This window comes from Ceratotherium simum, chromosome 5 (genome assembly GCF_057802395.1).
Source record: "Ceratotherium simum simum isolate JZ-2026a chromosome 5, ASM5780239v1, whole genome shotgun sequence".
Lineage (NCBI taxonomy): Eukaryota > Metazoa > Chordata > Mammalia > Perissodactyla > Rhinocerotidae > Ceratotherium > Ceratotherium simum.
Genome location: NC_141904.1, coordinates 42,675,458 through 43,168,190, shown reverse-complemented (window position 1 = coordinate 43,168,190; position 492,733 = coordinate 42,675,458). Strand labels below are relative to the sequence as shown.

The 492,733-nt window shown below is 41.5% G+C and overlaps 2 protein-coding genes and 1 pseudogene across 5 annotated transcripts; 1 reads left to right on the top strand and 2 right to left on the bottom strand.

Annotated features, from left to right (window-relative positions):
• Positions 1-63,536: 63,536 nt before the first annotated feature.
• EIF1B (eukaryotic translation initiation factor 1B) lies at positions 63,537-66,196 on the bottom strand. The gene is made up of 4 exons (XM_004419543.3): positions 65,930-66,196; positions 64,852-65,015; positions 64,321-64,422; positions 63,537-63,941 (listed from the first exon to the last, which is right to left on the bottom strand). The coding sequence occupies exons 1-4, from the start codon at positions 65,958-65,960 to the stop codon at positions 63,897-63,899; spliced, it is 342 nt and encodes a 113-aa protein (XP_004419600.1). The 5' UTR covers positions 65,961-66,196; the 3' UTR covers positions 63,537-63,896.
• A 24-nt stretch (positions 66,197-66,220) lies between these two features.
• LOC147917017 (uncharacterized) lies at positions 66,221-67,375 on the top strand (annotated as a pseudogene).
• A 33,701-nt stretch (positions 67,376-101,076) lies between these two features.
• Positions 101,077-454,474, bottom strand: MYRIP (myosin VIIA and Rab interacting protein). Of its 4 annotated transcripts, none has more exons than XM_004419542.3 (17): positions 454,161-454,474; positions 396,174-396,317; positions 298,635-298,856; positions 189,078-189,214; positions 183,007-183,087; positions 179,153-179,250; positions 178,853-178,933; positions 176,054-176,197; positions 165,125-165,278; positions 156,705-157,342; positions 139,529-139,768; positions 117,682-117,876; positions 110,904-111,065; positions 106,696-106,800; positions 106,523-106,583; positions 105,043-105,161; positions 101,077-103,213 (listed from the first exon to the last, which is right to left on the bottom strand). In XM_004419542.3, exons 2-17 carry the CDS (start codon positions 396,281-396,283, stop codon positions 103,181-103,183), a joined length of 2,580 nt encoding a protein of 859 aa, XP_004419599.2. In that variant the 5' UTR covers positions 396,284-396,317; positions 454,161-454,474; the 3' UTR covers positions 101,077-103,180. The 4 variants fall into 4 exon arrangements, with proteins under 4 accessions (XP_004419599.2, XP_087286889.1, XP_087286888.1 ...); XM_087430763.1 differs by lacking the exon at positions 454,161-454,474 and adding an exon at positions 453,797-453,855; XM_087430762.1 differs by lacking the exon at positions 454,161-454,474 and adding an exon at positions 437,229-437,272.
• Positions 454,475-492,733: the final 38,259 nt, after the last annotated feature.

Genomic DNA, 492,733 nt, shown 5'->3' with positions numbered 1-492,733 from the left:
AATGCAGCGATTCAAATGCCCCAGGAATCTGTTTTTAATGCAGCAGCAGGCAGCTTCCTGGCTCCTCTGAGTGACCCCAAGGGCTCTTGGAATAATCCCAGCAAGAGGCCTAAACAGGCTTCTGTTGGACCGCCCCTCCTTGTGGCTCCTGAATATCTGGAAAGAAGAGCTGAGTCTCCACCTATGTCCTGGGCCTGCCTGTCATCTCCTGGAGAGCTAGGCCTCGTGTGCCACTGGTTTCCTGTCCTGTGCAGGTGGGGCCAAAGAGGGCCTTTAGAGAAGCTTTGAGACCTCTGAGCCCAGAGAGGAGAGTCCCAAGCTAAGGGTGGGTGTGTGTGTGTGTGTGTGTATAAGCACAAGAACACCAGTCACTCACCCGAAGTTGGATGGAAATTGGCCCTGGATGGCGGATTTGTACAGGGTCTGCATTGGGGGTGCCAGACATTCAGTGAATGCTTGATGAATTACAAGACTTATTTTCTTTGAAAACTGTGAGCCGGTGAAAGGTAAAGCATATGACTGAAAGCTGAGGGACTCCCTGCACCCAGGCGGCCATAAACCTTCAAACAGCTGCTGATGCTGCACCCAGACCTGAGGTCAGTAACATCGGCTCCAGGGGATGAATGGCTGACCTTAATATCCCCAGTGATTTCCAGGGAGCTGAGAAAAGGTTGGGCCTTGAAATGGAGTTGGTGCTAGTGTCTAAAAAAAACGCAGATCAGTTCATGTCACCAGCTTTCCTCTCTGCTTTCTTCAATCTACAGGCCTCGTATGTGTGAGTAGCAACCCCCCTTTGAGAGCCCTATAGTCTCCAATTCTCCTTTTATTTTTCCAAACTTCCCTGGAAACTCTGTGCTCCAGCCACTGTCTCAAACTTCTTTGTGGCTCCCAAACCAGTCCTAGTCAAAAGTACTTCTCCATCAACCTTCTATGTGTAAGAACACATGCACATGCACACATCAACCCTCTACATGTAGGAATAAACACATATATGTACACATACATATCTACACAAACCTTTATGGTTTTTCCTGATTATAAAATAATACATATTTGCCTTACTAGATATCAAACTATACCATAAAGCTGTAGTAATTAAAACAGCCTGGTTTGGGCACATGGATATACCAAGAGATCTAAAGAATAAAGAGATAGCCCAATATCAGACTAATGGATATGGGATTTAGTATAACATAAAAGGAGATTGAAAGAATGTATTTTTCAATAACTGGTGTTGAAAGTACTGGCTCACCATTTGGAAAAAAATCCCAATCACTCATCATACACAAAAATAGATTTTAGCTAGATTAAAGGTTTAAATATAAAAAATGATTTAATATCCTAAGAAAATATAGGAGAATATTTTTATGATCCTTGGGAAGGAACAGGTTCTTCTAGCATGAGATCAAAGCAGGAAGAGAAAGTCAACAATCTTGAGTTCATAAAAATGTTAAACAACGGCATGGAAAAAGACATTCAAAAAAAAAACAAGGATAAACTGTGGGGAAATATTTAAGAATGTGATAGCAAAGAGTGAAAAATCATAATATATACTAAGGTCATACAAATCTATAAAAATATGAATATTTAATATAGAAAAATGAACAAATGACATGCATTGGCCAATTTACAAAAGAAATTTAAATGGCCAATAAACATGGCAAAGATACTTAATCTCATTACTTACCCCAAAATTGTCAATTAAAATTTTGATATCTTTAAACAAGATTTTTTTTTAACTGATCAGTTTAGCAAAGCTTAAAAAGATCTGTGGTGGGCCGGCCCTGTGGCTTGGTGGTTAAGTGCACGCGCTGCAATGCTGGTGGCCCGGGTTCGGATCCCGGGTGCGCATCGAGGCACCACTTCTCCGTCCATCCTGAGGCCGAGTCCCACATACAGCAACTAGAAGGATGTGCAGCTATGACATACAACTATCTACTGGGGCTTTGGGGGGAAAAACTTAAATAAATAAAATCTTTAAAAAAAAAAAAAAAAAAAAAAGATCTGTGGTGCTCCATGTTGGCGAAGGTGTGGGGGAAATAGACCCACTCGAAGCTGCTGGGATGTGACATGCCCCAGTTTTCTTTCCACCTCTCTACCTGGTTTTTGCTGGCTTGTGCTCCTCTCCCAGGAGTTTCTCAAGACTCAGTCCTGGGCCCTCTTTTCTCCTCACTCTTTGCTCTTTTCCTAGATTAACTCATTCAAGCCCATGGCTCCCGTTCTATTGACAGAAGCATCTCAAAGGCGCATCTCCTGCTCAGGCTTCCCCTCTTGAGTTGTAGACCTAAGAGAATTGCCTCTTTGACTTCTTTTAGATGTCTTAAAGACATCTCAGTTTACCAGGTTTAAAGATGAGCTCCTTATCCTCCTCCACCAAACCCTCATCTCCTCCAGCGTGTTTCATCGCAGTGGGTGGCCCACCCACTCATCCAGGATAGCAAGCCAGAAACCTGAGGGTTATCTTTGATAATCTTCCCCTCATTCCTCGTAATCAATCAGTCATTAATTACTGCTGATTTTAACCTCTTATTTATCTCTCAAACATGTACTCTATTGTGACCATCATCATAGTGTGAGCCAGGGTTTCTCAATCTAGGCATTATTTATATTTCAGTCTAGATAATTCTTTGTTGTGGGAGCAGTCCTGTGCATTGTGGGATATTTATTTAGTTGCATCCCTGACCTTTACCCACTAAATGCCAGTAGCATCCCCCACGCACAATGTGACAACCAAAAATGTCTCGAGACATTGCAGGTGTCTTCTGAGGGGTAAAATTTCCCTGGTTGAGAACCACTGGTCTAAGCTACCATTCTCTCTCTCCAGGATGTTGGCAATGGTCTCATTTATCTCTGTGTCCACTTCCTCCCTTTCGATTCATTTTTGCCCACCGCCACTTGCCTCATCTCTTTAAAACAAATCTCGCTCACTGTGTCAACACTCTCCTTAACAAACTCTTCTGTGCTGTCCATTTCTCAATGGATACAGACTCAAATCCTCAATGACCTAGAAGGCCCTGCCCTGTCTGGTCCCTGCCTCCCTTTCCAGTATCTTTTAGCCACATCTTTCTTCTCACTTTATGCTCTGAGGGCATACCAGCCTTCTTTCTGTTTTTCAAATATATTGTGTTTCCTCCTGCCACAGGGCCTTTGCACATAATTTCCTTTGCCTGTAGTGCCTGCCCCTTCTTCTATCCTCCATAGTCAGCTCTTGTTTATACTTTCTCAGCTCAATCAGTTCACTGATACCACCCTACACTCCCCCATCTGGGTCACAATTCCAACATGGTCAGGTCCCTCAGTTACATCCTTTCTCAGTGGGCATTCCTTTCCTTCAGCTAGTGTTTCATTATGGTAATTGTCGAGCAAATGACACCTGTTGCCTACTACCGGGAGCAGTAGTCCCAGGATGTCAACCCACTGCATGGTTTGCAGGTGTCAGGGATGCCAAGAAAGACATGACTCACATGGGCACTAGATGGAACAACACTTTACTCACACAGAGAAGAGACAGAACAAGGTCAGCTCCAATAGCCAGCGTCCGTCCCCTGTGGTCAGCTCTTACTCCATAGTCAACAAAGGGAGATGATCTGATATATCCCTTTTGTGCTGCAGAAGGACCCCATGCCCTCCCTCATAGGCTCTGAAATATAGAAAGCTGAGGGCATGCCTAAGGTCCATTGACCTATGTGCTGAAGCAGAATAAGGAAGTACACGGCAAACCCAAACAGGGGAGGATAAGCCAGAGCAAAGAGATATGGCCAATATAGGCTATGAGGGCTCTTTATCTCTTTTCAAGGAAATGTTTCAGGCCCAGGGCCACTCTTACACAACCAGGCAGTGGATGAGAAGCTGCCCATGATTGTCTTTCCCAACAGTCCAGCCCCAGATCCTTGCTTGGCTGCTGAAACAGCATATGAAATCTGATAGGACCATCATCCACCCCTGAATGTGGGGGAAGAGCTGGGTCTGGCAGGCCCCTGAACAACCCATATGGATGCGGTTTGTTTGCAGAGCCTCCCTGTCATTTTGAGGCAGCACCTTACCAGGGTCACCAGGAGAACCAGACCCAGGAAGATGATCAGACCTCCCAGGTGGATGGTCCTCAACCAGGAACCCCAAGTGCCTGGATTAAGCCAATTGATGAGGTCAAAAAATGAGTCTAGGGGGCCTGCAGGTATACTGTTCATGACCATCCTGCCTGAGCATAAATCTTCTTCAGCTCAGTTTCTACTTTCCCTGAATCATTGATATATACACAGGAAGAGGTGCTGGCAACAATACAAACACCACTCTGTTCCACCAGCAGGTAATCAATGCCTGTTCTGGTGTCCATCATCACCTTGGCTAGAGAGGTTAGTGAGTCTTGTTGGTTTTGGAAGGCTTGGGGAAGGTCCAAGTTGTTGTGTGCCCACCAGGCCATTACACTGGGAGTATGGGATAAGAGGGAGTTCAGTTTGGGGTTGCAATCCAGCATCGTTAGAGCTTGCCACCTCTAGCTGCTGCCATGGTGATTCTTATCAGGTATTGTGTCAGGCATAGAAGAGGCATCTGTAGGAATGAGAAAAGGAAAGATTAATGTTCCTGTCCCCCTCCCCCTCCAGGAACTTCCTGAGGCCAGAGATTCTCTTGTCCAGTGATGAAGGTGAAGATTGCTCAAGTACAGCTACCCAGACTGTCTGTCCCAGGACCGAGGCTACAACTTCTGCAGAGATTTGTTGCCCCTGTTGTTGAGCCGAAACTTTCAGCCTCTGACATCCAACTCAGGAAGAGAGGGCACATTCTGAACAAATTTGTCATATCCTGTAATATTACCCACCTGTATCGAGGGATCAGAGTCCCAGGTGCAAACAGAGGGGAGGTACTTGAAGATAGCATTGCCTCCAGGTTTGAATCTGGAGTCACTACTGGTGACACCACTGTGGTCTAGACCACAAACCACTCCCAGGGAGTGCATTCCAGTGGGAAGTAAGAAGAAAACAAATGGTTGGGTGCACTTAGATTGGGATTTCTCAGGCATAGTCTAATCAGGCAACTGCCTGGTCCTCACCCACCCCAAGCTCAGTATTTCCCAACAGGGTTGCAGTGCCATGTTTCCCTTCCACTGGATTGCAGCATTTAATGTTCAAATGGCTTTTGATGGGTGGGGGTGCCACGCGGTAAGTTGTCCATCTTGATGGCCTATGTGTTTTGTTGCTCAAGCCACCCACTCCATCATTCTATCACCCCATTCATCTGGGGGTGACAGGGAGCAGGAGAAGTCCATCCTATGCCATGGGAGTGTGCCCATTGCCGGGCAGCTTGTGCAGTAAGATCAGTGCCTTGATTGGGTTGAAATCCTGCTGGATATCCAAACACATGGCAAAGGAGTTTTTCTAAAGCCATGGTGGTGGTTCTCATATCTACATGACATGTTGGAATGGTGGTCCCATATGTGGAATATGGATCCATGGTGGTGAGGCACCACAGGAACCCATGACTGGGGACTAGTGGTCCAAAGTGATCAATTTGCCACACTCACGTGGGGCCGATACCCCTGTTGATGTGGCCGTTTGCCATGTTGCAAGGCCTGGGCTTGCTGGCAGGAGTCAGGTGATTGTGTTGTCTCTTTGGCTGTCATTTTTTCTTTCCTTGGCCTCTTTCCTTGGCCCAGTCTTGCATGTGAGTTGGATTTCCATGTCCCATTCTGTGGTGGACCCAACAGACAGCCATGGTGATTTGTTGAGCCCATGCTAAGTCAGATTGCAAGTTCCATTCTTGTTTCTTTTGAATGGTCCTTTGCTATGGGTGTCAGCAAGAGTGACAAATAGGTCTCTTGTCTAATCCACAAGCTGCTGCCACAGTCCCTGATCCCACACAGGGGAGCCCTTAATAATCTAATCCTTAATCTGCCAGTCACGGGACCATATGGCTAGCCGATTTGCATCAGCCCATGAATCTATAAATATGTAGCAGGGAGGTGCTGTTGGAGTGGCCTGCACAGCCATCGCTATTGCATGGAGTTCAGCTCATTAGGCAGAGCATCCTCACCTGGTCTTCGTCAAAAAATGGCCATCTTTAGAGCAGACGGCCACAGAGGTCTATTGGGCTCCGTCAGCTTTGAGTTTCACAAACCTGTCTGTGAACCAAGCCATACCATCAGCTGGAAAATCTTTGAACCAAGGCCTGCACTTAGCTAAGGGAGGGACAGGAGTCTTCCCTACAGGCTGTTCAGCCCCCTCCAGTGAAGCAGCTATTTCGTGGAGTCACCTGACCCCCTGGAATCCCACTATGGCTCGATCTTGGATGTAACATTTCCATTTAATGGTGGAGTTTTGCTAAGCCTATCCTCTTTTTTTTTTTTTTGTGAGGAACATCAGCCCTGAGCTAACATCCGCGCTAATCCTCCTCTTTTTGCTGAGGAAGACCAGCTCTGAGCTAACATCTATTGCCAATCCTCCTCCTTTTTTTTTTCCCCCAAAGCCCCAGTAGATAGTTGTATGTCGTAGTTGCACATCCTTCTAGTTGCTGTATGTGGGACGCGGCCTCAGCATGACCGGAGAAGCGGTGTGTCGGTGTGCGCCCGGGATCCGAACCCCGGCCGCTAGTAGCGGAGTGCGCGCACTTAACCGCTAAGCCACGGGGCCGGCCCGCCTATCCTCTTTTATTAGCAGGATTAGTAAGTACCCATATGAGGATAGGCAGCCCAGGTTTTAAAATCACATATGGCACTTCAGTGGTCAGACATTCTGTTTCCATTAGGGCCCAATAGCAGGCTAGGAGTTGCCATTTGAATGGGGTGTATTTCACAGTCATCTCTGGTAACATATGTTTCCAAAACCCAAGGGGTCTATGCACCCCCATAGCAGTCTCTTGTAGCCACAGGCTCCAATCCTTATGGATAAGTTGTCAAAACGTGTAGCTCCATAGGGATAGCAAGCTCCATTGGTCCCAATGACAGGGCCCATGCCAATGCATGTTGCATGGCTTCTAGAGTCTGCTCTTGTTGGGGGCCCTATCCAAAGATGGCGGCCTTGTGGGTAACCTTGACTAAAAGGGACAAAAGAATATCCAGGTGTGGTACATGTTGTTTTCAATAGCCAAGCAGGCCTACCAGCTGTGGAGCTTCTTTCTTGTTGGTGGGGACTGCCCAGAACAGCAGTTTCTGTTTAGCTTCATCTGGAATACTCCTCTGATTACCAGGCCAGGTGGCTCCCAGGAACTGCACTTTTGAGCAGGTCCCTGGATCTCATCAGAGTTGACAGCCAATCCTGTGTGTCATAATATCTACAACCTTATATAGGGGCTGGTTAATTTGTTTCTTAGCCATGCTGGCAATGAGGATGTCTTCAATATAGAGGATGATACGTACTTCTGGGGGTAATTGGGCTTGTTGCAGATCTAGACCTATCACTGGTGGCATATTGTAAGGGAATTGAAGTTTCCCTGTAGAAGTACAGTGAAAGTATACTGCAGGTCGTTCCATGTGAACACAAATTGGTCCTCATCTTCAAACCACAAAGGGACTGAGGAGAAGACATTAGCCATATCCATAACAGAGTATCAGTCTCCTGTGTGGGTGCCACTCCCTTGGTGATGGCAATGATGTTGGGTACCACAGGGGCCAAGGGTGGCACCTTGGCATTCAATCTGCAGTAGTCCACTGTTAGCCTCCAAGCTCCTGAGGCCTTTTTTATGGTCCAGACTGGGCTGTTTAACTGGGACAGGGTGATGCCTAATGCTCCTGCCTGCAGCAAGTCCTGTATCAACAGGTAATGTCTTTTCCTCTGCCCAGTATGCAGTACTGCTTTTGTTGAATAACCTGTCCAGGCTGGGTAACTTAAGTGGTGGGCAGGAGTGAATGCACCCCACTGTATGGCTCGAATCCTTTGTTGTGAAAAGCATACCCCCTGAGGTGTGGATGATGTTCTGTGTTACAAGCAGCCACAATGTCAATACTTACAATACACTCAGCAGTGGGAACCATGATCATCAGCACCTGAAATGGCCCAAGGGACTCCACCCGTAAATACACGAGCACCTGCCTGCCATGGGTCACAGTGTCATTCCTGAAGCCCCCTAAGGTCGCCAACTTAGGGGGACTGGGATCATTATCATTTGGGCACCAGTATCCAAGAGCCATATAAAAATCCGAACCCCCACTTTTTCCCCTTTTCCTCTCCTAGGAGCACAGGGCTGCTGGTCCAAACCAGAGGCTGGCCCCATCCCTGATAGTTTATCTTGAAGGGCGTAAGGTCAGGATACACCAAGCAGGGTCATTCTCCCTATCTGACTCATCAGGCTCACAGTCAGGACTGTCTTCTCCACTGCCCTGGTCAGGGTGCAGGGAGCCTTGGCCCCTCTTGTGTGCCTCCTTCCCCAAACTGTTTCAGGGACTCAGAGGGCTGCTCTGTGGGACAGGAGATCTTTCTAGTCCTGTGGGTTCTCCTCCTCTTGCTCTTCTATGGCTCTAACCAGAGCCTCAACTTTTAACTTAGAGGGACCCCATTCCCCCTTACAGCGTTGGTGGAGATCTTCTGGGGACTCATCGGTTTCTGTTTTCTCTATTCCCCATTTCAATAGCCAGAGCCATCTTGCTCTGCAGTTCAGCCCTGCCCCCTCCTTCCTATTCCCTCCAGCATCTTCGAGTTCCCTTTTTGGCCTTTTGGGCGTAGCTTCCTGTTACTGGGCTTCAGTCATCTGGGCCTGCTCGGTGGCTGAAATCATCTGGCTGTTTCCACAGCAAAATGGGACGTTGTAGTGGAGTTTCTGCACTGCCTCTTCTACCATCATTCTTGAAGGTAGTAGGAGGGATGAGGGGCCTTCCACTAAGGAAGCCCTGGTCTTATGAAAACCTCTAAAGCTGTTGAGGACAGGACTGTGTTGTCCACATCCTGTCCAGGAGCAGGACCATATAACCAAGTGTCTATTGCCTGCACATGCAGGGCACTTATGGCCTCGTGGACAGGTTTCCAGGGGGTCTTACTTTTAGGGAAGTCTCCACAGTAGGAAACCCTGCCTTCATGTTTCCTGCCACCCAGATCGAGATCAGCATGGGTTTTTCTTGGTCTCTGTCTTGTTGGTTGTGCTGTTCAATGTGGCAAAAATGCACTGCAGCAGAGGTCAGTGGTTAGCTTCTTCAGACTGTGCCATTCAGACCAAGATATTTGGGTTTGCAATGCTCCCTCGCCAAACAGGTACACTAACCAACAGCATGGGATTCCCTGGCTTCTGCCCATGTCTTTCAGTTTTTGTATTTCACTCTCAGAGAAAGACCAACAGTTTCATTTTCAGCAACGCCTTCAATGGTTTTACAGAGTGAAAACAGGTCTTACTTGAGGACTGTAAGGGACCCAGATCGGGCGGAGCTCCCTGACCAGGGTCCCCGACCTCCCTTGGATGTCATCTGTGACACCTGGTGTATTAGGGTTCTCCAGAGAAACAGAACCAATACGATGTGCTCATTCATTCATTCAAAGGAGTTGACCAACGCAATTATGGAGGCTGAGAAGTTCCATAACCTGCAATCTACAAGCTGGAGACTCAGGAAAGCCAGTGATGTAGTTCAAGTCTGAGTTCAAAGGCCTGAGAACCAAGAGAACCAATAGTGTAAGTTCTAGTCCCAGTCTGAAGGCCTGAGAACCAGAGAGCTGGTGGTCGTAATTCCAGTCTGAGTCTGAAGGCCTGAGAACAAGGAGCACTGATGGTGTATGTCCCTGTCCAAGAACAGCAGAAGATCAATGTCCCAGCTCAAGTAGTCAGGCAGAGAGAGCGAGTCCTCCCTTCCTCCACTTTTTACTCTAGTCAGGCCCTCAATGAATTGGGTGATACCCACTCACATTGGGGAGGGTAATCTGCTTTACTCACTTTACTGATTCAAATGCTAATCTCTTCCAGAAACACCCTCACAGGCACATCCAGAAATAATGTTTAACCAAGTATCTGGGCATCTCATGATCCAGTCAAAATTGACACATAAAATTAACCATCACTCCTGGGATACCGTGGAGCTGGCAGTTGGTGTGGGAAAGTGAGAGTGGCAAGGAGCCAGGGTATAGTTTCCTTACTCTTTCTAGGGCCCTCCTCTCACATCTCCATCCTCATGCATTGCTCCAGCTCATGCCTATTGACAGGGAGATTGTCTACATCCCACTTATCCCCATGTGGCCAGAGGAAGGGCAGCACCTCAGTTAGCCTGTCACCCCTGGGGGAGCCATGCTATCCTAAGATGACTGAACTGATGAATGCTTGCATCGCCACCATGCCGTTGTGTGCTTTGTTGGCGATTCTTCTTGCTGAGCCAAACTATCGAGTGACACCTGTCGCCTACTACGAGGAGGAGCAGTCCCAGGATGTCAACCCACTGCATGGTTTTCAGGTGTCAGGGTCGCCAAGAAAGAGATGACTCGCATAGGCACTAGAAGGAACAGCACTTTCCTCACATAGAGAAGAGACAGAGCAAGATCAGCTTCAATAGTGAGTATCCGTCTCCCATGGCCACGGGGTCTTGCCCCACAGCAGATGTACCCCTCATGTGAAGAAGGACCCCGACTCCTCCCCATGGGGTCTGAAATACAGAAAGCTGAGGGCATGGCTGAGGGCCATTGACTCATGTGCTTAAGCAGAATATGGCCAATACAGGCCGTGAGGGCTTTTTATCGTTTTGTAAGGAAATGTTCCAGGTCCAGGGCTGCCCTTCTATGTAGAAGGCAAGAAGCTGCTCATGATTGCCTTTCCTAACAGTAATTTCTGATTAGTCTGATTACTGCCCAATAGACAGTAAACTCCATGCAAGTAGATACCATGCTATTGTTACTCACCATTGTATTCTGAATGTTGAGCTCTGTCAAGTACCTAGTAAACACTCAATGAATATGTGTTGAATGAGCAGGATGCTCTTTTACAGATTAAGGATATTAATCCTTTGACTATCTCATATAATAAATAGTTTCTCTCAGTTTTCCATTTAAGGCTCAACATTTTTACAAATGACTTCTGTCTCTGACTGGATGTTGAGGCTAATAGCATCTGAATTGAATAGAGGATATCTAATTGGAGAGGGTTCATAGCTAACTAGAATATAGACCAGAGGGACAACCAGGTTATCCAAGAGAATGCTAGACTGGTATTTAGGAAACCTGGCTTCTAGTCTCAACTCCACTAATTACCAGGAAATACATGACCCTGGACACATCTCTAGACTTCTAGGATCCTCAGTTTTTTCATCTGTGAAATAAAGGCATTGGGTGGAATCAGATTGTCTATGATTCCATTATTTTTGAAAACTCAAGGCTACAGATGTTAGAGTTTTGGGAGACACTAGAAGTGACTAAGAGTAAAGGTCTAAGGGTACAGCCTTGGGGTGGAAGTCAAATTGCCAGAGGTCATGAAGAGTGGATGAGGAGGAAGGGGAGCAGGTGTGTGTGTATGCAAGCACGTGCCCCAGACAACCCCAATTCCTGCTCCCCAGCAAAGCAGTCCTCACCTCTACCATTTCAGCCCAACTTAAGTTCTACTAAAGTTCATTACCTCATTTTTCTTGATGTTCTTTAGTTGATTAACAAGTTTAATAAAGCACAAGGAACAAATAATTTTTCTCTGAATTTACGGTTTCGTAACATTTTTGTAGGTGGAGAGTTGCAGACAAAGACCATTTTCATCTGATATTTCTAAAAATCTGTATTAGTTTGGGTTCTTCAGAGAAACAGAACCAATATGATATATATATATAAAGAGATTTATTATAAGGAATTGGCTCATCTCAGGATCTGCAGTTCACAAGCTGGAAACTCAGGAGAGCTAATGGTGTAATTCCAGTCTGAGTCTGAAGGCATGAGAACCGGGAGAGCTGATGGTATAAGTTTCAATCTGAGTCCAAGTCTGAAGATAGGAGAAGATCAGTGTCCCAACTTGAAGACAGTCAGGCAGAGAGTGAATTCTCCTTACTCTGCCAGTATCTGTTTGACCAGATAGCTGGGCATTTGATGATCCAGTCAAATTGACACATAAAATTAACCATTACAAAACACTATTGCCTTTCCTTTAATTCTACAGTTCTGGCTCCAAATCCAGGTCTTGCCTGGGTACTGTCACATAGAGCTAGCTGTCACTTGCAATGCAAGTTCTGGGCTAGGAAAAGCCTCACTCCAATCTGCTTTTGTTGGGCTTCAGGAAGACTCACAAATGTGCTTTGTCACAGTGGCTCAAGAGTCCTATGCATAAAGGAGAAAAGGTAAATATGAAACAAGATAAGCGAAATTAAAAGCTAAGAGCAATGTGTGATTCCAGACTGTCTGGAGCCTCAGAAGAGGAACGAGCCCTTCGCCTTCGGTAGGTTCCCTGCTAGTCTCTATCCTCCTACGCCTGCTCTAGTGCCAGACCTCCCTGGAGTGCAGCCGGGTTTGATGCAACAGCTTCTACTCCCTTTGACACTTCCTTCTTTCTAGCCTCAAAAGCCCACTTCCTGGACAGACCCAGCATATTCCACTTCACAATTGCCTCCCACCCCAGTTCCGTTTTCCATTCATTTGACAATTTGACTTGGTGGCCTCTATGTTCCGGGCATTGTGCTAAGTTCTAGGTGCTGGGTTGGGCAGGAAATGAGTCAGACACTCGTGGGACTGAGCTTCACCCCTGTCCTTCACACCGTCCACCGGGCCCTGCTGTCCCTGGATCAGACCGCTGCAGCAGCCTGCGGAGATCTGCCCCCACCTCCCCACTAGTAGCCATCTTACATAGTTTTCGCGTTTTTTGTGCCATGGACCCCTTTGGCAGTCTGGTGAGACTGATAGACATTCTCAGAATCATTTTTTTACATGTATAAGATGAAACACATAGAATTACAAAGGAAACATTTACATTGAAATGCATTTTCAAAATGTTTTAAAAATCAGATCTGTGATGCAACATATATGGGCTTCTTTATTAACTCATTAAGTAATGAGATCCAGCAGCAGATCTGAAGCCTAATTTCAAAGTGTGGTGAGTGTAAGGGATATTTAAAGTCATCTACCACAATGCGATATGGAAATATCTGTGATTTCTATTGGTGACAAAGTCACAGGTCCTGCCAATACCATTATGCTTTGTTGACTACGCTCAAAATTGGAGGAAACATTCCGTTTCCTGAAAATAAAGATGTATTTTTCCTCCATGCAAGGACACAAGCCCCCTGATTTCGGTCTGTGGACCCCAGGTTAAGAACCTGCTAGACTGATCTTATAGCAGAGGTGTGGGTTTTCTGCTCAGAGTCTTTTGATGACTCATTCATTCAAGCCTGAATGCCCACTGAAATAAGTTCAAATTCAGGCTGGCATCGAAAGATCATTTCTACCAATTCATTTTTACCTGCCTTTTAAAAAATTTACATAAATGGTATTGTATATTCTGTTCTTTTGCCACTTGCGTTTTTCATTCAAGTGTGTTTTTTTCCCTGACATTTACCCATGTTATTATCTATAGATTTAGTTAAAAACAAGCTGTATAGTATTCTATCGTAGAAATAGACTATGGTTCACTTATGCATTTCTTTATTTGTGGATATTTGGATTGTTCTCATTTTTGCATTGTTTGCAAACAATGGTGTATTGGATTTATTATTGTTATCTTTAAATGAATAAAGTTTTCTTTAATTCTCAGTTTTAAATTCAAATGCATTAAGTATTGGTAGCTACAACCCATGAAAATAAAAGCTCTTTGGGGTCCTGAGAACTTCCCATCTAGGCCAATTCTACCTGAGTCACAGATTGGTGCACACTAAGCCCTTTCTTAGAAATGGGCCTTGTCCATGCCAGGGACCCGGCGGGCATGGGTGGGCCCAGCCGAAGCCTTTCAGGGGGGTCAAGATTTATAAACAAGTTCTTCACATGTTCCCTGGGCACCAATTTTAGTTATAATCTCCATTTTTTATCACCTGATTTGGGGGAACGAAATTCTACGTCCTAGTTGGAATATGTCTAATTTCCTTCTTCACTTGACTGGCTTCAATTTATCTGTTTTCCGCCTGATTGGACTTTGCATTTTTTTCATAGTTTTGTTGTCTGACTCAGCCACAATTCTATTGTCATTTTATTAATAGTCCTCTCTGCAATGCGCCTTTGTTTGCAATTATATTTCCTTATTTCTACTTTGGTTTTCTTTGTCCTTTTTCTAACTTCTTGAGCAAAATGGTTAGCTTATTATTTTAGCAAATTACTGTCTTCTATATATGTATCTAAAACTATACTCTTTACTCCAAATGCCTCTTTAGCTATGTTCCACAATTTTTCATATTTAAAAATTTTGTTATTTAGCTCTAAATATTTTGTGATTTCTATTATAATATTCTTTGACCCACTTATTTTTATTTATTTCTATTATGATATTCTTTGACCCACTTATTTTCTTGGTTTCCAAAAGTATGAATTTGGGAGCTAAATTTTTATAACTAATTTAGGTTTTTATTGCACTGTAGTTAGAAAATTTGGTGTGTATGATATTGATCTCTGCTAAGTCAAGATTTCCTTTGTGGCCATGTACTTGGTCAAATTTGTAGATATTTTATTGAGCTTGAATAGTCTATGCTTTTAAAATTTAATTAAAAAATTTGTTTGCATGCAGTACAATTCCTGGTTTTGATGTACAGTTCTATGAGTTTTAGCAGATGCATAGAGTCAAGTAACCACCACCACAATAGAACCAGATCAGTTCTATCATCCTCTGTTGCTCAGACCCTGGCAATCACTAGTCTGTTTCTGTAGTTTTGCCTCCTCCAGAATATCATATAAGTGGAGTAATATAATATGTGACCTTTTGAGTCTGGGTTCTTTATTCAGCAATAATGTGTTTGAAATTCATCTGTGTTGTGGGCATGTATCAATAATTCATTCCTTTTTATTGCTGAATAGTGTTTCCTTGCATGGATATACTACAGTTTGTTTGTCCATTAACCACCTGAAGGACATTTGTATGGTTTTCAGTAACACTATATGTTTTAAATTATTGGGAGTAGAATTCTATATATGTCCATTACATAAAGCATATTGTGTTGTTCAGTTTTCCTATAGACTTAGAAAGTTCTTGTCCGTTGGATACATCACTTTCTGGGAGAGATATGTTAAAACCTCCCACTACGATAGTATATTTGTTGTTGTCTGCTCAGAACCCCTGTGATGTTTTCTTTATATACTGAGAAGGCTATGTTGTTAGATTCATATAGGTCCAGGATTGTTATAGCTTTCAAATGAATTGTTCCTTTTATCATTGAGCAAAACTCCTCTTTATTCCTAACAATGCTTTTCATCTTGTAGTCCTCTTTATCAGGCATGAATACTGCCATGCCCTTTGCCCACCAGAAATTCTCCACCCTTCTCTTCCCTGCTCTGACCCACAAACTGCTTCACCCAAGCTCCCTTGCCAGCTGCCTTGCAGTTAGGTTGTGAAGGGAGGCAAGAGATGTAATAGTGGGGAAGAGAGAAGTCAAGTATTTCTCTTCCCCTCCTCTCACTCTAAGCTGCATTATCTGGCAGACACCATGTCCTTCTATGACTGTAGGGCCTGGAGAGATCCCTCCTCCATGGCTCCAGCATCCTCTGAGTCCTGGAAAAATTGTTCTTCCCCTTGTCACTTCCAGCTGAGAGTGGCAGCAGCTTCTCTCTGTTTCTCATCTCTGTTTTATTTCCTGAATCCTATTTCCCTCTGTGGGTTGTCCCTAAAGTCTTTTGAACTCTTTGGTCTGGATTCTGCTGGGAAACAGACTGATCCACTTGACAGATATTTTTCCATCCTTTTATTTCAACCTTGTTGTATCACTAGATTTTGTGTTCCTTTTAAAACCTTTCCATTTTTAAGGTGCATTTGTGATTACTGATATATTCTCAATGCTTTTTCTGCCATCTTATTTAGAGATTTTTATTTACTATGCTTTATCTCTTTGTCTTTGCTTCTTTTTCCCTTTTTTCCTGCCTTCCGTTAGAATTTATTGAGTTTTCTTTATTCCCTTGTTTTCCATTCACCAGTTTTGAAGGTATACATTATATTTTTATTCTTTTATTGCTTACTGTGACATAATAAGAAATATATATTTGGTATCTGTTCTGGTTCCTTACTCAGAGCTCCTAAAAACTGTTGTAATTTCTTGAGTGATGGGGATAACAGGAGCCTCCTACACAGAGCTCCTAAGTCCCTTGGAATTTCCTGGGTGATAGGAGCATCTTTTGTTCTAATGAGGTAACTCTTGGTGGGCTCCTGGATAGTGCTGGTCACCAGAAAGACCAAGTATGATTAGAAACTTGGAACTTTTATCCCCACCCCCCCATCCTGCTGGGACGTGAGAGGGGCTGGAGATAGAGTTAATAATCAATCATGCCTATGTGAGGAAACCTCCATAAAAATCCCTAGACTATGAGGTTCAGAGAGTTTCTGGGTTGCTAAACACATCCACGTGCTGGGAAGGTGGCTTACCCAAACTCCACTGCACTTGGAGCTCTTCTGGACCTCACCCTAGGTACCCTTTCAACTGGCTATCCATCTGTATCCTTTATTGTATCCTATATAATAAATTGATAAACGTGTTTCCCTGAGTTCTGTGAGCAGTTATAGCAAATTATTGAACCTGAGGAGGGGGTTGTGGGAACCCCCAATTTGTAGCCACGTAGGTTAGAAGTACAGTGACAACTTGAGACCTGTGATTGGCATCTGAAGTGGGGGCAGTGTTGTGGGAATGAGCCCTTAACCTGTGGGGTCTGCACTAACTCCAGGTATTTAGTGTTATAACTGAATTCTAGGACACCCACTTGGCGTCTGGAGAGTTGGAGAATTAGTGTGGGGAAAACCTCTCACACGTTTGGTGTCAGAAGTGTTGAGAGTAGAGGAAAACAGGTTTTTTTTTTCTTTTAGTTACTCTTTTCTCTTTGACATGTATGCTTGATATAACAAAGATATAAAATGTGTGCTTGATGAAGATAATGAATATCTTTATTTTACTCCCAAACAATGCACAATCTGTAGAATGCAATCACTCTGATCCCCTCTCCTGCGTGCCATGTATCTACTGTATTAGTCTGCTTGGGCTGCCATGACAAAATACCACAGATTGGCTTAAACAACAGGAATTCATTTTCTCACAGTTCCAGAGGCCAGAAGTCCCAGATCAAGGTGCTGTCAGGGTTGGTTTCTGGTGAGATCTCTCTTCCTGGCTTGCAGACAGTCACCTTCGTGCTGTGTCCTCTCATGGCCTTTCCTCTGTGTGCATGCAGAGAAAGAGAGAGAGTGAAAGAGAGAGATGTGAGAGCTCCAACATATAAATTTTGGGGGGACACAATTCAGTCCATAACGTCTATATATGTATCTCTCTCTCTGTGTGTCCTTGTGTCTCTCTCTCTGTCTCTTGTCTCTCTCTTTCTCAGGCAGTTTAAAAAAATAACTATGCCTGACATCCACCCCCAGTGATTTTGATGTAAATGACCTGGAGTCATTATTGCTGTTACTTTAACTTTACTTTTGTATTTTTTTACTTCCTCAGAAATAGTCATTTATTTTTTCAATAAAATTTTCATTTTAGAATAGTTTTAGTTTTACAAAAAAGTTGCTAGAATATCTCAGAGGGTTTCTGAGTATACCCTGTGCCCCGTTTTCCTAACATTATTATGATACAGTTATCACAATTAATAAATTAATATTGATACATTATTATGAATTCAATATTTATTTAGATTTACTTAGTTTTTACCCGATGTCCTTTTTATGTCCCAGGATCCCATCCAGAATCCACGTTACACTTGGTCATCATGTCTCTTTAGGCTCCTCTAGACTGTGAGTTTCTCGGATTTTCCTTATTTTTGATGATCTTAACAAGTTTGAGAAATACTGGTCAAGTATTTTGTAAACTGTCCTTCAATTTGGGCTTGTCAGATGTTTTTCTCATGGTGGGGCAGGGGTTATGCATTTTAGGGATGAAGACCGCAGAGGTGAAGTGCCCTTTTCATCACATCGTATCAAGAGTACACACTATCAACATGATTTGATACACTGATGATGTTGACCTTGATCAACTGGCTGAAGTAGCGTTCATTTGGTTTATCCACTGCAACGTTATTCTCCTTTTCTCCTTTCCATTCTGTACTCTTCAGAAAGGAGTCATTATGAGCATCCCATACTTAAAAGGGTGGGGAGTTATATTCCACCTCTTTGAGGGCAGGTTATCTACATAAATTATTTGAAATTCTTCCGTACAAGATATTTAGTGATTTATCTTTACATTTAGTTATTACATTTACCAATTTCTTTGCTCTCCATTGCTTCTTTTTAAAATTTTTTTATTATGGAAATTTTAACAATATACAAAAATAAAGAAAATAGTGTAGTGAACTCCTATAATCTAGCTTCAATAATTGACACTTTGCCAGTCTTGTTTCTTCTGTACTCCCTCAGTCAACATTTTTTCTGCAGTATTTTAAAGCAAGTATCAGACATGTCATTTCAGTGGTAAACTGATAGGGACATTAAAAAACTCCCATTTCCTTCCACATAGCAGAATTAATAGTCATAGTATCATATACTTGGTGCCTTTCTATGGTTTGTTTATTTGAATCAGGATCTAAACCACGTCCATATATTGCATTTAATTGTTATATCTCTTAAGTCTTTTTTATTCTATTATAGTCCACTCTTGTTCTTTTTTTTTTTCCTCCCACCTCTTTGATTTGCTGGGCAAACTGGGCCATTGGTCAAGACTTTCCCACATTCTGGTTGGCTGATTATTTTCTTGTAGTGTCATTACCCTGTAAAATGATAGTTTGTTGTAGAAGCTTGGTTGGATTCAGGGTCAATTGTTTTTGGCAAGAATGCCTCATAGGTGGTTATGTGCACCAGCTACTTACTATACCACATCATGAGGTGTACAATGTCTGGTTGCCCTATTTTTAGAGATGTTAAGATTGGGCATGGTCTCAGAAATAAGTTTCTTGGCTGCTTTCCAGGCTAGTGGATGTAATTTTTCAAGAGCCTTTATTAAGTATGTGGCAATTCTTAGAGGATCTGGGCTTTGTGCAGGGGGCTCATCCAGTTAGCTTGCCATCATGTCTCTTGTAATGCCATCCTCCAGCCTCAGAAGTCTGTATTTGGGTCTGACATTTTCTTGGGCTAGAGTGGTTTTTAGCTTATACTGATCCCTCTGGCCTCAAGTTCTCTCTTTGTTCATGGCACCTTCCCCTTTGGTTTATGGCACTATTCCCTTACTTATTTTGATTTCATCTGTGTATTAAGAATTTGTTTGTATCATTATGTAGCATTTCTATGAGCTTGTCTGGAAAAGAGAACTGCCTACATCTGCTCAGTCTGCCATGTTGACAGAGATCTAACTCTGTTTTTTGTTCTCTTCTATTACTTAACTGATGCTACCAAATGTTATAGTGATCAATGTATTCTTTCCTCTCCGTTAGACTCCTTGAGAGCCCCTTAGCTCCAGTCCATAGTTCAGAGCATAGTGGACACCGTGTTTATTGATTTGAACTCAGCTGAATCCCTGCCTAAATGTTCAGTCACCTGTTGTGAGAGCCTCAGATAAAAACTGCCGTTATGATTGACTTCGTGATGGAGCAGGTGAAGCAGTCTAGCTAATGTAGGGGGTCAGAGCCGTGCTCTGAGGATGGGCTGCCTGTCTGTGAAACACTGCATTCCTTACCTACGGGGTGACCTTGAGTACATTATTTACCCCCTTTTGCTTTGGTTTCGTTATAAGTTCCTTATAAACTACCCTTTTTACAAAAAGATTTTCTGAGGATTATATAACTCATAGTGTTTATAAAAAATAATGTTTTTGAGGATTATGTACAACTAATAGAATTTTTTGAGGATGAAATAACCAAATAACGTAAAGTGCTTAACTCAAGGCTTGACACATAAGAAGGGCCCAGTGAACATTGGCTTCAGTGTTATTACATTTGGAATGTCATTTATTATCTGGTAAGTGAATTTTTCCAGGGAACTGAAAGGTGCTTTAACGATTGCGGTGATAACAGTTCCATTCAGAGTTGTAGACTCACCCGGTTTCATGAAATATTCCCCCAATAACAGTAACCACACAATACATACACGAATATACTCTAACACACACAATTTGGGAAATACAAAGGCAGAACTTGTCAAGTAAGAATTCTCACCATGAGCAGACTTCCCTCACATCCACATAGTTCTGAGAAGCTATAAGTCTAGTTTTCCTGGGGTGTATCCAGAATCCGTGTGGATGTTTATGAAAATTTAAGCAATCTCTTTTGGGCAATTTTTAAGAATTGCCTAAACAATCAAATTCAATAGCAATTTCACTAAGACTTTTATAAAACAATAAAAAAGAAAAGGAAAAATAAGAGAGTGAGAGAAATAGATGAACTGTCCCATTGAATTCATTTCTTATAGTGAGGCAATCATTATTTTCTCTCTTTCTAAAATTAACGTGTTTCTATAAGGAAGAAAAAGATTTTAATGAAAAAAGCAAGCATCCCTGCTCCTAGCCCCTCAAGGCCTGGCTCTCCCACCCCGCCTTGGACTCCCCGAAGATCAGAGTGTCCTCCCGGGAGGGCTGTAAGCCATTGGACGTGCCCTCTTTGCTGTAACTTTGAGGTGAGACAACACAACTCAGTACTGCCCTTTTAGAGAAAATAGTTTTGTTTTGTTTTGTTTTTTAATTTTGGTTCACCATTTTTAAACATCTCTTTCAGCTTATACTTCCTTGGGTAGTGAGGGGATAAGTACATTTTATAAAAGTTTGCATAAACGATTTAGTTTTCTTGAGGCTTTACAAATTTTAAGAATGCAGATATTGATGCGTTCTGGTGTGACAAGTCCTTGTCCTGTGTCCCTGCCGTATCTGGGCATCCTCATAGTATTTTGCTGTATCAAAGTGCCAAATAAGCCATGGTTAGGGGTTTTATCAGAATTAATAGTGCTACTACTATCAGCAGATACAATGGATGTGTGTATCACTAACACAACTCAGCTCAGGGGTCCCCACTCCCCAAGTACAATTGCAGGGTTTCACACCTCCACCACTCTGAGTGTCCAGGGGCACCACTGGGTGTAAGTTTTCCTGGCACATTACTGGGTCGAGTTAAACGGAACGGGGCACTCAGATAGGGATGGAACAAAATCCCACGGCGGTGATGGGTTTTGCTTCTTTGAGAACTCACCAGGTGAAGGGCTGATGCAGCTAAGGTGAAATCCTGACCCGAGAGGTTCTCCTTCTGGAGAAGGTGGGACGTTCAGCAGGTGAGACCTCAGCCTTCCGATGGTGCCTCTCACAGTGATCCTGCACAATTCAACTGCAAGGGGTGCCGTTCACGTGGACTACAGCTCTGGAGTTGTGCAGTGTGCAACCTACACAGCCAAACACAGTGGCTTGGGCCTGGCTAGGCACACAGGCTTCCAGAGCAGCGGGGTCCCCCTCACTCCTCACTTCTTGCCTTTTTGTTGCCATAATTTCTACAGGATCAACTTCCAAGCTTGAGGTTCCAGGTGTGCCCCTCCTTGAGCCCCTCCCCACTCATTGCTGGGACTGTTTGAACACTGAGTTCTTCCTGCCTTAGGAACTGTGAACCAGTTGTTGCATGCTAATGATTCTATCTCTAGTACTGATGGGCTACCGGGTTATTGCATAAAATATATATGTATGAATTCATGAATATAGCATAGAATTTTTTGTGTCTAGGGATAAGGGGGTGCAGGTAGGAACAGCTGAAGGCAGGCACAGTGACTAGCCCATTTTATTATGGATGTGGGAGTTGGGGCTTAGAGAGATTAAGTGACTTGGACAAGCTCACCCAGCTAATGTGTGGTAAAGGTAACTCTTGGTTTGTTTGACCCCATTATGGTAGAATCATATACTACCTGATTAGTGATTTCTAGTGAGGAAGGGGAGTAAAGTAAATTTATGAAGTGTACTTTGCATATAGTAAAATGTACAAATCTTAAGTGCTTAGTTTGATGAATTTTTAATGTATAAATATCACCTAGTTCAAGATATAGAACATTTCCATCACTCCAGAATGTTTCCTCGTATCTCTTCCCAGATGTAATCACTATTCTGGTGTCTGTCACCATGAATAAGTTTTGCCTGTTCTTGAACTTGGCATAAATGTAATGGCACAGTATGTGCTCTCCAGTGTGGCTTCTTACTCCAGGTAATGGGCGTGTGCGTGCTAGTGCATGCTGTGTGCTGCTGAGTCTTGTTGGCCCTTCTTGATGACACTTTGAATACAAAGCCAGAAAGAAACAACGTGCACTGTGAATGGGTGTGCTGAGTCACAGATGTTCTATAGATCTCTAATTGCTAGCCATGGGGTAAGGCAACATCTCGAGTGAATTGGCTACATTTACATTTGTTTGGGGCACAATAATGAAAATCATTGCCTTGGTGAACATTATCTGTTTGCTTAATAACTTCTGTTCCTCAATCACATTAGATGTTCATTTGGAACAAAATTAACTCCATTGGGACAGCACTGGTTGAGAAAGTGCTTTATCCCATTTGATCAGAAGGTAGACTGTAGTGGATATTGAAATCTCAAGCTTTTAAAGGACGAGATTTTTTTCTTTTTTCTTTTTTCCTATCTCTTTATAGCACTGTGCTGGGTAGAAACACACCCGAAAGAAAATGAGAACCACTTGCTACTGGTCTTGAATTGGGCAGGAGGAGTCTTGCTTTTCCCCTTTCTTTTCTCTCCTCTTTCATTAGCGTTACCATAAGTGTTGGTGCAGGCAGAAAAGATAAACACTGCGTGTCCCACAGGCTGGCTTATCCTTCATGTCTTCAAGGCAGTGTGATGAGGTGGTACAAATTCAGGTATTGCCATTTACTAGTTGTGTGACTTCTGGCAGGTGACTCACCTGTTCTGTGCCTCCACTTCCTCAGCTGTAGAATGGGGACAGGCAGAGTACCTAAGTCATAGGGTTGTGGTGAATGAGCCAGACAGTTATGTACACATATGAAGTTCCTAAAGCAGTGCCTGGCACATAGCGAGCTTCCAGTAAACACAAACTATTACAATTATAGAGCTGTGCTCAGCGTCTGTGGCTCTTCATGCAAATGCCTGAAGCTTGAGGAAACGTTTATTGGCTCTAAAATATAAAAGGAAAACTGCAAAATCAAATCAGTAAATATTAAATAAGTTTTGGGGCAGGGGTATTTACTGTTCGTAAATAGCCCTGGGCTCCACTGCATTTCCTAATTCCCTTACAGTTAGGCAGAGTCTTGTGGCTGGTTTTGGCCACTGGGTATGATTGGAACTGTCTTTTGTCCCTTCTGGTGTGAAGCATTTATGAGCCAGTGCATGACTCTCCAGCTTATTCCTTCCCAGTTATGGAGACTGAGGAAGTCATATGTTCTCACTGGTGCAGCTACAAGCTGGTGACGCCTACTGAAGTCTTGGTTCCCAAGTGACTATAAGGAGCAGAACATCTCCAATCTACAATGGACATGTAGTAAGTCAGAAATAAACTGTGTTATGTTAAGCCACTGAGATTTTGGGGATTATTTGTTACCCCGGCGTAGTCTAGCCTAACCCAACTAATACAAGTATCTACTTGATGGTACAGGCCAACCATTCAATTATACTCAACTCAATTCAACCCAGCTCTTCCTTAGTTGTATATAAATTAAATAGGATAAAGGGTCCACAAAGGTAGGGATCTTGGTTTTGTTCACTAATATATGCCAAGTTCCTAAAACAACGCCTAGGACAATGTAGGTATTCAATAAATATTTATGATATGGGTGCATTTTAAAGGATTTGATAAGAATATAGGTGGTGCTTTCAAAAGTAAGAATGTTCAAGACCTATCAAGGTCTTAAAATAGCTCGGATGGGTTTGGATACAATCAGGGATGCTGGTTATGTTACATGTTGATGAGATAGAACTCCTAGATTCTTTGGGGTCCCACCCTGAAGACCAGCTGATGACACTAAGGAGACAAAATTCAGAGGTGGATGAACTACATTTCATCTTCAAGGTCTTTCTCATGTTCATCCATTTTTAAATTCCTGTCTCCTATTGTTCTTTTTAGAGAAGAGGAGAGAGCTAAATGCAGCCTTTCAATAATGTAATTTAAAAATTATTCCAGAGCAAAATCAAAAGATATAATGTGTAGTCTGCTAGCCTATACTTCTAACTTTTAAAAATTTTAGTTTTAATTGTGAGGTATTACGTTGTTTTTAAATATAGAAATGTCAAGATCTAATACCATCACAGTTAAGATGACATTGGTAATTATACTGACAGCTGCAGATATTAGCATGAACTCCGTACCAAAATCAATCAGAACACGGATAATGAGAATCAAAGAAGACAGGCAGTAGGACTAAAGAAGTGAATATATTTTAGCTCTTCTTTTTTTGTTAGGTTTTTTTTTTTTGAGGAAGATTGGCCCTGCGCTAACATCTGTTGCCAATCTTCCTTTTTTTTTCTTCTTTTTTTTCTCCCCAAAGCCCCAGTACATAGTTGTGCATCATAGTTGTAGAGCTGTAGCTCTTCTATATGGGACACCTCCTCAGCATGGCTTGAGTAGGCCAGCGCCCAGGATCTGAACCACGAACCCCAGGCCGCCGAAGTGGAATGTGCAAACTTAACCGCTGCGCCACCAGCTGGCCCCCTTGAGTTAGTTTTTATTTTGAAGTTGTGAGCTTACCTTGCTCTTCTGATATTAGAAAAAAAATATGATGGGCCAAGGGAGTGGAGTTTAGTTCTGTTTGAGCCTGAGTGCAAAATCTTTTTTTTTTTTTTTTGAGCTAACATCTATTGCCAATCCTCCTCCTTTTTTTTTGCCCCAAAGCCCCAGTAGACAGTTGTATGTCATAGATGCACATCCTTCTAGTTGCTGTATGTAGGACACGGCCTCAGCATGGCTGGAGAAGCAGTGCGTCGGTGCGCGCCTGGGAACCGAACCCAGGCCGCCAGTAGCGGAGCGTGCGCACCTAACCGCTAAGCCACGGGGCGGCCCCAAAATCTTTGACATTAGGGAACATGTCTGATACTTTGCACACACGGTGATACTGGGCACATAAACAAATATTTGCTACTGAAGAAGTCAGCTTGTTACCTTAAACGTGTTCTGAGTGAATAAAGGGTATTTACAACTTGAGCCCCATCTACTTTGTGAAGCAGGAGAGGGAGTTCCAGGGGAGAATATTCAGAGTGTTTTGGCAGCCCCTGGAGAGGCGGGCATGTCCCTTGAGGAAACAGAATTTAATTTACCTTTTTCCAAGTGGGACTTGGTAACTGAGTCCTGGTGAAAGTTAATGTGAACAAAGGAGGGTCTTAGGAAGGGAGTGAATCACCTTGGACGCTGCCGCCGATGACGAGCATTGATAATCTCAGGACAGGCGGAATAAAAAAATTCTGGGGGAAATTTGATGTGTTTGGACATTTGGAAAAATTATTACTAGACGTGTAACAGATGTATTGGATCATTTGAAAAAATATCACAGAAAATTTAGCAAATAAAAACTGGGGAAAATAGAAAACTGTAAGAAAAAGGAAGCAAATGATAGAACTACTTGGCTCCCCAGTGAACAATACTTACGTTGGCTGTTTGTCAAATCAAAAAACTATTATATAACTGTTCTGTGAAGATGAAGAAGGGAAAGCAAGTGGTCATGGTATGTAAGAGAATTAAACTCTCAAAGACCATAATTGGAAATTAACAGACACTCTCTAAAATTGATAAATCTAGAAGTAGCAATAAGAACATTCTACTTAGAAATGTGAGGCTAAGTATGAGAAGTAGCTGAAAGAGTTGAAAGTAGATGCTTCTGAAGAAGGATGGGTGGGGGTGGGAGGAGGCAAGAGGTAAGGCAGAGAACTGCTTTTTAATACTATTGATTTTTAAATTATGTGCCTGTGTTATTTTATTATTAATTTTTTATAATAGAAAGTATTTTCACATGTTTCAAAATTCAAATGGTACAGTAAAAAGTCTACTTTCTTCCTTGCCCCTTCCCATCTAGCTCCCCTCTGCAAAGGCAACCAATATTTTTGTGTGTGTGTATTGCTCCAAAGATAATTTGCTTATATTCTTTTTATTAAAACGAATACTAGTTTAAAATGAGTTAAGCCAAAAAGAAAATCGGCTGAGGTAGGTAATTCTCATGGTCCAATAAAATAAATTTAATCTCAATGCAGTGAAGTGACTTTTGCAGAAAATTAATAGAATATCATAATTCCTTGACACCATCAGTAGTAATTCACACTTTTGGTCTAACAGCAGTTTTTCTGGGAAAAATAATCATGTCATTAAATTGAACATTAACACATTTACAATAACTACAACTTCACTTTCTTTCTCAGAGGCATGAAACTCAGATTTTAATTTTCTTGTATTTGTTGCCACTTTTAGAATGAGAGGATGCTGACTTCAACCAAATGTTCTGTCCTTACACTTGGCAATAGATCTCTCTTCCGGAGCTAATGGTGAGTTTGGCTGCTGGTTTACTTAAGAGTCAATTACAGATATTAGTAAAGACAAGACGCAATTTTGGGGCAGCCTAAGTTGTTATTTATTAAACAGGATGTGTTTCATCCAGTTCTTGTTAAACACGTTTCCCCAGGGCTCTAAGGAGTCATTCCCAAGCATGATATCCAGCAGGTGGACGAGTCTGGGGTGGGGATGGGATGAGGCAGAGGAACAATATCTCAAAAGCTCCCCTCTTTAATTGTAGAGGAGGTGAGAGAAGCCCAGTCCTTATAACTCCATGATCATCATGTCATTTGCCACATTCATGACAAAGCAGGCTCCAGATAGTCTGTTAAAATCTGCCTTGTATTCATTTATTCATTCATTCAAACATCGAATTTCATTGACTGTCTACCATGTGTCAATGCTGGGCTATGTTCAGGAACTATAGAAAGGAGGAGTCAGGCTGACAGGGGCTCACTGGCAAGATGCTCTTTATTTTTTGCGATGCCAGCTAACCAAGGGACTTGATGAAATCATAAATTTTGGAGCTAGAAGCTCCCTTAGAAGTTATCTTTCAAGCTGGGACCTAGTGAAATTAAGCAACTGGCCCAGAATCTCACAGGTATTTGCAGAGCTGAGATGAAAACCAGCTTCCAACCTGGTTAGGTCCACGCAAAAGGTTATTCAAGGTGTAAAAGAACTGACAATGACAGAAATGACATAGAAAATGACATTCTGCAACTCTTCATAGTATGGTTCTGGAAACGTGACTGAATGGGTTCCTTGACTTTTCACAGAATGAACAACTCATTGAACAGCTCTGCCAAGGAGAAGAGAGCTGCCCCCGGGGTCAGGAACCTCCTTGGCCCTCTAGGCCAACCACATGGTCTGTGCGAGTAGGCATGTTTGGGGGAGACCATGGCAGTAAGAGCCTCAGGAAGCGATGAACGGACCACAGAAACTGTGAGGGAAGAAATCAGAAAGTGCTACAACCAGAAATAAAATAAAAAGTCCCTAGTGACTTCCACAGCCCAGATGGAGAAAAAAAGGGAAGGTATGTGGAAAGAAGGATGGGAGGCCTGAAGCTTGCTGTGCACTTAGGAGGAACTCCCCAGGAACCGCTGTGTTCATGGATTTCTAAGAGAATGGAAAGCATTGCCCTTGAGGGAAAAGTGTACAGTTTGATATGCTTAAGACAGGTACTGGAAGCTCTCTTCTGTCTTGTCAATAGCTTCTGACCCGCAGGGAATAAAGCAAGCAGACATCTTTCAGAAGTAAATGGTAGCTGAATCACACTTCTTGAAAGAGAGAGACATAAAATACATCTCACACAGTTTTTAGGCGTAAGATTAGGAACTTGAAACGTTAAAACATGAATTAATAGTAGAACAAATTCATTCATTCATTATTGATGCTAATTCAGTTGCAGGGATGAAGATGAGAACACCCAAAGTGGGAGGACAGGGTTCTGAGAGAAATAAACAGAGAAGGAAAAGGTTGGTGGGTAGAGACACAAAGAGAAAGAAAAGGAAAGATAGAAAAAAGACATGCTCGAGAGGCAAGTGAGATTTCAAAAAAATAACATGAAGATTCCTCATGTCTGCCATTAACCCTCCCTCCTTCCATCCCCAATAGCTGTGGAGTCCAAGGTTTCTGGTTCCACCATCTCCCATGCAGATGAATCAAGCCCTCCAGCCCAGCGTCCACCTCCCTCCCCCAAGAGATCATTAAAATCTCTATTTTTCTTTAACGGTACCCACCTCCCCAGACTTCTACTGCAGTTTTCTTCAAGCTTGTGTGTTTAAAGAATATTGTAAAACTATGTACCCTTCACACATTTTTAAGTTAACATCTACTTTTTTTTCATCTTAAGATTAAGTAACTGCAAAGGATAGAATCTCCAATGTACACATATTATATATGAGCCTTATATATGTATTTTTTGTCAAGATATTGTAGTTGCAGATTTAGTTTATTCAATTTGTGGAAATTGCCATAGAATCTAATCAGCAATGCCAGTCCTCATGGTCAAACCCATCCACCAAATCAGGCTTAGTTTTTCTCAGAAGAAGCCTGGCTGTGTTTTTAAATTCAAATAAATGTGCTATACTTGCTCCTTTACAACCACATCACTGTACAGCAAAGGTGGGCCAAAGTCTCCTTCAGGAGCAATGCATTCTTTACTTGTCCAGTTTTGGGGTGCCACAGAGGTGTTTGTGTCTTAGGACAACTTCCTTTGAAAGATTCGGGATGTGGGAGAGGTGAGGCTTTTCTTGATACAACGGGAGGAGGAGAAATGGAAGAATGCAAGTTTCTTCTCAAATTCATTTTAGAAAGGAGTACATAAGGAAGTTGAGGATCTGGAATCCTATCTGCTCTCAGAAGTCCCTTGGTACCACCCAGAAGCATGAATACCCCGTTCTGAAGATGGCCACTCTACTGCCCCTTTGCTTTGTCAGGTTCTGTCCTTCTTTGTCCTTGATGCAGCCACCACTCTTCAAGTCCTGTGTATGTCTCCTGCCTCAATCACTTCTGGGAACATTTTGCCCAGAATCCTTGCCTTTAAACCCCCTGGTGTCTACCAAGGGTGGCTCCCACAAATAGATTTTTATTCTCTCACAATTTAGGGTGGGGAAGTGGTTATTATTTTTTACCCCACTCTCTGGTAAAAGTCTATGCTCTGTTCTTGGTGGGAACATAATTTGGGGCAAGCTCTATGGAGGGCATTTTGTTAATCTTTACCATATATGTAAAAGCACATATCTGACCCAGAAATTCTACTTCCAGGGTTTTATCCTTGTGAGGAGTTTAGGGCCAACTACAAGGTTAGAGGATACAGTCTCCACACAAGACGACTTCTGACACCAACTGCAAGTTCAGGGGTTCCTCAACCCACCCGTGGGCTTGATAATTCACTAGAAGGACTCACAGAACTCACTGAAAGCAGTTATACTCACAGTTACAGTTAATTACAGGGAAAGGATACAGATTAATATGAGCCAAAAAAAAAAGAAGCATAAGGCAGAGCCCTGCAGGGTTACAAACATGAGCTTCCATTGTCCTCTCCCCATGGAGTCAGGACACACTACTCTCCCAGCATTGCTGCGTGACAATAAGCATTGAGTAGCATCAACTAGGGAAAATTACCCAAGCCTCAGTGTCCCAAGTTTTTATTGGGGCTCTGTTACATAGGCATGATTGAATGATCGATTATGTGGTTGAACTCAGTCTCCAGGTTGACTGATACTGTGTGACCCAAAACCTCAATCTTAAGTCACATAGTTGGTCTTTCTAGAATGGCCAGCTCCTACCCTAAGACTTTTGGGTGTGGCCAGCCTCCACCTTGAACAAAGACACTCCTATCAAGTATGACATAGATTATTTTCTAGAAGCTGAAGGCAAAAGCCAGACCATCACTTTGGGCAAAGCCAAATTCTTTACTATACAGTCCTACATATACATTGACACATGTACAAAATGGCGTACATGTAAAGCTTGCTAACTGCAGCATTGTTTGTCATAGCAAAAGTTTGGTAGAACCTAACTATCTCTCAGCAGAGTGCTGGTTGAACAAATTCATGATAAATTTATCCAATATGATTTTTTTAGCCAGGAAAAAGAAAGAAGAAGCTCTGTACATACTGATATAGAACAGTATATTGCTAAGAAGAAGAACCAGTGTTTACTACCATTCTGTAAAAAATATTTATGGATTTGCTTACAAATGCACAGACTAGCTCTGGAAGGATAACCAAGAAGGTAATAACACTGTGTCTGGAGAGGGCAGGTGGGTGGCTGGAGGATGGGCTGGGAGAGAGGCTTTAGCTCTGTACTCTTTTACGTAGTTTGAATTTTGAAGCATGAAACATTATCTACTAATAAATGAATTAACTTAAAATTTAAAAACAAAAAACAAAAGCCCTGCTTCTTTGAGGTCTATACCATGGCTAATTCCTCCTCCTCTTCTTGCAGCTCTGGAAGATACCCATCATCAAGTTAAGAGAGTTTCCTTTAATTTCTGTTTTGCTGGGAGATGTTTTTTTAAAAAATTAATGTAGAAATGGGTGTTGAATTTTGTCAAATGAGTTTCTGGCATCTAGTGAGATAATGATACCTTTTTTTCCCTTTAATCCCTTGCTGTACTAAATTATAGTAATAGATATCTTCATGTTGAATCATCTTTCCATTTCTGGAATAAATCCACAATATATTATTCTTTTAATCCACTGCTGGACTCAATTTGCTAGTATTTTATTCGGATAGTTTTTCATCCATATTCCTAAGAAGAATTGACCAATTACTTTCTTCTACTTCACTAATTTTGGTATAAGAATTATGCCAGGATAATAAGTGAGTTGGAGAGATGTCCATCTTTTTCTATGCTGTAGAACAATTTATGTAACATGGAAATTCTCTTTTCCTATTTAATCATTTAGCCCCAGGTGCCTTGTTTAGAGTAGATCTTTTACTTTTCTTTTCTGGTTGTTTTCTTTTAATTAAAGAAATTTTTATCATCTATATTGCTCTAGAAAATTATTCATTTTATCTAGTTTTCCAAATTTATTCGTATAAAGTTTCACATAATTGATCTATCCTTTGAAAAACTCTTCCTTATTTTCAATTATTTCTCTTTTACTGATCCTAATGTGTTTGTGTGTGTGCTTTCTCTTTTTTCTTGATGAAGCTTGCCAAAATACTTTAAAATTTTAATTATTTTTTAATTTTTGGGGTGTTGCTACAGTCAGGAAACAGTTGGCACACTCAAATTGGATAATTTGAGAGGAGTTTAACAAAAGACGCTTTACAAATGTGTGGTCAGTGGATAGTGAAATGCAAAGGGCTAGTAATGGGGGCATTGTCCCTCCTAGACATAAATGAATGAAGGGAGGGAGCAGTGACAAAAACATGGAAGGAGAGAGTCATGGATGGTCTGCCTTGAGAGAAGCTCTGATTTGACAATGAGAGACACAGGCAGACACAGCCTGCAGAGAGAGAGAGAGAGGAAAAAATGTTCTAACTTGACTCTCTTTTCTCCCTCCCAACTCCAGCCTCTGGCCAAACCCAGGTCTATGGTATTAGAAGTTAATATATTGGCTAACTTTGGGAAGGAGAGGATCGGGAGGGGAAATGATGAGGGCTTCTGGGATGCTGATAATTTTCTATCTCGACCCTAACGGTGGTTACATGGGTGTGTTCACTTTGTGAAAATCCATTGAGCTTCTATTAGTCAGCTTAGGTTGCCATAATAAAATAACACAGACTGGGTGGCTTAAACAACAAAATTTCTTTTCTCACAGTTCTAGAGTCTAGGAAGTCCAAGACCAAGGTGCCAGCCAATTTAAGGGCCCTCTTCTTGGCTTGTAGATGGCTACATTCTCCCTGTGTCCTCACATGGCAGAAAGAAAGAAAGAGAGAGCACTCTGGTGCCTCTTCCCCTTCTTATGAGAGCACCATCCCTATAGGATTAGGGCCCCACCCTTATGACTTCGTTTAACCTTTATCATCTCCTCAGAGGCCATATGTCCAAATACAGTGACTTCAACATATGAAAATGTTTACATGTTAGAGCTTCAATGTATAAACATTTTTTTTGGAGGGGAGACATAATTCAGTCCATAATAGAGCTATTCAATTATGATTTGTACATCTTCCTGAATGTATGTTACACTTCAGTTTAAAAAGTATATTCAGTCAAGAATACAATCCCATTTATAATTGCAACAAAAGGAATAAAATACCTAGGAATAAATTGAACCAAGGAGGTGAAAGACCTATACACTGAAAATTATAAGGCATTGTTGAAAGAAATAGAAAGAAGACATAAGGAAGTGGAAAGATATTCCATGCTCACAGATCAGAAGAACAAACATAGTTAAAATGTCCATATTACCCAAAGCAATCTACAGATTCAATGCAATCCAAATCATAATCCCAATTACATTCTTCACAGAAATAGAATAAAGAATCCTAAAATTTATATGAAACAACAAAAGATCTGAATACCCAAAGCAATCCTGAGAAAAAAGAACAAAGTTGGGGGTATCATACTTTCTGAATTCAAAATATACTATGAAGCTATAGTAATAAAAACAGCATGGTACTGGCAGAAAAACAGACACACAGATCAATGGAACAGAAATGAGTGCCCAGAAATAAAACCACACATCTATGAACAGCTAAAATTTGACAAAGGAGACAAGAACATACAGTGGAAAAAGGAGTCTCTTCCATAAAGGGTGTTGGGAAAACTGGACGGCCATGTGGAAAAGAATGAAAGTAGACCATTATCTTATACCATACACAAAAGTTAACTCAAAATGCATTAAAGACTTGAATGTGAGACCTGAAACCATAAAACTCCTAGAAGAAAACAGGCAATATGCTCTTTGACATTGGTCTTAGCAATATCTTTTTGAATACCATGTCTACCCAGGCAAGAGAAACAAAAGAAAAAATAAACAATGGGACTACGTGAGACTAGAAAGCTTCTGCACAGCAAAGGAAACCATCAACAAAATGAAAAGACAACCCATCAACTGGAAGAAAATATTTGCAAATCATATATCCAACAAGGGGTTAATTTTCAAAATGTATAAATAACCCATACAACTCAACAACAACAAAATAAACAACCCAATCAAAAAATGGGCAGAGGATATGAACAGACATTTTTCCAAAGAAGATATACAGATGGCCAACAAGCACATGAAAAGATGTTCAACATCATTAATTATTAGGGAAATGCAAATCAAAACTACAATGAGATATCACCTTACGCCAGTGAGAATGACTATAATTAACAAGATAAGAAATAACAAGTGTTGGGGAGGATGTGGAGAAAAGGGTGCCCTCATACACTGCTGGTTGGAATGCAAACTTGTGCAATCACTATGGAAAACAGTGTGCAGAGTTATCAAAAAATTAAAAATAGAAATACCGTATGATCCAGCTATTCCACCACTGAGTATTTATCCAAATAACATGAAGTCAATAATTCAAAAAGATATCTCCACCCTTATGTTCATTGCAGCATTATTCACAATAGCCAAGACATGGAAGCAACCCAAGTGCCCACCAATGGATGAATGGATAAAGAAGATGTGGTATATATGTATGTACAATGAAACACTACTCAGCCATAAAAAAACACAAAACTGTGCCATTTGTGACAAGATGGTTGGACCTTGAGGGTATTATGCTAAGTGAAATAAGTCAGACAGAGAAAGACAAATACCATATGATTTGACTCATATGTGAAAGATAAACAAACAAATACACAGATAAGGAGAACAGATTGGTGGTTACCAGAGGGGAAGGAAGGGAGGGCGAAAGGGGTAAAGGAGCACATAGTTATGGTGATAGATAAAAACTAGACTATTGGTGGTGAACACAATGCAGACTATACAGAATTGAAATATAATAATGTACACCTGAAATTTACACAATGTTATAAGCCAATATGATCTCAATAAAATAATTTTAAAAATAAGTAAATAAAATAAAAATTATATTCAGTAAAGTAAAATGAAAGAGAACATGCTGAGCATCAGATATTCAAGTCCCACTCAAGAGCAAGTCCTGCTCTTGGAGACACATGGACCACATAACGAAGGTACACAGAGATGGACCAGTGCTCATAGCCAGTGTGGTCTCCAGTTAGGTCTCCAGGCTTGGGCTCTTTGCCTAATTGTTTACTGTGGGGCACACTGTATCTCAGATCAGTAACAAAGTGCTCACTGTCCATGAACCAGATAGAAAATCAATAAGGAAACATTGGCCTTAAATGACACATTAGACCAGATGGAGTTAATAGATATATACAGAACATTCCAACCAAAACCAGCAGAATACACATTCTTTCAAGTGCACATGGAACATTCTCCAGGATAATGAGGAATGTCATGACTTCACTTAGGTTTTAAGGGCTCACACTGATGCCTTTGTGAAGAATTGACTGTAGGGGGACAAGAGGAGAGGCAAGGAGATGGCTAGGAGTTTATTGCCATTGTTCAGGTGAGAGATGATGGTGGCTTGGATCAGGGTGGCAGCAGTAGAGGTGGAGATGAGTGATAGGATTTGGGATATATTTTGAAGGTAGAGCCAACTAGATTTCCTGACAGGTTAGCGATGGAGAATCAAAGAGAGGAGTCCAGGATCATGCCAAGGTTTTGGCTTCTGTAACTTTCTAGAGTTGCCATACACTGAAATGGGGAAGGTTGTAGATGGATCAAGTTGGGTGGTGAAGATCTGGAATTCAATTTCAAAATGGTAAATTTGAGATGTGTTGAGTAGACAATTGGTTCCATGAAATTGGGCTGACAAGAGAGGTTTGGAATGGAGATATAAATTTAGGAGCTGTCAGTAGGTAGTTGGTATTTATAGCCAAGAGACTAGATGAAGTCACCAACGGAGTGAGTGTAGATAGAAGGGAGAAGAGCTCAAGGACTAAACTATGAGACACACACATGTCAAGTCTGGAAGAATGAGAGGAACAAGCAAAGGATTGAGAAAGAGGCACCACTGAAGTGGAAGGAAAACTGAGAGAATGGGGTCATGGAGGCTAAGTGTAGAAACTGAATCAACGAGAGGAAATACATTATTTGTTTTGAGGGTATAACATTTAATGTATACTGTTAATTGTTATTCAAATATTCTGTATTCTTATCAATTTGTAGCTACTCTGTGAATTTCTGATATTTTTAATTTTGTCATAAAGATTGTGGATTTGTCCATTTGTCTTTGCATTTCTATCATTTTTGTTTTACATATTTCAAAGCTTTAATGTTAGGTGCATAAAGAGTTCACTTATGTAATTTTTCTACCTATTCTTAAAATTTATTCATATCCCTGTTGTTTTCTTTGAGGGAGCTTAGAGTTAGATGGAAAAACAACATGATGTTAAAGACAGGGACTTAAGAAATGGCCCTGGAGTAAGCGATTGAGGATGAAAGAAGCAAGCACTAAAATTTATACCAGAGAAAAGCTGCAGCTATTAAACACTGTCAAATACAAGCGCCCTAAATATTACTAACACAACCTATTGATAAGACAATGCTAAGTTGATTGCCCACTGTGGTAAGGGAGAACACCACCACAACAGAGCTGTGGTTGTGTCTTCAAGGGGCAAAAGCAAAGCTGGATTTTATTGAGAATTGGAAGTTTTATTTAAAGGGGGCCTTTCAGTGAGATGCTTGATTAGGATTGGGTGAAGATCATGACATATTGGTTTAGAATAGGTGGAAAGAGCAAGGCAATGATTTTGAGGTGAGGAATTCAAAGAATCTTAGGGAGTAAGCTGTCTCTTGATGCTTCTTATAATAAGCATTGGTGTATCTTTCAGGAGGTTCATGTAATGAACTTTCAAGTTACTTTCCTGGGCAGGAGTCTCCTGGCATGACGAAGTTACACTAATGAATACAATGGAATGGTAAAGTCACGTTAATATAGACAGTAAGCTCTGTGTGTGTAGGGGGAGTGGGGTGTGTGTTCATTTCAGTTACTCAAGACAAAAAACCTAGCTGGGCCATTTCTCACAGTGGGTTCAGGCCTCCAATCCCCAGCCCTGACCACAGCATGACTGCTGACTCTGGGCTCCCAGGGCTTCGAGTTCTCTTTCTAAGCAAGTAATCGATGGTTCTACATCTCCTCAATGCCTGTAAAGATTTTGCAGTCAATGAAGCTGCAATTCCTAATGAGCAAAGTCATTTTAAATTGAAGAAAGCATAAGATTTTGACCAATACTGTTCCTTGTTTATCTGCAGTAGATGTCCCAACAGACATCACCTTTTGTCCATTACCAACAAATTAGATTTGGAGTTTTCAACTCCCATTTTGTTCTGTTACAAGTTTTCAGTTACAAATGATTAATGGCTGTAATTGTCCTGACTTTATGAGACAGTGTTTCCATTTTTAGGAAGCAAAGATTTCCTGGTAGGTTTGGCACTCTCCAGCTGCCAAGAACAATTTACATTATTCAACTTCATTCCCTTAAATTCCCTCAATACCCTGGGCATTTTTGAGAAAAACTCAGCTTACAGTACTGTCTTAATTTTATTGTTATTATTATTTTCCCTAAAAGAAACATCAAGGTCCTAAGAAAAGTTCAAAGGGAGTTTTAATTCATCTCCCCTATTATTATTACTATCATTTTGCTCTTTGGTCATATCACTTAACTAATTGAATAACTGAGTAACTAATTGAATAAAAGCTACTGTCCAATACATAGATAGGCATTACACATTACACAATGGAAAATATAATCAACAGTCCTCTCTGTATGGACACTGCCACTGTCCCACCCAGATGCCTTCACCTGGCCAGTGGACCCAACCCCAGCAGCTGGGAGTGTTGGTGGCTATTGACTCACAGCTGCCCCCTTCAGAGTGTTGCTCTGTAAGGACAGGAGCCATCTGGCCTGGAATATTACACCCCCAGCCCACCCAGGACAACCAACAGCCAAGGAGTGACTGACAGGGGGGTACAAAAGACTGTTCCCCTTGCCTCAAGCTGTGGCCAACTCTATAGTTCACTTCAAGCTCCAGAGCTTCCCATGGGATCAGGCTGAAGCTGACTCCAGCTGAGACCCCTTTCTTTCTTATCTCCTCCCCCTGCTCCATCCTGTTTCCTTCCCTCACCTTTCTCCTAAGAACACTCCCTCCATAAATCATATGTACTCAATCCTTGTCTCAGGCTCTGGCCTATGACACTTCTCCCATCAGCTATTGTGTGGCGATTCATGAAGAAGACAGGGACTAATCTGGCTGGAGCTGTAAAAAAGCATATTGACTTTAAAATGCAAACTGTATAAAGGCAAAGAGAATGTCTTTTTTGCTCATCAGTGTATTCCTAGCACTTAGTACAATGCTTGGCCCATTGTAGATGCTCAAGGGACATCACGGAATCAGGCAATGTGATACCTCAAAGGCAAGATTCATGAAGGTCACCTTTATGACCTCTTGTGTAGTCTTTTATTCTTGTCTACCTTGAAATTGGCGCTTTTATTCTGGGGAATTACTCCAGTCCATCTTTGGTTCAGATGGAGCTGACTTCACCCCAGCCACTGCCTAACAGTGAAGACAATACTGAGGAAGCCAGAATGGATGACACAGTTTGAGCTCCTAGATTCAGCTGTGACTGAAGAATGCTATAACCATGAATCTTTAGTTTAATGAACCAATAAATTGTCTTCTTATGCTTAAGTTAATTTGTGCTGTGTTTCTGGCACATATGACCAAAACAGTCTGGACTACTAATATATGCTTCTACTTATATGGCAAAATATCTTCGTTTTCAACCTGGCCTCACTCCTATAATAGCCTATATCCCAAACAGCAGGGGATGAGAGAAGATAGCTTACCTATGAAACCTTCTGATTTTTATTGCCAATTGAGAGATGCTCATCCAGGGGTGGTATATGTCCTCAGGCATCTTATCTGCTGATCTCTGTATCTTTGATCAGTACCTGAAAACCCTCATCTGGATCAGAATACTCTACTTGACCCCTGGGACCAGGAAATATTGAACAGAATCTTACAGCAACTTTCCTAGTATTTAATGTGGAGAAGGAGTAGGAGCCATATTGTTTAGATAGATTTAGGTTTAAATTCTTCAATAGATGAAGATGTTGACAGTTGATATTCAACCATTAACAACAAAACCTAGAACTAGTCAGTAATATTTGGCCATAAAAATGTTTTTATGAACTTTTTCTGAGTAAGATAGCCCAGTGGAGCCCAGTATATCTATCCCTCCGTTAGAGTAGATCTTCAGAGGGAATAAATGAATTAGCCAAAAGCTCTTAATTCTGATGTGTCAGTCATGGCCTCCTTGAGTTCCCACATGGATCCAACAACTGAACATGAAGAATGGGGCAGCAGCAGGTTAGCTCTATACAAGAAGGGTAATCAAAGTCACATCCACTGTGCACCATGTCCATCTCACATCACAACAAGAGTCCAGCATTGTGGCTGCGGTGGGAAAACAGACTGGGTAGAGACAGTGCCACTGATTCTTTCTTTGGCATCTTTGCTCTAACACTCAAATGACTGGTTTCTTTTCCCTTTTTAGTTGAGTGCTTAATTTGTCAAATCATGTGGAAGGACAAAGGAGAGTCCAGTAAACATTTATTTGGCCCAACTTCTCCAGCTAAATCAGAAATACCTGCTAGAACCCTATGGCTTGCTTCAACTCTATTTGAATACCTTCTTTTAAAGCCTATTCTATCAAAAAAAATATTTGAGTTGCCTGATAGACTCTGTGGAAAGATTTTTGTTTTGATTTGAAAGTAAATGGGAGAAATTGATTCTAAGTCAGGTTAAAGGAGGGCTTCAATAAGGAATCAAGTGGTTTTTAGAGGTGAGTTATAGAGTGATGAACACTCCTCTATAATTGAGTCAAAGAACCTGTGAAGAATTCAGCCAGAGAAGTGATAAGGAATGACTATATTCATGGGGCAAGTTCCAACACACATATCTTGGTAAAAAAGAACAAGAAAGAAACAACCCAAATATCTGTGAAAAGATAAACAAATTGTGGTATAGCCATGAAATGGAATATTATTCAGCTATAAAAAGGAATGAAGTACTGATACATGCTACAATGTGGATGGACCTCAAAAACATTATGCTAAGTGAAAGAAGTCAGACACAAAAGGTCACACACTGCATGATTCTATTTACATGGAATACTCAGAAAGAAAAATCTATAGAGACAGAAAACAAATTGGTGGTTGCCAGGGACTGGGGGGAGGGGCATGAGGAAAATTGCTTAGTGGGAATGGGGTTTCCTTTTGGGACAATGAAAATGTTTTGGAACTAGATAGAGGTGGTCATTGCACAACGTTGTGAATTTTACTAAGTGCTACTGAATTTATCACTTTAAAATGGTTAATTTTATGTTATGTAAATTTCATCTCAACAACAACAAAGTAACAGGAAAGGATATTCCTGCCTCTATTATGAACTCCATTGAGGAGCAGGGCAGGGGCAGACATATTGCCTGCTGTCCCAGGCTCCACCCAATCAGGGCAGGAGGATCCTCTGGTCTGTGGTGTGGTCAACCTAGGGATCCTGCCCAGGACCCCCCATTTTGAGCAAAATAGCTGGGTCCCATGGCCCCACTATCAGCAGTTCCCATCCACTCCTTGCCTTGAGCAAGTCCCAACATGGCATTCTCTAATCTGTTGCTGAACTCCAGAATTATATACCTCAAAAAGTGACCAACAGAGGTGGGGATGACAGTTTGAGGAAAAGAAATGTGAAGTTGCTGGAGGGTGGTGACTAAGAATAACTCACTGATGCTTTCACATACTCTCATACACTATTGTCAGGAAAGTAAATTGACTCAATCATTCCAGAAAGCAACTTAGCGGTGTGTTTCCAAAGCTGTTAAAATGATCATAGCCTTTGACCTAGTTACTGCACTTCTATAAATTCATTCTTAGGAAATAGATGATTAATTAGGCAAAGAATTAGCTATATGGAGGCTCATTTAAGCGTTACCTATAATAAAGAAGAATTGGAGATGACCTAAGGCCCAAGAAAGAGGATTTATATATTCATGCAATGCAATACTGTTTTAGTCATCTAACAGTATCATTTATTATCTCCCATGGTTTCTGTGGTCAGGAATTCAGACAGGACAGAGTAGAGATGGCTTATCTCTGCTCCATGATGTCTGGAGCCTCAGCTGGAGAACTTAAAGGCTGGAATCATCTAAAGGCTTCTTTGCTCACATATTGATGACACATAATGAGCTAGAGGCCCAACTGGGTATGGCAGCTGGAACATTCACATGCGGCCTTTCCATGTAGCTTGGACTTCCTCATGATATGGTGGCTTGATTCCAAGGCTGAAAAGAAAGAAAGAGAGCCAGGCAGAAGCCATACTGCCTTTTATGACTTAGACATGAAAGTCACACAGCATCACCTATGCCACATCCTATTTATTGTGGCAGTTACGAAAGTCTGGCCAAGTTCAAAGGGAGGAAATAAAGACCCCGCCTCTTGATGGAGGCACGTCAATGTCACACTGCAGGAAAAGCGTGTGGGATGCGATATATGCTGGTGCCAGCATCCATGGAAAATACAACTTGACTATAACTAGCCGTATCTCAAAAGAATATCTAATGGTATGGGAAAATGTTCATGATATGTTATGAAGTAAAAAAAAAATCAGATTGCAAAACAAGATATACAGTATAATTCCAGTTTGAAGGAAAAAGGTATAGATGCAAAATATTAGCAATAATTATCTCTAGGTTGTGGGATAGTGGGAAATTTTTATTGTCTTCTTTATGCTTTTCTGCATTTCCAACATTTCCACAATAAGTATGTTATCAGTTTCGTATTTAGATCATAAAAATATCTAATAAATGTTATTTGTAAAGGAATGAGTCACTGTGCCTTGGGTACTTCAGAATGTCTTTACTCTAGGGTGTATCGTATCACAGTCCCCCCACTCCTGCCACCCCTATCTCAGAGAATGCTGGGCTTTTTCGTGTTGAAGTCCAACCCCACAGCTGGCACTCTTGCATCCATTCTCACCTTCATTTGAGGGATTTTGCCCAATTGTTCACCCTACCTTGCTCTTCTTTGTTACTAAATCTTTACTCTCTGTGTGCAAACATTCTCAAGTGCCCAAACTGTAAAAACTAAAACACTTCTTTGACCTCAAGAACTACTGCTCTCTCTCTGTTCTGGAAAGAACCATCAACACTGCCTTTTTCTGTTTTCTCACCTCCAATTCTTTTCTCAACTCTTCAAAATATGCCTTCTGGCCTCACCACTCAATTTAAACTGCCTTGGAAAAGGTCACCAGTGCCTGACTGACAAATCCAGAGGTACCAGAGGTCACAAACTGGGGGACTGTGGGTGGGCTCTAGTCCACAAATAGGTTTCTCTTGGCTTCATACTGTTTTAAATTTTTGAATTGACTCTAACATATAAAAATGCAGAATTTCAGCTTCTCTTTAAAAATTGGAAGATCAAGCAATACTGGGCTCACCTTATTGCGTGGCAACAGTCTTTTGAGTAGGTAGAGCTACCTCCGAGAGAGGACACAGGCTCTCCAGGACCCCTCGGGCTCCTCTTGGCTTCTCCACTCATTGGCTTTGGCCTGTAGATACCTGAGTTTGAGCTGGTCACTTTTAGCAAATCTAGCTTGGAAATGTCATCATTACTGAAGTTAAGAGTAAAATTAAGGCTTAGTTTGAGTTCCTCCACAGGCAGAGTTGAGACTAGGATTTGGTGTAAGTAGTGTATTTGAAAAGTGATTCCAAAAAGCCTGGTGAGGGAGGGGAGCAGTTAGTCAGAAAAGAAAGAATCCCACTACAGGGTGAATTAATGAGCAGGAGGCCAGGGCAGGGAGCTGGGGCTCCTTCTTGCTGGGGATCCTCTGAGAGACTAAGTAGAACAAGAGGTGAGGAAACTGGGGTATTTATCCACCAGCTTCTGTACCTCATTGGATCCCCTCCTGGGAGCATTACTCAGTAGCAATTCGAGACTGTCCTGTTCACATGCCCCTTGCTCCACAGCCAGAGGAGACCCTCAGTCAGAGAGAGGCAGGGGTCTAGGGTAGGAAGCCTAGTGTAGGAAATGTAGGTGATCTCCAGTTGCACAGTGGATGGGGCACTGGCAGTGTCTGCTGACAGCTGATCTCATCTCATTTCCCCACAGTGCCTGGCATCAAGTTAGCACTTCGTACGTGTGAGTGGTTGGAAGCTCTTGCTTTCCTCATCCTCATCCTGATGACTTCCATTGGAAACAAGAAGAATTTAAATGGGTAATTGCATAATCCCAATTTGTTCAAGTGTGTGTGTGTGTTGGGGTGGGCGCATTTACTGAAAGTATCTCTTCCCTACCCTAGGAAGCTCCAAGCATCCTTTGGGAGTCCTCTCATTGGCTTCCTGAGTGGAGCATTGGATTTAATGGCCAGAAAAATCTATTTTTTCTCAGTGATGCCTCTGGGTGTTCTGAGAGGCCCTGGCCTGAGTCCAGGTCACCGTGATGCTGATTCCCAGCAGCATGGGACCACAGGGACAAGGCGTGAGTGAATTCAAGTTTACTTAAAGGTGAGACTCCACCGAAGATGGAGAGGCCTGCTTCCTCTTGGGTATTTAGTGTAGGCGAGGGTCCAAAAGGGCAGTACAAGCACTCCCAGTGACGTGGGACCTCCCTCCCAGTCTCGTGTGTCCTCGGGCAGTTCTGTGGGACACCTTTCTTTCTCTCTTGCAAAGGGGATAAAAAGAACTTGAGGAATATGGTGGTAAAAACACAGACAGCCAGTGTGGGGAGTCTGGGGTAGCAAATGCAGAGTGGTTTCTCAGGCTTATAATTAGATTGGGTGCGCTGACTTCCAGACTCCCCATCCTGGGCCCTCAAGCAGCCATCTTTGAAAGATCAGATGGAAAAGGTTTCCTGGGGCTAGACCTGACTCTCATGGGTGTCAATGAGCATTTTTGCCAGATGGCCTTCCAGCTGTGGGTGTGGGCATGGGGGTGGGGGGCAATTCCTTCAGCTTCCACCCACAACCTCGGGGGTACACTCAGTTCTGCAGCTTCGGACTCTCCCAGAGCAGATCCAGGCCCAGGGGAACTGGTTTGTGCTGCCCACACTCTCACAAACTGCCGAAAGCCAACTGAATTATTTGCAGTGAGAGACAGAATTACCAAAAGGACCAACAGGAACTTACTTAGTAAACAAACTTAAGAAAACAGGGAAGTTACCTCCACCAGTACGTGGAAGCCAAGCAAAAAGATGCCACAGGGATGACTGTCCAAACCGCTGGGCTAAAGGGCAGCAGAACTCAGTGTCCCCTCTCCACCTCCTCTTTCCCTCTACCCCCATCCTCCCCAACAAGACTCCAAACATGAGCTCCATGGAAAGCCTCTGCGTCAGAGAGACATCCTCTTCCAGATCACCTTGATTCCATCATCAGTGAACATGCACCTCTCCCTTCACCTACCTCAACCCTCATTTCCTGGAAAATTAATTAGAGAACAGAGAAAACTATTCCATAGTTTTAACTGGAACTGATAAGCCAGCTTTTCCATCCAGTGCCAAGCTTCCAGTGATCAGAGAAATCACTGGAAGATCAGAAAATCCACGCTCTAGGTTCAGGTTCCAGCCTCATCACACACTGGCCCTGGACCTTTGGGCTGTAGAGTGACTGAAACTGGACTCACAGCAGCCCCAGGGACCTCAGCAAATGGAGTCTGCAGATCTTCATGGTAACATCAACAATGATAATCATAATAATAATAAAGTTTAGCAAGTACTCACTGTGCTGAGCACATGCTCAGACCTTTATACACATCATCTCATTTACTCGTTTGCTCCTTGGCACAGCCCCAGGAGGCATCTTCACCCTCATTTTCACCCTCCCTGCCTACTGATGTCTCATAATTCCAGCTTAGACAAATCTCCGGCTTGCCCACTGCTCCTGCTCTCCTCAGAGCCTCTCACCTCCCTCCTTTCAGAAAGCTGCAGTGTCTGCCACTAACCGTTTGATTATTTCCCCATTTCCCAGCTCAAATTTCCAAAAGCAGGAACATCCCCAGTCTGCAGGGAGGGACATGATGCTTATGCAATTTTAGAGACACTCTTTAAGAAAAGAAAAATAAAACGTATGAACACAAATCTAGGCTCAGGGACCTGGAGGAGGCCTGGATGGGTGAGCGCCCTGAAGCTTCAAGTGTGTTTGAAGCAGGATGAGTCAGCCTCTGCTATAGTCTAATAATAAGCGTTTCTTGGTGGTTGGGGTGGAGGGTGACATTCCATGGTACCAAACCTGTTGAAAATTGGTACCTTCGAGCATGGCCCCTCTCTCTGATATTCTCTCAACCATGCAGGGAAAGCTTGTCTTCTCAGGGTGGACTTGGCCATCTCTCCATCTCACAGGTCCCTCCAGAAGCTGGAGTTGAGAGAAGGAAACTTCCCTGGGGCCATGGACTAAGAGCCAGGCTCCCTGGAGATCTACAGTGGGAGGTGCAGGCACAGTGCAGAGTGATCAAGCGGTAATTTAGGGCCCTGCGTGTTCCTCGTTCCTTGTCTACACAGCTCGCTCAGTGGGCTTATGGGGATAAGGGACGGCTAGACCCAGCCAAATTTGGGGCATTTATGGGACTCATGGGCTCATGGCCAAATCATCATCTTAAAATCATCAAAACGTTTCCATGGTTCCTACCACCCACCTCTGATGATTTCTGTAAGAAAAGTACCTGCAAGTGGAAAGATCTGAATATTTTAAGGCCCTTGACATGTAATTTCATTCAAATGAAATTTATTCAAGTTTCATTCCAGAAAGTTGTACCAATTTACACTTTCTCCAAAGAGGACACATATGCCCGCTTCACAGCATCCTCACCAATAATGGGCACTATCACTTAAAACAACTCTATTTATTATTTTTCTCTCAGTACAAAAGTTATAAAAATGCTCTTTATAAAAATTCAAATGCAACAGAAACATATAATGGAGAAAGTGAAAGGCCCCCCAACCAACCATCCAGAGATAATCACTATGAACAATTTGGTCAATATTCATGCAGATTTTTTCTGTGTATATACTAAGATATAATTTTAATTTTTTAAATTTTAAACAAAATGATGTCACACCACATAAACTTCTTTGAAACTAGCATTTTTGATGTCCCCTCTGGATTCTTCTGGGCTTTCTTTTCTATACATTCTCTCTCTAAAAATCTCATTCATTCCATGGCTTTAAACATATTCAGAGGCTAATGCCCCTGAATTTATGTCTTCTCTGAGCTCCAGACTTATAAATCCAACTACCTGCTTACATCTCCAATTGGATGTCTTTAAGCCTTCTAAAACATAACATATTCAAACTGAATTCTCGTTTCCATTCCTCAATCCTGTGCCTATACCCCGGCCTTCCTCATTTCAGTAATGTCACTTCCAGACACTGAGTTTCTCAAGATTTCTCATCAGTTTCTAAAGATTGGATCCCGGGAGTCATCTTTTCCTTGCCACTTACATCCAAGACAACAGCAAGTCCTGTTAGTTACATCCCCCAAACAAGTCTCTAATGCACCCACTTCCCTGCCTCTTTGCCACCATCTCCTACCTGGACCATTGTAGTAGCCTCAAATGGACCTCCTCACCTCCACTCCTGCTTCCCCTACGTTCCTCTCTACAGAGCAGCCACGGTCAGCTTCTTACAATAAATGGATCAGGCTGCTCCCCTGCTTAAAACACAGCAGTGCCTCAGAATAACATTCATGCTTCTCGCTGTGGTCTGCGAGGCCCTGTCTGATCTGCCCACCTCTCTAACCTCACTCCTCTCGCGCCCTGTGCTCTCATCACGCTGGTCAGCCACTCACTCACGGGAGCGCTTGGTGTCTGCTGAGCCCTCTTTCTGAAGCTTGCCGCCTCCCACTCTTGGCCTGCCTAAATTCTCCTTGGTTCGAATGTATTTAACAATTCAGACTCCTGTTGGTTGTTTCAAACTTTTCAGTTTTACAAACAATGGTGCATTGAACATCTGAATGCATTCAGCTTTGTCCCATTGTCTGGTTCTCTCCGTGGCATAAATTCCAAGAAGTGGAATTGCTACGGGGGAAAGGAATTCTTATGTTAAATTTTGATATGATAATGATAAAATGTCCTGCACAAAATTGTAATATCTCCGTATTCTTGATTTGCCTTCCTCTGCTCATCCTCCTGGAAGAAGCAGCAGCCCCCAGACAAGGAATGGGGTGCAGTGGTCTCCCTGCAGCCAAGCAGGAAGCCCTGCCTTCTGGGAGAGCACGGGAGTGCACCGGTCCTTGGATGGAAGCCTGGAGGCCTGTCCCAGGCCTGCTCCCGTCCCTCCGAGTTAAGGCGTTTGTGGGCTGTCTGGTGACTGGTCTCCTCAACTCCCTTCCTCATCTGTCTTTCACTAGAGGGTAGGGGCTGTCTTTCTTAGCTTCTTTTGACCCCATCTTTCTGAAAGCCCATAGAAAAATGCTGCCATTTCAGGCAGATGGAGGGTATATTTCCCTAGTTCCTAGAGTAGAGGCAGGTTTTTTCATATTTTTATATTCTGTATGCTAATGTTTCAAATTTGCCTCATCTCAAGAATCCTGCTGAGCACTTGTTAAAATGTAAGTCCCTCTCCTCCTCAGAGATTCTGACTCAGGATCTGGGAGATGATGGGTCTCAAGAGTTTGCATTTTTCACTGTGTCCCAGGTCATTCAAATGATCAGGTGGGTTTGGAAAATGATTCCATAGGTCATTTCCATGACAAACTATAAGTGGCCCAGGGTGTTCTACATCAGTATTCACATTACAGTCTTATGCATAAGTCTTACATTTCCTAAAAGCATGACCTCTTCTATGGCCAGGCATTGAGTTTGGTGCCATACTCACATCACTTCATTTCTCCCCGATAGCAGCCGTTATGTCACTAACAGTAATTACCACTAAGTTACTGCTGAGGAAACTGAGGCTGTCAGAGGTTAGCTGGCTTGACCAGTTCACACAGCTGGAAGGTGGTGGAGCCTGGATTTGAATGCAGAGCTTCTGATGCTAAATCCTGGAGCTTCCCTGAAGCCGCCACACTGACTCCTGTCATTATACCACTGCCATGAACCCTTGCCACTCAAAGGGTGGCTGGCAGACCCGCATCACTTGGGAGCTTGTTAGAAATGCAGAACCTCCTGAGTCAACATCTGCATTTTAATGAAATCACTTGGTGATTCTTTTCCCCCCAGCTTTTCTGAGATGTAATTGACATATAACATTGTGTCCGTTTAAAGTGTACAACTTAATGATTTGATACACATATGTGTTATGAAATGTTTACCACAGTCAGGTTGGTTAGCACATCTTTCACCTCACATAATTACCATTTTGTTGTCGTGGAGGTGAAAATGTTAAAGCTCTGCTCTCACAGCAACCTTCAAGTATACAGCACAGCATTGTTAACTACAGTCACCATGCTGTACCTTAGATCCCCAGAACGTATTCATCTTATAACTGGAAGTTTGTACCCTTTGACCAGCATCTCCCCATTTCCCTTACCCCTCAGCCCCGGCAACCACCATTCTTCCTGGTTCTATAAATTCAGTTTTTTCAGATTCTACATATAAGTGGGATCGTACTGTATTTGTCTTTCTCTATCTGACTTATTCCATTTAACATAATGTCTTCAAAGTCCATCCATGTTGTCACAAATGGCAGGATTTCCTTCTTATAGCTGAATAATATTCCATTGTATATATATATCACATTTTCTTTATCCATTCATCCATTGATGGACACTTAGGTTTTTTCCATATCTTGGCTATTGTGCATAATGCTCCAGTGAATATGGGGGTGCAGATATCTCTTTAAGAGAGTGATTTCATTTCCTTTGCATACATATCCAGAAGTGGGACACCAGGTGATTCTTAATTGCATTAAACTCAAGCAGCACTCAGGAGGCTGTGGTTCCAGCAGAGGTCATGTGACAAAGAGAGAGAGAGAGAGAACGCAAACATGGGGGTATTCATACCTTGGAAAGGTCTAATCATTCAAAGGCAGATGCCCTCCCTCAGATACCATCACTTGCACATCCAATTTCACTCTGGTGGAAAATTGTCCCCAACTAAAGACAATCTAACCTTTTTAACCCTCGAAAGTGTATTTTGGATTTTAGATTTTATTTATTTATTTTTCCCCCTAAGCCCCAGTAGATAGTTGTATGTCGTAGTTGCACATCCATTCTAGTTGCTGTATGTGGGACGCGGCCTCAGCATGGCGGGAGAAGCGGTGTGTCGGTGCTCGCCCGGGATCCGAACCCGGGCCGCCAACAGCGGAGCACGGGCACTTAACCGCTAAGCCACGGGGCCGGCCCCGAAAGTGTATTTTGGGAGGACTGCTCATTTGCAATCCAAAACAAGTCAGCCAGGTGACTGCACCAAGGGAACCATCTCCAGGGACTGGCTGAGCAGCTCACTTGGACATCAGGACACCAGGAAGCAAATGTTCTTCCTCTCCTGGACTTCTGGAATAAGAAGTCACCAGAGGAACATTTCTCTGCACATTTTAAACCAAAGTTTTTATTTGTTACATTTTTTTCTTGAGTGCCTGGAGCATATGAGAGTTTAGCCAGTATCATATAACCTCTCTATCTCTTCTGACTTTTGGGTCTTTTCTCTAAAAGAAACTCAAATGCAAGCAACAGAAATTAGATTAAGTACTATAAGCAATCGTCAAGGGCCGGCCTTAATTGGGTAAATACCACCATCTATTGCCCATATGTGGGTACTGCATCTATGATTTTTTTTTTTTTTTTTTCAACTAGTCAAATTACAAAATACGCCGGGGGATTTGTGGTTAAATAAGGCAGAGTAAAGACATCCTGGCCACGTTGTAACAAAGAGAATGAGAAAGTGAAAAAGTGCTATCTTCAAGGAAATAAGTTAACACCTGATATTTCCAAATACAATATTTGAAGAGAGTTTGACCCAAGCAGGGAAGATGAACCAGGTTGAGGAGGATGCTGTGAGCAGGTGCCTATGTCTGCAGATTTGGGCAGAGCGGGTAGACCACAGAGCTCCCCAAGGAGTGGAGATCACCACATTTCACGGAAACTAGAAAACATTTCAGCACATTTAACGGAAACTAGAAAACATTTCTCAGTGAATGATAATGAAAATTCTGAACATCAAAACCTCTGGGCTGCACAAGGGAAATTTACATCCTTAAATGCTTATAGTCAAAAAGAAGAGAAGATAAAAGTTAATGAGCTAAGCATCTAACTTTAGAAGTTAAAAAAAAAGATAGAACCAAAAAAAGAACAAAGAAAGTAGAAGGAAGAAAATAATAAAGATAAAGGCAGATATTAATGAAACAGAAAATAAACTTGTAATAGGGAGGGTCAAGAAAGCCAAAGAAGTTGATTTTTTAAAAATAATGAAAAAATGATAAGCCTCTGGCAATACTGATCAAGAAAAAAAGAGAAAAGGTGCAAATAAGAATAAAAGAGGAGCCATAACTACAATGCTACAGAGATTAGCCAGGTCATGGTCAAAGCTCACTTTGTTCTCTAAGGTGACCATAAACCAGGCTTCTGAGCCCTGCCCCAGACCTAATGCATTTATTCAGTCCCCAGGACTCTGCAGGCCTTGCTTGTAAAGAGACCACTGAAATTCTGCTTTAGACCTCACTCCCTCACTCTTCTACATTTTCACATTATGTACCTTATTGGTTTCCATACAGTTACGATGACCAACATTGTCTCATTTGATAGATAACAATGAAAGCTGACATTTTTTAAATGCTTACCATGTGCCAAGTACTGTGCAAGTCATACCCACAATGAGTCCCTGAGGTTATCATCATCATCTCCATTTTATGGATTAGGAAATGGAGATTTGGGACATAGAGTAACAACCGAACATCGCATAGCCAGAAGGAGGTAGTGCCAGGATTTTGGCTGGGCACTCGGGCTGTCGAGCCTCTCCTGGTCGCAGAGCAAGTTGACAGCAGGGCCAGGACAGAATCTAGGCCTTTGACAAAAAGTCTTAGTGACATCAACACTGCCTGTGCCAAAAAGGCAGCTCTACACGCTGTTTATTTTTTCCTTTCCCTCTCCAAATTGAGCGGGGATGTGCTCTGTGACTCTGGGTGAATCCATGGATGCAAATTTAGTCTTAGACGTAGGCACTAACACGGCCCTGACTACGTGTGGGGAAATCCCCAAGGCTTTGGGAGCCAAGTGGCTTCTTACCCAGGTCTCCCTCTCCTGCCTGTTTTGGAAACACTTCTTTAAATAGGCTTTCATCCATTGTTACTGGGCTACGACTTTTTACTTTTAGGGGCTTCAGGTAAAAGCCTGCTGCACCTTAGGGAGAACTGTGGTTCTGCAAATGCCGTTTTAGTCGGAATGAACTGCTAACCAAAGTTTCTTGGTTCAGTGTGATTTCCTTAAGCATCAGGATTCCTCTTGTGGATAGATTTTTGGGACCGCTCTCCCTGGTCTAACAGGCAAATCTAGTAAGCAAACTGCATAGGCTTTTAAATCGGTACAATAAAAATCCATGCTGTACCGTGAAGCGGCCTCGCAGGCCATCTTCAGCCTGTGTCAAAATGACCTTGCAACCCCACACCTCATGACTGAAGATGCCAGCTGGACAAGATAAAGGAGTAACTTGCTCCCACATTTCCCAGCTGCATTTGTTGGAGATTGAGGGAATAATTAACATCCCTGGTCCTTGCCTTCCTCCACACACGGATAACGTCAGCATCTCTGAACTTCTTTGATGTATAAACAAGACATTCTTGCTTATGTTACCTCCAATGTATAATCTAGAGAAAAGCCCAGATGGACTCTATCCCCCTTTTTTTTTTAACATATAGGAACTCTAGTTGTAAGTTTTTTTTTTCCTTTTCCTCTTCCCTGCACATGCACTGTTTGTGAAAGAGATGTAAGCTGCGCTTACACTCACAGTCTCGGAGCAGTGGCATCAGAGTGCTCTGCCGAACTGTTTTCCTGGGGTTCAAACTCCTCATGCTGATTATTGAATAAATTCCTTCACTAATAGCACCTGGACTTTTCATTTCAGTCAACACGGTGTCACATTAGATTAGGATCCACAAACTACGGACCTCGGGCCAAACCCAGCCTGTCGGTTGTTTTTCCATGACCAGTAAGTTAAGAAAGAATGATTTTTCCATTTCTAAATGGTTGATGATAAAGCCAAAAGAAGAGTAGTATTTTGTGACATGTGAAAAGTATGAAAAATATGAAATTGAAATTTTAACGTCCATAAGAAAGTTTTATGGAAACACAGCCACAGCCATTCTTTGACCATAATCTGGGGCAGCTTTCCTGCTTCGATAGCGGAGTTGAGTAGTCGATATAGCCTGCGAGCCTAAAATATTTACTGTCAATATTTACAGAAAAATTTGCCAACCCCCACACTAAATTATCATCAAGGAACTTAGATTTGGAGACTGCTGGCAAGGAAAACAAGCAAAAGAAAACAACCTTTTCAAAATAAATTCTCTCTTTTTCCTAGCAGAGGGAAAACTAATCACTGTGAGAATCTCTGTGACACACAGCTTACTGGGGTTTATCCTGGAGCTGCTCTGCCCTCAGGCATTTGGGGATGAGGCTTCTGGCTCCGCTCAGGCTGGGCTTTCAGAAGCCCAGTGAGTGGCAGTGCCGGGTTATATAGTTGAAGGTATTGATGTTGCAGGGAAGGAAAAAGTTAAGGTTTTCTTCTACTCTCCTAGGTTCTCCACTGGGGGTGCGTAAATTAGACTGATGAAAGACAGATTAATGAGAGAACCAAAGTTTATTAACATGTGCATCTCGCATACACTTGGGAGTGCTCAGTGATGAGTAACTCAAAGGGATGGTTGAACTTGGGCCCATGTAGCAACTTAGCAAAGAACAATAATTTTGTAGAAAAGTGACAAGGAAAAGGAAGAGGACCTTGAGCTTCTAGGGGCAGCAAATTGTGGGAAGACAAATATATGTGGAAACCAATAAGCAAAGGGCTAGTTGGTAAGGTTATGTAGACTCCTCTGGTCCAGTCTCCAGGCTAAGGGTCTAGAGTTGCCTCTTGTGATTAACTTAACTTATGTCCTTCCTGGTAGAGAGGGGATGGGGGGCACCGTTACAAATTTATGCCTGCTTTTAGGCAAATAGGAGGAGGGCAGAGATCTTTCCTTGTATCTGCTTCTTCTCAATTGCCTTTAGCTCGAAATAATCCTTATGCCAAAGTAGCATATTTTAGGGGCCGGCCCCGTGGCTTAGCAGTTAAGTGCTCGCGCTCTGCTACTGGCGGCCCAGGTTCGGATCCCGGATGCGCACCGATGCACCGCTTCTCCGGCCATGCTGAGGCCGTGGCCCACATACAGCAACTAGAAGGATGTGCAACTATGACATACAACTATCTACTGGGGCTTTGGGGGAAAAAAAAGGAGGAGGATTGGAATAGATGTTAGCTCAGAGCCGGTCTTCCTCAGCGAAAAAAAGAGGAGGATTAGCATGGATGTTGGCTCAGGGCTGATCTTCCTCACAAAAAAAAACAAAAAAAAAACAAAAAAAAAAAACAAAGTAGCATATTTTAGGATGGCATATTCTGCTACCCTTCATTATAAAGATGAGATTGGGAGGCTATGAGCCAGGAAGATGGTTAGGGCATTCAGTTACCCTGGAATCAAGCTCTCCCTACAATGTCCCTGAGAGAGACCTGGGCATAGGACAGAGCATCCCATATGGGAGGCACAGTGACACTTCATAACTAGTTGAAATTTAAGGGACCTTGAATAGCCAAACAATCTTGAAAAAGAAGAACAAAGTTGGAGGACTCACACTTCCTGATTTTGAAACTTACCGTAAAGCTACAGTAATTAAGACAGTGGTTTTGGCATAAGGATAGATATATAGGTCAATGGAATAGGATTGAGAGTCCAGAAACAAACTCTCATTTATGGCAATTGATTTTCAACAAGGGTGCAAAGACTATTCAGTGGGGGAAAGAAAAATCCCTTCAACAAATGATGCTGAAACAACTGGATATTCATATGTAGAAGAATGAGTTTAGATCCCTACCTTACACCAGTACACAAAAATTAACTAAAAATGGACCAAAAAACTAAAAACACTCCAAAGGAAAACATACAAATGGGGAATGACTGCTAATGGATAGAAAGTTTCTTTTGGGCATAATGAAAATGTTCTAAAATTGATTGTGGTGATGGTTGCAGAAATTTGTGAATGTACCAAAACCCCACTGGTTTCGACACTTTATATGGTTGAATTTTATGGTATGTAAATTATATCTCAGTAAAACTGTTAAAAATAGACAATGTGGCAAGGGCCTGGATGAATGTGGGTCTGAAGGACCATGATCAGCCCGGCGCTTTTCTGTGAGGCTCGGTGGCTTGGGGAGTGAAAGAAGCTTCTGTAGGGTAGGAATCAGTGGGCTGGGGAGGAACTCTATACCTTGCCACGATGTTTCTTTGGGACCCAATGTGTTTCTCCCTCTTTTCTGAGCCTGTTTTTCACTGATTCCATTCCTGAGCAATTCTCCATGCCACTCAAATTGAATACCTTCCTGTTCAAGGATAAGCCTGTTCAAGGATTTACACAGATGGGTTCCTGGAGCCTAAACTTCCGGGCCCTGCCTAAGGCTACAAAACATGGACACACTCATACTCTTTAGTGTGATAGTTAAAAACCTTTTAAAGAAACTTGCCTCTTCCACTGGTCTTCCAGCCCAGCCAGACTGTGTGTTTCGGATGCGGAGGCAAGGACACGGTCACATTCACCGCATGATCTTCTAGCTCACTGCCTGGCCCAGAGAATGTGGCCAACTCCTGTTTGCTGCTGCTAAAGGGGCTGGGAAAATCCTGGCAGGCTCCAGGCTGCCCCCACCCTCTCTCCTGGTGGGACCCCTCCTTCTCCCTACTCCTGCCAGTTCCAACGGGCTCACCCTTTTACAACAGCTTTTCTGCCTTCTTTTGAGCTCTTTCTGTTCTGCATTCCCTGATGCTCCTCCCGACCCTTGAAAGAGTGAGGGCTCCTGTCATGCGGGTCTTGGCCAAAACAATGCCACTTTGGCCCTTCCTGACCACTGTTTGCTAACCTGCTCTCCCAGCCGCAACCAATGACACTCAGAAGGAAGGCAGGGGAGATGGGAGGGTGGTTGACTTTGTACCCTACGTGAATGAGATCCCTTAGCTTCTCACCCCACCCTGGGAAAGAGGGACTAGTATGCCCAGTTGAACCTCTGAGAGGCTCAGTGACTTGTACTAGGTCCCACAGTTCTGAGGAACACCTGGGATTCAAACCCAAGTCTGCCTGGCTCCGAAGTTTGGCTTCCACACCCTGAATTTCCACACCTCAGTCTGGAAGCAAGGTCCGAGGGAACAAGGGCTATCAACCACTGGAGGAAGAATAATTAATGATGTGGGAAATAGTTACTGAGAGAGAAAAACCCACAAAATGGCTTATGAAAGATAATGGACAAACTAATCCTACCTTCATTATAAAAATCATTATATCAAGAAAAAAAGCGATCAGGTTATACACTAAAATGATAACAGTGGTTTCCCTGCATAGTGGAATAACAGGCAACTTTTATTTTTTCTTTGAGCTTTTCTGGATTTTCTGAGTTTCCCAAAAGATCTGCAAAAACCAAACATTACAGAGATAATAATAAAATAGTTTAATCTTTCACTTAATGATCTACAGTTCTAATAGCCCAAAATGTGAAACTGTCTTCCCTCAAAGTATAGCTAAAGGCTAATTTCTTTTTTGAAAGATATGATATGTACATATTTTTCAAAAATTGATTTGCAAAAAAGGGTAATAACTCTTTGATACACGTTGATAATAACGTGTATCAGCTTGTTTTTGTATCTAAACTTTGTTTATTGTTTTAGATTTTATTTTATTTGGCTTTTGCAAAACAGAAATTTAAAAATTTTGCCAAATCAATTAATTTTTAAAGGTGGAGGCTATTGAACATTTAGGAAAATGTGGAGAAAACCTTTTTGGAGGGTTTTCTCCAATAAGTCTTGTGGGGAAAAAAGTCATTCTCAAGTAGCAATGGCTTTTCTTGCCGATTTGCAAGAGTTCCTTTTATAGTCTAGAAACTAGCTCTAAATCTTTTGTAGGCTTTAGGCATTGTAATATCTTTTCTCATTGTCTGTTAACTTTCGTAGTGTGTTTTCAATAGAACAGAAGTCTTTAAAAAATTTTTTTTAGATATAATTGACATATAACATTACATTAGTTTCAGGTGTACAACATAATGATTCAATATTTGTATATATTGTAAAATGATCACCCCAATAAGTCTAGTTAACATCCATCACCAAGAAGTCTTTAATTTTAATGGAGTCCAAATCATTAATTTGTCGCCTCATAGTTTGTGTTTTGGGGTCCTGTTAAAAAATTCCTTTTCCCCATATTCAGAGCAGCATTGTTCACAATAGCCAGAAGGTGGAAGCAACCCAAGTGTCCATCAATGGATGAATGGATAAACAAAATGTAGACTGTACATACAATGGAATATTTGTTATTCAGGCTTAAAAAGGAAAGAAATTCTGACACATGCTACAACATGAATGAACCCTAAGGACATTATGCCAGGTAAAATAAGTCAATCACAAAAGGAAAAATACTATCTGATTCCTCTTATACAGGGTACTTAGAATAGTCAAATTCATGGAGATAGAAAGTAAAATGGTGATTACCAGGGGTGAGGGGAGGGAGGAATTGGGAGTTATCATTTAATGGGTACAGAGTTTCAGTTTTGCAAGATGAAAAGCATTCTGTGGATGGGTGGTGGTGACGGTAGCACAATAATGTGAAGTGTTAATGCCACTGAACTGTACACTTAAAAATTGTTAGGATGGTAAATTTTATCTTAGGTATATTTTACTACAATTAAAAAAACTCCTTTTCCATCTCAAAGTCACAATATATCCTACTAGATTTCTTTGATTACCTTTATATTTTTGCCTTTCACATTTAGGTCTTTAATTCATTTGCAATTCACCATTGTTTATGGTATGAAGTAGGGACCAAATTTTTTCTTCATTTAGCCAAATTTCCTAACATCTTCAACTAAATAATCCAATCTTTTCCCCAATAGATGTCCATTGCAACATAGAAGGATTGTGATAGGAAGATAACTAAGTCTTACCCAGCATCTGGGCAGGCTAGGGCACTAGGATAATGTCAGCAAATGGCAAAGGGGCCTAGAACCCAGGTCTTTCCAAGGCCGTGGTAGGATATGCCTCTGCCGGGCATTCTGCCAGCTTTCTTTCTCCTGGAACTGAATTTCTTTCCTCTTTCCACATTCTGGGGGAGATAGCATGGAAGAGAGAAGGGGTAAGGAGATGGTTTGCCAGAAATAATAGTGTTCAAACAATCCTATGACAAAAATCTTAGCCATTTTTCATTTCAGGGATGCACAGGTACCAAATGCCTTCAAAATTGAGAATGATCCACAGCTACATTATATGATAATTATATTAGAATTTCCCAAAGGTTGAGTGGAAGTCAGAGGAAGGGAAATTTAGTCATCTGTTCAACAGATCTTTATTGAGCATCCACTGTGTTCCAGACCCTGTTCTAAGCACTGGGGGTGAGAGATACAGAGGTGTCCTTGGTTGGGTTCCTCAGAAGTCTGTGGTAAGGATATAAGTGCAAGTGGTTTATTTGAGAGGTGATCTCAGAAAGCACTGGTAGAGGTATGGGGAAATGAGACAGGAAATGGAAGGAAGCCAATAAAGGGCACTTTATTGACAGATTATCATTATGGGCAACTAATGTCTAAGCTTGCTGGGGAATTCTGGAAGCCAGTATAGAACATGCTCCCAAGTTTTCCCACCTGAGAGTAAGGGATCTGGGATACTTATATGCCAACTTCCATCAGTCATTGGTTGAGGGCTGCTCTGGAAGAGAGTGGGGGGCAGGTGTTAACTCCCCTGGTACTTCCATCCTGCCCTGTGTAGGCCCAGTATGCTCCTGTGGCCAGAGAAAGCCCTCAAGCAAAGGTCACAGATGCTCGCAGTTGGAGCATCCAGTGAACATGCAGGGGAATGGTGAGTGCCGAGGGGATATGGGGGAGGCGCTGACAGCCTCTTCTACAAGTGTCTCTCGCGTACCTTACATATCAGTGGTGGGGAGATGGAAAGTAAACCAGCAAAAATGAATAATGAACAAGATATTTGTGGATAAAGATAAGTATTATGAAGAAAATAAAATACAAGGTGCTTTGTTAGCAATGGATGGTGGGGGCCTATTTAGACTTGGTGGTCAGGGATGGCCTCCTTGAGCTTTGAGCTGAAACTGAGTGACAAGAAGGGAGATGGAGAGTGGGCAGGGCATCCCGGGCAAAGTGAACACAGAGTGCAGATGCACTAAGGTAGGAGACCAGTGTGTCTGGAATCATAGTGAGGAGTCAGGGGGTAGACAGCAAGAGCAGAAGGCAGGCAGGGAACAGGCCTGGGATCCTGTAAGCCACTGTAATACGTCTGGAATTAATATTAAGCGCAGCGGGAAGCCTTTAGAAGATTTTGTGCAGAGAACTGACATAATCTCATTTGAATTTTATAAAGAATCCTCAGGCTTCTGTGTGGTCAATGGATACAAGAAGACCAGTTTGGGGGCTACCGCAATAGTCCAGGGAAAGACAATGATGGCTTGAACTGGGATGGACTAGTCAGGAGATGCGGGGGTGGGGAGGGAAGGATGGATATAGACATATTTTGCAAATAGAAACAATAAGACCTGAATACATTGGATGGGAGTATACACAATAAAGGCAAGATTCAAAGATGATAAAATTTTGGGCTTGAGCTATTTGTGGATGGCGGTGTGATCTACTTAGATGAGGCAGACTGGGAAAAGAGGCTAGATGGAGGTAGAGGTGGGGTGGAGGATGGAGTCAATGTTTCTACTTCAGTCACGTTAATTTTGAGATGCTTGTTATACATCCAAATGGATGTTAAGCAGGCTGTTTAGTTAGCTTAAGGGGATACGAGATCAAGAGAAGTTTTCTTTTCTTCTGTCTGAAAGATGGGAGATATTAGAGGATATTTCTATGTGATGAAAAGAATCCAATAGAGAGGAAGAAATTGAAGATTCAGAAAAAAGAGGGTAATTACAGTGGTAATTCATGGAGAAGAGGGTACAGTACCCAGGACACAAAGGGAGGGGATGGTTTTGATGGGAGCAAGTACCCTTCATCCATTACAAACAGGAGAGAAGACGGAGAGCATGCATGCATTGCCTTAGATGGGAAGATCTGGAGGTGGAAAAGTGAGGGAGCTTGAAATATCTCAGTGATGGATGAGGCAAAGGCTTCAGCTGTGCAAGATGGATGATGGGGGTGAAGGGAAAGGGAGAAAAACCATTATTTTCCTCTAGCCACCGTCAGCTGTTCTGTGCAGGTATGGAGTCAGCGGTTGAGTTTAACAAGGGTTAGGTCTTGACAAATGAGGACAAGGGAAGGAGAGAGGATCAAAGGAGACGAGAGTATTTGCAAGGAGGTAATGATGATGATGGGCCTGGGTGTCTATGCTGTGTCATGGAGTCTGTGTGAATTACATGCTGGTACATGAACAGCACTCAGAGCTCTAGGTTACAAATGTTGAAAAGAGGTTAGTCATTTTTACTTTTATTGCCAGGGAAGCTAGAAAATGAAGGACAATGCTTGGTTAAAATGTGGAAAGGATCAAAGGACCTGTTGTTCGAGATAGTAAATTTTCTGAAGTAATAGCTCCCAATACCTCTCTGGGGGGATTCCCCGGTCAGGCGCTCACTCGTGATGCTGACGTCGGCTCATGTAGAATCAAATTTCTGAACTGCGATTCCCAGGTTACCACTGGGCTCTCATGAGGCCGCCCCTTCTTGTGAGGGTGAGAGCTTCCAGAGGCTCTCCAAGTGAGTATATTGCTAACGACTGGTCTTCTAAGTGAGTCCTGTTCTGGGTTCTTCAGGCCTAATGGCATCATGTATTGTGGGCTTTTAAGGAATCCAGTCACGACTTTTCCCAGACAAGTGACCCTCTACGTGGGTGTGCCTCCAGTAGACAAAAAGGCACACTAACCTGTGTATTGTCTAAGACAAAGATTTAAATTAAGAACACAATATATTTAGGTTGCGTGTACGTGTATGTGTAAAACCCCAGATTGTGTTCAACAGGTGACAATTTAGGAGGAGCCTCAATTGTTCTCTAGCTTAATCACCCATTTTCTGGAGGCCATAAACAGATGTCTCTGTTTACTTTTTTTTTTTTTTTTTATTGCAGTAACATTGGTTTATAACATTGCAAAAATTTCAGGTGTACATCATTGTACTTCTATTTCTGCATGGACTACATCATGTTCACCACCAAAATACTAATTACAACCCATCACCACACACATGCACCGAATTATCCCTTTCACCCTCCTCCCTCCCTCTGTTTACTTTTGAATTAAATTCCTTCTAATAACATTGTGGGAGATAGTAGGTGAGGTGGCTACATGCATCCCCAGGGCAAGACCGTAAAAGCGTTTTCTTGTCTCTCCCAGGTAAAAGCAAATTGCAGTAGATTTTTATGGATTGCAATACTAAAGGACTGGCTAGATCAATTTCTGCATAACATTTGAGGGATGACAAAAGGAAACCCGTCAGCTGGTGCTTTAATGATGCCTGCAACAACTGAAACCTCCCATAATTTACTGTGAACTGCCAACTATCAAGTGTTTTAAGTGGCCACAAGGGGGGGTGAAAGGACTACATACTTGCCCCATTCATTCCCTCCAACCTCCCCCTTCCCATCCTTCCTTCTTTAATAGGCAATCACTCCTTGGGTACCCTATGCTGTTTCAGTTCAACAACCTTGGTCTACCAAGATTGCTAATGGTTCCTGTAGTCTAATCTGAATATCAGGCTAATGTTTCCTGAGTTTTTAACAAGTCAATGGCAATGAAGCACTCAGAGTGAACATTTGTGACCAGGGAGTGGATGGGCCTTTCTCCTACTTCAAGGGATTATACCTCTTCCCCAATCCTTGACATCTTCCCCACAGAATTTGTCATGCTTGACACAGATTGAGGTAGTTTCTGATTCCATCTCCACTCTCCAGACTGTATGTTATTCCTTGCCCAATGGACTCAGGAGGTGGGGCCTGGGCACATGGGTAAAAGACACAGGGAGACAAACCTGGGGGTTACAGCCAGCCTCCTTTTGGGCAGGCCCTTCATAACTCCTAGGCTAGAGCAGAGGGCTGTAGCTGAAATCCAGCTTGGGGACCAGATCACTTAGATGCCCTGTAGGGGATTTTGGCTTTGAACTTTAGTCCCCTCTTGTGCCTTGAATGAATGGCGCCTATCTCTATGTAACTGCTTTCTGCATGGAAAAATGTCTGTAGGTTGTTCACTACTTTGAGATGAAGGGGCCACCAAGATTCAGACCGTGCCCTCAGTTCACTGGGAGCACAGCCACAGACCATGGCAGATCTACTGTTGCTCCTGCTGGTTCAAAATCCAACTGATGAACTACCTGGGGAGCCACCTGACCCACACTGGCATCCTCACAGCCAATGCTGAGTTTAAATTGCCGTTTCAGTTCTCCGTATAGGTCAGAGACTCCCCACAGGCCTATCATCTAACACGATAATGCCTGGATTAGGAACATCTGAGGACAGTTTGGCATTCCCTCCTCTACTGGCACGAATTCTACTCTGAATGGTTTTCCAGGAGTGAAGATATACAGCCATTCCTCCCATGACTCTTCTTTTTCCAAGCTTCCATTATCCAGATAAAAAAGGAGTTAAATGCCTGCACAGCCACATGAAAGAGGCTGTCAATACTGAAGGCCCTTTACATGGCTTTGCTCCTGCTTAATTGTAGCTGATTCACCTGGCCCCTTGATCCTAGACCAGCGCAACGTCACCTGGCTGTCAAGTGGGGGTAGCTGGTTGCAGTCTGCCACAAATGAGGATTCCCTTGGGTTTAGTTACAGCAGGGCGATGCCTCCCTTGTTCCCTCCCCACATGGAATTCTGGCTTGGTACAGAGAATCCGCACAGGCCCAAAGGAACACGTCTGCGTGGGCAATCTAATGAGGTTGATGTTTCCTGAGCTGTAACTACCCATTTCTTTAGCTGGAGCCCGGCTGGTGACAGGTAGCACACAGGTCTGTTACCATTCTGTACTTCTCAAGTTACTTTGGTTAACCGCCACCCCGACTGGGACTAGAACTGTTCCTTCCATATGATCAGAGCTGCCTCCTTTCTAGGATGGTTCAGAAGACAGTTACTATTACTTAAGTTCCTAAGCAGGTACAGCAGGCTGCTTCCTCAGGCTTTCCTCAGCCTCACATGGGCCAAGACCGAAGGGCAGAGGACATCATTACGAGTAGCACTTGACTCCAGGTTGTGCCTCAACCAAAGGTCAATCAATGTCCTAACAGCTTCACCAAGTCCTTTGCCAAGTCTAGAGGTTCAGGGCCAAATCTACTTCTCTACTTGACATTTTTCATTTTGCACCCTGGAAGTACAGACCACTAAAGAAACGATACATCAAAACCTTCCCACATGGGAGGCACAGTTCAGCTAGTTTTTGTTGCATTTGTAAGACATAATTTATTTTCCTGCCTCAAGTACACAACACCGCATAGTCCCTTTTTGACATGGAAGCAGACAAGAGCAGTTAGCCCTGCTCCCACGCTCTCAGGCACCTCTGAAGCTCCCAGTCAGATAGCTTTCCCGCATGCGGGTGATGTTCCAACTCGATCCTTTGACCAATTTCAGTAAAATTGAAGAAATTATGTCATTTCCACTGCATTGCTCAAAGACAAGAAAGAAGGAAAGGGTACACGCTCTCTTCTTACTCTAAGGACGGAGCCTGCCCTACAGTTGACAAGTCCAATCCGATGGCTGGGGCTCACAGGCTGAAGGGAGGATCAGAAAAGGAGCTCCTCACAAAATCGAGTTTTGCTCAAGGCTTTTGGTCCCATCCAGTGGGAGCAGCCTGACATGATGCAGTGACTGAGAGCTTATCTGTGGGTGCCAAGATGAAGGGCCTTTTTTTCCCCATCTATGAAGCTTCCCTTGCCCCTCTACCTTCTTTGCTCAATCTCTCTTAATAGACAATTCTTTTCTGGGCATTGGCTTGGTTCTCAGTAGATGAGGAGGCAACACTTGAATGCGCATGTTAATGTCAGTGTCTTCTTTATCACTTTCATAAACTATTTGCACAGTCTCTCTCAACAAGAGGCAGAATCATGACAAAACATTAGAGAGAAAAGTGAGGATTTCCCAATAAGTTGGAAAATTCTCCCAAACCTCTTGATTTTCTTGGTCAAATTATATTGATGTTTTTCAGAAATGACCTTACCAAATTTGGCACTATATTCTGGTGTACTCACTTAACAGTCCCAATCTTTTTTTTTTTTTCTTTTATGAGGAAGATCAGCCCTGAGCTAACATCCATGCCAATCCTCCTCTTTTTGCTGAGGAAGACTGGCTCTGAGCTAACCTCTATCACCAATCCTCCTCTTTTTCCCCAAAGCCCCGGCAGATAGTTGTACGTCATAGTTGCACATCCTTCTAGTTGCTGTACGTGGGACGCAGCCTCAGCATGGCCGGAGCAGTACGTTGGTGCGCACTCGGGATCCGAACCGGGGCCACCAGTAGCGGAGCACACCACTTAACCGCCAAGCCATGGGGCCGGTCCCAGTCCCAGTCTTTCTTGATTGGAGTTAGGATGGGGTGAGAAAATAACAAAACTTGTTACTTAAGTGTCTTTCAGAGGTAAACTTGGTGGGGGCTGATTTTGTTTTTCCAAAAGCACTATCGTCAAGATAGGGGCAAGGGTTTACCTGGTACAGAACGTAGTGACTCAAGTGAGACATGTCTCCCCTCATCATTACCTCACTGCATTAACTTAAAGTGTGCACCTGTAGGTCCATTTGTCTTGGCTAAATGGTTTTAATGACATGGCTGGTATAAGTGAATAATTACTCAATAAAAAGCAGAAGTCTGGAACTCAAAATTAATTGCAGAAATCTCATAAGAACTGCAAATCATATTATTTCTCATACCACCCCCAACCCCCATGAATTATCACTTGTGGCTTTCAATTCCTTTAGTGGAACACACACCAAAACCATGATGTGACAGAACATGGCTTTTCTGGCTGGAAGCCCTGGGCTGGCACCCTAACTCTGTCACTTTCTGGCACTCTAGTGAAGTTAACCTGAACCCAATATCTTTTATCTATAAGACAGTGCTACCACCCACCCACACTTGCAGGGCAGTGTCTGTGACTAAATTTATTTTGTGTCAGGAGCCTACTGTATTATCTGGCACTTAGGGACAGACTTATGCTGGCAGCCCAGTAACATAACCAATAAAAACATATAAAAGAATTCTATGTGCTAATACTTAACACTACATTCTGACAAATTCTTGGCTCTGGTTGAGTTTATACTCTTGTTTCTATTCTTATTTTTAAGTCAGTAAATGAAGAACACAAGCTACATATTAACAAAGGTTCTCCTCTAGCTTTGGGTTTAACAGCAGCTGAAGGTAATTAGAAAGAATACTTGCAGAATGAGAACTCCAATTATGAAAAACAAAATACATGTGTATCTTACTTGCTTAGATTTGGGAACCTAATGGCTCACAAAAGGATTCACAGATTTTTTTTTATTGTTAAGCTGCAACATACATGGTTTAATACAACAAAATACATTTAATCAAGTGAAAAGTAATAAACTGAACTATAAACAAATTAACACTCAAAACAAAATATTTTCCATTGGAAACATGTTAAGATGAATACGGGGTTGTGTTACCATCTTACTGCAATTTTCTTATGTGTTACTAGCCTACATACCCCATGTCTTCTGGAATCATGCAGATGTGAATGGAAGTTTGAATGATTAAATAAATGAAAAGTCCATTTACTGCAGAGAATCATTTCACAAGGCAGCCAAACTGCGTTTAGAGAACAAAAATATTCAAGAAATTCTCCACGTATTTAGGTTCATTTTAGAATCCATGAACCTTAAGTTGTTCCTCCTTCACAATGCCAACCTGCAAAATAAAATTTAATTTAGCAGAATCACTCTAAGGAGTATATAGTCATCCCTAAGAAAACATGGAGTAGTTACTAAAAAGAATCATTGTTAATAGCTTGTTGCAACACTATTATTTGTGGCATTAATTGTTAATAACAAAAAATTTAACACACATTTGAACACCTTGACATCTCAGAAAACACTCTTTGTAGATACAGGATGATCAGGTCATTCTAACGACAAAACAAACCGGATAAAGGTCCTACTCCCTTCAAAATAAGTACCAACTCGGTATTTCACTCAACTAATTTACTTCATTCAGATGATTTTTTACTAAGTAGGAAATAATTCACAGTGCTGGCAAATACAATTTTAGGAGCAACTCAATCACTCACCTCCAAGAGAAACTGGCAAATGTTTTTTCTTTGGTCACCTTGAAGCTGAATAACCTCTCCGTATTCGGGATGTTCAATCACAGTACCATTACAGGCAAATTTCTAGAGAAGTATATAAATGTTCAACATAACTGAGTCAAATGCAATGAGGCTCTACTTTCACCATAAGACTAAAATTAACTATTTCAGTAGCCCTGATTACATTTAAGAAGCAGGTTTTGTCTCCTGTAACCCCCAACACTCTCAAGTTAATTTAAAAATGAATCAGCAGGTCATATAAAGGAAATGATTTTATTTGGAACATCAGGTACTAAATATTTCACATTTTGTTTGAAAGCCATGTAAATCTTATTTTCAGATGGGAGACCAGCCATAAATATCTGGGTGTTAATTAAGAGAATGGACACAGCCTTCTTGGGTCCAATCATTTTCACCCACACTGATACAGTCAAGCAAAGGTGTAAACCACAATCCTATTCAGAGATGTGCATCAATAACTATATTTTAATCTCTTCTTCCTAACACCTTTACCTTTTTGAAAGCCTTCACAAGTTTCTTTTTGTCATAATCATCAGCAATGCCCTGAACAGTAGTCAGCGTCTTTCTGCCGTTCCGTTGCTGGATTCTTATATGAATGTAATCCTCAGTCCCTGCCGGGAGTAAGTCGTCACCCTTAGTTGCATCAGCAAAGGGGTCTGCAAAGGGATACAAAAAATTTCAAAGCAGGAAAATATCTTTTAGTAAATAATTTCCAGATAGACGATAAACTACAATCTAGACAGTCAGCTAAGAAGGTTCTAGTGCCTCTGCTTCTTTTGAGGATGGGGTGGGGGTAGGGTACCGATAAAACCTCCAAGGTACTCTCACAAAAAGAGAAAAATTTAAGCAAGTATGTCCATTGATATCTGAACAGAAAAACGTTGTTATAGGTAGATATTATTACCGTCGAACATACCTCTCTAATAAAAGATTTTAGAACCTTAATTTTATAGCCACCTATAAAAATGTGCGTCATCTCGATTACATTCTGATGACAACAACATTCAAATGTGCCCACCTCAATCACTTAACCGCAACCGGGCCTTGCAAAAAGTAAAAACAAATCTATCCATCCGTATCTATCAAGAGGCGTAATTTCACAAATTACCACGCAAGCAGAGAACACCGGCCGGTTGCCCTGTGACAGATCAGAGGCCTGTATCCGCTTCTTTCACTAAATGCCCCCACGAGCTGCTTAAAAACAGCTCCGACTACTAATGGATGCCGATCCCCGACCCCCCCGGCCCGACGGCCCCTCGGAGCAGCAGGGCAGGTCCGGCAACGGGGGCGCAGGGGTGTCAAGGGGCAGAAGCGAGGCGGGGGCCGGGTCAAGGTCCGGGCAGGGGCGGCCTGGGCTCCGAGAGGAGGGGCCGGGGTCTGCGGCCGTCTTCGGGGAGGGGGTCGCCAGGGGGCCAGTCGCCATTTTCTGGGCAACGAGACAAAGCCCCACTCGGGTGCGGGGAGGGCAGAAGGGGGCCCGTCGGGGCGGTGGTAGGGGCGGGCGGCCGGCGAGGGCGAGCAGCCGGTCGATGCGCGGGGGAAGGGAGGGGCAGCGGCGATCGGATCTTACCGAAAGATTGGAGGTTCTGGATAGTGGACATGCGATACTAGTGTGAGGCCGGAGAGGGGATAAAATTCCTGCGGGGCCCGCCCGGATCACAGTGTCAGGAGGCTGTAGTGGCGAGAAAACGGAAATAAATAAGGCAACGCTTCGCCCGGGGGTTGGGATTCGGCTGGAGCGGCGGCGGCGGCGGAAGCCGGGAGGAGGCAGGAAGAGGCGAAGGAGGAGGCGGAGGAAGAGGCGGCGGCGACGGATGCTAGGACGCGAAAGAAGAGGCGGCGCTGCAGCTTCTCCCACAAAATGGCCGACGGAGACTATTTAGCCGCGCCCGCCGCCCCTCCCACGTGACCCTCCCGCGCCAGGCAACCTGGGACTTGTAGTTTTCCCGAGGCGACATTGCCCGGAAAGCCGGGGGCTGGCGGGCTTCCGCGACCTCAATTCCCAGCAGGGAGTGCGCCCGCCAGCGCCGGACAGCCGGGCTGGGAAGGGTCCAGGGAGCTGAGGTCCGTCCGGCCAGAGGCCACGGGTCTAGGGCTGTCTGCTCCGTGCGCTCGCCGGCTCTCCCTTGACTCCCCTTCACTCACCTACGGTGGCGGCGCCGAGGAGTCGGTGCTGGGGGGATAATCTCCATCAGTCGGGGCTCGGGGTAATGTAAGTGAAATCGGGGTGCAGGAGCAAAACAAGCCCCCTAGCCCTGGCTTTCGACTCGTCGGCCGTCCCGCAGCACTTTCTGCATGGAAATTCCAGTCCCCCCTGAACCCCGCTCCGTTGCAGGAGCCATGTTAGTTCCCACCAATGTTCGAGGTGGGCGCCTCTCGCCAAGGGTTGGGTCCCCCTTCGATTCCCAAGCGCGGTGGTTGTCAAATTCCGGCGTGCATCTCCCGGAGGACTGCATAAAACACAGCTTGATAGACCCCAGAGTTTGTTTCAGGAGGTCTGGGTTATGACCGGAGAATTTGCAAATCCCACAAGCTGCCAGGAGATGCAGATGCTGCTGGTCTGGAACCACGCTTCAGAACCACTGCCCAGCTTCCCCAGCGGCCTGGCGTCCAGTGGGGCCAGGTGTGTGTCAACGGAACATACCAGAAAACCAGCCTGTCAACTTGAACACAGAACTTTGAACAGAATAGGCGTCAGTTATAAGTGGAAGGTGAGCTTAGCGAATAGGTTAATTGATATACAGTCAGGTACCAGAACTGTAATTTTTCTGTCAAGCTACACACAGAAAAACAAACCTGAGACTTCGGGAATGGGCTCACCCAAACAGGTGCTCACTTGTCAAACTTGGTTGGCTGTCTGGAAGCAGAGATAGAGTAAAATTTAGGGATTCTTAACCTTTTTATTGGTGCCAAGGCAGTTTTGTGAAGCCTATGGACCCCTTCTCAGAATAATACTTTAAGTGCATAAAATAAAACATGTAAGATTACAAAAGAAACCAATCATATTAAAATTAAAAACAATACATTGATAACATAGTATTGCTTCTTTACTAATGCATTAATTAACAAGATCTAGCAGTAGATCTAATAACTACCAGAATTTCAAAAAGGTGATAAAAGATATTTTGAGATGTCTGTAACACCAGAAATGTAATATGAAAATATCCATGGCTTCTATCCATGGTGCAAAGTGACAGATCCTAATACTACTGTGATAATGCCAGCGTTTATAATGGAGGAGACGCTAAATTTTGCTTAGAGTTTAGAGGAAATGGGGATGTAATCTTTTTTCCCCATCCAATTTTAGGAATTCCCCCAATCCTGCAGTTTTATCCATGAACCAAGGATCTGCAGACCCCAGGTTAAGAATACCTGGATTTAATAATTTGTGATTAACAATGATGATAGGTACCATTTATTGAGTGCTTACTACTTGCCTGTTATAAGGCTTACACACAATATTATAAATCTTTGTAACCATTCTATGATGTAGTTATTACTCTATTTAACAGATGTAGAAATGGAGGCTTTCATAGGTCAAATAATTTGTCTAAAAAAATCAAGTTCTTAACTTTCAGGAATCTAACTACAGTTTTGATCTTCTAGTCCTGATTTAAATGAATAACACCTTTCTTATCCAAACTAAGGTGTAAAGTTTTAGAGCTGATTCCTAAACAAGGAGAATCAAAAATTTTTTTGTCGTTCATTTGTTGATTACAGCCACAATGGTTGCTGTTCTTTGGTCTTATACCTTTATAAGCATGCTTTAAAGTAATTTTTGATACTACTCTAGATGAAGTGCAGAATAAACAAAATGCATCTCTATTTCTGTTTTCTTTCTTTCTTACTAGATGTCCATAGCCATTTTATATTACGTTGTTTCTCAGAAGGAGCTAAGGGTGGGCCAGTGAAGAAAAAAATAACAAACATAGAGAAGTTAAAAAAAAAAATCCAGACATCTTAGGGTTTTCATGGTCATTACCCTTGTCAGGAGAACTCATCCTTTCTTAGACCTAGTGTTTGCATCAGAAACACCCAGGGGCTCAGAAATCTTCAATCAAAGCCAACTATGTTAGATACAATTGTAATTATTATCTTTAAAATTCTTCTGACTTTCTAGTCATTCATAGCCTTTGTGTTTAGACCTGCACTGTCCAATATAGGAACCACTAGCCACATGTGGCTATTGAGCATTTTCAGTGTAGCTGGTCCAAAGTGAGATGTGCAAAAGTACAAAGTATACACTGGCCTTTCAAAGACTAAAATTGTCTCAATTTCTTTTTACTTTTTTACATGTGGCTACTAAAAAATTTAAAATTGCATGTGACTTGCATACTATTTCTATTATATAGCCCTGGTTTAGAGTGAAAGAATTTGACCTATATGTAAAGTTATCATAAAATAACCTAAAGCATTTAAAATCTAGTATTATTAGTTCTAAATGGTACCAGCCTCATTTAAGGTGATTATTTCCTGCCTTATTTCACAAAGGAGTTTAGGTCACTTGCAGAGAACAGTAGTAGTGGCTAAAGGAATTGGAGAAGGTAAATTTCAAGTACAACAGTTGAAAAATAAAAGCCCCCAAAGCTAGAGGTAGACCCAAACCCGGTTCTTAACTTCCTAATGGTTAAGGCAAAGAGAAAACTGGCTAGAAAATCCATATGTCTACAGGGTGAAAACATACCAGTTGTGCAGGAGGAATGACTTTGCCTGGCCCTGAGCCACAGCAGATGTTTTTCCTGCGCCCTCACAAAGGGGACACTGTGATGTAGTGGACAGCATCCCTAGCAGCGTGCCCACCATGAAGACAATGGTGAGTTTTATGCAGGCATTTCTTATATCTGCTAGTCATGGAGACATGCTCTCTGGTTAGAACCTTGGGTCCTCATCCATCCATAGGTTGCCCACTGTGGGGCATATGACAATGCGCCACTCAGATTTCCTGCTTCAGTGAGCATAATTGACCAAGAGCCCTGGCTGCCGCACACTGAATTCAACATTGCATCCCGCTGAGGCCGCGCTTTCCACTGGCTGCTCTCAGCCAATGACTGAGTGTGACAAGGATCCTAATGCAGGCCTGTTCTGGAGAGATCTGGGACTCCTCTGATGGGTGACTTTCCTCAAGACTCTGCATTGGCCTGGCTGAACTTTCTTAGGCTTGTGCTGAAGTCTAAGACTCTTCCTCTTCAATTCTTCTCTCTTCTCTCTGTCACAGCGTCACCTCCTCTGGCTTCATCCTCTTCCCCTCACATGTGTTAACCCCAGTAAACCTCTTGCTCATCTAATCCCGTCTTGATGTCTGCTTCTCAAAGGACTCAGATTGATACACCTAACTCCATACTGGGTGGGACCCAAGGGCTATTCTTGTGAGATTTGGGAGGTGGAAGGAAAGAAGCACTTTCGTAGCTGACTCACCTTGATGGAATAAAGCAGCATCTGGGCCTGCAATTACTCTACCTTCCCTGGATTCTCCTTCAGTTTTTCTTACTCATGAGCCAGGTCTGTGTTTTTAGCTCCGTGAAAAAGAACCTCAGCTTCTGCAAGATACCCTTGCACCAAATTTCAAGAAAGGACATAGGTTTCAGTCCATTCTCATGGGTTTCCATCTCACGCTTGTAGGGTTCCAGCTTGCTTGGATCTCCTCTTCCTGACTTTCCCTTTCTGACATCCTTCCCTGTGGACTCTGCATCAGAGATACCGCCTTACAGAAGCTGCTTAACCAGCCCTCGTGACTGCATAAGCCAATTCCCTGTGACAAATCCGTTTCTATATATTTGTGCTTATTCAACCAGAGAAGCAGGCCGACAATGCGCTTAGCATTCTTCCAGGTGTTGTGACAAGATACATATGTTTGAATCAATTAGGGAATAATTCAATATGTGCTGCAGGTCAAAGGTTGAAAATATAGACCCACCCATTATTTTTAAAAAGGTAAATTAGCTGTCATATTTTATATGAAAATTTAGATTTATTTATTTTCTTAAGAAAAGAAGGTGAGTTTCTAGCTTATCTTTAAAAAAAAATTCAGAAAAGCCACTAGCATTTGCTCTACTTTGGAAGAGGGATGGGTTCTTGAATATGTCACCAATACCTACTATTTCCTATTGTCTCTTTAACGTGGAGGCTGAGTGTCCATTGCCGTTGCCATCATCAGTTACCTGCAATACCACCTGAGTGAGTAACTGCTAGTGGCACTTGGTTTGTAGCCTCTTGCTGTAGATTTAGAGAAGGCATAATAGATGCTTTCATGCGTTTTCTTGAGCTCAGAGCTTCCTGAGAGTCGGGGAGCCGGGGAAAGAAATGGGATGGATTTAAAATGTAGGACTGATTTTGAAAGAGAATCTATAGTTGGATATTAAAACTAGATGTTGAGAGAGAAGTACTGATCAGAGGAGGATTTCAAAAAAGGAATCTGTAGGAGGAGGAAAGGGTATCAAGATCTGAAGGGAAATTAGTTACTTTAGTAAAGATAGGCAGATGGATAGATACATGAAAGGAAGGAAGGAAGGGGAAAGAAAATAAGCAAAGGGAGAACAAGGCAGGCAGGATGTTCTGTGGAAAGAATTGCATCCTTATGACAACAAAAGTGAGGAAATCCAAGACACAGTGGACACTGACCCAAGTAGAGTTTAGGTCTTGGTCAAATAGAGGACCACCATTGTTTTTAAAAAGGTAAATTAGCTGTCATATTTCATATGAAAATTCAGATTTCTGTCTTCACTTAAGAAAAAAAATCTACATCAACAGCTTATCTTTAGAAAAAAATTAGTCAAGGCTGATCTGTAGATACTTCACTTCTGATTGCCCAGGCAGTGGGACTCGCTCCTTATGTTAATGGAATTATGATGAGAAAAACAATCAACGAATTAAAAAAATATTAAAAAGAGGTGGAGTCAAATGTCACCTAGATTGTTCCACCTTAGGGGACATTTTGGGAAGAGTTAGTGTCAAGTCAACGGGTAAAGTTGTGAAGGAAAAAATTTGCTTTGTATTAAAAAGTTAAATTGTATTAAAAAGTTAAAACTTTTGGCTAAGAGAGCAGCTGGTGCTGCAGAATTTTGGGTTCATCTTCTGACTTGGGTTAGTCTGGTGTACATAATAAATCATGTAGTTGCCATTCTTGTTGTTTTGCTGTTTTGTTCACTGGAATTTGTGGCAGAGATTGCTGGTTGCTACCTAATGTCCATTCTCCCCTTCTTTCTTAGTAAAATAGCATCCCAATTTTATTCTGGGTTGCAATGTGCCCAACTAGAAGACTATACTACATTTCACAGCTTTCCTTGCTAGACGTGGCCAATGAGATGTAGGCAGAAGTATTGAGTGGGTTTTCCAAAAAATCGCTTAAAGGAAGCTGACTCAGTTTGGAAAAGTGCCTGTTTTGCTCTTCTTTCTTCTTCCGTGCTGCTGCCGGGAATGCAGACATAATGCTGGAAGTCCAACAGCCATCTTGGACGATGAGGTGACCTTGCCATGTGGATGTGCTGCAGCTGGTGAGGCACAATGATAGAGGGAGCCTGGGGCCATGGACTGCCTGTCTCTGGACTAGTTATGTGACAGTAGAAACCCCACGTGTTTAAGCCTCTGCTATTTTGGCTTTTCAATTAAATGAAGCTAAACCTACCCCTAGCCTGAGAACACTGTTGCCTGAATGGAAACCCCAGGACTCTGAGAAGCTGGCCGTGTACTTTCCTAGTGCCCCATGTTGCCGTTGTCTGTGGCTTGGCTTATGCTTTCTATCCTAACCATGGTCCGGAGAGTTGGGCCAGCTCAATGTGGGTTGTAGGAGGACACGCTGGAAACAAACTGACAGTACATTGTGTCTCCTCAAACTTCAGAGGCCATGTGGCAGGGCAGATGTCCATTAACTGTCTTGGGCTCATCACATCTTTGCAATAAACAACGATGACAGACAGTGTCCTACGGGAGTTTTAAAGGGGAGAGTTGATCAAGTTTAGCATTGTTTATTGTCTGCCTTGTAAACAATGCACCTGGACTGTCACCATGAAACTAGAAATAGAGTTTCCTGAATCTCAAGTTTAAAAAGTCTTAAATCGCATAAACATTCTTTGGCTTTTTGTAATTTGGTTGTAAATGTTGGAGGGTTGACATCCAGCTGGTATACATCACTGTATCCATACAAGTTGTTAAATTATTGAAGTACTTTCATGCTGGTTGGCAAATAGCTGCTGCCCAGCCTGCCCAACCCCTGGCTCCTTCTTTTGGACATCTCAGACCACTGCATGAACCAGCAACTAAAAGATGAATGCCCGACAGCAGGGGCCTTCCTGGATTTAGTCACTATGCACTTTTAGGGTGGGCATTTGAACCCACAGTGTTCATTTTTCCAGCAATGTGTTCATTTTTCCAGCAATGTGTTCATTGCTGCCCAATATTTGTCCATAGTTTGATTGAAACGGTATCGAGGGTATTGCTCTAGATATTCCAGAGTCCAATCTTGCATCAAATCAGGTCAGCAGAGAAACTGAGAATGTGTATTTCATTTTAATTAGCTCCTGCCAGCTCCCACCATCTTGAGAACTGGTCTTGCTGAACTGTGTTGTGGAGTAATGTCATCATCCTGTGCTGAGAGACAGGGAAGGAAACAGCACAAAGGGCACTCACTGTTGTCTGTCGTGTAGAATGTTGTCAAGGATGTGTTTTTTATATCACAGTGTCTATTTATAAGAATCCTCAGAGAAATGCCTAACTGGTTTTAGAAGCAAGAACAGTTGTGTTACTCCAGGGAAACTGTTCTCTTTTTAATCTTATAAACCTGTTTGTAAGTGTCCAGTTTTCCCTTCTCCCTGTCTTTGTAAGTGTACTTACAACCATTCTGGAATGAGGCAGAGAAGGAAGGAAGGAAGGGAGGAAGAAAAGATTTAAATAAAGTTATGAAAAATCAAAGCACATAACCAAAGGAACCTAAATACAAAAGCATTTTGCATCTTTTTCCTCAGTGGAATTTCAATATTAACTTATCACAGATTTATACTGAGTAACAATTATGAAACTCAATTTTCAGAGCTCTCGAATAAAAACAATACCTAACTGGAGAGGATATAATCTTTAAATTCACATGTCCACAGACTTCTAAGCTCTTCCTTTTACCACTGTATTTTTACAAATAAACACTTCCAGCACAGTTAAGGCCTTGTAGAATGAAATTTGGAAACTTTGCTTTAATTCTAAGGTAGACACAATGCAAATGTTTTTTTGTACACTCTGTCCCAATTTGCCTTTTGCCAAACAGGGAAAGTCTGTTCTTCATAATTTCCATAAACGTGTAGACATATCCAAGTACTGTGTCTTCTGGGATTACCTTTTCTTTTTGTTAATAAACTGATTCAAGTCTCATCTCACGTAACTCTGGGCTGTCCTGTGCCCTACCTGTGATTTCCAAGGATTCCCAAGAGGCCTGCATTCTTCTGGTCATCTCCTACTTTAAATTCTTACACTGGTTGAATTCTTTGACCCAAAAATAATCATCCCTCCTCCTCCCTTATTCCCCCAAACACTACTAACACGGGGTTATAGTGTGTAGCACATTTATGGAAAAAATGGAGATAACTGAAAAGGCTACAGCACAAACTAGGGATCAACTTCAAGTTCAGCGTTAGGCATCATTGCCTCTTTCTCCTGAGACCCTCCTGCTGCCCTGTTGCTGGCCCCTCCTCCTCTCCCTGTTTTTTGGGAAACAAAACCATTCACTAGGGGGAGATGAAAATTTTCTGGTACTTTACCCTGCAGAGCGATTTAACTGCCTCCGTCATCCCACTGCCCATCACAGAATAGAGACCTTTCTGTGCTGGAGTCTCCAAAACCAAATAGTAGCACCAATACCAAATAGCAACAATGTTTTACATTCTATTTTGCTTTAAGCTGTGGCAAAGCAGATTCTTGAACAAGGTTCTCTCTCCACCAACCAGAACCCATGGATTCTGGGGACTTTATGATTTGTGGGGAGGAATCTGGAACCTGTAGTTCAATAGACACCCTTTTATCATGTATTATTGAACTGTTAGTAGGGTAACTAATCCAAAAAGTCAGTTAATACAAACATTCATAACAACGATAGATAATTATGTTTTGTATTTTATTAAAATATATAATATGACAATCTTTTGATGTTGGGCTAAGGCCTTTTTTTGATTATTGGCTTACTAATTGGACTTCTCTGGTGTCATAAATTGTACCTATAATACATTTGTTTGTGTCTTGTTTTTGTTTATTTAAAGTAAAATAAGAACATAGATTTTTTTCAAGCAATCAGTGTAAAAATCCATCTAGATTTTTATGACTATTCCCCGCCAATATTTGTCTCATTTGCACCTTACTTGACTATAATTCTCCTTAGCAATTCACTTTTATCTAGTTTTTCCAAAGTAGTCAATTTATTTATCCTAGAAATGACAACTGTCTTTCTTTTTGGACTCATTTAATCAGTTTCATTATATTTGAATTAGATAATTAGAATAACGTAAAACCAGCATAAACAGATTTGGGAGCAAACACACCTGACTCCTGGTAAGCGTGTGTTTCACGTCGTGGAGACAGTAGTGGTGCAAGGGGCAAACCAGGCAGCAGCATTCCGTGTGGGTGATGTTCTACGGAAGGAAGATATCGGTTAGTTTGGAGAGTTGGTAATGGAGGTCCATTATGAGAGCTTCTATCAGAGCAGATCTGTGTTAATAACCAAAGGCCCAAGGACTGGCACTGGCTACCAGGTGTATGACTTCACGGATGTAACATCATCTCTCTGAACCTCAGTTTCATCTGTAAATTATGAAAAAAAGAATATTTGCCAGAACTACCTACTAGGAAAATTAAATCAAATAATTTATGTAAAGCCCTTTTGAAATAGTAAAATGCTGTAAAAAACGAAAATCTTTTTGCTACTTTGGTTTTATTGTATTCACAGTATTTGATACCTCTGGGGAAGTGTTTCCTTGGAGTCTCTCCTACCTTTTCCTTTGTTTATGATGACTGATATTCCAGACTTTCAGCTTAATAAGAGCCATATGTGAAGTGGAGAGGCTAAGTGACCTGCAGATTGTTGTCCTAAAAATGAGTTGCCTTTTTCCAAATATAAATAACAGCCTCTCCAGATTTAAGATTAAGAAATAAATTTGGCTCCAGTTAGAAATTAAGACGTGATGGTTGACTTGGCAATGTGACGGCTCCCAAACAGAAACAAGCCTTGTTCCCTGTGGTAGACATATATTTCAACTTCTGATACTTACAACTCTGGTGGTGTTATCTACACATACAACCATTCTGGCTAAAAACAGTCAAACCAGAGTGTTTATATATATAAAAGGTAAATAAAGTAGGTGTTGTTATTATCTTAATTTTATGTAGAAGGAAGGTAAGGCTAAGAGGAGTTAAGACTCTTGTTCAGGCTCACACAACTTATAGTTAGTGCTTCGGCTGAGACTTGGATCCAGGGCGTCTGATTCCAAATCTCATAATGTCTCCTACTCAAACACTCTCACACTCTCTGAGCGACAGAAAGTGGATAAATATACCTAAGTGATTCACAGAGGTGGAGCAAACAGTAGACATAATTTACAGGGTGTCTGACAAGCCAAGAAGCATAAGGATAAACTCATTTTTAGAAGTATATTAATTACATTTTCAAATAATATATTCTTATGATTTTCTTCAACTTCCAGAAAACTTTTCAGGTGAACTACCTCTAGACTTAAAGCAATAAGTCCAATCTATTTTTTATTCTGAAAAAGTGTAATAGGGGGCCGGCCTTGTGGCTCAGTGGTTAAAGTTCCACACGATCCTCTTTGGTGGCCCGGGTTTGGGGGTTCAGATCCTGGGTGCGGACCTACTCCACTCTTCAGCCATGCTGTGGAGGCATCCCATATACAAAGTAGAGGCAGATTGGCACAGATGTTAGCTCAGAGCTAGTCTTCCTCAAGCAAAAAAAAAAAAAAAAAAAGAGGACAATTGCCAGTGGATGTTAGTTCAGGGTAAATCTTCCTCACCAAAAAAAACAAGAAAAAGTGCAATAAATACACTATGTTTCTAGACCTTTTGGACACTCTGTAGTGTCTAGGTCAGTTAGAAAAAGTCAGTAAAAATCTCGACTTATTATCATGAGCACTTAATTCTTATATTAGCAATGTGTAATACAAATGAAATGCTTGAAACGTAAGGTAAGAAGGATTTAATTCTTTTATTTATCGTTGAAAATAATAGAATTCTGTTAGAGCAAAATTCATTATTATGAGTGTTTGCATAGGCTAAAAGGAGTTAAGAAACCTACATACCTAGAGTGGGAACTTGAATGACAGGTCATTCAAAGTAACAATGATAATCAAGGTTTACACTATCCTTAAAGAGAAGAGAATAGTAGTTGTCTCAAGATGGCTAACTCAGCATCTTCGCCATCAAAAAGTTCCTAAAAATGTCAGAAAAGATATATTTTTGGGAAGAATAAATCCAGCACTGGACAATAAGGACGTAACATCAATGGATCAGACATTTCCTTCCTCCTAAAGGAAAAAACAGATGGAAATCAACTGACAGAGGAAACTGCATGCTTAAACACTGGCACCACTGGGTTCTTGAAGACCATGGGATATCTTTAAAATTCTGAGATTTTGAATCTGAAATTCTATATTTAGGCAAAATATATGCAAGAAGGAAGGGAAAATAAAGACATTTTCAAAACATTCAAGAGCTCAGAAAGTTTACTCTCACAGACAATATCGATGACACACTCCATAAAAATTAAAAACCCAAGGAAGAGAAAGACATAAGATAAAAGAAATACAGGTGTATAAAGAAATCAATAAAAATTGTATTTATATCTAAATCATATTGGTATGTAATGAGGTTGAAATGTTTTATGGGTAATTTCTAGAAGAATAGAAATTTCACGCATTTTTCAATCCAACAAAAGGCAGGAAAAGGGATAAAAGAGCAGCAAGAAATCATACAGTAAATTAAAAACATTAAATCGTAATAAAGAAGTAAAAAGAACATAATTATCAGTAATCACAAAAAGTGTGAATATTTTTCTGTTAAAAGGCAACCTCTTTGGTTTCAATTAAAAGTTGTTGCAAAACCTCATCTAGCTGCTATTTATGACACATTTAAGGTCAAATGACAATGAGAGATTGAAGAAGTTATCACAAGCAACTGCTAGTTGAAAAGTAGGGGGTAACAATATTATTATCAGGAAAAATGAATTCAAGAAGAATCACATGAAACAGGACAAAGAAGAATAGTTCATATAGATCAAAGTTATATTAAGCCAAGAATATGAGTCATGATCTTTTATATTCCTAAAAACTTGGCAAAATGCACATAAAGCAAAAAGGAAAAGAAAAATATGGAAAAATTGACAATTTGCTGTCATAATGGGATACGGTAACATCTGTTTTAGAAATAGATGTGTAAAGTAAACAAAAGTTAAGCAAAGAATAGGTATTTTTAATAATGCAATTAACATGTTTGGCCCAATAGACATATGTAAAACTTTGTACCCAATGCAAAGCATACCAATTGTTTTCAAACACCCATGACATGTATGTATTTCATAAAGAGAATCTCCACAAAATTTAAAATGTAGAAATTATATAGGACAAATTCTCTGATCAAAATTCAATAAATTAGTTATTAACGAAAGAAGGTAGCCAAAACAAACTATTTACTTGGAAATTTAAAAAAGTATGTGCTTGTAATTAATTCTTGGATTAGGTAGGAAATCAAAATTGAAATTATAAATTATTAAGAAATTAATTTTAAAAAGAAAGAAATATACATCTAAACTTAGGGAATGTAGCCAAAGCAGTCTTAGGGGAAAATTTGTAGCATTACTTGTGCTTATGAGAAAATACAGAAAATAAATGGACTATATTTTCAACTCAAAAGTTAGAAAAGGAACAACAAAATAAATCCAAAAATATGGGAAAAAAATAATAAAGAGAAAAGCAAAAGTTAGTAAGTTAGGAAAAATGAGTAGTGATCAATATAATTTACTGATAAGTAAGAAACCAAATTTTGTTCTTTTAAAAGAGTGTTAAAATAGACAAAACTTTGGCACTTGTGATCAAGAAAAAGGGAGAAGGCTTATAAAGATAACCTTGATAATAAGGAAGAGACATAGCTATAGAGACAGATGACTTCTTAAAAATTATGAGATTCTTTTTTGTGTGTGTGTGTGAGGAAGATCGGCCCTGAGCTAACATCTGCCAAGCCTCCTCTTTTTGCTGAGGAAGACTGGCCCTGGGCTAACATCTGTGCCCATCTTCTTCCACTTTATATGGGACGCCACCACAGCATGGCTTGCCAAGTGGTGTGTTGGTGCATGCCTGGGATCCGAACTGGCAAACCCCAGGCCGCCGCAGCAGTGCGCATGCACTTAACTGCTTGTGCCACTGGGCCAGCCCTGAGAATTCTTTACTTGTCCTTATAGGAATAAATTTGAAAATCTGGATGCAAAGGATGATTTTCCATAAATTCTTATAATTTATTTATAAGAAGATGGTAAAAAAATATCCTTTCTTGAAAAAGGAAACTGGCCCAAATAGATTTACAGTCAAGTTCATCAAACATCAAAAGTTCCATGTTACATAAAATGTTCCAAAGCATAGAAAAAGATGGAAAGCTTCCCAACTTATTTATTTATTTGTTTTTTGTGAGGAAGATCGGCCCTGAGCTAACATCCAATGCCAATCCTCCTCTTTTTTGCTAAGGAAGATTGGCCCTGGGCTAACATCCGTGCCCATCTTCCTCCACTTTATATGGGACGCCGCCACACCATGGCTTGACAAGAGGTGCTTCGGTGCGTGCCAGGGATCAGAAACTTCGAACCCCGGGCCACCGAAATGGAGCGTGCGCACTTAACTGCTGCACCACCAGACCGGCCCCCACTTCTCAACTTATTTTATAATTGTAAAAGCAAAGATGATGTAAAAGAAATAGTGTATAATAGCATCAAAAATAATCAACTACTTAGCAATAAATTTAACAAAGTGCAAAACGTATACTCTTAAAACTACATAACATTCTTGAAAGAAATTCAACTAAATAAATGGAAAGATATCTCATGTTCATGGATCAAAAGACTTAATATTGGAGCTGGCCCAGTGGTGTAGTGATTAAGTTCACGTGCTCTGCTTCAGCGGCCCAGGTTTGGCGGGTTCAGATCCCGGGCATGGACCTACACACCACTGACCAAGCCATGCTGTGGCGGTATCCCACAAACAAAAAAATAGAGGAAGATTGGCACAGATGTTAGCTCAGCGACAATCTTCCTCAAGCAAAAAGAAGAGGATTGGCAACAGATATTAGCTCAGGGCCAATCTTGCTCACCAAAAAAAAAAAAAAAAAAAAAAAAGACAATATTGTTAAGATAATAATGTTCCCCAAATTGAGCTACAATTCAACACAACATCCATCAAAATCCCAGCTGGCTTCTTTGCAGAGATTGAGAAGCTGATCCTAAAATTCATAAGGAAATGTAAGATACACAGAATAGCTAAAACAATCTTGAAAAAGAATAGCAAAGACTTGCACTCCAGATTTTAAAACTTACTACAAAGCTACAGAAGTCAACAGTTTGGGACTGGCATAAGGACAGACATCTAGATCAATGGAATAGAACTGAGAGGCCAGAAATAAACCCTTACATTTATGGTCAATTGATTTTTTGATGACAGTGACAAGACAATTCAATGGGGCAAAGAATAGTCTTTTCCACCCATAGTGTGGGACAATTGCATGGAATTCACATGCAAAAGAATAAAGTTGGATGCTAACTCACACCACACACAAAAATTAACTCGAGTGCACCATAGATCTAAATGTAAGAGCTAAAACTACAAAATGCTTATAAGAAAACATAGGTGTAATTCTTCATGGCCTTGGATTAGGTAATGATTTCTTAGGTATGATATCAAAAGCACAAATAACAAGAAAAAAAATGGATAAGTTGGACTTCATCAAAATTAAAAACTTTTGTGCTTGAAAGGACACCATCAAGAAAGTGAAACAATAACCCACAAAATGGGATAAAATATTTGTAAATTATATATCCGATAAGAGAGTTGGATCCAGAATACATAAAGAACTCTTGCAATTCAATAATAAAAAATAAATAACACTATTAAAAAGTGGGAAATGATTTGAATAGATATTTCTCCAAAGAAGATACACAAATAGCCAGTAAGTACATGAAAAGATGCTCAACATCATTAGTGATCGGGGAAATGCAAATCAAAATCACAATGAGATACCACTTTATACCCACTAAGATGGCTACAATAAAAAAGACAGACAGTAATAAGTGTTGATGAGGATGTGGAGAAATTGGAATTTTCATACACTGCTTGGAATGTAAAATGCTGCAATCCTTTTAGAAAACAGTCTGATAGCTCCTTGAGAAGTTAAACATAGATTACATGACCCACCTATTCCACTCCAAGGTATATACCCAAGAGAAATGAAAATCTATATGCTCACAAAAACTTGTATAGGAATGTTCATAACAGCATTATTCATAATAGGCAAAAAGAGGAAACCACCCAAATGTCCATCAACTGATGAATGAGTAAACAACCTTTGTTATATCCGTACAATGGAATAATATTCAGTCATAAAAGAAATGATATGTGCTATAACATGGATGAACTTTGAAAACATGCTAAGTGAAAGAAGCCAGTCACAAAAGACCATATGGTATGGTTCCATTTATGTGAACTGCCCAGAAGAGAGAGAAAGTAGATTAGTGGTTGGTGGTGCGTTTGAGGGGAAATAGGTCATTGCTTCTAATGAGTATGTGGTTTCTTTTTTTGGGTGATGAGAATGTTCTCAAATTGATTGTGGTGATGATTACACAACTCTATACACTAAAAATCATTGAATTCTATACTTTAAATGGCTGAATTGTGTAGTATGTGAATTATATCTCAATAAAACTGATATAAAAAGAAAGTATACCAAAAACGTAAAAACCAGTTTTTCTTATTCACTGTTGTTGTTTTTTTTTAAAATTTTTTGTTTATTGCAGTAACATTGGTTTATAACATTGTATAAGTTTCAGGTGTACATCATTATACTTCTATTTCTGCATAGATTACATCATGTTCACCACCCAAATACTAACTACAACCCATCACCACACACATGTGCCGAATTATCCCTTTCACCCTCCTCCCTCCCCCCTTCCCCTCTGGTAACCACCAATCCAATCTCTGTCTCTGTGTGTTTGTTTATTGTTGTTATTATCTACTACTTAATGAAGGAAATCATATGGTATTTGACCTTCTCCCTCTGACTTATTTCACTTTGCATAATACCCTCAATGTCCATCCATGTTGTCACAAATGGCTGGATTTCATTGTTTCTTATGGCTGAGTAGTATTCCATTGTGTATATATACCACAGCTTCTTTATCCATTTGTCCCTTGATGGGCACTTAGGTTGCTTCCAAGTCTTGGCTATTGTGAATAACGCTGCAATGAACACAGGGGTGCGTGTATCTTTACGCATTGGCGTTTTCAAGTTCTTTGGATAAATACCCAGCAGTGGAATAGCTGAACCATATGGTAGTTCTACCCTTGATTTTTTGAGGAATCTCCATACTGTTTTCCATAGTGGCTGCACCAGTTTGCACTCCCACCAGCAGTGTATGAGAGTTTCCTTCTCTCCACATCATCTCCAACACATGTTGTTTCCTGTCTTGTTAATTATAGCCATTCTGATGGGCGTGAGGTGATATCTCATTGTAGTTTTGATTTGCATTTCCCTGATAGTTAATGATTTTGAACATCTTTTCATGTGTCTGTTGACCATCTGTATATCTTCCTTGGAGAAATGTCTGTTCAGGTCTTTTGCCCATTTTTTAATTGGGTTGGTAGATTTTTTCTTGTTGAGATGCATGAGTTCTTTATATATTTTGGAGATTAAGCCCTTATCAGATGTATGGTTTGCAAATATCTTCTCCCAATTGTTAGGTTGTCTTTTCGTTTTGTTGATGGTTTCCTTTGCTGTGCAGAAGCTTTTTAGTTTGATGTAGTCCCATTTGTTTATTTTTTCTATTGTTTCTCTTGCCCGGTCAGACATGGTGCTTGAAAATATGTTGCTAAGACCGATGTCGAAGAGCGTACTGCCTATGTTTTCTTCTAGAAGTTTCATAGTTTCAGGTCTTACATTCAAGTCTTTAATCCATTCGGAGTTAATTTTTGTGTATGGTGTAAGGTAAGGGTCTACTTTCATTTTTTTGCATGTGGCTATCCAGTTTTCCCAACACCATTTGTTGAAGAGACTTTCTTTTCTCCATTGTATGTTCTTGGCTCCTTTGTCAAAGATTGGCTGTCCATAGATGTGTGGGTTTATTTCTGGGCTTTCAATTCTATTCCATTGATCTGTGTGTCTGTTTTTGTGCCAGTACCATGCTGTTTTGGTTACTATAGCTTTGTAGTATATTTTGAAATCAGGGAGTGTGATACCTCCAGCTTTGTTCTTTTTTCTCAGGATTCCTTTAGCTATTCGGGGTCTTCTGTTGTTCCATATAAATTTTAGGATTCTTTGTTCTATTTCTGTGAAAAATGTTGTTGGAACTTTGATAGGGATTGCACTGAATCTATAGATGGCTTTAGGAAGTATGGACATCTTAACTATGTTAATTCTTCCAATCCAAGAGCATGGAATATCTTTCCATTTCTTTGTGTCTTCTTCTATTTCTTTCAGCAATGTTTTATAGTTTTCCGTGTACAGCTCTTTCACCTCTTTGGTTAAGTTTATTCCTAGGTATTTTATTCTTTTTGTTGCAATTGTAAATGGGATGGTATTCTTAATTTCTCTTTCTGCTACTTCGTTGTTAGTGTATAGAAATGCAACTGATTTTTGTACGTTGATTTTGTATCCTGCAACTTTACCATATTCGTTTATTACTTCTAAAAGTTTTCTGGTGGATTCTTTAGGGTTTTCCATATATAAAATCATTTCATCTGCAAATAGTGACAGTTTCACTTCTTCCTTTCCAATTTGGATCCCTTTTATTTCTTTCCGCCTGATTGCTCTGGCTAGGACTTCCAGTACTATGTTAAATAGGAGTGGTGACAGTGGGCATCCTTGTCTGGTTCCTGTTCTTAGAGGGATAGTTTTCAGTTTTTCACCATTGAGGATGATATTAGCTATGGGTTTGTCATATAAGGCCTTTGTTATGTTGAGGTACTTTCCTTCTATACTCATTTTATTCAGAGTTTTTATCATAAATGGATGCTGTATCTTGTCAAATGCTTTCTCTGCATCTATTGAGATGATCATGTGATTTTTATTCTTCATTTTATTAATATGGTGTTTCACGTTGATTGATTTGCGAATGTTAAACCATCCCTGCATACCTGGAATAAATCCCACTTGATCATGGTGTATAATCTTTTTAATGTATTGTTGTATGCGATTTGCTAGTATTTTGTTGAGGATTTTTGCATCAATGTTCATCAGTGATATTGGCCTGTAATTTTCTTTTTTTGTGTTGTCCTTGTCTGGTTTTGGTATCAGGGTAATGTTGGCTTCGTAGAATGAGTTAGGGAGCTTCCCCCCTTCCTCAATTTTTTGGAAGAGTTTGAGAAGGATAGGTATTATGTCTTCTTTGAATGTTTGGTAGAATTCACCAGGGAAGCCGTGTGGTCCTGGACTTTTATTTTTGGGCAGGTTTTTGATTACTGTTTCGATCTCCTTACTGGTGATTGGTCTATTCAAATTCTCTACTTCTTCTTGATCCAGTTTTGGAAGGTTGTATGATTCTAAGAATTTATCCATTTCTTCCAGATGGTTGAATTGGTTGGCATATAGCTTTTCATAGTATTCTCTTATAATCTTTTGTATTTCTGAGGTGTCTGTTGTAACCTCTCCTCTTTCATTTCTGATTTTACTTATTTGTGCCTTCTCTCTTTTTTTCTTGGTGAGTCTAGCTAAAGGTTTGTCAATTTTGTTGATCTTTTCAAAGAACCAGCTCTTGGTTTTATTAATTTTTTCTGTTGTTTTTTGGTCTCTATTTCATTTATTTCTGCTCTGATTTTTATTATTTCCCTTCTTTACTGATTTTGGGCTTTGTTTGTTCTTCTTTTTCCAGTTCCTTTAGGTGCATTGTTAGATTGTTTATTTGAGGTTTTTCTTGTTTGTTGAGATAGGCCTGTATTGCTATAAACTTCCCTCTTAGAACCGCTTTTGCTGTATCCCATAAATTCTGGCATGTCGTATTTTCATTTTCATTTGTCTCCAGGTATTTTTTGATTTCTTATTTGATTTCTTCGTTAACCCAGTCGTTGTTCAGTAGCATTTTGTTTAATCTCCACATATTTGTGACTTTTCTGATTTTCTTCCTATAGTTGATTTCTAGTTTCATACAGTTGTGGTCAGAAATGATGCTTGGTATTATTTCAATCTTCTTAAATTTATGGAGAATTGTTTTGTGGCCTAATATGTGGTCAATCCTGGAGAATGTTCCATGTGCATTTGAAAAGAAAGTGTATTGTTTGGTTTTTGGATGGAATGCTCTGTATATATCTACTAGGTCCATCTGTTCTAGTGTATCATTTAAGGCCAATGTTTCCTTATTGATCTTCTGTTTGGATGATCTATCCTTTGGTGTAAATGGAGTGTTAAAGTCCCCTACTATTATTGTGTTACTGTCTATTTCTGTTTTTATGTCTGTTAATAATTGCTTTATATATTTAGGTGCACCTACATTGGGTGCGTAGATATTTACAAGTGTTATATCCTCTTGTTGGATTGTTCCCTTGATCATTATGTAATGCCCTTCTTTGTCTCTTTTTAGAGTTTTTGTTTTAAAGTCTATTTTGTCTGGTATGAGTACTGCTACCCCAGCTTTCTTTTCATTGCCATTTGCATGGAGTATGTTTTTCCATCCCTTCACTTTCAGTTTGTGAGTGTCTTTAGGTTGAAGTGTGTCTCTTGTATGCAGCATATATATGGGTCTTGTTTTTTTATCCAATCAGCCACCCTATGCCTTTTACTTGGAGATTTAGTCCATTGACGTTTAAAGTAGCTATTGATAAGTATGTACTTACTGCCATTTTGTAACTTTTTTTTTCTCAATGTTTTAGTAGTCCTTCTCTGTTCCTTTCTTCTTCTATACAGAATTGATGGTCTCTTTAGTTTGACCCCTGTCTGAAAGCTCTATTCTTTAACTCCCCTCCTCCCTCCTTTTATGTTTTTGATATCATATCTAACCTCTTTTTTGTGCATTTGTATCCATTGCCCTCTTATCATGGAAACAGATAATTTTTCCTATTTGTGGTCTTCTCTTTTCCCCTTAAATCAGTCCCTTTAACATTTCTTGTAGCACTGGTTTCTTGGTGACAAACTCCTTTAATTTTTGCTTGCCTGGGAAATTTTTGATCTCTCCTTCCGTTTTGAATGATAACCTTGCTGGGTAGAGTATTCTTGGCTGTAAGTTTTTTCCTTTTAGCACTTTAAATATATCATGCCATTCTCTTCTAGCCTGTAAGGTTTCTGCTGAGAAGTCAGCTGATAGCCGTATGGGGTTTCCTTTGTATGTAACTTGACATTCTCTTGCGGCTTTTGGGATTCTCTCTTTATCTTTAATTCTGGACATTTTGATTATGATGTGTCTTGGTGTGGGCCTCTTTGGGTTTATCTTGTTTGGGGCTCTCTGTGCTTCCTGTACCTGGATGTCTGTTTCCTTCTTTAGGTTAGGGAAGTTTTCATCTATTATTTCTTGAAGTAGATTCTCTGCCCCTTTGTCTCACTCTTCTCCTTCCGGGACACCTATAACACGGATGTTAGTGCACTTGATGTTGTCCCAGAGGTCCCTTAGACTGTCCTCACTCTTTTTAATTCTTTTCTCTTTTACCTGTTCAGCTTGGGTAATTTCTTCTAGCCTTTCATCCAGCTCACAGATCCGTTCTTCTGTATCCTCTACTCTGCTTTTGAGTCCCTCTAGTGAATTTTTCATTTCCAGTATTGTATTCTTCATTTCTGATTGGTTCTTTTTTATATCTTCCATTTCTTTGTTGACATTCTCACTGAGTTCATCTGTTCTTCTCCCCAGATCAGTGAGCATCCTTAACACTCTTTGTTTGAACTCTCTGTCGGGTAGGTTGCTCATTTCTGTTTCACTTAGTTCCTTTTCTGGGTTTTTGTCCTGTTCCCTTACTTGGCATGTATTCCTTTGCCTCCTCATTTTGCCTCTTTCCCTGTGCTTGTGTCTACGTATTAGGTAGGTCAGCTACGTCTCCTGCTCTTGGATAGGTGACCTTATGTAAGTGATGGCTTAGGAGGCCTGCAGTGTGCTTCCCTTAGTTCTCAATGTTCCAGGGGTGACCCCTATGTGGGCTACGTGTGTCCTTCTGTTGTGGCCTGTTTGCTCTCCCGGTAGGCGCCCAGGGAGGCCGAGTTATGCTCCTGGCCAGCTGTTGTAATTCTCAGCTGCTTGTAGTTGTTGTGGGCCCTTCAGTCTCTTTATCAGGTGTGGGGAGCCCCAGCACAGTTGGCTGCAAGTTCTAATACCACATTTGTGTTGCAGTATTTCTTTTAAGTGAGTAGGCCCCCAGCGTGGCAGGTTGTTAGGCTCAGGGGCTTACAATTGCTATGAGCCTCCATCTGTTAGGTCTCTTGTCAGCTCTCTGAGGATTGCAGCTGGGTGGGGCTGGCCTCAGGCACGGGGGCACCCAATTGTTTCAGGCTTTGGAAGGTGGGGCAAACCCCCTATGTGGGTCTTTGAGAAGAACAAGTCTTCTGCAGCTGACAAGCTCCACCACCCACAGGTCCACACACATAGTCAACACAGTCCTGCCCCATGTGCGCGCCCCGACCTCCTGAAGCTGACCCAGTCTCTCCACGGCGGGAGCCCCACACACTCCACCACCGCCCCACACTCTCCACCCGCTACTTGCGCATGCCCTGCCCCACTGAAGTCGGCTCAGTTGCCAGGCTGCAGAGAATCCAGTCACCAATCTATGCAGACCCACACGTTGCCTGAGGGCTTGTTGTTGGGTGGGGCCAGTCTCTAGGGTGGGCTGCCTGCCCTGGTTGAGCTGGATTAAATCGGTGCTCTAGCGGGTGGGGCAGACCCTGAGCTAGCAGGCCTCAGGGAGAACTCCAATGGCGTCTGTGTCAGCACGCCCACACCAGGCCACAACAATGGCTGCCGCCACTGTCCCAGTCCCTGGAGAGGTCTCACCTCTCACCGAGATGCACTCAGGGCCTATCAGGTGAGTCTCTTTTCACCAAAGCACTGTGCACCTTTCTTTCTGATGATTTTAGGTTGCTTTCTGAAATGGGTGAGTTTGTGCGTGTGCCCTTTAAGAGCCGGTTTTAATTTCTTTGTGAACCAGCTTTTCTGGGGGTATTCCCCAACGTTTTAGTAGCAGGCAAAGTCAGATCTCGATTGTGCTGGGTCCACAAAATGCCCACAGCAGGGGCGCTCCCCGGCTCAGGGCCCCACTCCTCCAGCGAGGGCTGCGTACCTTTGGGCTGCTCCCGGGTGGCCGTGAAGTTCGTGGCTTGTGAAGACAGCATTTTTCCTCTCCAGAAGGGAGTTTCTTCCTCTTCTACCTCAGTTAGGATTGTCTGTTGTTGCAGGAGTTTCTCTTATCCAGTTTTCAGTTCTGTCTCAGGTGTAATTTTTCCATGAGTAGTTGTAAATTGGCTGTGTCCGTGGGAGGAGGTGAGTTCAGAGTCTGCCTACGCCGCCATCTTGACTTCCTCCTCACTGTTGTTATATTAAATAAATTACTAGCAAATAAAGTCAGCATTGTATCAAAAAGAATATTATTAACCCAGAAATGCCAGGGTAATCAATCATAAATAAGTATATTATTATAATTGTAGTAAAAGATTCAGAATTTAATATATATGGATTTAAATATAGGATTTTGAAAGAACAGCCAGGGGCTGAGGAACCCTCCATACCCCAAGTCCTTAACCCATCAAAATGACAGGCTTTTATAAGACAAATACAACTAAGACCACTCCTGAGAGCTGCCTTTTGGTCAGTAAGGTTGGAGGGTCCTTGGGGTACTCAGAAGGGGAACGGAGGCTTGGTGACACTTGAGTAGAGGAGATGGAGACCTTACATCTCTCAGATGGAGGAGATGAGACCCCTTGACAACAGGAGAAGGAAAGATAGACATCATAGTCATAAGTACGCTAACTTTTAAGAAGCTCTTTGGAAAGGGGTACTGATAATATACATTTGGAAAGCCATGTAGTATCATTTCATTGCATGTGATGCACCATCACATTGTGAAGAGACTGATCCCTCTCTTCCCAACACATTGACATATTAAAGCACACAGCTCTTGGTCATCTCAGTAAGATGAAAAAGAATTGATTTTCATTGATCACCTAGTTCTGTTCTCCAAGGATACCGCCCTCTCCCCCACTCCTTTTTTTCTCCAATGAAGGAAAGGCCAAGGACCACAGGGTGGGAGTTAAGGCTGCATATTATATCTCATACAACTTCTGGAAGTGGGATGACGCAGAAGGTTGTTACTTGTTATTTCAAGGGCAGAGCAGTGACCTTTCCAAGTCTCAAAGTTTTATGCTGATATTTTCAAGGTAGTAACAGCTTCCTGAATTCTTTTCTTAGCTCACCTTAATATAAGAGCTGCTTAATTGATTCTATTACTCTTAACTGAGCCACCAGTTATTTTTTTTATATGCAATATACCCATATCACAGTCTGCCCACCATGACATGTAATCCCAGACCAACCATGCCCTACATTACAGGGCTGCACAAAGCTCTGGTATCAGCCACATTGAGATGCAAGCCTGTGGCACCATGTCCTCATAGAGTCTTATTTAATTGATATGCTCTTCATGTTTTGTCAGTTTCTTAGGTCGTTGGGCCTACAGCTTCAAGACTTTTAAATTTAATCATCTTACTTTATTGGAAACATTTTCTGTATTTAATGGATTTACAGTGCTGGTAAAACAACCTCACCCAAAACTCAGATTCTTTTTTTTTGACAAGATTGTATCTCATCTAAGCAAACAATAAAGAAATATTCATGTGGCAAAATAGTAATAGCTTGCATTCACTGAGTGTGCAGTTTGTACCAGGTGAGATCTAAGTGCTTTACACGCAATACTTCTATTTTCATTAACAAGCCTCATTTTAAGTTCTGGACCACAAATCTCAAATGGGCAGTCAGCACTACACTTCTCACTGCACTTTTTTAGATGTTCTTTTTCTCACTCTCCGCAATGATGATTTCATACATCTTCTCTCTTCTCAAAATCCAACTCCTTCCCCTATGTTCATTCTCAGCTGATGACCTTGCTCATACTTTACTGAGAAAATTGAAGTAATCAGGTGGGAACAGAAATCATCTGGACACCAAATTCCAAATCGCCTTGCATTTGTACCTCTGCTCTCTGCTTTGCCGCTTGTTAGAATGGATGAAGTATCCCTATTTTCTTCTTTTTTCCTCTGAAGGACGTTGTTCCTGAAAGTATCCCTGTCTCTCTCTTGCATTTATAATGTAATAGTATTAGTTCCACCAGGATGCAAATATTCTTTAGAATCTTCCATCTTAAAAAGTCAAAAACAAAACCCTCCCTTGACTTTCTATAGTTACTCTCTCCACTTGCTTAAGACACATCTCTCCTCAACCCTTCCAAACAGGCCTCCATGTTCATTGCTGCACTGAGACGATTTTGCCCCAGTTTGCTTGACCTCCATATTGCCATTCCAATGCCATTTCACTGTTTTTATTTTACTTCACCCTCTCCATGGTATTTGACGAAGTGAACTACTTCTTCCTTCTCTTGGCTTCTATGACATCACCCTCTATTGGTTTTCTTCCATATCATTGGTCACACTATTTCCAACTCCTTTGCTGGCTCCTTCTCTGCTCAAACTATGCCAGTGTGATTCTTAAGATAGGAGGAAAATCAGGAGATGGTGGTGTCTTGGATGCAGAGAACAGGAAGTGCCTCCTGGAAGCTGGATTAGGAGTGGTAGTCACCAGCAGAGGACAGTTGAGCCCAGTGGCCTGGAAACCTCACAGTTGCATTCAGTGGCATCATGGTGTCAGGATGAGGGGGATAGAGCTGAAGTAGAGGAGGTAGCTATTTCCAAATATTCATGTGACCAGTGAGGGTCTCAGATCATTTCCATTTGGGTAACACTGGTTGCAATAAGCTACCAGCAAAAAGGAAATGCATTAGAACCTTTCCTTGAGCTAAAGAAGAGTAAAGATAGAGAGGAAGTTATTCTGCCTCAAAAACATCTTTGAGAAGGGAAACAAAGGGGGACAATTATGTAAATAAAGCCATTTGGCCTTGAGAAACGGCAGGACATGGAAAGAAGGTGTGAAAACAGATGAAATAAAAGGAAATCTACTCTTCAGTTCAGATCACCTTAATTCCCTTTGAATATTGGTTCTCTTTAACAATACTAGTCCTTAACAGAAACATGAGAATTTGCGGAACTGTCAGTAAGAGCAATGAATTTGGAGGGCAATGTCATTCCTTCTTGGATTATAATTCCAAAATAGATAAAAGACCCCAGGCAATATAACAGACAATATCCTCCCTAGCACTTTTTTCAGTAACTGCAGAAAGGGATTCCATGTGGCTTTTTCTTACAGATGAAAAAGAGTGAAGATCTTCACTCTCTTAGAAACAGTTGTGCATCTGTCAAAACTACCCAAACACAAAAAGCAAATCTGGCTTTTCAAAGTAAATACATTATTTTCTATGTAATTGCTATAATTAGCTGTGGGGACATCACTGACCCATTAGCAGAAAAAAAAAAAACAGATGGAATGAGATTTATCTTCATGCATGACCTAGGATGTTGTGAAAATATTATAAATTGTTAGCCATAAACTCAGTCACCGTGTTGTATAGCCGAGGTGCTACTGTTACAAATTGTGGTGGAAATGGTATAACCAGTCCATGAATGACCTCTTTTAGTTACTCAGAATGATAATTTTAGGTGTTTTCCAGGGTAGCTAATTAAAAAGTGTGAAAATTGCAATATCATTTAAAGCAAAAATTTGAGCAAACTTCTGAGCAAAAGAAAGTACTACTGTTTCCCATATCTATTCCATTGTTTCAGCTAATGGAGCTGCCACTGACCCAGCAGCCCTGGCAGGAAACCTGGCGGCCTTTCCACCCCCTTATTCCTTTTTCTCCACTCTTTCTACTTGGTCTCTAAGTCTGCCTCCAACTCATGAATGCCTACTTTCAGCCTCACTATTGCCTTGAGCCTTGGTGGGGAGGTGATTAAGGAATAGGTTTGTGTGAAATATTCAGATTTTGGAAGGGGAAGGGGGGCTGTCATGTGTATTCTTTTTTTTTTTTTTTTTTGGTGGGGAAGTTTGGCCTTGAGCTAACATCTGTTGCCAATCTTCCTCTTTTTGCTTGAGGAAGATTGTCCCTGAGCTAACATCTGTGCCAATCTTCCTGTATTTTGGATATCGGATGCCGCCACAGCATTGCTTGATAAGCAGTGTATAGTCCATGCCCAGGATCCGAACCCGTGAACCCCAGGCCACCGAAGTGGAGTGCACGAACTTAACCCTTATGCCACTGGGCCAGCCATGTATTCTTAAAAAGCACCCCAGGGGATTCTGACTCTCCCTTCCCTCCACACAGTTAAGAACCTCAAGGTATAATATAGATTCTCAAAATCAAAGAGAATACAAGATCTTTCACAGCAGGAACAGATTTTCCAAACTCCAAATGCATCATTCAGGCAAAATAAAGGAACGAAAAGTCACTACAAAGGAGATGTGAGAGAACATGGAAGAAAGCAGGACAAGACAGAGACATGGATTTGAGATATTCAATACAGATTTTTTGACCCCCCGAACCTGTCTCTGGGCAATATAACTCTACCCAGTCCTGACTGTGTATCCTCCTTTAAATGACATGCCAACATTGTTAATTCTGCGTCTAATCTCCCTTCCTAGACTGCCAGCTTCCAGAGGATAGGATTATATCTTTTTCTTTCCATCTATCCAGTGCCAGGGACCATGCCTAAGCACATGGTACTGAATTCAGTGAGTAAATGTATGTTTACTGCACGTGGATGTCTCTATCAAGATGTTCCAGAAGCACCTTAAACTCAATGTGACCAAAAATTGATGTTTATATCTAGAATCTGCTCAATCTTGTTCTTCCATTTCTGTATTGGTTGATGGAATCCAGTCATGCAGTCAGAGCCCTGATGTCTGAAACAGCACATAAAACATAGACCAGCTTAAACTAGTTTTGCTTTCTTAAAAGAGGTTGTCAATTAATCAAACCTTGCTCAGTAACAGAGACAGCACTGCACACCTGCCAGGCAGGAATCCAGAGCCCCAGGATGACCCCAGCTTTTAATAAGGAAACTCTGGCTTCTAGCAGCCCAAGTAGCTTGATTACCATATATGGACTGATTTGAGTCTAGCCAGGCAGCTTACATGGGCCCAGCTGCAGCTTAGTAGCCCCCAACTCCTTAAATTTTGCCCTAAACCTTGGATCGGAGAAACAGATTTGAGAGTTTTGCCTCCTGTCTCCTTGTTGGTCAACCTTGCAATAAAGATCTTTACTTTCTCAAAAGCTGATGCCATAGTATTGGCTTCTGTGTGCTTTGGGCAGTGAGCTCTTGCTCGGTAACATGTCTTCCAGTCTTCGTACTACTTGACTGCTCAGTAGCCACTCACTCACTTTTTCCTTCTTAAACTTCCCTGTTTCCTGAGACATCATTCTCTTCTGATTTTCCTACTACCTTTCAGAATGCTCTTCCTCTGCTGATACAGTGCTTTCCACAGGTCCAGGGCCCTTGGTCCTTATCTTATTTTACAAGTTCCCTCAGTGATCTCATCCATGTCCCAACAACTCTCAGACCTCTAACTCCAGCCCTGATGTCTACAAATGTAGATCTTCCTACCTCCTAGACCTCTCCACTTGGCAGACATCTCAAGTTGAATGTATCCAAAAGCAAATTTGTCTTCCTTCACCATCCCCCAGCTCAGTGAATAGGACCAATGTTTCCCCTATTGTTCCAGCCAGAGGTCTGAGGGCATCCTTCACACCTCAATCTTTTTCACTATCTATATTCAACCACTTCCCAAATTGCATTTTGCCTCCAAAATGTCTTCTGGATCTATCAAAATTTTCCTTCCTCACTGCCTTAATCTAAGCTGTCTTGAATTCCTCCTGGACTCCATTGGAAGTCTCCTAATTAGTCTACTCACAATCTCTTTGCCTTGCTGCAATGTACTCCTTATACTACAAATGCCAAGTGATTAAAAAATAAACACACAAATCTCATCAGGTCACTTCCTTTCTAGAACTTTTCAGTGTCTTACCATTAATCGTGGATGAAAGACAAAATGCACCATATCAATCCAGACATGTACATAAATGATAAATGGAATAGCAATTGGGGAACACGCAAAATGCTCCTTATACAGATGAAGGAGTGAATCATGTAACTAGGTGGAAAATAATATCTTAAAAGTGAGTCCTAGCACTCTGCACAGGTGGAGAACTATCTCTAGGTAAGTACTTGGGGCAGGAAGTGGGACACCTATGCCCTGATTTGTCAGTGGGGCTAAGGCATCAGAGAGGCCCATGGAGTTGGCCAAACAATGCTGTAGGTCAGAGGGGAGGAGGGAGGGCACAGCAGAAGACTGGTGCTGTGTGGGGAGCCCACTATTGGTTAGAAAGAGGACTTTTGAGGAACAGGAATGTCTAAATTGGATTTTCAGCTATTAGATAATATGCTATGTACACCCCCCCCGCCCCGGCTCACCCTTCCCAAAGTGCAACTTCTGCCAGCTCCTGCCTGCCCATTAGCCCTTCACTGAGGTCAACTATCAGAGGTGGTTGATTGTTCTTTTGTTGTTGTTTCAAGTGAAAACGGTGAAAGGGTTGAGTTTTCTGTCTGGATTGATATAGTGCAAAACAGAGGCTGCAATAGGAAGCAAAGAACAGAAACCATTAATCTCCACAAGCACAAATTCATAGGCTTTTGGGAAAGGCTTTGAGCTCTACAGAACATAGAATTAGGGGTTTGAATCAGTGTGGATTTGAACCTGGATTTTGAGTGGCATGGAACCTACTTCCATCTCTAATTATCTGGGTTACACTAGAATTCTCCTGTGCTGGGGAGCGGTTGGGACCATCAGAGAGGAGGTGTCATTTGAGCTGAGCCTTCTTAAAGGATGGGTAGAGATTTTCAAAGTCAGAGGAAGGCATTCCAGGGGACTGAATATAATGTGGGAAGATGTAGAGTTGAGAAAAGTCCTAGCTTTCATGGTTTTTGACCCACAGACGGTAAATGGGGCCCTGCAAGGAGCTGTGGTCCAGAATTCCTACATGGTTACAGCCCAGCTCTGAAAATGCCTGGAGCAGGCTTTCCAACCACATTTAGATCTGTCCTTTTAGCGGTAGCCAAGACATCCATTTTCATCTGCAATCAAAGACAAAGTGGAGGGCAAGAGAGCAGAATCCAAACTTCTTCAAGTCCAGAAGAGGTGACTTACTCCTTTATCATTAGACAGTTCAACAATCAATGGGCACCAAGCTGACATCTGGACAAGTGACATCAGCAGAGCTGTTGAATCTCAGACAGTCAGCATTTCAACAGCCCAGGGTCATTAGGAAGAATTGCTACTGGACACAGAGAAGACAATAACAGTGTCATTTAAAGACAAAGAAGAATTTCAATTCTGCCAGACTGAGGACAGCAACCCATTCACTACCAGGGTGGTTCTACAGAGACCCAGATTACAAATGGGGTAGAAATGCTCATTCAGAGTCTGTCCTCAGTAGAGTATTCACGACACATGGTCTACGTCTATCAGGGCAAAGAATACTTGTCTGGCCTTTCCCTTTTAAAGACTGGCCTTCCTCAAAGATGAAAATCTTTTTCTGACTTTCCAGTAGGTTTGTCATGAAATGAATGGAATTGTAGAGAAGAATAAATCAGAAAGGACAGGTTCGAAAGTGCAAATTATTGTCGTTACCAGGAAAGAGGAAAGGGTATGTTGAAGATAGAAGTGCAATAGAAAACACTGTCACCGCTGCCTGCAAATAGCCCTTTCATCTTCAATTAAGTAATTACCGTATTGCTCAGGGAGTGAGGACAGCAATGACATGCCTTTTCCTCCTGTCACCTCACCACCTAACTCTTCATGGTTGTGGTACATCATGGCTCCAGGCCAGCATTGCTGCTTGTTATTTGATACACACAGCACATAGAGAAGAAGGTGGCTCTCACAGTCTTGAGGCCACCAGGCTCTCAGTCCTGTCTCTCCTCAAACCTCCCTGAGCAAGTACAAAGCTGAGAACTTGGCACACGTGGTGAGGCTGTCTGGGAGGTGCCAAAGGCATACTCCCCAAATGGCTCTGATTACAGCAGAGTACAGACTCTCCTGGACTCTTGGAAGAACTTAAGAGTTGACAGATGTGGGGCATGTGCTGTGCACTTTTTCTGCACAGTAGTCTTCCCAGAGGTTCTCAGGTTGCTGGGCTTGTAAACTGCTGCCCCTGGCTGGCTTGCTGGCTTTGAGTGCTATGAATACGAAAGGAGGCAGAGCTGGATAGAGGAGGAGATTGTTACCTGGTTCGCCCACCTCATAATGCTATATGGCTCTTACCTCTACCAGCAGAGAGATTTAACCCCGGTCCACTTCAAAGAGCCACAAGGAAACTTGATTGGAAATTCTCACTCACACCTCAAGGCAGCCCCTTGGGTTGTTTCTGGGCCATAATAACCTGAACTTCAGAACTTCAGGTAAGATGGTGGATAGTAAGTGGACATTCCCTCCCTGGGCTGGGGAGGAGAGCAAGGAATGCAGACAAGACCAACAGAAAACTTTTTCCTAAAGGGATGGAACCACACTCATCCCAGAACCTAACCCATAGATTGGGGCTCTCTGGATTACCTCCCCACCTCCTCTCTTTTTTCAGCTGCCCTTAAAGCTTTAAGTCAGGTCTTGAGAGTTAGCACTGTCCCTGACAGAGGTGGGGTGGGGACTAGTTGGAGGGGAAATTTGAGGCATCAGAAGCTTACTAGGTTTTTCTAACTAGTAAGTGGTCTCTGAACTTTATGGCCACACATCCCATCAGTAAAAACTGTTTGACAGTGCACCCTCAAAATATGTATATTCATTTATAAATTATTTACATGTACTCTCATTTATCCGTATATTTAATATTGGTAAAGTTTACTTCCAGATAAAAAATAAGTGTAAAAAGAAAGTCTAATATTTTCTTTCATCTGCCCCCAATTGACTATCTTCTATGCCCCACATGTAGTCTCTACCCCACTTTGGAAACTACTGCTCTAACTTTTGAGTTCCTCAAGTTCTGGCTTTTATGGGCAAAGGAAGAAGGAGAGGGATCCACTCAGAGAAAAATGGGCCATGGCTGGGCACATGCGCCATGTTTGAAGAAGTCAATGCACAGAGTAAGCATCTCAAAGTCTTCCCTGCCTTATCAATGATAGCAGGAAGGGGTGATGGCATCCAAGAACTCTGGATTAACTCTTCCTCAGCCTAGAGATAGTGTAGTAAGAGGCCTGGTTAAACTAAGCCTAAGTTGCTACTGTCTTGTTGGGGCCCACAGGTCGTGAGCATTTGTGGATACAGGGGCTTGTGCTTTGGGACCTTGGGCAGCAGGTACCTGGACCATTCATTGCCATGTGGGGTTGCCCCCATCTCTAGAAGAGGGTTGAGGGTGAAGTAGAGGTTTGGGGGAGCCTTCTGCTCCTCCATCTTGGTGTGGATATTCCTCCTATACACTTCAGTGTTGGGAGGATTCTCACCTGCAAGGCCAGGATGGGTATGAGAGGGATTGCTCCCTGTAGTACATGATCTTCAGTTTAGTCACATGGGCATGGGGTGACCACAGCCTAAAGCTAGGACCACCACGGCCACCCTAGGTGAACCAAATTTGTTTCAAGCACCTGCTCTGTGTTAAGTTCTGTGTGGAGTGAATGGAACCCAATTCCTCAAGAAACTTTCAGGTCAGTGCAGGAGAAAGAGATGCAAACATATATATGCAGTACAGAGAATGTCTTAGTTTAGGTTTTCCCCATATGAGACTCTGTGTTGAGTAGTTCATTTGAGAAGTGACCCCAGGATACATGCTGCAGGCGGGGGAACATGAGAGACTGAAGGGAGGAAAAGTCACAAAAGAGGCATCAATGAACAGGTTACCACTGTGGGTAACTGGGCCTCAACCCTGCAGGGGACCCTCTGAGGGACTCTTGCTACTCAAAGTATGGCCAGCAGCATTGGCATCACCTGGGAGCTTGTTAGAACTGCAGCATCGTGGGTCCCACCCCAGACCTGCTGAATCAGAATTTGTTTGCATATTAAAGTTTGAGAAGCACTGCCTTAGATCTTTCATCTTTATCAAACATGATCACTTTGATGTAAAACATGCTTTTCTATATTTTAGGATTTGATTCTACCAAACTGGATCCTTCTGAATAACTTCTTTGAGGTTTCCAATGTTTGAAGTGGATATTAAAGTTTTCCAGCCCCTTGAAAGGTCTTTAAAATGCAACTTCATTTACCTGCACTTTATCATAATTATAACGCAGTTGCAGAGACAGAAGGCTCACGCAACCAACTGTTCTGTAAAATGCAAATTTTGTATGGGAAATGCTTCCCCTGGGAGAAAATAGAGTGGCTGTTGTGTGAGAAGTTATTTTTAAAGGAACATGCCAAATGTCTCCTGTGCTTTAATGTTTTATAAAAAATTTCAACGAATAGAGGACCCTTTGTGAACGATCAATACACACACATTAAGAGAAAGAGACAGAGATGGGGCTGGCCAGGTGGTGTAGTGGTTAAGTTCGTGCTCCGCTTCAGTGGCCCAAGGTTTGCAGGCCCGGATCCCAGGTGCAGACCTACACACTGCTCACCAAGCCATGCTGTGGCGGCATCCCACATATAAAATAGAAGAAGATGGGCACAGATGTTAGCTCAGGGCTAATCTTCCTCAAGCAAAAAGGGGAAGATTGGCAACAGATGTTAGCTCAGGCCCAATCTTCCTCACACACACACACACAAATAGAGAGAGGTAGAGAGACCCTCCCAAAAATGTAACTGAAAATTCATATGTAAGTTGTGAAATGTCAAAACAAGTAGCTCAATAGTTTGCTTATACATCCTTTATATTGGCATGCAACTTTATATTGATATTCACTCATCTTTAGCCCTAACACAAGGATTAATCTAAGGTGACAAAACTAGTTTTTCAGGTAGTGTATCAGTTAGATATTGCTGCATAATAAACCACCCCAAAACTCAATGGTTTAAAGAGCAATGATTTATTCTTGCTCATGTCTACATGTTGGCTGGGCTGGCTCTGCTGATTTTGGCTGGGTTCAGCTGAGCTTGGCTATGAGCTGCAGCTTGGGTCTGGGTCATTTCCTCATACCAGTGGGCTGCCTGTGGCATGTTTTCATAGTCAATGGCAAAATGTAAGTGGACAAACCCAACTCCAAAAACATATTTCAATCCCCTTATGTAACTCTTCCGTTAACATCTCATTAACCTAAGCAAGTCATATGGCCAAGCCCAAACCAATGGTTGGAGAATGCTATGGTCTGATTGTTTATGACCCCCCAAAATTCTATGTTGAAACCTAACCCCTAATATGATGGTATGAGGAGGAGAGGTCTTTGGGAGGTGATTAGGTTGTGAGGGTCCTCGCTCATGTTTGCCGTTAGTGCCTTTTTAAAAGAGGCTCCAGAGAGATCCCTAGCCCCTTTCTACTATGTGGGGACACAGCAAGAAGTTGGGAGTCTGCAACAGCTTTCACTAGAACCCAACCGTGTTGGCACCCTGATCTTGGACTTCCAGCCTCCAGAACTGTGAGAAATAAACTTCTGTTGTTTATAAACTACCAGTCTCTGGTATGTTGTTACAGCAGCCGGAACGAACTAAGAGAAGTACCCTCTACCAACCACGAGGCAAGTCACCCGGCCAAGCCCAAAGTCAAGGAGTCAGGGTGGTGTGCTCCTCCCAAAGTTGGAGGGTAAAGGGAGTGAATAGTTGCAAAACAACGATCTTTTCTACTATGAATAGAAAAATGGAGGCACAGCATTTTGCAAAATAAGTCATAGTGCTGATATTTGAATGATTTTCTTATTCTAAGAGAAAAAGGAGGAAATAAGAATTGAGTACCTATAGCTACCAAGCATTCTGCTGAGAGTTTTCTCACATGTTATTTCATTTAATCTTTTAACAACATCACAAGGAAGCTATTTGTAACCCCACTTTACAGATGAAGTGACAGGCCACAGAGCTGGTAAAGGGAAAGTCTAAGAGTGGAGCCGATGTTTCTGGTAGCCTTCAAATGCTTTGAATATTGGGTCACATTTTCTTTTTTTTTGTCATGGCAAATCACTTATTTCTTAGGGGAAAATATCTTTACACTGTTCCAATTCACCCCAGAAGCAAGAGGAGCTGTAAATTTTCTGAGCATAGCTGCCTGTCACTCTTGATACTCAACTTGTTGACTCAAATTGATTTTCTTGACTACTCAGATTATTGATGCAGGTTGGTTGCTCAACACATGCTTTTGGGCTTCTGGGTTAGAGAGGCTGAATGCTCCTATAACTTGAGTGTGACCGGACCCTCTTCACTGCCTTACATGTCTTGCTATCCTATAGGGATGGGGGTGTGGGGTGGGAGGACGGAGCAATCAGGAATTCTGGCCAGGAAATGCTGCCTGGAGAGGATTTCCGATGGATCTACTGATGTTCTCCCCTCTACCCCACCTGAAATGCCCCGTCAACCTAAATGTTAGCTTGTTTGTTATTAATGTTTCATAAACATTATTGTGCCAGACACATTAATGGTAGTGTACAGAAAGGGAAATTGAGGACTGGGAATGATGGGATTTATCCCATGAATCTGTGTTTTAACAAGCCCCACAATCTGTGCATTAACAGGTGATTCTGACGCCCACTCAAATTTGAGTACTACTGTGATAGGCCATCAGGCAGAGAAAGCTCTTGGCGTCAATGAGTATTTTCATTCACTCATTCATTTCAAGTTAGTGGAGGGTTCCTATTCCTATTTGGGGACGGCAGGGGCCATCCCTGGCTTCAGTGTTCTGGGCAGGCCGGCCTCAAGGAGCAACAGTTGCACTGAGCCTGTGCAAGACTCAGGGAGAGTCACCATCCCGCTTCATACTCAGCTACACATTCCCCACCGAGACCGGCAGGGGCTCTCAACTGAAGTTCAGGCTTACCTCCAGGGTCTAACCTGGGTTCTCAACCTTGGCGCTATTGACATTTTCAGTTGGATAATTCTTTGTTGTGGGGGGCTGCCCTGTGTACTGTAGGATGTTTAGCAGCATCCCTGGCCGCTATCCACTCTATGCCAGTAGCATACATCCTGCTCCCAACACCCTACGTTGTGATAACCAAAAATGTTTCCTGAGGGACAAAAATCACACTGCCCGCTCCTGCCCCCTGCTTTGAGAACTGCTGGTCTTACCTGAGGGACCACTCAGTAGAGGTGGTCACTAGGAAATTCTGTTCTCAGGAGAACAAGCAATGGAGAGATGAGTGTGTAACTGCAAGGACCATGAGGCGTGGGGCAACAGTAGCTTTGAATCTTGGCCCCTCCCATGACTAGCCATTGACTTATTTCCCTATCCCCTCTTCACTCCCGGTCTCCCCTAACCAAAGAAAACCCACACACCCACAAACGTTATTTTCATAAATGACTTTTACTTCTTCATCATTTCTCTTGACAGTGATTCTTGGCAATGTGCATATAACATGAAGGCAAGCATAACTTTCAGAAGTCATCAAAGATATGGTCTCATTGTCCTCATTTTCTTAAACCATTAAAATATTTTCATTTATAAAAATTAATCTAAATATAAATATTGACACTGAAGATCAAAATCACTTGATGACAAAATAATTCTTCTGGAACTATAACATATGCTAATGATTTTTAATAGTAAATTAAATCTTTGCACTTATTTGGCACAAGGAAACCTTTATAAAAATTCAAATGCCATAGAGCAGGCTTCTTCTTCTTTTTTTGTTTTTTTGCAAGGCTTACACAGTACACATTTTTGTCAAACAAAACTGAATATTTTAACACTGTAACACAACAATAGTTGCTTTTCATGCCTCTTAGAAAAACGTTCTATTTGGAACTCAAACCTTTTTTTGTTGTGTTTTTAAAATTTGTATTTGTTTGCTTTGAATCACACCAACAGAACAAAAAGCCAAAGATTTACTTTATTTCAAAGGAGTCATTTCTGTTGGATAATACATACACAGCATCAGCAAAGAGTATTATTGGAAGGTGGGTAGACCCCCATCAGGAATGGGTCATTATACACATTTCAGCAGCAAATCAGGTCTGAAAATGTGCATAGCAGCAAAAGAACGTAGAAGCTGAAAACAACAGAGTGAGGCTTTTGTGAGGCATTCCAGTTACACTTAGCTTACAGATGTGACTTTGGCAAATTAATCTCTCTGGCCCTCAGTTTCCAAATCTGAAAAATGGGGATACCTACTGAATAGGGTTGCTATAAGGATTCAAATGAGAATACTGCCTCCTTCAGAGCGGTCACTTACTAAACATCAGTCACACTAGTCCCTTGCCTCCCATCTTTGCCTTGCTCCTCAGATTCAGAATAATCAGGAGCAAATTAAAAAAAGGTTGCTAATGTTCAATTAATTGAGTGAAATTCCAGTTCCACTTGCTTTTATAAACACAGTCTAAATAGTCTTGTTTTTGACAAATGTAGAGTTGGTGTCAACTCTTGTGTCCATTAAGTTCACAGTTTATCCTTGCTTTTTTCATACCTCTAAGTTTTCTAAGGCTATTCCTTAACCATTTTTATCTTTAAGGTCATTTTACTACTTTTTCTGAATATTTATTGGGAAATCAATTTTGGAGGACAATATTTTCTCATGTGGCTGTATTCTACAGTAATCCAGTTACCTAACCACATTCGGATGCAATCATTGCTAAACCGTGTCATGTTGATTGTGGACAGTGCCCTAAAGTTAAGCTGATGGTGGACTTTCTCAAGCCCCTCTCCCCTTCGGAGTGGGGGAGCTCTCATAAGTCCAAGGAAGAGCCCTAAGTTCTTAGTGAGACATTGTTTCAGACAGACCTGGGTGTGGCATGGGTGAGTCCAAGCTTTCCTTTCTTGGCTTTTGATTGCAAAGCAATGGGAATGACTAGTAGTGCAGTGAACTGGGAGCTTAGCAAGAAGAAGGCAGCTGAAGGGAGGCCTGCATCCTTGATGGATGAGCACTCCCCATATTTGACAGTCCCTAGTGCTCACTACAGGGGAATTTTCACTTTTTTCCTTAGCATTTGTAAGACAAAGATGCTTGTGGGAGATTGATAAGAATTGATGATCAATTGAATGATAATACCCATCTCCCTTCCCTCCACCATCCCCTCTTCCCACAATTTTCCTTTGGACAAATAATTGACATGTAATTCTGATTGAATCAAAGGGATAAAAAAAAAAGATCTTAAAGACAACACACAGTAGCAAAGCGAACAGGGAAAAGATGCATCTTTTGAACATGGAGCTCTGCTGTTGGAAGCCAGCGTCTTGGTTTTCTGTCTTGGATTCCCCGGGAGCCTAAGGCAGAGGGTGGACAAGACCACAATGCTGAAGTCTGGGACTGCTTTCTGGGTGAGGTATCAGGACAGCCCTGTGCAATGGTGCACTGTGGTCTCCCAGGCCCTCTCCTCAGGTGGAAATCCATACAGTGTTCGATGGCTGTTGGGTCAAGGCACTGTCGTGTACGGCCGGAGGCAGTGGGTCACTGGCAGTGGAGTTCCATGGTGCTAATACATCCCAGCAGACTCCAGGGTGGGCTCCTGAGGCAAGACAATGAGCACACTGTCATCAGCCACTTGGCAAAAGTGAGGAGAGAGGATTAAAAACAATGTTTAGGGCCGGCCCCGTGGCTTAGCGGTTAAGTGCGTGTGCTCCGATGCTGGCGGCCCTCATTCGGATCCCGGGCGCGCACCGACGCACTGCTTCTCCGGCCGTGCTGAGGCCGCGTCCCACGTACAGCAACTAGAAGAATGTGCAACTATGACATACAACTATCTACTGGGGCTTTGGGGGAAAAAAGAATAAATAAAAATTATAAAAAAATAAAATAAAATAAAAAAATAAAAACAATGTTTAGTGCTTTTTTACATCATAAAAGGTATTTGTGCTCATTGACCAGTTAGGCATTTCACAATATTTAAAAAGTGGTGCATTTTTTTACATGTACTTCTTAGTCTATCTGAAATTTATTTTGATATGTGGAATAAGGCGATTATTTAATTTGATTCTCTTCCCACTACCATCCCCATGGCCAATTTCTCAAGCACAGTTTTTTAAAATTATTTTTAAATTTTTTTAATAAGCTATACCTTCTCTACTAGTTCCTAATGCTGTCTTAAAAATCATATAACACTTTCTCATATATGGCTGTATCTATTTCTAAGCTTTCTCTTCTATTCCATTAATCATCAATTTCTTTAAAGCTTTTAATTGGTTTTAAAATCTCACAGGGAAATCACTTTAATTTTGCAACATGCTTTTGTCTTTTCTTTCTGATTTATTCTTATACAAACTTTAGTTCAAAAGAAAATCCCACTAAGATTTTTATGAGAATTGGATTAAACTATAAATTAATTTTATATTAATTTAAATTAATTTATATTAAATAATGCTGCCCACTGATGTATGTTCTATCTCTGTGAAAGGTAATTTATTTTTAACTATCTTATTTATAACAGATTTCTTCCCTGGCTCTAGTGGTCTGCCCTTTTAGTGATAATCATCTTTTTAGCTCTTTGAAGTAATGGCCAGAAGCAAGGTAACTGGACTTTGAAAGGTCAGAGGTAATGGCTGACCAATGAAGGAAAGGCAGTGGGCAGCATTATTGCCATATGGTGCCTAAGAGATGTAGCAATCTGTAATTCAAAAGGACATACCCACCATTATATCATTACCTGGTGCTTCTGTGCTCATGACACAGGGACAATGAGGAGGAGGAAGAGGAAGGGAGCAAAGGGCGATGCATAAAAGGCAACAGAATAAATTTGCCCTTGCTTCAATCTTGTCACCCCAGACATTGTCTGCCCTCAGCATAATGGTATCACAGAAGCAGTTTGGCTGGATCATCATCTCCCATATAAGCAGCATCAAGTATTTGCCAAAATTCTGAAGCATATGTTGGTGTTTAGACAAATCATCCATTAGCTCTCTCTATATGACCTCCAGGATTGTACAAATTATCTACTGTCTCTTCCTTTGCTACATTTACGGGCAGCTGCTGACTTTTTTCAGGAACACAACAAGTAACTAATGGCTAACAAGAAAATTAAGAAAGAGTGAATATGGATCAAAGCCAGAATAAAAACTCTTACACCTCAACCAGAACTTACATTCCTGTGTACATATTTTTATCTGTCTTATATCAAACCTGGTTCCTACAAGGAGCTGGAGATATAGTTGAGAGGATGTATCCACGTATCAAAGAGGTTAGCTATACAAAGACCCCCACTGCCCAACCAAAAGACCATGAGACCATGCAGGAATGATGCTTCTTGTGGCTCTGATCGGGGAGCTACAGAAAGAAGGGGTACAGAATGGAGGTACCATCAACAGTGAAAGTGATGGGCATTAAAACAGAGATGACATTTACCATCAAATCCTTGGTGGTGTTTTTCCTTTCTTTAGTCCTGTTTGTTGAGGAGCCTTGGAGAATGAAGTTGCGGTTAAATGTTTTAACAGCGTTCACTGAAGATGCCTCAATTTTTTCAGCTAAAGGGAAACAAATGGGAATAAGTGTTACCCAGAAGATGGAGCAATTGTTAAGAAAGACCAGGTGTCTGGATTACCCAGGTTTTTATTCTAGACTTGGCATCTCATTCTGGTCCAAAGGTCTGATTGTGGGATCTTATTTTGTGTTTATTTTTATGACGGACCAAATAAATCAAGGCATCATTAGTCGCTTTCTGGGAGAAGGTAGCTTGGAGATAATCCAATACACTCCATAAATTCTTATTAGCAATTCTGAAATATAAAAGGCTCTTAAAACTGCAAATCTTTATAACTTTGGAGCCAAAACTGTCAAACGGCAAAACCTGACTTGAATGAAATGCAGCCATTTAAAGTCCTTGTCCATCTCACTGAGTATGAACATTCTCATGCTCTGCTGCAAAGATATGAATGTGCTTATCAGATGCTGCCCCAGACAGCATGGGTAGGGAGCTGTTATGAACATACAGTACATGTACCATATTACCTTTCTAATGTCCAAGAAATTCTGAAACATATTGGCCCAAGGGTTTCAAATAAGGGATTGTGGATCTGTAATAAATTTTAATTGTATAGGGTTTTGTGGAATATAAAGTAGGCATTCAATAAATGTTTGTTGAACAATGAATGGTGGAACCAAGACTCAAACATATCTGACTTTCTACTCTTCTAATCTGTAGACCTAAATTTCTAGTTTGGCATCATCATTATGTGGCTCCTAAATCCAGGGAAATTGTTGAAAATGTCCAGTGGATTAGGGTAATGCCGGTGTCGCTGGAATACCTTCTAGGTTGGGCACTGTGTTAGATGCTTTTGGTGCCCTGCTCACATCTCCCTGACAGTCACCATTCCAGCACATTCTGACAGGATTCTACTGCAAGCACCATCACTCTCTCTTGGTCCATGCATGTGGCAGGTCAGAAGTGCCAGGGATTTAATGCTCCCCAGGAATAACCTTCAGGCAATGATTGATGAGAGTGGAAACACCTCATCCTCCTACTCTTTGAGCAGGAAACTCCGAGGTACAGTCAATACTGTCTCCCAGAAGTCCCCAAAAGGATTTAGCCTCATTTGCCCAAAGAGGTAAACTACTAATTAAAGTACACTGTATTGACTTGATTTCCTTCCCTGAATCACTTCTCTCTTCCACTCCCAGTGTTTCTTGGAATCACCTCCCAAATCACATCCTTGTCCCAGAGTCTGCTTCTTGGGTGCATCCAAGTCAAGACAGACTCTCCACAAGACCAATTCTGGGTGAGAACTCCCCCTTAGATCTGGCCCTCAAACTCAGATCTCTGAGTTACTCAAAGTAAATGAGTCAGGCTTCATTCTTTGACAGCTTTGTGGTTTTAATTTCAGCATACCTTTCAGTGGTGGAGCAGGCAGTTTCCTCCTCTGCTGCCTTGATGTGTCTATGGTTTGTACCTACAAACAGAACAGAGCAATCAATACACTTTTGCAAAGCCAAAGACATTTTATCTTCTAAATTTTCCAGGTCATGCAATATTCCAACAGAGGGAGTGAGAGACAAACACACCTGGTTCCTTTGCTTCTGATCTCGTTTTCTTGTGAGGCGCACACACGGCGCAATGTTTAATCCTGCAATGGTCAGGGCTGAAATCCGGCTCTCGATATCAGAAATCTTAATGTAACGGAAAGACAGAATCAGCAGGGAGAGAGCACAGGAGGGGAGAATCTTTGCTGAAAGTTTTATGAACCTATAAAGAACAAATCTGCTTTGATGTATGCCCATTCATTCGTTCATTCAACTTCTACCAAGCTCTTCTCTATTTAGTGCTATAGTGACAAAATAAAACACAGGCCTTTCTTCGTAAATGTAAACGTCTAGTTCTGTAGCTCTAGAGCATATCAACACCCCTGACAGAGTACTCCTAGGGATAAATGGGAACCCAGGGCATGATGGGAAGGAATCCTGGCCCAGGGATGCCTGGCTCAGCATGGGGCCGGGAGGCAGGTGGTCAGGGAAGGCTTCCATAAGAGGCAACACTTGATGTGAGCGTTGAAAGGCAAGCATGATTTATAGTCCTGCTTTCTTCTTCCATGATTCCATGAACCAAAACCACAGCACCAGATCTCAGGAGGGAGGCCTAGCAGCTCCTGGTTCAAGTCCATTTCTTCCATTAAGAGGCCAAATGGCCTTAAGAAATTCCCTCTTCTCCCTAGGCGTCAGTTTCCTTGACTATAACATCGGAAGGTCAGAGAGAGTTCAGATTTCCTTCCAACAGAGTCTTAAGGCAGATATAGAGAGCAAGAGCCCACTCAGTGCCCAGATAGAACACTGGTCCATCCATGTCCCCAGGGATGAAGAAGACACAGTCCCCGCTCTCAGAAAAGGACATTACTATGTGCCATCACCATGCTAAGTGCTTTAAATACATGAACTTATTCATGCCTCATTCATGAACTCATTCCTAATCCTATGACATAGGTACCATTCTCTGTGTTTTACAGATGAGGAAACTGGCTCAGAGGGATAAGTAATATACCCAACATTTCACAGCTGGTCTGGGGCAGAGCTCAGAATTAATGCCAATGCTCACGCTCTTGCCACACTGCCACATTCTAAGAGGACTTGGCAAGGCCTGGCATGGGGGACGCTGGAAGAGGCAGGAGAAGGCTAGCAGAGTTGACAGAGGAGGCAGGGATTGCAGCTGTCCTGCCGAGATGGCACAACCTGAATGTTGCTGGGGCATCAAACAAGAAACCTGAAAGTAGGCCCAGAAGCCAACATGTGTGCGCTCCACTCCAAGGTCTCCATTGCCTCCTCTATCCCTCAACTATTTTGTGCTACTCAAGACAAATTCTATTTCTACCGTCATTTACTGAGGGCTCCTTTGGACAAAGCTGATCGGGATACCTACTATTGGAACTGTAGAGAGAAGGGCTGAGAGGTCAGCACATATGGGAGACGCTTCCCCTGTCCCCAAGGAGTGGCAGTCTTGCTCAGAAAAGGAGGAGGAGGTAGGTGAAGGCCAAGACTGGCAGCTGGTGAAAGAAGGCAAGTTAAGCTGCCTAGCCACCAGTCCCCAGAACGGCCACTGTGCAGCCCCTGCCCCTCCCTGGCTCCCAGGTGCCTTTTTGTTCTCACTCCTCAAATTCACGCTGAGAGCTGCATTCCTTTGGTTTACAGATCAATAAATTGCACAAGGCTTTGTGAAAGGTTGATGGCTACACTTTTATCAGTCATTGTGGATTAGATCCTCACATTCTTTCCCAGAAGCAGTTTTGATGGAGGGCCTTGCTCAGAGTGCCCTGAAAGACAGGGCAATGGGAGAGCAAGCTATTGACCTCCTGATTTGCTGACTGCCAGACTCTGGAATAAGAAGGGGTTAATTTTTCAAGTTTTAGTCCATAGGGCAAAGGACAAAGAAAGAGGAAAGGAGACTACTGAGGGCTGATTTTGCCTCCATTTTGTTATCTATCTATTTAATTATGTTCCAATTAACTACTAAGACTGCAACCCAATGACTCTTACACTTGCTAGAAGGGAATGACCAATTCAGCTCTGAGTTTCCTGGAAGCCAAAGCAAAGAGATTAGTATAGGACTCTATGTCCACAAGATAAAGACCCAGTACTCAAAAGAACGACTTTTCCTGATACTAAGAGTTAAGAGAGACCTTCCCCAGGAAGGCCCACAGGGATGGCCTTGCATGACGCAGTGGACAGCACCCTTAGCTTCCATGTTCTCCATGGATCGTCCTGCAATCTCCTTCAGCACTAGGCAATCCTGTCCCAAAGGTAAACTCCAAGGTGATAGCGTCCCTAGAATGTGACCTAATCCAAGAACACAATTTAGCACATCTACCCTCCTCAGTGGAACCCCTCCTACCATCCTGCAGGGCACCCTCTGTGACATCTTCTCTGAGACTCAGCTTTGCATGAGAACAGACAACAGGCAGTCTGAGGCTTCATTCTCTGGCAGCAACGGGCAGTACGGGGAGAGTCTCTATGCTAATGAAGGTTCCCACGTTGAAAAGATCCATAAAGCTGAAGGCAGGGTTGACAATCTCCTTTGCAAATTAACAATTTTTATATAAGTGGATATATGCCTGATGGCAAAACCAACACGTTTCTCAGGAAACCACATAGCACACACTGGTGAAGAATGTGGACTATGAGGTCAGAAAAACTTGAATCAAAATCCTGGCCTCATCACTTTCTAGGCACTTGATCTTAGGCAAGTGGTTTAACCTTTCTGAGCCTGTTTCTCCAGACATAAAAGGAGAATAACACCAGTAGCCACCTCATGGGGTTGCTGAAAGGATTAAATACAACAGTGAGATCAAGCGTTGAGTACAATTCCTGTCACAAAGTAAGGCTCACTGAATATTAAGTGTTATTGATAACATTACTGTAATATTTAAAAATGAACAATAAGTTAATAGGCACATTCAAACACCTGGAAAATGGACATTATGGACTCCAGGATTTTATGCAATAAAACATGGCCCCAATAAATTAAGCCCAGAAAAATTTGGAAGCAGGAATAACTAATTATCCAATAAAACCCTCCCAAACACTTGTAAATAATATTACATCCTGCTAAACCATTCAAGAAGTATTTGCTGCAAAATGTACCCCCAGAAAATGAATGATTGATTCTACTTCACATCACTTTGAATATAAATTAATTAAATATTAGGTGGCATTTATGGAAAACGATTTTTATTTGAGGACAGTTGCTCTTCAGCTACTCTTGCTTATAATAGTCAACAGGGCCATCTGTGATGAGACCATTCCTAGTATGCAGCAATAACCCATCCACAGAGGGGAGACTCAGTGCTCTGGCATTCTCAAGAGCATTTAATGATGTCAGCGGTTGTTGTGAGTTTTGATGCTTCAAAATAAAATTTTTTATTTTTAAAATAATTACCACGCAAGATTGTCATCTTCTCTATCCAGAGGTGGTTTCTATTGACCCAGTTCTCCCAAGGATACAGTTTAAGATGCAGGGTCTATAGAAATATCAGTTAACCACGAGTCTATACTGAGAGTATGCTGCAGAGACCAGCGTTTCTCATGGGTCCCTATGTGTATGTCCATGGACCCCAGTTTGAAAATCAGTGGCTTAGTCCATGGTCACCTCTGATCCAGAGTGAAAGGCCATGAAAATTGCAAACAACAGGCATCTTCACAAAGTTATAGATAATATAGTGATCTGTTCTGAAACAGCATATCAAAATCATGCAAATTATTGGTCTGAGAAATCCACACTTCCAATTTCATTCATTTGTTCATCCTCTTTTTATTGAGTGCCAAATCTGTGTCAGGTATTGTGCTAGGCCCTGGAGTTGCTGTGTTAAGCTAGACAGCTATAGTCCTTTCCTCATGGAGCTTTTAGTCTCTAGTGGGGAAAAGTGGCATTAAGTAAGTAATCAGCAGTGTGATAAAGGTTAGGGAAGGGTGGTCTTGGGGTGGAATGGGAACCTGTATAGCAAGGAGACCTACCTATGGGTCAGAGATTTGTCCAAGAGGAAAGCGGCGTAGGTTTTAAAGAGAAGTCTGATATATTATCAAGACTATAATTTGGGGAGAAGATGGCTGCACTTTAAAAAGGGAAGATTCAGTGGAATTAAATCCTGAAAGGACTGTAATCATGCAAGTGCATGGGAGATGGCAGGAACTGATAGATACAAAGGCTTTGAAACAATTCTTTTGGAAGGTGGGGTGCCCTTTCCTTTTGCCCGGTAGTCCTCGATCTGGGCAGAGAGGAGAGTTCTTACCTGGAGCTCGGCATGGTGGACCTGGGCTGCAGCTGTGGCCACCTGGTCCTCCAGATCTGCCAGTTCGGTCTCATCAGTGCCACTGTGGATGCAGCGGGCGGCATCCTCCAGCTCATTCAGTTGGCCTTCAAGTCCATACACGGTGCCTGCCGCCAGGTACACCTGTAGCGAAGGCATAGCCTTTGAGCTCAGGTCTGAGGACACAAGACTGGTGGGACCCTCTCGGGGGACCCCGGTAATTCAGGAGAGTGAGAGGGAAGTAGGCTCAACACTAGGGGGAGAAAGATAGGGAATGCCCCCATTATAAACATTCTTCTCACTCAAATGGTAGCATGAGGTCTTACCACTCCCTCACTGTCAACCACATCTTCCCTCCCCCACAACTTTCCTGCAAATAAAAGCAATTTGTAAGTTTTGAAAATATGATAAGATAGTACAAAATACATGACATCAGCTACATACACTCCAAATTTGTCTAGTGACTATATCAACCATCATACCAAGGTAGAAGAAACAAAGAGAAAAACTCATGATGTCGTTTTTCCATAAAAGTTTTTGGTTGGCATTTAGTAATTGGGAAAATTCAGGAGACATGATAGAGGTGAAATTAACTTAAAACAATTACAAATTTTGAGTGAATTATCTTTAATTAATTACCTTCAGCTTGCTTCAAACAGGTTAAGGGAATTAAAATGAGCCTGAGATTTGTAGTAGGAAAATACTTTATTTCTTAGAAAAATGGTGTGATGTTAAGAGAAGCATGTCAAATCTATTTATCAGTTAATTAAGATGGTTTTTTGGGAGCTATTGAAAATTAAAGACAAAATCAGATAAAGAGAGCAATTTGAGGAAAAAATGGAAAAGACATTTTGAGTTTTGAGTTTATAAGGTGATTCCCATAAAAAATGAGCAAACAGAAAGTAAAATAGTTAGAATAATTCAGACTAAAGGATGCCAGTCAGGGTGAATGAAACAAATGCTTCTTCCGCCTAATTAATAGTGTGCTGAAACAACCAACAGCACAAGGAACGAGATGTATCTAAAGAAGGTAATTACTTACAGAGAGGTTCAGGAGGTTTAATCAATGTATATAAAGCTCTAAACACATAATCGCAGCAATTTAGGATATATTTGAATGAAATGCACCGTCAATCCTTTAACAGTTCCTTTAAGTTTAGTTAAAATATATAAGGGAGTTAGGACAAGCCAAGAGCTTGTGCACACAAGTCATGCACATCTTTTGCACTGAGCGATGCTGAATGTGGGTAAGGAGGGGAAAGAACCCTGAGACGCTCCTACTCTGTCAATTCCTTGGCATGGTTCATGCATCTGCATTAACACTGGCAATTTTACAAAACATTTCAAAGTGGAGCAAAGGCAGGTGCAGGTATGCTGAGAGCAAATTTGTGCATCACCCGGCCCGACTAGCTGGGCTGTACAAGCTTCCAGCAGTGACTGACACGGTGGATGTTCCGTTAGGTGATTCGTCAGTCATACAGGGGCCATGAATCCAATGTCTGCGGGAAACTGCCATAGTTCAGATAAGACCTTAGTTTTTTCTTTCTTTATCATATGCAAGTATTAGAGAACTTCTGTTTCTAAAAGATCCTCACAGTTCAATATAGCCATTTATTCTTTGTCGTCAAAACAAAAAACACTTCTTGTTTGTCATATGAAGGAAATGATGAATATTTCAAAGCAATCTGAGCGGAGAAATTTTTAAAAATTTGTCTTAAAAGTTTTAAGGTCGAAAAACTTCTCTTGAGAGAGGAAGAAAAATTGGGGAGAGAAAAAGAGTGAGAGAAAGAAAAGAAGGAGGAGGCGGAGGAGGAAGAGGAGGAGGGAGTGGGGAGAGGGAAAGGGGACAGAGATGGCCAGGGCAGTTTTGAGTTTGGATATTAGACTTTTGCTACTCACACCCAAAAGAGGCGAACTTATTTTGATAAGATAATTTAAAATATACACTTACAGTTTTGCACAATGAAACAAAATTTGGAATTATTACTTAAATGAAATGAATAATTTAAGTGTGGCAATGGTTAAACATAACTTGACTTAACTTTGGTTTCTGAACCTTGATTTTATCAGAAATACACAAAACTCGAGGGTCATCACATCACATCACATCGGCTTTGCTGTTTTACCTTCAACGTGGTCACCTGCTAATGTTCCTTGTTTTCTCTGCCAAGACAAAGCAATATGAAATAGCTGCAAGCCCTCAGTGAGGCCAGAATGTTCATCTTTTACTTCGTGTTCCCTAAAAGACTGCTTTCCTGGCGCCAGAAGGAAGGGGAAGTTCAGTGGTTTGGCACTGACACTGGCTGAACAGGAACTTACAGCCAAGGAGATGGCGCCTGAAGGACTGCAGGATGACGATGACAGGGATCATGGGGATGATGATGATGACACATATTTACTGAGCCAGGCACTGAGCCAAGGATTTTATGTGACTTATCTTATTTAATGCTCATGGCAACCCTTGAGGTAGGTACCATCTTTAACCACTATGTTAAAGATGAGAACATTATGTCCTGGAGGTTCAGTGATTTCTCCAGCTGGGAAGTGGTGGAGCCCGGATTTGAGCTCTGGAAGGCTGATGCCGGATCCCTGGCTTTATCCACCCTGCCCTATGATGTTGTGACACTTAATCTCGGTTGGAATGTTATGAGGACTTACATTTCCAGCTTTGACATAAAGGTACTAGAGTTATTGTGGTTATAGATGGACATGATATTGGTTCTCTTGCTTGGCTGAAATAACAAAAGTTAAAGTAATCTATGTCGTCTTCAAACTCTAGTCACTGATGCCAAGGATCCCATTGACGGGCTCCTGGTTTAACAAGCCTTTCTCAAAGTAGTTTTAAGGGAAGAGGATACATGTTTCATTAAGGAAGGACTTTGTGGTTAAAGCCCCTAGGATAAAGAACATTAAACAGATTTTTTTACTTCAGGATGTCTCAGAGTTTTTAATGTGCTGATATGTATCTCAATTTTCCTAGAAAGAGTATACAGGTTTCTCAAACTTATTTGATCTTAGAGCATCTTGCTGGACTTGGCTTCCATGAAATACACTTTAGAGGGCTAAGGTTAGACAGTAACTGATAGTATTTCTTTTCACCAGCTGAATAGCCATGACCACCTCCACAAGTTCTAGTGCCACATCCTCTCCTGTGCTGTGGCGGTTGTATGAGAAAGGGCTTTGAGAAGGAGGACAACATCCTCTGCCTGATCCTGGATTCTGTGACAAAGCTGGGTTCCCCGTGGGGCAGTCCCACTGTGTCTGTTGCCACTGGTTGTACATTACATGGGCAGTGTATTTCGTGTTGCTGAGAGTTATAGGGCCAAGATAAAAGGCAAGTTAGCACTGTCCTTCTACTCCCTCTGTGGCTGTGAATTACGGGGTACCCTAGGTTAGCCAAGATGAGAATGAGGAAGGTCCTCAGATGGGGGTGGGAGGGGGAGGGAGCTGACTCATACCTCCCACTCACAACCCTGCATAAATTCACAGGGTGGCCCCTGTAGGTCTCTAATAATCACACCACAGGTCTGAGAATGGTTATGCTAGTTGTTCTCTGTTGATCCCTAGATCCTTTTTCCACCGTCCTCTGCCCTGCTTTGTTTTCTGTGAGGCTGACCTGTATGAATTTCTTCACCAAGACTCCCTCGCTGGCCAGGATAGGTTTGGCCAATGGGAGACACCAGCAGGAGAAGAAAGAAGTTAGAGTCTTTCTTCCCCTGCAGTCTGCCTGCTTTGGCTCCATGGTGACAGCTCCCATTAGGGGGTGATTTTCTAGGCTCCAGTTCTCCCTGGACTACAGTGCCCAGGACTGGTGACCTCTTCCTCCTACTGCTACTCTCTGAGCACTACAGTATCCCTTAACCTTGCCCACACCTCAGTTAATAGTCCTTCCTGAAACTCTCCTCTCCCAGCCCAATTCCTACAGGTACAATAGAACCCTATGCTTCACAGCTCTCAGCAAGAGCTTCAAATGCAAGAGACCCAGGCTTTTAGTCTGAGGAACTGAGCCCCCACTACGTGCGCAGGGGAGGCTGGGATTGACCCAAGATTCCTCCTGCCTTTAGGAGAGACAAGAGCTGATTTCACAGTGCTGTGGCCAGGCAGCAAGTGAGAGACTAAGGGAATTCTAAAATCCCCATGCCCTACCCTAATTAAGTGGATTAACAAGGCAATTTATGAAAACAGGAGGTTTGACATACGAATGTGACATTTTTTGTTTTGTCTTATGTAGCTCTGAGGCCTTCAGAAATATTTTTAAAGGTGAAATAGTCTCAAGCAAATGTTCTCTTTCATCTTGGAGTCCTGGTCTGCAGTAGCCAACGTTCAGAAGGCGAGAATCAGTGTCGCCATTTCTATTTCTGACGGTCCCCGGGTTCCTCAGCACAAAAGAGAAAGATAGCAGAGGAACGAAGGGGCAGTCTTTAGAACACAGACAGACAAAAACCATGGTTTAATTAAATCAGCTGCACCCAGAGGCCAGTGTAAGAACCAGCCCTGCCCTTCTCCCGCTGCTCAACTGAATTCCATCCTGGAAACTGCAGAGCGTAGCAACCTGCCCGTGGCTCTGTGATCTGGTGAGCTAAAGAGATAAAGCCGAGTCATCCCCTCTCTGACTCAAACACCCATAGAAGTCAAAGGAACATAGATGGAATTTCTTCTGAGGCGAAATTTGAAAAGCTGGATGGGAGGAAAGGAAGGAGGAGGAAGAAGGCAGCTAACTCTCTGGGGACAGGAGAGGCATCTTAGAGGCGCTGGGCAGGGGAGAGCAAATGACAAAGCCCGGCCTCTCAGCACGTATCCTTGCTGGGGTTTCTGACACCTTAAATCAGCGGGTGAGTGGATGTGTTTCGAACTGAAAGTGTTAACGAACCCAAGAAAAGAAACAATGTATAATAAAAGGATCTTACAAAATGAAAACTGCAACAAAGCTATTGTATTTTTCAACATGCTCCTTGGAGGACAAAAAGGCATACTGTGTTTGCTTTAAGTCTGCCATGGGGACTGGCACTATCATTTAAATCTGGGTATTTCATGCATTGTAAGTGTTTTTGATACAATATTTTGTAAAAAACCACATCCCTTCCCCGGGTGAACTATGTCTTTTTTAACCTTTTCAGTTCTGTGTCCACAATTAGGGCCATTTTAGGACTATCAGCACTGAAAGAACTGTGTTATAGACATACTTAAACAACAAAGACTTGCACTTGAGAAGTAAGACATTTCTCCTTTTAAAAACGAACTTCATTCACGCGATGTAATCATACATCAGATAAACATTTGTTGGGCAATTCCTCTGTGTCAGGCTCTGGGTCAAGGCCCAGGGCTATACACATGAAAGACAGCAGGCCCTGTTCTGCAGGAATTTATATGCCTGGTTCCCAACCTGGGGGTGATTGTGCCCCTGCCTCCTTTCATTGCCCCCTCCCCCAACATCTGACAATGTCTGGAGACATTTTTGATTGTCATTTTTGATTGTCACAACTAGGAGGGTGCTGCTACTGGCATCTGGTGGGTAGAGACGAGGGATGCTGCTCAACATCCTAACATACAGGACAGCCCCCTGCAGTAGAGAATTATCTAATCCAAAACGTCAATGGTGCCAATCTAATGGGAGATAGACACGTTAACAGAAAGGGCAGCAAAGTGAGATGAGTGGCCAGATAGACATATGCTAAGGTTTTATGGGAATCCAAAGGGAGAGAGTCTTCAACTTTTAAGGTGAAACAAATATTGGCATTTTTTTTTTACCTCGAGTCATTTTGATTTGTTGTTGTTTCAACTTTTAGCAAAAATTACCTCTAATAACAATTCCTGATTTCTGAGAACAGCATTCATTAGAGCACCCCAAAATCAGGGTTGATTCTGCTGAATCTGGAAAGAGGGAATCACCTGACTTGATCTGATATCAGTATCGGACTGTGCCAGCTGGTGATGGTGACGATGGCCTCAGTGGCTAATGTCCAAATCTCTCTGTATCACCCTTGGTCTACAGCGCTAGAAAATTATCATCAGACATTTATTGAAATACTCATCAATGACTGTGGATATTTATATGTAAGAATCTATTACATTCTTTCTTTCCTCACAAGTCAGAAAGATAGAAAAATCCATTACCAGCAGACATATCTGTGAAGCAGGGCAGACCAGTCCGCAGTAACTAAGTTCTGTTGGCAACCACCCTCATTTCCTGTGGCGGCACTGGCAGTGCTCCACCCGGATCCCCACAGATCCCTTTTATAGTTTCTGTGTACTCCCCTCCCCACCCCTCGAGCTTCAGTGTGCTTTTATTCCCAACAACTCAAATCTACATGTAAGACTATCTTTGGGCTACTGTTGACAATCTGCCTACATGCAGAGACTGAAGAGCCTGCTGGCTAAGGGAAGGGCCAGTTCCTCCGCCTTAGGTCAGGACAACTCTGAGATGCAACTTATACCCCAGAGCTCCCTGCAGGATCAGGTCAAAGCTACTCTTTGTCTAAGATCATACTTTTGCTTGGCTTCTTCTCTCTCCCTTTCTTTCCCTACTTCTTTACCAGCCTCCCCTGGGAGCAGCTCCCTAACAGATCACTTGTATGCAAAGCCTCACCTCAGGGTCTGCTTCTGGGGAACCCAGCCTAAGACCCTTCCTGAGAATATATTTACTATGGTGGTGGTGGTGGTGATGTGTATGTGTCCTTGCACTCTTTGTGATGAGTTACAACTTCATCAGCTTCTTCTTCACACACGTTTGCCCTGACATGGCACAGCCACACTGTCTTACGTTTTCTTCCAGGGAAGTCAGCTGCTCATCCAGTCTCACTTGGTCTGTCCCAAGAGGAAATGTCCCCTTCTCTCTGTCAGGAGGGACAGGTGGGAACTCCCAGGGCCCTGCAGACTCTGCTATCAACTCCTCTGTGGCGTTGATAACTTTCAGGACTTCTGTGGAGATGTTGCAGAGAGAAACAGCAGAATACTTCTGTTTGATCCAATAACAGAAGGGGACAGAAGACAAGAACAGCACATTAACAATGACATGGAAATTCTACATTATCTTGGTGCTCATCATGAGACTGATTCTGCTATAACACACACAAACATCAATGTGCCAAAGGAATGTGAAGCTAAAAAGTCTACACAGCAGGAGGGAACCTAGAGGAGGCCTGATTTGACTTGGCCTGGCTTCTGTGACTCCCACTGAATTATTTCAGATTCTTAGGGAGGGAGAAAGGAGAGCTCAAGTGGAAGCTATTACATCCTCTGCTCACTGCTGACAGTGTTTTTCTTTTTTAGTGTGAGGAAGATCTGTCCTGAGCTAACAGCTAACATCTCTTGCCAATCCTCCTCTTTTTTGCTGAGGAAGATTGGCCCTGGGGTAACATCTGTGTCCATCTTCCTCTACTTTATACGGGACGCCACCACAGCGTGGCTTGATGAGCGGTGCATGGGTCTGCGCCTGGGATCCGAACCTGCGAACCCCGGGCGTGCGAACTCAACCACTATGCCACCGAGCTGGCCCCCACTGCTGACAGTTTTATATCCATTACCTCATTTTTTGGATGATATTCTACTTCCTCAACAGAGCTTCAGTCACAGACTCTGTCAAACCACACCCATGGTGTGGTCTAGTGGGTAGCCTTCTGGACTGGGAATTAGGAAACTGGGGCTATAGATAAGGCTCTAACTTCATCTAATTATGGGACCTTGACCGAGTTACTTCCCATTTCTAGAACTCCGTTGTGTCATCTGTACAATGAGAGTATTGCAAAAGAGTTTCTCTGCAGTGTCTTGGTTGCCACTGTGTGTTAGCTCATACACCTATTCTCAAGCCCATTCCTCCCTACTCTCCTCCATCAAGGAGGCTGAAACAAACAAACAAAATACTCCATTTCTCAGACTCCCTTGCAGCTAGTGGTGGTCATGTGACATAATTCTGACCAGTGAGCCTGAAGGGAAAGCCTGCAGAGGAGGTTTCTAGATGAGCTTTTGTTTTCCTTATCAGGTAAACAGATGCAGCTGATGCTCTCCTTCCTCACTTCTTTCTGCCTTGATCATAGATGTGCAGTTATAACAAGGGTGAGGAGGAATACCAAAATGCTGAGTGAGGTAGATCAGAAAGACTGAAAGAGCCTGGGCCCAGACAGCACTGGATCAGCTGGACCACTGTGAATCACTACCTGCCTGTGAACAACTTGTTACATGAGAAAAATAACCCCCTTCCATTGAAGCCACTGTTGGCCAGGTTTTCTGTTATTTGTGGCTGAATATATTACTAACTGACACAACTTGCTTCTACCTTTTACATTCATGGCTCAAAATTACAATCAGTCTAGATGTGGGCCAAGGTCATTAATGGAGTAGAGGTACTTCATCCACAAAGAATTATCTGCATCTTTGAGTTCATCTGAACATACAGCATAAAGCAGTAAGCTGGAGATCAATGTTGCTTGGCAGGAATGGTTTCCATCTATTATTGATTTTATTTATCCCATCACAGGGTTTGTAAACTGGAAGTCAAATATTGCCTGCAGGCCTGTGTGTGTGTGTGTTTACCAGTAAAATGTTTTGAGAAAATCTGGAATTTTAATGCCTTTGGTACCTTCTATGGTACCTATCTGACTCCTATTTCCTGGCCAACATACTAATGATAGCTATGGCTTGATTTTGCAAAGTTTGTTCCTCCAAGTAGATTCTACTGCAGGTTTTGTTTCATTAGAGGATGTTTTCGATGGCCCTCCTGCTTCATTAGGGAATCAAAGTGTCTAAGTGACAAGTCAGTGGCTGACTCCACAGTGTAGAAGCTGGCTCTGGGCTTCCATGCTGATGCACATGGTCTCATACCTGTCAATCCATCCTAGGGTTAGGGTACCTGTGCTCAGAGGGCTCCTCTCCAGCCTGTCTATTCCACAGCAGCTGTGGGACTGATCCAATAGTTACACTCCTTTTGGTTTAAGGGACTTTGCTACTAACCAAAAAAATTGGGTCTAGAGTGTCAGAATGGGATGGAGAGATGATGACACAGACCCACCAGAATAAGGGCAGCATCCAAGGGAGCAGCCAGGACCAACTCTTCACCGTAGGAAAAACTTGCAGAGGCTGTTCCCCACCATCAGGACCCTGTAACTTGATGTGGCAGATTTCGGAGATGAATTGGGCTCAAAATGATTTTGGCACGAAACAGCTGCCACTGTTTGCTTAAATCCATTTTAGAAAAGGCAACGCTACATGTAGGAAAGCCAATTTGTGACCCTTCTTTTAGTAAATAAAGCTTGTATTTAGAAAGTTTGCCCCTTATTTGGTAGAAGAGGTGCATCTGTACATCTTTTGAAAAGAAAGACATATGACTAAGGGATTCAGAAAAAAAGGATCACAGCATGATAGAAGGGAAAGTATGAAAATTTACACAAATCTCCAATTATTCCAGGGTCATTGAAGGGCCAAGGTTATTAATGACAAGGACTTAAGAGGTGTTAACCAGAAAGAGTTATCTGCATCCTGACTCCAATTAAACATGTAATATCAAAGTGATAAGTTGGACATCAATGTTGCTTGGCAGTCATCGTTCCATTCCATCCATAAATAGCCTTCTTTATTCAATCATAGGAGTTGCAAGCTGGATGCCAAATATGGCCGAGAGGCGTGCCTTTTTGACAAGAATGGCTTCTGTGAGATATGCACGTCCCAGTTCTCTGCAGTCCCCATCATTCATTCTACATATTTTATTGGGGGGCCTATGGTGTGCAGGCTCTACTCCAGGCACTGGGATAAATCAGCGGACAATGGATGAAGTCCCTGCCCTCATGGCAGGTCTTTAGTCCTACTCCAGTGACTTGACATGGTGACGTATATTCCTGGCCCCTAAAGGTATTTGCATTTGCCATTAAGTCAGAGTGAGGAGTCCCCAACAGCTAGTCTGATGAGAGTGCCACAGCTTCACTTGGAAGGTCTGTGGTCTGGTTAAAACCCTAGAACACTGCAGAGGAGAACTAGCCTCCAGCCGAGGGAAGTGACTGAAAAAACATTTGTGAAAACTGGACAAGATCTCTCTGTTTGTTTGGTGATCCAGTTTTGCTTTGGATGGGAAAACAGAAACTGGAATCCACAAGCACTTACTTGTAGGGAAGCAACACCACCTGCAGAGAATCAAGTGTTCCTTGTCTGTTACACAGGTGTGAGTGTTTGCTGTGGGGGTGGGAGTGGATGGAGCACCTAGTTGAAGTTCAGATAACTGGGATTTAATTAGCTGGGGCACCTCACCTCTCTGTTCCTGAGTTTACTCATGGGCCCAAAGAAGAGAGGAGATTAGTTACAGGGCTAACACTGACTTGTTATGTAAATGTCCTGTTCCCTGCCCAGTCTAGATTTAAAAGTAGAAAGCACCTTCTACAATTATGTTAAATAAAACTATATTTAGCACTGGACAGGGTTTTGTTCAGATGAAAAGCTGGTGGGGATTCAGGGGTGCTGGCAGGGAGCCCTGTGTGTGGGAGAAATGAAAAGCTAAAGGATCCTTTCTGCTTTATTGCTTACAGCCCAGAGAGACGAGCTGAATGGCACAAACAAAGCACAATTCGAGAGCCCAGAGAGAGCTCTCTATCACGGGAGCTGACGGTACTCCAGACATTAATGATAAGATGGATCAAATGTGACAGTTTCATGGTATCAAATAAGGGAGAGGTGAAAGTGTGGAGAAAATCAGCTGACAGACTAGGGGCTATTGCCGAACAAGGTTGGCCTCAAAGACATTTGTGGCCAAGGGCCCCAGAGATGATGGAATGAAAATGGCCCGTGAACCCACGCAGGAACCAAATTCAACCTTCTAGAGATCAAAGAAATACAAATTAAACAAAAAATTCTATTAAGTGCCAGATACATGCACGATTCCCTTTTAAAATGCCCGGCGTATGCCAATATCACTTCCCACAGGTGGAGCGCGTACTCTGAGTTGTTGATCCACCATGGCATCTGTTTGCTCTGACGCACTCACACTCCTCGGTCTCCCAACCACTGATGGTCACCGCTCAGAGCACGAGTGTCCACTTCCAGGGTTCAGTCTGGGTCACACCCCATGTCAACATCAAATCCATAATGTCAACTCCACAACCACGGGGGCTGAAACAAACAGTCCACCCCTCGGGGTACAGAAGGTGATGAGATACACTCCAGTGTTTTCTTGATCGCTTATCAGCGAGGCAGAGAAACAAGCAATCTTAACAAAGACTTATTCTTCCTGCCTGACTATAACCAACAATAGCACCCATGCAGACCTTTAAGAAGGTTATGAACCACTCTGAGGTTGGGGCCCTGCCACAGTGACCATTTCAATGGACCCAAAACTTTAGCCTTAGCAATCTCTCCATCCTGTCCCCATGCACTTTCTCTTCATATAAAACATGCTGCCAGAAACCAATTCTCCCTCTATTTACTCTTCCTTATAAATTGTTTTCCAAAGACATGCAGAATGCAAGGTGCTGCCAAAGGGAGATTCTGAGTCTACAGAATTCTAAAGAAGAAAATTTTTTCATCCTAAACACTAGATAGATCTGCTTATTAGCAATGCTTGCAATTTTTTCTGAGATTTTTCCAGTGCTATCATTCATTTCAAACCTTTGTGTTAGACAAAGAAATGTAAACTCATTTCAAACTGGAATAAACAGGAATGCTCCTTACCAGAATATCTCAAGCTTGTGAACATGTGAGCAGCAGGGGCTCATTAGATGCCTGGCTTAATAGAAAGAGAACACTGTGGAATGACAGAGGGCTGATTCCAGCCCCAGCTCTACCCCTGGGCATGTGCATGCTCGTGTGTCTGTCTGACTCAGCTGAGCCAAAACAGATTCAGTGTCTGGCTGTGTGTGATGAACTGGGGCTGTGACAGAGGCCTGGGGTATCTATTTATGCGACTTGATATGATATAACCTAACACAATGTGGGGGAAAAGCTTTGAGGATTAATGATGTGCACAGGTATCTGGAGCAGAAGAGAGATCTTCCTGGCTCCACCGCAGGGATTGTTCTGACACCTAAACAAGAGCAAAAAGGCTAAACAGCTCGAAGCCGAAGGGACACTGACACGGGGGTTTTTGTGAGATACAGAAGCAAGCAAGTGCTTTGAGGTCCATGGGTAAACCCAGGAAACAGGGAGGCGCAGTGGTGAGGGGACGCTCCGGCAGGGTCTTGCAAAGGGCCTCCTTGCCCTTGGGCACAGCAGGCACGGAGCCTAGGGCCCATTATTCTTTTAGGGGCCCATGAAAATGTTTTAAGTTCTTTTAAAATCAGAAGGAAAAAAAAGAACTCTTAGGTCCAGGAAGATGTTTTAATACGTAATATTAATATAGTAATCTTTATACCAACAGTTGTAAGATATGATTTTTAAATGTTTTTTTTATGGACGGAGGGTCCCATGAAGGCAAAAGTGCCTGGGCACAGGAGAGTCATGAATGGGCCCTGGTCTGGCTGATCCGGAGCCCCTCTGTGAGAGGGCACCTGGGCAGCAGCGGCCTGGTGAGGCCTGTCCTCCGGGGGACTGAGGTCCTCCCCAGACATCAGTGAGGGCCTGAGCAGCCCTATGAGAGGGTTCATGAACACCTGGGAGAACCCTCCCCTCGATTCCCCCAAATAATGGAGGGAGACAACACAGGTGGGTGCTGTGGTCTTATGGCTTTCTACTGAGGACTGATGCTAATGTGACCACCTCATTGCACACACCAGACCATGACGCTTGGGAAATTCAGGATGCACTGTCTGTGTGACTTTGGGTAAATAACTCAACCTCTCTGAGCCTCAGCTGTGAAATGGAGATAACACCACCTAGCTCAAGGGGTATTTGAGAAGATTAAATTAGACAGCATGTGTCAAGTGTCCACACAGTGTCTGGGCCCAGAGCTGTGGGCCCCTCCTCAAACCCCTCTCACTTGCTCTACTGGCTCTAGGCAGGCACATTATTGGTGGCAGCCTGGTGGCTTAGATGCCTTTCATTATGTACTGTGCTCTTAAAACATCTTTCCTTGCCTACTTGGTGTTTTGAATAATGCTTTTTACCAAAAAATGTTCAACTTTGCTGCTCTTTGTTTTCCAGTTTTTTCTTACTTGCCAAGTAAGAATATTAAAGAAAAAAAAAGCCACTATGATCTACTCTCGCCTACCACCACCATAATTTCATAAAGAAGGGATCACTTAACCCAAAAAGGAGGACATGATATCAGAATACAGAATGTTCTGTCCTAAGAAATGACAGTAAACAACTTGACACTGACACAGACACAAACACACACACACACACACTAACACACACAGGACCCTGTATTTCCCTTTCACTGGGAGCAGACTGAACCATATGTACAGATATGCAATAAAAACAAGGTATGTCACTGCCTAGCTGGGAAACTGAACAAACCAGGCCCTCAAACATCATCTACTCTTTCCCACCATCACTAATTTAATTCAAGCCTTCAGGAAGCATCTACGCTATGTCAGGCACAGCACTGGGCCCTGCAGAGGATGCAGAAGTGAGTAAGCCACGGTCCCTGTCCTCAGAGGGCAGAGAGGGGAGACGGGCAGGAGGACCAACAGCAGGTAGGAGAATATAGGTCCTACTCCGCACTGTGAGCAACAGGCTATGGTCCTGCAGAGGGGACTTTGGGGTGAGTCTGGAGGCACAGAAAGATGCTGAGAAATAGAGAAGATGAGACGGGTACTTCTGGCGGAAGGATGTAAGGACACTGGCCTTGAAGGTGTGATGGCACAGCATGCACAGGGAATGGCACTGCAGCCCAGGGCGTGCAGAGGATGACAAATGGGAAAAGGGACGCAGGTCTGGGTCTTATAGCGCCCTGAATGCCAAGCTCAAGAGTTTGAGGTTTGTACTGCTGGCAGTCAGGTGCCACTGCAGGTTCTTGCTGTGGTTATCAAGAGCTGTCATTTACCGAGCGCTTACGAGGTGCCAGGCTCTGGGATAAGCACTTTATTTGTCTTGCCTCATTTGACCCTCGTGAGCTCACTAAGATGCAGTACTGTGACCACTCTTGTCTTACAGACGAGGAACTGAGGCTTACAGAGGTGATGTGATTGGCCCTGAAGGAGCTGGGATTTGCACCCAGGTCTGCCTGATTCCAAAGCCCAGGTTCTTAACACGCTGGCATGAGAGGCTTATGCTCTAGAAAGGCGACTCTGACTGCTGTAGGAGGGACAGGTTTAGGGCTGGGGAGAATCAGAGGCAGAGAAAAGCATGGGAAACTATTACTGCAGCTTGAATCAAAGGTCACAAGGGCCTGAGGCGGGGCGGCTGCAGTGGGAATAAAAGGATGGAAGGCGCAATATTCTGGAAAGAGAACTGAGAGAATGCTGTGGCTGTGGGGTGAAGAAGAGGGAGATGGCAAGACACTGTTGTGCTTTCCAGCTGAGTGCTCTAGAAGAAAGCGAGACCGTTAGGGGAGATTTAAACACCAGGAGAGAAACAAGAGTTCATTAACTTTTGAAATAAGGAAAAATACAATATTTCAAAGCTCCTTTTCTCACAACCCAAGAGACTGAGTGATTACCAAGTGCCAAAATGGAATAACCTCCACGTCATTTGTTTAGTCTTTATTTTGAATCCATTATTTTTTATGTCAAGTTTCCTGAGTGGGTTTGGGGGGACACTACCTTCAGAGTTGGCTTTAGTAAAAATGAGAAAATGGTAAAAATGTGGGGCCCTCCAGTCCTCCTTTCAGCCTTTGATAAATGAATGTTCCTTAGGGGGCTAGTGGGGACAGTGGACATCCCAAGTAACAGAAAGAACTGTAACAGGAGTCTTCTGAAGACATGTTTGAACACAAAGTGGTGGCTCTCAAGGAGAAATTCCAGGCAGAGTGGAAAAGCCTTTCAGCTGTTCAAGTTGCATAAAATACATATGGGGCCACACCTTCTCCCCTGCCGAATGCTGCTCCTGAGAGACTCCTTTAGGAGAGAAGAGAAGAAAGAAGAAGGAAGCCAGCTCAGAGTTAATGTGGATCCATCCTGCACTGGGTATGACTCCAGGCTTCTCACTGTTTCATTTAACCATCGTAACAACCTGACATGGTTGATGTTTTAATTCCATCTTTAGAAATGCAGAAACCATGGCTCAGTGAGGAAGATACAGAACTGGGATTTGAGCCCAGAGACTTTGGTCTCCAAAGCCCATGCTCCTTCCCACCTGTCACACCACCTCCTCCATGCCCATAATTCCCAGACCCAATGGACTGTAGGAAGTGATGCTGGAACAGAATAGGAATGAATAATCAGATTGGTGAACAATAGATCAGCAAGAGAAGGGCCTAATACAGGGAGCCCCCAGGTCGTTTTGCAGCCTCTGCCAATTGACATCAATCAGAATGAGCGTATTGATTTGGTACACCAACTACTGAGCCACACGATAGAGCTTGAGATCTCCCGAGTAACAAGCTCCTGTTCTGAGCCTTACTGAGTCTACTAGAGATTGAGCCGCCAAAGACAATCAGAGTGCAAAAGAATGTGGTCCGTAAGAAAATCTGCTCTAAATGTGATCCAGACTTTACAGTCCACTCATTACTTTTCTGTCCCATATTACAGATGCTGTCTTGGCTTTATGAAATGCTTCTATTAAACCAGCAGAGCAAGCAAGGAAATTTGTCCAAATGCTCTGATTTCATGTATTTTTTCCCTTTGCAAAGGTAAGAAAAGAAACTCCATATGTCCTCCTAAATAGTTGACAGAAATCTGCTAGAAAAATTCAATGCAAATGTTTCAGTTCTCATGAAACAGAAGGCGCTCTGGCTATGCCTCTACAATCCGTCAAAATACATTCTCCATGAACAGACTCATGTCCCTGAAGAGTGACTTGATGAAAGAGGGTGGCACAGAACTGTGGAAAGAAACTGAGCATGAACCTAATAAATCAGCATACATAATAAACTGAAACAACGCAACATAACAGACGTTAGAGAACTGACCTCTAGGAATGTTTGGGTTCTTAAATCATCTAGTTTTTGATGGTCAAGGCCTTTTATGAAAGAAATAAGGGTTTCTTTTTTTGACGGTGATTATAAAAATGAATTTTTTAAAACGTGCTATTTGTAATTTAGTTCCAGAATTAAACCCACTGGTCTGTATGTTTTCCTGAGGTCATTTTCATTCCCTTCCTGGGTGGAGTCCCTGTTGTTCCATGTAGGCCATCTGAGCAAGGCCACTTCAGGACCTGGCCAGGGTGAGAAAGGAGGGGAATGCTGGGGCTATTACCTTTGACCAAACCTGCCCTGGCAGGTGTAGAGCAGGCAGGACTTCCTTCCCTGGTAGAGGAGGTGAGCATGGTCATCAATCTTTTCTGTTTTTTCATACTTGCATCCTTGCTCATCCTCAGAAAAATAGTTCCTGATACCCACTGGAAACATTTCCCCACCATTGGCGGTAACCAGGACGCCACCAGAGCATGTGTTCAGCCCTGAAGAAGCCTGATGAGACATGAAACCACCTTCCCCGTTCACTTGGAAAGGAGGTGGCACATGGCAGCCAGGGTGATCTTGATAAACATAAGGTCCTCCTTGTTACTTTTCTGCTGAAACCTTTCCAGGTGCTTGCCATCTCGCCCAGAATAAAAGCCCAAGTTCTCTGCATGGTCCACGTGGCCCTGCTTGCTCTGACTCCTGGCCTCTCACTTCTCCTATCACTCTCCCCTTGGCCATGTTGCTCCAGCCACCCTGGCTCTTTATTCTGTTCCTGAACTTGGCATGGTCATTTCCACCTTAAGGTCTCCATATGTTCCTCTGCCTGGTAAGCCCATTCTTTCAATCTTTGCCTGACTTCTTCCTTCTATCTTTCAGGTCTCAGTCCAAAAGACACTTGGTCAGAAAGGACTACACCACCCAGGACTCAACCTCCTCCCAACTCCCTCCCATCACTGCCCTGCTTAATCTTCTTCTTAGCACTTGTCTCTATTTGACATCTTCCCCTGTACGTGTTTGGTATTTATCAGCTGACTCCTCCAATACAAGGTAAATTCCATGAGGGCAGGGAACTTGCCCCTTTTGTCTCTACTGTACTGCAGCTCTTAGAATAGTTTAACAATTGTCTAGAAGTACAAAAATATTTGTTGAATAAATGGTGAGTGAGCAGACATTCAACCTCCAGAGCTCGTGCCACCACGTCTCACAAGGGAAGTTGGCATGTCTGTCTTGATTGTCTCCTGTGTGCATTGCTGGGCCTGCAAACCAGGAAGATCCATTCATTCCTCCACTGGAATGAAAATTAAGGACCTTCCCCTCTCACCACATTCCCCCTTCCCCAAAATACCTAGTGAACATTTGTCCCAACACCACTTATTAAGAAGTGATCTCTTCCCAACCAGGGGTGAGAGGTGGGAGGGAATCATGAGATAAATCGTGAGTTAAATTTTAATATATTCTAGGCTGTACTTCTGGACTATTTCATTGTAATCTTGTATCAATATCTCATAAATTTAATTACTGTGCCTTTAAAACAAAATGTACTATCTTAATAGATAGGTTCTCTTCATTCCTCTTTTATTTTTTCTAAACATTTCTAAACTATTCTTGACTTTTTTCTATCAGATGATTTTGTGAAGCCTTTTGAAAAGTTACAAAATGTCTGGTTCAAATTTTGATTTGAATTATATTAAACTTCTACTCTAATTTTGGAAGAATTCATCTTTACACTGTCTTTCCTACCAGCAAACTGCTAGGTTTTTTGGAGATGTGCAGTTTTCTTGTTAGGTTTTAACTTCACATTTTTTGCTCCTACTATGGATGGAATTAATTTCCATGTTATCCCCTCACCTTCAAATCTGGTTTGAGATTCATCTGCAAATTTTAGTCCATGGCAAATTAATGGCTAAATTAGAAACCCCTGAAATGGGGAGTTCTATTGTAAATCCCAGAACCCCTTGAGCTGTACTGTGTAATTATGCTGAACAATGTGGATTTATGAATAGACCTGCCACTAGTAGAATTTTTCTTTGAATAGAATGGACTTTTATTCTGCATTTATTTATGTTCAAGGTTGCTATATTCTTTTACAGGCTCTTTATATCTCAGGTAAATGTTCATGATCTCTGACCTAATCCAGGCCTTCACTGCTGCCTGGGGATCCTTTCTATTTCTTCACATTGTTTTCTCTCCTGTTCTACACAATAGCTATTTCCAACCCTCTCCACAATCCTGAAACTCCAATTTCACTCTCCCCTCGCTTTCAGAAGACAAATTTGCCTTCTAATTCAGAGAGCTGGTGGTGGGGGAACAGAAACATAGAACATAAAACAAAATCTTTTCAACCTCCTGACATCAAATTTACCCACTCTCTTGTATCTGGACCAATCTGTCTTTGCTATTCCAATGCTGATGCCCCATCTATTCTCTGGACCTCATCCCCTCCATTTCCCCGAATCCCTTACTGTCAGACATTTAGGTTGTTTCCAATGTTTCTCTACAACAAAAACACAACACTTGATGAACTGTATTGTGATATACCCTTGGCTGCTTGTCCAGTTTTTTCTCGTGTATACGACTGAAAGAACAATTGCTGGATCAAAGGGTATTCACACTTGGATTGCCCTGAGTTACCAAGTTACCAGTGTGCTCATATGTGCTCCCACTATTTTGTGTGCATTACACTCCCTGTTTCCCTGAATTCTTAGCAACAACATTATTATTGTTCTCCTTAATCATTCAATTTGTTAGGCAAAGTGGCATTTCATGATAGCAGTTGGCATTTTTTTTGCTTGTCTTAACAAACGATGAACTTTGCCCTGTTCATGGCTGTTTCTCCAGTGCTGCGATCTGCATTTATTGAACGGAAAAAGTGAATGTGCAAACCACATGCCAAGTTCTGGGCTAGGTGCTGTATTGAATACAGGTGAAATACAACTGAAATTGAATTTTTTTTTCACTTGCTTATTGGCCATTTATATTCTTTCTTTGTTTTTTTTTGTTTTTTTGTGGATTACTTGCTTATGTACATTGTCCTTTTATCTATTGGCATTATGAGGATATTAATTCTTTGTCCATTGTATATTTAAGCAATATGACCCAATTATTGTTTGCCTTTTAATTTTCAGGTTTTTTAAATCAACAAGTCTTTTTTCCCCCCTGCTTTATTAAGATATAACTGACATTGTGTAAGTTTAAGGTGTACGATGTGATGATTTGATATATTTATATATTGTGAAATGATCACCATAATAGGGCTAGTTAACACCTCTATCACCTCACATAATTACCTTTTTTTGTGATGAGAACATTTAAGATCTACTCTCTTAGCAACTTTCAAGTATATAATGCAGTATTATTAACTACAGACACCATGCTGTACACTAGATCCCCAGAACTTATTTATCTTTTAACTGAAAGCTTGTATCCTTTGACCAACATCTCCCCATTTCCCCCTCCAGCTCTGGCAACCACGATTCTACTCTCTGTTTCTATAAGTTTGGTTTTTTTAGATTCTACATGTAAGTGAGATCATATAGTATTTGTCTTTGTCTGACTTATTTCACTTAGCCTAATGCCCTTGCGGTCTATCTATGTTGTCACAAATGGCAGGATTTCCTCTTTCTCACGGCTGAAGAATATTCCACTGTATATATATATATATAGATATACACCACATTTTCTTTATCCATTCATCCATTGATGGACACTTAGGTTGTTTCCATACCTTGGCTACTGTGCATAATGCTGCAATGAACATGGGAGTGCAGATACCTTTTTGAGATCCTAGTTTGATTTCCTTTGGCTATATAGTCATGTACCATATAACGACGTTTCAGTCAACAACGGACCTCATATACGACGGTGGTCCCATAAGATTAGTACCATATAGCCTAGGTGTGTAATAGGCTATCCTATCTAAGTCGGTGTAAGCCACTCTACGATATTTGCACGACAACAAAATTGCCTAACGATATATTTCTCAGAACGCATCCTCATTGTTAAGCGACACATGACTGTATACTCAGAAGTGGAATTACTGGATCATAAGGTAGTTCTATTTTTAATTTTTTGAGGAACATTCACACTGTTTTCCATAGTGGCTGCACTAATTTACATCCCCACCAACTATGCACAAGGGTTCCCTTGTCTCCACACCCTCACCAATACTTGTTATCTCTTGTCTTTTTGATAACAGCCATTTTATCAAGTGTGAGGTGATATCTCATTGTGGTTTTGATTTGCATTTCCCTGATGATAAGTGATATTGGGTACCTTTTCATGTACTTGTTGGCTGTTTGTATGTCTTCTTTGGAAAAATGTCTATTCAGGTCCTCTGCCCATTTTTAAATTGGATTGTTTGCTTTTTTGCTATTGAGTTGTATGAATTCCTTACATATTTTGGATATTAACCTCTTATCACATATATAGTTTGCAAATATTTTCTCCTATTCTGTAGGCTGCCTTTTCATTTTATTGTTTGTTTCTTTTGCTGTGCAGAAGCTTTTAGTTTGATGTAGTCCCACTTGTTTTTCTATTTTTACTTTTGCTTTTGTTGCTTATGCTTTTGTTGTCACATCCAGAAAATTATTACTGAGACCAACGTCAAGGAGCTTTTCCCCTATGTTTTCTTCTAGGAGTTTTATGGTTTCAAGTCTTCAATCTACTACTGTCTTTGCATTTGAAGTAGCAGTCACCTCCTCCAGTCTTTACTGACTGACTTTGGGAGACAAATACCTTCTCTCAGCCCTGCTAGGGATTCTGAGGCTTTCTCAGACCTTCTGTGGATACTTGAGTCTGTCTTTTCTTCACTCAGCATAATGCTTTTGAGATTCATCTATGCTGCTACATGTAAAAGTGCTTTGTTCCTTTTTATTACTGAGTAGTATTCCATTGTATAGCTGTATCACAGATTTTCCGTTCACCAGCTGATGGACATGTGGGTTGTTTCCAGTTTTTGATGATTATGAACAGAGCTGTTATAAACATTCCCAATCCATTTTTTTTTTTTTTTTTTTGGTGAGGGAGATTAGCTCTGAGCTAACATCCGTTGCCAATCCTTCTCTTTTTTGCTAAGGAAGATTGGCCCTGGGCTAACATCCATGCCCATATTCCTCTACTTTATATGGGACGTCGCCACAGCATGGCTCAATAGCGGTGCATAGGTCTGTGCCCAGGATCCAAACCTGCGAACCCTGGGCTGCCAAAGACGAGTGTGCGAACTTAACCACTACACCACTGGGCTGGCCCCGAAGTCCACTTTTTAAATGTGGACTTAGGTCTTCATTTCTCTTGGGTAAATACCTTGGGATTGCTGGGTTGCATGCTAAGTGCATGTTCAGCATCGCATATACTTTATTGCTATTGTAATTAGGATTTCCCTTTACATTTTCTGAGAGGTTATTGCTGGTATACAGGAAATCTTTGCTTATGTATTATTCTTTTGTGATAGGCCTCCCTGCCAAACTCATTATTTCCAATAATCTTTTCCATTGATTTTATTATTTTAATTCAGAAGTCTGAAAACCAGTGATATATCATCATAATTTAGTTTTCTGATATCCAATACCAGTAACTTTTATTTCTAGTCTTACTGTATTGGTGAGAATTTCAGAACAATGTTGAATAATAAAGGTAATAGAAGCCATCTTTGACTTCTTCCTGTCATTAATGGGAATTTCTAAACTTAGAGTCTACGGATGGGCTTCAATGGGGTCTGTGAACTCTCCAATTCTGTCCAAATCATTTTCATTCTTTACACCTTTATGAGAGAGAGTTCACAGCTTTCCTCAAATTCCTAAAGAGGTCTGTAAATTTCAAAAGGCTAGCAGCCATTGCTACTGAGTTTTTATCTTCCTATTTTATTAGAAATGGTTGCTTAACTTTATCAGCTGTTGTTTTGGAATTCATTCTTCATTCAATATTTATGAACTTCCTACTACATGTCAAATATCAATCTAGGAACTTAATAAAATAATCATGTTTTCCCACTTTTAACCTGTAACTATAATGAAAAATGTTAATAGGCTTCCTAAAAATTGACATTATTACATTCCTAGACCAAATCCTACTTGACCATTGTAAATTATTATTTTAATATGTAGTAGTTGGAAACAGTTTGCTAACATATTGAGACTTTTTGAATGTTTACAGTATGTAAATTTTTGGTAGTGTGTGATTTTTGGGTCAGATTCAGGCCAAGGTTTTAAATAAATAAAATGAACTTGGATACTTTCAGTTTTTTAATGCTCACGAACAGTTTAAATAGTACGGGAGTAATTAGTACAACGAACATTTGATGGACTTTATTGGCAAAGATACTGGGACTAGCTTCTTTCTAAGGGAAAATTCTTTGACCACTTTGCCAATTTCTTCCCTGGTCTGTTCAGGTTTTAAAACTCTTCTGGAGCCAGTTTTGCTCATTTACTTCTTTGGAAATAATCAATATTTTAAAAATTATTACAAATAACACATTATTAGCCTATAATTTAAAATAAACCTTAAAGCCACACATATTTATTATTTTTAAAATGTATGTACATGCTATTTTAATTAAAAAAATACACATTTATGTAAAAGCATTTATATTCATAACTCCTTGTGATGTATTTACTTGATAAATAGTAAAATATTACAATGTTCAAGATGTTTTTGATATTTCCAATGAGTTACATCCAGGAAAAAACTCTCCAGGGTTTCACTGTGGTGCTTTGATATGGATATTCTTCATCAAAATTATCTTTCTATTCCATTGAGAGGTTTTTTTTTTTAATTCTAATATGTGTTGAACGTTTCCAAAGGCCATTTTGGCATCAGTTGAGATTATCATGTGCTTTTAAAAAGTAGTACTTACTAAATGATTTATTACAGCAAAGAGGTTCCCTGCTATTAACTTCATTTTTGCAATCTGAGAATAAATATATTAGTTGCAGCATGTGATTTTCTTAATATTGCAAAATTTAGTTTGTTGGCATTTTATTTAGGACTTTGGTATTTGGTTTGTAGGTGAGACTGGTATATATTTCTTTCTTTCTTCTGTTTTTATATTCCCTCTACTCAAAAATGTTTTCCAAGAGCACAATCCTGCTTATTCTGCAGAGCTGCAGACACAGTGTCTTCTATGCCTTCTCTCCCCTGTTACCTCCCGTGATCCCATCTCCTCAGGGCATCTTACTTTTGGGCTTTTGTGGGGCAAAAGCTCTGAACCAATGCCTTGTTTTCTAGACCTTTCAACTAACAACCTGCTAGAGCAACTCTGCCTTTCTCCCTTCAAACCACATCTGTCCTATGTCTCATTCTCCTGCTGTGGCTGAGGTAACATCTGTTTTCCCTAGCCTTTCAGATAACAGCTGCATTTCACAGAGGCTTTAAGGAATCTTCGCACTGGAGTTCTGGACAATCTTTCTTTAGTGCTCAGTTCATCTTCTGCCTAGAGAGGAGGATGTTCTGCTGAAGTCCCAGTGATCCAGGAGAGCACCTGGAACTCTGTCTTCCTAGCCTGGCATGTCCCTCCCCCAACCCCACACAGGACACAGTTGTGGGAATGAGTGATGCCAATGACAACATAAGTGACATGAAACCTCCTCACCTGTTCAAGCACTGTGGATAAGAGCTGTAGCTCTAAGTGGAAAGCTAATGCTTCTCTTTTTCCCTAGGGCAGCAGTTAAATAGAAAGTTAGAAAAGAGGTGTTAATTCCTCAACAGGCATAAGGCCTGACGAGATCAGTGCAGCTTGTAAGTCAGTATCTAACGCTATATTCACTTTAGCACCAACTGAAGATGAAGACACTCTTCTCAAATAAAATGCTACCTGGGATGAAAGACACTGAATCCTCATGTGAATGGTGAGTTATTTCACAGGGGTGAGACACATGTGGACAATAATACTTCATTTTATGTTTACACTGTGATATCACCAACAATTTTTCACAAGCACATTAAACTTCAGAAACCCAAGGCTCTGGGTTTTCTCAGACAACAGCCAGTGAATCTGTCTCCTTGACCATTGACCAGAATTGTGGTTCCATGTGGCTTGATGTTAGTAAATGGGGAGCAGCCATGAGAATATGCACAAATTAGTCTCTTGTTTGAGGAGAAAGACATTTATTAGTTTAGAGAAGTCTCAGTACTTTGATGAGAATGATTCCATGAAACTATAAACATGGAAGATATCTGTTGGTCTATAACTCCCTTGTGAAAATAAAGCACAATGATTCAGCTACTCGTGATAATAATTAATAAACAAAGACACTTTAAATAAAAATGCTTTTAGGACACTGGATGTACAAATTTGACTTAATGTAAGAATTCACTAAGATGTCACATAGGACATCTTTTGTCATATAAACAGTGTCACAAATGACACTTATGGGTCAGGAAACAAAAACCTATTTAATCCATTAACCATGGATTAAATCCATCTAGAACCATGGGATTTTGGAGCCAGAAGGGACCTTGGGGATCACACTCCAAGCCTGGAAAGATTAGGGGGTTTGTGGGAGAATCAGCTCTTGAATGTAGTCTCTAAACCCAGGCCAGGAGTTCGCGGCCTCTCTTTGCATCCCTCTTTCAGGAAAGCAGCACCTGCATAACCAGACGCAATGGTTCTAAGAACCATTTCAGTCAGGACATTCTTCCAGAACCATTGGCATGGCCACTGCCCAGTGGGAGAGGAGAAGCAAGTGCTCATTCCTGGCCTCTGAGGACTCCATGGTTTGGAAGGCTGACCACTGAGGATTGATGGAACCAAGCTGACTTAAAGAAAAACATGACCCTCTGGGAATCCAGTTCCCAGGAGGTTTCTGGGCTAGCCCCAAGCTCTACAAGCTCATTCTTCAGCTCGTTAAAATTCAGATGGGAGTGATCAACCTTGAATCATCATTGGGCCCCTAACACCTAGCCAAAGTGAGCCAACTGTAGGGCCAAATCTGTCTACAGCAAAGGGCAGACTCCTATCAAGAAAGCATGTTTCTAAAATGGCTCTTCTGCTGCTGGACAGGATTCTGAAGCCCCGATTCCCCATTTCCTCCTAGTTGTCATAATAAGGACACTGAACTGCCACTGATGTCACTATGTCTGTGGGAATATGCACATTCCTCTGCTTTGACTCTCAGAGAGCGGGGCCAGTAGTGGAAGCAGGATGGACAGTGAAGTATGCATAAAGCTCTCTGTCTGTGTAAGGGAAAGCTCCTCTTGGTACGGCAAAAGCACTTAGCACCAATTAGGCGTCTGGATTCCCTCACTGCTTAGTCACAACCCTGAGGTAAGTATTTGTGAACTGGGGACTCGACATTTTCTCCTGTTTGGCTGATGTCTTAGTCTGGTTTCCCCCAGAAGCAGACCCTGAGACAAGGATTTGAGTGCATGTAGTTTATTTGGGAGGCGATCCCAGGAAATAGCGGTAGAGAAGTGGGGGAAGTTAGCTAGGGAAGGGAAGAGAGTCAATGAAGACTACCTTAGCAAGCTGTCCATCACTGTGGGTGCCTAGAGCTCAATCTGCTGGGGAACTTGAAGAGTCAGTGTGTAGCTCATGCTCCAGAGTTACCACCCCAATGGGGCAAAGGAGCTGGAGTATTTACACTCTTCCCATCAGTCACCGGTTAGGGCTGCTGCGGGGCAGTGTTATTTCTCTCACTTCCAGCCTGCCTTCTGCATAGGAAGAAGAGCTCCTGCTGCCTCAGGAGCCCTCAGGCAGTTGGACTTTGGACCAGTGTGCATTACCATGGTAAAGAGATAAGAGTGAGCATTGACAGCTTCCAGAAGAGTTAATGAGCCCAAATCCACTCCCAACCATGGTGTGTGTGTGTGTGTGTGTGTGTGTGTGTGTGTGTGTGTGTGTGCTGTACAAACTAGTTGTGGTTGGATCACAGAGGAAGTCACAGTTATTCTGATCCTGAACACGGGAAGCTGGGAGGTTCCGATGCAGCATTTTTCCCATTACATTCTGCATAGCATGACGAAGCATCAAACATGGTTACAGACCTACGGCTTGACACTGCAAGTGTTAACTGGAAACAGGCACTAAGCTGTTCCTCCAGTACTAGCAGATGGATGTTATTTCATGACAGTGAACTTTATTTTCCTTGAGGTTGTTAAAGGTGATACAATAATTAATAGTTGTGGGGCTCCTGCTAACCCTATGCTGCATAATTCAATCCTCACAACTCTATAACGGGGTATGATTATCCCCATTTTACAGATGAGGCCAAGATGTGTTTATCCAATCAACAATGAAGACCTAGACTGGGTCCTAGGGATCAAATTAAAAACAAGACAGATGAGGGCTTGTTCACATGCTGGGAACAAGTTCAGGAACTGCAGGGCAGCTCCAGCTGCCCAAGTGGAGAAAGGACTGAGGGGCCAAGAAAGGCCTGGAAGGATGAGGAGAACAGTTAGGAGGCGGGGGATAGCAACTAGGCAAGAAATGACATTGGCTTGCTCTAAGTAGCAGCGGTGAGGTAAGACATTACTCAAAGTCCTAAGTTTGCAAATTGCATGACTGTGTTTCAAATTCAGTCTAATCCGAAAGCTGATCTCTATACTTTTCTGCTTCTAAATAATATTCAATACATAAACCTGTATTTCTGCTTTCCTTTAACTCCATATAGTAGCCCATGCCTGATACAGAAAAATATATTAATTACCTTTTTTGTTTGCTATATGGTTTTTTACATACAGCAAGTGATATCTGATTGATATTTAATTTGTTGATTCATAGTAGGCTAGGGGAAAGACTTAAACTTTGAGAAACGGACACATTTGGGAGTCGGAATAAAAGCAATTCTCCTAATTTCCCACTCAGCAAGGGCACGAGGCAGGATGGGGGCTTAGCCAAGTGCCCAGGAATTTCTCCCAGTGGATACTCCTTTCCCTGTTCACATTCTGCCCAGGAGAGCACAGCGCAGATTGGTGGCTGCGCCTCCAGAGGCGAGGCCTGCAGGCTGATGAGAGGTGGGAGTGCATGACTCATCGCAGTCTGGCATGCCACTGGTACAGCATGAGTTTTTGGAGCCTTCAGATCATCAGGCAGCAAAGCCAGTAGGATGCAGAGCCATTGTAAGAAATAATGTGATATTCTTCAGTTACCATTTGGCTCTCAGCTCTAGCAGACAAATGTGACTGTAATGGGGCATTGGTTCAAGTAACAGAGAGGATCAGAACCATCACCATTGAGGAAACAATGAGTTGGAGCCCACATCCCAGGGAGGGGCTGCCTGTGAAGGCCAAGCTCCACTCTCCAACCCACAGACATGCCAGGGGAAAGGTGTGTACACTGTCCACAGGCAGAGGACCTGGCAGATTGATGAATGAGAACTCGATGGTTATGGAGGGTAGGATGGGAATGGAATGAATGAAAGGTAGAATCTGAGGTGTTGAAGATTCAGGGCCTCAGCCATGGAGGACAGTCCCCACTTCCCCCGGGTCTGTTCTTGACCACCTGTGGTCATCCCCAGGTTGGCCTGGCTCCTCTATCGTACCCAGGCCGGCTGCTGAGCAGGTGAAGGGGGCTCTTTCACTCATACACATGGATTATCAGCAACTTGTTAGCTTATATAGCATACTCTCAGAATAGGGGAAGAACCGATCACAAGGGCAAAGAAATCTAGATGTTACCAGACAAGATCTTATCGGAGTTACAAAAGAGGCAGCTTGTTGTAAAGGAAGGAGCCTGCGATTTGAGGCCAAGTAGGTTTGTGAACTTGCTCTGAAACTTACTAGCTGTGGTCCTTGGGTAAGTTCCTTCACGACTCAGCCTCAGTTTCCTCATCTGCAAAAAGGGGCTGCATCTACCTCAAAGGGTTATTAAATGAACTAACACGCAGAGCACCAGGCACATAGGAGACACTCAACAAATGTTAGCTTTTTCCCCTTCCACTGGAGGCAGCAGGGATCTCCTGACTCTAAAGTGGCCAAGTCTAGCGTGAACGTGCTTGGAAAGCTGAAGACACACTGGAGGATGGTGGGCAGAGCACTGACTGGGAGGTGGGGAGTCTGGGATCCCTTTCTGCAGGGGTTGGGTCTGTCTTCTGTGGTTTTCAAACAATGTCCCTTGGAACTCAGGGGCTGGCTTAGGAGGAGGGGAGGGGGAGGGCAGGACTGAAGAGAAGTGGCTGGGGCTTTGGGGACCCTAAGGGCAGCTGTGCTTTTATCTGTTTAAAACACTGGGATTCCATGTAAGGCTTGTTTGAAAAAGGATTCTGAGGCTAAGATAAACAAACAAAAAATCTGAAAACTGCAGAGATAAATAGTCCAGAAGGCCACTTTTAACACAAAGACTTTATACTATGGAGTGAAGCTTCATCATTGACTAAAAGAGGGATGGCTACGTGATCTCAGTCCACAGGCAAATTCCTCAGGGAGGGGGGACGCGAAATAACACTACTCTTTACCAAGGAGAGAGATCATGGGCACTAAATTACAGACTCGAAACTGAAGGGCTGTCTTGATGAAGGACAGTTAGTAGAAGGAGACAAGAGGTCTTGGGAGACTTCACAGGACACGTGGTGCTGGGTTCCTGATTAAACTTCTCAGCACTAATCAAGAAGGGTTTTCTTGGGCTCTCCCAAGTGCACAGGGATGGGCATTTCACAGAGAGCCCTTTGGGGGCCCAGTACCTCTCTGGGCAAATGTAGAACCTTTCCCCACACCCCAGCTGCAGGAACCAAGCTGTCTGCTGGTGGTTCAGGGCCCTTACCTTCTTCAGCTCTTCCTGCACACTCTGGCTGTTGTCTTCAGAAGACAGACTTTCCTTCTGGTTCTCTGACTCTGTCTTGGGCTCGGACTCCTGATCCTCCCCTGAAGAAGTCTCCTTCTCACTCATTTTCACTGCTAACTCGTACAACCTGTTTCTCAGTTTCTCCTCCGTGGTGTCTGCGCCGGTCCGGGGGTGCTGAGCCTCACCGCTGACGTCAGTCTCTGATAAATCGCCTGACACCTACATGAAAGCCAGAACCATGAGCTGAGGACTCCTCTGCTCTAGTCGTGTTGCTTATTCTTCCCCATAACCACCCCCCCCCCCAGTAAAATATTGTCCAGGAAAATAAAGCTCTCTTACCTGATCTGCTTTCTCTACAAACGGGCTTTGACTTTTTACTTTTATTTTCTCAAACACATGCATCTTAACTCTTTGTTAAAGGTTCAGGGAGGTGAGCATCTGTACTTAGAAAAGTGTTTGAATTCCTTCAGTGTTTTTCATTCACAAAATACTGATGAGTGCCCACCACGTGCAGCACTGTGCTGGTGCTGATGATGCAAGGCTGGGCAAACCTGGTCGGCAGCCCTGGCTGGCCTCCTAGTGGAGGAGACATACTAAAACCTTACACACTAACTGTCACGGTGGTAAGCGCAGAGAAGCAGGGATAGAGGGAGGCTCTGACAGCTCATTAAGGGGCACTTGATGGGAGGGGCTGGGAGTTAGGGAAAGCTTCCTTGTGGAAGTGATGTTCGAGTTGAGATTCAGTGTTGCAGTTACCTGGCTAAAAGGGAGATACGGAAGAACAGTATTCTAGGCAAAGTGCAAAGATTTTGAGATGGTGCAAGATCCTTGCACATATGTAAGGAATACCATGTGACATTCCCTTGATAACTACAGTTCCAGCTTAATAATTACATCTCCGGCTCCTACTATCCATTTGGTGAATATCTCCTAAGCTCCTTCTATGAGTAGAGCCCTGACCAGGCCTGGGGAACTCCAGGAAGACATGGAGATTGGAATTCTCACTATTCTTGGCCTTAAGTTGGATGGATGTGTATGGAATCTTGGCATACCATCATGGTCCATTAGACCCAATTTTAGTTTTTGAGTTTCCTCTTTGAGTTGTTCTATTTATAAGGCTTGATATTTCATGGATTTTATTCTTTCTTGAAGGGCTTCCAAGGAACAAAGAGAAAATTCACTCATTTTTTAAATAAAATAAAACCCATTCTATTTTTCAATTATTATATGGGTTCATTGGACCCTTTTATAAATCTAAGATACATCATGGGATCTCTGTGATCTTATTTTTCCTTTCTTTTGAAATATTTTGCAATTTCATCATCTTGAGAATTATTTTTCATCATTACTCATCAATTATTCCCACTTATGCTAAAAGACACTTAAATAATAAAAGAGAAGGATGGAATTGCCTAGAAGGATGATTCAATAGTGAAATAAGTCATAATCATTTTGAATCTGCTTTTAGCTTTCATTGCACACAGCTGAGAATTCAAAATTTTTCATAATGGCAAAGAGAAGAAAACTGACAGAGAACAACAATTCACAATTATTAGATGACTCAGACAATGAACTCAAAGAGAAGGAGAGCAGCTTTCTAGACTAACAATGATGGTGAAATTGATTGTATAAGTAAAATCTCAGACTAAGGGTCTTCAGATGATAGTGTCCTAGATGAATTTTCTCAAACTCAAGAATTGGTGAGTAAACAATGTATTTATAAGGACAAAGGAAAATATGGTGTTTTCATTCAGTTAGTTATTTAACAGGAAGGGCTTCATCACACAACATTTTGCAACAAGAATCTGGACCATCTTGCTCTGCTAAAAAGATGTGCAACAGATTCTTTCATTCTTTATGATGTTTGTGCATCAAATTTGCTTGATACAGTTTTTAATTGGACAAATGCTAAAGACAGCTGTCTATATAAAGGTGATTAGAAGGAAACAGATGTTAGAAATGAAAAAAAAAATCACTGGATTAATAAAAGAAAAAGGGTCCATTGGGAATAACTATTTTTTCTGGTCCTGAGCAAGAATCAATGATGAGGGCCGCAGGAGATGTCACTAGTGCTCCCAATGTCCTTGAGATGGAAGAATTCCTTTGTCTAGGGATACAGGAAGAATGGCCTCTTAGCAGATTCTTCGAAGATGAGGAAAATTTTAATATGTAGACATGAGGTCAGGCATTCTTGATGAGGAAGCAGCAGGACCAATAAGACCTGGGGTGCATGAAACTACTTGGCATAGTTAGGCGAATGAGGCTTAGAAGTGGAAAGAGTGGGGAGCTTGAAAGGATGGAGAAAACAGGCCTGGGTCAGACTGCAGAGGGCTAAGCATCAGCCTAAGGAAGTGAGCTTTATCTATCAAGAAGTTTTGCTGCTATTGTTGTGGTATGCACTGCATTAGCCAGGAAGTCAGCTAGCTACAAACTCACACCTGGTAACCTTCTCTTAGCATCTCACTCAACAGATTTAACACACTGAATTATCAATTCATCTCAACTGCAGTTCCCTCTTCTTATTTATTTATTTATTTATTTATGTGAGGAAGATCAGCCCTGAGCTAACATCCATGCCAATCCTCCTCTTTTTGCTGAGGAAGACCGGCCCTGAGCTAACATCTATTGCCAATCTTCCTCCTTTATTTTCCCCCTTTTCTCCCCAAAGCCCTAGTAGATAGTTGTATGTCATAGTTGCACATCCCTCTAGTTGCTGTATGTTGGATGCCGCCTCAGCATGGCTGGACAAGCGGTGCATTGGTGCGCGCCCGGGATCCGAACCCGGGCCCCCAGTAGCGGAGCACGCGCACTTAACCGCTAAGCCACGGGGCTGGCCCCTGGAGTTCCCTTTTCTTTAGCTTTGGCTTGTCTATTTCTTTATCATGTGAGAGCTTATGAAGAATTAGTCAGTGGTGATTCAGTCTACATTCAGCAAACATGTATTGAATACCTACTATGGGCTGGGCCCTGTGCTGGCCACTGGAGCTCAGAGGTGAGAGTGACATCATACCTGCTCTGGCAGCATTCATGGTGTGGTGAAGAGAGGAACGTATAACCAGATAGCTGTACCACACTGAGGTACAACGTACACACATGTGAGGGTGTGATGAGACTCAGAGGAGGAGCCCTCACCTAGTTGGTTGAAGTGGAGGCTGTCAGGGAACGGAAATTGGAATAGGTGATACCTGAGCAGAATCTTAAGGAATGGAATCCTAAAGATTATCAGGATATGCCTCAAGTTATATTTGAGCATTGAGGATTGTATTAATGCTAAATGATGGCCCTAGAGTTCAACAAAGACTCTGTAATCATATGCACAGGGATCTGACACCTAGGAGACATGACACCATGAACATGGATGGAGGTATCATTATCAAAAGCCACCAGAGCTTCAAATATAACTTGGTAATATTTGGCCATGTAATATTTATCAAGTAGATTAACAAATATTTACATTGCCAAAGAAAAATAGGTACGTGTGTTCAGTCTGCAAAAGGTTAAGCAATCCCTGCCTGTACTATAAACTTATACATTTTCCCCATGTCCTGATTTTAATGTCAGTCTCCATGACAGCTGGAAAAATAAATGCTAAGTTGGGGTCTTAGCTAACACACAATCTGTGGATGGGCCTCTGTAGACCCATGATATTGTTTGCAAATTTTGGTTTACATGCACACTTTTCTAGGGAGAGGGTTACTGACTTTCATCAGATTTTCACAGGGGCTCCATGCCCCGAAAAGGCTAAGAAACATTGCTACTTCCTAGTAAGACAACAGTAGATAGGCACATGTTACTTGGATAGGGAATGGGAAACTTCCAGTTGAAATCAGAGGAAGGGGGAGAAGGGAGGTTGGTGTTCAGAGCCTGTCGGGAACCTGGACTCAGCATTTAGAGAAGATGAGGATGCTGCTGAATCTCCAGCCTGAAGAATATGCTCTCCTACTTCAACAGAACCTTGGATATTAAAACAACTTCACCCGAACACCAAACACACCCAGTGTGTTGGACAGTGACTCAAACAGACTACTGAGAAGATTATGAAGTCAGTGGAGAATTCTGAGAAACTTTTGTGACTTGAAAAAAAAAAAATCATAGAATGGAATTCCCTATGGGCAAGCTGGATAACTACTAGCAATATGTGTATCTGGGCATAAAACATTTTAAGTAATCTGTTGAAAATCGGAATTGCCTGCCCACTGGACACTGTCCACTGCCTTAAGGACAAGTATTTTGAAAAAAGGAAGTAATGTTTTTCAGTTCCCACTAAAATTGCATTCCCTTGCATCTTCATTTTCTCAAGCTAAGCATGAGCACTCTGCCCTAGGGAAGAAGAGTATAGATCAGAACCCAAAGAGCACTGATCAGCTCACTCTATGACCTCTTTAGCGTGGTAATAGTCTAGAAAGTCAGATTTTGTGGAGAGAAAGGATTTCTAGTGACTAAAGCTCCCCATTCAAAAGCTGGATTTAGCTTGTTCCTCCATTGAGATCCAGGGATACGGAGCCTCACAGGCTGCCTGTGGCCTCTGACCCTTTAGCCCCCAATAATACGGGGCAGCTCTATCAGAGTCCAATTGGGGCCCGATGAAAGGCTTCAGAGGGAGGCCTGAGGGGGCTCCAGATCTCCCCAGGGTCCTGTGTGACACAGGGGGCATCCAGAAGTGGGCCCATGGAAGAGCACTGAAGGTGCTGGAAGCTGAGCTTACCAGGGGCTCCCTTTGGGGGGAATGAAGTAGCTGTCCTGGGGCTGGACAGCTGGTGCCAGGGAGCTGATGAAAGTGACAGCCAACGTGGAGCCTGAGGGAGAGACACTGGGTTCTGACTGAGTACACAGGGAACAGACCACAGGTGCTCAGGCCCCAGACACTGGTAGGGGGTGCGTGTGGGGTGGGAAATGACTCCATGAACAGGGGCCCCGTCACTGAGGAGAGCTGCCAGGACCCAGAGGACACTGCTCAGCTCTAAGATGTCCTTGCAGCCATGTGGACACTAGAAGCTCCTCATCTACTCCCCAAGATGGCGAAGGTGGAGAGAGTGGAGGAGTTGGACGACTGATTATATATCTAGAAAAACAGTTCTAAATGGAAAGAAAATTGTTTAAATCACAAAAGGCTAAGTGTTTCTTGGATCAGCTAGTTTACATTCCTGGCTATTCAGAGTGGAGAGGCTGATACGGAAGTTTAAGGCAGTTACAGAAGAACAAGCATTTTCCTTGCACACTTAAATTTAGTGTGTGGAACTTGGAGACCCTGGCTAAATAAGAACGTGTATTTTTAAACACCTAGTGATGGAATACTCACTGAGATCAGCTAGCACACTTTCTTAAACAAAAGTCTGCAAATATATTCTTAGTGGTCTGCAAGTTTTTTATAATAATCTTTAAATTTTGGTTTTCATTTCATTGATCACCTGAAAAAAAACATATTCTGGCTTACCGGGGCAACCACCTTACAGCGGAGTGTTGCCATGTGATCTCCATTCTTATGTTTGCACTTATGTTTATGGTGATGCTAAGAAGTTTCTTAAATTGACAGTATTTAAATTTCAATGCAGCCTTTCTAAAACGAGAGGTCCTCTGAAAAATCCTTGAGGAATCTGTGAATTCTCAAGTTTGAGAAACACAGAGATAGAAATAAATGGAGGTGAGGGGGATGTGAGAGGTCAGGGAAGGAAGAGTTCTCATTGCTGGGCGCCTCCGAGTGGGCGAGTACTGCCCTGAGCACTGGACGCACAGAATCTCATTCAAGTGTCCCAGTAGTTCTCTCTGTATCCATGAGGACACTGAGGTTCAACAGGCTGTCCAAGGTCATGTGACTAGTGCGTGGCTGAGCTGAAGAGGGTCTTACCCTGAAGGCCAAGCTCTTTTCACTCTTCCAATACAAGACTAGATGATCCAAATTAAACCATGCTCATTAAAAGGAGAACAGATAGCAGAACCACTGAGTAGGGAGAGAAGCCGAGAGGCAAAGGATTTAATCTCGTTTCACAAAGTTTAAATGAGTGAAAAGATACTTTTTCTAGAAGCTTTCTAGAGATGGATACCCTCATATTTCCTCAGAGGACTGTTCTCACCTTCAGTTACCCAAGTGTGCTATCTTTATGCACCTTGAAATCCTGCCTGCTTTAATTTAAAGCAATTTTTCTCCTATCCCACCTCACCATCATCCTCATCAAAATTCTCCACGTTTGCAGGGAGCAATGTCAATGTATTCTAGAGTAAGCAACCTCAGTCCTAGAAACACTTTTTCACAGAGCCTGTCTTTCATCTGCCAGGTCCTTTGAGGGAGAGAAGGGAGGCTCTGCATTTTCTCCACCTTTTTAGAAAGAGCCCAGCTAAAGGATTACTTTCAAATGTTACATGTCAGCCTTCGTTGAACACATCCTAGTGTCCTGGTGGCTCTCCCCATACCTGTTGATAAAAGATACTGAACCTGACCTAAGAATAAGAGTTTCTCCAGCTGGCTTTTAGATATTCTAGTGAACTTCAGAGAAGAGCCCCGACTTACAGGTTAACTAATCCTAGGGGCACTGTATGTGGCAAATGTACGTGGTTTTACTTGCAAATCCCTTGGCATAGTTGTCCTGAAGCTGGAGAAAAGCAGGGTGAGCCTCGGGGCTGGCTGACTCTACTGCTGACCTGGTTCTTCTGAGGACTCGCTAAAGTCCTGTCTCTGGTGCCTTCAGGTAGAGGTTTCTCCTCTCCCAATGTATTGCCATTAACCTAAAACTAGTTTTATTCACATGCTGTACCCTGGTGAATAAAGCATTTATTTTTCTTCTAACTGGTGTGATAAGAACAGTCCACACACACAAAAATACACACCAAATCCTTGATCAACTTAACATGGTAGAAATGGGAAGACATCACCTGAAATATGACTGAATTTAATATTATAATATATTTCTTCCTGCCTCAAGAAGAACCCCTCCATGTGGAAGGTCCTAATTTGGCCAGTGGAACTGCACAGAAGACAGATATGGGGACCAGCTCCTGGGGATGAATTTGGTGAGGGAAGTTAAGGAAACTTAGCACCTGGATGTCATCTAGAAGGCTTATTTTTAGCATTTATAATTACAGGTCAGTTGTCCTAGTATGGATCCCAGGCTGTTTTCTGAGTTCTTCATATTATATAATTGATTTAAAAACAAACAAATAAAACCTTAATCTAATTTGGGGCACATCTCCCTCTCCTGGAACCAAAATTCCCTCTGACTGATGGGCTCTGCCCTTCCTTGTTTTTTTTTCTCTTTATAATCTCCTATCTGACAGAATTAGACCATGCCATTTGTTGAAAGGGGAGCCACTTGTTCCCCAGAATTATGCAATCTTATATAAAATATCTGCAAAATCACTAGTCTGGACTTCTCAGATCAATATTTACATGAGGAACAGGCATTTAAGACACAATTATTTTCATGCTGACTGCAATTGGTCTATCACTTTGTGGAGAATCTGTTAGGAATAAAATAGCATTAAGGGTGGATTCCATCTTTGTTTTTTTCTTTGACTCTGGATCGGAATTGAGTGTAGACTAAGTTACATGACCCTTGGATTTTGATGGTGATTCCGAACCTGGACCTCAATGCCAGCATGAGGGTCTGGATCAGCAGAGAATCTCCAGAACAAACAAGTGATGACATTCAAGGCAGGGGCTGGGGTAGAGGGACTGAGGTATTTCAGATCCCCTTCTTTTCATTGGTTCCTAACGACTTTCTATCTGTTTTGAGTGAGCTGGGTTCGGGTCCCTGCCATATGGAATAGAGAACTCAACATCTTCTTCATGGAGTTAACATGGTCTGATTGCCACAAATAGGTAAAGCCTTAACTGATAGGTAGCCTGCTATTTAATATCTGCCCCAAAGAAGGGCTACAAGTTAACTATTACAAAACTAAAGTCATCATTTTTGGTGGATGATCCTTAATATCCAACAGACTGCTGGTTAAAATTCCTACACAGCAGGGCTTCTAACCCAGCTCCCAAAACTCCCTGACACTGAATGCAAAACTTTGCGTGCTTGCGTTTATGCACATTTGTCCCCCCTCACTGGGGAGAAGACTTCGTATTCATCAGGTTCTCAAAAGGGCCTATGACACACAAAAGTTTGAGAAACACTGTTATTCAGCAAATACCTGATTGTTTTCTAGACCTGTTCTCTGCAACCAGTTTATCCTGGAGGGCACACCCTGCGATTATCATGCTCAAGAGGAATCACTTGACAGACACTTGACTAAAATTTTTCTTCTGTTGAGGGGGTATTGGTCACCCCTGCTCTAAACTGTTTCCAGATTATTATTTGTACTTGCTCAGGCTGCTGTGGAGGAGGCAGCAAGGGGCGTGGGGGGAGGACAGCCTTGTCTCAACTAGAGTAGTTCCACTTTCCACCATATAACTGTCTTCTCTTTAATTTTTTGTTTAAGGACAGGTTTCATTTGAAAACCAATGGTGAAGAACGGGGAGGTGGATGCGGGAATTATCACCCTTTGGTCTGTGTACTGGAGGAAGTTCAAATACAATTTGAGTAGATTTATGGGCTTGTTTGGGGATATTCTCTTGGCACACTTCAGAGGTAGGTGGACCTGTTGGGTGCCTCAATGTTCACAGGATGGGGGGTGTCATATTACCTTCAACATGCATGGTCTTGCAAGCAGTTGTCAGAGAGCACCCCCTTGAATTCAGAGCTGCACAACACTCATGAACCAGGGTTTGGGGAGGCAGCCACTCGCTCCTCTTCATATCCCCGAACTTAATCCTGTAGCAACTCAGACCCACAGAGCTCAGTGTATTTTGGCCCCTCAGACCCGACCTGATGTATTGTGTACTGCTGTGATGTATTGGTCCACACTGAGTGACACTGCGAGAAGCAGCCTCCAAAAAGTGCATGTTCACCTGGAGTAGTTTATTGTGGAGGGTGCCGTATTCTGCATTCTCTCCACAAGGACACACAGGATAAATTTCTCTTGGTTTCAGCTCCAGGAGCAGCATCCTTTAAGGAATGGGTTTATTGTTCTAATGTGGCTTCCATGACTCAGAAAACTGTTCACATCATTCTCTTCCTCTTATCTTCTAGAAAGCTCGGAGCCAAATTTTTGGTATCTCTAGCCCATGATTAGGACCTCATCACATCCATTGTGTGAACTACCATTACTTCTGGCTTCATTCTATCTTTCCTATCCTGGTTTTCCCTTATATTTTTATTTTATTTTCTCATGTTTATATTTATGTAAGCCACTTTAAATTCTTTCTGTGGCAAGGCATAAACACATCAAATAAAGGAATATTTACAGATTATTAGTTATAGAGAATTGGTAGCTTCTCAATGTGGCAAAATTCTAAACACATCTTTTAAGAATAATTAGGACCTAGCATGCTAGACAGAGGGCAAATTTACCCAAGGAAACACGTTTCACTAATGAGTACAACTAAAAATGAAACGTCAGAGGAAATTAAAATAGCAGCCTCCCGTAATCCTGAAGTTGCAATCAACAAAAAATTAATTAGTAGATTTCCATTTAAAAATGGTATTTGGCAAACATCTCTCTACAACCTCTCCACATTTTCCACCAAAATTGTGTGGGAAAATACAGAAAAAGGTGAAAACCTACATACCTAAAAAATAATGGAAGTCAGCTTGTTGCCAGTAAATGGCTGGGGAAAATTTTCACTAAGTACAAGGCCCATGGAAATGAACTGGAAAAAAATGCATTTGGAGACCCATCCATTCTCTCCTTCTTCTAAGTACACAGAATAATTGTTGACCCTCCTCCCAATAGTCTCCCAACATCAAACCCTGGTCTAGAATGTAAGATAAATGCTCACCATAAAACAAAACGAAACAAACGCCAAACAAAAACACAACATCTGAGCCTTCTAGTGCAGTGGTGGAGCTTTTTAAGCATCCAAAGACAAGCCTTACTCCCAACCCCCTTAATCCTGCCACGTTGTATGGCCACTTAGAGAATGGATCTCCCCCAAACATCCAGGTGGGTGGACAGAAGAACTAGCCATGGCGCCATGTTGCATCCTAGGAGTTGTGGTCATGAAATGTAAAGCCCTGGGGGCAGAGACTACAAAAACCATGTAGAAATCTACAGTGGTTTGTTGTTTTCCATTCATTCATTCATTCATTCATTCAACATATGCATATTCAGTACTGTGGCTTGGTTCTTAGACATCTGTTAAAGAAACATAGAGCAAGAAAATCAGAATAGGAAAAACCTCCTATCTTAAGCTCGCAGAGGGAAAATGATTGGAGGATGCTAGATATTGGCAAACAACAGGGTGTGGATAGCATTTCCTCATTCAAGAACGACTAACAGAAAAAGTTAGCAAGGAACCTATGGAAAAATACAGCAGAGCAAAGGAAACAAAAGTTAGCATGAAGATGTCATGTAAATTTTACTAACAGCCAGGACACAATGTCTGATAGCATTTTGTGTTTTCATTAGGGCGTAATAATGCAGAGTGTCAATGAAGAGGCATAGAAAGTCATAAGGGATGAGCACGCAGACTAAAAGACTATAGGATGAGATGAAATGTGGAGAGAACTATGAGACAAAAGGTTGCAGAAAGAGTGAAAATACAGCAGCACGATTAGAACCTGTATTTGAAGACAGTAACAGCAGAATTAATCTTGGGAAAGCATATGAGCGATGTGGAGGACAAATCTGGAAGGTTTCCCAGATGGCTGAGGAAAGATCAAAATGGGAAAGCAATAAGAGATCATAGACCTGGGAGACAGAGAATCAAGATTCAGCACATGAATTACGGGTGGCCTGGAAGAGGGAATAATCAAAAGACAAAAGAAAACACTCCTGAATTGAAAAATACCTGAGTGCGCACATACTACGTGCAACAGTGTGGATTGAGTACACACTTACCATTCTGGAAAAATGTGTGCTTTTTAAAGATACAACAGATCAAACAAATGCCTAAGAGAAGAGAAAAATGTTATACATAAAGGAAAAGTTAGGCTGTCTGCAGGCTGCTATTCAACACTAAATGCCAAGAGGGAGCGAAATATTGGCTGCAGAGTGTTGGAGGAAGAGATTCTGACCCACAGATTTCATCCCGTCTGTGGCATCAGGGGACTGGGGTTTTGGAGGACAGAAGAACGTGTCCAGCAGTCTATGATAACAGATCACAGAGAGATCCCATATGCAAAGTTACATGTGAGCGGAGATTTGAGGCTGAGGATGAAGTTAGAGAATATGGGAAAGGTCTTTTGCTCTCAGCTGGCTTAACCACTAATCATGGTTGTGAGGTGAAGGGTCCAGCAGGGAGTGAAGTGGTAGAGACACATTGCTGCATCTTCTGGGTAACTTGCCAGACTCTAAAGAAATAGAAAGTAAGAAAACCACGGAAGGATGAAGATAACAGTAAATAAGGGTGCGGAATTAGGGAAATGAAGAGTGGCAGACATGAAGGCAAATGAACATGAGCTTCAGGAGGCAGGACCTGGTCTGTCTTGTTAATGCCCAGAACAATGTACATATGTACATACAGTCTTGTCCTCAATGAACAGAGTATGTGTTCTTTTCAAAAACACATGAAACAGTCACAAAAATTGGCCACATATTAGGTCACAAAGGAAATCTCAACAAATTCCCAATATCAAAATCACATAAGCCATATTCATTGCTCATAATGCTGTAACACTAAAAATTAGTGACAAAAGCAAAACAAAACAAAACAACAAAGCAAAAAGTTACCTACCCTTTTAATTACTTCTTAATTTTGATTAAAATGAGAATCACATTGGAAATGATAATTTACTTAGAAAAGTTTGACAATAGGCGCACTATATATCAAGGCCTGTGGGATGCAAACAAAACTGCATTTTGGGGGAAAATTCATTAGATACACTATATATATATATGAACCAGCTTTTCATTTTATTAATTAATCTCAAGGGTTTTTTGTTTCTGCTTTTATATTAATTAATATCTTCCTTTTACTTTCTTGTTTGCTAATATATTTTTAATATATATGTATTCTACATATGTTAATATATAAAATATTTCATATATAAAATTTGTCTTTAAAGCTATCCAGGTCTGTCTCTTAGTAGGAGCAGACCTGAATAGCTTTATAGGTGAATTCTTCCAAACTTTCAGAAAATTATTATGTCATATAAAGTGTTCTAGAAAATAGTAAAAAATAGAGAATCTTTGCCAAGTCATTAGTATAACCTGATACCAAAACTGAACAAGATAGCATCAAAATGGAAACTTGCAAATAGAAACCAGTTTTTATAGAAAGGAATCACAATCCAATAAGATTTATGCCACAAATGAAAAGATGATTCAGACTTAAGAAATCTATTAAGGTGATTTACAACATTAACAGATTATAGAAGAAAAAGCATATGATCATCTCAATAGATACCAAGAAGTAGTTGATAAAACTCACATTCCTGACTTTAGTCATTTAGGAAGCTAGGAACAGACAGATGCTTCTTTATTTTGATAATGTCTACTAAACTTAGAGGAGGCATCACACTTAACAGTGAAACACTGGAATCAAGTGACTAAGGACAGCAGCAGGACAGACAGGATGCCAGATGTCACTACCATGTCACAGTGTAGCAGAGATTGTCGCCAGTGCAATAAGACAAGCAAAAGAAATAAGTATAAATACTGGAAAGGGAAAGATAAAAATGTCATTACTTGTAGACATTATGCCTATCTTCCTGGAATAGCTAAGAGAATCACCTGAAAGACTATAAGAATTAATAAGAGAATATATTAGGGTGCTAAGTTATAAAATATAAACATAAAATCAATAGTGTTCAATACACCAGCAGAATCCAATTAGAACATGTAGTAGATAAAAAAAGATCTCATTCATAATAGGAACAAAATATATAACAAACTTAAAAATTACTTCACAAGAAAAGTATAAGAGCTTTGAAAAAAATCTACAAGACTTTACTGGAAGTAAATAAATGGAGACAAGTATGACACCCTTGGATGGGAAGGCTCAATATTATAAAGATATAAATTATTCCCAAATAGATAAATACATTTGGAGCAATCCAATCAAAATTTTAAAAGATTTTTTTTTTTTGCCATTTGAAGAGCAGATTTTAAAAAATCATTTATATGAGTAAAGGATTGATAAAAGTCAAGATACTTTAAAAAATATCATTAACAAAAACAACAGTGAAAGGAAGACCATCTATCAGATATCAAAATATAAAGTTATTACAATTAAAGTTCTATTTGTACACAAATGGCACTTCTGGGTCAATGGAATAAAATAGAGTGAAAAAAAAAAAAACAGTTCTTGGAAATAAAAGAAGGTTAATATATATAAAGAGGGCAGCTGAAGCCAGCAGATACAGGATGAATTTAATAATGATTTGGTGACAAATATTTAATTTGAAAAAAATAAGGCTAGATCTTACCTCATATCATCCAGAAAAGTAAAGTACAGATGGACTAAACGGCTAAACTTAAAATATGAAAGTAAAAAATATTAGGAAAAAAATGGAAAAATATTCTTATAACCTTAGGGATTTAAAACCTTCTTAAACAAAGTACAAAATAAAAAGAAAGAAAATAATTGATAAATTATTATTAACAAAAATAATTGATAAATTATTAGTAACAAAACGTTTTGCATGTAAAATATACTTAAATAAAGTTAAGGCAAAAGTGATAGACAAAGGGAGAATATTTTCAACGTGTAACCATCAAAGAATTAAAATATACAATATAATTAGAAAATAAGACTAATTCCTAAAAATCAATAAGAAAAAGACAAATGGTCCAATAAAATAATAGAAGAAACATATAAATGTATCTTTCACAGAAGAAAAAATGCAAATAGCTTTAAATATAAGAAAAAATGCTCAACTTCAGTAGTAACTATGAAAATGTTAACGAAAAAGAAATATATATTTTTCCTCACATACAGTTGGCAATGATTTAACAGACTGACAATACTAAGTATTGTTGACAATATGAGAAAACATAGTGCTGTGGCCATGAGTAAATTGCTATGAGGTTTTGGGAGCTTAATTTGGCAAATATTCATTAAAATTAAAGATCTATATACATCTCAAGTCAGCAATTCTACTTCTTGTATAAAGAGGTTTGCACAATGATATCCTCTGCGGTATTGTTTATAACATCAAACATTGAAAAAGTCTTAAATATTCATCATCATGGGAACTATTGATTGTTAATTCCTGCCCACCATGGACCAATGGTGAACCAAGGGGGTTGGGCAGGACGTTGGGAATAGCCTGCCCCAGCAGGGAAAAGTCTTTTATCACTAACTTTGCTTAGAATTTTCCATGCATGGTGCAAGGTGATAACAAAAAGATGGATTTTTATTGGACTTATTGTTTTAAAATTCTCTACAGTCAATGCAGCCTTATTGCTTGCACCCTGGACAGATTGCTCCCACTCCCACGCTCCCCCTGGGGACCACAGCAATGCAATCTTTTGCAGGCACTATGTGTAGACGTGCGCTGACATCTCTATCACTTGCTGTTAAAAGAAAGAGGCAGAATAAGATGCAGAGTAAGATGCTGATTTTGCTAAAACACAGATACATTTATAGAACTATGTTTTTAAATGTACTATACGTATATGAATGCACAAATACAACTGTAGTCATTTTCGGGGAGATGACAGGGATTTAAGGTTGTGGTCAAGGGGGACTATATTTGTATGTTTTAATATTTTTTACATTATGTTCATTTACTTAAATAAAAAGTATGCAAACAGTTAAAAACATACATATATATGCGATGTGTAATTTTTTTTTTTTTTTTTTTTGAGAAGAGAACTGCCATAGTAAACTAAGTAGAAGGGAGGATGCAGAGGACCAAGGTTTTGAAGTCTCCGAAAATGCAACGCCATCGCCACCTAACGGGGAGGAGAGGACACTGCCAGGGAGGCAGAGGCAACACTGGTTCCAGTGCCTTTCTGCTGGTCCCTACCGTCTCGCTGTGGATGCCTTGCAAAGATTAACACCAGAATACAACTTTCAAGCCACCTCAGAATAATTAGGAAGCTTCGGGCACAAAGTTGTGGTGGAGACGTGGCATTTTATACTTGCGAGTGAATCACGTAGACAACCCTCAAGAATATCCCTTGAGGCAAGTCACCCAGAGACTCTGGAAAAGACTCTACTTGAGCTAGATAATAATGATTCACAGTTGAAAAGAACTTTATATTTCTACTCTGTGATCACAACAATCCACGAGGCAGATTTGTAATGATCTTGTTTTACAGAGGAGAAAATGAGAGCTTAGACCTAATAAGGGATATTTTCCAGGCAATACATTAGCAGGCCAGGCATGACTGATGCCAAATTCTGTGACCCGAGGACCTCTGAGTCCACAACTATCTTCAGGGGGCCCCAGGATCAGGGATCTGGCTGTTGCATTCATAGAAGGTCATTGTAGCAGATGCTGGTGATGCCCCAGCCTGTACTCCCTGGACCTATATGAGTTGTCTGCAGCTGTGGGGCACAGTTTCTGGCCCACTCAGAGCTTCCCACCTCAGACCTGGGTCTCCCTCTTCTTGTCCATCTGAGGGACTTCTCAGGCACCATCCATGCAAACCTGGCTGTGTATGGAGTTAATGCCCACGCTAGGTGGGACCACTCTCCACCACTGGGAGATGGAGACTGTGGATAATTGCTCCCTGTCTTCTGGAGGAGAATTCTGAGCTGTGATCCACATGGCTTCTCAGAGGGTCCCTGGTGGGATGGAGCCCCAGGTGCCTACACTGTACCTTAAGTGGCCTTTCTCACTTCCCTGTCTCACTCTTGGGCTTCCTGGGATCTTTTCCCACATAAAGCTACACCCAGATCCTTGACTCAGGACTTACTTTTGGTGGAACCCAAACTAAGAATGCAGTGCATGGTAGCTGGGTATTAGAGGAGATGCAATGGCATTCAGGAAGTGGGTGTGGTTTCTCCAGGAGCCGAAAAAGTCAAGTTGATAGTATTGCGAGCAAGTGATGATGATGTGCCTACAGAAGGCAGAGGCAACGCAACTAGATCTTCCATAAGACTCTCGTTTTCCAATATTGCAATCTACTGCTTATATAAGGTCATTTAATCTTTCCAGGCTACACCTGTCACTTTTGAGTTTAGAAAATATTGTTATGGGAAGGCCAGAGTGTGTTCCACAAAGTTCGGTATTCAGTCCACGGTGATCACAGCACTTCACCAGGAAGAGGCGAGAGAGGGCAAGGGCATAGCGTGATCACAGGCGTAGAGCTGGGAACAAGCAGGTGTAATTAGAGAATATAATATTAATCTGGTTTGAGGTCAAAGAACTACCTGAGATTGTAAGTAAAATGGTATGTGTGTGAGTGTGTATGAGTGTGTGTGTGTGTGTGTACAGGTGCATTGTTCTAGGGAGAGTCTGTAGCTTCAATCATATCCTCAAAGAAGTTCATGAATGAAACCGTGTGGGCAGAGCCACCGAAGATTCTGAGAAAGGGTGTGATGTGGACTAAAGAATCACAGAATGTTAGTAAAGCGTGCCCTGAATTGTCATACTGAAATAACATTTACTGAGCCCTGGGCTGTGTCTCAGGCAGACCTCAGCACTTTATGAACATCATCTTATCCACTCATCACAACCATTCTTTGAAGTGGGTTCTAATATTAGTTCCATTTTACAGATGAGGAAACTGAGACCTAGAGAGATGCCTTGTCCAAGGTCACACAGTAGGATTTGAACTCAGGCAGACTGACTCTAGACCCCATATTCTTAACCCTAAGCCAGTGGCCCTCAACCTTCAATGCACAGCAGAATCACCAAGAGAGCTTGTCACAACAGAGATGCCTGGGCCCCACCCCCAGAGATTCTGATTCAGCAGGTCTGGGGCAGGGCCTGAGAATCTGCATTTCTAATAAGTTCCCAGGTTGTGCTGATGCTGCTGGTCTGGGGGCCACACTTTGCAAACCCACTTTGAACTCTAAGCTCTCATCTCCAGAGAGGATGACATGGAGCCCCAGAGAGTTGATGTGACCTGACTAGGTCACTCAGCTACTTAGCAGCAAAACCAAGATGAGAATCTGGGTCTGTGCATGCTAAATCCAGGGTTCTCTATGCCACTCCTGCTTGGAGGAGGGCACATCCGACTGAAAAGTGTGTGTGTGCTTGCTCGCACCCAGCTTCATTACCTGATGGGTGTCCAGCTCCGGGGGATGGGCGTTGGGGGAAGATAACTCCTTGCTTGGCTCCTCTGAGCCCAGCCGGGCCCTTCTCCACCTCCTGGCCCGCCGGTCTGCAGTGTGGGGGGCCTCCTCAGGCTCGCTGCTGTCCGAGGTCTCCCTGCTGGCTGCCTGGGGGTTGAAGTTCACGTCTAGCTCTCCCTGTAGGTACATCTTCTCGGCTGCGGGGTTCCTGGGGGTCTTCCTCTGCAACCAGGACAGTCTGGCCCGCTGCCCAGCTTCCCGAGAAGAACTTGCCGAGGAGGTCTCTGAGTCAGAGCACATGGCCTCAAGGTTGGGGGAGAGCCCAGAGGAGGCGGAGGTGGCTGAGGGGCCTTGGTCTGAGCCTCGGGCCTGCGTGGGCTGGGGCTGGGGGTTCCTGGGCAGGCCCCGGGGCTGCGGGCACAGCGTGCTCAAGGCCTCACTCCAGTCAAAGTCCTCCTCACTGTCGGAGCCCATCTCATCATAGGCGGACGCCACGCTGGAGGCTGCCTCTAGGGCCTGAAACGTGCCACTCTTAGGTCTGGTCAACAGGTGGGTGGGGGGCAGAGCATCATCCTTCAGGGCCACCCAGTTCCCGTCAGGGCTCTGTAAAACCGGGGCCATGTCTGTGGGCGGGAGGGAGAGAGAAACCAGAGGGGGCTGTTACCACCTAGAGCAAGGTGGGGTTTGTCACCTTGTCACCATTTGTCACCTCCCATGACTGGCTTGTGGGGGTCCTGGGGAGCAGCTGACTCTAGGAAGTCCAGGAGGGCACACCTAATTGGGGGACAGAGTTTAAAGGTCCCCGGAAGTCCCCTGACACCACACAGGGCCACAGAGCTTCACAGATGGAGAGAGAGTCGGAGATCTGGCTCCTATTTAATGTCTACCTGGGTCTGCTGATCACTTCAGTCTCCTCAGAATTGCCCCCTCCTGCCCTAGGCTGGCTTGAGTGTAGAAGCAGAGAGGAGAGGGCTGCTGTTGGCAGCCCCAGGTTCTAGCTCTTTGATCTTGGGCCACGGTTTGTCTCTTAGATCCTCATTTCCCCTCATCGGATGGGAGATGACTCTGTCATCTGCCCTGGCCTACCTCACAGGATAACACGTCCTGCCCTTGGCCCTTTTACAGGTCTCACTCACCACAGCCTCGTGAGATGGCATGTGTGAAATAATAAGATACATATGTTTACACACACATACACATACTCATCTCTGCCTCAGTTTCTTCTAATATTTGGTCTTTGACTGGAGTTCCTGACACAGAGATCCTAAATCCCTTGGAATTTCCTGGGTGATGGGAGTGTCCTTTGCTGTAATGAGGCAACTCTTGGTGGTGGTGGGCTCCAGCAGGTGGGCTGGTCACTAGAAAGACCAAGCCATGATTACAAGATTGGAACTTTCAGCTCTACCTCTATTCTCCACAGAGGGGAGAGGGGCTGGGAAATGACTTAATAATGGATCACTCCTATGTGGTGAAGCCTCCATAAAAATCCCCAAAGTACAGGGTTCAGCGAGCTTCCGGGTTGGTGAACATGTCCACACACTGAGAGAGTGGCTCATTCCAACTCCACGGGGACAGAAGCTTCTGTGCTCTGAACCCTTCTGGATCTTGCCCTATGTACCTCTTCATCTGGCTGTTCATCTGTACCCTTTATCGTATCTTTTATTACATAATAAACCAGTAAAAATAATAAGAGTTTCCCTGAGTTCTGTGAGCTGTTCTAGTAAATTATTGAACCTAAGGTCATGGGAACCCCATTTACAGCTGGTCAAAAGTACAGGGGTCAACTGGGGACTTAGAGCTGGCATCTGGAGTCATGTGGGACTGAACCTTTAACTGTGGGCTCTGACATTAACTCCAGCGAGGGAGCGTCAGAACTGAACTGAATTGTAGGACACCAGCTAGTGTCAGAGAATCGGCTGGTATGGGGAAAAACCCACACCTCTGGTCACAGATGTGTTCTATGTGAGTAGTAGAGGAATAACAGAGTTTTTCCTGCTCTGCATGTAAGTTTATTTTCAACTCAAGGCACATGCCTCATTCTGGAAAAGATGTGAGGCAGAAAGAGGTTGGTATTTCCAATTTCATTTTACAGAGGAGGGAACAAAGACGAGCGAAGTTAAGTGACTTGTCAAAGCCACAGAGCCTGGCCGAGTCAGGATGGGTGCATCTCCACCCGACCCCAGGCAGCCCTTTGTTGTCAACTGTGCCATGGAAGCCCTGGGCCGGTGGTAAGGCACTGTGCAAAGGCAGGCTGGAGCAGGTCTCAGTTTGGGGTCATGGTCTTGACTGGCCTAAACGGGGCTCAGAGCATCTGTGATAACTGGTGGCGGGGTCCCCAAGCATTGATCTGCATGCCAGGGCGGGGGGTGGGGGTAGGCAGTAAAAGCTGCTTTGTCTTGTTTTTGCTGAAGGCAAACAGGAAGATGTTTTCTGCCCCTGTCCCTGGGGAGTGGGAGTAAAATGACACGACATCCTTTAGCTATGGGTACCAGGCCCAGCCCTGCGGCCCCAGGCACAGCAGTTGCCAAAAGAAGCTGTTTTCCTTTATTAGGAACCTTGCAGGGCTTCCTGGGGATGGGTGAAGGGCCCCAGGGCTTTGGAGGGGACCATTCCTCAACTTGTGTGTAGACACCAGCAGTGGTAGGACATTGAGGCAGTGTCCTACTAGATGCTACTGCAAACACACAATTTTCTACCAATTAAACGATTACTACTTCATATAATAAAATTAAATTTATCAGTATTTCACGGTGTCCACAGAGCACTGTACTTGCCAGGACTGTTTCAGAACCACAGCCTTAGGGGATTCAGATGCTGGTTGAACGTGTTTTCCACTCAGCGACCCAGCCCACTTCTACTGCCTGGCTGCAGCTCAGGCTGGCAGGACATCGAGTTCCCTTTCTTCCGAGTCAGGAGGTGGGGATTTAAGCACAGTCCTCCTGGGAGCCTGAGGGGCTGTGTCCTGTCTTCCTCCCGCTGCTCCCTCCACCTTCAGTGTCCATCCTCACTACCTCCACCATCTCCATGTAGTGGAGCCCCAGTGGCCCTCAATGACCTCTGCCCCCCTTGTCCTAGAGTACTTTCTCGTCTTTCTGCCCAGATGTGGCCTCCTCCTTCCCTGAGTCCTCCTAGTGTGACAGTTTGGCTCATTCCACGATCCAACTGTGTTCCGGCTGATCACGCCACAGCTGAGCCTTCCTCCCTGATGACAGGCCCCTGTGGCAGGGTCTGGATCTCAGTCATCTCTCTAGCTCACTCTGTCCCAGAGCCACTTGAGCAACAGAAAGAGCAGAGACTGTGAAGTCAGAGGGCCTGGGTGGAAAGCCTGCTCACCCATTTAGCAGCTATGTGAGTCTCACAGCCTCCGTCCTCTCATTGGTGCGAAGGGCATGGCTAATACCTCCCTGGGTCGCTGTCAGGATTAAATGAGGTGATGCTCATGAAGTGTGTTTCATGTGCCTGCTCAGAGCAGAAGATAAATTCCTAATAGCTCTTTTCCCCGTGCCCAGAACTGAGGCTGCTTTAGTGCGGGCAAAGAACAAGAACTTTGGACTCAGGCAGGTCCGGGGCTGAGCTCCAGTTACATACTGCAATTCCTAGCAGCTGACCTTGGTCAGAGAGCACCTCGCAGCCTGGTTCCTGACCCGCCAATGGGGACAGTGTGACCCTCCCCGGCTGTCGGAGGATTATTATGAGACAACATATGGACAGCATTGGTCATAGTGCCAGCTGCACTGAGGACCCTCGGCTATTGTTATCTGATGTCTGTTGAATTGGATTATACTACTACTATTTAACACCTGACTATGGATCAGCACCTATGTACTCCATATATATGTATGTAGAAAGCAGATACATTTATATCCTATAGTTATTATTCATTACTACAGCAACACTATTTTCATTGACTGTGTAAACATTCAGAGGAGAGGCTAACTAGGGTGTTATCACCATTTACATGTTATGGGCTGTACTCGGCATGGTGGTAACAGTAGGTCTTCCGGGAAAAAAGGGTTCTATTTTGCTGGCATTCTCCCAATGCCATATCCCAAGATCATTAGTCAGAAGGTGTGGAAGGCAGGGACTAGAGAGCCCCTCTGCGTTTCTCCAGAAATGCTCAGGCTCTCGCTCAGTGAAGCTATTAATGGCCGCTAAATGACAATATGGATTTCCCCTGTGGCTGACCCTGTGGGTGCCCCTCCCATAACCCTGGCCCTTGCTACTTCATTGCACACCCTCTGGGCTCCCAACTGCCAGCACTTGCAGTTCTTTGCCTGAGGCTTGCTCCGGTTACCAGAGCTGCACTGGCTGTCCCAGGGCAGGCTGGAATCACCGCCTCTTGGGAGCAGACTGGGCGAGCTGTGGATAAGTACCCCTGCTCCCCTGTCTGCTGGGCAGATGCGTATAGTATTCCATGCGGGCTCTCAGAGTTCCCCAGTGGGGACAAGCTCCAGTCACCCACGGTGGTACCCTGCTTGATAATGAGTCGTTTATTGCCTGCCTTCCCTTCCCTGTCTCATGTCCCCACTCCCCTCTCTGTGCTTCCTGGGCTCACCTCCAAATAAAATACAGTCCTCAGAGCTTCCTATTAGAGTCTGCAAACAGAGACACCCACACGATGCAAAGCAGACTCAGCCCCAGCTGTGGAGTGTGTTCACTCTGAGGGGAGAGGTGTGTCCTATGGGTATTACAATTAGTTGCTAGGTCTGCCCTCTGGACCATCTTCAGAGACCCAACTCACACGCTGCTCCTCAGTGGAGATCCCTGGCCTTCTTTCCTTGAGGAGCTGGCTACTCTGTTCTCTGAGCTTTGCCAAAAGGCTTTCATTTTTTAACACAAACTACAGTAGTTTATTTTCTTGGTTGTCTACCCACCCCCCGCCTGACTGTGAGCTCCTTGAGGGCAGAGCAGCGTCTTCTTTGCTGCTGTACCCCCAGACCCTGGTTCTGCATCCCATCCTGGGTTTGGAAAGACTACTTGTTAATGAACACAGTACCCCTAGGCTGTAGGATCAAGATAGGCTGTTGATGGGGGGCTCTCTGTGAGCCCTACTTTGTGCACCCTCTCCTGGGGCCATGGGAGCAAGCCAGAGAGGGAAGGCCCCTGGTAACGCCACTCTGTGCCTGGCTGCAGGTTGACTGAGTTGTAAATGTGGTCCTGGACCTGCCTCCCAAACTGCTATATGGTGGGCTGGGATTCAGCCCATTGCTGGCTCCTCTCTTTTCCTGCCTTTTATAATCCCACACTGCCATGTTCCTCTGGGTAAGCTAGAAGTTGGCCAACTTTTATCTCAGCAAAAGCACAGATGGCTCCCTAAATACCCAACCCTATGAAAACCCTGGTTGTCAAGCTGCATTGTCGGAACTGCTCAAAGCTGTGCCTGGGCTCTAACAGCACATTCTCTTAGTCCACTGGGAATATCCCTCTGGGACCCTGCTCCCCTCCAACTTCTCCTTTCTCCGAATTCTCACTCTTTCATGATTGAGCAGGCAACAGTCAGTGAGCAACTCAAGAGCGGGGACTGTCCCCTGATCTCTACTCCCCAACACTGAGCACACACTGTGCATACAGCAGATGCTCAATCAAAGTCTATAAAGAGAAAATGTGTTCTGGGGGACATCTGTTAACTGCTGTTAGCCCTGTCAAGACTGAAAGGGGAGTTGCTGTGGTTTACTCAGCCCACAGTGTCCCTAAGACTGACCCCAACTGTGGGCTATCAGGCGCTGGAACCAACCCTTCATCTGAGGCATAAACAGAACTGCTGAAAATAGCTCAGTGGACATTAACCTTCTGAGATGACTTCCACCTCTGGGCCTCCTCTGTTCTACATTTCTGCTCTGCCGAGACTGAGCAATGCCCTGGGAATAATCTGCTTCCTGCTAAGCACATCAGACATCCTTCACGACCTCTGGGGTTGGCCTGGACATTTTAGCACATTGAAGCTGAGCGTTCCTCAGAAAACCCACCAGTTTTCTACACAAGTGTTTTATATATATTTTTAAAAATCTCTATCCTGACAAATGCATGGATTTTAGAGCAGAGTTTGAAGTCTTTTTGTGCGCGTGATGCTGTTGAACTAAGTTTTACGTTTATATGTATACAACTGATAAATTATACATGGGTGCCTTTTTTTTTTTTTTTACAGAAAATTAGGTAAAAAATCATGTCTTGAAAGTGAAAATCCTTTGCAGATTTATCTAGAATGCTCATAATTCAGTGGAGAACTATTTTGTGAAATGGAATGTCTTTTAGAAGAGCTTATAATATCCTCTAAATTTGTGTTTGTAAGTCTGAATTTTGAAATGCTATTTTGTTGTTGTTGTTTGTTTTTATGGTGGGGAGACACTTGCCATCATGCACGAGCTGAAGAAGCCTGCTACCTGGAGCCATGGTGTTTGGGTTTGAGGACCACATTAGCTGTGGGATGCTGGACAAGTCTCTCACCTTCCCTGTCCCTCAAGGTTCTTATCTGCCACACAAGGCAATGACAGAGCTTAGCAATATTGTTGGAGGAATAAATAAAGCACTCCCCTCAGATAGACTCTGTACATTGTACAGTGATTTTAAAAGGTCATTATTATTGTTTATTGAAGATCTATTATATGATATTCTTATATGCCTTGTGGAATCTGAAAGTCCCTTCTTTGTGGGAATTTTCAATTCATGGTGAGAGATAGAGAGAAAAAGAAAGAATAAGAATAAATGAACAAATATGGATATGCTGGGCAGCATGGGGAAAGAAAAGCATATCTAGAAAGGAAAACGAACTTAAAAACCAAAACAAAAAGCATACACATAAATAAAGAAAACTTCATGTGCTCACAGAATCTCTGCAGTTTCTACTGATAGGTACTAAGAGGTCAACATAGAAATGATCTCTTTTTGAAAATCTTAAAATCACTGTTAAAAAATATTTAATGATTTTTGATTCTCTGCATTGTGATAGCAATAGAATTTGTTTATATAGCTGTTAGTTAACTCTTCTCCCCTATAGAATAGAAATGATAGCACAATCTTTAAAAATGATTTTTCTAAAATGAATATTTTGCTGTAAATTTGTTGTTGTTCAGGAAAGGAGTCTATATCTGACATATAACATGAGTTTATATAACAATGGTTTCTTCTTGCGAGGACAAATGTGCCTGGCTTCCAGTATACAGCATGTGTATTTAGGTGAAGAGAGAACAGAGCTGTGCTGGGGTGGCCTGAGCATCTTTACTCCCACAGTTATGGGGCCCAAGAGACCACCTGGCCTGAGCACCGGGGGTTCACGGCTCTTAGCCGTTACCCATGTGGTTCTAAGCATCTCACAGTCTTCTGATGTGTGGCTTTGGGAAAGTGACTCAGCTAATTTGAGCCTCTTCGTTGTGAGGGATTATATGACTTGACAGCTTTATAAAGGACTGTGTGTCATAGATGTTGAGGAATCTTCCAGGGAGGCGAGCTCAATTGCCCCATGTAGAGGTAGGAGATTCCAGGAGCATGAGCATGAAGAGGGGACAGCAATGCCACCCTCAGGGGTGACCGGGATGGCCAGCTGCCCATCAAAGACTCGTGCGCTTTGGCTCTTTCATGGCGCAGCCGTGTTGCTGGTTTGCATCTGCCCAGCCAGGACTACGTTTCCCAGGCCCCCTCCAATGAAATGGGGCCACATGACTTGTTCTTGCCCATGGACGGGAGAGTGGTGTGTGTGCCATTTCCCTGCTGAGGTGGTTAGGAAGCAAGTGTGCTGCCTTCTCCGTTCCCTCTTCCTCCATCTGCTGGCAGAATACGAATGACCCAGCGGAAGACTCAGTGGCCCTAGAGGCCCGCCTGCCCTCTAGGCAGGTGGAAGGAGCCTCTGGCTGCTGAAGGCCTCCACAGCCAGGACACTACAGTGCACTACACTGTTGGGTGATGAGAAAGAGAATTATTGCGTTAAGACACCTAAATGTTTGGTTTGCTTGTTATAGCAGCGAGTGTTACCTTAACTAATGTGTCAGGTTTTAGAAAGGACACTCTTAAAACCAGACCAGTGCTGGGACTCACATCCCTTTGAACATGAAAATGCCCCGCTGGGTTAGAGTAGCACTGCTGGCTGACATGGGACACTTGCTCCTAGTCCACATAGAACCCGCAGCTGAAGTAGGGCTGTGCAGCTGAGTGACTATAACACACTTGCCCAGGAGCCCGCCACCGTCCCACAGGTCTCAGCAGGAAAACAGCCCAAGCGGAAAACACGACCACATTGTATATTGTGTGCTGTGCCAGAGGCCTCGTGACTTGGTGGCTCAGTTGCCCCACAGGGGCACACACCCACTCACACTGACGGGAGGAAGAGCTGAGGGGCCATGCAATGGCCGAGAGGCCTCCGAACAGCACTTTTGAAACCCACAGACCCACCAGACGCTGCTTAAAACAGTTACTTGTCTCGTCCAGCCTGTCCACGCTCTTCCAGCTGGGCAAAGCCCACTCCTCCCTTGGCTGCTGGCTCTGGTCCCTCGGCTGCCTCGACGCAGCCTCCAGCGAAGAGGTCTTCAGGGCATCTTCTCTGGTGAGTGAGAATGCAGACTGGGACCGCTGGGGAAAGAGAAGAGGGGAGGGGGTGAACTCAGAAGGCACAGTCACTGGGATGGATGCCTTCAGCTATTCGGCAGACACTGGACAGCGTGGAGGAGACATGTTTGATGGTATTGGCTTTTCTTGAGTTAAGGCTTAAAAGCTGCAAATCAGTACATGATGCTATCTAATGGCACACATGGTTCCCTGTTTGTTCCATTGCAAGCTGGCCAGGACCACGGGAAAGCAAAAGCGACATAGTGGAATCCGACAGAGCCAGTTCTCATATGGCTCCTTCTTACCCAGCCCTTCTCCCAGCTAAGATCTCTTAGGTCCAATTGTTTGTGATGAAAAATGAAAGCATCTTCCCCTCACAGACCTCCAAACCTGAGAGTTCCAGCGGCGTAACCAGAAAGTTATAGCACAAGGTAAGTGCTGCAATAGATATGTGAGCCGAGTATGGGCAGTCCACAAGCCTAGAACTATTGCAACATATTCCTATTTAGTGTCTGAATTAAAGAAAGGAAAATTAACTCCAACCCAAGGAGAAGTGGTAAAAATGGGGTTTCAAAGGACTGACAGGAAATATGTTTGAATTGTGTCACACACATATGTTACAAATATCATCTATAGAGAATTTGAAGCTCAAATGTTATATAGAAAGAATTTCATCATAGGAGACTAATCTTTTCCTTTGTCATTCAATGAAGGAATTATCTTTTACTGGTGATTTATTTTGTTCTTTTTATATCGATAGGCTGAGGAGGGAAAGGGCAAAGCCTCCGAAAGCATCTGTGACCACAACATGAGACAAAGGACGGATCTCTCAGGCCCCTGAGCAGTCTGTCACCACCTGCTAGCCGTCCTCAACACCAACAGCCCCACTGCCTTCTCTCCCAGGGAGAAACGGGCTCATCCTGGTAATCTGCTTCCTCTCCCACCACAGGTGCAAAGAACAGGAGACAGAAGGAGAGCATCTTCGGAGAGCTGTGAGCAGGTGGTTGGAGCTGAACTGAAGAGTCAGCTGTACCGGGCTCCAATACCACCTCTGCAATAACACCTTGGCCAAGCGACTTCACTTCTTGAGAGATGTGGAAACTTAATCTTGCCCTGCACACACTAAATGCATAATACATGGGATCTTAAAAAAGGTGTTTGTGAATACCAACAAAAAATAGCAAACACCAGCACCAGGATATTTGGGTGACAACACTGAGCTTCATAACTGGAGTTTGGGGAGAGGACAATGCACCCCATAGCCTTACCCCAAAGGATGGTTAACTAGTCTGAGAAAAGACACGATGATAACTGAGGATCAAGGTCCAGCCTCCTCATCATCAGAGGCCAGGCCAGGGCCCAGGAGCCCTCAAATATAGGGTATCTGGTACACTTTGTTGGAGAGGGTAGTGCAGGCCAGTTCCAGGTCAGAAAGAGTCGTAGAAATCCTCTTCTACTTCCCCCCCCAAGACCCTGAGGCCAATCTAGGAGGAAGATGGGTTTGCAGAACAAACATGGAACCCTCTAAGCTGTGTACCCAGGGTCACAACCTACCTCCCATCCCTGTGAATAAAGAGGAGAGCATGATGGGCCTCCAGACTGCCTTTCAATGTAGCGGTCACAGGGTAACACAGCTCAGAGGCCGATGAGCTCTCCTCATCTTATCAATTCTATAAGATTCTGTGTGCATTCAGTTCATGCATGCCACGGTCTGTGGGAACCCCCTCCCCCAAGCTGGGCTGGAGTCCTGGGCGTCCTTTATGCTTGTGCTATACTATACGTCTCTGCAAACATCTGAATTTTGCCTGGTGTCCTCACTAGACTGCGAGCCACTGAGGGCAGCTAATGGCCTGTTAGTGGTGACATCCCAAGCCCCTGGCACAGTCACTGGTATAGAACCAGAGATCAATGAATGTTTGCTGTGGAGTGAATGTAATTTGAGGTGGGCTACAGGGTGGGTAGGGTTTCAGGATGGGCTTTCAGAAGTGCCCGATTATTATTATCATTATTATTTTTACTAACTTCTTGGGAAAAAATGGGAGCAAGAGAAAGAAATACGAAGAATCTCACTGTCAATCTCACTTACATCATGGAGGCCAAGGTCTTACTTGGGGAAGAGCCAGACTAACACACACACGTCAAGTGGCTTTCAGCCGGGTGACACTTCCGTCATTCCGAGGGCAGAGGAAGCACTGATCCTGTCCTAGGGTCCTAAACAGCTTTGATGCTCGACAACCACCACGGTTTTCTCAGGTTGGGTGTTCGGGGAGCCATCTATGATTTTGTTAAATCCTTGACAGATGATGCACGGCTCTCAGAGATGGTCTGATGGTCACCTGGCAAGTGAAGTCAGTAAAACTGAAGGAAAAAAAATCCTTCTATGGTAAACCCCCACGGACATTCCTCCCACCCTGGACTGGCAAGAAAGTGCCCCTTCTGTGAGATCAGAGGATCTTCCCGTACCCTGTTACAGCCATACCCCAACTTGTTGACTCTTCCACAGACGGTGAGCCCCTCGAAGGCAGGGATGGTCTTTGGGTGTGATCCTCGTGGCATGTTTGTTACTGAATTTATAGGATGTAAGACACAGGTCTGGGAGCTGACAGCCTACCGCCAGGTGCAGTATTACTGCAGCCTCCCATGAGCCATGTCTATACCCTCGCCTTCCTGTTTATATCCCCAAGCTTCTCATGTAGATCACTGAATATATGTTTTAAAAAGGGGAAAAATAACATTTAATATTTTATTTTGCAGTGGCTCAAACAGTATTTTATGGCGTATGTGTGTCTGTAGGAGATGGCTGGGGTCCATTTTTATGGGACAAAAATGCTCCCTTCACCTAAAAAAGCCAAGAACAACAAACGAAAAGTCCCTCTCTGGTCCCAATAGGGAAGACAGAATCTGTGTTTTTCATGAGAGAGTTGGGGGTGCCAGGATTTTATAATCTAGTTCAGGCAAGCCATTGTTTCACACTAGAAGAAAACTACCCTGACAATCACTAAAAGCCCCAAAAAGCTTTCTCCCACAGGTCTCAGGATGCTGCTGGCCCAGGTCTCCGGCCAGGGCAGAAAAGCCCCAGTTCTGACACCCAGACCTGGTTTTGCTAAAAATTCATTGCAATGAACATATTGCCCAGCAGATGGCGCCACAACAATGCTTTTACTTGCCAGTTAGTTCAACCTCAGTGGCTCCTGGGAAGTGATTGGATTACTTGAGTAATTTATCTGCTCATTAGCCTGGCTGGACCTTCTGTACCCACCTGTCTTTCCCACCCACAGCCTCTGCTTTCCTTTCCCTCCTCTTACCCACCCGAAGGTCCATGGAAGCAGGGCTGGTGACATCAGGAAGGGCTGGCTTGAGTAACAGTGTCTGCACATCTCCTCAGAGGGGCTGGGAATGGTTGGTGGAGTCCATGGGTCCAGGAATGTAAGCATGCGAGCAAAGCCTCACAAACACAGACTTGAGTATTTGAGCTTTGAAGCACGCCCTGCCTCTTAACTCTTCAGGCACTAACTAACGGGTGGTGTGTTAGGTTGTGGGTCAACACCAGCTCCTCCCCTTCTATGTGGGATCCTGGGGGGAACTTCAACTGTTCTCAGCCTTAGTTTCCTCAAGTAAAGGGATCAGTGTCACGCCTGGCACATAGAAAGCACTCGATAAATATTAGCCAAATAAGAGCATTTATTAAGCTCTACAACTGAGCCAGAGCAACATATCCATTCTCTCATTCAATCTGATTGGATACACATGAGTAAACTGAGGCAGGGCTGAATAATTTGCTCAAGGCATACGAGTGGTAGGGGGCAGAGGCAGGGTTTGAGCTCGGGTCTATCTGGCTCCAAGTTGATGCTCGTCTGTGCCCTCTCAGTGCTGAGCCCGAGCCTTTGCTGAAAGCCTGGGAACAATGCACTCCTGGCGAACACGCTCCAACCCAGCAGGACTTTCCATCAGAACCAGCTGGCTCTGAAGCTCTGGGCGAAACACACAGTGTGAGCATCAGTTACCTTTGTTATCCCTTCCTTTGCAGTCACTGCCTCCCACAAGCAGCAGCATCGTGCTCTACCTATACCTCCTGGAATGGTATACTGTTGCTATGATTAACATCATCGCCAACAGAGCAGGCTTCCCGAGGCAGTGGTCACGGCTTCAAAATAGTGTTTGTTTTCAAGGAGCCCATAACACAAAACGGGGAGAGAATATTTTAGTTTGAAGAATTTGGGGGCAAAGGGATCCATAACAGTGGTCATGCAAATCAACAACTGAGATATAGCTATGCTTTGTAGGGTCAGGCATAACCATTAAATTCAATCCAATAATTATAACAACAATAAAAAATAGGTCTACACTATAGTCAGTCAAAGGAGAGAGCGAATGGGAGGGAGGAAATGACAGAGACACAAAGAGAAAAGGCTGAGGGAAACGGAAAGGGATAGAGAAGAGACCGAGAGAAAGAGTCAGACAGAGATGCATCTTAGTCATTGGGCACATGGTGAGTGCCTGGCCCCTGCTGTCATGATTATTATCAATAGGATCACCATATTATTACGGAGACACCTTTTTTATATACATGCGCCCAGAGAGACAGGCATTAAATGGATTATAACCCCTGCACTAGTGCCTTTTAGGATATTGCATCTTAAGGCTTTGAAAGTGGGATTGCACTGACCCGCCTGCTGGCGGAGAACCACACAAAAAAGGAGGAAATTAAAAAGAGAACAATCACGCTGAACTTTCTTTCAAGAGAACAGATGAGACGTTCTGTCTGAATGGGGGTGGATTAAGTTTGGGTTTTGCAGTTAAGCCCAAGCAGTGAGGCCCGCAGCCTCTGGGATTCTGCACAGTTATTCCCTGAGTCAGAGGAGTCCAGGTCCTTGGAGAGCTGAGGAAAAAGGAGGGAGTGCTGCCAGGAGGCTGCAGGTTTAGGGCCCTCCGGGGTCTGCAGGTCAGGGAGCGCTCCTCAAGACAGCATCAAGAGCTGCAGCCTGTTGGCATCACCTGGGGAGACTGTGGTCAGTATACAGATGCCCAGGCTCCACTCCAGACCCAGGGAGTCAGAACCCCTGGAGTGGGGCTCGGGCAGGTGATGCAGATGGGCATCCAGGGCAAGAACAACTGATGGAAAGGTGGAAAGCCATGTTCTGTGAAGTCCCCAAGAACCGAGCCTTGGCCTGCTGCTTCGTGTCCAGGCTCTGGCCAGTGTCTAGGTGCATTTCTGCATTTAGGCCCTCTGTTTAGCACTTCTTCATCTCACCCCCTAGACCAGTGCTGTGTAGTAAACCATCCTGGGAGGATGGAAATATTCTATATCTGCACTGTCCAATATGGTAGCCACCAGCCACTGGTGCTATTGAGCGCTTGAAATGTGGCCAGTGTGACCGAAGAACTGGGTTTTTAATTTTACTTAACTTTAATTTAAGTTTAAATAGTCACTTGTGTCTTGTGGCCATCCTATTGGACAGTGCAGCCCTAGAACCTCTGAGCTGAAAGGGACCTTAGTGATCACTGAGTCCACAGATCTCACATTATGGAGGAAGAAGCTAAATCAAGGACTTTGGAGCAGGAAAAAGGTATTCAACTCCTGGCCCCACCAATCACCAGATGTGGGACCTTAGGTAACTTACGTTCAAGCTTTAGCCTCAGTTCCTCATCTGTAAAATGGGTCCAATAATATCTGCATCCCCACCTCGTGGTGGGGAGTAAAAGAAATAACATGTGATGGGCAAACATAATGTCTGCACCTTAACCAACAGCTGTTCTGTGTCCTCCCCACATGGGCCGCATCAGCAGTGAGTCCTGTGGTCATCATGCTGCACAACTCAGGGGGCGCCACTCACATTGTATTCTAGATGAACGGGGCACTGGGGTTGTGCAAGATGGTGGCCTTGGCCGGGGTCAGACCCTCTCAGTTCCTAACACTTGGATGTGGTCCCAGCACAGGCTCTTTCATCACAAGAGACTAGGGGCAGGTGCTGGGAGAAAGCATCGGCTTAGCCCACATGGGTGGGCAGTGTGGAAGCTGACCCCTGTCAACTGGATGTGCCACCTCTCGAGGGCCCCAGGCTGGACCTGCTATGGTGCTGGTTAGAGGGGAAGGGCCAGGGGTCCTGGCCAAGGGAAGTCAGGCCAGTGTCTGTCCCAGGTCAAGACTCACGTGGTGACATCACATGGCAGTCTGAAGGCAAGAGAGGAGGGCAACAGGACAAGGACGAACGGAGGAAGGGATGAAGCGTGGTGGGAAAGAGGTCGGGGCAAGGAGGGTCCCATCATTTCCAGTAAGCCTTCTCGGGGGTCTGTGGCTTCTCTTCCTGGCCTGGTCAGTGTGGGGGCTGAAGGTCACCTCCGTTCATCCTGTAAGTCTGTTTATATGGATGGTTGGAGCCAACCGAGGACAGGGTTCAGAAGGTGGAGGTGTTCTGGCTTCCTTGTCCCCAGAACAGCTAGAACTTGGTGTAAGCCTTTCTAAACAGCCAACTAATCGGGAGTCAATAGATTCTTACTGCTGAGGGCTGGGTAAGGCACAAGCTCTCCTTCCAGATAATGTTTTTAAAAGCTTTAATCAAAGTGCTTGTCTTTAAACCAAACCAAGAGACACGGACCTGAAACTGCAGGATGCCCAACACACGCCCAATGCTGAGCTGGCTCAAAGACAGAACACATGTGACCACTGACAACTGGGGGCTAATAATATTGGCTGCACAAAGGGGCAAACTGTGCCAGAGACCTAGCTGGATGCTGGATTTCTCCTTATTCCCAGATTCAGTCTGCTTTGTTTGGGGCAGCTCCCATGCGTACAAGTGTGGAGGGAGAAAGACAAAGCATTCATGTCTTCCTGATTGATATTGTTGACAAAAATATGCTGTTTACATACTGCAAATCATGGCATGGGGAGAACTCACAGGGAGAGGACAGAAAGGGACCTTCTTGAACAAATGTCCAAGTTAAGGATGAAGGTTGTAGTAATAGGAGCTAGCCAACGGTCTTGTCCCTTTTGTAAGGTGTCACATCCCTTGCCAGGCCATATGATCTGGGTGGTTAAAGTGTTTTGCCGGGAGGAGAGCTTACCCAAGGGGGTGTATCAATGTCCTTTATGGAGGTTTTTCCAACCTACACCCTCAAGGTTCTCTCCCACCCCCTCCCACAAAGGTGGACTCATGCCCCGGGAAGGTGGACATAGCTTGCAAAAGGACTGTATACCAGAGATTCAAAAGAGGCTTTAGAATCGGAGATGGACTTCCATTAGGCCTTATTCTATGTCAAAGTCTAGAAACAAACCATATTCTGCTATTTGCCCCAGGAAAAAAAGTAGGAAATGCGTCAGCTCTGTCTACATTGGTGTCGAAGCGACAGCGACGATTCTGCTGTGCAGGAGGCAGTGTTTGGCAAGACAGATTTTCTGACGAGAACATAAAACCCTGAGAGGTATTCGTTTTAGCAAACCAAATGGGAATCCTGTGCGACTCTGCCTTGTGCCTCTAACTGTCTCCTTCATGACAAGAGCCACCAGCTGTTCCTGGGTCCCAGGAGGACTGGATTCTTTCCCGTGAGCTGAGGGCTGAGTGCGAGGTCCCCTTGGGAAGCGTCACTGCCATTTATTTTAAGCTGCTCTCGGCCAGTGCTCGGCTGAGGAGTGTGGATAAAGCACCTTGGCCATCCTGCTGTGGAAAGGGGACACTGCTGCCCTAATGGCTGCTGTGTCATTCTGACTCGTGGTGCCGGAGCCCACTGTCCCACATCTCTAATGACGGACAGCGTCTCTGGTCTCTGTGAGGTGGCAGAAATACCATTCCAGCGTTAGCCGTAGGCATGACAAGGAGCCCTGATGAACATCTGGTGGGAAAGCAGGCGTTTCACATCCAGGGTTTCCCAGCGAAACAGGAGACAGCAGAGTGTAGGAAATGCTCAGAGCCAGGAGACGTGGGTTCTAGTCCTGGCCCACCACTTAGTGTTCCAGTGGCTCAGGCTAGCCGGGCCTCAGTTTACTCCTCTGTAAAATGGGATAATGTGGAGTGCTCTCACAGGATCTAAGGAAATCACAGTGTATGAACACCCTGTGCACATAATGTTCATACAAAGGAAAGGTAGTGGTCATGTGTATTCCTACAGATGTTCGCCAGTCCCTCTGTTATTGCTATGGTTACTTAAGTTTTCCACAATGACTCCCAGCCTCTCTGTTTGTGGGGTTTGCATAAGCACTTCAGTCACTGTGTAGAGCTGCAGCCAGCCGATGTGACAGGAAACTCGGGAGAGTGTGTTTCTGGGGAGTGAGCTCTCTTCAGCATTGGGGGAGGTGGGACAGTCAGGGAAGGAGCTTCTGGCCTCCGATGGAGGAAGAGCAGGGCAGCCCGAAGATGCAGCGAGGGGCCAGAGACGTCCCGTGGGTGAGTTGAGACAGTGGTAGAGAAGCAAGGTGAGGCCATTTGGCTGTGTGTGGAGGGGAAGGAAAGGGGGCACCTGTGAGGACCCGAAATACAGGCCGGCCGGTGGGGGACAGGGTGGCCTGGGAATCGGAGTAGGTGGCTCAGTGATACAGCAGCAGCTGCTGCTCTCTGGGCCTGGAGCCTAGCTGACCAAACACGGTGAGGTTCAGCTCACAACGCACAGGGGAACACCTTGATGAAACAGTGACCTTGATTCTGAAATGCAGAAATAATGTGATAATAATAAGAACAATAATGATCATTTAGGGGATGACACTTACGTGCCAAGTGGCCAATATCCACTTCTCATGTAGTCACCTGCCACTGTGCCCCTCAGTCACCGTTCTCCAGACATATGACGTATTCTATTCCTGGAGCACGCTAAGTTCCTTCCTGCTCAGAGCCTCCGTGCATGCCGTTCCCTCTGCGGGAATGCTCTTCCTCCTACGGCTCCCAAGTCACTCCTTTTTCAAGCCTTTGTTTCATGTCACCTCCTAGGGAAGGCTTTCCCTTTCTGCCCCGCTGACCAAGCTCTCACCTGTCTCAGCGCTCTTTCCCTCCATCCTCTCGGTTCCTCTTGACAACAGTGACTGGATTTGTACTTGTGTTTCTGTGCAGTTACTTGTTTATGGCGTGTCCCATCACTAGATTATGGTGGAGTCCACCGCATCTGCAGGAAGCTTGTCTCTGCAGCCCCTAGTGCCGCACCTTGCATGCAGTAGGAGCTCAATAAGGACTGTGTTAACTGCATGAGGAACCCTCAGAGCCATCCTTTGGGGCAGGCCTCATCATGGCTATTTTACAGGCAGGAACTAAACAGTTGCTCAAGGATAAATCCAGAATCCCACCCCTAGAAGTGCCAGAGGCAGAGCCCAGGCTCCCTGAACTTGCCTCTGATCCCTCGGCTCTTGGCTGAGTCTGGGGCGCAGCGGGGATTTCGACCTCCTAGAGCCCCCAAACTTGACTCTTGTAGTTTGCAGGAAATACTTCAGAAAGACTCCCCAAATGCAGGGCGACGCCGTGCACGCGTGCAGCCTGCAACCCGGGACTGCGGGGCTGAGTGAGTGAAATGTCGGACTGGCAGCCTACGTGAAGGTCACTCGCCCCCTCACTGCTGCGGGGGGCCCTCCCTCCTCTGGATTCCAGTTCTACCACCAGTCTCAACCTTTCAACTGAGCACTCCACTGTGAACTGCCTCGTATCCCCTCCTGCTCTGCTAACCAGACTACAAAGTCCTGGAGGGCAGGGACTGAGGCTTCTCTTTATTCTGTTCTCCTTGGTGCCGAGCCACGACAACAACAGTAAAACGAGATGACAGCATGTTGACAAGGGAAGGTTCTGCCAATAAGTCAATGAAGCTAAATCTCTGATAAAGCCACTCCTTGCTGCCCCCGTGCATCTGGCAGCTGTGAGGACACAGGGAGAGATTATGCAGGTGAGGCCACTGATCATCACTTCTGGAACTGCGTGTCTACCACGTGGCTGCTCTGCACACCTCTCAGTCTGTTCACGGAAGGCCACTGATCCCTAGGAGGAGTGGGATAAACACCTGGCGTTGCTCTTCCCATGTCTGACTTTCCAGTTTTCAATCGCACCTGTGTGTTGCCCTGTCTGGTGCCCCATGCTATTCTGTGGGCACTGACAGCTGACAGAACACAAGCCCTGCCGGCCAGCCCACCCTGCCACGCTGAAGCTCGCACAGAAGGCCCAGCTCCACAGTCTTAGCCTGTATCTCCTCCACTCCCAGCATCTGCATATCCTCTGCTGGGGCTACTTAAATAACCAAGGATTTTACAGGCTTGGTGACTCTGCTGCAGACACGGCAGGCTCAGACCCTTGGGTCACAGGAAGGACACTGTGCTTTGTGACTCCACCCTTGGCTTAATTTCAGAGTGACAGACAAAAAGGTTGACCCACATCACCACCTCCCAACCATGTCTAGATGTGACTGTTTTGGTGGCTCAAAGGGCAGTGGCAATTCTATCACTGTCACTTCTGTTTCAGTAAAGCAAGTGCTCTAAGCTGTAAGAATACACATGGCCCTCATAGAGCTATTTTTTTCACAGGATTCAGTACAACTTTTTTAGAATGAATTTAAAAAATGCCTATTAGCATCTTTATTTCTCCTAAATTGGTCTCTGTGTAAAACCCACCTCCATACTCTCCACTAGTCCGTCTGTATCCTCCACTAGTCTCTCTCAATCCTCCTGGTCCCCACTCACATATACTTTCTCAGCTTCTCCCCCCGCCCTTTGGGAACCTTTATGCTGTCTGGTGGGCACATGAGTCAATGACAGATGGTGAAGCGTGGTGTCCCCATTTCTATGGGGAGTACATGCAGGACACCTGTGTGCGGGTGGCCGGCACTGCTTGGGGACTCACCCAGAGGGTGGCGGAAGCTCGGTGACCTCCTGCAGAGGCTGTGGTCCCCTCGTCAGCCACCTTGGCACTGCAGCTCTGGGGCTGTGACCACTCTGGCTCTTCTTCCACTTGTGGCTCGATTTTGCTCTTCTGTTTTCTTATGATCTGGGGAGGGGGTGGGTGACAAGAGGGAGCACGTTAGCAGAGAGGCCTCTGGAGGCCATGTGGGTAACTGGGACTATATGTGGGATTTTTTTTAGCCATGTAAGAGCTTAGTTTCAATGGAATACCAGCCTGTTTCAGATCTGCCTTAGGATAAAACAGCACAACTGTAACCCTGAAGATTCTACAGCACTTTACACGTAATCCTTTTATGATGTTAACAACTTCTTCTATTTATTAAGTGCCTATCATGTGCCAGACTCTGTCTTAGGTACCTGATATGCTTTACCTCATTTAATCCTCAAAATAAATCTAAGAGCTACATACTACAACTCTCTCCATTTTACAGATAAGGAAACAGGCTCAGAGAGGTTAAGTTATCAGTTAATGCCACACAGCTCATGAATAGTGAAGCTGGATTTCAAACCCAGAGTCTCTGATTGTAAATCCCAATTTTAGGAAGCCTCTGGAAGCCACAAGGAGGGGAGAGATACCAAGAGTCATTAGGGATGGCTTTATCTCATTTGTACCACTTACTATTTGGGGCACAGCCATTTGGACTTAATGAGTCCATTTGCACAAAGGTCTCTAGGTTCCCAACATCCTACAGAGAGGAAGTAGCTGAGAAAATTGCTGAGCCACCAAGATGGGCATATTCTTCAATGCCTTTTTAGACTAGACAGGATGATGAAGAGGAAGGCTGACACCCAAGGAGAGCATGAACTGAGGTGACATGGGATAGACCCAGGGCCTAATCAAGGTACATGCCCTCCAGAGAGGGGACCTGGTCACGTGTACCCAGTGGGATTTCAGAATTGCAGTGGCCCAGTGACCTCCTGTGCCTCCATCTTTGCACAGATGGGTGCAAAGATGCACTGCACAGATGGGTGGGTTAGTGTTATTTTCCCGTCTATGATCCAGCATTGTGTGTTGGGTCTTTGGGGGAAGATAACTTGTTTGGTTAGTTCATAGGTTTCCAGCTTAAAAGGAACTGAATCTGGATCAAATATACTGTTAACTGTGATTGGATGAGACATGTGGGGGTCTTTGAGTGGGGTGACTGTACATGGCATGTGGAAGGGACATAATTATTGTGACCAAGGGCGAAGACTGAATTTGTTCAATGCTCCCTGTATACAGCCCTTTGTTGTGTGACTCTGCAGCTCCCAGTACATGGAGAATATACTTTCCATGCTCGTCTTTGGGCTGACTGGGCGCCTTGCTTTGGCCAATCACACGTGAGGAGGGAGTCGTAACTGAGTGTCAGGGCTGAGCCTAGGCCTTACTAGATATCACTGGCTTCCTCTGGCTCTCTGTGCTTTTGTCACAGCCATGAGTAGCAGATGTGCCTTCAGCCGGGTCCCAGAGTAGACACATTACACAGACTTGGTCCCAACCCACAGCTTGAGAGGGAGTCATTGCAGTGCATGAGCAAGAAAGAAATTGTGGTATAATAAAAAATATATTTGGCCTTTGACTCTGGTTCTTGGCACAGAGCTTCAAAAACCCTTGTAATTCTTTGAGTGATAGGAGTATCTCTGTTATGCTAATAAGATGACTCCTGGCCAGGGCCACTAGATAGATAGAGGCTGGTCATGTGGGTGGGAAAAACCAACCATGTGAACCATGGAACTTCCAGCTCCACCCTCAACCTCTGGGGAGGGGAGAGAGACTGGGGATTGAGTTCAATCAGGTGATCAATGATTTAATCAATCATGCCTACTTAATGAAACCTCAATAAAAACTCTGAAGCCATGAGGCTCAGAGAGCTTCCTGGCTGGTGCATACAGTGATGTGTTGAGAGGGTGGCGGGCACGGAGAGGGCATGGAAGCATTGCACAACCCCTCCCCAGACCTTGTGGCCCTATGTATCTCTTCATCTGGCTATTCATTTGTATCCTTTATAATAAACTGGTAATTGTAAGTATCATGCTTTCCTGAGTTCTGTGAGTTGTTCTAGCAAATTATCTAACCTGAGGGGCTCATGGGAATCTGAATTTGTAGTAGGCTAGACACAAGCGCAGTAACTTGGAGAAACCTGAGACTTGCAGCTGGCATCTGAATGGGGGGCAGTCTTGTGGGAGTGAGCCCTTAACTTGTGGGGTCTGTGCTAACTCCGAGTAGTTAGTGTCAAAATTGGATTAAATTGTAGGACACACAGTGGGTGTCAGAGAATTGGCTGTGGAACATAGAAATAATCCTTGTTTAAAGCCACAGAGTTCTGGGGTGGTTGTTTTCTCAGCAGTAATTAATTGATACACCATGTAAGCGACAATTTAGGGCACAGAGGTAGCAAGGGGTGACTGCAAAGCTTCTTCAGCAAGAAGCTATCTGATAAGTGTGAGAAGAGGACACACGCACATGCGCACACACAAAAGCTAGGAAATGGGAAGCCAGTGAGTAGCCTGCTCAGGGCTGAGTTCCTGGCTCCTCACCCACTAGCTCAGTCTCTAAAGTCAACCATATCCACACAGCTTAGATTTGGTAGTACAATGCAGTCCGTCTGCACTGGCCCCCAGAGCACAAAAGGCAAAAGGGACAAGGCACAGAAATGGTGTCCAAGGCAACAGCAGTGCCCATGTTTGCTCTTCAGCTCACCAGAGGCCCTGGTCCCACCAGATGGTAAACTGCAGTCCTCGGATGCCAGGGCCCACCTACCTTCTGCAGGATAGTTGAGGCCAGTTCCTCAGTCAGCTCTTCCTTGTGGTCCCGCAGGTAACTGGCCTCATTCTGCTTGTCCTGCGGAGGGAGGGAAGAGAATGGCCACGTGATATGGGTGGGTTTGGGGGACTTGGCAATCACTTTCTTGGGAGTCCTGACCACAAATGCAGGGGGAGGTTGGACACCGCTCTAATCAAGGATGGCTAGTGGACGTTGGTTTCCCAACAACCTCCATTTTCTCCTGGCAGCCAGGACCCCACTCACATCTTCCCCCAGAAAGGAGAAGGGGGGCCATACCAGGCTGTCCCCATAGGCTTCTGCTTTGGAAATTGCCTCCTCGATGGCCTCTTCAGCCACCCGTAGGGCGACAGCCAATGTGTCCATCATGCTATGTCCTAGACAGGAAATAGAACACAGACCATTTTCTGAAAGGAAATGACAAGTAAAACGGTTGTTCCACTTTAAGCTCTTCTGCTTAAATCTTTCAGAGCTCTAGGATAAGTCCCATACTGCTCATCCTGGCACAAAAGCCCCTTGCCCTTCACCCCTGCCTCACTGCCGCCCACTCGTCATTCTCATCCCCGCCCCAGACACAATAAATTATTTGAGATTCTTTGAGAGCTACCATCATGACTCCATTGTCTTGTTTCTCCTCCCTCTGGTCCCCTGCTCTGTAACTGGGCTGGTTCCTGGGGACCCCAAGGCTTGGCCCAAGGGTTCCTTCTCTGAAAAACCTCAGATCCCTCCTGCACCCTTGGCTGGAGTCCATCTGAGGCTCTGGGCTAGTTCCATCAGAGCTGGAAAGGCTCCACCTCTCCGCCCCCTCCCACAGGTCATTCTCAGAGAGCAAGACTGCATCACAGTCACTGCTGTGCCCCAACACTCAGTGTAGCTCCAGGCACACAGAGTGACTTAATGACAACTGAACAAAAGGACTTAAAGAAATAATGATTCTTCATCTACTTTCTCAGATAAAGATTATGTTTATTTTGTGCATATAATGTATCTTTGTCATTATAGGGATGAAAGTTATTAAATGTTCTAAGGGCACTGGGCTGTACGTGTAGTTTAATGCAAATACAAAATCCATGGAAGAATTTTTTAGACTTTAAACCAGTCTAATAATTGATAACACTGGCCAGCCTTGCTGAGTTCCACCCCGTGCTTGGGCCGAGCATCACAAACATGATCACAGTTAATCCTGACAACAATCTACTGAGTAGGGACCATTTTACAGATGAGAGAACTGAAGCACAGAGAGGTCAAATAACTTGCCCAAGGTTACAGAGTGAGACAGTAAGAGAGCTGAGATTTGAATTCAGGACTCTCTGTCTCCGAAGCCCTTGACTTTAACCACAAACATGAGATAAGTACAATCTAACATGATTTTCAAAAATAATGCTATCATATTTTTAATGAACATATTGTTTGCATATGGCAACAAACAAGAGGAATTGTCCTCAAATCAAAGGACGTCAGCAGGTGACAAAATTCTTTTTGGAGCTAAGTGCTTGGAAGAGCTCAGCTGCCCTGAGGTAGTAGATTTTTGCTTCTTACTTGAAAGTGAGAATTTCTATTATCCTCTCTCAGTTTGTCCTAGGAGCCCAACTCACGTCAGAAACAGGAACGTAGGTCTGCAAGGACTGCGTACCTGGGTCTCCTTTTCCCCAATTTCAACTTCTTGTTTCCATTTATAATCTGTTAGTCATGCACTATTTAACACATGCAAATCTCCTGAAAGCTGCCTCAAAATCTTTGTAAAACGAGAGAAGGTGTAAATACATCAATTAATTAATCAATCCTTCAAATAAAAAACTTAATTCAAGCTTCTTAGGCTCCTAAAGACACAAATGTGTACAGAAAGTGGCATCTGGCAAACATAATAAAATATCCAAAACCAACCCAGTTAAGGTCAAGGCGATGTAGCCAGCTGATGAGTACATTGCAGGCCGGCTGTAACAGTCACGGTGGAGACGAAACCAGCTCAAGGCTCTGTACACCCCAGGGTGGCTGACTGAACACACAGTTTGTCCAATGTTTCTCTAAGTAGAGTCTATAAAATTTAAGTTGTCATCACACTAAGTGCTCCCTGGAGATAGACATTGTATCTCTTATCTCTCTTCTTCAAGATCTCAATCAATGTAGTTTTCACGGAGGAGGTGCCCCACAAATTCTCACTGAATCAAAGTTTACCAAGTACCTCCTGAGTGCTAGGCTCTGTGAGGGCTCAGTGATGCCCTGAAGGACAAGGTGATTCCACACTCTCATGTGTCTTCCAAGCTATTGAGTGATCCGGTGCATAAGTAACTGCTCAGAGGCGTGCAGTGGATCCTGTGATAGGGATAGTTATCAGGTTCCACAGATCCCTGGAAAGGAAGAGCCTGGAGCCACAACCAGAAAGACTTTGAATGCTATGTTTATGATTTTTGGATGAGGGTGAAGGGGAATACTGAAGATATTTTGGCTGAAAGTGAAGTCTTAGGTTGGTGTTTCAGAGAGAAAAACTGGCGAGGGCATGGAGGAAGGCTAAGAAGGCAGAGGCAGAATGATCCAAGTTCAGAGGACCAGTTAGATGGTGGGATGGTTAGTTTTATGTGTCAACTTGGCTAGGTTACAGTACCCACTCATTTCATCAAACACTAATCTAGATGTTGCTATGAAGGCATTTTTTAGATATGACTAACATCTACAATAGTTGACTTTAAGTAAAGGAGAGCACCCTCAAAAACGTGGGTGGGCCTCACCCAATCAGTTGAAAGGCCTGAAGAGCAAAAACTGAGGTTTCCCAGAGAAGAAATTCTGCATCAAGACTGAAGCATCAACTCCTGCCTGCGTTTCCAGCCTGCTGACCTACTCTATAGATTTTGGGCTACAAATCCCAGTACAGAGCAGTTGAGGGATGGGAGGGATGGGCTGGTGAGACAATCAATAAATCCATTAAATGCTCCTAACCCTGTAATTTTGTGCAGAGAGCACCCTGTGCTTTGGAAATAATTGTTCTCAGATTTTGATTTTAGCTGAACTGTTCAGGTTGCCCAGAGGGAAAGAACATTCCTAATTCTAATAAAATAAACTTTTATTTTGTTATTCCATTAAAAAAAAAAAGGCTCCACAATTGTGTAAGCCAAATACTTAAAATGAAATAAACCTCTTTGTGTGTCTCTGTGTGTGTTCTGTTCCTCTGGAAAACACTGACGGATACCGCTGGTCACTGAAACTGATATTAATGTAGGAGAGCTGTGGCAGGAAGGTGCTCAGGCTGTGGGCCTCAGAATGGAAAGAAAAGGAAAGGAGTGGAAACAGAGGGGACAGGAACATGTTTGACGGGGTGGACACAGGGAGGTGGACTGAGGGAAAGATAACTCTTGCTGGTGGACCCACGTGGCTGAGCAGCTTGATGAGGACGCGCTGAGTTAAAGACCCCTGGAGGATCTACAGGTCCGGATGGCCAAGCATCAGAAATCTGAGTCTAGAACTCTGGGCTGAAACCAGGGCTGGGCATTTCAGGCTCAGCAGCAGATGGAGGCACACCAAGGCTACTGTGTGTGGTAGCCCAGGGAGAAGTTTCAAGTAGCAAGGATGACAGAGGACAAGACCTTCATGAGAAGGCCCCCAAAGAGAGAACAGAGAGAGTGTGGGAGAGCTGTGCGGGCCACAGGAGCAGGGCCACTCAGGAGGAACCCGTTCTCAACGCCCAGTACTTTGGAGAAGGCGCTGAGATGTTGGAGAAAGTTTTATTTGAAACTAGAAATTTGCTTTGCTTTTAACCTCTGCTCTCAGGGGACTATTATATTGTTATAAAAAAGTAGAAGTTAATCAGTAAGTGATACATGCTTTATAAGAATATTTTAAGATGAGTTGCACAAGTGTATTGATTGTCATATTCCAACTAGAACACCCACTAGCTGATCATAAAGTACCTAGCGATTAGGTAGCGAATGTACTTCTCTAGGCCATGCCTTGGATATATTCACCTATTTTGATGATGGATTCACACAAATGGCAATAACAAGAAGACCCATGCAGACTCCCACACAGCAATAGATAGTTGCATCCAGCGGTTACTATGCAATTGGGAGAACCTGACAGGATCTGAAGGTGTTTCTATTCCTCCAACTTCCCGTTAGTTGTAAACTCTTAAGCAACCTTACCTTCTGACTGTCTATAAAATGTCGAATCACTGCCTGAAATACTTCCTTCATTCTCCAGGTTCACCTCAAAAAAGCTTCCTCCTAGAGGAGAGTTGGGGGAGAATATGATTATCAAATGTCTTCAGTGAGCATTCACGCACTGTGTCACTGAACTGGCAGATCACCATTGCCCACTTTGATTAAGTTAGCCTTGCAAATAGGTTTAGGGAATCACTGGGTTCCATAGTAATGCTACAATTTTTGACCAATCACATTTTTCTTCTCACACTGATTCCCAGTGTAGCATTGCTGCCATCTCCAACTTTCCAGTACCTTCTGCGGAGGCAATGTGGAGTCAAAGACAGAACAATAGATTGAAGTCAGAGACATATGAGGTCAGTTCCTGGACCTGCAAATTACTAGTTGTGTGACCTTGAGCAAGTTACTTAATCTCTCTGACACTCAGTTTCCTTACTAGAAAAAAAAAGAATAACAAGAGCACTCTCCTCATGATGGGTGATGAGACAGTGCATTCTGGTCTTTAGAGGCAGTCCATGGCATTGACCCAAACAGTTGCCTTTAGCTAAGGATTTAACTGCCATCATTCTCTTCTGCAGAAGAGTCCATGTGAAGCAAACCCAGACTGAGACAAGGTAAGCCATGGCTTTTGATCTTTTAAGGTCCACTGCCTCTTCTGTGGTCTTCTCTCAGTTGAACACACAACGCTTGTCTTCGTTCCAGGCTGAGAAGAGCAGTTGGTTAAGCCGTTTTTAAATTGGAGATTTTTATTATATGTGTTCACATATTATTTCACCAAATGAGATCTCTAAAGATGGGGAAGACGGATTTTTTTTAATCACTGTATTGTATCTCCAGTACCTAAGATAGCACCTACACAGCAGGTGGCTCAAAAAAAATTTATTGAATTTGATGCTGGTGGAAAACATTATTTAAGAGAACCAAGAAAATAAACATGGTTCAACATACCTTAGCTCAAAAGGGGGCAAATGCCATTGATGACAAGTCAAAATAGGCCTTTGATACATATAATATACCCAGCGCTTCCTTGGATGGGTTGTCATGGGGGGTCCCACGTGGGAACTCTAAAGGTAATTGCTGTAGGTATTTGTAGCAGGTTTAGTAGGCTGCTACTTTTATGAAACAAGTTGTTGGTTTGCAGCCTGTCACGGTAATTCACTCTGACCATATACCATTCTCTGTGTTTTCATGTTTTTCATTTTTCCTGAGGAAGATTAGCCCTTTGCTAACATCTGTGCCAATCTTCCTCTATTTTTTTTTTATTCCCCCCCCCAAAGCCCCAGTAGATAGTTGTATGTCATAGCTGCACATCCTTCTAGTTGCTGTATGTGGGACACAGCCTCAGCATGGCTGGAGAAGCGGTGCGTCGATGCACGTGCACACCCGGGATCCGAACCCGGGCCGCCAGCAGCGGAGCGCACGCACTTAACCGCTCAGCCACGGGGCCGGCCCAATCTTCCTCTATTTTATATGTGGGTTGCTGCCATAACATGGCTGATGAGTGGTGCAGGTCCGCACCTGGGATCTGAACCTGTGAACCTGGGCCGCCGAAGCGGAATGCACCAAACTTAACCACTATGCCACAGGGCCAGCCCCTGTGTTTGTGTTTTTTTACCAGACTTTCCAAAGGCCTGAAGTCCACTTACACTAGGTCTGTGACTTTGAGGAAGTTACTTTCTCTCTCTGGGTCTCAGTCTCCTCACTTTTATAAAATAAGGCTTTAGGCTAAGTCACCTCCTCAGTTCCCAGGCTATACATCTAAGTGCAATATCCATGAGCACCTATCAGGTGCCTGGCCCTGGGCTGGGTGTGAGGGTACATCAGTGAGCAAAGCCAGAAACCCTTGCTGTCCTGACAAACTTGAGAGTCTAGTGGGAGAGAATTCATTAATCAAAAGTTTATATAAACAAATGTAAAATTATAGCTATGTTAAGTGCTCTGATTGGGTGGTTCACAGAATAGTGAAAGTGTTCAGCAGGGAAGACTGACCCAGACAGTGAGTAACCAGCCAAGGTGGGGTGGGGAGGTGGGAGACAGTCCAGGGCAGAGCAAACAGCTTGCAGAGGGACAGGCAGTAGGGGCAGTAGGGTGCATCTGGGGACCTAACAAGAGGCAGTGCGGCTGGGCTGCAGAGAGGAGAGGAAGCACGGGGTGAGATGATCTGAAGACAGAGACTGCTCAGGTCAGGGCGGCCACATCAATGTTGGATCTTTATCCCAACAGCCACGTGAAACCAGTGACCCAGCCAGACCTGTGCTTCTAAAAGCGCCCTCTGGCTGCTGTGTGGAGAACAGCTTGGACAGAGGAGAGGGTGGGCGTAGAGTGAGGAAGGGCAGGAAATGGAAGCCACGAGTGCAGGCTGCTCTCTGGAGCGTACCTGTGATGGGAGAGAGCACGGAAGGGCAGGAAGTGGAGGAAAATGTGCAGTCCCAGAAGGGTTTAGGAAACAGGAGAGACTTGGGCATGTTTACAAATCAATAGGAAGGAACCAGCTCAGAGAGAGGTTGAACAAGCAAGGAGGAAGGGCTGAGTGACCTTGAGACCTTCCTGGAAGGTGATGGGGATCAAGTGCAGAGAACAAGGGGAGGAGCAGGCAACAGAGCAGGGGGGACGATGGCTCCACTTCAGCAGCTGAAGGGGGTGGATGGCCACAGACAGCACTGGAAGGGGGCTGACGAGGAAGTCCCTGCCTGGTCTACACTGCCTGCCCTGAGAAGGAGGCCATGAGGCTGTCTGCTGAGAGAACAGGGAGGGCAGTGAGGAGTCTGAGGAGAGAGGAGAGGATCTGCAAACACCTGGGGAGACTGAGCTGTCTCAGTCAGAGGATGAGCTCTGGTTTTGCATGATTTTAAATCCTCTAGTATAACATCTCTCCCTGTTTCCCTTTAAATTTACTGGTGGGAGCTTCATCATTATTTAGGATGATGTGATTTTTCCAAGGGCAGAGCAATTGAACTGTTCTGGAAAGCAGTGACGCAGCAGCCAGACGACAGCATCATAGCTTTCGTGAGCTGGAGGAACCTCTGACTTCATGTGGCTCAGCATTTTCAAAAGACCAAGTTTGTCAGTCAAATCCCAGAGGAAAGGTATCATAGACTTTTCGAAGAATCATGTCAAAAATAGATATAGAGTGTTAATAAACAAAAGCAGGGTTTATTTTTCCCATTTTATTTATCCAATACTAAATAAAAGCATATATTATTCATCCAGTTGTCTAGAGATTAAGTATATTAATAATGGCTACGTTTATCTTTTCATGTAGTGCTTCTTTGTAGGATAATTGCTAAAAATGCCATGCTGGATCTATCAGGTAAACCATGTGAGCACTCATTACCATTGGACATTATATTTTTTATAAATTTATTTACTTATTTATCTGACTTCTTGACTGGCATGTTGGCTCTGAGATGGCAGGGTCTTGCCTGTCTTGTCACCCCCAACTCTTAAACCAGGTGGACACATAGTAGGTGTGCAATAAATGTTTACTGAAGGAATGAATAAGTCTTCGATAAATTTATCTGACAAAACGAATGGGTCTCTGTTTAGGCCTAACCTGGTCACCTGATGGGGCTGCAGGAGGAGTAAGGCCAGCTTGGGAGGGCAGGGAAAGACTGATGGCAGTGCAAGGTGTGCATGCGATGGGTGACCCATAAGATTCTGCGGAACAAATGAATTTTCAATGGACTGAGTGTTTTCACGGCAAACTACACTGGTCCATGCAGTGGGATGTTTCATAGGTAAAAGCAGTTTTGAGAGTCCTGGAGCATAGCACATGCTGTGCACACTGGAGATGTTGCATGTTATGTTCTGACAATCAAAATTCTGCAAATAAGTATCCTTAGATGGAGTTGATGGGACCATCCTATTCAGAACTCTGATGAACAAATCATAGTGAAGTTCTAGCTGAGATTCTCAGGCTTGGCGCTCCCTTAAAATAACCCAGGGAGCTTTAAAAACTACCTGTACCAGGCCCACCTTCACAGGTTTGGGAGTAATTGACTGGAGGTGGAAGGTGATCCTGGGCACTGGGAGTTTTTCAAAGCTCCCTACATGATTCTAATGTGTAGTCAGGATTAAGGAGGGCAGATGACAACCACACAAGGGTGTTGGGTGGTAGGAAAAGCTCATGCTAATAACACCCCAGTCATCCACCATAGCCAGGAGACCACCTAAGCACTGGAGATTTCTCCATACTTGAGGTGTAACTAAATTTTCAGTGGTGTGTAAACTAAATCTCATGGTTTTATGATCATGACTTGAGAGGTTTGAGTGCCATCTCAAAAATTGTCTCCTGTCTGCTTGTCCTCATGTTTATTAAAAGGAAATCTTAGTTTACATGGAGATACTAATTATATTAAAGCAACTGATTCTAATACTTTTATGAAGTGACTTGGTACCCACAAAATGCTTTTTAGATTGAACTAGCATAGTACTGAGGACATAAGATGTTCCAGGCATTGAGACACGCTTTGGGAACACAGAGATAAGGAAGCTCTCGCCTCCACATGGTCCAGCAGGAGAGCGGCTTTGTAAACCATCACCTGAATGCAGTGCGATAAGTGCTGTGACTGAGGCCCCGATGAAGGAAGTGCTGAATCACAGAGGGCCCAGAACCCAAATCTGCTTCAATCATGGCAGATAGTTGTTCCCAGCAAATGATTCTCCTTTGAAAATGGCACTTGAAAATTTCAAAGCCCTGAGCTTGCCCACTTGGGATTTGCATCCACCTACTCCCCCTGTGGGGCCTTAGGAAGAAAGGGAAAGAAACAGGAATTGTGCTCTGTTCTATAGGATTCTCCACATGCGTTTGCTTTTTTCCTCAATTTGCATAAATCAGTAGAGAACCCCTATGAGATCTGAACTTGGTGACATGTACAGGGGTACATGAAGCAGACCTGAGGATGTAAAGAGAGGAAAGAAAAGATGGGATGCAAATGAGTGAGCCAATTCTATGCTGGAACTTTCTTAAAATATCTCTTTGGGTTGAAAAACTACTGTTAACACCATTACTTTTAAGCTTTCTTTTTTGCCTCTATTCCAAGAGAAAAATTTTTAGAAAAATCCGTAAAGAGAAGATAAAAATAATATGTGGAAACCTTCGGCACTGCTCTCTTAGCTACGGGCTTCCTGAGTAGTTTGAAAGACAGAGATTCTAACAGCTCCACAAAAGGCCCTAATGATTCTCTGTGTTGAATGCTTCCATCCTATTTTCCCCCTTGACTCAGTGGCTGGCACATTTTTAGATAAGACACAACCACAGACTTTATTGAGAATACAACAATGTAAGATAATGAGGGTGAAAAAGCTCCAAATGAGATGGATGAGATTTTTTTCTTCCCTCTTTCTTGTGGATAAAAAGCATTTACCTGTGTCAGCAAAGTGATGAAAAAATCTGCCTCTAGACAAAAAAAAAAAAAAAAAAACCAGCCTTTTTGGAGGACGTGCTGCTCATATTCTGACAATCATTTCTTTCTATTGGCTGGTCTAATAGAACTAAAGAATATAATTTCTCATTCTAATTACATTGGTTGTCTTAACTGATTAAAAACAGCATAGGTAGGATTCATCCTTCAAGCTTCCTGGGATGAAACTGATACTTTCCTAACTCTCCAATTACATCAAATTCTGGGCCTGGTATGAATAGAATTTTGGACTAGGAAGGAAGGGTAGTGGAGGGCACATCCTCCGAGTGCAGACCTAGTCTACACAACCAAACAAAGATGACTTTCCAATGTTTTAATCACGAGGGGAAGATGATCAAGGATCTTTAAATTCTAAGGATCCAGAATTAAAATGTCCACAATTTGCAGAAATACTTTGGTCCTCCCAGCTTCTAACAAATCCAGCCCAGTGAGGATGCTGGAACCAAAAGACTCAAAACTTAGAATCTTTGGTATATGTCCTTCTATTTCTGCTCCTCACTAGAGCCAGATATTTAAGTAACTTTCTCTGTCCCAGTTAAGTGTGCCCCAGCATACAGGGCCCCTAAGCTAGGCCTTCTTCTATCCCATCAGCCCACCACAGACTCCTAGAATGGCAGGCACCCAGTGTACCTAGAGTGTCGAAGCACGCTCCACTCTCCAGCCGGTGTTTCCTGTACAGGTTCTTCAGGACCTTGGCACTGCCAAAGCGTTTGAAACGGCTCTTCACATTATTGTAGAACCATTCCAGAGACTGGGTTCTCAGAAGCCTGAAGAAAACACAGAATTAGAAAACAGAAAACTTGAATTAAAAAAATAGAATTATTAAATTGTGGATTGCAAAGGTTGCCACAATACTTTGCAGCTCCTTCTATCAAGATGTGGAGTTTATTTCTCTATTCCTTGAATCTGGGCTGGCCAACTGCTCTGACCATAGAGAGTGGTGGAAGTGATACTGTGGAGTCTTGGACCTTGCACCTTCCTCTCTTGCTGCTCCTGGAAGTCCTGCAACCCATCACCATGTGAACAAGCCCAAACTAGCCTTTGGGATGACGACAGACACTTGGCCAAATCACCTCTCCTTGCCCCAGCCAATATCCAGCCAACCCCAGAAAGCGAGGAAGGCTATCGACTGCCACTTGACTGGAGATGCATGAGCGACCCTAGGTAAGACCAGCAGAAGAACCATCAACTGAGGCCATCCAAAGAGCAAGCTGATAAATGCTTGCCATTTGAAGCCACTAACAGATACATCTGTATAAGAGCAGGCTTTATATTTGACCCTCATACTGCATTAACAATATTTCTAATTCAGCTTGGGAGCATAAAAAGCACAAGTGAGACACTGGGTCCTACAGCAAGTTCTCCAGCCTCTTATTCATTCCTCCTGAAGCACTGTGGGGAAGCAGTCTCCTAGTCACGGCTGTAATGGTCACTACAAAACACTGACATGATTCTTCTCTTTTCTGCCCGATAAGAGCATATTTCTAAATCCTTTTCATTTTAAGAATAGCTTTTGTTGTTATTTTTGTTATTATGAATGTAATAATGCATACTCATTTTAGAAAATTCGGAAAAGCAAAATGAATATAAATGCTTCTAATTCAATGGAGGAACAAGCACACATTTAGCTGCTCTTCCTCCCCAGATGCCAGTTAAATGTGAGATGATATCCAAAGGGAAAGAAATCTATAAAAATGAAGAATAGGGGGAGAACAGAATCAGAGATTTTGACAGATTTCTGGAAAACTGAAAGTGAGTGATAGCATGGAGATAACAGAATGTTGTCCCGCAAAACAGACAGAAGAGATAGGAGGTCCAATTCGAAGTTAGTTGGTGCAGAGAGCAGGACTGGATTACGAGACAGTATTCAGAAAGCTAATTTAATGGTTGTGTAGACAACAATGAGGGCTCTTGGCGCCATCCCTATTCCCAAACAAATGGACATTGGTCCAACAATGCTTTGTCCTAGGACAAAAATAGAAAGCAATTCTCTAATAAAATTGAACAATCTACTTGAGGGGCACTCGGACTTCAACAAGGGGATTACCAGCTTGCAGTGAAACCCTCCTTGTTTGGCACTGGGGGAACTCCCACATGCCTACCCACAAGATACTATCCATGTACCCCAAAGTCAAGCCTGCTAGTGGCCTGCCTGGCTTACAAACTTGGAGCTCTCTGCACTAATGTCACCCTCTTTGGGAGGCCTTCCTTGATTGCCCTAGCTAAAATACTAAATAGCTAAATAGCTACTAGCTATTTTAGCTAAATAGCTAAAATACTAAATAGCTAAATAGCTACTAGCTATTTTAGCTAAATAGCTAAAATACTACCACCAATTCTATCCTCTTGCTCTTACGTTCTCTCCCTATATTTCTATAGAGTGATTTTCTGTACCTGTTGTTTAATTATATATAACTCATTATTTATAAGATAATACACTAATATGTTACTTAACAATTATTTGTTAAATATTTTATTATCTATTTCCTTCTCTCCAATAGAACATAAGTTCATGGAAGGCAGGTTTTTTCCCACTCCTGCATCCCAAGTTCCTAGACCACTGCAGTGCACATGGTTGACACTCAATAAAATCTGGGACATGGTGAATGGACACTGTTTTAAACATATTTTTTCACTTAATATTCCTGAATGACTTTAATGTTGTTGAATGGTCTTCCCCCACAGCATTTTTAGTAGCTCCAGAGTTCTCCATAGTATGAACACAGCGGGCTTTATGTAACATTGAATTTATCCCATTTCTTTTATTACTAAAAACAAGTCTGTGATGCATATGTTGGCAGCTAAATGATTTCACATGTCCACAACTGTGGATTCTAAAAGCAGAATTGCTGAGTTCAAAGATGTCAGTCTCTCAGAAAGCTTGTGCCAATTTCACTGCTCGCCCATGGTGTGAGATTCTGAAGTCCTCAAAGTGGCCTCACATTGAAAAGAAACCCCCGATGGAGGGGCCAATATCTCCATGGCAAAGCCTACTTCTGGCTCCCAGTGCAGCGTGGGAAGGAAGACAAAAGGCAGAAGGCAAGCATCATCTCCTCCACTTTGGTTTGGGAGACAAGATGGCCTTCAGAGGCTGTCTTCTTCATTGAGGGAGAAAGGCAGCTATAACACAGAATGTACCAGATGTATCATCCCTTTTATATAAAACTGCACTAAATCATCAGTATCATTGCTATTAATAAAAATGAACACAATTATTTGAGTGCTTGCTCTGTCTTCAGCACTGTGCCAAAAGCTTTCCCTGAATCACTGCATTTAATCGTCCTGGAGTACAGTGCAGTAGGTGAGGGGCTGGGTGCTAAGGCAGGTTGGGACTGCCCATGTCCTGGCATTTACTACGTGTGTGGCTATAAGCAAATTATTTAATTGCTCTGAGCCTCAATTTCTTCATCTTCAAGATGGGGATGATGACAATATAAGGCTGCTTTGAGGATTAAATGATATAACACAGCAATAAGAAGCCTGGCACAGTGTCAAGGCTCAATAGTTTCTTATAACAACTCTCCAAGGATGAGTCCCATTTCTATGGATGAGTAAATCGAGATGTAGTGTGATGGTCTTGCCCAAAGGAGCAAGTGCCTGAGCAGGGATTCAAAAATGGGAGCTCAACCATGCACATGCACCCAATGTGAAGAGTGACTGGCTCTCTTTAGTGTATTTGCTTATAGCATTTTAGTGTATTACAATAAGTATCTGTCATTTTTATAAAAAGAAAAACCCATAAAGCTATTTTCAGAATTTAGAGTAATACAGCAGAAAAGAAAAAAATACAGAAGACTTTGTCCTTGGAAATCATAACCTCTGGGCTTATGATTTATTTGATAGCTTTAAAAGTACAAAATAAATGATTCTAGAAGATAAATATTCTCCAGGCTGTGTCTTGTGCACACTGCCCTGCTTTCTAAGTAGCTGACCACCAGGAAGGACCTGCTGCAGGGCTCGGCTCAGCAGATGAGAGGGTCCACAGTGGTATTGGTGAGGGATAGTTACTGAAATCCTCATTCTTCTGGCTCAAGGACATTTCTTTCTCTTTTGGGACACTCATCCCTCCCCCTCAGCTGAGTCTATGCTGTTCTCAAAAGGCTGGCCTCGCACCCTGGCAGCCATGGAGGTGGTCACGTGACCAGACCTGCCAATCAGGGTGGAGGTGGAGGCTTTTCCTGTTGCTTTTGGAAGGAGGTGCTCCCTTTCTGCTGGGCTGGCTCCATGGCAGAAGCCTGGGGCTCTTGGGGCCATCTTTGTCCTCACTTGGGAGATATTCGTGGTTTTCTGAACAAAAGCAGATCTGACAGTGGGAAGGGACAGGATCCTATCGATATAGTTTGAACACCTGGATCTACTCAAGCCCGAGGTCAACCCTTGGACTTTTCCATCACACGAGCCAATAAATTCCCTCTTTCATTTAAGCCTTTTTGACTTGGGTTTCTATTATTTGCAACCAAGAGTTCCTAAAAGTTCAAGCACATCATAGGATGAGCTCTCCAATCTTTGGTTATAACAAAACTCTATGGCATTCAGAAGCACTTTACTGACCTCTAACATGGAATGCCTCAGCTTGCTCAAGGCTTGGAGTGGAATCAGGGCACTGCCCTGGGGCTGCTGTGAGGTGTCAGTGAATCCTTAGAGAATGACAGGCAGAACCACAGCCGGATTTAGAGAGCAGAAAGCTTTTTCTTAAGAAGTGATGTGTGTTTTAGCTTATGTTTTGACTTAGAGTTAATGAGGAAAGCTTTTCTGGAAGCTCCAGGGAAGGCTCAGTCATGATTACCCTCATTTGATATTACTGCTTTTATTTCGCTTATTTTAAAATTCATGGCTCAGAGGAAACTCACAGGATGGACGTGGTTCATGGGGCAGAGGTGTGAGGAGAGGGCTGTGAGGACGCCAGCACCCAGGGTGGACTGGCTATGTGTGCTTCAGGGTTCCCTGGCCCACCCTCAGGTCTCCAGCTTCCACCTGAACAGACATGACCTCAGGCAAGGGTAGATGAGAAGGAAAGGGACTTGTGTCAGCATCCTGCTCGAATGGAAGGCAGAGTGGAAGCCTGCATCTGTGCATGGATTCCTTCATTTGTTCACTCATTCATTCTTTCATTCTCTCACTATTTATTGAGTGCCCTATGTGGCAGGTTCTGTGCTAGAGACACAGGGGGTGACAAAACAGATAAGGCCCCTAACCAACAGTGCTGACAGAATAATTTCCTCAAAAAGTGCAGAAAGAGTCATGAGATGGAATCAAAAGCCAAGACAAAGGCATCTTGGAAATGGCCGGGCTGTGTCCCACAGGCCTTGGGTTCCAGATCATTCCCACAGATGTATGGGAAATTGGAACCAATCTGCTCCATGTCTCAGGCATTTTTCTTAACGATGCCCAAACTGCTGCTTCTCAGCTGCAGTGAACACCTGGGAGAGGTGGCTCAGGAAGCACGGGAGCCACCCTCCCGGGGACGAGACTTGCGGTAAAAAAACTTTCCAACTTGGAACTGTCCAGAGGGACCCTGCTTCATTTCCCTGGCTTATTTTTTAAATGATCTCAAGTTATCCCTAAGGCTGCTCACACACAGATTCTTAGCTCTGTGTAGTTTCACAAACTTAAGTATGATAATTTCTTTAAATATGAAAGCTTTTAAAAAAATCAGCAACAAACCTTTAAAATTCACCAATCACAACATAGACTTGATTACCTTCAGTCCTTGGAACTATGGTTCCTTTATCTGTAAAATGGGATAATAACTTGTGCCTTACAGGGCTGGAGGAAGAATTAGATAACTTAGCTGAGGGTGCCCACAGAAAGGCCAGACCCTTGGTCCCCACTGGGGATGCCAGCTGAGTGTGAATGTGAGTGAACGCATCTTTCCTGCATGGCTTTCGTGTGTCTGCCACGTACCAAACGCTGCAAATGAGTGATTCCCAATGTGGGGCATGCGCCCCAATGGGGCAACAGCACAATCTCTTGGCAGGAGGGTTTGTCCCCAAACACACACATTCTTGGAGACTCTGATAAGACCTCCTTCTGGCACCCCTGTCCTTCCATCTTATTCCATTCCCCTATGGAGAATAACTGTGGTAATGAGGGATATTACTGATGAGGCAGAAAACAACACTGAGAACAACTGACTGCCTAGATGATGTAAATAAATACATGACAAAGACATATGATGGGACTTGTCCTCCGAGAGCTTATACAATTGTCAGGACAAGAAGGTGCTCAAGGGCAGGAGGCAAGCGGCCAGGGTGTGGCCATCTTACTACCCAAGCTCCCTGAAGGAAGGAGTGAGTGAGTGATGGGTTCCAGGACAGCCTGGGCGAGCCCCTGGGAATTACGCTGGGGAAGCACAGCACTAGGGATAAAGTTGAGAGAAACAGAGTTCAAATTCTGGCTCTCTCGCCATCCTGCAAGGGAGTCCGCCTCTCGGTGCTTTGGTCTCCTGTGCAAGGTGGAAGTAACAACAGCTCCTACTCCTGTGTGATTGAGGAGGTTAGATGACGGACAGAATATGAAGCATGTAGCAGAGTTTGGCGCAAAACCACTGCTCAATTTGCAGTGCATGCTATTGGTAGTGTCACCATCTCCACGGTGCGGTGGTTAATGGCACTGGCTCTGGGCCTGGGTTCCAATCCCAGCTCTGCACCAGTTAGCTGGGTGATCTTGGGCAAGTCACTCAACCTCTCTCTGTTTCTATTTCTTCACCTGTACAACAGGGATAATAACGGCACCACAGAGTTTTGGGAGTAGTTGATGGGAACATCCAAGTAAAGTGCTCAGCCCAGACACAATGAAAGCAACTGCTATCCTCGCTAAGCCTAAGGGTGCTTCAGAGGAAGTGTGAGTGGATGGGGAGGGTCAGGTGTCCCACTCTGAGAGTGTAACAGGAGAGCTGCGGTCTGACACTGAGGTGGGGTCTGGGTAGGCAGACAGGTGAGGAGCCCTGTTCCAGGTTGGACAAACAGCAGGAGGTAGGACTGCATGCCGCCCCCCATCAGAAATAAGCATACTTCTCACACCTTCACAGAATCAAGAGCCTTGTCCCCCACGTCCCTTCCAACAGTCTGTTACCTCTATATGGAGATTTACACTTCACAGAGTGCTTGCAGGAGGTGTACATCCCTATGGTCTAGCAATTTCACCTTTGGAATCTCCTCAGAGAAGCATGCACATGTGTCCCCTGGGTGTCCACTGAAGCATTGCTTATAATAGAAAAATGTAAATAACCTTGGTTCGTTCGTTCATTCATTAATTCCCTCTTTAGTTACTGACTCCTTCACCAACTATATACGAGCACCCACCACATGCCAGGGGCTGGTGTGAGCACTGAATATACTGCAGTGGACAAACGGACAAGGCTCCAGTCTCATGGTGTTTACATGGCAGTGCAAGAGGTAGGAGGCTGACTGACAAATAACTAGATATATTCTATATCAGATATAGTAAGCGCCATGAGAAAAAATGCAGCAGGATGAAGAGAGAGAAAGGGGCTGGGTGGGAAAGGGGAGCTATTTTATGTCAGGTGGTCAGGGAAGGCCCCTCTGATAAGGTGTCTTTAAAGAGGTCAATGTGTCTGGAGTGGTGTGAACAAGGTGGGGAGTCCATCAACAAGAGAACAGCTTAATAAACTGTGATTTATTCATTCAGTAAAAGATTATACAGCTGTATTAAGTGAATAAACCAGATCTACCCTTATCAACATGTTTAATCTAAAAAACAACACTTTAGAACCCTATGTGCAGCACGATGCCATTAATGTAAATTAGAAACATCACTATTACAAAGTCGTAGTATATATATACATATGTATTTAAATACTATATACAATACTATATATATATTTAGTCATACACAAGTTGCAAAATTGAATAATATGCATGGGGACGATATACCCAATTTCAGAGAGAAAAGGGAATAGAGTCAGAGAGGAGCTCACAATGGAGCTTCAGCGATATAGGTAATGTTTCACCTCCTTAAAATCTATTATGATGGGTCCATGGGAGTTGTCAAATCAGGATGATCGGTACAAGAATGTCCTTACAGAATGCCATTTTTGAGTGTGTCTGAAACATTCTACAACACAAGCACAAGAAAACCCAACAAAATCCAAAGCACACGTGCTTTCTACGTATTGTCCTCATTCTTCTTGACACAGTCTCATCCAACTTCCTCATCTCTTCTCTAAGCACAACCTTAATTGGAGCACTTCATAGCACTGTTTGAATTAATTATTTAGGATCTGTCTTCACTGTAAAGTTAAGCGTCCATCAAAGAAGAAGCTTCTGCAGATGCACTTCACAGATCGTACTATTACACCACATCTCCTAAGACGATCTTTGCAAAGAGAGCAAGATTATATCACTTGATTTTTCTTTTTTTTTTGTAAACCCAAAACATAACCACCTCTTAAGCTCTTATCTTCCTTGGCTTCACAGGAGGGTTTTAAGTCTGCAGTGGATGAATTCTTATTTTCATGGTTGATTCAATAGACATAAATTTCCTTAAAATTCCTTTCTGCCCTGCACTGCTCTTTTTCGTGCACTCCATCTGCTTCTTTCAATTCCGTTACTCTAGACACCACTCAGCACATCCTTCTGCATTCTCTCCAGCAATGAATCCTGTGTGGGGCTCCACAGTGATCTCTGACCTACATATCAGCTCATCAGTTTTTTACTAATTCCCCCCATGAACCAGTGGTCCATTAGCCGACAAGAGCATCTCCATGACAGTGTGTTAGCTTCAACAAAGGCATCTGTTGCAAGACTCTGAGGAAGGAGAGTTGGACTGGGACTGGGGAACATGTCCAAGTCCAGGCTGGACCACTAGCACATGCTGTGTGACCTTGGTGGGTTCAGCCGCTGGACACCATGCCCATCTTTTTGCATTGCTCTGGTGTATCATGGCGTCAGGCAGAGACTCTGCCTCATCCCCAGAGAGAGCCTACTGGTAGGATAACCCTCTGGGTGGCCAATGTTCAAGCTGAGAAGGAAGGGCTGAACAGAGACCTCATGCCCCCTGGATCAGGCTTACTGAACAGGTCTACTCTGTGTCAGATTCACTGAGAGGTCAAAACTCTGAGGGAACCCAGGGCCTCTGCCTGGTCTAGCTCAGAGCCCTGGCACAGGATAATATATAAAAATGTCGACTTATACTTCTCACTCCCATAGCTCTCGGACTTCTGGGGAATTGCTCAGCCACTGAAACAGTCCAGCACCTGAGGTATAAAAATGTGACAACATCAAGTTTTTGGAGCTACAGGTGGGCATGGAGAAGGGCTAGGAAAAGCCCTTTAGTCAAAGCAGAGCGTCTCTTGTTCCACAGCTACAAGAGCTGATCTGTTCAGTTTGCAAAGTGGGGCAAGGAAGAACTTTTTTTTTGAGAACATCTTGAATGGCACCTGGGGAAACACTTTAGGTTAAAATTCTCTTTGGCAGCTAAATTCCAACCAAAATAAAAGGTGAAGCTCCTTTCCTACAGCTACAGAGAATCAACTGCATAATTTCTAGGTTCTCTATAGCATTTTTTTCCTCTCTCTCTCAGCCTTGTCTCATTACCTGGTGTCACAATGTCTTCACCAATTCCCAGCTCACAGAAGGCATTTGGAAGAAGACCAGTGATTCCATAAGAATTAAATATATTGATGTCTTAAAAAATTATATAAGCACATTTTGGACTCATTTTTCCATCATTTATTGATAGCCTCCTCAACCTGAGCTTCTTGAAATGACATCCTTTCTGCATGGAGAGAACTCTTGTTTCTGTGTCTAGAATTCAGAATGGGCCCCTCCCACAAAGTAGAAGTGGACTGAGAGAAGTTCTCGTTTTTTAAAAATTAAGGATATTTTTCCAGTTAAGAGGATTTCTGAAAAAGGAAAGATATATGGGAGGGGGGAAACATCCTCCAAGATATTAAAATAAACTACAAATATATAATAATTAAAACAGTGAGGCATATTAAAAAATAACAATAAATAGGAAAAAAAACCTGCATAGAAGTGTACCAAATGTAACGGTTGATATCTCTGAAGACTAGTATTATGGGTAACTTTTCTTTAATTTTTCAAATTGCATAAACAAATACTATTTTATAAACAGAAAAGAATGATACTGCAACATTTTGAAGTTTTACAAGTAAAATGAAGAAAGATGACATCCTCCCAAAGTATAGTAGGAAGGCCTGTAGCCACAGGAAGAGAGCATGGCACTCCAGCCCCCTCACTTACTTGTGTGTGATTTTTGGAAAGTCAGTAATTACTCTCTTTGAACCTCAGTCTCCTCATTTAAAAATGGTGTTTACAAAATCTACCTCCCAGGTTGTGAAATTAAAGACAATGTCTCAACATGCCTATTACGATGCTGGTACAAAGTAGGAACATACCCAGGAGAGAGAGAGACAGGCTCCAAGAAACATGATAAGAAAAGAAACCAAAAAGTACACGGATAAATCTATATCACAGTTGGTGCAGATATAAAAATAAAAATTAAAAAAGTACCAAGCTTTGCTCACATGGATTTGACAGTCATAGGAGTTCACTACACTCTGGCAGCAGAAATAATCGACAAAGAAGTTGTATTTACCTTTTTTGGGAGGAGCTGCAATTCTTCATTATTCTCAGAAATAATTCCCAGAGATGGTAAAGACCATCCATCTTTATGGAGTTTAGTTCAGTTCAGGCACATTTTTGAGCATTTTGCCGTGCCACGACCAGTGCAAGGTACTAGGGTATAAGGGTGAATGAGCCCAACCAGTGCTTCAAGGAGCTCACAGTCTAACAGGGAAGGATGCCTCTTGGCTTGGACAAGGAGGGCGTAATGGTCACACAACTAACCAGGATAGGGAATCTAGGAAGGGGATCAGGTTTGGAGGGAAGGTGGCAAGTTCAGTTAGGACACCTGAATTTGGGGTGCCCACCACATCCCCAGGTGGCAATTCCTAGTGGGCATTTGGATATACTAGTCTGGGGCTTAGAACGATAGAAATCGGGACTAGAAATATAGGTTTGGGAGTCTTTGGTCTACAGTAGTATTAAAACCAATAAACGATGTATTGGAGGTACAAATTGTCATTATCTCTATTTTATGAGGAAAATGGAAGCAAGTTAAGTAATTTGCAAATATGCCACTGACTGAACTAGAAGCAAATCCAGGAACAGACTGTAAGACCTCATTCTTGGGTCAGTGCCTTATTGTCTAATCAGGTGGCTTTCCTTCCAGAGACCCCACTTAGTGTTCTTATTGCAAATTAGGGCTTTTGCTTCAAATTTTAAGCAAATGGGAAGCCCTGTGAAACAAGGAATGAGAAGAAAATCTAAAATCATTGTATTGTTTCCCTAAAAAAACTTGCTTACATTGTGAATACTAATCATGTCAAGGGACTTGTTGTGTAAGCAGTTTTCTAATTTTTCTTCTATGACATGAATAAATTTGTAAACATGACGCATTCTCATCAGAAGACAGACTGGCATCACGTAACTCAACACAAGAACAGCACTATGACAATCATACGGAAGCTCCACCCAGGAATGCCAGGTGACTTTGGTTCATTAGACTAAAACAATCCAGCTGTGAGAAGGATGGAGCTGCCTACATAAACTGCTCAGATCCTAGTGGCCAGTGATGAAGCAAGGTTTCCCCAGGCCCTCAGCCCCAGCATGGCCCGGCACTGTGCAAACTGAGTTCACTATGGGGAGACTCTGAGACTCTGTAGATCTCCCTACTTCCAGTATGGTCCTCAGACCAGCAGTGTGGGCACGTTCTGGAAGCTTAACGGAAATGCGCAGTCCCAGCCCTCCACCCTCACCCCAAGACCTGCTGAATCAACCTGCACTTGAGCAAGATTCCCAAGTGATTACTGTGTTCACCAAAGCTTGATAAGCACTGGCCTAGCAAAATTAGCTGAGTGTTTTCTGAATTGGCATGATTTTTTTTTCTTTTAAACTTTTACCACAATCCACTTAGGTAGGATAAGAGACTTGTCTCACTCCTTCTCACTTTCCAAGGAAAAACTCGGTGATAAAAAGTTTTGAAGAGAGGGGCTGGCCCGGTGGCGTAGCAGTTAAGTTTGCATGCTCTGCTTCAGCGGCCCGGGCTTCGCAGGTTCGGATCCTGGGCGAGGACCCGTGCACCACTTATCAAGCCATGGTGTGGTGGCATCCCATAGAAAGTAGAGGAAGATGGGCACAGATGTTAGCCCAGGGCCAGTCTTCCTCAGCCAAAAGTGGAGGACTGGCAACAGATGTTAGCTCAGGGCTAATCTTCCTCACCAAACAAAAAAAGCCAAAAAACATTTTGAAGAGGAATAGAATAATTGAAACAACACTCCCAAATTCAGGTGCATTAATTATAAGAAAATAAAATTCCAACAATACTGTTGATACAAATTCAAATCATTATACACAGTAAGCTTCCCCTCAAAATCTACAACAAACTAAATTGAAAATGATGAAGCTAAACTAACATTACTTACTTGGTAAAAATTAAGAAGATCAGCAATTAAAATCTATGACTAACTCAAGATGGCCTTGATGATGCATAGATAATGAAGCATCCCCCCCGAAAACTGTAAGAACGTGCAGGATCTGTGAGCTCTGCTTCAGTTTGTGCAGAATACAGAATGAGAAGATTCAGCAAAGCACTAACAACACCCTGAAGGGTAGAAAAAGAGAAAGAATTCTAGGTCTTTCGAACAGAGGGACTTTGGCATTTGGCTGTATAGATGATGAAACTGCTGCAGACTCCAAAGAGAGCACAATGAGGCATCCCAGAGACTAGCTACAGGGAGAAGCTGCTACCACCGCAGGGCCAGAGGACAAAGGAGTAGGTGGCATTAGCAGCAGTAGTGTCCTAGAGCCAGGATTTGAGGCCACAGACGAGACATAGCTGCTGCCTCAGGCAGAGAGACAAGGGCAAACAGCCCGTATACTGTCTTCTCTTTTCTTCCTGCCCTCCCATCTCCACCCAGGGCCTGCTACTGGCCAAGCTCAGAAGAGATCCTGGGTAAGGCAGCCTTTGGAGCTTAGACCCTAGGAACAGGCTAGAGCAAGGGAGGGCCAGGATGCAGGGGTTGGCAGCACACAGCAAATGTTATCTTATGAACACCAGATTCCAGCACCCCTTATTAACTCACTTAATAGGTTACCACTAAATAGCCTTAGTTTTAAGTAGAAATCTCAGTCTGCAGAATTGTGACCCATTTGCCCACAAGAAGGGAAGAAAGGGATCAGTTTGCAGCCTATAAGAAGCATCTCTGGGACCCCAGAACATACTTTAGGAATTGCTGGTATAGGACAGACCGTGGGCTAGATATTAGACTGAACTTTAGCACTTACCACCTGCGTGACCAAGGGCGCATTACTAACCTCTGTGGGTGCTGTTTTCCTCATTTGCAAAATGGAGATACTAATATTTACCTGGCAGAGTCTTCTGAGGCATCATTGACCTAACACACTTACGCATCTCCTATAGAACTTGAACAGAGTAAGCACAAAGAAAATGGTAGTTATTTAATCCCAGAAGAAGCTAAGTGTTCATTAAATTTAAGTTCTGTTATAAGAAAGTCTTTTCCTTTAGAGAAGTAAAATCAAAGAGCCACGCTCCCCCTATATGGACCACAACATGACATCAGTAAGAAGACCTTGGTTTATCCACTAGGGCCCAAAATTGACATCAATTTGGGCCTTAGCTGCTTGTTGCATGTCCTCTGAGAGGCTGTGCAGCGACAGACGTCACTAAAGGACGGCGTGCACTGCTTCTCCTGCCAGCAGAGGCTTGTGGAGCCCAGAACTCTCCAACTGGGTATGTTACCCTGCTGATGGCAGCTCACCCAAATGAGTGCTCAGCATTGAAGAAAGGCCCAGGGACGGCCTTGCTAGCAGCATCACTCAGTCCTATTCTGCTTAGTGAGACTTAAGTCTTAGGAATTATGATTTCTAAATAACTCCTTGGCCACAATGTCCCTAAAATAAACTCAAGTCAGGATTACCCAACTTCTCAAAAAAAAGCCCACCAAACAAACACACCTTTTTTCTCCCCCAAATCTGATCCGAGGCAATTTATTTAACCTAGCAGAGGTTTTGCTTCTCCAGATGCAAATAGAGACAATAAATATTTCATTACATTTTTACAAAGATTAAATGACATAACACATGAGAGGCACTCAGCATAGCATCTCACTCAGGGTAAATCTTCAGTACATGTTATTTCTTATTATTGTCAACATTATTATTTTATCCTAAGCCCTCTGCATTCTTTTTTGGAAGGATGTGAATGTAATCAATAAATAAAAAGTAAAAATAGATTTCGCAGAAAATGTATTCATTTTGTACATTACATCTTAACCAAAAATTTAGACTTTAGGGTTAAGGTGGTTCTTCACCTTTAGACGTTTTGAAATTTGTTAATACCCTACCCCAGAGTCTCTGATTCGGTAGGTCTGGGTGGGGCCTGAGTATGGGCACTTCTAACAGATCCCAGGTGACGTGATGCTGCTGGTCCAAGGATCACACTTTGTGAACCACAAATTTAAGGATAGATTTGGCCTGTTGCTAAGAGCACAAGAAGATATTACGGATTCAAAGCTGTGAGCAAAACAACAGAATGACAGTCAGGTGTTTGGAAAATCAGACTGCTTCAGCCCTGACAGCAAGAAGGCCCTTGAGCACCGAGTCAGAGCAATCAGTTTTGAAAAGTCAAGAGAGACTGAAAGGCTGGACAGAAAAGAACAGCCCTCACGCTGGGACCCCTGAGTGTGTCACTGGGAATTTGCAGACAGACATGGCCATGAGGCCGCAAGTGTCATGTTCAGTTGATACGTGACAATTGTCATTAGGTGAAGCATCTCGCTAAGGGTGAGAAGCTGGAATTGACAAATAGCAAGAAGGAAGAAAAGCCTGGAAGAGAAGTGAGGAGATGTCTGTGTGACAGACTGCCATTGTTCCTGGGCCCTCTATGCATTATTACTCTAATCCTCACAGCAACTAGAGGGAGACAGATGTGGAAACTGAGGCTAAAGGAGGGTCAAGACACCCAAGGTCACACAGCTAGTAAAGAGCAGGACTGGGATTTGAAGGCAGCTCCACCTGGCTGCAAAGCCCCTATGTGTACTGGACCACACGGACTATGGACATGATGTGAAAACACTCACTCTGTGCTGCCCATATGGCAGGCAAGCTTCTAAGCCCTTTATACAAATTAACCTATTTAATTCTCACAACTACCCCGTGGGGTAGGTACTCTTATTAATCCCCATTTCACAGAGGAGGAACTGGAGGCCATATAACCCACCGGAGGACATACGGCCAGTAAGAGGCAGAGCCAGGATTTGAGCCCAGCATTTGGGCTCCAGAGCCTGTGCCCATCGCCACTGCACTGTTCTCCCCTGTAAGGGAAGAGATTCAAAAGAGAAAGGTAATAAGCCAGGCAGAGGTGTGTGGCTTGTCCAAAGTTATGCGGGAGATGAAGAAGCAGCTGCTAAAAAATCTCCGCTGGCAGAGCTGCGTGCCTTGCCGGTCTGCGTGCAGATCCCAGCTGCCCTTCCCTCCAGCTGCATTCCATTGATACGATTAGACTCACCTTCTCTGGATCCAATCAAATTCATTCTTCATCCACTACTCCACTGGAACATCCCTGCCAGCCCTGCACCAAATCCCAAATACCCCCCGGGCCAGCCTTTCTCTCCAGGATTGAGCCCCCCTGCGAAGCCGCACACAGGGACAAGAGTGAGTGCAGGGAGGAGGGTGTGGGCTGGCACGGGGCTCCAGGCGCCGCAGACCAGCTCTTCTGAGCTCATCTGCAGATCACTCTTCTTGGCTGCCCTGGCTCTCCGCTCCCTCTGTCACCACAAGCACAAGCCCTGGCTACAACGGTGACCAGTCCTGCTCCTTCTCCCAATGAACTGACCAAGTATAGAACTTCCTTCTTCCTCAGACAGCAATTCATGGCTGTAAAAATCAAAAGATGCTAAAGTCACACAGAGAACTCAAAAAGGGCCCAGTAGAAGAGCCCAGCAGGAGTAATTCTGTGATTTGGTTGTGTCCACAGGTGGCACTGAGACCTCTAAATTTCTGGATGCTTTGGCATAAGCTCTGAAGGCAGTGTCTTTCCACTGGGGTGGGGTAGGTTAAAGATGGCTGCAAATTCTCTGCTATTCCTCCCATTGAATTGTGGAGTCTAAATTCCCTGTCCCCTTGAATCTGTGCTCATTCATTAGAATATGACAGAGGTGATGTTTTGGAATTTCTGAGGCTAAGTCGTAAGAAGTCCTGCACCTTCATTCTGGGCTGCTTGGAGCACTCTGTCTTGTCGCCCTGGTCGCTAAGAGATGGAGCTATCCTGAGACTGTTACGGTGCAGAGACCACATAAGCAGGCCACAGGAGATGCCCCACGTACGTGGAGAGAGAAAGATGGCTATCTGGCTCCAGACACAGTCACTGAGTCCTTCCATCTGAAGCCCCATTTTGAATTAAGAGAACCGCCCATGTTTGGCAATGTCTCTGACCAAATGATAATCTTAAATAATTTTTAATTATGTTCAACTTACTAAAACTTCTTTTACAAGATGCCAGGGTGACTGGTGGTGGTAAAAAAAAAATCTTAAGAACACTTCCAAATTTCCTTAAGATTGCACTAAGCAAAATTCATGAATCAGCTGTAGATGATCCAAACACAAGGGTGATTTTTATTACAAATTATTGATATTGCATGCTGCTTAAAACCATGTCAGAGGAAATTTCTTTAGGATTTTAAATCATCAGACTATCTAAGAGCCAAATCACTGGCTGCTTTTTGTGAATCGGATATATTCATAGACAATAACTTTCCACAAGTTAAAAATTCAAAATCTGAAGACGTTTTGCTTAATTTTAATATCTCCATTTCAACATGAAATTAGAATGTCTATAGTCTCCTTAATTCCTATTTGATATGCACTTTTTCCCCAAAATAATTGATACTCTCATCCAGTAATTCATACATTTCCAATTTCTTTTTCATTGATTTTCAAATTTGGGAGGTATATTAATTTCTCTTGTTAAAGTTTTATACTCATCAAACAGACTTTCAGAGTTGCTTTCTCACATTTATTGCAACTTGCAACTTCAGTTGAAAATGAGATAACAAAGCAGTAGATTTTGAAAGTATTACTGATGAGTGTACTTCCATGAAGACCAGGAAAGTAAAATTATAATAAGTTATGTTTCTCTTTAAACTTAAAATAATGTTGTGAGTTTAATGTACCTATTTTGCAATTTTTCAATATTTTTTCAGATATTTTAATATTCTAGAAAAAGTAGTCATTAAAAATACATAAAAATATTATGTACAGGGACATGTATTTCCTTTTGTCTCAGTCTCCATTACAGAGGCTTTTACTAGATCTTGCCTTTATTTAAAATTTTTATATTTTGTTCTTTACGAATTTTTTGCATTAATTTTGATTTTTTTAAATACTGCATTAAAATATAATTTATCTTGATTATTAGGTTTTTTAGCACTGCCTTAACTTTTGTGCCCAAATACCTTGCTCACCGCACTCTAACCCCTGCCCTGACAGGGCCGTGCCATGGGGTTCCGTGGTGGCCGTGGAGTGCCTGGTGGGAGAGGCTGTGCCAGTGGAAAGGGAAAAAGTGCCCAATGAAGCAGATGAGCCCAGGAGGAGAGGGTGGGGTGCCCAAAATATACAGTGGTGGTACTCAGGGGAGTATGCTGGTGAATGAATCTAGTGATTCTCAGAATATATTGGGGATGAGGAAAAGCAGAAAAAAGTAAAAGAAAAAATCCATTGATGCCATGAGTTAACTGTTGAGACTTGTGCCCTTAGCGACTCCCAGAAATCCACGGGAGTGGGGTGGGGAGAAGAGCTTTGAAGGAGGCTGGGGTCCTGCATTAACAGTTAGGGATAAAAATCAATGGAACACCATTACCCAAGAAAGGTCTATGTAAGAATACATTTCTGAAATGGTCTAGAGGTGGATGTGTCAGGATATCCTCTGTCCTTTCTAGGACTTTCCCAGGTGTCATTCATAGGGCTTGGGCATAGCAGTGCCTGCTCTTTGCAGCCATTCTGGCCTCAGCAGGACCTGCCCAGCTGTCCCCATCTGGCCTTCAAGGAGTCCTCTCCACACCTGAGGCCACTGGCACTGACCTTGCCCTGAACTTTTCCGTCTCTCAGGTGGTCTCCATGGCTCTCGGCTCCACCCTCAAACTTGATTCATTCCCTTCCGTATGGTTCAGCGAGTTTGACTCATATTCAACCAGGCAGTTGTCAAGCCTGGGGGATGAGGAATGAAGTGTTTTCTTTCAGCCTTGGCTGCTTGGAGGCAGGAATAAACGTCATCTGAATGTGGCTTTTCTTTTGCCTTCTTATTTATAAAGCTGACTGGGACGTACTTCTTTTACTTGTCAGAATCAACTTGAAGTGAGTAAGAGAATTTATTGCGTTTATTTGAAGAGCTGCTGTCTTGCTCTAGCGGCAGCAATTTGCTCTCTGAGCTAAGCCGGCCCAGAAGGGAAATCTTGCAGCCTCCCTATGTTAATCTGTATGATCTGGGGACCTAGACAACAAAGAACAAACCGCACGTACAGATTCTTTCCCCAACCACATCACTCAATGTGTGGCCTTGAAGACATCAGTTTATCTTTCTGCATCTCACCTCCCTCATCCTCAGAATACAAATGATCACAACTTCCTCCAACCAAATTTCCAGGGACACACAGTTGCATCGGATACTGGCTCACCTCTCAGTGCCAATTTTGCTCTGATAACATCTTCACATTCATATTAAAAAGTACACGTAATTCCGTTTTTGGTTTATTCAGCTGTTTGATTAATGGTAACATTATGCTATATAGTGAGGTGCTTTCCATTTAAATTAAGTTCCAAGCTGGTTGTTGGAACAAGAAGATGATCTGATTACTGTTAATATTAGCCAATTCTGGACTTATCTATAATATACACATAAAGCATTACTGTGAAAATTAAAATGCAAGGACTTTGCTACATTAAGTGAGTGGTTAAAGATATCGTAAAAACATCACTGTTTGTTCATAGTAAAACTTAGATCGGAGTTGTTGGGGCTGCTGTGCAATTAATAATATCTGCTACCTACTGAATGCTTACTGCATGCCTGCCATTTTAGTTCTCAAAACTAAATTATGAGACAGGTATTATTTTGTGAAAACAAAGGCTACATAGCTGGTCAATGGTAAAGCCAAGATCCTCTCTCTTTTTCTTCTTGTTAATTTTTTTAAATAAAAAAATTTAATAGATGGGTCATAGAGTTTAAAATTTGTCTCCTGCTCACTCATATTCACCATCTATCCAGTTCCCTTCCCCAGAGGCAAACAATGCTATCAATTTCTTATGCAGCTATGCACACACAAGAAAATACTCACAAAAATATTCTCCTTTCCTCTTTTTTCTCCACAAACAGCAGTATGCTATGACACATCGCTGTGCACTTGCTGTTTCACAAGAACACATCCTGGAGATCATCCCATATTATAAATATAGATCCTCCTCATTCCTGTTTAGGGGTATACTATAATTTATTTAACCTGTGCCCTACTGGTTGGCATTTAATTGTTTCCTAATTTGCCATTACATCAATGTGGCAGGGAATGGCCTTTATACCCACCCTTTTGCATGCAGGTGAACAGATCTGCAAGATAAATTCCTAGAGGTAGAATCGCAGGGTCGAAAAGTACGTGCATTTGAATTTCACAGATATTGCAAAATATCGTCCTATAGGGGTTATCCCAATTTACAGCCCCACAGCAACACATGAGATCCCTGTCCTTGCCAATATAGTTTGTTATCAAGTTTTTCAATCATTGCCAATCAAATAGATGAATGCTGGTGTGCCACTGTAGTTTTAATTTGCATCTATCATATTATGAGGGAGGCTAAGTGTTGTTTTGTTTGTTTAACAGCTATTAGTTTTTCATTTTCTGAAAACTCTTTATTCACCCTCCTAGTCCCTTTATCTATTACGTTGTTGGGCTTTTTCCTTTGGATTTGAAGGAGTCTTTATATGTTAGTCCAACTCGAATTAATTAACTGAAATTAAGTTTGATGTCAGGTAGAGGGTAAGTATCCAAATTTATTTATTTTCCAGATGGAGGTAAGATTTGAACCCAGGTCTGCCTACAAAGCTGCCTCCCATTATATGCCAGGCCTGCCGTTACTCTTCTGCCTCTGTGCTGAGAGACTGCACCAGGGAACCGATATACCATATTGATGATAACAGATGATACTTTCTTCAGATGTGCCAATATTACCCTCAAGGGAAGAAATGATGCCAAGGTACATGAAGGCACTGGACACAGATAATAAAAGACATTTCAGTTTGGAAATCTAACACCTAAGTACATAGCAGTGGGAATACTCTGGAAAGAAGGAGAACATACATGGACAGAAGTAAACCAGTCAAAAGTTACTTTAAGCAGTGGAAGATAACAGCTAAAAGGGTGGCATTTGTGATACGCTGTTAATGGAATTTACTTTGTATAAACAATAGTCATAATAAGCTTTAGTGAACTCACACGCTGTATTCTAAGGCTCTCATTCTGTTTCTGATATTCAGTTCCCAGGATTGTTGTTATTACTCCTATTCTGCTTTCACGTATCACGTGTCTTTCTAGGCCCTCAGATCAACATATTTAGTGGAGTATATAATATTTTCATTAATTTAATGATCAAATTTTCCTAAACTGGCCACCAAAAAGTGGTGCACTTAGTTACAAAAATTTCAAAATAGTAAACTTTTACAAAGCGGGAAAAACAGGATTGAAAGGCACGTGTGTCCTCACTGGATGTTGCAGTAATGGTGGTAGCAAACCGCAAAGAGGTCACAGCTGCAGCCTCAGCTACTTGCCCAAGACTGTGAGATCGAGATAGGAGAGAAAGGAAAGAGAAAATTAACACAGGTGTGGCCTCCTTTCATTCTAAATTTATGAAACTATGGAAAGGAAGGGGTTGAAATATATGTTGGTATGTCTCACGAGAAAAAGGCTTCAAAGCCAACATAACAGTTTGATTGAGATTGCAAAGAAATGTTTTAACTTCTTCCAGTCAAAAAAATCATTTTAATGTTTTTAAAATATACTTGTGAATTGATTTAAGGCTAAGAACGTGCAATCTCCACGTAGCATGTTCTATTCTGTTCTCCAGTCCTGTGAGCGTCTTGTGCAGTCCGTCAGAATCCAAGATGCTATAGTCTAAACCTTTAGCTTAAAAATGGCACCTCCCAATCTGAGACAAAGATGCAGACAGACAGGCCCTTCCTACTCTGGATCAGACAAAATGGGGCCGAGCCAAAGACTGCTGAATTTAGAGAAAGTAAAGTGTTAGAAGCAATGACCCCTCTCCTTGCTCTACTCCCAGAAGCAAGGGAAAAATGAAAGAGGTCCTTATGTAGTTGGGTTTTTTTTTTGGAGGGGAAGAGTTCCTTAGAGTAGAGAATGTTTTCCATCTAGAAGTTTCTAAAGACAGCAATACCAGAGATGCATCCTGGGCTGCCAGGTAGAGGGGAGGGCAGTATAGGTTGTTCCTTGGGGAGTATGAGACCATTCCCTATTTTCTGAGGGCCTACAATGGCATGGAGGAGATGTGAATGCTCCTGCTTGCCTAAAGTCAGCTGAAAGGTAAGGGAACCAGGAGATCCCAGCATCAGGGGTGAGAGGATAGACATCAGAGGGATGTGACTGCGTGCCCATTCAGGGACACAGTGGAAGATGTGACTGGAAACCCAGAAGGATGGCTAGCCCCAGGGAGCTACGTGGGGGCCAGGTGAACACTGCAGCTGGCTCCTTTAATAACATTCGAGAATTCAGACTCCTCACTAGTCCATGCTAATTTGTACTCCTGTTCCTCCCAACCTTGGTCACTCTGTGGAGTTGTTCTTACCTGCACTGTCACAGGTTGTCACCATTGCAGACTGAGGGGGCAGGAGGACATGGACCTCAGAGCCCATTTTTGGTGTTTGTGTATGTGCTTTCTTGTGGACGCCCACTTGGGGAAACTGTTACTCTATGTTATAAAATAGCCAAGTAAATTCCACAGCAAAGCATCACGTACAAGGAACCATGAACAGGGGATTAGGAAATCTCACTCCTGAGTCTAACTTATCAAGTGACCATGGACTTTGTAAGTCTTGGGTTCTTCTGTAACTAAGAAAGTAGACATAGATTTTAAAGGTATATTCCAGCTTAGCTCTTGGAGTCTAACTTTGGATACATAGTTTAAAATACTAATTCTATTTTTAAATTAAAATATAATACATGCACACGGTAAGTAGGAAGGAGATGTTTGTTTTCCTCCTTCTTCAAATGCTCAGTCTCATCACATCAGGGGTCTCTCCAAATTTCTAGGCATATATATAGAGAGATATTATGATATTAATATTTTCATATCAGCAATATAGAAATACCTCATTCTTTTTTTTTCCTCCCTGTAGAATATTCTATGATAGGCATGTGCCATGCTTTATCTATGGCACAGAATGAGAGACATTTAGATAGTTTCCCAGTGTTTTGCTATTACAAACAATAATGCAAAGAATATTCTTCGGCATGTGTACATTTCTCTACGGTATTGCTAGAGATGGAATTGTTAGCTCACAGGTTATGTGCATTTGTAATTTTGATAGCTATTGCCAAATTGTCCTCCAAAGAAAGGAGCTGTACTGATTTACATCCCCACTGATAGCACATTTGAGCACTGCTTCCCCCATCTTGTCAACACTGAACTGTCAATGCTCTTGATGTCTGCTAATCTGATGACACTTTGTTGTTTTGATTTGCATTTACTTATGAAAGAGGTTAAGCATCTTTTCAGATGTTTCCTTTTCTCTGAACTTTGCTCCTTTTTTCCTATCTTGTCTTATTGGCCCTTAATTTACGAGAATTCTTAATTCACTAAGTAAATTAGCCCTGTGTTGTTATATATGGACGCTTGTCCATATTTGTTAGACTCAAATGTCCCCTGCCTTTATTTTATCATTTGATTTTTGATATTATTTATGCTACATTTTGCCTTGCAGAAAAACTTAAATTTTATGTTGTCAAATAGATTACCATTTTTTTCTTTAGGTTTTATGGGCTTCATGTGTTTCCTAGAAAGGCTGCTTCCACACGAAAATTATAAAAGTAAATTTCTCCTGTGTAGTCTTCTAATACTTTCATGTTTTTCCTTTTAACATTTCAATCCCTGAACCATCTGGATTTTATTTTGATGTAAATTGGGATTTAACTTTATTTTTTCCAAAACAGTAACCAGTTGTCCCAGCGCTATGTATTAAACAACCATCCCATCTGGCTCTGAAACATCACTTACTTCATCTACTACATCTTCCCAAGGATTGGGGTCTGTTTTTGGACTTTCCCTTCTTTTCCATTGTTCTGAAGGCCCATTCATATACCAGGACCAAACTATTTTCATGGCTGTAGCTATATAATAATTTCAATATCTGGTATGGCTACTCATACTTGATTTCAGGGGAAAAGTCTGCTCTCAGGCTTGTAGAGCAGACATAAAATTGGCCATGTGGATCATGAGGCCACCTGTTCAGAAACAGAAAGGGCAGCCTGTTCCTCACTTGGAACTTCCTGACATTCAGCCTGGCTCACATTTCTAACATTCACTTTATTAGATAGAAGTTCTTCACTGAGGCACAAAAACTTGGACCTAAGAGGGCTGAATGAACCAGCAGGTCTACCCTCTCCTCCGACAAATGGTCTCATTTCCAGAGGGCCTGTGACTTCTCTGAGCTCCCACGTTGCCACAGTGACCTTGATTATGGAAGCTCAGGCTCACTGATGGCCACGATCTGAGGCAATATTCAGATTGCTTAAAGATGCATCTGGTCAGTAATGGCTTCAACCAGCTTTAGGAACTGGGGGCCAAACCCATGCCCAGCTCGCTGCTATTACAGTAGGAATTAGAATTGACTGATGGAGTGAGATAGTACTGACTTAGTTCAATCATTCATTCCTTCCACAAGTACCCACAAACATTTACTGTGGACCAGTGCGAGAAAAACACTGTTAGTGCCAATGTATATGCCCATTTGTTCCTCCCTCCCTCCTTCTCTCACTTCCTCTTCACTCCTTTGTTCTCCCTTCCTCCTTTTTTTCCCCTGGTGGGACAGTCATTTCTCTACTCCTACAGAATTCTATGGTGATGAGGGAGGGGTATTTCCAGCCTTAAGTCACTAAAGGCCCTCCTTTCACTCCAGCCTGATCCTAAACACATGAAATCAAGGATGATATGAATGTAGTGAGACCAACACAGATGGATTCCAGGCTTTTCCATATCTGGTCCAGACCATGTTAAGAACCCAGGGGAACGCAGAAACAACACAGGAAGCATTCAGCCATCCAACTCCCCAGTCCATTTGCTGACCTCAAATCTCTTAAACCTTCACCTCTCTGACATGTGGATGAGGCCATCAGCACCTGAATATTTAATAATAGTAAGTAGAGAGCACACAAAATCACAGACATTCAAATCTGGAAGGAACCACTGAGATCTTCAAATCTAGTCAGAGAGGTAAAGTGGTTAGCTCATGGTCACACAGCTAGTTAGCAAGACTAATTAGGTCCAGATCCACTGGTTCCTACCCCAGGAATCTCTCCCCTGAGTATACTTTCTCTTGAACTCCTGGAAATAGGACCATCTGCTTGCCTTCTTTAACATAGTAATTACTTAATTATTTAGTGTACCAAGTAATTGGGTAATTTTCCATTTTTTTAAAATGTTCTTCACTTGAAATCTACAGAGAACCCTAATATATCAGATAAAAGCTAAGTCATCTTATCGAGGTGTAGGCTGGGGACTCAGAGCCCATGGGCCAGGCCTGGGAACACCCTACAGAACCCCCGGGGCTCCTGTACTGTCCACAGTCTGTCCACCTCCAATGTCACTGATGACTCAAAAGTCACATCAACATACTGCACCTCCCAACTCTATGATTTCTTCTATATCACAAAACATTTGCATTGATAAACTAGAAAATGGGTCTTTAATTTTCCTTTCCTTTGAGACTGTAAAGGTTTAGTCTGTCCAGTTTCTAGGTGAACAAAAAGAAGACCTCATCTCTGAGTCGAGCAGGAGTACTCTTTGGAATTTCCTGCCTTTTAAACATTTTTTCAAGTAAAATTTGCTGAAGCAGCTGATCAAGTGACGGAATGTGGTATTCTACCCTAGGGAAATCAATCTGTCCATGAACGATCCGGCTTCAAAGCTCCCAAAACATGTCAAGTGGGTGCTGTTCTGCTAAACAATCTGCCACTTCCCTTCTAGTGAACCAGCCTGAACAGGGGATGCTGAGGAGGGCACAGGACTGCGGCTCTGACCCCTATCAATGTCCCAGGAACTCTGAAACCTAAATGCACAAAACTGCTTTTTGGGAGAGCCTGGGTCCTGATTCTGCCCTTCTTAGGTATCAGATAGAAAGTTTCCCATTTCTTTGACTCCGCACTATGGATTTTCTCCTTTTAGAAGCATTAGAAAAGTCTGTCTGGAAATTAAGATGTTCAATTGATCTGTTTGCATGAAAAACTATATGAGTACACACACACACACATACACACACATGCACGCATGGCTTTATGAACTGCAGAATACCCTGAAGACATCTGTGGTTATTTGGGAATATTATGGAGGGAACTGAAGTTGGGACTAGAAAAGGGAGAAAAGGGAGAAAGCAGGGCAGAGACCTGATTTCTGCAGTGAAGCTGTGCAGTGATGAGGGAAGCTGGGCACTGCACACCTGGGCCTTGGACATGTGTGTACGGGTTTGTGAGAGGAGGAGCTGCTCAGAGGGGTAGCAGGATACAGAGCATCTGGGTCTCAGGAACTCTGGGGGCCAGGGGAAGTCCTAGGTGTTGTGGAAGGGATCTTGGCACCCCTGAGGTTCATGGGGTTTCTGACCTCAGCTGTGGCTGAGCAGATTAAACAGAGTCACCCAATGTTTCTCCAGCCTCATGCATCTCGAGCATCTCAGACCAGGAATCAACATTATTATTTTTACTCTTGATGTCCCTTATTCACATGGCTGGTCCTCTTAGACTACTTCTTTTAGTCTTAGCTTCTTGCCTCTAAACTAGACTTGCTTCAGATGGCACATTTCTTCATATGCTGGAAGGGTCATTTTTCTACAATGTTCTCTGCTCTGCTTACAAGGATGGCCTCCAGGAAAAGCAACCTGCAAATAGATGCAAATGGGCTTTTTCCAAAGGAGGCAGCCCACAGATAAGAGGTCAAAAACCCCTGCTTCTCATGGCTTTCTCCCTCTTGACTCCTGCCTAAGGCTCTATTCCCCTTGAGTCTGGCAGGACCTTATCTCAAAAGGCCCAGGCTCTGGTGGGCAGAAGTGGGTAAGGAATGAGGTAACAGGCTCTAGAACTGATTGCATTCTTCTGCCCATAGTGGGAGAACAGCCCCTTGATCACACTTAACACAGCTGCCCTGTGTCCCTTCCCGTATCTGCCCTCTCTTCCAGTGGAAGCCTCCTAGGCAGGGACTGTCCTATTCAACTCTATTCTTCAAAACACTGTATACAGTTGGTGCTCTATAATGCTCACATTATCAGATTGCCACTATCACCACTTTCAACGCGTGTTCATTTAGTATCCAATAGATGCTGGGCATTGGGGGCATAAGATAACTAAGACAGATGCCCTGTCTCCCTATAGCAGAGTGGACAGGACATATTCATCAGCCACAAAGACAACCCACAGTTAAGATTTATTGGTGTTAAATGCATGGCTTAGGCCAAGTCCTAGCAGAATGTGGGGCTGGAGTGGTCACTATGGGCAGATTCAGAGGACCCTATGAGAAAATGGAGGAAGGAGGCTGGGGATGATCCATCTAAGCAGCAACACCAAGAAGAAAGACACAGAGTTTATTTTGAAGTAGGGATCTCCTCTCCATGTTTGTGAGCATTTTCCTCCTGACAGTGATCTTCACCAGGCTGTGCCCACCCTCTCTCTGAGAGGTGATGACTCTGGATTCTGTCTGCTCCTGTCTCTTCAGGCCTTTCCCCAATTCCTTCCTACATTGTTGACCTTGCCCTCTCAACTGGCATCTTCCAATCAGCATCAAACTACACTCAGCCTCTCTCATCTGTTAAAAATACACAAAAAACCCAAATCCTCTCTCAGTAACATTTTCCTCTTGTTTTAAAGTGTAGGTTTTATTATTATTTAGGTATGGTGAGGCCAACAGATCAGGATACAATTGATATTATAAAGATAGTGTATTATCAAAAGATTAATAGTTCCTAAGAGGAGGAGGCAGGGCCACAAAGGGAAGCACCAGGGTCGGTCAGGAGGCAGAGGGAGTGAAGGATAGCATGGGTGAGTGCCTTTATTACGGTTTCCATGGGAAGGAATGGGAAAGGAAGTTCAGGATTGGCTAGTTTGAATAACTTCAGTGGGCTCTGGGTATGGGGGCCATCCCTAGTTGTCTAGTACCTGGCTCTGGGGTGATTAGGGCAGGGGAACAGTGACCTTAGTGTGAGAGCCTGTCAGAGGAGATAGAGGGGGTGTGGGCATGGGCTCTGGATCGGTTGGGTTGCATTTGAAGGGAGTACTCATAGGTGAATTGTTTACTATCTTGAGGAATTAGTAGTCTCTTCAGGGTCAGCAAGACCCCAGATGTCAAAGCATGAGATAGACAACTAGGAAATATAGTTATTACACCTCTCTCCTTAGCAGCCAGGTGTCTACGGCATCCAATCCATTTTAACCTCACCTCCCACTCCCTCTGCAAACAATCCAAGGTCCATTCCACTGAAATTGCTCTCCCCAAGGTTCCAAGGCCTCCCTGCTAAGTCAAAGAGCCACTTTGCTGTTTCAGCCCATAGTTTATATGTTTGACTTCTTCATTGTTTCTGAAATGCCTTTCTTCCTTTGGCTTCCATAATACTCTGACTTCCAAAATGCTAGTTTCTCCTTATCTCTGACTCTTCTTTCTCAATCTCAGCCCTTTGTAAAGACTCCTCCTCTGCCCATCTGAATGTCAGCACTCTCAGACCCCCATCTCTGAACTCTCCCAATACGAGGAGTAGTGTGAACCCAGGGACGACCCTGTGGCTTCAGCTGGCATCTCTTCTATGTTTATCTGCTAAACTCCAGACTCTCCTGCTCATTGGATATCTCCACCTATGTCTCCCACCTCAAATGCAACATGCCTCAAATTCAACACACTGTCTTTTTTCACACAAACAAGGGTGTGGTCCTACATCCCCTACCTCAGTGACTTCACAGCACCCCTGTCATCTTTGACTAACCCCTCCTCTTACAACCACAGCTAAGTAATAAGTAAGTGTGTAGCATTTCCCTCCTGCATGTTGGCTGAAACAAGATTATTACTTCACCTCCTCTGCTAACACTTTCTCTCTAGCTGCCATCATCTCTCACGTGGATAGTCACGCAAAGCCTCCTAACTAGTCTGCTCAGCCCAGCTTCTCCCCTCACTCCTTTAAGGTAAGCTCCATGCTGAAGCCAGATGACCATTCTCAAATGTGGGACACTGATGTAGTCAGTTTTCTAGTTTAGAAAGATGGCTCCCCATTAACTCAGGATAAAGGCAGAAATTTCTATGACAGCATTCCAGACCCTTAGCAATCTTCATTTATTTGTCTCTCTCAGACTCAACTCCCATTACCCTGGCATAAGACCTGGTATAAAATGATGGTCAATTCTAGAAGGGGCTTGTCAGCAACACTTAAAATGCAGACAGCCATTCAGTTTAGCATCTGGTACCAATATCTGGAATGTTTTTTGACCCTTGCTCCTACTTAGATGATAATTCTTCTGACCTTGACGTTTTCAGTTAGCTTTGTTCAGGGATACCTATAATTTTTGCTCTGGCAACAGACATTATGCTGTCTAAAGACTCTGACCTTGCCTGTGCCATTTCCTCTGCCTCCTCCACTCCTCCAGGCCAACTCCTACCCCTCATCTCACTCAGCGGGGAGATAAGCTGTATCCAGAAGACCTCCCACACAGGTGAGACGCCCGTCTGTGCTCTCACAGTCCCCTCTGCTGATTCCTATTAGGGTATTTATTACACAATATTGAAACTTCCAGTTTTCTGTCTCTTACACAGCTTTATGTTCTTTTATTTTTGGTGAGGAAGATTGCCCCTGAGTTAACATCTGTTGCCAATCTTCCTCTTTTTGCTTGAATAAGATTGTCCCTGAGCTAACGTCTGTGCTAATCATCCTCTATTTTGCATGTGGGATACCACCAGAGCGTGGCTTGCGAGCGGTGTGTAGGTCCGCGTCCAGGATCCGAATCTGCCGAAGCGAAGTGCATTAACTTAACCACTACGCCACTGGGCTGGCCCCAACTTTATGTTCTTATACACAGGATTAGCCACATAATCTGTGGGGCCAAGTGGAGAAGTAAAATATAAATCCTCTTGTTAAAAAATTATTAAGAATTTCAAGACAACAGCAGCAGAGCATTACACCCAACTTGGAGCCATGGAGTGACTGTATGCCTACGAAGGCGGCCCTGCTATGGGGCAGGAGCTGGGTCATATTCTCTGTTGTATCTCCAGATACAACAATCTGGCCTGGTACCTGGTACCCAGCAGGTATTCAGTAACTATTTGCAGAATTTATCAGTGGGGAAATATCTGGGTATCACAACTAGTTGCCCCCTCTACCCCCACCATCCAATTAAAAAAATATTGAGAGCATAGGCTGCAATAGCAACATAATGTATTGATAAAGCATATCAAGGTGATAGACATATCAGTTATCATAATACAGGTCAGTAGGGTTAGCCCATATTTAATAGACAGATGCTTGAAAACATAAAAAAAATCAAAACTCAATTATATGCTGTTGACAAAAGACATGTCAAAAAATCATAGAGAAGATTAAAAATGAAGGAAAGGGCCAGACAGCATCAGGTGAACACCAAGAAAAGAGAGCAACGTAGATAAAATAAAATTAAAGAAAAATCCATTAAACAAGCAAGATGGTTATTTTTCTATTGATAAAGGGAATAACCCATAATGAAGCTACAAAAGGCTGAGTAATAAGACTGACATACATAAAACAAAATCTGTTAGAAAAACAAAGAGAAATTAAAAACAAATCACAGTGGGAGATTTTAAGAGCTCTCTCATACTTTGACAGATCAAACAGACAAATCTAAGTAAAAACAGAGAGAGAGTGAATACTATCAGCTTCGTCGGAAATATATATACAAAAACCAGTATGTATTATATGTCATATCTTTGAAATAGAAAGGGCATGTTTTTCCCCAGATGCACCAGGAAGATTCATAAAAGTGAATTGCAACTCAGACATAAAGAAAATCACAACAGACACCCCCAAAGAAGATACTGTTCAGAAAAAATTCCCTGACTTTACAAAGGTAGGCATTGGTAACAAACATATAAACATGAAAATTCGAACCACTTGCATATTAGATCTCCACACAATGCCCCCCACCCCCCCAAAAAAATTCCTCTTAAATAACTCTGTCTAAAAAGAAATAAAACATCTATCGCATTGTGGAGTTTCCAGCTGTTTTGTATTCTTTTCACATGTAGGTGAGTCTGGCATGGGGAACCTTCTGGTCTCATGACTTATAATGCAGATAGTCTGACGGTCGCACGTCCAGTGCAGCTACCTAAAACGTCCACGTGCTCCTTGACCCCTGCTTTACACTGTAACTTGTCTAACCTCGACCCTTTTCAGTTAGTACTGTTCAGGGATATCTACGGAAGTGATGAAACCATAAAGAAAAGATGATTGACCCAGACTTTAAGGAGAGATGCCTCTGAGGAGAGGAGGGGATGTGACTGTGGAAAGGTTGTTTTCCTTAACCTGCATATTCACTTTACTGTTCTTTAAACTGTATAAATACATGTTATATACATTCTTTGGTAGGTATGACACATTTCACAATTTAAAAAAATTTATAAAAAAGTAGAAAAACATTGGGGCCGGCCCAGTGGCACAAGCAGTTAAGTGCACGTGCTCTGCTGCGGTGGCCCAGGGTTTGCAGGTTCAGATCCCAGGTGTGCACCGACGCACTGCTTGGCAAGCCATGCTGTGGCGGCGTCCCATATAAAGTGGAGGAAGATGGGCACGGATGTTAGCCCAGGGCCAGTCTTCCTCAGCAAAAAAAAAAAAAAAAGAAAAAGAGGAGGATTGGCAGATGTTAGCACAGGGCTGATCTCCGCACACACAAAAAAAGTAGAAAAACATTAACCACAATTTAGTACATGGTTCAGCTGGGCACAGCATTTAAACAGACATAATAATGAAGCATTGAATTAAGATTCACTACTGATAGGTAAGGGGATGGGAAGGGAGGGGTGTGAGCTGGAAGAGGCTAAATCCTCTTGTTCCGTGGTGGGAAGTAGCAGATAATGTCTAAAACTAAACAATTAACGAGCAACAATATAGGCATTCTATATAGAGACACGGAGGACAATTTTATCATGAAAATAAGTGAAAGAGATAAAAATGGTTGCCCTGAGGGTGGCGGGAGAGGGAAACGATGAAGAAACATTGAAAGGCTGTGTTTTTCATAACAAGCCTTGACTCTTTAAACTCTTTAGCACATCTTTAGTAAAAGTAAAAATCTTAAAATAAAGCATAGAGTAAGTTATTTCATTGTGGAGAACAACAAAATACACATTCAAGATAAATTGAAAAGCTAATATTATGAGACTGTCTCTTTGTGGCTTGAGTTAAAAATGTCAGTGGCAGAGCTATACGTAGATAAAGTAACTCAGGCGAAAGTGCCTCTGCTGTGCGGGGGAAACCACAGTACATGACCCAGAGTGGTTCTGATGATGATGAGAATGCTGACGTCGAAGACACAAACAAAGGGCTTCAGGACAAACGGCTCATGAAATGAGAGAGGAAAGGGCAACGGTTCCCAGTTAATATGTGATTATACTTAATGAGGGATTTTAAAGGTGTACATGTCACTGTATTAATACATTTATTTTATAAGTAGGTATTTGATTACTTCTTCTATACCTCTCAAAGTTTATGTATCAAAGATGGACAGAAGAATTCCACTTTTTTTCATCTTTTCACTGGGAAAATGGGGAATAGCATTTTATTTGGGGTGACTCAAGCAAGAGTAGTCTAAATGTTGGGTTTCTGGAAAGCCTTCCTAAGACACTAACGGTAGGAACTATAAAGCAAATGACTGATACATATTATCTTACTAAAATTTAAAATTTCAAAGGAAATAAAAAAATGATAACATCTGGAAGAGGCCAGCATGTAGCCCAACGGGCATTCCCACTGTGCATGAGAATTTGAACTAGTTTGTTCTCTCTGGAGAGGGGCTTGGCAGTACGTATCTAGAATCCAGTCAAAGTGCTTAGAAGTATTTAGACTGGTTTGCAAAGGTGAGCACAAGGCTCACAAGGCTTCATAGTTAGTCAAAAAGGTAGTAATTAAATATCTAATAGTAGGATACTGCTTAATAAATTACAGTTTACCTTTACCATAGCATACTACGATGATATACTGTAGCATTATGTTTTAGAAGAATATTTTTTCACATAAAAATATTTCTGACATTTGTTGCTAGGTAGAAAAGGTTACTAGATAATTCTGACATTAATAATCCAATTTTCTATCAAAACAAAGCAAAGCAAAACCAGGAAAACCCAGAGCAATGTATGCACTGAGAAAAAATGGGAAGGATGAACACCAGAATGTTCACTGCGATTATCTCCAGGTGGTGAAATACATTTGACATCATATTTTCTCCTTGGTATATTCCTTATTTCCTAACTATTCTTGTATGGCCATAGTTTAGCTTTGCAATACAAATGAAAAACACACATGTCCTGTCTGAGCCCAATTCCTGGGACTCTGAGCTTGAGCATTAGGGGAAATTTCACAGGTGCTCTACTGTTTCATCCGGGTCTTACAGGGTGTGTAGAATTCTCCAGGGTGCGGGCAGGGGGGCGAGGGTGCTCAGGCAGAGAAAACACTGTCAGAAAAGGGTAGAAGTACATGGAGGATGGGGGCAGAAAGCATGCTGGAATCTCCGCTGTGAGAAGCATACGTGCTCTGCGCGTGTGCACTGTGGGATGAGGTTTGACAGGTTGGAGCCAGGCGCTTAGGGTCTCGAGTGCAATGTTTGGGGACTGACGGAGAACTCTGGAAAGTTTTAAAGCCGGAAGATGACGATAATGGTGATGGTGCTGCAGGTGTGACCTCAGGTGCTTCTCAAACTTCTGGTTGCCACCCATTAGTGGGTCAAGTCCATCATTAAAAAAAAAAATAATAGAATTGAAATACCTAAGTGTCTGCCTGTAGCAAGGGTAAGTATTTTGCCAAACTTCTGCTTTTCTACACATCAGTTTTATATGTAGAAGTGTATGTATCTGTTTCCTCGATCGATTGTGAGATTAAACAGAACTTCTTAAAGCGGGTCAAAATAAGTTTGCAAGCCATTGCTGTAGCCCCTATCAGATCTCCCCCAGCCCTGCCCTCCTCTAGGGTGGATCAACTCTGAGATGTCAGAGGTGACCCTCTGGCCGCCATAGAGAAATGAAACCTCGAGACACTTTCACAACCTGAGACTAGTGTTGTAGTTTCCTAGGGATGTTCATGTGGCCCAAATGCCACCACTGCGAGCAGGAGTCAAGGATCTGCTTCCAATTGAACAAGGTAAATTAAACCCATGCATTTACTTCTGCTCTCTCCTAAATCCTATTAAAATAAATAATAATAAAATAATAAAAATACAAAAGCCAAAACTCCTACAGGGGCTTTCCAGCATCTGGGAAGCTGGAAAACAGATGAACATAAGTACATGACTCAGTACCCTGAGAAGCTGAATCCCGACGCACACATCAGAACCCCATCAAGGCTCAGGAATTCCAAGCATCAGTTACCTTTGGAAGTGGGCGTGCAGGTAGTTGAAGCAGTTGGGCCCCCAGGTTCCCTTTTCCACTCTGTTCAGCCAGGCAACTGCCCTCCTCCATCTTGGCAGAAGACTCAAAGTTTACTTCTAGAAAGACTGATATAGACATCTGGACCAGGCTCCAGGCAGATTAGCGGCAGGGACGCCCACAGAAAACAGATGGGTCGAGTGACAGCCCCCATGCTGAATGCTGGGTCTGGTGTTGGCCCCCATCTGCCACTGGGCTCCCCTAAACTGGCTGCCCAACTTGCATCCCCAGCAGAAGACGGGAACATTTCTCTCTGGGGAAACTAACCAACTCCAAAGTAAAGACCAACTGACAGTTCCCCCAATAAAACCACCCAGCCAGATCATCACGGCTGAAGCCCACTAGCCAACAAGCCCCACCCAGGCCCACTGGTCTTCAAATCAGCTTTCAGTGCATCACTCTTAAAGACGAACTGACCATGCTAGATCATTGGATACTTGAGCAAAGTGTCTATCATTAAAGATAAATACCAAAATAAACAGAATAAAGAAACTCAAAGGAGAAGAAAACTTCAAAAATACTAATAAGCGAATATATTGCAGCTATGAAGCAACAACATTACACTCTGAAAGGAACAGAGTAACAAAAATAACTCTTAGAAATAAAAAAAAAATTATTGTGGAAATTGAAAACTTAGTAGATAGGATGGAAGATAAAGTTGAGGATACCTTCCAGAAAATAGAACAAAACGACAAAGAGAGAATTTAGGAGAAAAAGAAAACTAGAGGATTAATCTGTGAGGTCCAATAGCTGTGCTCCAGGAGGAACCAAAAAAAGAAAAAAGAAAAAGGAAGAAATAAAATAATCAAAAGAAATAATTCAAGAAAATTTCCCAAGCTTGAAAGAGCTGTGTTTCCAAAGTGAAATGGCTCTCTAAGAGCCCAGTACAATGGAAGACAAAAAGACTCAAACGAAAGTACATTGTTGTGAAATTTTATAACACTGAGACCAAAGAGAAGATCCTACAAACTTTCGGAGGGGGGGAAGAAGCTATGTGCAAAGGATCAAATATCAGAACGACTTTGGATCACTCAATAGCAATACCAGACAGCTGTTTTTATAGTCACAATAATAAAACACTGAAAGCTGATCTAACAAAGACTATGTTATACATACACTGGGAGAATGGAGGGAAGGGGGATGTGTATGTGTTGGGAGCCTGGAAGTATAAGAGAATAAAACATTTTCACAGTAGGAAATGAAGAGATAAAAATCTAAAATAACCCCAGCAATGTAAGCAAGCTATTTACAAATTTGGAGATAAATATCAAAAGAAAGCTAAAAGCTGAAAATGGCTGTATTTAGAAAGCAGGAATGGGTTGGGGGTGGCGCAAGGGACTATTGTTTTTTATAATAAATCAAGAGAACTAGTTGACATTTTTAAGTATGTATATTTATGACTTTGATTAAAATAAAATTAAATAAATAAAAGATCTGAGGATTTAGTTCTTAGCTTTAGGGCCCTGAGAAATCTCTTAATGTCCCTTTTGGGTGATGGACAGTTATCATGTTGTGTTTGCTCTGTGAAAAATCCAAGCTTAACCAACACCATACCCAAGGACATACATGTCTCATCAGTTGCTGCCTCACAAGCCAGTGTGTAGAGTTAGCTTGGAATAAGTCAATGTCTTTAAATTCAGACGCCCTTTCCCACTCCCCACAGGAATAAACTAAGGAGTCGAGCCACAGAGTCAGAGACGGCACATCTGCAGAGAAGGCAGCTCCAACTACAACACTCTCACCACTTCAGCTTTCTGTTTTATCAGCAGAAGAATAAAATTCCACCTGTTTTGGTAAAGCAATCAATAAAGAGAGAAGAAATACTTTTTCCCCCCATATTTTTGAAATGGAACCAATAGTTCAATATGTCCTTTAAAATTCACTTCTTAACATTTACACAGATATTCATATGCAAAATGCTGAAAACTATTGCAGCAAAAGGACAAAAATGAGCCGGTTCTGTTGGAAAACATCAATGACAACAACCAGGCAGCCTATAATAAAGATTATAGCGAATAGTCAATAGTAGTAAACTGTGAAATAAAGGACAGGTCAACGTCGTTTAATTATTAAAATTACCAGAAGCAGTGGTTTTCTTTCTGCCAAGTTCTTCCACCCAGATCTAGTTCAAGTGTCTTGAGAGAGAATTAAATGCCAGGACACAGGCAATGGAGCCCCCAAATCTTCAGTCTGTGTCCTCATGGCCAGAAAAGCCCAGGAATGCTTCTTAGGAAGACACAGGGCTCCGGGCGGAGAGCAATCCCGGAGTGAAGGAACAGCACAGTGCCATCGCCTTTTCTATTACCAGCTTCAGAAGGGAGGTGACAGAGAGCTGTGAAATCTCAGACAGCCAAGCCGAGAAAAACCCATCAACACGTGTGCAACAGGGAGGGAGAGGGACCAAAATCCATTTAAAGCTGCCCAGTTTAATAAAACTTGGTGGAGGAAATGTCATATCGATTTTTACATTTTTTTTTTTTTACTTTCTTACTTTGCAAAATCCTGTGATACAGAAAAACCCAAGATGTGGTTTCACCTTGTGCTTTTTGGTCAGGCAAACCATCGTGTTTGCTTTGCTAAATGTTCTCAACAAAAACATGTTTCCCACAGCAGGAGACTAGACAGAGGGGAAGGAATGAGTGGAAGAGAAATCTCAGAGGAACTTTTTGGGAAGAGCAAGCGGGCACACTTCCCTGTGGTGCACAAGGGTGTGTGTACATGTTTTACCCAACTCATCTTGACTCCAGCGTGTGTAAATATAGCTATGGGGTGATGGAGTGGACATGACCGCCTGCTAGTTGTGGCCACAAGCAAGTTATTTTGCTTCTACGAGCAATGGGCATCATCCCCACCCCACACCTCTTGAAAGGATCAAAAGAGATCATGCTTGTAGTGCACCAAATTATAGTACTTAGCATATTTTAGTGCTCAAATATTAGCACCATCTCGTCTGCAAGGCACTATTAATAATAAACACGGATAACGTTTTTCTCAGACCATGTGGATTATAAAGGAGCTATCACAGAACATTTATTTCGAATCCCAGGCACTTGCTTGAAATGTGCCCCCTGCACATCCCGTCTGGTCTGCTGTGAGTCCCCCTCCCTTCTACGTAGGCAACGCAAATTCAGGCGGTCACCAGGAAAGAAAGTTCTACAAGAAAAGCAGCCTAACTGTCCAGTGCGATTCCAAATCCCAGCTCTCAGCTCGGCCAATCTGTTCTCTGTCCAAAACCAGAGTAGATTTTTCAGATAACATTTCATTCTGGAGCTGAATAAAACGTGAGTTCTTGACTCGAGATTCCTGCTCTCTCTCTCTCTCTCTCTCTCTCTCACACACACACACACACACACACACACACAAAGAGAAGGGAGCAGAACATTTGATAGGAAAGATTTGGGGAAGCCTCTCTCTAAAGAGTCTGGGCAGGATTTTGAAGAATGTGCATATGCCTTTATTATGAAGCGGTAGGCAGAAGATTCTGCAAGTCATCACACTATCTCTGTCTGTGTGTTTGAGTGCATGATTCAGAATATTCATGAGGACCCAGGGTACTCTGCTTACAGTGCACTACTGTTTATATAGCACTTACTGAGGAAAGGACCTACAGATACACTGAGGGTGTTAAGGAGGAAAGGAAGAAATTGGTTCCATTCTGCCTACTGCCAACTAACTGCATCCTCTGCCCATGGGTCCCTTTCTTCCAGACAAATGCATATGTGCAAAATTCTGCTTACACTTTTATGGAATGTATTGCATTAGAAATAAATTCTCTTCACATATACAGGATATAAACACAAACTTTGAAAAGGCGCATGCCTCATCCACTCATTTTCATGCAAAAATCAATCGCCACTTCTTACAAAAATGAAAACAAATTTATAGCCTGCAAATCAAACATGAAGTTAATGAACTTCTGTTCAAATATAAATCTCCAAAAAACGCTGCTGCTGTTGCTTGACTCGAAAAATAAGTACAAATCATGGAGTGGTCTTTGACAGGGCCAAATGCAAGTCATCGGACCTACCCATTTATTAAGACTTTTCATTTTGGTGGTGACAGTACTAGCAGCTCTGATTTACAGGGGAGTGCGGTAATAAACTTGGATTGGAGTTTCCATGGTTGCTTCGACAGATGAGATAAGGAATACTAGAATTCCCCAACAATCTTCTGGCTGAATTCCTCTAGCAACATTTCTGTTCTCACTAAGTCACCGAGCTCATCTTCTGCAAGGGCTCATCTCCAGCCCTGTTGTCCACGCCGTCAATAGAGGATCACAAATTCCCTCTCCCATGTCCAAGTTCGAGCAGAAGGGACCTCCAAAAGGGTTCTGCAGCATTCCCAGGCCCCTGCAGATCTCTGCCTACAAAGAAACTCAGGAGGCTCCGAGCTCCAGGTGCCACGCTGCGGGACACTTCCTTCAGGGATGGAAATCATGCACATTTGCTACCAATCCCCACCTCCAGAATGGGAGCCTGGCCAAAGATCTCGTGTGTGTAGGTTGAAGAGGGTGTTTTATTTTAGCATTATCCACCATGGTGGACTTAAGGGCTTTGAATAGAAAGAGCCACTCCATCTGTATAGAGCCAAAAGTATCTCTCGAGAGAAGCCTTGAATAAATTACTTTTAGAGGGGGCTTTTTTTTCTCACCAAAATTGAAACCACTGACCAGGATTCAACTAAGCACCCCAGAACCCATCGTTTAGAAAGTCTGCAGACTTCCGAGTTCTTCAGAGCATCATACATAGTGCAGGAGTGCCAACCACGGAGCCAGCCTGCCTGGGTGTAAATCCTGACTCCTCCAATTTCTAGCTGTGAGACCCTGGGCAAGTTTGTTGACTTCTCTTTCCTTAGTTTTTGCATCTGTAAAATGGGTGCAGTAAACCTGCTTTATGGGGTTGTTATGAGGGTAACTGAGTGCTTAGAGCAGTAATTCAGTATAGAGTAAGCTCTCAATAATGTTAGCTATTATACAGAAAAGTAATTTCCCATTTCCATAAGCTTTTTGTGTTGTTGGTAGTGGAATCTATTTGCAAAGGCAGAGATTCAAGGCCCGGCCTCGAAGAAGTTGAAAGCCTCCATGGCAACAGATGAGCCTTTTTTCTGAGTGTTGGCAGGGCCGCTGATATCGAGGCACGATGATGCAGAAAGCAAGGAGTTAGGACGATGAGTGAAGCGAACTGCTTCACCCAAACAGTAAACCAGGGGCTTTGCCAAGCAGCACAGATGCTGCATCTCAAAGTGCCCAGATTTTTCCTACAGTTGTCATTTTGCCTGGCAAAGAAAGTTTTCATCATTTCAAAGATGTTGATGCCTTTGCCCAATGCTTCATCCTTGCCTGTGTTCTCAGCTCTACTGCTCTGAGGTGGGGGGATCTGGGAGAATCTGCTGGAATGAACCCCACTTCCCAGGCTGCTGTCACAGCAGCTCTCCTGGGGCTGGTCCAGACACCCCTCTATGCGGCTATTCATGAAATCATGCAGAAATTCTGGCCTGGGATGGCCACCCCTACGGCCAAAGCTAACACAGACACATTAAAAACAACCTTTGATTTCTTTGGTCACTTAGATGAGGGTTTTGTTGGACAGGAGTTCAACCGATGGACTCAAAATCATTTGCAGAGATCTCCCCATCAGTTTATCGTGCTGCCTTTGTCATATGCTAAATGTGACTTCATCCTCACAGTGTCTCCCTTATTACACAGCGAGGATTCAGGACATGGAGATGCACTTTAAGTCAGAAGAGAGACATGGAAAAACACTAGCCTAGAGGTCCAGAGAGCTGGGTTCCATCCCTACTTCTGTCCTATACTGGCTGTGTGGCCATGGTCAGATCACTTCCCTTCTCTGTCTATAGTTTCTTATCTGAGGCACTCCATGAGAGCGTGAGTCCAATCTTTGAAGACAGAATGTAAGTTTAGGATTCGACTGCCGTTTGGGGGCATATCCAGAGGTGGAATGACCTGAGAAAACTCACGGAGGTCAACCTTTGAAGGGTCAGTGGTCACAGATATGGTCTCAGGGCTCAGGGTGGGATATATTTGTGTGTGTGTGTGTGTGTGTGTGTGTGTGTGTTGGGGGACTAGGGAAGAGGGAGAGAGGGGAGAGGTGTTATGTTGTACAGCTTATACGTGTGTGAGAGAAAAGAAGTGTGTATGTGTGAGAGAACCAGAGAGCAAGACACTAGGTGTACCATGTTTATGTGTGTGAGAGAAAGAAGGATGGGGAAAGAGAGGGAGGAGGAAAAAGAGGAGGAGGAGAGAAGAGGGAGGCATACTGTGCCACAGTACTCCATACTGTGGAGTATGTAAGAAAAACATTGCGTGAGAGTATATTGCGACTATGTGAGAGGAAAAGGGAATGGGGAGAGGGAGGGAGAGCAAGGAAGAGACGAAGGCAGAGAGCCGGTATTTGTGGTGTGTGTGTATATGTGCAAGTACACGTCTATGCGTTTGTGAGAGTGCATGTGTTGCTTCTGCGTGTGTGTGTTGCTTCTGTGTGTGTGGCAGCTGTAACCAGTGGCTGGATTGTATACACAGCCTCTGCCTACACACTTCTCAAAAACCTCCCCAAGCTCCCCGGAGAAGTACTGTCAGGGGCTTTGGGGAATTCTCTCCTCTGACTGACTTTAAAAAGCAAGGCTGGATTCTCCAAGTCTGAAGGCAGAGGATCAGGAGGCCCTCCAGGGTCCTGCCCCTCTTATCAGGGCCTGATTTCTGACTCTGGGTATCTGAAAGTCTGGCTCTAAGCTTGGATGGAATGGTCCTCACTCAGGAGACCGTCGGTCCCACATTAGCTGGGATTTTTCAGAGCAGCACAACCATGTAGGCAGCAGCTAGAAGCTGACTCACCCTCCCCGCTCAGAGAGGGAGGGTGCCAGGATCTGTTTGCAGCTCCAAGTGTGATGAAGTCTTCCGGGAAGGGATGCGAGGAAGGGGGAATCAATCAGTCTCTATCCTTGCAAAGGACAGTAACAGTGTTGGGCTAGGCAAGTTTGGAGGAGGTGTCAGGTCAGTTTGGGAAAGTGTAAAAAGAGGTTGCAGTGGAAATCTTGCTTTCAGGGCCTAGCATTCATTCACCCTCTTCCTGGTAAAACAGTACCCCAGTATTTGGGAAACCATGTCTCCCCACTCCCCGCTCTTACTCTTTGGTGGAGTTGACCTGACTCTCAGCTCCATGAGTGGGTTTTGCTTTAATCAGGTGTCCTCCCCTCCTCCCAGGCACAGTGATTAGGCCACGGAGGGACAGGTGACCCTAAATCAGGCCAATGTGAGCCATGCCTAGGACTTTTGTTCAGCCCTTGGGAGTGGGGTGGCTTCTAAGGATATGTGATTGAGAGAAGGGAGGGGCTAGAGCTCTGGCTGCCATCTTGCTATTGTGAGAAGTTTGAAACTGCAGTCCATCAGCAGAAAGCAATGGAAAGTAAAGAAACTGAGTCCTGAAGGTATAGTTTGAACTCTGAATCCAGCAGTACCTGAAGCCAGACTACCCTTGAACTTCTTCAATTACACAAGCTAATACATTCTCTTTTCTTTAAGCCAGGTCAGGTTGGGTTTTCCATTATTGGTGTTCCATAGAGGCCTGGCTGAAACAGAGGGGAATGGGCTTCCCAAACTCCTACCAAGAACCCACAATGTACTAGGCAGGTATAGTGACAGGTGCTGGGGAAGGAGGTGACCAAATACAAGGCTCCTGTCCCTGGGGGACTTGCAGTCATCAGGGAAGGCAGATGCCTGAACGAGGAGCCAACATCTCAGCAACAGATAGCCATGTGCTACAAAGAGGAGCTGGACAGCCTTAATCCAGAAGCCAAGGTGAGGAGGCCAATGGGGGGACTGAGGAGTCAGGGCACAGAGTTATTATTGGGTAACAAACACCAGCGTGAGACAGAAGAACTGAGCCTTAAATCTCAACGCAACCTAAGTCTCCATTTATTCACCTGCAAAAGGGGGAGTCTTATCTCATAGGATTGTTGTAAGAATGAAACATGTAATCAGCCACTCAAGACATATTTGTTAAGCACCTGTTATACGTCAGAAACCGTGGACAACACGGTGTGCAAAAACAGGGAGGGAGCTTATAATCCAGTGGGGTAAACATCAAATGAACACAAACTCACTTGATGACAATCTGTGATGATGGAGTTGCGGTCAGGGAGTGGAGGTCTGAAAGCAGAAAAAGAATTGAACATGTGAACGGGGAGGGAGGGGGCAGCATTCCAGGCGGAGGAAACACCATGTGCAAAGGCCTTGTGGAGTTGGAAATGTGGGAATAGGAAGGGCTGACGGACTCCCATTAAGAAGAGAGAGAGAGGGAGGGAGAGAGAGTGAAAGAGGTGCAAGAGCAGGTGGGACTGACCCTGTGGGCCTTTGCTGGACCTTGAGGAGTGTTGTCCTCACCTTAGGAGCAAAAGAAAATATGGATGGGTTGCCTCTCGGTAATCAGGAGTTCAAAGCAAATTGTTGTCACTTGTTTTGCAGTCAAATGCAATGGTGTTGTGGCTTGGTTGACAACAGAGATGAGGAGAGAAGCAAACCGTGACAAGCTCTTACACCTCACCTCTGTGTTTGAGCAATGCTGAGACACGGTGAGCAGCAGCGGTGAAGGTACACTGTTATCCCGGTGCTGGGGCAGGAGGTGCCAGTGGGGGATGGCAGATGTGCTTCCACAGTCCCCTCAGAGGGCCAGAGGTACCAGGCCTAGGCCTCAGCTCCATGGAGGGGAGTGATCACTAACCACAAAGCTGTGATGTATCAAGGGGCCTGGATCTTCTGGAACATGAAGCCCATTAGCAGACTAACCTTCCTGGGGTGGGGGCATCTGAGACAGACTTGCGTCTGGAAACTGGTGATGGTGGCCTCATGCCCCCAGGTAAGCAGAGTGAGACAGTGGAAAGATGGCGGGTTTCAGATTCAAGTGGACGGGGTTCCAAATCCAGGCTCGGTGCCTTATTAGCTGTGTGACTTTGAGCAGGTTACTAACCTCTCTGAGCATCATCTCCTACTCTGTAAATTGGGGCTAACACTCACCTTGCAGGCTTTTTGAGGATTTGGTGAGTTAACTTATAAAACACGCCTTGCACTCAGGAAGAGTGACATGACTTTCAGTTCTCTTATCCTTCTTTTCTTTGGGTGACCAACCTGAGCCACATGTGACAAGATAGACCCAAGACAGCCCCAGGCACTGCTGCAAGCATCCCAGAATAAAGTCCTGGATCTTCTACAATACCCCTAGTAAGCTTAAGGACTTGCCTGTGAAAATAAAATTCCCCTGGGAGAGGGATTTGGGGAGACACACCCATCCCTTATGGTGTGGGGTGAATGCCTTTCACAGCCTTTCCTGACAGCTGGCTGTGATCAATGGAAAATGGAGAGAGAGCCCAGGAGGGGCTCAGAGCATCTGGGGGAGACACCTTTGGGGGCCTTGAGGTGCTGACCATGCACAGGCAGCAAAGACCTCAGGCAGGTCTCTGAGTTGAGAGTTAGTGGCAGTTTCAAAACTTCGAGGGAAGGAGACCTGGAGCCCCAGGAGCATCCCCTTTGCAGTCACACGTTGGTGGTGGCCCCTGTCCTCAGTGAGCACAGACTCGTAGGTCAAGGAAAAGGAATGTAAACACACCCTGGGCAAAAGATGCCGCGAGAACAGTCCATTCCAGGCTTACAGAGCCTCAGACAAGCAATTTATAGCTTGCGAGATGGATTCTAATGTGTCTCTTTGCCATGTCATCTCTTTCCATGCAATTTCAATCCTTGGCTCCGTTATAGGGGTGAGAGTGGAAAGTGAAGACCTCCCTGGGCAACGTTAACATGAAATGTTCCTTCTGGGCGGTTCTGGGAAGAGGAGGAAACAATCAAGACAAGCCTTTATCTTGTCTGAATTCCCTCTACTCTCCTTGGCCCTGATGCAGCTCGGACTAGAATCCCGCAGTCTAATTTGTAGATCAAGATGTTATAAAATGTGAGAACTAGAAGTGACAAGCAAAATGCTCCATGCCATGATGCTAATGCTCATTAAACCATTCTTGTCTATTTTTTCAGATAAAATCCAAGCTCACTAAGAATATACTTAGCAATTGTCTGCTAAAATGTGTGTCTAGTGATTTAAATCAAACACGGGGAGGTCTGGATTGGCCTTGATTTGTCACATGGCCATTAAAACTATTGTTGCAGAGAAATACCATATTCTTTAATTTAAAAAAAGTGGCTGGCACTGGAAGGAAAGGTTTTACCACAATGGAGTATCTGGATCAGGAAGCCCAACTCTGTGGTCTCCCCCTAATAGCCAGACCCTCCTCCACCCTGGCCTCTCCGTTAGTTGCTGACCCCCTTCAGTGGCCCAGGTGGGGAGATCCCTGGGAAAGTAGGCCAGAAGACTGGGATGAAGGCTCCAGAGCCTCAAAAGAGAGGTGAATACAGAGGGGACCATTGGCTGGATCAGCTCCTCGATGGGCACAGACCTGCTTCCTGCTAAGGAGTGACAGTCCGTGGGGCAGACGCCACGTGCACCAGCTTACCTGGAAGCACACATATGGTCTTCCTGAAGTCTACACCTGAGACGCCACGACTGAAAGAAAGAAGAGGAGTCCTCTTCACTGCTTCCTGAGCACCCACCTCTGCTCCACTTGAGTGTCTGAGGATGGAGCTTTCACGTGGCACCTACTGAAGGCTCCACTGCCACACCACACTAGAACACAACTCAACACTGTATGTCCTCCACAGATATACACACAAGAAACATACACCAAGTGGAAGTGGGACACTACCACTAGGGAAAGAAAGGCACAGATGCATGTGGCACACAAGGGGTCACCTTATGGCCTCCTATTCCTGAAAGGCATTTCTGAAATGGCTCTGGGCAGAGAAGTGCATAAGCCAGCAGGTTTGATAAACAATGAGTTAAAAATGAATAAAGCTGGTCCACTGAGTGAGGTTTTCCTTTCCTAAAAGTCAAACCCTATCCTGTCATACTTATAGTTGTCTTGGAGACTAGAGACCATCCTTCAGCACAAATGGTGACAGAAGAAAGTCTGGCTGGTCAACAAGGGGAGAGGGCTCTTGCCACAGACTTTAGTCTCACACCAGATGGGTACTTGCCATATGCCAAGGAAAACTCCTCTGCTGTCCCTTCCCTTCCTCGTTTCTCCAGCCATCTTGGGGAGCTACACTGCCTTCTAAGTCCATGTGCACGGTGCTGCCTGAATACAATCAACACCCTTCACAACATTGGCAAATTTCAGCACAGAGCCTCGGTCCAGCTCCTCACTGGCCAGCCCCCAGGCACTTTGAGGAATGTGTCACAGGGTCACCTGATCATTGTCATCCTCACAAGGAGGGCTCAGAAAAGTCAGGGATTTTGCACAAAGCCTCAAAGCTCACCAAGCAAGAAAAAAGTCTGACTAGAAATAAAACTGAATACGTTGATTTTTCTTGATAAAATTTTGAATGCACCAACTATTCATGGAGTGTTTTTCAGCATCCAGTAACACCATACTAGGTACTTATTAATAAACTCTTGAGAGAGACTGTTCCAAGGTCAAAAATAAAAGGATGGAGAGAAGCACTTTTATATTATTATTAGACATGCACGCAGTATAGGAATTGACTTTCCTTGACCTTGTTCCATTGAAATAGATTCACAGGCTCTCACACATCCACACACACCTTGGCCTGAAGATCCTGTATATAATTTTAGAGAAGAAAACATAAATCTATAGAAAGTGGCTTTTAGGGAAGCAAATGCAATTCTGCATAAACAATCCACTGCCAAGGCCATTATACTACAATAAGCCCAGAAACATCCAGCGAAGAGAGGCATCTCCTTTGGAACTAATGTCTAAAAGCTTTATGATGTTGATTACATTTCCGAGAAACTTGGACAAAATTCTGTAAAGTCTCATGGCCTTTTTTAGTTTTGTTTGTCTGTTTTTGGTCTTGTTTGAGTTGATTTTTTTTGAGCCACAGAGATATCGAATAATCACTTCTAGCATTTTGGCATACTCCAACTGCGTCTAGGACAAAAATTTTCCTGCTATGTGAATACACTCCTGTCTGCTGCCCAGGAGAGCATCTTGGAGTCTTAAGAACCTACATGGAAAGCTACTAAGCTCAAAGGTGGCTTTTGAAGGCTATCAATGAGAAAGGAGGATGTTATAACAACCTTTGCAAGCATCAATTTCTTCAGCTACAAAACCGAAATATTGGCTCCACATAGCTCATGGATGGCTGAGAGGTTAAAACTACATAATGCAAGCAAAAATGCTTCTTAAATTTAAGTGCTAAATAAGATATGGCTAATTCTTCTCAAGGACCTAGAGTCCAGTTTGGGATTTAGGCATTAAGATGCTGACGGCTACCATTTGTTCTACATTCCCTGTCTGGCTCTCTCTTCTGGTCCTGTTGGGCATCTACACTGGGGGGGATCACAGGCCCACACTCACACATGACCCTCCCATGAGCTGCTGCCCCCCCGGGCTGTCTCATGGGAATGACACCAGCATCCATCCAGGGACCGAGCTGAAATCACAGCAGCATATCTCCTGACTCCTCCCCTGTCTCCCCACTGTCTACGTGCCTAGGTCTCTGTCAAATCTACCTGTGTCTTTCCATTCCCACAGCCACCACCAAGTCCAGGCCTCCATCCCTGACAGAGATGACTGCAACAATCTTGTCCTGTCTTCCTGACTCCAGCTGAGCCCTTCTCCACCCAGCATTCAGAGGCATCCTCCTAAAACACAAATCTGAGTGTGTCACGCATCTGCATCTGATGGCTATCCTTTGTTTTCCTTAACAGGGCTGAGAAGGCCATGTGGGCAGGGCCCTACCCTCCGTCCTAGCCCGGCCCAGCCTCTCCCATCTGTTGCAGAATGGGCTCCAACCATAGGATGCTCTCTGGTTCCCTGGCTCACACCTCAGGGCCTCCGCACTGCTTCCACGTGCTTTTCCAGCATCGACACAAACTCCATAAGGGGACGGTTAAGGCTTTCCTGTCTTCCATAACAGACCTGAGAGACTGGAGGGCAGGAGTCTCTTTCTGCGGTTCTTGGAAACACCTTGCTCCACCCCAGTCAGTGTTCTGCTGGGTCAGGCTTCTGCTGGCTCAGGAGAGCTGACCTCCCCAACTCCGTGTTCAGTGATGACATGTTGGTAGTCTGAAGACATATATGGTGGGAGTCTTTACATTATGGAAATTGGCAAATGCTACAAATCAAACTTTTCTTTATCCCTAGAGAGCTGGTTGTTAAACATTTACCAGGACACCACTGACCCCAGGCCATCCCTCTCGCCTCGGCCTTTTAACCTGACACATTCAGGCTGGACAAATGCACTCTGTAACAGAACAGAAACCTGGTGTCTCCTAACACCCTCCTTTCTTGAAGCACACATTTCAGTTTGTACTCTTGGTTCTATGACTACTTGCCTGGCTCACTCCCCAGCGACAGCAACAATAACAACAGTAATGGTAATAGCCAACATCTATTGGTGCTCACCATGAGCCAGCTGCTGGGCTGAGCCCTGGCATGTGTCTCTCTTTGAATCTCGTCCACAGCACTGTGAGTTTGGGACTGTTAGCACACTCATCTGACCAAGGAGGAATATGAGGCTTTGGAGCCTCGCCCAAGGACAGGCAGAGACGGCATCAGAACCCAAGCCAACTTGGCTGTATTGCTTCCCCATCATGACCACACTAGGTCACATGCCCCACTTCCCTCCTGAGGCCTCCCTCCGTGGGGACAATCATGCCTCTGAATGTCCAGCACTAGTCATCATGGTTCTGTTTTCATCTGTTTAGCAATGGCCCAGCATGAGTTCATTGGTAATGCCTGTGGCACATTATGAATTCCCTGATAGCCCCCAGTTTTCACCCAGGGCTCAGGGCACAGGGCTGGCTTCCCTTGTCCCCACCCTAGAGCTCTGAATGCCAACCAGCCTCAGTGCCTACCCTGAGATTCACTTGCTGCTACCTTCTTCCTTCTGCATTGAGGCTCCCAGGGGCCACAGCTATCCAAGTCACTTACCTGACCGTGGCCTTGGGGAGCATTTACTGGAGGTCCACCACAGTAGGCCCAGGGCTGCCTCATTTATCACTCTCAGCACTTCCCCAAACCAGCGTCAGTTCTGTTTGATGGATGCTGGACTGGGGGACAGAGAGCTAGTAAGGGGCCATGCCAGGGTTTAAGCCAGGCATGTCTGATGGCAGGGCCAACATTATTTCCACAACAGCAGAGGTCCTGAGTGTGGAGCAGGAGACAGGCCTCTGAATGGCCAGGGGAGCCAGTTCACACTGCCCTGTCCTGGCACCTGCCCCACAGAGCAGTAGGTCCCACTGTGGTGACCCTTCAGGTGGGCCCTGCAGCTCCTTCTCCCAGCCTCCTGTCCCAGCCCCTGGTGAACAGGAGCCTGCTGTGGGTTGAGCTGCAACCCCCTTCTGTGCCGGGGAGGTCCTGCCCAAGATGCAAAATCCCTGCTGCCACAAAGTCTTCTCATCCTTCACAAGCAGCCTTCACACAGCGAAAAGCAAGCCCTTTAATTTTGTTTTAAGGCTGCTGCTAAGCTAAGAGTAGTTCAGGTCACTTAGGGAACCACATCCATTCCCTCTGGGTCGTTGTGGGACACCCTGGTTGGAGCGGACCTTTCAGACAGCGAGAAGTTATTGTCTTGGAGTCTGTACTGGGGGTCTGCTGTGAGATGCAGAACTTTCCAAGAATCCAGGAAGAGAATTTCCCCAGATTTTGCAAATGCTTCAGTAATGCCCTCTGCCATTGTTTCTTTTGGTTATTGTTAGTTTGTTTCTCCTTTCCTGCCTTCTTGTGAGTTACCTTTAGGATTCTATCTTGATTTATTTACAAGTTTTTTTTTTTTTCTTGCTGAGGAAGAGTTGCCCTGAGCTAACATCTGTTGCCAATCTTCCTCTTTTTTGCTGAGGAAGAGTTGCCCTGAGCTAACATCTGTTGCCAATCTTCCTCTTTTTTGCTGAGGAAGGTGTGCCCTGAGCTAACATCTGTGGCCAATCTTCCTCTATTTTGTATGTGAGCCGCTGCCACAGCATGGCCACTGACAAGTGGTGTAGGTCCACGCCTGGGAACTGAACCCAGGCTGCTGAAGCAGAGTGTGCCAAACTTAACCACTAGGCCACTGGGGCTGGCCCATATTTACAGGGGTTTTGAGTGTATCTCTTTGTACAGTTTTTGTAGAAGTTGCTCTGGGTATGTTTCTTACAGTCTACTGGGGTTAACATTTTCCCACTTCAAGTGAAGTGTGGAAACCTTCTTTGCATTTAGGTTCCTTTGCCTTTCCCACTTTCAAATATCATTGTTTTGAGTATCAGACGGTGTTACAAATTTTTGTTTCTGTCATTGTATATGACTTATAAAGATGGTCTATCATGTGTACTCATATTTCAGCTCTTTCCTTTGCTGCTTCTTTCTTCTGGATGGTCCAGGATCCCCTCTTTTATCATTTCCTTTCTGTTTGATGAATTCCTTTAGCCAATCTTTAGGGATATATCTGCCAACTACAAATTCTTTTAGGTTTCTTTCTTCTAAGAACCTTTTGATTTACCCTTCATTTCTGAAGGGTAATTTGCCCAGACAGAGACTTTACAGTTGACAGTGCTTTTCTTTCAGCACTTGAAAAATGTTGTGCCACTTCCTTCTGGCCTCCCTGGTTCCAGATGAGAAATCTGCTGTCACCTGAATTGATCTTCCCTTTTAAGAAATATATTGTGTCTCTTTGGTTGCCTGCGAGATTTTTTCTTTTTCTTTAGTTTTTAAAAGTTTAATTATTATTTTTTCTTGGAATGGATCTGAATGTGTGTGATTTTCCAACTTGTGTGTTTATTTTTCAGGGTTACAGGGACACATTCTGGCATTATTCTCAGAGAATGACCTTTTTTTCTCCTCAAAATCAGCCAGCAAATTTATTTGGTTTTTATTTCCCTCGAGTATCACCCACAAGCCTTATCTAACAGTTTCTAAATTTCTCCACTTATGCTTAGAAAATCTTATACTGCAATAAAAAGTGTAGCTGGAATTTTATGAGTGTGATTAGAAGCAATGTCCTTGTCACAGGAAATGCCATCTTCTGGCACACCTGCAGGGACTCAGCATGACTTCCCAGCTGTGCTGTCAGAGCCAGGGGCTCTGGACTACAGACCATTATAGTGAAAGAAATGAATGTTCTTGTCATTGGGAGCCTCCTAACATGTGACAGACATCATGGTGAGCACAATTCATCCTTTCTTTAATCCTTAGCCACCTTATGAGTCCAGTATCATTAATTCACACTTTTCAGATGAGGAAAATGATGCTCAGAGATACTTAGCAACTGGCCAGTAGCCACATAGCTATTACATGGCAGAGCCAGGGTGTGTCCTAATTAATTTTTAAAAATTTATTTTATGGTGGTATACCTTGCATATAATAAAGTGCACTAATCATAAGTGTCACACCCAATGAATTTTTATATATGTGTCCACAAGTAAGACCACCACCTATTCAAGGTATAGAACATTTTAATCACTCCAGGAGGCTCCCACATGTCCCATCCCATTCAGTAATCCCTCCTCTCCCCAAGGGCAATCACTATTCCTACTTCTTTCCTCATAGATCAATTTGATCATTTTGGAACTGTACGTAAATGGAATCACACAGTATGTGCCCATCAGTGTCTGGCTCCTTTGACTCAACATTATGTCTGTTCATCCATGCTGTTGCATGTATCTGTATTCCCTTCTTTTTCACTGCTGCACAGTATTTTATTACATGAATACACCACAATTTATGTCCTCATTCTCCTGCTCATAGACTTCTGGTTGGTTTCCAGTTTGGTGGTATTACAAATAAAGTTGCTATAGACATCTCTGCATGCCTTTTCTGGACATACACAATCTTACAAACACAATGGAAACTCCTCCTGCCCCAGTTGCACCATAAAGCAGGAAGTTCCAGTTTTGTTTTACTTTTTTTGTTTTCTTTTGCTATAGAAATTATGCTTCTCTTATTTTTAGCAATATGGGCACAGGGAAAGAGGAACCTTACTGACTTAAATAAGAAGAGGTCTGAGTAAGTTCTTAAAGTGCCCTCCAAGCAGTTTTCAATCCCTTCTTGGGGAGTCCTGGGAAGCAAGGTGAGAAAGGATCATTCTTACCTCTCCAATAAACTCATACACAGGAATATATTCTCATACTTCCCCACGCTTTGCATCATTTCAAACTCTGTCTTGCTCTACATTCCTAGATTCCCAACATCATCCACCAACTATCCTACCTGCCCTCAGGAATGCACCTTGTGCTTCAGCCACACCAGTTCTGCTGCCCCTGAAAAAGATACACTCTTTCACGACCCTGCATCCTGCTTTATCCCTCCTCTGTGAGGCTCCATCCCTCTTTCAAATCCTTGCTTAAATGAAGCATTCCCTTTTCTCTTTGGCAAGTTGACAGAATTGTGAGTTGGTGGGAACATAAGTACTAAATAAACAAAACCAATACACAAACACACAAATTTTATTTATATGAGAATTTATAACAAATTTTGGTTCCTGGAACGCAATTTTTAAACACAAAGGACACAGTTTAATACATAGGAAATTTATAAAAGCTGAGAAGCAAATCAGCCCTATTTGATAATACATATTTTCCAAGACAGAACTTACCTACTGGATGGTGTATTATTTTTCCCAAAGTTACAGACACAAGCTAAAAGGATTAGAAGCAACGAAAAAATTTTCATGCCCTATGATTTTGCATCTAAGAGGCACAGCTGCCAAAAAGACTTTTTAAAGTTATTCAGCTTATTTGGAATTTGTTACGCTTCCTAAGTTTACAAGGCCACTCCTACATGTTTCTGGAGGGATCTCGTTTTAGAGGCTGGAGTGAGAATCTGAGGGACACACAGCCATGGAAAAGGCAGATGTCTTTGTGTGGTTTCATTTGGACAGGCTCTGGATGTTACTTGACTGGGGAGTTGGGGTCCCTGGCACAATTTTTTAGAATAAATTAAACCCTCTTTTCTTAATTATCTCATATCTTCACACCTACTGTTGTAAACTATAAGCCTCTTCAATTCTTTCCTTACCAACAGATTCTTAAATACTCCCTTGCTAGTGCTGCCTTTGAATTACAGCAGCATAATATCCTCCGATGCCTTTATGATGATTCTGAGAGCAATTCACACCTCAGGCAGGATTCCTAGGAGTCCTTATGGCCGTACAGCTTATGAAGCCCAGGATGAAGTAGCCCACTTATCTGGCAAATGTGTTGGCTCTCCCAACAGGCGATGCTGAATTAAAGTTTGTTTTCTTTAGGTCACACATTCCTGCTCTCAAATGAGAATTCAAGAAATTCAAAAGCATTCTGCAGTAGATTTTGGTCTTGATGTTAAGAGCTGTTTGTAGTCTTGAGAATGAATACAGCATCATCTTCTATATTTGTTCCTGCTGAACTTAATTGTCTTCATGCTGAATACGCTTTGTCCAAATTAGGCCTTATTTCTCTAGGACCTTTCTAAGGATTTACATTTTTTAAAGTATAAGGTGAAATGGGTATTATCTAACGGGTATCCCCCTTTTATACTGGGTATCAAACCCTTCTTTTCTTTTTTTTTTTTTTTTTTTTAACTTTCCTTGAATTTTATTTTATTTTTTATTTATTTTTTTTTTAAATTTTTTGTTTATTGCAGTAACATTGGTTTATAACATTGTAAAAATTTCAGGTGTACATCATTGTACTTCTATTTCTGCATAGATTACATCATGTTCACCACCAAAATACTAATTACAACCCATCACAACACACATGTACCATTTCTTAAATTGATGTTCTGTGGACTCTTTTGAGGGAACTCTGAATTTTTAACCACAAGGCTTATCCTAGGTTCTCTTCTCCCCTCACTTATTATTCATCTTTGGTATGCTCCTTCTAGTCCTGGGTACCATCCATGCACTTATGAGCCCCTGTGTTCTGGCCAGCTCCCTATCTGACATGTCACTCCAAAGACACCTCATGCTCAATATGTGCAAAACCAATCTGTCATCTTCATCTTGTCCTCAATCATGGTACTTCACTACTGTTCTCTGACTTCATAAATGGGACCTCCCTTCCTTCCAGAGGGTAAGTAGGAACTGTGGAATCATCGTTATTCCTCCCTCATTCCCCAATAGCCAATCCATTCCTCCAACTAGCAGTTATTTACTAAGTATTCACTGAGTGCCAGGCACTGCGCCAGGTACTGCGGATGCAGCAAGGAGCAAAAAGAGATAGGGACCCTGGCCTCAAGGACCCTTATTCATGAGAAGAGAGTGGAAAAATAAAAATACTAAGCAAGGGGCTGGCCCAGTGGCATAGTGGTTAAGTTTGCACGCTCTGCTTCGCAGGTTCGGATCTTGGGCGTGGATCTACACACCGCTCATCAAGCTGTGCTGTGGTGGCATCCCACATACAAAATAGAGGAAGACTGGCACAAATGTTAGCTCAGGGCTAATCTCCCTCACCAAAAAAAAAAAAAAATACTAAGTAAATAGTTGGACAGTTGTATAGTTACAATGGTGAGGTGTAACAGCACAGAAAAAGTTAAAGAGCTATAAGAACACGTATCAGGGGAGCTTGTGGGGCCACTGAAAGTTTCCATCAGGAGAAGACATCTGAGCTGTCTCTCAAATCCATTCGCTTCCCTACACTTCCCACCCTAACCTGGGCCTACTCCTAACCTGGGCCACTGCAGTAACATCAGACAAGACTCCTCCATGGAATATTAGCACATGAGGGCAAAGACTCTGCTTCTCGTTTTGGAGAAATCTCAGAGCCTAGAACAGGCCTGACCAGAGAAGATGCTCAGTATACATGTGCTGAATTAAATGTCTGAACTTACTGACCAGGACCAGATCCTGCCCTTGCCCCCTCCATCCTCACCCCTTCCCACTCTTCTCCCCCTTCTCTGGCTCCCACCACCTGGGCCTCTGGGTTCTTTAGTTAAGCCAACCTTCTACTCATCTCATGGCCTTTGCATATACTGTTCCCTCTACCTGGAAACTTCTCCTCCCCACTCCCATCCACTTAGCTTTGTTAACACCTACTCAACCTTTAGCTCTCAGCTTAATTGTTGGGGAAGCCTTGCCTTACCTCCAGCCCAGACCAGGTCTCCCTCCTACAGGTGCTCACACTTTTGTGAGCCTCTCTTTCATAGCCCTTGGCACTGCTTGAAAATATTCACGTACTTTTGTGGTTATGTGATTGTAAATGCTCCCACAATGCTATAAACTCCAGTGAGTCAGGAATTGTGTGTATTTTGCCAACAGTGTATCCCCAGATTCTAGCACAGTGACTGACATACATCACGTGCTTAGTAAATTCCTGTAGACTAATTGCTAATAATAAACTTTCCATTAGGCATGGAAAGAAGACAGAAAAAAAAAAATTAGACCCGAATTGCCAGACTGAAGTACAGAATGAAGGTTTAAAACCCAATCAAATGGGGGACTCACTCTTACTTAGATTGTGCTTTAAGCACCCCCATCTGGTTCCATTCTTGGTGAGCAAACTTCTTTGGATTCTAGACCATTGTCTGCTTTTCTAAATTAGCTGAGACATGCTTCCAATGTGACCACTGCTTAAACTCATCCTCTCGCTTCTAAGTTTAGAGTAAAATCATCTTTTAGAAGTGTTTGGAGACTGATTCTCTGACATACCCCTGCACTTCACAGGGCCTGGTGGATGGGGCTTCTGAGGGAGAAGTCATCTCCTCTTGTGGGCTCTGGGTGCCCAGCCCAGCAGTGAAGCTGGGGCTTTAGGGAGAGAATCTGGCTGTTTTAGGCTTTTAATGCCCTTTAGCTCCTGGCATTGAGCCTGGCGTGGGTCAAGGACATAATAAAGTTTCCTGGAATGAATGGAGGAAGTAAGAACAACTCCTTTTTCCATTTTTGTGCTAGGGGAATTCTGATTCTACATAGTACATTTATTTTGGGGCCCCACGTTTCTTTGGTGGTTGACACATGGTATTGCGTGGCTGTACTTTCACTGCAAAGAGTAACAGGGCACAATGATTACAGCATCTCTCTGCTCTCCTGAGATGGGGCACAGGGTTGCTTTGTGGAGCAGCAGCCCGTTAGTGGTGCCTGGAGAAGGACAAAGGAAGGGAATTAGCAGTGATGGACCCTCGGCACTTTCACTGCATCTCCTTTAATCCTCACTACAGTCCTAAGTGGTGGTATTATCTTTATCTATAGATGAGAAAATTGATAGATAGAGATGAGAAGTAACTGGCTGAAGGTCACATAGTTGGTCAAACTAAGAGTCAAACCTAAATTTCTCTGAAGTTGAAGTTTGTGTGAGTGGTGAAAGGAGGACCAGACTCCGTAAGGTGGAAAAGGCCCTTTCAGTCACAGGCTGCAGAGGTCAAAAAAGGTAGAAGAAAATTCTAGAAGTAACTGCTTCCTTGGAGGCTTCTCTCCTGGCTATGCTTTGAATCCTGGTCTCTTCTTCTCTCTCCTCCAGCTCAGGAAATCCTAGAATGTACTTTTATGTGCTAGCAGCAAACAATTAGAAAATAAAACTGAAAAGTTCTTGTTATAGTGGTATCAAAAAGCATATAATAGGAACAAATTTAACAGAAGATGTTCAATTTTTTTACGCTGAAACCTACAAATCATTGTTGAGAGAAATTAAAAAAGAACTAAATAAATGGAAAGCTATAACATTTTCACATATTGAGAGACTTGGTATTGGTGAGATGTTAATTCCTCCCAAACAGATCTTCAGATTCAACACAATCCCGATCAAATCTCAGAGAGTGTATTTGTCGAAGTTGACAAGATGATTCTAAAATTTATCTGGAAATGCAAAGGATCCAGAATAGTCAAAGCAATTTTGAAAAAGAAGAACAAATTTGGATAGTGTATATTATCTGCCTTCTAAACTTACTTTATGGTAAATTATCATTACTATGCGGTACTGTCATAAAGATCAACAAACAGATCAATGGAGCAGAACAGCAAACCCAGAAATAGACCCACACTTGTATGGTCATGCGATACTCAACAAAGGAACCAACGCAATCCAACAGGGGGAGGAACATCTTTTCATAAACGCAGCTGGAATAACTTGATATCCAGATTAAATTTGATTAATTTTCTTTTAGAAAAAATACTCAGGCCAGAGGTGGTACACTAGAGAAGTCATTGAAGTTTCTTTATCTGTGAAAGGAGCAGGTTTGCTAAGACGATCTGTCCTGTGGATCCCCCTCCATAAGGCCTGGAGAGGCAGGTTTTTAGGCTTGCGTCCTGTGCTGGCAGGAGGGAGGGTCTGGATGCTTAGCTGAGCTTCAGTGTGCAGCTAATGGAGAAGTAAAGCCATAGGAGAACTGTCAAGGTGGCAACCCAGAAAGCCAGGGCATGGGCACTTCCAAGGAGCCAGGTAGGGTCATAACCAGGAGAAAAAGCAGAAAGAGACGAGATAAAAGGAGCAGAGTCTGGCCCGAGGTTCTAGAATCTGCATCTCTGAAGTAGGCCTGTTTGGGGTAGCTCTTTGTGACATACTCCCTGATATTGTGGTATTGTGTTGGGGGAACTCTGAAGTACCCTGCAGGAGGTGACATCTCTGCCCCAGGCCCCCAAGGTCTCATTGAGGTCTAGTTTCTAGGGAACCCCAAAGATAATTCAATGCTCTTCTTCCCTTTGCCTTTTACCACCACTACTATGTTTTCTTGTTGATGTGGAAATTGAAATGAAGAGAAGGGAATAATGAAGAAGGAGGAGAAATAAGGAAGGAAGCAATCTTGACTACATCTGGCCTTCCCTGGAATGTGCTTCTCCTTCTCCTGCCTCCCACATTGCCCAATCTGCCTTGTCAGACAGCTCCCACCATCCTTTAAGGGGAACCAAAATGTCACACCCCTGGTCCCCACAATCTGATTGAGAACCCAATCACAGCAGCACCCCTTTCCCTTTCAGTACTTACCCCAATTGGAATCACACAGTAATTTGCCTACTCCCTTTCTAGGCCATGAGCTCCATGAACGCAGAGCCTGTGTCTGGTTCTGTTCACTTCTGAATCCCTAATGCTGAAACACAGTGCCTTGCACATAGTGGCCACTCATTAAATACGTGTTGAATGAATAACTAAATCTCTGTCAGCTCCCGGATGAGCTACCAAGAGATTTTATTTTCTAATCTTGGCAAAACTCAAATGCCTATAAAATGTCTACTAAATGTAAGGTAATGCTCAGCTTCTTCAAGTTGGGTTCCCTACTCAAAATGATCCAGTATTATTTTGGACTATATTATGGGCAGACACTTTGATTTTTAATCTGATTTTTATCTTATTAAATGTTTTAGTAAAGAAGGAGTTAAGGGACCAATTCCCCAAATTTATCTGCTAAAGAAATGCAGTTGATTTCTTGAGAGTCAAGATGAAGAATGCATCTATCACATATATATCATGGCACTTTTTGATTAGGTGGCCACACTGCAAGAAGCCATGTAATAAGCAGGGTGAAAATTCATTGTTTTTGTTTTTCCTCAGCCTCTGAAATTGGCAATAAGATTTATACTTCAAATAAGCTGGTAACGAGGCTCTACTTAGAATTATAGAGTTCCCAAACCCTATGAAGCCTAATGATCACAGGAAAAGCATACAGAGCACTAAATGCTAGAGACATGATTTGTTGATTTTTTGCCTAGAAAATAAATAAGCTTGAAGTTTATCACTTTGGGTTATTAAGTACAAATTGACTAAGCCACTAAAGAAAAACACATGCAAGAGACAGGTGTCTGAAATTTTGAGAGAGCTCAAACCTGTTGGAATTGGTTAAATGCAGATTTCTCAGCCTGGCAGAGATCTATTAATTTCAGCCATCAGCACTTGCTACGGCTTCAGCTACTGTGAGGTTCAGAAATGCCAGGCTGGCTCTGACAGAGTTGTCCAAGAGAACATCACTGGACTTTGGTCATATCATAACCTAAAAATTTATAGGTTGACTTCCATTTCCAGCAGTATGGTGGATTATATACCCTGAATTATAATCCCTTGAGAACAACTAAAGAAAATGAGAAATCTTCAAAGCTAAAAATTATGCAAAAATGAGAACTCAAGTAAGTAAGCAAATACGCAGGTGCTTTTTGCCCAGAGGGTTTCAGATGAATCCAGATAACCTGAAGCTTCTCTTTTGACAACTGCATTGGGTGCAAGGCATAAGAAATAAACTTTAGGGCTTCTACTAACATGAAGAAATCTAATAAGAGACCCTTCATATAAAGCTTGGACACCACTAGGTTATACTTTTAGTTTAAGTGTCACCTAAAAATAAACCCATCATGCAGAAGGGGCAGCAAAGAAACATTTGGTGATGAATGGAATACACTCTATTTGAAAATGGGTGTACTAAAAATCTCCTCCGAAAATTTATCACTTCAAGTCATAACCACAAACCTTTCTTGGAGTTTTAGCCTAATTTCTCATTATCTCTACCAGTCAAAAATAAAAAACTAAGGCTGAGAGTACCTGCTAAATGTGGGTAATCTTGAGCAAGAGTCAAGAGAAAAAAAAGAAAGAAGAATCAGACGAGCTAACACCTCAGATATTAGAATTACTGGATAAAAAATAAAATAACTATGTTTAATAAGTATAAAGAAATAGAAGATTATTTAAATTATGAGCAAGAAACAGTGACTGTAAGATGATCAATCAGATTTGAAAAGAAGAAAATATAATTTCCAAAAACAAAAAAAATATTATACTTGAAACTGCAAACTTGATGGATAGGTTATGCAGCAAATTAAACACAACCTGAGGGAGAATTAGTGAAAGGAAGGACAGATGTAAACAAATTATCCAAAATGCAATACCAAGAGCCAAAGTGAGAAAGGAATATATAGCAATTGTAAACCTGTATGTACCTAATAACATAGCCTCAAAATGTACAAAACATAAACTGACAGAATTACAAGGGGAAATAGATAAATCTATTATTGTGGTAGATTTTGAAATGCCTCTCTTAGTAACTAATATATCAAGTAGGCAAAAAAAGGGGAAGAATATAGACTACCCGAATAGCACAATACCAGGCTTGATCCAATGATCATACATAGGGCATTCTACTTAACAATTCGTGAATATATATTCTTTCCAAGCACCCATGGAATATTTAGGGAAGTTGATCATGACTTTGGCAAGCCTAAACAAATTTCAAAGGTCTGGTATAATACAGCCCACAGTCTCTGAGCATAATGCAATTAAATTTCTAACCATAATAAAAAGATAATTAGAAAAACCTCATAGGTTGGCAATTAAAAATGTATTTTTAAGGAATATAACACATGGGTCAAAGAAAAAAATCTAAATAGAAATTTAAAATTCTTAGAATTTAATGATGATTAAAAAAACTACATATCAAAACTTATGGGATGTAGTTACTGTGGTACATAGAAAGGCATTTAGGGAGAAAAGAAAAAGGCTAAAAATAAATTAGCTAAGCATCCAACTTCACAAATTAGACAAAGAACAGTAGAAAAAGCCCAAAGAAACTAGAAGGAAGAAAAAAAATAGAGCAGAAATTAATAGAATAGAAAAAAAATATTCAATAGAGAGGACCTTGCAAGTAAGAAGTTGGTTTTTGAAAATAAAAAAAAATAGATAACCCCCGTCTTAAAAAAGAAAGAAGGCTGAAATAGTAATAAGAATGATGCTATAGATGCAGACAGAAATTAGAGAGATGATAAAACGATATTATAAAGAACAGTATGCAAACTAAGTGGAAAGTTAGAAGGAATGGGCAAATTCCCAAAATAGGCACCTTACTAAAAACCAACTGAAGACAAAATAGAAAATATAAGTAATTCTACATTCGTTAAAAAACTGAATCGGCAGTAAAATGTTTTCCCTAAAAAGAAACCACCAGTCCCAAGCAAGAGAGTTCTACTACAAATTAAGGAACAAATAATGTAACTTTGTGTATACGTTTTTAGAAAAATAGGAAAAGAAGGCACAATACTCTACTCAATTTATGGGAGTAGCACAACATCAGTACCAAAAGCCAAAACCTCACAAAGAAAAGTAAAAGATTAGAAAATTACTGGCCAATCTCACCTGCGAACATAAGTACAAAAATCCTAACAAATATAAACAGAGTCTAAAAAGAGAATACATGACCAAGTTGGGTTGGTGCCAGGAATGCAAGTTAGTTTACTTTTTAGAAAACTAATTAATGTAAATCACCAAATTAAGAGAGAAGAAAAATTACCCATTTATGTGAAAACCTCTTGGCAACCTAGGAATAAAAAGGAACTTGCTTATTCTGGAAAGGAGCATCCAAAACTCCCTACAGCCAAATTCACACACACTGGTGAAGCATTAATAGCATTCCCCTTAAGGTCAGGAACCATCCAAGGTTGGTGGTGATCCCTAATGTTATTAAACTTTCACTGGAGGTTTGGGCAGGGTAGTAAAACAAGAAAAGAAACAAAATTCACACAGATTAGGAAGGAAGAAAAAAACTGTTTTTTTTTTTTTTTTTTTTTGGTATATGGTAAGAATATTTTCTTAGAAAACCCTTAAAATCAACATATAAATAATTAGAATTGATTTTAAAAAAGGAACAACACAAGCTTCATGGACAGTCAAAGTTATTTTGTATTGCCATGAAAGTATCTTCTCTCATGAAATACCTGTGCATAATACTATACTTTACGTTCCTTTGGCCCCAGCCCTCTGAACATTCCTAACTAGGATGAATTCATACCTCAGTTTAGCCAGCACACATGCATTCCAGGATCCTGTGGCGGTTTTGCAAAGGCTCCTGGAATGAAAGGTTCTAGAATCCCCCAAAAGGAGAGTGTGCCTAGCAAATGCATGGTACCTGGGCACTTTTTGTTCTATCTTACATGCAACCAGAGTAAGTCCTGACTTTTTTAGCATGAGTATGTGATCTGAAAGCTAAATGCTTTTAGGTTAGGGTCTGGGCTGCCTCAGGTGTGAGCTACCAACTGGACTCTTCAGGTGGGTTTTGTGGCAACTGATAGAGCTAAATTTCCCTGACTCAGTATAACAACTGTGTAGGGCTCCCCAGATCTGGAGTCACAGGCCCACTGGGGACTGAAAAGTTAGAAATACACACCAAGGATGGCTTTTCTGTGAATGAAGGTTGAGGGGTCCCTAATTAGAGACATCACGTAGTCCAGTTTGCCCAGAACAGTTCCAGTTCATGTCTATTGGTCCTAGTGTAAAAAAGGTCACTCCCTTTTACTCTCAAAAGTGTCCCAGAGGCTTAAATGATAAATTACGTGATCTTACATATAATCAAATTCCAGATACAACATTTTAAATCCCTTTATCTCTACTGACAAATATCAGTGGAGTGAGTTCTCCTGCCAGCTTCTATTTACTAGCTTCTGTCTACTCTTGCTTGGTTTTTCACTGCTAAATTAGAAAATCTAGCCCTTTTTCCTAAAAGTCCTTTCACATTGGTTGGCCTCATCCCAAGGGTTAAAGAGTTCCAACTGACGTGGAAATGAAGGAAAACTGGAGAACCGAGAGGTGATGGAGGGAGAAAGAGGGTTCTGAGCATATTCTACTTTGCAAAGGAACTCCAAACCATGTTTCAACAGGTGAGAGTCCTACCACTCCCACGTCTCCTTCAGCAGAACTGGCGGTCCGTAGTGTCTCTTAAAATAGGGCTCTTGTCTGCGGAGCACAAGCCAATTCTTGGCGGAACAACTTGCCTGCTGCAGCATAAGAAGCAATGTCATAAATGCTAATCTGGGAGCCTTGGGGGCGAGGAAGCCAGAGGATACCAATGGAGTCTTTCTTACCAGGAGCTGAGGTGTCTGTGGGAGGCTTATCCATATATAAACTCCAAGAGGAAGAAGAGGGTCCCGAATTCAGCAGTGTTTTGGGATATGTACCATTTAAATTTCAAAAATTGCATTTTAAAATGTGGCACAAAATCACTATACAAAAGACTCATGGTTTTGTTTCACCCTCTAATTGAAATGAGAAAGTCATACAACAGTGATTGTAAACTGTCAAATGCAATGGAAAAGAGGTTATCAATATTAATACAATCACCCTCATGGTGTCTGCTGTTTTGTATCACTGGATCAGCTAATGAGATGCCATCTCCATATTTGTTTATTATTGCACCTCAGTTTTGAATGTCACTGTAGACAGCTGCCTTGAAATATATTTACTTCATAGTAATGACATCTCATTTTCATACGTTGAAAACTGTGTATTTATTTCACAAAATTCAAAAGAAAACTAAATGTTTCTTTTTTTTTTTTTCCAGTTTAAAAAATAACACTAGAGGTTCTGAAATACAGAAAACTATAAAGAAAAAATTCGGCCATAATCCTACCCTCTACATAATCCTTGCTCTTATTTTTGGGGGCAAGAGGAGAATATTTCCACATGGTTTATATCATGGAGACTGTTAGTTGGCCACCAAAATCCCTTCTCCCCTTCTTCCCTGGTAACAGGATTTTAGCCAGGTGGTTGCCAGCTCCCCTGGGGCTAAGTGTGGCTGTGTGATTATGTTCTCAACAATGGAATGGGAGCACAAGAGACATGTACCTCTTTGGGGCTAGGTCCTTAATACAGAAGTTGGGCCTCTTCCACGCTCTCCTCCCCTTCTCAGAGGCTGAAACCAATGACATGTGGCATAGCATCAACCATTAGATGATAAGACCCCAGGGCACTTCGCTGCATGGGAATCTCCTGGAGCATTATAATAAATTCTGATGCCTGGGTCCCACTCCAATGATTCTGATTTAATTGGCGTGCAGTGTGGTTGGGCAATGTGATTTTTTTCAAAGCTCTCCAGAGGATTCTTTCTTTTTTTTTGTATTAGTTTTTATTTTTATTTTTTTGGTTTATTGTAGTAACATTGGTTTATAACATTGCATAAATTTCAGGTGTATATCATTATACTTCTATTTCTGCATGGATTACATCATGTTCTCATGTTCACCACCCAAATAGTAATTACAATCCATCACTACACACTTGTGCCTAATTAACCTTTCACCCTCCTCCCTCCCCCCTACCCCTCTGGGAACCACCAACCCAATCTCTGTCTCTATGTGTTTGTTTGTTGTTGTTATCTACTACTTAATGAGTGAGATCATATGGTATTTGACCTTCTCCCTCTGACTTTATTTCACTTTGCATAATACCCTCAATGTCCATTCATGTCATCACAAATGGCTGGATTTCATAGTTTCTTATGGCTGAGTACTATACCATTGTGTATAAATACCACATCTCCTTATCCATTCTTCCCTTGATGGGCACTTAGGTTGCTTCCATGTCTTGGCTATCGTGAATAACGCTGCAATGAACAGAGGGGTGCGTGTATCTTTACGCATTGGTGTTTTCATGTTCTTTGGATAAATACCCAGCAGTGGAATAGCTGGATTGTATGGTAGTTCTATCCTTAATTTTTCGAGGAATCTCCATACTGTTTTCCATAGTGGCTGCAGCAGTTTGTACTCCCACCAGCAGTGTATGAGAGTTCCCTTCTCTCTACATCATCTCCAACACATGTTGTTTCCTGTCTTGTTAATTATAGCCATTCTGATGGGCGTGAGGTGATATCTCCTTGTAGTTTTGATTTGCATTTCCCTGATAGTTAATGATGTTGAACATCTTTTCATGTGTCTGTTGGCCATCTGTATATCTTCTTTGGAGAAATGTCTGTTCAGATCTTTTGCCCATTTTTTAACTGGGTTGGTAGATTTTTGGTGTTGAGATGCATGAGTTCTTTATATATTTTGGAGATTAACCCCTTATCAGATGTATGGCTTGCAAATATCTTCTCCCAATTGTTAGGTTGTCTTTTCGTTTTGTTGATGGTTTCCTTTGTTGTGCAGAAGCTTTTTAGTTTGACATAGTCCCATTTGTTGACTTTTTCTTTTGTTTCTCTTGCCCGGTCAGACATGGTGCTTGAAAATATGTTGCTAGGGCCGGCCCCATGGCTTAGGGGTTGGGTGCGCGCGCTCCGCTGCTGGCAGCCCGGGTTCGGATCCCCGGCACGCACCGCTTCTCTGGCCATGCTGGACCCGCGTCCCACATACAGCAACTGGAAGGATGTGCAGCTATGACATACGACTATCTGCTGGGGCTTTGGGGGGGGGGGAATAAATAAATAAATAAATAAATAAATAAAATCTTTAAGAAAATATGTTGCTAAGACCAACGTTGAACAGCGTACTGCGTATGTTTTCTTCTAGAAATTTCATAGTTTCAGGTCTTACATTCAAGTTTTTAATCCATTTTGAGTTAATTTTTGTGTATGGTATAAGGTAATGGTCTACTTTCATTTTTTCGCATGTTGCTGTCCAGTTTTCCCAACACCATTTATTGAAGATACTTTCTTTTCTCCATTGTATGTTCTTGGCTCCTTTATCGAAGATTAGCTGTCCATAGATGTGTGGGTTTATTTCTGGGCTTTCGATTCTATTCCATTGATCTGTGTGTCTGTTTTTGTGCCCGTACCATGCTGTTTTGGTTACTGTAGCTTTGTAGTATATTTTGAAATCAGGGAGTGTGATACCTCCAGCTTTGTTCTTTTTTCTCAGGATTCTTTTAGCTATTTGGGGTCTTTTGTTGTTCCATATAAATTTTAGGATTCTTTGTTCTATTTCTGTGAAAAATGTTGTTGGAACTTTGATAGGGATTGCATTGAATCTACAGATTGCTTTAGAAAGTATGGACATCTTAATTATGTTAATTGTTCCAATCAAAGAGCATGGAACATCTTTCCATTTCTTTGTGTCTTCTTCAATTTCTTTCAGCAATGTTTTATAGTTTTCCGTGTACAGCTCTTTCACCTCTTTGGTTAAGTTTATTCCTATGTATTTTATTCTTTTTGTTGCAATTGTAAATGGGCTGGAATTCTTAATTTCTCTTTCTGCTACTTCGTTGTTAGTGTATAGAAATGCAACTGATTTTTGTATGTTGATTTTGTAGTCTGCAACTTTACTGTATTCGTTTATTACTTCTAAAAGTTTTGTGGATTCTTTAGAGTTTTCTATACATAAAATCATGTCCTCTGCAAATAGTGACAGTTTCAATTCTTCCTTTCCAATTTGGATCCCTTTTATTTCTTTTTCTTGCCTGATTGCTCTGGCTAGGATTCCAATACTATGTTAAATAGGAGTGGTGAGAGTGGGCATCCTTGTCTGGTTCCTGTTCCTAGAGGGATAGCTTTCAGTTTTTCAACATTGAGGATGATATTAGCTGTGGGTTTGTCATATATGGCCTTTATTATGTTGAGGTACTTTCCTTATATACCCATTTTATTCAGAGTTTTTATCATAAATGGATGCTGTATCTTGTCAAATGCTTTCTCTGCATCTATTGAGATGATCATGTGATTTTTATTCTTCATTTTATTAATGTGGTGTATCACGTTGATTGATTTGTGAATGTTGAACCATCCCTGCATCCCTGGAATAAATCCCATTTGATCATAGTGTATAATCTTTTTAATATATTGTTGTATGTGATTTGCTAGTATTTTGTTGAGGATTTTTGCATTGATGTTCATCAGCGATATTGGCCTGTATTTTTCTTTTTTTGTGTTGTCCTTGTCTAGTTTTGGTATCAGGGTAATGTCAGCTTCGTAGAATAAGTTAGGGAGCTTCCCCCACTCCTCAGTTTTTTGGAGTAGTTTGAGAAGGATAGGTATTAAGTCTTCTTTGAATGTTTGGTAGAATTCGCCAGGGAAGCCGTGTGGTCCTGGACTTTTATTTTTGGGGAGGTTTTTGATTACAGTTTCGATCTCCTTACTGGTGATTGGTCTATTCAAATTCTCTATTTCTTCTTGATCCAGTTTTGGAAGGTTGTATGATTCCAACAATTTATCCATTTCTTCCAGATGGTCAAATTGGTTGGCATATAGCTTTTCATAGTATTCTCTTACAATCCTTTGTATTTCTGAGGTGTCCGTTGTAATTTCCCCTCTTTCATTTTTGATTTTACTTATTTGAGCCTTCTCTCTTTTTTTCTTGGCGAGTCTAGCTAAAGGTTTGTCAATTTTGTTTATCTTTCCAAAGAACCAGCTCTTGGTTTTATTAATTTTTTCTATTTTTTTTAGTCTCTATTTCATTTATTTCTGCTCTGATTTTTATGATTTCTCTTCTTCTACTGATTTTGGGCTTTGTTTGTTCTTCTTTTTCCAGCTCCTTTAGGTGCATTGTTAGATTGGTTATTTGAGATTTTTCTTGTTTGTTGAGATAGGCCTGTATTGCTATAAACTTCCCTTTTAGAACCGCTTTTGCTGTATCCCATAAATTCTGGCATGTCGTATTTTCATTTTCATTTGTCTCCAGGTATTTTTTGATTTCTCCTTTGATTTCTTCATTGACCCAATCGTTGCTCAGTAGCATTTTGTTTAATCTCCACATATCTGTGGCTTTTCTGATTTTCTTCCTACAGTTGATTTCTAGTTTCATGCTGTTGTGGTCAGAAAAGATGCTTGGTATTATTTCAGTCTTCTTAAATTTATGGAGACTTGTTTTGTGGCCTAATATGTGATCAATCCTGGAGAATGTTCCATGTGCATTTGAAAAGAATGTGTATTCTTCCGTTTTTGGATGGAATGTTCTGTATATACCTACTAGGTCCATCTCTTCTAGTGTGTCATTTAACTCCAATGTTTCCTTATTGATCTTCTGTTTGGATGATCTATCTGTTGGTGTAAGTGGAGTGTTCAAGTCCCCTAGTATTATTGTGTTACTGTCTATTTCTCTTTTTATGTCTGCTAATAATTGCTTTATATATTTAGGTGCTCCTGCGTTGGGTGCATAGATATTTACAAGTGTTATGTCCTCTTGCTGGATTGTTCCCTTGATCATTATGTAGTGCCCTTCTTTGACTCTTTTTACAGTTTTTGTTTTAAAGTCTATTTTGTCTGATACAAGTATTGCTACCCCAGCTTTCTTTTCATTGCCATTAGCATGCAGTATCTTCTTCCATCCCTTTACTTTCAGTTTGTGAATGTCTTTAGGTCTGAAATGTGTCCCTTGTATGCAGCATATATATGGGTCTTGTTTTTTTATCCAGTCAGCCACCTTATGCCTTTTAATTGGAGCATTTAGTCCATTAACATTTAAAGTAGCAATTGATAAGTATGTACTTACTGCCATTTTATAACTTTTTTTGCTTGGTGTTTTAGTAGTTCTTCTCTGTTCCTTTCTTCTTCTCGTGCTCTCTTCTCTTGTGGTTTGATGGCTTTCTTTAGTACTATGTTTGGGTTCCTTTCTCTTAGTTTTTTGTGTATTTATTATAGGTTTCTGGTTTGTGATTACCATGGGGTTCATATATAATAATCTATGTATATAGCAGTCTATATTAAGTTGATAGTCTCTTTAATTTGACCTCTGTCTGAAAGCTCTACTCTTTAACTCCCCTCATCCCACATTTTATGTTTTTGATACCATATCTAACCTCTTTTTTGTGCATTTGTGTCCATTACCCTCTTATCATGGAAATAGATAATTTTTCCTATTTGTGGTCTTCTCTTTTCCCCTTAAATAAGTCCCCTTTGCATTTCTTGTAGTACTGGTTTCTTGGTGACAAACTCCTTTAATTTTTGCTTGTCTGGGAAACTTTTTATCTCTCCTTCAATTTTGAATGATAACCTTGCTGGGTAGAGTATTCTTGGCTGTAGTTTTTTTCCTTTTAGTGCTTTAAATATATCGTGCCACTCTCCTCTAGCCTGTAAGGTTTCTGCTGAGAAATCAGCTGATAGTCTTATGGGTTTCCTTCGTATGTAACTTGTCTTTCTCTTGTGGCTTTTAGGATTCTCTCTTTATCTTTAATTCTGGACATTTTGATTATGATATTTCTTGGTGTGGGCCTCTTTGGGTTTTTCTTGTTTGGTGTGTTGTATTTCCTGTACCTGGATATCTGTTTCCTTCCTTAGGTTAGGGAAGTTTTCATCTATTATTTCTTGAAATAGATTCTCTGCCCCTTTGTCTCACTCTTCTCCTTCTGGGACTCCTATAACACGAATGCTAGTGCACTTGATGTTGTCCCAGAGGTCCCTTAGACTGTCTTCACTCTTTGAAATTCTTTTTTCTTTTATCTGTTCAGCTTGGGTGATTTCTTCTAGTCTTTCCTCCAGCTCACAGATCCGTTCTTCTGTATCCTCTACTCTGCTTTTGAGTCCATCTAGTGAATTTTTCATTTCCAGTATTGTATTCTTCATTTCTGATTGGTTCTTTTTTATATCTTCCATTTCTTTGTTGATGTTCTCACTGAGTTCATCCATTCTTCTCCCAAGATCAGTGAGCATTCTTAACACTCTTTGATTGAACTCTCTGTTGGGTAGGTTGCTCATTTCTGTTTCGCTTAGTTCCTTTTCTGGAGTTTTGTCCTGTTCCCTTACTTGGAATGCATTCCTTTGCCTCCTCATTTTGCCTCTTTCTTTGTGCTTGTGTCTATGCAGTAGGTAGGTCACCTACGTCTCCTTTGGGCTGCTCCCGGGTGGCTGTGAAGCACTGCAGCTTGTGAAGGCGGCATTTTTCCTCTCCAGAAGGGAATTTCTGCCTCTTCCACCTCGATTAGGATTGTCGTTTGTTGTAGGAGGTCCTCTTACCCAGTTTTTAGTTCTCTCTCCGGGGTAATTTTTCTAAGAGTAGTTGTAAATTGGCTGTGTCCGCAGGAGGGAGTGAGTTCAGAGTCTGCCTATGCCACTATCTTGACTTCTCCTCTCCAGAGGATTCTAATGCAGTCAAGTTTGAGAACTACCTGCCCCTATGGGACAGCAGAACCCTGGGGCCGTGAATGACAGTATGGAGCAGACACATTGGCCAACCTGGAACACTCCCCTTGGACTGTTCCGAGAGAGAGATAAATACCACTTTGTTCTTTAAATCACTACATTTTGGGGGTTTCTTTGTTATCAAAAATTAGCTTTCCTAATAATACAGCTGGGCAATTCAGGAATACAAACAGAAGTGTAAAATGAAGACGAAAAGGTTCTTCCCCACTACAGTTAAGAATTTGCACACTCAGATCTAGATCTAGATCAATCTATCTATCTATTTATCTATCTATCTATCTCTCTATCTATTTCCCCACTCCTTCACTCACTCCCTCCCTTCCTTCCACACAAGAGACCATATTACACACTGGCTAATATCCTGCACTTGTCCCACTTAAGAATACATATAAATTAACATTTATTGAAAGCTTATGCTGTGGTTGGCATTGTTCTAAATACCACTTTATTAATTTACTTAAACCTAACAATATCCTTCTGAGCTAGGTACTACTACTCACAGTTTACAAATGAGGAAACTGAGGCACAGAGCGGCAAATAACTTGCCTCAGATCTCACAGGTAGTAAATGGTAGAACTGGGATTTGCACCCAGGAGGTTTGGCTCCAAAGCCATGCTCTTAACCTTCTCTCATCAGGATAGATGGATCTACTTTAGTACTTCATAGAATGCACGTCTCAGTTTTTTAAACCAGTCCTTGATTAATGGATATTTCTATAGCTTCCAGTCCTTCTTAGCCATTAGAAACCATGCTTCAATAAGTACAACTGTACTTGCGTATTTGCCATTTTTTGGTAAATTGTTCAGTTGGGTGAATTTTTAGAATTAGAAAGCATGTGTAAACTGCCTTTTAAAAGTTTGTACCAGTTTATATCCCCATTAATTGTGCAACAGAATGCCTGTTTCCCATATATACACCAGTGCTGGGTATCGTTAAACTTTAATATGTTTTGCCAATTTGATAGATGAACAGTGTTTTTCCATTTTGATTGGAATTGTTTCAATTATAACTGAAATTAAGCAACTTTTCCCACAATTCATAGCTATTTCTTCTTCTCTAAGCTGCCTATTCATGTCTTTTTTTCTATTTCAGTATCTTTTTTCTTGCTCTGTGTTTCTTTTATAATTTGAGGACATGAGCTCTTTGAAGTTATGTTACAGATATTCTTTCCCAGTGTGTCATTTCTTTATAGCAGACTATAGTAATTTTCATCATACAAAAGTTTCTAATTTTCATGTGGTCAAATTAAGAGATATTTTATTTTAGAATTTCTGTGTTTGGGCTCAACTCCCTTTGAGATTATATATATTCTTATATTTTGATATACTTCTTACAATGTCCAGTCTTTGATATTTAAATATTTGATTGATCTGGAATTTATTTCGATGTAAAGAACAACTTAAGGATACAGCACCCCACGCCCGCAACGTCCCCAAGCTGGCCAGCTGGTTAAACCAAATACCATTTACTGATATTTTCTCCACTGAATTGAAATGCCATAGGTATCACAAACTAAATTCATCTATCTCAATCCTCTCTCTGTGGCCTATTTCTTAGCTTTCTGTTCCAGAGCTATCTATTCAGTGCAGTATAAAACCGTTATATTTACAGTAGACTTATCACATGCTTAATAACTACTAGGATAAGAATGCTCTTCATTTTTCTTCTATTTTTTCCCTGAGTTTTAATAGTTTTTCTTGTATTTATTTTTCCATACGAACTTTTACATTCAGCTTGGATAGCTTTAAGAAACATCCTGTTGAGAATTTTATTGGGATTAAATTAAATTTACAGATTGATTTAGAGAGGACTGAGCTCTTTGCAATGTTGACTCCTCCACCCAGAACAGGGCATATCACCACTTAGTGAAGTCTTCTTTTCTGGCCCTGTAGAGGTTTAGCATTGTTTTGTTTTGGTTTTGTCCATATGGAGTCTATGGATTTCACGGTAAGTTACTTTGAAGTGTCTTATCCTTTTTTGCTATTGTTGCTGTTACAGATGGGATGTTCTTTTCCACTATATTTTTAACTGTTTCTATGTAGGAAAGTTACTGACTTTTGTATTTTAACACGGTAGTCATTTGCCTACTCTTAACGATTGTAATTAGTTCTCAGTAGTCCCACCCTCCCAGTTTCACAACTACATCATCTGAAAATAATGAAGATTTTGCCTCCTCTTTTAAAAGTTTTAGATATTTTATTTCTTTTTCTATTGTGTTAAATAACAGTGGTGATTGAGAACATTCTGACTTTAATGCCTACGCTCCTGGTACTTAACTGTGAAGTGCGATGCTGCCTTTTGACTTGAGGAGAGAGAGGGAGTGAGAGAGTGGGCAAGAATGCACACGGGTATTTATCATTAAGAAAACATTCACTCTTTTTCTAGAATAGCTTTTAAAATGGAAAAGACAATGGATTTTGTCAAATGCATTTTTTAGCTTCTATTCAGAGACTCATATGGCTGATTTCCTTTGGCTTATTAATATGTGATGTTACATCAATAGATTTTTGAATTCCTCATATTTCTGGGATGAATAACACTTTATTATGACATGTTGTTTTTTAAACGTACTTTTGGATTCTATTAGCCAGTCTTTTATTTAAGGATTTTGCATTAACATTCATAAATGAGGTTGATCTAACATTTTCGTATTTTGACTATTTTTTCAGATTTTTGAGCTATCTTAGCATTATATAATTTTTTTTTCTCTGTGCTCTGAAGCCTTTTTAATGATTTTGGAACTCTCAGTTAAAGTCCAGAAATGGGGTAAGGGCGAGTAGAGATGAATTCTAGGAAGCAGGACTGTAGTAGAGAGAAGCTATCTTAGCCAATCTTTACTCAGCCAATACTCCTCATCTCTCCATTTTTTTTCTGTAAAACATGACAATCCTCAAGGTACACTGCATGATCACAGGTAGCAGCTTACTTTCTAGGACACCTAAACATTTCTGCTTCTGTCACTTGAGTTGTATCATGAATTAGTATCCCAAAATGTTTATGCCAGTTATACAAAATTTAGTTTAGTAACTGAAAGTTTGGGAAAGACTTGGTAGACGAAATTAAATCTGGGCAAGAAAACTGTAAAAGCTTGGAAAAATGAAATAAATTAGAATTCTGCTTTTAGATTCTTTGCAAGTATCTTAGCTTCTTGCTCTAATTTAAAGAAGCTACGATTGGAATTTACACATAGCACATTATGAATATGGTTTATATATATAACTCCACTAAACCCATTATCAAGGAACAAATCTCAGCACTCCATTAAAGTATTGACAAATAAATGTATATTTATATGTTTTAAGTTTAAAAAGTTCTAAAGTATGCATACTTCAATAGGATCATTCCCCTGGGAATTACAAACCAGTGGAGTCCAGATTGTATTACTACTATAAGAGAGCTTGTATTGTAACTAGCCACAAGCATTTACAGCCTGTAATATCCTAAAGGTGTAAATTTATTACAAAATATTCTTAATTGTCTTTTCCAGTGTACAGTTGCTGTTGGTGCCTGGCCCAGGAAAAAACAGTTGAGAATTTCCTGGAACTAATGAAAGAGATCTTAATACACTGATTCAAGAAGTCCAATGAGGCTTAAGAAAGATTTTTAAAAATCATGCTTAGATACATTCTAGTAAAACTAAAGAAAATAAAAGATAATGGGAAAATCATAAAAGCATCTAAAGAAAAAAGGCAGATTACCTAAAGAAACGACAGACAGCTGACTTCTCAGTAGCAACACTGGAAGTGATATGACAATTGAGAAACGGTTTCAAGGTGGTAAAAGAAAATAACTGCCAACCTAGAATTTTCTGTGACAGAAAATAACTTCAAGGATGAAGGCAAAATCAACGCATTTTCAATGAGGCATTTCAGAGCAAGAGAATTTGCCAGTATCAAACCAGCAGCAATAGAAATTCTTGAGAATTCCAGGCACTAGGAAAATCAATCCAGTTAGATGGAAATGTAGAGAGGCACTAAAGAATGAAGAGCACAGAAAGTAGCAAATCTATGTGTATTTTGACTATGTAAGCAGAGGTTAGTAAACTTTTCCTATAAAGGGCCAGACAGTAAATATTTTTTGACTCTATGGGCCATACGGTTTCTGTGGCAATTAGTTTGCCACCATAGCATAGAAGCACCATAGACAATACATATGTAAATAGGTATAGCTGGACTTGCCCTGCTGGCTATAGTTTGTCAAGCCCTGTTATAAAGTGGTAATGTCAAGTAATTAAAAAAAATAGTAACTTGAACAAAATTGTTCATAGCAACATTACTCACAATAGCCAACAGTGGAAACATCCCAAATGTCAATCAACGAATGGATAAATAAAATGTGATATATCCATACAACTGAGCATTATTTGGCAATAAAAAGAAATGAAGTTCTGATACATGCTAAAACATGGATGAACCTGAAAACATTACGCTAAGTGAAAGAAGCCAGTCACAACAGACCACATATTATATGATTCCACTCATATGAAATGGCCAGAATAGGCAAATCCATAGAGAAAGAAAGTAGATTAGAGGTTGCCTAGGGCTTAGAGGAGGAGGGGAGAATGGAGACTGCTAATTGGCATGAAGTTTCCTTATGGGGTGATGAAAATGTTCTAAAATTAGAATGTGATGATGGTTGCACAACTCTATGAATACACTAAAATCCATTAAAGTGTACCCTTTAAATGGGTGAACTGGATGGTATGTGAGTTATATCCCAATAAAGCTGTTTCAAAAATACAGTATTAGAATATGTATATATACTATTAATATACAACAAAGGTAGTATAGAATCAGGAAGGGTTAATGAAGTTAAAATGTTGTAAAATACTTGTCTGTGACTTTAGGAGATGGATAAAGGTAATGGTTACTATTAGATTTTAACAAATCCAGGACATGTGTTGTAATCCCTAGTGCGACCACCAAAACACAAAAAAAGAGAGTATAACTTTTAAACAGGTAGAAAAGGAAAATAGAATGATTAAAAATTACTAATGTAATCTAAAAAGTAAAGAAAGGAGAGAAAAAGGAACACAGAAGAGATAGGACAAAAAGAAAGCATATAAGATAGTGGTATATTGAAACCTAAATATATCAGTATTGTTCTAAACGATAAAGGCCATACAATTCAGTTTAAAAAACTATGAGACTAAATGAAAAACAATCAAAAAACCAAGACAACACATATTTGCGAATTTTCCAGTTTTCCTTCTGTTATTGATTTCTAGTTTCATTCTATTGTGGTTAGAAAAGATAACTGGTATGATTTCAATCTTCTTAAATTTTTTGAGACTTGTTTTGTGACTTAACATGTGATCTATTCTGAATAATGTGCTGTGTATGCTTGAAAAGAATGTGTATTCAGCTGTTGGGTGGAATGTTCTGTATATGTCTGTGGGGTCCATTTGGTCTACAGTGTAGTTCAAGTCCACTGTTTCCTTATTGATTTTCTGTCTGGATATTCTATCCATTGTTAAAAGTGAGGTAATGAAGTCTCCTACCATTATTGTAATTGCTGTCTATTTCTCCCTTCAGATCTGTCAATGTTTGCTTTATATTTTTAGGTGCTCTGATGTTGGGTGCATATATGTTTATAATTGTTATATCTTCCAGATGAATTGACCCTTTAATCATTATATAATAACCGTCATTGTTTCTTGTGCAGCTGCTATAGAAAACAGTATGGAAGTTCCTCAAAAAGTTAAACTTAGAACTATCATATGATCCAACAATCCCACTTCTGGGTATATACCCAAAATAATTGAAATCAGGATCTTGAATAGATATTTGCACTTCCATCTTCATTGCAGCACTATTTATAATAGCCGAGTTATGAAAACAAGCAAATGTCTATCGACAGATGAACGAATAAAGAAAATGTAGTATATACATAAAATGGGTTATTATTCAGCCTTAAAAAAGAAGGAAATCCTGCCATTTGTGACAACCTGGATGAACTTGGAGAATACTATGCTAAGTGAAATAAGCCAGTCACAGAAGGACAGATACTGCATGAGCTCACTTATATGAGGTACATAAAATAGTCAAACTCATAGAAGCAGAGAATAGAACAGTGGCTACTAGGGGCTGAGGGAAGGGGGAAATGGAGAATTATTGTTCAATTGGTATAAAGTTGCAATTATGCGAGATGAATTAGTTCTAAAGATCTGCTTTACAGCATAGAGTCTATAGTCAACAATACTGTATTATGCACTTAAAAAATTGTTAAGAAGATAGATCTCATGCTAGGTGGTCTTATCAACAAAACACCAAAGAGACACAAGGAAACTTTTGGAGGTGATGGAATATGTCTATTACCTTGATTGTGGTGATGTTTTCACGGTTGTATGCACATCTCCAAACTCATCAAATTGTATACATTAAATATGTGCAGTTTTTTATATCAATTATACCTCAATAAAGCTGTTAAAAAAATAAGGCAACAATAACAATAATAATAATAAAAAACCAAAAACCACCACAACATATTCTGCTTAAAAGAGACACATCTAAAACACATGATACAGAGAGCTTGGAAGAAAAAGAATAGAAAAAAACATATACCATTTGAATACTAACCAAAAAAAAAATCTGTCGCCGCCACAGAAATATCAAACAAAATAGATTCTAGGGCAAAAAACATTACTAGACATAAAGAGAAATAATTCAAAATAAGATCTACCAGAAAGAGACAACAATTCTAAACATCTATGCATCCAGTAATATAGCCTCAGACATATAAAGGAAATAAAGCAGAAACTGACAGAGCTACCAGAGAAACAGACAGACATACAATCACATTGAGATATTTTTAATATACCTCTTTTAAAAATTATGCCACAAGTAGATTAAAAGATCATTAAGAATATAGAAGAGTATGAATATAAATATGATAGACATATATATGTGTATATATACATACATATAATCTACATAGACATATACAGGTATGTGTGTATGTATATCATGTACCCAACAACTGCACAATATCCATTTTTTTAAAGAATACATACAACATTTACAATAATTAACTATAACTTGGACCACAAAGCAAGTCTCAAAGCATTTCACAGGATTGAAATCATACAGAAGAGATCTCTGATCTCAATTCAATTAGATTAGAATCAATAATAGAAATATAAATAAGATATCTCTATATGTTTGGAAATTTTAAAAAACACTTCTAAATAACCCATGGGTTAAAGAAGAAATCACAACAGAAATTGGAATATATTTGAATGGACTGATAACAATATACTATATATAAAAATTTATAAATGTAGTAAAACAGTATTTAGCAAAAATTTTATGGTTTCAAATTCATTTAACAGAACAGAATAAAGGTTGAAACTTTGTGAACTAAGCACTTATCTTGATGCTTGACCCAGATGATTCCTATGACCTGCCTTCTGCATGCCAGCCCCTGAGGTACCGAATGTGCTACAGAAAAATCACATGACCAAGCTGGCTGGTTTCCCATTAAAGTCCATAGACTAGAAATGGGCAAGCCATTCTGATCAGCAAACCTATGTTTCTCTAGGATTGCACTTCCCCTTTCCCAAGACAACTCTTTTATGTCCTCTCTCCTCAATCCTACCAGCTGATGCCCTTGCCTCATTTCTCAGTGAGAAAAAGAAGCACCAACTGGGGTTCCTCATCTTCCGACCCCAAGCCTCCCAGCACCCTTCTCCCCACCCTCCAATAATGGTGGGAACGCTCCTCCTATCAGAAGCCAGTCCTTCATTCATGCTCTGGGTCCCATCTCCTCTAAGACTCCCAAAAGCCTCACACCTGGAGTTATCGTTGTGCCCCTGATCACCAATATTTCCCTCTAAACTGGATCATTACATATGTTCTAAAATCACCCATGGTAAATAAGCAGACACCCACTCTTTGATGACACATCTTTTCTAGCTATCATCCCATTCTCTATGGCCAAACTCCTGAGAAGAGCTGTCTAGATGGGTTGCCTGCATTTCCACATCTCCCATTTTCAGTCCACCTGTCTTCAATCCTGACCTTCTACGCTTTCAAACACTGACCGTCCCACTCTACATAATTGTCTGAGTCCCCTGCTCCTGCCTTCTCTCTGATGGCCCAAATTCTGACCCCAATAAGATCCTTATCCTGCCATAGCGGCCCTAAGGACTTCTACACCCAGAAAATTACAGCAGGGCACAAGTTAGGTCAGAAGATCTGGGAGATGGGTCCCATGGTAGATTAGAACATCGAAATGACCCTCTTCCTTCCATGCTTTCTTCCCAGCCACACATTCTTATGTCAAAAGGCAAATGCCTCTTGCTTTGGCTTTGCCTGATATCTTTTTTGATTTGCTCCATGTGGAAGAGGAGGTATCACCTAGGCAGAGAGAGCCACCAACCCCACCACCTGTTGGCTTGTGCTTTAAGGTATATGGAGCTCACCATAATCCACCACATGGAATGCCAGGAAAAATACCTTTCAAATGCCCAACATTTAACAAAAGCCCAATAGGAAGAAATGATATTTTGGATGTTTAAGGACATGAAGTCAAGATTTCCAGCCCCCAAACCAAGTCTGATCAGCAAAAGCACTAGACTGTAATTTGCATTCTCATTGAGGGTAAAAACTGTGTCTCATTTGCTTTTAAAATTCACATGCTCATAGGCAACTTAGTGAAATGTTTGTTAAATGACTGTATGAATAAATAATGTTAACTTGATCCACGCTGTCTTGGCTCCACTCCAAAAGAGTGTACTTTTTCAGAGTACTTTTGTAGAGTTATGCCTTTGGTCTACATTAGAAGTTCACTAAGGAGCAGTCTTGTGAGGCCATTATTAAAAAAACAGTCCCCCACATAAATGCTTCCCTGCAAAGAATGAAGGGGACAAAAGTCCTGCAGAATTAAAGTGCCTGGAAACACTTGCTTTGCCAGGAAGTCATGTTTTTCTCCCTAAGAATTACATAATTGATCAAGTTTTGTTTTCTGTTTTGTCTATCAAGGAGCCCAGAGACAAATGTGCGGTCCAACATCTGGAAATGTGTCCTTCACTGCAGGGTGCATTTTTGCAGTGTAATTAATTTACATTTTTCTGGTCCTATTTTTAAATTTATTTCCATGTATCTTTCTACTTTAGAGAAGATCTTTTTGTAAGATATTGCAAACCACTTTAACATAAGCTGGGGTAAAATTAAGATGTTTAAAAATGTATCTCGTAAGACACAAAGGACAAATACTGGGTGATTCCACTTATGTGAGGTGTCTACAGTAGTCAAATTCATAGAGACAGAAAGCAGAATAGTGCTTGCCAGGGGTTGGGGGGAGGCAGGGATGGGCAGTTACTGCTGAATGGGCATGGAGTTTCAGCGTGGGATGATGAAAAAGTTCTGGAGACGGAGGGTGATAATGGCTGCACAACAATATGAATATACTTAATGCCACTGAACCATACACTTAATAATGGTTAAAATGGTAAGTTTTACGTTGTGTATATTTTACCATAATTTTAAAAAGTAAAACAAAAAGAAAATGTCACATTTTCCCTGGAAGTAGGTTGAATTAGAACACGTTGTGAATTTTTTTCAGATGAAATGAGCAAATGAAAATACTTGAAGAGTCACATGTGTAATGGCAGTAAAGAAAAAGTGGGTGGCATGGGTGGCTTCTTTGCAGCCATTGCCAGGATATGGAGGAGAAGAGATATCCAGGTGTACCCCTAAAATGGATGACAACCTTTTGCTCTTCCAAAGAAGCCATGTTACTCAACTCACTTGTCATCTGCAATCATTTGTCCCATGAGTAACAGCTACCAATACACTCGTTTATTCAGAAAAGTAGTACTATATTCCTATATATTTAGATATTCAAGACAAGCCAGGCTTTGCTTCTCAAGTGTTTTTCTTTTTTTTATAACAAGGGTGAAGACGGGGCTGTGCTGAGGTTTTGCAGCCTGTGATATGGAGCACAGAGTTTTCAAATCAAGCATCTGCAAAGGTCTTGCAGCCTTCCTGACAAGTGGAAGTGAACACTCTGTCCTGCCACTGTCACTACAAGTCTACACGGGGCTCTCCACATGAAAATATAGTGACCACATTCTAAAACATTCACGAAAAGCCAGCAAAGGGTTGGGAACCAAAGCCAGAGATGATGTATACTTTTTCCTCTTGCTTATCCCCTCGTCTCAGTGAAGCACTGCCACCCAGAGGGGCTGAGACTGGGGGGCTCTTTCCCCTTCTCTGGTGTATAATTTCAATGCCATGTCTTGACCGATATGTATTTGATTTCCTTTCATATCTCCCCAAGGTGGTGAAAGGATTAATGACTACAGTATTTTGTGCAGAGTTGCTGTTTGGCTTTCAAGGCTAAATAATCTTGCTGAGAGAAAACTCTATACAATATATCTTTAATAGTAACTCTAGTTTCAGCGTCACAAATCTGACACTATATCTCCAACCATCTCAAGAGGTTAATAGAATCTTTTAGGAAAACATTCAAAGTCATTGATATATTTTACTCTCCTACCACAAAACACTGTTCTATTCCCAGCAAAGTAATAAAAACTAAAAAATAGAGAGAACCTGACATTGGAGTTTGTGCTGGAAATGATGTTTATTGCCAATGGCAGAATAAGTTTGTACAATTCTGTGAGAAAGCAAGATGGATACTATTTTAGAAGAGTCAAAAATACATACACAGTCTTTGAGCCAAGAGTTCTACTCCTAGAGATTTTCTTAAGAAAATAACCAGAAGCAAAAGGATATCTGTATAAAGATGATCATGGGAGTACTGTCTGTAGTTGCAAAAAAAAATTGGGACAAGAAATGTCAATGTTTAAAATCATAAAAATGTGTTAATAAATTATGGTACAATGTCATAATAGACTATCAAAAAGGCATTCAGCTATGAATATTGTATAGAAATGTGGATAAGAGGTGATGTATTTAAGTAAAATAGTAGTATATAAAAGGTAGGTATTACCATGATGATCACCACGTAAAATGTGGGTTTACATGGATGATAATATGTAGAGATGAAGGTAACTTCACTAAGAGAGAGAGGATTGTGGGTGACTTATTCACCATGCCTGGCTCCTGAGAAGCACTCCATAAATGTTGGGGTAGATATTGTTATCTCCACCTGTTAGGCCTCATTTCAGAGTAGGGCATATCTGGAAAAGGAAAAGTTGGGTTTTATGTGGACTAGTCCCTTCCCAACAGAGCAGAGCTAACTGGGTCTCTCTGTGTAGAATGAAGGCCTATCATCCATTCTGAGCACAATATCCAGCCTAACTTGGGAGCCCCTCACCCTCCTCTCTACTCAGAAAAAACCCACTCAACATAGTCCAATGCTGTTGCTCATTAGAACCTTCCTGGTATTTTGGAGGGAACAGGTCTTCCTGGACTATGACTGTCCCACATTTTGAAAGATGCCTGTCTCCCAGGCACCAGAGGTCAGTAGTAATCCCAGTCATTGTGATAATCAAAATATTCCCACTAAAGATATTTATGAACTCCCCCTGAGCAGTGATACTGACCCCTGGGAGAACCACTGGGTCCATCCCCCACCCAGACCCCAGATCTGCTTTACAACTACATACAGCCTTTGCTCAAACCCATCCACTTGTGGATAACCGATGCATGCTTGCTTAATTTACATAATTTCTAAACTGCAGACTCATGAGTCTCATTCTCTTCTGTGAAGCCCAGACTTAGAATTATTCTTTACCATCCTCAACTCTTATAATCTCTGAAAACAGAAAATGATTATTTTTATTCTTGGCCTGGTTTTAGGAATTTTTTTCTGAAAGATCCTCATATGTTTATGAATAACAGTCATTGTTTTCCTGATTATATAAGTCATAAGTGTGGATTCTAGAAACTTTGGAAACTACAGAAAAACAAAGGGGATATAAAAATTGCCTCCTACATGGAGAGATACCAGTCTTTAATTTACAGACATACACATACATATTACTTGTACACATAATATATTTTCATTCATTATAAAACTGGGAGTCATATTGTGGTGTAGAGGGCCATCTAGTAGGAATATATTAAGTGCAAGTTGGGGGCAATGTAGACCGCTGAGAATACCTTAGACCGCAATTTATATTCTAATCATTCACTGGCTCCTACAGCATAATCTGCAGTCTTATCCAAGTGAGTGGCTAGACTGTAGTAAGTGTAAATTACTTGGAATGCAGAACTTTCTCTGTAAAAAGATTCCATTGAGTAAATTTTAGGACTTCCAAATTCAGTAATTAAAAAAACACATATTCAACCAGAATTCATGAATTAGGAATCTGATATACATTTAAACTCGAGTGTCAACCTCAAGGGGATCACAGGTTTTCATTTATGTCAAGAGTTTTCAGTAATGGATTAAAATTCTTATTAAAGTGTCGAAACCAGCATTTATGAACAGCCTCAATTCCACCCCAAGCAAACATTGCCAACACGTTTTGGTCAAGAGTGGGGATGTCACAAAAATAAAGGAAAAAGGTTTTCTCCAGACCTAAAGATTGTATTGTCCTCCCAGATGTGCAACTTGGGGAGGGATTCCCTTTAACATATCAGGATGGCCTTAATCCCCAGAAAGTTTGAGGTCTGTGTGTGTCAGAGCTCTCAAGGCAGAATCTTCCAAATTCACCCGGTAAAGGGCAGACTGAAGTACACTTTTTATGTGTGTGTGGGGGGCACAGCAAAGGACTTCCTGGCATCACTGGAACCCTAAACCCACCTCTCCTGCCACCACATGGCCTCCGAGAGGTTGTGCAGAAAGCTATGGGTCCTTCTCCAGCATGACAAAGGCCTATTTCTCCTAGAGTTGAGAGTTGGAGCATATCTGAGCTGTTAGGTCATCCAAGTTATCACTCATCCATTTCTCTAGGCTGCCCTGCCCTGAAGGAGAACTGCTGGTCCATGCAACATAGACTGGGCCTTGAGACTTCAACTCCACATTTTCTGGGCATGCACTGTGCACCACGCATTGTGCTCAAGCTGTGGGGTACAAAGAGGAAGAAGACCAGATCCCACCCTTTAGGACTGGTGGAATGAGGCTCAGCCACGCAGTGAGATGAGGGACAACAGAGCCACACGTTCCTTCTGGGTGTAATGGCATGAAATGCAAGATTTATGAAATCCTTTCTGGGGTTAGAAGCATTTCCCTCTTGTTTTAAAACTGTCACCTTCTCAGTGATGCCTGCCCTGCACATTGTGACTTTTTCCTGCCTACTTGCCTCTGTTTGTCCATATCTCTTTCTTTAGCTTCGGTCACATTGATGCCAGTCCCAGACCAACACCCTGAGGTCTCAGCCTTCAGGGGTACAAGCTGCAAGACTGACATCAACATCCACCAAATACCACTGAAGGGTGGAAGTCAAGCAACAAAGAAAATCCCTAACAGCGTGTTACAGGCTGAGTTGTGTGGCCCCTCCCTCACATAAAAAAAAAAAGATAAGTTGGAGTTCTAACTCCTAGTACCTCAGAACGTGACCTTATTTAGAAATAGGGTCATTACAGATGCAATTAATTAAGTTAAAAAGAGGTCATTGTGGAGTAGGGTGAGCCCCTAATCCAATGTGACTGGTGTCCTTATAAGAAGACTGCCATGTGAAGACAGAGACACATAGGGAAATCGCCATGTGACCAAGAAAGCAGTGATTGGAGTCAGGCAGCTGCAAGCCAAGGAGCCCCAAAGATTGCCTGTAAACCACGAGAGGCTAGGAAGAGGCAAGGAAGGATTCCACTAGGAAGGAGGATGGTTTCAGAGGGAGCATGACCCTGCTGACACCTTGATTACAGAGGTCTAGCCTCCAGAACTGTGAAATAATACATTTCTATTGTTTTAAGCCACCCAAGTTTGTGGTACTTTGTTACAGTAGCCCTAGGAAACCGATATGTACACAAGGTTAATATTACTCGTCTGAAGGGAACTTGGAAATTTGTGGGTAATCACTCCCTAACTATCACTTACCATGTTCCCCTCTTAGAGATGTGCTCCTTTGACACAAGCACTGCACTCTACCTATCACTTTAACAGCGTGAGGAATTATGTCACAGGGTAAGAATTCTTTTCTTGAATCAACAAAAGCTCATTTCATCACTTTTCACAAACGAGATCAACAACTAGCTTTCTGGGGCTGTAGCAGCCACTCTTAATGAAGCCAAGGACACAAGCCATTAGCTCAGGGAACAGAAACATCAGCCTGACTCAGGCATCCCAGGACCTGTACACTTTGAGGACATATGTCCTAGCTGTTTTGTTCTAGACAGTTTCACAACCTTCTGTTTTCATTATTGCCTCCCTAGGGAGCCTTTTTACTTATTTTTTTCCTAATGCCCTCCCCCCCCGAAATTTTGATACCACAGTTATATTGTCTGTGTATGTACTGTACATATATTTATGCTTTATACATAAAAAGAGCAAGACTCCCCCCTTCCTTCCAGAGACCGATTTTTGCCCCTTTGGGGGGAAATGGTCCTGTTGAGAATGCACACCCTAAAGTCAAAGATTTGGGTTTGGATCTTGCTCCCACCCTTACTTGGAACACGCCCATGGGCAAGTTACTGCCTTGGGGAGCTCGGTGTCTACAACTATAAAAGGGGGTGCCCTCCACCTTACAGGACTCGATACTTTAAAGTGCAGAGTGTTGGCACCGAATCAACATCTTCTCCCTCCTCTCCACCCGCAGCCTAGATTCAGCTCTCAGAAAATTAGCCTTCCCTAACTTGCTTGCGCTTTCCCGTCTGCCCACTTGCTCCCCCTTTACTTAGTCCAGCCTGCCTTTGCCTCTTGTCCTCACCTGCTGAACTCTTGTCTCATAAAAGCCCAGCTTATGCATCCCTACTATGGGACACTTGTCCTGCTGTGGCCCTAGTCACCGGCCCCTGAGCATTTTCAGTCTTTTCTGAGAGCACTTTTCACTCTTTCACAACTGCACGCAAAGACCTGTTTCCAGGTTACCATGGAAGCTGTCATGAGCATGTATGTACTGTGTTCTGTTTGATTCTTTAACCTTGGCCATTAATGTAGGCCTGGCACTTGCTGAAAGAGTGAAGCAGTGTCTCTGCTTATTAGAGAGATTCCAAAAGATAGAAATTTCAGGCTGGCCTCTTCCCCAAAGTAACTGTTCTGTAACCTATGCAAAGATGCTTCAAGAAGAAAAGAAAAAAAGAACATTTACAAATAAAGGCACACCAAGAATTTGTACCAAAAAATTATACTACAAACAACTCAAGTGAAAATTTGAACAAACAGTTCTCCAGAAAATCAGTGATGGGCAGTAAACAGTTGATGCTTTAGCATAGGCCTCCTGTGTAGGCTATAACATTTATGGAGGAAATAAGTGAAAAGTATTTCAATTCACCATGAGATATGTCAGTGTGTATTTACAGGAACAAGGACGCTCTCTTACAAAATCATGTGAAGTGATCAATTTCAGGAAATTTACAATTAATACAATACTATTCTACCATTATCCATAATCAAATTTTGTCAGTTGTCTCAAAGTTCTTTATAGTTATTTTTCCTCACCTCAGGAGCTGATCATGGATTAGGCATTTCATTTTGTTATTACGTCTTGTTAGTCTCCTTTAATCTGGACATTCCTCAGTCTTTCTTTATCTTTCATGACACCAACATTTTGAAGACTTCAAGCCAGTTATTTTGGATAATATTCCTCAGTGTGTATTTGTTTGATGTTTCCTCAAGATTAGATATATTCTGAAATTTGGAAGAGTAGATTGTCTCTCACAGTACATGAATGGAACTTTTCCCAATTTTTTTTTCCTTCAAATTCTTCAATCTAGTCAAGAGATTTGTCAATTTTACAGCTTTTTCACTGAACAGCTCTGTATAAGATGGGATTTTCCAATTACACAGTAGCTTTCTTTGACTTGCTGCATTGTGGTATGTAAAGGCATCTTAAGAGCTAATTATCCAATGTAAACTAAATGAAAATGGCAGATGGTGCTACCAACACAAATAACTCCATGGAAGTGATCATTTCAAGAGCAGACACCTTTTACGCAAGGCTAAGTCTACAAGAGAACAGGCAATTATAATTACAACTTATTCTTTTCCTGGTGCTTGGCAAGTATATCTTCATATCACTTTTAAGACACATCCTGATTTCAGGATCATTAAAATGTGAAAACATGGATATCTTATTATACTCAAGTTAACAGTATCTAGAGTCAACCTTATCTGATCATTAGTCAAGATTCCGCTGCCTAGGAATCCTGCATAGGTCTCCTACAAATTACCATATTCTAGAATTTATATTTATTTTAAAATAAAATACATTTGGTATAATTTTTACACTGAATAATGCTTTAAAATTTTTTAATATTGTCTTTCTCATTTCACTAAGAAAGTAGAACTTTTAAAAATGCATGATATAATGAGGCTTTTAATCAAAGATATCTATAGCAACATCAATATGCATATCCTGTTGAGTGATTATGAAAGCACATCCAATTCAACTGTGTAAGCGTAAAATCCTTATTTTGTTTGTTTAATATAAAAACCTCATATTCAAATCGTTAATGTTTCCCAAGATGTAACCATGGCCCTCTAAGATATTCAAGTATAACTACGCATATGTAAGTCTTCTTTGCAAAATAATCACAAGCAGAACATATACTTTTTGTCAGTATTTTTCCCTTGGGAGAATAAAAAATAAGAAAACTTCTGAGTTTATGCAGAACATAGTCCATAAACTAAAAGTGGCAGAATTCTCTCAGCTTATCACTATCATTTATAAAGAAGCATTTAGACAGGAGATTTCTGGTTTAAAAATAACAGAGTAAAGACATCACTGCCCTGCCCTGTCTCTGAAGCCATCTGAAAAGAGCTAGGCAAAAGGGTCAGAGCACAGAGTTTCCAAAGTAGGTGTCACCCTGAGGGGCAAAATTAATGATGCCTGGTGAAATAAAGAGGAAGACTCTGTTTTTGATGTTTGACAGCTGACAGCTTTGAAGCCCCTTCCCTCCCCCACCTTTTGTCCTACATCTGGGAAAGCTGATAAGAAAACCGGCACACTCAACCCAAGCACGCCCAGGCCACATGCAGGAACCCTCACTTCCATCCTGTTCCACTCCCCAGCCACTATAAGGGCTCAACCACTCTCTCCGCTTGCTTGCCACCTGGACTGGCAGGAACCTTTCAGCTTTCCCCAGAAATTCCCATTATGTCAGTAATAAACCTTTTCATATCCTTTTGGTGGGTGTGGAGTCATCAGTCTCAATATCCAAACTAATTTTGAGTAGGGTGTTGATCCAGCACTTCACAGGGCAACCATAAAACACCTGGCTTAGACCAGCAAGGCCAAGGTACTTGTGGGCTATGAGAGTCTCCCAGCATGTTTGCAGCATGGACTGGCAGGATAGGAGCGGCTGATAAGTAACATGCAAGGAGCCATGTTTGAAAGAAGCAGGCAGTCACTGTGGCAGGATGGAGGAGAAAGAGTAGGTGACAAGCTTACGCAGAGACTCCGATCTTAGACAGATAAAAAAGTAGATGTTGACAACTCATGTACACACACACACACGCACACTCACACAATGTGGTGTGTAAGCCTCATTGTAAGGGTGGGCAAGTTCTTGTTAGCCCTTGAGAAAGTGTTCTGTGGTAGCAGACCAAAATTTCAGGTTAACTGCTACTCCATTTAGACGTCTTAGGCTTCTTCATTACATAAACACTCTACAAATGGTAGATCCAGTAATGATGCTCTCCATTCAAAAAAGTGAAATACTTTAAAGAAACCATCACATGATTTTTGCAAAGACACTTCAAGACAAAAAGAAAAGAAAAAAAAATTATAAACTGCCAGACAAAGAATTCAGATGAGAAGGAAAAAAGTTCTAAAGAAGAGAATATGAAACAACAGAAATAGACAAAATGTGAGATGGCAGAATTCAGGAAAGAAATGAAACAAAAAGCACAATTACAGAAATGAATTAGTGGTGGCAAAAAGGAGAAGAGATATTGCTGAAACCCCATCAAGGACACAGAGGATGGGCTGGGGAAAATAAAGCAATGTGAAAGGAGAGGGACAAGGAATTAGGAGGATGAGAGAAAGTGTGATGGAGAAGGAAGGCAGGTAAAGAAGGTCCACTATTTGCATAATTGATGCCCCTAAAAAAGAGTAACATTAAAGACATAGAAAATCAATATTTAATGATATTTTAGAACAGTGATTCTCAAAGTGAGATCCTTGCCCCAACATCATCACCTTGCAATTTATTAGAAATACAAATTTTAGAGCCCCTCCCAAGACCTACCAAATCAGAAACTCAGGGTTCAAGCCTAGTAATTTGTGTTTTAAAAACCTCTCTCGGTGATTCTGATGCACATTCAAGTTTGAGATTCACTATAATAAAAAAATAGTTTTTCCAAAAGAAAGGGAGATCTCAATTATAGATTAAAGGACACACTGGATTTAAAAAAAATAAAGCATTGAATAATCAGCAAGACATATCTATGAGCACTCAGGCCCATAACAAAACAAGACAAAAGTAAAAATGAATTCATCTGTGAAGAGAGAAGCAAATCAGGCTGGCTTCCTATTTCTTACTGCTGCATTTGATGACAGGAAACAGTGAGAGAGGAAGTACAGAAGTCCTGGGGGAAAAGGAGATTTCCAATGTTTTTTATTCAAACAAATGTGGAACCAGGTCTCAAAACCAGGATTAGTGATACTAAACCTTGTTCCCTTTCCCTCTGACCACAGCACCCCTTAAAAGAACTCTATTAATACCTCTGGATATAACTAACAATGCTACCTTGTAGTAGGAGCTAGTTTGATTTTCTTAGGCCCTTTTCTGCTAGATTGCCTGTCTTCCAGCCATTTCACTTTTTATTATCAGCCCTTAAAAAGTAAGTGCATGAAAAAAGAGAGAGCATAAAATTAAACTCAGTCAGGGATCCAGCAGCATAATATACTCAAAGGTGGACTCACAGAGCCAGAGAGTCATCTCAAAGATTAAACAGGACCTTCCTGTCACTTCAGGAAGGTATTCCCTGACCCCCTATTGAGAATGTCACCCTTCCTCCAACACTCTCAGCCACGTCATCCTGCTTTGTTTTTCTTTATTAGAGTTTTACCCACAGCAAATGCATTTATATTTGATCACTGTCTGTCTTTGTTCACTGTGTGGCACCCTCCACTAGAGTGTAAGGGCTGTGAGAGTTAGGACTCGTTCTATTTTGTTCACTTTTGGATCCTCAGTGTCTAGCACAGTCCTAGGCATGTAGTAGGTACTCAATAAATTTACTGAATGACTACCTGTCCTTGGAGATACGGAAATGGAGGTCCCAACTGAAGAAAGGATGACCCCCAAAGCAAGTGTTGTTGATATTAAGTTGATTTAAATACACAGACAGTCCTGAAGTTTACTATTAACTGTGTTAACATTCACTGGGTGGGAAGCCTAAGGAAGAGTCTCCACCTATGACAAAAGAATTTCAGGATCTTCGTGAAGCAAGATGTTATATAAATGAGCCAAAGATGGCGCCTGTGCCATCTTTGATATGGGCCCCTAGGTTGTTTATTTTGTCACTGCAGGCTGAGACTCATTAGCTTAAAAGCCTGCCAGCTGCATACTCAAAATTTACACATCTAAGTATTTAAAAAATAGCCCAAACAAGCAGATTTTTAGCCATTTAAAACCTGCCTGCTTTGCATATCTCACAAAACCTCACCTCATATCTGTTGGCCATTATTGATAAGACAGAGCAATTGTGGTTATAAGACCTCAAACTGCTACGGCCCTCTGGAGCTCTCTGACCCAGAGACTCTCCAGAGCGCTGCTGGGCGACATTACCTGGACATGCAAGATCCTCTCCCCTGGAAATCCCCTTGCCCTCCTCCGCTTCTGAGTAGTGGCCCATGGGGTAGCCTCTGGAGAGACTCTTGCTGTGAGGGACTTCCTCTCTCACGCCATCCTCTCCAAGTGCTGACCAATAAACCTTGTTTGTGCTACTGCCTCTCATGGTCATATTTTTCCCTCGATCAACCCCAAATCCATCACAAGAAGATTCCTCAGGGCCCATCACTAGCTGAATATGGGGATATGATCTAAAACCTGAAGGACAATCCCTTTCCTCCAGCATGAGAAAGAGATATACCCCTGTTTAGGGGGAAAGAAACCTGGTACAGGAAGATGAACTGGGATCTCAGCAGAGAGGCTGAGCAGTCCACGTCAAAGACAGCCTTGTGAGAGGCTCTCCCCACCCATCCCCAATTCAGACCACAGAAATGTAGATATATCTGCAATACTCCAATTTAGAGGAGAAGACAGGGTGGTATCAGACAATGTGTGTGTGAGGAATATCAAGGAAAATCCCAGCATACCACATTAGATCAAACAGAAGATTTGGACAGAGCTGCCCATGTTAAGCCTGGTCATAGTGAAAAGAATCAGGACTGTAACTGTGCAAATACAAATAGTAAACAAAATAAAAGAAAGGGAACAAAACAGAAGAAAAGATGGAAGGAAGATTGTGGATATGTAAAAAAAAGACAGATAGGTAGGAAAAAATAGTCTGTAAGAAGGAAAGGAAGAACCCCATCTGAAAGTCAAGAGAACCCAAGAAAAAGAAGAAAATTCCCCTTGAGGGTTCTGTACTATGGAAAACTTAATAAGAACACGAAGTCAATAAGACAAGTACTCAAGAACTTAAAGACAAAACAATAAACAAGAGGATGGTATGAAAGGAAGATCACAGATCTAAAGAAACAAATTAAGGGGAAAGCACCACCATTACAGAACTACTAAATAAATCAGAAACATCAAGGAACAAAACAGATAAGGCTGAAAGTCAAATTATGGACATAAAAAAAAGACATGTAGTAATCAGAATGAATGCATAGGAAAAGGACACAGTGACTTTAAAAATTAAAGAGAAGATGGTGGCCAGCCCCGTGGCCTAGTTGTCAAGTTCGGCACACTCCACTTCAGCGGCCTGGGTTCGCAGGATTGGATCCTGGGCAAGGACATACACCTCTTGTCAGCCATGCTGTGACGGCGTTCCACATACAAAATAGAGGAAGAATGGTGCAGATGTTAGCTCAGGGAGAATCTTCCTCAAGCGAAAAGAGGAGGATTGGCAACAGATATTAGCTCAGGGAAAATCTTCCTCCACACACACACAAAAAAAAATTAAAGAAAAGGCACTAGATATGCAAGATAGATGGAAAGTATTCAACATAAGGTTAACTCCTATTTATGAGGTGGAATGAGCACCAAATGAAATGAAAAAAATATATTCAGAGGTATAACAGCAGAAAATTTCTTTGAAATGAATGAAATTGAGTTTGCATATCCAAAAGGCACACTATATTTCAGTAAAAACCTTTGCCACATGGAGCCTTATGGTGATGAAGTTATAACTTCATGTATACAGACAGAACTCTAGGCAACCTGACAAAAACACATTTGAGACCTAAATTGGGGGGTGGGGGGAGTCAGTCTGGCTTGAAATTTCTCCAAAGGAGCATTCAATGCCATTCCTGTGGTAATTTCTGCAATTCATGAAGAAAGTGTGATCCAAGGATACTGTACTTTGTTGTTGTTAAGAATGTAGAAAGGCATCAGGCAGACATTCTGAAACATGATAAAAATTCCAGAAATGAGTTACTCAGGAATATTTCTTGAAAAAATATGACTACCAAATAATAGAATCCAGCCAACAAAAAAAGATGGATGCAGAAATCTTGGTTAAGGAACCAGCACAAACTTGGTGCCAGAAAGCACTGGAGTTGTGTGTCAGTCAGAATGGGCTACATATTGGAACAAACAACTCTCACTTCTCAGTGGCCTTCATCCCCAAAAATTCACTTCATGATCATGCAAAATTTGCTACAAGTCCATCAGGCCCTCCAGGGAACTGGCCTTCCATTTGAAAGTTCAGCATTGCACTTCAATATCAAAGTGTGATTCCACAATTGTCAAGACAAGGGAGGAGGGCTCCTGAGAGTCTCACAAGAGCAGCTGAATGCTTCCATCCAGAAGTGACACATGGGTGTTTTGTATTCTTTTATGAGATGGTCAGTCAGGTGCGGCCACAAGAGGAGACAGAGGAGAGGCTCAGGAAACAACAATGTTTCTTATACTCACAGGTCCTAGAGATGAGAGGCACAAGGGAAAGACATCAGGGTAGTCAGGAGGCAGAAGACAGGAGAGAGGAGTGCTTAGCCCACGGCCTTTATTGGGATTTCTGTGTGAAAGGTAAGGCAGGGTAGGGTGAACAGTTTAGGACTGGCTAGTTTGAATAATGTTGGTGGGCGTTGGACTACAGAAGTGGTCCCTAGCTGCCTGGCACCTGACCCTGGGATGATTAAGGCAGAGGAATATTGCCTCCTGGTGTGTATGAGCCAGACAGAAGAGGTCTAACCTAGATTGGTTAGTTTGCATATTAAAGACACGCTCTGGGCTGGGCCTTTGCTGTCTCTAAGAATTGGCTAGCCCCAGGAGGGGCAGTCTCTCCCCAGCCAGAAAGTTTTTATTTTGTTTTTTTTGCTGAGGAAGATTAGCCCTGAGCTAACGTCTGTTGCCAATCTTCCTCTACTTTATATGTGGGTCGCAGCCACAGTGTGGCTGATGAGTGGTGTAGGTCCGTGCCCGGGATCTGAACCCACGAACCCCAGGCTGCCGAAGTGGAACACGCTGAACTCAACCACTATGCCATGGGGCTGGCCCCAGAAAGTGTTTTTAAGATGTCAAAACATCATAATATACAGAAAATTAAAAATGTTTACAATACAATGGATCACTCCCACTCATATTTTGTTGGACAGAGCAAGTCATATAGTTACACCTATCCTCAAGAAGACGAAGAAGAGCCATTCCTTCAAGTGCCTGGAAAGAGGAGAGCTGGAAATGATAGTGAGCAGCGCTAACGTCTACCACAGACAATACTGACAAAGGTCTGAGAGGGAAGAAAGTGTGATAACAGAATTTTATACACTGACAAGTTTTTAAATTTTCTTTATAAAAAAGCCTAGCGATGAAACCAACCAACCAAAAGATTAAAAATCAAAATAATGGTCTCAGTAATGGACAATCGTGTTAAAAAGACTGGCAAGGAGCACCAATCCTATTTACATATAAGATGAAGACTAATAACTATGTGCTCCTCTTCAGCTGGCAAGCACGGATCTGGCTTTTCTTTGGCAGTGGTGGCAGAGGTCCCAAGGCCAAGTTCCTCACTTTGTGGTGCTGGAAGGCAGTTAGGTGAGATCTCTACTTTGTTGGCGGGGTCTACGGCTGAAGTGGGTCCTTTGGGAGCCAGAATTGGGTAGGTGATCCCTGATTTCTGTGGCCTCCTGAAATCAGGAGGCCCTCCAACAATTTGCACGCACCTAATTCTCTCTATTAAAAATCTTTCTGCTCAGGGCCGGCCCCATGGCATAGCAGTTAAGTGCGCGCGCTCCACTGCTGGCAGCCCGGGTTCGGATCCTGGGTGCGCACCAATGCACCGCTTGTTCAGGCCATGCTGTGGCGGCGTCCCATACAAAGTGGAGGAAGATGGGCACAAATGTTAGCCCAGGGCCAGTCTTCCTCGGCAAAAAGAGGAGGATTGGCATGGATGTTAGCTCAGGGCTGATCTTCCTCACAAAAAAAAAAAAAATAGAAATAAAAATAAAAATCTTTCTGCTCAAACTAGAGAGATTGCACTCCTTATCTGCAACCAAACTGTGATTGATACAATACCTCAGATCATAGGCTTAAATTAATTTCAGGTAGATTAATGAATTACATTGAAATCAAATCTTTAAGAGTTCTAGATAAGGAACTGGCCCAGTGACGTAGTGGTTAAGTGTGCATGCTCTGCTGTGGTGGCCCAGGGTTCACAGGTTCGGATCCCGGGTGTGTATCGACTCATTGCTTGTCAAGCCATGCTGTGGCGGTGTCCCATGTAAAGTAGAAGAAGATAGGCAGGGATGTTAGCCCAGGGCCAATCTTCCTCAGCAAAAAAGAGGAGGATTGGCAACAGATTTTAGCTCAAGGCTGATCTTCCTCACCAAAAAAAAAAAAAAAAAAAGTTTTAGATAAAAATGTAGTAGAATATATTTATACCCCGAGAGTCAGGAAGGATCTCTCAAAAAGACACAAAAGTGCTAACTATAAAGGAAAAGACTGAAAAACTTGACACTAAAATTGAAAACTTCTGGGGGCCAGTCCCATGGCCTAGTAGTTAAGTTTGGTGTGCTCCACTTCAGCTGTCCAGGTTCGGTTCCCAGGTGTGGACATACACCATGCGTCAGCTATGCTGTGGCGGCGACCCAAAATACAGGAAGACTGGCACAGATGTTAGTTCAGCAAAAAGAGGAAGACCAGCAACAGATGTTAGCTTAAGGCAAATCTTCCCCAGCATAAATAAATAAATAAATATTGTAAATTTCTGTGTATCAAAAAAATGAAAGGACGGGCCACAGTCTGGGAGAAGATATTTGTGGCACCAAAAAAGATTAGGGATTAGTACGGATAATATAAAGAGAATTTCTACTTGTCATTAAGAAAAAGAAATAAATAAATAGAAAAATGATTAAAAGTTACAAATAGGCAATTCATTGAGGAGGAAATATAAATGACTGGGAAACATATATAAAGATGTGTAAGTTCACTAGAAAAAACAAAATGCAAATCAAACCTTAACTTGTATTGTGTAAGTTAAAATACAATTAAAATATAATTAAAAGCATTGTTTTATATGTATCAGATTTAGAAAAATTAAAAATACATTTTAACATCAACTGTTAGCAAGGATGTGATACTATGGGGACTTGTTTACTGATTGTGGGAATATAAACTGCTATAATCCTGTTGAAAAACAGTTGGGATATACCTAGTAAAGTGGAATATGTGTGTACCCTACAACTTAAAAATCAGTCCTAGCTGTAATGCTAGAAAAACTCTTGCATGTGTATATAAGTGTGTAAGAATGTCTTGTTATTGTTTTGTAATAGCTAAAAGTGAGAAACAACTTAAACATCCATTAACAGGAGAACAGAAATTGTGTGTAGTCATACATTGGAATACCATATAGCAGTGTGAATGGCTGTATTGTTCAGGATATAGGATCGTTCAGGTTTTAATATATTAACCTTCAAATCTCAGTTAGCTTAAAACCACAAGGGATTTTTGTTTTTTGCTCATCTTACATGTTCAATGTGTGTTGGCAGGAGACTCTGTTCCACACAGTCACTCACAGACCCAGGCTAATGAAGACTTTGCCATCTTATAGCTGCACAATGAGAACACAAGGCCTTTAAGGTCATCATCGGAGGGGAAGATAGAGAGAAGGCACCCTGGCTAACTGCCTTGACTTAAGCATGACACATGACACTTCTGCTCAGAGTCCATTGTCCAGAACCAATCATACAGCTCTGGTCTACCTGCAAAGGAGACTGGGAAATACAGGGGAGCACATGGAATACTTGGTAAAGTATCTTGGTAATCTCTGCTACATAAATAAACTATACATGTCAACCAATAAATATAACAAAGTTGGGCAACGAATCAAGTTGCAGAATAATACATACAGCATAATACTAAATATACAGTCACGTACCACATAATGCACCACATAATGACATCTTGGTCAATGATGGACCACATATACGACAGTGGTCCCATAAGATTAGGACCATACATTCTAGGTGTGTAGTAGGTTACACCATCTAGGTTTGTGTAAGCACACTCTGTGATGTTCGCACAATGAATGACATTGCCTAAGGATGCATTTCTCAGAACATATACCCATCGTTAAGCAACACGTGACTGTATAAAGATAACAAACAAGTAAAATAATACTATGTATTGTTTAGAGATTTGTACAGTCATGTTAAAAGTATGAAGAAATGAATGAATCCAACAAGTACCATATTGAAAATGGTAGTCACCTCCAGAGGAAGAAAGGAAGATATAATTAAAGAGGGATATTCAGGGGCTTCCATAGGATGGGTAGCGTTTTATTTAGTTCATAACCTGAGTGATGGATCCATAAGTATTTGCTATATCATTTTTAATTCTCTTTGTATAACTTTATTACTACCTAGTGAATTAAAAAAACATTGTAAAGACAGCATTCATGTTGCCAAGTTAAAAAATATCTGCTTATAATATTAACATACCTTGGTGATTAAACACTGTTATTTGAGCAAAAAAAATGAAATGTATATTGTGATACAGTACAAATAATTTTTACCTGATGTTTGTATTGAAGCTATAGTCTGCTGTGCATATTTTTTAGTTTCTAGGGCAATAAAATTTAAAATAATACATACTTAAGGTTATTAAATGATAATTAATATCCTCAAGCATTCACTGAGCGAGCCTATGAAATCTTTCAGAAGGTGCACAAGTCTCATTTGCTGATTCCCAAGTGGTGATATCTTTAATTGCCTTGGGTCAGTGCTAGGAAAGAAACTACAGGAATTAATTATAAAAAATAAATTATTTTTGCTGTGCTAAAAAAGGAAGTACTGAAAACTGAGAAAATGTCTTCATGCTCATAGACAATAACACTGTGCTTAATATTTTATAAAGTAAAGGAAATATCTATTTAACAACCTCAAAATGAAAACAACATAATAATAGCTACCAGTTATTGTGGCAAAGGTATTGCTAAGTGATTTATATGCCTTATGTCTCCTTTTCTTTACAATAACCTTTTGAGGAAAGTCTTGTTACTTCCAAACTCAGAATGGTTGAATAACTTGCCCAGGATTACACAGCAAATAAGTGGCTGATCCAGGATTCAAATCTAGATCTATCTGATGCAGACCACATGGATTTAATAAATGAATGTAGGATAGAAAAGAACCTCAAAGGATTACCAAACCCAATTCATTCCTCCGGGAAGTGCTGTCAGGAGAGGAAAATTCTGGGCTTCCCATTAACACAAGTTTCGAGTGTAGAGGATCATGATGTTTTTGATAACATATTTTAGGTTCCATCACTCCAAGTGTGCACCACTGTGCTAGGGAAGGCATAAATTATGGGATAGGGATGGTCTGAGAGGAACGACTGGGGTCCCTGAGCAGGACTCCCTGGGAGTTGCCAAGGCACTGGGTGCCTGTGTTCACAGGTCAGCATCTTTCTCCTCACTAATTAGCTGATGACGACAGAATCTGCCTAGATTAACACATATAGCCGCTCAGGGCTGTTCCATTCCACTCAAGGGCTCTGCTGTGTTAGAGAGAGACAGTTTTCAATTATCCTTCTGTGAACTTCAGCCCCTTAGAAAGATCAGCTGCCTCAGCCCAGAAACGCAATCCCAGGAACAAGCCTGTTTGGATAAGTCAGGCTAAAGGAAAATGTGAAGAACACACTGGTTTGATGCAGCCTGTGCCCTAGGACTTCGTTTAGCCTTCTCTTAAATCTTCATTGAGGCTCTTTCTATACATCCAGAGCTCGCCAGAATCCAGCAGATAAGGAGGCAGGCATGGGGTGGGAGGAGAGAAGAGGGGTGAGAGTGGGGGGCTGGGGAGGTCGATACCAGTGTGCTCCACAAGTGCTAAGGGACTATTCCCTAGGGCCCCTAGAGAAGCCAGCAATGCTATGATCATGACATCAATAACAGCAGTAATAAAAATAGAAACTGACATTCACTAAACACCTAAACGTCAGGCAATAAAGCAGGTCCCTCAGTTTAATTCTCACGACAACTCCAATAGGTGGGCATTATTACCCCTACCCTTGCACAGTGAATGGTGGAGCTGAACTCAGTTATTAATTAACTAATTAATTAATTAATTTCAGAGTCCGTGCTATTTCCAACACACCACAGAGACAGACTGATTTCAGTAAGGCACCTAACCTGCTTAGTTTTATGATGTGCTATGGTTTTTCAGGCAATCCAATCCCATCTATTGAACCAATCCCATCTGTTTAGTGAAATCTAATCTACTTAACCTACGTTATTTAACTTCTTCATGCCTGTTTCCCTCTATGTAAAATGGGGAAATAATAGTATCTACCTCATAGTATCATTATAAATATTAAAAGAGTTAATATTTATAATACTCTTAGAGCATTACCTAGCACATACATAAGTGGTTATGCAAGTGGTTGTTATAAAGAATTCTCTCTAAATAAAGCTTGCCCCTACAGCAGCAGGGACAATGGTCATATTCATCCAGGAAAGAAAAATATGAGCTCAGAGAATCTGAGGTGGGGGAAGACACTGCGGACAGACAACAAAGAAGGTTCTTCCTGTGCTTAAAGTTGCTAAGAAGGAGGGTGCAGGCCTCCACCTTGAAGCCAAAGATCTAATGTCAACAAGTACTGAGCTGAAAACTGAGCCCATGAGTTCTCCTTTCTTCTCTATTAGGGAAACTGATAGCTAAATTGAAAATTGTAGAATAAACACCGCCAAGAGAGAACTGAATCACAAGGGCATCACACGTAATTGTTATGAATACCCCGGATTAATGAAACACTCATTCTTGTGCAGCTTGAGAAGGATCAGAGAGAAAGTGCGGCCGGACCAAGAACCAAGAAGATGAATGGTGACAGGAATGGGGACCGGGACAGGGATGCCTCTCATAACTCTTGGCTAAGCTTTCACTACTTCCTTGGTGGGGAGGGATTAGATGTTAGCATCTCAACCCAAATGTATATTGTTCTATATTTGTTGAATTACAATGATATTTATGTGAACATTAACACTCATATATGGTTTAGTCCACAGCATGGCTTCAGCCATTCTCAATTAATTCTCTTGTTTCTGTATTATCAAGTGAAAGAGAACCTCCAGCTAAAGTTAAAAGTGGAATCTGTTCTGGGAATTCCAGCCAATACTTGCTGCCTAGACCCTGGTCCAAGACTGGCCTGAGTAGCAAAGCTGTTTCTCTTAATAAAAGGCACATTAACGAGGTCTGTTAGCTCTGGATGTATCTCTTCAACAAAGACATTTGAAAACAGCAAAGTACTATGGAGAGGTAAAGCGTTATTATTATGGGGATTATCTTTAGTACGGCCTCTTCACGTCCTTGGTATAGAATGGCTGGCAATGGGAGGCAAACCAGAGAGACGGGCATGTTCTATCTCCAGAAAATCATCAAATATCTGAGGCACAGATGCTTTTTACATTTTTGGCTTTTTTTTCCTCAAATGATGACAAACTGTTCAACTGCTGGCTCAATTTTAAAGAATATCTCTGTTGATTTTCTCTCAATTTAAATGTATCCTCAATTAGGGGCTAAATGAGGAACATTCTCTATGAGAGCAGTTTGTTTTCTATTTGATAGCCTCCTTTATTTCACTATTCGACCAAAACAAAAAACTTCTCTTTTTATTTGTTGTTTTTCCCCTAAAACGTTAAAGCACGTTAGTGGAATATCTAATACAGATGCTTCTTATAATTTCAGGAATTATTTTCATCTAATGAATCAAGCACTGATGTGGTTGGTGGGTATGTGGTTGGTGGGTATGTACTGGCTAATTACATGCTAAAAAGATGATGCTGGGGAAATGCCTAATGGCCTCAAGATGGAGTACAAAAATGTAAATACTAGAGCCTAAAATGGTTAGAAATTAGGCATTTTTTCCTACCACATTAATGAGCAAAGTTGATGACGACATCTTCTAGACTGGTTACCAGTAAAAAAAAATAGTGCTAGCTTCTGTACAGCAAAGGAAACCATCAACAAAACAAAAAGACAACCTAACAATTGGGAGAAGATATTTGCCAACCATACATCTGATAAGGGCTTAATCTCCAAAATATATAACCAACTCATGCATCTCAACAACAAAAAAACTACCAACCCAATTAAAAAATGAGCAAAAGATCTGAACAGACATTTCTCCAAAGAAGATATACAGATGGCCAACAGACACATGAAAAGATGTTCAACATCATTAACTAGCAGGGAAATGCAAATCAAAACTACAATGAGATATCACCTCACGGCCGTCAGAATGGCTATAATCAACAAGACAGGAAACAACATGGGTTGGAGAGGATGTGGAGAGAAGGGAACTCTCATACACTGCTGGTGGGAGTGCAAACTGGTGCAGCCACTATGGAAAACAGTATGGAGATTCCTCAAAAAATCAAGGATAGAACTACCATACAATCCAGCTATTCCACTGCTGGGTATTTATCGAAAGAACTTGAAAACACCAACGCATAAAGATACATGCACCCCTGTGTTCACTGCAGCGTTATTCACGATAGCCAAGACTTGGAAGCAACCTAAGTGCCCATCAAGGGACGAATGGATAAAGAAGATGTGGTATATATACACAATGGAATACTACTCAGCTATAAGAAACGATGAAATCCAGCCATTTGTGACAACATGGATGGACAGTGAGGGTATTATGCAAAGTGAAATAAGTCAGAGGGAGAAGGTCAAATACCGTATGATTTCCTTCATTAAGTAGTAGATAATAACAACAATAAACAAACACATAGAAACAGAGATTGGATTGGTGGTTACCAGAGGGGAAGCGGGGAGGGAGGAGGGCAAAAGGGATAATTTGGCACATGTGTGTGGTGATGGGTTGTAATTAGTATTTGGGTGGTGAACATGATGTAATCTATGCAGAAATAGAAGTATAATGATGTACACCTGAAATTTATACAATGTTATAAACCAATGTTACTGCAATAAACAAAAAATTAAAAAAAAATAAATAAAATCCTGATTCTACCACTTAAATAAATAAATAAATAACGTGAGGAAAAAAAAAAAATAGTGCTAAAGAATCCATGAATCCTTAAACTCCTGATTGTCCCAAGGCCAGAACGTGTGGCCCTCTCTGTGGGCTTCCTTGGTTCACAGGCCTGCAGTCAATTAACAGGAATGGTGCTAAGAGCCTGTGTGATGTTTTGTCAGCTGTTAAAATCTGCAGATACTTCAAACTGTGCATCGCAGCAGACACTGATGGTTGCCATCACATCCCTTCCCTCTTCATGCCAGCCAACATCCTAGCTAAGTGTCCCAATTATGTTCAGGATGGAAATGGGCTGAAATCCAGGTGATGGGCCATGACTGGTCTAACTGGGAGTTGGCAAACTTCTGCAAATGGCCAGAGAGTAAATATTTTCAGGTCTGTGGGCTCTACAGTCTCTGTTGTTATTATTCAAATCTGCTGTTGTAGTCAAATGCAGCGATAGACAACACGTAAATGGCTGGGTGTCAATAAAACTTTTTTATAAAAACAGGTGACAGGCCAGGTTTGGTCTGTGGGCCATAGTTTGCTGACTCGAACAGTCGGAAAATTAACACTTTTCATTTTTCTCCTTAAACAGATATTTCTATCCTCTTCAACATCTCTTACAGGATTTTATTTTAATGTCATATATTTTTATGTTTAAGATTTTTATTTATCACCCAGTTATCATTCTTTGTCACAGAAATATATGTAATCAATTGAATTTAATAATTTTTTTTGAGACATGAGGCACAAAGTGTCAAAATATTTATCTCAGATTGAGTTATCAATTATGATTATTAAGACACAATTGATCAAGAATATAAATGTATTAAAATTCTGATAAATAGTAACAAAACATAAACATATACATTTATTGGCAACAGATCTTGCAATGAGATGACTTTTTTATTGGTTCCTTTATGCATAGGTGAAAATTATTTATTACTTGAATGAGATAGTTTCAGCCCTAGTTTTATACCTTTTTTCAAAAACAAGTAAGCCCTGAGAAAACTTGTTCCTATAAATGGGAATGGAAGCGGTTATTTTTTTACAGCAACGTCCTTCAACTTTGAATGCCATCTGAGAAATATGCCAAAAATCACACACCAATCAATGTTCCAATATTATTTTTAGTGGCCATTTAGGTCCTCCTTCTGTTTGGTTGAAATAAAGACTCAGAAATCACCTGAGCTACAAAAGGAGTCATTTCCCAGTTGGAGTACCGTTGCATGTTTGCACTATTCCTGGCCTTCACACAAACATCTCTTACGTCCTCACCCGCTGCATTCGTATAGCTTTACTCTTCTCTTTGCTGCACACATTTAATTAACGCTATAGCTGAAGCCCTTTCTGTTTGCTATGCACCAGGGATTTTAGGAAATTGGAAACTCAGGAACACTTTTTCTTGCAGGTTATACTTAATTATTGGTTAGGCCTGCCAATTTCAAGACATGGCACTTAAGTGTGGAAGGTTAGAAAACATATAAGAAACCACAATATCCCCTTCTTAGTCCCATATCAGGATGGTCACTCACCTCTTCACCATCTTGGCCTAAAATTTCTACCTTTTAGCTCTGATTCCATAATCTCTCCTGTATCAGTTATGGCTCTTTAGTTCTGTTTTAAGCAGTAGAAAAGGACTCCTGATAACTTCTGTCAAAAGGTAATTTATTTATTTATTTATTTTGTGAGGAGGATCAGCCCTGAGCTAACATCTGCCAATCCTCCTCTTTTTGCTGAGGAAGACTGGCCCTGGGCTAACATCCGCGCCCATCTTCCTACACTTTATATGGGACGCCGCCACAGCATGGCTTGACAAGCGGTACGTAGGTGCGCGTCCGGGATCTGAACCCCGGCCCGCCACTGAGGAGGGCACGCACTTAACCGCTACGCCACCGGGCCAGCCCCTGAAAAGGTAATTTAATGGAAAGATCTGGTGGCTTAAAGAGTTGAGGGAAAACCTGAATATCCAAGACTTGAGGCAGCAGAACTAGGGACCTCAGTAATGAGAACTCTACTCATGGTCAACGTTTTGTCACCTATCTCAGGATGACTCAGCTTTAACTGTCCTCCGTTGATGTGTCACTCCACCCAAGATTCAAATTCCCAGAGAGGATCAGACTGGCAATGTTTGGGTCGTGGGCCCACCTGCTGACTGGGGTGGTCCATCCTCCAATGTTTCAATATCCTAAGTTTTCTTTTCCCTCTGCTTTGCCCAAGTCAATGCCTGCTTTACTATTGCAACCTGAATTTCCCGAAGTGCCACCAGTCCACGGGAAAATGCACATATAAAGCAATCTTAATAACAATCCCAATGTTACTGGTTCTGTGCCTTTGCCTGGACAAAGCAGGACAGCAGTCTCCATCCCTAATGTGTCTCCTAGTTCTTTCTTAGAGTTCTGAGGAAGTCTCATGGGAAGCCACTGATGGTGCTTCCCCTTTCCAGCCCCTACAATGTCCAGTTGTAGAGAAACCACTGGGTTGGCAGTTTCCTCTCTCCTCTGTTACCAGGCCCTGCTCTCCTGTGCAAATGCCCAATTACTGCCTAGCTTCCCTTAGCGATACCGGGGCCAATAATCCTCCCTGCACTTGAACTTCTGTCCTCACAGGAGAAAGCCTCTCTCTCAGGTCTATATCATACATTGTCCCCTAGGCTGCAGAGCAACACTGCTGGCTCCCATGTTCCAAGGTGAAAACAGCTCCTATGGTTTTTACCTGCAGCTCCCTCTCTCCGGGGCCAGGCAGGAGAATACACAGCATGGGGTCTCCCATTTCACTTCCTCCACCTCCCATCTCCCATTGTCCTACATTCCTTGAAGGCTCCTGTATAAGTCAGGGTTCTCCAGAGAAACAGAACTAATAGGATCTATGTCTATATCTATACATATATGTATATATAGAGAGAGAGATTTATTTTAAGGAACTGCCTCACATGATTGTAGAGGCCAGCAAGCCCAATATCTTCTGGATGGGCCGGCAGGCTGGAGGACCAAGAAAGAGCTGATATTGCAGCTAGAGTCCAAAGGCAGTGTGCTGGCAGAATTCTCTCTTCCTTAGAGAATCTTAAGATCTTCAAATGATTGGATGAGCACACTGGCAAAATTATGGGGTATCTGCTTTACTTAAAGTCTACTAATTTAAATGTTAATCTTACCTAAAATATATCTTCACAGCAACATCTAGACTAGTGTATGATAAAATATCTGGGTAGCATGGCCTAGTCAAGCTGACATATAAAATCAACCATGACAGCCCCTTATGCAAACAAACTCACATTACTAAGAACCTGTGGTCGTCAGCCTAAAAATGTATCCCAAATGTTCAGACATTGTGAATATTACAAATTTAATCAGGAGCCTGTTAAACTTTTATGTCAAGGTAAATCTTTCTTCTTCTTTCTTTTTTTTTTTTTTAGCCTATTAAAAGATGTGTTAAGAGGCCAAGAGTTTACCAAAATAGCTCAAAGATTTAATTCATGCTCCCAATGTGCAATGTCACACAATGCTATAGTCTGTAGTTTCCCTAAAAACACAGACTTCTAGGGATCTAGGGATTCAGTCATTCAATGAATACAGCCCCCGCTCATCCCCCATGGTCCAGACAGGATAAATGTTAGAGCTGAAAGGCCTCAGGTAAGACGGACTGTGAGGCCCAGAGTGCCAAAGGGAGGTGAATGCCAGTGTTCAACGTGGTGGCATGCGCTGTGAGGCCACTATACTCTGTCCTTCCCTGACGATGTTCTCTCCATGTCTGAGTCTGTTCACACCGCTGTGGCTGCACAGGAAAGGCAAGTGTGCAGTTAACCGCCTATAGACACATAGAGCCTTCAAGATGAACAGAAACCTCCACCATCCTTTTGACACAGGGAAGGAGCACAGGCTGTCCGCTGCTCTAAAGACTTAAAAATAGGGTCCAAGTGGCTGGCTGAGCGAGAAGGCCTGTAGAGAATCTGAAGATAAGAGACCCAGAGGCCCAGGCTGTATTCCAGGGGAGATTGTAAAGAGACTCCTGAACTTGAGACTGACAAGGTGGCTGTGGCTAGCCACACAGTCATTCTGTGATTCAGACACCCGTGGCTCAAAAATGGGGGTAATCTCCCGCCCCTCAAAGAGCTGTTATAAGGATTAGATGAAATAACTCATCTGAAAAGGCAAATTCAATCCCATGCCTATAGCAGGCATGCTTGATATATTTATTTGTTATTTAATATATTGATAGTAAATAATTAGTGAATAGAAAGTTAGATGCTTAGCTTTCACTGGGAGCAATTCAAATTTTAAAGAATTCCCATCTGCCTCATTCTGCTCACTCTGACAACGATTGGACTGAGTACTCCAGTCACAGTCTCTATGGAGATCTGTTAGAGACAGGGTGGTATCTATAACCTAAACTGACCACTAATCAAGACCTCAAAATACAAGTCCCCTTCAATGGTTCCATGTTCCCTGGGAAGCTGGGTGGTTTTAGGCCTGTGGTGTAAGGCAGGGGGGGATAAGGGGCGAAGAGCAGCACTGAGGTGACGGGGAAGAGGATTCTGGAATGGGGAGAAGAGAAAGGATCAAGTCCTAGATTTCTTTATGTTTGTTTCATTTATACCTGGTTATAAAAGCACACGTGCAAAATGTGGAAATCTTGGAAACTAAATGGAAAATAGAGGCAAGAGAAAAATTATCCATAAGCCTACCTCACACAGAACAATTACATTAAAGGCATTGATTGTGTATTTCCTTTCAGTCTTTATTCTGTTTGTTTTTTTACTACATAGTAATTATATGTACATTTTGCATTGCAATTTTTCATCTAACATTTTAATATCAGAATTTACCCATGCTAATACACTATACACATTATTTTAAAGGTCTCATCATATTCTGTCAAGTTGAATGTGCCCTAATTTACTTCCAGTGTTCTATTGTTGGTCATTTAGATTATTTATGGTTTATATACTACAAATAATTCAGTACAATTCATTTTTGTACAGCATTTAAAAAAATATTCTGTTTTCTCTTTAGGTATAGGTCTTCAAAAATGAAAGTCCTGGGTAAAAGGGCTTCGACATGCTAAAGGCTCTTGATACATGTTGATAAAAGCTTATGCCCATTAGACTTTTCCAGCAATGGATGAGAGCGCCTTTTCCAATGTGCCCTTGTCAACACTGAGTAGAATGATGGAAAAAAATCACTAATTTAATGAAGAAAAAAAAGCTACTTGAAGCATAAATCTCTATTCCTTTGCTTTCTAGTGAGGTTCAATATTTCCACATATACTTGTTAACCTGTGAATGTCCTTATCCCATGATAATATTTTAATATTACATCTTCTTTAGGGATATTGCAAACAAATTACCAAATCTCTAAAAGATACTGTGGAGTTTATACCAAAAGGGCAGTATGCTAATTTATGAATCACGTGGGCTATGTGAATACCAAGTAATATGGGATCAGGTAGAAGTAAATGATATTCAACTCCAAGTGAAAAGAAATGAAGCCTTAAGTTGTCTCAGAAAAACCAAAGCAAATGCCACAGGCATAATGAGGAGATGTGTTTTGATTTCAGTTCCAGGCCCTGAAAACAATCTCCCAAATTGGTCTGTGTTAAAGGTAATAGCACAAAATGACAAAAACCAGAGAGAACAATTTTTATAATGAAGCAAAGAACTAGGAAGCCAGTTTGTTCCCAAGGAAAGTAGGAACGTCATTCTTGAATCAATTTAACTCCAAAAGATAATGGCTGATATGTACGGTCTGGGCTCACTCCAAAAGTTTTGTTTCCTACAGAAGACCTTAAAATGCAACTACCATATGTCCTTATTTATAATGTTTGAATGAATCTATACAAAAAATTGTCAAGAATATAAATTTATATACCATAAAAAAATGACAAAGGGAATGATTCAGTAGTATCCCATTGCCTATATAACTTCCAAAATAAGCAATCCATCACTCATTTGATAATAAATTCATCTGATGTTTGTTAATCTCCCAAAGTTAAAATTTTTAAACTAACACTGACAACAGAAATACATTTTAATGCAAAACATATGGAGCAAAAGAACTGATGAAGAACCAGTCATCTGACCATTATTACAGCAACGACAGTTAAAAGAGAATTTTCACTTAAAATTAAAGTGCTTTCACTGTAATAAATAACCAAACAGAACACTAGGACATGTAGACTCTTGTTCATGGAGATGAAAAAGAAGAAAGCTGAGGTTCCAGCCTACCACCATTTTTACAGTGACTAGACACTATCTGGGTTCTCCCTGAGAAACCTACATTTCTAATCCAAGTTACTCATTTAGAACTACACTATAGACAGGCCCAGGTGCTTAATACACTCATTTACTTCTGATGCAATTTATTAATTCTTTTGTATGAGCTAGGACCTCCTAGCTCCTTAATTTTTTGTGGACAACAACTTTCATTATTATAATTATTCATGGCTCCATAGTATCTCAGAAAAACATACGCATATGGTAGCCCCTGGATAAATAGCTAGAAATTAAACCAATGCAGAAAAAATGGGATTAATTTACGTAGGAAAGGAAAAGTGCATTGTGGGCAGCGGGGAGTGAAATATAGGTCTGAAAGTGGCCTCACAAAGGTGGTCATCTCTGCAGTTTCACAGAGCTGCTAACAACTATTTTGCTGAGATTTCACACACAACATACAATGTGTTCTTCATGGAATTTGACATATAAATTGTTTTTAAATCCAACTGCTTGAATATAAATATGCTATAAGAATGTCCCAAAGACTATTACGTAAAGTAAATCACTTCTAAACCCAGAGGTGAATTTCAGATTAAACAAGGGGCAGGGAAGCTGATGGACAAAATAGATAGCAGCACAGTGTCCCACAAAGCCATCCCCCAGCATGACACCACTTTTGCCAGGTAAAATCTGCATTTAAAGTCTAAACAATCTGTTGTAAACTATTTTTTCTACTTCAAGAAATCAGGCAGGTTTTAAAAGCTGTTGTTTATCTGGAATTTTCCATACTTGACTCAAGTCAAAATATTCCTTAAATGTTTCACATGATGAATTTGGCTGTGTCTCTCGTGTAACGCTGAGGGGTTACACAGCTTGTTGCTACATAAACAAAATAAACTCTTCTGAGGCATCCTTCAAAATGTAAAAGATTGTCAGCCTATGGGCCACAAATCTGAGGTCCTCTGACCTTAACATACTTCTCTATTGAATTGGGCCTTTGAGGAATTTCAAGAAGCAAAAACCTGCCACGTGTATCATGGATTTCTTTCCTGGACAGGTTCCTATGATGGATTTGAATAATATGGAAAATGGAATGAGCTCAACTTTTCCATCTCTTTTGATTTCAGACAATAATAATCCCAAGACTCCTGGAGATGTCCCCACAAGGCAGCATATAAGATTAAAACAGTGAAGTTCCCAACTTCTCCCCAGCATCCTCTTTCTGCCCACTTTGATTAAGCAAGTTTGGGTGTGTTCTATCTGCACTAGACACAATGAATGCGGAAGACTCCTCAGTAACCCTCCCCTTTCTTAAAAAAAAAAAAAAAATGGAACAAACGTACATTAGTTTTTTGGATATCTTTCCTTCTATGAATGATCCTTTATCTTCTGATGTGTTACTTCTGAGATTCAGGGCATTGTCGTGCAATGTTGACGTGGAAATGATGCAATATTAAGTTAAATGGGATTACCTAAGCCTCCTGCCTCCTCATAAGTGGCTAGAAATATGAAATGGAAATTTAAAATGTAGCCTTAGGAACTATTTGCTGCCCTTTTTACAACTTATTTTTCAATATTTGGCTATTCCTTGAGATAATCTGAAATTCCAGTATTGAAACCCGAAGACTGGATTTCTAGGCAAGGCTCCTCCATTTATAAGTGACTTGATCCTAAAGTAGTGTAGTAGTCACTTAACATCACTGCTGTTTGAAGAAAGCAGTGTGTCATTTAATTGAAACTGATAATAGACCTACACATACAACTCAAGGTGGATGTGGGGTCAAGAGGCTGTGAATGCATACTTTACCGCTGTTAAGTGTTCAATAAATTTGGAGGGCCGGCTCCGTGGCTTAGCGGTTAAGTGCGTGCGCTCTGATGCTGGCGGCCTGGGTTTGGATCCCGGGCGCGCCCCGAGGCACCACTTCTCCGTCCAGCGCGAGGCCGAGTCCCACGTACAGCAACTAGAAGGATGTGAACCTATGACATACAACTATCTGCTGGGGCTTTGGGGGGAAAAAATGAATAAATAAATTTGGAGATTTTTCTGATCCATGGAGAAGAGTAATAGAGAAAAATTTAAAGAAACAAGACTGTGTAGGTACTAATTTTCCTTCTGTGTGTGGGTGAATATATAGAAGGACAGTAAAGAACAGCATATTTTAATAACTGCTAGGGTTTAAAATTTCAACGATTTCACAACCCCTTGAGGATCAAACCCACATTCTTCACATAAACTGACCCAGCTCTACACGCCACTGCAAGAGTGGTCTGTTCCAGGCCTTCCACACATCTTGGGGGATCTGTCTTTTTTTCTCATGGCACACCTTGTCCAGGAATGCCTCTGATTCCTCCTCTCTATCTGAGTTCCATCTAGGGTCCCCTCCTCTTCCAAAAAACCTCTGTAGGACACCTCAACACTCTCTGGATCCTTATCTCCTTAAAATTTCTGAAGCCTTATTTGTACCATGTGGTTGGCTGCTATTGAACATTGTCTTGTTCTATTATTTAGCCCACAGAGATTTGTGTGCCTTCTACATGCTGGGCTCTGGTACTACAAATGCAGTAGAAGAAGACAGGGAAGGTTCCTGTCCTCGAGGTGTTCATCAGGGCAGCACAGTGGTGCCGTGGCAGATGTTTGAGTCAAGTGCTGTGTAAGACTGACCTAACTCACTGGGTGCAGAATCATGACATTCAGCCGTAACCCCCTCTTCTACTCCTTACTGCTGTCACCTCCTGGCCTTCTGGTTCCTTCTCCTCACTCAAAAAAATTGTGCCACCTGGTTTAGTCTTCGCCTCCATACTGCTGCCATCATCCCGGTCACTTCACAATCCATGTGCCCTGGCCTTTTGAGTCTCTGGCTTCCTCATCTAGACCTCAGACTTTTATTCCTATGGTTACCACCCAACTGATCCATTTCAGAAGTCACTAAGTCAAACATCTTTTTCACTACACAAAATTTTCCCTGCTAAGTAGCCCCACGGTGACAGTTCTTCAATTTTACCAGGTACTTCTAGTTGACTAACTCCTCCATTTTCTTCCCATGTATCTATAGCTCCCTTCTGTCTTTACTTCCCTCACTATCCAAATTAGAGTCTATCATTTTAATTTCTGTATTTTAACTATCTTAAACTCCAGTACACTTGGATCTGTCCCAAATCCCTGAAAAAGCCCCAACCCACGAAGAAACCCACCATCTACTTTTCTCATGTCTGCATATGGGAAGTCGAGCGTGACTGGAGCAAAACACACGATGGGAATATCAGAAGCATACAAATTGATGAATGGTTTAGCAGCACCCAGCTCGAAAGCCTGGATCTCCAACTTTTTAACGTCCATTTCAAACCTACTCTCATCTCTTCCAATATCCAACTCTCTTGTTATCATCACTTGACCTTAACCCGACTTCACAGAAAGGGAAGGAGTGAGACGAACCTTTCTGCATCATTCACTCCCTAGCATATGCTCCCCTACAATTAAAATCTCCTCTTCCCTTTGTTACCACAGGGCTTTTCCTCCTCCTACCAAGCTGCTATGTGGAGACTCAAATGGGTTCCTTGCTCTGAAAGTCAGACACAGAACCTGGCCATCACCCTGCCCTGGACAAGGGGTTCTAAACACACCACTTTTGCTTCAGTTGGTGTCTCTGGGCTACTCTGTTCTTTATGGCCCAGAGACTGATTCCTTGGAGACCACAAGGGAGCTTAGCAGTTATCCCCATTACCTAGCTTTATGGGAAAACGCTGGGACTTGATGTGTTAAAGGATACAAGTGAATAAGCAAGGCAGGAGGAGAGATAGGAGGAAAGAAGGAAAAGATGAGAAAGGCAGGAGCTCCTGAGTGTGTGCTCTCAGGGACCAGCCAGTATCCATCTTGCTCAGTAATAGAGGCATTATGGAAGGATGCAGTGAATACAAATGTGCTATGCAGATGCTATGACCAGCAAAGATTTAAGAATCACAAGGAACAGAAACTAGACACTGGCTTATCAAACTCATCAGTTTCCAAACACTCAATGTATCAAAGAAATGCTCTGCCAGTCACTGAGGGAGAACATAAACACGTATCTCTGTGAAACTCCATGCTAGCCATTTCCTTCACATGGAGATCACCACCCGCCTTTCACATTATTAATTCTTTTTTATCTTTTACCATCCTGCTTTTATTTCTCATTCTCTGTGAAGCTTTCTCCAAATCCCAGAGCTAGTGACTACTTGTTCTGTGTCCCCACAGCTGATGGGTGAATTGGTCAGGCATGTATCACCATATAGTGGGATCAACACTCATGCATTCTGTCATCCCCCCTTACCAATCTGCCTAATTCACCATCGTGTCTCCTGTACCCAGCGTAATTCCTAAGAATCCAGCACACTCCTGTGGAATGAATGAACAAAAGGATGAGACCAGATGAGAAATGTAGCCCCCTCTCCTCCTCTCTGTGAAGGTCATGAGGCATCCTTAACAGCACCTCACCTCGGTAATCTCTCCACTGCAGTCAGCACTCTGTGCTGATCCATCAATCACTGCTTGTCCTACCTGGTTGAAGGAAGATGGGTGCCACCAGCTGAGACCCTAAGAGTACACTCGGCCCCTCACCTCGCTTGCTGGCAGACGCAGCAGATCCACACCTTCTCGTGCTTCTGGTAGGAGCAGCAGCTCTTGCAGACATTGAACTTGCAGTCCCCACACCGGCGCTTGGTGTTGACGAGGAAGGTGAAGGGCGAGCAGCAGCGCATGCAGCAGTGCTCCACGAACTTCTGGTGCTTTGAGAGGATGCTGCACTTGCTGCCCTCCTCATCCAGCTTCTGCTTCATCTCGCTGGGAAACCGGGGCGGGGGAAGGGTGAGGAGAAGAGAAACAGAACATCAGGTCTGGGGCTCTCTCCCTAAAGCATCCTGTCCTGTCCCTCCCATAGGCCAAGCTACCATGTAGGATCTTCCGGTAAAACAATGAAACTCAGAAAGATCTGAGACATACTTGCTTGACATACTATCCGGAGCAGAACCCTAATAAAAGTGGATTAATTCTGTGTACTTCTGTATGTCATATTTTCTATGAGAAAGCACAAAAACCTTATTACTTATATTTCAGGTACTAGATTGAGATATGAATTATTATAAAACTAAGCACATCCTTGAACAATAAAACTCTTAATTAATGCCTTTGGAAAGGAGCAGGAGATCATTTATGTTAAAACATGAATCCTCACAACAGCCCTGCTGGGAATATGATAAATGCAGTCCTGGCCCTATTTAACATCTCTGGAAACTGAATCATCCAGGGATTTTAAAAGCTTTCAAATCAACATAAGTCAATAAGGATTCTCTGGGTGATGGGCAAATCCTAAGGTGATTCAGAGTTGAATAAAAGACAAGCTCCGTCTTCCAAAGAGCTCATGGTCATAGTGGGTATACAGCCAGTCATACTAATGCAAAACACGACTTCTCTCTACACTCCAGGAGAAGGAAAGGAGTAACCCTGAGAGGCAAGGATATACCCCAAACAGACTGAGTTACCTAGGAAAGAACTGACTGCAAGTAACCAAGTTACTCTGACTTGGTAAGTTTGAGCTGTTTTTCCTGCTACAAAAATAGATGCCCACAAACAGTAACAGAAAAATAATTCATTTAATAATTTAAAATCTATTTTTCTGTACCCAGTTTGTGCTTGTATAATTCATCATGGATAAATCTATGATTTATGTGACAAATATTTTCTCCCATTTTGCACTTGTCTTTTCAACTTATGTTGTCTTTCATCATTTAGAAGTGTTTAATTTTTCTGTAGTTAAATCTGTCAGTCTTTTCTTTAATGGCTTCTGAGTTTTACATCTTGCTTAAGAAGGCCCATACTACACCAATCCATTTTATACATACTCAAATAGCCCCCGCAGTGGGTTGAATGGTGGCCCCCCAAAAGATATGTCCAAGCCCTAACCCATTGTAACCTGAAATGTTACCTTATTTGGAAAAAGGGTCTTGGGAGATGTAATTAAGGTAAAGATCTTGAGATGAGAGCATCCTGGATTACCCTGGTGGGCCGTAAATTCAATGACAAGTCTCCTTGGAAGAGACACACAGCAGCAGAGAAGACAATGTTAAGATGGAGTGAAAGTCCTCAGCCATCCCTGCCTCAGGGATTCCTCCCGTGGCCCTGTCGCTGGCCATGTTGCTGTCCCTTCTCTGCCCATCCAGGCTCCCTCCTGACTCCACTCTTTCTTTCCAGGGTCTTCCATGGCCTGGCTGACCAGAGGAAAATTCTCAAAATCCATGACCTAAATGGTAAACAGTAGCTTTGTACACAGGAGTCACCCTTGCCTGACACATTCGGCATGGGAATAAATTAATCAGGACACAGGTAAGTAAAAAGGAAAAATATTAGCATTACCTGCATTCTTCTACTCAGAGCTATTTAGGTGAACATCCTTCCTCTCCCTTACTCTCTCTCGCTCCCTCCCCTGCCCTCATATTTTAAAATGGGAAGGTTGAAGCCTACAAAATTGTCTATCTTTGTTTAGATTTTCAATTGTGTTGGCATAAACTGGTTCACAGATTTCTCTCATGCTTTAAGTCTTCTGTTATATTTGTAATCATGTCCCCCTTTTCTTTCTGAATATTGCTTATTTGAGCCTAAGCTTTTTTACCCCTTGATTAGTAAGTTCTGAGGTTTATTTATTTTGTTAATTTTAATGAAGAACTAGCATTCAGTGAAGTTGATTGTCTACATTGTTTACCTGTTTTCCATTGCAATAAAGTCCAGTCTTATCTTTATTCTGCATTCTACTAGTTTTGAATTTGCTCTATTCTTTTTTATTTTTTTATTTATTTATTTATTTTTTTTTTTTTTTTAAGATTTTATTTATTTATTTTTTCCCCCCAAAGCCCCAGTAGACAGTTGTGTGTCATAGCTGCACATCCTTCTAGTTGCTGTATGTGGGACGCGGCCTCAGCATGGCCGGAGAAGCAGCGCGTCGGTGCGCGCCCGGGATCCGAACCCGGGTCGCCAGCAGCAGAGCGCGCTCACTTAACCACCAAGCCACGAGGCCGGCCCTCTATTCTTTTTTATAACTTTAAAAAAATAAACTTTTAAAAAGTAAAGCTCACTTACTTTTAATGTTTATTCTTTTCTAATTTATGCATTTAAGGCTAAAAGATTCTCTCAACATATCACTTTAGCTGCACAGCTTGAATCAGATCATTTTTATTGTCATTCAGTCTTACAAATTTTATAATTCTCAGGTTTAAAATTTCAAAATATATGGGTTTTTTATTGATTTTTATTTTTATTTTTTAACATTTTGATCAGAGAAGAGAGTCTGGAAGAAATTAATTCTCTGGTATTTGTTGAGACTTGCATTATAGCCTAGTACATGATGAATCTTTGTAAAGTCCCAGGTGTGTTTAAAAAGAGTATTTATTCTCTACCTATTGAGAACAAGACATTAAACTTTCCCATTATAATTGTGGATTTATCAATTTCTCTTCAATTCTAGTTAATTTTTACTTTATATTTTTTAAGACTATAATGTAAGGTGCATTAAGGTTCATAAGTGTTATGTACTTAATGGAATATTTCTTTTGTGATTACACACAACCCTCCCTATCCCTAATAATGCTTTTTGCCTTAAAGTCTGTCTTATATTTATAGTCTATGTTAGTTATTTTTTAAACTGATAGTGTTCCTGGGTATATCTTTTTACACCTTTTCACTTTCAACATTTGTATCATTATGTTTCAGATTGGGATCTTATAAGCAGAACACAGCTGAATTTTCCACTTTTATCCTGTATGGGAATCTCTCTTTTAGCACCGAAGTTTAAACCATTTATATTGAGATTACTAATATACTTGGATTTAGCTCTACTATGTTATTTTGTGTTTTCTATTTACCACGCTGCTTCTTTGTTTCCTCCTTTTCTCCTTTCCTACTTTCTATTAAATTGATTGGTTTTCTTCATTTTCGTTGAATTCCCAAGTATGATTTGGCATTTTATGTTCTTTTTCACTTCTTTTAGTGGTTACTCTTAACATGTTAACATGTACATTGGGATTAATGCCTAATGTTAACAGCTTTCTTTTCATCAACAACACAAGCTTTAATTCCCTCTGATGTTCTATGTTATTATTGATAGTATTTTGGTTTAATCTTGGTTTGTAACTGCAAAAATTATTCTTAATATTGTTTAATTGGCGTTTTAGCCACCCCACATTATACAAACTGGGGCCTGCCCACAGACTAAGAGCCCTGAACACAGGAAACCCATCTAGTGCCATTCCTTTCTTCCAAGTATCCCTCTAGTTTCTTCTGAATTTGGTTGCAAATAGGGTGCTCTATGGTAACTGGTTTTTCCATTTTGTCCAGAAAGTATACTTTTTATCTGCAGGAGGGTCAGTACATTAGGAGCTTACTCAGCCATGACCAGAAGCAGAACTCATTTATCATTTTTTCAGTTGATATTTGTATAGATTTATCCACATTTACCAATTTCTTTGATTATCATTGCTTCTTGCATCTGATTTTTCATCTCACGTTAATTTTTTTATTGCTAAAGTTCTTCTGTCATTCTTTCAGGAAGGAAATTCTAGCAGCCTTTATTTGCTGAAAATGTCTATTTCGCCCTTATATTTGAATGACAGTTTAGGTGGGTACAGAATCTTAAGTTGTCAGTTCTTTTGCAAAAGCACCAAATAACACTGAAGGTATTAGTCCATCTTTTTTTTTTTTTTTTTCCTGACTTCAAATGTTGTAATGTGAAGTTTGTCAGTCTAATTATTCCTTTGTAGGGAACCTCACTTTTCTCACTGGTTACTTTTAAGAGTTTTTTGTCTTCAGAGTTCTGTGGTTTCACTAAGAAGTGTCTAAGTGAGGATTTGTTTGCATTTATTCTACTTGAGACACTTGGTAATTTTCTAAAACTTTCATAAATCCTAAAGAATTCTCCAAGCATTATAACTTTGAATGTTGTCCCCTGCTCCATACTATCTCCTTCTGGAACCCCAGTTATATGTCAAACTTCCCCTACTTTTCCATGCCTCCCAATCTCTTTTTTCATCTCTTTGTATTTCTGGGATACATTCTGGATAAGTAACTCAGTTCTAGCTTCTAGTTTAGTAATTCTTTCTTCATTCGTGTTTTCTCTACTGTTTAACTGTTTTGAAATTTACTGATTTTAATTTTCATTTCCAGAAGTTCTATTGATTTATCTGTACCTAAATCTGCCTGTCCTTTTCTCTTTTGTGTCATTCCTTCCTTACAGTTTCTATTCATTCTTTTATTTTTTGAATTATTTTAAACATACTTCTTTTATATCCTCTTCCTGATTCTTATATTATTTTAAATTCTTAGAAGTGGTGCTAATCCTCCTATTGAGTGTGTCTATTAACTCTTGTTCAAGGTGGATTCTTTTCTTTCACGGTTTATCATTTTGGTTGAGGTCATCTCCAGCCAAGATGGCTTTTCCTGTAAGTGCACGTTTTCTGTGCAAGTGTTGCCTCAGAGCAGCTATGCATCTGCTTTCACAAGGCACCACAGAGAGGTCATCAATTCCGGACCAGCTTCAGGTTTGTTTCTTAGCTTGGGGAATCCTGTACCACATGAGTAATAAGATTTTGATCTTCAATCCTATGTGTAGTGGAGGCTTGGGACTCTGAGCTTTGATTTCTTATGGAAGACTTCTTTTCTCCCACCCAAGGGTCTAGGAAAAGATCACCTGAATTGCAGCTCCCCTAAGCCAGTGAGTGGAAATTTTCTAGCCGCCCCTTTTACTGAGAATGAAACTCCCCAATGTGGAACTTTATGCAGGTATCTCATGACAAGAAAATTTTCACATATTGAGGTATATGGGGTAGGTATTCTGGTTTAAAACTGATTCTGCTTGAACTAAAGAAGCCTGACCTATGGCTTATCAAACATACATTACACATCTGCTTTAACCATTAAAGAATGCATTAAACATTATCTCAAAGTAAAAGAATGCACTCTTTGAAGATAAGAATGCATACTTCTCCTCCTACACTGCCAGTATCCAGTATCAGTAATGCCTGTATCAGTGCTCCTAAAGGTAAGTTCCCTTTCCTGGACATCAGGCTCACGTTGACCCGCTAATTTGCAACTGAATACCTCTTTGAAACTTTGATGAATATGTATCCTGGGCATTTTTAATGTATGTTCTTTGTTTTAAAAATGTATAAAACTGTACTGAAAACCATGCTTCTCCAGGAAGCTTTCTTCCTTTGTGGAGACTGTCTTCCCAGCTTATAGTCCTCAGCCTGGCTCAAGTAAAGGTCATCTTATCTGTCCTATCTATAGATTGGTTATTGATTATTTGCATCAATACGCGTGTTCAGCTGCTTGTCCTCCAAAGTCTCAAGGCCACATCTCTTGCCCTCATGCAGAAATTAACACTGCAGCCACTAGCCATCAGAGCCATAACCCTCTCTTTCCCCATCTGGCTAGGCTGACCACTCTGGTTTTAAATTCCTTCTTCACTTCCACTCCCTGGGGATTTCCCTTTCTTACTCCTCCCCTCTACATTACTGAGATGCAATCCACACACCATAACATTTACCCTTTTAAATCATACAATTCAGTGGTTTTTAGTATATTCACAAAGTTCTGTAACCCCTACCACTATCTAATTCCAGAATATTTCCATCATTCCAAAAAGAAATACCACACTAATTATCAGTCACTCCTCACTTCCCCCTGCCCCAGCCCCTGCCTACCACTATTCTACTTTCTGCTTCTATGAATTTGCCTATTCTGGACATTTAATATAAATGGAATCAGACCATATGTGGCCTTTTGTGTCTGGCTTCTTTCTTTGCATGTGTTCAAGGTTCATCAATGTTGTAGCATGTATCAGCACTTCATTCCTTTTTACTGTCAAATAATATTCTATTTAGAGATATACCATATTTTATTTATCCATTCATCAACTGATGGACATCTGGGTTGCTTCTAGTTTTTGGCTAGTATGAATAATGATGCTATGAACACTCATGTACAAGTTTTTGTGTGGACATACCTTTTCAATTCCAGGAATGGAATTACTGGGTAATACGGTAAGGCTATGTTTAAACTTTTAAGAAACTGCCACACTGTTTTCCAAATGGTTGTACCACTTTACATCCCCACCAGAAATATATAGGTGTTCCAATTTCTCCACATCCTCACCAAGACTTGTTATTGTCTGCCTTTTTTACTATAGTCATCCTAGGGGGTGTGAGGTGTTATCTAACTGTAGTTTTGATTTGCATTTCCCTAATGATGAATAATGTTGAGCATCTTTTCATGTACTTATTGGCCTTTTGTACATCTTCTTTAGAGAAAAGTCTATTCAAATTTTTGCTCACTTTTAAATTAGATTATTTGTATTTTTTATTGTTGTGTTGTAAGAGTTCTTTATATATATTCTGGATATAAGTCTCTTTAAGATATATGTTTTGCAAATATTTTCTCTTTCTTATATTAAAACCTATATTTTACTAGTATTTTTGTGTTTTTAGTACCAAGAAGGGTTGCACTAGCTCATCTCACCCTACTGCTAGAAGTGGAAATCTATGTATGGTTTTATAACCTCATTTTTCAGTTAACAGCAGCATATCATAAACATCTTTCCATGACAATTCAAAGAGTGTTTGCAGCATTAGCTTTCTGATGCCCTGAGCTGGCTACAGCATCTGCCAATATGTGAGCAAGGCTTACTGCTCTGCATAGCAGTACCCAATACTATTTGCTGCTTGAGCATTGGGTAACAAAGGAAGGCTGAATCCAGAACTGGAAGGGGAGACTACATCAGGCCAGCTGATAATTCTACAGGGTAAAATATACAATATGTGTATACTTGGCTGAGCATAATATTTACAGGAAACAGGACAGATTTTTTTTTCTTAAGGCATGAAGATGTTGTTATCTGCTCCTCAGATTTAGAGCAGAAGATGAGCTAAGTCATCAACGGCTCTGACATCTATAAACAATAGAAGAACAGCCTCAGCAATTGACCAGCTTCCACTGATATTTCAGAGATGCTAAATTAAATGGGATAAAACATCCAGGAAGGAAAGTCTTCAGAGATCAAAAAAGCTCTGTGAGCTCAATCCCCAGGATCACTTGAGCTTTCTGAGTTCTGTTTCCTGATACATAGGACTGCAAACTCTAATGGCATTTTAAAACTCACTGAGTGTCTAATAATAAAATTGTACCACCACCTCTAGAATTTGTTCCAAGCAAATGAAGTGTTTTGAACCACAGACTTAGTGGAGGAATAAAATGCCCTTCTTCTGGACCATCTCTTACTTATCAGATTCTCTTGTAGCATTTCATGAAAGAAGTCATTGGATAGAATTGTGTAGGATAACTTATAGTGGCTGAATGCAGAATCAACCAAGAATCATGTGAGATCAGGTACCTGCCTCAAAATGTCCTGGGAAGGACCGGGCCCCCAAATGGTCAGCCACGTGGGAAAGAGTGATGGGTTTAGAGTCAGAGGCTTGGGTGTATAGCTGGGCTCACTTACTTACCAAACAGCCCCCCAACCTTTCTGAGCCTCTGCTTTCTGAGTGGCAATAATAATTTCTACTTCACAGAGTTGCTACAGATTTTACATGAGCAAAGCAACAATAAGCAAATACTAGTTATTCATTTGGATTAGCAAGAAATCCAGTGGTCTGAGTACCTATAACATTTGATCACACTTGTTTATACGTAAGAAAGTTTTTGTGATAGAATCTGGGCAAGAACCCCCAATACTTATTTGTTGCTTGAACATTGGATAATAGTGGATGTGAAGTGGTATCTCGTGGTTTTGATCTGCATTTCTCTAACAACTCATGATGCTGAACATGGTTAGTCTGGTCTTTAGAAATGTCTTCTAACATCTAGTCTAGCCTCCTCTTGATACATCACTCTGCAACAGGCATCTGAAAAGCCGATCAACATTTCATGGTTTCTTGGTCCACTGCCGTGCCAACTCTGAATGGTCGGTAGCAGGTGAAGCGCCAAGTGTTGAGAGGACGCACACAGGTTCAATGAGGCTGCAGAGTCATGATCAGTTAGCAGTGTCTGAAACGGGTGTAGCAGGGAGAAGTGACAGTATATATGTCACTTGTTTGTTATCAAAGAGAGAGTAATTCTGATCCACAGCTAGAGCCATCACCTCATGGTCACAGGCACTATGGTTTAGATTGCCATTATTCACTCAGTTCACATTTATTGAGCACCTACCATTTCAGGCACTGGTAATAAAAAGAAAACAAGACACAGTCCCTCCCTTCATGAAACATGTATTAAAGTGGGGATTCAAATGATGAAAAACTAATTAAAACATAAAATGATTAGAATTTGTAAGGCATCTTATTAGAGAATAGGTAGGGTACTTAGACTGAGAATTACACAGTGACCTACTTTAGATGGAGTTGTGAGAGAAGGTGACATTTAAGTTAAAACTATAGGTTGAGAAGGGGCTGGCCTAATAGAAGTAATAGCATTCCAGGTAGAGAGAACAGCAGAAGAAAAGAGCTTAATGTTGGAGAATGAGGAGAGAAGCACAAGGAGTTCGAATTTATTCTAAGTGCAATGAGAAGTTATTGAGGATTGTGAGCAGGAAAAGAGCAGGATCCAATTTACACACTGTAATATCACCTGCTATTGCATTTGGACCGACTTCTAGAGGGCCATGTGGAAGCACGGAGGGCACTGCAGAAATCTAGGTAAAGATGACTGAGGTCTGGACCAGACCGGGAGCAGAGGAGATGGAGAGAAGTGGACTGACGCATGGCACACCTGCTGAAGGATTTGATATGAGGGCTGAGGGAAAGAATGAATTGAGAATCATTCCCAGGTTTCTGGCTTGTGTGGACAGCGAAGCTGTTTCTGGAGAAAAGGAAGACTAGGGTGGGTAGGAGCATGTTTTAGTGAAATCTGTGAGGCATCTGAAGAGATTTACTAAGTGGACAACTGGATATGTGTTTGAGCAGCTCAGAGGAGGGATCAGTGCCAGCTGTGTAAGTATGGGAGTCATTTCCATAAACATCTTCATAAATATGGGAATTGATGGGCCACCCTAGGGGAGAGAGTATAGGCAAGGGGAAAAAATGAGGGCCTAGGAACAAGCCAGGAAAACTTCAAACATTTAAACTAAGGCAGAAAAGTTGAAGAGCTGAAGCCAGACAAAGAGACCAAGAAAGAGACCAAAGGAAGAGGATGTTTCAAGGAAAGAGTGGCTGACTGTGTCTGCCATGAGGGCAGAGAAGTGTCCACTGGATTTGGCAACAGGGACAGCATGGGTGACCCTGACAAAAGCAATTTCACTGGGAGAAGTGGGGCAGGATCCACTGTTGTGGACTGAAGAGTGAATAGGAGGTGAGGCAGTGAATCAGTTGTGGCATACTTCTGCCAGCAATGCTAGAAACGCTTTTAAGAGCAAGGCTCCAAAGAGCAAACCCAATTTACAGGGTAATAATAGTCATGATAATTTAAAAGTATGTTTTGCTTTTAATATGTTACGGGTAATAACATTCTCACTCTGTAATTTCAGGCAGAATCGTTTTGCGCCCCCTGATGGTGTTATCAAAATTCATTCAAGGCTGATGGAGCTCAGCGTACCACAGTAAAGAGAATAAACATTTAACTAGTCCCTCTGGGTGGTAGAGTTAATAGACACACACCAAATACACTGTGTGGTTACTAGCTCTAAAATGGAGGAGACCATTTTAAACCAGAACTTTTGACAATTCTTTTAGCCCTGTAAGCTGGAGCACCCACCATGCCCTGCACGTTTCCCCTGAGCGTTGTCTGGTAAGTGTTGCTGGAGTCTCATAAACCTGTATTTCCACAGGCAGCTTAGTAAACAACGAGGCAGGAGAGCAGGTGAGGGGCACTGGCTCTGCTCCTGATGGCTGCAAGTTACTCAGCTCTTCTAAGCCTCAGTTTCTTTTTTTGTCAAAGAAGGAGATAAGAAGCATCCCAAAATGTTTGTTGCAGAAGTAAACGAGAAAATGTGCCTGAGTTGAAGAGCAGGTGCCTAAAAAGCAAAAGCAATTCCACAGATGCCTGGTATTATTTCTTTCAAGCCAGCTAAGCTTAGGCTCCACAGTAGGTGCTCAGAAAAGGCTCCTACCCCTCCTCTTTCACTGGATATTCTGGAATATTTGGCCCAAAGCCATTTTTCAGGATTCAATTTAGCCAATATCAGGCCTGTCAACCAGATAATTTGATTGAAAGGATGGTTTGGACAAAAATTAATATCTTCAATTACTTTTTTTAAAGAACTAGTAATGGTTTTTTAACCTCCAAAGAGGGTGAGGGTCAGGATGGTTACAATCCTTTCTATACCGTGAAACATTTTTCAACTTACCATCTCTATATAAGAAGAATACTGAGATTGAAAAATTTGAGTTCTCTGAAAAGAGCCATAGTTTATATTTACCATGTTCGACCCATAATCTATAAGGAACTTACAATCACTATACAGAAAAAAAGAGTTGCAGGATGAACGCACATTTACATAAATCTCCTCTATGGAACCCAGTGAAATAAGTAAAAAGAATGGAAACAGACAGTAAGCTCCATGTTCAATACGATGAAGCAATTCCCACAACCCGCCTCTGCCAAAATAGACTATGAAAGATGTTTAGTGACATTTGGACATCTGGAGGGAAGATAGTGAAATCAGACATACATCCATCTTGAACTTGAGCAGATAGAGGGTTCTCTAAAAACAAACACGGGCACACTGGGAGCATCAGAATTCTTTCCTTGAAAAGCAGAGCACTGAGGGAATGGCTTCTCTTTCACAAGAGAAGCTGAGACCTTTACCCTGTAGATTCATATCAATATCACAGTATATCAGAGCTTCATAACAAACTCAGACTTTGGCCAGGAGCATGTGAAAAAGAAAAATCAAAGGGCATCTAACTACAAGAGGGGACACACCTTCAAGTTGGTAGGCTCGTCAGATCAGGTAAAAGAACCGGAAAAAGAGTGCTAAAATAACAACAACAAGCCCCCACATATCAATAATTACCCTAAATGTAAATGGACTGAACTCTCTAATCAAAAGACACAGAGTGGTTGGATGGATTAAAAAACAAGACCCAACAATATGCTGCCTCCAGGAAACACATCTCAGCTCTAAAGACAAACACAGGCTCAGAGTGAAAGGATGGAAGACAATACTCCAAGCTAATGGCAAACAAAAGAAAGCAGGTGTTGCCATACTTATATCAGACAAAGTTGACTTCAAGACAAAACAGGTAATGAGAAACAAAGAGGGGCATTATATAATGATAAAAGGGACACTCCACCAAGAAGACATATCACTTTTAAATATATATGCACCCAATACAGGAGCACCAAGGTACATAAAGCAATATTAACAAACCTAAAAGGAGATATTAACAACAACACAATAATAGTAGGGGATCTTAACACCCCACTCTCATCAATGGACAGATCATCCAGACAGAAAATAAATAAGGAAATAATGGACCTAAATGAAAAACTAGATGAGATGGACTTAACAGACATATAGAGAGCACTCCATCCAAACACAGCAGATTACACATTCTTCTCAAGCATGCATGGAACATTCTCAAGAATAGACCATATGTTGGGAAACAAAGCATGCTTATATAAATTTAAGAAGATTGAAATCATAACAAGCATCTTTTCAGACCATAATGCCATGAAGTTAGAAATCAACTACAAGTAAAAAACTGGGAAAGTGACAACGCTGTGGAGACTCAACAACGTGCTACTAAACCACCAATGGATCATTGATGAAATTAAAGGAGAAATCAAAGCATATCTGGAGACAAATGAAAATGAAAATACACCGTACCAACTCACATGGGATGCAGCAAAAGTGGTCCTGAGAGGGAAACTCATAGCAATACAGGCCCACCTTAACAAACAAGAAAAAGCCCAAATAAGCAACCTCAAACTACACCTAACAGAATTAGAAAAAGAAGAACAAACAAAGTCTAAAGTCAGCAGAATGAGGGAAATAATAAAAATCAGAGCAGAAATAAATGAAATTGAAATTTAAAAAAAAAACAGTAGAAAGGATCAATGAAACAAAGAGCTGGTTCTTTGAGAAGATAAACAAAATTGACAAACCCTTAGCCAGACTCACCAAGAAAAAAGAGAGAAGGCTCAAATAAATAAAATTAGAAATGAAAAAGGAGAAATTACAATGAACACCACAGAAATGCAAAAGATTATAAGAGAATACTATGAAAAAGTGTATGCCAACAAATTGGATAATCTAGAAGAAATGGATAAATTCCTAGACTCTTACAACCTCCCAAAACTGAATCAAGAAGAAATAGAAAACCTGAATAGACCAATCACAAGTAAAGAGATTGAAACAGCAATCAAAAACCTCCCCAAAAATAAGAGTCCAGGACCAGATGGCTTCTCTGGAGAATTTTACCAAACATTCAAAGAAGACTTAATACCTATCCTTCTCAAACTATTCCAAAAAATAGAGGAAGATGGAACACTTCCCAACACATTCTATGAGGCCAACATCACCCTGATACCAAAGCCAGGCAAAGACAATACTAAGAAGGAAAACTACAGACCAATATCCCTGATGAACATAGATGCAAAAATCCTCAAGAAAATATCGGCAAACTGAGTACAGCAATACATTAAAAAGATCATACACCATGATCAAGTGGGATTTATACCAGGCAAACAGGGATGGTTCAACATCTGTAAATCAATCAATGTGATACACCACATTAAAAAAACGAGGAATAAAAACCACATGATCATCTCAATATATGCAGAGAAGGCTTTTGACAAGATCCAACATCCATTTATGACAAAAACTCTCAACAAAATGGGTATAGAAGGAAAGTACCTTAACACAATAAAGGCCATATATGACAAATCCACAGCCAACATCATACTCAGTGGGGAAAAACTGAAAGCCATCCCTCTGAAAACAGGGACAAGACAAGGGTGCCCACTCTCACCACCCTTATTCAACACAGTACTGGAGGTTCTGGCCAGAGCAATTAGGAAAGAAAAAAGAATAAAAGGAATCCAAATAGGCAATGAAGAAGTGAAACTCTCGCTGTTTGCAGATGACATGATCTTATATATAGAAAACCCTAAAGAATCCATTGGAAAACTATTAGAAATAATCAACAACTACAGCCAAGTGGCAGGGTACAAAATCAACTTACAGAAATCAGTTGCATTTCTATATACCAACGACGAACTAACAGAAAGAGAATTCAAGAAGACAAGCCCATTTACAATTGCAACAAAAAGAATAAAATATCTAGGAGTAAATTTAAGCAAGGAAGTGAAAGACCTATACAATGAAAACTATAAGACATTATTGAGCAAAATCAATGATGACATAAAGAAATGGAAAAATATTCCATGCACTTGGATTGGAAGAATAAACATAGTTAAAATGTCCATACTACCTAAAGCAATCTACAGATTCAATGCAATCCCAATCAGAATCCCAAGGACATTCTTCACAGAAATAGAACAAAGAATACTAACATTCATATGGGGCAACAAAAGACCCCATATAGCTAAAGCAATGGGTTTGGTGGTTACCAGGGGCTATGGGGGTAGGGGGTGGGCACAAGGGGTGGAGGGATGCACTTATATGGTGACTGATACACAATAATGTACAACAAAAATTTCACAATAAAAAAAAAAAGTTTTTCTTGCCAAAATAGAGTATCTTTAACTACTCTGAATCACTTATAGCACTTTTGCTAATTTACACTGAAAATACACTTTACACATGTTCTCTAACCAAAAAGAAATGATTTAACTGGTACGTTTATTCTTGGAACATTCATTCATTCATTCATTCATCCATCCAACACTATTAAGCTCCTATTACGTGCCTGGCTCTCTGTCAGGTGTTGGGGACATAAAGCAAACCACAGCTCACAGCCTGAAGGAGGAGGAAAATGGAAAGATGTAGCTACAGAACAACATTGGAGGTGCAACAGATAAGTGTACAAAATGCCAGGTAGCAGATCAGGAGAGGTGGACTGTGGTTTATAGAAGCAGGGGTACTTGAGCTAGGTCTGGAAAGATGCACAAGAGTTTACAGCAGGAGAATGGAGGAAGACTTTTTTTTCAGCTTTATTGAGGTGTAATTGACAAATAAAATTGTAATATATTTGTAGTGTACAATGTGATGATCTGTACATATACATTGTGAAAAGATTCCCCCCACTGAGTTAATTAACACAGTCATCATCTCATATATCTACCTTTATTTTATTTTATTTTTGGTGAGAACACAAGTTCTACTCTCTTAGCAAATTTCGATTATACAATACAGTATTATCAACTATAGTCACCATGCTGCACATTAGATCCTCAGAACTTATTCATCTTATAGCTGAGAATCTGTACCCTTTTACCAACCTCTCCCTATTTACCCCACCCCCCAGCCCCCGACAACCACAATTATACTCTCTTTTTCAATAAATTCAACATTTTTTTTTTTTTAGATTCTACATATAGCTGAAAGCTTGTGGTATTTGGAGGAAGCTACTCTGTAACTGGGGGGGACACCTTGTGTAAAAAGGCAGCGACATAACTGCACATGGTGTGTTTCAGAAGGGATGATTGTTGGTTCAGTGGTTGGAGTCAGAAATGGAGGGGACAAGCCAGGGGAGGAGGTTTGTGGCTGGTCTCAAAGGGCCTTGGAGGCCATCTAAAGAATGAGCATTTGTAAAAGTAAATGATAAGAAGACAATCATGGTCTTCACTAAGGTAAGACCTGTTTTGAAAAACAGAGATCCTGACACAAGAGAGTGGATTGGAAGGTGCTAGCTGGGTTAGAGGAGGGAAGTTGGTTAACACTTTTCGTCATAGTGATGGATACTGAGGCTGAGACTGTAAACGAAGACCAGGGCAATGGAAATGAAGAGGCAGAAACTAATTTCAGAGACTTTTAAGAAGTAGGCTTAATGGAATGCTGGGATTCCTAGTAGTGAGAAGCTGAGGATGGCAGTGGGGTTTCTGGCCTGGGCTGCTAGGTAGGTGATGTGTACCATTATTTGAGATCATTTCCTTCCAGGCTTTTTCTCATGTCATTTATTTTTTGTAACCACTTTATTGATTTGATTGTCCATTACGTTAAGGCATTGCACATGGAAGTGACCTCTTTTTGGAATCCCTGGATTGCTATAATTACTAGGCCTATAGGAGGTATGAAAGCTGTGGAGGAGGACATAGGACCAGTCCTGCCCAGGCCTGGATCAGGGAGGTGGCAATGGGAGTAGAAAGGCTGATATGGGTGTGAAGGACACTGTGACAAAAACATTTGAGGGGACTTGGGATCTAGAATGTCAGGATACAGGAAACAGGGGATCCAAAGACCACCAATGTCTTCGGTTTTCATGACTCACTGATAAAAGGATCATATTGTGGACATAAAGAATAAAGTCAGAATGAAGACAAGGTGTAGGTCTTCTCACTGAACTCAGAGGGATGAATGGAACACAAAATGAACATGTTTAGCAGCTGACAAGGAAGCAGAGAGCTCTGCAGAGAGACGCAGGCTCTAGACTTTTATCATGGCCTCATCCTTATAAAGTGGGAGCTGAAGCTCTGTGAGTAAATTTTGGAGGTTGAGAGAACAAAGAGAGAGTGCTGAGGACTGAATATTGGGGGAGACCAACAGAGATGGAGCAAAAGAAGAATACATAAGCATTGATGAAACTGAGACATCTGTCAGTGTTGAGAAGGAGGCCAAGATAATGCAGTAATACAGTAGCGAAAGAAAGCGGTGTCTTCGAGGAAGGAACAGGCAAGAGTAATACATACACACCATGCTAGGCTGGGACTGACGCATTTCATATGGAAAAGAGAAAGCTTCTAGTTTAAAGTTCACATGGGTCTCAATTTTCTTAGGACTCATTTGCATGAAAAATTCAGTTCTGCCTGTTTCTACTTAACTCTGTCACATGGCCAATGAAAATGCACAGTAACGCCTAGCTATAAATGAACAGTCACAATTAGCAAAAGACAAACGAACAAAAAAGCTTCCACAAGGTGATTACTCATTAGGCTAAATGGTGAGAAAAGGGAAAGACTTCACATTAAATATCCAAATTTTAATCTGCTAAATTGAAAACCAAATTGACTCCTCCTTCAAAAACTCACAAAATTCAGCCCAATCAGCCATCCTAGGTATAACTGCAATTCCCAGACTAAATCATTTCCTTGTCCAACTGCTCACATTCAGGGGAAAAAAAAAAAAAGTAAACCAGTTGTCTTAGATTCTTTGCTGTTTTCCAAGAAAACTATCCAGTTAAGTGGATTTGGAAATCATGCAAAGTTCCTTTAGGTATTTTTGTCAGCAAAACATCTACTGGTGGTAAGTATTCAAATGAAAGGAACAGAAATGCAAATATGTGTATAGGATGTTCAAAAGAACGCAGAATCAGGAGTCAGCAGGGCTGAGTTTGAGAACTGCCTCACCCGGTGCAAATTGCTTATCTCAATGAGAACTCAGTTTGCTCATGTATTCAATAAAGGGATTGAATCTGATAAGGATTGTGAAGGTTCAATTTATACGTATATGTATATGTAAAATGTATATGTATATCTAATCTCCCTAAGTAGCTACCTATACACTCATGGACTGATAATGGTCATCTGGAAAACTGTATTAAGAGGGATTCTGAGGGCACACCTAGACACACTGGGAAAGCGTGTCAGGTTTGATTAGTGATGTCTGCTCTGCTCCTGGATGTCTAAGGGAGTGGGAGCTTGCACTTAGCTTTGCTTATTATATGATGTCTAAGTTTCCTTCCAGATTTAAAGTTTTATAGTCTATGAATATATGTCCAACGTTTTGTTAAGTTGCTTTGGATAGCAAGTTCCAAAAGGGAGGAATCAGAAATGACAGAAATCCAAGATACAGTAATCATACCTCTGTAATTATGTCAATGAAGAGAACTGCATTTGGAGTCCAAGAAATCATTACAATATCTACTTTGTACGTATCTTCTCAGAATCTCAGTTTTCCCATCTGGAGAAGGCGGCGATACCTGGGCCAACTCATAAACCGGCCAGTTCTTTACAAGAAACCTTTCTAGGTGATGAAGTATACTATAATCTATAATTTGACCGAGGCACCAATTTTACCTGAGTGCACTCAAGGTACGTGCATATTAATAGACACTCTGTGAGGGGGTGGGGGACATTTAGGTTTCAGATATAGTAATTCTGAGCTGTCAATATGACAGTTGTCTTAGATCAGGTTCTAGAAGCAGAGCCTGAGATGGGGATTCTCTTGAAAGTAATTCCCTCAGGAGAAGGGAAGTGAGGGAAACTGGACATGGCAGGGGAACGGGCTAAGCAAGGTGTCAGTCTTCTTCAGCCTGATCCCACAGGGGCTGTGGAGCAGGAATTACACCACAGAGTTGCCCCGCCTTGAGGCATGACCCCATGTCAGCTGGTCAGTGGCAGATATCTTCCCATGGGGTAGGGTGGAGGCACAAAGGAGGCAGATCCTGTTGGGTGGAGGGCAATTGTCACAGCTGCCCAACTCTCACAGCAGCTGCGGGATGGGTACGCCTGGCAGTGACGGGGACCTGGGTGGGGCACCAAGAGCAGCTATTAAAATATCGAAGCAGGGATGTGTAATAGGCAAGAGGACACACATGTCTGAACTCACAGGAGAAACCCGGGCAGAAGAAACAAACACAGGAGTCACCAGCATAGAGATGGGAGTGGATGAGATTATCCAAGGAAAGGCAACGAGGTAAGATAAGAAAAGAGTCCAGGACCAAGCCACTTAACTACCACTGAGGCCAGCAGACAAGGTAGGAAGAAATGAGGGGGCTGTGAAGAATTCTTCAAGGACGGCATGGTCAGCTTTATCCAATGCCACCAAGAGGTCAAGCAATATAAGAACCAAAGGGTACCCACCAGAGTTATTAAAATCGGTGAACTTTGAAAGAGCACCTTTCAGTGAAGTGGTGAAGATGGAAGCTAGACCACAGTTAAGAGTAGTTTGTGAAATAAACTTTCTTATGAACTAAATTTAAAAATAGGTATGCTATGATGGTAGGTAGTAGGTGTTCTGCCTTAAATGTTTCATTTATTAGTATCACAATAATGTCTTTAAAAGACACAAAGTGCAAAACTGCCAAGAGCATGCACGCATAGAAGCCCCTGCTGTGGATCTACACGGAGGGCCCAGGGCTGAGTTAGGAACAGCAGATGGTAGACAATCTGCTCTGGCTGTCCTGGTTCCGGACCTCACCAGGCCATGCTACTAAGCTAGCCATGTGCTGCCCAATCCCTGGTGCAGGGTCTGGCTCCCAGGGAGATTGGGATCCAGGGGCCCCTAGATATCCCCCATGTCAGTGCCCTGCCATGTCATTGATGGTCCCAGCATCCATGTCCACTTGGCAGGGGTCTTGAAATGCTACTGCAAGAGCCTCAAATGTCACTCAGGGTCATGGCTTAACCCTGATCCAAGCCTCTCTCACCTGTCCTTGCATCAGACTCTGTTCATTCAGCTCTCTACCCTTCTGGTGACTGGCCACAAGCTCTTGGCCCTTGCTCCCCGGGTCTCTCAGGTGGACTACAGAGGCCTACAAAAACCCTGAACCAATTCATAACTGAACTCTTACTCACTCGCAGCCTGATTTTCTTAGACCAACCTAACCACTTTCAGAGCTAATGACATAAGCCAGAACTACCCTGCATAGTTCCATGAGGAATCAGCAATGACAAAATGCAACTTTGGAAGGTAGGGTTTTTCTTAGGCTTGTGCTTAACAAAATGGACCCATGAAAAGTTAAGATCATCTCTTTCATTCTTAGAGATACTTACACTAACAATCGAAATTCCATTAGGAAAGGAGAACAGAATGGATTCTCCTACTCATAAGGATCAACAAACTCACAGGCATAGGTCCTGGGCAGGTGACATGAGCGAGCCAGACCAGGGCAGGTGGGGGAGCAGGAGAGCCCAGACTCTCCGACACAACAAGGGGGTGGCTGTAACTCAAGCCCAAACAAAAATTGTAATGCAGAGCCAATGTTGCAAATCCTCTGATTCTTCAATAAAAGCTCCCAACTGGATTTTTATGTAAACTTTCCAGTTTCAAAATACTGTATGGATAAAACAAAATGTGTACAGTCAGGTTAAGGGCTAAATGTCATCAGATTCAAACCCCATTAAACATGATTTGATTTGTAAGACCTCCCTAGGAAGGCAGAAACTACCATAGACCATGATGGCAGAGGAAGAGGCAGTGGAGGAAAGCTAAAGGTTTGGTGTCCTCACTGTACATGTGAAGAAACTGAGGCCCAGGGGAGGGGTGGCCGCCCAGGGAGCAGTGGACTCGGGGTGTGGGGCCAAGTCGCCCCTTGCAGGGCCCCGGTTCTTCCCACTGCTCTCTATTACCCTCAAAACAATGCTGATGGGAGTAATTGTTCTGTTCCCAAGACCCTGGGGATATTCTGCTGAATGCCTGCATGCTTGCAGGAAAAAAATATGCAAGGTAGGGGTCAAAGACACTTAAAAACCCTTATTTTGGTAAATTATGTAAATAGCTTCACATTAAAAATGTTGGTTTATTATTTTTTTGAGCCTTCTTTGGCGCAGAGATAAAACCCAAATAAGTTATACCAAAGGAGCATTCTAAGACAATATTTTCATCTTGGGAATTATGGAAACGTATACAAATCACTCATAATTTTTCTCATATGGGTAAAAATGGCAAAAGATATACTTAATTAAATAAGAATCTTAAATCATCACATGGTTTCATAGAAAACTCAAAAAACAGCTCCTTATAAACATCCTCTCAAACATCAGCATCTACAGAATGCCCTAAGAGATCTGTGTTTTCCCCTCTTTATGAAAATGAGGCTATGGTTATGAATAAATTTAATGCTCATGTTACATCAATAGATTTCAGTGCTTCTGGCACAGTTCAAATACAATAAGAGTTGTGTTTAGAATATGTACCAGACAAGGATGAGGAAAGAGGTGGGAATTTAAGCATCTTTAATGTTTTAGATTAATAAGCTGCTCACTGGCTCTCAAATTTGCCCACTTGCCTAAAATTACCATGTGTAACCTCCACAGGTACAAAGAAGTTTCACAGATGCTGATTCTCTTTATTGCCCAGCAACCACATGTGGTAGAGGCAAGCAGCTATCACGTTCCCATTTTACAGATCAGGAAACTGAGACACAGAGAGGTTAAGAAACTTGCTCAGTCCCACAAAGCTCACGAGTGGTGGGATCTGGGCTTGAGCGCAGGCATCCCACACAAAGCCCCAGGTTCTCTTTCCCACAGCAAGCCACCACCCATGGTTGGTGAGATGCCACGGAAAACAGTGAAAAGGTTCTTTCTTCCCAGTAAGATGCTGCTGGATGAGGGCCCATGTTCTAATCTGGGGGGAAGATTTCAGACAAGTCGGAATGAGAATCCTCCACTCTTGAACCTGCAAGGCTCACACACAGCTCAGGCGCCTAAGATCCAGGTGTCGTGTTGTAACCTACATCCATGGCCTCTCTCCTTCCATGGAAATAAAAGGTTTCTGCCTTCTGGCTGAGACCACTTTGCACGTTTGTTTCTCCACACATACCAAGGAAGGAAGATACTGTGAGGATTCTTACTTCTCCAGGGTTGATGCAGAGGGTAATGAAAGGAAGTACAAAACTGTGATTCTTCCTGTTACCCTGCATCCTGCCTGCCCACCCACACCTCCTCTGCCAAGGACACACAATGGAGAAAGATGTGAGGGAGGGAACACGGGGTCACCAGAGAGAAGCTGTACAGGCTGAAAAACAGAGTAGGCACGATGCAGCAAATAGTAACAGCACAGGCAGGAAAGGCGAGAAGGGAGCGTACTTGCCCTCCTGGGCAAGTGCAGACAAGACCCAGCTCGAGAAGAAGTGGCGGGGCAGGGAAGGACAGGGCGTGTGATACAGGCAGCTTTGGTGAAACCAAGACATAAGACATTCCACTTGGAGGTATCTCCACGGACTGCAGCATTCCAGAGGTTCCATGGCTGTTGGGTTTTATTTCATTTTTAATACACTTAACTGTTTATAATGTCGTAAGATAAAACATCACATTCAAACATGTTATGTACTATATTTTAATATTTTGAAGCCACCAGTGGGTTAACCTGAACTGTCAAGGATCATTGACCACTGCGCACTGGGCAGGCTACAAGAAAGCTGCTCCTGCCGTCTGCACTAGAAAGAAGAGCACAACTGCAGGTGTGAGATAAGCGGTAAACAGTGTTACCTTTATAACTACTTTCTATGTGTATCCAGACCTCCATGATATTACGAAATATATTTTGATGTTATGTATGCAAAAATACATACAAAATAAACTGGATATTAACATTTTTATAAGAGTGCACCTATAAGCTCTAATTTCAAATAGTTAAGCTCATTAATATGGCTTCATTTCATTGTTTAGCTGATGGGATTTATAAGTAAATATTATCCATCTGAATGCACAAAGTAAATTTATGGAAATACAATACCGCTCTTATATCTTCTACATATTGGGAATTGGCCTCAGGTTTTATTTTTAAGATGGTTCTTTTATTTAGATTGACAGTCACTGCACAAGGATACCTTGAGGCTGTAGCTTTCGTGTTTTTTCATTTTATGTAGTTATTTACTTGTTTTTTACCTAAAATAGCTTCTAAAGTGGGAGTGACGATTGTTTATCTTTTAGATGCCCCAGGATTTCTATTTTCCTGCTTCTAATTCTATCTGCAAAGGTTGGTTCATTAAACAAAAAAAGAGAAATAATTCAGGACAGAAACTGCATCCGTCTTCAGCTGCCATAGTGCTTTGCCTCCCCTAGTGTAATCAGAACACGGCAGGGGCTCTGGGTCCACACAGGGAGCTTGGGCAAACATGGTGGGAAGTAACACTGTCCTTGCAAGGAGAGGGAAAAGCTTAGCTATGATCTTGGTGCTAAGTTAAGTACTGTGTTAACAATGTGTTAATTTTCTTCCATACTCAGGCAGCCTAAGACACCGAACCCAGAAGGAAAACTCAGACCTTGATTGAGGGTGATCCTGGTCATTGCAGAGGAGGAGGGCGGGAAGATACCCGTTCTCCTCTTCTTCCCCTTAACTTTTAGCTGGGCCATTGCTTCCCAGAATAAAGACCACACTTCCCAGCACCCCTTGCAGCTAGGTGTAGCCATGTGACTAAGTTCTGGCCCATGAGATAAAAGTGGAAGGGACATGTGGGAGACAGGATGCTTAGAGGGAGCTCACTCCGCGCAGCACCTTCCTTGTCTTTCTGCTTTTCCTCCTCCATCTCACTCTGAGTTCATGATGGAGTGAGCTCTTGCTGCCACCTCGATATATGAGTTGGCCTTGGGAAGCTGTGTGGATCAGAAACATAGGAGGTTGTGTCCTCAATGACGTGGGGGAGCCCCCACACTAGTCCTGAACCCACCCCTGAATTTCTGTTATATGTTAGAGAAATAAACATCTAGCCTGTTGAATCACTGTTTATCCTGTTTATCCATCGTTCTTTTGGGTTTTTCTCTCACATGCAGATCAACCTAACTGAGAAACGAGGGCAGTGCCAAGTGTCAAGTAGAGGGAGAACAAGGTAAGGATGGAGAAGGAAGGCTGAGTGATGAGGTAGAGAGTGGTAGGAGTCAGAGCAGGATGGAATGGAAAAGAAAGAAGGGATGGCACAAGCCACCCATAACTAGAACCATGCATTGCAGGAGACTGCTGAGGTCCCCTTTAATGTAGCGGCAGGGACAGGGGAGGTGTGTCAACTTAAAGCTCCCACCCTGGGCTGGGGAACCAATGCAAAGCATAGTACTATATGTAGAAACATGCTCAACCCCCCACAGAGTGAGGGTGGGTATGTGGATGGTCTAAAAGTGACCCTGCTGTAGGGCAGCTTTCTTTGCATGGGCTTCTGATGCCCCACAGCTCACTGGCTCACTAGGGGCTGGCTGCTCTCTTCTCTTGGAACCAAAGGGAAGCACGTAGATCTGTCTATCAGGAGCCCTCACTTCATAGGCCTGTAAGGTTTGTAGCTGGTCACTGCTACTTGTCACCTCTATGGCTCCCTCCGACTAGAATTTCCAAGGTGGCCAGGGTTCCTCTGCCCTTTCTCCTCCCCTCCAGGCACTGGATGCCAGAGGAAGCTGTGCCATTGCTTTGGCTGCCACTCTCAGAGGCCAGCTTTCCATGAGTTCCTGGTGACTGAATTCAAGTCTTGCCACTGCTCTTACTCCTTGTCCTTGCTGTCCAGCAGAATTCCCAGAAATCTCCTGGCTCTGTGCTTCATAACACCCAGCACTGCCCCGCTCCCTCTGCCTTTCCCTGCCTGGATATACAGCTCCCCTGTTTGGCTTGCCCTTGAGTGGCTGACTACCTCCCTAGGACTCTCCCATGTGCTGTCCTTCCTTCCTAGTTTCCAGGACAGCATTCCTTTCCCTAGGCTCATCCTCCCTTGGAGGACGAAGGAAAATCATCTTTATTGAGAAAGTGTCACATGAAGAGCAGAGGCCGGGGCATCAGAAAGACCTGGGTGAGAATCCTGACCTGGAGAGGTACTTCAGCTGTCTGACCTCATTTTCTTCATCCATTCTATGAGGCAAATAATGATCACCTCATAGAGTTGCTGGAAGGGCTAGAAATGAAGTATGCATTCATAGCACCTGTACATCATGGGCATGTGATAAAATCACTGTTTTTATAATTGTAACAATATTAGGGGCCGGCCCTGTGGCTTAGCGGTTGAGTGCGTGCGTTCCGCTGCTGGCGGCCTGGGTTCGGATCCCGGGTGCGCACCGACATGCCGCTTCTCTGGCCACGCTGAGGCCGCATCCCACATGCAGCAACTAGAGGGATGTGCAGCTATGACATACAGCTATCTACTGGGGCTTTGGGAGAAAAAATAAATAAATAAATAAAATTATAAAAAAAAAAAACAAACAATATTAGTAGCATCAGTGTGACTATTTAATGGAACTGTGGAGAAATGCAGTCTTTTTCTAGGATGTGGCATGTCCAGTGATGTGAGGGATTTCTGAGCCCAGGAGACAGCCCCATCCATCCAGAAAACCTGTGTCCCCTTGAACCCCATCTCAGATTGTTCCTCAGTGGGGCTGCTCAGGAAGTCCTGAGCCACCACGCTGAAGGCAGCAGTTTTCCTTCCCTCCACCGTGGTGACCCTGCCCAGGACAAGGCCTCAGCAGTGGCAGGGTCTGGCTGGCTCCACGTCTAGACCATGCAGCTCTGGGCTGCCTGTCCGCCTGTCCCAGCTCCTGACCCTGCTGGAAGCCTCACTCCAGCAGAGAACCCCGGAGCTGCTATTTCTTTCCCCTTCCTGTCTCTCTATTAGCCTTGGCTTTCCTGACAGTGAGTCCTGCCACCCCACCCCTAGCCCTGGGGCAAGGGCAAGCAGAAGGAGCTTCCAGCAAGGAGACAGAAAACACTCAGGGAGCAGACTAACTCAGTGGGGTCTCCACCGGAAAACATCACCCCATGTCTGCATCCCTAAGGCTGCCTGGTCCTGTCTAGGCACAAGGAAATGAGAAGACAAGAGGCAAAATTGACTGCTGAGAACCTGAAATTCTGTACACTTCTCCTTCCTTTAGCAACACTGCTCTAGGGGGTTGATTGGCATAAGTGTGTTCTCTCGCTTTAGAACTGTCAGGCCTCCTGAGGTTGAATGTCCACGTGGAGAGCTGTGAAGTTAGGTGTCCTGCAGGGTCCTGCTGTAACTATCAACATTGCTGAAGAGCTCTCTCCCTTAGCTCTGTCTTCCAGCCCACACTCTTCTGTGTCTGAGCCGCCTCTTGATTCTAGAACCACAGTGACAGTGCAGTACCCTCTCCCCTTTGTACCACACTCTCTTATTTCCCTGCAGAAAAAACCGGGGTCAAGTGGAGACTTACAGCCCAGCTAAGCCAGAGAACATGGTCTGAAGTTGAATACAGAAAAGATCATTTGGGAAGAAGGACAGCACTGGTTTCATGGCCTTCATGGGCTTTGGTTGTATATTTTTATTTTAACAATATGTTAAAATGTGTGTCCTGAAGCCTACATCTAAATTTATCCATTGCTTTAAAATTTTTACCGAATAAATAAATTCACAGTCTGTTGAAATTTCTGTCCCGCTTTTGGTTTTATAAATGGATCCTACATAATTTACGTGGTCCTTTATTAAGTAAACATATATGGAGATGTCACCTTGTGCCGTTTGTTCTAAACGCAGGGGGTTCAGACACAAAAAAGGACAGAGTCAGGAAGGCAAGTAATAAGGAACATGAAAACTCCTGAGGGCCCTTCTGCAGGCTACACTGAGCAGGGAGAGCTGGAGAAGTCTAAAACGACATTTTAGAGAAACTGTGTGATGGTTAATCTTAGATGTCAAATTGGCTAGGCCACGGTACCCAGATATTTGGTCAAACACATCCGGATGTTGCTGTCAAGGTAATTTTTAGACAAGATGAACATTTAAATCAGTAGACTTTGGGTAAAGCAGATTACTTTCCATTGTGCCTGGAGCTTATTCAATCAGTTGGATTTTTAAGAAAGGCTGATCTCCCCTGAAGGAGAAGGAATACTGCTAGCAGACTACTTTTGGATTTGAACTGCAATTCTTCCTTGGGTCTCAGCCTGCCAGCCTACCGCACAGATTTTTTATTTACCAAGCCTCCATGACTGCATGAGCCTATTCCTTAAAATCTCTCTCTCTCCACACACACACACACACGCACACACACACACACACACAAACACACCTCCTATTGGTTCTGTATCTCTGGAGAACCCTGACTACTTCAACCTGCTACGGGCCAGAAGTGACGTTAGGCACCCCACGCACACTGCCAGCATGTGCAGAAGGAGAAACTGAGGTTCACGTAGGTTGAATTATCTTCTCTCATCACGGAGTCAGTGAGGGATTGAGAGAGGGTCTGAACCCATCTCGTGTGCACTGAAGGGGAGAGGACGTCTGAGCTAAGGCTGGCAGCATTCGTGTGTGTTAGCTTTTCTATTCCCTCTCCTCTCACAACTTCCTCATTGGAGCTACTATTTTAAAATCCACTCTCTGTGAATGTTTCTTTTTATATAATTAAACAAATGCAAAATCAGAGGACAGCCTGCTTAGCAGCTCATAGGAGAACCATGACTGGCCAAGGCCTCAGGGCTATTGTCTCAACATGAACTGTCCCCTGACAACTGATCAGGTCTATTTTGAAACTGCTTTCTCCATGGCTGGATGCATTAGCCTGAAACAGAATGCTGACAAAAATAGAGGCTGTCTCTGTCTCCAAGTGACCCTGAAGACTAAACCAATATGAGTTATTTCTCCAAAGCAAAGAAATTTTCCGCAAGCATTTGCTGAGGCCATCACACTCACACAAAGATAAGAAATTGGCCCTTAGAACAACATGGCCCCATTCAATTTGGCCATTTAAGGGAAACATAACCACAGCAATTTTCCATTTAACCCAGCAGCTATCCTTAAGTTTTGAATAGAACCCAAAGTGAGTGCAAATACCAGACAGTGAAGGCTGCAAATCTGAAATGTTCTGGAGTGACACAATTAGTCTTTATAATTATGGGGTAGTGTGATTAATATTTAACATGAAAACATCTAAGAAGGCATGAAAACTTCTAAGAAGGGTGGATGCTCAATCACAGATTCCAGAAGTGAGTACATGGATGTCACTTCACAGACGCCTCAAATTTAACATGTTTTAAATTTTTGATTAGTCCCTGCAAAGCTGTTCCTGCTCCAGGCTTCCTGGGCTCAGAGAATGGCCCCTCTATCCACCAAACTGCTAAAGCCAGACACAGGACATTTTCTTGGTCTTGCCTCTCCTTATATATCATCGTCAATCCAGGTTCTACACATTCTAGGTCCTAAATATAAAATATCTGGCATCCATCTACTTGTCTCCATCTTTGCTGTCACCCCCTAGTCTGACCCAGCCTCATCTCCTCTGAGACCAGGGCAACAGCCTTTTTCTAAACCAGGGACACTGCTTCCTCTTCTCTAATCCCTTCTCTAAACTACAGTAAAAAGGAACTTTAAAAAATGAAATGAAATGATTGGGTCACCCATCTGCTTAACATGCTTTCACAGATTCTAGTTTTTCTCAAGATCTAATAGGAGCCCACATTGCCTATTTGCCTTCAAACTCAACCTCTCCCCTTATCAATGCTCTAACCACACCACCTGTTCAATTTCTTGCTATTCTTTGAAAATCCCATGTTCTTGCCTTCTTTGAGGCTTTCTCACATGATCCCTCTTCTTGAAAGCTCCTCTTACCAATGTTCACTCAGCCTAAATCCATTTACCCTCCACCATTTCTCCACGAAAGGCCTTCTCTTGTCCTTCAGAGTAAGTTAAGTCCCCCTGTGATTCTCTCTCATAGCACCTTAGTTTTCTCCTTTATAGACTTTTCATAATTTCTAATTATACATGTATATGTACATTATATTTATATTTTAGTATGTTTTATTTGTCTGCTTTGCTACTTTAGACTCAGTTACAAAGGATATTTGCAAAGTATTACATGATATTATATATATTGTGTTGCAAAATATAGACAAGATACTCAAAAGATGAGCATGACATGTGTCCAATACAACTAGCATGCTAAAAGGTGGGCCATTAACAGCAAGGAGCAGCACTGCTAATGTTCCCATCACTAAATAGTTCATTGTGATGCTCATGAAGTCAAATCACATTGTTTCAAATCACCTGCCTATGAAGTCTATTTTCCATGTTTTAATACTCTCATCTGTATCATTTTAGAAACCACAATTGTTCTGGCTTATTAATTTTGTGCATCCACTTTTACCTTGGAGCAACTAATAAAGAGAGGGTGTGACCAATAAAGCCAGAAAATCAATTTAATTAATTATAGAAATAACAGTTGATGGTAAAACTTGGCCTCAGACATAGACAAGTGTTATTTTGTGCATCTAACAAATATTGACTTAGTACTGACTTTCTCATAGCACTGTGTCAGGTCCTGTGGGTCACAGAGGTGGATTAGTAAAACAGGAACCTGCAATGTACAGGAGCCGATGAACACATCGCACGTGGGGATTAGGAAGAAGTAGGATGTGGACTACCCAGGGTGGGCCAAACACAGGCCAGATTCAAAGGCCCGCAGTAGAATGCTGACCCCATAGCATAGCCTCACTTTCATCCTGTCCCAGCAACACGGTGGAGGGTGGAAACCCTTCCTGGGCATCATAGATTTCTTTCTGGCAAAGCTTCTGCTTTGTGGATCTAAGTTCTATCAACTGTACACTCTCTAATATTTCTCTGGTTCCTTTGACTAGTGTAAGTCCCTCAGGCAAAGGTAAAAAATGTAATACTCGAGAGTTGTTTGGAAGAGAAGACATCAGGGTGGTATAGCAGAAAGTTCAGGAACTCAGAGTCAGACATGCCTGCACTGAAATCCACCAGATTTAAACATATTCATGGACACCTAGGGGTTTCAAGAGCTCTCCTAGTGCTATAAACTCGCTGAAATTGTCTGGAAGTTTTTACATAGTAAAAAAATTGTCAAAAATGAAGGATGGCAGATGGGAATAGCAGGAAGTTCATAAACTTCACAGTCAGACTTGAACTGAATCAACTGGGTAGCACTTACTTGGCCCTGAGCAAATTATTCATGTATAAACCTCTCAAAGCCTTAGTTTTAGGGTCAGGAAAAAAGTATGAATTATACCATGAGGCCAGAGGTCAGGGTGTGAGCTTTTCAGAAACAAAGTTAAGAATACAATAATCTCAATACTAAATGAATGTGGATCTGATCTGGTTGGTGAGGCATCTTTGTTGCCACACTCCAGATGTGTGCCAAAGGACTTGAGGAGAAAGAGTATCAGAGAGCTAGCTATGAAAGTATGGAATCTCCAAACATTGTTGGAATGGAGGAAAAGCGCATTAAGGAAAGCCAGACCATTGCCTTCTCTTCACCCCACCATGCTTCATCCAGAGCTGTCACTGTAAGTATGTCCTTTCCAGTCTGTTAAATTTTCAATACCTTGAGCAGGTCAATTTCTCAACTCTGGTCTCCACCTCTAAAGTTGTTCTGAACCAGTGAAATCCTGTGTCAAGAGACTCAACCCGCGTACAAGCAGGTCTTCAGCACCCCTATCATTTCTGGAGATCCCCAAAAGGGGTCTCATTCACAAGTCTGTTTTCTTTCTCTGGCTCCACTCTCACCTGGACATGTCCACTCTCGATGAAGTTCTTGAAGACGCCTCACAGGCTGTGACTCAATGAGAGGTCACCAATTCCCACACAGAGCCAGGCAGAAATGCTGGCGCAGGCTGCTGGCTTATTTTATATCCTAATGGGTTGTCCTTGTTCCCATTTATCATCCTCTTCCTGATTCTGCTCTTCCCAAACATCCTTCAGCTTCAAAAGGCCATTTCCCTGCCTGAAGGGACTAAAAACCACTTAAGATCCATGTAAGAAAGCCACCTGGATGACTTACATGGACTAATGGGAAAACTGAGCCTGCATTTTGTCAACCAGTGATTGCTAGAATTTAGTTTCAAGGTGCTATTAAAAGAAATATCTATCAATCTATGTACAGATATAGATACAAACATAGATAGACATACAGATATTTCTTTTAATAGTATATGGCTATTGATTGGCTTTAATATATGGCTTGGATTAGCTTTAATCTCCCCCCCCTTTTTTTTTGTGAGGAAGATTAGCCCTGAGCTAACATCTGTCACCAATCCTCCTCTTTTTCCTGAGGAAGACTGGCCCTGAGCTAACATCCGTGCCCATCTTCCTCCACTTTTTTATATGGAAGGCTGCCACAGCATGGCTTGACAAGCGATGCATCGGTGTGCCCCCGGGGTCTGAACCCCGGGCCACCGCAGTGGAGTGCGTGCACTTAACTGTTACGCCACTGGGCCAGCCCCTTCAATCTCCCTTTTTTATTCTGTCACCTCAAGCTGTTCACCTGGTCTCAGCTCTGCCTGTCATCAAGCACATTCTTATGTCCCAGAGGCAGAAGGGTAGGGCCTCTATTGCATTTACTTGTAGGTCTGTATAGTGACAGGGTAACAGTGGAGTCCAGTTTCAAAATCATTTCTTCAAGATGAAATTTAAAATGGGGCAGAGGTGGCGCTGGCCCAGTGGCGCAGCGGTTAAGTGCGTGCGCTCTACTTTGAAGGCCGGGGTTCGCGGGTTTGGATCCCGGGGGCGCACAGAGGCACTGCTTGTCAAGCCATGCTGTGGCGGTGTCCTATATAAAGTAGAGGAAGATGAGCATGGACGTTAGCCTAGGGCCAATCTTCCTCAGCAAAAAGAGGAGGATTGGCATCAGATGTTACCTCAGCGCTGATCTTCCTCACAAAAAAAATAAAAAATAATATAAAATAAAATAGGGCAGAGGGGACTGCTCTACACCATAAGTCAACCACCCATGTGTTCAGTCACCACGGCCTATTGGATCTACCCTGAAACATCTCTTGAATCTGCTCATTTCTCTCTACTGCCACCGCCACCATGCTGGTCCAAGCCACCATCATGTCTTTTTGCCCTCACTTCTTCTCTGGTCTATTCCAGTTCTGCTGCCTGTCCAATCACAGGGGCAGGCAGAGCAATCTTTCAGAGATGCTACAATGATAAGTCACTTCCAGGCTTATAATCTTGTAAAGTGGCCTTCTCACTCCTTTAATCCCAGCATCCGGCCCGGTGCCTGACACATAAAGGTGCTCTGCAGTGTTTGTTGAATGACCGACTGAAGGAATTCAGTTGTCGTTATGATGTGGTTATTCTCTGACTCTGAAAGTGAAAGACTGAATGGTTCCTACCATTTCTTTATGAGACAAAACCCCAAAAGAACAGTAAAATAATCCCCACTCTGTATAGACAGTATCCCTGGCAGCTGTACTTTCCAGTGGGGGAACCCTGAGTGCCTGAGAAGAATCTCTTTCCATGTGAGATTAGGCCAAACTGTCTTTTGTTTTATGGAACTGTCTCCAAAAGTTTCCACATCCTTTGCCATTTAAGAAACTGTGTCTGATGGCCTCTGCCCATTGAGCACATTATTTCTCATTGTGAGTCTGTAGGCGATCACTCCTCAATTTTTGTATATATCAACTTTATTACTGTTTACTTCATATTTTTCTTTTAATCGTCTCACCTAAAAAATCTTAAATATCATCATTTTGACTAATTCTAAGCATTTACATCCATGAAATATTGGACTAGATATGTTTGTTAAAATTTTTTCCAATACACATTAAAACAAAAACATAACTATTAATACAAAAAATGATTAGTCCTGCCCCACCCACATTCATCTGGTATACCAGCAGTGGTCCACACGTCACACTTTGGGAAACACTATTACAAGGAATTCATGAAAATTACAACTGAAATGCAGAAGCTTCTAATGTTTTCCAGGTATTCAGATCTAAGGCAGGAGAAAGGAGAAAGTAACCTGTCATGTTTCTAATCTAAGAGCATTGTTAGGAAAAATGAACAAGTGAATATAATTTGCATCTGTAAAACCTTGCAGAGACCTGTCATCACGGCTGTGGGCTGCTCAGGGCTGACTGTGGGGATGACCAGCCACACGGGGCGGGGGGAGGAATTTATGCCAGTCTCGTCAGCTTTCTTGGCTTATTAGAGAAGGAAAAGAGAGCAACTTACAGACCATCAAGTTCAAGTTCACCTACAGACCGTCAAGTTCAAGTCCCTCAAGTACCTCCTAGGTGTGACTCTGTGTAAAGATACAATGTGTATCTTCCCATGACACAGCCAGGGACCAGCTTCATGCATGACTGAAGGGATTTCAGAGGCAGTGTGTATGGGTTTTTTACTTGACTGTCTAGCTTTGGAACTTAAGACATAAGTCAGTTGTGCCGTGGGAAGGAAGGAGCCTTTCCTGGGAAGAGCAGATGCTGTTTGCAGCACAACCTCTACACCTTCCTAGCTGTGCTGCTGCAGGGAAATGTCGACAGCAATTGACTTGGAAACACTTAGAATTGTTTTTATGGATGATACATTTTAGATCACAGTAACCAGGCAGTATACATTTATTTATGACATTTATAAGTTTACATTTGTAAGTCCTTTCTGCATTTATAAGTTCTGTGTCTTTGGGACTCCACTTTGTTTGCAGTGTTCATACTTTAAGTTATTAAGTTATTTAAGTTTATACCGTAAGTTATAAACACCTTAAAGAAGTGTTTACACTTTAAGTTACAAAGGAAGTATTTATACTTTAAGCTATACTTACAGTCATCCTTGAAGTTATTAAGTTTAAGTTATGCCCATTTAGCAGGCAGATTAAAAGCAGGCAGACACATGATTAAAAATGATGTCAATATTTAACTGAAATCATGGTAAAGAAAGTAACTGGAAAGTTGACAGTCTCTGAAGGTTAAGAGCAGTTAGAACAGAGTAAAATCTTATAACCCAAAGGATCCAGGCCTGCTGTGCCTACCCCTCTCAGGCCTTGAAACGCTGGGAACTATTGCCTCTGCCCACAAGACTGATTATTACTACCCACGTGTGACGTTGAGTCACCTGCTCTAAGAGGGCAGACAGAGCAGATTCAGTGGTGGAAAGATGAGACAGATTGCTTCCAATTGCTTTTGTTTTCTTGTTGAATTAATAAAAGATGTAATTTAAAAAAACTTTGGAATAATAAATACCAAAATGTTAATAGCGTTTATCATTGGATAGAGAGCAACCTCCATCTCTTTAAAATGGAAGTTGCTTATCATCAAAGAGGGGCAAAGATTAGATTAATGTAACTTAAGCCTTAATTCTTCTATAAAAAACTAGTGGAAGAGGGAAAAATTAAGTGGTGGCTGGCTGACTTTTCTATTAGGGCCAATTTACTTCTAGTTGAAATTTAAATTACCAGTTCATTATTATTAATAAGCAACCATGCCTGGGAGGATAGGGCTCCTCTATTAATAAAACATGTAACTTTATTCTTAGTTTGAAATAAATAAATAATAATTAGACAAAAAAAAAGATAGAAAAGATTTTTACTAGCTGAGAATGAGGAGATGGTGGGGTGAGACGGGTTGAGGAAAGAGGACAAGGTGTGAATAATTGACACATTGGAGAGTGGAGATTGACTAGGGAAATCATTCAGGAATGCCAGGCAGAGCTCAGGGACCACTGACTCTTTTGGTCATAAATTTAACATAGAAGCAGTCAGCACGGTGTACATTTTCCTCTATCCACACTCAGCTGCTCAGGAGCATAGGAAGGTACAGAGGACTGGAGCTTAACCAGGGGTGGGGTCTGTCAGGTGAGTATGGCTGAAGGAGCAGAGGCAAAAGGACTGAAGGTGAATGCAAAGGCACAAATATACTGACGGAGTCCAAAATAAGTAAGGATGAAGTCAGGACAAAGGGGGCCTTGACTTGAAAAAGTGGAAGTCACCGGATCCTCGGGACAAAGAATTATTGGAGAGGGACCACTAGAAGACAGGAAGTGGTGGTCGGAGACTGGGATGCTGGAGGTTGGGCAATGCTGAGGATGACAAGGACTAGAGAAAGTCCTTGCATGGGAAGATTAATGAAAGGCAAAGAATTGAGAGACTAGGATGCTGGATGGGTCACTGCAAGGAGTGGAAGGGTCACAGGAATATGGGGTGAGACCAAGACAGAGGTCTAGGTAATAAAACGTTCTGTGAACGAGGGTGACTGGCTATAAAGCTGACAGATGGCGGAACAAGGACGGGTGGTGGGTAGTATGTTCACGTGGCTAGTGCTTCAAAGGACGGGAGGCTCTGGTCTGGAGTAGACCCAGAATTACAAGGGGGAAGGGAAGAAACAGCCACCATTTGAAAAAGCTTTGGGGTAGCAGTATCTTTGAGCGAGAGGCATGCTTCAGGGCAAGACAACAATTGTAACTGTCAGAGAAGAGGCTGAGGATAGGGGGCCTCTGCTCATGATGGTGGTGAGCTCCAGGGGGCAGAACAGATGGTTTGGGGAGCTGGCGTGGTGGAGGTGGAGTCAGAGAAGAGGTTGAACTGCACAGCATGAGGAGAGAGTCTAGGGATGGAGGAGGCTTGGCCTTGTGGGCATGAAGAGGATAAAGGGGGATAAGAGGCTTGATGGGATGGATCCTGGAGGCCTCTAAGGGGACAGGGATAAGTGGTTCTAACTACAGCCTCCCTCTTGAGACTGGTCTCTTGGGCTAATTGTGATGGCAACACTGGGTGGTGGGCAGACTTAAGGCAGCAGTAGCCTGGTTTTTCATAGGAAATTTGTTCAGCCTCTCTCAGCCTTCACAGAGTTGTACTTCCACGCTGGGGCAAGTGGCCCTTCCATTAGGTGACAAATTCATTTTGGAAGGTTAATTAATCCAACACATACTTATTGAGTTCCTATTGTGTGTCTGTCGGTTGTCGTACTGTGGTGGCTAGGTGTTGCTGTGATGCTGAAAGCTATGCCACTGGTATTTCAAATACCAGCAGGGTCACCCATGGTGGACAGGTTTCAGCGGAGCTTCCAGACTAAGACAGACTAGGAAGAAGGACCTGGCCATCCATTTCTGAAAAACTGTCCATGAAAACTCTATGAATAACAGTGGAGCATTGACCGATACAGTGCTGGAAGGTGAGAGGATGGCGCAAAAAGATTGGGCAGTGTTCTGCTCTGCTGTACACAGGGTCACTAGGAGTCGGAATTGACTCGATGGCACTAACAACATATTGTGTGCTATACACTAGTCTAGGCACATAAACTATGTCACTGAACAAAAGAGACAAATCTCTGCTCTTGGGGCAGTTATATTCATCGTATTACACAATTAATAAGTAAGTTATATAGTATTATGGAAGGTAATAAGGGCTATGGAAAAAAGAAAAAGCAGACCGGGGTAAGAGGAGATCTAGAGTGCTAGTGGTGAGGGCCTGCAATATTAAATAGGGTGGTCAGAGTGAGAAAGTGACATGTGAACAAAGACTTAAAGGTAGTGCAGGGAAGAGCATGGTAGGCAGAGGGAACAGCCACTGCAAAGGTCCTGGAGTGGGAAGCTTGCATGTTGTGCTGGAGAAACAATAAGAGGACAGTGAAAAGTGAGCAAAGGGGAGAGACATAGGAAGGTAATAAATATAATTAGTAATAGATGTGATTAAATAAGTGGGAACTATTTCTAAAGAAAGAATCCATGCCCACAGGGAGAGCGGTACCTCACACAAAAATAGGCTGAGTTGGAAGCCAGGGACAAGGCAGAATTAGAATTTAGTTCTCCTCATTCACCATGGGGCAGTCAACAAGTCATTTCACCTCTATGAATTCTGAGTTTCTTTTCTAGAAATGAGAATTTGGAGCAGAGATCTCTTTAAGTTTCCACCTGGTTCTAAAACCCAAGCCTCAAGGGAATAGGGACATATGTTTTGAGGACAAGTGGTTGCAGGAGTTTGTCTCTGGAGGTTGCTAAAAGCTTGTTGGGACTGAAGCTTAGACAGACCAATCTTCATACAGTTTGCCATTTGACTGCAAGTGTTATATTTCATAACCTATTATCCTCAATTAACATTTATTCAGAGTCCACTAGAGGGCAGCCCTGCACTTAGAAATGGGAAAAAGTCTACCACTTAGCAATCTGACTGTGCATCATCTATTAGATCATGATGACTAGAACAATCATAATGAATAACAAGACACTCTAAAAGCTTTCAGGAATGTTTCAGCTTTTCAACATTTCTCTAGTCATGGGTTGTGGCCTGACATTACAGTAACAGTTAACCAGCTCTTGAATGCCTGCTTTCTAAGTCTGGATATTATATACGTATTATTTCACTTAAGTCTCAAAATAATTCTATAAGTGATGAGCTATCTTTGTTTTACAGATAAGAAAACAGAAGCCCAAAGAGCAGAGCCTGAGACAGGGATTCTTGCACACATGATTCATTGTAGGAGTGCTCTCAAAAGAAAGGGACTAAAGGAAGCAGGATAGGAAAGGGAACAGAGGTGAGCAGAGATGTGGTCTCAGCTGGAGTCTGCTTCATCTGATCCCATGGGGAGCTCTGGAACTCTGGAGTACTGCAGAGCTTGTCCCACTCCGAGAAAAGAGGATAGCCTTTCGTACCCCTGGATTAGTCGGTCATGTCTCTGGAAAGCCATTCCACCCCGACCCAAGGAGGTTGTAATCTCTAGGGAGGAAATATCCCATGAGATGGGAGCAGCTGTGAGCCATCAGTAGCCAACACTTGGAGCCACTGGGCTCTGGGTGCACTGGACTGGTAAAGGGGATCTGGGCCGGCACTGTAGCACCTACTCCCAAGCATCTTGTGCAAGGACATTGCTGGCAGGTATCAGATCAAGGATTTTAACCGGGGTCTGCTTGCCTATCACACCTTAGGTTCTCAGCGAAGTCGAGAGAGAGAGATTTGTAGTTATCACTAATGTTCTTATATACAAATGTATAAATACGATAAAATCAATAAACTAGGAAAAAAAAGTAATAAGAAAAAGAGCTAAAAGGATTGGAACCAAATGTGATGCTGGCCCCTTTGGGACATCTGCTCTTAACTCTGTGGCCAGTTTCAGGCCAGCCTCAACACTTGGATGCATTCCCAAAACAAATCCAATTCCCACCAAACATTAGAGAGCAAGGTCGATTTTACCGAGAGTTTTGTATAGAAATGGAGCTGTGCGTTATGTTGTGTACCATGCTGAGAAACTTCCTTTTAAAAACTCCCTTTCAAACATCTCTGCTCTGGCCTGAAAAATCTTCTCTCTGGTCTGTCTAGGCTGGGCCTGGCCTGCCCCAGAACCACTCACTATTTCACAAGCACATCCTTGGGATGGGGGTGCAGGGGCCAAGGTGGTATCTAGCTCCTCTGCTGCACGAACCAGAAGAGATACTTCCATTGGACATCAAAGTTTTCTTCAAGTTTCCTGGCAACCATAGCAAAAAAGGGGAAAAGGGTAAATTACATAATTTTCAGTTTCACAAAGAAGGAAGCTCGCCGGTTCCTCACAGGAGGTAGCATTACTTGGCAACTAATTCTAAATTAAATTTCTCATGCAGTGTTTATGTTGGGAAAACAAGTGACATAAAAATTCAGGTCTTCAAATATTTTGTAGAGAATGCATCCCCATTAATGTCTGTCTTAGAGCTCTATTTATTTCTTTCCCAGCCCTTATCACAATCCGTGATTAATGACTTTCCGTGTCTATTCATTTGTTTACTTGTTAATTAACTCCTCCACTAGAACTCAACTCCGTGAGGGCAGGGGCCCGTCTGGGTGGCTCACCAGTGCATGCCTAGCCCTTCCACAGGGTCCAGTAACAGGCCGTCAGCTGGTTGTTGAATAAATAAATAGAACAAGTCAAGCCTCAGGGTACCGTGGTATAGCAGGAGAGGCTTTAGGAGTCAAAATCAATAGGGTCAAAATAGTCTAGCATAACAATCAAAACCAAATAATCTGGATGAAGAATATTTTTAATCAGTGATTCATACTACTTAAACTTTAGGGTTAAAATTTATGTTAAACAGCAAAGAGGTATAAATACACACACACACACCTAATATATAAGGAGACAGTTTCAACCAAGGAAACCAATATTCCCTTCTGTTTTGATTTGTTTTAGATTTTCTTCCTTCTACTGCAGCGCTACTTCACATTTTCCTGACGATGTTTAATTTAGTGCCCCATATACTGCAAGGCACTGGCAGGGATAAAGGAACTAGATCACATAGGCTGAAATGTAATCCAGGCCCACCTTTTCAAAATATCAGAAACCTGTATTTCAGGTTTATATTTAGCAATGGCATTTGGTTACGGATTAAGCCTCAACAAAAGTAAAATTTTGAAAAGATTTCTGAAGAAATATGTTTCTATGATTGCTATAGGTTTTAAATATTTCTAATCTTTAGCTAAACACTTAATACCCATTCGTCATCACAATAAATGCTTTTCCATATTACTCCAGACAACTCAAACTTACAAAAAATGGAGTTGACATATCCTCTTATCTATGAGATTGACATTACTGGGTAAATAATCCTGGAGGAGTTTTTGCCAATGCACCATGATATATTTTGCCTTAGACACCTGAAAGTGTTTTGTTTTGTTTTGTTTTTCCTGAGGAAGATTCGCTTGAGCTAACATCCATTGTCAATCTTCCTCTCTTTTTTTTTTTTTCCCTCCCCAAAGCCCCAGTACATAGTTGTATATTCCAGAAAGTGTTTTTAAGATTCCATTTTCAGGGGAAATGACGCCTAGTAATTAGGATCATGATTCAGGCAACAATGAAAAAAAATTGTAGAGCAGATACTAAAAAAGCACACATTCCCTCCTTTAAAATATTTTTTAAGATTAATAATATTTACTGTTCACTAGTGAATATTTTACGATGTCGAAATTACTAAATCTGTTACGAAAATATTTTGTGTCATTCCCAAGAGACTGGGCAGGCCCTGGGCTTCTGAAACACAATGATTAGCAATTACTACTGTTTAACACAATCAAGGCCATCGAGTATCTGTAAATAATGTTTACCTGCAGTTGTAAGTGGTTCCTTTGGTAATTTCCTTTGGTAATAAAACTGGAAATTCCATTAACAAAAATGTCAATCAATATTAGGGGATCAAACTTATCTACAGGGGTCCAATTTCTCATCCTGTGTAAACGTATATAATGCCACCAGCAGACATGGGTGCTGCTGCCAACACGGATTGTGAAGGGATGGGTAGACCCACTAAACCTTGCTCAACTCTCAGGCACCAGCTCTATCAAAGAAGAACATTGTATGATACGTTCTTTTAGCATCTATAGTCGGTGCTATTGGTGCTGCACCCAGGGCCCCTCACAACTTGATGGTCTCATTCTCTCAGTTGCTGCCTTCCTTCTCGGGAAAATTGTCCTTGGCCTTTCAGAAGGCCCCCTGCCCAAGGGCCATACCCATCTACCCCAAGCCAGACCCCAGTTAATGTTTCCCTCCAAGTTTTCTTGGATATACTTATCCACCCACTACTCTATACAGAATCAACTACTTTCTCCCTGTTCTGTATATATCTCTAATAAATAGTGCTCTAATCTTGTTAAATTCGTCATTCGCGTTTAACATTTCATTGTTAAATTCGTCATCCATTAAGCACTTCACATGCATCATTTCATTTAATACTCTCAGAAGACAGATCTTGCCCCTAGTTTATAGACGAGGAAATTGAAGCATATTACAGTTTATTATAATCATCTGTTTGCAGGTCCACCTCCCCTTCTAGTATTTTGAGTTCTTCAAAACCATGTTTGTTGGGCCAGCCCCGTGGCTTAGCGGTTAAGTGCGCGCACTCCGCTACTGGCGGCCAGGGTTCGGATCCCGGGTGGGCACCGACACACCGCTTCTCTGGCCATGCTGAGGCCACGTCCCACGTACAGTAACTAGAAAGATATGCAACTATGACATACAACTATCTACTGGGGCTTTGGGGAAAAAAAGGAGGAGGATTGGCAATAGATGTTAGCTCAGAGCCGGTCTTCCTCAGCAAAAAGAGGAGGATTAGCATGGATGTTAGCTCAGGGCTGATCCTCCTCACAAAAAATAAACAAATAAAAGCCATGTTTTGTTTACCTTTGTATTCTCCAACCCAGCCAGTTCACTTTGATTCAACCTACATGTATTTCCTGAGCTCTTCTATGTGCCAGAAGTGCCCCCTCCTCCAGCCCCTGGCTGGCACACAGTGGGCCCTCCATAAACGTTTAGTGATGTGTTATAACCTCCAACGTTAAATTAGTCCTCAGATGTACGTCTTGTAAGTAACATACATTCCCGTAATTAGAAAAATTTTGTCAGATAAAATTGTCTTTTTAGGAACTCAGCAGTGTTTCAGATCTAGCAGCCAGGTTGATAATGAAAACGATTCGAAACATCTCAAAGGAAGGATCACAATGTCATCAACAGACGGCCTCTCTGCACCAAGACCCCAACAACATGAGTAGTGAGTAATGTAGGAGACAGCATATTATTTTGACAAAGAACCAGATTTCGATAACCTCCCTTGATTTGTTATATAATGGAAACCGAATGCTAAAATAGAACTCGGAGAGGTGAAGAATGCACAGAGGAAAAAAATTAATAGATACTAAATAATAAAGAGAAGTCTTAATATTGAAAAAAGTTGTGAAAAGAGCTCAGACGGCAGAGATCTAAGAGACAAACCCAAATGTGGAAAGAAAGGCAGATGTAAAAGGCAAGGATACAGTGCAGATAAGGAAGCCTACTGTATCTAGCAAGCTATTTGTATAAAATTTAAAAAAAATGATCTCAAAGACTCTCTTTTCTTCTATCTTCAACCCTAGGCCAATTTCAAATGGAGATAGTAATTCTGATCATGTTTGGTGAAAGAAAAAAGATTTCTCTGGAGCCAGAAAAGTCATATCATATGTCAAGTTTTAACTTAAACTTACAGATCTTTGAAATAAAAACATAGGACAAAAAAACTGGGTGCCTCAACATATGCTGATCAAATGTGAAATAATGACCAAGATATATGTTGCTGCTTAAATAAAAAAGATAACTGAAAATCCAGCTGGGACAAAGTTAACTAGAGTAACAATGAGAATCACATTGACCAGGAGCATTGACCCAAAGACATTCATGAGATGAGGTCAGAGTGGCACCAGGTCCCACAGGCCTTGGCAGTCCTTTTCGGAGATTTGGCTCTTTTTCTGAGAGATATGGGAGGCCCTCAGAGGGTTTTGAACAAAGAAGAACATTGTATTATACGTTCTCTTAGCATCTGTAATAGATGCTGTTGATGCTGCATCCTGGGCCCCTCACAACTTGATGCTCTCATTCTCTTGGTTGCTGCTCTCCTTCTTGAGAAAATTCCTCTTGGCCTTTCAGAAGCCCCCTTGCCCAGGGGCCATACCCATCCACCCCAGGTCAGACCCTGGTTAATGTCTGACTAGTGCAGAGTGGGAGAGACTACGAAAGGCCAGCCCCTTGCCTTAAGTTGGGGCAACTTTGTGGAGCAACTCATGCTCCAGAGCTCCCTGTGGGATCACGCTGAAGATCAGTCCAGCTGAGACGTCACCCTTCCCCACCTCAGCCCGATTTGGACACTCCCCCTCTCCTAAGAGCAGTCCCCCAACACATCACGGGCATCCGAATCCTCATCTCAGGCTCTGCTTCTAGAGAACCCATCCTAAGCAGCATTATGACCGTTCTCCTTCGTAACTTGTGCTACAGCTGTAATTTAACAGTTCCTCCTGTGATTCTTGGACCAACTTCTGCCTCCCCACTGGAGCGTGAACTCCTGTGCTCACCTTTGTTTCCTCAGCACCCACCACAGTGATCTGCATTCAGTGAATATTTTAAACAGATCTTGTAAAAATCTTTTCACGACTGACGTTAATTTTCATTACAAAAGTATCATGTTGATGCTAATTACAGGTGACAAGTATTTCTGTGGTGGCTGTGTTCATTTGAAAACATAATCAATTGCCAATTTACTTGCCATTTAAAAACTACCTATTAAATGCCATGAAATCAAATGTTGCCTGTATCCTCCAGCAGAATGTGTGACAAAAGGTTGTTCATCTGACCATATTTGGCAAGGTAGCTGCTTAGTTTTAATTACTAAACATGGCAAATCCCAAGAGGGACAAACTCATTAAAAATCTGGGTTGAGCGTTTCACGAAGCTCTAGTATATGAAAAACTTCAGGCCTTAAGCATTCCATAGCTACTGAGTTTGTTTTCATTCAGCAGTCAACACCCATGTACAATGAGCCCATGTCCCATTTCTATAGAGGGCTTCATGCCCCCCTATGTCATTTCTTCCTGTTTTATACCAATTCTCAAAAGTGGGGTAATAAGCAACTCTTGCATCAAATGTCATGTTGAAAGTAGGAAAATGCTACAACTTAGAACATAAAAGAGGCTGGGGATCTAGGTGTCAAACTTCTATAGTGCTTTCTTTGGATGTGTTCCTTAGTGCATAAGGTGAGAAGGGAAGTGAGGATTCTGGCAACATTTAAAAAAAATCAATACCAAAAAAAAAATCAATAGAGTTCCATAAAACACAAACATCAGTTATGAAGCACTTTTCTTCCAAATAAATGTCTTTGATAAGATTATGGAGCTACCACTATAGATTAGAGCATTAAACTCATATTCAATGATCTGATCAAGGCTGGAGTCGGAATTGATTTCTTGGTGAACTCTAAGAAGTCCTGTCCCAATCAGCACGTGGCCAGGCTTGTGCCAAATTCCTGGGAAGACTGCTTATGACAACACAAACATATGGCATCGAGGAATCATAATCCTAGGCATAGAGTTCACGGTTATTTTTACAATGTAAGAGAGACAGGATGCATTTAATCAAGGAGGGACTGTAACTCACTTTGCACAGCCCAAGGTCACCTAATGACAGGAAGATAAAACAGACTGCTGTGGGAGACACCAACCCAACTCCACAGGGCAGATACCCCAATGTCCATAGTGCTCATCACCCACTGATAACCTTAATGTCTCCAACTGAGTTGCTAACTGTTCAGTGACTTTATACCAGCACCCTTATTCAGGGAAAATAAAATCTCCAGTGTCACAGGGGTCTGATATATGCCAATGTACAAAACACATTTTGTCTGAATTTCTACTTAAGGACTATGATAGCCACTGCTAATTTCATGGATGCACGGTACGCCAGCCCAGGTCTCAATTCAAGGGCATCAAGTAGCACCAGCCCTCATCAGTAGCAACATAGTACCAAGCCTGGGTCTAGAACCACACCTGGAGGACTCAGGTTAATAGTTCTAACTACACAGTGAACTCATCTCTAAGGAGTCCTGTTGAGATAAGGTTTGAAGAGCCTTTTTGTTAACAAATGGAGGTTACTTTTATGGGTCCCTGCCCAAGATCTAGGACATAAACAATAGGGGCTCCACATACATTGATAAATTAATGAAATCTCAGGCAAACACTAAAGAGGACAAAGCTGGACGCTGTATTGGAAGGTGATGACCAGCACTGACCATCTGGGAAGGAGGAGGCAAAGAGTTTTATACGAGAAGTCTGGAAGGTTCAGTCTGAAGAAAGAACAAAGGAAGAGGTCAGAAGGTGCAAAGGATAGACGAATAAACATTGACCAAGAAGTTAAATAGCCTCAAGGTTTGTGGGTTTTATTCTTTCCATTTCAATATGTTCTATGCAGATCACCTTTTCACAAGGCTAGCTTCATCCCAGCCATGTTTAACCAAAAGTTCTCATGCCAAACACTTTAATAGGGGCAGTACATCCCTCCCATGGAGATGGATGACAAAGGCAATCAGCCTGTGAGAGTGAGCCCCACCCTGGCTCTGTGTGCAGTGAACAAACATCAGGGCTCCATCTAGTAGAGAAGAGAATGCACGTCATGTCAGCAGGGGCACCCTGATCCAAGAGGTGGTAACAGTCCCATCGTCAACTGGGGCCCATGTGCTCTGACTTACCTCTCAGTTACTGGGAACCTGGTTCAGGTGAGTCCTCCCCCGAGAAATCTGCTTTCAGTTTGCTGACCAAGCGGGTGCATGGCCTGAAGGACCTTCCCAGTGCAAAGGACCACCTTTGCCCCCTTCCCAGTCCTTGGCATGTACTCCCTCTCCATGCACACCTTCTCTGTCAAACTTCTATAGTGCTTTCTTTGGATGTGTTCCTTAGTGCATAAGGTGAGAAGGGAAGTGAGCATTTTTACTTATTACCATTTTTTTATTAATAAACTATTTTTATGATTAAAGGAAATTTAGAAAAAAGTAGAAAAGAGAAAAAAAAATCACCCAGAGATAATCATTTTCAATATTTATCAATATTCTCTCCAGATCTTTTAAAATCAATACAAACACACATAGGCACCTTCTCCATTTATTTACAAAAATGGAGTCTTTCTATATATGCATCTTACTATCTTTACTTTCAAGCTATAAAGACAGTCCAATAAACAGAGTCATATTAATAAAGTCAGTTGAAACAAGAGATAAAAATCAAGACCTTCAGGGCATGAATTTTTTTCTAGTCCAAGGGAAATGCTCACCAATGGTATCTAGCTCCAGTGCCATCATGAAAAGCAGGGCCTATTCTCTCATTTCAGAAGAAAAAAACTGAGGGGTGGAAAGAGAAGCCACTGGCAGGTTAGCGATGAGCCCTGAGGTTTGTACAACACTGGTTTCTATTTCCTAATCCATTTATGGGGGCTTCTTGTACATTCTCCTTTTCATCTGCTAAAGCATAATCAGAACATGTCACAACGTCAAAAAATGATGAGAGAGATTGTTCAAAACAAAAATATCAAAATACCAAAAATCTGATTGAGGTTTGATACTTTTTAAAGTATATTTATTTCCTTATTTTTTCCAGTGTGCTCAGGATGTCATAAAAGGCAATATTTATGAATTTTGACAGTAACTCAGAATCCTAACGGTTAAAGTTAACTCCACGTTAAAATCATTTTGTGTCAGTGATACTTTGAAATCATATCCCTTTGCTGATATGGTGCTATTTTCACACAATAAAAAAGAAGTTAAATTAATATGTGAATAATAACATGGTGAGAAAGATAGCAGTACTAACAATAATCACATCTTCAGTACATTCTGAATAAGAAATAAACTGCCAAAAATTACTACCTCAGAGAAGAAACTAGTGTTGTTAATAATTATTGCCATTGAAAGAGAAAATTCCAGGGTGAATATCTATATTTATTCCAAATTGTCTTTGTGAGTCATTAAGTCTTGTTCATGTGAATGTAAGATATTATAAGAAGTAATTCAAGTTTAACATGTTGCCAACATTTTGTAGCTAATAGTCCTAGAAATGCAGATACCTGATACTGTGCTTTGAGGTGATTAATGCTTAGAAATAGCAAAGACTTATAACTGTCAGCTATATTTTTACTGGCATTTTATTGCTCAGGAAGGTTGTAAATGCCAATGCTGCTTTACCCTAGGAAGTGGAAATCATGCATTTATTAGAATTCCTTAACTGGCTTTATGGTCAACAGATGGCTCGTGAATTATTCATAGGTATAATAAGATAAACTGTAGCAAAACCTCTGACCTGGTTTTATTCACAGCCAGGAGTCTTATCAATGCAGACAGCACAGAATGCCTGTCATAAGGAATGAGTAAGAATTTCTTTCAAAATCAGCAAGCTATTGCTGGTGTCCCCAGGACCTTGAAGGTGCAGATTTCTTGCTTGCAAAGACAACAGATTCCCTTTGAAACTTCTCCAAGATGAATTGTTAAGATGTTTCCATTTTGGCTTTCTATTTGACTTATGATCTAAATCACACTTATACATAATGCATAGTAATCTATACTTTCTATATATATATACTATTATCTATACTATTGTATTTATAAATCCTCCTTTATAATCCTAAATACTCTAGAGAAGAGAAATTACAAATGTGGGCACATTTATTATATCATAATGCTATCATCTGCCTAATACTCAGTTTTTATGAAATCACATCAAATTGTAGTAACAGTGAAATCAGGCAATGTGCATTAGTCTCAGTTTCTCTCCATTGATCCCAAATCTCTTGGCCATTTTCTCCATCTTTAAATTCTCCATCAGGAGGGAGGTAAGGAGGGGAATAGAACTCACATTGAGGTAGTTTACTAACTTTCTTTTTTATCTCTGGCAAGCAGGTAGGGAAAAGTGAAAATGTATGGTCATAAGAGCATCTATAGGAGATGGGAGTTTTGTCTTATTCCTTATCAGAGTTTAGGTTAAAGTGTATATATAAATATATATACATGTAAGAAGCTATGTTTACTCTAAAACAGTTTAAAATGCTTTGTGAACATCTTATCTCTTTCCCTACTGGCATGTGAACATCATGTCTATGTTAGGAGTTAGTTGAGATAACAATGGTGCTGGCAACTATAATAATAATAGCAGCTATTACATGAAATGCCACCTATTATTAAAGGTAATTTACATATACTATCTGCCCCTAAACTAACCTAGTCAGATAACTATGATTACCCCATTTTAAAATGAGAAAACTAAGGTTCAGAGAAATCACACAGCTTGTTCAAGTTCAGATACCTGGAGCTATTTATAACATTAACGGAGGGCTTACAATCTCCTGTTGCCCCTCTAGATCCACCCTCCACTGTGCCCACCAGGTGACTGACTTGGAGGGACCATATCAGCGGACTCCTTGGCCCTCTGATTTTTGGTGGGTTCAGCCAACAGAGAACCCGGGCAGGTGATCAGAGGGAGAGAATGAGGTATATCTTGAGGGTCAGGGTACTTCTTTCCTCCCAGCTCCCTCTCCAGAAGACTGGTTTCATCCCTTATCCAGAGTTCACAGCACCTATGAGGGCAGCCCTCCATCCCAGACTTTGTCTTCATACTTCTAATAACCTCTCCCTCCCCTGATCCCAGACTGGGGATGATAATGGCTATAGGGTACTACAATATCATTTGGGGTTTCCATAGAGGCCACATCTTTATAAGTAGGCCTTTTTGTTAACCCTGCCTCAAAGTGTCCTAATTTGAGTACAGTCATGTCCTCATAATGACATTTCAGTCAGTTACAGACCACATATATGACAGTGGTCCCATAAGATTAGTACCACATAGCCTAGGTGTGTAGTAGGCTATACCATCTAGGTTTGTGCAAGTACACGCTATGACATTTGCACAATGACAAAATCACCTAATGACGTATTTTTCAGACTGTGTATCACCATCATTAAGTAACACATGACTGTACACTGTTTTCTGCCTGGGACCCAACTGATACCTATGCTATTCACTGTGACACGCTCTGAGGATATACAGTCTGTACCTTCAAGAAGCTTTTATTCTTAGAGATAGAGCAGAAGCAAACAAAAGCAGTTGTCATTCAATGTTTTCAAATGCCTAGTATCTGTGACTCCTTTTTCTGGCATTGTGGGGAACCACTCCTTCAACAACATAGATATTCTTGGTAAAACTCAGGGTGCCCTCCTCTGGCTTCCAAAGCTTCTGGATTCAAGCCTGGCTGTTTTGGATAATCATTCAGCAACAGACACACTCTGAGCAGCCAAGGAAAGCCCTCTTGACTTATTACACAGAGTCCTTCAGAAAGGCTAGTTCTGAGGAGCTATAGAGGAAACAGAACATACTAGGGTGGACTTAGCTTGAAATCCTGAATTATCCAACAGCCTGCTTGACTTGGCTGCAGGGCAGAGAATCTCAGTGACAACCACCCACATCATCTGTCTAATGCCTCTTCCCTCTGCCAAGATAGGAGAGACTTGAACATTGACTTTCACGACGTGCATTTCATTGCAGCACTAAAGGAACAACTGGTTTCAACTGATATCAAACAAATACAATTATGGATAAGTCTACATTAGTTTTGCTGAAGTTGAAATGCTTTGCATTTAAATACTGTGCTGGTATATTTCATGTGTCAACTTGGCTAGGCTATAGCCTCCAGTTATTCAAACATTAATCCAGGTGTTACTGTGAAGGTATTTTGCAGATGTGATTAAAGTCCAATAATCAGTTGATTTTACGCAAGGGAGATTATTTTAGATGATCTGGGTGGGCTAGATTCAATCAGTTGAAAGGCCTTAAGAGCAGAACTGAGGCTTCCCTGAGAAAGAAGAAAATCTGCCTGTGGACAACACCTTCAGCTCATGCACGAGAGTTCCAGCCCGCCCTTCATGATGGCCTGTCCTGTGGATTTTAGACTTGCCTATCCAGCTCTCACAATCACGTAAGCTAATTCTTTGCAATAAATCTCAATACATATCCCTACTGGTTCTGTTTCTCTGGTTGACCCTGACTGATACAGGAAGGCAAAGCAAAGAATTGAGATTTAAAAAATGTTCTTAATTGCTATAATTAAGAATAAGGCTGTACTGGTTCGGGGTGGGGGAGGAGGGATAAAATAGCAAATCAAGTAGCTCCAAATGGGAAGAACGCAAAGTTTAAACTGAGAGAAATCGCATTTGGATCTATAAAATACTTTTTTTCCTTTTAATGCAATTCAGAGTTAGGTGGCCATAAGGAATGTACAAGAAATCATCCAAATAAGTTCACCGGGAGGCTTCTGGGACCCACAAATATGTACATAAAGAAGGTCAAATCCAATTGAGTCACAGTACTAATCAATTCAGTAAAACAAAACTTAATATGTAACATGTCCACTTAGGGGATTTATGGGAAGACACAAAAAAAGTTTCAGAGAATATTTTCTAACTTTGTACTTGAACATAAAATACTTTATCAAATTGTTAACCTGTGCCTCAGACTCAGTTGCAAATATGAATTTTATTATAAATGTATTTAAAGTCTATAGTTTTTCCAAAGATATGATATTAAAACATTGAGTTTATAAACTGACTTTTAATGACCACATTTAGCAAGTACATCTATCCCTTCTCTCAAAACTAGAAAATGTCTGTATCAAAATGACCCAAGATATTTATTCTTGCCATGATTCTCCAAGCAGTTACACTGATCAGATGAATACACAGTAAATGAAGATTTTAAGAAAAGTTTTAAGCGTCTTCAAAATTTGTCATCTCCCATAAAAACTATGATGAAATTCTACTGCAGTCTACGCTGTGTTCCAAAGCAGTATATAATTCCAAGTTCTTCTCGGAACAGTTTCATGACGATTTCTTGAAAAGCCAAAAGCTCTTCTGGATGACATTTTACCTGCAGCCGGACCCTGAAGTAAAGGTTTCATAAACAGCACTGCAGGCAGGCCTCAGTGATCTTGTCATTAGTATAACATCTACACAAGATGTTGCCACGAGCCAAAGTCAACCTGCATGCAGTTTTTAAAGAGGGGGACCAAAGACCTTGAACAGATGTTAAGTATTTATCTATAACAACTTAATAACTAATAAAAAAGGCTCTTGGAGAACAGAGGAGTTCTTTATTCTCCCTTTCAGGCTAGAATAACAAACACAGTGGTGAGGAGCCCAGCCCCATGCTGCAATCTCTTTATTGCATGGTTCACTGAATAATATCTTATTGTCTCTTCATTTGGAATTCATGCCAGCAATTTCTTACCTGCTACATTATCATGTGTACCACTTAAAAACTCTTCTTACTGCTTAAAATACTTTGGAAACAGTTTTTTAAAAGTTTTTCCTGAAGTGAAACAAACAGAATAGAACCCAAGTTTCTCATAATGGTAATTAAGAACTGAAAATCAATCAGGGAGAAGCAAGCTATAGAAGGATGAAAATAAATATTTTGCCATTTTGAACACACCAAGTGGCACTCTTGGGTGAAATGTCAGGCACGGACACAAGAAAGGAATTTAAATGCACAACGGAAGAAGAAATCTAAAACAATGAGAGCTGCTCAGCACCATATACTGTCCCATATAGAATCCAGGAAATGGAGGATAGCAAACTATTTTAATACTGAATTTCAAAATTAAGTATAGCATGCAATTGACTAAACATATAATCCTTCTAGACTTATTCCAATCTTAAACATAGAACTAAAATAACTGATCTTTGAAGATCTAGACTGCTAGTACATAATATGAATACGAAGATGTAGATTTCCAGCACATAATACAAATGTGCAGATTTATTGGTAAAATAAGCAGTGAACAACAAGCAAATGAGCTAGGTCATGTGGAAAAATATTCTTTTTACTTTTTTTTTTTTTATTGGGAAAGATTCACCCTGAGCTAACATCTGTTGCCAACCTTCCTCTCTCTCTCTTTTTTTTTCCCCTCCCCAAAGCCCCAGTATATAGCTGAATAGTTGTAAGTCCTTCTAGTTCTTCTGAGTGAGCCACCACCACAGCATGGCTACTGACAGACAAGAGGTGTGATTCCATGCCCGGGAACCGAACCTGGGCTGCTGTAGCAGAACGTGCCGAACTTGAACCACTTTGCCATCAGGGCTGGCTCTCTTTTTACTTTTAATACAAACAAGTGATTAGTAGAAATGTAAATATACACATGTTCACCATATACATTAAATATTCAATTTTGGACACGTAAAACATCAAACTTCTTCTGATATCTTTGATTCTAGAACTAAGCTTTATGTTTTTAATGTGATCATGTTTTTAAATTTAAACACCAACACTTAAGGAAGCAAGGTGCCATCTCTGCATTCACATATGAAATCACAAATTCCAAACGAAAGCACTTGTTTCATTCATTTCTGTATCAATAGCTCTCGCACACTGCAAGATACTCATTAAAAAAAAGTCTGGATGAATAGGCGAATGAATGAATGCATGCACGTATGAATAAACAAGGTGAAAGATGAATGGACGGATTGAAAGAGACTGGATAGGCTTAACTGAAATGAAGCGAAAGTCATCCCCACTTTTAACACGCTAACACTTCTAACACTAATCTTGACAAACTGTTAGCTCACTCCTCACACCATCAGACACCTCCACCAGAAGGGACGGGAACTGACTTTGCCTGGCAGTTCACACACGTCGCCTCATTTAGTCTGCCCACTGTTAAAGCAGGTAAGCACTGCCTATTTTACAGAAAAGGAGACCGAGGTTCTAAGAAGCAACACACCCTGGCACTGGTCACTCAGAAAGTGCTGAAGCTGGATTCAAAGCCAAGCCTTTTCTAACACAAAGTGTGTGCCTTTTTTGTTTATATTTCTATGACATCTAGATGATATGAGGCCCCTCTCATACATGAGTTTATCTAATTATTTGCACATAATTGTATTAATTTACTTTTGCTCTGTTTGTCTTATGCATATGTTCTCTCATAAGACTGAGGTATGATAACTTTATAATATAAAACTAAGATGAAAAAATCAATCATCCATAATTCTACCACTCTAACACAGAAATTGTTTCCAAATCAAATAAATTTTGGCTTCTATACCCAGCACCTTGGCCAGAAATGGGCTGACAAAGACTCTTCCATCTTCCTACACAGTGATTCTAAGTCTTGGCTACAGTCAGCAACTTAGGGGTCTAAAACATGAAGCCTGCTTCCCCAAGACTTAGGGGTGCTTTGGCCCCTTGTCCCAACACTGGAATGTCCTGGGTGGGGGAAGCTCTGGACCAACGTCTCCTGCAGAGGTACCTGCACCAGAGCCCTTGAACCTCCTCCTTTTGGAGTACAGTTGAGGCCCTTAGAGGGATGTGTATCTCTAAGCAAACAGCACCCATTCACCCACGGGGAATTTCCACATTAGAATGGACTGCGCAGATGCTCCACTCCCATCCCTTCACTGAACAAGTGAAAAAGCTCTAAGGCAGAGAACATATAGCCATTGGTGTTTCTGAGTTCTTTACCGTCTCCAAATTGTTTTCCAGCAGATTGACAGGCAATTTTATTCCTTTTAATAGTCAGTCAGTTCCTTAAACAATGAAATGCAGAGTTACAATATAACAACAACAACAGGTCAGGAGTTTAGACATAAAAACCACTGACATTTACAAGGGATTACCATGTGTCAGGAGATGCCTAAAATCTTTATGTGCATAATCCTACTTGACCCTCATGACAATCCTGAGAGAGGTGGCATTATCACAGCCATCTTACAGATGGGCAAACTGAGGCTCTGAGAAATTAAGTTACTTGTTTAAGGTTATATGGCTAAAAATGGTAGGTCTGCAGTTTAAACCTAGATGAATTAGGAGGTTAGATATCAAGTGTCTACATTACCATGCTATACTACCCTGCTTATAATTGGCCTTGTGAAATCCTTTAAGAAAGTCTATTCATCCTCTGTTCATGAAACAGAATCATATAGTGATAATTTTACCCTGCTGCTCCATCCATGTAACCAGTCACCAAATACCCTTATGTCTTGAGCCTACCTGAAACCTGAAACTGCTTGCCTTTAATTCCTTCTAATTCCCCACTTGCTGACCTAATGGTCCTACTGCAAGACATGCAGCTGACTGCTATGGTGAGATACAGAGATCACACAGCAGCATAGGAAAATGTGCCTTGCTGAGGGAGCTAATCCCAAAACTAGACATGACAGAATAGGACTAAAAGATGCAGTTTTGTGGCCCTCTGACATTAAACACCTCAACTAGAAATGGAAGAGTTAGTTCAAAATCCAAATCTGGAATCTTCCAGGGAGTAAGGCCAGGAAATGAGGACGTTGTGGCTGATCTTGTCCTTCAAAGCCAGTGCCTAACCCCTGGGCCTCAACCATCCAAACTCAACACTTGCCTTTCCTGCTTGGACTCCAGGACACTAGGGGAAAATGGGCCTCACATGGTGGAGATCTCCAGTGACTCACTCTAGAGTAAGGTCAGTCCATCTCTTATTGTATCTCCACTCTCATTCCCCTTTGCCTGTCTCTGCCAGTTGAATCGTGGTTACATCAGTAAGCCACTTCACATCCTTTCTGAAGTAAGATTGAGGTGTAAATGAATAAAGTAACTATTGTCAGGGAAATGTGTGTAGGTCCTTTTGCTCTCTGGGTCTCCTGCGACCATTTTCTCTCTACGTACAAGCACAAGTCTAGCCTCTTCAGCAAAAAACTCAAGGAAAATGGCCAGGGAAATAACATGGGTTCTTTATTTCAACCGTGGACACAATGTTCTAAGATGTTTTCTAAAGCTAGATTTCCTTCCAGAATTCTACGTGCACTGGTCTGTCAGATAAACATTTTGGATTCAAATAGTAGTTAGGGAAACATTTGTATGCTTAGCTTCAAATAAGAAGAGGAAACTGCTGTGGTTGAGAGATTGCAAAGTGCTGTTCCACTTAGCATGACATTAAAAGCACAGCAACAATCAAAGTGACACTTCTCCTCACCATGAGGTTCCTGTCTGCACAGCATACCCCTCATGAGGGGGAAGACATTGATTTTCAGAAGGAAGAGCCAGTGTACAACTTGCTTCCTAAGAAATGCAATTGTTTAAAACCAGCACTGACTAATGTGGCTTACGTAAGCTCACATTTAAGGCCAAGTCTGCATCTGTCTTGATTCCCTCATTAGCAACCTGTTATGGCGAAACCACCACACGGTACCCCAGAATACTCGATTCTTTTAAGTTGTAACTTTGCCAAAAGAAATACACAAGTGTATGCGGTGCCAGTAGAATTACACTGATATATAAGCTAGTCACACTAGTTTAACTGTAGGTACAGTATTGTTTTACATAACATCGTTCCTCTGCAAAGCGGTAAGGATTCCTTAAAGTTCTGCTTGGTGGATGAGAAAAGGAGAGCAAGTCAACCCGTTAATGAACTACAAATGCTATGATTAGGGAAATAAAGGAAAAAGAGCAATCTTATCTTTTAGTTATTTTTTGGTGAGGAAGATGAGCCCTGAGCTAACATTTGTGCCCATCTTCCTCTATTTTACACGTGGGACGCCTGCTACAGCATGGCTTGATAAGTGCTGCATAGGCCTGTACCTGGGATCTGAACCCACGAACCCCAGGCTGCCAAAGCAGAGCCCGCGAACTTAACCACTATGCCACCGGGCCGGCCCCAAGAACAATCTTACAATCGTAAGCAAAAACAGTTTACTCTTTACAGTTTATGGCTATGACAACTTTGCCTCCCCAAGTAAAATTAAATAATTGCTTTATTAACTGGGCTCGTGCTTTTTACAGGAGGGTCTCAGGAATAAATGCTCAATGAGAATGGGATTCCCAGATTTGATGTGATAATCATTTGGGAGGAAGATAGGGGACGTGCAGGAAAGAATGGGGGCAGGAGAGCAACAGAGTCTTGTGGTCATGAAGTGGGGTTAATGGGCTTTGATTCTCACTTAATTCTAAGACCCAAATCCACTAACTCTCGATGTTCCCTGGGCCAGCAAGTCACTGTCACATATGCTGGTCCCATTTGTTTCCAGGGATAATACCAAGACCAAGAGAACAGCCTGTCTTGGTACTGGGAATGGGAGATGCATGGAGGCACAGGAAGCTGACACCAGTTCCTGCTGGGTCCACTGCACCCAACAGTCCTCTTTCCTACTTTTTTCGTTACCTGGTATCATGAGTGCTCAATTCCACCTGCCCACATTGGTGGATTAGGGAGAATAGGGATGAACTGTTTTCACTGCTCTTTATTCCTCTGGCTCACTCAGGGCCCTCCCAGAATAAGAACTAAACGTGTGATAAGAAAACACCAACCATGATGGTGCTAGAAAGGAACACTGCCATTCAGAAAGAAAATTATTTTATACATGAATCTATTTAATTCTGCTATCAGTTATTCAATCTACAATATTTGTATATACTTAATAATACTTAATTGTTTAATACTTAAACTTTCAGTCCTCCGCACAAATATGCCTGCTGTTTTAGTGGTACTTTTGAATACCATAAACAAAATCCAGTAAGTTTTCTTGAGCTGACAAGGCTGCTACAGATTTTATTGATAGTAAGCAAAGAAAAATTTATTTTCCATAAGCTGCCTAAGAATGGAAGCCTTAATAAATAAGTTAAAGATACTGCAATGCATGACATCTGGAATGGCAGCATGAGGAGCTCGGAAAATCCTCTCTCCACAAAGCAATGATAAAACAAAAAAATTGTCAAAAACAACTGTTTCAGAACTCTGGAAATGGACCAAAGGTACATAGCAAACTGAGAAGCATTTATTCAAATGAAACTATTGAACCGCAAGTAAAAACAGTGGGAGTCTGTGCTTTTTAGCTTGGGGCTGCTCCTATTCCCCCCTACATACCTGCCAGCTGGTAGTTCTACCGGGAGAGGCAAGCCATGAAAACCTGCAATTTTGCTGCCAAAAGAAGCCAATCTGATTTGGAGAAGGGCACAGTAAAACCTCATGCCCCTGGGCACTATAAGAAACAGAAAAGAATGAGGAAAGATAAAGAGGTCATTATCCTATTTGGGACAAACAACAGACCAGCAGACAATCCAAAATCTGGGGAATGAGACAGCCACAGTAGATGTGATTAGCTCACATTTATCTCTGGGGGTCTGGAAGGCTGTGCATATATGCAAGGCTGCACACACACTCAGGAGAGACTAGAAAGGTCCCTGGTTATTCCCATATTCCTGTCAACTAAGAATTCAATATCCAGCAAAACTATCCATCCAAAAATGTAGGCAAAACAAAAACATTCCCAGAAACAAAGATTGAGAGAATTCATTGCTACCAATCTTTCACAAACTCATTCAGAAAATGGAGGAGGAAAGAATGCTTCCCAGCTCATTCCATGATACCAAAGCTACATAGAGACATAGTAATTAAAGAAAACTACTGACCTATATCCCTCAGGAATATAGACACAAAGATCCTTAGCAAATATTACAAACCAAATTGAGGAACACATAGAAAGGATTATATACTATGACTAAGTGGGATTTATAACATTTGAAAATCAACTAATTTGTAATACACCATAGTAGTGGAAAAAAGACAAAAAACACATGATCATTTTAATAGAGGCAGAAAAAGGGTTTCACAAAATTCAACATTCCTTCATGATAAAAACTCTCAACAAACTAGGAACGGAGAGGAATTTCCTCACAGCAGCATTATTCATAATGGCAAAGAATGGAAACAATCCATTGAATGAATGGATAAACAAAATGAGGTTTATCCATAAAATACAATACTATGTAGTAATAAAAGGGAATAAATTACTTATGCATGCTACAATACAGATTAACTCGAAAACAGTAGGCTAAATGAAAGAAGCCAAGTGGAGAAGATGACATATTGTATCATTCTATGTATATGAAATGTCCAGAAAAGGCAAATCTATAGAAACAATAAGCAGATTAGTGGTTGCCTGGGGCTGACTGAATGGAAATGGTCACAAGGGATCTTTTGGGGGTAATGAAAATATTCTAAAACTGGATTGCAGTAATGACTGCACAAATCTATAAATTTACTAAAAATCATGGAATTGTACACTTACAATGGGCTAACTTATAGAATGTAAATTATACCAAAATAGAACTGTTTAAAAAGAAAAATGTCATAGTGACTGAAAAATGGTGATTAAAAAAAAAAAAAAGATGATGAAAACTTCTTCCCAGAACAGGAGAGTAGTGTTTCAGCAGAGGTAGAGACCTTTTGTCAGAGGTGTTCTAGAGCTGGGATCAACAAACTGTCCCGTCGGTCAAATCAGGCCCACCACTTGTTTTCGCATGGCCCATGGGCTAAGAATGGTTTTTATTAATTTAATGGTTGAAAAAAACCCAAAAAGAATAATATTTCATGACACATGAAAATTACATGAAATTATAATTTTAATGTCCATAAATAAAGTGTATTGGAACACAGCCATGCTCATTCTTTTACACACAGTCTGTGGCTGCTTTTGTACTACAAAGGCAGAATTGAGTAGCTGCAACAGAGAACTTACGACCTGAAAAGCCTAAAATATTTACTATCTGGCCCTTTAAAGAAAAAATCTGCTGACCCCTGTTTTAAAGAACTGCTTCCCTATTCTGAGTGCACATTAGATTCACTTGGGGGCTTTAAAAAATATTCTCAACTGAATTCCACCAACCTTCCTTCCCTTTGTCCAACCAATTACATGACAATCTTGGGACACTGTGGTTTTTTAAAAGCTCTCTAGGTGATTCCAGTGTTTCACCAGGAGTTTCACTTAGCTTCATCCATGGAGCTAAGACTGGAGGACTTGAGTTTTATTTTAACACATTGACATCACACCAAGTTTTAAAAATTAGTAAACAAAACAGCTTTAGATCAGTGATCTAAATCTAAATAGGTAGATTAAATGTGCCTATCTGTGACAAAACCACCTTATTCGTCTATCTCCAGAAGAGAAAGGACCCAGATGGCCACTGTTCCTCAGTCAGTGTTTCCAAGATACATGAACTGAGTTGGTCACTAGGAACCAGTCTCTCTCTGCCAGAACACTACCAGGATTTTTGCTAACCTGAAAACAAAAAGGTATAATTGGAAATAACATATAGTGCCAAGATTTTGATGATTCCACTTTTACTTACTTTAGATTTATGTATTATGTAGCCCGATACAATCAACAACTATTGGGAAAATAAGTGCAAATAAATAACATATATGGTAGATTAAACATGATCTCCAGTTCTTTGCAGCTCCTCTCATCAAGAGTTGGAGTCTACTAGCCTAACCCTGATCCTTGCCTTCAGGAGTCCTTGCAGCTTCTACTCATACTTTTCTTAAAATCTTGAGATGACCAGTCCACAAAGAAACTCAAGATGAAGGACAAAACGGAGAGACCCAGTCATCACAACTGTCCCAGCTGAGACCAGATATCAAAATAAAAAAGTCTCTGTGATGCTGAAATGACAGAAACCTTGAAAGAAAGTGATCATATCATCTTAGAATTCATAACACTGAAGAAATGAAAATCTGGGCAAAATCAAATATAGAAAAGGACCTTAGGAAAGTATATTTTTCTAAAATGTGAAAAATATATGTATTATCAAAAGGTCAAGCCCATGATGGAACACAACTCAAAAGGAAATGGAATATATAAATGAAAACTGATAATAAGGAAGATAAGGGGAAGAAATCTTAAGTAATCAATGTGGAAAATTCTCTGATTCATTCATTTATTCACACAAACAAACAAACATGGAATATCAACCATGTGCAAAGTTTTGTCTTCTAATGAGGTCATATTTTTAAAAGCACAAACTAAAGTTGGAAGAACTCATATTTTTGAAAAATATATACTGAAAAAATAAGTGGCAGAGATCCATAAGAATATTTACAGAAAAGCTCAGAACAAGCTAAGACATTCAGAATAAATGGTGTCTAAAATTATGTTCCTGGGCAATAGAAATAAGAAACAAAAAGTGATATTGCTTGGGGCAGATGGTATAATGCTATTTAACAGATGCTAGTGGGAAATTCAGAACTCTTCAACATCCTTTTTTCTTCCGTCTTCTCCACGGAAGAAACTGTTTTCCAGTTAAAATAAGAAACTGGAACCCAAGACAAGAGATAAAATTAGTTAAAAGAAAAAAGTACACAGGTGCCTTATGCTGACTTCAAGTGGCCTGCCTGAGCTAAATCACATCCCAGGGCCCAGAAAGAACTTGCAAATATGATTACAAAGCACTGTCAATAGTCACTGAGGATAGGCACCAAGAGCTCTGAATCAGATCAATGGTATTCCACTTTTCAAAAGACAGAAGAGAAGAAGGTAGATTCTGTTTAAATATGAAGCTTGAAGTCAATGCCTGATAAAAGTCTAGAAAGATAGTTAAGGAAACAGGTGGCTAACAAGAACTTGGGAAAAAGCTGATTCTGAGGAGTTAGGAATCACTAACTAAAAATGTGTGGCATTTTATATAGCAAAGGTTTTTCAGATATAACATCTCTTTTAGTTCTCACATCACCTCGGGGAGGTATATGATACTATTGCCACGATATAGATGAAGATACTGAGGTTCCTAAACATTGAGTTATGTCCAAAGTCACACAGTAAGTGGCTGAGCTACAACTCAAAATCAATGCACACCAAACTAACCTCATTTCTGATAGAATGAAAGGATTGCCATAGATATAGTATGAGTCAATTTCAGCAAGACATTTGACCAACTTCCTTGTAATACGTTTTTAGACGAGATAGAAACTGAACTAGATGATGAGACGGAAAAGGAACCTAATCTTCTTTTGGATGTCTCAAAGCATCTCAAACTCAACTTGTCCAAAACCAAATTGATCAACTTCTCCCTCAAACTTGGCTCTCTTTAAGTATATATATATATCAGTGAAGGTATCTTGTGCATTCCAGAAACTTGATAGACACTCTTGAAACGCTTCCTCCACGATCCCATGTCAAATCCATCACCAAAGCCTACCAATTTTACTCTGAAATACCTCTCAGTAGTATCATTAAAGGTATCATTCCACTTCTGCTAACAATCAAGTGTCAGTCTGGCTGTTATTCTTTTGAACTATATCTTTTATCTCTGGCTGTTTTTGAGATCTTCTGTTTGTCTTTGGTGTTCTACAGCTTCGCTAAGATGAGTCTGGATGTAGATTTATTTTTATTGTCCTGCTTGGGAATTGCCAGGCTTCATGAAAATCTTGACTGGACCCTTGCATCAATTGTTGGAAATTCCCTGCCAATATCTCTTCAAATATTTTCTCTAATCTATTCTTTCTCTCCTTCTCCTTCTGGAACTCTGGATAGTCCTCCTCACTTAATCCTCTCTCTGACTCTTAATCTCTCTTTCACATTTTCATCTCCATTTCTCTCCACTGCATTCTAGATCGTTTTAAAGATTCATCTTACACTGTACTAATTCTCTCTTCAGCTGTGTTTAATTTGCTATGTAATACACTGGTCAGTGTTTTAGTTTAAATTATTGTATAGTTCATTTTAATGAGCTCTTTTTGTTTAAGTTTGTTCTTTATTCATATTTTCATATTTGCCTGATTTCTTTAGCATAGTAAGCATTACTTTTGTACTCCATATCTGTTATTTCTTCTCTCTATATATTTCACAGACCTCATTCTGTAAATGCGGTTGCCTCTGGATTTTGCTTATACACCTTGTTTCCTTAAGTGATTAGTGATTTTAAAATATTAACTGCTTATATTAAAAACTTTCTCTGCAGAAAGTTTTTGAGTCCTACAGTGAAGGTAGGGTCCTTCCATAACATTTGCATTGGCTTCTGTTTGGTCCTTGGGAGCATGACCAGCTGGAACCTTTTTAAAAACTTTCCTTTCCGAGGGTGTGGATGCCACAAAGATATTGGAAACTTGGGCTGCAAATACAAGGGTGGCTGCCTTATGGTTAGAGATTCTTAGGGGAGATTAGTGGAGGATATTTTTTCACTTTCTCCTTAGGTCCAAGGAGAATGATATTCCTTGCAATTCTATGATGGGGGAGTGGGGTTCTAATGCATCCTTATGCAGGGGATCTAATGCTTTGGGTCTAAGCTTCGTTAGAGGCCCTACATTGAAAGCACTCCTGGCTTTGTCTTTTGTCTCCCAGGCCATAGAAATCCCTTGTCTTTCGGGAGGTTGTCATCTGACATATTTTTAGGTTGTTCCAAGATTGGTGGTCTATTCAGATGATGTATCACATTTTTAGTTGTTTTTTCCCCAGAAAATTTACATTTTTCTGGAGGGTCATCCATTACATCACAATTTTAACATTTATTTGCATAAAATAATTTAGAGCAGTGATTCTCAACTCTGGCTTCACATTAGCGTCACCTGGGTGGTTCTCAAAATTCCTGATGCCCAGTCCAGTGGTATCGGTAGTTCTGAAAGTGATTGTCGTGTGCAGCCAAAGTTGAGAATCACTGATTTAGAGTAATGTCAACCAAACTTTAATGTGTATGTGAATCACCTGGGGACCTTATTAAAATGTCAATGCTGATGCAGTAGGTCTAGGGTGGGGCCTGCGAGTCTCAATTTCTAATATGCTGCCAAGTTGAAACCACCACTGCTGGTCTGTGGACCACACTTCAAGTACCGACGCTGTAGATTAGTCCTCTCTTGGAGGTAAATTTTACCTCCTTTGCACCTATGATATTCTCCTTCTCATTCCTGATGTTCTATAGTTGTTCTTTCCTTGAATAGTCTGGTCATGAGTACATTTTTTGGCATTTTATTCATTTTTTTTTTCAGGGAACGAGCTAGCTGGATTTTATTTTAATTTGCTAATTCTATTCTTTCCTTCCTGTCTTGTAGATCATTAATTTTGCTTTTATTTTTATTCATCTCTCTCTCTCTTATTACCCTGAGTTTACTTTTGCTACTCTTTTCTTTTCCTAGTTTTTGAATCCTAGTTTAATTATTTCTGTGTTTACTTGTTTAAAATTGAAATCATGGAAATGAAAGGCTCTCCCCCTGACAGGCTTGGCTGTGTGCATAGAGCACTGTCATTAATAACATCTTATAAACAGCAAGTGTGTAAATGCAGAGTTATTCAGGAGAGAATTTCTTTTGTCTATACTTCTGTGATTAGGTTTTAGGTCTATTATTTTTTGATCCAAGAAAACAGACTGTACAATTTCTACTTTAGATAATTTAATGAGGTTTTTTTTTTTTTTTTTTAATTTTGGCCTAATATAACTAAGTTCTTAAGTGTCTCATAAGATTTTGGAGGGAAAAGTCTGTATATCCTCTGTAGATTATAAAATGCCATTTATTTCCATTATGTCTTATTTATGGGGCCAGAGACCTCAGACATCCCAGCATTAACCTTGAGCATGTGCCTTACTGCCCTGCCCTGTGCAGCTCCAACATTCTCCCGCCGAGGAGCTATGGGAGAGCAAGATTAACTGCAACGATAACCCCTACAGGGTGCCCTGGACTGGAAGAAGAAGCAGTAAAGCAAGGGTTTCACGACAGCCCCTGTGATCAGGCCACTTTCTCTCTTGGAGGAGCAGGGTTGGTTTCTGGGCTCACACAGAGATGGACTTGAGCAGGATAGACCACAGGGGATTGAGAGCCTCAGAGTCTCAGAACCATCTGTTGGCTCCCGCAGGAATGGCCAGCTCAGCCTAGGGGTGAAGCAAACAGGGGAATCATTCCAAGTCCAGAGACTGCTGCCCTTTCCAGGAATTCGGAAGCTGTGAGGATTTTTTCTCGTGTTGAGTGGGCTGTGGGTTTTCAGGTCTGTCCACAGAGGTGCACCTAGAGGATCAGTCACCCAGACCAAGAGCATCATCCAAACAAGATTTATTAATCCTGTCCTAAACCATTACCACAACTCCACTTACTCTATGTCTGCCTGACCTGCTGGACGGTTACAAGTGCGCTAGTGTCTCCTGCTGAGCATTTGTCTATTCCTCTGAGTATTTAAATTGTCTTATTAAAAGTAGAATCTGAGATATCTTAACCATGTAACATTGTTTCTTTTTATATATTTATAGGTTATTCTTTTTTAAATTAAAAAGCCTACTTTGGCTCATCTAATGCTTCTTGCCTTGAATTCTAACTTGTCTGGCATTAATAGCGACACCCCGACCTTCTTATTTAGAATTTGTGTGTGTGTGTGTCTGTATGTCTGTGTGTATGTATCCGTATTAGTTTTCTGTTGCTGTGTAACAAATCACCACAAACTCACTACTTTGCTGCTAAACTTATTATCTTGCAGTTTCCAAGGGTCAAGAGTCTGGATGCTTTAGCTGGGGCCTCTGCTCAGGGTCTCATAAGGCTGAAATCAAGGTGTCAGTCAGCTGTATCCTCACCTGGGGGACTTGAATGGGGAAAGATCCTCTTTCAAGCTCCTTCAGGTTGTTGGCAGAATTCATTCCCTTACACTTGCAAGACTGAGGTCCCTGCTGTCTTCTAACTGTCAGCAGGAGACTTCTCTCCTAGAGGCCACTCTCAGGTCCTTGCCATGTAGCCCCTCCATCTCAGGAATAGGGAACCTCCCTCATGTCACACTTCTCATCTCTCTGACTTTCCCTTCTACTACCAGCCAGAGAAAACTCTCTGCTTTTAAAAGGCTCATGGGATTAGGTCAGGCCCATCTGGATAATTTCCTTTTCTTACAGTCAACTGTGCCATATCACTAACTTAATCACAGGAGTATTAGGCAGGGCCTGTCCACCAGGGTTGGGGGTCAGGTGGGGTGCAACCTCAAGGGCCATCTAAAAATCCTGCCAACCACAATGTTCAGTTCTTTATTTTCCTCTTTTCTGTGTTCCTTTGTTTAGGTGGGTCTCTGGTAATGGCATTGACTTTGTTTTTTTTATTAAATTTGGGGGTCTTTATTTTTTAGTAAATGAGTTTAACAAATTCACAATGACTTGGATAATAAATTTGATCTTCTTGTATCATTTTACTTTCTACATTCTCGCTGCTCCCCTGCCCCTTCTAATGCCCCCTCCCCAATATATCTTTTCCTCTAGAGATCAAAGCTTCCTTTGATCCTTTTTCTCTTTCCTTGGTCATGCAGAAGTAATATGTAGTCTGTTAAATTTTTTAAGCAATTACCTGCATATTTTTAAACCATTTAATCCTATTTTCTCGATTACCATAAAGAATAAAACAGTATCTAAATATATGCCTACGTAATTTTCCCTCTTCTCACCCCCCACCAAATAAAAGGATCATAGCCTTTATATCCAGATTATTAATGCTTTTTATGCTTTCTTGTCTCTTAAGAATTATTATTATATTTTTTTGGTGAGGAAGATTTGCTCTGAGCTAACATCTCTTGTCAATCTTCCTCTTCTTTTTATTTTTGCTTGAGGCAGATTAGCCCTGAGCTAACATCTGTTCCAATCTTCCTCTATTTTGCATGTGGGTCTCCGCCACAACATGGCTTGACAAGTGGTGTAGGTCCACGCCCAGCATCCAGACTCATGAACTCAGGCCACCGAAGCGAGCACGCCGGACTTAACTATTACACCATGGGGCTGGCCCCTCTTAAGCAATTATTTTTGATGTCATATTAAGTTGTGTAATCATAAGAACAATTATTTAACACTAATTCAAATTTTAAAGGTTTAATTACTCACCATTTATTTTATATTTCATTCTGAGATCTCTCTTCTGATTACATTTTTAATTGACCAAACAATTTTAAGTAACTCTGAGTTCTTGAATGTCTGAGAAGTCCTTTGGGTTGAGGACTGGAAGGTACTACCTCACTGATGAAAATCCTATTATGCTGACAGGCATTTGGAATGAGGTTAAATGCATGGGCATAACTGTGATTTCTTGCACCAAAGATATATTCTTAAGGTACCCCAACAAAACACAAAAACAGCCAGGTGTCCCTGACTAGCTGGTGACTTTATGTTCATCCTCTAATTTCTCTGAGCTATCCTTCCTCACGGGTAAAATGGGGTTCAACCAAACCACCTTGGAGACTTCCAGATGCACCAGTCAAGACTTTTTAAAACTAATAAAAATATTAATATTTTATCAACACACTACCCCATAAAAGCAGAAGAATTAAGTTCCAGCAAAATATTAATGAAGTTTACTTATATATGTGTTTAAAGATTCAGAGTCACACAGTGACGGACAGTAAATATAAAAATGAATATTTTTCTCAGTGTCCTGCTTAGGACTAAAAGTAGAAACTCACAAACAATACTTCTTCCAAGTGCAGGTCCAGTTGCATTATTTTAAAGTCTATGGGAAAGGAAATAAACTTTTGATGAACTCTTAGTATTTATCCAACAATATCACACAAGCAATTAAGACACTTATGAATGTTTTTTAGGCCCCATTTACAAATGTTTTGACTAGGTTTTATAGTGACATGGTTCAAAATTTAGAAATTATAGAACAGTTTACAATGAAAGGTCTCCCCCTTAATTCTGCCCTTTAGCTTCTGGATTCCCCTCCCCACAGTCAAACAAAGTTGTGTGCTTCACATGGATCCTTCCAGAGATAATTCATACATATACAGAATCTCTCTCCCTCTCCCCCTTTGCCCTCCTCCTCCCTTTTTCTGTCTCTGTCTCTCTCTCTTATTTTTTAGTTTTTCGTCTCTTTTTAAATAAAATTGTATCATTCTATTGTTTGGAACCTTATTTTTACTTAACATATCTTGGAGATCTTTGTATATCAATATAAAGTGCTTCCTCATTCCTTTTTATAACAACATAGCATTCCATTGTCCAGATATACCGTAGTTTATCTTCCCAATAACTTATTGGTGCATATTTTAAACAGTGTTACAATCATAACTTCAAATATATGTTATTTCAAATGTGTGAAGTATATTTGCAGGATAATTCTTAGAGATGATGAAATGGCTGGTTATAGGCTACACACATCCGTAATTTTGGTAGTTATAGTCACATTGCTGTCCATAAAGGAAATAACAATTTATACTCCCACCCAGTAATGTATGAGCCTACTATAGCATGATTTTTAATAGTTACAAAGCACACTACATGGTACTTTCAAATTCTTGTCCCCAATTCCTTTTTTGTTTGGTTTTGTGGGGCTGTTTGGGATAGGAATGTGACTAGTCAGATGGGCCCAAACAATCCTAGCCTCTCTCTTTTTTCCCTAAAATATATGAATAGCGCAAAACACACACTAGTGCTATAAAACTTCACAAATTTAGGACATACTGAAACTATCAGGGCTCAGAGTCCATTAAGTTTGAGTGTCTGTACAAAGCCCATCTAAATGCTAAACTGCAACATAACAGCAGCAGAGAGCTGGTGAACTCTTGGTCTTATGAATCAATGTCTAATGAGAATTGATTTAACAGGCTCCAAGGGACCTTATCTTATTGCTAATAAAAGAAATCCCATCCGGCACTTTCCTACACTGGCTAGATATTAAATAGGGCTTATGATGATTAACCACCAGAAAAGTTAATTAAAAGATAATTCCAGGGGAATGCATTGATCTCATAGGGCAGTGGTCTTCTACTGGATAACTTAAGGAAAGGAGAGCAGTTATCAAACTCCAAGCACTAGGCACAGCCACTACAAGATGCAGAGCCATGCTGCCCCAAGCCCACTCCAGGTCAGACATCATCAGCTGAGAGCTGTCTCTCAATGCAGAAGGGACTCTCACTTCCACTTCAAACCTAAGGACCAGCACTAAAAACAGGACCTTTGCCTGGTAAAAAGGACACAAAACAATGGTGAGTTGTTTCCATTTGTTTTTCCTCATTGGATGAGGCCACCAGAAAATGCTAAAAATATTAAACTGAAGGGTAGGATTTATAAAAATGTAGAACAAACAAGAATGTTGTGATAAACTATGGTCAGTCATGAAAGCAATTATGCCCATAAGTTTAAGTGGCTACAGCTCATCCAAATCAGAAAGAGAAAATTTCTAGAGCATTAAAATGGCTTCATACCCCTAAACACGGCCTCAGTCACGGGTGCCCTAGATGAGTCTATAGACCACAACAGTCAAGATCATCAGAAGTAAAAGTGTATTCATATGAGCATTCCATCATCATGTCCACAGCTGGAAAGCTGTTCCAGAGCAAACAAGTATCTCATTTAATTTTTAAAAAGCCATTTGTCTTTATTGATTAAATTGATGTATCCAAAATACAAGAGAAATTTTCTAATTCCTATTTCTATAAAATCCACAAATCTGACACATCAGGCCTAAATGATCAATGTTAATTTCTAGAGATATGTAAAACACAAGGGTTTCAGCAGCGTTCATATAATACAATTTTTTTATTAAAATTTTTAATTTTTATTCTGGCACAAAGTCTCAAGAGTTTATTGTTTTAGAAGGTTAGTGGTGGTCCTTCTGCCTTCCGTGCCTGAAACACAAGGAATCAAAGAAAACTCCAGTGACATGGCTCTCTTTTGTTATTCTGACCTGCACTTAACACACACTTCCTATTCCGAACGCACGGAGAGGTACTAAGTCCACAGGGCTGCTAACATTGTTCGGCCGTACGTGAAACTCAACTCTGTCTATTTGCTTAATCAGAGATAAACAGAGAGCCCTTGCCAAGCAGCACTTGCAGTAAAGAACTCAACACAGGGCGTGTTCACTTGGATACTGTCCAAAGTTTCCAAAGGAGTACACATAAAATGTTTCACCAGCAAGCAAACAGTAGGTGAGTAACTGCCATGACTCTCTGGAAACCAACTCAGTGGTGCATCTCAGTAGCTTGGAAAAGTTTTATATGAAACATTTAAGCCATTCTATTTTTAGGAATGAATTTTAAGGAGAAAAATTGGAGAAGATGACAAAATTTCATGATATACGAGGATGTTCATTGCAGCATTCTTTATGTTGCAAAAATCACAAACAACCCAAATATCCTATAATTAAGAAATGGTTAGATTAAGATGCATTCATATAATACAATGTGATACAATGTGATATGATATATGATATGACATGATATTACAATACAACATAATAGAATACAACCATATCTAATGACATAGGACGTTGCTTAATACAATATTAAAGTGAGGGAAAACTATACAGAACGCCAATATGCTTTTTAAAAATCTGTCTACTATATATACACAAGCAAATGCTTCTTAAAAAGACCACATTTCCCCCATAATGGCGCTTCTCACACTAAACTGCCAAAGTATATACCTGTTTTGCTGTCCACTCCCTTCCCTCTCACTCTCGTATCCCCCTCTATACACACACACACACACACACACACACACACACACAGTGCTCCCCAGCCAGACAGTAAGTTATGTTGTGGCAGGATCTTGTTTGTCTCGTAAACTTTTCCCCAGAGTACAGCAAGGCATACTGCGCAGCTCATTAAAGCCCAAGAAAGGCAGTAACTTGCAATAAATGCTGAATATCTAGAAGGCAACTTACTACTCTTTTTACAGAGGGTATTTCTAAGGTGTGCAATTACATATAATTTTTATTTTCTTTAAACTTCTATGTCTTTTTCCTAGTTTTCTATACTGTCACATGTCTGTAATCAGAAAGTATTTTTAAATAAATTAATTTTAATAAATGAAATAATACTGATTTGGTTTCTAATACATTTTCATTCCATTGTCCAGTTTCGTAAATATACAAGTGCACACAATAACTAATGTCTCACCAACCGTCCAAGTAGAGTGGAACATTTGAGCATTAAGAAATCATGTGCCAATAAAAAGTCAAATGATTAATTTTCTCTCTGTTAAGGCAAGTAAAGAAATGGGAGCTAATAATCCATAAATCTGATAGAAAATAAAATACACCATTGAAAAGAGAACAAAGCCAAGAACATGTTCTCATTGTTAGCAAAAGACCTAGGACAACATTCAAAATTCTTTTACTGTATTATCTACCTAAAAACAAAGAGAGTTGTGGTTTGGATAATACAGGTTGTGTTCCTTTGGAAACTAGAGAACAGCAGTATCTTTCTACAACGCCGTCTTTTCCTTCTCAGTATCCTCACTGACCTTACAAAGGAGACTTACAAGTTTCACATGTTACCTAGGACTTTTTTCATTTAAATATAAGGTCATCATAAAAAATTCTGCAAATACAATAAAGTATAAAGGAAAACTACTCATAATACCAATGACATTATTCTGTGTATTTCCACACAAATTTATGTATATGTGATTTAACTGTGTTAAATATACACACATACAAAATGTGTATTTCAGCATATTTTTATTGACTACTTAATATCTATCTATCTATCTACTATTAAACACACATGATACATATCTTACTTCCCAGTTCTTTAGCATCCCTACCTATCTTACAAAGGGGGAGACTAATAAGAATTAGGATAAATAGACTGATAACACATACATATATATGTGTGTATAGTCAGTTTGAGTATATGTATGTATATACACACATATGCACATATATACACATATATATACACACTTATACATACCCATTGATACATATATATTATTCATACACACTCTCCTTAATTCTACTTCTGGAATAGGTCCTATTTTATTAATATAGACTCATTCCTTCCTTGGAACATCAGCTGTGAATTGTTATTCATTTCATCATATTACCCTGCCGTTAATCATTATATTATGGTTCTGTGATTTTTGAACATAATTCCAGAACTTCAAAATGATTACAATTCTAAGTTATATTTTCCAAATATAGGCAGGAAAAACATGAAAGGAAAAATATCTCTTTATAAATTATAAATTTGAATTTTTTTCTTTACAAAACTAATGTAAGCGATTTGCAAAAATTCAGCAAAACACAAAAGATTACAAACCCATACACTATCCTATGAACCTAAGACAACCACTATTAGCCTTTTGCTTTTTCTTTCTAATTTACACACACATGTTCAGGTACATGTGTGTGTTTTATTAGATGTAATTCCAGTGATCATAATATTTGATATCCTGCTTTATTTTTTTAACTACTCCTTGCCCATTTTCCCATGTAGCTACATAGTCTCCATGAGCATCTGCAGAAAGGACCGGATCATGCTAGAATGTTGCCCACTCTGGCTATCTTCCTGCTGGAAGGCTCCGCTGGGAGTTGGCTGCTCTTTTTCTTGCTGTCTGGTGAAACTAGCCTCTTCCCTCAGAGGTTGGCCAGAGAGGACAAAGAGATGAATCAAAAGTGAGCCAATTTTGTGGCTCATTAGAAAATTCATTAATGGGATTTGAAATTTTATATCTTAAGCCCAAATGAGATTTTCAGGCAGCCTGCAGCTTTCCCAGGTCCAGAAATTACATTTTAAAATTGGCTCAACATTTGAATGGCTGACATTTGAGATTTTGTTAAAATATTTGACACGGGGGCCCACAGAGGCTGACTGAGCTATCAGTGTAGTAGCTAGCCAGGGCTGACCAACGTGGGTCACCACTCAGGACATGAAGCATCTCCTATGAGGAAGGGAGGATAATGCGGTGGGAAGAGCATGGACCCTGGAGATAGGCTATGAGGGTTCAAACTCCATCTCCACTACTTGTAAGCTGTAGAATGTTAGGTACCTCTCCATGCCTCAGCTTTCTCATCTGTTACATTAGCACCTACTAACCACCAGAATGGCTAATATTAAGACAGAAAATGCCAGGTTTTGGTGAGGATATGGAATAGTTGGAGCTCTCATATGCTGCTGGTGAGTGTAAACTGGTACAACCGCTTAGGAAAACTATTTGGCAGTACCTGCTCTAGCTAATATATGCACGCCTTCTGACTCAGAAATCCCACTCCTAGGTATATACATAACAGAAACGCGTTCACATGGTCACCTCAAGACAGAATGCTCACAGCAGAAGCATCTGTAACAGGCTTACACTAGAAACTACCCAGATGTCCATCCAGACAGAATGGATCAACACATTGAACACTATAGAGCAATGAGAATAAACGGTCTATAACTACATGTAACATGTGGATGAATCTCATAAACAACATTGAACAAAATAGGCCAAATTCGAAAGAGAATATACAGTGTGATTCTATTTGTTTAAAAATAGGCAAAATTGATCATGCCACTAGAAGTCCAAATTGACCTTGTCCGTGAGGGGCAGTGACTAGAAGGGGGCACACAGTGGCTTCTGGAAGCTGGCCGTGTCCTGCTTTTTGATCTGGATGCTGGTTACACAGATGTGTTCAGTTTCAAGGCTGGTGCCATGTTTCCCGGTTTTCTCCTGGGCACAGAGACCTCAGTTTAGCTACAGCTGGTTGGCAGCTGCTTCTCTAGACCTTCATCCTTAATTCTCTCTCCTTCTTCTCATTTGACTCTGCCTCTCCCTCTACCTTTACAATTCTACCTATGATTTAATTCACTATGGTTCTAAATTACCCTTCTTCCTTCCCTAAAATGAGGTTAATTCTCCCCTGGTTATAATTCAGGAAAATTAAAAGCTCTCTTAGCACGCCTAAACAAAATTCACTATTGTTATGAAAGTTTAAGTCAGCAGTGGCCATAATTTAGCAGTTAATCTGTCATTAGTTGTTTTTATTTTTCTTATTAAATCATATCTTCCAGGCCTCTGGTCATTTTGTAGCTCTTACTTGAGTCCCTTTTATTATCTCCCTTTTTATTTGGGCTCATATATGAAGTCCAGGCCCAAAGAAAGGCCACATTGGATGCTAGTGGACAAACTCCAATTCCTCTGACTGGCGACAGGCCTCGAATACACAAGCATCAGGCGGCCCACATCACAGAGACTGGCTTGACCTGAGGACAAAGAGCAGGAGTGTGTCTGAACTCTGATCCAGAGGCTTCACACCAGCCTGAGATGCCGTTCAGGGGAGCCCTGGCACAGAGAAGGCACACAGGAATTTTCACACCATTTTCCTTCTCAAAAGTGGGGAGACAAGGGACATAAGCAAAATGCACTGGACCTCTGCCTCAGAAACCCCAGTGAAGATAAAGTGTCAAAGACACTGACTTGTAAGAAAAGAAGATTATTTTTCAATAAGAATAGCATAACAGTCATAAGGAACACCCTTGCCGCTGTCCTGGCAAACAAGCATCTTGCCCCAAGTACACTGAAGGCAGCTCTGTCTGTCTTTGGAAGATGAACACACCAGAGTCAGACTGTTGTTATTAGGAAGGCAGCCAGATTCAGGCACCTGATTTTAAATATCCTAGCTGAAACTGGATCCTCAGCACGGGTGGACTGGAACACAACCATGGTCAATCACACCAAGCAGTGATCTGACAAAGAAAGGGCAGGCACAAAGGACAGGTCTGGTTTGCAATCACCTTTTCAAATTATTTGTTGATCCCTTAAACTAAACTATTCTTTTTTTGTGTGTGAGGAAGACCAGCCTGATGCCAATCCTCCTCTTTTGCTGAGGAAGATTGGCCCTGGGCTAACATCCGTGCCCATCTTCCTCTACTTTATATGGGACACCGCCACAGCGTGGCTTGACAAGTGGTGCGTCAGGGCGTGCCCGGGATCCGAACCTGTGAACTCCAGGCTGCAGCAGCGGAGCGCGCGCACTTAACCACTACGCCACTGGGCTGGCCCCTAAACTGTCTATTCTTAATGGTGAAAGCCAAGAAAAGAGCAGCATGGTTTGACAAAAGGAACTGCAAGCCTCTAGTTTCTTTTAGATTTTACTCTTCGGCCTTGTGCAAGGCACATGCAAAATGCTAACACCTCAGAGAGCTCATCTCTAATATGGGGATAAAAATATCTTGCCTGTAGGAAGGTAAGAGATAGGTTACCCATATCTCCTGAAGGTTCTTCCAGATCTAAAATCTAAGATTCAATGGCTGGAAGCACCAAATGATTTAACTTGGGCTGGAGCATGGTGGTCAAGTGTTAAGGCTTGGAGGGGCAGGCAGATCTGGGCTTGAACACCAGCTCTGCCATTGTGGAGCTGGGTGACTTAGGGTCAGTGACTTCTCCTCATTGAACCTCTGTTTCCTCAGCTGTAAACTGGGGATAATAATGCCTACCTCACGCTAGTAACGTGAGGACTAATTTAGACCAAGTCCCTAAAGCACTGAACTAAGCCAGACCACAAAGGCACGTGGTTTAGGGACCTGGAGAATGACAACCCGGACATGGCCCAGTTACTCCACTTCAGAGCGAAGGAGATACATACATATACATTACATATACATATCATCTACATTTACATACAGATGTGTTTAAAAATTAAATATAGATCACTAGTGCTCAAGAAGATGTTTAGAGTCCTGGGAGAAATCTGCCAGGGTGAGGAACCCAGAACTGTGAGCTCCCTGTCTTGAGGACCATTTCAGGCGAGGTGGGGAGCCCTCATTTGTCACGATGTAAGCATATTTCTGCGTGCTGCAGTTACAGGGCCTGCCTGCTGGGGCTTCCCATCTTCTCAGAGCTTCAGGCTGTGCACTCAGCATGGCCAACATGAGCATGCCCAAGAGGTCTCATTATTCAAGAACTGGCAGCCACCCTACCACATCTTATTTGCTTCCTCAAGACACTGAGGCTCTCGGGTTGTAAGTGTATGTCTAAGCCATCCAGTTGGCCTTCAGTGGCCCTCTTGCACTCCCATTTCCATCCAGCTCCATGAGTCCCTGTCACCCCTCTATGGAGGCTGCACGGGCCGTACTGTGGCTCCCTTGAAGGGACTGTAGCTAATGCTAGTGTTTCCAAATTTCCCACAGATATGGGATACAGAATGAGAAATCAGAATTCTGGGAATTCTTGGGAAATCTCAAAATCATAAGTTTCTTGTAGTAGATAATAACAACAATAAACAAACACTTAGAGACAGAGATTGGATTGGTGGTTACCAGAGGGGAAGCGGGGAGGGAGGAGGGCAAAAGGGATAATTCGGCACATGTATGTGGTGATGGGTTGTAATTAGTATTTGGGTGGTGAACATGTAATCTATGCAGAAATAGAAGTATAATGATATACACCTGAAATTTATACAATGTTATAAACCAATGTTACTGCAATAAACAAAAAACTAAAAATAAATAAATAAAAAATAAAAAGTGGTATACTAAAAAATAAAAAACTTCCAACATTCTTCATACTCTTTACTTATTATTACAAATACCTAAAAAACATGTTTAACAAAAAGAAATATTCAGCTTAGCAGTATTTACAAAGAACCGTAGCCTATACCGAATAGTCCAATACTAGAAAGCAAGGGTGAACATTATTTGGTAGTATTGGAATAACGTAACATTCGAATCTCCTAGCAAAATTAACAGGACTACACAGACTTACAAGTTGAAATTGCCAATTTAAGGATTTACTTTTTTCCCAAAACGTATCATATCTTGAAACATCACTTATAGGATTTGTATAAAGTATACCATGCCCAGAAACTTATTAATATTTATTTTATTTGCAAAAATGACTTATTTTAACAGCAGTTGGGGCCACAGACACACACTTATAACACGCAAATACCTGTAAGCAAGAATGACTGATCAGATCATGACTGCTTCTCTCTCCACTGCTCTGTCCTGTTCCTAGAAATGCTGACCTTGACCTTGACCTTCACCTCTGTGTACCAGTATTTCCTGTTTTTGCTTTTGCTTAACATCAGTGGATCCCTTCAAACCAATAACATCTCTCCACTGATGGTTAAACTTTATTTCTAAGAAGAAAATGATAATACTTTCCCCTATTTTCATGATGTCTCTACTGATTTTTCTTGGGATTTGGAAAAGTGTGCAAAGAATTTAAACTGGGGGGGCAGGGTCTGTGCATTTACACAGGCACAACAAACACCCCCTGAACTCAGGGTACCTGGTGTTCTAGGGAGGGAGCCGAGGGTCAGGGAAAAGAGTTCTGCCCCAGGACTCTTATCACAGTTAAAGCCAAAGCAGAAAGCCACACCAGGCAGGCAGGGAAGCTGTCACTGACACACAAGTCAGAGGAATGAAACAAAATGTCACTAGGTCACAGGAGGAGGAAAAGGGATCAGCCTGGGAATGGGAGAAGGAAGCACAAGCCTGGGGTGGGGAACGGCAGTTTTTTTGTTTTTGTTTTTGTTTTTAAGATTGTCTCCTTTTTATTCATTTGATATTTTTACTACCCAAATTTTGGGTAAAACACCAATCTCATCCTATCTCTGGCCCTTTAACCACATATATACAAGCACCGTAGCCACATAATAACCACCTGAAAACAATCTTGTTCAGGCATTGCCTGGACCACACCCACTTGTATTGAACATGTTCTCTCTCAGACCCTGTCTCTGGCCAACTGTGAACTCAGTAGGTCTTCTCTAGAAGTTCCTGCCTTATGGTCTCTAGATTAGTTCTCCATCATAGGTGAGTCCATGCCACTTGGTTCTTGGCTTTTCCGAAAAGACTTTTGTTGCTTTTATCACTTTAGCTTTGGGAAGAGGCAGTTTCTATCTGCTCTGCCCACTTCTTCGGTGGAGTCGCCTTCAAATTCTATCTACGAAGAGATGAAGTTTTCAAATATACCTGAGCAACGGATTATTCTATCATTTCCCATCATCGTCAACTCTTGACTGGATGCCTTACTGTGTACTGATAACATTTCTCATCTATGAGGAGAACTTTGATTTTTAGAAAGATTAAGAATAACTCAGGCACTGCTCTCTGTCTGCTTCTTCTCCAGCTGGACTTCAGAGCTGGATGCTGGGTATCCTAAAGCATCTCTTCAGATCCTGAAGCCCAGCACCCTAAGACATGCAACAGAAAAGAAGAAAAATACCTCCTCTCTGTTCCCTTTGGACCAGTCCTGTCCTTCTCTGAGCTCTTTGCCGTAGCCTGTCCTGTGGTGATCCCACCTGCTTAGCACACTGGAGTGGGCTCTCCTTCAGCTCCCAGCCTAGGTTCCCAGCTCATCTCTGTGTTGTTCATCCTGCTTCCTGAAGCCTGCATCTCAAGTGTGACCTTATGCCTTCCCTCCATAAAAAGGTCCTGAGGGTAGACACATAAAGCAAAGTCTATCACTTCTGCCCTCTCTGGCTCCAGGCTTGCAGAGCTCATGTACCTCTTAGAAGACTCCACATGCCATGCTGCAGTTAGCAGGACACATGCCTGCTTCCCTGGGAGACCACAGCCTGTACTTTTCGGCATAGTAAGGACTCTGGTGCATGGCCACAGCATCAAGGGATCTTGCCTGAACTACATGCAAAATTCCCTGAAGACAAAAGTACTAAGTACTGTCATATCATATTAGCCAGTGTATGGTAGGATAGTATAATTCAGTGTTCTCAAACTTTCCTGGAAGCCTTGTTCAAACACACATTACTGAGTGCCACCCCCAGAGTTTCTGATTTAGTAGTTTTGAAGCATGAGAATTTGTGTTTCTAACAAGTTCCCAGATGGTTCTGATGCTTCTCTCTAGGGTTCCAATACAGCTTTACTTACAAAAACAGGTGGCAGTCCAAATCGGGCTTATGGGTCCATAGTTTGCCAACCTCTACACTAAAAGATTTTTAATGCTGAGCTATAAACTTTGCAATGATGGGTGATTAGACAAGAAATTAGAAAGCTAAGACACTTTTGCCCATATTGCTGCTTCTAGATTCATCTAGTATGTTAGAGGGTCATTTATTCTAGAGCAGTCCTAGAGATGCTGTGTATTCTGTCCTTGTTTAAACTCTGGGTCTACACATTATTAGAGTTAACACCATTCATGCAAATATAACTTTAAATTTTATATGCAAATTATGATTACTTTAACATGTTCAATTCAGGGGCTTGTGCCAATGCTCCAAGGAAAGAGTAAGCACATCACTGGGAAGTGAGGCCTGAGGGCCTGGCCTCTGACACTAGGCACTGCCAGTGTTTAAGACACAGACCTGAGGGGTGGAGAGCAGCCTCAATGCTATTATGCTACAAGAGTGGAAAGAAAACTGAATAAGCTCTTAGGATCCTTGACTGTAGAGCTCTCTGACCTCTTCTGGACCAGCAAAGACCAGGTCTGCAGACACCGAAGGGAACAGATATGACTCATTCTGAGGGTGCAAGTCTAACTGATAGAGTGACCATTTTCCAGTTTGGAGATATTTTCCAAATCCCTGTTCTTCTCCAGGGTGGCTCTTTACACTCTGGTGCAGGGCCCCTTCCACAGTATCCTATTGCCTCTCCATGGTGGATTATGGTGTTGATTTTTTTCTATATCCTTGCTGATTATCTGTTTAGTTGTTCTATTAACAACTTGAGAGAGGTTGTTGAAGTCTCCATCTCTAATTGTTGATTTGTCTATCTCTGTTTTTAGTTCTACCAGTTTCTGCTTTACATATTTTCAAGCTCTGTTGTTTGGTACATACACATTTAAGATTGTTGTGTCTTCTTGGTGAATCAACCCTTTTATCATTATGTAATGTCTCTCTCCATCTCTGGTGATTTTCTTTGCTCTGCAGTCTAACTTATCTGATATTAATATAGCCACTCCTGTTTTTTAAAATTAAGTTTTGCATGATAATCTTTTTCTATACTTTCACTTTCAACCTGCCAATATTTTTATATTTGAGGTGAGATTCTTATAGATAGCGTATCATTGGGACATGTCTTTTTTGCTAATTTGTGTCTTTCATTGGTGTATTTAGGCCATTTATACTTAATGTAATTATTGATACATAAGGGCTTAAAATCTGCGATTTTATTTTTTTCTGTTTCTTCTCTCTTTTATTTCTCTGTTTTCTTTGTCCTGCCCTCCTGTGGGTTACTTGAACATTTTTTAGAATTTCATTTTGATTTATCTAATGTTTGAGAATGTATCTTTTTGTATAGCTTTCTTAGTGGTTAGTAGGTAAGACATTTTACATATACAAAACTTATCACACTCTACTGATATAGTCATTTTACTAGTTCAAGTAAAATATAGTAACCTTATCTCCCTTTAATCCCTTTACCCCATTTGCAATATAATTGTCTTAAATATTGCATCTACATACATTTAAAGTAACAACAGACAGGTTATAATTTTTCTTCAACTGTCAAACAAAATTTAGAAAACATATTTAGAAGAGGATAAAGAAAACATTATATTTACTCATATTTTTGCTTGTAAAATTCTTTCTTCTTTTCTGGTGCTTTAAGATTTCTTCTTTTATCAACTCATTTCTGTCTAGAGAACTTTCTTTAGCCAGTCTTCTATCAAAGATCTACTGGCAACAAATGCTTAGTTTTCCTTCATCTGAGAATGTCTTGATTTCCCCTTCATTCCTGGAGGACATTTTCATTAAGTATTGGATTCTGAGTGGACAGTTCTTTTCTTTCATCACCTGAAAAATAATGTGCCACTTCTCTCTGGTCTGCATGGTTTCTGTTGAGAAATCTGCTGTAATTCTAATTGTTTTTCCCCTATAGGTAAGGTGTCATTTTCCTCTGGCTGTTTTCAAGATTTTTTTCTTTTCTTTAGTTTCAGAAGTTTAGTTATGAAGTGTCTTTGTGTGGATTTCTTTGGGTTTATTTTGTTTAAGATTCACTCAGCTTCTTGAATCTGTAGGTTTGTGTCTCTTGCCAAATTTGGGAAGTTTTCAGCCATTATTTCTTCAAGTACTTTTTCAGCCCTCTTTCTCCTGGGACTCTGATAATATGAATGTTAGATCCTATATTATAGTCCATAGGCCCCTAAGGTTCTGTTCATTATTTTCATTCCAGTCTACTTTCTCTGTGTTGTTCACATTTAGTAATTTCTATTGTTCTTTCTTCCAGCTCATTGATTCTTTCCCTATTTTTCCATTCTGCTGTTGAGCTTCAGTTATTATATTTTTCAGTTCTAAAATTTCCATTTGGCTCTTCTTTATATCTTCTATGTCTCTCCCGAAACTTTCTACTTCTTTATTGAGGCTTTTTTGTTTTGTTTTTTGTTTGTTTATAGCATATTCGAAATTGCTCATTGAAGCATTTTTATCATGCCTGCTTTAAAATATTGCCTAATAATTCTATCATCTCTGTCATCTCAGTGTTGGCATCTATTGATTGTCTTTTTTTCATTCAGTTTGAGATGTTCCTGGTTCTTGGTATGTGAGTAATTTTTTATTGAAGCCTGTACATTTTTGTATTCTGTTCTGAGACTCTGGATCTTATTTAAACCTGTTTTAGCTGGCTTTCTCTAATACCAATGTGGCACTGTTACTGCCAGACAGAGGTAGAAGTCCAGGTTCTCCACTTGGCTTCTGTTGACACCTGAGGAGGAGGCTCCTTTTATTGCTGGGTGGGAATTCCAGCCCCAGAAATGGTCTCTACTGGCTCCACAATGGGGATGGCCTCATTATTTCTGGGCAATAGTGAAAGTTTCGACTCTTCACTAGTCCTCCTCTGACACCGCCCTTGCTGGGAATGGGAGGGGCACCTTGTTTCTGCCGGGTGCATGTAGAAGTCTGGCTCCCCACGTGGCCCCACTTATACCACAAGAGAGGTGGGGGCTTGTTATTGGCCACTGAGGATAAAAGTTCCAGCTCCCTACTTTGCCTTCTTTGGGTAGGGGTTGGGGACACAGATATTTTTCTGTGGTGTTTGGATGGAGTATAGCAGTTATTGTCTACAAGTTTTCTGTCTTGTTCAGCTGATCCTTTCCTGGTCCTTTGGCTATTGTTGGGGTTTTTTTTGGTTGGGTGAGGTTGGGGCTTTTTTTGTCTGTGACCATTTGTGTTTCTAGGCTGCCAGATTTTTTACCTCTAAGTCTTATATACACACACACACACACACACACACACACACACATTTGCCATATATAGATATATCTATATATATCTATATACGGCAAAAAGAAACCCAGGGAACTCATCACTGTGTCCTTCCTCAGTTCCCAAGGTACTTAGCCAGTCTGCCTTCTTCTGTCCACCTTTCATAATCTTCTTATGTTTATCTTAGATATAGTGTCCAGAGTTTTTAGTTGTACTTAGTGGAAAGAATAGTGACGAGTACCTCTGTTCCATCTCCTTGGAAGAAGAAGTCAGCCAGCTGTTGGCATTTTTACAACGTACCTAGAGTTGGGCTGTAATATCCCACATGAATATGTGTGAATTTCATAACAAATTTATTTCTCAATGTTCAAAATTCAAACCCCCAAAAAACAAATTTATTTTAAATAATGATTATTTGCATTTAAGCAATACAGTGAGTTTAAATATTCCCTTGTAAGCAGGTGGGGGTTGGGGACTGTAGATCTCCTGACATTTAACTGAACACCTAACTGCACTGGAAAACAAAGACTAAACAAGAGATCTACTGTCATGATTGAGGAAACAGGACAAGACCGCCAGTGTTCACTCGCTATGCTGCTTTATGTAACATGCTTAACTCCTGGGGACTCAGAGTCTTCGCTTATAAAATGAGCAAATTATACTTGAATTTAGGACTTATTTTTAAGTTCTACTTTAGCTCTTAAATTCTATCATTTATTCTGGAATATTCTCTCTCTACTTCAGAGAGGAAACTAAGGTTTGATAATGTCAGGTCTAGGCACAGGCTTCCTAAGGTTAAACGGAAGACATGAGGAACAAGTGAAGTTTTTCCAACCAGAGGCATCCTTGCCATCCTCAATAATGGCAAGAGGTGACCAGAATCTCCTCCATGTCAGGTGATCTTTTGAGCACATCAACGGTACTGAGGCCTTTAATGGCATATTAGAGCACAGTGCCTTCAGAGTGAAGGGACTAGAGGACAAGCACCAGCTGGTGTGATTCACGAAGAAACAGCCCAGAAGGGAGGCTCTGCTGGACTATGGGGCTGCAATATACAAGACCTAGGAAACTACCTTCCAGGCAGAAATGTTTCTCTAGGAGAAAACACACACTCTCAGTGGCTGCATCCAAGGCCAATTAGTCCTGCTGGGGTGCCCGTATGTGTTAGAGCTTCTACTTAGTATTTAAAAGCTTCCCTTTCAATATTCAAGCTGTCAAAGCAGAAAGTGTGATTTTCTCAGAAATCTACTCTTCATTGGCCCCCTGATCCATTTTCTACTTCATATCGAAATAATTTGTTTCTACAACCAGAAAGAAAGGAAGCCACTGAACAGTTCGTATAGAAGGTACACAGGGAAACAGAAAATGTGTAGAACAACATCCCTAAATAAAAGGTGTCAGAGTCCCTAATTCTAAGGGAAACACAGCTAAGTCCTGGCAGCTAAGTCTCCTCTGGCCACAGTAGGTCAGCACACTAGTGAATGAATGTACAAAATGATGAGAGACATCCAAGGTCTAAATAATTAAGTACTGCTGTAAAACAAACACTAGCATTTCCTTCTGCCTGTAGGGAATCATCTAATAATAACAACAAAAAAAAGAGACAGTATCTTGCTTTAGGAAAAGCCAAACTATAAAACTATTTGAATTTACTAAACATAATGAACATTTAAAGGTAACTCTAATTATTTAATTCCTAGACCAGATAAAACAGCCAGGAGCAAGCCACTAACAGATCTCACCCCAAGTTCCTATGAGTTCTTACTATGTTCCAGGGGCTGTCCAAAGGGCTTTCCACATATTAATTCATTTAACTCTCACAACACTCCAGGCAGGTACCCTCATCATCCTCACTGTACAGTGGGAAAAGGGGAGGTGCAAATAGATGAGGAAAGATGCCCAAGGTCACACGTCAGGTGAGGATTCTTTGGCTACAAAACAAACCAGTATCAATGAACCCCTTAGTTCTTATATTTTCAACAAGACAAGTAGTGCAATTGAGTGTCTGGGATTAAATACCAATCCCATGCCTTGCTCTGAGGTTCATGTAAAATGAATAAATACTGTATGAAGGAAGGAGGATTAAAAACACAGTCAACAATGAATTTTAATCTTTTTCTCTCTCTTTCTCTTGTACCACATATAACGTATGCATGCCAAAGCATGGCAGGCAACGTAGGCCATTATGGGCCTACTTCAGGACCACATAAAACTGTTTACGCTCTCACAGCAATAGAAGCTTCTAGGATCTGGCTCTGGATTCACTCAGTTGGATAAACGTGGTGCCAGGGGAACTGACCCAGGAGAGGGAGAAATAGAAGGCAGGAAGGGAAGGGAGAGTGTCAGAGGGCAAGGCCACATGGCAAAGGCCTAGGGTCTGGGGAAATGCAAGTCCTCTCAGGGCTCAGAGATGAAGCACAGAGAGGGAGACAGCCACAGCCATCAGGCAGGCTGACCTGGGACCTTGCTGGAGGTGTGGTTCAGAGCAGGGCGGGGATCTGTAGGTGAGTAGGGCAGTGGGGTACGGGGGTCCTCTAGATGGGATTCGGAGAGCAACACAAAACCATGTCGCTCCAACCAGGGGCCAGGAACCGCCTTGGGAAGTGAGGAAGCCCAGGCTCTAGGCACATTCCCAGCATGGAATGGGGCAAAGTCACAGCCCAGGCCACCTTACACTGGATGAGGAATGGACCCTGGTGGCTGCAAGATGCTCAGCCTGAAAGAAATAAAAAGCAAGCTAAGTGTTATAAGGTGGGAGATGACTAGGGGTAGATGTCACAGCTACAGGAGCTGAACACACAGGAACGTCTAGGGGAACCTGACAGAGGCTAAGGATACACCATTCCAGTGCTAACTCCAGAGGTGGTCAGAACCAAAGACCCTGCCAACCTACTGGGCAGGTCATCACATCTGGAAACCCAGAATCTGGCTGGATGCTGGAGCTAGGCACTCTGGCTCTAGCCTGAGGCATGGGGATAAGAAACATCCAGGGAAGGAGGCTTGAGTCCTACACCCACACGTATTAACAGTTGATGTAGAATGGGAGCCCGTGAGTCAGGCCAGCGAGGGGTAGGTGAACTGCAGCCGCCTGGGACTCAGGGGGCACATGGGGCCCAGTTCTTCTGGGAATTCAAGGCATCAATCTGATTTCCAGCAAACGAATCTCTAGACTGGAGCAGAAATCTCCCATCTGAGAGAAGGAGCCCCATTATAACTTACCCCAAGAGTCAGAGAGGTTGTCCATGAATTGCCTTACGAAGGTATTGTTACCGAGCAAGTGCTCGCCACCCAATGTGCATAAAGAGCCAATTATAAAGAACATCAGCCTTTGGGAAAAGACAAGTAGCTTTATTTGCAAGATCAATCTGCAAGGAGATAGAAGGCGTATGCTCTCAGATCTGTCTTCCCAATCCAGGGCTTGGGGCAAAATTTATGGGATGAAGGGCAGGGCAGTATGAAGTGTGGAGATTGACTGGAGGTAAGGAGAAGGGAGGTAATTGATGATCTGCACAAGCGTAGTCAAGCTTCATGGCTCTTCACAGGACGCATGTTCATAAACTGGTGGTGTTAGCATGATCTGAGGGTGGAGTTTTCAGCCCTTTGACGTCAAAAAGGTCACTTACCAGGCATTTGCACAGGCCCAGTTGATGGGTTGGTGGTCTCAACTGGCCTGAACTGGACAAGGGGTCTCAGTTCCTGAAAAACCACTCTTAATTACACCGTTGATAAGAGAGCGTCAGTTGAACTGGTCCTTGAGGGCCTGTGGTTACAGTGTCAGCTTAGACACTGGAGATGGGCCTGTTGGCTTCAGGAGCTGAGTAAGGAGGGGAAGGCAGCTGCTGGCCATTGAGGCAGGGACCTGTTTTCAGGCACTGAAGAAGTTCACAGCAATGAGGAAGTTGTCATTCCAACAGCACAGCATAGGACGAGGAAGAAAGTGAAGCTGATCTCCACACTGTCCATCTATGCTCACCAACTCCGTGTTTCAGACCATTTCCGGCTAAATGATTGTGTACGTGCCTGAATTACTGTGGTTGAAGAAAGCTGCTTTTACAATGGCTGCAGAAGCTTCCTTCCTTATTCTCTTTCAAGTTCTGAATTCTATGCACACCAAATGCCAGAGAAATGCTTTCTGCAGCCAGAGGTCTGAGGAATAAGGTCAGGCCAAGAATTAGTGCCACAGAAGCTTTATCAGAGCCCAGCAGAGTTGAGCCTCTGACATTTGCAATGGAAAAGTAAATAAGATCAGGAACTTAGAACCATGAAAGCAATCTAGTAGAAGACTGTCATTAAAGAGTACAAGATTATGGGGAGAATGTATCCAGAATCTACAAATTAGTAATTGTAAAACTTTGAAGGGCTACACAGTAAAAAGTGAATAACAGCATTAGTATGATTCTTTTTCTATATTACAAGCACATTTGTAGCATCAAAGTCTCTTGGCCATTTCTAAAAGCAGACCCTCACAAGCGAAACAATTTTATGGTGCCAGAGACATTATACAAATTATGAATATGAGACCATTCTAAAGCCACATATTATTTCAAATGTCGTGACATATTTGCTCAAACATTAACTTCAGAGGAACATCACAGGGTTTATCATCCTGAGATGCACAAACTCTCTATGATGAATATGGCATGAACCCAGTATTCTGTCCTTTTAAACTGTATAGAAAGCCAATACCAGAGCATTATTCTGAGATCATCTTCACATGACAGATATGACAATTCTTGATAGCAAAGGCCAATATACAATTAGGCTGCTAAGACTTTAGCTGGATCTTTCAGATACCTACAAATCTCATACAGAAAAGAACAAGCCTTAAACAGAATGGGAGAAGAAAGCTTACTTTTTGGTCCTATAAATTCCAAACTGCTTAACCTAGCATTCCAAACCAGTGCTGTCCAATAAAAATATAATGTGAGCCATATATGTAAAGTCTTTTAGTAGTCACATTTTTAAAAAGTAAAAAAGAAACAGGTGAAATTAATTTTAATTATATATTTTATTTGAAATGTAATTTTAGATACATTTCAATGTGTTTTCAATATAAAACATTATTAGTGAAATATTTCACATTCTTTTTCATACTAGATCTTTGAAATCCAGAGTGTATTTTACCCTTAGCTGACATCTCAATTCGGACAAGCCATATTTGAAGATCTCAGTGCCACATGTGGCTAATGACTATTGTAATGACCCAGCTACGAGTCCCCCTATCCTGACTTAAACCCTACTGCGTCCCCATGCCTGAACATACCCCAAGTTTTAGCAGGCACAAATACCAGACTTTCTAAGACAGCCCCAGTTTCACCCACTCTGTTCCATGGCGACTGGGTGCCCCTCTCTTCAGCGCCAAGGCAGTGGCCAGCTCTGGGGTGACACTGCCTGGGTTTGAATTTACCTCTCCTATGTGCAACCTGGGCAAGTTACTTAACATCTTTTTAGATCCTCGGTTTCCCCATTTTGGAAACAGATAAGAATAGTGTTTTTCCCAGAGTTGCTGGAAATGCGAGGAGGTGATATTCCTGGAACACCACACTCTATTCAACATGATTAGCAACGTGGAAGTAGAGGTCACTTCCTCCCCTGCCCCACCACAGGTCCTGATTTGGGGTTGAGAAAGCATGTCCTCTTTTCTATCCTTATTATGCTCCCTGCTGCCCAGAGGTTTGTTTCAATCCACTTAAAAAATCCTGTCTGTCTTCAAGGATCAGATCAAATATACCTCTCCTTTAGGAAGTCTTTCCTTTTTCCTACTTTCTACCTTCAAGATGGAAGGATTCCCATGGGTCTGCCTTACTGTTTTTATTTCTCACTCTCTATAGCATCCTAATTTTTCATATCAGACTTAGCTCACCTTCTGCACTCTTCTTCAAAGGTTAAGGCCCTTGTTAAACTTGTGAACCCCTCTCTCTCTCCCCCTGCCCTTTCATCTCCTTCACATTTGCCCAGAAGACTCCTGACATTCAATTTATGATTTTGAAGCAAACGAATCCAACAGCTTATATTTAATATATTTGACCTTTTCATTATTAATAAAAATACCAATAATAAGTAAAAAGAAGATTTAAAAAAAATCTTGTGATGGTCCCTCTAGCTGTGAGGTCGATACTCTATATCCTACCCTCCTCCTCACTTCTGAGGTCGCCACACCTGCCCTCACAAGTCTCCAGATTCTCTCCTGGTGTCTCCCAGTTCTGACTCCTGTGGGGCCTTCCTTCACCATAGAGTGATTCTCAAAGAGAGCTGTGTCAGACCTCCCACCTCACCGCAAATTGCCCTGTTCTGGGCTATGTTGCTTCAGGGTTCTGACAGGTGACTGGCTGGCTAATCGGATCTACCGATGCTGAGAAAGGAATTCCTACCTTGCAGCATCATCCCTCCGAGACAGCAGATTCATTAACTGGACAGGTTAATGCCACAGTGTTTGTGTGGAATCTCAAGAGCTACAAAGGACCAGTGAGGAGATGCTGGGCAGATGCACTCTGTGAACATATAGTTACTTCATAAACCAGAGGGCATACCTATTCCAACTGAGTAAAGAGAAGGCCATCCGACTTCCAACTTCAAAGAAGGATATAACCAGGACTGTTTGTTAATTCATTAGATCAATTTAAGTGTCCAAACAAAGGATATTGAGAACAAAGGCATTTTACTTTTTGAAAAAGAAACTCCTTGAAAAATTAAGTTCTTAAAATAAAATTTTAATTTGTTGAAAATGAAAATGAATTTTGAATGAAGATCACTAACTCATTTTATTAAATGAGCTGTATTCTTTGTACTTTAAAAAATGGTGATCAGTTCTCAAAGGAGTTTCTGTATAACAGACTAGAAACACAAATTTTTTCTAGTTTTGAGAGACGCTTTGTTTCCCTGCAGTGGCTCTTCCACACTCCCTGCCAGCGCTTATTTCTTTTCTCCTGACACGTAGAACTGACTCTTGGGGGATGGAAGATTGTCCCCACCAAGGTGGCAAAGACGGTGCCGGCCATGTCAGAGCAAGTGAGTAATTGATACCATTATGGCCACAGAAACAGGTCTCCAAGTGCATGTAGCTCCCTTCCTCAACCCAGGTGAAAGGAGGAGTTTACACGCTGTAGCTGAGGCTGCAGGAGCTAAGCCCCTCAGAAAAAGAGTAGGCAGGAAGTGCTCTGCCACTCACAGTCCTCCCCCGCTGCCTTCCCCCTGCCCTGGCCTCGCCTGGGCCCAGCAGTCCTTGGCAAACATAAGCACACAGGCAGTTCAGCAAACCCTGACAATTAACGGCCAGTTGCAGTTACGGGAAACAGTGTCATCAAATCTAACCCCTGCTCCCCGACAGGCCAAGTCCATTAAAGCACCAGCAAATCTTTGGAAGTTATCCAGACGCTAACTAGCTTCTGGCAAGCACATATTAAATGAGAAATTTTAAAGGCTGTGCCTATCTCATAAATGTCTCCAAGATGCAATTTGAATACCAGAGTACCATACAATTAACAGTCATTTTTAAAAACACTTTGTGAACGTGCCTGACAATATAAAATCATAGGGTATAAACTATGATTCTAGTGTAAGTCTGGAGATCTTTCCACAGGTGTCTTCTACTACATGAAGGGCTGGATGGCAGAAGAAGACCGGGAGCTCCGGCATCAGGAACCTCAGGTCCAGGCCACACTCTACCACTAACTGCCTGTGCACCCTCCAAGCCTGCTTCTTCAGCTGCAAAGTCAAGGGCTGGGGCATAATGAATACTTAGGTATCTTTTTGCTTTCAGAAACTATATTAGTCAAAGTAATACCAGGCTGTAAGAAATAAACCCCAAGATGCCTCAGCGACTTAACTCAACAAAGGTTTCTTTCTCACACAAAGTCCCCTGCTGATTATCAGAAACTCTCCTCCATCCAGTGCCTTAGGGATTCGGCTGCCTCCATCTAATGATGCCATGGCTCAACAGGAGGCCTCCAAGAGCCCCACAGCAGGCAGGGAAGGAGGGAGAGCCACACCAGCTCTTAAGTGCCTTGGCCTGGCAGTGATACATGCCCCTCCTCTTATAGTCTATTGGCCAGACCTACTCACATGGCCTCATCTTAACTGCAGGGGAGGCTGGGAAATGTGCAGGAGCACGTGAAATATTTGGTGAGCACTATCTATCTGTGCCACACAGATGACATTCTACTTACCTATTTTAATAATTTAATCTATTTATCTGAACAGATATTGACAGAACATCATGATATGATACATTGCAGAAGTCAAGAAAAAGAAGTTCTTAAAATTAAATCTGCCAGATACACAGAAGGGCAGATGAAGAGGTGAGAACACCAAACCAAACACCCAACACCCAAACAAACACAGTCCCTGAGGTACCTAGGAGGAGGAACAAAGTACAAGTCAGGGGCCGTGCCCTCTGTAAGTTACTATGGAGAGACTGGCATGCTCACTGGATGCCAGCTTCCTGGATCTGAGTCACACAGGAGGCACGTGGAGTCCAACAGAGAAAGGAACAAGGCTTAGCCATTCCCGCCCCAATCACACTGCACAGTGGTGGTCTTCTGCTAGTCCGTCTACAACCCAGGAAGCTATATTTAGCCTTTCTTCCTCCACTTAGGGCCTTGCTTCCTCTCTAAGACTTTATTTCTGCCATAAATAATGTCATCAAAAACCTGCTTGGCCAAAAGCTGTCCATCGCTGCCTGGTACCAGGCTCAGAGCTGGAATAGGTACCACAGTGATCCCGCCTGAGGTTCCCACGCTTCCATTGTTCCCAGAAACTCAAATTCTAAAAGAAGTAAAGTAGTTGGGGAAGTCTTTTGGAAAATCATGGCCTTAAATGCAGTATATATGCCTAGTCATGTTTTCTACTATATAAAGATTTTTTTTCAAGAGTTGTATAATTGAGAGAAGAAAGGGATGGAGAAATATGAAGATATGCTGATGACAAATCTCATTACTGGGAGAACACAACCTCCACAGACAAAGTTGAAGATACTGAATTTTTATACTCATTAATTTCTCGTTGAAATTAATGAGTATAAATAGTTAATTAGTATAATTATACTAATTAAATAAATTAATTAGTATAAATAATTAGTATTATTCTCATTGAATCCTGTGTAGACACTCACAATATATTTAGCCCTGTTTACTCTCTTGAAGAGCCAGCCCTGGTGGTCTAGTGGTTAAGATACGGTGCTCTTACTGCCGTGGCCCAGGTTCGTTTCCTGGTCAGGGAACCATACCACCCACCTGTCCGTTGTCATACTGTGGTAGCTGTGTGTTGCTGTGATGCTGAAAGCTATGCTACTGGTATTTCAAATACCAGCAGGGTCACCCATGGTGGACAGGTTTCAGTGGAGCTTCCAGACTAAGACAGACTAGGAAGAAGGACATGGCTACTCACTACTGAAAAAACTGGCCATAAAAACCCTATGAATAGGAGCAGAGCATTGTCTGATATAGTGCCGGAAGGTGAGAGGGTGGTGCAAACAGACTGGGCAGGGTTCAGCTCAGCTATACACAGGGTTACCAGGACTAGGAATCTACTTGATGGCATTAACAACAACAAACTCTCTAGAAGGGATCAACACTAGAAGCAGAGAGGGCAATCAAAGCAAAGAAAAATGTAGAAACCTGAAAATTCATGAAAAGATGTGCCTCTCAGTGAGCATCACTGATGCCTGGACTTATGGAACGTAGGGATGGATCCATTACAGAGAGAACAGAGCCCATTGTCTGGGCTGCCTTGGCCCCCCAAAGGCTCTATCAACAGAGGTGAAGTGAAAGTTAGGGCAGAGTTTCCAGAAATGTCAACTTTCCTGAAGATAGACAGTGTTAATGTACAGCAATGCTCCAGCCTTTCCTGGAATCATTAGCTTGGGTAACAAGCCTGAGGTAAGAAGGGATAGAAGGAGTCACATTCATGTCTCTCTGACACCAGAGTGTGCTCTGGGTACGTGTTGTACACTAGGAGTGCCTATATCTCTGCACCTTCCCCAAGATCCTCGCATGGCCCTGACTAGCAAATAAGTTACTATGGCACCTAGGTTCCAGATGACAGACTAAGCAAACACTTAGTAGCCTCTTCTCTTTCCCAAGATTCCTTTAAAATGACAGCAAATAAAAGTGTGATTAATTCATAACAGTAAAGAGAAAAGGAGAACAATCAGCCACCTACAGACTTCAATGAAGTCTCAAAAAGAAGAAGTGGGGGCACAAACACTGTGTTCTATCATCATTACTTAAGGGCTGCTTATTGATTTTCAACACTAGAGTTAGCCTCTAAACAAAACAGGAGAGGCTCAAATAGGTTTGCAGAACAGCCTGTGAATGCCCTCGCCCTTGAATATGTAAGAGTAGAGGTATGGCAAGGAGAGCTGTGAGATAAAGAAAGTGGAAGGTGTGATAGAGGAAGGTAGGGACGCCATATGCACGTCCGCACTGTCAGAATCCAGAAAGGATGGCAGAAGTTGATGGAATGAGACCCAGAAGTTTCTGTATACTATTTACAGTTGAAAGATGACCAATAGAAAACCAAGCCAAAAGTAATGTAACCATCAAGAAACACAAAGTAACGGTAGTGTACGTGAGCTAAAGCCCCATCATTCAGAGCAGAGAACTGAAAGAATGTCTAAAACTGATATATCAAGAAATAGCAACATAAGCCTGTTTTTTAGATTTATGGAGGTAATGCCAGGAGGACTAAAGAACTAAGAACAAAAACAATTCACCGTGGAGCACAGGACTTGTGCTTTTCCTTACAAATTCTTCTTTACCATTTTGTTTTTTTACTATTTGCATGAAATCATCTGATAAAAAAAAGAAAAACAAAGAATAAAATTAACCAAGTATAATGTGTATTTTCTACACATTTACCTGATTAGTCTAGAATAGACCCAAAGCCCCTGGAGGTAGGACCAGGGGTCAACGTATCTTTTGTTCTCTAAGATCCTCCATCCATAGCTTTAACGCTGTTGTGTGTCTTGAAGAAACACAGTCAACACTCTATTGAACTTGAAAATAAGTGCCCCCTCCACTGCCTGATACTGTGTGTCTACTATTCTCAGGCCCGTCCAGTCCTCTGTCCTCCCCCACAGTCCCACTATACTTATGGCTTTTAATGGGATTAAATGTTCAATGCCGCACATCCCCAGTGCTGGGAAAGCACATAATCTTATTGATACATGGTCCACAGAATCACCATATATAGTAAGACCTATGACCATGCATATACACAGGAGCTTATATATACACCCTAGTTGTGATGTGACTACGCCCATTATGAGCTGTGGTGGGAGTGGGGGACAGGACTTTTCTACCTACACACTGGAAGTCCTGGAAAGAACGGCGGCTGCAACACTTCTCCACTCACCTGCCATGACAATCGTGCTGTTCCTTCTGCATATCTTAAAATATCACATCCAATCTAAATACATGGTTTTGGGAAATAAAAGGAACACTTAGTTATGGATAAAACTTTTTTTTTGTTTTGCTGAGGAAGATTCGCCCTGAGCTAACAACTGTTGCCAACCTCCCTCTATTTTGTATGTGAACCACCGTCACAGCATGGCCACTGATACACAAGCAGTGTAGGTTTGGGTGGGAACCAAACCCAGGCCGCTGAAGTGGAGAGTGCCAAGTTTAACCACTAGGCCAGCAAGGCTGGCCCTAAAACTTTTTTAAAATAGCAGAATTTGGAGGGAGACCCAATGGAACAAATTGTAAAAAAGGACCTTCTTACAGGGGAGGAAAATTACAACAAAACTAAGCTCCGCCTTTCCCTCCACCTAACCACAACAGCAACCAATTAAAAGTACAACTATTCCCACAGACACCCCACACCACTCTTGCCTTCTGATTTAAGTCAAGAGTTATGACAAAATTAAGAGACTTTAGATTCAACACAACCAAATTAACGAGTGGACCTTGTTTGAATTTCAACACACTTACTGTAAAAAGACTTTTTTAAAAAGACAGTTGGATAAATTTGCTGAATATTAGATGATAGTAAGGAGTATTTTAGTTTTGTTAGCTGTTAAAATGCATTACGCTATGTAAGAAAATGCCTTTTTCTGCGATGCATAATGAAGTACTTAGAGATAAAACAACACAATGTCTGCAATTGACAGTAGAATGTTGATAGTAGCTATCACTGAGTGTGGATACACGGCAACTTTTTGTACTCTCCACTTTTGTGTATCTCCTCAAGATCCAGCAATTCTACTTCTAAGTATCTGCTCAAGAGAAATGAAAACATAGTCCACACAAAGACTTGTACAAAAATGTTTATGCAGCTTTATTTGTAACAACTAAAAACTGGAAACAACCCAATTATCAACAGGAGAATGGATAAACAAACAAACTCGATGGAATATACCACGGAGTACTACTCAGCAACATAAAGGAACAAACTATGGATGCCTGCAACAACATGAATGAATCTCAAAGGCATAATGCTGAGTGAGAAAAGCCAGATACTAAAGATTATCTACCATGTGATAGAAATTAAAACAGTCGCTGCCTCTGAGGAGTGGGAGCTGACCGCGGCAGGGAACTTTTGGAGATGACGGAAATGTTCTATATCTTGATTGGAGTGTTGGTTACACATGTGTATATATTTGTCAAAATTCAACTGTACACATAAGATATGTGCGTTTAACCCTATGTAAATTTTATCTTTAAAAAGAAAAAAGTAATTACATACAAAAAATACAAGAATGATGATTGGTTTGAAAATGGAAAACCAAGACTGATTCCATGTTCTTCATGACTAGGCTGGCCCAAGGAGAACAATTTCACTGGACATCTGGAGAGGACAGTCGTTAAGGGCTCTCTTATAACTGAGGCCATAGTCAAGTGCAGACACCTCGGGCATGGAAAACAAGGTCACTTGCCAATGTTAAGGTGTCAGTACTCACATAAAGCCCCCCAAATTTATACATATTGTGTTTGTTAATTCTGTACTTTGGGGATTCTGCAGGGCAGGAAACAAGTTGTTGGAAATCAAGGGCTCCTCACATCTTTTATAAATTCTAAACTCACTCACTCATGTTACTTGGGGGCTCAGAGGAGAGCCAAGAGGGGAGTACTGCTACTGGGGGCAGCAATCTGCGGCAAAGAGAGATTTCCGTCAGATCAGGAAGAGACCACAGGTTAGTAGGCCTTGTGTGGCAAAGACCTCTCTACTGCTCAAGGCAGCCCAGTGGGGAGGTAGCCCACCACAGGGGGACATCTGCATGGGAAGCAGCAGCAGAGTGGCCCAACTAACAGGACCCTGTGGCCTTGGATAATGGTCATCAAAGAGAAACCCCATGTGGACAGGTAACTGGAGATACTTTCCCAATACCTTAGAACCGCACACAAACCCAGGATCTTTGCAGAATCAGCGGGACAGGGAACCCCAAAAATGACTGAGTTCTCCACCAGCCCGTCCAGATGGGCTTGGAGTTGAATCTGAGTTCATTTAAAGAAAATAAAGAAACGCTATATATCTTGCATACATCAATTTGGAGACCAAGATCCACAACAGCACACGCAGATACACAGCTAATCTGAAGATCTTATGATGACTTTACTGCATATGTGTGCACTGTCAGTAAGAGAGCCTCTCTCCCACCTCCCGCAGAGTCCCTAGGGAACCAGAGACAGAGACGCATCCAATCTTCAGCCACTTGGTTCAGCTTGGTTCAGGGAGCAGATTCTGTAATGCTCCCAGCAACAGCTTAGAAGCCCCGTCACCTCTTTATATGTTCCATACTCTTGTACCTAATTCCATTTTTGTGACCAGAGCACTTTCTATATGCCAGCAGATGCATTTTGAAGCCAGTTTGGTATATGTATGCTCAGCTACACCATCCTAGTGCCCACAGTGGGGGAGGCAGGTGCTGTGCAGAATGTGAGCCTGAGCACACACACCAAAGCTGCCCCCAAAATATCCATCCACCTTTTGACCTGGCTCATTCGAGATCAGCCTTCAGGACTCAGCAGGAATGTCAGTTTCCTGGGAATGTCTTCTATGGCCCCCTACATCTAACCAGTTCTTCTGTTGTTACTTTGACAAAGCATTCGGCAATTTTCCTTCAGAGAATTTTTCACAATTGAAGTTACATATCTATTTGTAGAATTATTTGCTTAATATTTGCCTTTTTCCTTCTATTTCCCAGACAGGGCAGGCTCTGTAATTGTTTCGTTGATCTTCTATACTCAGTACCCTACCACAGTGTCAGCACATAGTAGGCACCCAGTAAATGTTTGTTAAATGTCACTTCCCAACAACCCATAGGTAGCCTAACCTGTAATGGGCTGAGGGAATAGCCATTCTTTTCACTTAAAATGTGACATTATTTTAAAAAAAGTCTATCCAGAACACACTAAATTACGTGGGATCTTCCAGGTGTGTCTGTGAGATCCCAAAGGCCCTGCAGATGCCGGCCTCTCCCTCTGCTGAAAGCCAGCGAGCCAGTAGGTCTGCAAAGTCAGGCCAGTGCCTGCAACTCCCCACCTCCTGGTGCCTTGGGAGAGGGCACTGTCTGAGCATGGAGAATTGAGGTACCTGTAGGATGTCCTGATAGAGCCATCCAGAAGACGTGGGCTCTCATTCTCCATGGCACACTCTACAGGCCTGAACTCAGGCCTGGCTGCAGGCACAAACTGCTCATCCTCCTACATGCCCATCACTCCGGCTCATGAGGGTGCCTGCCTTAGCTCTCAATCTTGGAAGGCTTCCCCAAACCATGGTGCTGCCAGCTACAGGTCAACATTTTCCCCTGTCTATGTCAATTACTACCATCTATCCTCATGTATCTTTAACTTATAAAGCACTTATAAATACATCGTTTATTTCAAAATTTACAACAGCAAAATGGAATAGATAGGGCAGGCAACCTTAGTCCCATTTTACAGAGGAAGAAGTTATGCTGAAGGATCAAGGATTCTCCAAAGTTTGGGGCTCATGCTAAGACCCGAACTCACATTTTCAAACTCTAAAACCAGGCTCTCTTCAACACTTCTGGCTGTCTCTCTTTTAACAAAGTCCTAACTACAAAAAAGGAAAGAGGAAAGGAAGGGAAGAAGGAACAAGGATAGAAGGAAGAAAGGAAAGAAGAGGGGGAGGAAACAAAATGTTTTGAAAAGGTGTAATCCACTCTGTATAACTGAGAGAATTTGGGATACAGAATCCTGGCTCTATCCCAATTAACTGTGTGATTCTGAGCATGCTTTGTAACCTCTCTGTGCTAGGTGCTCTGTGTAAAATGGGGATCCTCCTTATAGGGGCTCCTGTGAGGAATGAATAAGATGAAGTGTGCAGAGTGCCCAGGGCAGTGCCAGGTCACAGGGACTACTTAACGCCTTTTAGTTCTCTTTCCGTGAATTCATTCCAATGAGCTAACTGCGCTGAATTCTTCAGCCCACTATCTCTCTTTACCTTACCATGATATGTTCTGAGGACATTAATTCACACTTCCACCACCTATTTACTGCACTTTACGTCAACACTGAAGAACAGATCCTTAGAAACACTGTATAAGCTCCAACCCGAGACCTACCCTCACAAAACCTAAGCAGAGAAACTAGGGAATAAAGAACAGCTGGTTGGGAGAAAAGAAACATAATTTAATTTAAAACTTTAAAATAAAAATCTTCCATTCTGAGTCTTATGCTCACTAAAGCAAATATTAAAGAATTCAAAAATACTTTCTATAACACAGCTTCCTAGACTCTTCCATATACCTTAAATCCAAGAAATACAAAAAAATGAGGCAAATGTTTGACAATTTCAATGGTTAGGTGGCATTGTCTCAACCTCTTTTTCTCCACTACTAAGTAAGGTTCTTTGCCAAAATCATTCAGAGTGTCACACTCGTTTGCCAGGCACCCACCGAGGCACGGCCATGGGCAGAAGGACAATAATGACAGTTGTCTTCAGAGAAAAACCATCCAATCCTAGGACCGTGAGGTGCTTTGTCAACCTCTTTGGCCACTGATGGCTTCAAGCATCATTGATAATTCTTTCCCCAGCAGGCGCAGGCTCCCATGACCATGCATTTGCACAGACCTGCAGTAGGGCCATTGACTGCTGTCCACTAAGACCACACGTCCTCACCAGAAAGAAGGCACCTACCTTGTCAAGTCTACTGCAGTCGCAACTGCACTGCCTTTGAAACTCTCCTTCTCAAACCAAGCCGGAAGGCTCCTCTTCCACTAGACTGGCACCTGTCTCCACAATCATAAGAGGACACTAAACAAGATCTTGGCTTACCCATATTTGAGTTCCCAAGAGATGAAGCATGATACACAGATGGTCTTTATGATTCCTAGAAAATATTAAGACTGATTCTTCAAAGCCACACATAAAGTTGGCTGTATGGATTGACAGACAATCTACATGTATCCATCCATTCCACAAATATTTAGGGCATGTCTCTTATGTGCCAGGTCCTGTGCCCAGAGCCTGGGGAACAAAACTGATTAAGACATGTTCTTGCCCATGGTCCTTTAGAGGAGAGAAGGGAAACGATGCAGGAGAAACATACACTACCAAGCTGAAACTGGTCTCAGTGTTAATTATTGGCTACAAATTTCAAGTAGGTCTTAGTTTTGACTGGACTCCTGCCCTTTAGGTGACCCTTTCCATTACGAAATTTTTACCTCCAGCTTGGATTTCCCACTTGAACTCTAGATGCGTATATACAAATGCCAACTTGACATCTCTGCTTGGATATCTAAAAACTATCTCAAGGGCTTTACCACAGATTTACTACTGTGTCATTTGGGCTCCGGCTACTGCTTGGACTTCATTCTACCACTACGCCCTCCTCCACTGGCTCACTCACTCCTAGCTCCTCTGGAAACAAGTAAGGCATGTCCTTCAATCAGAAATTTGACATTTGATTTTCCCTCTGCCTTGTTTGATGTTACCCCGACAGCAGGACAGCTCCCTCTCTCACTTCCTTCAAGTATCTGCCCAGATCTCACCAGGAGGTCTTCCCTGAGCAGCCCATGGAAAAAAATCACACCCTGCCCACCCCAGATCAGTCTCTGCCTTCTTTCCCCACTTCATTTTTCTTCACGGCTCTCACTACTACCTAATGCATATAAATATATTTTTATTTGTTCACTTCCTCTCTCATTCCCCCATCTAGAACAGCACTATCCAATAGAAATATAATGTGAGACATATATGGAATTTTAAATTTCCTAGTAGCCATACTAAAAAAAAGTAAAAAGAAATAGGGAAAATTAATTTTAATGTTTTGTCTTGAACCTTGTATATCCAAAACATTGGCATTCCAAAAATGTAATCAATATAAAAATTATTAAGGAGATATTTTTACATTTTTTTTTTACTAAATTTTTGAAATCTGGTGGGTGTTTTACACTTACCGAGCATCTCAATTAGACTCAGCACATTTCAGGTGCTCAGCAGCCACACATACTGGCTATAGTACCGGTCGCACAGCTCTGGAATATATAAACTCCACAGGGCAAAGGCTTGTTTTGCTCACTGTTATATACCCAACAGCTAGAATAGTGCCTGGCACATGATTTTTAAATCAACTGATTATTTAATTAAAAGATTTCTTGTCTTCCATATAACAAGGACATATTGAATATATACAGTATGGGAGAAAAAAAACATAGGGGAAATAAAGATGATTACACTAGGGTGCTTATAACCTAGTAAGGGAGGTAATGTTGTAAAGAAATAGAAAGTCTGAGGTACCCCAAGGGAAAAGGAAAGTAACCCATATCAATTTTAAGCAGAGTGGGAAAGGGCATGATTAGAGCTGAGATGTGGTACAACCCTGGCATTGGCAGGCTATTTGGAGGAGTAAAGGCAGAGAGCGGAGGCATAAAGCAGATTGCTGCAATGACTGGGATGAAAAGCGATGAAAGCTGGACTGGGATGAGGGAGGGGGAAAGATGTTGAGGAGGGAGAATTAATAGGGCCTGCCCCTGTCCTGTGTGGGTACCAAGTCAGGAGAGGAATTATAAAGAGTGAGGTTTTGAGCTCAGTGGCTAAGGAAGAAGACAGTGTCATGATAGACCTATGGAATCCTAAGAGATAAGAGATTTATGGATGAGGGGAGCTAATGATGACTTGCCATCTGGTTCTAACACACTAGGCCCAACACATGACCTCATATCTATCACTCTGACTTCTTCACTCTGCCCAACTAAGCAGCAACAGCACTTCCAAGAACATTCCATGAGGAAATATCAACTGCAGAGGAGTCCAAAGACCCCCTCTCTGGGTCTCAGTTTCCTCCTCTATCAAATGAGGAGGGTGGTGCTGGGCCAGGTGACCCCATCCCAATCTGATGGTCATGTTCCTTGTACCAGGTCTTCAGAGCTCTTTTCCTGTACCATGGTAGCTGAGAGTTCTAACAGAAGATTTTATAGGTATGAATCTAATTCTCCAAAGATTTGTTTCATAACACTGTGGTCATTCTTCAATAGTACCTGCCAACAGGAAAACTAAAGCCAGAAGCAAGCTCAAAACAGCCATTGTCATCACAAACTCCACTCATTCTACAGCTAATAATTTACAGGGTAAGCAGCCCAAACAAAACCTTGATTAGGAGTGTGAACAGTCACATTTCTGGACTGACATTGTGATGCTCAGCGTTGAAGCTGGCAAGCCTTTCTACAAAGGGCAGAGCATTCTTCATATAAACCTAAGCGTGTGTTTACATGACATAAAGACTTCCAAACTCAGGGCCAGCAGCAAGGAACACTCTTGGGAAACCTGTTTCACTTGTCCATACATGGTTCACTGTACCCCGGAGGCCAATAGAAGCATCTCACCTTAGTCGTTCTTCCTCTTTTTTTCGAAGATTGAAGTCTCGCTGAACCACCTGGAGAACATGCTCTGTTTCATCATCGGTCAGACCAGACAGGTCCAGCTTCCTCCCCATGATTTAATACCAAACACAGACGATAAAACAAGACCTGAGAAATCAAAGGAGAGACCACAAATTGAGGGCAAAATAAAAGCTCTAGACGGACAAAATCAACCAATTTTGTTATTAAAACAGAATTAAATACAGCGTTTATATAAGGTAGTATCTTGCTCTGGTCTCATACTCAGCAAACATTTACAGGTGACTTCAGCAAGGCTATAGAGAAAAAGAGAAGGTAATTGATCATCTGCCAGTTTCATTCATCTCAACTCTTAAATTAGAAAAGAATAAATAAATTATTCTTTTCAACAAAATGGAGCATACATGAGACCTAGTGTGGATTTCCACAAAACCCCAAAAGACAATATCCAAAAATTCTAAATTTCTGTGGTCTAAAGTTTTAAATTCTAAATACTATATGTAATTATAAAATAAAATAAAGTATAATGCTTTTTAAAAATATCTTATATATACTATATCCCTTGAGGTTTTCATTACATGACTAAGAAATATAAACCAGAAATCAATAAACTCTCTTCTGCAAAAGGAAAAAAATATAGTAAAATATCTTATTTAGCCATTTTCTTAGCAGTAGAAAAGATAATATTTCAAAGAAACACCTCCTAAAGCAGTGTATACCTAAAAATTATGGGAAGTTGTATTTTTAAAGATCATTTTTAATGAATGGCTGCACTCAAGGATGAAATCAAATAAGTAATTCCAGAAAACTAACCAGAACTGAAGGCCATCATAAACATGAATGCAAACATCCTCAACAAAATATTAGTGGAACCAATCCAGCAAGATTTCAAAAGGATTATATACAATGATCAAGTGGGTTTTATCCAAGCAATGGAAGGTTGGTTCAACATTCAAAAATCAATCACTGTAATTCACCACATTAGCAGAATAAAAGGGAAAAATCCCTATGAATGATCTATGATCATTTCAATAGATGCAGAAAAAGCATTTGACAAAATTCAATACCCATTCATAATAGAAACCCTCTGCAAACTAAGACTAGAAGGAAACTTCCTTAATTATATAAAGAGTATATAAAAAAAATAAAAACAACAAAACCCTGCAACTAACATCATAATCAATGATGAAAGACAGAATGCTTTCCCCTAAAGATCAGGGCAAAGGCAAGAATGTTCACTTTCGCTACCTCTACTCAATACTGAATGTCTTTTTATAAAGCTACATTAATCAGGAGAGAGTGGTATTGGCATATAGGTAGTTGTATTAGTTTGCTAGGGCTGCTATAACAGAGAACCACAGGCTAGGAGGCTTAAACAACAGAAATCAATCTTTTCACAGTTCTGAAAGCTAAAAGTCTGAGACCAAGATGTCAGCAGAGTTGGTTTCTTCTGAAGCCTCTCCTTGGCTTACAGATGGCTGTCTTTTCCCTGTGTCTTCATAGGGTCTTCCCTCTGTACAGGTCTGTGTCTAAATTTCTTCTTGTAAGAATGCCAGTACCCTAATAACCTCATTTCAACTTAATTGCCTGTTTAAATATCCTGTCTCTAAATACAGTCACAGTCTGAGGTACTGGGGTTAGGACTTCAACAATTTCAACAATAACTGGGGTTATGAATTTTGGGGTGACACAATTCAGCTCATAACACTTAACCATTTGGCCCCCCAAAATTCACGTCAAACTCATAATCTCTTTAGCAAAGCATTGTCCAGCCACACCCCTGATGTTCTCTATAGACATGCTTTCTCATTTTTTGCAGTATGGATGGACTGAGAATTTTCCAAATCTTCAAGTTCTGGTTCTTTTTGCCTAACAATTCCTTCTTCAATTTATCTCTCTGTTCTCACAGTTTACTATAAGCAGCAAGGAGAAACCAGGCCATGCCTTCAACATTTTGCTTAGAAATCTCCTCAGCTAAATATCCAAGTTCATCTCTTATATGTTCTACTTTCCACAAAACACTAGAACACAATTCGGCCATATTGTCTGCCACTTTATAACAAGGATCACCTTTCCTCCAGTTTCCAATAACGGGTTCCTCATTTCCATCTGAAACCTCACTAGAAGTATCTTCACATTCATATTTCTACCAACGGTCTCTGAGGTGACTTAGGCTTTTTCTAACATGCCTAAGTCTTCCAGCCTCAAAACTCTTCTAGCGCTACCCACTAACAAGTTCCAAAGTCACCTCCACATTTCTATACAGAAGAACAAACAGAAATGGCAAATAACACATAGGAAAAGATGCTTGATTTCATTGGTAGTCAGGGAACCGCAAATTAAAACCACATTTCACACCCACCAAAATAAAAGGTCTTTATCAAGTGTTGACAGGAGGTGGGACAATGGCAAATTTCATATAGTGAGTACAAATTGGTGCAATCTCTTTGTAACATAATTAGGTATCATTTTCAAAGTTGAAGATGCATTTATCGTATGAACTAGCATTTCTGCCACATCTAGGTATATTCCTCTGATGTAGTCTTGCAAATACGCAACAAGAGATCCGAATCGGGTTGAATCATATGAAATTTCTAAGTTTGTACCTATAAAAATGCCTATTTCACATAGTTCAACCTAACAGAAGAATATTATTAGCAGTCACTCAAAAATGGCAAAAAATAAAATAAAACAAAATAAATAAAACCTGAAAACTACCCCAAACATCCATAAACAGGAGGAAAGATAAACAAATAGTGTATACTTGTTTCATACAATGGCATACTCTACTGCAGTGAAAAAGTGCATATTGTAGGTATATTCATCATCGTGGATGAATCTTAAAAACATAATGTTGAGACAGAGAAGTTTTCCACATGTATACACATGTACAACATGCATACAGTATGGCTCCTTTTATATAAAGTTCAAAAACATAGAAAGCCCAAGAATATATATTTTTTAGGGATAAATGTGGTGAAAGTATAAAGAGCAAAATGGGACCTCTGAGGGGGAGAGGATTTGAGAGGGGATAATCACATAGGGGCTTCAAAGCTGTCAGTAATGTTCTGTCTCACTGGAGAGACAGTGCTGCTGCTGCTGCTGCTGCTTATTAAAAGGTTCAAGTTAAACACACTTGTTTATAAGGTACCTTTTATCAGCATAGAAAGTAAAATAAACCTAACACTAAAAAATAATCTAATTTCATTATAATTAAAGCAAATATTTGACATTATGAATCATAATGAATACACAATAATTAAAGCAAATATCTGAAAAATTGTTCAAGGAATATGCTGAGAATTACAATAAAAAATAATGATAATGACTTTGACAAATCTATCATTGATTGAATACCTACAATGTTCCAGATGCTTTAGCATTTCATGTATATATATATACACTACATATATATATATTACATTTAATATTCTTAACTCCCACAAAATCCTATAGACAGTCACTACCATTGCCACCACTTACAGATGACAAAATGAGAAAATGCAGGCTCATAGTTACATGTTCTAAGATTAGTGACAAATGACAGCTAGTGTCTGACTGTCTCTTGGTCTGGCTCAGAGTCCACACCTTTACTCCATGCACCCGTCTTCCTGTCAGATGGACACGGAAACTCTAGACCTCAGGTTTTGAAACTTGAGGGCCAGAGTTCCCTGCCCTCTCTTCCCAGCATGTGGCAGCTAAGAACAGGAGATCCCATTACTTGGTTGCTATTCAGATGAAGCCTGTTAGTCTCCAAATAATGGCAATAAATGCAGAGAACAGAACAGTTTCAGTCCTTAGAAGTCTTTTGCTAAATGATTTAAAATCTCATGACTGTATGATGCAAACTAATCTCAAGATTTAACAAACAAATCACAACAGGAATTCCAACTATTTAAAAAACAAAAAGATTTTTTAACACCAGTAATGCTGTTTGTCAAAAGTAAATCTTTGGGGGCCGGCTCCATGGCTTAGCGGTTAAGTGAGCGTGCTCCACTACTGGTGGCCTGGGTTCAGATCCCGGGTGCGCACCGACGCGCCAATTTTCCAACCACGCTGGGCCGCGTCCCACATACAGCAACTAGAAGGATGTGCAACTATCACATACAACTATCTACTGGGGCTTTGGGGAAAAAAAAGGAGGAGGATTGGCAATAGATGTTAGCTCAGAGCCGGTCTTTCTCAGTGGAAAAAAGCGGAGGATTAGTATGGATGTTAGCTCAGGGCTGATCTTCCTCACCAAAAAAAAAAAAAGTAAATCTTTGGTCCACTTTGCCCAAGTGATGTTGGAGTTGGGGGTTGGGGAGAAGCTAGTGAGCCTGCTGGTTGGTAGAAGTATTAGAAGTAAGACTCCACCCTTTGGCTGCAAAGGGAAGAAAGAAGCTTCATAAGCTGCCATCTTGTAGTCTCATGGTGAGCAAGAAGAAACAGATTAGAGGGCACAGGGAAAATGCAGACTGACTTCTTCCTTTAAAACACCCTATTAAAGGTGATAATGGTACTTCAGGGTTTCCCAGAAGGTGACACATCTGTCCGCTTCACTTCACTTTCACCGAAACTGCCTTTCGGTTTCCGAGAATTCTCAATGAGATTCTAAGATGTCTAGTTAGTAAAAGACAGAAGTGGCAGCTTTGATCATATCAAATTTAAAAAGAATAATCAGGACTCAAGAGGGATAAATGGTTTCTGTAAATAAATAAACAAAAAAATAAATAAAGTATCTCTACATGGATAAGACAGAGAATAATGAGAAAATCTTTTAATGGTAAAACTTCTTCCTTTTTCTGCAATAAACACAATTAGATTCCCTGTGCAACAAGAGAAATAGCATCTTAGAGCTGGAGAAGCCTCATTGTCCATGAGTCAGATGTCACTTAGGTATGACCCTTTTGTTTAAAGATGAGAGAAGGCAAGCCCAGGAGAAGGCAGAGGTTTCCCAGACAAAAAGCCAGTTCAGATGTCCTGCCTTTCAGACCAGTGCTCCTGCCCCTGGATTTCTCTGGTTTATAGCTAACTAAGATGGTAGCAGAGAGAACACATTTTAAAATTTAGTAATGAGAAAATTAATACAACTTCAAGATTTAATTATATTACCATTTCCCAAACGTGTGTTTCTCAGGTTACTGATCCCCCAAGCGGTCTGAGAAAGGGGAGCTCTGTGATGAAGTAAATTTGAGAAATGCTTCCATCTGTATTGCTCTCTTGGGAATGCACAATGCATCTAAGCTTATCAGAGCCTCTAAGAAGTCTTTCCCTAAAGAACCAGTTTGGTTTTGTTTAACAGTCTGGATTTCTCAAATGCATTTGTCTGCAGACGCTTCTTTCTTTGATAACAGCTACCTCTTCACATCCAAAGAAATGACTCTCTGGAAAATACTGCTGTAAAGCCCATCCCATGAGGGCAAATCCCAGTAGCTTCTCTCATATAATTACTGCATTGATGTAACTGTGTTTTTTGAATGTAATTATCATTAGAAGGTACAGAGTGAGATGAGCTTTAGAAGAAGCTGATGACTTAAAAAGGAAAGCAAAAGAATGCAGCCTTAAAGCGAAAAGACCAAAACAAAGGTAGAATTGTCTATATGATTTCTGGCTAGAATAACTAACGTGAGGAAACATATAGACACTTCCATAGAAAACTGGTTAGCACGAATGGAAAAAAATATACATTCCAAGAATACTAAATACATACATAATGGGAGGTTCATCATGAAAGGTCAATGTCTACACAAGCAACATTCTAGAAAGGTACTAAGAACAGAAGGGTCCAAGGACAAATGCTGGAATGAGATCTATACAAATCCACAGGAGGTTTGTATGTGAGTGTGAGTGAGTGTGTGTGTGTGTGTGTGTGTGTGGGACAATGAACTTAATACAGAGAGAAAAGTAAAAAGATTAACTTGGAATATCCAAAGTCCTAAAAGTGATAAACAGTAAATATTCCTGGGGCTTCCCTCTTTGACCATGGCTAGATCTTGATGAGAACTGAGAAGAAATTTCTTATTCCTACAAAGGGATCTAAATGTTAGGACTCTCCCATTTAAGGCACTTGCTAAGAGGGGACAAAAGAGAAAAGAATGTGGCCTGGGAAGGAAAAAAACTCCACAAATAATCAGAGATGTATTTTCACTGTGACTGTTCTTTGGAGCAAGTGGTGCTTGGGCTGGAGGGCTCACTGACCATTCCTTCACCTTCAAGGGTGTCATCCCTGCCATGGACAGACCCCTTCTCTGAGACATCTCCTTTACCTATACAGGAATGGCCCAGAGCAGACAGGGTTACACCACCGGGGCACAGCTGATTAGACCAGAGGTGTCACTTGACCCAGGCTGGATGCCAGAGTCTCTCTCCTGGAAATGATATTAACGTTCAGCTAGGGTACATTGCTCTTGGTGGCCTGCTCTACCTCTGCCTGAGAATGCCACCAAATGCCCTTTTATCTCTGCAATAAATTTTCCATTTTGCTTTTTGTTTCTTTTATCACTTCAGTTTCTTTAACTCACTAATGGTCCTTAGACAGCTCACAAACCTTACATGATTGGTCAACTGTCCAAATACCATTTATGAACCAATCTATCTGACTTAGATGGCCCATGAACAATGGATAGATAGATAGATAGATAGATAGATGGATAGACAGACAGACAGACAGACACACAGACACACATGGGTCTTTCTCAGGACTTTCTGTCCTGACCTGTCCCAAGCTGGTGATCTACTAGCTGATCTCATGCCAGTAACACACTTTAAAACCTGGTATTGCAAATCACCTCATTATTTTTCCTTTTCAAAACTGTCTCGCAAATATTATCCATTTATGTCCCCAGATAAACTTTAAAGTCATTTAACCAAGTTAGGAGTAAAATTTCAAATAAATTTTGTATTGATTGAGAAGTTTATCAACTAATATGGGGAAGAACTGCCATTTTACAATATTAGGTCTTCTCATAAAGGAATCGAGAATAGGTAGAAGTTTATGCAAACTTGATGGATAACCTAAAAATAGCACCCAACCTTTTACTGCATAAAATAAGAAAGTTCACATAGCAAAAAATAAGATGAATAAATTAAAAAGCAAGTGACAATCTGGTGTAAAACAGGACAGATGATTATTTCAATATATTAAGCATCCTTTAAAAATACTAAGAAAAATATAAAATTCTCTAGAAGATAAAATTACAAAACTCACAAAAAAGGCAATTTAGCAACTATCAATGTCCAAAACATAGTTTAATAAAATATTCCATATCACTAGTAAACAAAGCACTGCTAATTATAATAAATTGTAATTTTCATTTAATAAGACTTGGGGAACATGGGAACTCATATACACTAGTAGGAGGAATATAAGTGCAAATGTTATAGATGGCAATCTTGCAGTAATTATCAAATATGCCTAAACATTAATCCTGCCATTTTAATCTAATAATTTTCTTCAAGAAATTGGAAAAATGTGCAAGTATGTATGTACAAGGATGTTCATCTTAGTGTTATCATAGAAAAATATTGAAAATAAACCAAAAGTCCAAAAGTCAGACTGGTTAAATTGTGGTAAAGCCATACAGTGCAATATTCTGTACCCATATAAATGCATTGAAAATAAAGACATTTAGGACATATTAAGGAAAAAATTCAGATGAAAAATACAGCATGTAGTTCACCAAAAGCATGTGTTAATACAAGAATGTGCATAGCAGCACCATTAATAATAGACCCAAACTGGAATCTATGCATATATCCATCAATAGAAGACTAAACTGTGGTACATTCACCCAGTGGAATACTACACAGCAACAGGCATGGATAAACTACAACTACATATAACAATATGAGTGAATCTCATAAATATTACATTGATCAAAATAAGTTACACACAAAGAGTACATACTGATGATTCCAATTATATAAAGTTCAAAATCAGGCAAAACTACTCTGTACTGTTAGAAGGCCTAGATAGTGGTTACCACTGGAAGATAGTGGCTAGAAGGGGCCAGGCTGGGGAATTGGTAATGCTGTTTCCAAACCTGGGTGCTGGTTACACAGATGTGTTTAATTTGTGACTCTTCACTGAAGTGTACACTTTTGATTTGTGCACTCTTCTATGTATGGCATGGTTCAATAAAAAACAGAAAATACAATATGAGTAGTATGATCCTATGTAAATAGATAAACTAGAAATACACTGAAAGATAAGCATAAGAAATATTACCAATGGTTACCTTTAAGTGGTAAAATTTCATACAATGCAATTTTAAAACATTTGCTTTTGCATATACTTTCCCTTTCTTCTACAATAAACATCGTTTGAACAATGAAACAAAAATTATCAAGATATGTATGAAGATATTCACCTTAGTGCTATTTATAACAGCAAAATTGTTTAAGCAACTAAACTGTCTAATGATAGAACACTGGTTAAATTTGCTATGACATATTTCTAAGATGGGATACTACACTACCAGAAAAAATGATGTATTATTAACACAGAAAAACATTCACAACAAATTTATAAATGAAAGCTACAGATCAAAAAACTATATAAAAATTATCTCAATTGTTTTGTTTTTCTAAAAAATTTGTGTGTATTACATTGAAAAGAATTGAATGATTGATCATATGTCAAAATGTTCACAGTTGTTATCTTCGGGTAGGAGTTCTTATAATTTTTAGTTATTTTTATTTTTTGCTTATTTATGCTTACCAATTTTCCCACAATGAACATAGATTACTTTGTTAATGAAAACTAAATGTTATTTTGCACACAAATAAAAGCCAGCAATAATTATACAAGAATAACTCAAGATTATAATATAATAAGGAGTCTTGACATTACAAGAGGACCACAATAACTAAAATGTCCAAGGAGAGGACTGATGTTATCATGTTATAAGAAATAGCCTGAAAACTGATCACTATTCAATTATATCTGATTTCACATCAGTTTATAGCTAAAGAGACTCTAACACAAGAAAAGTTACAATATCAACTCTAAAAATTCTCATTTTGTGTCAAGAGCTTGAAATAATGCCTAGTGGATGCTCTATTAGTATCAATTGATAAACAACTAATATCAACTCAGGTTCCTATTATGCTTCAAGAACCAAAGAATATTTATATCTCAAGACTTGGAAAACCTAGGGATGAGCAAAAGACAATTGGAAATTTTAGTATAACTAATGCAAAAATGGGTAAATCCTTCCAATCTGAATAGGCCAAAAAATGAAAACATACAGTTTAGCCTGAGGCCATCTGTAAACAATACAATCCACAAAAATCTGGAGAACAGAAAAGTCACTTATAAAAGAGTTTGGGGGTCTTATTTATGAAACTATGCAACCCACGCAAGACTGATTTGTGTTTTAATTCTGTGTTTGGTCAAATTTGATTACAGCAGCTGAGACAGGAACCACAACAAACGCTCACCATACTCAGCTTGCAAAAACCTCTCAAAAGAGGAAGGGACAGGGCCCATTCGCAGGTTTGCCACGTGACATAAAGAAGCAGTGTGCTCACCACATTTCTTCACCTGAACTCCCACAAGACATTACGGGAGAGACATTTTATTGCAAGCGTTAAAGAAAAAGTGATCTGTGTCATCCACTCTAAAAAGCAAAGCAGGAGGTAGGTTATGACAAAATATGGATGCTTGACAGCAGCATTCATGAGTGATTTTCCTTATATTTTCAAAGTTCTCTATAACATCATTGTACCAATTTTACAATTTCAAAAGTTACTTTTAAAGCTACCCAAATTATGCGATACCTGAAGACATAGGATTGTTCAACTTCCATATCATGTTATAATTTACTTCCCTAACCTAATAGAAAAAAATTCATACTTTTTCAAGCATCTGCTCACTCACTAGCAAGATTCAGGCTAAAATTAATTTACATAATTTTTTACATACATAGATTTACATAAAATCTAAATTACTAGTAATGTACTTATATAAGATGCTCTTTTAAGTTCCCAAACTTAGTCCATAACTGAACCCATATATGCTTCTCCTCTGAGGCCCCTGATTTATGGACTAGCAACTCTGGCCATCCAATCTCCAAGAAGAGCTTAGTCTCCTTCCTCTCACTCACCACCTATAGGAAGTCACTCTCAATTCCTAAGAGATTCCATCTCCAATGGTTTCAGTCTGCCATCTCCACTTCTTCCATCCTACAACTTCTGCCTGATTTGGGGCTCTCACCGGTTTTCACCTCGGTAGAGCAGAATGTATCCAGTTCCCTTGTATTCCAAATCCATCCTCACTCTACAACATCACTCACAGAGCCAGGGTAGTGATCTCTCCATAGATATAAAGTGGATTAAAGACCTAAACTTTTTTTTTTGAGGAGGAGGATTGGCCCTGCGCTAACATCTGTCGCCAATGTTTCTCTGTTGTTTTCTTTTTTTGCCCAAAGCCCTAGTACGTAGTTGTCTATCATAGTTGTAGAGCTGTAGCTCTTCTATATGGGACGCTGCCTCAGCATGGCTTGATGAGCCATGAGTGGGTCCGTGTCCAGGATCTGAACCAGTGAACCCTGGGCTCCTGAAGTGGAATGCGCAAACTTAACCACTACGCCACCGGGCCAGCCCCCTAAAATTTTTTTAATAATAACAATATTAGAATAATTTTTATTAATATTTGTATAACTTTAGGATAGGGGAAATTTTCTAGAAGAAGATAGGAAATCCATAAATGGGAAAAGAAAAGTAGTTGTCTATATAAAAATTTAAAATGAGAAAGCTAAAGACATCATAAACAAAGCTACAAAAGTCAAAGTCATTATAAATAAAATCAAAAGAAAAAAATAGAAAAAGTGTGTGTAACTTGTAAGAAAAATTGTTAGGAGTCCTAATATTCAAGAGGACCTCTACAAAATGACAAGAAAATAGACAGTCAAAAAATTGACAAAGGATATGAAAAAGATGTTCAACCTCATCAATAGTTAGGGTAAGATGAATTAAAGCAGAGATATCATTATTTCCCCCCTTGAATTAGCAACTACAGTAGGATTGGTAACTCCAATGGTAGCAAGAATGTCAGGAAATCAGCTTTTTCATTCATTGCCAGTGGAAAGATGAACTGATACAACTTTTTGAAAAGTGGACCACAATTTATTCAAATGAAATACCTTTGATCCAGCAATACCAATTTTGGAAAGGGATCTTAGGAAAATCAGAGCATCTGAGTGTAAAGGGATATGTAAATTAATGTTTACTACAGCACTATTCATAGCTGCAAAAAGCTGGAAATAATCTGAAAGCCCATCAATAGTGAATGGTTGAATCAAATGTGGTATATCCACTCCCTGTATTATGTAGCTGTTATAAAGAATGAGTTAGGTCGATTTTCACTGATACAGAAGGATGCTCATGATACACAGTTAAAAGAAAAAAACTGCTGAGCAATATGAATATCACAAACTTTTTATACAATAAAACATATGTGGGTTATATATACCTTTTTATATGCATGCATAAAAACAGAGAAAGACATTAATGGAAACATATCAAATGTTAATATTGGACGTTTCAGGAAGGCAGTTTAAACTTGGTCAAAAGGAGATTATGAAAATTTTCTTCATACTATTCTGTATTCTTTGACTTTTAAAATAAGTATTATTGGGCCTTTTGCAGTTTAAACAAAATCTAGGCTGACTTCTAGTTTGAACTTGGTGCGTAAAAATCAACATTTTCCCCTTCTCATTCTGGAAATCATCCAAAAATCAACAAGGATGATAAAAAACAAAATGTAAATTTCATTTCAGCTAAACCAGGAGACAATTAAAACTACAGAGACCAAATGTACATGGAAAGCCACCTAAAACGGAGGAAATGGGGTTGGAGGAAGAGAAGATAAAAGGTTGCAGATAGAGCTTCCTAAGCTGCAGGCCTCAGCAAGCACCAGCAAAACTCCCTTTCTCAAAGGCAAGGGACACAATCTGAGGTGCCAACACTTGCTTGAAACAGGAGATGTAGACCAGCTGGCTCAGTAAGCTTGTGTAGACCCAGTTTTTTGTTTGTTTGTTTGTTTTTCCCAAAAAGAAATGGCAACAATATAGAAAGAATCACGAACAGAGAAAACACATTTACTTCAGTAGAGAAAAGGCAATCTTTTCATTACAAAAAAAAGAAGCCAAATCAAAACAAAAAAAATCTCCCTTTGTTCATTGGCTTTCATGAAATAGACCAATCATAACAAAAAATTCCAGCCAGCCTGGACCACATCCCCAACCTCTACGAACCTTCCACCAAGAGCTATTCAGGAAAAATTAAACACGTTTGATGGTGAGTAATAAAAAAAAAGAAATTCAGGAACTATACAAAAATAGTAGAAGATAAAAATAAATGAGCAAAAAAGGCAAGTAGCAGATAAAGATCTCTCATTATAAGACATTTAACAGAGCAATAGAGTGACAAAATATTTTTTAAGAAATTAAAAACTTAATGATATAACCATACCCATGAATGAAGAAACAGAGAAAAATATCAAAGTAACAAGAAATGATAGAACGTGAATTGATAGAGTTTGGGAAAGGAGCGGGGAAAATAATAACCATGCCAGGAAGGCATACAAGACAGAGGAGAAACTAGTGGAACAAAGTAAGAGACATGGTGCGAAGGGGGACAGACATGAGAAAAAGGGCCAAAATGGAATAGAAATAGAGTCAAAAAGATTGGAGAGAATACTGCAGATATGGAGGAAAACTAGAAGAGACTCCAAAAGATGGAAATGGGAATACTGGAACAAATACATAAATAATTCATGAAAATTTTGAGACTACATTGGGTCTCAAGGAATCTGACTTTTTAATTTTTTGATTTTTTATGCTATAAAAACAATAAACAACATAACCATACCCACACTCCACCAGGATAATTCAAAATGGATGAATAACTTAAAGGCAAAAAATAAAATAAAACCATAAAGGTAATAAAAGAAAACATGAGAGGATTCTTTCATAATCTTAGAAAGGGAAAAGCATCTCTAAAACGACACAAAATTCAGCAGCCATTGAAAACACTGAATACATTCAACACAAAATTTAAAATGTCTGCATAATTTAAAAAAAACACTAGAAGCAAAGTCAAGTGACAAATAGGAAAAAAATTGCATCTCACATCGAAGACAAAAGGATAATTTTCCTCCAATATAAAACTTCAAGTGGTTAAGAAAAAAAGAACAAAAACTGGATAGAAAAACAGACAGTGAGAGGCAAAAAGCAAAGGCAATAGCGTTCACAAATAGAACTATAAATGGCTCATAAACCTATCAAACACATAAAAAGACAAATGCAAACTCAAAAACACTTTTTTTCACCTATCGGATTTGCAAAGATTCAAAAGCTTAGTATCACCTTGTGCTGGTAAGTTTGTGAGGAAACAGGCATCTCATACATTGCTGTTAAGACTGTAAATGTATACCATCTCTGTGGAGGGCAATTTGCCAATATCTATCAATATTTAGATAGACAGACAGATATCCTTTGATTCAGCAATTCCACTTCTAGGAATTTATCCCATAGAGAAAATACATTTTATATTTACACAAAATCACATATTTAGAAATATCATTAGAGAACAAATTGAAAAATAATGATGGTATAGCCATACAATGGAAAACTATGTAGCTATTAAGAAAAAAATGGATGGAAAAACTCTTTATGAGCTGATATGTAAAATTCTTCAAGATACAGGGTTAAGTAAAGGGTGCAGAACAGCAGGTGCAAAAAGCAAAGTGCAAACCAAATAGTTGGTATATTAGGCCACCATTTGTATAAAAATGGAGGAACAAAATATATGTTTCTAATGTATATATGTATACACACATTTGCCCATAAATGCATAAATATCTCTGGAAAAATTCATAGGAAAAACCCAGTAACACAGATTACTTAAAGGGAAGGGTGACTGTGATCAGAAGTGTGAAGCATACTTTTTAATGCTTTTGAAATTTTGGAACATTTGAATGTATTGTCTATTCAAGATTTTAAATTAAAAAAATGAATCTAATCTTTTTTGAAAGAGAAAATCTGATCAAGTCTCCCCCATGCATAAAATCCTTTTACCACTCCCTACAGCTTTTGGGATAAACTTCAAAGGACTTAGCTTACCACCCAGGCCCTTGATGACCTCATCCTAACCTGCTCTCTCTCTAGCCTTGACTTTCACCTTCCCCCCTCGAACTCTATGATCCAGCCACAGAGTTACTTAGAGCACATCCTGCTCTTTCTTGCCTCTAACCTTAAACAAGTTGGATCTTTTGTTATTGTCCCACAGGTCCTTGAGGCTTTATTTATTATTTTTTTACAGTCTATTTTCTCTCTGTCGTTCAGCCTGGGCAAATTCTATGGATCTGTTCTCATGTCCACAGATTGTATTCTGTTATCTCCACTCTAGTTTTTTGGTCATCTAGCAAGCTTTTATTCTGTTGCTATATTTTTCAGTTCTATAATTTCTTTTTGGTTCTTTTTTATAACTCTATTTCTTAATTGTAATTTTCTATTTCTCATGTGTTTCAAGAGAATTTGTAACTATTTTTTGAAGCATTTTTATAATGGCTGCTTTAAAATTCTTGTCAATTCCAAATCTGATTCATTTCCACATTAGCATCAGTTAAATGTCTTTTCTCATTCAAACTGTGATATTCCCAGTTCTTGGTATGATGGGTGTTTTCAATTGTATCCTGGACATTTTAGCTATTACATCAGGAGACTCTGGGTTCTATCTATTTATTTTGTTGTAACAGGCAATCACTTTGTTTACGTTTAGCATGAGGAGGTCCTGTCCTATTTTTCTAGACTGAGGTTCCATTGACAATTTAATTCTCATAGCCTATGCAGTGTAATTTTCATCCACTTGGCTTATCTAGTGCCAACGAAGCTCACACTGGTCCCTGCTGTGCTACATGAGGGGTGGATGGGGCTTCCCTAGGCCAGATTGCCAGCTGCCTCTCAGTGGGGTAAGGGAGCCTCAAGCTGTGGGTTAAAGAGGCCTCCAGGGCTGAGTTGCTTGCTATGGCAGGATTTCTCTTGCCAGTGCAGCTCAGTATGTCCAGGTGGGTAGAAGGGAAGCAGCCCCGTGGGGTGAAGAGGCTTCTTAGGCAGGGCACTTGTGGTGGTGGGATCCCCCTGCATGTGGTGATGCAGAGTGTTTCTCACCCCAGTTTGTTGTGGCTGAATCCCCCCTGTTGTTGCTCAGTATATGAGGGAGTCTCAGACCCAGTAGGGAAGGAGGGCACTTCCCCTGCCCACTGGATTCCCAATTCCCACTTGCCTCCCAATTGATTCCCCTTGGGGTGGTGCCATGTTCACCAGGTGTCATCGCAGGACTTCTGTTCAATCTGGGGAAGGAAGGAGACTACCAATAGTTTGGAGTTCAGGAAATACTGAACTCCTGGGTCATTTTCTGCTGTTGGGTTGAGTATCATAAGACATCTTGCCACCATGTTGTTTCTCCAGTCCTAGGGTCCCAAACTAGTTTGCATTTGCTTTTGCTTTCCTCCTTTCAGAATTCTCCTTTGGCTGTTGCATTAGTCACAGTTCTCCAGAGAACCAGAACCAACAGGATAGATATATATATACATGTATACATATATAATATATATATATATACACACACACACACATACAGAGGGAGAGAGAGATTTATTTTAAGGAATTGGGTCATGCAATTGTGGAGGCTTGCTAAGGCAGAGATCTGATGGGGAGACTGACAGGCTGGAGACCCAAGGAAGAACTGCAATTTGAGTCCAATGGCAGTCTCCTGGCAGAATTTCTTCTTGCTTGGGGGGAAGGTCAGTCTTTGTTCTATTAAGGCCTTCAACTGATTGGATGAGGTGCACTCACTTTATGGAAGGTAATTGGCTCTACTCAAATTCCACCTATTTAAATGTTAACCTCATCCAAAAAACATACTCACAGAAACATCAAAAATAATGTTTGACTAAATATCTGGGCACCGTGGCCCAGCCAAGTTGACACATAAAATTAACCATCGCAGTTGTGTTTTCTTGTGCTTGCTTTCTTAGGTTTATAGTTGTACACAGCAGGGAGAAGTAGGGAGAAACAAGTCTATGCCAGCTTGTCTGGATTGTGGCCTCTCATCTTCAGTTGTTTTTATTTTGTTTTGTTTTGTTTTGCAGGGGAAGATTCGCCCTAAGCTATCATCTTTTGCCAATCTTCCTCATTTTTTATTCCTTTTCTTCCCCCCCACCCCCAAAGTACATAGTTGTGTATAGTTGTAAGTTCTTCTGGTTCTTCTATGTGAGCCACCACCACAGTATGGCTACTGACGCATGAGGGGTGTGGTTCCATGCTTGGGAACCGAACCCAGGCAGCCAAAGTAGAGTGCGCCGAATTTTAACCACTAGGCCATCAGGGCTGGCTCTCTCATCTTCAGTTTTGAAGGATGGTTTGTTGGTTTTAGAATTCTAGGTAGTTACTTGTTTTCTTTTAGCACTTTAAGGATAGCATAACACTGTATTCCAGATATTCCATCATTTCTGGTCAGATATCAGCTATGACTCATTGTTTGCCTTTTGTTCTCTGGTTACTTTTAAGGACTTATCTTTGGTTTTCAGGAGTTTTACTATCATGTGCCTAGAGTTTGTTTTGTTTTGTATTTTTGTTCTACTTTGTAGAGAGTTTGTAGACAGGCATCTTGGATCTGTAGCCCCCACAAACTTCTATCAGTTTGGTAAATTTCTCAAGCATTTCTCTTCAAATAATACCTCTTTTTTTCCTTCTTTTCTTTCTGCTGACTACAATCACACATATGTTAGTCAAACCTTCTCATTGTACTCTTCATGTCTCATATTCTCTCTTCTGATTTTATATCCTTTTGTTTTTCCATACTGCATTCTGGATAATACTCTGACCTAGGTTAGAAATTCTTCAATTGTTTACTCATTTTCTCCTCATCTATTTTTAATGTCATTAAACCCATTTTTAAGTTTTTAAATTTGGTAATTGAATTTTTCAAATCTAAATTTTCCATTTCATTCTTTTTCACTCGTTCTGGTTTTTCTGTCTAAATTCTCAATCTTTTCCTTTATTCCTTGAATATAGTAACATTTTTAAACCCGTCTGATAACTCAATATCTGGGGACTCTGTATGTCTGTTTGTATTTTCCATTTTTTCTGCTGGTTTGTACTCACTTCTTTTTGTTCCCAGTTATTTTTATGCACATTGGGTTTGCAAAATTGAGGCCCATGATGAGGGTACTTTCCTCTAGAGAGGAATCATGTTTGTTTCTCTCAGATGCCTATAGCACCCGCAAGCTGGGAATGCATCAGCAATTTCAGGATTGAAACAACTGTAAGCTGAGCTGCAGTTCCTGCACAGGACTTCTACATTGAGATCACCCTACTTCAAAGCAGAAACCTTTTGGAATCTCAACACAAAGTAAGGGTTTCTCAATAGGGTCCCTCCCTTTGCCAGGTGTCTAAATTCCATCTCCCAGGCCCCTGGAAACTGTCAAAACGCTGCTCAGCTTCACAAATTGGCAAAGGCCACCAGGGAAAAGCCGGCCCCAAATGCTGGTCTCACCTCCTTGGGCCATGGTTCACCACAGGCTCTGGCCCAGTGATTCTTCACTATCTCGTTAACTCTCTAATGCCTTTAAACAGACGTATTTTATTATTTTTCTGATATATTTTATTCACCTTTTCCAGTTGTCCTCAGTAGAAGGGTAGATCCCATTTGCCTGATCTGCCATTAACAGATATGCTCATCTGCTATCTTAAATGGGGAGAAATTATACGATTATGACGCTTGGATTACCTAACTCTGTATTCCTGATTCAAAGTACATAACAGCAAATATACCACAATTACTAGGAACCAGGTACTGTTTTAAACACTTTACATATATTAATTCATTTTTTTCCTTAAAAGAATATTAGGAAGTGGGTATTATTATTATCCTCATTTTACAAAGGAAAAAAACTAAAGCAAATAACTTGCCCAAGATTATGCAGGTTGTAATTAGCTCCAGAATCGACGCTCTTAACCACCAAGCAAGGCTGCCACACCTAGTTAAAATTTCTCAAAATCATATTAACCAACCAGTCAGAAATAATGAATAATCTTATTCTAGTAAAAGAGTAGAAAAATTAAAATAACATTTTAAATAATTTTCAATGTCATTTTGAATCTCTAAATCTCTATTTTGATACCCACATTTACAAACTATCTCAAGACTGGTGATAGGAATTAATGTGTTCAGCTGGACATGCAAAGTAGTCCAATGCACAGGTCTAATAGATCCTTTTATGGGATGCAAAAGGGAAGTATATTCTGGAGAGGATCCATCCTGCTCCGAGTGTCTAAACTGAAACTGGTGCCACAGGGAAAAGAAATTAATGTGCAAAAGGTCAACCACTTCCACCTTTGTGAAATGGAAATGCTTCCAACTGGGCATAAACCCACGCATCTGCACGCTGTGAAAGACAACTTCAGTGCATCACTCGTGATGTAATGCTCACTGGAAAAGACTAATAAGAAAAATGGGAGAATGTTCAGACACCATGTTTAATATTTATAAATTAGATAAAATGTTACAAGATACCAAAGATTAAATTTCTGAAAAATGCTTCTAGTTACACATATTTGATTGAAACATTCATTATCTGTGCCATCTCCCGAAACTCTAAAAAGATGATGGGAAAGAACTCTCAAAATCATTAAAACCAAAAACCAAAAAAAAAAAAAAAAAAATCAGGAACAAAGAAACGAGAGAAGACAAGCCGATGAATGATGTCAACAAAATTTTGAAAGACGGAAAGTACATAGAGGATAACTGACTTGACAGAGTAAAGGAAACTGAAATCCAAGCTTCCAGAGGGGAAAGGAAATAGGAGGAATGCCAATTTGTCCCACAAGAGCTAAAAAGGTTAAAAAAATCAGGGAGCACCAGGGACCTCCAACAATGAGGGTGAAGAGTGAGGGAGAAAAGCAGCTTCCTCTCAAAAGAGACTGGGCTGGAGAAGCTCTGAATTCAGACTGTAGGCATAGCTGAAGATGCAGTGTAAAATCACACTGAAAACAAAATAAATCACTAAAAATGTGCATAAAGAACACTGAGGCCTTGGACCCAAATCCCATACTGGGTTCCCAGGAAGGTAACATTAAAGCTTATACCTGAACAGAAGACGAGAAGATTCCTTTGAAGAGAAACTGATATGTTCAAATGGAAAGCCCTGGAGGTATTTACTCTGGAGATTCCCCCACTTGGGAGGCAGCAAGGAAACAGGTTGCTTTGTCAGTAAGACCTCCCATGTACCCAGAGCTTCCAACCAGTATTTTATTACTTCCTCTTAAATATGAGTAAACAGCCCAAGATGATCAGATATTTGAGGAAACCTCCAACATGAAAGACAAAGAATAAAAGTAACAAATATAATAGCAGAAGAAATAGCTATAATGCTCAGTATGGAAGAAAGCTCTAAAAAAACTGTATATAAAAAAACACCAGAGGGCCAGCCTGGTGGCATAGTGATTAAGTTTGCATGCTCCGCTTCAGCAGCCTGGAGTTTTGCAGGTTCAGATGCCGGGCACAGACCTACGCACCACTTGTCAAGCCATGCTGTGGTGGCATCCCACATATAAAGTAGAGGAAGATGGGCATGGATGTTAGCCCAGGGCCAGTCTTTCTCAGCAAAAAGAGGAGGATTGGCAACAGATGTTAGCTCAGAGTTAACCTTCCTCGCCAAAAAAAAAACATAAAAAAACAAAAAAAAACACTACATCATCCAAGATGTGGAAGAAGATATCAATTTCACCCATAAAAAAAATAACAATGCTAAATTAAAAACAAATATTTAGTTAGTGAATAAGAATAAACTACGGAAGTTGAAAACATATAGTGACAATAAAGAATTTAACAGAAAGCTTGGAAGATTGAGGCAACCTCCAGAAAATACAACAGAGATAGAAAATTGAAGACTAAAGGAAGAAAATGAAAGGAGATACAGAACGATATAACAGAGAGAATGAAGAGAAATAACTTACAAAAAAAATTATGCAAAGTATTCCCAAAACTCAGGGATATTTATTTCCAGATTAGAAGAACCCACTGAGTATCCAAAACAATGAATGAAAAATGACCTACATTAAGGTACATCAGAGCAAATTTCACATTAGGTGGTTTAAATAATGATAACAATAACAAAATTTGCTACCATTTAATGCAGTCTACAGGTAAAGAACTGTTTAAATATTTTACATGTATTGACCCATTTAATCATCACACAACCTTAGGAGATAGAAACATTTATTATACCCATTTTTCAGATGAGTAAATGGAGGCAAAGACAGCTAAATAACTTGCTCAAGGTAACACATATTGGAAGTAGGAGATCAATTATATGAATTGAATCATGGTGTCTGGTTGCAGAGCCTACCTCTTAGCATCTTCACTGTTTTCACTGGCAAAAAATATAGGTACAAAGCCAAATTTCCCTCCATGAAGAAATGGCTGAATAAATTTGGAAATGCTTATTCCTTGGAAAATTATGCAGCTATTAAAATTAAGTTATTCCTAGTGAGTTCCAGTAATAGAGAAGTAGCCTGTATCAGACTAACCTTCTTGCAGATAACAATTATAAATTCTGGAAAAAATATAAAAATAATTGCTTTAAGGTACCAGAAAGGAGTCAAAAGAAGACAGAAGTTAGAGGGGATTTGACTCTTGAAAGAAAGTAACTGAGTAACATCCAGATTTCTAAGGTTTCTCCAATGAGAATAGTCATCAGTCTCTGTGGTGCAGGATGACTAGAACTCACGAAGTATCAGAGGATGGAGCTCAGAGTTGCCAGGATGGCTAGAAATTGAGGTGGGAGGTGGACCCAGAATGGAGAGAGTCCCAAAGGAAAACTCCAAAATCTACCTATAAACTCCCTTAAATCCTTGGCTGACCCCAGAACTATGTATGTGTGGCAGAGATTCCAAGAAGCCGAGTTTAAAGCAATACATGGAACACTGATAAACACGAGCAGAGATTTCAGCTGCTGCCCTTCACGGTAAAGAGTTTGGAGTTTGAGTACTGCCAAGTTAGAAGGTCTTGGTAAACACCTCAAGGTTTTCCTTTGAAACCAAAGAAGAGCCACATCTTAAGAGTAAAGATTATTTCCCAGGATTAAGGTATTCACCCTAAGGCTAAGGGTAAACCCTGAAATGGATTCCTCCTAACAAAGTACAAAACCAAGCTCCATAATAAAATCAAGACGATTTAACTGCCTTAAAGAAGAAAACTCAAAACTCTTTAGAAGAAGACTACAATACATTCTCTACCATGTCCAATATACCATCAATAATTACTAGACATGTGAAAAAAATAGAAAAAAAGGTCACCCAAAGTCAAAAGGAAAAGGAAACATATGCTAAGATAACCCAGATGCTAGGATTAGCAGACAAATGGAAGACAACAGGAATAAGACCGACACATAATTTATAATAGCTATAAAGGAAACAAAACCACTTTAAAAAACTCTCAAACTGCATTAAAAAAAGATAACCAACTTTACATTCAACATATGAGGCATATTTAAAACAAAAGGAATCAAAGGGTAAAAATTAGAGAATTAGCAAAAATATTAGCAAACAATATTAGCAAAATTAGCAAACAATACCTAAAAAGCAGATGTTGCAGTATTTGTATCAATTTGGTACAATGAATTTAAACTGTTTGATAATCTGTGCACGTTAAGAAGGAATAGAATTGGTATATCTATATCCATTGATATCTCCTTGATATATTGTTTAGTAAAAAATGCTTTAGAAAACACATTTATTTTGTTTTGTTTTGTTTTTTTTTTATTTTTTGTTTATTGCAGTAACATTGGTTTATAACATTGTAAAAATTTCAGGTGTACATCATTGTACTTCTATTTCTGCATGGACTACATCATGTTCACCACCAAAATACTAATTACAACTCATCACCACACACATGTACCGAATTATCCCTTTCACCCTCCTCCCTCCCCCCTTCCCCTCTGGTAACCACCAATCCAACCACTTAGTATGAAGATACATAGTATATATATCTTCAAAAAGTTCATTGAGCACCTTCTGAAAGTACCAGGTGCACACTGTTGAAAAATTAGACCAAATGCACAGAGAGTTTGAATTATTAAGACAGTAATATTCTTCACATTCTTCTACATAAGTATTTATTAACTTTATAATCAGAAAAAATATATGTTTATATACAATTATATATATATTATATAATATTCATACTGAGGAAAAAAGTAAATGAAAAATATATGATTTCTGAAAAATAAAGCTGGGCCATGAGACAGAAAATTCATCAGTAGTCCACATTTTATAAATGAACCTCCAGGGCCAAGAAAACACAAAGAGACACAAAAATATTTAATAATAGCTTTGGGGCATCCATAATGTGTGACAGCTGTAGACAACTTTATAGGATATACAGCAGCTTGTACTGGGTTCCATTTTTGCTACATATTTTGTGTAATATTATATAATACATATATAATGCTTGGCACTTTGTAAGCCCTTTATATTATCATTCTCTCTACTTTATGCTAATAACGCTAGAAATTGTTTTTAGAAAGTTAAAAAATGATTCTAGATAACTCAGACATAATTTCTACATCATCATCACATCCTCTGCAGATGTTATCTCCATTGCCCAAACATGTGGGTCTAAGTGATGTCAATACTGATGATGATCTCTAATTAATAATAACAATAGTGGCTAACATTTTTTATAGAATGTGTTATTTGTGGCAGGCTCTGCTCTAAAGGCTCTCGAGAATCATATTACAGTTATTATGGTTCCTATTCTTTCATTGAGGGAAACTGAGGCACAGAGTTAAATAAGAGGCCGACTGGTAAGTGGCCGTGCCAAGCTACAAGTTGAGCAGACTTGACTCCTGAATCTATGTTCCTAATCTGTTCGCCATCCTACCCTGCTGCTCAGATGGTCATTACAAAAAGCAATCACCCTGACCAAACCTTTTCCTCCATGTGTATGAAAACAATTTTTAACGGACAGTCCTAAAGTTCGTGCTATTTTTAAATTTTAACTTGAATCACAAACTCACGTTTATTTAAATTTTAAGTGACTGACATTCCAACTTGCAAACAGTTTTATACACTTGAAGCCCTTGGCTAAATCCTTGGCTAAACCAAAAGATTTAACTTAATTGGCATATATTCAAGCATATGTCCTAAAATCTTCCTACTTGGGGTTCTCAGAGTACAATCTGCCTCCCCCAATGGTATCAGCTTCTTAGATTAGATTCACCCTCACCGGCTTCAAGCATAGCATGTAGCTGCAGAGAACTGAAAGGTCCCAGGGGCATGTGTCATTAAATCCCAGTAAATCTCCAGTAGCTCTGACAGCCCACCTACACAAGAAAGGAGACTGGAGAGAAGAAAATCCTCAGCTGAAATATAAACATTATCACTTCCCTGGCAGGAATCAAGATGAGAAAACCTGAAGACATGACACTGTTCATTTCACATTAAAAGACTTATCAGTCAATATATCACCAACTATAGTATAAGCTTCTGCTGAGACCCAAAGAAACTCCTGTTATCACATTCCCCTGTTGCTCAAGGAGCGGATGAAGCATCTGCTGAAATTAAGCTCATAAATAAAGGCTGTTTGAGTTTGGAGTGTTCCATGGAAAAATGCAAGTTAACTTGGGGTAAGGCAGACAAAAAATAGTGACTTTTTTTAACTACCTAGAATTTGCATTCAGGCATGCATTTTGGTTTCCTTTGGCTTCCTTCATTTATAGGATTTGGGAGAAAGACATGAATATTGATTGAAAATACCCTTTTAAATAAGTATTTCCTAAAATGGATAGAAAATTAAAAACTAAAGAAAAAAATCTTTACTAACCTTAAGGCAGTCTCATAGCCAGGAGGAAACATCTATTATGAAACTTAGGCTTAGCTCTTGCTAAATGAAAACATTATTCTATCTGCATCATTTGAGAATTCTGTGCCATGTCAGCTGTTAATTTGGAAAGTAATAATGATGCCTGCTGCAACCTGATCCAGCCCTTCCTGGCATCCTTATCCCTGCATATTATTCAGTCTGCACCATGTTTCCCCTCCCTCGTTCTTTCAGGACAAAGTAAAGATATCCAGAAGGATTACAGTTTCCTAAAGAGGTTTTCCACAATAGGAAAAGACAAAACTTCCTGGCTTGAGATCCCAAGTCCTTCCCATCTGAGTGAACCCTGGCCAGCTCTCGGCCTGTGCCCCTGTCCTTACCCTGGGCATGACTATACTCTAGTCCCTCCTAGTCATTTCACCTATGCAGCTCCCCCTAGTTCAGGATCCATCTCTACTCTAGAAATGCTTCTCTGATCAGGCTAGGTGCCTCCATTTTTTTACTGCCCACCCCTCTGCCTTTGAATCTCTGGCTGCCAGCCTGCAACTGTCTGTATATGACAGAATTCTTTGAGGGTAGAGACTATACATTGTTAGTCTATATTTCCTCAATGCTTAGTCAAGAAGATATTGAATAAACATTTTTTAAGGGTGGTAAGAAGTTTGGGGGAAGGTATATCAGTACCTTGGGTTTATCAGAGAATGCACTAGGTACAATAGATATTGTCACTTAGCACCAATAAAACTATGAAAGGGAATTATCACTTCCATGCTACAAATGATAAAACTGAAACTTAGCTTGATTAAACACTTGTCTGATGTAATGCCAATGGAAGTCAAAGAGGTGGAGTCAGATCCAGGTTGACTTTGGGCTCTAGGATCTCTACCTCCCTATTTTGAAGGAATGAATCCTTAAATATCTCTCTTGATAGACAAAGATCAGAATCCCACTAGATCCTGAAGCCATCTCTCAGACAACACGACTTTTCACAGTCCCATCTACTACTTTATAAATTTTTCCCAGTTGAATTTCCAAACTTTGGAAAAGATTTAGAGGTTGGGGAGAGGTTTCTCATGCCTCTAAATTTAAAGCATAGTGTTTATTCTGTTCACACCAAAGTGGCTTCTGCTTACCAGGCTTTGTCAATTCAGGCAGCTCCTATAAAGTTGTACTTCGAAAGCAGACACATGTTGTTTTCCCCTGCTCAATATTCCCCTAACAATTTGGTAACACCACCTAACTTCATTCTTGGGAACTTCCATTCCCACATTTTGTGTAGTCTTGGTGGAACCACCCATTTTGAAGTTTGTGTCACTCCCGGCAAAATATAGGCACAGGACTCATGCCAGGCCGATGAGATTTTCTCTCCCAAAATTTGTAGCATAATTCATTGCAATCCACCCAAAAGGCTCAAACATCATCTAACCCATGTCTTAGGCTCCTTGCCCACCAAAGCAGTAACCTAAGCTGCCTAAGATTAACAGACATGGATCCTACTCTCCTCTATCCCTGGGTTCCCTCTTGGCTGATAATAAGTATACGGATATGAGGATTGCTTCATCAGGGAAAAGGACACAGATCCAAAGGATTGGGACAACCCACCAACTGGTTCATCACCCTTGAATAATCAAGAGAGTTTTGGCTTATAGAATTCAACATTAAAAATATAGTGCTTTAGAGACAAATTGCACAACAATGTGAATATACTTAACATTACTGAACTGTACACTTAAAAATGGTTAAGATGCTAAATTTTATGTCTATTTTACTACAATTAAAAATTAAAATGCGTGTATATATATTTGTGTGTGTGTGTGTGTGTATGTTCATTTCCAAAAACAAATGTCAATTTCATACCACATCTATTTGGTGGGCTACACTAAGGAATGTGAAGCAGGTTGTCTTCTGTCACATATCCCAATGGACAAATCTTTATTGTCTAGCAAATGATATCAAGCTTTCAGTAACAGACATGGCTTAGTTTGAAAAGGTCAGCTTTGCTGAACCCAGAGCCAGCTGCCTTGTCAAACCAGCATCAGGAACTGAAGGATAGTCAACATATTTCAAGAATATAAATAACTCCCACACTTTAAGCACATGACTGATAGGTGAGAGGTTGCAAAGAAAAGTTCATCCAAAAAGAATTCCTATTCTAAGTGCCAAATAAGAGCTTTAAATGTAACATGGTAAACACCACATATCATACAGATGAGGAATGTTCCTTATGTTACAGAGTCCATAAATATTCACTTGTTCCACAAACATCTGGGAGTGTATTACACATCTTCAGAAGCAAAAAGAAAAAATATTGATCACTGTTCTCCATGAGCATCATAATTCAGTAAGGGAGACACACAAGTTAACAGACTCTCTCATATAGACAGTGAGCCATGCTCAGTCTGGGAAGTGTACAGGGCTCTACAAGTTGGGAGTGAAAAGAACAGAAGAGGGCCCAGAAAAGGCATGAAGCAGAATTACCAATTAGAGATAACAAGAGGTTGATCAAAACACTTAAAAGGGAAAACTGGGGAATGAGATGTCCATAGGAAGCTTTGAAAATCTCCAACATATTCCTGGGAATCTGCAAGGCTGTGTGTATGTAAAGGGCTGTGTGCATACACAGAGCTGTGAATGTGCTCAAAAATGAGATAAAAAGACTCTAATCTCTCATCACTATATGAACCTTCAGGCACTGAGTAAGCAAGAAGCAAAGGCTAAGACAGAGGTGTAAACTGCCCGCCATAGCAATGAAAACATACTCTAACACAAACACAAGAGCCCCTCTGGCAAAGTCTGGGAGACTTATTGATTCAAGGCATTAAGGAAATTTCTGTCCAATCAGCTGACCACTAAGCTAACCAAACAGAACTTCAGTGGCCATACATGACAAAGAATATGAGATTTATAGAACTAGTCCAGAAAAGTTACTAAATAACAAACAGAAATAACAAACCCAGGGGAAAAGAAGATCTGATGTTCAGAGTTGCCACATTATATTATTGGAAATTTCCAATTTTCAAAAAAAAATGTGACATGTAAAGAAACAGGAAAAAGATTCATGCAGGGGAAAAAGAAGAGTTAATAGAAACTGTCCCTGATGAAGGACATATATTGGACTTACTGGACAAAGACTTTAAATTATCTTTTAAAAATATGATTAAAGAAAAAAAGGAAACCACATCTAAAGAATTAAGGAAAAGTCTCAGAATGATATTTCACCAGAAAATATCAATAAAAGGAGAGAAATTACAAAAAAGAACCAAGTAGAAATTCTGGAGTTGAAAAATGCAATAACTGAAACGAAAAAAACCACTAGAAGGACTCAACAGCATACCAGAATTGGCAGAAGAAAGAATCAGGTAACTTGAAGATAAGTTTTCAGATTGTTTGAAATTGAGATTATCCAGTCTGAGGTACAAAAAGAAAAAAGAATGAATAAAAGTGAAGAGAGCCTCAGAGACTCGTGGAACATTATCAAGCACACCAGAAAAACAGGAGTGAGAAAAAGGGACAGAAGAATATCCAAATAAACTATGGTGAATAACTTCTCAAATTTGATGCAAAGCATTAACTGCTCATCCAGGAAGCTCAATGAATTCTAGGTAGGATAGACTCAAAGAGATGCATACCTAGACACATCATAGCCAAACTGTCAAAAGAAGACAGAATCTTGGAAGCAACAGGAGAAAGTGACTCATCACATACAGAGGATCCTCAATAAGAGCAATAGATACCAAAAGCAGACAAATAAAGCAGACAAATTGATTAAAATAAAACTATAAATCAATATCCCTTATGAATATATATGAAAAAATCCTCAACAAAATATTAGCAAACAAAATCCAGCACCATACAAAAAAAAAAGATCATGTACACCATAAGAAAGTGGGATTTATGCCAAGAATGCAAGGTTGGTTGGACATGTGAAAATCAATCAATGTAATACAGCATATTAATAGAATAAAAGACAAAGACCACATGATCATCTCAATAAATACAGAAAAGGCATTTGATAAAATTCAACACCCTTTCATGATATAAACGCTCAATAAACTAGTAGTAGAAGAAAACTTTCTTAACTTGATTAAGGTTGTCTACAAAAAACTCACACCTAATATTATACTTAATGGTGAAAGAATGGATGCTTCCCCCCTAAAATATAACAGACATGACAAGACTGTCATTCTTACCACTTCTATTCAGTATTATTCTGAAGGTCCTAGCCAGAGAAATTAGGCAAGAAAAAGAACTAAAAAGCATCTACATTGGAAAGAAAAAAGTAAAACTATCTCTACTCAGAAAACATGACTTCATATATAGAAAATTCTAAGGAATACACATACACACAAAAAAATAATTAGAACCAAAAAACTGAGATCAGCAAGGCTGTAGGATACAAGATTGATATATAAAAATCAATCCTATTTCTATACACTAGAAATGAACACTTCAAAAAATAAAATTAAGAAAACAATTCCATTTATAATGGCATCAAAAAGAATAAAATACTTATGAATTAAACTAACACAAGAAGTTCAAGACTTGTACACTAAACATAGGAAAGACATCCCATGTCATGGATTGGAAGACTTAATGTTTTTAAGAAAACAAAACTCTCGAAACTGATCTACAGATTCAATGCAACTCTTATTAAAATCCCAGCTGCCTTTTTTGCAAGAATTGACAAGCTGATCCAAAAATTCGTACGGGAACATAGGACCACAAATAGCCAAAACAATCTTGAAAAAACACAACGTTGTAGGAGTCACACTTCTTAATTTCACAACTTACTACCAAGCTACAGTAATCAATACAGTGTGGTACTGGCATAAGAATAGAAATATAGATCAATGGAAGAGAATTGAGAGTCCTGAAATAAACCCATAAGTTTATGGTCAATTGATTTTAGACAAGGGTGTCAAGGCAATTTAATGGCAAAAAGAATAGTCTATACAACAAACAGTGCTGAGACAACTGGACATGCGTATGCAAAAGAATGAAGTTCGACACCCACCTTACACCATATACAAAAATTAACTCAAAATGAATAAATCCCCTAAATTCAAAAGGTAAATTTATAAAACTCTTAAAAGCAAACAGAGTAAATCTCCATGACCTTGGGTTAAGCAATAGTCTCTTAGATATGACACCAAAAGCACAAGTGACAAAAAAAAAAAAAAAAAATAGACAAATTGGAACTCGCCAAAATGAAAAACTTTTGTACTTCAAAGACACTATCATTAACGTGAAAAGACAACCCACAGAATAGGATAAAATATTTGCTAATCATTTATCTGATAAGGGACTTATATCTAGAATATATGAAAACTCTTACAACTCTAACAAAAATACAAATAATCCAATTTTTTAAAAAATAGGCAAAGGATTTGAATAGACATTTCTCCAAAGAAGATATACAAATGGCCAATAAGCATATGAACAGATGCTTAAAAACCATTAGCCATCAGAAAAAATGCAAATCAAAACCATAATGAGATACCACTTCACACCCACTAGGATAGCTATACCGTCATGTGCTGTACAAGGATGTTTCAGTCAATGACAGACCACATATATGATGGTGATCCCATAAGATTAGCACCATATAGCCTAGTTGTATGGTAGACTATACCATCTAGGTTTGTATAAGTACCCCCTATGATGTTCACAACGACGAAATCACCTAACGATGCATTTCACAGAATATATCCCCATCATTAGGTGACATATGAATGTATTCAAAAAGACAGATAATAACATAAACACCTGAAACACTTTTTTGTGTGTGTGTGTGTGAGGAAGATCAGCCCTGTGCTAACATCTGCCAATCCTCCTCTTTTTTGCTGAGGAAGACTGGCCCTGGGCTAACATCCATGCCCATCTTCCTCCACTTTATATGGGACGCCGCCACAGCATGGCTTGCCAAGCAGTGTGTCGTGCGCACCTGGGATCCAAGCTGGCGAACCCCGGGCCGCTGCAGCGGAGCACGCACTCAACCACTTGCGCCACCAGGCCGGCCCCCACCTGAAACACTTTTGTTTTACTATTTCATAAATCTATCTCCTTAAATGTTCAATCCTCAGGACTTTGTCCAATGCCTGGTTCAGAATAGGCGTGGACTAAATGGATGATTGCTAAAGGAATGAAAGAATGAACAAAGAGGTCCCCTCTGGCTCCAGGGACACTCTGGCCCATGAATGGCTGAACCCCAGGCACACTTTGCAGACCCAAATTCCACACCAAGGACCCTTGCACTGCATAAGGAGCCAGATCAGTTCCAAGCCCAGCTGCATGAGGAACCCATGGCTTCCTACAGTCTAGATGCCATCAACTGAGATTGCTAGGCACCAGCTCCTATCGCCCCTCTGACCTCCATCTGAACCACTGACTCTCCTGATACCCCATGGAGGCTCCAAGCTCATGCTGTTTTAGGCTGAACTTTATCCCTCATTAAACAGAAGTGACACTATAATTTTATTTCCGGCTAATGAGAACAGGTCTAGAGGTTGAAAATGGTGGGGAGATCTCATTATCCCCATCCATTTGAGATTTGATTGCATTTTCTATTAGATCATGGTAGAAACTTTTTCACAAGTAAGCAGGTAAAGGTGGGGGAGCTGCTTCCACTGCCCCTGCTGGCAGTGTCTGGTGGCAACAGGTCTTGGGAGATGTTTTCAAGTGGTATTAGATGGGTACCCACACACACCCTGAGCACAAAGTGTATGGAGTTACCAGGAGTGTGTGTGTCGGGGGGAGTGGGCACAAGAGAGTGGGAGTCTAAACCAATGGTTCTCAACTGAGGACTATATTGCCCCCCAGGGGACATTTGGCAATGTCTGGAGAAATTTTTAGTTGTCATAACTAGGGGTGTGCTACTGGCATCTAGTGGGTAGAGGCCAGAGGTTGCTACTAAACATCCAGTGATGCACAGAACAATCCCCTACAACAAAGAATTTTCTGGTCCAAAATGTCAATAGTGCCAAGGTTGAGAAACCCTGGTCTAAACAGAAAGCTACAAAGCCTGTGAGACTTCTGTTCTGTGCCTCCCAGCACCCCCAGGCATGCCAGGGAGAGTTCACAAGGGGGCCTTCACTACCATCACTGTGCAAGGAGGCACCAGGGACTAGGATCACTGCAGAGACTCTGGGCAACGAAATCACAGACACCGTGATGGTTAGTTTTATGTGTCAAATGACTGGGCAATGGGGTGCCCAGATATTTGGTCAAATGTTATTCTGGGTGTGCCTGTGAGGGTTTCTGGATAATTGCTCTTCCTAACATGGGTGGGCCTCATCCAATCAGTTGAAGGCCTGAACAGAACAAAAAGGCTGACCTTCCCCCAAGTAAGAGAGAATTCTTTCTGGCTGATGTGTTCAAATTGGGACACTGGCTTTTTCCTGCCTCTGGACTCAAACTGAAACATCTGCTCTTCCTGGGTCTCAAGTCTGCTGGCCTTTGGACTGGAACTATACCATTGGCTCACCTGGGTCTCCAGCTGCAGATCTAGGGATTTGTCAGCCTACATAATCATGCAAGCCAATTTCTTATAATAAATCTCTTTATTTTGTACATATATATATTTACACACACACACACACACACATACATCCTATTGGCTCTGTTTTTCTGGAGAATTCTAATACAGACACACACAAACATTACACATTATTGGCAAATAAATGACCTGATTTATAAACCTTGATTATATTTTTCTGGGTTTATCTACAATGACTATACTTATAGGAAACAAAAAGCCCAGTGTCTGTATTAGAGCCCAGTGCATTTCTCTGCCATCTTGACATTAGAGCAATGCCTACAATCCCCCATTTTTGTTTTCTGAGCCTCTGGACACAGTGGAAGCCCTGTGATGCCTCTCCTGCCTTTTGGGTTTCTTCTCTGCTTCCCATCTTTTGGGTGTTTTCATGTTGATCCCCTCCACAGAGGACAGCTAATGAACACTTGATAAAAACACACAGCTCTTCAGCCCACTGAGAATTTCCTCTTCAGTTTCAATGGGATAATGATGCTCTTTGCTCCCTCTACTCTATAAAAGCCTGGTACGTTTCTTCTGTCTGTAATAAAAGTGCCTCAAGATATGAGTTGGCAGCTGGCTGCATTTGGAACTAGACCACATAATTATAGAGGAGAACATAAGACTATGAAAAAATATACATTAAAACCTCACTAATTCAGACTTCATCAATTCTGAATTTGTGATCAAACATGGTAGGCTAAAATTTACTATTCCATTTGTTCTAAAAATAAAGAGATTAAAACAACTAACAGTAGATGAGAAAAGGAGAATATTTGCCTTCCAAAGAGAGCAAATTATTATCAGGTACTCACTTAGAAGTTTCAATTTATATGTAAACACCACAATTACAGTATAAGCAAATAACAGCTGCAGAGCCTGGGTAGAAGGCAAACCTCAGGGGGTTCTCCTAGTCACAAACGCTGGGATGTAATCCAAGGACCAGGGTAAGTCCTGTTTGTTCACACCTTCACTAAATAGAGGCCAGAAGAGCTGGCAATAATGGACAATCAGGCATAGTGTGGTAAGGGCTACCTGAGGAATGGGCTGTGAGTCACTGCCCCCAAGGAGGGGAAGGAGGAGCACAGGAGCCAGAGATGTGAAGGCTTCTAGGAGTCGGTAATGCCTGGGGCAGGGCACTAAGGAGGGGCAAGAGTTGGCCAGGTATCCAAGCTGAGGGAAGAGCACAGAGGCATCCCTTAGAGATGTGCCTCCCATTCGATATGTCTGTGGCAGGGTTGTGGAGGGAGTCTCTGAAGCCATGTTAAAGAGCTTGGGCTTCAACTGAGGGCCTGGGAGCCACCGCAGGGTCCTAAACAGGTGAGCAACTAGAGGCACAGCATTTGTGCTTTCCTGGCTCACTCAGGTAGTGGTGCGAAAGAGGGGTGGTGAACAAGGACAGACGTAGGTAAGTGGGAGCCACGGCGGTGGTCCATGTGAGAGCTCTAAGATGAGAAGAAAGCAGAGAAAATGCCTCAAACCTGCCTACTTACTCTCTGATTAAAACTCTTTCCTCCTGGAAAATGTTCAGGCAGTTCAAGGTCCAACTCCCCAGTAGGGCTGCTCCCTCTCTCTCCCTCTTCCTTCTCAAGATGGCATCTGCCACTAGGGGCAGGCTTTACTGCTTTCATAGCAATAAGGGAAAGGGTGACCAGTATACACAGAGTCCTTCTAGGCTGGCTTCTGCCACAGGTGGCTGGTCTGGTGTCTGGACCATATCTAGCAAGGAGTAACTAGCCTTCTTTGTCCTTTGTCATGAATGGCATACCCAGCTGTCGACCATGACCCCACTGAGGCCTCTCATCATCAGAGTCCTTGTTCTTGGCAGCCTCCCCTTCTGGACCCCAGGCTTCAGCAGCTCCAGCTGTCCACACAGCTGTTCAACATTTGCTCACCAGGGCCCACGGGAACCCCTGGTTCCCTGCATGCCATGCACAGGCTGTGGGGACCAACTTGATAGACAGCTCCCCTAACCAGCGCTCCACAGTCATTCCTGGGTCGTGGTGGATGTGGTTATACCCGGCTTCCTGGAGAGGACTGCAGTTTCCCCCAGACTAGCCTTCCCTACCACGTTCTTAGGCCCACTGTAGCTTCTGCTGAATGTTCTATTCTTCCCACCATAAGGCACATACTCACACCACTTGATGTCCTAATCCAAGGAGACTGAGGACCCACACTCCTTGACCTCTTTGCTCATGCTCTCTCTCTCTCTTCCCCACACTTCTTGGGTCAAAGTGTTAGGCTTTCTTCTCTTTACCCCCTTACATTTCATCCTTCTAGGTCTCAAGGCTTAGTCTTAATAGTGGGAGAGTCATCCTCTCTACACTACAGAAGAAACTCTCATGTGAGATAATATGAAGCTGCAGGAAAACTGAGGTCCAGGGACTGCCAAGAAAAAAAGCTCTTTAGGTTACCATCCTAAAAATATCTTCCCTCTAACAAACTTAAACAGCTAAGAGACAACTTGAAAGTTCACATTTCTAACTCAGGGTGGTCACCATGACATGCCTGCAGCAACTAATGATCCATCATCATTTCCACATGGGGCAGGCTGGACCTCTGTCACCCACGGCCCATCACCACATTCTGTGCACTAGAGAAAACCTCTCACCAGTGTTACCCTGGCACAATTTTTCAAATGGATGATTAATTAAAAACACCTCATAAAAATTTAGTTGTTTTAATGGCTTTAGTATTTAGACTCAGAAATAAATGATGGTACAGAGGTGATTTTATCTATTTGTATCCAACTTCTGACCATCCAAAGGATCCTAGGAAAATCTCTTTCCTTCTCCCACCATCCTTTGGCAATGGGATATGGGAGCCTACTTCAGGATGAGGGTGGTCAGTACAGTTGTGAAAAGAAGGTAAAGCAAGTTGCCATGAATCGTTTTAGATCCTTTGTCCTTTCCTTCTGCACCTACTACAACGCTGTGGTTTACCTGTAGGGATAGAGTTCCCTCTCCATCTCAAAAATACGTTCCATAGAATAAAAAATTCTCTCATATGTACAGCATAAGAAATACGGTCAACAATATTGTAATAACTTTGTACGTTGACAGGTGGTTACTAGTCTTATCAGGGTGGTCATTTTGTAATCTAAATAAATGTCAAATCACTATGTTGTACACCTGAAACTAACACAATATTATATTCCAACAATACTTCAATAAAAAAATAATTTAAGAAAATTGAAAAAAAGAAATTAAAAAAATTCTCTCATAGATTCGCAGAACTGGAAGAATGAATACTTTAAAATGATTCATTCTCTTCTTTGAAAATCATTCCTGTGCATGTTTGATAGATAGGCCTGAGCATCCTTGGGCATATGTGACCTAGATCTGCCCTTTCTCTTTCCAATTCCTTCTTACCACAGAGCTGTAAATTATTAAAACCTACAAGGTCTCCCTCTTTCTTGGTGTAAAAATTTAGCAATACTTTTAGGGAAGAGATGGTACTAATTGGGAATAACAATTTTCATAGATTTGCCTTCAGGAAGAAAAAGTGCTGAACACTGCAGGAAGGAACGCTTTCAACTTCTGTGCTAGTTGTAGTCCATTCTAGAAGTTTCAAAACAAAATTTTCCAAACTATCCACACACTTTAATTTTCTAGTACACCCTGTAGAAGGCACAGAACTTATATTTGACCTGCATGTTCTAGAATCATTCTGTGACTGCAGGAAAGTCATCTCATTTTGCAGTGAACTAAAATAATTTAAATCTGATCTAAGCTTTTTAATCTGTTCATTCAGATTCAGGTGACTGCTGGAAGTATGGATTTTTTTTCTTTTTTTGGATAAGTTCCGTGTAATGGACCCAGTGCTACAGGCATCTGTTCAGCAGGGCTGACCGGCAAAGGCCTTGCTAGAGCAGAGCATCTGGGCTTAGAAGAAATGTGGGTGACAAATCCCTTAGCACCCAGCGGTCCCTCCAGCCTCCACCTCCACTCAGTTACTCATGGTGGCATTTATTTGTTGATTGACTGCTTTGATAGCAGGCTATTAAAAAGAACTCTTGCCAAATTTCACGGAGTCCAGCCATGAGTGCTGTTACTAAGACAGTGCCAACTATTCTGTGCCAAATAAGATCATCCAAAATGCCTACCAAGTGCCTAAAACTCAGTTTATAACTTAGAAACTCAGAGATGCATTCTATACATAAACAGTAAAGAAAATGATCCCAGTTATGGTCCTCAAGAAGATAAAGGAAGACACAGAAATATAGATAATAATCTTAAAGAAGAGGAAATGAAGTGTATGAAAAAGTAAACCCCCAAACGAAGGATACTTTTCAAACGTGTGATAAAAAGTCTAATTCTAAACCAGCTCCCATAGTACTTCAAGCCAAGTGTTCCAAGAGCAAACATCTGTGCCGAAGACATGCCCACTCCCATCAGCCCAACAGCACCTCCTCCAGGCCCTAGAATGAGACAGTCAGCACACTGCCTCTCCAGCTACAGCCTCAGTCCCAACCACCCAAGTGTAGTCTGTTGGATTGTCCTAGACAGTCTACGGTTGTTGTTTTATTATTGTTATTATTATAGTCATCATCATCATTCAGCCTTTCAGTGAAAAAAGAGGCTTGAAGCTTGGTGGGCTTTTTTTGGATTTTGGAGATGACATGGTATGCTGCTCTCGGCCACTTACTAAGTAAACTGTAAAACAGCCAGTTTGAGTGGGGTCTGGAGCAAGAGAAGGCTCTCTAGTCCAGGCGGCAGTGCAAGCTGCTCTGTCCCTTGGTTTACGCATGACCCAACAGACCCAATAATATGCAAAGTGTCCGTAAGAAATAGAGGCGCCGTACAGGATCTCTGGGAAGGTCAAGGAGAAGCACCGCAAAGCCTTCTAAGGGTATTAGAATAGAGCCATACCCTCCTCTACAAACAACTATTCTCTTTTTGAGAAACAGCTCACGCTTGCTACCAGGCCCTGGTGCTGAATGCCTGACTATGGGACATCGAGTAACCCTGTGGCCAGAAGAACCCAGCTTTGAGTGAGGCTAGCTCTTGTTAGGCTAGGTGTGTGCAGTAGGCATCCACTGTCAAGTGGAAATAGTATGTAAGAAATCAGGCTTAAGTAGTATCAGAACGTGTAAGTTGCATGGGCAGGTGACTCAGACTCCTATGTCTCCAAAGTCTGTTGCTTTGTCTCCTCTCCCTCAATCCACACCTATGTCCTCACAGGAAGTTCCTGATGATCAACCAACATAAGAAGAAAAAACCTCAGGCCTGATTTGTGGATGATTCTGTGAGATATCATTAACACCAACCATGAGTGGACAGCTGGAGCATTACAGCCTCATTCAGGGGTGGCTCTGAAGGATAGTAGTGAAGGGTAATCCTTCTGGTGAGCAGGATTCCAAGCAGTATATTGACTTCCCATGTTGTCTGAACTAAGAGATGTCTGGAAGAATGGACCTACACCAATTCATGGGCAGTAGCTAATAGTATGGCAGGATGGAAAGAACAGGATTGGGAGATCAGTGGCAAGGAGGTCTGAGGAAGAGGTATTTGGATGACAGACTTCTGAGAGGAGCACAGTGTGATGATATTTGAATATCTATGCGGAAGCTCTCAATAATCAAGTAGACCAGATGACACCTGGGGAGGTCAGGCAGCCTCTTCCCCAGTGCTTATTCAGTGTGAGTCCTTGTACAAAATGGACATGGCAGCAGGGTCCAACAGCATGGCCCCTGAGGCCAAAAAATTTGGCTACGCATGGGTCCAACCTCACAGACTTCCTTGTTGCAGGCCTAATCTGACTATCACCACTGCTGAGGGCCTATCTTCCCAACAGCAGAGCCAGTGCTGAGCCCCTCCCCTGGAATGCGGAGGGGAGGAAACCAATCAACCACCTAGTGGCAGAGTGATTACACTAGACCCCTTCTGTCATAAAGGGAGTAGTGATTCCTCCCTGGAATAGACACACATAGATTTGCCATCTCTGCCTGTAATGCTCCTGTCTGCACATTTATCCAACACTTACAGAATACTTAACTCATTATCATGGTGCCCCTCACCACACTGTGACTGACCAAGAAACCCATTTTACAGAAAAAGAAGTTTGGCCATGGACTCATGTCCACAGAATTCACTAGCCTCACCAATGTACCACATCACCTGGTGAAATGGTGGAATGACCTACTTGACAACTTTTAGTTTACCAGTTTTCTACCCCTCGACCAGATGATTTTCAAAACACTCTCTGATCTGATCCTTTTTAATGTTGTAGTTTCTTCAATGACCCAAAGCCCAAGTGCAATAAATAGGTTTCTTTCTCTTTTTTGAAGCCTCAATACAGTGAAAGTTGAAATAAATGTTTGAACTAGACTGTAGTGTACATTTTCAAAAGGAAAATAGTTCCAAATAGAAAAGCTTACAATAAAATATTGCGCTCAGCTAGGCCTTTCAAACTGTGGTTATATTCGAAGATATATAAGCAATAACATAAAGAGATTTGATCCTAGATAATATCCTATTGGACAGATGAAAAAGAGGAGAGTAAAATTGCTCTAGGCAATAAAAAGAAAGAAATCTCCAATTCAGTATCATGGCAGGAGGGAAATTGTTTAATGATCTTTAACATTAGCCTGATCGATGGCGGGTTTCGCAAACCCAGCTATACTTCAGTAATACATCTTCCATCAGCAGGAAGTTCAGAGACACATACTTTAATTAAAGCTGGCTACTTCAAGGATAATTAAGGTGTGGTACAGAATTCTATAGACAAGATTACAGAACTCTTAAGCATAAACTAACCAAAACAGCTACAGCTATATTTTAAATAAAGTGGCTCAGCAATTTGAGATGGACTACATAAGGCGGGGAAGGTAGCTTAGTATTGATTAGTAATGCCCATGGATATTTAATTCAAATTGGATAGAAATAAAAAACAAATTTTCTTCATGTTCTTTCTCAAAATCCAAAAGTAATATCCTAAAAGCATAATGTAAGTATTCTGTAATGTGGCCAATGAAATTTGCTGTGGTCTCTGCCCATTGATTCTAAAGTCAACAAACACTGTTTGAGTACCCACTTGTACCCGGAGATATGCCAGACAAAGGAGAACCCAGAAATAAAGCACACAGCCCTACTGTGAATCTCCACAGACAAGGTGGGAGACAGCCTCCTAACAATGTGTACCCCCATCTGGCCCCGCTGGGGCACCTTTCCTGTACCATCTCTTTCTTTTGGATTCTCAATTCTGCAAAATGTTATCAAAGGGGAACAAACCCCCAGGTGCTCATCAGAAGGAGCCTCTAATAGCTCTCTGTCCCCTCTCATTCTTTTGAGTTTTTCCTTTAGAGTTTTTGTGTGGTTTTCAGTACTCCAAAAATTTCCCATTTAAGAAAATTTAGATATGAGCATAACTATTTCATGTTTAGTGAAAGAAGAAAAGGCAGAGTATATGGCAACAGAGGTGGGCAGATGGGCAGATAGTGGATTGAGTCTGTGGAAGCTCCCCTCTGATCGCTTCAGTTTTCTCAGTGAGAGTAGAAGCAGGGACACTGTGTAAGACTGAGGATGGAGAGGAGGTGTGGATGTGTGAGGAGATGGGAGAAAATGTGAAACAACCAATGAAGAGAATAGGAGAGTACAAGGACCAGGGAAATATCAGGAAGCATTAAGGATCCACCTGACATTCATGGCCATGTGAGACCAGTCAACTGTGAGTTTTTCTCCACCCACATTCAGCAACACAAATGCAGGAAGGAGGAGGCAGAGATTCGTATTTAACCAGTGTATAGTTCTGCCAAGTGAGGAGGATGTTGCCCGAGAAGGGTAAGTGAACTGAGGGTGTACTCAAAGGGTTGATTACAGGGCAGAGCATGAAATATAAGCTGGAAAAGGCAGAAGGAGAGGACCTCCAGTGTCAGGGATCATGAACTGAAAGTCAGGAGCACTGAGGGACTGTTAGAATTGGAGTAAGAGAGAGAAAGGATTGGAAGATGGAAGTCAGTTATCAGGAAACATGATGCATGAAACAGATTACAAAGGCCCGGCCATTACTGGGAATGAAAATGTGTATCTACAACTGAGGAAAGAAGTGGCAGGGTTGGATGGAGAACAGAAAATTGGAGCATACGAGGTCAAGGAACTGAGAGTTCAGAAGGATCCTCTACTTGTATATTGAAATTGCCAGGACGAAGGCAGGAGTAGTGCTGCAGAGAGTGATAGAGAGGCCGGAGCTAAAGTCATCAGGAACTGAGGGGAAGTAGCCCTGGAGCCTGGGGACTGAAAACAGGGATAAAGGGCATGATGGGATGAGTCCTGGTCCACTCAAGGCAGAGTGGGCGTGGGACTGTGAATGAGGAGAGGCAGGAGGAATGTATATCTCAAGTTTCCTCTTGATCCAATCAATGGAGAGCAGAAGGCCAGAGTAGATGTGATCCTTATCCTGGTGTGAGGGGCTCCTTTTGATGTTTATTGAGTAGGGTCAGACTCACTCCAGGGGAGCAGGGCACCCTTGGTCCTTACTGCGGAGGTTGAGGATGTCTGAGGGAGCTCAGCATTCCTCAAGCTCACAAACACTTCTTGACCTTTACGATGGGGGTGGGTAGAAAGTCTGGTTGGGGTAGTCTTAGTTCCAGTGTTTGGCCCCCTACCTGGCCCCTTGTTTGTTCTCTCCCTTTATTCCACACTAATAAAGAATTAGACTGCCTGACCAGTCTTTTTGATTGCTAAATTCCTGTTAGTAATGAAATTATTTTACACAAAACATCAAATAAGTATGCTTAATATGATTAAGGAAACAAGAGTTTATCAAAGGATAACTAATAAACAAGAAACTATAAAAATCACCACACATATTTGAAAAGGTTAATGGAAACTCAGTGGATAGATTAAAAAATCGAATAGACACAGCAGAAAAGAGAATTAGTGAATTGGCAGACAGAGCTGAAATAATAACCCAGAAGGCAGCACTGAGAAAGGAAGTAAAACATGGAAGAGAGGTTAAAGGACACAGATGATACAGGAAGAAGGTCCAACACGTACAGTACCTCATCAGAGTTCCAGGAGGAGACAGTAGAGAATGGGGAAAGGCAATATTCAAAGAAATAATGGCTGAGAACTTTCCAGAACACTGATTAGACATAAATTCTCACATTTAAGAAGTCCAGTGAGGAGGCGGAGTCAAGATGGCAGCGTAGGCAGACTCTGAACTCACCTCCTCCCGTGGACACAGCCAATTTACAACTACTCGTGGAAAAATTACCCCTGAGACAGAACTGAAAACTGGATGAGAGGAACTCCTGCAACAACGGACAATCCTAACTGAGGTAGAAGAGGCAGAGACCCCCTTCCGGAGAGGAAAAACGCCGCCTTCACAAGCCGCCAGCTTCACGGCCGCCGGGAGCAGCTCACAGGTACGCAGCCTCCCTGGATGCGCGGGGCCCTGAGCCGGGGAGCGCCCCCGCTGTGGGCATTTTGTGGACCCAGCACAATCGACACCAGCGGCATAATATCTGACTTTGCCTGCTACTAAAGCATTGGGGAGCACCCCCAGAAAACCCGGTTCACAAAGAAACTAAAACTGGCTCTTAAAGGGCCCGCGCGCAAACTCACCCGTTTCAGAGAGCATCCTAAAATCACCAGAAAGAAAGGTGCACAGTGCTTTGGTGACAAGAGACTCACCTAATAGGCCCTGAGTGCATCTCGGTGAGGGGTGAGACCTCTCCAGGGACTGGGACATTGGCGGCGGCCATTGTTGTGGCCTGGTGTGAGCGTGCTGACACAGACGCCATTGGAGTTCTCCCTGAGGCCTGCTAGCCCAGGGTCTGCTCCACCCGCTAGAGCACCGATTTAATCCAGCTCAGCCAGAGCAGGCAGCCCACCCTAGAGACTGGCCCCACCCAACAACAAGCCCTCAGGCAACTTGTGGGCCTGCATAGATTGGTGACTGGATTCTCTGCAGCCTGGCAACTGAGCCGACTTGAGTGGGGCAGGGTGTGCACAAGGAGCGGGTGGAGAGTGTGGGGTGGTGGCGGAGTGTGTGGGGCTCCCGCCATGGAGAGACTGGGTCCGCTTGGGGGTCGGGGCCCTCACACCGGGGAGGACTGTGTTGACTGTGTGTGTGGACCTGTGGGCAACAGGGCTTGTCAGCTGCAGAAGACTTGTGCTTCTCAAAGACCCACATAGGAGGTTTGCCCCACCTTCCAAAGCCTGAAACAATTGGGTGCTCCTGTGCCTGAGGCCAGCCCCACCCAGCTGCAATCCTCAGAGAGCTGACAAGAGACCTAATAGGCTAGAGGCTTACAGCAATTGTAAGGCCCTGAGCCTAACAACCTGCCACGCTGGGGGCCTACTCAGTTAAAAGAAATACTGCAACACAAATGTGGTATTAGAACTTACAACCAACTGTGCTGGGGCTCCCCACACCTGATAAAGAGACTGAAGGGCCCACAACAACTACAAGCAGCTGAGCATTACAACAGCTGGCCAGGAGCATAACTCAGCCTCCCTGGGCGCCTATAGGGAGAGCTAACAGGCCACAATAGAAGGACACACGTAGCCCACATAGGGGTCACCCCTGGAACATTGAGAACTGAGGGAAGCACACTGGAAACCTCCTAAGGCATCACTTACATAAGATCACCTATCCAAGAGCAGGAGACGTAGCTGACCTACCTAATACGTAGACACAAGCACAGGGAAAGAGGCAAAATGAGGAGGCAAAAGAATACATTCCAAGTAAGGGAACAGGACAAAACCCCAGAAAAGGAACTAAGTGAAACAGAAATGAGCAACCTACCCGACACAGAGTTCAAACTAAGAGTGTTAAGGATGCTCACTGATCTGGGGAGAAGAATAGATGAACTCAGTGAGAATGTCAACAAAGAAATGGAAGATATAAAAAAGAACCAATCAGAAATGAAGAATACAATACTGGAAATGAAAAATTCGTTAGAGGGACTCAAAAGCAGAGTAGAGGATACAGAAGAACGGATCTGTGAGCTGGAAGAAAGACTAGAAGAAATTACCCAAGCTGAACAGGTAAAAGAGAAAAGAATTAAAAAGAGTGAGGACAGTCTAAGGGACCTCTGGGACAACATCAAGCGCACTAACATCCGTGTTATAGGTGTCCTGGAAGGAGAAGAGCGAGACAAGGGGTCAGAGAATCTATTTCAAGAAACAATAGATGAAAACTTCCCTAACATAAGGAAGGGAACAGACATCCAGGTACAGGAAGCACAGAGAGCCCCAAACAAGATAAACCCAAAGAGGCCCACACCAAGACACATCATAATCAAAATGTCCAGAATTAAAGATAAAGAGAGAATCCTAAAAGCCGCAGAGAATGTCAAGTTACATACAAAGAAACCCCATAAGGCTATCAGCTGACTTCTCAGCAGAAACCTTACAGGCTAGAAGAGAATGGCATGATATATTTAAAGTGCTAAAAGAAAAAAACTTACAGCCAAGAATACTCTACCCAGCAAGGTTATCATTCAAAATGGAAGGAGAGATCAAAATTTTCCCAGATAAGCAAAAATTAAAGGAGTTTGTCACCAAGAAACCAGTGCTACAAGAAATGTTAAAGGGACTGATTTAAGGGGAAAAGAGAAGACCACAAATATGAAAAATTATCTATTTCCATGATTAGAATGTAATGGATACAAATGCACAAAAAAGAGGTTAGATATGATATCAAAAACATAAAAGGAGGGAGGAGGGGAGTTAAAGAGTACAGCTTTCAGACAGAGGTCAAACTAAAGTGACCATCAATTCTGTATAGAAGAAGTAAGGAACAGAGAAGGACTACTACAACACTGAGGAAGAAAAAAAAAAACAAGTTAAAAAATGGCAGTAAGTACATACTTATCAATAGCTACTTTAAACGTCAATGGACTAAATGCTCCAATTAAAAGGCATAGGGTGGCTGATTGGATAAAAAAACAAGACCCATATATATGCTGCATACAAGAGACACACTTCAGACCTAAAGACACTCACAAACTGAAAGTAAAGGGATGGAAAAAGATACTCCATGCAAATGGCAATGAAAAGAAAGCTGGGGTAGCAGTACTCATATCAGACAAAATAGACTTTAAAACAAAAACTGTAAACAGAGACAAAGAAGGGCATTACATAATGATCAAGGGAACAATCCAACAAGAGGATATAACGCTTGTAAATATCTACGCACCCAATGTAGGTGCACCTAAATATATAAAGCAATTATTAACAGACATAAAAACAGAAATAGACAGTAACACAATAACAGTAGGGGACTTTAACACTCCACTTACACCAACGGATAGATCATCCAAACAGAAGATCAATAAGGAAACATTGGCCTTAAACGACACACTAGAACAGATGGACCTAGTAGATATATACGGAGCATTCCATCCAAAAACCGAAGAATACACGTTCTTTTCAAATGCACATGGAACATTCTCCAGGATTGATCACATATTAGGCCACAAAACAAGTCTCCATAAATTTAAGAAGATTGAAATAATACCAAGCATCTTTTCTGACCACAACGGTATGAAACTAGAAATCAACTATAGGAAGAAAATCAGAAAAGCCACAAATACGTGGAGATTAAACAAAATGCTACTGAACAACGACTGGGTTAACGAAGAAATCAAAGAAGAAATCAAAAAATACCTGGAGACAAATGAAAATGAAAATACGACATGCCAGAATTTATGGGATACAGCAAAAGTGGTTCTAAGAGGGAAGTTTATAGCGATACAGGCCTATCTCAACAAAAAAGAAAAATCTCAAATAAACAATCTAATAATGCACCTAAAGGAACTGGAAAAAGAAGAACAAACAAAGCCCAAAATCAGTAGAAGAAGGGAAATAATAAAAATCAGAGCAGAAATTAATGAAATAGAGACCAAAAAAACAATAGAAAAAATTAATAAAACCAAGAGCTGGTTCTTTGAAAAGATCAAGAAAATTGACAAACCTTTAGCTAGACTCACCAAGAACAAAAGAGAGAAGGCACAAATAAGTAAAATCAGAAATGAAAGAGGAGAGGTTACAACAGACACCTCAGAAATACAAAAGATTATAAGACAGTACTATGAAAAGCTATATGCCAACCAATTCGACAATCTGGAAGAAATGGATAAATTCTTAGAATCATACAACCTTCCAAAACTGGATCAAGAAGAAGTAGAGAATTTGAATAGACCAATCACCAGTAAGGAGATCGAAACAGTAATCAAAAACCTCCCCAAAAATAAAAGTCCAGGACCACACGGCTTCCCTGGTGAATTCTACCAAACATTCAAAGAAGACTTAATACCTATCCTTCTCAAACTCTTCCAAAAAATTGAGGAGGGGGGGAAGCTCCCTAACTCATTCTACGAAGCTGACATTACCCTGATACCAAAATCAGACAAGGACAACACAAAAAAAGAAAATTACAGGCCAATATCACTGATGAACATCGATGCGAAAATCCTCAACAAAATACTAGCAAATCGCATACAACAATACGTTAAAAAGATTATACACCATGATCAAGTGGGATTTATTCCAGGTATGCAGGGATGGTTTAACATTCGCAAATCAATCAACGTAATACACCACATTAATAAAATGAAGAACAAAAATCACATGATCATCTCAATAGATGCAGAGAAAGCATTTGACAAGATACAGCATCCATTTATGATAAAAACTCTGAATAAAATGGGTATAGAAGGAAAGTACCTCAACATAATAAAGACCATATATGAGAAACCCACAGCTAATATCATCCTCAATGGTGAAAAACTGAAAGCTATCCCTCTAAGAACAGGAACCAGACAAGGATGCCCACTGTCACCACTCCTATTTCACATAGTGTTGGAAGTCCTAGCCAGAGCAATCAGGCAAGAGAAAGAAATAAAAGGGATCCAAATTGGAAAGGAAGAAGTGAAACTGTCACTATTTGCAGATGACATGATTTTATATATAGAAAACCCTAAAGAATCCACCAGAAAACTTTTAGAAGTAATAAACGAATATGGGAAAGTTGCAGGATACAAAATCAACATACAAAAATCAGTTGCATTTCTGTACACTAACAACGAAGTAGAAGAAAGAGAAATTAAGAATACCATCCCATTTACAATTGCAACAAAAGGAATAAAATACCTAGGAATAAACTTAACCAAAGAGGTGAAAGATCTGTACACCGAAAACTATAAAACATTTCTGAAAGAAATTGAAGAAGACACAAAGAAATGGAAAGATATTCCGTGCTCTTGGATTGGAAGAATTAACATAGTTAAGATGTCCATACTTCCTAACGCCATCTATAGATTCAATGCAATCCCTATCAAAGTTCCAACAACATTTTTCACAGAAATAGAACAAAGAATCCTAAAATTTATATGGAACAACAGAAGACCCCGAATAGCTAAAGGAATCCTGAGAAAAAAGAACAAAGCTGGAGGTATCACACTCCCTCATTTCAAAATATACTACAAAGCTATAGTAACCAAAACAGCATGGTACTGGCACAAAAACAGACACACAGATCAATGGAATAGAATCGAAAGCCCAGAAATAAACCCACACATCTATGGACAGCTAATCTTTGACAAAAGAGACAAGAACATACAATGGGGAAAAGAAAGTCTCTTCAACAAATGGTGTTGGGAAAACTGGATAGCCACATGCAAAAAAATGAAAGTGGACCCTTACCTTACACCATACACAAAAATTAACTCCAAATGGATTAAAGACTTGAATGTAAGACCTGAAACTATGAAACTTCTAGAAGAAAACATAGGCAGTACGCTCTTCGACATCGGTCTTAGCAACATCTTTTCAAATACCACATCTGACCGGGCAAGAGAAACAATAGAAAAAATAAACAAATGGGACTACATCAAACTAAAAACCTTCTGCACAGCAAAGGAAACCACCGACAAAACGAAAAGACAACCTAACAATTGGGAGAAGATATTTGCAAACCATACATCTGATAAGGGCTTAATCTCCAAAATACATAAAGAACTCATGCATCTCAACAACAACAAAACTAACAACCCAATTAAAAAATGGGCAAAAGACCTGAACAGACATTTCTCCAAAGAAGATATACAGATGGCCAACAGACACATGAAAAGATGTTCAAAATCACTAACTATCAGGGAAATGCAAATCAAAACTACAATGAGATATCACCTCACGCCCGTCAGAATGGCTATAATTAACAAGACAGGAAACAACATGTGTTGGAGAGGATGTGGAGAGAAGGGAACTCTCATACACTGCTGGTGGGAGTGCAAACTGGTGCAGCCACTATGGAAAACAGTATGGAGATTCCTCAAAAAAGCAAGGATAGAACTACCATATGATCCAGCTATTCCACTGTTGGGTATTTATCCAAAGAACTTGAAAACACCAATTTGCAAAGGTACATGCACCCCTGTGTTCATTGCAGCGTTATTCACAATAGCCAAGACTTGGAAGCAACCTAAGTGCCCATCAAGGGACGAATGGATAAAGAAGATGTGGTATATATACACAATGGAATACTACTCAGCCATAAGAAACGATGAAATCCAGCCATTTGTGACAACATGGATGGACATTGAGGGTATAATGCAAAGTGAAATAAGTCAGAGGGAGAAGGTCAAATACCGTATGATTTCCTTCATTAAGTAGTAGATAATAACAACAATAAACAAACACATAGGGACAGAGATTGGATTGGTGGTTACCAGAGGGGAAGGGGGGAGGGAGGAGGGTGAAAGGGATAATTCGGTACATATGTGTGGTGATGGGTTGTAATTAGTATTTTGGTGGTGAACATGATGTAATCTATGCAGAAATAGAAGTACAATGATGTACACCTGAAATTTATACAATGTTATAAACCAACGTTACTGCAATAAACAAAAAATTAAAAAAAAAAAAAAAAAAAGAGAGAAGTCCAGTGAATCCTGAGTGGGATAATTAAAAGAAAGCCCATTACTACATACATCAAAGTGAAACTTAGAACAACAAATACATAGAAAAGGAACTAAAATTAGCCAGACACAAAAGACAGATTACTACAAAAGAACAATAATCAGATTGTTAGCTGAATTATTAAAATGCAATAATGGACATTGGAAGACAGTGGAATAATATTGTCAACAAATTGCACACCATGTGGAAAAAATAATAATGAAAAGGTGTAATACATGTGGTTTCAAAAAGTCTGACTAAAACACTAGACAACATTAACATATAAATTGGATAGGGAGATGACCAAATTTAAGTATAAAGTCCTTGAATTGCTCAGGAGGACAGAAATAAATCTGATTTAGTTTCGATTTTGTTAAGGTAAATATGGATGCTAAAATTACCATATAATAAACGCTAGGAAATAAAAATGGAGTGTAAAGCTTTCGAATAAGTGGAAAAGGGAAATATAATGTGGGGTAGGAGAGAGGATCTAAATTAATACAAAAAGCAACTAGATAGAGGGGGCTGGTGTGGTGGTGTAGTGGTTAAGTTTGCGTGCTCCACTTTGGCAGCCCGGAGTTCGCAGGTTCGGATCCCAGGCGCGCACCTACACACCACTCATCAAGTCATGCTGTGACAGCATCCCACATATGAAACAGAGGAAGATGGGCACAGATGTTAGCTCAGGGCTAATCTTCCTCAGCAAAAAGAGGAGGATTGGCAATGGATGTTAGCTCAGGGCCAGTCTTCCTCACAAAAAAAGCAACTAGATAGAGTAACCAAGTATATAAAAAGTGAGACAATGAGAGAGAACAAAGCAAAATGGTAAAAAAAAATCCAAACTTATTAATAGTAGTCCTGTAAATGAACATAACTTTCACATTAAAGCTTATAGGTTAGAAAAAATAAAGCAACTTTATGCTCTTTACAGCAGTTTCACAAGTGAAATAAAAATATACAGAACTGTTAACAGTGAAAGGATAAGAAAATGATAAAACAGGAAAATACTAAGCAAAAGAAACTGGTATAGCTCTATTAAAAACAGACCTAAACACAAGGGGCATTACTAGAGATGAATAGGGTTGTTTCACGATGATATATACTCAACTGACCAGGAAAAAAATTAAACTAGAATGCATCTAATAACACATTGCTTCAAAACATATAAAGCAAAAATTGAAAGAAGCGCAAGATGAAATTGACAAATTCACCTCTATATATTTCTCCCTCAACAACTGATTAATCGAGCTGCAAAAAAATGAGTAAGGGGCCAGCACGCACGGTTAAGTGCGTGCGCTCCACTTCGGCAGCCCGAGGGTTCACAAGTTCGGATCCCAGGTGCGCACCAACACACCGCTCGTCACGCCATGCTGTGGAGATGTCCCATATAAAGTACATGAAGATGGGCACAGATGTTAGCTCAGGGTTACTCTTCCTCGGCAAAAAGAGGGGGATTGGCATTGGATGTTAGCTCAGGGCTGATCTTCTTCACACACACACAAAAAAATCAGTAAGGAAGATGGAAGATCTGAATAACACAGTTAACTAGCTTAAGCTAATGAACATACATAGATCACTGCAACCATTAACTTTCTTTTCAAGAAAACATGGAAGACTATTGAAAACTATGTACAGGCCATAAAACAAGTCTCAACAAATTTCAAAGAGTTGGAATCATGCAGACCACATTCTCTAATCGCTATGTATTAAAATAGAAAAAATATTTGCTAAAAAGTTCTGGAAATTAAAAAAATAAAATAAAAGCTTGTAAGTCAGAAGCTTACAGAAATCATAATGAAAGCATTAAAAACTTACACATGAACAATAATGAAAACACCACATGTCAAAACTTGTGGAATACAGATATTGCTAAAGCAGTATTTAGAGGGAAATTTATTGTGCTAAATGCATATACAGGAAAGAAGAAAGGCTGGAGTCAATGAGTTGATCATGTAAAGTTAAGAGATTAGAAAAAGAATAAAGCCAAAGAAAGTAGAAGGAAGGAAATAATAAAGATGAGAACAGAGATGAAATAAAATAAAGAATGATACAACAGAGAAGAGAAAGCCAAAAGGTGGTTCTTTGGAAAGTCTTAAAAGAACCTGTAACAACTCTGGTGAGATTGGTCAAGAGCAAAAGAGAGAAGGTGTTGAGCTGAGGCGGTAGGAGGTGGTGGATGCCTCTTCAGGCTTCCTTCTCCCACTGTCACCTACAAGGGACTTGGGTTTTGTGCCCCACCGAGAGCCCTCACTTTCGCAAGAAGCAATCTTGACCGAACACGCGGAGCACATCTCCATGCCTCTTCTCATGCACCCACTTGGTCACACTTCTTCTGGCAGCCCTTCCAACTTTTTTGGGAAACAATTTTAACCATCTCCCAGATTGGCCAAAAATGGTGTTTGGTTTTTGGTTTTTTGTTTCTCATTCTCCTTGTTGCTTTTGGATCATTTGTAGAAGAGAAGGGGGGAAATACCAGCATTACATCACCATCCACCATCAGCAGCAGTCTGAAGGGAGGGGAACTGAGGCAGAAAGTAGGGGTGGTGGCAGTGGGAAAAGCAAGCATCAGGTACCCGGAAGCTGTTGGAGGAAGGATTCAGAACGGGGAGCACAAAGGGATGGTTGGGGGATCTCAGACATTCGGGCACCAGATCACAAGGTCTACAGGCCTGGGAGAGGCACCTGACATTAACTGGACCAAGAAGCTGAAAACCAACTGGTGGATTTCTAAAAGACTTTAAACAAAGCTCCAATAAAAACAACATTTTTAATTTTTCTTCTAATTAGCCATAAAAGAAAGAGATTAATCTCGAATACTCTGGTTACATGTCATTCTAGTAAATCAGAGTCCCTAATGATCAATAAACTGTTTTTCAAAAAAAGCAAAACAACAAAACCACAGTTATACAACACAAAAGCAAAAACAGCACCTGCCATATTTTCTCGGGCTGGAGCTACACAGATAAAGTGAAATGATGCTTGAGACAATGGTTTTCAAGAGGACATTAGAAAGAGGTTTGGGCTGGAAGCACTGCTTATGCAGATTGGGCTATCCTCAGAAAAAAACATAATGTAAAGAGGCTTGGGTTATTTCCCTTTTCTCCAGTGATATGGAGACTTCCAAGCCTAGAAAATGACCCTGCACACTTCATACGACAACGGGAGAACCATAGAGAATGACATAGTTATCTGAGCCACGAGTCAGTGTCAGAGGATTATTTGGGACTTGGGTAAATAGCCACATTAGATCCTGGGGCCATGGGCACCTCTGTCCTCCAGGCACCTGTCCTTCCTTGCATGTCTTGCATTCTTTTCCCAAGTCTCTGCTCAGTGAGATTAAACTGTCAGCCCACAGAATGGATTTGTGCATCCCAGCTGCAGATCACCTATCCATCACATCAGTGGCAATATGCTATAAATCACAGCCACAAAAGAACTTTCCATGGAGTGTTTTTCTTTCCCCAGCTGAAGATATATAAATATGTACAAAAAAATTAACTCATAATTACCTAGGGAAGGCAATGGGGGAAAATAAAACATGATTGAATACAAAACCAAAAACAGTTTTCAAACAGCATTTAGGCACAGTTTCATGAAGCTCTTTTTACTCCCCTTACACAAATACAGAATTGATACTCAGAGTAAGTATGAAGTGGGTGAGGCTTCTCTCAGTAAAGTATCCAGCCCGTCCTCCATCCAAGTCCATCCTGCAGCCTTTTCCCCAATAACTTTCTGGCGGTTTCATGCTGTTCTGATCTTCTTGTCACTAGCAATTGATCACATAAACTCATTTGCATTAGGGTGATAATGGTAGATTACTACTTCGGAGGTACCCCAATCTTTTAAATTTTAAATTGAAGAGATGATGAAAAGGAACAACTGTCCAGTGATGGAACCCATACCCTGGGGTGGGAGGCACAGAGCTGGGTAGAGGCGCTCCTCTGGTTCTCAACAGGTGCTCGCCTCCACTTACAGGCTGCCCTGAACAAAGGCACTGCAAAACAGCTGACCTTTTACTTAAACTCTCACCAATTCTCCTAAACTAAGCAAACATTTATATGAAGTTTATGATTTACATACTTACATATAATCATTTAAAAATGATGCAAGACTTGAAACGAAAAGGTCAAAAATCTCTGAGCTTTCTAAATGAACTTTAGGATTATACATACACAAACATACATACATATATACTTTTTGCTTTAACACCTTTGTTCCTCCTTCTTTAGTATTATTTCCTTAATGTGACAGATACTATCTGTATACACTGCTAAGGAAGTTTACATGAGTGTATATAGCCACTCTGGAGAGCAATTTGGCACCAGGCGCTCAAATTTTAAGTTTACATAAAATACCACCCTGCAATTCCACTTCTGGGCATACATCCTCAAGAATTTCTTTTGCATATGTATAAATACATTTCAAAGATGTTTATTGCACACATCTATGTAATAGCCAAAAAAAAAAAAAAAAAAAGACAGAAACAATCTAAAGTCCATCATGGAGGAACAGGTTAATAAAATATGATATTTTCATATGATGGAATAATATTTAACAGTCAAAAATGTGAACATGATCTGTATAAAACAATCTGATAGTTCTCTCAAAAACATCAAGTGATGATAAAAGTTTCTTTTACAGAAAGTAAAAGAGAAACAACACTCGTGGAAAACTCCATAGTGAAGTCAGCTATGAAGAGCCAATAAATATGAAGATACGTTCTGCCTCACTAGAAAAGAAAAGCCAAGTAAAAAACAAGATTCTGGTTTTTTCTCTTTGCCTATGAAATTGGCAATGTTGATGAATAATCATATTTATCGCTGGCAAGGCATGGAGATCTGGCACACTCATACACTACCAAGAGCAAAATAAATTTATAAACTTTCCTGGAGGGTTATTTGGCAATAGGTATCAAAAATTTAAAGAAAAGTAAACAAATTTTGACAAAGTAATTCATCCTAAGAAAATAAAGATGTGTACAAAGATAAAGTTACAATAAAAAGTAGAAAGTGCTTAATGTTTTAAAAGAATGATTTTGTTGAATAAATTATGATACATAGATGAAATAGATTATTAGGAGGATAAAAATAATGACACGGAAGAATAATCATTGACATTACATTGTTGAGTAAAAAAAAGTGATCTTATTTGTGTTTAAAAACGATATTCGTATGGTCCTTATTATTCAAGAATATCTGGTACCACAGAAGAGTCACTTAAAGAGAATCCACTTAAAATGGGGACCAAAATTTCACAGGATATAATGGAAAATAAAAAGGTTTGATTAGCACTACATTTTAAGAAAAAGAAACAAGAAAATACATTTTATTTGATATTTTACCAAAATTTGATAACAGTATTTTTCATGGGAAGGGCTATTTAGGATAAATCCTAAAATTGATGTTGAAGCCTGAAGAAGAGCCAAGACAATTTTGAAGAAAAAGGCTAGGAAGGAAAGATTTATTATAAAGCTTTAATAACTAAATGAAAAGGGTATTAGCTCAAGAATCATAAAGAGATGAAGAGAACAGAACAGAGTTCAGCAACAGAGCCAAAAATAAAACAGAAATTGGTATGTGACAGAGATGGCAACAAAATAAATGAGAAAACAGTTAACTCTTCGTTAAATGACAATGGGATAAATGGCTTTCAATATGGAAAACAATTAGATCCCTGGCTCACACAGTACAGAAATATAAATTTCAGATGTGTTTAACGATCTAAAAGTTTTATCTAGTAAAAAATGGCAATGCATAGAAAAGAAAACCTGAAAATCAAAATACATTTTTTAAAGATCTCTAAGGGAAGTGCAAATATAAGAGCAGTGAAACACATTCCGTGCTTATCAGATTAACCAAAACTAAAACACCTGATTAATAGCAGGCACAGTCAAAGATACGGAGATATAAGGAACACCAACACAGCGTTAGTGGGACAATGAAGTGGCACAGCCGCTTCAGAGGGCAATTTGCAAAACCTAAGAAGGTTGAAGTAACAGACAAATGCTGTACATTTCTACAAGTTCTTATTAAGGATATTCCTTGCAATATTTTTTATAATAGCAGAAGGTAAAAACACCTTTCTGTCCGTCAATGGGGAACTCTGGTGTATCAAACAAAGAAATACTAGATCTACAATTATCAGCATATGTTATCAACCCATGTCAAAAAACAACGCAGGGTGAAAAAAGCAAATCACAAAAATAAACGACAGGCCTCCGTTTACATGAAATTTTAAACACAAAATAAGACGACAGAGTCTGACGGGCACACACTCAGTCCCAATGATATAGGTTGCATGGATTCAACCCCAAATTCTCATCCTTCCCTGTCTGGATTTCCCTCTTGCTCAGCAGAGAATTTTCTATTTACGGCAATCCCATACTTGGACTTAAGTAGCTACCACGGGTAAAGAGCTACACTAAGTGCCAGGGAGGACAAAAGAATTATGTAAGACTCCTCTCACCCTGCAGAAGGGTACAACTCAGCTGGGGAAGTTGTCTGAGCGAGCTAGCTCTCAGTTCTCACGCTGCCTCACATAGTGTGTAAACTTAGAAAGAGTGCTTATTTTTCAAGGCCCAGTCCCTTAATCTATAAAATGGGAAAGTCACCCTCCTCATGTTGTGAAGATTAAATAAATATATATATACAGTGTCCAGCACACGGCAAATATTCAACGCTCTTAGCAATCACAGGCACGGCAGCCATCACATGAATACAATCTTCTCAGTCACAGTGACGAAAAAGGAAAGGCGATGGACGGGAGAAGGCCATTGGATGAGTCCACTTCGCCCTCTCCACAGCCGGATTCAATATCCCCAGCCCCCTGTGGTTGCCCTGGTGACTTGGCGCCCACTCTGTGGAACGCATAGGGCACTTCTTCCAGCAGCAGCGTGGCTACACTCAGACCTATTTATTCTTCCGAGTTCACCATGGACAGTGCGCTGTGAAAAGAGCGACCTGCCTCAGAAAAGAGCACTCCTTCTCTCACACCACTAGGGGATTCTGGGGTGAAATGAGACCAAAAGGATCATAACACACCTAAGCTAGCTTCTCAGTTCACCTTCTTTAAAATTCCAAGGACATAACCACAGCTCCATACTACTAAAAAGAAGGCAACCGTGTCTCAGCTCCAGCCTCCTCTAGCACACACCCGCTTCCAACCCACAAGCCACCATCCTAAACAGCTGGGATGGAGTTCTATCCTTGGACTTAGTAGCAGACACCAGAAGGGAGGCCTGCCTACCAGACACTGGAAAAAACCATAGTGTTTGGAAATAGTGAACTGTTGGATTTTTTTCCTGGGATTCCTTCGTGCGGGCTTGGGAAACGATGGTGTATGTTTAAGTTCTCTGGCCAATGTGGCGCCACCATGTGGCAACAGCACAAACAGTTCATAAATCACTCAGCCTTGCAATTCTGTGCTTCTCCACCAATTTTTAACTTTGAGGAATTCAAAATATCTCCACTTTTTATGCTTCAAATGAGAATTCAGTCACATATTTTCTTCATTCATATTTTATCCCACTATTTCAGATTGGCAGTTTTCAAATACATGCTAGGAATAAACCGACCTCCATTTATCAATGTCAGCATTGTTATATCTGGGGTCTGGCTTGTTACACCACCCCAGAACCAATGATCAGAGTGTGGAGGACACAACCAGTTCAGACTCTACCCTGATCTTAAGACCAAATTCTTCCTTCTAGGTTTCTGGACTGGCTTAGGTATAACTACCTTTGGTTTGCCTACATTAAAAAGGAGGTAGAGGGGGCCGGCCCGGTGGTGGCTTAGCAGTTAAGCACGCGCACTCCGCTGCTGGCGGCCCAGGTTTGGATCCCAGGCGTGCACTGACGCACTGCGTGTCAGGGCAGGCTGTGGTGGCGTCCCACATAAAGTGGAGGAAGATGGGCTGGATGTTAGCCCAGAGCCAGTCTTCCTCAGCAAAAGAGGAGGACTGGCAGATGTTAGCTCAAGGCTGATCTTCCTCAAAAAAAAAGGAGGTAGAGGGCGCCAGCCCCTTGGCATAGTGGTTAAGTTCCCATGCTTCGCTTCAGCGGCCTGGGGTTCACGGGTTCGGATCGCACGCAGGCACAGACCTACACACTGCTCATTAAGCCATGCTCTGGTGGCGTCCTATATACAAAATAGAGGAAGACTGGCACAGATGTTAGCTCAGCAACAATCTTCCTTAAGCAAAAAGAGGAGGATTGGCAACAGATGTTAGCTCAGGGCCAATCTTCCTCACCACAAAAAAAAAAAAAAGGAGGTAGAAAATCATCAAGTAGTTTCATTTTAGCTTTGAAACTAAAACGATAAAATAAATAATAATAGTAATAAAAATAAAACATCTGACAAAACTAAGCAGGATGATGGTTACCTTTAGGGGACAGTGCCTGTAGGGTTAATGGGGAGACTGGGAATATTCTAGATCTTAATCTGGGCACTGATTACACAGGTATGTTGTGTGGGTGAAAATCCACTGAGTGTACAATTCAGATCTGTGCAATTTTCTGTGATTATGTTATACCTCAACATAATGTTAAAACAAATTCACCAAGGTCTGACCAGTCATCCCTCCTTAACTTGCATTTGAGACAAAAGACTGCAAACACAATAATAATCAGGAAGGCAAAAACAGAAGGATGCCCAGTTCTCTATGAGGTATTTCAGTCTGTGTAAGTTAATTGCTCTGAAGGCCACGGCCACAGATGAGCTGTCCTTCTGTCCCTCTGGACAGGGAGGAAGGAGACAGGACACAATCTATACCACAGTTAGTTTAAATTGCTGAGCGTGGCTAACACTTCACTATCTCAAAAGTGAGCAGATCTGGGAGCAGACAATTCCCCATTCTCCTCCACACAGGACACTTACGCCACAAAGAGAATCCTGACACAGAGATACACACCATCTCCACAGAGACATATGTCAGCTCCACAGAGACAACCCCCAACACCGAGACACATTGCCCCACCACCACCAAAGACGACCCCCAGCTCCACAAAGAGATCCCCCAGCCCCACAGAGGTAGCTAGCTTCCAGCCCACAGAGACACACCACCGATGGGGGAGGGGCTAATGAGGAGAGATGCAGCTGCCCATGGCCAGGCAAGGAACATCAACAGAAAGACAGAGGTAGTATTTTCAAAGTCTTACCAAACTAAATTTCTCTGGAAAGAAGGATTTTTAGATCTGTGAATAGAGTCCCAGAGGCTGCTGTAAAAAAATTCTTTAAATCACCCCACTTCCACCATAGCTCAAATCCTCTGGGACTATCTTCCTTCTACTTCCACACTGTCAAGCCCCCCGAACCCCAACTACCTTGGGAAGACTAAAAGGCAGGGATTATCCCATTTTATAGATTAAAAAAGTGAGGCTCAAAGATGTTTGTCAGACATCACAAAACTAAGTAGTCATCTCATCACTAAGTCGGGGCGAGGATGGCTGAGTTGGGGGGACAGGGTGATAATGTCAACAGAGGAGGGATGACCCTTTCCCCAGCCCAAAGCTCTGCGAACTGCCCACAGTCCCATAGCAGCTGCCTCAAAGGACCTGGAGTAAACAATTCATGTCCGGCAACATTTACACATTCTGGGACTGGACTGCACCCCCCACCCCGGGAAAGTGTGAAACAAATCCAGATCAAGGGGTAGGGAGTGGGGCGGGCAGAAATGAAGCCAGACTCAAGGCATTTTCTAAGAGTAGATGGGAGCCAACCCCAGAGCGTACTCGCTTCTCTTAGCAAGTCCCTGGGCCCAAACTAGTGTGTGCAGTTAGTCTCTGGGATACTTATTCTCGGGGACAAGGCTTATTTGGGAGAAGAAAACGGAAGCAGGACGGATCTAAGAGCAGGCACCTAGCAAATTCCCCCACCCTGCCGAGACGTTAATAAATTAAGTGACGGGGAATGCAGGCGACGCTGCAAATACCGCAGGTCCAGGCATTCTCACCGCGGAATCGCTCTGCTCCGCGCTCAACCAGGAGGTCCCCCGCGGCTACCCCCAAACCTCTGTAGCGTCCTCTGGCTCCTTATCGGCTCCCGACCTCTCCAAATGTGAAGGGGGGAGGAGAGTATGAAGAGGGGACTGGGCTGAGCTGAAGTGACCCCCACGCCCCCTGCCAAACAGCGCGCCCCCTCCCCAGACAGTCCGGGGACCGGGTCAGATGCGACCGACTCGGATTCTTACTCCGCGCACCGGCCATGACCTTGAGCAAGTCCCTGATTAGCCTCATTTTACAGAAATTAAGAGTCGTAAAGAGTCAAGTGCGCCACGCTGGGCTGCTTCGGGGCGCTTACCCGGTGGTTTAAGGCGCCCCGCTGGTGCACCCGTAGCGTAGTAGGTGCGCGGCGAGCCGCAGCCCAAGCGCTACGTGGCCAGTGGGGATCGGGAAACGCGAGGGAAACGCAGAGGCGAGCTCCGGCTCAAGCAGCGGGAGAAAGGGGCGGTTCCGACTGCGACGATCCCCTAGCAAGTTCAACGTCCCCCCCCCTCGACGCCCCTCCGCAGAGGCAGACTGGCAGTGCCCAGAGGCCCTGGCTGAGGACGCGCACGGGGTGTGGGGGGGCGTGAGAGACTCCTCCACACACCCACCCCCGAAGTTGCGGCAACGTAAGGGAAAGAGTGGCGCAAAACCGCCGGAGGGGAGGGGACGGTACTCACACTAGGTGGTCAGCTTGGAGCGGGTCCGTGACCGAGATCATCGATGACGGCCGGGCTCAGGCCACTGCGCCTCAGGATGCCTGGGGCACCTGCCGCAGCGCGGCGCGTGGATTGGGAGGCTGCAAGGCAGGAGCGCGGGTCGGTCGGAGCGCCAGATCTGCGCTGCAACGCCGCGGGGGCTCGGCCGCCAGAACCGCAGCCGCGGCGGGAGCCCGGGAGCGGGTTGGAGGCGGGAGCGCGGCGGCAGCAGCGGCTGCGAGGAAGGCGCCCACGCCGCAGGAAGCCAGGGCCAGCCTGGCCGCAGCCGCCGCCGACACCTGCTGGCCCTGGCGACCGCCAATCAGATGTGCCCGCGGCGGGGCGCGTGCGGAGGCGGGGCGGGGGCGCGTGCCGGGCGCCCGGCAGGAGGGGCGGCGCTCGATCGCGCCTGCGCTGGGGTAGGGGGTGCCTGCCCGGCCAGCTCCTCAGGAGCTCCCCAAGCGAGCGCGGCACGCGCGGGGAGGGGCGGGGCGCATCCGAAGGAGGCGGGGCTGGGGCTGCGCGCGCCCGGGGCGTGGACCCGCGCCCTTGCTGGGCTCTCTCTGGCGGCGCAGTGCAGTGTTGCAGCCCCCAGGCAAGACCTCAGGTCGTTCCCAGCTTTGAAGTGAGGCTTTTTCTGTCCCCTACCCCTGTGTCCCGGGCGCCCGGACTCTCCCTGACCGCGGAGTGATGGGTCACCCAAATCTGGGGCTGGCCTGGCTCTACCAAGCCCGCCGCTCGCCGGCCAGAGTGCGGGCGCCCATGCTCCGGAGCCTCGCCAAAGCCGGCGTGGCGCTTCTCCACCGACAGCTCTCCTCACTTCACAGTCCCTGGGTATTTAAAGTCACCGTGGTAACCCATCCCCTGATCTGGATTTCTTTAATTCTCTCCTGAATTTACTGCGCTAGAGACGCTCATCCGTTAACACGCACTGACCGGGGTCGCGCTTGGCTCAGGGAGCTGTCCCAGGCTACTGCGCGCCCAAGTCTCCCTAAGCTCCCATCGCTGCCCGCACGGCCGAGGTAGTGAGCCCGCGCTGTCAGAAGGATGCCCGAAGATTGCTGCAAGTGAGGAACGCATTCGGGCTCGTGACTGGAGTTCCAGGTCCTGGAAGAACGACTGGGAGTTGAAAGGTTCCACCCAGGCCAGGACTTCATTGCGCGTTTGCATCCATCAGGCACGGGGCCCGGAATCTTCCTAAAACGGACTGCCTCAGCCCCAACAATTAAGCTGTGAAAACACTGTCAGTTTTAGCTGCAGGATGGAAGTCACTCCATCAGGCTAAAGCGTTTGTGGAGCTACGTTGGCGATTCCTAAAACCCTAGGAATCCTGTCTCGGGACGGCAGATTAAGGCTGTTCTCTCCGTGCACGTTTGCGCAGTAGAAATGGTTCCCTCATCTGTCCGCAGCGGCAAAAAAAAAAAATCGTTAAGAAGGGAACTTCAAAGGTAAAGGAGTTGATTTCTCTAAAGATCTGGTGTCCTCTCGTAACGGGATGTCATTATCCACAAACTGGGTAAAGTGGAAGAGAGTTTGTGTTTTGTTTCTATTTTATTTACATTCGATTTTAATTTTATTTATCTATGCTTATTAGCATTGGCGTGGTACAAAATTCAAAAACTGCAAATGGGCACAATTAACAAGATTCCCCTCCCACCCTTGTCTCGCAGCCTCTCATTTCCTCTCCCTGGAGGCAACATTTGCTATGGTCTTCTTGTGTACCCTCCTAGAGAAAATCTACGTATACACAACCAAACATATTTGTCTAATGTTCTTATTTTTCCCTTTTGTTATACAAAATGGTAGGTCTAACTTCAGGCACATGTGGATTCAGGGGTTCAAGTGATGTCAAAAGTAGAACTAGAGTCTTGGCCCCTCTCTTCCTCACTCCCCCTTCCCTCCTCTCTCCCTCTTCCTCTCTGCTTTCCCTGGTGGGCTTCATTGTTAAGCTGATTTGCTTGGCGTGGTGGCACCTGGCAGCTCCAGGATTATCTTCTCCTCAGTGATCAAGACTAAGGCGAGTCTTCTTCCCAGAGTGCGCATTAAGCTGCCCAAGAAAACTTATTTGCCCTGCTTCAGTCTTGAGTCCACCCCTTGAGGGGTCTAGGATTTGGGTATTCTGATTGTTTGTGGGTGAGCAAGGACAATGAGATGGACACAGCGGTGGGAGTTTGCAGGCAGTTCATGAATGCCTTCCTACCCGTGCCTCCTGGCTGGTCAGCAGTAAGCCACATATAAACACTCATGTTCATTTACGTCCAGACATTGTAAAGACCTCAGCTTCTGCAGCTGGATCCCAGGGCAACAAGGTAAAGGTTCGAATGTAGAATGTGAAAGGATTACTCTCCACAGTGGCTGCATCAGGACAAGAATGGGGACTGGGTTCAAAGGTTATTTGACACCATGCAGATGTTTGCAAAACTGAGCTAATATATAAATTCGCATCTTTACAGGCTCTTTCAGCATCAAGGTTCCAACATCTTCCCTAAAATATAAACATTTTAAAAGAAAGACAAATAAATACAGAATAGTTAAGTGATTTGCGTAAGGTCACAAATAAGACAGGAAGAAAGTACAGATGGAAATCCAGAGACATTATGAATGAGAAAGAGCCCAATTCCCTATTTGTCATTCTTTAGGTCAGAAACACACAAAGTTTCAATTCTTCACCAGAACTATTGTTGATTTTTTTTAATGTTCCCCGTTCCCCGTGAAAGGTTTGGCATTTGAAGATGATTTGAGTAACAGGAGCCTGCAAGATGACCTAAAATGCAACCTTCTTGGTTACTCCATCCGGAGCTGTCATCCAGCAAAATTTTACTGAATTTCAGCAATATCCATCCCTTCTTTTGCCCGTCAGGACTCACAGGCAGTGCTTGCTTTTCCGTTTTCTGCATGATCTTGACCACTGTAAGAGTTTTAATGGATTCTCCCTTTATCAAGAAGAGTTCATTGACTTCTGTGCGCTCAAGGAAATGTGTCATGTCTTCTTTTAAAATGTGAATCAGACAGTCCATTTCTTAGCCAGAAGATTGATGAGTTTATACTGGCAGGGAAAGGACGTGTCCCAAGAGGATTCTGGGTACAATTAAAAGAGCATTAATCACAAGGCTGGGGTGCCAGTCTGACCTTACCACTTCCTGGCTATGTGACTTTGGGCTAGTTACTTAACTTCGCTGAATCCTAGATTCCCTAAGTATAAAATATGGTGTTATCCTCTCCACTGCTCTACAAGATTGTTATTAATTGATGCAATGTATATGAAATTGCTTTGCACAGAGTGAGATTTAATATATATTAGTTATCTAAAAATTATCATATTTAACCTGGAAGAAAATGAGTTTATAAAGGAAATTTCTATGCCATTTTGTGACATTTCCTGGCACAGAAATGGTGAAACCTTCACCCACTTCTTCTCTATCAGTCAAAACATGATATCTGATTTTCCAAAAAATGTATCTTTGCCTCTTCCATGGCACTTAACACTTGTTACATAATATTAGTTATTTGGGTGTATCTCCAATCTTCCCAAGTAGACTGGAAATGCCCTGAAGTTGGAACCATGTCACATCTTTGATTCTTACCTGGAACATTATCTTGATAAATTGTAGACATACAATAATTATTTGTTGAATGAAAAGTGAGTGAAAGGAAAAATTTATAAATTGGACCTCATCAAAGTTAAAAAACATTTGTTCTGTGAAAAACCCTATTAAGAGAATGTAAAGAAAAATGATTTACTTGGAAAAAATATTTTCAAATAACATATCTGACACAGGACTTGATCTAGAATATATAAAAAACTTTCAATATTCAACAGTTAAACCCCACAAACAATCCAATTAGAAATGGGCAAAAGATAGGAAGAGATATTTCACTGAGGAGTATATACAGCTGGCAAATAAGCACATGCTCAACATCATTAGCCATTAGGGGAATGTAAATTAGAACTATAATGAAAAATCACTACATACCTATCAGAATGGGTAAGATAAAAAATAGTGACAACACCAAATGCTCGCGAGGAGATGGAGAAACTGTGTCACTTATGCATTGCTGGTGGGAATGTAAAATGGTGCAACCACTCTGGAAAATAGTTTGGCTATTTCTTTTAAAACTAAAATCGCACCTACCGTACAACCCAGCAATTTCGCCTTCGGAATTTATCCTAGAGGAATGAAAACTTACATTCACACAAAAGCTTGTGCAAACCAAATCACACAAGACCAGTCCTCAATAGCCCCACCATAAGACAACAAGAAAAAGCAGAAGACCATGATGCACGTCCAATCCATTCTGCATGCTGTATGAGGAAACAGGATGGACCCACTGGACTAGGCGAACACTCATGTTTGTGGACAACTCAAGGGGAATGGGAGGCTTCAAAATGGAAATCCTGGATTTTCTGCTCTTCCACAGTGATTAATTAGGAAAATAAAAGACAGGTAACCATATGTGTATCCAGAGTTGATGAAGCAGATCAGACTGGACTAAATAGAAATAATACAGAGAAAAGAATTTATTACTTCTGGTAAGTACAGTATTTTTCTCTGAGGTATTTTTTAGAAAAATTAATAATTTATTTTACAGCTATTCGTTCCCTACTAAGTAATGGCTTTTAAAAAGCTTTACTGCTTTCTTTAGTAAAGATTCTATCTTGGAAGGACAAGGCAGAAGTAATAATAGAATCTTGTCATTCACTGACCAGGGTATCTCATAAGGGATTCTGATGCTGCTGAGAGGTACTGATAATGACAATATCATTTTACAGGAGTATAGATGATTGCTGACTTACAGAGTCTTGATTTGTGACTCTCTCCTCTTATGATTTTTATACTGTAAATCAAGTCCCTACAATAAAGTCCAGACTTGGTTAATAACTTCCCTAGCCAAATCAGATACAATGCTTCTCTGAATCCTGAACCAGTTGAGATCTGTGGCAGCTGACTCAGCCTGCAGCTGTGCTGAGGATTAATAAAATTAGCAATAAAGCCCGGAAACTTATCCAGGGCCCTGTGTGTGAGTGTGTGTCTCCTTCATAACAATCCTCAAACCCAGAGGGATGGCTTAATTGTCACGGTCTTCTTCACTGAGGCTTAACAATAAGGTGGCTGTTGAAATGGCAAAGCCAAGCATCACCAAAGAAAAGGAAACAGGTGAACCCCTCCTCTTTCCCTCAGTGCCTGATCCTCCCTACCCTGCTCTGCGTTTTCTTTATTCCGTAGCACTTGCCACCCTTTAACATACTATAAACTTTCTTATTCTGTTTCTTATTTATTGTTTGTCTTCCCCCACTAGGATGTAAACTGCATGAGGGCAGAGCTCTCTTTTGTTCACTGATATCTCCAAGTGCCTTGGACAAAGCCTGTCACAAAGGAAGTGCTCAATAAATATTTACTGAATGAATGAAGATGCTAGAGAAAATGCTCACCCACCAACATTTACAATTCAAAGATGTTCAGAGGCTTCCATGCGCGGTGAATATTCACATTGATTTTTTTTTAATGAAGTGACCTGAATTTTCATGTATTTCAAAGTTCCTTGGAGAAGTGAAGACTCTCTATGCTGGTTGCAGTGATATTGCTAGTTCATTGAGGATATTTCTCCTTTCAGCAATGCCTTGTCTGCCAGCACCACCACTATCTTGAAGGCAGAGCCAAGAGGCATATGGCTCCAGGAGACAGAAAAGTGGATCCTACCTGGAACATAGAAATCTAAGGGTGGGGGAGAAGGGGGTTATAATGTAGGGGAAGCTTCTACTCTATAGTAAGAAAGAAAAAAAAAAAAAAAAGCACTCTCTCTTCCAGAAGAGCAAGAGTATAATTAGGAAGGAATGTGAGTACCCCAGAAAGATGCTATTTGGTTCTGTGGAGGATCCAGGACTGACTCTTTCTTGGTCCCCAGGGAACCCAGAATGGGAAATGTGGGAGGGGGTGAGATGATGGAAACAATATAGCATTTGAGGTGGACTCTGAATGCAGAAAAGGCTAATAGAGTTAAGCCCCTGAGAAACTAAATATAGAAATAGACAACAACCGGACCATAGATGACAATAGGACCCTAACCAACCGCCTTTCCAGCAACCAGCTCAGGAAGCCAAACCACAACCTCTGCAACAGTCAGCCCTCGGTGATCAGGACTTGGTCAACGGCTATCAGCTTCCCTATGTTTTTGCCCCTGCTTCCAATTTAGGACCAACCAGAGAAAGCCAAATATGCTCCCAAACCAATCACATAGGAATGCCCCTGCTTCTATTTAACCTGCCTCCAGGTTCCCCATGCCAACAGCCTCCAATCAGGGCACGACTGAAGCCTTCTTTTTTTCTCATGATAAAGCTTTTCTACTCGTCTCCCTGCCAAACATAGCTCTGAATAAAAAGCTTCTGTTTGTTCTCATTTGCGTGATCTTCATTTATTTCCACACTTTTCCTAAGGGTCACACCGAGACAGACTGCACTGCCCACCGCTGCAGACTCCAGCCTTCTTCCAGGCACAGCACCCACAGAGGCCCCTTGTGCCTTGCTGCTCCTGGCTTGTCCAGTTCTCACCAGTGTTGTGACGCAGCCCTGGGTCTGAACTCCACCCTCTGTGTTGAATTCCTCAGCCATTTATTCTCAGTTTGGTACCTGGGTTTTGTTATTGGTTCTCATTTGTTTGGCGTCCTTGGTGGAATTGGGTCATTCTTTTTCAACCCACTTTGCTCTCTTTTGTGCTTCTGCTTTGTTTCGTGCTGTCTACAAGTGTTTGTCATAAGAAGGAGAATTAGAGGCTAGAACACAGGCATAGGGCCTATAAGCCGGAGTCTGTGATTCTCACCAAACCAGAGTCCGTTTGGTCAAATTTTGCCAAGTTACCAATAAAACTGGGTGAGGTTCTCCTTCCATCACATTTTTTTTTGTTTTGAGAGCTTGGCTTTTATCCAGAGAGAATGTTCTCTTTGGTGAACATTCTCTTTGTTTTTCTACCTACCTGGAGGTACCCACTATCAGGTCTGCGTTCAGAGGCAGCCAACCATCAGGCTGGGGGGCCGAGATACCAAGTGCACAAGCATCACTTTCGACACTGTTGCCTGCTCTGAAGGGATCATCTGGTCTAAGTCCTCTCCTCCTCCAAGAGAAACTCCCCCTTTCTACTTGAACTCTCCTTACAATCTAGTTCTCGCATCTCTTGCTCTAAATAGCATAACTCCACCAATGATGATTTGGATCTTCAGTAGCCACTCTGGGAACATTTGGCTTGAACAAGATTGTTCATTTGAGACGTGCCTTAGAAAAGAAAGGGACTAAGATTTCTCAGATTTAATGGGCAGCAGTTTTTTATTGTTATGCACAGGACTCCACGTGAAATTCTGATGGAAAAATTGCTTCACTAAAAGATTCTCTGGCCAAAGCTAATAAGCAACCTGACAGACTTAAGCAATGACAAACTCTTTTCATTGTCTAATGACTCTTTTCCCAAGTGAGTCCTCCCCTTTGTCCTCCAGTTGCCTCCCAATATCCAGCTTTCCCTCTGCTCTCTTACCCTTCTGATCTGTCTCCTTCCATAGTTCCCTCAACTCCTCCCTCTTCCTTCCCTCATCCAGATTCCCGACCTTTTCCTAGGGACTCTCCTCAGACCCCAAAATGCTGGTTGCTTCTAAAAGTCCATCCTTCCCATGAGTCAGGTATGCCTTGGACCCGATCTGAATTAACAGTTATAATTCAGAATTTCCCTAACCCAGACAAGGCCAGCTACTATTCATAGAATTTAGACTTCTTTGTGGTGTATATGTCCCAGGGTTGCCTGAACTATACTAACTTGTACACGTGTTGGTCAAAACCTCAAATGCTAAATCCTGGATGGCAAAAACTGATTGAACTGACATGGAAAGGGATCTACAGACTCCCTCTTTTTACAATAAACCCGAGGGTCAAAAAAAGGCCCCCAAATTAGGGCAAAGACTACTAAAAGCATACCCAAAACATTTCCAACACAATTTGATTAGACTGTAATTCAATTGTGCACACAGAGAAAAGATGAAACAGATGGAGATTATGGCCATACAGTTCACTCCCTCAGGGACACATCAGTTACCCCCCTATGTTTTAGTAAGTGGAAGACCCATGCGTTTAGGAATTTCACCTTGATAGTCCACCCTGCTATATGAAGACATGGCAAAATATTGCAAGCGACTCATGTACTCAATCCTGTCATCAACAGATTAAGGCTGCCTTCCTACGACATCTGCCTAAATAGCCTCAGCCTCCTCATGACCTTAAACCAGCAGATTTCATCTATTGGAAGAGATTGGAGAAAAACTACTGTTGAACTTCGTTGGAAGGGACTTTATCAGGTACCGTTAACAACAAATACAGCATTGAAACTCCAGGGAGTCAATCTTTGGGTTCATGTTTCACAACTAAAGAAACAATTCAGAATTCTACACAGTTGACAAGCTACCCCAATAAGGAACCTCCAATTTAGGATTCTCAGAGATCCTCTAGTAGCAGCCAATCTTTGGAAGTAGACAGCTGACTCAAGATCTTTGGAATATGCAGATGACTGAGGATAGTAGACAGCTGCCGCCTAAGACCTGGGACTAAGACCCCTGACTAATTCCTATTTTGTGATTCATCTGCTTTCTTATAACCATTCTTCTTCTCACTTTTTATAGACCCCTAGTTATTGTCCACCCATAATGGCCCTTTTTCTCTTTTCTTTCCTCTTTATTATAATTGTTAGATCAGAACACACTCTTTCTAAGGCCAGTCTCAGATTATCCCAAACAGTAGCCACTGCCCTGAAGCTTACTGACTGCTGTATATTTCATCCACCATCAGATCATTGTGATAAAACCTCTGGACCATTCCAGTCTTATCAAGCAAGATCATAGAGAATTACAGCCAATGGCATTTGCATCTACATAGACCAATGACCTTAAATAAATCAACATGTGAATTTGGTAGTGCCCTTCTCTACCAGGAAAAGAACCAATTATTATAATTGGTTCTATGTTTGAATTCAACAACGTTCATGGGGTGATGGGCCAATTGCTTGCCGCTTGGAAGAGACTAATGGAGATCCAAATAGGTAACTCAGCTAATGTAAGGCCTTTCTTCTGACCTCTCGTTGTCAACTCCTTTTCTCCTGGATTTCCATGTGCACCCTATTGGATACTACTTCTTTTGCAGCCAGGATGCCTGGTCTTGTTCACCTCAGACTAATACCTCATGCACTTTAAGAATAATATTCCAAGACATTTATACACAAAGATCTTAATTCTAGAAATCACCAACCTAGGAAATTCCAATTCAGAATGCAGGTTCCTAAATGAGCCTACCCTTGATTATTCAAGCCCTCCAGCTGGAGAAATTGCTGACTAATTGTTTATGTGAATAATCAGAGCAGTGTTCCCAATGGTAGGAATCATTCCAGTAGAAAGTACTATAGGAAATGTTTTGGGGCCGACCCTATGGCATAGTGGTTAAGTTCATGTGCTCCGCTTCACGGTCTGGGTTTGTGAGTTCAGATCCCAGGCACGGACATACATCATTCATCAACCATGCTGTGGTGGCGACCCACATACAAAGTAGACACAGATTGGCATAGATGTTAGCTCAGGGCGAATCTTTCTCAAAATAAATAAATAAATAAATGTGTTAACTTTGGCAGAAGTTATTAGCAATGCCATCTCCACCCTAGATGAAGTATAAATCAATCTTAGCTCTTTGGCACAAGTAGTGATGAGCAATTGTGTTGCTCTAGATTTCTTGTTGGCTGGCCATGGTGGTGTCTGTGCCATTGCTAATACTTTGTGCTGTACTTAGATTAAAGAAACAGGCAAAGTAGAAAGGGCAATACATTGCCTTAAGGAAAAAACTACTTGGCTTTTTAAGGTTCTTCCTCATTGTTCATGGGATTCATTCACTTGGCCTGGGTTGGGCAGCTGGGGTTCCTAGTTCTGAAGCATCTTATAGGGACTATTAATTATTCTTGTTTTTGTCAGTGGTCATGATGCTGGTCTCTTGAATTTTATCCAGAATCTTATCTTGACAGATAATCACCATGATGATGCAACAAGAAAAAGCTCAGGATGATCTTGCAATACAGTTGACCATGGAGACAACTGAACAATCCCCAAACAGTGAAGATCTGGAGCTGTAGCCAGAATTGGTCAACCTCTTGCAAGAGAAGGAATGACTGAGAAGGGGACTGAGAGACTGACTATACAAATGGACAATGGCCAGCCTATATATGACAATAGAATGCCAACTTGCCACCTCTGCAGCAACCAGTTCAGGAGGTGAAAGCACAACCTCTATAGCAATTGGCCCAGAATAATTAGCGCTTTGTTAATAATTGCCAACTTTTCTATTTTTTGCCAGCTTCCAACTCAGGACCAATCAGAGAAAGCCAAATATGCTTTGCAAACCAATCTCATAAGATATCCCACTTCTAGTTAGCCTGCCTTCAGATTTCTATGCCAACAACCTCCAATCAGAGCACACCTAAGGCCTTCCTTTTTTCTTTTATTATAAAGCTTTCCTACTCCCCTGCCTGCCTTTGACTCTACCAAACACAAGTGGTGGTGGCTTTCTTATTTGCATGGTCTTCATTTATTTCCACAGCCCATCTGGAATTCTGGAAAGAGGCAGCCTCGTGTGGCTCCCATCTGGCAACACAGAGCAGCTGCTGCCAAATAGGAATGGGATTGTGGCAGATTTAAGGTGAGAAAGAACAGGAGATGGCACCCTGATACTCCCTTGGCTCTTATACAGCAAAGAAGGAATCCGTAAATCCCTAGATGTTCCCTGTGAAAGAATGTGGAAGGTACTGAGAATTGAGAGCCAGCAAGCCTATAGGGGCCGCTGGTGGGAGGGACTAGGCAATACCGTTGCAAGGGGATGTGAAGTGGTTTTCCATGGGAACTGATGTGGGATTTGTCTGAAATTCAGAGGCTCTGTCAAGAATTTAAGAGACAAAGTGGGGTCAGGTTATCAAGGGAAAGACCACAAATCCTCACCATGCCAAGAACACTGTATTAGTTAGGTTTTGCTGTGTAACAAACCACCTGAAAGCATAGCAACTTAAAACAATAAGCATTCCTTTACCTCATCATTCTATGGGTTCCTTGGTGGTTCTTTGGAACTGACTGGCTCAGCAGATCTTGCTGGGCTCATTCAGGAAGTGTGTTGGCTGATGGCTGGATGATCTAGGATGACCTCACCCACTGAATGAAATGGGTTGTAAATCAGAGGTCATCTGACAATTTATTTTAGTGATTTTCTATGGTTTTCCTTCCCTATTCTTGTTCCCTCTCCAACATTCTGAAAACAAGCCACAGTTGCAATTTCATAGCATTCACAAAAATATTTTTGAATATTTATCAGTTAATTATATCAGCAAGCACAGTGATGCTCCTAGTAATTTAGCTGGCAGTCTCCTCCTTACATGAATTTTCAACTTCTTTCCATTTATGACCTTACAACTCAACCAAATATATACTCTACAGTATTTTTGAAGATGAGCATGTGCAGGAGGCAGGCTCTGGGAGGGGCTGTCTGCACTGACTTTTGAGTTATTCGAAGGTCTCTCATTTATTTGCTATATGAAAAATGAGAGTGTAGCATCATCCCCATGCCATGGCCACATGTATTTGAATTAAATCACTGAAGGTGAACTCTTCCATATGCTTATCTGGTAACTGTGTGTATCATATAGGAAGTCCTGCAATTCAACGGACCAAGCTCAGCTAATACTACTAGAAGGAAACACTACTCCATTAACAATAAACCACCCAAGGTTTACTGTACAAGGAGAGAGAGCTCCTGGTAGACTTGGGTGAAGTTTTAGGCACTGTTCCTATTTTATCACCAAGATTTATTTCCCCTAGGGGCTCATGGCTGCCTCCACCATGTTGACCTCAGTAGATTGTTACCCTTCCTCTAATAAACATATCCAAAGACGGATAAAAATTCTTTCTTGTGTCTCCAGAGGGCGCTTGAGATAAGGCTGGGATGTTAAAAAAATCACTGAAGACCAGGGCAAAATGGAAATAATATAAAGGGTACCATTATTTGAGATCAGTGTTTCCCAAATTTTGTTCCACAGAACATTAACTTGGGTAGCTATTAGAAGATGCTCCATGAAAAAAGATGTTCTGTGATTGAACAGAGTTGGGAAATGGTGCATGCTATATCTGCTTCATAGATACTAAAACGTACATGAGCATAATAAAGGCTCCGAGAAGTCCTGCAACAGACCTTTAACTTTTCCTAATCCAGTGATTCTCAAGCATATGAAAGCATGGAGCCCTTTAATTTGGCATACAACCAATATCTAACAGACAACATGCCCTAGGATATCAGTTTGGCCACCTGAATTGTATCCCAACCCTTACAAAAGGGACCCCCTAAGGCAGAGATTGTACTGAAGTCTCTTCTTTCCCACATCCTCCTTCAGCTTCTGCATAGTAGATGCTGTCCTCAAAGCTCAAGGTGAATTCCTCCACGACTAGACAAAGAGAAGGAGGTCAAAACCTTCTCATGGCTACTTAAGCTCTGCACTCACAGTTCTGCTTTTCTTTCTGAGAAGTCCTTCCTTTTCAGATGAGTAATACCTGGAATGTCCCTTCTCACAAGGTAGGCGAGAACTGTAGAATAGTCATCAAGAGCAAGAACTCTGGAGTCTGACTCTACCAAATCTTAACTTAAAATCATGCTTCAATTTTCTCATGTGTAAAATGATAATAGTAGTAAATACTCCATAGTATGTTATGAGTGTTACGTGAGTTAATGCATGTAAAATACTCAGAATAGTGTCTGGCATATACAGTGTATTCTACAGATGTCAGTAATTATTTAATTTAGCTTAGATCTGGCAGGACTTATAAAGAATATCCCCATCAGTCTACAATACTGATTTCAAAATTCATACAAGAGGGACACATCTTGAGGAGTAAGGGAATCATTATTTTCTGGTTTCAATATTTTGTCAGCATTACTTTCTATGTGGTACTACAATAGTTAATTGATACATTTTGCATTTTTATTTTTACATTTTATAATTACAGAAGTAACACATTCTAACACTGGAAGCCTGTAAAACATAAAGAAGTGTTAAAAGCCGAAATGCACTCAAATTATGTCTTTAGAAATCCCACTGGTAATATTTTTTATGTATAATATATATATATATATGAGAAAATGATGACATAATACACCTCTAAAAATATTTTTCACGTAGAAAAATATTATGTACACTTTCCCATGTCAACTAATATTCCTTAGAAACACTATTTTAACAGCTGCAGATTAGTCCATGCCATGGATGTTTTATAATTCATTTCTTGATTCCTGAGTGGTTTACTCACTGGGATGATTTGCTGAATTACCCATCACAAAACCACGGTTTTAACAGAAGGAACCCACACAATCTTCATCTACAGAAAGATTATTAAGCCCTATCAATTCTTTCCACTGGATTTCCCACTCATACACCACGTCCACTTCTTAGTCTTCATTATTTTTGAGGGCAAATGAATTCAAGTCAAGCACATCCACAAGTCAGCCGGAGAAAATCAAAAGTCTAGAAGACAGAGCTTATTAAATAAGATTAAAGGAAATAGTATTCTTTTGTCCATTACCTGTCAATTCTCTCTATACTTATTATTCAAGCATTAACAACATCTCTTTCTTCATTTTTGCTTAGTGTCCTTCTACTTTCCATGAAGACTGGAGTATTTACTATAATGTGTGTGATTCTGTAGCACATCAGGGCATAAAATTGGCCAAAACATCCTTCTTTCATTTTCCAGGAGGAAGGAGCTCTGGTATGCTTCAAGGATAGAATACAGTAGAAAATAAGTTACCCATGTTACTGCAATAAACAAAAATTAAAAAAAAAGAAAATAAGTTACCCAGAAATCCAAATACTACAGTGTCCAAAATACAAAATTTTATCTAAATGGACTTTTTTTCTAGTCATCTTCCATGTTTCAAATCATGCAAGTAGAATAATTAATGAATGATTTACTCTGGTGTTTGTGGTGATGAAAGAATCTACAAAGCGATGAATGACCAACCAGTTGGAGACATCACAGCACTTGAATTCTCACATTAGAGACAAGGAGATACAGAGCAAGCTGTGCATTAGATATATATTATTTTTGTCTTTTGGGAATCATCACTTTCTCACAGTCCATCCCATCACCCCAGCTTCTGGAAAGGACCCAGGTATGGCCACTAAGCATCCAAACCCCTGGCCACAGTGACTGAGCTAGGTTACTTGAGCTAAATCACTGATATTCAGTTTAGGAACTTTCGCTCAACTATTGAGAAAGAGGGGCTATTAATAAAACTGGATTTGACACAAACAGAATAAATACAAGAGCTGCTTACAGTCATCTTTCTGAGAACAAAGGTATATGCTGCATAACAAATCACTCCAAATTATTTAGTTCATGATTTTGTGGACTGCCAATGTGAACTGGGCTCAGTTGAGTGGTTTTACTGGTCTTGGCTGGACTCACATCATACATCTGGGGGCAGACCCTAAATTAGCCAGGCCTGGCTGGTCTAGGATGGCCTCGCCTGGGATGGCTCGTCTCTGCTCCACGTGGTCTCTAATTGTCCAGCAGACGGGCCCAGGCTTATTCACATAGCAGGGGCATGGTTCCAAGAAAGTGAGTGGGAGTGTGTAAGGCCTCTTGAGGATCAGGCTCTGAACTTCTATGGCCTCACTTTCCCCACATTCTATTAGTTAAAACAAGTCTTAAGGCCAGTCCAGATTTAAAGCAGTGGGGAAATAGACTCCATCTCCATATGGGAAGAGCTACAAAGTCACGTTGCATGGTGATCTAGATTTAGGGAAGAAAATAATTATGGCCACTTTTGTAAATAATCGTTCATACTCCATCTTCTGGCCCCAATTATTTATGTCCCTTCTACATGAAAAATACGCTTACCTCCTCCCAAGACCTCTTTCCATCTGAATTGGAGTTCATGATTTGGGGACCTACATCCTGCCACATGAGGCTTCCCTTGACTAGAGGCCTGTGAACTAAAAAGACAAGTTATATGACCTCAATACACCCAACATACAAATGTGAGATACAGACAGGATGACCATAATAGACTTTCCCATTCAAAATATTCTGTCAAGGACAATTCATGCTGTGAAAAATCTTGTAAATTTCATGGACCAAAGGATGTCATCACTGTTGAAGGAGGTCATCGAGAGGACTTGACGGCCGGTTGACCTGCAAACTGGAGCCAGACTATTGGAGATTCCTCACCCCTCCCCTGTCCTTGGAATGTATATTCTGCCCACCACTCCCACTCAGGAGCTGTCTCAAGGACGTAGCCTTGGGAGAGTAGGGTGTTGTTGAGACCATTGGGGTTGAATATGTGGCTGAACCCAGTGAAGGCCTCTGTATAAACTTCTAAGATTCTAGCAGGTGGGTGCAAAGATCTACTTATCTTGTGGCCGCCCAAAACAAGCCTCATAAGTAAATTTCCCTGCTTATGAAACCTGCCACCTACCACTCTGGAGTGGTCTGCCTCTTTCTTCAGTCTTCCTTGCCCTCTGTGCATGCGGGTCAGTTTATGAACCAACAATCACAGAGCAGGAGATGCTGCAGATGTGCAGGCTGAAGAGAAAGGTCTCAGCAAGAGGCTATGGATGGCAGTGAAGCATTTTTTTAAGTAGCTATTTTCTTCTTTGGTTTCTGCAGATGCTGACACAACGAATTCTGATTCTAAGTGACTTGGCCAGATTCCTATCTACAAATCAACCAGGATTTTCTGGTAAATAAAGCATTCATGCATTTTTTATTAGTGCTTGATGCTTTTTTTGAAGTTTCATTGCCATTTCAAAGTGCACCCTAAATCTTGATATTCAGTACAAGATTTGATAAGTGAAGTATATATGCTGTGTTTTGTCATTAAACATTTAGGGTTTTCTATGAAATGTTACATTTTTTCTGTTTTCTACTAAGTCTAGATGATTTTGGTCAATGTAAGCTGATAGCTACTTAATATATCCTTTAATTGAGTCCTATGATGTATTTTTATTGAATAAAGCCTTTCTAAAGCATAGGTAGCCTTTTAACATTTTTAAAATTTTTTGTAAAGGACAATGTACATATAGAAAAGTACACATACCATATGTGTATAGTGTGATGAATTTTCCACCTGAGCACACTTGTGTAATCAGCACGCAGATAAGAAACCGAGTATTACCAGGCCCCAGAAGCTTTCTTGTGCCCACTTTCAGTCACTATCCCTCTCAGATAGGGCTGTTCAACCCCAGCACTATTGATGTTTTGGGCTGGGCAATTCTTTGCCGTGGGGAGCTGTCCTGTGCATTGTAGGATGTTTAGCAGCATCCCTGGCCTCTACCCACTAGTTTCCAGTAGCAACCATTATCCCCAGTGTGACAACCAAAAACATCTCTCTAGAAATTGCCAAATATCCCCTGGGGACCAAATATCCCCTGGGGACCAAATTATGCCTGTTTGGGAATCACTGCCTCTAGGGTAACCACTATTATGACTTCTAATAGCACAGATTAATTTAGCCTGTTTTGTACTTTATATAAATGAACTCATACACTACAGTCTTTTGTATCTGGCTTCATTCTCTAAATATTATATTTGTGAGATTCACTCATTGCATGAGTATATCACAATTTATTTATCCATTCAACTGTTGAAGTGCATTTAGGTAATTGTCAGTTTTTGAAGTTTTTAAAACTCATTTTCTCAAAATTTTTCAAAATTCTTTTTGAAGTTAAGGCATCTAAACTGTGGAAATTTTGTTAATCTAGAACGAATCATGTGCTAGGCATTATAAGTAAAATATTTTTTTATGGCAGCTTCTTAAGAAATACACAATGGGGCCACTGATCCTGAGGATGAAGGTGGGAGGGGGAAGAAAAGAAGAGGAGTTCAAGTTCAGTGCAACTAATATTTATTGAACACCTGCGAGGCACTGTTGGTGGCTCTGGAAATGTGAAGATGAATAAGACAAGTTCTGTGCCTTTGAGAAGTTTGGCGGTCCATTCCTCCTATTGCTGGCAGATTTTTCTGTCCCAGGGCTGATGAGATCTAATGGTATCTACTGCTTGAAAGGTTGTCTCTGATGAGAAGATCTGGGCAGTGCCAGGAGGAGGGGGCATGGGACGGGCAGTGGAACTGCACCTGCTTTCAGTCTTGGTCAAGAAGGATAAAAGCAGGGATCCTAGAGTTGTAGTCCCCCTTCTAGGGTAAGGAAATAGGGAAGGTTTAAAAACTTTAGCTAAGAATAGCTAGGGTGCGAGCTGCAGCGGGAAGAAGTGCCCTGTCCTCCAGAGACGCTAATTGCAGGGGAGACTGGATGGGGCATGGGAGGAGAGGGAGCAGACACAGCTCCCAGGAAATTCAGCTAACAGAGAGGACCGAAATGCTTAGTGTTGTTCCACAAGTTACTTCATAACTAAGTATGAAAAGTTCATTTACATTCATAACACACATCCTACTAGACAAAGGAGAATGTGAGCCTAGAGAAAGAATGACTCTGCAGAGTTTCTGTTTTTAAGAAATAGGCTAATTGGGTCTAATAGGCATCAACCAAGTTGAGCGGTTGCCCTTTTACAAGAAGAGCTTCATCACAAGTATTCTATAAAGCATCTTTATCTCTTATCTTTGCTACTGAGATATTTCGTTAACTATCCACAACTTTAGTACAATGAAAACAAAGGCCAATGTAACTGGTATCATCCTTCCTCCTTATTCATCATTCTCATCTTCTGAGACTTTCACGTCTCTTCCTTTTATGTTTATGTTTATTCGTTATTTATGACTAATTTATGTTTATTCGTTATTACTACACACTCTTTAAACTTAGCACTATTTAATTAAATAACCAAATGACTGTAGTGAGTTTATTTTGGATTAACTTTTCCATTAAGATCGCATTTACAATTATCAAATTATAAATATAAAAACATAATTTCAATTCAGTATAGGAAGATCTCTAAATTTTCTGTTAAATAGATCAATAAGAAATGAATGAATATTTTAGTTTTTATTACCATGTGCATATTCATTATTTCATAGATCATTGCCATAAACCCAGACCTTATTTCCAAGAGAATTTTAGATGAAATTTTAAAAGTTCTATTTCTACTACATTACTGGGCAATCCTTTAAGCACCCTGCCTAATTCACTACAAAAGCAACAGGCAAAGCAAAACAAAACAAAACTCACACAAGCTTTTTAATAGTCCTGTTAAAGTGCAGGCAGGAACATGCCATCCTCCCCAATACCACTCCTTGACTCCCCTACAGCTAATTAGCCAATTAAAGAACAATGAGACATTGAGTCACTGAATTGCAGAGCCTTAATATTTAAGTCAGCCTTTTGTGGTTTCTTGTCCAGCAGGAAAATCCCCAAAGAACACATTTTTCACCGCATTTATCCATCACATGCTAAAATAACCCAGAACAAATGTACAAGACTTTTCCATTGAACTTTCCATTGAACTTGTGCCTTCCCGTTAATCTGTCTCAAAAAACTTTCACTGTAAAGGATTTGTAATGAGTTATCACATGATAACAGAAGTGTTTTTCTCTTTAAAATTCTTGCTTATTATTTAAAGGACACTGTGCATTTTCTGTAAAGCACAATGCGTATATATGTTCTTTAAGACATTACCTACGCGTATATATGTATATTTGTGTGTATGTGTACTCACACATAGCAGTACATATCTACCTACCTAGTATGTATCTAGATAGATAGACACACATATACTCACACACAGTGTATATAATATACAGATATGCATCCATACATACACACATGTATATACATACGTACATACATACATACAGTACAAAGTATGGTTAAGAGCACGGACTCTGCAACCAGTCTGCTTAGATTTAAATACCAGATTCATATGGTAACAAAGGCAAGTTACTTAACCTTTGAGTCCTCAGATTCCTCATTCTAAAATGAGAACAATATTTGTATCTATTTCATAGGGTTGTTATACAGGCTAAATGAGTGAATATATGCCCAGCTTGACACAGAAATTAGAATGGCATTCAGCCCATGGTAAACACGATGTAATATCTGCCTGTAATTAATCTGTGTGAGTTTGTGTATATAGTACAAGTATAAATGGTTACCCTCTCCTGTGTCTATTTCACACACTTGGATTTTTATATCCTAGATTTTTCTTCATATGGGATATATGAATATACTTAAAGAGAGTCAGAAAATTAACTCTACTTCTACTAACTCTTCTTCTACTAACTCTACTTCTCCAGGCTAAATATATCTAACTTTTGACTTTTGCTTCATGTATTCCATATTCTAAACTCCTTAAATCTTTTCATCCATTCTTTTCTTAAATCTTCTTAAGTTTTCCACACCTCTAGAGCTGTCAAACCCCAAAGTGTTCACAGTGTTCTAATTGGGACGTGGTCATGCAACTGTGAAGCCCTCCACAAGGCTGTGAGTTCTTCAAGGGCTGAGACCAGCTCTAGTTCCTGAGTGTCCTCCCTGATGCCTTGTGTTTGGCTCTGCCCAGAATGTGCACTCTTTCAGTGTTACGCTGGCACTAGCACCCAACGATTATAGACCACAGTTTGGCCTCCTGGCTGCTCATTAGAATCACCAGGGGAACTTTTAAGAAATACCAATGCCTCGGCTCACCCCAAACAATTAAATCAGAATCTCTGGGGATGTGACTGTATGTATACTGCCATTTCTTAAAAGCTCGTGCATGAGTCTAAAGTGCAGTCACAGTTAACAACTAGTGCCATTTAGCGAGGATATCACCATCAAACATTGAGGAATATCATCTGATCCAAAGCCCCACTTTAGATGTCCATATCTTTGCTCTGCTGCAGGTAAGGGGCCAGCAGTGTGCATTCCTCATTAAATGTGGGAGGCAACATCATCCCAACTCCTTCTGAAAGAAAGTCAACAGTCAGCTTCTTGAAGCCGTGCTCCCCACCTTGTCACCAAATGTCTCCAGAAAAAAAATATCTTCACAGTGAGGCTGGAAAGTATGTTTTAGAGCAACTGCTCTCAAACTTTTCTTCTGTTGTTGCACATATTATGGACAATATTCACGTGCATGATGCTGTCCTGCTGTGATACCCAAGCGAGGCTCAGTTCCCAGGTTTGATTCTATTTACGAAAGGGTTGAAAAATGCAAGTTAGTGACAGTGACATAATTATAGGGACAATTTGAGTTGTTATTAAATAAAGTAAATAATTTGCACACTTAGGTACTTTAGTTACTGTTTGTTTACTCAACAAATATTTATTGAATGTCTACCCTCCAGGCACTGGTCTAGGTGCTGGGCATGAAATAGTTTTTTAAAAAAAGTGCTGCTATCCATGGAAATTACATTTTAGGGTAATTACATTTTAGTGAGGAAACAATAAACAAATAGACGAATAAACAAATGTGTAGAGCGGGGACAGGGGGGTGGAATTATAGGTAAATGTCATGAAGAAAAGAAAAGGAGAAGGTGAGAGAGTGTGTTGTTCAATAGAAAATCAGGAAAGACCTCTCTTAGGAGGTGATATTTGAGGAGACAGAGATCTGAAGGAAGTGAGAAGGCAAGCCTTCTGGGTGTCTGGAGGAAGAGTGGTCCAAGCAATTGCCAAGGCCCTGGGGAGGGAGCCCGCTGTGTGGTTCAAAGAACATCAAGTGGGCCAAAGCGGCTGGGGTGGGAGAAGAAGGCGGACAGTGTTAGGAGTAGAAGTCAGAGGGATAGCAAGGGGTCCAGAGTCTGTAGGGTCTCTGGATTTAGTTCTTAGTGCAATGGGAGGTCACTGGAGGGCATTGAGCTATAGAATGCTCAGATTTCCTCTGTAAAAGGATCACTCCAGCTACTATGTCGAGTACATCCTGCAGTAGAGAGATGGAAAGCAGGAGGTCTGTCAGACCTGCTGTAGCAGTCCAAGTGAGTTGTTGGTGACCTGGTCAGGGGTGTAGCAGGGGAGGTGGAGAGAATTGCCAGTATTTTGGATATGTTCTAGAAGTAGACTTACCAGGATTTCCTGGTGGAGTGGAAGTGGGGTGTGAGAGAAAGAGAGGATTATGGGGATGGAGATGCCATTTATTGAAATGGAGGACACTGGGAAAATAAGGTGTTAGAGTGAACACCAAGCGTTCCGTTTGGGATATCTTAAATTTGAGATGCTTATTAGACGTCCAAGTGAAGATTTTGAGCAGAGAGTTGAATATATGAGCTGCACTTAAAGGGAGAGGTTTAGGATTGGCAACCTCAATTTGATCGTCATTGTTACCATGTAAGATTAGATATTTATCTGTTTATTTTGTGTCTCTTTCTCCCCCAAGAATATGAGTTTTGTGAGGGTGGAAAATTAAACTGTTTTGTTCTTTCCTATATCCCCAGCTCCTAGATCATTGATTGGCACATAGAAAGTGCCCAATGGATATTATTGAATGAATGAAAAATTAAGTACCAATTTAGGGCAGTATAACTTAAATGAAAAATAGCAGGACGTAATAAGTGCTAAAGGATGACATGGCGTGTGAGTTGAGACTGGGGAGTGATCAGTGTGGGCTATAATGGTCAAGAAAAAACTCTTGGAGGAGACTGATCTTTATCAGGTCTTAAAGAATTGGTAGGTTTATAGATAAGAGGAGTCAAGAAGAGGTGTCAAGTTTGGGGGAAAATGATGACTTTGGTTTAGGTTATGTTGAATTTGAAGTGACAAAGGAACATTTGAATTTGATAGGAAGACATTTAAGTTAGTTCTTTAGGTGGTTTGAGATCTGAACTTGAAAAGGACAGACACTGACTCTCCTCCTTTCTGCAAATAGAACCCACAGAGCTACATTAGAATATGGAACTATAAATGTGTCAACAGGAAATTAAGTAGAAAGTTTTGACTGAGGCACCAAGAAACAGTTGAAAAGGGTTTCTAAAGCAGCGCTTCTCAAAATTTAACGTGCGTCAAGTCACCGGGAAGTCTTGCTAAAATGCAGATTTTGATTTTGTAGGTCTGGGGCGGGCCTGAGCTTCTCCATTTCTAAAAAGCTTGCAGATATTGCTGATGCTGCTGGGTTCTTGGACCACATTTGAGTTGCGAGGTACTAAAGTGAGATGTTAAACCAAAATGAAAATTTTCAAAGGAAATAATGAAAACCAGTTATATGACTCAGACTTCTCATCGACATTGGGAGTATAAAAGGATTGGGTTTCGGGGCATCAGAGGAAGCTTATTTTAGACAGGACTTATTTGTGGGGAGCTGTTAATGGGCTGTGAACAAGGGTGTAATGTGGAGGGTGCATTCCCCTTAATCTCAAATCAAGAGAGAGAATTTCAGTGGAACTCTCCAACAGCACAGTAAGTATCACCTAGACTTGGAGAGACAAAGGGGACTGAGGTCTGACCGAGAATGCAAAGGGCGAGACACAGGCTGGCTGGCTGCTGACTGACAAGTTGAAGTGGCTGCTTAGTAATCAGGCTGTTCACACAGTTTGTCAGGGCCAAGTAATGTGATAGATCAGAAACCAGGTTAGTAGATAGAAGGAGAGAGAGAAGGAAAGATTGCAGAAGGCCCTAACTAGGAAAATAGAGAAGATTTAGCTTTAAATCAAGTTTGGAATCTGGATTATTAAATGGGACTAAATTTTAATTTCTGAACTGAGAGTCTATATTTTATTTTAAACTGTTCATAGGATCTTTTACTATCTATGAGTGATCAGAAAGTCATTTACTGTTAGTTTTCATCCAAGGGCGAAGAATTTCTCCCACTGAGCAACTTTAAAGAGACAGTGGGAAACAAAGTAAAATTCGTTTCTGATTACACCTATGTATGAGTTCTGCTCATTCAATGTTTTGGTGATAAGTGGATGCAAGGGAGAGGAGGAAAGTAAGCCTTGGGTCTGCATATCAGCTACAATTTACCCTTTGATAATGTTGACATTGAATTCCTTTGTGTGACATCACCAACCATAATGAGATTATTTTCGAAGTGCTGATCCTCTCAGAGATCTTGGACAACCCATTGCTGTTAACACCGCTCCTGTAGATCAGTCCCACTGTGTCTGCTCATACTGGGCATAGTTCAAAGTGCTCCCATTTGTAGAAGAGACTTGCTCATTCCACTTCTCTTTGGACAGACAATGCCAGCAGCAGAAAGAACAGCCACTCCCAGCTCTCCTAGCAGCTAAAACACTAACAGATATTTTCATATCCTGTGCATGTCAGAGTTAGGACAAAGGCGGCTTGGAGCAGTTGTGTGTCTTGTATTGTCATCTATGTCCATCTATGCTGTAAACATGGAGATCTAATGAAACACAGGCAGTTCTTGGCCCAGCAAAGCTCTTACACCCCTGACACAAACAGAGATGATTTTGTTAGGTACCAGGCTTGAAATCTGAGAATTATTGTGGGAGATGGAAGAGTAGAACAACCATGCCGCCTTCTCAATCTGCCCTTCCTGGAATCTTCTCTTTGGGCTCTCAACTTATATCTCATGCACCAGCTACACTAGGATTTCTTGCAGTCCCAGCACATGGAGACTTCCTTCAAGCCTCAACCTCAATATCCCTTCCTCTCTGAGAGCCTCCCTGATCCTGTTTCCTTCAGGTAAGGTTGGCCAAATGAGACAACCCTCTGAGCCTCCACAACACTTGGGACAAAACTCTATAAGAGCTTCTCTCTGTTTGTGATCATTCTTGGTGCATTAACAGATGTGTATGTGAAGGAATGGCGTCTTATTATTGGTAACTTTTCTTTTATTGGATGTTGGATTCGTTATGTGGTTAAGATACTGTTAGGTTATTCTGATGACCTAAACGTTGAGAAAACTCTGAATGAAGAGATCTTAGGTGTATAGCAGAGAATCATGAAAGGGTCATGTTGTCTAACAGCAGATTGTGGGCAGATGAGTCATGAGAGGGAGCCAGGCAAGCTGCCTTCCAAGTCGCTCTAGCCCTTGGTGCTAGAATGGCCGTGTCTCAGCCAGTAGAAGCTGGAAGGCCCCACAACTCTTGCACTCTTTTTGTTCATTGCCCTTTTGTTTTCTCTTAGAATTTAGTAGATTTTAAAGTAACTCTTTTTTTCTTGATTATAAAAGTAGTATATATTTATGGTGGTGGTCTCGTGGTTAAGATGCGGTGCTCTTACCCCTGTGGCCTGGGTTCATTTCCCGGTGAGGGAACCATACCACCTGTCTGTCAATTGTCATACTGGGGTGGCTGCATGTTGCTGTGATACTGAAAGCTATGCCACCGGTATTTCAAATACCAGCAGGATCATCCATGGTGGAGTTTTCAGTGGAGCTTCCAGACTAAGACAGACTAGGAAAGAGGACCTGGCCACCCACTTCCGAAAAAATTGGCCATAAAAACCCTATGAGTAGCAGCGGAGCATTTTCTAATAGAGTGCTGGAAGGTGAGAGGATGGTGCAAAAAGACAGAGCACGATTTCGCTCTGCTGTCCACAGGGTCGCTAGGAGATGGCATCGACTGATAGCACTAACAACACATATATTTATGGTACTTGTGGTACATGCTGGCTGTCTGGCACCATCCCTGTTGGCACCTGTTGTCCTAGTATAATTTTTAGTAGCACTGCCTTTCACTCTCAGAAATATCCTTGTTTGAACTGTAACTTATATTGCCACCCTACTGATTGTGCAGGATTTGGATGCCCTCTTGCAAATACACAGAATTGTATACAAATCATATGTGTACATCTGATTACTCTTTTAGGATAAATTTCCAAAAGTAGAGTTTCTGAGTCAAAGATTATGAAAGTATTTCATTGTATGTATACATCTGGCCGTTTTACTCTCTAGAAAAGTGGCAACCGTAACACTCCAACTGACAGTTCAGGAGAGCTTGTGATATTGCTGGACCCGAGTGTGGTTATTGAAATTGGTATCCTCTGAGCTATATTTCTGTCTTAAAGATAAATTATTTTTTATATTATTTATCTTTTCATTTAAAAACTATGAACATACATTGTTTGTAATATTACTATAATTATTTAGATTATGATGTATATATTTGATTATATATAATTATGCATATTAATATATAATCATGTATCTGTATAGCAGTATGTTATATTAATATTTATCTATATATTGTACATATATATCTATTTATATATAATAATACGTTTAAATGGAGCCAAGACTTCCTGTGCCCTTTAATGCCACAGCTTCTCCATTTGTGAGTTCTTTTCCTGTCTCTCCCTTTTCCTTTCCTTTCTTCTTCTTCCTCTAAGAGGGCTGGGTTATACCTTGAAGTAAATTCTTTAGTTAGGGAGCATTGGTTTTAGATTTCCTTGCATATTTGATCACATCTTCCTATAATTGAGGGCCTTGGTCAGGGTGGAGTCACAGATTTCCAGTTTTCTTTCTAATCTGCCTAAAATTGATAAAATAGAGCTCTCTGGGCAGCCAGGGTTTTGGAGCACATACATGTTTATTGGGATAAAATTTATTGGAATCATAATAGAGCCCCACTTCCTATTTCTTTCCTACTTTCCTGTTCTTCAAGACAGGGTACTCCTTTGCTTGAAGTTCCACAATCTTGGGGAATTGTGTCTTTTCCAGTCCAGTCTTAATACCTAGCCATTGCTGGATCCCATAATTATTCAACTGGGGAGGTGGTGAGGGGCAAATTTCGATCTCCAGTTGTGTGTTCTGGAACTATCAGACAACAAACAGACTGCAAAGGTCTTTCCCATTTGAGTTGGAACAGGGGCTTTAAGTGTTTGGTCCTTCCCCTCCTGATGTCAAAGATGATCAGTTAGGGCAAGTCCTTGAATAGCCCATGAGCAGAGATGGAAGGTCAGTAGGTAAATCCTGTGCCCTAATGCCTTTAGAATTCCTTTGTCTTCACATTTGTCTAACTCAGACTTTTAGATCATTTTTGACCCACATTCATACACATTTGCCTGACTCTCACATTGTTTCTTTTCAGCATAGATCTCTGAATACGTTCACATACTGGAGGACGTTCCAGTATTGATTACACATGGCTGAGTAATGTTAGGCTACAACTACTAGGTGTGTATCCACATTCAAATACATTGTAATTTCAGTTAGCAAGTCATAAATACAAGGCAAAAAGTAGCAAGAAGTGATCAACATTCCCATGTCATTTTAAATTCCGTTATACCTTCTTGTCATGCAGATGACACTTGGTGCAGAATTCTTGGTGCACACTCTTATCTCTTCTGCACTGTATACATGTCGTTCTGTTCTCTTCTGAAGCTTGTCCAGTTCATTTTCCTTTGTAAATGTACTGCTTTTTTGCATGCTAGTATGTAAATGTTGACGATGGCTCCAAAATTGCTATCCTTTGTTTTCCTGGAATCTATAGATCCCTTTACTCTGTAGGTGCATGTCATCTTTTTATATCAGAAAGATTGCTTTCTATTTATCCTTTCCTTTTGAATTCTCTGTGATTTTTCACCCTCTAGCCTGCACTCCACATCCTGATACAATTTCCTGCACTGTCAATTCTATGTCTTGCTGCTTCTAGTTTGAATCTTTAGTTTTGAGACGGTTTTAGGTTTCTATACCCTCTCTTTATTTTATTCTGCTATCTACCTTTACATTCCATTCTGTTGCTTTATTGCTTCTTTGAAGTATTGTGTCTCCTCTTCAACTTCTATTTCATTGATTCTCTGTTCTATTTGATTTCTTTTTCCAATGTGAGGTTTTATTAGAAAAAGTTCAGGTTATGACTTATGGAAATCCAACTCAAACCAATTTAAGCACAAATGGGAAATTTATTGGCTCACATAACCAAACTGTAGGAGAGGCAGGGTTGGAGCTAGCTTTAGAGGCACCTGGAGTTGGGGACACAGTGCCATCAGCACGCTGTCTCTTGCCACTACTTCTTTCATTGTGTTATTTTCCTTCTCTCACTGTACACCTGGTCCCTACAGGCTCTCAGCCAAACACTCCGTTATTATGGAAGAAAGAACATTTTCACTCTAGCTAGAGTTAGAAACTTGTTGAGGAAGCAGCCTAGTTACATTCCTATCCCCACATCAATGAGTGTGGCCAAAGGGTAAAGAACAGATCGGCCCAGCTTGGGCCGTGGCTCTGCATCTGTGATCAGGAATGTGGGATCTGTTATAATAACACACATACTTTTCTCCATCTTTCTTTTGCAAGCTGTTTTGTCCTTAGTTTTGTTGTTGGTGTTGCTGCTGCCTCTTCAGTCTACAAATTGGTCAATTCTAACTGGGCTTGCTCTTTGCCCAGTAATAATGTGAATGGATTATCCTTGTTCATGCTTTTGCCTACCTTGTCCAAGCCTCTCTCTATATTGATATTGACGGTTGGTGCTCTCTTTTCAGTTGTTTGGTTGTGTATTGATTAGTGAGTGTAAGCAATTGGTGGGGGAAGTGTGTAAAGGGAAGGGCTTCCATGTGGAGAGAGCTTCCATGTGCCCATGAGTAAAGGCAACCAGCTGTCACCATTGCATTTGGGCGCTTTCTAATGAATGAGTAAGCCGTCAAATGAGAAACAGTGGCAACTCTCATTGGGTGAATATGGAATGTAGTCAAGTTGTAGACCTCAGTGAGGCATTGAGTACCATACAGACCTCAGCAATGTAAATTTAGCACAGTTCTGTCTTTTCAAGATTGTGTCATAGCTTTAACAGCTTTATTGGGGTATAGTTTACATATCGTCACATTCACCTATTTTAAGTGTACAGTGACTTTTAGTAAATTTACAGAATTGTGCAAACATCACCACAATCCAATCTTAGAATATTCCCATCACTCCAAAAGATCTATTCTTCCCCTTTCCAAACAATCCCTGTTCTCACCCCCCAGCCTTGAACAACACTAATCTACTTTCCGGCTCCATAGATTTGTCATTTCTGGACATTTCATGTAGCTGGAATCAGAATATGTGGTCTTTTGCATTTGGCTTCTTTCACTGAACATAATGTTTTTGAGGTTTATTCATGTGGCAGCCAATATCAGAGGTTGGGTCCATTTTATTGCTGAATAGTATCCCCTGATATGGTTTTAATGGCCTTATTTTTTGAACCTCTAAGTGAGATACATTATCTGAAAAAGATGGTTTTTCTGATTTGTAGGGAGAATAAAATGTTTTAAACTGAGACTGACCTGAATAGTAGCTGTAGATATGGCATGAATACATCCTTTCCCCTTTACCCCTAATAGAGTTTGACACACATCTGCTCAAAAAAATTAATGTTGCCACTTGGACATAATCATTTGCCAGAACAAATACATTCATATGCCAATGGAGCTGTCATGGGTGGAGATAGGAGACCAAGAATAGAGGAATAGGAGGAGATTTGTACAATTCTTGGACTGGTGAGAACCAGCACCTCTTTAAAACACACATATAGCACACAGACACTCAGACACACACACAGAACAACAGACACATGCACAGAGACACACCCATGCAAACAATGAGTACACATCCACACAACATCAAACAAATACACAAAAGCATTGGCTTTCTTCTAGCATTACTCACTCCAAACGCAGGGTATCTTGATTTCATTTAAAGCGAAAATAATATTGATATATTCTTTCTATTTCAAGATGGTTAAAGACAAAAAGACACTGCTCTTCTTGGAGTTAACAAAGTTCAGAAATTTATAAAGAGTAAGTTTTATGTACTAAGGATCTTGAGATACATAAATGTTGGCCAAATAAGTTATCAGAAAATAAGTACATTATTTGTATGACTCATCCCCCTTGCTTGTTGCTTATATTGCTGAAATCACGAGGACAATAATCATGTTAAAGTAAGAGAAGACAACAAGCATCTATCTATCTATCTATCCATCTATCTATCTATCTATCTATCCATCTATCTATCTATCTATCTCTTCCCTACTTTTAAGAGTTGCGTGGTATTTCATGTATTAACCTATTTATTTTAAATTCCCCTTTTTTAGAAAATTAGATTATTCTTAATTTTCTGAAGAATATTTCTCTTTTTGTGGACATTTAGATTGTTTACAATTTTCTGAACCAAACTTCTAATTAGCATCCTTGTACATATACCCTTGTGCCTGAGCTAGAACATTTCTCTAGAGTGTTTTCCCAATTGTTGAATTGTTCGATAAAGAATGAATCCCCAGTTAAAGTCTTGATAGATGTTGCCAAATTGCATTCTAAATTGCACCAATTCACATTCCCATTGGCTGTCTAAATAAGTTCCCATGTCCCCAAATCCCCATTATTAGCATTCTTTTTAATTGTTTGCCAATCTGATGTTATCTTTTTGCTTTGATTTGCATTTTTCTGATTATTCAGAATCTTCTCATAGAAATATTGGTTGTAGGTATTTCTTCTTCTGTGTTTGTTTTCCATTTCACATTCTTTGTCCAGTTCTGTACTGAGTTGTTTGCCTTTCTCTTATTGATTTGTAGGGGCTCTTTATATATTTTGATTTATATATATATAAAAACATTGTTTCTCATCCTGTCATTGTAGTATTATCTTTGTTTATGGTGGGGTGTTGTTAGTGGAAAAAATTTTTTCCATGTAAATTTTATTATTATTAAGCTTAAAAATTTCTTTCTATCTTGAAATAATTTTAGATTTACAGAAAAGTTGCAAAGATAGTATAAAGAGTTCCCGTATACTCTTTACCCAGCTTCTCCTAATGTTAACATCTTACATTATCATTGTACATTTGTCAAAACCAAGAAATTAACATTGGTACAATAGTATTAACTAAATTATAGACTTTATTCAGATTTCACCAGTTTTCCCACTAATGTCATTTTTCTCTTCCAAGATCTCATCCAGGACACCACTATGCATTCAGTCATCATGTTTTCTTACCTCCTCCAATCTGTGATAATTTCTAAGTCTTTCCTTATTTTTCAGGACCTTGATGCTTTTGAAGAGTACTTGTCAGGTATTTTGTAGAATGTTCCTTAATTCAGGTTTGTCTGATATTTTCTTATGATTTAACTGGGGTTATGGATTTTGGGGAAGAATACCCCGGAGGTGAGCGCCCTTCTCACCACATCGTATCAGGGGGTACATGATACCCACATGACTTACCACTAGTAGTGTTAACCTTGGTCACCTGGTTAAGGTGATATTTGCCAGATTTCTCCACTGTAAAGTCATTGTTTTTCACTTTACATTTTCTATTTGTTAGAATCAAGTCACTAAATCCAGCTCACACTTAAGGGGAAGGAAATTAAGCTCCACCTCCTGGAAAAGGGGAGAGAATCTACACTTATTATTTGAAATTCTTCGGTAAAGAAGTTTTGTCCCTTCTCCATTTATTTTTTTATTCATTTATGAATATTTCTTTTATTCTTTGGATTATAATCTAATTTATTACAGAAACGAATTTTGATGTTTTCAAATTTATCAGTCTTTTACCTATGTCTTCTGTGTTTTACATCTTATTAAGGAAGGTGGTTCTTGCAATTTTCTCTTTGACATTTAATTATTTAATCTAATAGTAATTCAATTTTGTGTGTGACATGAGAGAAGGCTCTAAATTTGTTTCTTACGCATTTGCATTTATTTGTCCTAACATCATTTATTAACGTTCTTTCCCATTGGCTCAAATTGCCACAATTATCAATGTGTTAAGTGGTGCGCATATGTGATTCATTATATACTTTTCTATTTCTGTCAAAATTCTACACTGCCTTAATACTTTACTTTACAGTATGTTCTGATATCAGGCAAAATTCTTCCATTTCTTCTTTTTTCAAAAGAAGCCAGACACAAGAAGGCATATATTGTATGATTCCTTTTATATGAAATGTCCAGAATAGGCAAATCCATAGAGACAGAAAATAGATTAGTGGTTGCCAGGGACGAGAGGAGGAACAAATAGGGAATGACTGCTAATGGGTCTGAGGTTTCTTTCTGGGGTGATGAAAATGTTCTGGAATTAAATAGTGGCAGTCTATGCACAACTTTGCCTGCACACTAAAAATGACTGAACTGTACACTTTAAAAAGTTGAACTTTATGGTATGTGAATTATATCTCAATAAAGCTATTATTAAAAAGTGAAGCTGAAAATGGACATGAGATTTCTGTTTGGGGACAATGAAATTGTTCTAAAGTTAGATTTTAATGATGGTTACACAACTCTGTAAATATACTGAAAACCACTGAATTGTACACTTTAACAGGTAAACTTTATGTTTGTAAATTTCATATCAATAAAGTTGTTCAAAAATATATAGGCAACTTTTGTTAATTTCATCATCTGATAAACTTAAAACAAACTTGGAAAATTAAAATAAATACTTTAGGGACTTTGATTAACATTGCATTGAATTAAATCATGGATTAATTCGGAAAGAACATTTAACTTTACTGAGTTGTCTTATCGGGATCATGATGGTCTGTGTCCTGGATAACTGAATAGTTTCTTTCATACAAGTCTTGCACATACTCTGAGTGTCGTTTGCTTTTGTTATAGTTCTTATTTCCTTTGTGAATCAAACTCTTTCTCTATTACATTCTCTGATGTATAGAAAATGATTGAATTTTTAAATTGTTGATTATGTTTCTGGCTACTTTATTGAATTCTCTTATTAGTTAAAATAGTTTTTCATTTGATACTCTTGAATTTCTACATATATAGTCATAGCATCTACACATTGAGTTTAATCTTTTCAGAACAATATTCATATCTCATATCCCTATTTCTTGTGTTATTCCAATGACAAAGGTCTATATTATAATATTGTACATTAAATGAGACAGGCCGCCGGCATCTCTATCTTATTGCTTCTCCCCTTATGTATGTTATTTGATCTTGGTTGCTGTGGGTACCTTTCTTAAGCAAAAGTATTTTCCTTGTATTTCCCATTGAAAAAGTAAATTTTTCCCTTTGCAACTGAGTAGTTTGTGGGGAGATAATGTGAGACCATTTGAATATTCTGTTTTCCAAGAACTTTTCACCTAATGATGTTAGTATCCATTGATAATTCTTACCTGAATCGATTATTACATCCAGGTTGCAAAATGGTGATTTCCTCCGTGATTCTGTTATTTATTCTACATCTATTAGCCAGCATTCTTCTCTAAAGAAGAACTTTTTCGCCCTATGTCTCTATTTTTGAGTATCATTATGGTTTCATGGATTCTTTTATAATTGATGTGTTATAATCCATTACTGTCATTATTCTATTTGGTACTCAAATTGTGCTGTATTTGGCCAGGTGTGCTCCTTTCAGTTAGCTCTGATGTCCTTTTAACATGTCTCTATCAGTCTTTCAGTGCTTTCTTTTTTTTGGCACAACAAAATGTTCAGGGCTCATCTTGTACTCTCCTAGTACCAGCCCTGGAATCTGCCATTTCTCCAAGGACTTCTGGTTTCTTTTATTAGAAGATGATATTTTAGAAACTAAAATCTGGGCATTGGACATTCTCACTGCTACTGCTATATCATAGCTTCTAGACTCTCAGTGGGCAGAGCTAGGAAATATATGTATGTTCATGTAAACATGCACACATCTATCTATCTATCTATCTATCTATCTATCTATCTATCTATCTATCTATCTAATGTATCTCTATATTAGAATCTATGAGTTTGTGCTGATACTTTCAATTCCAATCCAAAACCAAAGATTTGATTTTAGCTTCTTCACCCTTAATATATTTACTTATTTGCTCAAGCTGAGAATGTATAAAAAATAGTTTTAGAATTGCTAACAGACACCACTGTGGAGGGAAAAAAACACTACTAACTAGAATTCAATATTTGTTTAAAATTCTTTTTTAGTTTAGTTTGAGGGAATATAGTCAAAATACTATGTTAAAAATTTACATGGATTAGTTCTATTTATTTTCCCCTTCAGTTTGGTTATGTTATTTGTTTGAAGTATAATTAAATACATTTGGTTTTGTTCGTATTCCATTTTAGGGTTTCTCTTCTCATCCTTGTCGATTTTTTTAATTTTAGTTTTTGTTTATATAAAAGACAACCATGGTTCCAAAAGTCAAAACTCTAGGAAACCAGATACTCAGAGGAGTGTAAGTTGATGCCCCTCAGCCCTTCCACCCCATTTCCACCCACCTCCTTCAGGTAAACAATCTCATTAGCTTTTGGTTTATCCTTGTTCGTTTGCAAACTAGCCCCCATACACAGAGGGCAAGGAGAGACCTAAGAAAGAAGCAGACCACTCCAGATTGATAGGTGGCAGGTTTAACAAGCAAGGGAACTTACTTATGAGGCCTGTCTTGGGCAACTGCAATATGAGTAGATCTCTGCATCCGCCTATCAGAATCTTAAATGTTTATATAGAGGCCTTAATGGGGTTCATTCACATATACCATCTAGATGGTCTCAATAACACATCTCAAGGCTGCACCCTTGAAAACACCTCCCACTGTGGGAATGGTGGGGAGAGCGTGCATTCCAAGGATGGGGAGTGGTGAGGAGCCTCTGATTGCCAGGGTCCAGCTTGTGGGTCATGTCCTCTCAATGACCTCCTCCGACTATCATTCCTGTGTTTCCTTTTGCAAAAATAGACAGATACATTTATAATGTTTTATTTCACTATTTCTCTTACACAAAAAGTAGCATGCTGTATATACTCTTTGTTTCATTTGTTTTATTCACTTTAGCAATATTCTATCACTACATTGTTGGTAGTAATTCCATTTTAAAATGCAAAAACATGAGCTCACTGAAGTTAAGTAACTTTTCTAGGCTCACAAAGCCAACAAGCAGAGGAACCAGGAGAATATACTTGCACCCTCATACTTTCCATCTTTCTTATAATCTTTTCTATTTTGTTTATAATTCTCAATATTAGAGTTAACAGGCAAAAAGAATATTTACATTTTTATTTTCTGGAAATATTACCACTTCCCAGGAAGCAATCCCAGCTTTGTTCAGACAGGTTGATGATATGTTTAATGGGCATTTGGAATAGTTCTATTTCCTGTTGTGGCAAAGCTTACTTTCAAATTTCTTTTTTTGAGAGTTGAAAATACTCTCTAAGATAATTTTCTTCCTTACCATCCCACACTCCTTCTGTTTATTCCTACTTTAGGCTTCCCAGCTGAAATGCATATTGACTTCAAAATCTTTACAGTTTAATGTATTAGAGTTGACATTACCACCAAAATCACAGCAACTGAAGGTATAATACAATTTCTACTTTTTTTTTCTTCTAGCATTTAGAAAAAAGTGTACTTTGGCTCTATTTACAGAAAGGGACACATGTGGCAATGCTATATTTTACTAATATGCAAATTCATCTAAAATATCCATTAATCACAGAAATAGTTTGAAAAGAGGAGAGTGGCTCAGTTAACCCCAGAGTTCAGGTACCCACCTCTCAGCACAGTGAGTGATTTTCCTGCCATGTAGCTCTTTAAGTGAAAGCTCACTGCTTTCTTTGCTGCTTAGCTCAAAAGACTCTAACATAACAACATAAAGCCACTGTAGATATAAAGTTTAAATTAAAAGAAATGTAGAAAAGAAAAAAGATATGATCATTAAATTGTAAAATACAATGGATTCTCTTAAATTCTCAGATATAAAATTATATGATCTACACATGGTAATACTTTTGCCTGTGTCTTTCTAATATCCTACTGTTTGTACATCTTGTTCTTTCTCTTATCTAATTGTATTGGGTATTATTTATATTACATGTATTTGTTATACAATTTCAATGACAATAAGTGTAACTGGACTGAATAGTCCGATTGCCCAGGTTCTTGGTCAGCGTAAGAGAGGAATTCAGACACCGACACAACGGCAACAGCAAGCAAGCAAAGATTTATTAGAGGAAAGGTCAGATACACTCCAAGAGAAGAGCAGGCAGTACCAGAGAACGCATCTGCCCTGTGTCTTGGGTTAGTTTTATTTTTATTTGGACTGTTTAGAGGGAATTTGCATTATCTGGTTATCTGCCAATAATGGTTTTTCCTCCACCTTCGTGTCGGGAGGGGGAGTTCTTGACCTTTTAGGGGAGTCTCTGGAACTGTCATGGCAGTCATGCCCTGAGGAAGGGGGGCTAATGCATATGGAATTTGTATGTAAATTAAAGAAAAGGTCAATGTCCTCTAGAGATGTAGAGCAGAAGGCTTTGTTTTGTGCACTTATTATTTTTATCGTGATGGTTGAAGGTCTCAGACTCCAGTGTTATCTGTATCTTGTGGGGTACCAGCAAGGTGCTTCTTTGATGTAGCTGGGTCTCCAGCTGTGTTTCCCCGCTCTGTCTGGATGCCAGTAAGATGCTCCACTGATGCAGCAAGTTCTCCAATTATGATCTCCCACTCATGTCTACCTAGCTACCTATCTCAATAAGGATTCTTAAATTTTTCCTGCCTGTAATATTTTGTCACTATTTATAAGGGAGATTGGTCTACTCCTTCTTTCCTTCCTTCCTTCCCTCCTTCCTTCCTTCCTTCCTTCCTTCCTTCCTTCTTGCGTGTGCTCTTTGTCAGGTTTTGGTGTCTGAGCTATGTTGGCTTCAGAAAAAGAATTTGGAAGTCTTACCTCTTTTTCTATGCTCCAGAGCAGTTTACTTTAGGCCTAATAGCACCTCCTCTGTTGTGTGAGTGCTAAGTGAGATAACACGTGTAAAGATCTTAGATCAGTGGCCAGCACATAGTAAGCACTCAACTAACATTAGCTGTAATGGGACATAGTTATACATAAGTTCCAGGCAGTTTTTGTTTGTTTTTGACATGAATGACAAATGTATGATTATGGAAGTCAGTACAGGAGGAATATGGCACAGGATTCTTCCTAGAGAAGAAAGTAAAATAACCATTGCCTTTAATCCATTCAAAAGGCATGCAAAAAGGGGGATGTATAATTGCAAATGAGCATATCGGAAGTTCCAAGACCTAAGTCCTCTCCAGTGCCTCCATCTTGCAAAGTAACTCAATACCCACTATTTTAACTTCTCTTGATACCCAGTCAGACCCCATTACTCATTTGGTGTCTCCATCCCCTCAGAACAGTGAGAGTAGGCTGCTAATGGCTCACAGCTGCCCCTTCTCCAATATTATGTCTTCAGCCAGAGGGGAGCTGCTTTACTATGAGGTTACAGCCCCCTGCCCAGGACAGCCCAAAAGCAATGACTGAGTGATGAAGGGATTCAAATGGCTGGCTCCTTGCTTCAAAGTGGGACCAACTCTATGGTGCAGTTCACACTCCTGAGCTCCAGATGCAATCAGCCTGAAGCTGGACTCTAGCTGAGACCATATTCTTGCTCAGCTCCTTCAAGCATGTTATCTTGCTTCTCTCTTCCCCTTTCAAGTTTCCCCTGTGAGCACATCCTTAATAAATCCTGTGCACATGAATCCCTGTCTCATATTCTGCTCCTGAGGAACCCAACTTGAGAAAGCCACTTAAAAGGAGGAGGTCCTGTGGGCATTGATGTTGGAAGGTATTAAGAAATAAAGGAAAAAGATGAAAGTTACTCCGAATGAGGCAAAGGGTGGAATTTGCTGTTTGAGATGCTGAAAGGAAAGAAGAAGGAGAGAGCTACCTAGGGAGCCAAGTTGGGAGCCAGGCGGCCAGCGGTCTGAGCTGGACTTCTGCCCTTGATTCTTCTGCAAGTTTCAAGCATGCAGGCCTGTGACTTCACACCTCAGCTTATGCTATATTCGCTTTCACTGTACTCTGCCTCTTTGTATTTAAGCAATGCTGCTTTCCAAACCACCTTGCCAGCATCCTGAAAACATCCCAATGACATTTTTCCTCGCAGGTACCCAGGTGCTTCATGGAAATAGGAATCTATGTTGCGATTGTAGATATTATGTCTTGAGGATGCTCTTGACCTTTGTCAAGGACAAGAGTCATGTTCTTCCATTTCACATGCATGGATGTGAACAGTATCTGCCAGAGGTCGGAATATTTCTTGCTTTTCAAAGCCGTATCATACACACATTAATTTAATGGTCCCAAGAAACTTTTGTGGTAGGAATAATACAGGTTATAATTTTGTTTTTCACATGAAAAAAAAAGTCAGTATAGGAGTTAGAACACAGGCTCTGGAATCAGCCAGCCTCAGGTTCCAGTTTTGACTGGAGGATATTCTTGCATATCATTTATTAGGTAAGCTTGGTATATACACACACATTGTGTGTGTTCCTTGAAACATAATTTGGTAAACTGGTTGTAGATCTGTTGGCTTGGAATCAGCCTCCTTAGAATTCACACTTTCATTCATTCATTGAACAACGATTTGTTGAGCTCCTACTGTATGCAAAGCTTTGTGAGAATTCTAAGGAGAAGGCCTTGAGGAACATGGACACAGACTAAACTCATGGAATTTAACCTTGTTAGGGAAACAGTAAACAGGTAGACACACACAATAATCTTTTATTGTGATAAGTGCTCTGCGGAAACAAACAGGGTGATCTGAAAAACAATACTCTGCTTTGGATTTGTATATGGGAGGGTTTTAGTTTGGGTTTCCTCAGAAGCAGACCCTGACAAGTGCATGGAGAGGAGGTGATTTACTTGGGAGGCGAAGAAAACACCAGTAGGTGAGTGGGGAAGTGAGACAGGGAAGGGAAGACGGCCAAGCAAGGATATTTCATCAGGCAACTTACCACTACCGCTAGGGGTACATGAACCTTAATCCCACAGGCAAAATGTGGAGCCAATATAAAACTCAGGCCTCAGATTTATTCTGCTCAAAAGCAAAGGAACTATTAGTTGTTTATACAGCTCAGCCAGGGTTGAGGGCTGCTCCTGGGGGACGTTAATTCCCTGGCACTTCTGGCTCACCTCATGTGGATTTTTTTTTGGTGATGAGAAAAAAAGCTCTCAGCAAAGAAAGGCAGGTGCTGCCCGTTGGCAGTTGGATGGGCACGCACCGAGGTGGTGAGGTGAGGGGCTATCAGTGGGCCAGCACAAGTGCCTGCTGCAGGTGATGACTTAAAAACCTCACTGAAGTCAACTGGAAATTTCTCTTACAACATATTCAAAACAGAAACTTAAATAAATCCATCCATAGCTAGAATTATTTAGTTTCTCTTTCACGGATCATTCTTAAAGAGTTTTTGAAGCAATACGAGATGTGAATACCAGACCCAGAATTATTAAACTAATTCTGGATGTGGTATTGAGTGATTGTGAAACTGGAAGCACTGTTGACAGGAGGGGGTTAGTGCCTGGACCCCTGAAATCTGCTATAACAATTCCACACCTAAATATTTACTCAAGTAAAGTAGAAACACTTATGCTCAAAAGAACAAAATTTTTCATACAATGTAATCCACTCAGCAATAAAAAGAATGTGCTATTGATACCTGCGGAAACAAGGATAAATCTCAATGACATTATGTTGAATGAAAAAAATCAGACACAAAAGAGCATTCATTTATGTGAAGTTCAAGAACAGATCAAACAAGTCTATAGTGACAGCAATCAGAACAGTTGTTGCCTCTGGGGGAGGGAGATGTAGGGATTGAGTGGGAGGGGCATGAGGGAACTTCCTGGGTCGATGAGGCTATACATGCATGTCAAAGCTAATCAAACTGTACACTTAATATTTGTGCACTCTATTACATGCTCAATTTTTTAAAAAAATTAAAAGTTGGGG

Coding starts and splice junctions, on each gene's coding strand:
- EIF1B (XM_004419543.3), bottom strand. CDS start 65,960: ATGTCCACTATCCAGAACCTCCAATCTTTCG. Junction 65,016..65,929: donor CCAGAACCTCCAATCTTTCG/GTAAGATCCGAT, acceptor ATCCCTTTGCAG/ACCCCTTTGCTGATGCAACT. Junction 63,942..64,320: donor TTTGCCAGTTTCTCTTGGAG/GTGAGTGATTGA, acceptor TTTATTTTGCAG/GTTGGCATTGTGAAGGAGGA.
- MYRIP (XM_004419542.3), bottom strand. CDS start 396,283: ATGGGGAGGAAGCTGGACCTGTCTGGTCTGACCGATGATGAAACAGAG. Junction 111,066..117,681: donor TGACTTCCCTGGAAGAAAAC/GTAAGACAGTGT, acceptor CCTTCGCTACAG/GTGTACCTGGCGGCAGGCAC. Junction 106,584..106,695: donor ATCAGAAGCAAAGGAACCAG/GTGTGTTTGTCT, acceptor TTCTGTTTGTAG/GTACAAACCATAGACACATC.